The sequence below is a fragment of the Pecten maximus genome, chromosome 11 (genome assembly GCF_902652985.1).
Source record: "Pecten maximus chromosome 11, xPecMax1.1, whole genome shotgun sequence".
Classification (NCBI taxonomy): domain Eukaryota; kingdom Metazoa; phylum Mollusca; class Bivalvia; order Pectinida; family Pectinidae; genus Pecten; species Pecten maximus.
The window spans coordinates 9,542,532-10,119,247 of record NC_047025.1 but is presented as its reverse complement, the minus strand read 5'-3'; the positions used below and the strand labels follow the sequence as shown (position 1 = coordinate 10,119,247).

The following is a 576,716-nucleotide window of genomic DNA, read 5'->3' as shown; positions in this document are numbered from 1 at the left end:
TTATTTTAACCTAATGCAATGCAGCATGGTCCAATAGTTTTTATTTTATATGTATTTGTTCATGTAAGGAATCAAACTAAACGTGGAATCGAAATTATAGGGCTGAGAATCGGAATATGGAGGAAATTGGAAAACAAGAAAATTTGTGGAATTTTAGGGAATATATTAAACCTAAAATAAAGAGGAAAATTAAATAAGAATGTGATTTACTGAATCTTGTTTTAATTATTTTATATAATTATAGTGATCCATTTGACAACTATCATATAGGCCTAATTAGCCTACATACATATAATTGGACTATTACAGATCGTGCAAGGTGCACGTAGGATGGCCTGAATGTGCCACGCCCCTTAAATCCAGTGTACTTCCTGGATATTATATTGACATATAACGTTAATTACAGCTTGAAATTCCAGTGAAAAGCTTGCTGCTAGTTTTTTTTTTTATATATATATAGGCTTATTATGCCTCGCTGACAATCTATATTGATATGCTATGGTATATTACTATTTGCCCACCTGATGAAACACAATGCGCTGTCACTGTTGATGGAGAACACAAGCGATGCAGAGATTTGGTGTCCGATAATACCCTTAATCTGGTCACTGTACAAACTCGTCTATATCACGTTTACCAGTGTTGTTATGCTTACAAGACACTATATAACGCTTACAGCGTTTGTATTTTCATGCATTTTGAACATTGTTTTGTATGAAATGTAAGCGACATTTTGGCAATAATAATATCTGGTGACGTCACATATTAGTATTTGTCAACCGGAAGTGAAAATAACTCTGCTAGAAGATTAAATTTTGCATTTGTTTTACCTGATCGGCAAGCAGCACTTTGAAAGTTTTCCTGGTAAGGCAGGGAAAAGGTCAAAGTTAAAAATACCGGAATCGATAATACATCGTTGCATCGGAGAAATCGATTATAACGGTTTTGATTGGCTTGTCCGATAATTGGCCGCGTCCGATAATACCCTGATCGAACTATTAAACTGATATGGAATGTGAAATTATTAGATCGAACGATGTTCTTTATATTGATATTGATGCCATATGTTTCCTCTTCTGGGTCTCTTTCAGGGATTTAACTATTTCCTTCACCTCCTTCATATCCGGTTTCGTCTGGTAGACATTCCGGGATAACTCCACCAGAAGCTTACTATGCGCCTCCAGTATAGACGTTTTGCATAATTCGCCGCCATTTTGGGTCAGAGGTCAAGCGGTTAAACTTTTGTAAACAAAACATGGCGGCGCCTACAGCCCTCACAGCTTTTCGTCGCGGAACGTCGTCATTTTGAGGATATTTTTGCGAATATCGAACGTTATTATTAATGGGAAAATTACTCGGATATTATATTCTACAAATTTTGTCGTTTGCAGCTGAAACACTTCATTCTAATCACTAGAAACATCAAAGTTTAATACCGCGGCATAGCTCCAATTCCCGTGAAATGTTTACAAACGCACACGGGAAAAGTTAACGAAACGTCAACGAACTGAACGTTCCTGGTATTGTATTTATTCATATCATCAGCATTTGTGAAAATTATAATATATATACATGATAATATCATTGTAAAGAATACGAATAGTAAATGTCCAGATCCATCGGTAGCAAATTTAGCAACGATGCTAAAATATGGCGTTGATCCTCACATCTTATATTCAAACATATCACCAGCAGCTGTATATCTATGATTAGAGGATGATGCTTCGTGTGCAATTGACTAACTCCACAGGCACAGGTATAAGCTTAGGTTTTAAATATTTCAATAAACAGATTTCACATTTCTGCGTCCCCTAAATACCACACATATGTGGTATATAGTAGCCAGAAGTCCCCTGCAATGCATGATCAGTTGCATTGCCAACAAATTAAATTTGACAAATTGTTATTCATGTATTTCATGGAGCTACACCTCCAAGGGGCATAAACATCCTGAGCGGTGTCCTTTAAACTCGCATTACCTTCTTTGAAATATCTCTTGAATTTGAAAAAAAAACAAACAAAAACAAATAAACAGAAACAAAAGCATGCATTTTGTCTCATTTTTTACCCTTCTTATCCCCTCCCAACTGATCTCTTGATCCACAACTTGGCTACAAGTATTATGTCACATATTATATAACATTAAAGTCATTGTTTATATTTCTTATCAAATAAGAATATAGAATGTATCTAAATACATAAAATAATGAAGTTGATGACAGTGATCAATATCATTTACAACTGATACTGAACTGAAAAGTTGTTATCAACAGTTTCTGATATGCTATAATCACGTAAGTCTTATATTTAAACTGTTTAAAACAGTGATTTGTTGAAATACATATTGGTCATCCAGGTGTGATCAGTGTATGTCTCTGGTGTGATGAAACATACATTTAATCTAGGTCACTCAGAACTTATGGAACTACATTTGTATGACAACATCCAGACTTTGGTGGCGGGTATCATTGTGGTAGCTTTACGCTTGCATTTCACCAAAGTGGTTAGGCATTTGATTCCAAATCGGATGTGAAAATGTGTGGAATTGCCTGCCCTACCACATGGGGTTTTCTCCAGATGCTGCTTTCTCCCACAGTAGAACCCCTTGCACGCTTCCAATGGGACCAACACGAGCAATTAATATAAGCTGGTATATCTTGTTTTGCAATTATTTTCACATGATTGGTTTGGTTTGGTTTATTTTGTTTAACGTCCTATTAACATCTAAGGTCATTTAAGGACGGCCTCCCGTGCGTGCGACATGCATGCGTGTGGTGAGTGCGTATGTGTGTTTTGGGAGGCTGCGGTATGTTCGTGTTAAGTCTCCTTGTGATAGGCCGGAACTTTTGCCGATTTATAGTGCTACCTCACTGAAGCATACTGCCGAAGACACCCAGCAGTACACCCCACCCGGTCACATTATACTAACAACGGGCGAACCAGTCGTCCCACTCCTTGTATGCTGAGCGCTAAGCAGAAGCAGTAACTACCATTTTTAAAGACTCTGGTATGTCTCGGCCAGGGGACAGAACCCAAAGCCTTCCTCACAGGGGCGAACGCTCAACTAAAGGCCAAAAGTGAGGCAGTGTCAAGGGAGACGTTAGGAAGAAGAAAGTTGTTAAGAAAGAAGTGAAAAGATAAGATCCCAAATTTAGTCGCCTCTTACGATCATGCAATGGGGGCAGCAGGTACAATTCTTACGCCCTACCTGCAGGGCAGATTTTAACATGAATAAAGTTCACGTTTTTCAATATCAAGACTTAAAGCAACATCCAGACTTCAAGAATAGGGATGTATCATCAAGCTTACCATATTCATGGCTGGTATATGGATATATTCCCCATGATAACAAATTAAAATGTAGAAAAGCTATATTTATCAATATGGTAAAGTAAAGCTCATAGTTAAGTGAACTGCAAATCATTATGGTGAATTGAAACTGCCTTATATTTAGTTTTCGACTAATTTTTCTTTCCTTATTTTTATTCACTTTAATGTTTAATTTTCTTCCATAAAAGATAAGAAAAGTGTGGTTTGGTTTGGTTTGGTTTATTTTGTTTAACGTCCTATTAACATCTGAGGTCATTTAAGGACGGCCTCCCGTGCGTGCGATATGTATGCGTGTGGTGAGTGCGTATGTGTGTTTTGGGAGGCTGCGGTATGTTCGTGTTAAGTCTCCTTGTGATAGGCCGGAACTTTTGCCGATTTAAAGTGCTATCTCACTGAAGCATACTGCCGAAGACATCCAGCAGCACACCCCACCCGGTCACATTATACTGACAACGGGCCAAAAAGTGTGGGCCACAGGGATTCACTTTACCATTGTAGTTATGTAAAACATGTTTACTTTTTTCTTACTTCATGGGCCTCTTGTTTCACCTTATTAACTTTTTCACCAATCCATAATCTAAAGATTGGTAAAAAAAGTATTAGTAAGAAAATGGAAAAATGCCTTATTTTACCAATTACGCCTCACCTTAAATTGCCTGGCCCTGGACATATTTTTTGCTGTTTTTGTGTTCAACGGAATGAATCATGTACATGTGTGATCTAGAAAATAGTTGGTGAAAAAAAGTTAATTTGTAAGGAAATACAGTAGACAAGAAAGAAAGGAAAACTATGCCACAAAATTGATGCAAAGTTGATGATAACCAGATAGAATTCAACTTTGACAAATTATAGATTTTAATCCTGGCTTGGCTTCTGGTAAAGGATTCGTTTACTTGCTGCGTTTATTGTCCTGTGAACAGCCATGGTTATTTTTAGGTAAATTCTCCTTGTTGTAGTTGGTGACTACCTCCTTGTTGTAGTTGGCATCTACCTTACATAAAACAACATACAGGAGGCCTGTCACATGCCATCAAGAGCAGTTATAAGGTGAAGTGTCTTGCCCAAGGACACAACCATGGCAGCCCAGACCAGACTTTTGAGCATCTAATTATTATAATTACATTATGTTGCACTTGATACAGTGATTACCTACCTCTTTGTTCCACATACAAGATTTTCAATTACCAGGTATATATCCTTCTCTTCATGCAATGCCACATTAGTTTACATGTTGATAAAACAAACTACAATACAACTGTTATAGAACACATGTCAGTCTCGTTATCATTAATCAATCAAATACATATCATTGATGATTATAAAACATGTCGAAAAATTATGAAGTTGTGGTTCAATAGTACTTTGACATTAGGGTATAAATTGATTTCTTTCATAAACTAGATTTTACATGTGTATTCTAATTAATTACAATGAATTATATCCCCAAAATAGGCAATGACTTGGTCAATATTATATTCCATCTTCATTTTCCATCATGCAGGTAGGGCGTAAGAATTGTACCTGCTGCCCCCATTGCATGATCGTAAGAGGCGACTAAATTTGGGATCTTATCTTTTCTCTTCTTTCTGAACAACTTTCTTCTTCCTAATGTCTCCCTTGACGATGCCTCACTTTTGACCTTTAGTTGAGCGTTCGCCCCTGTGAGGAAGGCTTTGGGTTCTGTCCCCTAGCCGAGACATACCAGAGTCTTTAAAAATGGTAGTTGCTGCTTCTGCTTAGCGCTCAGCATATTTGGAGTGGGACGACTGGTTCGCCCGTTGTCAGTATAATGTGACCGGGTGGGGTGTGCTGCTGGGTCTTCGGCAGTATGCTTCAGTGAGGTAGCACTATAAATCGGCAAAAGTTCCGGCCTATCACAAGGAGACTTAACACGAACATACCGCAGCCTCCCAAAACACACATACGCACTCACCACACGCATGCATGTCGCATGCACGGGAGGCCGTCCTTAAATGACCTTAGCTGTTAATAGGACGTTAAATACCAACGTTAAACAAAATAAACCAAACCAAACCAATCCATCATTTGCATAAAATTATCTCGGTCACTGAGCAAATACAAACTATCCATATTTGGGGTATTTAGAAAAAAACAGACATTATGGAAATAAAGTGATCTAATCTACAGATGTACATGTACATGTATATTATGGTTTTGGGGAACAAAGGACATTGCTTTTAAGGAATATTCCTCTCAAACAAGCACAAAAGGAAAGGAAAAATACAACGAGACATGGACTTGGAACTCATAATCAGGACCTCTGAACTTGTGCTAAATGATGTCAGCATTGAAGATTTCAAGATCATATTGGTCATTCAGACGTGTGTAATAAAAGGTCAAATAAACTGGTATTCAGCAAGTTTTACACCAGTCTGGAACACAATAACAGCAATATATAATTTCACATGAATGAATCAATTTAAATCTGATCTGTAATTTTTTTTTCAAACCTAGAAAATGAACATTACACAAAGAAATAAGACATTTTATTTTTGTACTACTAGGATACTGTACAGGATAATTTGAAATGTGTATGATTGTCAAATTTGGCATATTGATTCAAGCTTACAAATAGATAAATAAATAAATAATGATATTCGTTGCATGTTAATACCTCGGAATACATTGAAGGGATAAATCATTTCATGACAAGCTATACCAACCAGTCCTTTGTCATGTTAAACTTGATATACAAGATCTTAAATAGTTTTGCTCTCTCTTTAATTTGAGAGTGCTCTTAAGTTAAAAATTAGATTTAAAAAAATGAGTTTGCTATGATAATTACGGGCTTTAAATTTTCAAAAGGACAAAATATGTATCAATATAAATTTCTCCGTTATCGAATTCAACTTTATTAGCTCTTTTATAATGTAGCGGGACTGGACTGGATCGATCATCGGTGACCAGGTAGCTTAATATGGTAAAGCATCCGGCTAGTGTTCGGAGGTCCCGGGTTCGAACCCCGGTCTGGCCGCTACATTTTCTCCTCTCCTGTTACAAAATTGGCGCCCAACTAAAATACCCACGGTGGTGGTATAAGGGTCTCGTGTGTCTTCGAGGGCGAAGACTTGGAAAAAGGGAGGGAGGTGTGTAGCGGGACTGGACTGGATCGATCATCGGTGACCAGGTAGCTTAATATGGTAAAGCATCTGGCTAGTGTTCGGAGGTCCCGGGTTCGAACCCCGGTCTGGCCGCTACATTTTCTCCTCTCCTGTTACAATAATTACAAGTGTAATTTGATGGTGAATCATGAACAACAGAAATAACAAAAATAATGTATAGATCTACATAGGTTAACATTATATATTTACCCACAAAATGCTAAATTAATACAATAGTGAAAACCATGTGTTGATAATCAGGTGCTCAACTGATAAAAGTTTATGTAATAACAGTATATATTAATTTGTAGGCCTACATGTATCAATTTCACATTGAATGAAAGCCAACTGAAGATTCTGTACATGCTGCATGTCAGCCAGTTTACCAAGGTCTGTCGTGTTACCTTCGTTTTTGTATTGTTAAAAAATAACACACATTTTTAAAATAACATATTGGTTTAAGTTTCTTGCTTGAAATCGATTATATAGTTTCCCCCCATAAAGCTGCCAGCTACATATTCTATATTGGATCTGGACAGCTGAAACCTACCAAACGGCTGATGTAGGCCCCATATCCGATACATTTATTGTACAATAAACGGTGACATTGGAAAAAGATGTTTGTATGAGTATCTCTGATGACAAACAGCAAGATTTAGGCATGTAGAACTTACTGTCATTTTTTCTAAACGGAGAAAACACTGCTAAAACTTTCACCTCCGTACTGTTCCAGTGTTGTTGCGGGGAAAAGTTTAACCGCTTGACCTTTGAGCTGCGGCAAATGACCCGGATCAAAGATGGCAGAGGGGAATTATGCAAAACGTCTATAGACTGCTGTTGTTCCATGAGAGTAAGAATTGCCGATGCCCATGAAAGAACTTCCGGCTCCCTCGGAGCTGACGGAACAGTGGCTTCCTCAGGAAGGGCTGGTTCTTTCTTCCCCTAGACCACGGCATCCTTAGGGGTAACCTCCAAAAATGACAGGTCGAAATCATGGAGGGACGGCATTGGCAAAATGTCTCTCAGAGGGGACGGGCAACTGGGTGCCTTGGATCTAGACGCCCACACCCTTTGATATTCCTCCTTGCCCAGAATCGTATAATGGGTTACCTCCAGTAGTTCCTGTGAAGCATTGGACTTCTTTAGGTAAGCCTCCTCATTAACCACGAGTCCAGATTCCACCATAGCTTGCAATTTACTTTTATACGGTGCGAATGATCTGGTATGATGGTCCAGCTGAGCCCGTCTGGGGGAGCGGAACAGGCATAGAGAGCAGAAGAAATCGCTGCCCTCCAGTGGAAGATGTGTCTTATACAGAAACTACATTTGTAGGTTTTCCCTGTTAGCTGTTACTTGCTACTTTACCTGCCCTGCAGGCAGGGCGTAAGAATTGTTCCTGCTGCCCTGCATGTAGGGCGTAAGAATTGTACCTGCTGCCCCCATCGCATGATCGTAAGAGGCGACTAAATTTGGGATCTTATCTTTTCTCTTAACAACTTTCTTCATCCTATGTCTCCCTTGACAATGCCTCACTTTTGGCCTTTAAGTTGAGCGTTCGCCCCTGTTAAAAAAAAAAAGAGAAAAGATAACATCCCAAATTTAGTCGCCTCTTACGATCATGCAATGGGGCAGCAGGAACTTGGTTTGGTTTGGTTTATTTTGTTTAACGTTCTATTAACAGCTAAGGTCATTAAGAACGGCCTCCCGTGCGTGCGACATGCATGCGTGTGGTGGGTGCAGATGTGTTTTGGGAGGCTGCGGTATGTTCGTATTGAGTCTCTAAAGTGATAGGCCAGAACTTTTGCCGATTTATAGTGCTACCTCACTGAAGTATAACGTCAGGGGACCACTTTTGGTACAATTTTGACACATTTTCTCTTATACAATTAATACTCACATACGTACATCAAATAAATAATGATATTTTACAAAGACTATCTTTAGTACTTCCAACTGCACACTTAAAAATAAGTCGTACACTGAAGTTATTTATAGACCGGCTTCTCTCGTGTTACGTAACTTCCGGTCCGGAGCATGCTGCGAGGACCCCATTTGGTACAAAGTGGCGAGACATCGATTTTTCAGTTATTTCCAAAAATACGATCAAGAATGGGTTTGGTTTGGTTTATTTTGTTTAACGTCCTGATTTCGTTGGTAAGATATGTTTTGTTACTTATTGCATGAATGTTTTTTGAAAATATCACCATTTTGTATATAAATACAACAGCTGAAAATACAAATAAACTCGCCCCGCATTTCCCGTAGTATTTTTTTTCAATAGGGGCCACGTGGTATTTATTGAACGAATATTACTGGTTTTGTGATGAATGCCGTACAGTGATTTTCACAGCTAGTGTAGATTATTCCTTTTGAAGTGGTGGCAATATAGTATCGCCTGATAAAGATGATGAAAATTGAATCAAATACAAAGTATCGGAATATTGAAGCGAGTCAACTCGAGCACCTGTTGTCAGCCTGTAACGGACGCGCTGACAGACCATCACAAAACAGAGGTTTTCTTTCGTAATCGATTGGGACATATAAAATTAAAAACACGTATACAGTGGTATAACCGCAGTTAAAAATGTGGATGTGTGTATATTCTTCTATATTGACACCACTCTAAAAACATAAATAAATAATCAGAAAGGCATTCTGAAGTCAATTTTGTTGAGAAGTCAGATAGGATAAAACATGCATGTACTTGATTTGAATAGTTATAATAAAAACACTGATGAATAGGCTATACTTATAAACATAAAGTTTATTAAATTAATTTTGTTTTCATTTGTTTTTCTGAATGATTATTCATTTATATATCTATAATTGATTCATTCATTTATTCCAAATTATAATTCAAGTCACTCTTGACAGACATTCCACACATGCAGGAACAAACATCAGACTAACTTTGGCAGGCATAAATTAATCTTCCAATCACAAATTTTCAAATTGATTCTGCAGTTCTAATACACACACACACACACACACACACACACACACACATAATGAAAGCTCTCTGTCTCTGTCTCAATCTGACATGCATACATTTGATTTAATATCCAACCACAATTTTTTTTCCGTGTCCAATTATTATGGTGAGAAAAATAGACTGCTGGCTCCTTCTGTAGACACCATAGCTGTAGTGTAAGTGTACACACTGTCAAAACAATCGGTTCATTTTGATGATTATCTTGCATGGCACATCTGGCAACACCAGGACGAGTCCGACAACTTCCTCATTTCATATGCCCGATAAATTCTAGAAGGTAAACAACTAGCATGGTAGGATTTGTTGCAGTAATAACATGATGCCCAGTATACCTCTTCCTCAATAGGTGAAACAAATTGGTGGACCATGCAGACTTGACAAATAAGCATCCCTTGCCCCTCTGGAATTTCACTGTCCTGATGAAGAGTTGAAAATGGCTCAACATCAACATCCAGCTCACCATGACATGGCTGAACATGATCCTTGCCAAGAGCTGAAGATGGTACAGCATCAATGATTATATCTGAAGGAGAGCAGTGATGACAAAGCCAGTTTGAAGAAACAATTAAGCTTAAATCAACATCAGTTTGTTCTTGGTAATTTAGACAGTCCCTGTGGAACCATCGGTCACAACCATCGCAACCAACCCAAAGGATTCCTCCTTCATCATTGCAATGACCTCTGATATTGCATACTTGACAGGTATATATCTCATCTGCCAGTTCGTTGTTGTCCTGTAGGTAAAAAATATTCATAGTATAATTTATGATATGGTAATTTCTATATATGATAAACATTGATGACAATTGTATATATGTGACTGTGTGTATTGTGTAACATGCACTACATGCATATAAATGGTATATGTATCAGTCAACAATATAAATTTAAAAAGCAGTATAAAGAATATATATAAACTATGCAATTCCTTTGACAAAATCATTGTAAGTCTATATAATATTACCTCAATGTTAACTACACGACTGTTTGACTTTCTCTTCTTTGGTGGTTTGATTGTTGGTAAAGGTAAATCTAATTCCTCTGTCTGTGCAATTGCTTTCTGCTAGAAATAGAAAGAAAATCAATTTATCAAAAAACTACTATTGTATTCATCATGTGATCTGTCAAAAAAAGCTAAAAATTAGCCTCTAAATAATCAGTTTAACAACATTTTGATAAAGGCATAAAAATTTAACAAAAAAAAAAGATTTAAAAAAAAAAAATGAAGAATTCAAAATTGCACTTACTCTTTTCTCTTTTGATGTCTGTTTCTTGGTGGGTTTTTTAATTTGTTTTTCTTTTTCTTTTTCTTTTAACTTGGAATAAATATCGTTTCCTGAAGTGATTGTTGAAGTAAATATTATAAGAATTATTAGCATAGAATTTTCCAGCAGTTTTAATGACCAATTCAAAAAGCTAGTTTATGTGTTTCTTGTTTTTAATCATGATGAATTAAAACAGTATTTGATTTTTTCATCTGCATACCTGTTATAACCCTGGATTCTGTTACAATCCTTGTGTTTTTTTGTTTATTTCCAGAGGATCCAATGATTGGGACAAAAATGTCTGCCAATTCTTGTGGGATCAGGCCTCCAGTTACTAAGGGATGTCCTCGTACAAACTGACCGCATGTGTGGCAAAGAGGATCATGATTACAGGGATTGTCTCCCCCTGGTCCTGGAATGGGCAAGGTGTAATCCGCTTCTGAGGCTGTGAGTCGTGTTTTGTCAATGGCATTTGCATCCAAGGGGACGATCCCACATTTCCTGAATGCAGTTTTGATATTATGTGGGCTGAATACCCTATCAACTGGAAATAACATTTTAGAATATAGAGATCACGATTGTTTCTACATATATTTTCTCTGTTTTCGATGCAATTTTCTTTTTGTTTTATTTTTTATGTATTTTTCTTTAAATTACTTTAATTTCATTTCAGGCATTTCACACAGATTTTTGAAGGTTACCTCCCCTTTCCAATCATCAAATGAGGATTTGCATATCCCAAACTGACTGACAAATCAGAAAACTGTTTTTTGAGTGGCCGGAATAAGGCCACATCCAGGGGCTGCAATATGTGTGTTGTGTGTGGAGGCAGGCACAACAACTCGACCCTATTTTCTCTGGCCTTCTCAATGATGTTGAGTGAAAGATGACTCTCGTGGTTATCCATGATCAGTAGTAAGGGTCTCTGCTTGGATGCGTGTTTCAGGAATACCTTGTCAAACCACTTCTCAAACAAATCAGCATCCATGTACCCATTTGTGGAAGTTCCGAAAAGCCATTCTTGAGGTATTCCTGTGAATAAACAAAAATGTAAGTAATTTAAATTGAAGCAGTAATTTTTTTTCAAATAAATGAAATTTAAAAATTAAAACCAAAACAATGATTAATCAAAAAGTGATTTGAAAAAACCCATAATTTGTTTAAGAACTATGTCAAGCTAAAAGAATAGATGTACTTGCATTTGTAAAATTGTATTCTAAAATGAAGTTTTCAATGTGGTCAGTACACATACCATCTCTGTAGGTCCCACCAGGAAACGACTTTTCGAAGATTATGAAGGAAGGAAGAACTCTCCCATCAGCGGACACACAAATTGTAGCTGTTGTATGGTTAGTTGTTGTGACTTGTTTCGTGTAGGCACCTCTTTTTGTAACACATACTTTATCTTGTGCCACTGACCCCTTTCCGAAACTTGTCTCATCCATGTTATATATGAGATGGGGTTTGTCCTCAATTCCTGAAATAATTTTATAATGATGTTTTGTCAATAAGCCCATCCCTGTATAATTATTTTTTATTTGAAAGCCTTTAAGGTTTTTAAATTTCATATTGTTTTGTAATGGTTGTGGAAGCTGTTCTATTTTTATATGATTGACTCTTGAATGAAACTTGTATTTAATAAAAAAAATATTAGATAGGACTTCAAATTTGTATTTCTTCAGATGGTGGGCTATTCAAATCGCCCTACGTCCGTGGTCCGTCCCTCCGTCTGTCCCTCCGTCCGTAAACAATTCTTGTTATCGCTATTTCTCAGAAAGTGCTGAAGGGATCTTTCTCAAATTTCATATATAGGTTCCCCTTGGTTTCTAGTTATGCATATTGCATTTTGAGACCGATCGGAAAACAACATGGCCGACAGGCAGCCATCTTGGATTTTGACGAGTGAAGTTTGTTATCGCTATTTCTCAGAAAGCACCAAAGGGATCTTTCTCAAATTTCCTATGTAGGTTTCCCTAGGTGCCTAGTTATGCATATTGCATTTTGAGACCAATCGGAAAACAACATGGCCGACAGGCAGCCATCTTGGATTTTGACAATTGAAGTTTGTTATCGCTATTTCTCAGAAAGTATTGAAGAGATCTTTCTCAAATTTCCTATATAGGTTTCCCTAGGTGCCTTGTTATGCATATTGCATTTTGAGACCAATCGGAAAACAACATGGCCGACAGGCAGCCATCTTGGATTTTGACAATTGAAGTTTGTTATCGCTATTTCTCAGAAAATACTGAAGGGATCTTTCTCAAATTTCATATGTAGGTTCCTCTTGGTGCCTAGTTATGCATATTGCATTTTGAGACCAATCAGAAAACAACATGGCCGACAGGCAGCCATCTTGGATTTTGACAATTGAAGTTTGTTATCGCTATTTCTCCGAAAGTAATGAAGGGATCATTCTCAAATTTTGTATGTAGGTTCCCCTTGGTGCCTAGTTATGCATATTGCATTTTAAGACCAATCGGAAAACAAGATGGCCGACAGGCAGCCATCTTGGATTTTGACAATTGAAGTTTGTTATCGCTATTTCTGAGAAAGTATTGAAGGGATATTTCTCAAATTTCCTATGTAGGTTTCCCTAGGTGCCTAGTTATGCATATTGCATTTTGAGACCAATCGGAAAACAACATGGCCGACAGGCAGCCATCTTGGATTTTGACAATTGAAGTTTGTTATCGCTATTTCTCAGAAAATACTGAAGGGATCTTTCTCAAATTTCATATGTAGGTTCCTCTTGGTGCCTAGTTATGCATGTTGCATGTTGCATTTTGAGACCAATCAGAAAACAACATGGCCGACAGGCAGCCATCTTCGATTTTGACAATTGAAGTTTGTTATCGCTATTTCTCCGAAAGTAATGAAGGGATCATTCTCAAATTTCACATGTAGGTTCCCCTCGGTGCCTAGTGATGCATATTGCATTTTGAGACTAATGGAAAAACAACATGGCCGACAGCCAGCCATCTTGGATTTTGACAATTGAAGTTTGTTATCGCTTTTCTCAGAAAGCACTGAAGGGATCTTTCTCAAATTTCATATGTAGGTTCCTCTTGGTGCCTAGTTATGCATGTTGCATTTTGAGACCGATTGGAAAACAAAATGGCCGACAGGCAGCCATCTTGGATTTTGACAATTAAAGTTTGTTATCGCTATTTCTCCGAAAGTACTGAAGGGATCTTTCTCAAATTTCATATGTAGGTTCCCCTCGGTGCCTAGTTATGCATATTGCATTTTGAGACTAATGGGAAAACAACATGGCCGACAGGCAGCCATCTTGGATTTTGACAATTGAAGTTTGTTATCGCTATTTCTCAGAAAGTGCTGAAGGGATCTTTCTCATATTTCATATCTAGGTTCCTCTTGGTGCCTTGTTATGCATATTGCATTTTGAGACCAATCAGAAAACAACATGGCCGACAGGCAGCCATCTTGGATTTTGACAATTGAAGTTTGTTATCGCTATTTCTCAGAAAGTAATGAAGGGATCATTCTCAAATTTCATATGTAGGTTCCCCTCGGTGCCTGGTTATGCATATTGCATTTTGAGACCAATCGGAAAACAACATGGCCGACAGGCAGCCATCTTTGATTTTGACAATTGAAGTTTGTTATCGCCATTTCCCAGAAAGTGCTGAAGGGATCTTTATCAAATTTCATATGTAGGTTCCCCTTGGTGCTTAGTTATGCATATTGCATTTTGGGACCAATAGGAAAACAACATGGCCGACAGGCAGCCATCTTGGATTTTGACAATTGAAGTTTGTTATCGCTATTTCTCAGAAAATACTGAAGGGATCTTTCTCAAATTTCATTTGTAGGTTCCTCTTGGTTTCTTATTATGCATATTGCATTTTGGGACCGATCAGAAAACAACATGGCCGAGAGGCAGCCATCTTTGATTTTGACTATTGAAGTTTGTTATCGCTATTTCTCAGAAATTGCTGAAAGGATCTTCCTCAAATTTCATATGTAGGTTCCCCATGGTTCCTGGTATTGCATTTTTGGACCAATCTGAAAACAACATGGCCGACAGACAGCCATTATCGCTAAATCTTAAATTTGTTATATAGGTTCCCTTTGTTTGAAAAGTACCAGAGGGCTATTAGTAAGACTTAGAGGAAGGGAAAAGTATAGAAAAGATCAATCTGACATGGAACCTATAAAGATCATTCAATGGTGGGCGCCAAGATCCCTCTGGGATCTCTTGTTTCTCAGGCAATATATGGAAAAGAAGGAGAGAAGACTTACCAAGTTGATGTACAGTCTCCTTCAATAATGTGAAGTACTGTGCCATAACATTGGGGTTGGCCATCCTTGCCCGTCCACCATCAATGGTCTGAGGCTTCCTCATGTGTAGGCTAGGATTTCTGCGGAAAACATTCCTCATCCATTTATTTGATGGACCAGTTGGCCCAATTACACTTTTCCTTCCTGACTTTTTTATTATTTGAGATATGAACATTTTAATCATTTTTCGAGAAAGTGGTAAGGACCTCTCTTCGCAATATTTAATATATATTACAAGATGCTTCTCTTCCTCAGGGGTTAGAACAACGTGAGGTTGTCCCCCTTTGTTCAGATTTCTGGCATATCTCTGCAAAGTCATGTGAGGTACATCATGTTTCGCTGCTGCTCTTCTGATCGGTGTTCCTTTTTTGATATCTGCCAAGGCATGAGCAAAGTCGCTTTGGTTGTATTTTTTATATTTTGCTGCAATTAATAAATGTTTTATTTATTAAAAAATATCTGTTGGATGTTTTCATCTTGTTGTATTTGTAATAGAAAATCAAGATAAATATCACATAATACAGTCAAACCTGCTTGAATGGTCACCTGGAATAAGCGGTCAATTCTATTATGCGACCAGTCTGTCTTGGTCCTAATGTAAAATATTATATTTAATGAACCTTGCATAAACGGTCACCTGTCCAACATGAACCACAGTTACTGAATTTTGGTCATAACCATTATCAAATCATGTATTATGCAGTCATTTTGTATTTTGGTTAACCTGGTTTTTGCAGTATTTTACACAGCATATTTAAATCACCAATAAAATTAAGCTGAATATTTCTGATCATGCAAGAAACATATGATATGGCTAGATATGTAATCTGGTAGTAGAATTCAGTTGACCATAAAAAATAAAGCTCTGGTGGCCGAATTACACATCAAAATAACTTTCAAGTTAAATAGCTCATACCAAACTTTAAGTTTTGTATCTGCGCTTTTCATTGCATCAATAGATAAAATCTAAAATTATTGAGGGAAATGAGAATAAGAATTTTTTAAAAACCTATGAAGAAATGGGACACTTGATTTCTCATGAACTGATCTGAAGTTCAAATAACATAAGAATCTGTTAAAATTGTGTGTTTAGCTACGATTTTAGATATTACCCTCAAACATTAACTTGGGAGATATTGCAGTTGATATAAAGGTAACAAAACACCTGATTTCAACTAGACCTATATATAGCTACACCAATCTGGTCTCTAATTATTTTCGTTTTGTAAATATCGCATACACCATCATATTCAGAATTAAGCATGACAATGCAACTAAACATAATATGACAAATCATCACCGGGCCCTGGATGTGAAAACCTTTTTTTTATCGTTCACTTTGCTGGTTTCACAGAGATATTATACATTATAGTGCTATTTAGTGAGCGAAGGAAGGTAACTCCTAAAAGAATCCTGTGAAATCCGGAATATGCAAGAGCACTTGCTCTCGTCTTTTAGTGATCTCCTTCCGACATGCGCAGTAACAGTGTTATACTACAATGGCGGAGCGGCAAGTATGAATTGTTATGTGCAGGTCTTAAAAATGCTATTACTCCGATATGACATGTTGGTTGTGCAAAAGATTGGTAACGAAGAATTCTGAGATTACTAGAAATAATCTTAAATGTCTGTTGAGTCGTACAACGCATGTTAAGGTAATTTAAAACAATCGTCAAATTACCCCCCCCCCCCCCACACACTCTTTTGTCATTTTCTCACAACTGCGATATTTTTGGTAATGTTACGTCATATGCGCAGAAATGCACTGCGCAGGGGAGCTTTCCTTTACCATTCTTTACTTCCTTGTTTAGCGGCAGTTGGGAACGTGATTTCGTACACCCTTCAAATGTGTGATTCTTAGTAAATATTGCAACAAAAGTATCTGCAGATTTAATTCAGCATATTTTAATCAGGTCTGCCAATTTTCAAACAGAAATGTTTTTTGAAAGAAATATGAACTTTTTAAAAAACGTGTCACTTTTTAGGTCACCTGACACGAAGTCTCAAGTGACCTATTCTAATCGCCTTTTGTTCGTCGTCGTCCGTCGTCCGTCGTGCGTCGTGCGTCCGTAAACTTTTTACATTTTCGACATCTTCTCCAAAACCACTTAACAAAATTCAATGAAATTTGGCAGAAAGTTTCTATGGCTGAAGGTCAACCAAAATTGTGAATTATATGGTCCCCACCCCCCAGGGGCCTGAGGGGTGGGGCCAAAAAGGGTCAAATTGACTAAAACTTCAAAAATCTTCTTCTCTACTCAGATATGGTGGAGTCAAACACTCTTTATAGATGAAAGGGTCTTGTGGTGCTTTACCAAAATTGTGAATTGCATGACCCTGGGGTCTCACGTTTGCCCCTGGGGAGGGGGTAAACTTTACTATAGTTTATATAGGGAAATCACATTTTTGACTATTATTTGTTGGATTTGTATTGGAATTCATTCTAACTTGTATCAAATTATCAGCATGGGATGACACTTTGATGGTATGTACATGTTGGCCCTAATTGGCCTCCAGGGGCTAGTGGGCGGGGCCAAAAAGGGTCAAATTGACTAAAATTTCAAAAATCTTCTGATATGGTAGAATCAAATACTCTTCATAGATGGAAGGGTCTGAAGGTGCTTTACCAAAATTGTGAATTTCATAACCCTGGGGTCTCACGTTTGCCCCTGGGTAGGGGGTAAACTTTACTATAGTTTATATAGGGAAATCACATTTTTGACTATTATTTGTTGGATTTGTATTGGAATTCATTCTAACTTGGTTCAAATTATCAGCATTGGATGACAGTGTGATGTTATGTACATGTTGGCCCTGGTTGACCCCCAGGGGCTGGTGGGCGGGGCCAAAAAGGGTCAAATTGACTGAAATTTCAAAAATCTTCTTCTCTACTCTCAGATATGTTAGAATCAAATACTCTTCATAGATGGAAGGCTCTTCAGGTGCTTTACCAAAATTGTGAATTTCATGACCCTGGGGTCTCACGTTTGCCCCTGGGTAGGGGGTAAACTTTACTAAAGTTTATAAAGGGAAATCACAATTTTGACTTATTATTTGTTGGATTTGTATTGGAATTAATTCTAACTTGGTTCAAATTATCAGCATGGGATTACAGTTTGATGTTATGTACATGTTGGCCCTGGTTGACCCCCAGGGGCTGGTGGGCGGGGTCAAATTGACTGAAATTTCAAAAATCTTTCTCTTTACTCTCAGATATGTTATAATCAAATACTCTTCATAGATAAGGGGTCTTATGGTGCTTTACCAAAATTGTGAATTTCGTGACCCTGGGGTCTCACGTATGCCCCTGGGGAGGGGGTACTCTTTACTATAGTTTATATCGGGAAATCACATTTTTGACTATTATTTGTTGGATTTGTATTGGAACTCATTCGAACTTGTATCAAATTATCAGTATGGGATGACACTTTGATGGTATGTACATGTTGGCCCTAGTTGACCCCCAGGGCCTGGTGGGCGGGGCCAAAAAGGGTCAAATTGACTAAAATTTCAAAAATCTTCTTCCCTACTCTCAGATATGGTAGAATCAAATACTGTTCATAGATGGAAGCGTCTTAAGGTGCTTTACCAAAATTGTGAATTTCATGACCCTGGGGTCTCACGTTTGCCCCTGGGGAGGGGGTAAACTTTACTATAGTTTATATAGGGAAATCACATTTTTGACTATTATTTGTTGGATTTGTATTGGAATTCATTCTAACTTGGTTCAAATTATCAGCATGGGATTACAGTTTGATGTTATGTACATGTTGGCCCTGGTTGACCCCCAGGGACTGGTGGGCGGGGCCAAAAAGGGTCAAATTGACTGAAATTTCAAAAACCTTATCTACTATATGTTAGAATCAAATACTCTTCATAGACTGACCCCATTAGGACTGATGGGTGGGGCCAAAAAGGGTCAATTTAGTTGGCCGAAATATTTCAAATCTCAGGTGACCGTTAAGGCCCTTTGGGCCTCTTGTTTGTGATGCCATCGACCCGTTCTGTGGGAATATAGCAACTACAATATCTATATATTATAGGATTATCTGGTTGGAATTGTAATAAACAAGTTTAAGTTCCATACAGTTTTTAAGACCAAAAAACAAACAATTATGTCAACCATTTTCGGAATAATGAATGCTCCCTACGATATCTGCCATGTCGGTGATTGGACTTGTTACGTCAATATACGGTGTTATTTAAATTATTGGAGCTTCTTATTAAAACAATTTTGATGAAAAGGGTAAAATATTATCTTATTTCAATAATCTCAAAATTATCACAGGTCAGCTGGCTAGATTATATTTCAAATTATATTTTTAAGTTACCTGGGTCCCATTCTGCAGACGACAATATGCAAATCATAGTTTCGTTTTGAAAACGAGGTTATTCTGAAAATCTATATTTAGCATCACCGAAGAGGGACTATGGTCGTGGTTTGCTGTTGGAACGAGTTCAAGCCTCTATCGCAGGCGATCGATTGAAAATTAAGAAAAAATAATTTATTGTACGAAATCATGTACCCTTACTCTACTGCCGAAGACACCAGCAGGACACCCAACCCGGTCAAATACTGATAACGGGCGAACCAGTCGTCCCACTCCAAATATGTTGACCGCTAGCGTTCGCCCCTGTGAGGAAGACTTTGGGTTATGCCCCCTAGCCGAATGACCTTAGCTGTTAATAGAACGTTAAACAAAATAAACCAAACCAAACCATCTTTTTTTATGGAAGTGTCTACATAGCACACCCTCTTGAAGATTAAGACTATGGAATATGTGCCAATAATGTCTGAGGGCTGAAATACATTTCAGGATCTGGTCATTATTAGGTCGACTACCTTCACCCATTGGTAAACAATGTGAAAGTCATCATCATTCTGTTGTAGAGTACCTAGGTCTTTGGAACTGTATGAAGACTGCCATAGTGTCCAGGTTATGTTATCTGTTGATGAGTCTGGGTTGTTCTTGGCTTGTAATCTCGTAGTCACTGCCCCGATATCCTTGACAGTCGTTAGTGACAGTTTGCTCTGCATGTCAGCAGTACGAGGAGTACATTTCCTACATGGGCCACACAACAGGTCTGGAGAAGACTTGGAACAGGTACAATCATATGGATTGTAGCAGCGTGACATTCCATCTGCATTGCCATGTCCAACTCCTGGGCGATATTCAATAATGAAGTTAAAAGATGACACCACCTCCAGCCATCTCGCAATACGACCGTTTGGTTCCTTCATGCTGAATAGCCAAACGAATGCCTGGTGGTCTGTTCTGACTATGAAATTACGGCCAAGTAAATACTGTTTATAGTACTCCACAAAATTCTTTACAGCAAGGAGCTCCTTATCTGTTACACAGTAACTGCGCTCAGCACGGTTAACTGTACGGCTACCATATGCAATCACACGAAGTTCATCTTGTTTCTGACTGAGGTGCCCTGCAGGTAGGGCGTAAGAATGGTACCTGCTGCCCCCATTGCTTGATCGTAAGAGGCGACTAAACTTGGGATCTTATCTTTTCTCTTTCTTAACAACTTTCTTCTTCCTAATGTCTCCCTTGACAATGCCTCACTTTGGCCTTTAGTTGAGCATTCGCCGCTGTGAGGAAGGCTTTGGGTTCTGTCCCCTGGCCGAGACATACTAGAGTCTTTAAAAATGGTAGTTGCTACTCCTGCTTAGCGCTCAGCATATTTGGAGTGGAACGACTGGTTCGCCCGTTGTCAGTATAATGTGACCGGGTTGGGTATGCTTCGGCAGTATGCTTCAGTGAGATAGCACTATAAATCGGCAAAAGTTCCGGCCTATCACAAGGAGACTTTACACGAACATACCGCAGCCTCCTAAAACATACATACGCACTCACCACACGCATACATGTCGCACGCACGGGAGGCCGTCCTTAAATGACCTTAGCTGTTAATAGGACGTTAAACAAAATAAACCAAACCAAACCTGGCTGAGGTCTGCCCTTATACCTAAATCACTTGCATTTGTGTCTAGGGTGTACATGCCATCATTCTGTGGGAAGGGTAAGCCATAACATCTGGACTCGTTAAGTTCTGTTTGATGATTTTGAAGCGGTGTTGACAGTTCTGGTCCCGCTTAACTTGTTTTCTTTCTTCGTTAACTATACCAAGGGATGAACAATATCAGAAATCCTTGACAAACCGCCTGAAATAACTCGCCATCCCCAAAAATTGTCGGACATGTTTGAAATTGACTGGTGTCGGCCACTCCAATATTTTCTTGACATTCTCTGGATTTGGATGGACCCCTCTCTCATATACAACATGTCCTAGAAACGTGACTTCGGCTTGGAAAACTGGCATTTCTCAGGTTTCAGTTTCACTCAAGCTTCCTGTATGCGTTGAATTTCTTCATCGACTCTACCTAAATGCTCTTCAAATGTGGATCCCAAAACAATAAGCCACTGTAGACAACTGAGTGCAATTTCAATAAATCTTTGAAATGTTGCAGGCGAATTACTGAGACCAAATGGCATTGACGTAACGCGCGATGTTGGTGACCATATGCCTAACATATTAACGCCGTTTTTGTGACGTCGCTTTCTTGACGCGGGTGTCTTAACATGCAGTGACTCTTCATCAAACAATTTTCCTTATTCTAAATATAATTTAAACATATAATTATTACAATCGCACAAATAATCAAATATACATTATATTCAGTTGATGTAATGTCAAATTCGCGACTTTCAAATTTCATTAATTTGAAAAACTTACTAACACTTTGTTCTTTCAATTGAACTATTTCTTGGGTATAAAGTTCAGACATTGATGCCAATATTTCCCACACCCCACCCGGTCACATTATACTGACAACGGGCGAACCAGTCGTTCCACTCCAACTATGCTGAGCGTTAAGCAGGAGTAGCAACTACCATTATTAAAGACTGTGGTATGTCTCGGCTAGGGGACAGAACCCAAAACCTTCCTCACAGCGGCGAACGCTCAACTTAAGGCCAAAAGTCATTGTCAAGGGAGACATTAGGAAGAAGAAAGTTGGTAAGAAGAGAAAAGATAAGATCCCAAGTTTAGTCGCCTCTTACGATCATGCAATGGGAGCAGCAGGTACAATTCTTACGGGTACTCTGACTATAACTTGGCCCCTCTATCTCTCTCCTCAGTGCCTGAATTTGTTCTCTGTTAATATCTACAAGGAAAAATATCTGTTTACTTTATCATCTTACAATCATGTAGAAATCCTATACATGTATATAGGTACATCATGTATATATGCATTGTAGTCATAAGTTTTTGACCGCTTTGTTGCTTTTATTGCCAGTTGTTTGCAGTGACAAGGTTAAGGTTAAAGTTTTCAATTTGTTTCAGTTCATTATGAATAATCTACACTGCATAAATCCATGCAACTTCACATGTACATTAATTAACAATTTAAGATAGGTGTATCAGGAAAGTTCTGGGATATTCCTACTTTATTTACATACACTGCAATAACAAATGGAAAATATACACATCTATATGCTATGCATATAGCCTGCATGCATATACATTAGATGTGCATTACCTTTGAGATAATCAGCCAGTTTAGTAACATATAATTCAGAAGGACAGGTATATATCCAAGGGAGGGTGGGGCTGGGGTTAAACAGTAAAAAAAAATAATAATAAAAGTACCTGTTGGTGTGAACCTGTGACTGTCAGTACACCTTGCTGTAGTGTCTTCTTCATCTTTTATGAAACATGAACATATAAATTTATCAAAAGATTCGTTAGAATTTTTCTCTCGTATCTAATTCAACATCAGATAATTAGCTACAGATATTCTATAAATTCCCATGAAATCAAATCACAAACACCCTATTATGAATCAGGTGATTTAATAGGATTTCAAATTTTGGTCAACCGACACAAAGTAGGCATTTGAGAGTAATTATGATGATTGTTATCATATTTTTTTTGGTATTTTGTATTTTCAAAATCCATGTTATTATTTTTTCAATGAATTAGCCCATGAAATATAAGTGTATTTTTTATCAGTGACTACATGAGGCTCCTTAGTTTATTAAACTCTGCCAAAATTTGAAATTGCTTTTGCTTTGCTTTTTGCAAAGTTTCTGGTCTAAGTCAAATCTTATCTTATAATTCAAAAGACAATACTCTGTACCTGTCAAATCCACAACTTTGGTTCCTGGGATGACTTGGGAAATATTTTCTTCTAAATTGTCATCTGCAAATGAAGATACATATTACATGTATGCAAACGAAGATAAAAATTTACAGAGTATACATTTTAATTATTTTCTTTAAAAATGTCTTTAAATTATCATTATCATTCTCAGAAGATGAGAGTAAAACATCTTTTGATAAACATTTTTTCATAAAAGTTACGTAGAACTTGGTAAAACAAAAGGTTATGCAACTAGAATGACATGATAAAGAGTAATTTACATAAAGATGAAAAAGCATGTTATGTAATAAAGAAATGTGTTGTATTTAACCATATGTACAAATTTGAGCATGTATGTGTGTGAGAGATAAAGTTTATACAGACATTGTAAAAAATGATTAATTATAACTATACAGAAATGATATCAGACATGATCAGTTTCACTAGACAGGATTTTGTACAGACCCAATGCATTGTATATTTTCTTTTCAAGGCTCTGGGTCTGTTTGGAATGGAGAAGAAGTTGAAAATGTAAATTGTTATCATTTCAAATGTGTTACACATATGAGTTATGTCCCTTGATTGGCAGTTCTGTAGTTAAGTGTGTATGTGTGCATGATTAGTATTTGTTGTAATTGTAGGGTTTCATTAACAGAAAATAAAGAATTTCATGAACAGCAAAGTGGCATTGGAATTTTCTATACCCACACCTATAGACTCATTCAAACAAACAATTAATTATTTAAATTCGCAATTTACTGAACAATCATTGATGTCTCATTGATTTGTTACTTGTTAAATTCAAAAACAAACTCATTATATATATAGTTATGTTGTTTGCAAATGCTACCTTCTGTATCAAGAGACCCAGGTAGCCCTACAATATTCGGTCTTCCGTCATGTGACATGATGATTTTTTCACATGCCTTGGGCTCTGGGCCAGCTGGACAACCTCCTGTTTTGGGGCGCCTTAGTTGATCTAGCTTTCATTTGGCTTTGAAATATTGAACAACAAATGTTTTATCTGTTTGACTGACTTCTAAGCATAAGCTATACATTTAACCAAAATTGCATGTTACTTTGGGCAATACATGTATTGGATTTCCAGACCTGCCAACTACTACTATTTTATAGTAATCTTTACTATTTTGTGGTGGTCGTTACTCTTTTTTCTCTCGAAATAGTAGCAAATTACTCTTTTTGATGCAATAGATTTGGCAAGAATTGTTAAGAATTACTCTTTTTTTGCTCAAAAATGGGCCAAATTACTATTTTTGAATTTGAAAGGTTGGCAGGTCTGGATTTCATGGACTGGTCCATCTTCGCTAGCCAAGGCTTCTGATTACGTTACACTCCACGAACCCTTGGCAGATATAGTCGTGTTTAAACCGTCGTGCCCTGGAATCCCAGGGCACCCAATCAAGCCCCGTTTTACATCCAGGTTTGGTTTCACAGTAAACAAAAATTGCGGCGCCCAGTGCAGAGCTACATCGTCGACTATGTCATGACATTTTACCTAAAAACAGAGACGTACAATCATTGGGAAACATTCGCAGTGATTGATCGATTAATAGAAGTCATTGATCACATATCTCATCAAAATGACACAAGCCACCATGTGCGTTTGTAAACATCACCGATGAAGTAAATCGGTAACGTTCGTTTTGATTGGTCGAAAATTTCATGTGTAAAGGGTGGTAATTTAGAATCTCCGCTAGAGGGCCAGAACTGACGCCTATATATGCCAAGGGTTCGTGTAGTGTAACTCAATCAGAAGCCTTGGCTAGCGAAGATGGGACTGGTCAGTCACCCAAAAATATAAGCAAAGCCATCTTTGTTATATTATACCAAATCTGCTTAAAATGACCCATACATTCTAAAAGAGAGTACTCAATGTCTGATATGACATCACAATATAACGACTTCACCCTGGAATTATGATGTCAAAATATATAGCTTTGACCCATAGTCCTTGATTCCGGACCAATATACTTAAATACTGACCAGAGCAAAATGCTTGAATATTGATAACTTTTAATGAAAACTGATGCAGTCGGTAATGCTGTGACTTGCTCCAGACGTCCCTTTTGGTCAGTTTATTTCTCTATGATTTATATGCAATATATATACAGTTGTTGGGCAAATTAAAGCACTGTAATTTTTCACTATACATTTCATGTATTTTTACATTATTTCAATTTGTTTCCCTGACTTTATTTTTCCAGCAGTTCAATCTAATTTCAGTCATATCAACAGTGTTTTGATGTGTAACTTCTGGTATTGTTTTAACAATGGAAATACTGTTTGCAAAAACTATTTAAGAAACAAGTACTTAATTTTAAGTGGACATAATTTGGATTTACCTCTCTGTTTGATGTTATCATATTGCTTTTTTATCTGATGTATGGATCTAATCTCTACACCAACACTGAAAATAAAGTAAATACTGGTATTTATATACACGTTCACTCAAATATAATGTGAAGATAGATTGTTTATGGCCAATCAATTAAATAATTGAAACTATATAATCAGCAATACAACTGTAATATTTTTAGCGGGTGCAGGTGTTTGGAATTCGAAGGAAAAGGGTGATATGGACCATATAAACTGTATGCACATAAAATTCTCAACAGCCCATTACAAATTTTGAAATCTTATACATACACATACATTAATGAACCAATTACCCATAAACAGTGATAAAGGTCAATATAGATATACACAGCCCGAATCCTGTCCAATCCTGCAGGTATTGCTAATTTGCTGACAGGCTAAAACATAAAGCCTAATTTGGACTTTTGTTGAAACATTCATTTAATTATTTTGATTTCTAAAACAGTTCAGATAGTGATGCTTTATTTCATTTTTTAAAGAATTTTCAAGCTGCTTTAAATATACAATGATTAAGCAATATATAAGCCACAGGGGCTTGGAATATATAAGTTATATGTATTATAGTGTCTATAATACATATATATATATATGGACTATCATTTGGAAAATCGTGCCAAGCCCCTGTGATAGGCCTTTTTATTACCTGGTATCGATTTTTTTTTTTTTTTATAATAATTAAAGAAATTAAGCGACAATACCTGACTTTTGGCAAACAACTGTACACTTGAATTTATAAAATACTTTCAAAATACCTAGGCTACTGACAGTAGATGAAGTTTGCAATTGCAGTAAACAGAGGTTAATATATATATCTATGTGATCACATACATTGTATACGAGTAGGTCCCACAGAAGATACAATACATGTAGAAATATGATATCGATATTGATGCAAGTGTTATACACGTACACATCGGTAAATTATGCACCTCATTAAATTAATAGTGTATTGTACTTACGCATTTACAGCAGCGGCAACCTCCTCCCATTTCCTCTCTTTGGTTTTAAAAGATATACCCGTATTTCCCCCGCACCCAGACAATTTACCGAACAGAACATCCTCCCTCTCTCGCACACTCTCCATTAGTACCACTTTCTCACCCTCTGTCCAATTGGCACTCCTCGCTTTCCTACTATTGAAATCAGACATTGTTGATGTTAGGATAAAGCAGACGACAAAAGTAGACTTACCTTCACCTCGTCTCGCGACTTGACGTTTTACGGGAAAAAATCGCATTGTTATAGCACTATAAATCGGGAAAAGTTCCGGCCTATCACAAGGAGACTTAACACGACCATACCGCAGCCTCCCAAAACACATACGCACTCACCACACGCATACATGTCGCACACACGGGAGGCCGTCCTTTAATGACCTTATCTGTTAATAGGACGTTAAACAAAATAAACCAAACCAAACCAAACCATTACCGTAATTACGGACGAGTTATTTACCTCAATTCAAAAAAGAGTTCTCGGTTGGACCACTTACATCATCGCAAAAACATCTCAACTTTTCCTCAGCTGAGGACGACCTCAAGTTATTTGAGGAATTTTTATACAAGTCACATTTGAGGAAATCTCAGTTAAGGAAATCTCAACTTGAGAACATCTCAAGTTGAAATTTCTTTATACAAGCGGGGCTAGATCATCAAGGTCTCCTTATCAGTAAAGTAACTTCGCGTTGTTGGACATCTTGCTGCTTCTCGGGCCATAGACTGTGTGAGCTGTGATATTGTCCATTTCCTCCTCGGACATATTAAAAATATCCACTGAGCTGATTACAGATGACAGTTGATGTTGGGTATTATGATGTGTAGGTTGAGCATTCCTTGTGCTGTCCAATCCATTGCTTTTCTCTTTTGTTGATGCTAAAGCCTCTGCCATTAAAGAGACACTAGCTTGTAACGGAGTTTTATGTCTGCTAATTGACGCTCCATCATCTTCATTTGTGTTTGGGTCTTCAGAAACCATGTCATCAATTGCATTTTTTGTCAGTTTGTGGTGATCCACCAGCGGGAGATTGGTTGACACCACTGGCTTGGTGTGACTCGTATCTAGTCCGTATCTCCACCTAACTATCAGATGACTCTACAGGATCTACTTGACTAATCTGGTGTCCTCTTTCTGGAGCGACGCTCTGTACCACCAGCCATATCTGCAGTTGATTAGGCTCAGACGAATACACAGGCAATAAATACCCAGATTACACCAAATTACCAATAAACTGATTATTGGGATGTTAATTACACTGGTGCAATACCTGGAATACACCAATCACCAATAATTTGGGCATTGGGAATGATAAGTACACAGGTTAAATACCTGGAATACACCAATCACCAATAATTTGGATCTTAGGGATTTTAGGGAGCTTATACAGTGAACACTATGGACTCCTCTGACTACGATAATAGTCCCAAGGTTGGAATGTATCATACAGTCTTCTCCGAGCCTGTAAACTTATAACATAGACCCAATGAAAAATATGAGACTGGTTGAAATTAAACTTGTAAAACATATTACATGTACACTTAACTGATTATTGATTTCAAAACTGCATTGTCATTGGAACATTTCTGTATAAATAATATTAATACTATGACTGTTACACTTGCTAATGGTCAACATCTCTCTTTTTTTTCTTTTTAGTTGTTTTTTTAATCGGCAGCTGGCCAGCTTAACAAGGATTTTATTAAAGAAATTTGGGTTCCCCAAACCCGCGAGCTACACAAACCCGCTACCAAGTACCATCCCTACGCGGATGTACTATCAAACAGTCTTTTCAAGCCGGCGACAGTAAAAAATAAAAATACCATTCAGCACCAAATGTACAGACGACTCAATCCAGTTGTGACCTCACTACAGTCATTTGGTTTTGTTTTGTTTATTTTGTTTCACGTCCTATTAATAGCTAAGGTCTCCCGTGCGTGCGACATGCATGCGTGTAGTGAGTGCGTGTGTGTGTTTTGGGAGGCTGCGGTATGTTCGTGTTAAGTCTCCTTGTGTTAGGCCGGAACTTTTTTCGATTTATAGTGCTACCTCACTAAAGCATACTGCCGAAGACACCACGTCAACTTGACGGCGCCATTTTGAAAGGACTAATCAACGCAATTTAAGCGTTTTCTGTTGTTATAGGAGAATCTGTGCATGAAAAGCTAACTTCAATTGAGTATTTTGTCAAAAACTAGTATGAACATTTCAGAAATACAGCAAAATAACCAATTTATCTATCCGCTTCGATGGGAAAAATCGGCAAGTTACAACGAGGTGAATACAAAGGTCCGCAATGATTGGTCAAAAATGGAAAACTTATATTTTCACTGCTCATCACTGCAGTGAAAAAACAAGTTTTATTAGTTTCATAAATTTCTATATTTCACCGGCAAAAATGCAATTAATGGCTTTACCGCTGCCACCAAAATATTTGTGACACCAAAGTGGCCCGAACCTAATCTCAGACCTGTTAATATGGTAGCGTGCAGGCTGTCACAATATCATTATATATGGGTAAAATACACAATAAAATAATAAATAAACAGCAACTCTTCATCAGGTTCCTCAGTTTCCATTCGTCTCCGATCAGGTCTATGGCTCCATGTATTAATATAAGTTAGCTATATTTGATGTGTTGTTGAAACAAATCCTTGTACTCCGTAGTCCTTGTAGTTAAAGTTGACCTAATTATTACTTTGACCTTGACTTGACCTAGTTCTGTCATCCAATATCAGAAAAGATGACCGGACAGTCACAGTGACTATGTAAGTGCTGCATCAGCACTAAACCATCAAATGGTTCAATGATTCCCATGTAGAGCCCTTGATTGTAAAGGAAAATCAGAACAGTGCAATAAAGTTCAATATTACGTTAAGTAGGGAACGCATCCCAAAACCAAGTTATAAATAACATAAATATTCCTAACTGACTCGCACAATCTTTCACCCTGCTAAGCATGGCTTTAGAATGGAAATTTGTTGCATCTTTTCCACAAAACCATCTGCCATGAAATCTTGCACAACTTAAACTAAAGGCCATATGTTCAACTCTTTAAGTTGAAAATACATTAAAAGGTGTTACAATTCTTGATACAGTTGTCTTTGATACTTGGAAAAATAAGGACATCTCATAGTCCTCCTTTGCTTGCCTCAATTTAATTAATGTAAGAAAGCGCTGGTCCTTTGGTTCAAAGGCAGAACTTTTATAATCTAGCCCTTCGACACATGGACCTAGGCAATGAGAAAAGGTTATGAACTTATAATAATAATCATTGAAGCCTGTATAAGATCCTATTGTCCTCGGGTCATTTCTGAAATGTTCTACATAACACTTTTTGGATAAGGATTTGGTACAAATGCATGTTTCTAAGGTATCTGAGCAGGTGCGGCTTTTCTCCACTGATTCTTCAACAATGACCTGTTGAATGCCAATTTCCATCAGGTTTGGTTCCTTCACCTCTGGTTTCCTTCGAGTAAGTCTGTATTGTCTTAGACTTGGAGAACGGGTCTTCTCACCAGGAATAAACACTGAAGGAACTGCGTCATCTTTGAGAAGTAGTCTGCCAGCTATTGTTAAAATAAGATTGTCAGAAATCTTACTGGCAATACAGTTACTAGCAGCTATGATTCACGAATTTTTATACTTAAAAAATACATATATTTTTAAAAATTGCAAAGACATTTATTGAATTGTATTCAAGAACCATTAATTTATAAGTACAGTGTACTTTAAAGGAGTTTGAATGCTTGAGATTTTTGCAAACATTCTCATAAAATATCGAGATACATACAAATGCATGTACTTAATACAATAATGTATATATACAACTGGATATTCTTGCAACACTTACCGTTATTAGCAATCTCATCACTTTGAGAAAGATGCACCTGAAAAATAACAAACAAACACAAAGCAACACGAACCAAATTCGAAAAGACAACACTATCATTCCATGCATGAAATTGGAGTGCAACTAAATATCATGTATCTGAGGATATATGTACATTTCATATGTATCTTCTTAATTAGTGCCTAATGTTAATGTGCAAAAAATTATATGAAAAAAAAACAAACAAAAACAAAGGTTAATTTAACGATAACTTTACTAGATTCAGCTTTTGAGGTTCGGATAGGGCCTGTTCACAAATTACATATTGTGATGTAATTTGATATGACGTCACGTCTATCCTGATATCGTTTAGTTTTATTAGCTCACCTGCCTGAAGGACAAGTGAGCTTATGCCGTGGCGCGGCCTCCGTCGTCCGGCCGTCTGTCCGGCGTCAACTTTTCCATTCAAGCAACTTCTTCTCAATAACCAAAAGACCCAGAGACCTAATATTGGGCCTGTAGCATGCTGGGGTGAAGGGCTACAAAGTTTGTTTAAATGAATAAAGTTGACCTTCATTCAATGTCACAGGGGTCAAAAAGGCTAAAATCTTAAATGACTTCTTCCCAAAAAACCAAGAGTCCCAGGGAGTTGATATTTGGTCTGTAGCATGCTGGGGTAAAGGGCTACCAAGTTTGTTCAAATGAATGACATTGACTTTCATTCAAGGTCACAGGGGTCAAATATGCTTAAAACATTAAACGACTTCTTCTAAGTAGCCAAAAGACCCAGGGACTTGATATTGGGTATGTAGCATGCTGGGGTGAAGGGCTACCAAGTTTGTTCAAATGAATGACCTTGACCTTCATTCAAGGTCACAGGAGTCAAAAAGGCTTAAATATTTAAACGACTTCTCAATAACCAAGAGTCCCAAGGAGTTGATATTGGGTCTGTAGCATGCTGGGGTGAAAGTCTCCCAAATTTGTTCAAATGAATGACATTGACCTTCATTCAAGGTCACAGGAGTCAAAAAGGCTAAAATCTTTAAACGACTTCTCAATTACCAAGAGTCCCAGGGAGTTGATATTGGGTCTGTAGCATGCTGGGGTAAAGGGCTCTCAAGTTTGTTCAAATGAATGACCTTGCCCTTCATTCAAGGTCACAGGAGTCAAAACGGCTAAAATCTTTAAACGACTTCCTCTCAATAACCAAGCGTCCAACGGAGTTGATATTAGGTCTGTAGCATGCTGGGATAAAGTGCTACCAACTTTGTTGAAATGAATGACCTTGATCTTTATTCAAGGTCAAAGGGGTAAAAAAAAGGCTGAAATATTTAAACGACTTCTTCTCAATAACCAAGAGTCCCATGAAGTTAATATTGGGTATTTAGCATGCTGGGGTGAAGGGCTACCAAGTTTGTTCAAATTAATGACCCTGACTCACATTCAAGGTCACGTCGATCAAGTATGCTTAAATCTTTAAATGACTTTTAGTGAATAGCTTAAGTGCCGAGAGACATTATATTGGTCCTGTAGCATGCTTTCAAATAACTGCAGGATCCATATATGAAAAGATCACTGCATTGCAGGTGAGCGATTCGGGCCCATTGGGCCCTTGTTTTAGTGTAACAACAAATTACATATAAAAAGCATTTCTTAAACTAAAAGCATTTTTAAAAAATCGTTACAAGGCATATTCGAACACCCGATCACAAAAGTCAGTTAGGTTTATGCCGACCGTTTGTCATCTAAGACAGAAGACAACAAACATCCATAATGCCACCCCCAACCACCATATATTTTCGGTATTTATTGATGCCCCCCAATAAATAATGGCAGAGGAGTTTGACAGCGTTAGGAGAAAGAGAGCAAGAGAGAATGAAAGGTTTGGAAATTATATTTAAAGACTAGAGAGAAGACTGGAGCCTAAGAGAGCATGTGCATTGTATGGTTTTGATGAGTTGTGGAATGAGTTAGAGGAGAGCAAGTGAAAGGTTATGGGAAAAGGGTGGTTTTTAGTGTTAACATTAGATATCAAATCATTATATTGATATAGAAAACAAAATATACTCAAGTTCTGTTTGTGCTGTTATTGCCTTATTGTATATTGGACATTTGATCAAGATTGAGAATTTGTATGTGGAATGTTACTTATCTAATAATTTAATTTTGAATTAGATACTTGATCGAGGGAATGTTGAAACTTATTATGTTAATATTATGTAAATTTCGGGGACGAGATGGTCAAGAAGGGGAAAAGTGTTGCGAAAATAGGTTTGTCTGTACTACTTTACCAATGAATTGTTATTATAACTATGCAAATCGTTGTCATATCAGTGTTTATACTAGGAAACGTTAGTCAATAATGTTTTTATAATACGTTGAAAATAATATACTTTAGAAGTAGTCTCTACATGGTAGTTGAATATGATAAATAAGCAAAACCACACATATGTGTTGATCTTGCGCGGAGGAAAATATCACAGCAAACTAACGAGGGCGATCCAACTCGACAGATCAACACATATGGGTGGTTTAGCTTTTATCACATACCTTTATTAATTACAACTTTCCTTAATTATGAAATCCATTTGCGGTTTCAAGTGGCGTCATATCACTTTGTATTGTTTTTGTTTCAATAAAAATAATCGTCATCTCGTCATCAAAAGTTCGCCACCTGATTAAAAGTGTAGGCCTAGTTTACAGATCTAGCCACTTTACACTTTATCAATATTTTGTACTGAACTACTCCCTACTGTTTTCAAACTGATAATGTAAAGGAAAATCACAACACTAATTGATGCAAATCATATATTTGCAATCAGATATATATTCAAACGTTAAAATAAATGCCGTGTTAATAAATTCTCCCAACTGTCAGTGAAAGTGCTCGGCATTTAATTATGATTTAAAATAGAGCATCGTTGTCTTCAAGCAGCAAAGCTTAAATATTCTGTTTATTTTAAATTAATCTAGCATTGGTTAAGCATAGATATACATGTAGTAAAAAATCAAAAAAATCAAATTAAACCTATATCGATGTCATAAACAAATTCTCCACACCTAAACATAGCTAATGTGCTGTCGTCGAGCGACTACGTCACAGCGCGTGCAAATTTCATTCACAAAAACAAGCGACATGTCACACCGAGTCATCGTCAGAGTCCGTGATTCTTGGATTCTACGATATTTCCTAGGAGGAGATATAACTTGAGATAAAGATTGGGAAGATATTTGAAAGGAAATGTTAAATGTGCCGCCATTTATATTTGCCTAAGAAAACATTCCCGTGGCAAGATTTTGACAATCTCCAGATGACCTTGGCATTGTACATGTATTTTTAACTGGTTCGACCGCGTTTTCATTTCTGGGATTTCTCTTTGCCACGAACATACCGCAGCCTCCCAAAACACACATACGCACTCACCACACGCATGCATGTCGCACGCACGGGAGACCGTCCTTAAATTACCTTAGCTGTTAAAAGGACGTTAAACCAATAAAACCAAACCAAACCAAACTTCTCCTCATCTTCAAAATCTTGAGGTGTCGTATTGGTGCCGCTTTGCAAGTATAGACGGAATGCTTGATGACAGAACATGTACCTAACTCCGGTTTGTTTTTTGCACAGGTAGCAGTGTACAGTAAAAATGCCCAATTCTGAAAAATATGGCACATGTTTTAGATATGTAAATATTGCCAGTTAACCCTACATATTACCTCTAATAAAGTACATGTATATATATTTGTAATCTATACAACATTTGCAATTTTAATACAGCTCTGAAGGATAAGTAAACTTATATTTTCTGTGATTTTTAGAGCTGTGGATACCATTGTAACAGCTTAAAATATGCTCAAAAATTGTAAAATATTATGATATTTGACCCAGAATTCTCTACACAAATCTATTTGAAATTGAATATCTCTATCCCAAAGACAGAATTAATCTTGTTTTGACATATTAAGTTTTCCTGCTAACTTACCTTTTCGGTGGGCTTCCATTTTTCGCTGTAGGCAAAACTAAATTTCCTGTGTAAACACACTTTCCGAAAATCTGGAAAGAGGTATGGCGCATATTGGCCTGTTTCGACCTAATGGTGACCGTTTTCAAAATCAAAAAAACTATTGTTAATAACTTAGGTTTTGATTACAAACTTTAAATCTATAACATATAAAATTTCTTATTTGCGAAAAATTAGTTTGTTCATTGTAATGGATATTTCATTAAATGACCGTAAAGTTGCATCATCGGGCTATTTGCAACTTTCGAGAGGGGTTTCCCGCATTCATATCATTTTTTGACATAGAGCGCATCGGCAGACCAACTTTTGCAATGTCTTATTTTATTCTATGTACCAAAAGGCAACTAAAATCCTATTCTTAAAAAGTGGTCCTCCGATGCGCTGGTATCGAAAAATTGAAAAAACGTAGTTGATAAAATATCTTAATTTTCGCATTAACAAGACTGACTGTAATTCATAACATGAACATCACATTCCCAAAAGTCAGCATAGCTCATATGGTAGAACCATCGCTTAGCAACCCGTAGGTTCTGAGTTCGAATCACGAAGATGTATCTTGTTCATATTTTGTTATGTTTAAGAATAATACCATTTAATTTTTCTTGGTCATATTTGAAAGATTTTTTTTAACATTGTATGCATATTTAATATAAAATATTTAGTTTTAAGTTAGTTAATTTTCATTTGGATAAAAACAAGTGTGAAATCATAACCGATTTACTCCATACCATTCAAAGTAATTGTTAATGAACTGCAGCTTCGACCACAGGCATACATGGATGAGTAGTGTAAAATTCATATTTAATTTAACATGCCAATTTAACTTGATTTCCTATGGTATTGATTGACTATATACGTGTAATCCGTTCACAACACACAGCCCGCCAATGGACCATGACAATCTATTTTGATACTGTGGGAATCACTGGGGTCACATGATATTTTACCTGTATTTTTAGCCCAGACTATCGCTGTCCGTGGCCTAGGTCAGGATACGCGGAAAACAACCATACCTCTTTAAAATCCGGAACCAATTCATTCATTTTTGTTTTAGCCTGTATGTACTACTTCATACTGAATATACCAATTATAGTGTACATTTATTTTTTCATTTTTTTTTTATGCATATCATAATACAGGAGTTATTTGCTTAACAAAAAAATCGCCCATGGCCAGCCTGTCCTACTCTAGTGTGCTACCACAGGACTTCTGCTAAGTGCTTTCGATGTTTCTGGCCTCTACAATTTTCACAATTTCTCTGGAATAGCTCAGTGCGACGGTCAGGAACCTCGGGGAAATCGGTCACTTTCTCCGATGTCAGTCCTATTATGTTAGTTTTCCAGGTAATTTGTATATCTGGAGTCTTCACGAAATCAATCGTCTCTCTAGATATATATGTTGATGCTTCCATCTTCGGACTTTCACCGACTAACGCCTCTTGACAAGCGCAGTCCCATGGATCTCCCGCCTTCTCCAATACACGTTCAACGCAGAGCACCGGATGTAGCTCTTCGAGAATGTAACTTTTCTGTATTAATCAATCTTAGGGTATAGTTTTCCGGAATGGATCCACCAGAGACCTTCGATTAAAATATCTCGTCCATCTTCAACCACAGGTTCTACTGAAGAATACATGGTATCAATTAACTCACATGATATCAATTAACTCAGGATGTTCACTTCTCCCGGCTATAATGACTTCAGGCATGGCAGGAATGGTTATTTGTTCATTTACGATCATTCTCGCAACGTTTTCATGAGCTCTTGAAACTTCACAACCAATCCATTGTCTTCCAACTCCTTTTCCTCTTCTTGTATGAACAATGATATCCTTCTTGTCTATAACATCATATCCTAGCAACAGGTCATCCCTTAACGGCGCTTCGTAAACATACCATGCAAATTATTCAGATCCAATATGTAACTTAAAATTTGATGTACCGTGTGTGGTCATCTTCGTCCCGGCCTCTGCTACAACTAATCCAAAACTTGATTTTTGTAAAACTGGCCTTTGTCCTCCGATATTTCATTAAGCATCTGCTCACTTATAACAGTCACTTCAGCTCCAGTATCAATAACTGCTTTAACTGCCATTCCTTCCACTAAGATAGGCGCCTTTATTGCCACTGCTCGGACCCTATCCAATACTAGTTCCTTTGTTCTGACTAGTTTCCTTTTGATTTCCTTTTCCATCATTCTGCTGTCCCGACAATTGCCCTACATTCCTGTTCTACGAATAAGCTTGCAATGATGATAACGTCACCGTCCTCAACCTGAAGATCCACATCAACCGCTACCGTGTTACTGCCTTTCTGGAGTTCAGTCTTGTTTTTAGAATCCAATAGATTAGAATGGACTGTGTCTGGTTTCCATTATTCTCCACCTCCGGTTTCTTTCCATGTTTAGTTGTGTGCAACGCGGTGTTGGTCTGTTTTGTTTGTTAGTAGGAGTCTCGTCGTGTTGTTCATATGGGCAATATTTTCTATAGTGTCCCTCTTCTTGACATCCGTAACACGTGACTGGTCCTCCGTATGCTTTACCTGGTGAAACGTGTTTGGAGTGTGAGCCTGTTCTTAGGTTGAGTTTGTTTCTGGTTGTCGATTATCGCCTTTGTAATCCGATTTGATAAATGTCTCCCACACTGTTACAAATCGGTGTATTTTTAGCCCACCATCATCAGATGGTGGGCTGTTCAAATCGCCCTGCGTCCGTGGTCCGTCGTCCGTCCGTAAACAATTCTTGTTATCGCTATTTCTCAGAAAGTACTGAAGGGATCTTTCTCAAATTTCATATGTAGGTTCCCCTTGGTGCCTAGTTATGCATATTACGTTTTGAGACCAATCTGAAAACAAAATGGCCGACAGGTAGCCATCTTGGATTTTGACAATTGAAGTTTGTTATCGCTATTTCTGAGAAAGTACTGAAGGGATCTTTCTCAAATTTCATATGCAGGTTTCCCTTGGCGCCTTGTTATGCATATTGCGTTTTGAGACCAATCTGAAAACAACATGGCCGACAGGCAGCCATCTTGGATTTTGACAATTGAAGTTTGTTATCGCTATTTCTGAGAAAGTACTGAAGGGATCTTTCTCAAATTTCATATGCAGGTTTCCCTTGGTGCCTAGTTATGCATATTGCGTTTTGAGACCAATCTGAAAACAACATGGCCGACAGGCAGCCATCTTGGATTTTGACAATTGAAGTTTGTTATCGCTATTTCTGAGAAAGTACTGAAGGGATCTTTCTCAAATTTCATATGCAGGTTCCCCTTCGTGCCTAGTTATGCATATTGCGTTTTGAGACCAATCTGAAAACAACATGGCCGACAGGCAGCCATCTTGGATTTTGACAATTGAAGTTTGTTATCACTATTTCTGAGAAAGTACTTAATGGATCTTTCTGAAAATTCATGGGTAAGTTTCCCTTGGTGCCTAGTTATGCATATTGCATTTTGAGACCAATCTGCAAATAACATGAGCGACAGGCAGCCATCTTGGATTTTGACAGTTGAAGTTTGTTATCGCTATTTCTGAGAAAGTACTGAAGGGATCTTTCTCAAATTTCATTTTGAGGTTCCCCTTGGTGCCTCATTATGCTTATTGTATTTTGAGATCAAATGGAAAACAATATGGCCGACAGACCGCCATCTTGAATTTTGACAATTGAAGTTTGTTATCTCTATTTCTCAAAGTACTGAATGGATCTTTCTCAAATTTCATAAGTAGGTTCCCCTTGGTCCCTTGTATTGCATTTTTGGACCAGTCTGTCCTGAAAACAACCTGGCAAACAAACAGCCATTATCGTTCAATCTCAGATTTCTTATATAGCTAGGATTCCCTTGTTTGAAAAGTACTGGATGGATGTCTCAATTTGCACAGATTAGTAAAATGAAGGGAAAAGTAGAGAAAAGATCAATCTGACATGGAACCTATGAAGATCATTCAATGGTGGGCGCCAAGATCCCTCTGGGATCTCTTGTTTTCTGATCTTCTCAAACTCATCTTCTATTTGACAGGTATTCACTCCAAATGAAATTTTCCGTATGGTATTTCCCTTCTGCTTCATTCCCCTCATGCACGAATAATACCAAGTTAACAAGTTGACCGCATCGTCTAGAGTCTGTGGTCGCTTTGTGAGAACATCATAGGCTGTGCTCTGGTCAGCAATTCCGCTCAGCATATGTTCCACGCATAAGTTTGTTAAACAGGATCTCGTTGATACCTGGATAAGCTTTTCGAACCATTTCAGCAATTCTGGAAGAATATCGCTGATAGTTCTCCTTTCCGGACATCCGTACCAAATCTCTCGGAGGAATCAAGGGGAATCTACATATGAAATTTCAGAAAGATCCCTTCAGTACTTTTTGAGAAATAGCGATAACAATCTTCAATTGACAAAATCCAAGATGGCTGCCTGTCGGCAATGTTGTTTTCTGACTGGTCCCAAAATGCAATATGTATAACTAAGGACCAAGGGGAACCTTCATATGAAATTTTAGAAAGATCCCTTCATTACTTTTTGAGAAATAGCGATAACAAACTTCAATTGTCAAAATCGAAGATGTCTGCCTTTCGGCCATGTTGTTTTCCGACTGGTCCCAAATGTAATATGCATAACTAGGGACCAAGGGGAACCTACATATGAAATTTCTTCCTCTTGCACGAATAATACCAAGTTAACAAGTTGACCGCATCGTCTAGAGTCTGGTCGCTTTGTGAGATCATCATAGGCTGTGCTCTGGTCAGCAATTCCGCTCAGCATATGTTCCACGCATAAGTTGTTAAACGGGATCTCGTTGATACCTGGATAAGCTTTGCGAACCATTTCAGCAATTCTGGAAGAATATCGCTGATAGTTCTCCTTTCCGGACATCCGTGCCAAATCTCTCGGAGGGATCAAGGGGAACCTGCATATGAAATTTAAGAAAGATCCCTTCAGTACTTTTTGAGAAATAGCGATAACAATCTTCAATTGACAAAACCATGATGGCTGCCTGTCGGCAATGTTGTTTTCCGACTGCTCCAAAAATGCAATATGCATAACTAGGGACCAAAGGGAACCTACATATAAAATTTCAGAAAAAAACCTTCTGTACTTTCAGAGAAACAGCGATAACAAACTTCAATTGTCAAAATCCAAGATGGCTGCCTGTCGGCCATGTTGTTTTCTGAATGGTCCCAAAATGCAATATGTATAACTAAGGACCACGGGAAACCTTCATATGAAATTTTAGAAAGATCCCTTCAGTACTTTTTGAGAAATGGCGATAACAAACTTCAATTGTCAAAATCCAAGATGTCTGCCTTTCGGCCATGTTGTTTTCCGACTGGTCCCAAATGTAATATGCAAAAAAACTAGGGACTAAGGGGAACCTACATATGAAATTTCAAAAAGATCCCTTCAGTACTTTCTTAAAAATAGCGATAAAAAAGAATTGTTTACGGACGGACGGACGGACCACGGACGCAAGGCGATTTGAATAACAAGAGGCCCATGGGCCTTAACGGTCACCTGAAATATTTCAGTTAATTTAATTGACCCTATTTGGTCTAACCCATAAGCCTCTGGGGGTCAGTCAGGGCCAACATATGCATGCCATCAAACTGTCATCCCATGCTGATAATGTTAACCAAGTCAGAATGAATTCCAATCGAAATCGAACAAATTAGAGTCAAAAATGTGATTTTCCTATAAAAACTACAGTAAAGTTTATCCCCTCCCCATGGGCAAACGTGAGACCCCTGGGTCATGGAATTCACAATTTTGGGAAAGCACCTTAAGACCCTTCCATCTATGAAGAGTGTTTGATTCCACCATATCCGAGAGTAGAGAAGAAGACTTTTGAAATTTCAGTCAATTTGACCCTTTTAAGCCCCGCCCCTCAGGCCCCTGTGGGTCAGTCAGGGCTAACATGGGCATGCAATCAAACTGTCATCCCATACTGTTAATGTTGACCAAATTAGAATGAATTTCAATCGAAATCAAGCAAATTATAGTCAAAAATGTTATTTCCCTACATAAACTATAGTAAAGTTTACCCCCTCCCCAGGGGCAAACGTGAGACCCCTGGGTCATGGTATTCACAATTTTGGTAAAACACCTTAAGATCCTTCCATCTATGAAGAGTGTTTGATTCCACCATTTCTGAGAGTAGAGAAGAAGATTTTTGAAGTTTTAGTCATTTTGACCAATCTTAGCCCCGCCCCTCAGGCCCCTGGGGGTGGGGACCGTATAATTCTTAATTTCGGTTGACCTTTAGCCATAGAAGCTTCCAGCCAAATTTCATTGAATTTGGTTAAGGGGTTTTGGAGAAGAAGTCGAAAATGTAAATTGTTTACGGCGCACGACGGACGACGCACGACGACGGACAAAAGGCTATTAGAATAGGTCACTTGAGACTTTGTCTCGGGTGACCTAAAATAGAAATGTTTACCGCTGCCACCAATTGTTGTATTTTTTACTTTTGTAGTTTTGCGAGGAGGATGAAAAGATGGACAACTTCGTGAAATGATTTGGTTTATTTAGGAACGAATCCCAAAATATCAAAATATACAATGAAATTGAGAATAATACGTAATCCTCTCGGTTCACACCATACACACCCAACAATGCGCAACAGAACAGCTAGTAATGAATATACATATGTATATAAACAAGTCTGTACTTATAAATCGTACCACTATGAAAAATCTAACAAACTGTAATAAAGCTTATCCTATACTGAACTAACTAATCTACTGTCTACCTAAATTCCTAGCAATACGCTGGTACATTACGTACTCCACGCTTATCCTATCTAATTTGTAAATCTATCAGAGGTTTCTATCATATGTGCTTATACCTTACGTACTTCACACATGTATCCTCGCTAAACTTATCCTAACTATATGTCTGATAATTCCTAATAAATGCTTTAACGCTTATTCTAATTACATAGCAACTCACAATACTAAATAAAATTGCACCGAAGTACGTCGAAAAACGTCTAAAGTAACCTTGCTATACCAGTTGCTTCCCTTCCGCTACCAGCTGTTCTGAACTCATGAAAACCCGTTGCAGCCGGTTTTTATAGTACAATTCACGTGTCACAATGGTAACAGCAACAATACAGGGATACAACTGTAGACATTCATATGTTATTATTTATCATTTCTAAAATAATTACTATTTCCAAAAGTGCGATTCCCAGTGACGTATAATACTAACAAGAGCTCTGCAAGCGGGAGCAAGATACGCCCGTCACTGGAAAAGTTACCACAGGAAAATAAAGCAGTATGTAGTGGCAATGAGGTAGATATGTTGGAAGTTTAAGTTCCCAGTTTGACTGACATGTACTTGCATGTACCAATATTCATAGTATGTTCCATTGGTATAATCTCCTAAGTTTTCATTTTATGCTCTCTCTGACTCTTATTTATACAATATTCTTCTTTAATGAAACTAGCTACAGCTAAGAAAACATTGTTGAACATTTGAAAAAACATGGGGAATATTAAAATATTATAACTATTTTTTATTTTTTTTATCAGAAGTTTTCTATTTTGGTAAACTGCCAAATAACACTATGGTGAAGGTAATGTATAACTTCTCAAATCTTTATTCAATTATTTTCAAATATTTACATTTGCTCCGCATTTCCCCATTGACGCAATGCTAAGAGGCAGTTGCCACGATACGCCTATAACACAAAGTGCCTCAGGCTATAACACCCAGTGGGTCATGTGACACTAAAAAAGGCGGGATTTTTTTTGTTTTTGTTTAGTTTTTTTCAAAAATGACGAAAATGGTAAGACAATGTAAATATAAGTATTGAACAGCGGTTTTAATGTTGTTATAGTCGATATGACAGCAATATGTATGGTGGGCTAATGTAGCATGGAAAACCCAAACGGGTTCCCATGCCATTTGCCCACCATACATCTTGCTGCCATATCGACTATAACAATATTAAAACCACTGTTCATTGCTTAAATGAAGATCAGCTTGAATATAGCATGGGTTAGCTATTTTCGCATGAATTCTAAGAAGGTGAACGTTGAAATCACTTGATCTTACTTCTTGTCTGGAGAATAATGTTAAAAGATCAATCAAGAAAAATTGAAACACAAGACAAAGACTTGTAATATATGTTAAATATAATTATTCCTTGTTGTACTGTGAAAAATTCTTAGAGGAATTGAAGAAAAAATAGAAAAGTTCTTGCATATTCTACAAAATGCCCATATTTGGCAATAAAAGGGGCATAACTCTTGTAAAAAAAATTGTAAATTCCTCCAAAATGAACTTGTTGGAACTATTAGGCTATAGACTATTTGTAATAAGTTTCATAATAATCCGTTGATAAATAAAGTTTAGTGAATGCTATCAAGAAATGTTAATGAACGGGCCTTCTGGAAAATATACAATGCTGTTACGCAAAAAGTTGAAACAAAAACCCGTTATATATGTTAAACATAATTGCTTCTGGTTGTACTGTGCAAAATCTTAGAGGAATAGAAGAAAAAATAGAAAACTTCTTGCATTTTCTGCACAATGCCCATATTTGACAATAAAAGGGGCATAACTCTAGATACAAATCTTTTGTATAGTTTTACCAAGAGTCTTTTCAACAGTTGACGGACAAAACAACAATTCGGTGGGCGGTTGTCAACTATTCTTAAATCAATAATGCGACAATTTGTTTTTGTATCTGATAACCGACGTATGACACCAAACATCCGGTTTTGACAGAATTTTGGCTACTTTTTTTTTGTTAAATATTTCTCAATTCATATATCTCGAAAAAGATATCACAAAACACTTACAAATATTTGAGATATATACAACAGATAACTGCAAACAGAAGCTATGTGAAAATAGGTTTGACTGTATTACTTTACCAATTGAATTGTTATTATATCTATGCAAAACGTTATGTCATGACAGTGCTTATACTAGGAAACAGTCAATTATGTTTTTATAATACGTTGAAAATTGCATACTAATGAAGTAGTCTCTCTATAGTAGTTAAAAATGATAAACAAAAATACCACGTTGTCAGAAACTTCTGGATAATGTCTTCCGAGTATATCGATCGCGATTTTATGTGTCAAATATTCCCGCAAACTCTTGTCACTTTGTCAGTTTACATTGTGACATAATTCCGGTTAATTTCGGTAGCTACTTGGTATACCCTGCGCTGTCCGTACGTCCGTCCCTTAAGTTTTCATTGTTAGCGCTTTCTCACCTTTATTTACAGATTTTGATAAAACTTACTACAAATATTCTATAGCCCAATAGCTCGAACAAGTAAGTTTTACGGAATTCCACGATTGTTTTTTTTTTTTTTTTAAAAGACTCTTGGTAAAACTATACAAAAGATTGTATGACCAAACCGAATTTGTAAAGGATTGGTAAAGAAAGAAGAGAAAAGATAATACCTCAAATTTAGTCGCCTCGTACGATCAATCTAATCAAATATCAATAAATATCTTATATTTTAATTAGATTGGCAGCAGGTACAATTCTTAATCCCTACCTGTAGTGCTATCAACAGTAGGGCTCAAATTGGAAGTTATGGAGCTTAGGGGACCTTTGATTACACGGCAGTGTATATTCGCACCTGTGAAGATAAAAACGCATTCTTTCCTGCAAAAACATACCACTTCATGCCAAGTAAGATCAATTTTCACATCGCTACGTACTTTCGACACCTATTTATATATCATAACAAACGTTACAAGTTCAACAAATTTGATAAGATTTTTCTAGAGTATTCTCAACATTTTTTACATTTACATGCAAATTTTTAAAGGAAAGCACAGAGGGGAATTAAATTTGAATTAATTCCCAGGTAAGTATATAGGAAGAAACTCTAGATTTGTCTCCTCAGGTAGTAAAGTACTATTCACCCCTCTGCAGTACCACTCCTATCTCTCCCTAATTAATAAGTATTAATCCCGGCAATTATCGCCGTCGGACACTACTACCGCCTAGGTAAACGGTGACGAAATACTCTTAGCACCCGATGTTTAGAATTAGATGATGTTTATATATATGGGTATTTGTTTCTGTTTTGTTTATTGATGTGAAAGGAAGTACATACCATGATGATGGCAATTAAGATATGTTGATGATTTGATTTATTGATTTTTTTTTTCTATTTATTTGTCAGCACTGTGAATATGAAAGTGCATGATGATGATGAATTGAGACGAATATACAATGTATATCTTTTTTACATTTATTAATTTTGTTTTTGTTTTGTTATTGTTAAATGAGAATAATTGTCATTTAATTAGATACAAGGCTATATGTTTGGACACAAATTTCTCAAAGTTAACGTTTTATTCCCTCGGATTCCCAGTATGGATATATTAAACCACAACAATTTCATATTTATCGTTAGCTTTTGTAACAACTGCCTGTAGTGAGGAAGTTGCATCAGTAATACCTAGTGCCCGACGGAAGCCGAACTGGACATCCGCGATGTCATCATTTGTCGTGACCCAGTTTGACCATCCAGTATTCACTAAAGAAATTGCGACTATTGTTTGTCAATGATATTCCGGTTGGGTTAAACCATTCACCAAACGGTAAAATCAATCCGCATATATTTGGATTTGACACAAATTCTCAACGCAAGGTCCATATTTGTATTGTGTATCATATGTATTTCTGGTTCACGTTGTAACTCGCAAGGAGAGAAAAGTTTATTTATTTGTTTATTTATCTATTTATTCATTTGTTTGCTTACACTTTACGGGTAATGAACCGCACTTCATTATATACACGTGTCAATATAATATTGTTAAATGTTTCCAATGTGTATTCACTGAAGAAATTGGCCATGGTATTCGGTAAACATACAACGAAATCGAAAAACAAATTAGGTAAATCACATGTAATCGGGCTGTTAGACATTTGCCCGGGAGGAGGGGATCACCAACTTACAACATTCAACATACACAAAAGTCAGGGAGGCGTCGCCTTTGGGATTTAGTATAAAGGGGGAAATGGAGAGAAGTGAGGGACCCGAGCTCTGCTGTAGCCGTCCCGAGCCAATATTGAGAAAGGAGGAGGGAATCACTAATATACAACATCTAACAGTTGGCCCGGAGTAATGTTACTAACCTAGAGTCGCGTGTAGAGGTTATAACCTTGATCGAGAACATCATCATAAAAAAATTCGGGGGGACGTAAATCCAACAACCAACGCAGTGAGGGAGGAGTTCAAATTTTAATAATGTCTGGGCGTTATGTTGGGTTACAATGACTTATTAAACGATGCCAGTTTTACATTCAAGCTGTAACGATACCCGTTAAAGTTTAATGTTGATATTGCTGAATACAGAGGTCCGAAACCTGACGACCGCATTCGAGTTGTATGCTATACCGTTGAGTTGGTTTTAGATGAGAAGTGTATTAATCTTTAATATCAATTACTCAACGACCCATATTTATCTGAACTTAACCTTGGATAAATTGGGGGATGCCCTCAAAGGACACTTACCGAGGATCTGGTTTGGTCTGGTTTATTTTGTTGAACGTCCTATTAACAGCCAAGGTCATTCAAGAACGGCCTCCCGTGCGTGCGACATGCATGCGTGAGGCGAGTGCGTATGTGTGTTTGGGAGGCTGCGGTATGTTCGTGTTAAGTCTCCTTGTGATAGGCCGGAACTTTTGGGACTGTGGAACGGTTAAGTTGCGATAAAAAATGGATATCAAGTTTTGTGCTAATTTATATACTTATTTATTTATTGAGTTTAAAAAGTGCTATCGCACACAAAAATGGATACTATCCTGTAAATGATGTCATAATTCTAATTCAAAATCGGTAAGGGGGAAAAGTATGCACAGCAGAAGGAACTACACCCACATCATTGGTGACATCGATGAATCAAGTAGTTTTAATACAACTCTAAATAAAACCGCATTCTTAAAATGAAAACAAGGGTAAAGCAAACATCGAATATGTCGAATTTCTTAGAACGAAATAGAAAACGAATATCTTTTTATCATAAAAGACGTGGTTGCCATTGCAAAATTGACGCTTACGTTAATCTATTCATAAAGGAAATGGTGTACACCGATTAAATCACCTACATGATATCATGGACCCGGTTTGGGTATCTAGCTGGGTGTCTTCGGCAGTGTGCCTCAGTGAGGTAGCACTATAAATCGGCAAAAGTTCCGGTCTATCACAAGGAGACTAAACACGAACATACCGCAGCCTCCCAAAACACACATACGCACTCGCCACACTCATGCATTTCAAACGCACTGGAGGCCGTCCTGAAATGACCTCAGCTGTTGATAGGACGTTAAACAAATAAAAACAAACAAAAATCTATATAACATCACGTGACATTACACTCATTTAAACCCATATAACATCTTTTCTACACCTATATAACATCTCTTCAACACCTATATGACATCTCTTCTACACCTATATAACATCTCTTCTACACCTATATAACATCACGTGACATCACACTAATTTACACCTCTATTACATCTCCTTTACACCTATATAACATCACGTGACATTACACTCATTTAAACCTACATGTATATAATATATCTTCTATATCTATATAGCATCCCTTCTACACCCATATAACACCCCTTCTACACCTATATAACATCACGTGACATTACACTCATTTAACCTACATTGTACATGTATATAATATCTCTCGTACATTGTACACCTATATAACATCTCTTGTACACCTATATTACATCCCTCTACACCTATATAACATCTCTTGTACACCTATATAACATCCCTCTACACCTATATAACATCTCTTGTGCACCTATATAACATCTGTTGTACACCTACATAACATCTGTTGTACACCTACATAACATCTGTTGTACACCTACATAACATCTGTTGTACACCTACATAACATCTGTTGTACACCTATATAACATCCCTCTACACCTACATACACACTGTAATGTATGTAACATCTGTTGTACACCTCTATAACATCTCTTGTACACCTATATAACATCTCTTGTACACCTATATAACATCCCTCTACACTTATATAACATCTCTTGTACACCTATATAACATATCTTGTACACCTATATATCATCTCTTGTACACCTATATAACATCCCTCTACACCTATATAACATCTCTTGTACACCTATATAACATCTCTTCTACACCTATATAACATATCTTGTACACCTATATAACATCCCTTGTACACCTATATAACATCCCTTGTACACCTATATAACATCCCTTGTACACATATATAACATCCCTTGTACACCTATATAACATATCTTGTACACCTATATAACATCCCTTGTACACCTATATAACATCCCTTGTACACCTATATAACATCCCTTGTACACATATATAACATCCCTTGTACACCTATATAACATCCTTCTACACCTATATAACATCCCTTGTACACATATATAACATCCCTCTACACCTATATAACATATCTTGTACACCTATATAACATCCCTCTACACGTATATAACATCCCTTGTACACCTTTATAACATCCCTTGTACACCTATATAACATCCCTTGTACACATATATAACATCCCTTGTACACCTATATAATATCCCTCTACACCTATATAACATCTCTTGTACACCTCTATAACATATCTTGTACACCTATATAACATCTCTTGTACACCAATATAACATCCCTCTACACCTATATAACATCTCTTGTACACCTATATATCATCTCTCTACACCTATATTACATCTCTTGTACACCTATATAACATCCCTCTACACCTATATAACATCTTGTACACCTATATAACATATCTTGTACACCTATATAACATATCTTGTACACCTATATAACATCTCCTGTACACCTCTATAACATCCCTGTATATCACCCTTATCTAGACATATACATGCACATATATAGCATAAAGTGACCTGACAATGGTTCCTGCTGGTGAAAAATATTACAAAAATGTAACTGTTTAAAGAGAATTACATGAATTATAATTTATTGTTATCTAACAATTTATATTTCATGTCCATCCCTTCTTCTAATAAATTGTTTCCCGGATTTTCTGTGAAACCTCATCCGGATAGTATATACTACCCAAAACTGATTGGCACATGTAGCTTGTTAGCCCACTGGCTATCCGGGAGGTTATTTCTGGTCAATAGCGATCGATCATTAACAGTGCGAGTACCACAACAAAGGTAGCAACACAACTATACTTACACATTAAACGGATTTTAATTGATAAATTACGGCGATCACGTGATAAACCATTAGTACGAACGATATAAAACTAACATCTCGGGGAGGTATTTAGCGGTGTATATCCTATCATCGTGATCGCCCGCTACCATATTTACGGATCTACAGTATGAATCCGACTGAATCCTCAGAATTTCCTGTGACGTTTTCCGCACAATTTCCCTTAGTTGTGTCCCCTATATAGCGGTATACGGACAGAGACAGGTTAAAAGGAGACCCAATAGACATCTTAACTATTCTGCATTAAATATTCATCGCCATTGACGATAGACATGAAGAGGCCGCGATAAGAGCAGTAACGAGAGTAATTTGTCTAAGACAATGGAGCCGGGCCATTGCGTTTGTCTCTTTGAAGCCTGGCGACACGAGAACCTAACACCTGCTCAGTGTACACATTAAGGCGGAAATGGATTCCGTGACTTTTAAAGTTGAACATTTCCGAAATGGAAAGTGTCGAGATAATTCATAATCTATACGAGTTACGTGGCTAGATGGGTGTTGCGGTAAGATCGAGCTGATAGCGGCACACGCGGAAGCTGGCGACACACTAATGAAGTAGTTCGGAGTCGCTATAGTGTCGGAGGAAATTGTCATATTTTTCCTATTTGGTACCCATTGTAGAATTCTATGAATTATACTAAAATTATGATTTTCAAAACGGGTGCATATATCTATGCATAAATAAAGGTATTTCAGCGATGAAATGTGCATTTGTTTATTATTGAACACGAAATCTATGATTTTAGAAATGAAATAAAAAAAATTGTCTTCCACACGAATATCGAAAAATTTCTTAGCAGATACCGATCGCAGGATGCATGCTTGAGTTTTATTCCCATGATCTCTCTCATGATAAACTCCCATCTGAATCTTAATAATGACATCGATTTGTAGTGTCGATAACTATATAAACAGGTGTTCGTTTTAACATGAACAGCGGCATTATTATAAAATTGCTCACATTATCAGCGCTGATCAAAAATTGATAATTTAAAGGGGGAAAAAATCAATACCTGAACCTGGCAATGGTCGATAAAAAAGTCATATTTCTGAGAAATTATTAATATGACCAATCAGTTTACAGGGGACTATTAGTTCCGACGTTTTACATTGTGAATGTAGATTACAACAGTAACGTTTTAGACCAACAGGTATTTTTGTGTTCAACCATCCCGAACTCGAAGTCTGATTCTGATTTAGATGATCGCTTCATGCCTATACTTCATTAAAGAGTTCTGATTAAATAGATCCAATCTCTTTATCGGGAGAGGAAACAATAAAACGAAACGATTAGCAAATCAAAAGACAAAATGGTATGATTGTAATTATATTGGGCAATTAATAGAAGACTCGCACGTGCCGGGTAATGGATGAAGTGGGCGTGGCTTCCGTTCCCAAGACAAGGGCACCTTGATGATTGACGGATCAGTATCCGGAGCTAATGGCATCCTGGGTTTATTGGAATTTCCGATGAGTTGATCTGGGATCGGAAGCGGAGGTTGTAGGAAGTCCCCAGGCTAAAGGTAAGAAAGGTTAAGTTTCAATTAATGGTCAGAATACCTTACCTCACAAACAGATGTATTTATTTACGCGAAAACAAATACGATATACATCTCTATAAGTATATAAATATGTAGTTACATGTATTATTTTATTTTTTAATAATTTTAATCATTTTGATATTTTATTCATTTCAATTTTGTTATCAGTAATATTAAAAAATACACAATGTTCATTATCATTATTGGAAAGAACTACAAGAACTGAAGAATTTTGTAAAGTTTACATTTCAAATCCAACAAAAATGTAACAACTCTTATTTTATAGGACATATTTTGCTAATGTTTTTATAACGTCATAGCAAATAATGGACAATTTGCATTCAATTGAAATAATTAAGAGTAAGAAATATATAAAGATTATATCAGTTATGCTATTTTATCAATGATTGTAAATTAATTTGATAATTTGTAAATTTTAATTGGAATGGAATGCCGCAATTGTCACTGCCTCGCGGTTTTATTGTTATTATTATAGTATTTCAAAACAAATTGGTTGTACGTGTTAATTCACGTTTTCTTTTCGTAATTATTTATAAATCTTTAGCCAATTACCAATTTGCTTATCACATCTATACATATTTACTGTATTATTACATCTATACATATTTACTGTATTATTACCTCTATACCTATTTACTGTATTATTACATCTATACCTATTTACTGTATTATTACATCTATACTTATTTACTGTATTATTACATCTATACCTATTTACTGTATTATTACATCTATACCTATATACTGTATTATTACATCTATACCTATTTACTGTATTATTACATCTATACCTATTTACTGTATTATTACATCTATACCTATTTACTGTATTACTACATCTATACCTATTTACTGTATTATTACATCTATACCTATTTACTGTATTATTACATCTATACTTATTTACTGTATTATTACATCTATACTTATTTACTGTATTAAGTTTCCAATCTTTTTCACTTTTGTTTAGATGCCTGTCGAACATTGGTACGGCTTCCAAAGAGGTTTTAGAGAAAATACGTGTACATTTCGAAACAATTTTTTTTCATATTGTTAATTAATATACAACCTGTACATGTATTAGTAATATAATGTGTTTTTTAAATGAAAGTTTGAATACATTTTTGGTCGGAGTTTTGCTATATATATACATACATTTTTTTACTTTACTAAATATACTCTACTAGTCAAAGTAGAATAAGACTCGGATATATAGCCAAACTTATATATGAAAATAGTATCGTTTTATAAATAATTTATTTGTCGGTTTGTTAGATTTAAATTTTGCCATACAATCGTAATTGAAATTCAATTTTGATAATTTGATATACACGGTAGATAGACAAAATCGATTGTACTAAGAATTATTGTTTACAAGCATTTATAGATAAATCAAAACGGTGAAAATCGGCAATGTTATAAGCTAACCAAGGCTTCAAGAGACAATATGATAGTCTATGCAATGATATGCTATCAAAAGTGTATTACCACATATTATGAGATATTACCACAAGAAATATATTGTATTCAAAGATTAAACGTAAGACACGTGTGTAACAGAAAATTATTAACACACAAAGTTAAAGATAAATCAGGATAATGCATGTAGGATCCTGAGTGGTTTTTATTTACTTTTAAAAACGTGTAGTTTTTGTTTTACATGTACGTTCATTTTGTGTGACAATTTCTTCGCGTTGATTGTACGAGAATTTTTTAATCGCAGAGCAATTTTGGGAACATTAACTCAAACTGTATGTCCCAATATTTCAGCCCAAATTTCGCTACTAGTTGAGTTGATCAAAAATTCATATAAACGAAAATTCCGATTTATTTTAATATTTTATTTTTTTTCAGGCTCGCTTAATATAAATATTCTTTCATCATCAATAGTATGAATTATGTGGCAATTAATTTACTATCTACAGGACATTATCTTTCAGGATTTAAACCGTAATTGGACTGTAAGAAGTATTCTATGATATTTCAGTTATTTAAAAGTGCTAATTAATTCGAATTTGAATATAGACCTTTCATGTAGCTAACACATAGTGAATTTTAAATGCCTCCGCATGGATCGAACTCGGGAGCACCCAGTTTACTTTACCTACGCTCTACTGAATGATATAAAGATAAATGAAAACCGCTTGTCGAGTCGGAAGGAAGCATTTATAATGATCAGGGACTGAGGGTTACACCTTAATTATAACTATTGTAAGTACATATCAGACACTTGGGTAGCACCGATATTGCGGAAAGTAGATCACATGTAAATGTTAATTTTATTTTACAACAATTGCGAGAAAAAGTTATATCTACTTATATTAATCACGCTTGTTGGCCCGGATTGAAGCGCGCGATAGGTCTTACCGTGGGTGGAAACCGTAAAACCCGGGAAAACACACGTGGTCGGGCAGGTGACCCGTACCTTTTCTCCTCCGAACGGGGTCTCGAACCTCGGCCGTGCAGGTTAAGGCTAGTGTGCTACAACTGTGCCACCCGACCATCCTTAGATATCATGTATACGGTCTTTATTTAACAGCGAAAATGACAACTGCTTTGAACAAAGATTTCATGTTTTCCTGCGATTCAGAATAATTTCTCATTCACATTTGTCAAATGTTGTCGACTTTTATATTATTTAAATTTACTTGTTTAAAACATTTATTTTGTCTATATATATATAGTATCGTTGTATAACATAAAAAACGTCGATTGGGATTGGGTAGAAGAGCTCCGAAGTGATTTCTGAGAAGACAGTGTGGGTTAACGAATGGGAAACATCTTTAGTCATAGCATGAATAGATATAAAATGATATTTAAATTTATCATTGTATAATAAGAATAATCATAAATGACATTCTTAATTCATTCATAATAGCATGTAATTATATTTTGCCGACAAATCTCACTCTATTTGCAGAAACAGTTTGCAGGCTGTCATGGAACAGACTATTTATTCTCCCGGAAGTCCATCCGTGCAATTTCCGGTTTATTCCTTATATCCAAATCTTCAACAAGGATCAGCTCTCCAGCCACTTCCTCCTAAGACACTTGGAGCAGAACCCGTATGTTACATTCAAAATACAACTCGACAAGATTACATGCCAAAAACTAGAATGAAGTATGTGCCCAGTAAAACTTTCTGGAATCAAGAACCCAATGCTGAAGTTCCAACCATGAGAATGTTTCCACGCGACGCCTGGTCATGTGACCAACCATATACTCCCCCAGGTCACATGGGCCAACAAGGAAAGATCAAATGTCGACCTGGAGTTTTACCGTCATACATACCGACAGGTTAGTTCTGTTGTAATGTCAGATATTTTGCAGAAGTAACGTTTAATTACATCATAAAACCCATCTGTTTGTTTCTTTGCTCGTCTATTTTATACCTTTACGAAAAAATCTTGTTTAATTTCTTTATATTACAATGCATGTCGAAAGTTGTGATGTAGAATCCATCCAACCCTTATTTATTTTCATGAAGTGTGTAAGTATACATCCTTTACATACCCCATAACCTTCCTATTACATCATCTACTAGTCACAGTTAGGTAACATATACCCTTAACTCGTATATACCTTTCATACCACATCGCCCGTTGTTCACAGCAAACAAGTAGACTCCATTAACATATCGTTTGACCTTTACAATCACATTGTTCATTCGTAACAGTAAGATAGCATTAACGCTTAACACATCCTATTCACGTCCTCCATTAGCAAGAGTAAGTCATTCTTAACTATGCCATGACATTTCAAATAGATATATCTTAATGCAAAATGTTGATATTTTGATTGATATCAACAAAAAATTCAATTTAATATTGTTTATAAAGTGTGACCTGTCTACTGTGTCGTTAAATGTATTCACTGTTGTTCTCATTTTACAGCCTGCGATAGATTTATTTTGTTAAAATACTCTTGACGAATCGGGAATCTGCATTAAACTTTTCCCCGTCCCTGTCACTTCTTTCTATACAACGAATTGTCAAAATCAAAAGGTTAAAACGAGATATGTTCAAGTTTAAACAGGACAAATCGAGTATAAAGCTGTTAGGTACATGTGTATTGTAGTCTATCGATATCATGTAGTGGCATGTACTGTTTTTCCATAGATTTGTGGAATTTTTATGATTAAATTTTATTCCAATGATCTTGAAATGCCTGTCATTGTTCTCTGTGCAGTTATATTGGTAACATTGTGTTGTCTCTATTCGCGAATATATGACTCCATTTTAAGAGATAGACGGAATTTAAATACTGAGAATATCTTTGCGGCCAATTATTTGTAAAGGTTGCTAATGACTAGTTTGCGTGATAAAACATCCCTAATCGATTTAATGTTAAAATTCAATATTCCTGGAATACAAAAACATCCAGAGCAAATTATTCCATACCAAAGAACATAAAAACAAGTTTGATATTTTTCTGAGATTTCTTTCCAAGCCAAAACATCATTAATTACATTCGATCACGTACATCTGTATGTCTCTCGGTCCATCATGGAGATAGTCCCAGGAATCTCGTGATCATTTCGTTGGCTGGCGAAAATTGTTGTGGATTCTTATTGATATTAAACTGGAGGACTTAAAAAATAACGCAAGTGTAGTTAAAATTTCTTAATCGTCTTATCGTCCCGCTTGATGAGGAAGCGACAAAAGGCTGTAATGTATATAATGTATGGCGCACGTGGCTTTAGTGTTTGTTTTCATTTGGGTTCAACTTCCTCTTAACGTCCAAAGTCAAATGAAGACTGGTTCTGTGTTAGGGTGAAAGGAACAAGGAAGGCATTCAATATCAAAACATGGCTATCGGGACAGAAGATAAAGTGTGGCTTCTTCAATATCCCATATTTAATAAACAGAATATCTCCTCTCACCACCAACACCTCTATGCAATGAGTATCACATTAGTCGCCTCAACAGACATATCTTCATTATTGCTTCAAAATTTCACAATTGTAGGTATGGAATCGTATATTATTTTTTAATATATTTTGACAGATTCCAGAAGTTTTGCTAAAAATCAAATAGTAAAATAGGGGTGGGTGGGTGATGTAAAGGGAAGATGTATGATACGAACCCCCCCCCCCCAACCATTTACAAATATCAGAAGACTTTAGGATGATTAATGAATGATTAAAAAATCGCTGATTCTCTGAAATCACTACATTTCCATTAATTCTAAGAAAACCCTTTCGTGAACCTCGTTAAATGACGCGGATATATATATAATGACTGAGAGCAGGTGATAGCGACTGTGTAGAGACACGGAAAGTTTACAGCCGCCGGGTCTCGGCACGCTACGCCATACATCAGAGGAAGACTGTTCCCTGACGTGTTGCCGTCTGGACATCGCTTCCCGCGAGGTATTCCGATATATCCAACTCAAGTTCAACACGTACATTACTGGCAGGTTTTTACTAAATGTAAACCGGATACGGACCAGTCGACAATTTGTTATACCCTTTGTGACCTTCGTAGACACCATGAGGCATTTATTGGTATTTGTTTGTGAATGTTGTTTGAGTGATCAATGTTTGCGTTTGGTAATATACCAATTACCCTTTTTCGTCATAACTCGGGACATTCCGTGACTAGATAAAGGGTGCCTGGGATCAACCGAGATTAGTCGTACCAAAACAGAGGAAGAATTTATCGCTACATGTCGTGGTAGGCAACGTATTGTAACCCCCCCCCCCCCCCCCCCCCCCTACTTCTAAAATCAGGTGTGGAGTTTGTGTGACTTCTGTTTTATTATTATTGATATTGGAGAACATGACGCTTTCATGGGAATCAACGAAAATCTTCTACTGAATCGAGTTTTTTTCTTTCTCTCTAACTTCTACATCTCGATATTTCTGTCGTTTCCCTCTTTTCTTGCCTTCACTTTAATTCCGTTTAGATGCTGTGTAAATACAGAAACTAAAGTTATTTTAAGCCTTAAACGATACCTAACAACGCTCTTTTTTCTTTCGCGATAGTAACATTTAAATGTGCTTGTTACTTCGTAATATAATTAATGCTTACGATGAAATACGTCTGTATAAGATAGATTAATCAAAGAAATTATATAAAAGTCTAAGATAATGATGCATTTCATCAGCGATAATTTCGAACTATATTATGCATGCACATATTATCACGTTTTATTCAAACATGTAGGTTTATCTCCCTTTGTCAACCAAACGCTATAATTTATCGGAACTCTTTTTGACACACGTTCGCAGTATAAGATACTCAAGTGTTATACGTGTACTTTTGTGTTCTACAAGTACCTGATCAATCGGATATCATCGGGTCTTTCCGTCAGCTCGGAGGTGAATTGATATAACCTCTCGTCGGTACCATGTTTGGTTTGGTTTGGTTTATTTCGTTTAACGTCCTATTAACAGCTGAGGTCATTGTATGACTTGTTTTTACCCAATCGTAAAACCTTGGACAATCCCGTCAAAGCTCGGGGGAAAAAAAAAAATCCAATGTATCCGGTTTCTCATGAGCACAATTTGGTTTGGTTTGGTTTTAGTTCAACGTCCTATTAACAGCTAAGGTCATTTAAGGACGGCCTCCCGTGCGTGCGACATGCATGTGTGGGGTGAGTGCGTATGTGTGTTTTGGGAGGCTGCGGTATGTTCGTGTAAAGTCTCCTTGTGATAGGCCGGAACTTTACAAAATCAATCAAAGGTGTACTGATGTAAACTAACCTAATAGCGACATCTACTGACACAACATAGACAACAACAGTGATGAAAATGATGTCATTGTTTTTAGGGGCAGTGACGGCATTGACACCCAGATCTGTATGTATGATAATCTTGCGGACACTAAGGGTATCCATGTACAGTTTAATCACATGATTGATTAATTGCTTGATAAAGGTTTAACCACACAGCAACACATATGGCCATACTAAGTAGCAAAACATCAAATGAGGCATTCGTTAAGAGATTTTAATATTGCGTTAACGTAATCTTCTCAAACAGGTCCTTCAAACAATGAACATAACATCGATACCATATCCGGTCACATTATACTGACAATTGACAAATAAAGGCTCAAGGAGAGACATTAGGTAGAAGATTCCAAATTAAGTCGCCTCTTACGAACATGCAATGGGGTCAGTATGTATATTTCTTTTGTCAAACCTGCGGGGCATATTATTCAAATTGAGTGGTTTAGGATAATACAGAATAGTACTGATAAAGATGGTATTAGGCGAGAAGGTGAATTTAAACCAGGCGCCATCACTTAGGTCTGGTCAAACTAATTTCATTTGCATATTTATCAACCCTTCCTAAATTTGATATTTAAATTAAGACATAACTTATCATTGAACTTTTCAATTTTAGAAATTAAATAACTGTAAATATACATATTTGAGCGGTAATATTATTTTAGCGAGTTTCGCCTATGGAACATCTACATTGGTTTGTTATGACAATCATTGTTGGTACGCTAATTGATGATTCCACTAATCTGTTTTAATTTGGTCTTGCGCTAAAATTTGAGTAATTTAGTACGTTTACATTTTGTTTGAAAGTTTATGATATTAATTTTTCCTGACCTCTGCAATAAATTTAATGGTTTAATTTCAAGGGGAGACAATCGATGAATCTTATCCTATGTGAAGAATAATTTCCCATTTTTTCTTCATTTATAATTTCCCATTTTTTCTTCATTTCCCCTTACACCGGAAGTGTTTTGTACCCGGTTCTTTTATACCGGTGATTACTTTATTCTACATCGGTTGCCTTTTCAGGTCAACCCTCGTTCTCATACGTCTTTCTGTTGGTTCGTCTTTATTTTATGTTTTATACCATGCCTTTTATTATCCTTATATTACCCTGGATATTGTGAGGAACTCTATGACAATAATCACAAAAATACCCTTTTTTTTTTGTCTTTGTCATGGCCTTGTTGATTTTTACGAACTGTGAAAAATCTACATCAACTGGCATATGTAAATCAATTTATCTCTTGAATTCAGGTATCAGAGTACTACATGTATATATGACTTCATCGATCGTACTAATCAAGGATTCGGTTCACTTTTCAGACCCGTTGCTTTGGAGAACCGAGGATGTTCGGAAATGGCTGGAATGGATCATCCGGGAATACAATATGAAGCAAGTTAACATGGATTACTTCCGGTGTCTGGACGGGAAACACCTCTGCTGTTTGACACGTGAGCTTTGGTGTAAACTCGTAGGTCACCAGCATGCGGAAGTATTTATGGAGAGTATCCGCTATCTCCGACAAAGTAAGCATCCGTCTGGCGATTAACGCCCTCTACCTCAGAAATTATCCGGAAACATATCTACAACATATATTATTGTCATATCTACATTTGTAATCATAGTATAAATATAGAACAGTAAATAACAACCATAAGGTTGCCGTCTGGATTGCTATCTATAATATCACAATGTCGGTTATTGGTTTTGTTTATCATTGTTTAACATCCTGTCAACAGCTAAGGTCATGTAAGGACGGCCTCCCATAACTGCGACAAGCATGCGTGTGGCGAGTGTGTTTTGGGAGGCTTCGGTGTCTCTCATTGTGATTGTCCGGAACTTTTGCCGATTTATAGAGCTACTTTACTGAAGCAATAGAGGAAAACTGATGTTGACTTTAGGGTAGTGTCGCCTCACTGAAGCATACTGCCGAAGACACCCAGCGGGACACCTCACCTGGTCGCATTATACTGACAACGGGCAAACCAGTTGTCCCACTCCAAAAATGCTATTTTAGTGAGACAGCAAGTTGTTAATGAAATTAAAAATACATCAATACAATCGATACAAACGAAAAAGATTTTCAGTCAAATGAACTGTCGCGCCAGCACTATGCCTTTAGCAAAACTATGAGATTTGCAAGGCAGTTCATTCCTCAATTATGCATTTTAAGTAAGAAACACGCTGTACACAAACTGCCCTGCAGGTAGGGCGTAAGAATTATACCTGCTGCCCCCCATTGCATGATAGTAAGAGGCGACTAAATTTTGGATATTATCTTTTCTCTTCTTTCTTTACAACTTACTTCTTCCTTATGTCTCCCTTGACAGTGCCTCACTTTTGGCCTTAGTTGAGCGTTCGCCCCTGTGAGGAAGGCTTTGGGTTCTGTTCTCTGTCCGAGATATACCAGAGTCTTTAACAAGAGATCCCAGAGGGATCTTGGCGCCTACCATTGAATGATCTTCATAGGTTCCATGTCAGATTGATCTTTTCTCTACTTTTCCCTTCATTTTACTAATCTGTGCAAATTTTGACATCCCTCCAGTACTTTTCAAACAAGGGAATCCTAGCTATATAAGAAATTTGAGATTTAACGATAATGACTGTTTGTTTGCCAGGTTGTTTTCAGGACAGACTGGTCCAAAAATTCAATACAAGGCACCAAGGGGAACCTACTTATGAAATTTGAGAAAGATCCATTCAGTACTTTGAGAAATAGAGATAACAAACTTCAATTGTCAAAATCCAAGATGGCGGTCTGTCGGCCATATTGTTTTCCAATTGATCTCAAAATGCAATAAGCATAACGAAGCACCAAGGGAAACCTTCCATATGAAATTTGAGAAAGATCCCTTCAGTACTTTATCAGAAATAGCGATAACAAACTTCAATTGTCAAAATCCAAGATGGCTGCCTGTCGGCCATGTTGTTTTCAGATTGGTCTCAAAATGCAATATGCATAACTAGGTACCAAGGGAAACTTCCATATGAAATTTGAGAAAGATCCCTTAAATACTTTCTCAGAAATAGTGATAACAAACTTCAATTGTCAAAATCCAAGATGGCTGCCTGTCAGCCATGTTGTTTTCTGATTGGTCTCAAAATGCAATATGCATAACTGGGCACCAAGGGAAACTTACATATGAAATTTCAGAAAGATCCCTTAAATTCTTTCTCAGAAATAGTGATAACAAACTTCAATTGTCAAAATCCAAGATGGCTGCCTGTCGGCCATGTTGTTTTCAGATTGGTCACAAAACGCAATATGCATAACAATAATATAGGCACCAAGGGAAACTTACATATGAAATTTGAGAAAGATCCCTTAAATACTTTCTCAGAAATAGCGATAACAAACTTCAATTGTCAAAATCCAAGATGGCTGCCTGTCGGCATGTTGTTTTCGGATTGGTCTCAAAACGCAATTTGCATAACTAATCACCAAGGGAAACCTATATATGAAATTTCAGAAAGATCCATTCAGTACTTTCTCAGAAATAGTGATAACAAACTTCAATTGTCTAAATCTAAGATGGCTGCCTGTCGGCCATGTTGTTTTCCGATTGGTCTCAAATCGCAATATGCATAACTAGGCACCAAGGGGAACCCACATATGAAATTTGAGAACGATCCATTCAGTACTTTCTCAGAAATAGTGATAACAAACTTCAATTGTCTAAATCCAAGATGGCTGCCTGTCGGCCATGTTGTTATCCGATTGGTCTCAAAACGCATTATGCATAACTAGGCACCAAGGGGAACCTTCATATGAAATTTGAGAAAGATCCATTCAGTACTTTCTCAGAAATTCCTCGGAAATAGTGATAACAAACTTCATTTGTCAAAATCCAAGATGGCTGCCTGTCGGCCATGTTGTTATCCGATTGGTCTCAAAACGCATTATGCATAACTAGGCACCAAGGGGAAACTTCATATGATATTTGAGAAAGATCCCTTCAGTACTTTCTCAGAAATAGCGATAACAAACTTCAATTGTCAAAATCCAAGATGGCTGCCTGTCGGCCATGTTGTTTTCCGATTGGTCTCAAAACACAATATGCATAACATGGCACCAAGGTAAACCTACATATGAAATTTGAGAAAGATCCCTTCAGTACTTTCTGAGAAATAGCGATAACAAGAATTGTTTACGGACGGAGGGACGGACGGACGGAGGGACGGACGGAGGGACGACGGACCACGGACGCAGGGCGATTTGAACAGCCCACCATCTGATGATGATGGGCTAAAAATGGTAGTTGCTACTCCTACTAAGCGCTCAGCATATTTGGAGTGGGACGACTGGTTCGCCTGTTGTCAGTATAATGTGACCGGGTTGGGTATGCTGCTGGGTGTTTGCGGCAGTATGCTTCAGTGAGGTAGCACTATAAATCGGCGAAAGTTCCGGCCTATCACAAGGAGACATAACACGAACATAGCGCAGCCTCCTAAAACACACATACGCTCTCACCACACGCATGCATGTCGCACGCACCGGAGGCCGTCCTTAAATGACTTTAGCTGTTAATAGGACGATAAACAAAATAAACCAAACCAACCCAAACTGTACACATAGCGAGCGCTATGACAAATAAACCCTCTTACAAATATATGATATTTAACAATGGGCAATATTATACATATCTAATTGATATACCGCGTGATTGTGATTTGATATATATGTCTCAAAAAGTCACTACAATTACCAATGCAAGCCATTAAAAAAAAAAGAAAAAAAAAAGAAAAAAAGATACGCGTTAAAAAAAATCCTCAAAACATGAAAAAATTATGTTTAAACCAATAATTTTAATCTTAGGCTAAAAATCGAATGTAGTGAAGACACTACTAATACAATATCAATATCAATTTTAATATCTTATATTCAGATTTCCACTGCCTATAACTGTTTTAACGTTTGGGAACTGATAATTCATCATTCAGAAATAAATGTGTAAGATATACAAGCACTTACTTTATGTATATTTACTTTCAGACAGAGTATATATTCCAGACAGTCCTACATACAAATCCAAGCCGGAAGCCTATGGCGCCCGACCCCCTTACAAATCCGGAACATGCGAGTTCTGGACCCAGCAGTACCGTGCGCCAACCCTCGATTTCCGATCTGGCGCCGACAGTGGTATGTCCTAAATCCAGTCTTGACATACGATTTTTTTTTACTTGTTTTATCATCGGTTGAAACAATGTATCAGTATTACGAGTTTGGTTTGGTTTGGTTTCATTTGTTTAACGTCCTATCAACAGCTAAGGTCATTTAAGGACGGCCTCCCTTGCATGCAATATGCATGCGTGTGGTGAGTACGTATGTGTGTTTTGGGAGGCTGTGGTATGTTTGTGTTAAGTCTCCTTGTGATTCGCCGGAACTTTTGCCGATTTATAGTGCTACCTCATTGAAGCATACTGCCGAAGACACCCAACAGGACACCCCATCCAGTCACATTATACATTATTTTTGTCATTTTAGTATCAAGAACAGGTACAAAATCAAGAGGCCCTTGGGCCTTAACCCTCACCCGAGACTTAAACATATAACTATCTACTATGTATTTTTAAAACAGTTCCTGTAATAAATAGTAGCATAGTTTTTCCCTCGTAATTCTAAAAATATTGAATCATTTCCGTTAAAATATGATTTTCCTGCACTAGCTGTAGTAAAGTTTAGCACCTATTCAGGGAGAAACATTAAACCTATTGGGCTGTGAAATTTACAATTTTGATAAATCACCTTAAGACCTTTCAATCCATGAAGAGTACATGTATTTGATCCAAAACATTAGATTGACATCAAGGAAATGATCTAAAATCGAACGATGTATTCATATGCTATACCTATGTTTTCTCTTCACTTCCGTTCTTTAACCGATCATCCGTTCTTTAACCGATCATTTGATTACCTGCCCTGCAGGCAGGGCGTAAGAATTGTACCTGCTGCCCCCATTGCATGATCGTAAGAGGCGACTAAATTTGGGATCTTATCTTTTCTCTTCTTTCTTAACAACTTTCTTCTTCCTAATGTCTCCCTTGACAATGCCACTCTTTTGGCCTTTAAATGAGCGTTCGCCGCTGTGAGGAAGGTTTTGGGTTCTGTCCCCTAGCCGAGACATACCAGAGTCTTTGAAAATGGTAGTTGCTGCTCCTGCTTAGCGCTCAGCATATTAGGAGTTTGACGACTGGTTCGCCCGTTGTCAGTATAATGTGACCGGGTGGGGTGTGCTGCTGGGTGTCTTCGGCAGTATGCTTTAGTGAGGTAGCACTATAAATCGGCAAAAGTTCCGGCCTATCACAAGGAGACATAACACGAACATACCGCAGCCTCCCAAAACACACATACGCACTCACCACACGCATGCATGTCGCACACACGGGAGGCCGTCCTTAAATGACCTTAGCTGTGAATAGGACGTTAAACAAAATAAACCAAACCAAACCAAATAATTTGATTAGCGATACCTTGAACTTTGATGTCAAACTCTCAACTATTTGCAAACATATTGCAGCCAGCAACTCATGCTGTAGATGTACTAATTATCAAGAAACATTTGAATTGCACTTGATGAATATTTTTTTTATTTTGGCGGGGAAAACATTCTTCAAAGTGCCATATCTGTGTCATTTTTGATGATTTGACCTAGAAACGTTGCACACACCTTCATAAGAGCAGGTTCTTAAAAATGTGACCCAAACTAATCATTTTGATGTTGTTTTTTAAAATTATTTTTTCTTTATTTAACCCCCTATACCTTGAATATAAGTCAAGGTCAAAGATAAACATATTATTTGTAGCCAGTCGCCTATGCTATCTGGTCTCCCAAAACACATACGCACGGGAGGCCGTCCTTAAATGACCTTAGCTGTGACTGGGCGTTAAATAAATAAACCAAACCAAACCAAAGTACCAAACATCCAGCCTTCATGTGTATAAATAAAAGAGTAGAAAACTTTCTCTCATATCACGCCATTTTGGATAGTTTGCCCACGTAAGATGGCTATATGCAAGATAAATCTATCCACGCGCCCGGAGTAATCTGGTTAAGGGGGAGTTAACTCTCGCAGAGTCGTCTGCTTCTAATGCCATAGAACAGGGTTATTTGTCATTGATATGTCAACTATCAACAAACAGACCAGATTTAAAAAGTTTGATGTTCAGACATTCGTTGAGAACCAGGAAAATGATAATACTTTGAATTTGAAGAAGAATGCTTGAACGGTTTGGTTTGGTTTATTTTGTTTAACGTCCTATTAACATCTAAGGTCATTTAAAGACGGCCTCCCGTGCGTGCGACATGTATGCATGTGGTGAATGCGTATGTGTGTTTTGGGAGGCTGCGGTATGTTTGTGTTAAGTCTCCTTGTGATAGGCCGGACCTTTTGTCGACTTGCACTGCTACCTTACTGAAGCATACTGCCGATTGGTTTGGTTTGGTTTGGTTTATTTTGTTTAACGTCCTATTAACAGCTAAGGTCATTTAAGGACGCCCTCCCGTGTGTGCGTCATGCATGCGTGTGGTGAGTGCGTATGTGTGTTTTGGGAGGCTGCGGTATGTTCGTGTTAAGTCTCCTTGTGATAGCCCGGAACATTTGCCGACTTATAGTGCTATCTCACTGAAGCATACTGCCGAAGACACCCAGCAGCACACCCCAACCGGTCACATTATACTGGCAACGGGCGAACCAGTCGTCCCACTCCAAATATGCTGAGCGCTAAGCAGGAGTAGCAACTACCATTTTTAAAGACTCTGGTATGTCTCGGCTAGGGGGCAGAACCCAAAGCCTTCCTCACAGGGGCGAACGCTCAACTAAAGGCCAAAAGTGAGGCATTGTCAATGGAGACATTAGGAAGAAGAAAGTTGTTAAGAAGAGAAAAGATAAGATCCCAAATTTAGTCGCCTCTTTACGATCATGCAATGGGGGCAGCAGGTACAATTCTTACGCCCTACCAGCTTGAACGGTATCGTCCCGAAAATCGGGCTTTTACACTGTATCCCTCCGTCTGAGCTTGATGTCGCACGCACGGGAGGCCGTCCTTAAATGACCTTAGCTGTTAATAGGACGTAAACAAAATAAACCAAACCAAACCAAACCAACTAAAGGTCAAAAGTGAGGCATAGTCAAGGGAGACATTAGGAAGAAGAAAGCTGATTAAGAAAGAAGAGAAAAGATAAGATCCCAAATTAAGTAGCCTATTACGATCATGCAATGGGGGCAGCAGGTACAATTCTTACGCCCTACCTGCAGGGCAGTCTCTGAACAATTACAGAACATTGAACGACAGACATAAACCCACTATTTCTAGCATGTTGTCAAACACAAAAAAAAAAAACCCCACAAATTTCGTTCCGTCCACGCAAACACAGCAGTCTGCGTCCTCATCCAGTTCGTCAGTCATGTCAGATGCCTCATGCTTGCCATCGTCGCCCCAACAAGAAACCACACAGTTAATACCTACAATCCTTTTTTCACAGAAAAAGGTCCGACACTCGTATCGTATGACCTTAGCTGTTAATAGGACGTTAAACAAAATAAACCAAACCAAACCAAATCTCAAAAGAGTTATTACCAAATAATTGTGAATATAACAACACAAACTCGAGCACCGAAACATCGAGTCATGATGATCGAGAATGACTCCGAATAGCATTGACCGCGATAATGAATGAAATTCTGAAATGAGTGTTGACGTGAAACAGTGACGCAGAATTTTGAATGTAGTGACCTAACAAAAATAATTACCGTTAAATTTGTGAATATTATGAAATATCTTGTATTGAAAGGTAAATTACAAGTAAAAGTTGAAAACTCTACCCTAATTGACTTTTATAGTTTTGCTGATGGAACTTCTTTTCTCGGATGTTTTCATATCGTACGATTTGATCATATATTGATAAATGAAGAAAAGTAAACATTGTTTTAAGAAATTGGATAAGATGTCTCGTGTTTCATTTTTTCATTCTTTTTTCATTTCAGATCCCTACAAACTATTCAGTAATGTGTGTCGGAAACTTTGTCACTCTGGTAAGTTCGAGTTACTTCCCTTCGGCCTTCATATGATAACGGAGAAAATGATCGATGCGTTGAAATTTATCTTACAATGACAAGTGAAGTTCAGTAAGCCTGGAGTTAGTTTCTAACTCATGGTGTTTAATGACGATTTCCCATGTGTATTCATCAGCTCATATTAACGGTCTGATAATGTCTCAAACGTCATATCCGGTTTGTTCTCCGTCAGGTTCCGGACAGATCCAGCTTTGGCAGTTCCTCCTTGAACTGCTGTCATCAAGTTCCAATGCCGACTGCATTACATGGGACGGAACAGACGGCGAGTTCAAGCTTGTTGACCCAGATGAAGTCGCGCGCAGATGGGGAGACCGGAAGTCAAAACCAAATATGAATTATGATAAACTGAGTCGAGCTATTCGATATTACTACGATAAACACATCATGAGTAAAATTCATGGGAAGCGGTACACGTACAAATTCAATTTTAACAGTCTTTCAAATATACTTCAAACACAAGAGTCAGATTTTGTAAGTTCACAAGGATTTTTCACATCAAATGTAAACCAGAACAGAACTACACGAGGCTTACCCCAGGGATTCCTAGAATACACGTGTTCCGGGAAATTCATAAACTCACTACATCATGGAAGTATCAACCAACCGGAAATGAATCCTTGCTAGACCTCTACCTATAACTGTTGTGTTAAATGTGTTAAATGTGATATTTTACCCATAGCTATCATTAAAGCCAGTCATAATCTCACATTTTGCCAGTGATGTTTTGGCTCATTTTTCGAACCTTTACATCTTTACGACCGGTTTCTACGTTTTGCCATGTTCTAGATACGAGCTAGCTAGACAGTCGCCTCATTGTTGTTCCAAAGTGACAAGTCCTTCCTGCAGAACTGTATTTGACGTCATGATTTCATGATCAGTAAGAGGCGACTTTTTAATCTTATCTTTTCTCCTTTTTTAAAATAACTTCGAATTGTCTCACTTGATACTGCCTCGTGGTTAGTAATTACATTCTTACGGTTCATCAACACTGTACAAGTCAGTAGGGGGGGAAAGTCGAATAAACATCAAACAAACGAAATATGTAATATACAAAATGGTATATTTAAGCATTGAGCATTGAACTGTTACCAAATGGTAGTACACAGTCGATATGAATACAATTTGGGTGACAGATAAATAGAGGGCAACATGAAATATTTATCTGTCACCCAAATTGTATTCATATCGACTGTAGGTTACGACGCGTTTAATTTGCCGATCACCCTATCACTGACGTCATCAAGTTCAAATACCGGAACAGCCGAAAATTCCAGAATGAATACTATAGTCCCTCATGTCGTTATTAATAGCAAACACTTTTGTTTCATTTCGACTGGATTTACGTTATTTTCAAAAGAATATCAGCTCTTAATTTTTAAACGGAAGTCATCTTGACCGTAAGTGAAATCGATTCCAAGGATGTTTCGTTCGAAAGATTCCAGTCTAACCGATCACATCAGGGTTGCTAACTTAGCAGACGATGTTCAAGTTTACAGGGGCTCGATTTTGTAAGGTAGGCCTTTGACATCAGTGAGTAATCACAAAACTTTTACTAGTATACATACACACACAACTAGAAACCATGTCGATACTTCCGATTTTTTAAAATAATACTGGACTTTTAATGTTGCCGTGTCTTGCATTTCTGAAATTCGGAAACGAGCCCCTGTATGAGTGTGACGACACTGACAATTTGATAATTTCCTATATATCAAGAATGGCGCTTATAATAATTTTGTGTTGACTACATTATTTTTGATTATAAAATATTACTCTCTTATAACTTGTGAAGTCGATTTATTTTTTGTGATGGCTTATGTAAATAAATGCTAGACACATTCGAAATCTCTCTAGGCCGAAAGTAACTGCGGCCATTATTTTAACCTGCAACACATGGAGCTGTATTCCTGCACTGACCGAATCACTGTAAATTGTAGTATATAGTCTTATGAATACCATTTGCTTTACTAGCAACATGTAGACAAATGCAACACAGAATGTAAATATATATATTTGTACACTCAAACCAAAATGAAAGATTTTAATTTCCAACTACAGTATAGCCAGACTAAAATCAAAAACTAAATGCCATTTTAGATATCGAGAATCAATGACGAAACCCACTTTTGTTCTGTATCCTTTTATTGTATTCTACTAAAATGTGATCATATCGCGTGTCTTTTGTAAAAAGATGAATCGGGTGATATAATTGGTTAACATGCAGCTAGCCCGAGTTTCCTTTGGCCCCGATACCATACAGTTTTTTTTTTTTTTTGGTTTGGTTTATTTAGTTTAACGTCCTATTAACAGCTAAGGTCATTTAAGGACGGCCTCCCGTGCGTACGACACGTATGCGTGTGATGAGTGCGTATGTGTATTTTGGAAGGCTGCGGTATGTTATGGTAGGTGTTATGTCACGCCCAATTATTTTTTTTTTGCACCATATGGTGTCAGAGAATTCCACGTTTTCATATAGTAGTGAGCTCTGTCCCTACACCAGACTCATTTCTGAGTTCCATATTAACCACTACTATACCTCTCTTATGAAGTTCATTACATAAAAGCCATGTCAGATGTGTGCATAGGTGGTGGTTGTAAAACCAGATTGAAAGATTTACCTCAAGGTTCCCGAGCTCAAATCCGATATGTATATTTATCTCAGTATATATTGATGTACCAAACACTTGTCTGATGAGAGCGTCAGTATATCAGAAGTATTAAATATGAAAAATGTTACAAGCGCTACCTCAAGCAAATGCCATTGCACCGAATTCGACTTCTCGAAAGTGCCACAATTTAATTATTGGAACTGACAAAAGCAAAATGGGTCACTATTACTGTATTATCATTAGGGAGGTTCATCTTGAATTAGATGACGATTTATCGGAGGAAAATTCATTATTGCTTTTTCCCGATTTTGGTTCTATGCATATTTGTTGCTGTTATTAAAGAATAAAAATACCTGTCAATGTCATATAATCATCGTATATATTATAAGAACAAGAGGCCCAATGGGCCTGTATAGCTCACCTGGCTCTACAGCAACTTTGAAGTTGATTGAGGTCATTTCTACAGATACTATGCTGATTATCATAGTAAGCTAGGTTTATTCATATTAATAAATGTTCTAGTCCTTCATTCCAGCATTTTATTGGCCTAATATCTGGTCTAGGAGGCTCTTGGCTATCGCAAAATTATTGTTTACAGATTTAAGCCGATTTCACCCCTGTGACCTTAAATGTAGGTCAAGGGTCATTCATTTGAACAAACTTTGTAGCCCTTCACCCAAGCATGCTACAGGCCCAATATCAAGTCCCTGGGCCTCTTGGTTATTAAGAAGTCATTTGAAGAATATAGCCTATTTGACCAATGTGACCTTAAGTGAAGGTCAAGGCAATTCATTTAAACAAACTTGATAGCCCTTCACCCAAGCATGCTACAGACCCAATACCAAGCCCCTGGGCCTCTTGGTTATTGAGAAGAAGTCGTTTGAAGATTATAACCTATTTGACCAATGTGACCTTGAATGAAGGTCAAGGTCCTTTATTTGAACAAACTTTGTAGCCCTTCACCCCAGCATGCTACATGCCCAATATCAAGTCCCTGGGCCTCTTGGTTATTGAGAAGAAGTTGTTTGAAGAGTATAACCTATTTGACCCATTCGACCTTGAATGGAGGTCAAGGTCATTTATTTGAACAAACTTTGTTGCCCTTCACCCCAGCATGCTACAGGCCCAATATCAAGTCCCTGGGCCTCTTGGTTATTGAGAAGAAGTCGTTTGAAGATTATAGCCTATTTGACCCATGTGACCTTGAATGAAGGTCAACGTCATTTATTTGAACAAACTTGGTAGTCCTTCAACCAAGCATGCTACAGGCCCAATATCAAGTCCCTGGGCCTCTTGGTTATTGAGAAGAAGTTGTTTGAAGATTATAGCCTATTTGACCCATGTGACCTTGAATGTAGGTCAAGGTCATTTATTTGAACACACTTTCTAGCCCTTCACCCCAGCATGCTACAGGCCCAATATCAAGTCCCCGTGCCTCTTGGTTATTGAGAAGAAGTTGTTTGAAGATTATAGCCTATTTGACCAGTGTGACCTTGAATGAACGTCAAGGTCATTTATTTGAACAAACTTGGTAGTCCTTCACCCCAGCAAGCTACAGGCTCAATATCAAGGCACTGGGCCTATTGGTTATTGAGAAGAAGTGGTTTGAAGATTATAGCCTATTTGATCTATTTGACTTTGAATGACACTTAGGAACTATATGGAAAGGACCTGTTACAGGTTATATTGATTGCCAACGAGCCAATTTGGTTTGGTTTTAATTATTTAATGTCAACAGCCAAGGTCATTAAGGACGGCCTTCCGTGCGTGCGATATACATGCGTGTGGTGAGTGCGTATGTGTGTTTTATGAGGCTGCGGTATGTTTGTGTTAAGTCTCCTTGTGATAGGCCGGAACTTTTGCCGATTTATAGTGCTACCTCAATGAAGCATACTGCCGGAGATACCCAGCAGCACACCCCACCCGGACACATTATACTGACAACTACCGTTTTTAAAGACTCTGGTATGTCTCGGCTAGGGGGCAGAACCCAAAGCCTTCCTCACAGCGGCGAACGCTCAACTAGGCCTAAAGGCCAAAAGTGAGGCATTGTCAAGGGAGACACTAGGAAGAAAGTTGTTCAGAAAGAGAAAAGATAAGATCCCATTTAGTCGCCTCTTACGAGCATGCAATGGGTGCAGGGGCCCCAAAAGGGGAACTTTGCTGAGTTTTTGCTTTATATCCTACTCCTCCTTAACCCTTTGGTGGATTTCATTCAAATTTGTGGTTGGATTACATTCAAATTTGGTGTTAAACACCATTAGGGGAGGGCAATAATAATTAATATAAATGAGGCTGATCTGACCCCTGGGGCCCGAGGGACAAGGCCTCTGCAGGTAGGGCGTAAAAAATTGTACCTGCCCCCCATTGCATGATCGTAGGAGGTGACTAAATTTGGGATCTTATCTTTTCTCTTCTTTCTGAACAACTTTCTTCTTCCTAATGTTCCCCTTGACAAGCCTCACTTTTGGCCTTTAGTTGAGCGTTCGCCCCTGTGAGGAAGACTTTGGGTTCTGTCCCCTAGCCGAGACAAACCAGAGTCTTTAAAATGGTAGTTGCTACTCCTGCTTAGCACTCAGCATTTTGGAGTGGGACGACTGGTTCCCCCTTTCTCAGTATAATGTGACCGGGTGGGGTGTCTTGCTGGGTGTCTTCGGCAGTATGCTTCAGTGAGGTAGCACTATAAATGACCTTAGCTGTTAATAGGACGTTAAACAAAATAAACCAAACCAAACTATAAATCGGCAAAAGTTCCGGCCTATTACAAGGAGACTTAACACGAACATACCGCAGCCTCCCAAGACACATATACACACTCACCACACGCATGCATGTCGCACGCACGGGAGGCCGTCCTTAAATGACCTTAGCTGTTAATAGGACGTTAAACAAAATAAACCAAACCAAACCACCAGCACTGTCCCTGCTCGATCACCTGTTCCTGTTCCAGCGACTTTAGCAACTCTGGCACCTGTCCCGACTCCAGCAACAATCCTGGCTTTGGCACCTGTCCCTGCTTCAGTATCCATATATAGAACTCCTCGACACTATCTTGCATGATGTTGCTGACCAAGTGTCTGCATTTGATACTTTCTTAAAGCGGTTATCTGTGTAGATAAAACACAAGACAAAGAGTAGAAAACGAGCTCCTGAGTGGTGATGATATGTACAAGATATTAAAAACAAAACAGGAGAAAAAAGAGGAGGCCAAGGAAAAAGAGCAGAGACAGATGGAAAGAGAAATAAAGATGAAGGAAAGAGAGCAGGAGAAGGCGAGAAAGGAAGCTGAAAGAGAAGAAAATAAAAGAAAAAGAGAGGAAGAGAAGCAAAAGAAAGTAAGCGAGAAAAGGTACAAAGGAGAAAGTGATAATGACTGATTCAGATGATGGAGGTGTTTTTTGATGATGAGTGATCATTGTGAAGAGCATAATGTATGTAAAGTGTGTGAAGGTAGTCCTGAGGAGAATAGTTTGTGGATTTGCTGTGATATTTGTGAAGGATGGGTACATAGGATGTTCTGTCAATAAGTAAATCTTGAAGGCATGTCAGAAGAGCAAAAAGAAGCGATTGAGTTTGTTTGCAACTGTTGCAGCGTTATTATATAGTAAGGCCTAAAACATATTTAAACATGGACTGTCATAGATCAAAGATGGCTACAGAGAAAAAAACAGAAACTTTATATGTTTCATTCAACACACAGACTGAGATTATACATATGTCCCTAGATTTAAAGGAGATAACCCACTGTTTTTTTTAAAAACATCTTTCTGTTAATTTTTAGTTTTTACTATATTTTTTTCTTTTCAGAATGACCCAAGACTGTCCAGAATGATTACGGTAAATTACCCTCAAATGGTAACTTTAGATAGATTTGCTATGTATAATAGTTACATGAAAAAGCAGAACGGCGAGTATAACTCATTTTTTTTCCAATATATTTTCTTCTCTATTAAAAGTCAAAGATTCTATTTTCAACTTTTTTTTAATTTTTTTCAGACAAATGCATCATCCCAGTGAGGTAACTTTAGGATGAGAAGGCTACAGCAAATTTTGAAACATTTCACAAATATTTTTTTTTAATTAATAAAACTCAATTCATGTGGGTTTTGTTTTGTTTTTTCTCTTCATATTTTTAATACAATCTTCAACATACTTTTCTTCGATATTCAACATGACTAAAATTCCAGAAGGTTTTGAACCTGAAAAGATAAAATCTCAAGAAAAAACAGTTAAAGAAAGGTATGTCACTTCTGTATTTGAAACCAAGATACAGAGGAGAGAATTGCTGATATCTATGTTTTTTCTCTCTCTCTCTCTCCAATGGGCAGCCATATTGAATGAGACATTCTGGGAGAGAAAAAAACCCATAGGATCAGCATATCTCTCATTATTTTTAGTGTTTGAATGTTTTCCATAGGTTTTGCAATGGAGTAAACCAGGAAGAACCATTGAAGTCAAGATTGCTTGTCTATATAACCCTAGTAAAACTATTAAAAAAATAAAAAGATTTCCCTTCTCACCTTACCTTATTTTCTGTGGCATGATAGTGGAAACAAATGTATCAGTTATTTAAGCCTAATGAAAAAACGCAAACTGCCCTTCAACTTTCATGATATTATTGTGCACATGGTAATTTTTTACCAGATTGTATCTCAACTAAACAAGAGGTCCATGGGCCTTAACGGTCACCTGAGATTTGATTTAACGGACGTTAAACTAAATGAACCAAACCAAACCTTTTTCGGCATAGCCGTATAATGTTCTTTTTTGCCCCGGATATAGCACGACACGTGGCGATACTGGTCAGGATAAAGTATGTGTTTGGGTTTGGTTTGGTTTATTTTGTTCAACGTCCTATTATAACAGCTAAGGTCATTTAAGGACGGCCTCCCGTGCGTGCGACATGCATGCGTGTGGTGAGTACGTATGTGTGTTTTGGGAGGCTGCGGTATGTTCGTGTTAAGTCTCCTTGTGATAGGCCGGAACTTTTGCCGATTTATAGTGCTACCTCACTGGAGCGTACTGCCGAAGACATCAAGCAGGACACCCCACCCGGTCACATGATACTGACAACGGGCGAACCAGTCGTACGACATCAATATTAGTTAAAAGTATCGTAGAATAATTGTTCAATCTTGCTTTTCATGTTTTACTTTTACTAGCCTAATCACAGAAATAGGCAACTGTTCTGATCAAGGTCGCTTAAGAATATATCTAGCATATACAATATTCAATGTACACTTCATACACTGAACATCAATTATTCGAGGCCTAGATTAATATTGTACTCAATAATTAGTCACTATTCAGTACCAGTAAGGTTTGTGACTGGTTTAGACTCGCCTGTCAGTTTTGTGATTTGGTTTGGTTTATTTTGTTTAACATCCTATTAACAGCTAAGGTAATTATTACCGAGATTTATCAAGAAGACGGAAGATGAATGTTTAGGAGAACAGCAGCAGACAAACCACTGTCATCGGACTCGACGACCGCCATCATTACATAACGTGGTTAAACAAGAGGTCCAATGGGCCTGTATCGCTCACCTGGCTCTAGAGCAAATTTGCAGTTGATTGAGGTCATTTCTACAGATACTATGCTGATAACAACTTTATTCAAATATCAGAGTAAGCTAGGTTTATTCATGTCAATATATTTTTTAGTCCTTCATTCCAGCATACTATTGGCCTAAGATCGGGTCTTGGCTCTTGGCTCTAAGCATGCTACAGACAGGCCCAATATCAAGTCCCTGGGCCTCTTGGTTATTGAGAAGAAGTCGTTTGAATATTATAATCTATTTGACCCATGTGACCTTGAATGAAAATCAAGGTCATTTATTTTAACACACTTGGTAGCCCTTCACCCCAGCATGCTACAGGCCCAATATGAAGTTCCTGGGCCTCTTGGTTATTGAGAAGTTGTTTGAAGATTATAACCTATTTGACCCATGTGACCTTGAATGAAGGTCAAGGTCATTTATTTTAACAAATTTGATAGCCCTTCACCCTAGCATGCTACAGGCCCAATATCAAGTCCCTGGGCCTCTTGGTTATTGAGAAGAAGTCGTTTGAAGATTATAACCTATTTGACAAATGTGACCTTGAATGAAGGTCGAGGTCATTTATTTTAACAAACTTGGTAGCCCATCACCCCAGCATGCTACAGGCCCAATATCAATTCCCTGGGCCTCTTGGTTATTGAGAAGTCGTTTGAAGATTATAGTCTATTTGACCCATGTGACCTTGAATGAAAGTCAAGGTCATTTATTTTAACAAACTTGGTAGCCCTTCACCCCAGCATACTACAGGCCCAATATGAAGTTCCTGGGCCTCTCGGTTATTGAGAAGAAGTTGTTCAAATGAAAAAGTTGACGCCGGACGGCCGGACAGACGGACGGACGACGGACGCCGCACCATGGCATAAGCTCACTTGCCCTTCGGGCAGGTGAGCTAATAATATATATTGAAACGAATGTGCATGGCATGCAAGTGGTTAATATAGTCTGCAGCATGAAAGTTTGTGAACGAGTGATCAGCTGATCTTTGTTTACGTTTCTACCCCCGGTGTGTTCAGAAGGCTATACATGTGTAATTTGTGAATAGTAGGCAGCACAGACTGATATAGTACATGCTTTACTATCTGTTCATGTACCGAGTTGTTCATTGAACAGTATTTCTGATTTTATATGATTTTTATTGTAAACAAGAAGCGTATCGCAGACTGCAGCAGCCGCCATCTTGGATATTGACTTATTTCAGCGTTCATTGGCCGAAATCAATATATTAGAAAGTTCATGTATGGATCTTGTTACGCCCTGTTTAACATGTACTGTATATAAACTTTCTTTTTGAGTAATGAACATCAATATTTTGTCTATTGCAGGTACTTTAATAATTATATTTCAATCTACTTCCAGGTATTTCTCAATCGATAATTAGATTTGTTCACAGGAATTTAGACTGATGTCGGGACATTTCCCTGCAGAGGGAGTATATCACAGGGATACAAAGTATATATATATATATAATATATGTATTAGGTAAATTATTATTTAATTAGATATGTTGTATGTGTATGGCTAAGTACATGTGCACGTGCTCGAAAGTTTACTGTCAGTGTCTTGTCTGTTTAGTATTCGTTACTGTTCGTACATAAATGTACGTTGATGTATAATCCCATATATGGTATGTTACCACCTGTCGGTAGTGTTCGTGTGTCTATATTTGGCAGTGTTATGTGTCCAGGTGTGATAGGTGAGAATGTCGTGCAAAAGTGCGTGTGTAGGTTAACAAAACCCTAATATTTTCGCGGTAAAGCGCAGTCGACAGGTATAGAGCATCGAGGACGTATCCTCTGGAGTCCTTTGCTCAGGAACATATACACATATGTAGACGACATTTTGACACAATTATGAACAGTTGGTGATGGGTTTTTTGTTGTCTCGTCCATGTCGGGGGAAAAAAATAAACGGATCAGCAGCAGTGAATGTTATTTTGTTATTCATTTGGCTGTGCCATGTATAAAATGTACTTGTGGTGTATAACCGTTATTTTAAAGACATTTTCGTCTCGGTCAGTCGTACTGCTCCCACTGAAAAACTGTTGATGATGACGATTCGACCGAATTTTGTTACCTCTGTAAATACGGCTCGAAATCGGTATTAGAGGTTACTAATTAGTCCTCGAGTGTATAAAGAACAAATCCACACAGCAAAACAAATGTCGACGCTAAGGAAATTAGTTTCTCTATGTTTTCATTTTCGGCACTATATTGCAGTGCCGAGCGTAACACTTTAATAGTGAGTAAACAGTCTAACATTCCGCCATCTTGCCTCCACTTCTTCCAAATATGGAATTGTGGAGGCTGGAAAAAGAAGAACGCTCCGATCATCGTGAAATTCAACTCTCATCCCGGCATCGGATTATATTCATCCGTCAGTCTATTTTTTTAAATAAGGTATTTTATTTCTGAGAAGTTATCTCCCATAGATTGTAAGAGATTTGGCAATAATCTTACAATAGAGAAATTGGTAACCAATTTCCATAGAATTTTAATAATATCAATATTACAAAGATACCTTTAAACAAGACTTTGAATAATTAATAGGAAACAATGGGATATTACAAGATAATTAGTTTAATCTTGTAATAGTGAAATTGTTGCCTTGATATTTTTCCATAAATAACTAAATGTAATTCTTATTGTTACTACAAGAGTCTAGTATCCTCTTGTATATTTATTACAAGATAATCAGAGTTTAATCTTGTAATAGTGAAATTGATGCCTTGCTCAATTTCTATAAATATAAGTGTCTAAAAGCTAATTGTTACTCTATCAAAATAGTTGTTGGATTTAATATTTGTTAGTTTAAGTTGAGGAGAATACTCATTGTTGTTAAATTATTTACTTCTACTCGAGGTTGTTTTACTCCAGTATTAAACTAACTTGGGAAATGTAGATCTACAAGTTGGTGATTGGTTTGGTTTGTTTAACGTCCTATTAACAGCTTAGGTCAATTAAGGACGGCCTCCCGTGCGTGCGTCATGCATGCGTGTGGTGAGTGCGTAGTTGTGTTTTGGGAGGCTGCGGTATGTTCGTGTTAAGTCTCCTTGTGATAGGCCGGAACTTTTGCCGATTTATAGTGCTACCTCACTGAAGCATTCTACCGAAGACACCCAGCGGCACACCATGCCCTGTCACATTATACTGACAACGGGCAAACCAGTCGTCCCACTCCTAATATGCTGAGCGCTAAGCAGGAGCAGCAACTACCATTTTTAAAGACTCTGGTATGTCTCGGCTAGAGGACAAATCCTATAGCTTTCCTCACAGCGGCGAACGCTGAACTAAAGGCCAAAAGTGAGGCATTGTCAAGGGAGACATTAGGAAGAAGTTGTTCAGAAAGAAGAGAAGAGATAAGATCCCAAATTTAGTCGCTTCTTACGATCATGCAATGGGGGCAGCAGGTACAATTCTTACGCCCTAGGCCTACCTTCAGGGCATCATTTGTTTAAATATGAAACAGGCAATGCAAGCAAACAGCGCAGCTTTTGTTTACTTTTGCTTTAAATTTACTTAATGTATAAATCCATTGATGATTGTTTTATGTCCAAGTAAGGACACATGAAATAGTGACGGCGTGTAATGACGATCAATATAGAGGTGTTTTACTCTTTTCTGGGACGACATACTATTTTAAAACTAATACATGTTGCCATAATTATTAATTGCATATTCTATTCAGCAATTATGAGGGGTTTGGTTTGGTTGGGTGTTTTTCTGTTTCACGTCCTACCAACATCTACGGTAATTTAAAGGCGACTGATCGTGCGTGCAATATACATCCGACTGGTGAGTGCCATGTGTGTTTTGGGGGCTGCGATATCCGGTATGTATTTAAGTAAGTCTCCTTGTGATATATCGAACTTTTGTCTATATATTGTACTACATCCAGCAGGAAACCCCATCCGGTCACATTATACATGTACTGACAATTCGGGCAAACCAGTCGCCCATTCCCAAACGGCTGAGCGCTATGCAGAGGAGTAGCGACTATCATTTTAAAGACTATTATATATCGGCCTGGGAAAGAAACCAAAGCCTTTCTCACTTAACTGGGTCGAGCGCTCAACAAAAGGCGAAATGTGAGACGCTGTCCAGGTAGACATCAGAAGAAAGTGTTTCAGAAAAATTAAGATCCCAAATTTAGTCGCCTCCTCGCAATGGTTGCAGCACGTATGATTATAATGAGGGAATAATTTGGACGGACACGTTTTGTACACAGGCAATATTCCTTCACAAATGGAATTTCAAAAATTATTTATTCCATATCAAACTGATATTTTTCATTAGTTTAAATTATCTGATTTTACCAAGCAAGACACTGGGGAAAATAAAAGCTGACCCGGTAAAATTTGCTATAAAAAAGTAATAAACAGCTAGAATACCTAACAGTATCTTCAGTAATTCCGAATTTATTTCACTTGTGGGGCTAATATTTTCATATTTTTGACTGATGCATATATATATTGCATGCAAAATATTTTGTAATCTATTCCTGGTTTTACTCTAACTCTTCTGCTCGACTTTCAAAGTAAGCACAGCCAAATGATTCACGGCAAAGTTGTTTTGAGGTATGACTAAATAGTTTAAGAATGATTAAGTCAATAACTTCAGAATGATAAAGTTAAATGCCAAAATCATATTTTCTTTTAATATACATTGAATATTTTTTTTAGATGAAGAGCACATCCCTTACAAAAGGATTGGGCTCAAATAAAGAGGTTGCAAAGGGGGCGCTACTGAAGTATTCATCGAGGAAACTGGTGGATTTCAGGAATCAGACAAAGGCCAAGGTGAACAACTATAATAGTTAAAAAATAACAATGGTCATAGAGACATTTAATTTCCATAGAATTAGCTGTAATTGTAATTATTAAAGCAGAAGTAAAATTGGGCCACAATTGACGGCTGATATTGGTGAAAAGTGGTCAATTTGGCTAAATTGATATAAACAACTTCTTTGAAACCAAGCAATGGATATCCTCATATTTGACTGGTAGCATCCCTTTTGGATAGGGATTCAAAATTGTTCATATGGTGGGGCTGACCCCCGGGGTCCTGAGGGGCAAGGCCACAAGTGGTCAATTTGTTTAAACAACTTCTTCTCTGAAACTAAGCAATGGATATAGCTCATAGTTGACCGTTATCATCCTTGTGGGCTAGGGATTCAAAATTGTATTAGGAAAGGAGCTGACCCCCGGGGCAGAGGGCAGGGTAAAAAGGGGTCAATTGGTTTCTCTGAAACTAAGCAATGGATATCACTCACATTTGTGTGGTAGCAATCCCTATGGGGTTGCACTCCAAGTCACTTTCATTTCATGGATTAATTGTAATTTTTGACATAAAAACAACATTTGTATGGTAGCATGGTTATGAGGTGGTTAATCAAAATTGTACAAATTTTGGGGTTAACCCCCAAGGGGCTGAGGAGTGGGGTCAAAGTGGTCAATTTGGCTAAATTGACCTTTTTAGAATTACAATAAATTCAAAACCAATGTACATGTACCCATATGAAATGCTCATGATATATTGACATAGCAACCAGCGACAAGTATACTTCAGCATTATTCTTGTTTCATATCTCGTGAAACCAGGTGAGCGATACAGGCCGTCTGGGCCTCTTGTTTATGGAAATACTAGAAAACAAATGCCATATAACTTAACCAAGACACCCAAAAACCTTTCTCATTGGTATAACAGATATTGAGCATATAATTATGAAATAGATTTTTTATTGCTATTTATGAGATACTTTATGTATTTGTGTAAATGGAAAAACACAACTCCAACAATTTCTGACAGCAAAAAATATATCAATCATTGCATTAAAATAGAAGATATATTAACATTTCATAAAACAAAAACAAGAAAAGAAAGAAAATACCTGTAGATGGATTTTTATTAACCAATTTTAAACTGAAATGAAGTGGCTGGTTGGTATACTCCACAATTTTTCTTGTCCTCGTTTCAAGTCTACCATGTATGTGAGTTGATAGCAAATACATATACATGTATCTATATTTATTTTTAATATCATATATATGTAGTCTCACAGTATAGGTAAAATTGCAATGGACACTGTCCACAGGGACATATATAATCTTATTTTATGAAATAAGTCAGAACGGGATGTTGCCGGTCCGGTTCGTTGTCGATTTTCACATATAAAGAAAAGTTTTATTTTCGTTTTTTGGTCGGTGTCTCCATACTCCATAGCGTATGTGTTGTCTGTGAACATCCCAACAATAAAGTGAATCAAAATAACGCAGTGTTTGATTAACATTTTTTTTAAATATAACACTAGTCATTTACGTGTATACCTGCCTACAGCTGTATACACTTTCTATAGAGCGCGTGGGTCGGTACGAGACAAAGGTCATGAAAACTTACCTGTGTCGCATTTGGCTGACTCTGACACTTCGTATTATGTGGGTTTAAAACAACACAAATAGTGGTCAAGGGACCCTGGCATGTATCTGTATTACCCGGGTTTTCGTCCTAACCTAATGCACACGGTTTGCAGGGGATTTGATTTTCATTTGTATAAAGCGAGTTTTTGTATTATCAGAGTTTGTATTAAGTGGGTTGGACTGTACTCATACTTACAATGTAAAAAAATTGAATTAAAAAAGAATTATTCAATAGGTTTGGTTTGGTTTATTTTGTTTAACGTCCTATTAACATCTAAGGTCATTTAAGGACGGCCTCCCATGCGTGCGACATGTATGCGTGTGGTGAGCGAGTATGTGTGTTTTGGGAGGCTGCGGTATGTTCGTGTTAAGTCTCCTTCTGATAGGCCGGAACTTTTGCCGATTTAAAGTGCTATCTCACTGAAGCATACTGCCGAAGACATCCAGCAGCACACCCCACCCGGTCACATTATACTGACAACGGGCCAACCAGTCGTCCCACTCCAAATATGCTGAGCGCTAAGCAGGAGTAGCAACTACTATTTTTAAAGACTCTGGTATGTCTCGGCTAGGGGGACAGAACCCAAAACCTTCCTCACAGCGGCGAATGCTCAACTAAAGGCCAAAAATGAGGCATTGTCAAGGGAGACATTAGGAATAAGAAAGTTGTTAAGAAAGAAGAGAAAAGATAAGATCCCAAATTTAGTCGCCTCTTACGATCATGCAATGGGGGCAGCAGGTACAAGTATTATGCCCTACCTGCAGGGCAGTATTCAATAGGTATTGCTTGCTTATAAAACAGATGTATTACAAATATAAGTTTTCTATTTCTTCAGCTTTTGAGCCTATCATCTCCAGATCCTGCAAGAACTGGAGCGTCATTTATTCAAAAAAATTTGGTGCTGCCAGGAAACTTACTCTTTGTCTTGTACGTATATCAACTGAACAAGTTATAATAGCTGATCTAGCTAAGAGACAAATTTCAGTGTGGATCACTACATACTAGTCCCTCATGAAACATGCACAAATGTATCCCATTTTCCCCTATCTGAAACAGATCTGCGAAATGTTTTCAAATTTATCTTAAATAGAAATGGGAACATTTCCAGGTCAATGCTTTTCAGTGACACGATATTGTACTTTGAAGTTTTCATTTTTGTCCGAAGCAAAGCTATGGGCTACAGTATTTGTCCAAGATGGGATAATTATGCACTGTCACACTAAAAATAATGTAATAATTTGTTTTATAGTAATATTTCTACCACAATACACTGTGTTATATTCCATGATCTTACACTCATTATATAAATTAAGTCAGTTAAGTCAGAATGTTTTCAAAACACAGAAATGTGTTGTTCTTATAACATAGTAATACAGATATAGACAGAAAGAAATCCAGCTTTTAATTAAGTAAAAAGAAGACGAATGGTTACATGTAAAGTCAAAGATAGACAATGAAATTTGCCCTTGACAGCTGAACAAATTCAGTCTTACAAAGTCATTTTGAAAACTCATTACGAATTATCTTATTTTGTGATACTTCTTCATAGATATCATAATAAATATAATCTCAATTTATTAATTTACTAAATTGTAAGAAATACCAAAAAATGTTAATTTAATCCATTATGTTTCATGTATTTTCAGAGATGCTACTGCCATGAAGCAAGACTATTTAAAAAGTTTGCAAACAGCAAAATACTTCATGACTTTTTTTTGGGGGGGGGGGGGGGGGGGGGGGGGGGGGGGGTGGATTTTGGAGTTTTATGGACGGTGTAATGAAGAAGGAAGAGAACGGGAAGTGGAGAAGATGAGAGTGCGAGAGGAAGGGAGGATAGAGAAATATGTTAATGCTAGTATGTGAAAGAGTCAGAAGAAACATACGAGAGAAATAAAAGGAGTGTAGTGAGTGAAATGAAAATGGAAATGTAAGTAAGGTGTGTAAATGGTATATCTTAATATTTATTGAATAAAACAATGTAACTTATTTGATGTCTTTTGCTTTGTTTACTTCATAACTTTGCAGGGATCAATCCAGCCTTATTTTTTTAACCGTTTATCGGTAAATTTCCCCTAGAGATATAAATTCCCCAAAAAAGCTTGTTAAAAGTTCCCCAAATCACATTAAAAAGTCCCCTTCTCAAAAATGTCTTTCCCCCCAGCCAAAATAGATAAAAACAGTTCCAAAAGTCGCAAGAAATGTGTTCCAAGATCTGACGATATTACACACGCGCTGTAGTAGAGTCTAGAAAGTTCAGAACGTCGTGGTCTGAGGTGCGTTCGATCTGCGAAAACGATTAAAATCAGTGTTACTGGGACGACAAACAGGTAAAACTTTATCGAACGCACCTGCCGTGATACAAACATATTAATGACCGGGATGCTTCAAGCATTTGTGTGACGTCTCCGACAAAACAACATCACTTATCATGTCTCACAAAGCGGGATACTACGTTAAAAGACTAAAACATAATGAGACAAAGACGACCGCTAAAATAGATAGCATATTTATGAAAGTCCCTAAATCCCCAATATCAATTCCTACCGACAACGGCGATTCGGAACGTCATGCCAGTGCCCAAATTCCAAGTGAAGGTCAAAGTGAAAGTAGATCGGACCAGGCCGTCACTAGTCATGTCATGAAGTCACTCGATTTCACTCCAGTCAAATATTATCTTGTTTTTGTTTCATGTTGAGTCTTGTTGTATTATTTACTTATTTACTTAAATTAGTCCCAGTCAAAACTTCATTGTACAATATTTTACAGCCTTATTCCATGTTTCTAGTCATGTCATGAAGTCACTCGATCTCACTCCAGTCAAATATTATCTTGTTTTTGTTTCATGTTGTCATGATGTTGACTCTTGTTGTATTATTTACTTATGTTATTCCCAGTCAAAATATGTTTCTAACTTTCTAGTTTTATTCATGAAGTCACAAGTGACAGGGTTTACTTATTAATTATGAAGAAGTCCTAGTCGTTTTTTTATGTTTCATGTTGTTGTAGTAATTTACTTAAGTTAGTGAGACTCCCCAGTCAAAACTTCATTGAATGTTTGTACAAATCAATATATACAATGTGTTCTAGCCTCATTTCAAGTTTTTCTATCATGAAGTCACTCAAACAAAAGTGACCATGTTTATATTTTTTTATGAATAATTCTAGAGTCAAATATTACTTCATGTTTGATGTTTCTTAGTCAAAGCTTCATTGTACAATGAATTTACAGGAATTATTTGTTTATGAATAATTCTAGTCAAATATTATCATCAGTTCTGTTTTTGTTTCTTTATTAATAAGTAATTAAATATTGATGTTTCAATTACAGCATACATGTCTGGTGGTTTGTTGCTTTTTCTTCCATTGTTATTAAAATTTGCTATGCTTCATTTAAATATAACAGACTCCATACTAGTAATTTTAAATTAGGAGATATAGTTTTAAGGCCCATTATGATAATGCTCAGCTCAGTAATGCATATAACTATACTTGCCATTGATAAAAATTACTATTGGCTTGAACTGAGTGACCTGATCATGACCTCCTAACCTCTGAATTTATTTTTAAAACTCCCCTTTATATATGTATATTTATACAAAAATCTCAACTAAATTTTGAAGGTTTGGATCACTTAAAAGTGCTGAAAAGCCATCTCCTTGCATCTAAGTAAGATTTCAGTACTGGGGATTTTAGGTATTTTGCTTATTAAATTAAATATATAATATATATGAATACTTACATGTATTATTTCTGTTAGATTAAAATCACTACTTCACATGTAGATAAAACATAACAGGAAAATATGAAAAAAAAAATTTAAAAAAAAATTAAATTAATTTGTTTCTTTAATTGATGCAGTTTTATATGCCAAAAATGTGACATTAATAACCTTCACTAATTAAGTCTGAATTATGAATGAATTAGAAATGAAAATGGTATGTTATTGTTTTTCAATTAAAAATTAAGATATTGGTCTATGTTTTCTGTTTCTTTGTCATTGTCTAATTTATTTCCAAATTTGTAAAAAAGTGAATTACTTCTAGTGACATGTTCGTTATGTATGGCGTCCGACACTACACTAGGTTTGTGGGCATGACAAAATGGAATTAGATCGTATTATTTAGCGTTTCTTCGTTTGTTACACTCTATTTACGACTTGGATTCGACATTCTGTCATGCTGACATAAATTGTCAACTGTACTTTTAAAAAAATCACTTTTTATACGTGGGATGAATTTCGTGTCCATATAATAACGAACGTGGATATCCATTTCCCTGCAAAACCGCAACCGTCGAAGACACAACTATATGCGGTGATTTCCCCACATGGACTGGGTTGCTAAAAATAGACACGCTTTTTCACACTTGCGCGGTGTATTGTTGGAAAATCATGGCGGACCAAGCAGTGTCCGCGAATCTACGCCGGCGTAACGAACGTGAAAAGGAGGTAAGTAAGTTCTGTTTTTGACTAAAATTGGGTAATTTTTTACTAGTTGGCACATCAAACAACAATTCACACCACAAAGAATGATTACATACTAGTTTCATTGAGAAACCTCGTGTTCTTCCATCTCAATTCAGCTGTATGACGACGAAAACTGGATTGTGTCACTGACAATGAAAAAATAACTTACGTGTCCTGTGTTATGAACGTCGCCGTACGTATTCGAAGTCATTTATATAATTAATTTAGCTAGCTCTTTCTTTTGTATTGCATATCTCATTATGTTAATCTTCAATAATTTTGCACCGGAAATAATTTTATGAACGTGAAATTCTTACTTTCACATTCGATTTCGTTCGTGACGAAGACTCGAAAATCACGGCGTCCATAGTAACGAACATTCTCTTTTTGACACAATCATATGTTTTACAAAATAACACTGACATATGTTTGTTTATATATAAATGCTCGTAAAACAGTAAATAATTTATCGTCCAATGATTATTGTTTTAACTTCATTTAGTGACAAAAAAAATGAAATATTTCCGAAAGTAAAATGTTCGTTATTCAGACACAAGGAGTTCGTGTCTTTGTCACATACATAGTCAAACAATAAAAGATCTTTATGAAGAGTGTATTTGTGGACATATTAGTTAATTTTTCATTCAGTTAATAATCTGAGAACTAAACACAATTGTTGGAGAATGATTTTGTGACATTACATTTTTGAATATTTCTGAAAGTCATATATATATATGTTCGTTATTCAGACACAAGGTGTTTATAAAAAGTTTGCGTCTTTGTCACATACATAGTCAAACTACTTAATTGAAGAATAGAAGGGTGTATGTTCAGTTTATGTTGATTAATTTTTTATTCAGGTTAAGATCTAAGAATTAAAGCAGTTGTTGAAAATTAATTAAGTTACATAATAATGTAGTTATAATTCAAACTTACTTGTACGTTATTCAGACACAAAGAGTTTGTGTCTCTGTCACATACATATTCAAAATACTTAATTGGAGATATATACATATATTCTACACATTTTGATAAAATTTATGCTCAAATTAAAACTCGAACAGCCCATGCAATTGTTAAAAATTAATTTTGGGACAGTACATTCTAAATTATTTCTAAAAGTGACATGTTCGTTATTCAGACACAAGGAGTTCGTGTCTTTGTCACATACATAGTCAAACAATAAAAGATCTTTATGAAGAGTGTATTTGTGGACATATTAGTTAATTTTTCATTCAGTTAATAATCTGAGAACTAAACACAATTGTTGGAGAATGATTTTGTGACATTACATTTTTGAATATTTCTGAAAGTCATATATATATATGTTCATTATTCAGACACAAGGTGTTTATAAAAAGTTTGCGTCTTTGTCACATACATAGTCAAACTACTTAATTGAAGAATAGAAGGGTGTATGTTCAGTTTATGTTGATTAATTTTTTATTCAGGTTAAGATCTAAGAATTAAAGCAGTTGTTGAAAATTAATTAAGTTACATAATAATGTAGTTATAATTCAAACTTACTTGTACGTTATTCAGACACAAAGAGTTTGTGTCTCTGTCACATACATATTCAAAATACTTAATTGGAGATATATACATATATTCTACACATTTTGATAAAATTTATGCTCAAATTAAAACTCGAACAGCCCACGCAATTGTTAAAAATTAATTTTGGGACAGTACATTCTAAATTATTTCTAAAAGTGACATGTTCGTTATTTAGACACAAGGTGTTAGTGTCTTTGTCACATAAATTGTGGAACTTCTTAATTGTGGAAATGAAAAAATTATTTTAAGGACATGTACATGTAGCGAATGATTTATCGTACAGATCATATTTAACTACTCGATTAAGCTGTAGGTACATTAATGATTCAAACAAACTTGGCTTTGATGGAATATGTTCAAAACAAGAGACACTTCTTGTCCAGTCTACATGTATTGCAAACATAAATATAGTTGCAACAATATTTAAGACATTTTTCTAAAAAGAAATTTAAGAGTCTTGCAATTAATAATTTAATTTCTTTTGGTGGGTTATTTTCCTATACATTCTTAAATTCTATGGATATATGGATCCACTCAAAATTTTCAGTGAGATAACTGAGATAATTTTATAAAGTTAATTTAAATATCAAATAAAAATATATATATATATCACCAACTGAGGACTATTCTCATGACTAAGACAGTTAAGGAACTGGTAGCATTGGTATCTCATCTTATATTAATTATTTGATAATGATCTTTTCAGGAATAACAATAAAGTGAAACTGGTATTTTTTTCAGCTGATTGACACAGCAGCTAAACTTACTACTGCAGAGCAAAAAAGAAAAATTTCCAAGGAATGGCGAGAGCGCCTCAAAGAAAATCCTGCAAAATATAAAGAACATAGACTTGTTGAAACCTTGCGGTTACAAGACTATAGAAAAAACCTGAGCAATGAACAAAAAGAAATACAAAAAGGGCAGGCAAGGTTACGGCAACAGAGATATAGGAATAAAAAAAAACTTGAAGGACATATTACATCAAAAGCACCAGTGAACAAAACACGAGCCAGTAAGGAAGTGCAGCGACAAACATGGAGAGAAGCAAAACGTTTGCAGAGGATGAATTTGTCTCATCAGAAAAAGAGAAGAATTAATGAGCGTCGCAGAAAAATATATCATGAAAAGAAACAACCTAAATCTTCAGAAAAGGAGAAAGAAATACATCCAGTGGATAATGAATCACTAATGACCCAAGTTGCCAAAAGGAAAGCTGTCAGTAGGTGTCTGAGAGTGCTACCGAAAAACCCAAAGAAGTACGCCGAAGTGGTAACTCAACTTTACAGAAGAAAAAAACAGGCCTTTGGTTTAGATGCCACAGAGAAGAAAAAGAATACAACAACATTGATTGTAAAAGAGAAGCTTATGGAACTGCGTAACCGCCGGAAAGAAAGGGACAACCGAATTAGAAGAATAATTCATGCCTCTCTTGCTGCAAAAGGACGTATAAGTCGGGCCACACAAAAGGAATTTGGACTAAGTAAGAAACTCTCCAAGCTGTCTGTAGATGAGCTTGAAAACGAGGGAAGAAAAGCAAGAAGTGACTGTCTGCCAGATGATGCGGTGAAAGAGGTAACAGAATTTTACCAGAGTTCTGAGATGTCCAGAGAGTTGCCGCTTCAAAGGCTTGTGAGTGCAAAGAAAATGACAGAACCCAGGAAAGCCCTAGAACAATCCCTTGTGCAGTCCTACAAAACTTTCAAAACAAAATATCCAGAAAACAAGCTGTCCTATAGTAAGTTTGCTAGTTTGAGGCCTTCTAATGTTCTACCATTGACAAAACAAAAGCACTATCAATGTTTGTGCGAATACTGTGTCAATGTTGACTTTCAGGTGAAGGCTTTGGAGAGATATTGTTGTGCCAAAAAATTGGAGAGACCCTTTGTTGATAGGTATGATGCTTCCAGAATTACTTTGTGCCCTAAAGATGGGGCTAATTACAAAATGGAATGTCTCGACAGAAATTGCCAGTTTTGTGGGGTGGATAATGTTGACGAAAAAACTCGTGGACTGAATCAGTACATAGACACACAAATAAAATGGAGGAGCTGGGAAATGGTCACTCAACCTAACACCCAGAAAAAGTTCATGACTCTGGTATCTAAGGAAGGAACAATTGGAGAACTAATTACAGAGCTGAAACTAAAGCTAAATCCATTTGCGAAGCACTTGTTTAATGCCAAGTGGCAGTCGGGTCAGTTCGACGACTTAAAGAAGAAAATGCCAAAACAGTGGGCAATGTTTTGCATGGACTTTGGTGAAAATTATGCATGTCATCATCAGGATGAGGCTCAGGGAGCCCACTGGCATTACGAACAGGTCACCATGCACCCCATTGTTGTCTATTATAGATGTCAGAAGGAGGGATGTGATGAAACCGTCCATGAGTCCCTGGTCTTCATCACTGATGACCACAAGCACGATTATCATGCTGTGCAGCACTTTATTGAAAAGTCCAATCAGTATTTGCTCGAAGAAGTTGGACTAGACATTCACACAGAGATCCATTTCTCGGATGGCGCACCGACTCAGTACAAGTCCAAGTTTAATTTTGTTGATATGTCTATGGGACAAGACGACTTTGGTCTCAATATTGAGAAACACTATTTTGGAAGCCGCCATGGCAAAGGACCATGTGATGGTGAAGTGGGGGTTCTGAAGAGGTCTGCAACATCTGCGGTGAAGAGAGGAGAAATGATCTCAAATGCCAAGGACTTTTTTGAATACGCCAAAGAAAACTTGTCTTTACCAAAAATGACAACTGACAATAGCGAATCTCATATACATTCAAAAAGGATATTCTTCTTTGTTAATAGCAGAGAGATCAGCAGGGACCGTCAACCAAGGCTGCAAAACATAAAGGCTGTTCCCCAGACGAGACAGAGCCACCATTTCAAAAGTGTCCAGCCCTTTGTCGTTCTGTCTAGAGAAAGAACATGTTTCTGTGATGCATGCCAACAGCTGGAGGGATCATCAGAATGCAAGAATGCAGACATAGTTGGGAAATGGAATGTCCACACATTGAAGATAAGAAGGAGACAAGGTCAGTGATCATTTTGGTAAACTTTTTAATTTTGCTGTCGATTGCTTTTAAGTTTGCACATTATACAAACATCTTATTCCATGGAACACAATACTGTCTGTGAAAGGTGAAGATATGTTCAGTTAGATGCACTATTGCCACAACAAGCTGTTACTGATTTTTCTAGTTGTTTTTCTACATGATTTTCCTTTGTTAGTAAGCATAAATTGGTTGTTACTGTTTTGATATTTAGACTATTTTTTTTTCAGTGGCCCCTCCAGCTGTTGATGTCCCTGTGAATGACGCCCCTGTGGATGGTGCTCCTCTGAATGACGCCCCTGTGGATGGTGCTCCTCTGAATGACACTCCTGTGAATGATGCCCCTGCGGATGGTGCTCCTGTGGATGGTGCTCCTGAAAATGACACCCCTATGGATGGTGCTCCTCTGAATGATGCCCCTGTGGATGATGCCCCTGTGAATGATGCCCCTGCGGATGGTGCTCCTGTGGATGGTGCCCCTGTGGATGGTGCTCCTCTGAATGACACCCATGTGGATGATGCCCCTGTGAATGACGCCCCCGTGAATGATGCCTCTGTGGATGGTGCTCCTGTGGATGGTGCTCCTGAAAATGACACCCCTATGGATGGTGCTCCTCTGAATGACGCCCCTGTGGATGATGCCCCTGTGAATGATGCCCCTGCGGATGGTGCTCCTGTGGATGGTGCCCCTGTGGATGGTGCTCCTCTGAATGACACCCATGTGGATGATGCCCCTGTGAATGACGCCCCTGTGGATGATGCCCCTGTGAATGATGCCTCTGTGGATGGTGCCCCTGTGAATGACGCCCCTGTGGATGATGCCCCTGTGAATGATGCCTCTGTGGATGGTGCCCCTGTGAATGACGCCCCTGTGGATGATGCCCCTGTGAATGATGCCCCTGTGGATGGTGCTCCTGTGGATGGTGCTCCTGAAAATGACATCCCTATGGATGGTGCTTCTCTGAATGACTCCCCCGTAGATGGTGTCCTTGTGGATGGTGCTCTTTTAGCTGGTTAGTATTATAGGAAAATGTACAACTACAAGATAAGCCAATATTACAAATAGTTCCGCAACTCTCTTTATAAGCTTTCTGAAAAAAAATAGTAATTAATTTGTTTGCCAGGCATGATGACCTTTTTAAATTTATCTTCTATAGTGAACACACAAATTGGAGATGATTCATATGATGATGCCCATGATCTGAGTGGACTTAGTATAGGTGAGCAAGTACAAGAAGTTTAGTCATTGATAATGGAATCTATATCCCTGTAAGAACAAGATTAATTTCATCCTTATTTTGTCCAGATGATTTTTTTTTTAATGTAAATATTGATTGCATGTTTCTTCCAACAAATTTGGTGTGTTGACTGTTGTGATAATAATTGTTGACCTGAAATCATATTATTCATTTTCATGTCATCAGCATATTGTCGATAACATTTTGTTTAGCTTGGCCCATACAAAAAAGTTTAATTTCTGAAACAACTTTGCTTGTAAAAGAAAAATTAGTTGTCTCTGAAAACAATTGATTCTGATGTAATATCTATGTTAGTTTGAAAGAGTGATGAACATATTATTCAAAGTAAAACCTTTTTTTTCCCCAGACACAGATGCCATAATGGAGGAGATGAATAAATCAACCTCAGACTTCAATATCAGCTTGGGTATGTATAAGTGTTAAAAAAAAAACTTCAAGTAAATATAATAAGTAAAAGTACTTGTGTAATGAAAAGTAGAAATTGGTTAAAAAAATATATCATTATATTCATAATATTCATCAGAGTTTGTGTGTCCTTCCCTCAGAATTTGTTTGAGTTTAACATCATTTAAGGACGTGCCAGGTTTTGGTGCTAGGGGACAGCCAAAGTTCTTGAAGAAAAGCCACCGACCCAGCTTAGATTTTCTGAGTTTAATATCTCGGAATGAAGATTTCTTTTTCTGAAATGTTACATAAAGGTGTGACACCGGAGAGCCCTTCCTGATTTATGGTTCTAGTAGTTTATCAATTTCTTTATAGCATTAACTTTTGATATTCATTTACAGACGGAATGCTAAGTGCCATCATAACAGAGAACATGCCCCCCACCAATGCCAAACCAGACCCTGAGGGACCTTTCAGGTAATTTCTTCAGCATTTCAAATTCATATTTTTTTTCAAAAACATGTCAATGCTTTTTGTTACCGATTAGAAAGAGAGTTTACACTTCATGTTTATGCTTTATTTTGTGAATTACAGGTGTGGTCAATTTGTTTTGGTAACATTGACTAATGACCGAAGAAAAAAGCCTAAGCAATATGTTGCAGAGGTATTACTCGTGTTGAAATTTCATGTTTTGGTGGTTATTATGTTCCATTTGTTTCTTTGTTTTGTTTATTCAAAAGGCCAGACCAGTTTAATGTTGGTGTTAAATTGTTGATGTGTAATGTTTTCAAAATATTACTATTTTGTAATATCTTTAAATTGAAATATTCAGAGCTTGTATTGTATAAAATCTATAAAAGTAATTGGGTAAGTAAGTACATAACCAAGGTGTGTTGATTCCCGTATACAGTTGATCTGTATAATTGTAGTACAAATATAAAAACCATAAAAAAGAGTTACCAAAGATCCTATTTTTGCTATTGAAATAATAACATATAAACAAATAATTTCTTGTATTAAACATTTTTTTTAGCCAATCCCTGCAAGCTGTTTATCAAATAATGTATGCTAACTGATACCAGGTAATTTGAATTCTTCAAATATGATTTTGAATTTATTTTTAGATCAAGGAGCTGCATAATGGGGAGGCCTTGCTTCAGTTCATGCAGTCACATCAGGAGTTTTATTTCTGGCCTACTGTTGAAGACTTCTCCTGGGAGCCACTTCAGAATGTGGTGTCCATAATTTCTCCACCCGTTTTTGTTGCTGAGAAATCAACTACAAGGAGGCAGCTATTTAAGCTATGAGCTTTTGAATAAATTGAAGTTGAAACGTTTATAAGTTGTTGTCTTTAATATAATCAGTTAGAATAATACCATATATTGTCATTTATTAATTTATTTTACATCGTCCATTTGATATTGGTGTCCATGTAACGAACAAATAATGGGAAATAAGACACTATTTCTTGGCCTAGATGCATAAATTGTTGTCAACTGATGCAATACATAAATATTTAAGACAAAGACATGTTTTCAATCAAGTATGCATCTGCTTAAGTTATTTTTCTACTGATGGAGGTAAACAATTTGGTTGTTGGATTTGTTCGTGACGGTGTCCAGATCTTTCAGGTGCTTACTTGTTTTTTTTTCAGTATTATTTTTCAGTTTGTATTTTTTTTATGTTTTATGGTATGCTCTTATATTGTCATAAATGAAAGTAAAACAATTTAATTTATTCAGAATATAAAGTAATCTTTTCAAATTGGACACCAAGTTATGAACATAATAATGGCCGAATTCAACTTTTCAAGTCATTTTATGAAAAACCAGTTTTTACAACTATCTATTTCCCTATATTTTCTCACAGCATGGTATGATAGGTACAAAATAATGACAATTATAGACCAATTGGAACAAGTTTAATTTTTTATTCTCAAGTCACACATTTTGGCCGAGTACTGAAATCTTACTTATCTACGAATGCAAAATTTTCCGGGGGAGACCCCACGTACGGGGGGAGGGGGGGCTCCCCCTCTCGTGCTCTCCCCCTGGCTTGCGTCTTCGACGCTCGATCGGAGGCCTTAGGCCTCCTATTTTTCCCCACCACAGTAAAAAGGGTATACTTCCCAAAATCCTGCCTTGATCCCTGCTTTGAAATGCTTCTTTATAAACAATCATAAGACGTGAATATTGCCTGTATAGCTCTAGCTCTTGCCACGGGGAGGCCTCCTCTTTAAAAAGCCGTTTTGTTGTTATTGTTGTTTTTTTTGGGGGGGGGGGGGGGGGGGGCGTTTGGTACGATTACTATCTAATTGATAATAATGCTACAGAAGGAAAATTTTACCTGCTGCCCCATTGCATGATCGTAAGAGGCGACTAAACTTGGGATCTCAACTTTTCTCTTCTTTCTTAGCAACTTTCTTCCTAATGTCTCCCTTGACAATGCCTCACTTTTGGCCTTCAGTTGAGCGTTCGCTCCTGTAAGAAAGGCTTTGGGTACCGTCCCCTGGTCGAGTTTGGTTTGGTTTGGTTTGGTTTATTTCGTTTAACGTCCTATTAACGGCTAAGGTCGTTTAAGGACGGCCTCCCGTGTGTGCGACATGCATGCGTGTGGCGAGTGTGTTTGGGGAGGCTGTGGTATGTTCGTGTTAAGTCTCCTTGTGATAGGCTGGAACTTTTGCCAAATATGTTGAGCGCTAAGCAGGAGTAGCAACTACCATTTGTAAAGACTCTGGTATGTCTCGGCTAGGGGACAGAACCCAAAGCCTTCCTTACAGCGGCGAACGCTCAACTAAAGGCCAAAAGTGAGGCATTGTCAAGGGAGACATTAGGAAGAAGTTGTGAAGAAAGAAGAGAAAAGATAAGATCCCAAATTTAGTCGCCTCTTACGATCATGCAATGGGGGCAGCAGGTACAATTCTTACGCCCTACCTGCAAGGCAGCCCCTGGTCGATACATACCAGAGTATTTAAAAATGGTAGTTGTTGCTCCTGCCTAGCGCTCAGCATATTAGGAGTGGGACGACTGGTTCGCCCGTTGTCAGTATAATGTGACGGGTGGGGGTGTCCTGGTGGATGTCTTCGGCAGTATCCTTCAGTGAGGTAGCACTATAAATCGGCAAAAATTCCAGCCTATCACAAGGAGACTTAACATGAACATACCGCAGCCTTCCAAATCACACATACACACTCACCACACGCATGCATGTCGCACGCACGGGAGGCCGTCCTTAAATGACCTTAGCTGTTAATAGGACGTTAAACAAAATAAACCAAACCAAAGTGTCATGTAAAACTATCCTGCGGAGAAAATAGCACATTTTATCGCAAAATAGGTCATAGGGATAATTTTAGACCGATCCCCCACACTCAATGACCATATAAGAACATAAGCAGGTGAAGTAAATTCCTAATTGGTATTTATAAGTCAGTCGTTCAACTTTCTTGATTGTTTTTCGTTGTTTATAGGAACTAATCCGATATAAAATATAGTATCTCATTTAAACCGTAGATGTGATAGAGGCAGCTAAACATATCATATTTGGACTCGATATGGAAACTCTGATACATGCAACATATTCTGTCCTTTACACTAATAAAAAGTGACATGATAATGAATTACGAAGTAACAAACAATATGTATTATACTGTAACTAACTTTATTCAGATGTTGACAGATTTAAAACTTTTGAACAAGAATGATCAAATACAGAGATATAATTATAAATTCGATAAATGTCCTCAATCTAAAGAACAAATATTTTTTAGTTCACAATATCGCCATTTTATTATCCTTCATAGTGATTTTTAGCAACACAAAGACTATTGATTTTACTTTCCCGAAATAAAATCTTATATCGGGGAACAAAAGTGAAAATCTATACTTCGTCTCTTCACTTCTTTCCGAAGTTGGTTTTGACATCATCTACATCGAAGCGTTGGATTGGACGATTATTTCCAAATTTGCTTAATGGAGGATTCCCAACTTCCCATGTTTCTAAATCCATAAGAATCTTGTAAATTCTGAAAAAATTATGATTGTTATTTGATTTCTTAAAATACCGTTATACACCGAATCAAAATATCGCCATACAAAGCCATAACACAATATTACCATACCAAATCATAATTAAACAATATCACCATACCAAACGTGACCTGCAGGGTAACAGCGAGTTAAGGGTCCACCACCCAAGGAAATTTTCAGTAATTGTACAAGACCATTTATGCTGATAGCGAATTAAAAAAAAAAGTGATACAATTAATGCTGATTGATATATAACTGCATCAAACTTTCTTATATGCCCCGCCAGTTGTGCTAGGGGACCAAAAGTGTTTTGATCCGGAAGGGAAGTCGAGGAAATTAAATTGGGCTTAAAAGGGTCTAGGATATACATATAGAAATATATGTCGATTTCTAGGGAAATGACTCAAGTTTAATAAATGAATTAAAATATCTACATTGTTTATTTTTACCAATGAAGGAGTTAGAGCAGATCATTTCAAATAACTTATTATTATTGTATCAATACTTATCGATATTCAATATACAAAAATCGCATTACTCGCGTAATATTCAGGTTTAAGAAACTTTCTTTTTCCATTACACGTACGTTATATCAATTAAAAAAGACGAAGTTTAATCTTGGACCATGGCATATGCGTTTAAAACAGAAAACAATGGGAAAGGAAGTCACTTTAAAAATATCATTATCCCGAAATAAGTTTGTATACATGGTAAAGATTAAAGAATCTAGTATCACATTGTAACGGCAAGATGTGTTATATGAAAATTCGTCTTACCTTCTCACAGACAGTGGTAGGAGTCTTGAACAAAATCCACAGGACATCGGGTATACACATTGGGGTTGTCGTAGAGCCAACGTATTTATAAAATTTTCCATCCCGAGGTAACATCCGGCTTGGCTCAACATGCGCCTCTGTAAAATATATCACCCAGCCAAAGTTTTATCAGCTTTCCTTAGATTAAGGAATGTCTTAAGTTAATATTGAAAGCTTCACATATTTTAACAGCTCCTAAACTAAGATATTTCCCCACAAAAAGTATTTCCATGTGTAAGGAAATGTCGATGAAACCTTAAACGTTTGCCGTTTGGTAGATCATTATAACATAAATTAGTGTTCGGGAGTTACATATGTATATACATATATTGATCTTCTGGTAGTTATTATCTAAATAACTTTATAAGGAATAACAGCCGATTTGGATTTCAACTAAGATTTTTCCCCACAGAAAGCATTTCCATATGTAAAGAAATGTCAATAAAACCTGAAACGTTTGCTGCTTGGTAGATCATTATAACATGAATTAGTGTTGCGAATTACATATACATGTATATATATATATGTATAATTATATTGATTTTCTGGTAGTTAATATCTAAATAACTGTATAAGGAACAGCCGATTTGGATTTAATATATCCGTGAACAGGACGTTAAACAAAAAAAACCAAACCAAAGGATTTAATATAGAACATATGTTCACGTTTATGTTTAAGACTAAACATAATTACAAATCCGTCTATTATTGTCTTGCGTAGTCCTGGAATTGTCTATGTAGATGAATACTGACCTGACTAACTCTGATTGTCTTTGATTTTTATGGAGATTAACGTTCAAGTAATAAGAAGCGTTATATGTAGCTTATTTTTGTCTGGCTCCAACTCTAGAAATTAGATATTTAATGGTACACCTACCTGGTGTCGGACAACACTTTATTATAAAAAATCTATGACGTTTGTATTGTCATCTAGATATTTTAATGAAGAAAAAAAATCAATCCGCTACGTCATAATACTTACTCAAATCGATAAATGAGATATTTGTATTCAGCCAAAACATTAATTTAGTCCCCAATCGATGTCTTACTGACATATACCCGGATGCAATACCTTATTTAAAGACAATGATTTATGACTGAAATTGATTTTACCTGTCTCGTCCAAATAGTTTGGGATGTTGGTAATGTATCTTGAAATTAGATGATCTGCATAACTGCAACAATTCTCAATTACCTGCGCATCAAGTTAAGAATGAGGGAAAAACTACGTCAAGATCAGTTGACAATATTTAAGAGAAAAAACATACACAGCGCACATTCGCATTAAACTTCTTTTTTTTTTAAACAATAATCGTTAGAATTCCTGTCGAGGTTTGATATCTATAACAGTAAATCGCATTCATATAATGGTTACAATGTTCGTATAGAAAACTGATTCTTAGTACCCTGTCAATAATTACAATAGTACTATCAACAAGACCACTACTACTACTGATGCTAAAACTCTAAATAATTGAAGTGGTAGTTGGCAGAAGGAGTTACTTACATTGAAGAACCTTCCTAAAACAAGAATTTCCTGTTGATCATCGTCTCCGTTGTCGTTGTCATTTTCGTCACTCTGCAGTTTCCTGTGTACCATGTGTATCTATTTTGAAATGTTTGCATATTAATTTAAGTATTAAAGGTGTGACGTATTCATCTGATATCATGGTGATTTATGGTTGTCTTTCCATATCCTTGATATCACAGTGGTTTATTGATAGTCTTTCCATATCCATCTCATATCACAGTGGTTTATGGTTGAACTTCCCTTATCCATCTGATATCTTAGTGGTTTATGGATGAGCTTACCATTTTCATATATCACAGTGGTTTACGGATGAGCTTCCCTTATCCGTCTGATATCACATTGGTTTATGGATGATCTTTTCATATCCACCTGGTATCACAGTGCTTAATGGATGAGCTTCCCATATCCCAACTGATATTACAACAATTTATGGAGCTTCCGATATTCGTCAGATACCTTAGTGCAAGGTTTTTATTAGCTCACCTGGTTCGAAGGACCAAGGTGAGCTTATGCCATACCGTGGCGTCAGGCGTCAGGCGTCCGTCCGTCCGTCAACACAATTGACTTCTTCTTCTGAACCGCTGATCAGAATTCAACCAAATTTGCTAGGAAGCATCCCTAGGTGGGTGGGATTCAAATGTATACATATGATGGGACTGACCTCCCAGGGGCCTGAGGGCGGGGCCGAAAGATGTCCATTTGGCAATATTGATATAAACGACTTATTCTCTGGACCTAAGCAATGTATGGCATTGATATTTCAGCAGTAACATCCCTAGGTGTGTAGGATTCATATTTATACATGATGGAGCTGACCCCCTAAGGGGCATTAGGGGTGGGGCCAAAAGGTTAGAATTCCTGTCGAGGTTTGATATCTAAGGTCAGGGTACCCAAATTGTGACAATTTTCACATGTTTTCGTTGAATGCATTCTGAAAGTTTAACTTTCAGTTTTTCTTTTAACCTTTCTAACAAGGAGGCATCGTAAGTTCAATATTATAATCGATTTTACAATTGATCGCTCACGTGCTCTTATTCGAACACGCTGTGACGTCATCACCTCATGGTTCCGGATTGCAGCAGGTGCGAGGACCCAAATTGTGACACTTTCGGTCGTGGTAAAATAAGGCGTCTTATCCACACAAAATGCGGAAATTGGAAGCGGGTATGTAAAATGTAGAAAGCACTTTTCATTTCCTGCTAAAATCAACGATATTTAAACAAAATAACAAACATTTAAAGCGATTATAAATGATGTAGAGCGACTTCTCGAAAATCAATATGGCGGATATCAATGCAAATCGTTATATTGAAATTGTGACGATATAATTATATATAACTCTTGATTATTCTGATTTCATTTTAAACAAAAAGTGCTTATCTACACATTATAAATGTTTATACAAATAACAAACTGCATATGAATCATGTACTGTTTTTTTTTTCAATTTTTGTGGAATCGGAGAAATACTCAAATACATGAAATAAATACTGACACTTCATAACATTTTGATAAAGTATACATAGCTTCAGAACAAACAAAAATGCATCGCGGAGATGGTTTTTTACATGAATGGATTGGTGATGGTTATGAAATATGGAAAATTATGATGATTATTGTAAATTAATAAATGAATTACAATTATAAGGAATTATTTTTTAGATCTGTCAATTCATTGAATAAGTCATGAATTTAAAGACATTTAATGAAGTGAAATTCATTTGTTAATTAGTAAGTAATAAGAAATTGATTCAGGTAAATTATACAAAAAATAGAATGTCAATGACATGGTTCTTTTGATACTCATTGATAATTTTTTTTTAAACTAGATTAGATTTTGATCAGGACAATGTCCACAGCGCCAGGCTTCCTTTGCCAGATCCCACTCTCTGTAAACATAGGAAGGCAGACAGGACTTGTGATATGACTTCCCACACTTGCAGTTAATCCAGAACAAATCAATGCCATCACGAATTTCGATCGCAGTGCATGACAGCATGCAGACTTGGCAAAGTACTTCATGGGTGGTACATGACATATCTTCTGAATGTAGAATGCCATCATTTTGGCACAGATGACAATGCCATGTACCGCCAGTGAGTAGACTCAAGTCAACATCTGCATGCTGGTCATGAGTCAGACACTCTCGGTGATACCACCTGCTACACCTTGCATTATCACAGCCAACCCAGAAAATCCCACTCTCTTCATCACTGGTATGACCTTGGATATTGCATATAGGACAGGTGAATTCTGGGTCAGCAAGTTCTTCACTTATGTTGTTGCTTGTCAGTTCTACTGTTTTTGGCTAAAACACATTAAAGCATTTCTATGATATTTCAAGTGTTAGTAGAGCCAAGTGATACTAATAATTTCCTAAGAAATATATAAGATTAATGTTCATCATAACAGTACATTAAATATGTATGACTTTAAAAAAAAGAACAATTGATCTTTTGCATGATATTGTTACTATCATATCTTTGATATCGTTGCATTAATACTAATAATATTTTGTTTATACATGTACCTTTCTGACTCTTTTTTTAGGGACATGCAACTTTGGTAATTCTGTTTCAACATGATGCTTGCCCTGAAAGTCAAGGAAAGGTTAGAAGTTAGTAAGTATAACGGTTATAGCATAAACTTAAATTTTTACAATTTGCAAAATGCTATTTCTATGCATACATGAATATTTCAATCTTTATACATTCAATTAATACCTTTTTAACTCTTTTCTTGGGTGCCTGATCCACATCTTTCCCAGTATTTGTCATTGTAGATTCATTACTTTCTCTCTGGATAAATAATAGAATTTGGTTAGCGAAAAAAGATCCCACAGGTATTTTTTAAACCGTGGGTAAAGGAAATCTTCATTTGCGTATACTAGAGTCAGTACAAACCAGCAACTACTTAGGGGTCAGACACATGAGGATTTTTAGTTTCATTAGTTTGATAAATGAGTAACAAATATTGCATGGGACAGAGGACAATATGCATTTTTAGTTTCATTAGTTTGATAAATAAGTAACAAATATTGCATGGGACAGTGGACAATATGGGAGTTTATTGACCGATCTCACCCAAAATAAATATGGATATGGATCAATATTTTGTTATGTTTATTGTTTAGAATTTACCCGTGGTTTTTGTTTATTCGGTTTAGGTTTCCTCTTCTCCTCTTTCTCCTTCAGCTGCTCATAGATTTGTTCTCCTGGGATTAAAGACAGATCAATTAAGAAAGAACACAGAAATGGAAAGAACAAGGAAATATAAGAAGATAAAGAACAAGGAAATATAACAAGGAAATATAAGAAGATAAAGAACAAGGAAATATAAGAGGACATACAATAAGTTTCTTGACTGAGACTAGTGTTATTGGAGGTACCAATCGGCCCATGAATTTCAATAAAACAAATCTGGTTAATGGTTTATGAATTCAAAAGCTGATAAAAAATAATTATGGAATTTATTAAAATATTCAGTGGTTGAATTTGAGAATTATTTGATAATATGAATATTTCCCTCCTGAAACAATGTTTTATGGATACTATTTTGGTCTACTTAATTATCATTAAGAGTTTCTAGTAAGTAATATATTGTTTTTCACTAAGAAAGTTTTGTAACTTGTTTATGGTATGTTATTAGCTCACCTGCCCTTTGGGCAGGCGAGCTTATGATGTGCGTGCAGCGTCCTTCGGCTGTCCGTCCTTCTGTCTGTCTGGTGTCAACTTTACCATTTAAACATCTTCTCAACAACCAAGAGGCCCAGAGACTTGATATTTGGCATGTGGCAGGCTGTGATGAAGTTTGTTTAGATGAATGACCTTGACCTACATTCAAGGTCAAATGGATCAAATAGGCTGAAAACTTTTAACGACTTCTGAATAACCAAAAATTATGTTCAAATGAACTTTACCATGATATAACTAGGAAAATATATTTTCAAGGACTCCTCAAATTACTGATAGGTCTGTTGATAAAAAGTATAATTGGATTGAAGTTGAGCTATTCAGGTCTATTGGGCCCTTGTTATTTATGTTGTATTTCACCTGTTATAACTCTTGCTTCAGTGATAATTCTTGTTGCTCTATTTTGTTTAGGTGGACCAATGATCGGGACCAGCACAGCTGCCAATTCCTGTGGTATGATGCCTTGGGTCACCAGAGGATGGCCCATGACAAACTGACCACAAGAATGGCAGAGAGGGTCTTGCCGTAATGAAATGTTGTCTCCCCCTGGTCCCATGTTGTTGATGGGATCGAACTCTGGATCTTTGGGCGCTAGCTGTGACTTATCGATGGCATCTTTATCGAACGGGAAAATGCCACATTTCCTGAATCCAGCCTTGATATTGTGAGGACTGAAGACCTTGTCCACAGCAGCTTGAAGTACCTGAGCTAGTCTTGATGAATTAAAAAAGAAGGTGATTGATTGATTATGATATTCAAAATTATGACAAGTATTATAAGCTAAGTTAAATATGTTGCTCTCCCTCTTTGCTTTTGAGAAAAATTTGCATGAAAACCTAGGAGCTACCTTTATGTGGCCTTAACTAATTACATGATATATACATAATATCTGTCTAAATTTCGTTCAAAATTCAATTGGATTAGAATAAAAACAAGGATTATATTTTTAATGTGCAATTATAGTATAGTTCCAGATTCATCTTATCATTATTGATCCATACCTATGTTTGCCAATTATAAGTTCTTTGTTTACATAGCTTAGACTGACTGCTAAATCAGACACAGCTTTTTTTAGTGGCCTGAAAAGCGCAACATCTAGCGGTTGAAGGAGATGGGTCGTATGGGGTGGCAAGCAGAAGAACTCTATCTGGTTGGCTCTAGCCATATCAATAAGTGGAATCGAAAGGTGACTCTCGTGGTTGTCAAGCACCAGTAAAATAGGTCTGGACCTAGGCACATGCTTCAGAAAAATTTCCTGGAACCATTTTCGGAACAAGTCCGAGTCCATGTAGCCATTTTCTGACGTGCCGAAAAGCCAACTTTGTGGAATTCCTTCAGGAAAGAAAACAAAAGGTTTGTTTCAGCAACGCTCACCCTATAAGGGACCTTTAGACATGTCTATAATCTTTATATTTAGGGGAGCATTCCTGCATTCAGGCAACTTTTAGGTCATCAAAATGTACAAAGTGTTGATGGTTATATTTAAAGCTTTAGATTAATACATCAGTTTTATTCTCAAGGTAATTTAAACCAAAGTTTTTCAAGAACTTAGTGCCGAAATGTCTTATTTAATTGATGTCTTTATTTAAATTATCATTTTATTTTATTCATATTTTAACAGCAACGATGATATCTGAGACACATACCATCTCTATACATTCCACTTGGGAAGGACTTTTCATAAATTACCATGGTGGGTAAGACACGTCCATCTGCAGAGACACATACATTTGCTGTTGTGTGGTTTGAGGTGACAACTACTCGAGATTGTGCCTGTCTCCTGTCAGCTACACAGACCTTGTCTAGGGACATACCCTTCCCAAAGCCTGTCTCGTCCACATTGAATATGCACTCTGGCTTATTTCCGAGACCTTGAAATGGATTGATTGACAAAAATTAATGTAATATGTGTTGTATTTTCAAATGAAACAGGTTTCATTGCATTACAAATGCTCAAATTTGTTCCTTACTTAATTTATTTTTTGACTCCTTATTTTAATGAATGAATGACATTGTTGAAGATATTTAAAATTGAATTTATAATTGTTATGAACACAAAAAAATATCAATTTTCATAAGTGTCAACTTTGTATTTTATTAACAGTCACCATTCTGGTTTGTTTTCTATCTAGTAAATTATTGGGAGTTTTGTAAAATATAAACATACCCAATTTCTCTATTGTTTCAGATAACAGCTTAAAGTGCTGTGCCATGACTGTCTCATTTGACATTCTTGTCCTTCCACCATCGACAAGTTGGGGACTCTTCATCGATAGTCTTGGATGCCGTGATAGAAAAGACCTAAACCATTTATTGGACGGACCGTTTCCTGATCCTGACAGTTGTCTGCCGCTTTTGGATACAATACCTCTGACAAATGATTTTATTACTTTCCGTGTTAAAGGCATAGCTCTGGCCTGACAGTATACTATATATGCCACTAATTGCTCCTCCTCTACTTTGCTTAACACCCGGACTGGATGGCCTTTCAATAATCCTTTTTGATGACGGGATATGGTCATGCGATTTATTTTATGTAGCTTCTCAAGACTTCTAATTGACTTCCCAGGCTTTGCATCTTTAATAGCTTGTTTCAGTTGATCCGGTGTGTATTTCTTATATTTTCCTGTTGAACAACATGTGTTTGCTAATAATTATTCAAATAAAATTTTAACTGTATTATTGTTGTAATTTTGTTTCTATTTCAGTAGGGGGGTTTGACGGCTTAAAGAATGTTGTCATTTTGTTTATACTTGATGATCGAAAACAGTTTATAAGCTATTGCCTCTTGTTTGTTTCCATTAAAGATATGATATTTCCTTGAATACATCTTTATTTATGTCACTAAAATCAATATCAATTTCCCAAATTTCTTTGTAACTTTATCGTAACAGAATACCAGTTTAACTTGAAACAAAATAACTGGACATTCTTTAATTAAATATGACAAAATAACTGGACATTCTTTAATTAAATATGATATTGGATAAAAAAAATCAATCCTAAGTGTGTTATGGTTTTGCTTCCTGTGACATTCCTATAACAAGGAGTTGATTTTTTTTATTAAGAATGTAGGGTGGGTTTTTATCATAGGACTTCAAAACATCTTGTTCTTGTAGGCAAGTCCTTTTTAACAGTATTCAAAGATCCATTGCTGTGAAATTATTGCTGATATAATTGATACCAAGACAATGTTAAAAGAATGGTTAAGAAGGCGACTTATTTACCAACTATAGAGCAGTTTCAATAATGGGTAAAATAATGTTTGAATTTATACATATAGTTTCCATGACTAATGCATCGATCGTTTACATTTTGTCGCATTGGAGTCGTCTCCCTTGGATGGCCCTTGACCATGGCCAGGTCAAAGTCCGCTACAGATTGGTTGATATATATTGGAAGCTTACACGTATGCACCAAATTGGGATAAAGTTGATATATATATATATGACGCTTACACTGATATTATTATTTAATGTCATTAAAATTTGATATTCATTATACATACCAGAAAAACGTATTAAAAATTGAATCAGAATTGTGGGTTTCTCCAGGGACGTACAATAAGATATGTCTATATATGTCCCTGGTTTCTCTAAAAGAATACACAATTTAATATTAAAATATGTATAATTATAAATCAGAAGATTCGGAGTATTGTTTTGGTAATGGTCTGCAGCGACGTTTTTATTTAAAATTGTATTTCTTTTGATACAGAACGGACTTGTTTCCGGAATTAGTTAGGAGGGCACCTGCTTTTGTAAACGAATGCACCCATTTCTGTCATGCGCATTAGATCACTATGCAGTCAACTTATGAAAGATGGCGGAAGAATGTTTGGTTGGTCTAGCTGCGGTAATAAGACTCGTAACAGCTGTTGTTAGTCTTCTCTCAATTTAAACCTGAGTGAAATTTGATTTTATGGATTCGATTTTCTTTCCTTATCAATTTTCAATGGTATCGGTAATGTTTTTTATGTTGAAAACGTACTGTCGCAGGGACGGTTATGTATAGGAAGCCAAAACGTCACCTTACTTACCCATTTTGAAAGCAGCTAACCAGGATACCAGGTGAGTCAGCAGCTGGATGCCATTGGAAAAATAACGTCAACAACACCGTAAATGACGTCACAGACGTTTATTTTTGCGGAATTCTTTCTCGCGACAATTAGAACCATTTTATTGAAAAGTGTCACATTCTGGGTACTGTCACAATTTGGGTACCCTGACCTTATAACAGTAAATCGCATTCATATAATGGTTACAATGTTCGTATAGAAAACTGATTCTTAGTACCTGTCAATAATTACAATAGTACTATCAACAAGACCACTACTACTACTGATGCCAAAACGTTAAATAATTGAAGTGGTAGTTGGCAGAAGGAGTTACTTACATTGAAGAACCTTCCTAAAACAAGAATTTCCTGTTGATCATCGTCTCCGTTGTCGTTGTCATTTTCGTCACTCTGCAGTTTCTTGTGTACCACGTGTATCTATTTTGAAATGTTTGCATATTAATTTAAGTATTAAAGGTGTGACGTATTCATCTGATATCATGGTGATTTATGGTTGTCTTTCCATATCCTTGATATCACAGTGGTTTATTGATTGTCTTTCCATATCCATCTCATATCACAGTGGTTTATGGTTGAACTTCCCTTATCCATCTGATATCTTAGTGGTTTATGGATGAGCTTACCATTTTCATATATCACAGTGGTTTACGGATGAGCTTCCCTTATCCGTCTGATATCACATTGGTTTATGGATGATCTTTTCATATCCACCTGGTATCACAGTGCTTAATGGATGAGCTTCCCATATCCCAACTGATATTACAACAATTTATGGAGCTTCCGATATTCGTCAGATACCTTAGTGCAAGGTTTTATTAGCTCACCTGGTCCGAAGGTCCGTGGCGTCAGGCGTCCGTCCGTCCGTCAACACAATTGACTTCTTCTTCTGAACCGCTGATCAGAATTCAACCAAATTTGGTAGGAAGCATCCCTAGGTGGGTGGGATTCAAATTTATACATATGATGGGACTGACCTCCCAGGGGCCTGAGGGCGGGGCCGAAAGATGTCCATTTGGCAATATTGATATAAACGACTTCTTCTCTGGACCTAAGCAATGTATGACATTGATATTTCAGTGGTAGCATCCCAAGGTAGCTGGGATTTAAATTTATACATATGATGGGGCTGACCCGCCAGGGGCCTTAGGGGTGGGGCCAAAAGGGGTCCGTTTCTCTGGACCTAAGCAATGCATAACATTAATATTTCAGTGGTAACATCTGTAGGTAGCTGGGATTCAAGTTTATGCGAATGATTGGGCTGACCCCCAGGGGCCTGCGGGGCGGAGCCAAAAGTGGTTCTTTTGGCAATATTTAAGATATTAACGACTTCTTCTCTGCAGGTATGGCGTAAGAATTGTACATTGCATGATCGTAAGAGGCGGCTAAATTTGGGATATTATCTTTTCTTTCTTAACAACTTTCTTCTTCTTAATGTCTCCCTTGACAATGCCTCACTTTTGGCCTTTAGTTGAGCGTTCGCTCCTGTGAGGGAGGCTTCGGGTTCTGTCCCCTAGCCGAGACACACTTGTTCGTTTTACTTGATATGACAGCCGTGAACTAAATCAGTGTTACCTTCTGTTGTATGTTAGCACATTGGTGTTTCAAAAATTGCGAAAATAATCCGGTAATGTTCAATGATCTTCTCTTTTTATTATCGTCATGTTTTCCGGTTCACGTTCTAATAGCAAGTGGACTTCCGGTTACGTCATCAAATTCATTTCCCGCAAATTTATTGGGAAATCTAAATTAACACTTAAAATGCCGGTGTTGTTTTCCGATTGAAGATTACTATCACTATTTTCTTTATTGTCCTCTCTATACTAATAAAAGAATTTGCCTAAGTAACTCCATTGCTGTATTAGACGTTAACATTCCTCTTTCTATCGAAACTTTCCTCTATGGATGTAATAGTCATGTTTTTAATTCAAATGATATGTTATTGAAGATCGTACAGGAATACATTAGAGATACCAAACGCTTTATATAAGATATTAATAACTAATTATAATTAATTGAGTTGATTTTAGATTTATTAATTAAGATGTGAAAAAATATTAATCTAAGAGGCATTTTGACATGTCTAACATACGCTTCATGATTTATTTATATTCAACTTGCGAGACTCTCCGAAATTGTCTGTTTAATCACTATTATCTTTGCTTTACTACATATATTTTCTAGTTGTGGATTTTATGTATTGTACTGTTATCAATGTAAATATCGGGAGAGGGCTAATATAGGCATTGCCTGTTGCCCAATTCCCTTTGAATTGACATCTTCAATAAAATATTCTGAAATGAACAACTCTTAAAATGAAATGAAGTGAAAGAAATAAAAAATGTCTAAATAAAAACATTGTGATCTGTAATGAGTGCAACATTAAAGTTTCATCGTAAATAATTACTACGATTCGCTAACCTAAAGCATAAGTAATTGAAATCAAATTATTTTAAGATTCATATTTCGTTTCCATTATAATCTTAAAATTTGCATCACAAGATCGTTTAGAAGCTTTGCAGTACTGACTCTTTCAAACGCACAGATGCTTTGATTTGAACAAAGATGGCGACCAGAAGCTGTGAGGCAGTTTGGATTGGAATTAAATTGCGTATATTTCGGCAAGTAAACATTGTACAATGTTCCCGTGTGGTCAGATCATCTCAGTTTGTCATTATGTATTCAGAATAGTTGTTGTTCAGTCGCTACGGTCATAAACATAAAAATTCGGATTATTATATAAATACTTATTTAATTATTCTTCCGCTTTCTTCTATCTTTCCGTTGTGAACTTGTCCGGAGATTTCCTCCTAAACTACTAAGACTAAGGATGCTTATGAAACTGCACATGAGTATTTGTGGGGGGTAGAAGGTGTGCAATGCGCTTGTCTCGTAACGAAATTCAAAATGGCCGCCATTTTGTGGCATGTGATTGGTCGAAATTTAGATATCGTTCAATTTCGGTGAAAATTGGGGTATTGAGGGAAGCCGAACACAAAGGTACAACATACGAAACCGTCCGTTGCCATGGTAACGAAATGGAGTTTTCTGATTGGTTGAAATTTAGATATTGTTCGATTTCGTTGAGAATTGGTATATAGGGGTTTTGAGGGAAGGCAAACACAATGGTACCACTTTCGAAAACCTGTGTTGCCATGGTAACATAATTTACAACTGTTGGAGTAGTTTGGGGGACATTATAGTAACGACCGCCGTTACCATTAGTACTTGTTCAGCAGTAACATCCCTAGGTGGTTGGGATTCAAATTTATACATATGATGGGCTGATCCCCCCTGGGGTCTCAAGGGCGGGGCAAAAGGGATCAGTTTGACTATATTGGTATAAAGGACTTTTGAAACAAGTCAGATCAAGAGATGAACACAGTCCTGATGTAAAAAAATAAGCCCATGGGTATTTTCCCTGCAGGTAGGGCGTAAGAATTGTACCTGCTGCCCCCATTGCATGATCGTAAGAGGCGACTAAACTTGGGATCTTATCTTTTCTCTTCTTTCTTAACAACTTTCTTCTTCCTAATGTCTCCCTTGACAATGCCTCACTTTTGGCCTTTAGTTGAGCGTTCAACGCTGTGAGGAAGGCTTTGGGTTCTGTCCCCTAGCCCGAGACATACCAGAGTCTTTAAAAATGGTAGTTGCTACTCCTGCTTAGCGCTCAGCATATTTGGAGTGGGACGACTGGTTGGCCCGTTGTCAGTATAATGTGACCGGGTGGGGTGTGCTGCTAGGTGTCTTCGGCAGTATGCTTCAGTGATATAGCACTTTAAATCGGCAAAAGTTCCGGCCTATCACAAGGAGACTTAACACGAACATACCGCAGCCTCCCAAAACACACATACGCACTCACCACACGCATACATGTCGCACGCACGGGAGGCCGTCCTTAAATGACCTTGGATGTTATTAGGACGTTAAACAAAATAAACCAAAGTATTTCCCCACCCCCAAGGGATTTAATAGGTTTCGTTATACACAATCATGCTGAGTCTTGACTTCGTTTCTAGGTTATATCTTTGAAGCAGTTGAGATATTCACCACATAATCATACATATGCAATGTAGCATTGTTAGACATTAACAAATATAACATGAACATTATTTTTATGTTTGCTTAAATAAACCAGGTGGGCGATACAGGCCCTCTGGGCCTCTTGTTCATCTGTGGATTTAGTGTTAAGTCGATCAGTTCCTCGATGTTTGGTAAGTTAATAGCATGTATCATTGACTGATAAATTTGTCTAATGCTACAGTGTTACACGACAGTAACTGTAAACTGTTCATATTCAATCTTTAAAAAAAGTAATATACTTGACTTACCTCCCCTTTATATCCTTTATTGTTAACAGTATGTTCTGATCCATAGGAAGACCCTTTTGCTCCGATGTGGAAGTGCAGTTCTCTAAAAACATATCTGTTATCGTCCCCGTTATCGTCCCCGTTATCATTGTCTTCGTCTTCATCCATAATTAGTATATTTCTCAAGTGATCTTCTTTAACAACGAAGTTAGGCGCGCGACCTTTAAGATATTAAGATATGAGAGTAGTTAATTCGTTCTAAATTGTTTCCGACTGCTAGTTTTTACATTCACACTAAGCATGCATATCGTCTTTTTCAGTTAAAGTCGTTAGTATGTTTTTTAAACGACGAAATATATTTTGTTCAAGAAAGAAAAGAAAAAGAATATGATATAATTGTCTTCAATTCAACTTCATTTATTATGTTTGAATTTAGAAAAAATATGAAAATAATTTTCCCCATTAGAATTTCTTTTTTAAATATATAACCTAGTTTTCAGGTATTTATTTACATCAAAACTTTCCTCCGTTGAAAATGTGGTAATGATTTACAAGGTATGAATTTAAATAAAACAAAAATACCGTTATTTTCAAATATTCCTTCAACTTTTCCAGCATGTTTGTAGTGGACTCGTCCGTCGTTTTCACGACTAGTTTTGTCAGTGTCGATATTGATTGGACTTTGTTTGTCGGCTCCACATAATGGGTATCGTTTATGCCAGTGTTGGGGCCCTGGAAAGTATTTTACATAATCACAGTATTTACTTATTACATTCGACCAATCAACACTGTTAAGGTCATTAGGGCAGAAAAGGTTAGTGAAATGGGCGTGAAAAAACATTGATGCTGGGCGTCTTCGGCAGTATGCTTCAGATAGGTAGCACTATAAATCGGCAAAAGTTCCAGCCTATCACAAGGAGACTTAACACGAACATACCGCAGCCTCCCAAAACACACATACGCACTCACCACACGCATGCATGTCGCACACACGGGAGGCCGTCCTTAAATGACCTTAGCTGTTAATAGGACGTTAAACTAAGTAAACCAAACCAAATGGTGCAATCACGTATAGTTTCAACACATTTTAAATTTAAATTTCAAAATATTTCATTAACAATACACATAATATACAGTATTGTCGAAAGAATGAGACAACATGCTAAGCCTATATAAGTCTTCTGAAGATATTCCGGTTAGACCTGGCAGACAGATGCTATGTTCCATATTTAAATACTAAATTAATAATATATATTGCTAAAAAAAGCAATATCGGTTACTAATTTATAAGTAGACGATAGTATAGCATTAGTTATATCAAAAATAGAAATAATTTCAATGGAATAATTCCCCAAAATAGAATTGGTCAATAGTTCAGTGGAAACATAACATATCCATGCCAGACCCAAAAATGAAAACTGGTATGTAATATACATATATATGTAAACACTAATAACTCACTCACACATTCGTACTTGAATATTATAATGCTACAGTTTTAAGGATAAGAAACTTGCTGCTTTATTTTGACTACATGTAGTTTATCATGTATACATAGAAAAACGCTTTGAAGATTTAATATATAGATTAACATGATAAAGAATAGAATTATTTAAATGTTCAGGTACATTGAGGATACCAGATACTAAACTGAAGATTTACATAACCTAACAAATTATAAATAGATGGAATATGATGTCTTGAATTGGAATATAAAGAACATTGAAAGAAAAAAATGCACTATATCCTCTCTAGGAGCACCACATGGACAGGAAGCATTATCAATCAAGCGATCTTGGAATCTCTCATAATTAAGATCACTTAAAATTTCCAAGCTGGCATAAAATAATTGTTTTCTCGGAACGGAATCAATAAAAAAATTCAGATACAGTTATATAAATAGTTGCTTTTAGTTTACGTTTAAAAGAAGAAATCGAGACAGAGTCCCTTAGGGAACTATCAAGTGCATACTACATAGTCATAGTTGCAGGAAAGAAGCTTTTCATATAGATATTGGTTCGTGATTCAGGTATATTAAAGACTGTTTTTTCTGAAGGTATATATATTGTTTACATTTAGAAATGGTTGTATTATATTGAAAAGATATGATGGAGTGTAATTATTAATAATTTTAAACATTAGCATTAGTTTACGGTTACGTCTTCTTGTACTTAAAGCGTTTCAGTGTATAGAATGTGATGAGAAGTACCTCTTCTGAGACCCGTTATAATGCGCATACATAATGTAGCTTCAAGTTGGACACATTCAAGAAGGTCAGATTCAGTTTGACAACAGTTGTCCCACACAACATCAGAGTATTCTAAAACTGGTCGTATTTATGAAGTATATAAAGTTTTTAATGTTTTCCTATCAACTATTTTTTTTAGAACACGAACTAAATTTAGTCTAGAGTTAGATTTATGATAAATATTTGAAATATGATCCGCCCACGTACCTTTACTATTAAAAGTTAGACCTTAGTTATTGTGATTTTCATTTTGTACAATTGAATTATTGTTAAAAAAATGGATGGTCAATGTCCAACCTACGACTGAAATTCATAGATATTGTTTTATTAGGAATGAAGAGAATTTGCCATTTATCAGCCCATTCAGAGATTGAAGCTAAATCATCATTAACGCTTCTTACGTTAAAATGGGTTATTGTCAAGAATATATTATATGATATTTCGAAACAGCATGTTAAAATCTTCCTACGGCTCGCCTAAGAAACTTTCAATGTTATCATAAACTAGCAAATTCGGTGAAAAACCGAAACTCATCGATTTCGCCTGCATCCATCTTTGATGATCGTAGTATATATTACGGTCACCACTGTGTACACAGTGCAGGCCGAGACATACCAGAGTCTTTAACAAGAGCTGTTCACAAGAGCTGTTGGAGAACAGTATAGCTCGTCTCGCAAATGTTTGTCAATAAATAATTAAAATATATTAATTGGAATGGTTTCGCAAATTGCATTAATAATATTTATATTGTTTACTTGATGAGATTATGTTTTGTGAATTCATGCAATTTTCAAAACCATACCAATTTATATATATATAAATTATTTATTGACAAACATTTGGGAGACAAGCTATGCTGTTGTAGATTAAATGAATATATTAAAAACAAATCTAATTGCGTTTGGACATATTTCTTCAATGTTTTGACAAAATATTATCCTAATGAGAGTTGTCTCCCTTGAAAACTGTGGACCGGTATAAATTGTCAATTGTGAGCATTTTCACATTGTTTTATTTTCAGTTTCACCCCAAGAAGGGATAGTGTAACTACATAGGGACTCTTTTACCAAATATCAGCACCCTAGTACAATTATAAAGTGGTGTATTAATACCTTTCAACACTTGCACCAAAAACTTAACGCAGAAATATTCTAAGTCCAAAAATTTGAAATTTCTGTATTTTTCCCCAAAAAATCTTTTAGTTTAACTCCGGGAGGGGATAGTTTAACTCAAGAGGGACTCTATTACCAATTATCAGCACCCTAGTACAATTATAAAGTGATGTATTAATACCTAGTTTGACCCCCACAGGGACCATATTACCATAAATTACCTTTCAACACTTGCACCAAAAATTTAACATTTGAAAAACTTCGAAGAGACGAGCTAATAATGGTAGTTGCTACTCCTGCTTAGCGCTCAGCATATTAGGAGTGAAACGACTGGTTCGCCCGTTGTCAGTATAATGTGACCGGGTGGGGTGTCCTGCTGGGTGTCTTCGGCAGTATGCGTCAGTGAGGTAGCACTATAAATCGGCAAAAGTTCTGGCCTATCACAAGGAGACTTGTTCGCCCGTTGTCAGTATCATGTGACCGGGTGGGGTGTCCTGCTGGGTGTCTTCGGCAGGAGATTTAACATGAACATACTGTAGCCTCCCAAAACACACATACGCACTCACCACACGCATGCATGTCGCACGCACGGGAGGCCGTCCTTAAATGACCTTAGCTGTTAATAGGACGTTAAAACAAAATAAACCAAACCAAACTAAATATAAGTTATCCCGCCGATGACAAAAATATCACAATCTCATAGGTTAAAACAATAACACGTAACGTCATAGATGACCCGTATCGGGTAACTAGAAACCGGTTCACGTCAGTAGCGAGTGTATGCTTTTATAAAAGTGTTTATGCCATTTATTATCTTTTAAAATCCGACAAAATATTCTAACAAACAGAACAAGGCGATGGATCCGATGAAACTATTGAGTTAACTTCACAAAATATATAGGTGCCTTCGCACCCAATCGTGCTACGATGTCCTAATGATAAAGCCAACCCAATATGTTACATATACAGAACACAGGATATAAACCAAACGCAAGACGTTATAAGCTGTGTTAACATCAATTATAGTAGAAATGAATCATATTACATTCACGTTGTATAATGCTAGGACGTATTTTGGAAATCTTGTTGTTAATCAAAAACGTCTTACCGCATGGCGAGTTTGGATCGTAGCTGAAGAAATTCTCAATATCGGGACAATCCTCCCACTGGTCCTCTCCACTCTTTCTCGTTTTTATATGAGACGAGTCTACAGTACCTAAAAACAGTACTGCAAACAACAACAGAGCAGATGCCATCATGAGAAGATCATATGCCGCGTCGTTAGATCGGGATCTTCACCTATTTATATTATTTTGCTCAGTTTAATTATTCTTGGACACTCCCCCTATTTTTTGTTTTTTAATTTATTACTATGACGAAATTCTGAACTTGTTAACAAATGTCTGCAGACAGCTTGACGTTTTCATATCGGATAAAAATAATCAGGAATATATGCTTCCTTAAAGGATCTGTCTTGATTTTTATTTACATTACTGATTCATTTTCATAAATATATATCGGCAGATTGACAGGTTAGTTCAAAACTAATTTTCTATTAAATCATAGTTTTGTCACTTGAACCACGGACCATTGTTCATAAAATAAAAAAAATATACTTAAATTTCATAACATGTTTTCTATTAAATCATAGTTATGTCACTTGAAACACGGACCATTGTTCATAAAATAAAAAAATATAATTAAATTTCATAACATAAAGTTATATTATAAATTTGTTTAGTTAGTCTGTCAATGATAACATGCACAGTATGTTGATTTCATGATATGCAGATTCAATGCAATAATTGACTGATGAATTATCGAATGGAAACATGAAGTCGGTCAATGACTATATATATACAAAATGTATTTAGATTTGATCCTGGTTGTATGCATATTAGAGTTATCGAATGGAAACATTAAGTCGGTCAATGATAATATACATATATATGCATTTCATCCTGGTTGTATGCATATGCAATTCAATAAATGATAGACTGGTGATTTTTCGAATGGATACATGAGTAACTGATTTACTTTTAAATTATCAAATGAAGGTACTTAAAATAATGAAGCAAAATTGCGCTTAACAAAATATTTACAATAACTTAAAAGTTATTATCCTACTGTGAATGTTCATGAGTATTGCATGTCCGCGACCCCGACTTACTGTCAAGCACTTCCATAACTGGATCGTTTTTAACGTTACGTCTATGAATTGTTAAGCTGTCGATAGAGCGTTAAACGATACAAAGCTAAACTTTATTCAATACAACTTCTGCATTGCTTATTTCTGTGCATTTACATACACTAGAACTCTTATCATGAAATATAAGGCGTTTTATAACCAGTTCGTTTGATATGATTTTTACCTGCTGCCCCTATTGCATGCTCGTAAAAGGCGACCAAATTGTATCTTTTCTCTTCTTAACGAGTTTCTATTTCCTAATTAATGTCTGCCTTGGCAATGCCTTAGTTTTGGCCTTTAATTTGACCGTTAGCCCCTGTGAGGAAGGATTTGGGTTGTGTCCCCTGGTCAAGGTATGCCAGTCTATAGGACCCACGGAACCAAATGATTTCCCATAGACGATAATGTTAACGTTTACCACTGTCCTGTTTAAATGGAGTTTTCAACACTGGTCCACTAGCCCTAGTTTTGAAGATTGTCATCTCGGAAACCTGTAAATAGAATATTCAAAAATTCTACCAATTTTAACTTTTTATATTTGGACCACCTTCTTGTATTGAATTCAGCACCAAAAAGTCACCTTAATTTACAACAAATTACACACTTGATTGATTCCCCCTGACAAAAACAGGCTAGACTTAACTTTTTTCTATATTTATATTTACATCTTCATCATATTGTACCTGCTGCCCCAATTGCATGATCGTAAGAGGCGACTAAACTTGGGATCTTATCTTTTCTCTTCTTTCTTAACAACTTTCTTCTTCCTAATGTCTCCCTTGGCAACGCCTCACTTTTTGGCCTTTAGTTGAGCGTTCGCTCCTGTGAGGGAGGCTTCGGGTTCTGTCCCCTAGCCGAGACATACCAGAGTCTTTAAAAATGGTAGTTGCTACTCCTGCTTAGCACTCAGCATATTAGGAGTGGGACGACTGGTTCGCCCGTTGTCAGTATAATGTGACCGGGTGGGGTGTGCTGTTGGGTGTCTTCGGCAGTATGCTTCAGTGAGGTAGCACTATAAATCGGCAAAAGTTCTGGCCTATCACAAGGAGACTTAACACGAACATACCGCAGCCTCCCAAAACACACATACGCACTCAACACACGCATGCATGTCGCACGCACGGGAGGCCGTCCTTAAATGACCCTAGCTGTTAATAGGACGTTAAACAAAATAAACCAAACCAAACCAAAAATTGTTAAAATAAATGACCTTGACCTTCATTCAAGGTCACCTGGGTCAAATAGGTTATAATCTTCAAACGACTTCTTCTCAATAAACAAGAGCCCCAGGGACTTGATATTGGGCCTGTAGCATGCAAAGGTGAAGGACTACCAAGTTTGTTAAAATAAATGACCTTGATCTTAATTTAAGGTCACATGCGTCAAATACGCTATAATCTTCAAACGACTTCTTCTCAATAACCAAGAGGCCCAGGGACTTGATATTGGGCCTGTAGCATGCTGGGGTGAAGAGCTACCAAGTTTGGTAAAATAAATGACCTTGACCTTCATTCAAGGTCACATGCGTCAAATACGCTATAATCTTCAAACGACATCTTCTCAATAACCATGAAGCCCAGGGACTTGATATTGCGCCTGTAGCATGCTGGAATGAAGGGCTACCAAGTTTGTTAAAGTAAATAACCTTGACCTTCATTCAAGGTCACATGGGTAAAATAGGTTATAATCTTCAAACAACATCTTCTCAATAACCAAGAGGCCCAGGGACTTGATATTTGGCCTATAGCATGCTGGGATGAAGGGCTACCAAGTTTGTTAAAATAAATTACCTTGACCTTCATTCAAGGTCACATGGGTCTAATAGGCTATAATCTTCAAACGACTTCTCAATAACCAAGAGGCCCTGGCACATGATATTGGGCCTGTCTGTAGCATGCTTAGAGCCAAGAGTCACCAAGACCCGATCTTAGGCCAATAGTATGCAATATATTGACATGAATAAACCTAGTTTACTCTGATATTTGAATAAAGTTGTTATCAGCATAGTATCTGTAGAAATGACCTCAATCAACTGCAAATTTCCTGTAGGGCCAGGTGAGCGATACAGGCCCATTGGGCCTCTTGTTTGTTATTGTGTCCGACCGGACATGTCAACGATCGCATCAAGCCTATACAGGTAGGTTATTGTGTATGTGATTGTATTATATTTGCTTTTCAGAAATTGGACGTATGCGGTACTGCACATACAGACATTCAGAAATTAGTGTCGTTTTATGACCGACACACTTCGATACATGTCCGGGTTATGTCATTGTGCTTGTGTATATGTTTATCACCGGATCGACAGATGGCGCTTAACAAGGAAAGTTAACTCTAATGTCATACTTCATACTTCAGGAATTAGATTTTCTAGAATAAAAACAAAATTCAAATGATTTAACTTGTTGTTATTTTGTCCGACCGGAAATGTCAACGATCGCATCAAGCCTATAGAGGTAAGTTTTTGTGTATGCATGAATTATTGTATGCAGCATAGAGTTACATTTGCTTTTCAGAAAGGGAGATAAATAACTAGTACCAATTCAAAGTCGTAACGGTACCCACAAACCCGTACCCAAATTTTGGAGAAGACGTACCCGCAAAAACTGGCGAACCCGTACCCTTCTTTTTGAAATAAAATAATAAAGAATATTAAAGTTTGTTTGATAGTAAAAATGTTTTTATCTATTCCAGCATGTATCTCGTTATTTTAGGTACATACAATCTATGTAGAAACATGCACTACACGTATGTAAACGAAACCAGCCAGCTTGTATTTTTTTCAAAACTATGATTTCAATCTGACAAAATGAACAACGACCAATTTTGTTTTTGTTGTTGTTGTCCTTTTTAATAGAAACCGGCAAAAAATAAATGATGTGTGTGTAATGAAAACACGTGTCGTACATGCTAGTGCAGTGTAAACTAAAACCGCGCACTAGCAAAACCATTTTCCGTAAAATGAACACGGATAACACTTATGTACGGCTATATTTTTTTTCTTGATGTACGGTACGGTAAAAAAACCCATTTATGTTGCGTAAAAAAATGTACAGGGGAGTCCGCACGTTAAAAATGACGACTTCACAACTTTAAAACTAATTCAATAATCAATATATTATTTATTTCATAGACCCTTTTATGTCGAATACAAATATAGCCTGTCAAATTGTATTGCAGTATTTCAAAGTTAGAGCCTGTAAACAAATTGTGAATCATGACACGAGATCCGTATTAAATAATAAAAAAGGTCGATTAATATTTACTGAAATAAATGGTGATATTTCGTGCCATTTTACATGCAGGGACATACCATACTCCTACATTTGTGTAACCACGGACAGAGCAATTAAAAATCTTAAGTTCCTAATATCTAACATAAAAATGCCGCAGATTTTATTTTGTATCCGACCTTATTGGGCTGATACCAGTGTGATTAGAACCATCTTCTTGGGATCTAAATAAACTTTACCCTACCGCATTGTCCCGACAGTAAACGACCAGTACCTCTGAAAACGGCCCTTTTCAGGGCCGACCTCTTTTCACGAAATGTGAAAAAAAAAATTGAAAATGCACAACCTAATATTTCAAAACGCCAATCGTACGTATTACTTAGTTTCACTCGGGCAACAAACGGTCATTTTTGTACACGTGTTGTTGCAGCAGTACAAGATGGAGAATATTACATTCGGTATTAAACACGTTATTTTTTATGTTTCTGGTAGCAACAGGGTATTCTTTTTATATTAGAATAGACATAAGCAAACTGATGATGTGGGACAAACAGCACGACACCTAATTTGCTAGTTACGTGACTCCGCCTATTGACATATTTCGTCACCTGTCACCGTCTTCCAATGAACACAAGTAGGCGGAGACGCGGTTTAGTTGACAGCTAGACAGGCGCCAAAGTTATATAAACTGATCCAATTAGACTACACCGCAGGTGGGCGGAGTCACGGATAGATGATCTGTCATGTCAGATGATCACTTGTCTCAATGATTGTTATATTCAATATTAATGCATTGATCACTTGGAAACTGTATGTATGTATTCATGGTCACGATGAAATAATAAGATTTTGTAAGTATTGTATTTCAGGTTTCAGATTTGAAATTCTGTAATTAACATATCCCACGGACAGTGAAGTGATCACCGAAGGCTGGATTCACAAAATACATCGATATACATTCGTCCGATTGCAATGAAATGTCGCACGATGTTAGATATAAGTACAATATATATGTTACAGAAAAAGAATACTCTAAACATATTAATTAACGAATTCCTGGGCGTGCAAAAGTCACTGGACACCGATATATGTATTTAATTCTATACAATTTTTCATTAAAAGGACGTCATTTTCATTTAAATTAATTTTGTAAGATGAGTGCGACTTCGCCAATTTCCCTGGGTACGAGCCCGCCAATTTTAAGTACGATTCCGCCAACGTTGGGTACGATTCTGCCAATTTTGGGTACGGATTGGAAAGGGTACGAGTTAGCCATAATTCCGTACTCAGTAGGCATTGAGAAATAAGCGGTCCACCTAATGAGTGTCCTATGAGGTATTTTGCACGCCCTGCAATTCGGTAAGTGATATTTTAAGATTATATTTTCTGTATCATGCAGATGAACATAGAACCTATAACATGCAAAATTTGATTTTGATTGTACAGGCGAAGTTAAATGCAAGGTGAGTGTCCCGCGAGGTGTTCGCACGCCACATGATTTTGAAATGTGCCGATCAATTACAGTATGTACCAGTACCACCTAGTGAGTGTCCTGTGGCGCCGTACCTTGACGTATCGGTTACTGTCACTGATTTGGTCACTGATGATTTAACTGCCAAAATTTAAAAACTACATGTTTGTCCGTTATATAAGAATTATAAATAATATTCACATTTCCCTCCACAAGTTCGTTTATAAGAATTATAAAAGAAATAACTTTATCACACTCAACATTAATATCGGGGCTGTATTGAAACCCCATACTTAACTGCTATACCCCGCCACACTTCCTACATATATGTGTCGAACAGACTTAGTCATATAGTAAATCCGATGTCCTTTCAATGGAACAGATATTATTTTGGAATTTGGTGGTATTTTCTTAACTAGATTAATTTTTTTATATAATGATATTCTATATGCATGCATGTATTGTCACAGTAAAACTTATAGAGTTCGCACCATAGTGGAGCTCATGCTTGAGATAGCCGTTCTGAATTTCTCTTCTGTGTCAATTGAACAATGTGTTTTTATATACATGTATATACAAAGAGATAAAATATTGTTTAAAGATCAAACTGATTGTTCAATTTATCGTGATCTTTAGCCTGTAATTATATAAATATCATGGAAGCATCCAACTTATACCTGCAATTAATGCGAATTGGACAAAAAAAAATCATGTAAGTGCTGATTAATTTTTTAGCTATATTTGCGAGTAATATATATATAAGTTAATAACAAGTGCTACCGAAACCAGAGACATAATTTTCTATTATAACGGGCCGTATATAACATTAACATTTTTTTTAATTTTCTATTATAACGGGTCATATATAACATGTAAAATTTGAATAATTTCCCGTTTTAAACGGGTTGTTTATAACTTGTAAAACATTTGAATAATGTTCTATTATAACGGGTCGTTTATAACATGTAATGACTTACATAATATCCGTCGGAGGGTATATATAAAAATACATTGTTCAATTGACACAGAAGAGAAATTCAGAATGGCCATCTATGGTTATAACTTTATAAGTTTTACTGTGACAATACATTCATAATAGAAGTTTGAAATTAATTTCAAACATGATGTGAAAAAAATGTTGAAGAACTTAAATTCTTTCTTGCCAAAACAGCGAGAGTAAATTTTCAACATATATACTTGACCTCCCTTCTAAGCTAGCTTATTCCTATTGTAAATTTCGAATTTGTAACATTTAATTACCAATCGAATACAGAAGATGGAATAACATCCTAAGGGAAAATAGAATATGTAGTCTTCGTAGCCTGAATGAAGTATGAGACGAATTCCATTACTTATTTAATTGTAGCGATCATCAAATAGTATTAAACAGAAAAAAATATGTATTTAGATACTATTATGAAAGACCTTGTCATTAAAATTTAATACACTTTTTAATTTTGTAGTAGACGATGAATTGAAATCACTTGTAAAATCAATTAAAGAAATAAGTATACGACTCAACAATATTTAACATAATCTCTTGCTTAACAAATGTATCGATGTATTATATCATATGTCCTGTACAAATCTTGTATGTATATACAAATGTAATTCTCTAAACTTTATATGTTTATGAGAATAAAATATTGTCATTTCACAGTTTTGGGTATATGAAGGAGCCAATTAAGGTTAATTATTCTATAGGCAAATCTTCGAAACTCACTGAATTAAAAAAATATATCTGTTTGATTTGAACAAAATATGCATTTCCTTCAAGCTCCGTGTACGTACTAACAAGCAATTATTAGCACGTGCCGATTAAACCGCCAAAAATCACGGACACCTGTGGTGCAGTGACAGGTGTGTGACGAGTTTGTGAGCCGTAATTTCACACCTGGTATTTACGTAATTCTCCGAACATGTTTGTATATCATTTTAGTCTTGTTTTAAGAGAAGACATCACTTACGACACATCAATGAAACGTAAAATCACACGGATCCCAATCACTTCACGATCTTTATACAATTAAAAAAAAAAAAAAAAACACTTTAATTGTTGCGAGTTTTATAAGTTTTAGGTTTAATCGTAATTAGTCACGGTCAACTTAATTGTAGGCCTATACTTTTTCATCATAAAAAAACTAAGTTAAAACTATGATTTTAATCATAGATTTATGTACATAGCGAATACATGGTCAGTGTCTTAAAATATAAGCTGTATTTTGGCGAGGGTGAAGAAAGACAAAAGTGGCGCCACTTTTGTCTTTCTGTCCCGAGCCAAAAATACAGCTGATATTTTAAGACACTGACCATGTATTCTATTTATCCTGCAGCAGTCATCAAAATAATCATCAAAAGTCATCATTTTGAAGTGAAACGGTGTCAAAAATGATAGAAATATGTTCGCCTTTTAAACGTAGTTTCACTTTCAAGTAGGTCAGTCGAACTGACGCACGTGCTAAGATTCCAAAATACAACTATTTTCCGTCACTGCCGTATACAGCGAAAATATATATGGTGGGTGTATTCCGACATTGCGGTGGCATTTGCACGATAATTAAGCATTAAACTGTCTTTTTATGGATTATATGGTCTATATAGATGCCAGAGCTTTGCAGACAATCTTCATAATGCGCGCTAGCGCATTATGAAATGATTGTCTGCAAAGCTCTGGCATCTATATAGACCATATAATCCATAAAAAGACAGTTTAATGTTTATATTTACGTTTTCTATATTAGTTTCTTTTCGATTTCAACTTTAATTTTCATTATAATTTGAAATCTGACTTTTACCGACGTTTCCACTGTCAGAGGTCAACAAATAGAACAGCCTATTGTGATTCACGTGCTGATTGGCAAAAAAAATTAAAAAAATAGTGCGTGGAAATCATTAAAAAAATACTGAAAACATCATCAGATATTTTAATAACAATATCAATAATATTGGTAGTCAGTATTTCAGAATATACGGATGAATTATTCAGTTTGTTAACGATTTCGGATTTTTTTTAAAAATTTACCATCCGGAACAATTATGCGGATGGAAATTTCACCCGTCACCACGCGCACGCAACGGCTGACAGCATTGACAGAGTTTAGCTATGAAAGTTGAATATGCAGTGGGAGAAAGTGGAATTCGCCAAAAAACCAGATGTAAACATGTTCTTTGATTGCATGGAAACCTGATTACAGTTTATAGTAGCTACAACAGCACCGGTGTCAGGGATACGACCAATGAGAGAAGTGACAGTGGCCGAGGGAGTTAGACGAGCTTCAGCGACAACTTTGCTTGTGACGGGTACCATGGCTGTTTCAAGTTTAGGATGCGTTAGACACGGTAATGCACCACTTGATGTTTTCTTTTGTGAAGAAGAAACTGTTCTTTTGTACGACCGGAGAGAAGCCTCGTTCTTATGATTTGACATAAACATGATGTGTCGGGTTTCAAATTTTTTGTCATTCAACACTGGATGGCGGTGGCGCGCAAACAATGTGGTGTGTAATGATTTTCCACTCTGGCCCCGGAACAAATATCTGTCAACATATGTGTTTATTAAATCTTGTTTTATTTCCATTTTCGTGATTGTTAACCATTCTTACCTTTATTTTCGTTTTACATTTTAAGATTTGTTTTCTGGTCTCGTACTCTATCCGATAGCATGATGAGCAATGATAAGATGCCATTTGTTTACATTGGTTGCAAGTAGTTCCGGGGGATCCGGTCGCGTATGAATAACACCCGAATGCACGATTTGGGTGTCAGTTATGCATAGAATGGTGTCACGCTTTGGGTGTCAGTTATACTCTCATAGACTGCAAATTTGTTTAGTTTGTCTATATCATGGCTTTGCCATCCAAATGTAAATATACATCTATATATGTCTCTGTTTTAATAAGTAACTATGATATGTACTTGTACGCAAACTATCAATAATGTTATAATTTTTGGAAATCACCTTTACATAAATCTTTCTCAGACATTTAATCGTCGGCAATCCATGAGACCATGACATGTTAAAAACGGGATGAAAAACTGTTTCTGTAGGAGTACATTGTAGGATTCAACACCGATTTTTCATTCTGGAGAGATTTAGTCTATTGTACATCATAATTAATCTACAATATATTTTTACCTTTTGAATGAATTAAGTGTCCTTCATGACTAAAAGCAGATGATGCGTAAGTTTACTGTACGTGTGTATCGTCTTTACTCGCAAACCAGAGTATCCAGACCCGATTCATTGTTGGTATGTTTATTTGAATACCAATTTGCAAATAAAATCGCAAATTATTTTAGAAAAAAAAAAAAAAATGATGCCGCGTTCCTTTTTATAGTAATAATTTATAGTAAGAAATGGTCAACACATAACTAATATACATTAATTGGTGATTGACCAAATATTGAATCGTGTATAACATCTGTATGTCCTTTTCTGTTAATAGGACGTTAAACAAAACAAGAGGCCCAGAGGCCCTGTATCGCTCACCTGGTTTCATGAGATATGAAACAATAATGATGCTGAAGTATATTTGTCGCTGGTATTGGTATGTCAATATATATCATAAGCATTTTATATGGGTACATGTACATTGGTTTTATTTTAATACTGAAAATTCCAAAAAGTGCATTAATCCGCGACCTCAGAGGGATGCTACCACACAAATGTGAGTGATATCCATTGCTTAGTTTCAGAGAAGAACTTGTTTAGACCAATTGACCCCTTTTGACCCTGACCTCTGCCCCCTTGGGGGTCAGCTCGTTCCTTTATGCAATTTTGAATCCCTACCCCAATAGGATGCTACCAGTCAAACCATTGCTTAGTTTCAGAGAATAAGTTGTTTAAATCAATTTAGCCAAATTGACCCCTTTTGGCCCAATCCCTCAGCCCCCTGGCGGCCCGGGTCAACCCCAACATTTTTACAATTTTGAATCCCCACCCCATAACCATGCTACCATACAAATGTGAGTAATATCCATTGGTAAGTTTCAGAGTAGAAGTCTGCCCTGCAGGTAGCGCGTAAAAATTGTACCTGCTGCTCCCATTGCATGATCGTAAGAGGCGACTAAACTTGGGATCTTATCTTTTCTCTTCTTTCTTAACAACTTTCTTCTTCCTAATGTCTCCCTTGACAATGCCTCACTTTTGGCCTTTAGTTGAGCGTTCGTCCCTGAGAGGAAGGCTTTGGGTCCTGTCCCTTGGCCGAGACATACCAGAGTCTTTAAAAATGGTAGTTGCTGCTCCTGCTTAGCGCTAAGCAAATTAGGAGTTTTGTGCTACTCCTGCTTAGCGCTAAGCAAATTAGGAGTGGGACGACTGGTTCGCCCGTTGTCAGTATAATGTGAAAGGGTAGGGTGGGCTGCTGGGTGTCTTCGGCAGTATGCTCCAGTGAGGTAGCACTCTAAATCGGCAAAAGATCCGGCCTATCACAAGGAGACTTAACACAAACATACCGCAGCCTCTCAAAACACACATACGCACTCATCACACGCATGCATGTCGCACACACGGGAGGCCGTCCTTAAATGACCTTAGCTGTTAATAGGACGTTAAACAAAATAAACCAAACCAAACCAATCAGAGAAGAAGTTGTTTGAAACAATTGACCAAGTTTTGCCCCGCCCCTCAGGCCCCTGGGGGGTCAGACCCCACCATTTGTACAATTTTGAATCCCCATCCCATAGGGATGCTACCCGGGAAATATGAGCGAAATCCATTGCTTAGTTTCAGAGCAGAAGTCGTTTATTTCAATTTTGCAAAACTGACCCCTTTTGGCCCCGACCCTCAGCGCCCAGGGGGGTCGGCCCCGTCATTTGTACAATTTCAAATTCTTACCCCAAGGTGATGCTTCCAGGCAAATATAAGATATCCATTGCTTGGTTCCAGAGAGGAAGTCAATTATATGAATATAGCCCGATTGACCACATCATTTGTACAATTTTGAATCCCCACCCCATAGTGATGCTACCAGGCAAATATAAGCGACAGCCATTGCTTGGTTTCAGAGAAGAAGTCGTTTATATCAATATAGCCAAATTGACCACATTTGGCCCCGCCCCTCAGGCCCCTGGGGGGTCAGCCCCATCATTTGTACAATTTTGAATCCCCACCCCATAATGATGCTACCAGGCAAATATAAGCGATATCCATTGCTTGGTTTCAGAGAAGTCGTTTATATCAATATAGCCAAATTGACCACATTTGGCCCCGCCCCTCAGGCCCCTGGGGGGTCAGCCCCATCATTTGTACTATTTTGAATCCCCTCCCAATAATGATGCTACCAGGCAATTATGAGCGATAGCCATTGCTTGGTTTCAGAGAAGTCGTTTATATCAATATAGCCGGATTTACCACATTTGGCCCCGCCCCTGGGGGGTCAGCCCCTTCAATTGTACAATTTTGAATCCCCACCCCATAGTGACGCTACCTGGCAAATATGAGCGATAGCCATTGCTTGGTTTCAGAGAAGTCGTTTATATCAATATAGCCAAATTGACCACATTTGGCCCCGCCCCTCAGGCCCCTGGGGGGTCAGCCCCATCATTTGTACAATTTTGAATCCCCTCCCCATAATGATGCTACCAGGCAATTATGAGCGATAGCCATTGCTTGGTTTCAGAGAAGAAGTCGTTTATATCAATATAGCCGGATTTACCACATTTGGCCCCGCCCCTGGGGGGTCAGCCCCTTCAATTGTACAATTTTGAATCCCCACCCCATAGTGATGCTACCTGGCAAATATGAGCGATAGCCATTGCTTGGTTTCAGAGAAGAAGTCGTTTATATCAATACTTCCAAATTGACCCTTTTGACCCCATCACAGAGGCCCCCAGGGGGTCAGCTCCATCATTTGTACAATTTTGAGTCCCCTACCCATAGGGATACTTCTGATCAAATTTGTTCAAATTCTGATCAGCGGTTATGAAGAAGAAGTCTATTGTTGACGGACGGACGGACGGACGCCACGGTATGGCATAAGCTCACCTTGGTCCTTCGGACCAGGTGAGCTAATAATCCAAACCAAACCAATCTTTGTGCATGGTTAACTTTGGGAAAAGGTCTTTTTGCGAGAGGCTTTTGTTGTCCGTACATAGTGGATTTGTATTCCGTTGCACCAGTTGCCATATTGTCCTTTCCCTAAAGGATGCAAAACATCCAAACTGCGAGAACAGGGTTACCTCCATTGTTCAACGGAGTGCCATGACATATACAGCAGAGAAGGAGAAGGAATATGAAAATTTCTTAAGAGAAAGATCTAAGAAGGTCAAGGGTTGTGAGGAAGGAAGTGAACATGGATAAAGATAACAATAAGGAAGAAATAGATAATACGAAAAGAAAGGCCACGGTGCCACTCATACCCTATAATAAGAAACTGAAAGCAGTATCGGTGATTGTAGAGAAGAGGGGAAAGGAGATGAAGTCTATAAATAAGGATAAAAAGAGAATCATACATTCATTAATGAAAGTACTAGAGATATCCAGCTTTAGTGATATCTCGTCGGATTAGTGTTACACAAAAACAGGCGAACATTACAGAGAGGGATTGCGTTAAAGTGGATTAGTATATGAAGTTGATACGTTGGTCGGAGGCGCAGTCTACAAACCAACTAAATGCGGTGAGAATGTGGAAACAACAATCGAAACAAATCTTATTGAACATAGGAGGGGAGAAGTTCGAGTGTTCTGTAACCACCCTTAAACAAGATCCCTCATGTCTTTTAGTCAAGATGGTATTTGTATACATATTTCCTGGATAGAGATAGCACCCATTTCAGAACTGTATTAAATTATCTGCGTAACGGAGATCAGGAGTCATTCTATAAGGTGCTGCCTGCATCACAGAAAGCCCTGCATGAATTGTTAATGGAAGCGACATTGTATGAGATAGATGGCCTGAAGGAGATTGTTATGGAAGGATATAGATAAATCAAGGAAACAGATCTATGGGGATTTCAGAGAAAAACAAACTGTGCTACACTATTATTTAACAATTAAGCTTTACAGCAATTTTTCGAATATTACAAAGTATTTTCATATTTATACTGGGTATTGATGATTATAATTTGTTGTGTTAAAATTACTTATTGTATACTACAAATGTATAATGGAGTGCATTGATCAGTTATATCTATTTTATAATAAAGATATTGCTACATGTATATTGGAAATTTAAATATTGGAAATTTAATTGTGTTGATATGACATACTGGTATTATATATGAATAATGAAATTCAAAATTTATAGAGAGTTATCATTAATATTGTTTATATTTATTGAGAGTGTAGTTCGTTATAAGTGGTTGTTTGTTTGATTATCAATCGGCAACTGACCAACGGTTTGAATATGGCACGCCAAAGCATGAGTCAAAGTTGAGACTCAAATAATGGCAAACAACACAAAGCACTGATGCTTATAGCCGGAAACATCTAATTACGCCAGGTTGGGTTTAAAGGAGTTACCTGAGCGATGTTACGATGGTTTTGTTTGGTTTGGTTTATTTTGTTTAACGTCCTATTAACAGCTAAGGTCATTTAAGGACGGCCTCCCGTGCGTGCGACATGCATGCGTGTGGCGAGTGCGTATGTGTGTTTTGGAAGGCTGCGGTATGTTCGTGTTAAGTCTCCTTGTGATAGGCCGGAACTTTTGCCGATTTATAGTGCTACCTCACTGAAGCATACTGCCAAAGACACCCAACAGCACACCCCACCCGGTCACATTATACCGACAACGAGCGAACCAGTCGTCCCACTCCTAATATGCTGAGCGCTAAGCAGGAGCAGCAACTACCATTTTTAAAGACTCTGGTACGTCTCGGCTAGTGGACAGAACCTAGAGCCTTTTTCACAGCGGCGAACGCTCAACTAAAGGCCAAAAGTGAGGCATTGTCAAGGCAGACATTAGGAAGAAGAAAGTTGTTCAGAAAGAAGAGAAAAGAATAAAAAAAATATTTGCTGAGATTTTTAAATGTGATAGAAAAACTTGTAATGTAGTTAAATAACTGAAATGTGATTTCTTTCTGTTTCCAGCAGCCAGCATGTAAGCATGGACTAATCAATTACAGGTAACTATGTAGAGAGTTTCAGAATATATCAATTTAAATTTCATTAAATAAGTATTTGAATACTTTGTAATTAACTTGATAATATAATGATTTAGAAGCACTTCCTATATAAATTAATTAAGTCAGCTATATATTATAGCTTGGACTTAAAAAAAAAAGAATTGCAAGGTTATTACCTTACCCACGCCCATAACAGGAATTCGTCCCAAATTTTATCATAAAGTGTCAAATTCTCTTGAAATTACTAAAATCTTATTATGCATAATGAATAAGACTATTTTATACCGCAGCCTCCCAAAACACACATACGCACTCATCACACACATACATGTCGCACGCACGGGAGGCCGTCCTTAAATGACCTTAGCTGTTAATAGGACGTTAAACAAAATAAACCAAACCAAACCAAACCAAAATGTCTTCCTTATACCGCAGCCTCCCAAGACACACATACCCACTCGCTACACGCATGGATGTCGCACGAACGGGAGGCTGTCCTTGAATGACCTTAGCTGTTAATATGACGTTAAACAAAATAAACCAAACTTCTTGAACACTTGGTTATACCAGATATTTATGACATATTTACAAATAGGATAACCCTTGTTTTTACACAATACTTTTTTTTTCTAGTGATGTCCTGCCCTGCAGGTAGGGCGTAAGAATTGGTTTGGTTTATTCGTTTAACGTCCTATTAACAGCTAAGGTCATTTAAGGACGGCCTCCCGTACGTGAGACATGCATCCGTGTGGGGAGTGCGTATGTGTGTTTTGGGAGGCTGTGGTATGTTCGTGTTAAGTCTCCTTGTGATAGGCCGGAACTTTTGCCGATTTTTAGTGCTACCTCACTGAAGCATACTGCCGAAGACACCTAGCAGGACACCTCACCCGGTCACATTATACTGACAACGGGCGAACCAGTCCTGAGCGCTAAGCAGGAGCAGCAACTACTATTTTTAAAGACTCTGGTATGTCTCGGCTAGGGGACAGAACCCAAAGCCTTCCTCACAGCGGCGAACGCTCAACTAAAGGCCAAAAAGTGAGGCAGTGTCAAGGGAGACGTTAGGAAGAAGGAAGTTGTTAAGAAAGAAGAGAAAAGATAAAATCCGAAATTTAGTCGCCTTTTACGATCAGGCGATGGGGGCAGCAGGTACAATTCTTTCGCCCTACCTGCAGGGCAGGTCCTGTAAACATTTAAGTCTATAAAAGTATATATATAATTAATTGTCCATTGTTTGTACGCAGAATGAAAAAAAGAAGTCCTTAAATGACCTTAGCTGTTAATAGGACGTTAAACAAAATAAACCCAACCCAACCCATCCGTCCGTCAACAATTGACTTATTTGACTTCTTTTTCATAACTGCTGATCGGAATTTGCACAAATTTGGTCAGAAGCATCCCTATGGGTAGGGGACTCAAAATTGTACAAATGATGGGCCTGACCCCCTGGGGGCCTCTGGGGCGGGGCCAAAAGGGGTCAATTTGGCGTTATTGATATAAACGACTTCTCTGAAACCAAGCAATGGCTATCGCTCATATTTGCCTGGTAGCATCACTATGGGGTGGGGATTCAAAATTGTACAAATGATGGGGCTGACCCCTCAGGGGCCTGATGGGCGGGGCCGAATGTGGTCAATCCGTCTATATTGATATAAACGACTTCCTCTCTGAAACCGAACAATGGCTGTCGCTCACTGGTAGCATCACCTTGGGGTAGGAATTTGAAATTGTACAAATGACGGGGCCAACCCCTCTGGGGGCTGAGGGGCGGGGCCAAAAGGGGTCAGTTTGCAGAATTGATATAAAAAGACTTCTCTGAAACTAAGCAATGGATATCGCTCATATTTTACTGGTAGCATCCCTATGGGGTGGGGATTCAAAATTGTACAAATGGTTGGACTGACCCCCCAGGGGCCTGAGGGGCGGGGGCCAAAATTGGTCAATTTGTTTAAACAACTTCTTCTCTGAAACTAAGCAATGAATATTACTCACATTTGTATGGTAGCATGGTTATGGGGTGAGGATTCAAAATTGTAAAAATGTTGGGGTTAACCCGGTCCGCCAGGAGGCTGCAGGTGGGGCCAAAAGGGGCCAATTTGGCTAAATTGATTTAAACAACTTATTCTCTGAAACTTCGCAATGATTTCACTGGTAGCATCCTATTGGGGTAGGGATTCAAAATTGCATAAAGGAAGGAGCTGACCCCCAGGGGCTAGAGGGCAGGGTCAATTGGTCTAAACAAGTCCTTCTCTGAAACTAAGCAATGGATATCACTCACATTTGTGTGGTAGCATCCCTATAGGGTCGTGCCAAAAGTCAATTTCATTTCATGGATTAATGCACTTTTTGGCATTTTTAGTATTAAAATAAAACCAATGTACATGTACCCATATAAAATGCTTATGATATATATTGACATAGCAATACCAGCGACAAATATACTTAAGCATCATTCTTGTTTCATATCTCATGAAACCAGGTGAGCGATACAGGCCCTCTAAGCCTCTTGTTTAGTTTCATAGGGGTATGAAAAAAAATTTGTTTGCAAACTTCTGTAAGAATCCGCTACGCGGATTCATACAGTTTGCAAACAAAATTTGTTTTCATACCCGATGAAACTAAAAAAAATGACATCAATGCTTAACTATATATTGTATAAATAACTTGAACTGGTATAAAGTCCGACTTGCGTCACAAGATTCATTTTTATATTTTTAAAACATGGTTAGAAGTAATAAGCGCCCCTGATAAAGCTCATGAAGCCGATCTGGATGCGAAATAAAATTTCATTTATTTTATATGCAATACGAGATTTTAGCATTTTAGTTTTGTATTCAGTCACTCTGATCTATCAGAGTTACTATTTTATAAATGTCTGAACTACAGAGTCACGTGGGTGCGTTTGACGCAGCATACCGAATTAGATAGTTGTTACACACTGATAAGTACAAAACACGGTAGCGGACATTTTTAATTTTCGTAATTAAGGGAAGTCTTAGTTGTATGAAATATGTAATTGAATTATATTGACCGTTACAAGTGACATAAGAATTAAACAAGAATTACAGTTAATTATATCACTTGGATAAAGTCAACATGTGGTTTTATTGTATTTAATAAACTGTATTTCAATTTTGATCGCTACAATGTATCATCTCTCCAGATATAAAAAAAAAAAAAAAAATTAAGCTCCACCACCACCCAGCTAATCAAAACACTATAACAATTAAATAAAGTTCAATAAACGGTAAACTGTAGTAGAAATTCAAAATCTGAAATGTGTATAGGGATGTCCATGCATAGATATAAGTACTGTACTGTATTATCCAAGTTTGGTTATGTCACCACAAGTACTTTGTGAGAAAATAAACAAATCCCAAACTAACCGGAAAATTTCAACATAGCTCAATTGATTAAAATAAGATCAATTTAACAGTAACTTTTAGCTGAAATTCTCGATATGTAATGTGCGTTTGGATTATATAAAGATACATGTGCTTAGATATTTAGTGTTACTAACAAAAATGTTGACACCGCCGCCGACAGAAAATAACACCTACACAAGACAAAAAAAGTCATCTTTAGGAAAGGTGGTGACTAATTATAATCAATACTAAAAACTTATTAAACGGCCTCCCGTGCGTGCGACATGCATGTTCAAATGAATTACCTTGACCTACATTCAAGGTCACAGGGGTAAAATCAGCTAAAATCTAAATAATTTTGCGATAGCCAAGAGCGTCCGAGACCTGATATTAGGCCAGTAGTATGCTGGAATTAAGGACTAGAAAATTAATTGATATGAATACACCTAGCCTACTTTGATATTTGAATAAAGAGGTAATCAGCAAAGTATCTGTAGAAATTACCTCAATCAACTAAACAAAACCAAACCAAACCTCAATCAACTTCAAAGTTGCTGTAGAGCCAGGTGAGCGATACAGGCCCACTCGGCCTCTTGTCTATTTAAATTGTGAAACTTTTCTATTCTTATGTCCAGCTTGAACTATCAATTAAACCTTAACTTTCAAGTTTCCATGGCAAAGGGTTTGCAAAAGGATACTTCCGACGTTATTCATATAGGATCATTCTACGCCGATGGTTCTAAATAAGAACATCACGCGGCCGCTAACTGTTCGGTACATGGTTGCAAAAGACACCGCGCTTGAATGTAGACTTCCGATTGACGCTTCATTATACTTCACAAAGCCCGTGCTATCTACCTTAAATTTGAACAATTACTTATTCTGACATTCGATCTGTCTTCCAGAGTCTTATCAACAAACGTCTGGATAAAAGAAGATACAATAAAACGTAAGTAGGCCTATCAAACAGTATTTTATATGTCCAATATAAGGTAATGGTTCTGTTACGTTTTACATACAATCTGTGTTAAACTTAAACGGTTATTTGATTTGACATGAATAAATTGTTATTCTGTCGAATTCCGCTTTATCGTTATTCTTTTTGCAAACATAACTTGCACATCAGATCGTTATTGAAGTGACTAAGTGAAAGAAACTTTATCGTGACTATATCGGCAAAACTACACCAAACTACAAGTGACAGAACGAATCATTACATATATATGTACATGTATTGACCAGTCTTCACACTCAACTGATGAGCGACAGAGCGGATTTATAATGATTATATAATGTTGACAAATATTGACCAAACTTTTCACCAAAAATGATAACTCGCTTAATTCGAACACTAGGATAACTTCGAGTTAACGAAGTTCCACTGTACATCTATACGAAACATACTTTATTAAATTATGTATCCTCAAATTGTCATCGTTTATTTTGCTGGGTTCCTGGATATACGCGTATACCTGGTTATAAACAAGGGCCCAATGGGCCCGAATCTCTCATCTGCAATGCAGTGATCTTTTCATATATGGATCCTGCAGTTATTTGAAAGCATGCTACAGGACCAATATAATGTCTCTCGGCACTTTGGCTATTCACTAAAAGTCATTTAAAGATGTAAGCATACTTGATCGACGTGACCTTGAATGTGCGTCAGGGTCATTCATTTGAACAAACTTGGTAGCACTTCACCCTAGCATGCTACATACCAAATATCAACTCCATGGGACTCCTGGTTATTGAGAAGTTGTTTAAAGATTTTAGCATTTTTAGCTCACCTGGTCCGAAGGACCAAGGTGAGCTTATGCCATACTGTGGCGTCCGTCGTCCGTCCGTCCGTCAACAATTGACTTCTTCTTCATAACCGCTGATCGGAATTTCAACTAATTTGGTCAGAAGCATCTATGGGTAGGGGATTCAAAATTGTACAAATGATGGGGCTGACCCCCTGGGGGCCTCTGGGGCGGGGCCAAAATGGGTAAATTTGGCGCTATTGATATAAACGACTTCTGCTCTGAAACCGAGCTATGGCTGTTGCTCATATTTGCCTGGTAGCATCACTATGTGGTGGGGATTCAAAATTGTACAAATGATGGGGCTGACCTCCCAGGGGGGCTGAGGGGCGGGGCCAAATGTGGTCAATCGGGCTATATTCATATAATTGACTTCCTCTCTGGAACCAATTAATGGATATCTCAATAATTTACTGGTAGCATCACCTTGGGGTAGGAATTCGAAATTGTACAAATGACGGGGCCGACCCCCCTGGGGGCTGAGGGGCGGGGCCAAAAGGGGTCAGTTTTGCAGAATTGATATAAACAACTTCTGCTCTGAAACTAAGCTATGGATATCGCTCATATTTGCATAGTAGCATCCCTATGGGATGGAGATTCAAAATTGTACAAATGTTGGGGCTGAACCCCCAGGGGCCTGAGGGGCGGGGCCAAAATTGGTCAATTTGTTTAAACAACTTCTCTGAAGCTAAGCAATGGATATTACTCACATTTGTATGGTAGCATGATTATGGGGTGGGGATTCAAAATTGTACAAATGTTGGGGTTAACCCGAGCCGCCAGGGGCTGAGGGATGGGGCCAAAAGGGGTCAATTTGGCTAAATTGATTTAAACAACTTATTCTCTGAAACTCTGAAAGGAAGGAGCTGACCCCCCAGCAGCAGAGGGCAGGGTCAATTTGTCGAAACAAGTTCTTTTCTGAAACTAAGCAATGGATATCACTCACATTTGTGTGGTAGCATCCTTATGGGGTCGCGTCAAAAGTCAATTTCATTTCATGGATTAATGCACTTTGTGGCATTTTTAGTATTAGAATAAAACCAATGTAAATGTACCTTTATAAAATGCTTATGATATACATATATATTGACATAGCAATACCAGCGACAAATATACTTAAGCATCATTCTTGTTTCAAGTTTCATATCTCATGAAACCAGGTGAGCGATAAGGCCCCCTGGGCCTCTTGTTTAACGATGTGACCTTGAATGAAGGTCAAGGTCATTCATTTGAACAAACTTGAGAGCCCTTCACCCTAGCATGCTACAGACCCAATATCAACTCTCTGGGACTCTTGGTTATTGAGAAGAAGTTGTTTAAAGATTTTAGCGTTTTTGACCCATGTGACCTTAAATGAAGGTCAATGTCATTTATTTGAACAAACTTTGTAGCCCTTTACCCTAGCATGCTACAGGCCCAATATCAAGTCCCTGGGCGTCTTGGTTATTGAGAAGAAGTCGTTTGAAGGTAATAGCCTATTTGACCTATGTGACCTTGAATGAAGGTCAAGGTCATTTATTTGAACAAACTTTGTAGCCCTCTACCCAAGCATGCTACAGACCCAATACCAAGTCCCTGGGCCACTTGGTTGTTGAGAAAGTCATTTGAAGATTATAGCCTATTTGACCCACGTGACCTTGAATGGAAGTCAAGGTCATTTATTTGAACAAACTTTGTAGCCTCTCACCCCAGCATGCTACAGACCCTATACCAAGTCCCTGGGCCTCTTGGTTATTGAGAAGTCGTTTGAAGATTATAGCCTATTTGACCCATGCGACCTTTAGTGAAAGTCAATGTCATTTATTTGAACAAATTCTGTAGCCCTTGACCCCAGCATGCTTCAGGCCAAATACCAAGTCCCTGGGCCTCTTGGTTATTGAGAAGTCTTTTGGATATTAAAGCCTATTTGACCTATGTGAACTTGAATGAAGGCCAAGGTCATTTATTTGAACAAACTTTGTAGCCCTTCACCCCAGCATGCTACAGGCCCAATATCAAGTCCCTGGGCCTCTTGGTAATTGAGAAGAAGTTGTTTAAATGAAAAAGTTGACGCCGGACGGACGGACGACGGACACCACACCACGGCATAAGCTCACTTGCCTTCGGGCAGATGAGCTAAAAATCGATTCTAAGTATCCATGGACGGGAAGCTTATTTACATCATTTTCAAACTGCTCGACGTCACATTTAAATATCAATACTATTTTCCGCCTTTTTAGGTCACCTGAGACAAAGTTACAAAGTCTCAAGTGACCTATTCTAATCCCCTTTTGTCCGTCGTCGTGCGTCCGTAAACAATTTACATTTTCGACTTCTTCTCGAAAACACCTAAACCAAATTCTATGAAATATGGCAGGAAGCTTCTATGGCTAAAGGTCAACCAAAACTGTAAATTATATGGTCCCCCTGGAGCCTGAGGGGCGGGGCCAAAAAGGGTCAAATTGACTAAAACTTCAAAAATCTTCTTCTCTACTCTCAGATATGGTGGAATCAAACACTCTTCATAGATGGAAGGGTCTTAATTGCTTTACCAAAATTGTAAATTTCATCACCCAGGGGTCTCACGTTTGCCCCTGGGGAGGGGGTGAACTTTACTATAGTTTATATAGGGAAATCACATTTTTGACTTTAATTTATTTTATTTCCATTGGAATTCATTCTAATTTTGTAAGCATTGTCAGCATGGGATGACAGTTTGATGGCATGTACATGTTGGCCCTGAGTGACCCCCAGAGGCTGATGGGCGGGGCTTAAAAGGGCCAAATTGACTGAAATTTCAACAAGGGATCTTGTCGCCCACCATTGAACAATCTTTATAGGTTCCATGTCAAATTGATCTTTTCTCTATTTTTCCCTTCCTTTTACTAATCTGTGTAAATTTAGAAACATCCCTCTAGTACTTTTCAAGGGGGAGTTATATATGAAATTTGAGAAAGATCCCTTCAGTACTTTCTGAGAAATAGCGATAACAATCTTCAATTGTCAAAATCCAAGATGGCTGCCTGTCGGCCATGTCGTTTTCCAATTGGTCTCAAAATGCAATATGCATAACTAGGCACAAAGGGGAGCCTACATATGAAATTTGAGAAAGATCCCTTCAGTACTTTCTAAGAAATAGTGATAACAATCTTCAATTGTCAAAATCCAAGATGGCTGCCTGTCGGCCATGTTGTTTTCTGGTTGGTCTCAAAATGCAATATGCATAACTAAGCACTAAGGGGAGCCTACATATGAAATTTGAGAAAGATCCCTTTAGTACTTTCTCAGAAATAGCGATAACAAACTTCAATTGTCAAAATCCAAGATGGCTGCCTGTCGGCCATGTTGTTTTCCGATTGGTCTCAAAATGCAATATGCATAACTAGGCACCAAGGGGAACCGACATATGAAATTTGAGAAAGATCCCTTCAGTATTTTCTGAGGATTACAAGAATTGTTTACGGACGGACGGACGGACCACGGACGCAGGGCGATTTGAATAGCCAACCATCTGATGATGGTGGGCTAAAAATCTTTTTCTCAACACTGAAATAAGGTGGAATCAAATACTCTTTATAGTTAGAAGGGTCTTGAGGTGCTTTACTAAAATTGTGAATTGCATGAACCTGGGGTCTCATGTTTGCCCCTGGGGAGGGGGTAAACTTTACTATAGTTTATATTGGGAAATCACATTTTTGACTATGCTTTGTTTGAATTCTATTGGAATTCATTCTAATTTTGTAAACATTGTCAGCATGGGATGACAGTTTGATGGCATGCACATGTTTTTCAGCATGGGATGGCAGTTTGATGGCATGCACATGTTGGCCCTGACTGACCCCCAGGGGCTGATGGGCGCGGCTAAAAAGGGTCAAATTGACTGAAATTTCAAAAAATCTTCTTTTCAGACTCAAATAGGTAGAATCAAATACTGTTTATAGATGGAAGGGTCTTAAGGTGCTTTACTCAAAATTATGAATTTCATGACCCTGGGGTCACACATTTACCCCTGGGGAGGGGTAAATTTTACTATAATTTGTATTGGGAAATCACATTTTTGACTATGATTTATTTTATTTCGGTTGGAATTCATTCTGAATTGGTTAACATTTTCAGCATGGGATGAAAATTTGATATTATGCATATGTTGGCCCAGACTGACCCCTAGGGGCCGATAGGGCGGGGGCCGAAAAGGGTCAATTAAAAAAACTGAACTATTTCAAATCTCAGGTGACCGTTAAGGCCCATGGGCCTCTTGTTAAAATATACACAGATATAATAATTTCGTACGAGAGCAAAAAATTGGATTCCACAAAATGTCCAGAAATTAAACATGAAGAACTTTACAGCTTTCATGTTGGTCGATTTTTAAAGGAAAAGGCAAAAAAAAAATCATCTCTAAACGTATTAAGTTGTAAAATATAACAGAGAAAATATGACAATGGAAGATGTTTTGCAATGACTACCCAGAATTTTGTACGATTAAACTAGATTTAACAGTAATGTGATGTCCATGACAGCTTCCTTGTAACATTTTCGCTTGTCAATGTCAAACCCCGAAGTTGTATTGAAATGGGATGATGTATTGTCAATCTAATTAAAATCCAGATTGCCATTCTCACTACGTTTCATGAACGTTCATATAACGTATTGAGAATGACCATCTAGATTTTAATTAGATTGGTGTATTGTGATATTTCGACACTGCACTAACCAACTTAAATATCTTCACGATACAATGATGATGAATTACCTAAGAAGATTTCAGTCACGACAAGAATTATATTAATCCAACATTTCGCAATAGGTGACACCTAAACGCAAATATCTGTTAATGTATTATCTTTATATTGCAGTTTAATTCGTCACATATATTCTTCTTGTTTGAAGTGTGCATGTAGTAGGTCATGTCAAAACTGTAACTTAAAGGTAAAAGTGAAAGAACTAATCAAGCTTAAAGTTTGTGGTAAACATTGACAAAATCATCTACAATGAGTCAGTTTGTCAGTTTTTATAATAATACCAATAAAATGTTAAGTCTCCTTGTGATAGGTAGAGCGCTAAGCAGGAGTAACAACTACCATTTTAAAGACTCTGGTATGTCTCGGCCAGGGGACAGAACCCAAAACCTTTCTCAGAGGGGCGAACGCTCAACTAAAGGCCAAAAGTGAGGCATTGTCAAGAGAGACATTAGGAAGAAGAAAGCTGTAAAGAAAGAAGAGAAAAGATAAGATCCCAAATTTAGTCGCCTCTTACGATCAAGCAATGGGGGAAGCAGGTATAATTCTTACGCCCTACCTGCAGGGTTTGGTTTGGTTTGGTTTGGTTTATTTTGTTTAACGACCTATTAACAGCTAGGGCAGATAGATGGAAGGGTCTTAAGGTACTTTGCCAAAGTTGTGAATGCATGACCCTGGGGTCTCTTGTTGATCAAAGTTGCTTTATCTATATATGGTCATCAATACCATATTTGGATCGGCATCCTCACGAGTTATTTTTCGTGAGGATACCTTTCAGACAGAAATTCCTTAAACAATATTACATATCGATGAAGCAGTCTTCTTCAACACACTGCATGCCATTGGATTGTTCTGGTCCAATATGAATGTTTTAACTTCCAACTGTTTAAACCTTGATTGTTGATAGTTGACATTACGACTACAGATCTATGTCAGATGATGTATGTAATTAGAAACAGAAGACTGTCAGAGTAACCTCCCCTTGACCAAGGCTTACAACGATCGCGTGAATTTCTTTCTTGAATAGACAAACTCTATCCAATATGGCGAGATGTGAGAGAGAGAAAATACTTCTTTTGTGTATCGGACATAATTAAGGCAATGACTCAAATCATAGACTTAGGTAAATACATGTTCGTGCACATCTCTCGCTTGCTAGATAAATGCGCTCTGTCTACATGGGAAGTCATTATTGAGGTTGTTTTGTGTAAGAGAGGTTTAAAAAAAATACAAAAAAGTGTATATTATGGATCGACTTCACATAACTAGCAAAATCATATAATATATATTTGAATGTTTGCCAAGATTGTGGTGCCGTGCTGTCAAAATATAAAGGTTTATTTTTACAAAATTGTTGACGGTAAGCCTTCTTAATTAACACAAAACAATTTTAATTATTGTCAACTACCAGTATTCATGCTAAAACTACAGAAAACTATGTTTATCAGTGGGATAAGGCCTCTTGCCAACTATATCATACTTTGTGCGCCCGTTTTACCGATTTTGAACTCTCCCGTCGTGCATAGCTAGACTATTCATGTCGTAAGATGCTACTGATTTTGGCGACACTTGCACTAGATGGTTTCTCCGGAGTTTGGATATCCAAATACAACATGATCATTAATTACGAAGGGAAACCTTAATCTCCTGCTATAGCCCGCTCGTTTAGATTCCCGTCACAAACCGAAAAAAATATAAATTAAAATCTGCAGTTATAACGCTCCGTGATGAATTTTAAGATCAAGTACACTAACAGGGAATCCCCCGTTAGTTTTCGAGATCTGTCGCAGTTACCTGTCATTGCCGCTTCATCTGATTGGTGTTAATAAACTATTTGAGGTTCTCTTGTGATTTTTTTTGCATTTGTTTGATTATTAAAAATTTGATTGTTGTAGTTTTTTTGTATCTGTAACAGATTAGATTACTTTGGATTTGACAGATGTTATGTAACCCACAGTTTAGGTTTTGATTTTGAATTATTTTGTCAGGTATCGGGCCGAAGGCTTTTTTTATTATTATTATTTCAATCGTATAGCCTGCAGTCAATAGAAGAAAGACAATTATGAAAATTTGTTGCAACATAAAAAATAGTTCTTTGCGATTTGTAATTGGCAACATATTTTTTGGCCGGTTGTATCATTATACAACTATGCATTTTAACGTTAAAGAACAATATTTCCCCTTAAGTAGAACGCCTTGTTGTCAGTATAATGTGATAGGGTGAGGTGTCCTGTTGGCAGCCCCCCCTCCCCTCCCCTCTAAAACGAAACCAAACTACACGCCTTAAATGACCATACCTGTTGATAGGACGCTAATTTGCACAACGTGACAATTGTTGCTCCTATCTCGCGGTTTGGTGCGATGACATCATCTCCAAGCTATTTGACTTCACTCTATTTTAAAAGATAGAGGGCATTACGAAACAAACTTTTGGTTCCATGCTGCTTTCTCAGAACAAGTTTTATGCACATTAATGTTTACAGACTGCATTAGATTAATTGATTTAGACGTATGTTGTGCCTGAAAATATTGTCGTTTATTAGGAGATGCGATTATCAAATTATCAAACTAATTATGCGGACAAAGATGTAATTTGTTCTCGGTGTTTACAAAGGTTCATGTGACATTTATACAGATAGCATTAACAATACACGAAGGCACTTTTATCATTACATACTTAAACATAGAAAATGTCATTAGGGCCTGCAGATGGTCTAAACTTTCATGTATCTGATATCTGAAAGTCGTACATATACTATGAAAATACCCGTCCTTTAAAAATACTTTTGTCAAAACTTTAACATCAGATTCATGCGATATCCTGGTAGGAACTTAAATATACAAAAATCATACAGTATTTGACGTTAAGCTTTACCTAGACGTAACTCGTCAACTCATTTCACTTTTGGTTGATTAAATTAGCGCAAGTTTCAGTACTTTCCGTAAGTAAAAACATCATCATTTAAATCTTAGGACGCCCTCTTTTGAAACCCATAACCAAGGATTTTTAGCTCACCTGGATCGAAGGTACCGAAGGTCCGGTGAGTTTATGCCATGGTGTGGCGTCCGTCGTCCGTCCGTCAACATTTGCTTCAAATCGCTACTTGTCAAAAAGTTCTTATTGGATTTTGACCAAATTTGGTCAGAAACATCCTTGGCGGAAGGGGATCAGATTTTGCATAAATGGTGACTCTGACCCCCAAGGGACCAAAGGGGCGGGGCCCAATAGGGGAAATTGAGGCAATTCCTTTTAATCGCTACTAGTCATAAAGTTATGAAAGGATTTGAACCCAATTTGGTCCGAAACATCATTGGGGAAGGGGAACAGATTTTGCATAAATGGTGACTCTGAATCCCAAGGGGCCAAAGGGGCGGGGCCCATAGGGGAATTAGAGGTAATTCCTTTAAATCGCTACTAGTCATAAAGTTATGAAAGGATTTGAACCCAATTTGGTCAGAAACATCATTTGGGGAAGGGGAACAGATTTTGCATAAATGGTGACTCTGACCCCCAAGGGGCCAAAGGGGCGGGGCCTAATAGGGCAGCAAGAATTGTACCTGCTGCCCCAATTGCATGATCGTAAGAGGCGACTAAATTTGGGATCTTATCTTTTCTCTTTCTTTACAACTTTCTTCCTAACGTCTCCCCTGACACTGCCTCACTTTTGGCCTTTAGTTGAGCGTTCGCCCCTGTGAGGAAGGCTTTGGGTTCTGTCCCCTGGCCGAGACATACCAGAGTCTTTAAAAATGGTAGTTGCTGCTTCTGCTTAGCGCTCAGCATACAAGAAGTGGGACGACTGGTTCGCCCGTTGTCAGTATGTGACCGGGTGGGGTGTGCTGCTGGGTGTCTTCGGCAGTATGCTTCAGTGAGGTAGCACTATAAATCGGCAAAAGTTCCGGCCTATCACAAGGAGACTTAACACGAACATACCGCAGCCTCCCAAAACACACATACGCACTCACCTCACGCATGCATGTCGCACGCACGGGAGGCCGTCCTTAAATGACCTTAGATGTTAATAGGACGTTAAACAAAATAAACCAAACCAAACCTAATGGGGAAATACAGGTAATTCCTTCAAATCGCTACTAGTCATAAAGTTATGAATGGATTTGAACCCAATTTGGTCAGAAACATTCTTGTGGGAAGGGGAACAGTTTGGTTTGTTTTTATTTAAAGTCCTATTAACAGCCAGGGTCATTTAAGGACGTGCCAGGTTTTGGAGGTGGAGGAAAGCCGGAGTACCCGGAGAAAAACCACCGGCCTACGGTCAGTACCTGGCAACTGCCCCACGTAGGTTTCGAACTGGCAACCCAGAAGTGGAGGGCTAGTGTTAAAGTGTCGGGAAACCTTAACCACTCGGCCACCGCGGCCCCAGAAATAGAGGTAATTCCTTTAAATCGCTACTAGTCGTAAAGTTATAAATGCATGTTGTAAACTCAGAGGAGAGTCTGGACTTCATTATTTCTTTAAAGCAGTTGGGATCCCCACACTATAACCATATATAGCATTCTTTGAACATGAATATTATTTTGACATTTGGTCAAATCCAACCAGGTGAGCGATACAGGCCCCATGGGCCTCTTGTTTTTAAATGAGTTTGTTGTTTTAGCTTGACGTGGCGGTGGACACAAATATAATTTAAATCGAAAAAAACTGATTATATATAGGATCAACAGTTACTACAATAGAAAAAAATAAGCTCAAGGGACAAATAAATTAATAATAAACTCGACACATTAGTCATAGTGCAGTTATCAATATTACGTGCACAAGCATAATTACCAGTGAATACATATGACTCGTTGCTATTTATGCGTGGACCAGAACAGTATGGATAGCCACAACAGCCAGCGCGAAGGCGTGTATAACGTGAAGCAGATTTTGATAAAATGGCACCAATTTGAAAACATACAAACTTACAAAGCACATAAAAACATACATGCCATGTGCTGAAAGGATTGTAAAATGTATCATATAGTTGTTTCGTCCTTCAATGACTAGTCAGTGATACGCTAGTAGTTGCTTCCAAGGAAGAAAAACTACCGACACGATAACGAAAGCATAAATACAACTCCGAATCGACAAAAAGAGGGCAAAATATGAACATCAATATAGATTTGCATGGAGACCATTAAACAAGAGGCCCAGAGGGCCTGTATCGCTCACCTGGATTTCATGAGATATGAAACAAGAATGATGATTAAGTATATTTGTCACTGGTATTGCTATGTCAATATATCATAGGCATTTTATATGGGTACGTGAGGATTTGATGTAAAAAAAATGCATTAATCCATGAAATAAAATTGACTTTTGTCACAACCCCATAGGGATGCTACCACACAAATGTGAGTGATATCCATTGCTTAGTTTCAGAAAAGAAGTTGTTTAAACCAATTGACCCCTTTTGACCCCGCCTTCTGCACCCCGGGGGAGTGGGGGTCAGTTCCTTCCTTTATAATATTTTGAATCCATACCTAAAAGGATGCTACCAGGCAAATATGAGCGATATCTCTTGCTTATTTTCAGAGAAGTTGTTCATATCAATGCAGCCAAATTGACCACATTTGGCCCCGCCCCTCAGGCCCCCGGGGGGTCAGCTCCATCATTTGTACAATTTTTAATCCCCACCCCATAGGGATGCTACCAGGTAAATATGAGTGATATCCATTGCTTAGTTTCAGAGCAGAAGTCGTTTATATCAATTCTGTAAAACTGACCCCTTTTGGCCCCGCCTCTCAGACCCTAGGGGGTCAGCCCCTTCATTTGTACAATTTCAAATTCCTACCCCAAGGTGATGCTACCAGTAAAATATGAGATATATCAATTTTTTGGTTCCAGAGAAGAAGTCAATTATATGAATATAGGCCGATTGACCACATTTGGCCCCGCCTCTCAGGCCCCTGGGGGTCAGTCCCAACTTTTTTTTACAATTTTAAATCCCAACCCCATAGTGATGCTACCAGGCAAATATGAGTGATAGGCATTGCTCGGTTTCAGAGAAGTCGTTTATATCAATATAGCCAAATTAACCACATTCGGCCCCACCCCTCAGGCCCCTTGGGGGTCAGCCCCATCATTTGTACAATTTTGAATCCCCATCCCATAATGATGCTACCAGGCAAATATGAGCGATAGCCATTGCTTGGTTTCAGAGAAGTCGTTTATATCAATATAGCCAGATTGACCATATTTGGCCCCGCCCCTCAGGCCCCTGGGGGTCAGCCCCATCATTTGTACAATTTTGAATCCCCACCCCATAGTGATGCTACCAGGCAAATATGAGTGATAGCCATTGCTTGGTTTCAGAGAAGAAGTCGTTTATATCAATAGCGCAAAAATGACCCCTTTTGGCCCCGCCCCAGAGGCACCCAGGGAGTCAGCCCCATCATTTATACAATTCTGAGTCCCCTATTCATAGGGATGCTTCTGACCAAATTTGGTCAAATTCTGATGTGTGGTTATGAAGAAGAAGTCAATTGTTGACGGACGGACGGACGACGGACGCAACGGTATGGCATAAGCTCACCTTGATCCTTCGAACCAGGTGAGCTAAAAATTACAATGACAATAAGAGAACGTGCTCTGGAGGAATAAACGTCTTCTTCATTGACAACAAATCTAGGTCAAGTAGCCTCATTCTTAAACTAGGATGATGACAGTGGAACCAGCGGGCGTATCAATAAGCAGCAAACACGTCTTACGTCACATCTTATAAGGAAATAGATAAAAGGTTTGGTTTGGTTTGGTTTATTTTGTTTAACGTCCTATTAACAGCTAAGGTCATTAAAGGACGGCCTCCCATGCGTGCGACATGCATGCGTGTGGTGAGTGCGTATGTGCGTTTTGGGGGGCTGCGGTATGTTCGTGTTAAGTCTCCTTGTGATAGGCCGGAACTTTTGCCAATTTATAGTTCTACCTCACTTAAGCATACTGCCGAAGACACCCAGCAGCACACCCCACCTGGTCACATTATACTGACAACGGGCGAACCAGTCGTCAAATATGCTGAGCGCTAAGCAGGAGTAGCAACTACCATGTTTAAAGGTATGTCTCGGCTAGGTTACAGAACCCAAAAACTTCCTCGCAGAAGAAGAGAACAGATAAGATCCCAAGTTTAGTCGCCTCTTACTATCATGCTATGGGGGCAGCAGGTACAATTCTTACGCCCTACCTGCAGGGCAGTGGCGATCCAGGTATTCACATCATCAAACATAATGGTATGTATTATTATATATACAAATGACGGAGGAAGGTAACTTTAAGATTCGTGCCCTGGTGTTCGCGGTGGCCGAGTGGTTAAGGTGTCACGACACTTTTTATCACAAGCCCCCAACCTCTGGGTTGCGAGTTCGAAACCCACGTGGGGCAGTTTCTTGGTACTGACCGTATCTCGGTGGTTTTTCTCCGGGTAAGCCAAACCAAAACCTTGGTCGGGCCTTGAACTCACGATCTAAGGCACTCCATAGCCTAGCCAGAAATATCCGCAGCTTATACCGCTGCGCCACATCGACGTTCTTAAAATGAATGTTGCAATGGCCTAGTGATGCCCGATACCTTCACGTGAGCAAAGTGAAAAGTCGGCTATAAGATATGAATACCTGGAACGCAATGTATACACATACGTATCTACTACAGGGAATTCGAATCTTAACCAACACATAGTGTATATGATACAATCTCATAATGTTCTAATAATTTCGATTATTTGCAACTCGCCAAATAATCCCCCTTAATCAAAGGGAAACTACTCTGTTAAGCTTGTGCGGGAAATGGGTTTTGGTTTACCACGTCATCACTATGTATGACGTCAGCAGTTTCGGGGCGCCCGCTGTCGGTTTTGTCGCGTCACCAGTGTTTTGTGATGTCATAGCCATCAGTTTCAGCGTTCCGACATTCCTGGTATGGTTTTGAAACAGTCGCATATTATTTGAAAAAATTGGACTTTCCAAGGATGGGAAAGGATACGAGACCGAAAACAAGAGATCCCAGAGGGATCGTCACGCCCACCATTGAATGATCTTCATAGGTTCCATGTCAGATTGATATTTTCTCTTTTTTTCCCTTCCTCTTACTAATCTGTATAAATTGAGAAAACATCCCTCCAGTGCTTTATAAACAAGGGAAACTTATATATGAAAATTGAGATTTAGCGATAATGGTTGAATGTCGACAATGTATTCAGATTGGTCCCAAAATGCAATACGACGGACCAAGGAGAACCTACATATGAAAATTGAGAAAGATCCCTTCAGTTCTTTCTGAGAAATAACGATAACAAACTTCAATTGTCAAAATCAAAGATGGCTGCCTGTCGGCCATGTTGTTATCCGATCCGTCCCAAAATGCAGTATGCATAACTAAGCACCAAGGGAAACCTACATATGGAATTTGAGAAAGATCCCTTAAGTACTTTCTCAGAAATAGCGATAATAAGAATTGTTTACGGACGGACGGACGGACCACGGACGCAAGGCGATTTGAATAGCCCACCATCATCAAGCCCACCATCTGATGATGGTGGGCTAAAAGAGGCGGGACATCAGCTCGGGGGCCTTGGGCAAGGTCCAAAAAGGTTAAGCAGTAAACCAAAACGTTTTGCTGACGTTGCGAGTGCTAACGACATGAACGATGGCCATGGGAATATTAACGTGACGGTGTCTGGAAATGGCAATGACCAGGATTTCGAACAAAATCAAAGAGAGTTGAACCAAGGATGCCTCCCTGTCGTAGACCTTGACGACTTCTGTTCTTGACCTACTGTGAACCACGGAATTCCAAGCCGTGTGGAGCAGAACACAGATGTAGCCAGTACAGCGAGACAGGGTGAGCATGAGGGTTTTATTAGGGCGAACACAAACGCAAATCACGTTTGCATGGGTGGTGACATGGGTCCAACCCCGGTCCCAAGTTTAATAGACGATATTGGTGTACATGTGCCTTCAAAATTGAAGCAGCAAATATGGGAGGGTAAGTTTTTAGATCTGAGCCTTCTTAATAAATCGGCTAGGGACTTGGAGGTGGGACTGGATTGTGGGGCTCTTCAGAAATGGGAAACTCGTAGTTGAACGTCGGTCTAAGGGTCAGACTAAACTAAATATCCATTTCTGGACTTCGGCCTTCATGATTTACACGAGTATTATGTCCCAAAAAGCCCAGGAAATGTTAAAATACATGCGTGATGTTAGGTTGTTAGCGAGTCGCACAGGGGCGACCTAGTGGGCTTAAGACGAACAATATCATTAAAAAAGGCCAGATTTCCTTAGTCTTCTTGGGGGTTTGTGGATACGGAATTGATGTTACTTAGCAACGGCGTACACAGTGGTCATAACGTCAGTAAATACTCGTCTAGAACTCACTCCCAACAAAACACAATTGTCCAATCGTCTAACCAAGAGGCAAATTATTTTCGTCAGCAAAACCCCAAGACTTGTTTCAAGTTCAACAAAGGAACGTGACTTCCCAAACTATAGATTCGCACACGCGTGCACCGGGTGTGGGGGACCACACCCACACTTCAAATGTCGGTCAAAACAAAACTAACATGGATATTTCTGTGAGCCCAGTTACAAGTCCTAGTCTTTATTCCATGGGAAAAACGCCAATCAAGGTAGATGTTTTATCTATGTATTTAAATTCATATCATGACCCAGTTATAGCCAGGGAATTAATTATGGGTTTTTCTGAAGGGTTTCCTCTCGAATATGAGGGTCCTCGGTTGCCAACCGTTGCCCCTAATAGCCTAAGTGCAAAACGTGCACCTGAGGAATGATTGAAAAAGGTTAAATCCGAAATTAGCGCAGGTAGAGTAGCTGGTCCATTTCTATCCAGACCTCTTCCCACACTTAGGATCTCATCATTAGGATTAGTCCCCAAAAGTCAGGAGGGGTTAGAATGATCCATAACTTATCTTACCCTGTAGATAACTCTGTTAATGATTATATAGATCCTAGCAAATGTTCGGTCAAGTATTCCTCCATTGATGATGCGTCCCTGATGATTCAGCGGCTTGGGAGAGGGGCCCTTTTGGGGAAATCTGATATTAAATCCGCTTTAAATTGTTGCCAATTTTTCCTTGGGATTTTGACGTCCTCGGTTTTCAAATAAATTCAAAATTTTATTTTGATAAATGTTAACATCGATTAGTTGCTCACTGTTTGAAACTGTTATTCACTGGATTGTCGCGAAAGACACGTCACTTGTAAAATTATAATGGGGTCACAGTAATTTCTGAACCATTCTGGACTGACAATGAAGCGCTAGAATTTTGTACTGACAGTGCTGGTGGTAAAGAAAGGGGATTCGGGATTTATTTCCGCGGTCAGTGGGGATATGGATCATGGCCAAAAGCCTGGAGTGTTATTTTTAAAAATATCACATTCCTGGAATTGTTCCCTGTGGTTGTGGCTCTGACTATATGGGGTGGGGAACTGAGTAACCGGAAGGTTTTGTTTCATATTGACAATGAGACTGGTGTGTATTATTAATAAGAACACGGCTAAATGCCCCCAGGTAATGAAACTGGTTCGACGCTTAGTTTTGCTTATGCTTAAATTTAATATTTATATTAAGGCAAAGCACATTCCAGGGAAAAGTAATACAATCGCTGATGCAATTTCTCGTTGTCAGTGGGAGAAATTTAGGACACTAGCTCCAGGAGCGTCACCGCTGCCGGTTCCCCTTCCTCCCCAGATATGGCAGATCTAACCTCAAGGGCAGAACATTTGTTACAAAAACCTTTGGCAAGTCACACTTGGGACACATATAGGACAGCTCAGATAAAGTTTTATTCTTTTAGAATTAAATATGCGCTTCCACATATTTGGCCCGCACCAGTTGAACACTTATCATCCTTTATCGCATTTTTATCTTTTAACGCATTGGCAGCTTCCACAATAACGACTTATGTTATGGGCTTAAACTTTGTGCATCAGATCAAAGAAGTTACAGATACCACAAGATGTTTTATTATCTCTAAAGTATTAGAAGGCCTCCGCCGGGAGGGGCGGAGACCAGACATCATTGCCCTATAGGTAGGGCGTAAGAATTGTACCTGCTGCCCCCATTGCATGATCGTAAGAGGCGACTAAATTTGGGATCTTACCTTTTCTCTTCTTTCTTAACAACTTTCTTCTTCCTAATGTCTCCCTTGACAATGCCTCACTTTTGGCCTTTCGTTGAACGTTCGCCCCTCTGAGGAAGGCTTTGGGTTCTGTCCCCTGGCCGAGACATACCAGAGTCTTTAAAATGGTAGTTGCTGCTCCTGCTTAGCGCTCAGCATATAAGGAGTATAATAGGACGTTAAACAAAATAAGCCAAACCAAACCAAACCAGACATCAGGGCCCCCATCACTCTACCTGTCCTTGAGAAATTGTTAGCAGCACTCCCCCACATTTGCTCCTCTCATTTTGAGACCTTACTTTTTAATTCAGCATTTCAGCTCGCATTTTTAGGTCACCTGAGACGAAGTCTCAAGTGACCTATTCTAATCGCCTTTTGACCGTCCGTCGTGCGTCATCCGTCGTGCGTCCGTAAACTTTTTACATTTTCGACTTCTTCTCCAAAACCACTTAACAAAATTCAATGAAATTTGGCTGAAAGTTTCTATGGCTGAAGGTCAACCAAAATATATGGTAGATATAGTAGAAACAATTACTCTTTATAGATGAAAGGGTCTTGTGGTGCTTTACCAAAATTGTGAATTGCATGACCCTGGGGTCTCACGTTTGCCCCTGGGTAGGGTGTAAACTTTACTATAGTTTATATAGGGAAATCACATTTTTGACTATTATTTGTTGGATTTCTATTGGATTTCATTCTAACGTGTATCAAATTATCAGCATGGGATGACAGTTTGATGGTATGTACATGTTGGCCCTGGTTGACCCCCAGGGGCTGGTGGGCGGGGCCAAAAAGGGTCAAATTGACTGAAATTTCAAAAAGCTTCTTCTCTACTCTCAGATATGGTAGAATCAAATACTCTTCATAGATGGAAGGGTCTTAAGGTGCTTTACCAAAATTGTGAATTTCATGACCCTGGGGTCTCACGTTTGCCCCTGGGGAGGGGGTAAACTTTACTATAGTTTATATAGGGAAATCACATTTTTGACTATTATTTGTTAAATTTCTATTGGAATTCATTCTAACGTGTATCAAATTATCAGCATGGGATGACAGTTTGATGGTATGTACATGTTGGCCCTGGTTGACCCCCAGGGGCTGGTGGGCGGGGCCAAAAAGGGTCAAATTGACTGAAATTTCAAAAAGCTTCTCTACTCTCAGATAAGGTAGAATCAAATACTCTTCATAGATTTGGTTTGGTTTGGTTTATTTTGTTTAACGTCCTATTAACAGCTAAGGTCATTTAAGGACGGCCTCCCGTGCGTGCGACATGCATGCGTGTAGTGAATGCGTATGTGTGTTTTGGGAGGCTGCGGTATGTTCGTGTTAAGTCTCCTTGTGATAGGCCGGAACTTTTGCCGATTTATAGTGCTACCTCACTGAAGCATACTGCCGAAGACATCCAGCAGCACACCCCACCCGGTCACATTATACTGACAACGGGCGAACCAGTCGTCCCACTCCGTGTATGCTGAGCGCTAAGCAGGAGCAGCAACTACCATTTTTAAAGACTTTGGTATGTCTCGGCCAGGGGACAGAACCCAAAGCCTTCCTCACGGGGGCGAACGCTCAACTAAAGGACTCTTCATAGATGGAAGGGTCTTAAGGTGCTTTACCAAAATTGTGAATTTCATGACCCTGGGGTCTCACGTTTGCCCCTGGGGAGGGGGTAAACTTTACCATAGTTTATATAGGGAAATCACATTTTTGACTATTATTTGTTGGATTTCTATTGGAATTCCTTCTAACGTGTATCAAATTATCAGCATGGGATGACAGTTTGATGGTATGTACATGTTGGCCCTGGTTGACCCCCAGGGGCTGGTAGGCGGGGCCAAAAAGGGTCAAATTGACTGAAATTTCAAAAAGCTTCTTCTCTACTCTCAGATATGGTAGAATCAAATACTCTTCATAGATGGAAGGGTCTTAAGGTGCTTTACCAAATTTGTGAATTTCATGTCCCTGGGGTCTCATGTTTGCCCCTGGGGAGGGGGTAAACTTTACTATAGTTTATATAGTGAAATCACATTTTTGACTATTATTTGTTTGATTTCTATTGGAATTCATTCTAACTTGGTTCAAATTATCAGCATAGGATGACAGTTTGATGGTATGTACATGTTGGCCCTGGTTGACCCCCAGGGGCTGGTGGGCGGGGCCAAAAAGGATCAAATTGACTGAAATTTCAAAAATCTTCTTCTCTACTCTCATATATGTTAGAATAAAATACTCTTCATAGATGGAAGGCTCTTCAGGTGCTTTACCAAAATTGTGAATTTCATGACCCTGGGGTCTCACGTTTGCCCCTGGGGAGGGGGTAAACTTTACTATAGTTTATATAGGGAAATCACATTTTTGACTATTATTTGTTAAATTTCTATTGGAATTCATTCTAACTTGGTTCAAATTATCAGCATAGGATGACAGTTTGATGGTATGTACATGTTGGCCCTGGTTGACCCCCAGGGGCTGGTGGGCGGGGCCAAAAAGGGTCAAATTGACTGAAATTTCAAAAAGCTTCTCTACTCTCAGATAAGGTAGAATCAAATACTCTTCATAGATTTGGTTTGGTTTGGTTTATTTTGTTTAACGTCCTATTAACAGCTAAGGTCATTTAAGGACGGCCTCCCGTGCGTGCGACATGCATGCGTGTAGTGAATGCGTATGTGTGTTTTGGGAGGCTGCGGTATGTTCGTGTTAAGTCTCCTTGTGATAGGCCGGAACTTTTGCCGATTTATAGTGCTACCTCACTGAAGCATACTGCCGAAGACATCCAGCAGCACACCCCACCCGGTCACATTATACTGACAACGGGCGAACCAGTCGTCCCACTCCGTGTATGCTGAGCGCTAAGCAGGAGCAGCAACTACCATTTTTAAAGACTTTGGTATGTCTCGGCCAGGGGACAGAACCCAAAGCCTTCCTCACGGGGGCGAACGCTCAACTAAAGGACTCTTCATAGATGGAAGGCTCTTCAGGTGCTTTACCAAAATTGTGAATTTCATGACCCTGGGGTCTCACGTTTGCCCCTGGGTAGGGGGTAAACTTTACTATAGTTTATATAGGGAAATCACATTTTTTACTATTATTTGTTGGATTTGTATTGGAATTCATTCTAACTTGGTTCAAATTATCAGCATGGGATTACAGTTTGATGTTATGTACATGTTGGCCCTGGTTGACCCCCAGGGGCTGGTGGGCGGGGCCAAAAAGGGTCAAATTGACTGAAATTTCAAAAATTTTCTTATCTACTATATGTTAGAATCAAATACTCTTCAGAGACTGACCCCATTAGGACTGATGGGTGGGGCCAAAAAGGGTCAATTTAGTTGGCCGAAGTATTTCAAATCTCAGGTGACCGTTAAGGCCCTTTGGGCCTCTTGTTTGCTTTCCTGCGTGTCGGGGAATTTACAATCCCGAGTAAATCGAGCACATCCAAACGAGCAATAAGAGTACACGATTTACATGTAGAAACAAATGGTAATCCCCCTACCCCCTGTCAACTACGACTACGTATTATGTCTTCAAAGACTGATCAAAGGGGGATAACCTGTGTTCTTATTCTGAGAAAGTCGAGGAACCCGTTGTTATGCCCAGTGGTTTCTTTATATCAATACTTGAAGCACAGACCTGCTTCCGCTACAAACAATCAACTGTTTCTCCATTATGGGGGTTATCCTTTGACCCGTTATCAGTTCAGTGTAGTCCTGAAGAAAGCGGTCAATTTTTGCCAATTTGAAGGTCCTTGGTATAGGTCCCACAGTTTTTGCATAGGAGCAGCTACGGAAGCAGCTAAAAGGGGGGGGGGGGGGGGGGGGGGTGGTACCCGATGACACTATCAAATCATGGGGTCGCTGGAAATCTGGGGTATATAGCAGGTAAATTCGACTCCCGGTCCACGATATTTTGTGAATTCAAAAACTATGCCTACGGTTTAAAACATTGCTAATTGTGAGTATTTTATATATTGTCAATTTTGAACGTTGTATTTTCTCCTAATTTGTGTTACTTTAGGTAATCAAAGAATAGTTACCGGGATGGTGGGGCTCCTCTTTTGTATACTGGGCCAGGACAGGTGCTAAGGATAGAGCTGGGGGTCTCAACCTTGGTCTCCAGAGACTGAATATGAGTTTTTTATGGTACGGTCAAGGTGGACGTCATTGGAAACGATTTGATGGGGTTAATGATTATCTTTTGAAAACCCAACCACCCCCTGCGTACCTGTTTATACATTTGGGTGCAAATGATTTGGTATCCGTCCCAAATAAGGAACTGATCAACATGATGACTTGCTCAATATTGAGGCTGAGGGTGCTTATACCCCAGACCACTATAGTTTGGTCAGACATACTGCCTCGTCTGTACTAGCATTGGGCACGTAACCCTGTTAAGATAGATCACGCTAGAAAGCGTACAAACAGTACTATCCGTTGTCTTGTGAAACGAGGGTGGATGAGTGATCCGTCACCCAAACATTACGAGTAAGGAATAAAGTTTGTTTCGAAATGATGGTGTCCATTTAAGCAGGATGGGCAATGCTGTGTTTTTGAACACCCTTCAGGCAGCTTTTGAGTCATTTATTGCTAGTGATAACGTTGAATTTCCACCCGTATAGACAAATCCGGGGGGGGGGGGGGGGGGGTCAACTTGACAGTGCCGCAAGTGTTGGGTGAGAGTTCTATATATCACTCTCTGTGGCGACAGGCCTCGGGGAGACACAGGGATAAAGGTATTCCGTCCAGTGCATGTGGTCAATCGGTACACCCGATATAGATTTCCGGAGGGCCGGGTTTTTGGGCATTTGAGATTAACCTTTGGCCCTGTCTCACTTTCTAGACTGAATGGAGGTATTGGCGAGCTATGATACCGAGCCGCGCTGATTTGCCCGTTTTGAATAACAGGTCATGTTATTTGGTACTTCAGTTCTCCCCGAGTCCCTGTGTCACATGCGGCTGTTTATGTCCATCTTATAGTCAGTCAAGTGTAGGATTAATTTTGATAATTGTAAATTTAATACATGTTACAATAAATGATAATTTAATATTTTAGTCAGTCTCTGTTTCATCTTTGCATTAATTTCAATTATTTGCAACTCGCCAAATAATCCCCCTTAATCAAAGGGAAACTACTCTGTTAAGCTTGTGCGGGAAATGGGTTTTGGTTTACCACGTCATCACTATGTATGACGTCAGCAGTTTCGGGGCGCCCGCTGTCGGTTTTGTCGCGTCACCAGTGTTTTGTGACGTCAGAGCCATCAGTTTCAGCTATCCGAAATTCCTGGTGTGGTTTTGAAACAGTCGCATATTATTTGAAAACCCTCCCACCCTCCCTTGTTTGACTTGCCATAATTTTTAACTGTAACACATACTGCTGTGGAGTTCTTTGCATTTGCAGTGGACAGTGCCCTTGTAGGAGAGGAATGTGGTCATCTACATCATGTAAAGGCGAATCTTTCTTGGACTAAAGAAGTATTGGTCTTGGACTCTACCCGGAAGTTGGTTGATATAGATCTATATCAAACAAAGTTGTGGACAGTATTAAACTTTTAAAATCTATTAAAATAGTAGTTCAGCTTAAATAAAATGTTTGCCAGTGTGGTGGCTTAGCTCAGTGTGTTACACATGTGGTGGTGGTGGTTGTGACTATGATATAACACGAGCAGGCCTGGCTATATAGTCAAAGCTGATTTTACAAGTCTATGTTTGACAGACACTACTTTCATTTTCTGTTTGGTCGTTGAACTTTAATCGTTTTTATGATGTGAAAAACATTACGTCATAATTTTGTATATATATCAATATAATATAATATCAATTTCATCCAGTGTATTTTGTCGCATAATCGTATTCAGATATATTTCTATCATTATTTATTTTAAAGTAGAATCGATAATCGGGGATCTCGGGGAGACACAGGGATAAAGGTATTCCGTCCATATCAGTTTTTTCGTACCACCTGTGAAGCCATATGGGGTACAGTTATGATTCACTCATTGGTTTTGTAATCCGGAGGAATCCACTTGACCTTCGATTACCGTGGGCGAGTGTTGTGGCCACTCCATGACGGGTACACCAGTGCATGTGGTCAATGGGTACACCCGATATAGATTTCCGGAGGGCCGGGTTTTTGGGCATTTGAGATTAACCTTTGACCCGGTCTCACTTTCTAGACTGAAAGGAGGTATTGGCGAGCTATGATACCGAGCCGCGCTGATTTGCCCGTTTTAAATAACAGGTCATGTTATTTGGTATTTCAGTTCTCCCCAAGTCCCTGTGTCACATGCGGCCGTTTATGTCCATCTTACAGTCAGTCAAGTATAGGATTAATTTTAATAATTGTAAAGGAGGTGGTGCATAGGAGGGCTAAATCTGCCCACGGCGATTTTTTTTCCGGAAACATATTTTTGTCAAAAGCATAATATCCCCGATTATGTGGGAGGAATTAATTTCCATTCCTCAATGTATATATATTCTTTTTTTGGTGATTTCATTATTTCCCCATCTAACTGCATAAGAAGCTAATGTTTTGACCACTAATTATTATAGAACACATTTTTATTTACTATTTGTGAAACAAATTCACCCCATTTGTTTAAGGTTTAATTTTGTATATGAATCATCACGCTCCGTGACACTAAAATTAAATCTCAGCCTAATTTGATGTCTTCCTTGTGAAAATCATTGTTTTTAACTTTTCATTTAAAGTCTAATACCACAAAGTTATTAATGGAGTACTATCAAAATTTCCGGTTAGAAATAATCTATGGATATTCATTAACATTTAATGAAACAAATTTATTTGGTGAATTACTGGATATGCCAAGATTTTATTATGTTAAATGCATACACCCCCAATTTTGGACAACATATCAAAGTACCGAAAGTACTGAAAAATAGAGGCAAATGCTAAAAATCCAACAAAAATAACAATGCAACCAGACTTTACTGCTTGTGTCAGACAGGGTGCTCCTTTTTAACCCTTGGGTTTTTAATACAATTTACTTCATGACTTTTCTTTGTAAGCAAAAATCTTTTGTTATCCAGTAATTTTTGATGATTTTTTTTGGTTGTGTATCAAGATTAATATGCAAACATGTTTTTTAATAGCAAAATTTGATAGTACTCCAACGATTATTACATTTTATCTACTTAACAAATAAAAGAAAATTTCAAGAAGGTAATTTTTTTACTGATCATTTTGTTAAAAAAGCTGTAATTACACTTTTTTAGCCCACCATCATCAGATGGTGGGCTGTTCAAATCGCCCTGCGTCCGTGGTCCGTCGTCCGTCCGTCCCTCCGTCCGTCCCTCCGTCCGTCCGTCCCTCCGTCCGTAAACAATTCTTGTTATCGCTATTTCTCAGAAAGTACTGAAGGGATCTTTCTCAAATTTCATATGTAGGTTCCCCTTGGTGCCTAGTTATGCATATTGCGTTTTGAGACCAATCTGAAAACAACATGGCCGACAGGCAGCCATCTTGGATTTTGACAATTGAAGTTTGTTATCGCTATTTCTGAGAAAGTACTGAAGGGATCTTTCTCAAATTTCATATGCAGGTTTCCCTTGGTGCCTAGTTATGCATATTGCGATTTGAGACCAATTGGAAAACAACATGGCCGACAGGCAGCCATCTTGGATTTTGACAATTGAAGTTTGTTATCGCTATTTCTGAGAAAGCACAGAATGGATCTTTCTGAAATTTCATATGTAGGTTTCCCTTGGTGCCTAGTTATGCATATTGCGTTTTGAGACCAATCTGAAAACAACATGGCCGACAGGCAGCCATCTTGGATTTTGACAATTGAAATTTGTTATCGCTATTTCTGAGAAAGTACTGAAGGGATCTTTCTCAAATTTCATATGCAGGTTCCCCTTGGTGCCTAGTTATGCATATTGCGTTTTGAGACCAATCTGAAAACAACATGGCCGACAGGCAGCCATCTTGGATTTTGACAATTGAAGTTTGTTATCGCTATTTCTGAGAAAGCACAGAATGGATCTTTCTGAAATTTCATATGTAGGTTTCCCTTGGTGCCTAGTTATGCATATTGCGTTTTGAGACCAATCTGAAAACAACATGGCCGACAGCCAGCCATCTTGGATTTTGACAATTGAAATTTGTTATCGCTATTTCTGAGAAAGTACTGAAGGGATCTTTCTCAAATTTCATATGCAGGTTCCCCTTGGTGCCTAGTTATGCATATTGCGTTTTGAGACCAATCTGAAAACAACATGGCCGACAGGCAGCCATCTTGGATTTTGACAATTGAAGTTTGTTATCGCTATTTCTGAGAAAGTACTGAAGGGATCTTTCTGAAATTTCATATGTAGGTTTCCCTTGGTGCCTAGTTATGCATATTGCATTTTGAGACCAATCTGAAAATAACATGGCCGACAGGCAGCCATCTTGGATTTTGACAATTGAAGTTTGTTATCGCTATTTCTGAGAAAGTACTGAATGGATCTTTCTGAAATTTCATATGTAGGTTTCCCTTGGTGCTTTGTTATGCATATTGCGTTTTGAGACCAATCTGAAAACAACATGGCCGACAGGCAGCCATCTTGGATTTTGACAATTGAAGTTTGTTATCACTATTTCTGAGAAAGTACTTAATGGATCTTTCTGAAACTTCATATGTAAGTTTCCCTTGGTGCCTAGTTATGCATATTGCATTTTGAGACCAATCTGAAAATAACATGACCGACAGGCAGCCATCTTGGATTTTGACAATTGAAGTTTGTTATCGCTATTTCTGAGAAAATACTGAAGGGATCTTTCTCAAATTTCATTTTGAGGTTCCCCTTGGTGCCTCATTATGCTTGTTGTTTTTTGAGATCAATTGGAAAACAATATGGCCGACAGACCGCCATCTTGAATTTTGACAATTGAAGTTTGTTATCTCTATTTCTCAAAGTACTGAATGGATCTTTCTCAAATTTCATAAGTAGGTTCCCCTTGGTCCCTTGTATTGCATTTTTGGACCAGTCTGTCCTGAAAACAACCTGGCAAACAAACAGCCATTATCGTTAAATCTCAGATTTCTTATATAGCTAGGATTCCCTTGTTTGAAAAGTACTGGATGGATGTCTCAATTTGCACAGATTAGTAAAATGAAGGGAAAAGTAGAGAAAAGATCAATCTGACATGGAACCTATGAAGATCATTCAATGGTGGGCGCCAAGATCCCTCTGGGATCTCTTGTATTATACAAATTCATACTAAACACACATGTTTTTATAAAATATAACATCACATGAGACTATCAATGCAATATGAAATTTATCAAGTACGTTTGTACGAGAAATATACTGAATTTAAAAGGGAGGGTACACATTTTTTACAGAAATCATGTTAGGTGGCGCTGCGTATACAGCATTTGCCAATTTTCGTTTTAGTGTCTAAAATGACATGTATTTGGTAAAAGTCTATCATAATATCATGCATAAAATAATATTCGGCCGTGGGCCGCCATGCACCACCTCCTTTAATACATGTTAAAATAAAACATAATTTAATATTTTAGTCAGTCTCTGTTTCATCTTTGCATTAATTAAGATATATAACATAGCAACACAAATGACAAAGGGAGACAACTGTATGACTGGTGCCCTGACCGGGCTTTGAACTCATGATCTACAGCACCAAACCGCCTTGCCAGAAATACCCGCAGCTATATACATTTTCGGTATGGTGTGTGTACATACATGTTAACCGTGTGGCGTTTTAGCGCCTCCATAGAACAAGGACATTTTAATTGCAAATGTGTAAAAATCTTAAGTGAATAATAGTATTGTATTAATATTGTGTGTTAGATAACGTCTTCAGTACTGTGAGGATAGGAAAAAAACGTATTGTTAATATTTTGGTAAGTGTAACTTTGTTTCAGTATTTTCAGGTAATTCAATTAAGATTGCAACAGCAAATACGATATCAACTATCAAATAGGACATAAATAATAGTGATTTAAAAAGTGTGATCCATTTGAATGGAAAAGAAATTCTGTCAAGCGTCTTCCTTTTATGTGTTCATTTCGGAAAATTACCAGCTATTCATTTACTGCGTTAAACATGCATGTAAACATGACATTTACATCCATGTTTCCATTAACACATACAACTTCATGATGTCAGATCGAATTTGTGTTTTTGTGATCAATGTCCAATGTTTGAAGTGACTGAATTATGGTTTTATAGTAGATCGCTTTTTAGTTCTGTTTAAATTTGTTTAAAGTCCTATCAACAGCTAAGGCCGCTTTTTATCTAATTTGTGTGCCCTGCAGGTAGGGCGTAAGAATTGTACCTGCTGCCCCCATTGCATTGATAGTAGGAGGCGACTAAATTTTGGATCTTATCTTTTCTCTTTCTGAACAACTTTCTTCTTTGTAATGTCTCGCTTGACAATGCTTCACTTTTGGCCTTTAGTTAAGCGTTCGCCCCTGTGAGGAAGGCTTTGGGTACTGTACCCTGGCCGAGACATACCAAAGTCTTTAAAAATGGTAGTTGCTACTCCTGCTTAGCGCTCAGCATATTTGGAGTGGGACGACTGGTTCGCCCGTTGTCAGTATAATGTGATCGGGTGGTGTGTTCTGCTGGGTGTCTTCGGCAGAATGCTTCAGTGAGGCAGCACTATAAATCGGCAAAAGTTCTGGCCTATCACAAGGAGACTTAACACGAACATACCGCAGCCTCCCACACCACACCACACGCATGCATATCGCACGCACGGGAGGCCGTCCTTAAATGACCTTAGCTGTTAATAGGACGTTAAACAAAATAAACCAAACCAAACCTCTGGAGTCACTGCGATGTCTTGCCCGTTCACGTTTTTTTGGTTTAATATTGCCAATTCTGGCCACCTGCCTATAAATCCGTAGAGCCAATGTTTTGTGAATTCCCTGTCTTTTCCTGTAACTCTACACATACTTTTTGATAACTCCAGAACTTGCCATCTGGACAAACCATATCCTAAATGTGCCATGTTGATACAGGGGTTCGCAAGCTGTTCCTCCTGTTTTTCGGTAAATACAGGACTTTACCGGCGCGAACGTCAATCCTATCATGATGAGAAAGACGGAACCACAGGGTGGATTCTGGTACTCCGTGCATCCGTGCAGCCTTTCTGATAGGAAATTTCCGTTGTTTTCATGTCATTAAATGCATTCTTCAAATTTAATGCTGGATATGACATTGTGAGTACTACCGAGTATTTCTGGGGAAAAAATCACCTAGATGAGTAGATCTACTTTATTTGAGTAAGGGAAACATAAGTTGTAAATTTGTAGAATTATTAAACCATTTCGCAATTTAAAAAACATTGGGCCTAATAAAAGTGAAGTAAAACATTTTTTTATTATCGCCTGTTAGGGCTTCCGTATGATTAGCATTCATGTGGTTAAACAGAGATGAACTTGATTTGCATTACAATTTAAATGTCATTTTATTCTCTTTAAATCTGTCATATTTAAGGTGCACCTTGGTATACGTCGTTTGTTAGCTCTTTTGAACATTGAATACGTTTATATACATTATATATTTGCGTAAATATAAATATAAAACATAGGTATGCTTGCTTCTAAACATTATTTAATGTCATGGTATGTATGCTTTACGTTGGTAAGCTGGGTCAGATTCATATTGCGAATCAAGTGGCCCGGCATTTGAATGATGGCGCGATCGTCTGCTCTTGCATGGAGCCTGAACTCAATGATTGGGTTTTGCATTTTTACAGCGTTTTGGGAGATTTTACACGATTTATAATTAAGTACACACGTTAAGGTATGACAAATGTCTAATGTTGCAATGTTTGGGAAGTCTAATTTAATAGTTTAGTTGTTGAGTGGACGGTAGTTTGGGGTTCATGCATATTTATGAGGATGATGTGATCCAAAATGTAAACAAAATGCACATGACACTTCCGTACACATTTAATGCACTGTATTCAGCAGGACAGTTATTTGATACAATTTAATTACACATTTTTGGTAAATATTCTCATTATTTTGACTTTTCTTACCAATTTCTCTTGATTTCTCGCAAAACAGCGTTGAAAACAAGTATATAAGAAGTATGTCGTCTGTTACAGCTAGCCGGAAGTGATGTAAAAACAGGTGCGCAAGATTACCGGACGCGCAACTCAACCGGACACAGCTGTATATCATGAAAATGAATCAGCAATGTAAAAAGACTATACCCAAGACAAATTAATAAAAAGGATATCTTCCTGATAAGTTTAAAATTATATAAATATCAAGCAGTCTTTTGACTCTTTTTTTAGTAAACAATCATGTCAATCAAATAGTGGGAGGTTCTAGAATAATTAAACTTTATGAAATGATATAAATTGGTGAAGTTACCGATCTAACAACGCCGCGTATTAACACCTCAAAATGGCGTCTGCTCTATTGTTGTTTGCAGTGCTGTTTCTAGGTACTGTAGACTCAAATAACCTGAAGAGAAGAAAGAATGGGAAAGACCAATGGAACGAATGTCCCAATATTGAAGGGTTCTTCAGCTATGATTCTAACTCACCATGCGGTAAGACTCTTAATAAACATTATTAATAAACAGCAACTCTTTCGAAGACTAATAAGTTTTAACATTATACCACGTGAATGTAAACTAATTCGTTTCTACTATACCAGGTGTCAAGACAATTGATAATTTCTTTACGATAGTTCTTACTTATTATTTAAGTTAATTGATATCCTGTATTCTGTTGTATATAGAACGTGTTGGATTCGCTTTATCACGAATGAACCGATACATTTGTTGCTAACTTAAGTTTCTCCTTTGATTCGTCTCGTTCTGTTTGTTGGAAAATTATTCTTTTTAAGCTTTGGAATTTTATTTGATAACGAATGACAAAAACGTTTTTTGTAAAAACCAAGCTCGTCACAGGCAAGAACTGCAGCTAAACTACCATCTCCAAAACGTTTGGTATACGTGGAGATCCATTTCTGCATTGTAATGAAAAAAATACATATCACACTATATGGACATTGAAAATGAAGAATACCCAGTACTATAAGAAATGACTTCGGTTAAGTTAATTATAATATTTAAAACTTCTGTATTTGTATTTCGTTAGCATATGATTGTTGTTCACATTGCAGTTATTACGCAGTGTTATGTTCGCTTTTGTTATCTTATTATATAGGAAACCCTAAATAAATAAACGCTTACATGTGCACAATTTCATATGTATATATATTATACCTGTGTAATTGACCATGATCAACTATGTCCGTAGCATCTACACAAAATAACGCTTAGATTCCCATATGAGCTGTCCTGTCTTTTTTGAGTGATAGACTCCCTTCAAGAAGTCATTTCCGTCATAATAAAGTTTTTGCTGTGTTAACATAAACTATGTTAGTGCTGTCAGCGGTTTTCTGTACACCTCTTGAATCGCTGCCCTACTTTACAATCTGATGAACAGAAAAGCAATCTGCATGGTCTACTCACCTGTACATTTGGACGTTACAGAGCAAACATGCCACAGTTGAATAAAGCTACACTCCGTTGAAAATCTACACATTTTATCAGAAAACTATCTAATATATATAAATATATTCAGATGTACACGACGAGCATGTATATCCACAATTACATCACCTTTAAGATCCCACATATAGCTCCGTTGGTGATTTCGTTATTTTACATAGGTTCTGGGACAAATGTCGCTTTTTACCTCGGATCGGTGATCACAAAATAGACTGTCACTTAGTAGCTTTAAATATAGGACACATAGAAAAGGTCGAGACAGTAAGGACTTGTTTCACCATCACTCATAGTTATTGCTTATCCCCGCAATTTATCATTGTTGAACAAAATGTAATGATAGAATTGCATGGAATTGTTCAAATTCAATGCAACACAGCTGGTCACAAATAATTTAAAACAATCAATTGCAAATATCATGCTATTGGACAACAGGTAAAAACCATAAAATAAAGACCTGTCCATAAAGAAATAAACAATATATGCTCATCAGTATGAAGGTATACTTAGTGTTCAAGTATCAATTAACTCTATTAACGTGGCCGTGTTATGGTACGCAGGGTTATTGCTGGTCGTTAGCTCGCCTGGTCTACAACACCGGTGAGTTTATGTCATGATTCAGCGTATGTATTACCTTTAAATCGCTACTTGTCCGAATGGCCATCTGACCCATGTTTCCTCCGTTGACTGCGCCGTATGTCAACTTTTATTTTATAATTGCTGCTCCTCAATGTCAAAACCAAATTTGGTCTGAAACATTAATGGGGAGAGCAATCATTTGATATGCATCAAGCAAGTCGCTTCCCGTCTGAATAATTTATTGGGCTTTATAGAAGGAATTAATTAAATTAGTTTGACCCTTGGGACAAAGGATGTGTCTCAATGGTAGATTTCTTCAATAGCCGTTCAAACCAAATTTTGAATGAAATTGAGATAGACACAATCACTTCAAAAATAATTAAAGTTCGTTAAACAGCTAGGGACACATTTAGCTTTAAATTATGTTGATGACTATATTGACAAGTAGTTACCCACTGCTGACAAAAAACATATCAGAAAACAAATTCTTAGTGGGTTTTTGTCTGAAAGTGGTGTGAGCATAAAAAATCTTTAATGTATTTACATGTACTTAAAGGTAAGTCATGCCGACCTAACGACACTATATATTCTGTTCACACCTGTTTCTTTGTATGCTAATTTATACAATTGCTCATGTGATTGTTAAAATATTGCAGGCCCCCAGCACTGGCATAAACGATACCCATTATGTGGAGCCGACAAACAAAGTCCTATCAATATCGACACTGACAAAACTAGGTGTGAAGACGACGGACGAGTCCACTACAGACACTCTGGAGAAGTTGGAGGAATATTTGAAAATAACGGTACTTTTTTTAAGTCATATTTTGTGAATCAGTATAGCATTATTAATGGAAGAAATTACTGATTTGAAAATATTTTCTATGTCATTAAATATTATCAATGATATTAAGTACCAGACAACTACAATATATAGTTTTCTTTTTTTAACAAATTATTTTGTTTTGGAGGTTGTTGACTTCATCTAAAAATATCTGTCATTGTTGAACTAATGTTACGACTTTCAGCCGGACACAGTTCTAAACGAATTAACTACTCTTATATCTTAATATTTTAAAGGTCGCGCGCCTAACTTCGTTGTGAAAAAAGATCACTTGAGAAATATACTAATTCTGGGTGATGACGAAGATAATGATAACGGTGATAATACCGGATATGTTTTTAAAGAACTACATTTCCATATCGGGGCGAGCGGATCTTCCTATGGATCAGAACATACTGTTAACAATCAAGGGTACAAAGGAGAGGTAAGTCAAGTATATGATGGTATACTAACGCATTTGGTTTTATTTAAAGACTGAATATGAAAACTTTTAGTAAATGTCGTGTAACATTGTAGCATTAGATCAGTTTATCATTTAATGACAGATGATATTAAACCCTGGCATGAAGATCAGTCAAACTAATAAGAAGCTCATCCATTAACCACTGTGGTATCATGATTATGAACTCAGTCTTTAGACATTTCAATAAACTTACAAAAATTGTAAACAGATACACATGGTACACGAGAAACTGAAGGGAGGAAACAACAAAAAGGACACCGACGACAAGAAGGACAAAGATGACAAAAACGAAAATGGTGGTCAACAGGACACCCTTGTTTTAGGAAGGTTCTTTAATGTAAGTAACTCCTCATAACTGCAATGTATCGTTATGGATACCAAACCCCGACAGGAAGTCCAACGTTTATTGCTATAGAAAAACAAGATTAATGCGAATGTACATGCTTTGTTTCCTTGACTTTTTGACTTATGTTTTGATATTGCGCCAGTTGATGTTGACGTGATTTTTCAATCATTCTTAATTTTATGCGCAGGTAATTGAGGAGTGTTGCAGTTATGCAGATAAATTGATTTCAAGATACATAACCAAAATCCCGAATTATATGGACGAGACAGGTAACAATCATAAAATATTGCCCTTAAAGTATTACATCCGGGCACATTTTAGTAGGAGACCAATTGAATGTTTTGGCTAAATACCTTATTTGACTTAGTGTTATGACGTGGCGGGTCGACATCTTCTAAATCAAAATCTAGATGACACATACATGCTTTATAAAGTAATGTGTTGTTAGTAATGTGTGGCTGTTTCACACCAGGTATGTGCAGGCTAAATGTCTGATGTCTGGTGATGGCGCCAAATAAAATTAAGGTACACGTGACACCTGCAGTTGCTTAAACGTTCGGATTTAACGCGAACGGTTTTCAACTTTCCACTCATAGCCATTTCTATGACTAATTTATTATCGAATTTCATAGAAACGTATTCATACGCAAGATATAACTTATGTGAAAACCAACTCGTATCTGGAAATAATAAAATGATTTGTAATTATATTGATCATCAACACGTATATTTGTTCTATATTAATACCGAATCGGCTGTTATCCCTTTTAAAGTAATTTGAATATTAACTTTCAGAATATAAATGTATATAACTCGCACACACTGATTCATAGTATAATGATCTACCAAACAGGAACAATTGACATTAACTTATGAAAAGTCCTTATCTTTGAATGTTCCATGGAAAACATCTTAGTTAAGGAACTTTCCTTAATTGTATTAATGCTTTCCTTAGGAAAATGTTATGATAAGTAAATTCCTCAAAATCTAGGTACTGCTGATGAAACTTTGGCTGGATGATATATTTTACAGAGGCGCATGTCAAGCCAAGCCGGATGTTACCCCGGGATGGGAAATTTTATACGTACGTTGGCTCTAGCACAACACCCGTGTGTAAACTGGATGTTCTGTGGACTTTGTTCAAGACTCCTACCACTGTCTGTGAGACGGTAAGACTACTTTTCATGTATTTCTTTAACACTCCTTATAGATACTTTCTAATGCTATCTTTAACCTTAAACCACGTATACAGGAATATTTCCGGATCATGTTCTTTTCAATGTGACATTCCCTCTCGCTTTCTTCTATATTTAAAAAAAAAATTCATACCCTATTTCATTTCAACGACTTCTGGATGTCCAGACTTTTGAGTCCCTGACATCACTGACGAGTCCTAGAATGACGAAACAGCTGTTTGATCAAGTTTTATAACTAGTAAATCCCTTTTTAAATGCGCTATCCACTTGTATTATGATTTAGAATTCACTGCTTTGTGGTAATCTCTTCTGCTACAAAGATTCACTGTTCCGTTGTAGTCGCTTTTACATCCTTACGAATAATGAGATTTGTTCAAATATCTAAAATTTGCGAAATTAAACAATTTGATTAGGCTAGAAGTCCCTTCTGAATTTCCACATTTTTGGCCTCATGCATCACTTAGGAGTCCTAAAAGAATAGAACAACTTTATGATATCCCTAGTATTACTGATCAGTCCATAGGAAGGAAAACCAGCTGTATGATGTCCTCAGCAATACTCACAAGTCCATAAAAGGACATAACAATTATGTGTTGTCCCTAACATCACTGACGAGTCCTAGGACTAAAAAGCTGTGTGATGTCCCTAACATCACTGACGAGTCCTCCAAGGACGAAACAGCTGCATGATCCTTTTGTCGTTCTGTATTATTTTTAAGCACTTTCTGTATGCATGTACGTGTTACATTCAAATGGAGTTAATCCTCTCTGTTGAGATACTGATGCCACTTGATCTACTAATGTCTGTGTTACATCTTTATGAAATTTATTTGCATTGTTTTCTCTCAATTCAAGTGTTATTATTATCGATACGCTCGAAATTATCATTTATACATGTGTATGGGAGAAAAACACTGTTGTACTGTGTTATAAATTAGACTTTCTGATGAATCTTTTTGAGTGAATATATTTGGAATCAACTGAAGAGTCACAATGATGTGTAAATGAATGATTTCTTACTGAACAAAAATGTAATTGAAAATATAATTGCATCGCTCGGTAAGCGTTTTAAAAACTAGAAAGTAATCATAGCCTTGTTTTTCATTTTCCCGAAATCTCAGCGGAAAAATTTAATTAGGAAAATCAAATAGAACACAAAATACAAATACGGTGATATGGTATTATGATTTTGTATTGCGATTGTGTATGGTGATATTTTGATTGTATTGTATGGTGATATTATAATAAAAATGATTTGTTATATGGATATCGTATTATGATTTTTGATAGTAATTATAATTTTATATGAAGATATTGTAATTTGATTTTGTATTGCGATACAGTATTACTATTTTGTATGGTGATATTGCATTATGATTTTATATTTAAATTTTGTATAACGACATGGTATCACATTAAATAACGTAATCATTATTACTTTTTTCAGAATTTTAAGGTTCTGATGGATTTAGAAACATGGGAAGCTGGGAATCCTCCACGGAGCAAATTCGGAAATAATCGTCCAATCCAACGCTTCGATGTTGGTGACGTCAGAACAAACTTCGGAAAGAGGTGCAGAGACAATTAGAAGTCAGATTGAATCTTTTACACTAAATTTTCAACTTTGTCCTGTGATATGTATTTAGGATTTTATTTCAAGACAGTAAAAACAATTGCCTTTCTTCCAATTCAAGCTTGTTTCCTTTACATGATACCTAAAATTATCTGTGAAGGATATAATTTTGGTTAAATAGAAAACTATAGAATATGTTACAATATATTGAGGACATCTATCAACTTTTAAAATCTGTTTTAAATACTTAGAATTGTTGTCACGATGTCTGTATTTTGAATATAAAGGAAAACACATTTATACTAACTGGCGTCGAGTTTTTATACTGTTATGAACTATTTTCTTCCTTCAGACGCTTTTCTCTTTAATATCATAATAAACTTAGATATTTCATTGTCATATTTATTTTTTGTTACTTTATAAACCTTTATCATGTCATCTTTGATTATATAAAACCACAGAACATGTTATTTGGGTTCCCTTATTATGTCCAGTTATGATAAATTACATCCTAAAATCGTACTACTAGCATTTGTATCTACGGTTAACGTAAAAGAGAGATATGATATAGCATTGTCATATTCCAAATTAATTCATATGAACAACATTTAATCATCATTCACGAAAGTTGGACGACTTGCTGATGTAGTGTTGCTGAAACGGAATTCTCTTCACGTACTTATGATCAATGTGAGTCTGTCTAAAGTTATCCCTCTGACCTTTTTCTCGCTTCTTCAAGGGGTTTATTTGTAATAAATGTCTTTTCTCTCTCTCAAGTATATGCATAGATTTACATTATGAAGTGTGAAATTTGAATAAGTATTTGGATGTTAATTTTTGAATTTGGCCAATCATTTGCATACATTTACACCAATAACTCATAACGAAAAAAATATCCACCAAAACACTATAATTACGACAGATTTCTGTCAGAGTTAGAACAGGTTGGTCTGTCTTGATGTGTGTATTCGGGCGGACGTGGGCATCTCGTGACGGCACAAAGCATCAGCGTGCTGTCACTCAGATTAGTCTGTCTTGATTCACGACAGGACGCTATGTTTTAGAGATATGGTTCGCCCGTTGTCAGTATAATGTGACCGGGTGGGGTGTGCTGCTGGGTGTCTTCGGCAGTATGCTTCAGTGAGGTAGCACTATAAATCGGCAAAAGTTCCGGCCTATCACAAGGAGACTTAACACGAACATACCGCAGCCGCCCAAAACACACATACGCACTCACCACACGCATGCATGTCCAACGCACGGGAGGCCGTCCTTAAATGACCTTAGCTGTTAATAGGACGTTAAACAAAATAAACCAAACCAAACCAAACATTAAAGATAACTATTTCATTGTATTAACGCAAATGTAACAGCATATTACCTGTTGATGGAGCATCACGGTAAAACATTATTTTCTATTAATTGTACGATATTTACTACTAGTTATATTTCTAAGCTATTCACATCGATTTCCAGTGTCCAGTTTGATCTCGCGATTTAGTCGGGAACCCCTCTCAAATGTAGCGCTGATATGTCACGTGGCTGATTTGAAAGACAGAAACACAATATGCATGCGGAGACACAATACGTAAACATCTATTTTCCGACATCGGATTTGGTTATAGTTGTGGCAGATATTTGGAATCTCAAAGTCAATTCAGAATTATGAAAAGGTGACATTTATTCCCAACATTGACAAAATTACACTTTCAGCAACAGGCAAAGCTAACCATACATTCACGTTTGCTTCTGTCAAGACTCTTACCGGCAATGCCGCAGAATACATTTATCGTCCAGATCACCGCGCTTGCATGAACATGTCTCTGTTATACATATTTCGCTAGCGAAAAATTCTATGGATTTCTTTTACCATCATTTATTTTGTAACTGACGATGTAACCCTTTTCAACCTTAGACAAGGATGTCATTTTGTTAACAAGTGTGCTGTGCGCATGCGTATATATATATGACGCAAAAAAATGACATACCCAGACTGATGATCTACAGCTAAAGATTGACCTTTAAAAAGTATCAAATGTACATATTGCAGCGAAATTCAATTGTTGTTCATAAGGTGATACACTTGGTCTACATTTGGAATTATAAACACTGTTGTGTTGAGTGACAGCTTAAATATAAATTTTACATTACATTTACCACTAAATGTGAGGTTACGTCATATTTTTTATACTTTATTAACTTTTATTTTGCATTACATTAAATGAGAGTTACTTAAGGGTCATCTATATAGCAGAATAATGTTGAATTTCAAACACGATTAAATATGTAAAAATGTGCACAAAAATTGTCACGTGATATACCAAAATGTTTGTTAGGACATGTAATTTCTTACAATTTGCAGTAGATGCTATCAGTTTCTTCTATAGAGTTACTTTGTGGTAAGATAAAGCATGGAATAGTTCTGAGTCACTAAAATAACTAAACGAGAAAAATAGCCAAATTGTTCTGCTTTGTGTCTATAGCACAGGGTAGGAGCATTTATTTGAATATATGTACGTATAAACACATATTTTGATTTGACCGTGCAATACAGATGGCGGCAGTGAATAATTGTATACCGATAGGACATAAAAGGAGACATTTCAATCAATAAAAATGCTCCTATATCAATACTTGTAAGACATCTGATCATAGTAAGAAGGACTTTTTTAAGTTAAACTGGTGAGTTTGTGGCCTCTTTCTGAAATAGGCATAGTTTACCCCAAACTCAACATTTTTGATGTTTGAAATGCCTCCTTATATGCCGTAATTTTGTGATATTACTCATGATCGCCATTTGCATTTCAATTACAAAATAAAAACAGTGTTTATACAAATTATCAAGCCAAATCTGGTCAAACCAATGCCCCTATTTAGTACTTTAGACACTTGTGAGAAAAAAGGACATGGCTATTTCGTGCAATACATACGCACTCGCCACACGCATGCATGTCGCACGCACTGGAGGCCGTCCTTAAATGACCGTAGCTGTTAATAGGACGTTAAACAAAATAAACCAAACCAAACCAAATCGTGCAATATATGCGATACAAATGAGCTAATTATATCCCCCTGAAACACGCATCTTTGCATATGTTTTGATGAAATTTACAAACAGCTTACCAAATTACATGTCAACAGCAAGTCCCACGGTTTACCATGATACATATATACAAGCTATTTCTGTTAAATTGTACCATAGAAGGAATTCATAGGCTTGTAAAATATCACTGTTTTGACTTGATTTGCTGTTTAGATGCTCCTTAAGCCGTGCTTTACATTACCCGAAACCTCATATCACATCAATTATAAACTTTTTATTACATCAATTGTAAAGTTAGACATTTTATTTCATCCACTGTTAACGTTGAAATTGTATAACATCAACTCGGATGTTAAAATTACATAGACTGGAAATGCATTTATTGAAAACGTATTTTATAATCAATGACCTTTGTATTAAACTAGGACATACTCGTTTAGATCCCCAGCCAAGTGAGCCCAGTCGTTGGTAGTGCCATCTCGCCGAAATGTTACGTTACATTAACCTAAGTTTTATGTATCATTTACTGTAAATGTGACGTTACATTAACCGTAAATTTTGTCTCATTTACTGTAAATGTGACGTTACATTAACCGTAAGTTTTGTCTCATTTATTGTAAATGTTACGTTACATTAACCGAAGTTTTGTCTCATTTACTGTAAATGTTACGTTACATTAACCGTAAGTTTTTTGTCTCATTTATTGTAAATGTGACGTTACATTAACCTAAGTTTTATGTATCATTTACTGTAAATGTTACGTTACATTAACCGTAAGTTATATGTATCATTTATTGTAAATGTGACGTTACATTAACCGTAAGTTTTGTCTCATTTACTGTAAATGTGACGTTACATTAACCGTAAGTTTTATGTCTATTTATTGTTAATGTTACGTTACATTAACCGTAAGTTTTGTCTCATTTATTGTAAATGTGACGTTACATTAACCTAAGTTATATGTCTATTTACTGTAAATATTATTTATGTGACATTAATCGTAAGCTTTGAATCTCATTTACTGTAAATGTGGCGTTTAACATTACATTGCCCTCATAGCATTTTTCTTGTCTTCGTTTGACACTGAAAATAGTGTTCACTCCAACATAATCAATATATCCATTTAACTGTAGTTATTTGGGGGGGAAATCTCCATAGCTACGTGAATTCGTTAAAGAAGGAGGTTCCAAACTATGTTGATTTCAATGGTCTTACTTAAGAATGTTACCCCTTTTGGGAGTTGATCGGGCCATGGCCTCGCATTATCAAAGTCCATGGCTTGGCCTTACATTTCACATGATTATCCATTTGCCTGAATAACTAATAAAATAATGAAATAAGCAAACAAAGAAAGCATGTAAAAGATCAAATGATTACAAATGATGTTTTCTTTCTTCCAATATGAACGTCGGAACCAAAACTTAAGATATTATGCCAAGGATTGCTTTTCAACATTTTATTAATTGTGATATTTTTCACCTATAAAAAGATGTTTACATAAATTGTGAAAGTGCCATATATGTCTTTAACGTGCCTTCTTTCCTTATTTTCAAACCATTCAAAATATTTGAAGTAAAATTAAAGTGAGGCCCCTCTTGACGTTTTGATGGATGATATTGAACTCCGGAGACATCCCTGTTGTATGTGTATAGAGTAGAAAAAATACCCTACGTCCTCTTTAACCATGAACTCGTAGTTTTGTCATTATTGAGGTTCTCAAAGGAAATGATGGATCAATCGTTCATAAAATGTAAGAAGTAAGTGGTTCATATTTGCATATCCATATAAAGACAGAATGGTTACGGTCTTTTGAAGACGTACAGTAGTTGCTAATGTGTATGTGAATTGCGTAATGGAGGCCTTGTTTAGAGAGGTGGGGCGTATATAGGTTTCTGTTAGTAAAGAGATCAAGCAAGAGTACCATTACCGCACCAGGGCCCAGATTTATAAGTGCACGAGATTCCTTAACAATATATTGCAACAGGTATTTCCTTTTCTTTCCTGAGAATTCTTTAAAACTTCTGTGAAACTGAGGCCAAGGTGGGGACAGATCGCCAACAAGCTCAATTATCATCACAAACTTCAGTGTCCTCTTTCCTCACGAATTTGCTCGGATCACCCCAGTGAAAGGATCTGACACTAATATCGAAGTTCTAACTGATGGAAGAATAACCTTAATATCTTAGTTACCTTTTAGACCAAAAGTTTGGTTTGGTTTAGACCAAAAGAAATAAATTATTTTCAGAGATATCACTTATGTTATTGAAACAAGAATCTTTCTGCCCTGCAGGTAGGGCGTAAGAATCGTACCTGCTGCCCCCATTGCATGATCGTAAGAGGCGACTAAATTTGGGATCTTATCTTTTCTCTTCTTTATTAACAACTTTCTTCTTCCTAACGTCTCCCTTGATACTGCCTCACTTTTGGCCTTTAGTTGAGCGTTCGCCCCTGTGAGGGAGGCTTTGGGTTCTGTCCCCTGGCCGAAACATACCAGAGTCTTTGAAAATGGCAGTTGCTGCTCCTGCTTAGCGCTCAGCATACAAGGAGTGGGACGACTGGTTCGCCCGTTGTCAGTATAATGTGACAGGGTGGGGTGTCCTGCTGGGTGTCTTACACTAAAAAAATTGCTTGATTTTACTTAAAATAAGTAAAACAATTACTCATTTTAAGTAAAAAGTTTGTAACTATAGCAATCACAACTAGTAATTCACAATCACTCTAAGTTATTCCTAACACAGCTACTTAGTTATTACTTGTTTTTACTCAGTAAATTTATTACTTGTTGTTACTCAGTAACTTTATTACTTGTATTTGCTCAGTAAATTTATTACTTGTATTTACTCAGTAAATTTATTACTTGTCTTTATTCAGTAAATTTATAACTTGTTGTTACTCAGTAACTTTATTACTTGCATTTGCTCAGTAAATTTATTATAGTCGACATTATTCAGTATGTAAAGGAACTATACTTTCAAGAATAGAGATGCAGTCTGAAAATGACATTTAAATGGCTGTGATGTTAGTAAGATATATAGGTATAATGATGATTTATCTCTTTCCCCCATGATGACACCATATGACACTTGGCCATTTCCATGGAGTGTTTTACAACTTTACCCATTAAGTATTAAAAACTAATAAAAAGACAAAACTGCAATTCAATACCCACTGCATTCATAATATTTTGTTTGTATTTCACTGATTGTTAGGTGTCATTATGCAAATGAATATAGAGGCTTAATATATATGTTGTCATCATTTGGGGAATGGATCTCGTGCTTTGCATCTTTAAACACTGAATAAATGAAAACATGTATCATTTTGAAACAAAAGTGATTTTATTTATACCAAAACTTAATTCCATTTAGCTGAATATGCAAGTTAATAATCGCATGCAACATTTGATAATGTAATATGGCCTTATCCTTTAAAGAGGAAATGACTCACAGTACACTATAAAAAATTAAAATATATTCTTCAAAATACAGCTAATCCATTATATACCTTGTTAAATCTGGCATCCATCATTAAAGGGACATTTCAACAAGGCTCCTAAATATATATAGGATTAATTTATTGTATGAATGGTATACATTGTATATTGAGAATTTTTGCAATGAATCATGCGATGTAACATAACTAATTGTGTTTTTATGTAACCTTCAAGATAATTCAATATTAAATACAAAAAGCATTAATTTTTATCAAGGCGTTTACCTAGTATATATATCCAATGGGACCCTAAATCTATTGTTTATATATATGTTATAACTCCAAATTGACAATGTCCCTTTAAATGTATCCTGCAGGTAGGGCGTAAGAATTGTACCTGCTGCCCCCATTGCATGATCGTAAGAGGCGACTACATTTATCTTTTCTGTTCTTTCTTAACAGCTTTCTTCTTCCTAATGTCTCCCTTGACAATGCCTCACTTTTGGCCTTTAGTTGAGCGTTCGCCGCCCCTGTGAGGAAGGCTTTGGGTTCTGTCCCCTAGCCGAGACATAACAGAGTCTTTTAAAAGTGGTAGTTGCTGCTCCTTGCTTAGCGCTCAGCATATTTGGAGTGGGACAACTGCTTCGCCCGTTGTCAGTATAATGTGACCGGGTGGGGTGTGCTGCTGGGTGTCTTCGGCAGTATGCTTCAGTGAGGTAGCACTTTAAATCGGCAAAAGGCCGTCCTTAATGACCTTAGCTGTTAATAGGACGTTAAACAAAACAAACCAAACCAAGCCAAACCTTACCAAACCAAATTCCAATAAAAAAATCTACCGGATCCTAGGACTCCATGGAAAAATGGTATCCCTTCCTTCTAATTCACTGTAAAGTCTATTGCATGATGGTATCATTTGAATAACCCTTAGTCATTTGGTTGGGTTCATTTACCCGTAGTTTACAAAATGTTCCATAAAACTATCCATAACAGTCGTTAAATTTCTTTTCTTGTCATGAAGCTATTTAAGAGATCTTTCAAATCTCCATCTGTCAAGTTCAGGAAAATGTGTCCATCAATCATGTTTTCTGAAAGAACAACAAACATGTATTCTTATTTAACATTTTAACTTATTTTGGAATTTACATCTAGCAAAACCATTCACTTGCGACAATTAATTGGCAACTGCCTCACACTAACAAGCGGAAAACCATAAAACAAATTTTACCTTGTCCGGGCATGATGAAACATGAAACGGATTGCTTCAGCAAAATAATCTTTTAATTTGATACAGATTCAACTACTATGCGTAGCAATATCAAATGGAAGCGACACGATTCCTTTACGATATCTCGGTTTTATTTATGTACAATCATGTCTGGTGAAATGACGCGTCCGGTGGAAGTGACGCACCTCGTTTTTTTCAGAAGCTGCTGTTTCCAGACTACAAGATACGTAGTTTTTGCACTAATACAAATAATTCATAAAAGTCACACAATAAGAAGCAAAAAATAACATCTTATGTGAATGTCTCAGAAAAAAATTGAAACGTGTCTGAGCCACATTTCCATGAAAATGTCAATAGAAAACATGTGCCGTGCTCGTTTGTTTACATGGGGTACTGCCCTGCAGGTAGGGCGTAAGAATTGTACCTGCTGCCCCCATTGCATGATCGTAAGAGGCGACTAAATTTGGGATCTTATCTTTTCTCTTCTTTCTTAACAACTTTCTTCTTCCTAACGTCTCCCTTGACACTGCCTCACTTTTGGCCTTTAGTTGAGCGTTCGCCCCTGTGAGGAAGGCTTTGGGTTCTGTCCCCTAGCCGAGACATACCAGAGTCTTTAAAAATGGTAGTTGCTACTCCTGCTTAGCGCTCCGCATATTTGGAGTGGGACGACTGGTTGGCCCGTTGTCAGTATAATGTGACAGGGTGGGGGTGCTTCTGGGTGTCTTCGGCAGTATGCTTCAGTGAGGTAGCACTTTAAATCGGCAGAAGTTCCGGTCTATCACATGGAGACTTAACACGAACATACCGGCAGCCTCCCAAACACATACGCACTCACCACACACATGCATGTCGCACGCACGGGAGGCCGTCCTTAAATGACCTTAGCTGTTAATAGGACGTTAAACTAAATAAACCAAACCAAAAAATACATGGGGAATCGTCCGGCGTCTGTCGTGCGTAGTGCGTCGTCCATTAACTTTTTTTTAACCGAGAGTGTTGAAATTCGCATTGAATGATTAGTTAGAAGGTCCTGACTAGATATTTGTATTTATTAAGTGAAAATAAAATTCAAGATGGCCGCCATGATCGCCATCTTTGAAATGATGTTTTTCCTTATAACTCCAATATTATTTGCTTCGTAGTAAGAAGACTTTCTAGGAATGTTCTAGTGACATTTCTGAATAAGAGGTGTTTCAAAAATTCATTGAATTTACAAGATGGCCACCACAGCAATTATCACCTGATGAGCTATGGAAAAGTACTTGTGAACAAGATATCTAATGACTGGAACATCGTTTAGAGTTGGTTTTCAATAACAAGGTTCAGATAGTGATGATAAAGAGACGAGTTTAATTTGGAGTATGTATAATGAGTGGTTGATTTTTAATTAATTTAATTGTATGGTTTGTACCTGTGTGTATACACTGTATATATCTTCAGTGTTAACATTGCTGTTAGGGGTCCCAAATTTGGGAACTGGCAGCTGACTAGCTTGGCTGCTAGCAGCACCCACTGTATATATCTTCGGTGTGAACATAGGGGTCCCAAATGGGGGAACTGGCAGCTGACTAGCTTGGCTGCTAGTAGCATTATACAGTACTCAGTTCTGTAGAACATTTATTTGTTTAAGATAATTAGGCTTTTTGATTTTCTACTATCTGATACCAGTTAGTTTTGATGAGAAAACCTGTTAGCTTAATCTCTATGAAACCATAGTATTGCTGGTTTAGGGTCACACAGGAAAACAATAAAATTAATTAGATAAGGGCAGCAGAGGTCTGGGAATGGAGCCCTATCTCCAGAGCTGCCCAGTTACCCAGTGTCTAGCTTTAATGTGTAAATATGGTAAATATCAGAAAACTTCTGATAATTTAAATCACTAAAGGTTTCTAATTCATTAGTCATATACATATATATTATGTAGTGACACTGCAAGTGGAAAGCATGTCACATTGATACTATTTATGTCTTTACATTGCTCTATGTTGTGACCTGTGCAAATGAAAAGTAGGAATGATGATAGGACAACATCAACTGACATCTAGGATGACAATTGCATGCTGATAGCAAATATTGCAAAATTAGGGCACTGTCACCTACTTTTTAGCCCACCATCATCAGATGGTGGGCTATTCAAATCGCCCTGCGTCCGTGGTCCGTCGTCCGTCCCTCCGTCCCTCCGTCCCTCCGTCCCCCCGTCCCTCCGTCCGGCCGTAAACAATTCTTGTTATCGCTATTTCTCGGAAAGTACTGAAGGGATCTTTCTCAAATTTCATATGTAGGTTTCCCTTGGTACCTAGTTATGCATATTACATTTTGAGACCAATCGGAAAACAACATGGCCGACAGGCAGCCATCTTGGATTTTGACAATTGAAGTTTGTTATCGCTATTTCTCAGAAAGTACTGAAGTGCCTAGTTTTGCATATTGGGACCAATCCAAAAACAACATGGTCGACAGACAGCCATTATCGCTTAATCTTAAATTTTATATATAGGTTCCCCTTGTTTGAAAAGTACTAGCTATAGAGGGCTGTTTCTGAATTTACACAGATAAGTAAGACTTAGAGGAAGGGAAAAGTAGAGAAAAGATCAATCTGACATGGAACCTATGAAGATCATTCAATGGTGGGCGCCAAGATCCCTCTGGTTCTATGATTACATAAGGGCAACAAAAATAGACATCAAGGATGAGAAAGGAATGCCGATAACAAATATTGCAAAATTAGGTCACTGTGACCTAATTTTTCAATAATTACATTAGGGCAATAGACATGGACATCTAGGATGAGAAAGGCATGTCGATAGCAAATATTGCAAAATTAGGTCACTCTGACCTACTTTTTCAGTTATTATGATAGGGCAATAGAAATGGACATCTAATGAGAAAGGAATGCCGATAGCAAATATTGTAAAATTAGGTCACTGTGACCTACTTTTTCAGTAATTATATTTTGGCAATAGAAATGGACTTCACTGTGACCTACTTTTTCAATAATTACATAAGGGCAATAGAAATGAACATCTAGGATGATAAATGCATGCCGATAACTGATATTGCAAAATTAGGTCATTTTTACCTACTTTTTCAATAATTATTTTAGGCAATTATTTTGTCTATATTGCCTCAATACGTTGACAATATACTGTAATGTCATTACTTCTTCAACTTGATATGTATATGTATATCGAAATACGATAAGTGTATCGATCACAACAGCAGTCGAAGTGGTAACTTTCCAAACTTTTATTATTTCGTCGACCGGTTTCGCCTTATGTAGGCTTCATCAGGACACATTTTACAAATATTGGTACCCTATTGTACATGAAATGCGGCTCCCAAGTCTAAAAATAGTATATCATTATGACGTAATTATTTATGACGTTTTTCCCATTATGCAGGTGATAACTAGCACTGTACAAAGTTACATATTAATATTTTACCTAAGTTTAACTACATTTATATTTTAGCAAGTCCATTTAAAATCTATAAGCACTATATTCTATTGTATCTTCCTTCACGGTTATTTTTTTAAACACTTAAAACTGCTCAGTGTTCGTCCATACACAGTGTAGATGTAGATTCTGACACATAGTTATAAGCCTTGTAGTCCCTTACTTCCATGTTTTCTGATGGATTTGGTGTTGCTCCGGATGTAGTACTGGTTGAATCGCTGAGTGCGAGGTCCGCCTTCGAAAGGTACATTGCCTGGTCCAGGACTGGGCGAGATTTCTCCGGCGGGCCTCCTCCTATCAGTTGTTTCCCTGGTACTATTCTGAACTTGGCTAGTTCCAGTTGGGATTTTGTAAGACGTTCGAAAGGTCTTTTGTCTCCTGGTTTCTTCGCCTCTTCCTCGGTTTTATCCTGAATGATTTCTGGTTCAATCACGTAGGTTGGGTGTACATTTCTTTGGTGTCGGTTGTAGTCTGATCTTCTTCCCTATGATTTCTTGCAAATCTTACATCTGTACCATGTCTTGTTTGATGTATGCTTGACATTGACATGCCTTCTTAGGTTCTTCAATGTTCCGTAAGAATTCCCGCACACGATACACGGTATCTTAGTTGGGAGTCCTTGGCTGTTCTACCGATTTTCTTGGTGTGGTTTTTGTTTTAGCCATTATGCTTTTATGTTGAGTCCTGCTGGGTTCTCTGTAAGTAGTAAACGTATGGCGCTCTCTTCAACACGGTTGCCCTGAATTTGTACCTGCTGCCCCCATTGCATGATCGTAAGAGGCGACTAAATTTGGGATCTTATCTTTTCCCTTCTTTCTGAACAACTTTCTTCTTCCTAATGTCTCCCTTGACAATGCCTCACTTTTGGCCTTTAGTTGAGCGTTCGCCCCTGTGAGGAAGGCTTTGGGCCCTGTTCCCTAGCCGAGACATACCAGAGTCTTTAAAAATGGTAGTTGCTGCTCCTTGCTTAGCGCTCAGCATATTAGGAGTGGGACGACTGGTTCGCCCGTTGTCAGTATAATGTGACCGGGTGGGGTGTGCTGCAGGGTGTCTTCGGCAGTATGCTTCAGTGAGGTAGCACTATAAATCGGCAAAAGTTCCGGCCTATCACAAGGAAATGTGCCGCCACATATCGAAATATTGCAAGCATGGCATTCGACATTTTGATGATGATGAAAATGATGAAAACAAAAACTTGATGAATTTTGTTGAAGCTTCCTGTGGATGATCAGCACCGGACACAGATGGATTTCCATTGTGTTTGAAATTACTACATCATTCAAGATATCCACCATTTTTTGCCATCTCAAGAATCACATTCTCCAGAAATTGTAACCTTACATTCGTTGAGATAGACCCTTGGTAATATACTGCCCACCAGCTATGCGGACATCAGCCTCTAGTTGGTTCGTAGGGGGATGTAAAAAAATGATATGGGGCTATAATCACAGCAGGTGAGCATTTAGGCCTATAGGCCTCTTGTTTCATTTAAATTGATTGGCAGTAATTTTTTGTGTTTTAAATTGTAGAACATGTCTCTCGTGTATGTTTTTATTTTGTTTTAGTATAGTTAATAGAAATATTTGCTTTGAAATAATACAATATCGTTTATATGCAAATGAACTTTGAATCTGTAATTAAGGTAACTCACGTCTAAAATGGCGACCAACGTTGAAAAACTGAAGTTTGTGACTGGGATTTACAACATGCTCCAATACTTTAATAAGGCAAAATAAAAAAAAAATATTGTGTTACCGCTTTCCCTATACCCACCCTATTTTTTGTGCCCGTAATAAGTTTTTATTGACATTATTGTTCATATAGATATATCGGTGGTTTCGTTGAAGCGTAACAACCCCGATTAGTTTGAATAAAAGGCATTTTGTTTCTGCCGAATATCTCGGCGGAATTCTGCTAAAGAAAATGTCAAAGATCCGATGAAACGTCAATGCACTATGAAATTATAAAACGATTTTGCATGCTGACGTTTCATGTTATAGCATGGGGAGAACACGGATACCTGTGTAGTCTCTGCAACGTAATTTTGTCGATACATTTGTATAATATGCACTCGTCCAATAAGAGTAGATTCAATGTTCATCTGTATGATGCAGAAAAAAATATCTAAAAAGATTAATTAACGAATTGCGGGGCGTGTAAAATCTCTCACAGGACACTCGCGTGTGTAGTGCATCGTAACTTCGTCGATACATTAGCATAATATGCACTCGTCCAATCAAAGTCAAATTTCGCATGTTAATGGGTTCGACGTTCATCTGTATGATACAGAAAAAAATATTTAAAAATATCACTTAACGAATTGCGGGGCGTGAAAAAACCTCTCACAGGACACTCCCCCACAGGACACTCATTAGGTGGACCGGTCTCTACAGTAGTAGAGTTGGGAATAATTAGATACAAACCTTTCATTGTGTCAACAATTTCCTTTTCTATATTGTTTTGAGTCAACCAATCGGCTAATGCATTCGCATCCATGCATTCTAGGTCTTGTCTCGCCTCCGACATGATGTTGTTTTTACCACTCACTTTCAGAAAACGCGCCGAACGGAAATCAATAGTCAGTGCCTTCTATGTATTTCCGCTAAGGGGTATAACTCTAGGGCCCAATTGAAACACTCGTTTTCGACTTCAAACTCGCGTGCGACATCGGATATGGCGTGGAGATGTAGACTTTGTCTTGTCTTTTTGGCATTGTCACATCGTCTGCTTGTTTCACATGTTAGGAAAGAATATTCGAGCAGTCCAAATTTCATGATTTCTTGCAGCGTTGACGGATGTCCCGAAACGTACACCAAATTTAATTCTTTTTACCGACATGTTCACAGACAGCACGCAGACCGTTTAGATTCTACAAAGGACGACTTCCATCTAAATCATACAGAAGTTATATGCGATCCGGGAGGAGAACAAGAAATGGAAATAACACCAACAGATCCTTTAAATGATCACAGACGATAATCAGGTAGAACATGGTCGATCAAGAACAATACCTTGCGTACTGTTACCAAGGACTGAGATGAATACAGATCTGATTTCAAAACTTTCTTTACAGTATACCAGCTATGTTTATAGTAGATGTATTCCATGCATTACTTGCAGCTGATCAAAGCAATGAAAACAGTCCGCCCTGCAGGTAGGGCGTAAGAATTGTACCTTAAATGACCTTAGATGTTAATAGGATGTTAAACAAAATAAACCAAACCAAACCTTTAAATATGTTGTTCATTGGTTTTTTTTTGGTTTTTTTTTGTTTTGTTTTTTAAATGTGCCGTATTCAATACGTTAATCTATAATCATAATTAAATAAAATTCAGTGCAAATGTTGAACATCTATATTCGACACATTTAGGTTATGAAAGGCTGAGAAAGAAAATCCAGGAAAACAAAATTCCATTGGGCACTGCCGCAGGAGAATGTTTTAGCCCAACAATATCCCTCGTGCAGTATAAAACCTGTCTTGTGACACCCGTGCCGTCGTGAGAGACCGACTTCCGGTTGGAGATGGCTAGTTCATAAAACTGCCTCTATATTTCTATGTTGACACCTGCCATGAGCATTGTGAGAGAGACCATGCACATGTCTTGCGAGACCAGTTTTCTTTATAGGCAGAATTGATTTAGTGTTAAAACTGTTTAACATGTTTAAGGTTCTTGTAAGTCGGTATCAAAAGAATACCTTGCAATGTGTAACAACAGCTAGGCGTATAAGACCAATTCAAAATATCCTCTGCATTTCGTAACTAAAAATCTCCTCAAAATTTTAAGCGTGGTATGCTCTAGACGAATAACGTTGCTGTATCATTTGTTAAAATCACACCGATAAAAGAAATAACCAATCTAAAGGATTTCTTGAAAAAAATGTATTATTTTTAGACATGCATCCATTGTGTTGAGTTGGTATATATAATCCGTGCATTTAAATTTTAATCCCTTCTATATTGAAATACAGTCGTGTGACCGAAGCACAGGTAAAATATATTGACTCCAGTAAAAACACCTCCATTTTCATAATAGACTGTTAATTTTCCAATGCTAGACTTTACTGGAACCTTAACGTCCATGCAACAGCTAAGGTCATATGCGGACACACTTGCAGGGAATCAAACCCAGTACACCTGCACACCGAAAACTCTTACCAATTGAGAAACACCACTCTACCAACTGAGCTATACGGTTACCCGTTGGAATTGGCAGAAGGGGTGGACTCGTAATATAGAAGTTTCACTGTATAATTATGCAGTCAGTAGACAGTACTGAACATGCTGAAGATGGATAAAATAACTGAAATCGGAAATATAATCCTAATGAAATCATGGTATACTGTAATAAGATAAGATGCCTTAAACTTAATTTAAGAAAAATGCTGTGCACAGTTCTTAAATTATTGATTTACCCTTCTCAAGGAGACTATAGAATCATGTTGAGTTATTAAAAAGACAAAAATTGATTTACTGAGTAATTGAACAAGTAAATCAGAATTACTAAGTAATTTCAATTAGAAATACTTTGTAGTTTATGCAAGTAAAATTGATTTATTCAGTAATTAAAACAAGTAAAACAAAGTTACTAAGCAATTGTTTTACTGAGTTTATCTTAGATTAAGTAATAATTTTACTTGCAACAAACGTTTTTATCCTAGTAAGTAATTGCATTACTTGAAACAAATAATTTTAATTTCCTAAGTAAATTTAAGTAATGAACAGCAAGTTTCAGTAATTATTTTACTTAATTTGAGTAAAAAAATATTACTTAGTAACACTTTTTTTTAGTGTAGACAGTATGCTTCAGTGAGGTAGCACTATAAATCGGCCAAAGTTCCGGCCTATCACAAGACTTAACACGAACATACCGCAGCCTCCAAAAACACACATACGCTCTCACCACACGCATGCATGTCGCACGCACGGGAGGCCGTCCTTAAATGACCTTAACTGTTAATAGGACGTTAAACAAAATAAACCAAACCAAACCAAATCTTCACTTTTAGCTTCTCTTCTTTAGATGATGCAGCCTGAAGGTGGTAGGTGTGATTTTTACCAAGATGACATCATGTTGTTTGTCTTTTAAATTGAAATTATTCAAAAGATATTCCTCTATCTTGACATACACAAAATATAAATCTTACACTTTAATTTACAAAAATGACCCTACTTTTCCTTGCACACATGATTGGAATTGAATGGATACTTCTAATGTAGAATTAAAAAAGAACCTTCTTTTACGTCATATACCATTAAGCCAATGCATAAGCATTGAACTGTCTTGTTTTTGTATTTAAAGTCGTTATAAATCAAGAGTTTTTTGGGAAAGCATCTTATTTCGCGATAACGATATTTGGTATGTTTTCCTTTATATTTTGCTGAAACGCGGACCTGTCATTTATTGCGACTATAATTATCATATCAAGGCATTCCGATGCTGATAGTTTCAGTCCCTACATCTATCTTATTGGCTACACTAAAATCTGTCCTTCAATAGTGTGATGCTCGAAATGGACGGGGATATCAACTAGTCCCCGATCGGATACACTTTGGATGTCATTTAGAGTCCTTCAAATCACACTTTTTTCAAGTAAGTTTGTATCATGGTATTACCCCAAAATTATCAATACATTTCTTGTATATACGAAATTTAAATAATTTTTAACATAGTTTTTGTCACAGTGTACAAAGGTTCCAGTTTAATTTTGCCGGTTTTTTATATCTCAGTGTATAATAATCTACGTATGTCTCCATTGCAGTCCCTCGAGTAAGCCTAATTGTGTTTCGGACTACTTTCATACTGACAACCAGGAAAACATGTCTAAACAGGTACTTATTTATGATATTAAGACATCGTGTGTCATCTCTTTGTCATCTCATTATGAATTTTGAAAGGCGTGATGATGTTTAAAATGACCTTGAATACAACACAAATTGGTAGTGGACATTTATATGCAAATGCGGTAGATTTAATTTTCATTAAGCACGAACGCTCATTAAGAAAAAATAAGTGCGATGTGTCACTCGTACAAATACAAACGCCTCTGACATTATACTACAGATTGATTTCAATTATATTAATTGTAGTGTGCTAGAATACTTCATCAGTTCATTTGCTTGAATTGGCAATATATTCTAACTTCAAAGCAGACATTTTTTCTTTGCTAAATATTTACTCTTTGCTTTGTTTTAATAATAAACATTTCAAAAAATGATCAGGGAAATACGATAAAATAAATGCTTGTCCATGAATGATGTTAAGGCCAGGTTCTAGTACTACTAAAGAGTTTTTTTATCATGATGTGTTTATTTCATTTTTTTATTCAGTTTTTCGTTTTAATCTTTGAATATCCCAAGATAAAATTTTGTAACATATTTTCGCTGTATATTCTACAAATGTGGTCCTACTTACGATATTAAGTAGCTGAATTTGAAGGTGGTATTCCCTGGCGTGTGTTTAGTTCATTACTTCATGTCTGTTGTGTGATGGTGATCAAAATCCATTCTTCACTACTATCAAGAGTCCTATAGATATACTGGATAACAATTCCGTTGTAAACGCAACATCCCTCTCTCCTCGTTGTGCTCGCCCTGGGCCTCCGACAAGACAGTTACACACTCGCCACCAGCATGCATACCACACGCACACGAGGCCGTCCTTAAATGGCCTTAGATGTTGATAGGACGTGAAACAAATAAAACTGAACCAAACCAAAGATATGACGCCAGACATGTTAGAGGCTTGTTTATATGCCTACTGGTGCCGTTGGGCGGCCTAAGTCTCATATTGAAGATGTCGTTTATTCATTGTGAGGCGGATGTCGAAGATGTAGCAGAAAACTCTCATCCTACCGGAAGAAAAATATAAATTCCCATGGAGACCTTTGTAAAAGTACAGGGGATTAAGATAAGATGTTCCAGGGGGGTAAGCGTCTTCTGCTTTATGGTGTTATGTATCTGAAGATTTGGTTTTAACACACATCGGCAATATGTATTTCATAGGTGAAATTGAAGTATTTGCAAGGTCTCTGTTAACTGTTCTTATAAAATCTTTAATATGAGCAGCTCCGTATGAAAACAAAACAAAACGTCTGTTGGAAGATCTGGTCATCAAACTCAACAAATATGTTGCTGATCAGAAATTCAATCATTCTAACGATTTAGGAGTATTTTCTTTTACCTTTCTTGCAAATGTTGATGTTTATCACTGCTTTGTTGTTACAGCTGATGCTGTTGCTGCTTGAAGATGTTAATTATACCATGCTACTGTGCTCTTACGAAAATGTACGAAATACGAACGCAATACTCATATGCTACGATAATTAAATGGTGAGTTACATTAGTATTACGTTGAAGGCAACACAATAGGTTACTGTGTTAGTTTTGTGTAGAAATTTAATTTGTGTTTCTATGTTTTTAAGATCGACATTTTTTAGTAAAAGCTTAACACATATAACACTGTTTAAATGCTGAAACTAATGGTCTGTCTCATTAACAGTTAAACAACTTCCTGGACCTGGCTCCGTCGTGGCGGTAGTGGAGCCGGGGCTAAATACTGTAGCAGCTGTGATAAATCCTCAGCATCGGCCTCGGGCGTAGATGTTAACATGCTTAATTAAGAATATCCATAGATGTTACAAGGAAAAGTTATCAAGACTGAATGAAATTACCCAAATATTGGATCCGTCGCTGTAACGATGGAAAATGATGTAATTCATTTGTCGATTCATTCTTTGGTTTTTTTATTCAGACGTCATTTTATATGGTAGATACAAAAGTGTTTTACATTGGAATTGATGAATCCCAACACAACTTGAAATTGATGTGATTTTATTACTCGATTATTACATTTTGTGCGGGTAATATAAAAGTTAAAAGCCTTTTCTGTCGATTATACTGAGACAGGAATGAGTCAGTTTGTTTTGTGCGTTCCTTTCCATTCTGATCGTTCAAACAGGGAGCCATTTTAGGTAAGTTTCGTATGTCACGATCTGTGAACAGAATCAAAAACATTCCTCAAAGCAGGTGACGCTCAAATGAAGTGAGGCAGCGTCGGGGGGAAATGTTGTTCAGAAAGAATAAAAGATGTAGGTTTGATGCCACAAATGTTATTTGGTTCATAATGCAAATTCTAAAGTCGGAACTGAAAATAGTTCACTTGCAATACACCGATACAGATGAGTTGGACGCTAGGATAGAGGCAGTAAAATTGGGGATTGTGGAATTATATTATCCGGAACGTCGGAGGAAACTTGTACTACCAACTCTGAGTAACATAGAATCATAGGCGACACAGTAGAAAGGTAATCAATACCCGGCACTTTTATTATTTAGGATATTTTGTATTAAGCATGACGGAGTTACCTCCCTTGGTCCAGTTGGAACATTATCGTAAGTTTCCTTTTCAATTCATTTATCACGTCTTCATTGTTAACAGCTATTTGGAAAACTGTCGATGCTATTCATTCATCAACAGATCATATAACCATAAGGAGCGAAGAAGGTGAAGTACTTCCCATCTCTAGGCAATAATCATTGGCTTCATCATTGACTCATTGTCAAATAAATCACCATACATGTAGATATGCTAACTGTCCGATAAAGTTATCGTTATCAATAATTTGTAAATTGATATTCAGTATAGTAAAACTGCATCAATATTTAAAACTTTTAAAACAGAGAAAAAACAACAGCTGGTTCAGATAGTTGAAATACGTGTCCACAGAGGAAATACTTTATTATTAGTAGTGTTTTTTTAGTTTGAAACATGTTGGTGTTGTCATTCGTATGAATACGAACTGGGTATCTTCGGCAGTATACTTCAGTTAGGTAGCGCTATAAATTGGCAAAAGTTCTGGGCTATCACAAGAAGACATGAACATACATCAGCCTCCCATACCACACATACGCACTCACCATACGCATGCATGTGCACGCACGGGAGGCAATCCCTAAATGACCTTAGCTGTTGATAGGATGTTAAACAATAATAAACCAAACAAAACAAAACGATCTGATGTAGGTCAGTAAAAACGTAGTTCTGGAATTGGCTTTCCCGTGCCGCACCAGTTTTGCCTAAAACTGTGTACTATCATATTTGTGAATACATTTATCATACGAAAATGCTGTGATCGTATTGGAATATTTAATAAAGTCTCCTGTTAAATAAACGCCTTTAGCTTCTGGATAGAATACTATTATGCAACCAAGAGTTAAACTGTTATGTTGTCATAAAGTATAGGTGTTTGCAACAGTGACTTCCTTGTAAGTGCTTTCGTGTTTGCTGAGCTATCTAATTTATACCAATTTGGTTTGTTTTTGTTTAACGTCCTATTAACAGCCAGGGTCATTTAAGGACGTGCCAGGTTTTGGAGGTGGAGGAAAGCCGGAGTACCCGGAGAAAAACCACCGGCCTACGGACAGTACCTGGCAACTGCCCCACGTAGGTTTCGAACTCGCAACCCAGTGGTGGAGGGCTAGTGATAAAGTGTCGAGACACTTTAACCACTCGGCCACCGCGGCCCCTTATTTATACCAAGCCCATAGAACATCTTTATGTAAGATATTGTTACAATTTTTTCTTCACATGATTTTATACGGTTACCTAAAATATCAAATAGTACAATAATTTCACCAATTATCTAGAGATTGATACAGTTTCTTAGTCGAATTTAATTTTAAAGCATCAAACAAGTTACAGATTTGGTTTGCTTTTAACATCCTATCAACAGATAAGTCATTGATGCACGTTCGTGTTTGTTTCCTTGTGATAGAGCGGAATTGATGTCGACTTCATAGTTCTACCTCACTAAAGCATTCTACCAAAGACATCAGGCAGGATATTCAGTATTTTAAACAATAATTTCTTCAAACAATAATCTCCACGTTAACTTTAACTTTAAAAGATCATGTATTATAGAATATCCTTTGTTTGTGATCAGACATTCTCAAACAAACGACGAAAGAAAACTATATTATAAATGAAACAATGAAATTAAAATATTTAGACATATGGACTTGTATATTACCTGTTTCATCATCAGTTGGTCTGCATAACTGCTAGTGTTCTACCGCCTGTGAAAATAATGTTAACTATTAGAAGGAAGTGATAAAACAACGGAAACTAAAACAAAAGGAAAGACAACATTACATTCGATATACTAATGCTGTGTTATTTCGCTTAACATTTGACGTGTATAATAAAAATATAAAGATTTCCAGTATATACTGTAATTATACATCTTAAATGAAATTATCACATTAAAGAACTCTTCTATAGAAAGAACTTCCTGTCGTCAATACCCGTTTTATGTACCAAGTGGGTCTGAAATTAGGAAATGTGACAGGTATTTACTTCAAACTTTTGAAAATTGTGACTTCCACAATGAGTTGTCATGAAACAAAATTTCACACAACAGTATACAGTAATAGTACTTTACTGAAATTTAAATCGAATTTTGATTTAAATACTGAATATTTTCACGCTGAAGCAAATCTTAGTGAAAATACCCATCATTTAATAATCTATATTGCTACACTCGTACTCTATTGATAATAATAACAATGAAAAGTCTTTTATTTATAGGGGTGACATATTACGGTTTACATCTAATTTACAATATGGCCCTGATACACAAAAATATACATAGACAAATTAACAGGATACAAGCACATCAAAATAAAACACCGGTAATATCACTGATTTGTTGCACATTTCACAATTTTTAGCTAACTACTGGTTGAAACACGTGGCATTTGAAGTATCTAAAATAGTTTCTGTAAGAACCTAAGTAAAAATGCATTGAACTTTTTGTTGTTCCATAAAATACTTGAAGGGTAGCTAAAACAACAGGTAAATAAATGACTATATGAAGTATTTTGTACAGTAACACAGATTTCCAAAAATCATTTGGAAGCCATCTAAGCTTCAGCAAAAGCTCAGAAGTAGGGATAAAACCTTAGCAGCTTTTGAAATTACTCTTGCGGCCCTCTTTTTAAGATTGAATAGATTATTTAAATACATACTGTTGGATGGCGTACTCCATATCACAGAACAATAGAAAAAATGCGGTAAACTAATGCTGTTGTACACTTTCTTTGCCATATCAGTGGACATAAAAGTCTATCACAGAACAATAGAAAAAATGCGGTAAACTAATGCTGTTGTACACTTTCTTTGCCATATCAGTGGACATAAAAGTCTATCACGTCTAAAAACACCAATTTTCTTGGAAATCTTTTTAATGATAAAATCGATATGGTCTTTCAAATATTAACATTCATCAATAAAAACACCTCCTTTTTGGCGCTATGAACAGTTTCAATAATAATAATAATGCCTTTTACTTTAATTTTGGTCTCCCTTGACTTCCCAAAACACACATACGCACTCACCACACGCATGTCGCACGCACGGGAGACCGTCATTTAATGACCTTAGCTGTTAATAGGACGTTAAACAAAATAAACCAAACCAAACCAAACTCTTGACTTAGCTAGTTTCTGTGATGACACTATCAACAAATATTGGGTCTTATCAAGGTTCAATCTTAGTCTGTTCTTTCTTCCACACTACAGTACGCTTTAGATCTTATGAAAGACAAAATTCTACTTCTTCAACAGTATTACCTACAACATTGAAATGTTTTGTTTAGTCATTAATATAAAGAATAAAAGATAATGGACCCTGGGAAACACCAATAGTGATTGGTTCAAACATAGACAATTTATTTTTTAAAACCAACACACTGGGTTCTAATTCATATGAGTTTAAAAATATTGGACACTTTGTAATGACTTTTTAACACTTCATTTGATGGAGTAGAAACTTGATTGATAGTATCAAAAGCCTTGCTTAGGTCAAACAGGAATATACCAGTCAATTTGCCTTCATCCATGCTCTAATGTGGAACCAATTGAACTGAAATAATTATTTAGACAGCTTGCTTTAGCATCGTCGTCTGTTACGTCATCACCATTGACGTTAACACTGGAAGAAAGAGAAGACTTTGAGCTTAATCCTGGATAAGACGCGATTACACGAGGCGCGAAACAACTTCCAATCGGCGACAGCTATTGTTGGTGGTCAGTGAAGAGAGTCCCAGTTACACATTTCACTTAAAATGTCATCATTGATACATAGATCAGATTTCGGACTGACCACCACGCCATACTATCCCATTGGAAATGGAATTACAGAGCGTTTCAATCGTACACTCATCAGCATGCTCTGCACTTTGAAGCCAGAGGGAAAGAAGGCAAAAATGCATTCCATCCTTACTGCATGCCTACAATTGCACTCGTCATGAGTCTTTAAGTTTCACCATTTTACCTCGTGTTAGGTAGAGAGTCTCGTCTACCACTGCCCTGCAGGTAGGGCGTAAGAATTGTACCTGCTGCCCCCATTGCATGGTCGTAAGAGGCGACTAAACTTGGGTTCTTATCTTTTCTCTTAACAACTTTCTTCTTCCTAATGTCTCCCTTGACAATGCCTCACTTTTGGCCTTTAGTTGAGCGTTCGCCCCTATGAGGAAGGCTCTGGGTTCTGTCCCCTGGCCGAGACATACCAGAGTCTTTAAAAATGGTAGTTGCTGCTCCTGCTTAGCGCTCAGCAAATAAGGAGTGGGACGACTGGTTCGCCCGTTGTCAGTATAATGTGACCGGGTGGGGTGTGCTGCTGGGTGTCTTCGGCAGTATGCTTCAGTGAGATACCACTCTAAATCGGCAAAAGATCCGGCCTATTACAAGGAGACTTAACACGAACATACCGCAGCCTCCCAAAACACACATACGCACTCACCACACACATTCATCTCGCACGCACGGGAGGCCGTCCTTAAATGACCTTAGCTGTTAATAGGACGTTAAACAAAATAAACCAAACCAAACCAAATCTCGTCTACCATTGGACATGGCATTTGGATTAAGGTGGATTTATTAACGAGGAACTCTCCGACTATACGAAGGACCTTGAGGAACGACTCGCCTTTAACTACAGCTTCAGACCTATTGTGAACAGATAAGAGGCGACAAAAGGCACACTATGACCTCAACGTCTGAAGAGGCATCTGTCACAGATGGAGAGATGAAGAGGCTCGCTTTTGATGGGAAGCACACGCTGAAAGATCGTTGGGAGGAAGATATTTATACTGTGGTGAAACAACCTATAACCTTTATATCCCTGTCTTCGTAGTCGAATCAGAATCGACAGAAGGAAGGACAAGAACCCTACACAGGAATAACCAATTGCCAATAGGATACATTCCATGTGAGGATTCAGTTACCAAGGAAGATAAAGATACTGATATTTAGCCTTTTTGTGGAAAACCGGACTTGACCCTTGCTGATTCGAGAGACTCTGACTCGAGAGACGATTCGAATGTTTTATTTGCGCATTGTACAGCTGACATCTTAGAGTCAAATGGCGAAGAAGGTGGTATGGCAGCACAAGAACCAGATGACGATCTCGGCTCTCCAGTGTCTGCCACTGGTCCGCCTGGTGATGACCAGTTCTCTATTGAGGACGGGGGACCAGAAGATGATGATGCCAATAATGAGGATGTTTCAAGTTCAATATTATCTTCTGATAACCATTGTCAAGACACAATAGTCATCCCAACTGAGACTGTTTAGTACCATGAAAACTCTAGGGATGAAGAGCATGCTTCGTTAGAGCGCCCATACCAGTAACTCTTCCGAGATGAACCACACGAATATCTAGACCACCTCAATGGCAAGCGTCAGGGGAATCCGTGATAAGATGAGCCAGTGGATGCAAATATGGATTCGTTGGAATTGAAGACAGGGTTATTGGAAGGTTTAGCATAGCAATGTGTTTTCCAGAATTCCCCCGGATAGCACTATTGTTGTCATCAAATATAAATTTATTTCTTGCGATATGTGTTTTTAATATTTTTCCCGCTATGTATGAAATGCTTTATGTATTTCAATTATGTATACCGTACCTGGTATGTGCAGAGGGGAAAAAATGATAAGTTTATGAGCCACAATACCTCAGGGATGCACTAGGTTAGGCCAAAGAATTGATTATAACTGTTCTGACATTGTTTATGTGTATATCATAGGCATGATAAATATAAGGCTTTTTTCTCATGATGGCTGTAATGTTAATTTTAATATTTCATCATAGAAAACGCACTACAAATTGGGATTTCAGACTTTTTTTACATTCAGCTGTTCTCATCCCTGAAATCATTTAAGTGACGTGGATGTAATATTGTTATTTTTAATGTCACTCCGTTCACTTAAGTTTTTACCGCGTCTTCCGCCAATTATATATGTCTACAAGTTGCGCACAATGAACCTTGTGTCTTATACAGTTTGTCACTCGTTATATAGCGTATAGATGCTAATTTTCGCCACCGGAAATGATACAACATTCAACACTTTACTGGGATATCCCATTTTGTTGATTTCGAGAGGTATGAGAGGTGGAATGTGTAATTTAGTAATTTGAAAATTAGTGTAGCACTACGCGCGTGATGGCAAGTGGGAACCTGATGTACCCATTGACATGCCACGAAAACGATATCACAGAGGATTTTTTACGCGACTGCCTGTACTATGAACTTTGTATAGACCGTTATATCCCTTTTCACAACGTTCGTCGCTTCGGAAAAACCAACCAACGTACAGATTACGAGGTAAACAAATCTCCATCAAAGAACAATTCCCCAACGTCATCGAAGAACGTCGCAAACAATTATACCCTATCGCAAAGGCGATACGGCAAGCTGGGAACCAAATGAAATTGGTATGCGATCGCCTCTATGTGGATGGAATGGTGTACGCTCACGTGAACAATGATAACCCCCAGAGGAGACTGATGTCACGTGGAGGTCGTCTGGTTCCCAGCGCCCCAACAGTCGGGGGGTCATATTGGCAGGGCGACCAACAACGCGGTAATGTGACTAACAGTAGGAACTCCAGTCATCGCGCGGCACAGATGGTGGCGCTGATCGTAAGAGAATGCGCGCCCCCTCTACACCTTCGGAACGGCCTCGGGACAGAGACAAGTGTCCCTATCTAGCAGCCCCTACACACCGATAGGGGTGCGCGGGGAGTGTTACATGTATATATCATGGAACATATGTAGAAACTTGTCATTTAAGTTACAGGACCCTGGGTTTATTGATGTAGTATGTCAAAATGACATTATATGTCTCTACGAGTGTGGGATGTCTGAACAAGACGATCTGTCGTTACCTAATAGCAGGCGTGGTAATGATAAGAATGAAAGTTTTACCTTCTACACCGCATATGATTCAAGTTTAATAGACCGTGTATTGGTAGATAAATCACACAGGAGAATGATTGAAAAATCTAACACAGGTAACTTTACGTAATGTTCAGATCATTCGCCCGTGTCCTTCTCTTTAATGCTAGATAATTATATTTCGGATGAGCCACAAGCTGATGCTCCGATCGTGTCTGGTAACAGTGAGAGTACGACCATTTGATATAATTGGATTGAAGATAATGAAAATGATATTACTGTTACTTTACAAAATAATATTGACCAATTACTAAAGTAAGTGAGCTTTGTCACATCACTAGCATTAGTGAAGATAATATCAGTACAACAAAACAATGTATAAGTGAAGAAGAGTTTCCAATACCTTAAATGACCTAATTGTCCCATTTTGTGCGCTTATTAACATATCAACGTGTAAACAGCCTAATTAGGGAGATACGAGGGCTAATTGATATGTTGTGAGCCACATATTGAAGGATTTCAATCTTGTCGGGATATAGGGATATATTGTATTATTTTTCAACATTGTCACCTTCAGTATCTATACACTTTTGCCAGCGGTTTTTGAGGGCCTCAATGCCACTTTTATAGTACTCCTTTTCTTGGCTGTTCAGAAAGTATCCACTGCATGTATGACGTCATCATCGAACTAAAAGTGGGTGACTGAAATAGCTGTTTTCAGTTTTCAGTCTTATGGAGCGAGATCAGGTGAATAAGGCGGATGCTCAATCAATTTAAAACCACAATCGTGAATGGCAGCAATGGCAATGACAAGACTTGTAAACAGGAGCATTGTCCTGGTAGAATAACACAGCTTTAGTGAGCCGGGCGCTTAAGTTTAATATTTTCCCGTAACTTCCTCAAAGGTGAAGCATAGAATGTGCCATTGTTTGTTTGTCCCTTTTGGAGATAATCTACCAGCAGAATACCATATGCATCCCAGAAAACCGAGGTCATAACCTTCCCAGCTGATGGAACAGTCTTTGCCTTCTTTGGCGGGGGAGAGCCAGGGTGCTTCCATTGTTTCGATTGTTGTTTGGCCTCTGGGGTAAAATTATGGACCCATGTTACATCTATAGTGACAAATCTCTGAAGAAAGTGCCCTGCAGGTAGGGCGTAAGAATTGTACCTGCTGCCCCCATTGCATGATCGTAAGAGGCGACTAAATTTGGGATCTGATCTTTTCTCTTCTTCCTTAACAACTTTCTCCTTCCTAATGTCTCCCTTGACAATGCCTCACTTTTGGCCTTTAGTTGAGCGTTCGCCGCTGTGATGAAGGCTTTGGGTTCTGTCCCCTGGCCGAGACATACCAGAGTCTTTAAAAATGGTAGTTGCTGCTCCTGCTTAGCGCTCAGCAAATAAGGAGTGGGACGACTGGTTCGCCCGTTGGCAGTATAATGTGACCGGGTGGGGTGTGCTGCTGGGTGTCTTCGGCAGTATGCTTTAGTGAGGTAGCACTATAAATCGGCAAAAGTTCCGGCCTATCACAAGGAGACATAACACGAACATACAGCAGCCTCCCAAAACACACATACGCACTCACCACACGCATGCATGTCGCACACACGGGAGGCCGTCCTTAAATGACCTTAGATGTTAATAGGACGTTAAACAAAATAAACCAAACCAAACCAAACTGAAGAAAGTTGGCAGGATCTTCCTCAAAAAGGTTAATATTAGCACGCGATAATGGGCGTCTGGTGTGCTTCTGATCAACTGTCAGAAGTCTTGGTACTCATAGGCCGAAAGCTTTCTCATTGCAAGATCCAAGGTCAGAGTGGAATATACTCCTTCCTGTGAAATGCCGACTCTACTAGCTATGTATCTTTCTTTGACTCGTCTGTCAGTCAGAACAATATGATGAGCTTTATTGGCCATTTCTGGTGTAATAACATTGTCAGTCCTTCTAGGACGGGGGCCATCTTCAAGGTTCTGTCGGCCGCTCTTAAATTCCGCCATCCACCTTTTCACTCACTGTAGCATATGAAGGGTATCTTTTCCTAATGTTGCTACCATAGCATCATGGATATCCTTAGGTGTTAAACCTTCTTCATTCAAATATTGGATCACTGCTCCTTCACCGATTTTGTTTATTTTGCAAAAGCCGCCTCTCTTGCTTGCTTTAGAGTGCTACCTCGTCGATATAAACTAACCAAATGAGACTCGTCCTTGGGTACACGGTCCTATATAGTCAGAAAATAGTAGGACTTAAAAAGGACATCCTTGAGTACCTCCTTCAATACGAGGCTCGCACCATATGAACGCTACAAACAAGCCTTAGAGTCATACAATAGCTGTAAATCAAATGAAAATCATTAGTCAATATAAAGAAATCATATAAAATACTGGAACGTATATTAAAAAATCAAAACAAAAAACAAGGCAAAATGTTGAGCTATTTAAGACAACATAATCCTATTTTGTAAACAATTTTTTTAAAGGTAATATCTCATAAAGTGGTTTCTTCGATTATCTGCTTTCCCCAATCCAGAAAAATGATTAACGCCAATGAAAACGCATCTGCATTTTTACGTTAAATGAATGCAATGCATGATGTTACACCCACACATTTTGTTCTCCCTTCTATAAGTTTCTTCAGTGATGCCAGGGACTGAACTCTAGAGCAGAAATCTAGAAAACAAGTCATTACGACATTTGTGTGTTATTCTGTGATGATATATAATTATATGTATATATATATAATTTCGATCAATATTAGATTATTAGGTTGAAGAGCGTAAAACTGATCAATTTTCTTTTCTGAACTACTAATATTTTTTAAAGTAATTTCCTCGGATATATTATATATTTTGTAGTTAACCATATTTTATTGACATAAAATGGCAAAGGGTTTAGTCAGGAAGTTTTACCAACTTATAAATGACTTCTCCCGTAATAATGACAGAATGATATATACATGTACATGCATACAGTAGTCACGTGATGCCATATACAAATATTATAAAGTATGATAAGGAAAGACAATATAATAAGTAGTAATTGATCAATTTGAAATATTACTTTATGAGAGAGAAGGGGGAGAGGGGGTCCAGAAATTAATTGATCTTGTGACTGAGGTGGTGTTTCCGATCATTCCCGACACAGACGACCCAAATTACAGTGTTGTCTAGTTCGCTAGGCATTCTGGGACAAGTTCCCTGAACTGATATGGCGAGGAAAAAAAGAGAGGATGTATAGCTAGTCCTGCCCTGCAGGTAGGGCGTAAGAATTGTACCTGCTGCCCCCATTGCATGATCGTAAGAGGCGACTAAATTTGGGATCTGATCTTTTCTCTTCTTCCTTAACAACTTTCTTCTTCCTAATGTCTCCCTTGACACTGCCTCACTTTTGGCCTTTAGTTGAGCGTTCGCCGCTGTGATGAAGGCTTTGGGTTCTGTCCCCTGGCCGAGACATACCAGAGTCTTTAAAAATGGTAGTTGCTACTTCTGCTTAGCGCTCAGCATATTTGGAGTGGGACGACTGATTGGCCCGTTGTCAGTATAATGTGACCGGGTGGGGTGTGCTGCTGGGTGTCTTCGGCAGTATGCTTCAGTGAGATAGCACTATAAATCGGCAAAAGTTCCGGCCTATCACAAGGAGACTTAACACGAATATACCGCAGCCTTTCAAAACAAGCATACGCACTCGCCACACGCATGCATGTCGCACGCACGGGAGGCCGTCTTTAAATGACCTTAGCTGTTAATAGGACGTTAAACAAATAAAACCAAACGTATAGCTAGTCGCATCTTCCAGAAAATGTTGTATAGCTTTTGCGATTTTCACATTGTCAGCTGGAAAAATATAAGGATCACCCTTACAAGGAACGTCTACGTTGACAGAACCGTACCTCTAAAGTTGGCATACAAGGGACAAATTAGGAAAAAGTGATAGAAATCTTCACAGGAACGCCCACATTGACAATGAGACGAATCTACGAGATTAGCTCTAAATAGATCGTAATTTAGTAAACTTGATCGATTTCTTAGTCAGATATGAAGAATGTTTAGTTTTCTATGACCGTAGCTAATAAACTGCTTCTTACATATATTAATTACTGCCATAGATTTGTTTACTTTAGACTTGAAGGAAGTTGGAGAAGGCGAGTTTCTGATACTGTTATTCAAGTCGTTCCAAGTTTGGAAATAGCAGGAAAGGAAGATTTTTTTTGACAGCTGTAATCGAAATTGTTGCTCTCTAAATAAATGTACATTTCGCAAATTATAAGGAACTACATTTCCAATATGAATTGACAATAAGTCGATGAGAAAATCAGGTGCCTGATTATTAACTGTAGAATAAAATAAAGACAGTTTGCGAGCGTCTCTTCTCTTCGCAAGGGATAACCATCCAGTTTCTTCATATAAGAATTTTGTTTTTGTAAATATGGCAGCCCTGTGACTATTCTTGCAGCTTCTAAGTTTATTTTTCTAATAACCATGAATTCGTTGTACTGCAGTTGTCCCATGCTTCGCATGCATTCAAATGGAGGTCGGATATAAGTAAGATACATTTTTCTAGTGAATTTCTATCTAAGATAAGTTTTAATTTTCGAAGGGTAGCTATATATTAAGTCACTTTATTAACTATGTATTCTACACGAGTGTTCCATTTACAATCATTGGTAAGGGTAACTCCTACGTGTTTATGCTGGTTAGTGATTTGGATGGGGGTATTGTCAAATGTGAAAGACGGAACAAATGGAAGTTGTCTACAAAAAGATAACAATCAAGATTTAACTTTAAGTTGAGTGTTGATGCTATTCCTGACTTATATATCTATCATGCATTATATATTTTATGAGTCAAAACATCTGAAAATCGTCAGAATTCTAGACCGTCTCTTCGCCTCCTCTCCCATCCTAAATATTCACGAAAGGTAACTACTCTGGTGTTATCAAGGCGAGAATGGTAATGGAATGCATTTTGTAGACTTCTGGTCGCTTTTAAGAGATTTATTGTTATTACGGGGGGAATAAAATATTGCTGTCGCTGGTCGCGTTAACAGAGGGTCGCTTAATAGTTAAAATATATAGGGAAAACGCTCGGGAGGAATTGAAATGGTCGCTTAGAACAGAGAGTCGCTTAATATAGATGGTCGTTTTGACAGATTCGACTGTATTTAAGATAACTAGGGCCTCAGTTTTGGTAGGGTCAAAGGACAGCAGCCATTCTTTATACCAAACTTTAAGTTTTTTTAGATCGCTTCTTGCCCCATCTATAAGTGATTCGGGAAAATATAAAGCAACCCCTCCGACGAACATGTTTCGATTGTTACGAAACGGTTTAAAAAAGCCATCGATTTTAATTTCGGAGTTGGGTATAGAGTATATATAAAACATCAACATCATCTATCAGAGAGCACAAATACTGAACCTTGTTCCTCAAACTTCGAATGCTTAAATGGGGCAAACTAAGGGCGTTAAAAGGATGATGGATGTAGTGGGACAATTGCAGTTCCTATGGAGACAGTTACGATTTGAGATAACCGTTTTAAAAACTCTGAAGGAGTCATTGTTGAAGATAAGGGTGACTGGTATACGTACTAACTTACAATAAAATCAAACAAAGACTTAGAAACTGTCTTCCTAATATAAATGGATTCAAAAAAGAATTAGATATTTACCTGAAAATAGAACAAGTAATATTTAGAAATAAGATGGAGTACAATAAGTTTGAAAATAAATGGTCCATATAAAATATATTTTGCTCTTACTGAATATACACCTTTTATTTGTATAAGTATATATATATATATGTGTGCATTCAGTAAATGTGTGAAAGTGAGTGTGAAAGCTGTATTAAATGTTGTAAATAATAAGAAAAAAAATCCTTTATTTCTTGTTTTATTACCATATTCACTAATTGCCTTATATAAGTACATGCCATAAAATCAATAATTAACAATAGCTACTTTCATTTGCCTTTTTATATTATATACAGATCCGGATATAGCTTTTAATCAAAGGGAGACAAGTCTCAAAATAATACTCAGGTAGCTTGCATTTATATTCTATACTATGCAACACCTTCAGTTTATACAAATGATGGTCAACCTACTATATATATATATATGTACACTTATCAACCTCTTAATACTGTAAGCTATATATAATCCAACAATGGTACATATTTATCCAAATTGTTCAATACATACTTTATTTCTATTCGCCATTAAACATTGTTTCAATATATATACATGTACGCATTTTCTAAAATGTTGCTGTTATGTATACCAACTCATTATCACCCTTGATGCTCTTCTCAAAAATGATATTGTGCTGCTGCAAAACTGTATCTATAACTGATGGGTTTTTTCTATGTATTTCATGTACTTGTAATATGCAAAATGATGAATAAAAAGATTTTAAAACTGAAAAACAAAATATTAAAAAAAACTTACAATAAAAGCCTCCTACGGCAGCCCTCCAAGCACAAACGTCATTACCCGTCATAAAGGGTCAAAACTAAAAATCTCGGAAAAATAATGGAGATATGCCATATGTGACTTGTGCGCACAGGTGCATTTCTGTCATGGGAAGGAGGGATATGTGAGTGAAGAAAAGATATAGAGAAGGAGAAAAGGATGGATGCCATCAGGGAGACAAGACAACTTAAAAAGAAGGTAGACAGAGGAGAGGATAAAATAGTACTAGCAATGAACATGGGTGGAGGTCTGCCAATGGTAGCTGGGTTATACATGCATATCCTAGGGAAAGAGGGGGAAGGTATATAGCTTGCGAAGAGATATTGGTTTTGATGAAATGGCAGGAAGAGGATAGGGAGAGTTGAAGGTACAGGAAAAGTATCAATCTAATTAAAATTTAGATGGTCATTTCCACTACGTTACATGAAAAACGTAGTGAGAATGGCCATCTAGATTTTAATTAGTTTGGGAAAAGTATAGGACTGTCTTGATATTTATGATAGTAATATATATAAAAAAAATAAAGAAAGAAATATGAGAAAGCAACACCAGAACATCAAAATATCTGTGTTCTTAATATATCGTATCATTTAATTGTTGTTATAAGGATGCCATACAGTACATCCCTGGTGCCACATCCCATAAAAAAAGACTTCGAGATATCACAGTAGGAAATATATGTTTTTCCTTTCTACATTAAAACAAATGGTATTTTGAATCAATTACCTCGTAAAATGTAGTTTGGCATGAATTGGGTCATTAAAAAAAACAAAGAAAAAAACTTACTTTTATTTGCATGTTTGATGTATATATAGTTCACGCGTAGAACAATATTTGCTTAAAATGACATCGTATACTTTCAACAAAAGAGAGAGGAAATCGAGAACTGTACACATGTACAGAGAAATAAGTGCATCATTATAGGCGATGAGTCCTTGTCTTTTACGCCTGTCAATTCAACGGACATATCATGGAATACCCACTATATCTGTCCACCGTCCGTAAACATCACTCCTGTCGTTATTTCTTGAAAAAATCTGGAAGGATATTTCTCTTAAAAAAATATGTAGGTTCTCCTTCGACCCTAGTTATACATGAACCAAATGATCAACATGTGGCCATTTTGTTTTTAGATTCTCCGTTGATCCGTTTATATATATGTCTGTTTGACCGACAGGCGGCTATCTTGGATTTTGACAACCACCCCACCCCCTCAAACGTATGACTGAAATCCGTGATATGTTCAATGTTAATACAACTGATAGACGGCCTTCCTTAATTTTGACATTTTAAGTTTTTAATCATTTCTTTCTGCATGATAATTACAGTGTATGGGAAAGATAGGTCTCAGCAGGTTCCCCTTTAATCTGATGGTGCCTGGTCAATTTTGAGATTGGCAAGGAAAAAATGTCCGACAAGAGGCCATCTCAGATTTTGACAGTTGACAGTATTTTTTGCCATATTTGTTGTGATCAAAACTGCGGCCAGGACTGCATTGTCTCTTTGCTTTTCCATGTTCAGATTTGCCATTTATTTGAAAACGAAAGTTAAACTCATTTTGTTTTGTGGATAGAACAGATTATCAATACCAGGAAAACTTGTTTAAGTTAATGTTTAAGATAAGACGTTACCAACTCAGAAAACCGAGATAGTATACATTTGTATATGAGGTTAGCTCTGTAAACTTATCTGTAACGAAAATTCATATTTATTAACAGAGCAGTATTGATCCAATACGTAACCAAATAATATGTCTTGTTCCACGAATATACTTAAAACGCATGCTACATTAGCGCAGGTATACAGATATAAAGTATACAGTTCCTGTGGTATCGGATCTTATGTCCAACTACAACAGATGGTGTAGATAGCCCCTGGTCACCGAAACTGATCCGGATAGAACTGTCATCATGGTGAGATCATGGGCGGAAATCAGCGCTACTTCAGAAACATTAACGGATAGCTTATATCTGAAGGAGAAAATTCCACACTGAAACGGGGAGGGTTTTTTTATTTTATTTTATTCAGATATTAACTTTGGACATTTGAAAATGTGTTGTTGGGCAGATAGGACCGTGTCGGTATCCCACACCATGACCACTACTTTCTCCGTCTTGACCGATAAAATCACAGGATATGTAGATCTCATTCTCGGACAGCTGGCGCGCGCGCTGAGACAATTAAAATCAATAAAAGCCATATATAATCTACTCCGATATCGACACTCAGACAGTCCTCCAGGCTATCTGCTTAAGTTGTTACGCAATATATGTAATGATTGGTTGCTTACAAACCCTTCAATTTGATATCTAGTAATCTTATACAATTTACAGTCAAAGGATACTCCATCGCCTACTTGTACCATGAATTTTAAACAAAGTCATCATTATATATCGCAGTGGATTTAAAAAGAATTATCTTTAATAAAAGCTATCGTATAAAATATCGGACATTGCCTTTATAAGTTGAAGTGGATGGTACGACGGTACAGAATAAACAAACGTGCGTTCCTGTGTAACAATATTCTCTCTGTTTTCCGTGACTGCGGAAAAACGAGTTACTTCCCCTGAGCAACAGGTGCTTGTTAGTTATCTCCCCTCACGCACCTGATACCATTTGTACTCATTCCCGGAAGAAAACAAAGTGAAAATGTGTTGGAAATGGTCGACTAATAGTTATTGAACATGGTTTAAAGTGGGATTTCCTGTCCTTCTCACTCAGTCCGGTGTCAGTCAGGGATTTAAACTCAAATCGCCATAATGTAAACGGAGTTTACGTCAGATCTGTGGTTCCATGAGAAAATAAACTCAACATGGCGGTTGCGAATGGTCCGAACAGTGAAATTGTGGACACCCTTCGGAATCTAGAACGAGGACTGGTTGTGACCATATTCTTTGCAAGGAGGAGACCAGAAAGGCGGACTCTCAAAGTGAAATTAGAAACCAGACAGCTTTTATGGATCAAGGCACAAGGTGGCAGGCCAGAAGGCACAGGTATATAGAGAAATATAAAGAAACGCGTGTCGCTGGTATCAGCAGCTGATGCTGTGGATGGGACAGAGGGAGGGGGACTGGATGGGGCAGAAAGCGGGACGGGAGACACGGCCCTCTCGTGACGTGGTGGCAGTACATTTTATAGGGTTATTTCGGGCGAGTCCAGAATACCATTTCTAAAATTTTGAGTCCCATACTAAAATATGGGGTACACAAAATTTAAATGAGTCCCATAGGAAAACACGAGCACAGGACTTCAATATCCCTGTTCAACCACCGATCGCGAGTGACATAAAAGGACGAGATAAATGTTGCAATTCCATTACTTTCATCATGGAATTATGAAATGCATGGAATCACATTTTTTGTGGAAATAATTCATAGGCGAGGAAGTATACGAAAGTCAAATTGTATATAACTTCCTCCTCTTGCATAATTTAAAATCATTTCAGTAGAAGTGGATAGCATTCAGTTGAAAGGTGTGTGAGTGTGACATATTAAAATCATTTTAAGTACTTAGCTCCGATTTCTGACGATGATGGAATTAAGTTATAAAAACAAAACTTATAAATCAATAAACATGTAATGCCGCTTTATGCAAGTAAAGTACAGAAGCATAATTTAAACTGTAACTGCATCAAATTCAATATGCTTCTTGTATTGTTCTCAAATGTCCAGAACTATGTGCCATCCTATATGAGAATTGTACTTTTAATATCAGTATTCTAGTGAAAAAAGGAACGGGTCACTATCGATCGTAGTGTTAAATACTGAGTCTCTGTCACTCAGTTGACAGAGCATGCTTCTTTGGCTTAGCTATAGCTAGGAGGTAAGAGTTGTGGTTTATCATGCTTGAGACACATGAACAGGTTCGATTCTTGTTGGGCCACTCAGCAGGAATGTATTTTCCTTGTATTTTCACATTGGCGCCCAATTAAGATTTAGGTAAATCTCAAGAAAAATGGGGAGTATATATATATATGTATGTATAGTTGTACATATTTAAATAATTTTTAATATGGTCTCTGTCACTCAGCTGATGGAGCACACTTCTTTGGTTCAGGAGGTAGAGTCATATGGCTATTATTCATGCCGGAATTAAACCTCATGGTACAGTTCCTGTCGGGCACTCGGCAGGAATATGTTTTTCCCTGTTCTTTTACACTAAAAATATAACCACTTTCAATTATATATATATATGCATCAGGATTTATTTATACCCTTGCATCATGGATCAATTAATTATTGTAAATTGAAGATATATATGTATATGTTTTCTGATTTCACCCATTAAAATTTGGAAAACTGAGATTATTGAATAGGATGTTTATAGTATAGGTAGTCAATTTGTCTGAGGATTTCGTAACCCCATCAGTAAAATAAGCATGAAAACAAGATTTGCCTTGTGTTTTTTTGGTTGGGTTCATCAAACAATTTGTTTGTTTCCTGGGTTTATGGCCACGTGAACAGCCAGGGTCATTTTGAGGCGGGGACTTCTTGTAGTAGTTGGTGACTACCTCTCTGAACAAAATACAAGAGGCTCATCGCATGCCATCCAGAACAATTATAGGGTAAAGGATGTTGCCATAACCACAATAGCACAGACAGGCCCATTTCTCAGCTTCCATAGAAACAAACACGGGTACATACTGTAGAGAGCGTCAAGCCCACACCTTGTATCTTCACCTGAGGTTTTATGTGGTAGCTATAGGCCCTCTATATATCTAACTGACATAGGTATCGTGGTTCTATTTATCAAACAGAGTCATGAGTGCCGTAGCTCGAGCTAGACAGGTCGCTCGATGATGATGATGATGATGATGATGCAGGAATTTACCATGACAATAAAAAAGATACACTTATTTATTAATGCTTTGAGTGTGAATTGTGTGATATGGTAAAGATAATTTTTTTTTTTTTAAAGTGAAAAATTCAAATTTAAAAAGCATGATAAAAAATCCCTAAAATAAGTGAAATTCACAACATCATTTTAATGATCGAATCCTTTTCAGCTAGGTATATGCTAAAAACAATGAGTCCCACATGTACAATGTTACTTCAATTATTATCAAAAATTCTGTGAGTCACTTGACAATTCGATCTATGAGTACGTGTAAATATATGTACAGGACTCGAGACTTGTATGTAGATTGATCAGAGTAAACAGGTGTTGAATTGATCACACAGTCTTAAATATACAATTTATTTTGTAAAATTTCATGGTAATTATGCATATATATATGATTCATGTAATTAATTGAAAATGAATTTTTTTGATAACTGAGAAATTAAAGATCAAGAGACTTTATATTGATTGAGAATCATATTAGAAATTTATCTTGACAAATTAAGAATTTATCTTGACAAATTGGTGGAAAGTGGAGGTTTTTTTCTCGATTGTAGTATAAAGTGTCAGTTATCGTTTGACAGACCAAAAAAATGATATCATGTAGTTAAGTGATAAATTTTGTAAGATATACGTATACATATAATGTACACTTAACAATGCAGGTCTTGGTACGTATAGTATATACCTAGTCAGCTTTGAATGGAATGAGAAAGCTGATTGTGAATTGGTTAGTCGGGTACGTAGTAAGCTTTTTCTTATCTAGATATTTCAATTTTAGGGACTCTATATATGAGTTATGTAACTGTGTACCTTTATTTCAAGTGAATTCTTATCAATCTAATTTCACTGTTATGCAAAAGAGGGCTGCGATAGATCAGTTGGTTAGAGCGCCGGCCATGTATAATCTCAGTTGAAGGTCCATTATATATAGGTACCAGTTATCCCTTTCCATGTAGTTTGGTGTTTCTGAGAAACCTGGTCTGGTCTGTGCTGTCATGGCAGTGTCCTTGGCAAGACACTTTACCCAAATTGCTTTGGGTGGCATGCAATGTGTCTCCCATATGTTGTTCAGTGACAGGTAGTCACCAACTACTACAAGGAGACCCCACCTCAAAATGGCCCAGGCTGTTCGCGGGGCAATAAAAAATTTTAAACCAAACAAACAAATTTACCTAGCTGTACATATTATATATGATACCTGTATATCTATTGTTCACTCATACAGGTAATGCATAATGTTTTCTGTAGTAGATTTAAGCTTAAGAATATCATATTTCATTGTTTGGTTTCTGTGTACCGATAAACCTAGGCAGCAAAATAATGATAATAGATATATATATGTACAGTATATATAATCATGTGGAAACAAAAATGCTAACAATAAATACAACTTATATGGATTGGCATAAAGATATTGTTTGTAAATTAAATGTGACATGAATACTGGTATATTTTTAGCTCACCTGGACCGAAGGTCCGGTGAGGTCATGGCGCGGCGTCCGTCATCCGTCCGTCTTCCGTCAACATTTGCTTCAAATCGCTACTAGTCAAAGAGTTCTTATTGGATTTTGACCAAATTTGGTCAGAAACATCCTTGGCGGAAGGGGATTAGATTTTGCATAAATGGCCATGCATATGCATGGTGACTCTGACCCCCAAGGGGCCGGAGAGGCGGGGCCCAATAGGGGAAATTGAGGCAATTCCTTTATATCGCTACTACTCATAAAGTTATAAATGGATTTGAACCCAATTTGGTCAGAAACATCCTTGGGGAAGGGGAACAGATTTTGCATAAATGGTGACTCTGACCACCAAGGGGCCAAAGGGGCGGGGCCCTATAGGGGAAATAGAGGTAATGCCTTTAAATCGCTACTAGTCATAAAGTTATCAATGGATTTGATCCCAATTTGGTCAGAAACATCCTTGCGGGAAGGGAAACAGATTTTGCATAAATGGTGACTGTGACCCCCAAGGGACCAAAGGGGCGGGGCCCAATAGGGGAAATAAAGGTAATGCCTTTAAATCGCTACTAGCCATAAAGTTATCAATGGATTTGATTCCAATTTGGTCAGAAACATCCTTAGGGAAAGGGGAACAGATTTTGTATAAATGGTGACTCTGACCACCATGGGGCTGGAGCTGGGCAGGGCCCAATAGGGGAAATTGAGGCAATTCCTTTAAATCGCTACATGTAATAAAGTTACAAATGGATTTAAACCCAATTTAGTCAGAAACATCCTTGGGGGAAGGGGAAAAGATTTTGCATAAATGGTGACTCTGACCCTTAAGGGGCTGGAGGGGCGGGGCCCAATAGGGGAAATAGAGGTAATGCCTTTAAATCATTACTAGTCATTAAGTTAAGAAGGGATTTGAACCCAATTTGATCAGAAATATCCTTGGAGAAAGCAAAATAAATTTTGCATTAATGATGACTGTGATCCCCATGGGACCAAAGGGGTGGGGCCCCATATAGGAGAAATAATGGTAATTCCTTTAAATTGCTACTAGTCATACAGTTATTAATGCATGTTGTAAACTTAGAGAGTCTGGACTTCATTATTTCTTTAAAGCAGTTGGGATCCCCACACTATAACCATATATATATAGCATTGTTTGAGGTTGACAAACAAAAGGAATTGAACATGAACATTATTTTGACATTTGGTCAAATCCAACCAGGTGAGCGATACAGGCCCCATGGGCGTCTTGTTCTGTGACATTGTCATACAGCTGGTGTCATTTAAAATCCACTGTGACTTTTAATACACCCTTGGTTATTTTATATGTATACTTTAAAAAGATTGTACAGATCTGACTAGAATTCGAAGTGCATTCATATTTAAAAAAAAAAAAAAAAAAAACAAGACTCAAGGCGCCGGCCTTGCCTATGGTATGTAGACAATTTATCACTGTTTGTTGTACAGTTCGTTTATATTACTATATATAGAGGAATATCTATGCATGGAAGAGAAACATGCCTGGCTTTGAATCACCTTTCAAATTTGAATCCATGCAGATCAAAGCTTATCCATTCCTCTAGCAGTAAGGATAGTGATATGTGTTAATAATCTCTACTGTAGCATTAAATTGTACACTTATTTACTAAACAGAATTAATGCTCTTTTTGGAAATCCAATATGAAAGATAATGAAATTTATTGAAATTATGGGGAGTATTCTGCACCTCTACATCCAGGTTTGGGTGTTTACTTTGAGCTTTTAGTCACTTTAATTTCTATGAGCACAATTTCAGGCCCTTAATTAATATAAGCTGAGTATCACCGATCATGACTTGTCCAAGAATAATGAAACCACGAAATGATGCTGTTTAATTCATTTTGCCTGCCTCCACTGTATCTAACTCTGATTTTGTTTTGAAAAGTGTATAATATATTTTATACATCTTGTGTATCTTTTTGTAATCCTTTAAAACACGCGCCCTTAAATGGTTAATTAAGAGAGGGAAAAATTACCAGTAAAATAATTTGTGAATTAATTTTAGATGCTTATACGTATATATATATACGGTCTTTATTCAGTAGAAAAATGATTGCACAAAATATAAGAAGAATGATTAGAAGAAAATCAATTTTGAGTTTATATGTCTGTTTCTGACAAAGTATATAGCTAGCCAGACTAAAAAATATAACCAGACCTCGATCATAGACTTCTTGAGCCTTCAGATGTGCTTATAATGCATGCTGCATATATATATATATATATATATATACAATTCAATAACTTCTGCCTTTCTAACACCTATTATATTATATACCTGATAAGTATATGGCTATTTAGCACTTTAGAAGATATGATCTTCAATTTTATTAGCCTCTTCAAAATATATCCTTGAGTACCCATATGTAAAATGCTTATGATATATTTGACAAAGCAGAACAGGCGACACATATTATTACACATAGTTCTTGTTCATTATGAAGCCAGCTAATACATGTTTCATTTGTTGTGGTAGAGGACATGTATGTCATGCATGTGGTATAGTATATATAAATCCATATGGACTAGTGTAGGTACATGTATATATGTAGGTAAATGTGAAAAATTACATGATCAGATGTTTAAAACTAGAAGCGTTGACATGCACTGGTATATATATGGGCTCTTCAAGAATATCCCTCACCACTTGTATCTAGATTACGGCAAAATAATGTTGAAATATTTTGTGATTTTTTCATGGTTAATCACTTCCTGGAACATTTTTGACATCAACACTTGTTTTGAAGTTTTTCGAGTAGGTTTTACAAAGGCTTCTATACAATTTGTAAGTTCACACATGCATATAGCAGTAACTATATAGAGACGTACTTGTATGGCAGTGGTATGTGAAAAAACAACAGTTTACAATGTGTTGTATGTACTATACTATAAATATAAACTTTTACAAACTTTGAATAAAAAATGTTACTGGTATATATGAACAATAAGATTTTTATCATTCTCTATATAAAACGTAACATGAATGATAAAATTATTATCCCCTTGCGACAAATTTAAAGTCTCAGGGGATATAGCATTTCGTTTCTACCTATAGCTACATTTGTATGTTCACCTGTATAAGCTAGGCCTATTATCAGTGCTCCACCGACTTCATTTTCAACCAGATTTAAATTAATTGCATACATTAATATTGGTCATGGTGAGGTAGGAGTAAAAACCTCCAACGAGGTTGTTTCATGGTGCAAAGGTCACATATTATATATATATATATTAATTTAATTGATAGAAATCGTCAGAACTGTAACGACTCATTTGCAACCAGATTCATGCAAATTTCATATACATGAGTATATACTTGACCAATGTTTTAGTTGACCATGTTTTCAGGTGCCAATTAATTAAGGTCAAGGACAATGTCAAAACCATTGCTACTTGTAGAAAATATTTGTCACTGCTCTTACAACTTCATTTTTAATCGGGTTTCATATATTGATCAAGTACGAGTATACCTCAAATGAGTTTGCTTTTCTCTGCATGGGGATATAATTAATGTCATTTAGATTAGTCACAGAAAAATACTTATTAAATGTCATAGCTTTCTTCTGATAATGACTAAATTTCAATCCATTTGAAATAATGGCAGATTTAGCTGATTGACATTTACAAATTGACGTATATATAGATTCATCACCTTGTCTGATCATGACGATATACTGCACACATGCCAACCACATATATATAGTGCTGAAGGTCAAACACCTACATGTAGTTGTATACTGAATCTTATCAATAACCTTGTAAGTCTAGATCGATATTTGAAAGAGTTTTGATTAATGTTCAAATCATTCCTCTCGTCATGTAGTCAAAATATTTTTGAACTCAATAAATAGACATTTATTTTTCAGGGTTAGGTATATGGAATACATGCAATATGGTTTTAAATTCTTAATCGTGCAAAAAGTCCTGAATATGAAAAAACTGAGAAAATGATTCTAACGACCAAATGTGATACTTATGTTGGGGTATATGTATATAGCAGTAGATTTAGGAAAGGTATGATTAGCACTTAATTAAGATATAAGGATATATAGTTGTACTGTAATTAGCACTATGATAATAAAGGACATATTGGGTAGGTAATATGATGGGTATACGTAATTGACTATATTGTGTCCTTGAAATATCAAACCAGGTTACTATGTATATGTATTATATTGTGTAGAGGTTTGTAATAAGCTTCATTCTTTAACTCTATCACTACATAAATCTATATCTCATTTTCATGGCTATTTACTACACAAATTACAATTTGAATATGTTTCATGATGGTTAACTTCCTATAGAAATAAAGTTTGTACTTCAGAAATTAACAAAAAAAACAACATGTACATTATATACCGTATTTGACCTAATGCATGCACTGTACATGTGTGCGCAGCGGTTGCAAAAGCACAAAAGGTGTATTCTTGAATTTAAAAAAAACATGTTCAGGAAAAAGTTTCCATTTGAAAACTGGGTTGGAAAAATAATTCATTTACCTATATCTATATATATGTATGTTGTGAAAAAAAATCCAGTCTTTGGTTTAAAAACTGAAGATAATATTGACAGAACAGTGAGGAAAATAAGGAACTTCTTCTATGTTTCAGTTACAGGCTTAAGTGCACCCATCATCTTTTCCTGAAAAAAAGTGGGGGTGATCATGAGCTTATATTTATAGGGGCAGTGTGCTTATTAGCACGAATACATATTGTTGAAATAATATAATGTGTTCATGATGCTAAACCTCTTTATGCACATCAGGAAGAAAGTTGAAATTTCTCAGAATGCTTTAAAATATGTGGCTGCTATGGCAAATCTATATATATATATAATTGTCAAGTATATATACGTAGTAATAACGACAGTACAGACAAGTAAATTGTCGAATTTTCAAGGCAAACTGCCCCTTTATCAAGACACAGGTAAATTACATATGATCACATAAAGACATAGAACATGGAACAGTTACACAAATATAGTGGGTATATATATACCTATAATGTATTTATCAGGTGGTTTTGAAGACATAAAAGTAAAACACCACAAGGATGTTTAATTATGTGGGCTGATTGATAAGTTGTGAGCTTCATATTGAAGGAGATACTGCTTTTTAGGTCACCTGAGACAAAGTCTCAAGTGACCTATTCTAATCCCCTTTTGTCCGTCGTCGTGCGTCGTCCGTCGTGCGTTGTGCGTCGTCCGTCGTGCGTCGTGCATCCGTAAACAATTTACATTTTCGACTTCTTCTCCAAAACCCCTAAACAAAATTCAATGAAATTTAGCAGGAAGCTTCTATGGCTGAAGGTCAACCAAAATTGTGAATTATATGGTCCCCACCCCCAAGGGGCCTGAGGGGCGGGGCTAAAAAAGTTCAAATTGACTAAAACTTCAAAAATCTTCTTCTCTACTCTCAGATACAGTGGGATCAAACACTCTTCATAGATGGAAGGGTCTTAAGGTGCTTTACCAAAATTGTGAATTTCTTGACCCAGGGGTCTCAGGGTTTGCCCCTGGGGAGGGGGTTAACTTTACTATAGTTTATATAGGGAAATCATATTTTTGACTATAATTTGTTGGAGTTCTATTGGAATTCATTCTAACTTGGTTGACATTATCAGTATGGGATAACAGATTGATGGTATGCACATTTTGGCCTTGACTGACCCCAGGGGCTAATGGGCGGGGCTAAAAAGGGTCAAATTAACAAAAACTTCAAAAATCTTCTTCTCTACTCTCAGATATGATGGAATCAAACACTCTTCATAGATGGAAGGGTCTTAAGGTGCTTTTCAAAAATTGTGAATTTCCTGACCCTGGGGTCTCAGGTTTGCCCCTGGGGATCCGGAGGGGGTAAACTTTACTATAGTTTATATAGGGAAATCACATTTTTGACTATAATTTGTTGGATTTGTATTGGAATTCATTCTAACTTAGTTAACATTATCAGCTTTGGATGGCAGTTTGATGGTATGCACATGTTGGACTTGACTGACCCCCAGGGGCTGATGGGCAGGCCAAAAAAAGGTCAAATAGACTGAAATTTCAAAGATCTTCTTCTCAAGACCCAATTAAGACAGAATCAAATACTCTTTATAGGTGGAAGGGTCTTATAGTGATTTACTAGTGTAATGAACTTCATGACCCAGGAGTCACAAGTTTGTCCCTGGGGAGGGTGTAGATTTTACTATAGTTTATATAGGGAAATCACATTTTTGACTATTATTTGTTTGGTTTCTATCGGAATTCATTCTAACTTTGTTAACATTATCAGCATTGGATGACAGCTTAATGGTATACACCTGTTGGCCCTGACTGACCCCTAGTGGCTGATGGGTGGGTTCAAAAAGGGTCAATTGAATTAACTGAAATATTTCAAATCTCAGGTGACCGTTAAGGCCCATGGGCCTCTTGTTTTAAGTCTAATTGCGACTATTCTCTGACTTTATAGGGCCGTGTACCCAAGTACTGCCCTCATTTGGTTAGTTTATATCGACGAGGTAGCACTCTAAAGTAAACAAGACAAGCAGCTTTTGCCAAATGGACAAAATTGGTGAAAGAGTAGTGATCCAATATTTGCATAAAAAAAGGTTTAACACCTAAGGATATCCATTATGATATGGTAGCAACACTAGGGAAAGATGCCCCTTCATATATGCTACAGTGAAAAGGAGGATGGCGGAATTTAAGCATGGCTGATCGCGACAGAGCCTTGAGGATGACCCCTGTCCTGGAAAGTCTGTCAATGTTGCAACCCAAGAAATGGTCAATAAAGTTCATGATATAGTTATGACTGACAGACAAGTCACAGAAATATATATAACCAGTAGAGTTGGCATTTCACAGGAAAGCGTATACGTACATTAATTCCATTCTGACCGAGGATCTTGCAATGAGAAAGCTTTCGGCCGATGAGTACCAAGACATTCTGACAGTTGATCAGAAGCACACCAGGCGCATATTATTGTGTGCTAATCTTAACGTTTTAGAGGAAGATCCTGCCAACTTTCTTCAGAGATCTGTCACTATGGATGAAACATGGGTCCATCATTTTACCCTATATGTCAAACAACAATTGAAACAATGGAAACACCCTGGCTCTCCCCACCAAAGAAAGCAAAGACTGTTCCATCAGCTGGGAAGGTTATGGCCTCGGTTTTCTGGGATTTAGATGGTATTTTGCTGATAGATTATCTCCAAAAGGGACAAACAATCAATGGCTCATATATATATATATATGTTTCACTTCTGAGGCAGTTACAGGAAAATATTAAACAGAAGCTCTGCTGAAACCTCACTATACGACGATCAGGACAATGCTCCTGTTCACAAGTCTGTCATTAGCACGGCTGCCATTCACGATTGTGGCTTTAAATTTATTGAGCATCCGCCTTATTCACCTGATCTCGCTCCATCAGACTTTCATTTATTTTCAAAACTGAAAACAGCTAATTCAGGCACCCACTTTCAGTCGGATGATGACGTCATACATGCAGTGGATGACTTTCAGAACAGCCAAGAAAAGGAGTACTATAAAAGTGGCATTGAGGCCCTTAAACAGCGCTGAAAAAAGAGTGTATATATAGATCTAGATACTGAAGGGGATTATATATGTTGAAAAATGATACACTATGTCTGGCAAAATTCAAATCCTCGCAAGATATCAATCAGCCCTAGTACATTGAGTCATTATACATAAAGTTGTCTTGATGATTTTGCAAAATTATTTGAAGTGATAATTGCAATTTACTCTGAAGTTGACGCTTTCCTTCATGTTGCTGAATTCCAGAAGAATCATCCTGGTTTGTAGTTATGAAAAAATTTGGGAAATTTTACTTCTGGAATTAATATTAATATAGGAATACCACTATCCAATGGGATCTAGCTATTTATTACATTTTTACCAGTGAAATATAAAAAATTATTCATTCTATAAAAGTGAAAAATATCACTTTTGCTGATTTGACCAATCAAATTAATGATTAGAAAATACCAAAATAATTGACCAATCAGAAAGCCCGACATATATGTCAGCACCTGGACAAGGGAAACTACTTTTTTTGTTTGCAAATTATCGCTGTAGGCCTAGTTTAGCATACGGGGTAGGTTTTTCGTTGATAAAAAATGTAATAAACAGAATATCTAACAGTGTCTTCATGATCAGTAATACCAAATATATTTCACTCGTGTGGCTAATATTTTGATATTTTTCACTCGTGCTGCGCACTCGTGAAAAATATCAAAATATTAGCCCCACTCGTGAAATATATTTGGTATTACTGAAGACACTGTTAGATATCCTCTATATAGCTCCTCTGATTTTACCCCTGGATTCCAATAGGAATACCACTATCCAATGGGAACTAGCTATATAGCTCCTCTGTTTGATTTTAGGCCTGGATTCCAATAGGAATACCACTATCCAATGGGATCTAGCTATATAGCTCCTCTGTTTGATTTTACCCCTGGATTCTAATAGGAATACCACTATCCAATGGGATCTAGCTATATAGCTCCTCTGTTTGATTTTAGGCCTGGATTCTAATAGGAATACCACTATCCAATGGGATCTAGCTATATAGCTCCTCTGTTTGATTTTAGGCCTGGATTCCAATAGGAATACCACTATCCAATGGGATCTAGCTATATAGCTCCTCTGATTTTACCCCTGGAGTTCCAATAGGAATATCACTATCCAATGGGATCTAGCTATATAGCTCCTCTGTTTGATTTTACCCCTGGAGTTCCAATAGGAATACCACTATCCAATGGGATCTAGCTATATAGCTCTTCTGTTTGATTTTACCCCTGGATTCCAATAGGAATACCACTATCCAATGGGATCTAGCTATATAGCTCCTCTGTTTGATTTTAGGCCTGGATTCCAATAGGAATACCACTATCCAATGGGATCTAGCTATATAGCTCCTCTGTTTGATTTTAGGCCTGGATTCCAATAGGAATACCACTATCCAATGGGATCTAGCTATATAGCTCCTCTGTTTGATTTTACCCCTGGATTCCAATAGGAATACCACTATCCAATGGGATCTAGCTATATAGCTCCTCTGTTTGATTTTACCCCTGGATTCCAATAGGAATACCACTATCCAATGGGATCTAGCTATATAGCTCCTCTGTTTGATTTTACCCCTGGATTCCAATAGGAATACCACTATCCAATGGGATCTAGCTATATAGCTCCTCTGTTTGATTTTACCCCTGGATTCTAATAGGAATACCACTATCCAATGGGATCTAGCTATATAGCTCCTCTGTTTGATTTTACCCCTGGATTCCAATAGGAATACCACTATCCAATGGGATCTAGCTATATAGCTCCTCTGTTTGATTTTACCCCTGGATTCCAATAGGAATACCACTATCCAATGGGATCTAGCTATATAGCTCCTCTGTTTGATTTTACCCCTGGATTCCAATAGGAATACCACTATCCAATGGGATCTAGCTATATAGCTCCTCTGATTTTACCCCTGGAGTTCCAATAGGAATACCACTATCCAATGGGATCTAGCTATATAGCTCCTCTGATTTACCCCTGGAGTTCCAATAGGAATACCACTATCCAATGGGATCTAGCTATATAGCTCCTCTGATTTTACCCCTGGAGTTCCAATAGGAATATCACTATCCAATGGGATCTAGCTATATAGCTCCTCTGTTTGATTTTACCCCTGGATTCCAATAGGAATACCACTGTATCCAATGGGATCTAGCTATATAGCTCCTCTGATTTTACCCCTGGATTCCAATAGGAATACCACTGTATCCAGTGGAATCTCCGGTTTAATTTTATCTCTGGAATTCCAAGAAGGAATACCATTGAATTCCAGAGGGATCTAGATCTCCTCTGTTTAATTTTACCCCTGGAGTTCCAATAGGAATACCACTGTATCCAGTGGAATCTTCGGTTTAATTTGATCTCACGAATTCCAGTAGGAATATCACTCTATCCTCAGTTTAATTTTACCACAGGAGATTCCATTGGAATCGTCTATATACAAGTTTAATGAAATTTCATTGCATTACATATATTCCACTCAAATTCAATGTTAATACCACTGAATACTAGCTATTAGAATTATATTGAAATTTTCTCTGGAGTCACTTTTTCAATGTTTATATAGTAGCAAGTTTATTTATAAGCATCCATTGTCTGGTTAAATTTAGAAAAAGAAAACTTTTCATAATAGGTTCCTCAATCCTGATCGAGTGACATTGAAAATGTGAAATACGTTGAATTGCAGGAAAATGCATGATTTAGCAGGAAGTTCTGTCTATAAAGACAATCAGAGATTCATCATGATCATTTACAGTTTAAACTAAACCAGGAAATTTTCTTAGATACCATATTTGACTCAATTAACTATAAACACTCCGTCCACTCAGTTTTCAACACTTTTCTCAGCCATGCTTCAAGGTATGTTGGTGAAAGGTATAACTTCAGTATGAGTACAGATCAAGTATATATTCATACACGTTTCAGGGTTTTTGGGTGATCATGATCAAGGTCAAAGTCGGTACTGTTTTTTAGCAGTTGCCAGTAGGTGACTGACATGCATGCTTTAGCAATATAATACCCAGCATGCTTGTTACTGATCATGATCTGCCAGTACACAATTTGGGGAAATGTATTGATGCTGCTGAAATTTTGAAGATGTACTCAAGATGTACTTGAGATGTACCAATAAACAATAAAGAATAAACAAGAGGACATTAAAAAAGGAAGTAAAATGGAGGAGGATGATACAAGTGGTTTGATTTCAGTCTATACTTTAGAAATAAGCCTTGAAATATTTGTTTCTGGTTTGATATTCGGGCAGAAGATATGAGCTGTGTAAAAGTGGAAAGTATATATAGGTCCCCTGACTAGTTCAGGCTAACAGGAAATTCCCTTTAGCCTTAGTTTAGTGGAAGGATGCATGTTTGCCTGGAAAACGAAATGTCATTAGTTTGAGCCCCAGTGCAGGCAGGGTTTTTATTATTACTCTTTCCCTACACTATTACGTGAAAAGTTTGATGACTTTAAGTTAATAGTAGAGAAAATATAAAAAGGACCATTGTATGTAGGTAGGAGAGATAAAGATGAAAAGTGATCTAATAGATCCAACTTGGTTTAAAAATGTATACTTTATTTATTTTCAAAAATTGCGAAAAAAGCTATACCAACTAGTACTTATATTAATCACTCTTGTTGGCCCGGATGGAAGTACATATGAGTGGTCTTACTGTGGGAGGAATCCGGTCATGATATGGAGTACCCAGAGAAAACCCACATGGTCGGGCAGGTGACCCCTGACCTTTTCATGTCCGATTGGGGAATCGAACCCCAGTCGCCTAGGTAAAAGGCAGTGTACCACTATGCCACCTGATCATGACCACCCAATGTATATTGGTTTCTTTGTATGTACAGCTAGATAGAGAGCTAAATTCCCCTTTGGGACAACCCACGGTCTCAACGTTTGTCCCATACACAAGTATTCCTCAATACCCCCAATACAGATCTGTGATTATTTATTGGGTGTATTGACAATTTGACGAGGCGAGTACCTGACTGGCTCCATGTAGCTGGATAACAGTTAGTCATGTGTAGGTGTACCTGAATCAAAGTTGTAGGGACGAAACGCACGTAAGCGTGCATGCATAAACCTGTTGCAATGTTTAAAAAAAAAAATAAAGATATATTATATACTTATTTCAGTGAACTGTTCTCAGAAGGATTCACAAGGCCTTAGTATGATAATAGTCCGTACCTATATAGGTCGCTATAATATATAAGATTATAAATAGGGGTTATATATCGATGTCGGATTATTGACGTAAGTACTTGAGCTGCTATCTTCTTATGATAGGAGTACTAATAAAGATAGGAGATCAGACCCTTACCTACATACATTAATAAAGTCGGCAGATTTGTGCCCACCTAGAGAAAAAATATCAGGCTTTCTCTTTTGTGCTTTAGTTTGAGATATCAAAGAAAATAGTAATATGTTGCTTGGTATATATATCAAGAGAGTTTTAATTTGTGCCGTCCACCCCAGCAAAAAGCCACCTATATCTTGCTAGAGAGCAGGATATTTTCTGTATAGGGGAATTTTCATTAAGTCTGTATACTGTATTTATCTTCTAATAAACCTATTGCCATACCTACAAATAATTCCCTGCCTGCAAATAATCCCTCTCAAATGTTTTGCAGAATCATAGATTTTAAAATTCACATACAGCTGAAAGCGGTTCATGATCATAAATAATGAAAACAAATATTAGCCCCCTCACAAAACTTTAATGCTGAATTTTTAAACTAATAGAGGGGGGGTTTATTTGAGGATAAACATGGTATGTAGTATTCGTCCTGTGGCAGTGAAATAACATCCCGGGGGGGGGGGGGGGGGGGGGGGGGGGGGGTCTTTATATTGAATCAGTATGTGTTCACCTCGAGCTCTTCCACTTTAAGTGAATCTACTGTGTACCAAAATTAATCTATAACATTGTCCTGAATTAACTCTTCTAAATGTATTTATTTAATTGGCTTACACACAACGATGCACAGAGGACAAATTTGCATTGTCCATGTGGTAAATATTTCCTGGTGTTCAACATAGTATATCTTAAAGATATTTTTGTCTGCCTTATATACTATTATAGATCTAAAATTAGAGCCATTTATATACTATTATAGATCTAAAATTAGAGCCACTGGCCATGGGAAATTTTTGATTTACAATATGAAATAATGTGCATAATTCAGGGGTCAATTAATCTAGATCTATAAAACTTGTGATGATAGCTATAACTTTGATGGGTTAGATCATGATTGTGTGTACTTGTGTCTATTTAAGGCCTATATATAGCTGTCTATGGAGTGGTGTATGGGATTATACTATTGGTAAAATGTTAATGTAATTTTGTTTTGCAACAATTCCAAAACCTGGCACGTCCTTAAATCACCCTGGCTGTTACACAAAACAAACCAAATCCATCTGGGTATGTTATAATTACCTCCCTTGGTATAAGATTTTGTGTTTACTGGTATATACGTATCAATGAAAAATTACAATACCAAATTTGTCCACCTATATATTTATACACATTGATCCAGGAGGCGGGCAGGACATTTTCCCAATTAATTTGTAAGAGATTAATTTGGGACACCAATAAATATTGTCCATATACATATATGAGTATTTATGTCCAAAAAATCTTCAAATGCTGACAAGGAGCTGTGATGCAAGCTCATTTAGTAGAATTTCAAGCACGGCTAGATATGATTTGTGGATCGTTCATTACCTCATTTACCCCTGAACTTTCTTAATGAACTAAATGTGTCTTTAGGGGTGAATGAGTTAAGGGTGGTTTTGTTTTATCAGTAATTAATAAGCATTTATATTACTGATGAGATCAAGAACTACCCTGTACATGTAAGGCTGTTACGGTTGTGTCCTTTGACAAGACTTATACACTTTACCTGATCATGAGTTGCTCTGGATAAAATGCACCAATGCAAGCCTCCTGAATGTTGTTAAGTGAGGTAGTCACCAGCTACTACAAGTAATTTGCCATAAAATGACCCAATTGACAAGAATGTAAGTACAATAAAAAAAACATTTAACATATTTATTAGAACCACATCTATATTATACTTCATCTACAGTATTATTTACCTATACATGCGTACCCTACCAGCTGTATATTATACTATAAGTAAAAATAATATTTGATAGGACTTGCATATTTTTATTTACTTCAAAATTTAATTTGGGTGATTGTAGTTGATTAAATTTCAATTTTTATTTTAAAATTGTTGTATTGTTACAACTTTGTAATATAAAACTTCCTCCATGTTGTTGTAATTGAAGGACAGAGCCCTATTGGAGGGATCGGTGCCTGTTACAGAGGATGTTGGCAGTAACAGCTGGCCCCGGCTATAACTGACAGAAATAGATAAAATTATATATATGTATAAAAAATGATTAATGATTTATCTTATATCGCAGTGTTTCATGCTTAACATATTTTGCAATAGCCTGTATGTGTTCAAACATAAATTGTAACATAAAATAGATAATATTTTTTCAAGATTTGGGAAAATGTTTTACTTATTCTTCACTTTAGAAAATTAACGCACAATTATTTTGCCGTGAAAATAAAAAGACAAAAATATCTTTTAAATTTTATCTGAAACTAAATGTTATTGTTTTAATATATAGACAAGCAACAGAAGATCAGAAAAATTCTAATCAAAAATGAAATGGCGACAGAAGATCAGTGAGGATTTATATGATCTGATTTAAATTTTGATTTTAGTTCAGTTTATTTCAATATGGCAAAAGATCTAGTCAATGTGTAAGAATTACAAACCCCTAAAGGAGTACAATTGCAAGTAACACCTTGATTTGTCATGAGATCATATATAATGCAGACATGTTCATCACAATTTCCAGTCATTACGACTATTATAATCAAAATATGTATACTGTATAGTCGGATATTTCCAGACGTCAAAATTTTACAGGATATCTAATTTCCACAAAAATATCATCTCCACGAAATAACTGGCTAAATATACATAAACAGAACCATTGCTCATTGTTTGTGTTCTGTTTCAAAAACAACCAAACTGATTGCAAAAATTTTTTTTTTTTAAATCCACATCATTCATAGACACTTTCATTGTTTGTGTCTGTTTTCAGCGAATTTGCGGGAGGTGAAGGAAGTGCGAGCAGGGAAGAGTTCACGAGACTTCGACAAATGGCCAGATGAAGCGAGAAAAGCAGACAGCAACCTCTGTTTTATACTCATATATGGCAATGACTTCAAACTGAAAACTCTCTCTGTTGTTGGTAGGTCTACATTTATATTATCTAACATTGGAAACACTTTAATATTCAAAAATTATCTAAATTCAACATGATAGAATCAGATTTGTGCTGATCGATGTTCAGTACCACGAAGGAAGAGGGAGGTTACATAGCCTGGGGGATTTAAAGGCTCAGCTCATTACCATTATCATCTGTTCACGTTTATGAATATTAACGAGATTAAATTAGTTTTGATTGGTGAATTATTGAATGTCGGACTATATTGCAGAAGGATGTTAAATTTGTCTGTAAGCAAATTTTCCGGGTATTACAAAATCACAATTTATTGTATACATGTAAATAGCCCATTACCATGTAATACGACCATGATTATGATTATAATAAGATACATACATGTGTAATAAGTTTATTGTGACATCATAAATATTGTATGACATTACAATAACTATAATTATGATACCATACGTATGTATTTAGATTGTTAAGATAGTTAATTCGAAAGTTTTAAATTGATTGAACTTTTCATAAATATGAAGTGATAAACAGAATCTTATACTAGTTGCGATGTCAAATAGAAGTTCTCAAATAAGTCCAATAATTTGAAATGTGACTTTTACCTCTTTACTGTCTTCAGCTTCTTCCCCCGACGACTTCAGACGATGGAAGTCCGGACTAGATTGGTTGGAAAAAAGTGCCAAAAATGCTCCTTATCAGCATCAGCTTGAACGGTAAGTCAGTATTATAGTTACATATTTTCTGTACATGTGTCTGATACTCTTTAAGCTCAAAACAGGCCTCCATTTTGAAGCTCAGTCAGTAGAGCAGCAAACTTATAAACCTCAGTTGAATATCAGGCTCTGTATTCATTAAACCAAACTTATGCTGAAATATGCATTTTGTTTTTCAGACTCAAATATTTTTGGTGATAAATATCAGCTGTATCTAAATTAATATTTTTTCATGGATTGAAAGGATTTTCAGGTCAGATATTATTTTTGAAGTTCAGGTTTTTCTTCCTTGTATAATCGCAACTAAGTCAATAACTGTTTTATTCCTAGATGGCTGCGACGGGAGTTTTACCTCATAGACAAGGCTGGAAGTGATGTGTAAGTAGCTTTAACAAAAGCCATATATCCTTCTGATCTAGAGTTATCCCCCTTAGAAAAATAACGGCAAACCGGAGTCTTTAATAGCAAAAGTTGTGCAACTGTATTTGTTTATCAGATTTTTATCGAGTGCATTCTGAAATGTATTAAGGCAATCCATATATAGAAAAACTGAAACATCATATTCATCAAATTACAACTAATAATTGTGTATTCATGAAGTTATAAATATTTGTATATAATCATTTGTTTTAAACATATCCGAATATAAAAGCTTGTGTTCATGGACTTAAATTTGTATATTAAAGTTAGAAAGAGTTGTACAATAATTTGTATTCTGTTTTTTTATTTTGCAGGGTGACGTTGAAGACAATGAAGGCCTGGATGCAGCGTGTGAACACAAAGATTCCGACCAATAAACTCAGGGAACGCTTCCAGGCAAGTTATTAACCATTAAAATATCAAATATAAACTTTATTTATTTTACAACAATTGTGAAACAAGTTATGAACGTATGGAAGCGCACAAGGGGCCTTACTGTGGGAGGAAACCGGAGTACCCGGGGAAAACCTCAGGTGACCTCATATTTTTCACGTCCGATCAGGGAATCAAACCTGGCTGCCTAGTGTGTTACCACTGTGCCACCCGACCACCCTTAAGACAGTGAATTATAAAAAAAGTGGTTGCTTTATATAGGTTCCTAATTAGTTATAAAAATGACTGGTTATTAAAACGCTGTATTGGAAGGTAAACCATTTTAATGTTTGTTGTCCTTTTCTATTGAATGGATGGTCATGTTTGAACAAGTTTTAGTAGAACATTTACGTATTACCCACTCTGGCAATAGTCCACAAAAGGCATCATCAGATGTATATAATTACTAGCCTGGGGGTATGTGAAGGAAATTACAGTAGTACAGTTATATTTTAAATCTAGGCTACAGATTTAATTCATAGACTTAAAAAAATGTATCATTTGGTGTTATCAATCTATAAATGTATCATTTGGTGTTATCAATTGTCATTTTAGGAAATCGTAGAAAAAGGTGGAAAAGAAGAACTGGTGTTTGAACAGTTCGCTCTGCTGTTCCACCGACTTGTGTTTGTACCTGTGGTAAGTAGAATTTACCTAACAACTTCAGTAATTATATCTATCTACTAGTGGTGTAACGATTCATCAATGTATTGGATCGCTGAGTGGTGAATCGATGCATCGTCTGTCCTTGATTTGTATCGTGATACTTAAAAATGTGAAGTTACCTCCCTTGACCAACATAAGCTTATGTTTTGTAGTAAACAACATGGCTGACAAGGCCATTCTTGCAGCTTATAAAGCTGCCTGTTAGAGTTCTTTCCAATCCAAATTATCTAAATTTAACAACCCTTTGTGGGACTCTAATATTCCGGAAATACCACAAACAAAAGATGACTACTGTACGATGGAATATCAGATATCTGTTAGGTCATCAGTTTCTCATATATCGTGATACGTATCGTGACCCCTGTATCACGATACGAATCGTATCGCTACCCACCTTGCGATACACAGCTCTATTATCTACAAATAATCACCTGCCCACAAATAAGTCCCCTTACGTTTTTTTGCAGCATGATCAATTTTAAAATTGTAATAATGCTGAATGTTTTTCGAAAGTTAACCCTTCGAACTTTAATATCAAACTTATATGCTAGGACACATTTGAGGATGGATACAGAAATTAATTTATTGCGCAATGATTGATACTTTCCAGATATACCATGTGTACACACGGTAGACAGATTGTATTAGTCCTTTACTGGTGAAATCGGGTTGAATTATAGGTTGCCTCTCCGTCCGTCTTGTACATAGACTTTTATCATATTGCCTAATAAATTATGTATGAATTTATTTATTACTATATTTATTTATTGTTAGACATAGAGATTACGACTAATAAAATGTCCATCTGGGCAATTATAGACAATGGCTGATTGGAGAAACTCAGGTCGAATACAGGGTCAATATTAGAAGGGAATGGGGCCCAGTATGGATCCTACAGACACCTTGCTGAATCCCTGGCAACACAATTTATATGTATAATAGATTTCCTCTTTTCTTCCATGGTTGAAAAATAAAGAAAAAATATTTTTGTCACATGTTATTTTATACAGTATGTGTTGATAACTTCTGGATTTTTGTCTTTCCACAGATTATAACCAATTATTTAGAGTTTTACTTGGAATGTCCTCCACAGAAGTAAGTGTATCTAGTAAAGGGATCTGAGAGCTCCCTAAACATGGAATTAAAAAATAAAATTTAAAAATACAAGAAATTGTAACAATATTAGTGTTGTTCTACAGTGTAAAAGATATAAAGTGATATGTTCTTTATCATAAAAGATATAAAGTGATATGTTCTTTATCATAAAAGATGTAAAAGTGATAATGTTCTTTATCATAAAAGATGTAAAAGTGATATGTTCTTTATCATAAAACATATAAAGTGATATGTTCTATATCATAAAAGATATAAAAGTGATATGTTCTTTATCATAAAACATATAAAAGTGATAATGTTCTTTATCATAAAACATATAAAAGTGATAATGTTCTTTATCATAAAACATATAAAAGTGATATATGTTCTTTATCATAAAACATAAAGTTGTAATTATATGTTCTACATATTGAATGATATAAAGTTATATAATCTACATTGTAAAAGATGTGTAAAATTATATGTTCCACAATTTAAATGATTTATGCATAAAATTTTATTGATGAAATTTGTTTTCAGAGTTATTAATCCAGAAAAATTTCAACAGTTTTTGAAACATGAACAAAAGGTAAGTCAGTCATGTATTATATACTAAGATCTGATTTAATATCAGTGGTTATGCTATTTTGGAGGTTATTTGCTATAAACAGTGGTGAATGAAGCCTGGTTGTGGTTTTCTGTTAAGTGGGGCAGCTCACGCTATTGCAGCAGTTCAGTGAAAATGTCATCAAATGATGTTTCCTTGTCCTGAAATAAGCCCACCCCTTACTTTGAGTCCAAATTTTATGTTTACCCCTGGGGTTGTGACAGCTTAGACATGACAATTGACCAATGATTCTGAAGATAACCCAACTTGTTATTTTAGGAGAGCATTTCAGAAAACCTTGTTGCAGTAAAGGAGATGATGGTGAAATTCCTTGCTGATCCAATCCGTCACAAAAACAATGTGTACTTTACAGATATGGAGGTATGTATTGGATTATGTATCCAGACTCATTTTGAATATCTTGTACCTAAGTTACATTACATAAAATGAAAAGACACGAGGTCTATACAAATCTTGCAGGTTGACAAAGTCTATATATATAGTTGTTATGGAAGAGAAATACAGTGGAACTACATTAACTAGAACTCTGAAAACTTGAATACCCCGCTTAACTCGAAGTACTTTGTCAGTCCCGACCGAATTTGATCTTTATCCTAGTAAAAAAACTCGGAAAACTCGAATGCGAAAAAATCGAAAAGAATTTTGTCCCAACAATAAAAATCCTACTTGAAATGATCGAATAACTCGAAGTATCGTTTTTGAGTCTAACAACAATCGGTGGTAAACGCCGACATTTTTTTCAACATCAAACTTCCGTTTGTAATACTGAAGATATCAGCACTACAAACGTACCGATTATTATATGCTCTTAATGTAAGTGTTTAGTAAATAATTAAACAGATTGTCTGTGGACCTTTATAACAACAACATGCGCGATCGGTGATAAAAAGTACTGCTTTACTTACATCAGACAGTCGCCGATAATAGGCCTAATACACACTACAATCAACAACACATTGACCAGCTCGCTCAAACGGAACGAATCTCCGACACACGGGTACTCGGCTGATGTTTTACAGGTGTAGTACTGAAACAGTCACCCGCTGCTTATCAAATCTTTAAACGACTGAAACAATAGCAAAATGACTTCCGGGGTGTTCAGAGTATGTCTGTATAAACTGTCACCGCTGTCTATTAAATCGGATAACATGCCAACTCAGTAACAGTAACATTTTATATGCACATGCGCAGCTCAACTTCCTGTGCCAATACACGTGGAAATGGCATGGTTATCGGTAAAACGTAAGTACTAAATGTAGGCCCATCAAACAGTATTATGTCTAATAGAAGATTATGGTTCTGTTACATGTAATATATAATTTGTGTTAAATTTAAACGGTTATTTGATAATAAATTATTATTCGGTTGATTTCCGTTTTATCGTTATTCCCTAAGTGTAAAGTGAAAGAAACTCTATCGTGACTGTCAATCGGCAAAACTACACTAAATTACGAGATATAGAAGGAAATATTACATATACATGAACATGTAATGACCAGTCTTTACACTAAACTGATGAGTGATAGAGTAGAATTAAAATGATCTTGTAATGTTGACAAATATTGACCAAACTATGCACCAAAAATGACAAGTCGCTTAATTTGAACACTCCGATAACTCCGAAGTTTTCTTGGGTCCCGTCGGGTTCAAGTTAATGAAGTTCCACTGTACATTGAAATCTGTCATGTATTTTACATGAATGTCTTTCTGTGCAGTTTCAAGACTACTTGTTTTCCAAAGACAATACTATTTGGGACGACAAGCATGACAGGATCAACCAGGATATGACCCAACCATTGTCTCAGTACTGGATAGCTTCCTCTCATAACACGTATGTACGATTGGTATATAAATGGCCTTCACCTTTCCAACATCAGATGCTATGTTCCTGTACGGTATATAATACTCAAAATAATAAATTATTATTAAACAAGACTTTATGCTACGTATGCTCTCGTTTGTTGTACAGATACCTAACAGGAGACCAGATATCAAGTGACTCGTCTGTGGAGGCCTACGTACGCTGTCTCCGTATGGGTTGTAGATGTATAGAGTGTAAGTATAGGAAAATGTACTCGTCTGTGGAGGCCTACGTTCGCTGTCTCCGTATGGGTTGTAGATGTATAGAGTGTAAGTATAGGAAAATTTACTCGTCTGTGGAGGCCTACGTACGCTGTCTCCGTATGGGTTGTAGATGTATAGAGTGTAAGTATAGGAAAATTTACTCGTCTGGAGGCCTACGTTCGCTGTCTCCGTATGGGTTGTAGATGTATAGAGTGTAAGTATAGGAAAATTTCTATTCTGTAGAGGCCTATGTACGCTGTCTCCGTATGGGTTGTAGATGTATAGAGTGTAAGTATAGGAAAATTTCCATTCTGTGAAGTCCTACGTACGCTGTCTCCATATGGGTTGTAGATGTATAGAGTGTAAGTATAGGAAAATTTCCATTCTGTGAAGTCCTACGTACGCTGTCTCCATATGGGTTGTAGATGTATAGAGTGTAAGTATAGGAAAATTTACTCGTCTGTGGAGGCCTACGTACGCTGTGTCCATATGGGTTGTAGATGTATAGAGTGTAAGTATAGGAAAATTTACTTGTGAGTGGAGGCCTACGTACGCTGTCTCCGTATGGGTTGTAGATGTATAGAGTGTAAGTATAGGAAAATTTACTTGTGTGTGGAGGCCTACGTACGCTGTCTCCGTATGGGTTGTAGATGTATAGAGTGTAAGTATAGGAAAATTTCTATTCTGTGGAGGCCTACGTACGCTGTCTCCGTATGGGTTGTAGATGTATAGAGTGTAAGTATAGGAAAATTTCTTTTCTGTGGAGGCCTACGTACGCTGTCTCCGTATGGGTTGTAGATGTATAGAGTGTAAGTATAGGAAAATTTCTATTCTGTGGAGGCCTACGTACGCTGTCTCCGTATGGGTTGTAGATGTATAGAATGTAAGTATAGGAAAATTTCTATTCTGTGGAGGCCTACGTACGCTGTCTCCGTATGGGTTGTAGATGTATAGAATGTAAGTATAGGAAAATTTCTATTTTATGGAGGCCTACGTACGCTGTCTCCGTATGGGTTGTAGATGTATAGAGTGTAAGTATAGGAAAATTTCCATTCTGTGGAGGCCTACGTACGCTGTCTCCGTATGAGTTGTAGATGTATAGAGTGTAAGTATAGGAAAATTTCTTTTACTATAGTTAATTTGAAATAATCAGATTTGTTAAAAAAAAGTACATTAAAGAATTTGATTGTTGTAAGTCAGAACTGTTCAGGAATTAGCTTTGCATGAGAGGTGGATACACTTATTTTGCAGTACTGTCACCTAGCAGATGTTGAAACAGATTTGATATAAAAAACAATATTCAGATGTAAAATAACCTTCCCACCACAGTCATTTCAAAATGGTTGCCTCCAGGCTCCCTCATCCCTTCATATGAATAATGAATTATTCCTTTATGATGTTTGATGGAAGACCAGCGAAGACTGACGCCAAGCCAAAGTCTATTCCAGGGAGCCATTCAGCTCTTTGAACATATCAGATGGTTAAGAAATTTGCCCCCACCAGAGGGAGATAGAGGCCACCCCCTCCCTTCACCTGAGCACATGCCTATTGCCGTGAAAAGATGTTATAAACCAGCAACCATCCAACCATTCTTGAAGTTGCTGGAAATAATTAAATTGTTGGAATTTGTTCAATATTTTAGCTCACTCGGCACAATCCTGTACTAACATTGCATCCTTCAATAATTTAGGTAAATGTAATCATCATACAATTGTCTTTCTAATTTGACCAGTGGATTGTTGGGATGGCCCAGATGGCTACCCCAGTATATATCACGGCCACACACTGACCTCAAGGATTCGATTTCTCGACGTTCTTAAAGCTATCAAGGATCATGCCTGGGTCGCATCAGAGTATGTATTGTGAAAAAGCATTTCAAAAAATTTACGGATTGGTTAAAAACTGGTTTATACTTTTCGTGCGTAACATTAAATTGTAGATAATTTTCAATGTAGGAAGTTAACAGTTTTGAAGGGTTGGAATCAAAGCTGTGGCTGTTTGTGATGTCACATTTTTCGGGCCATTTTCATTTTTTTTTTTTTCATTTAGGTATGACAAAAAACTCAACCAATCAAAAAGCTGTATTCTGCGTACAAACAATGGAAAATTAATAGGTTAAAAATTTCATATAATTAAAAAAAAAGATATTTTACTATTTTCTGTAGAATTTTTTTTTGGATAAGGTTGAGTGATATAGCATACATTGATTAATAAGCAATTCTTAGACCTATTTGTAATATTGTTGTGCTATTGTTTTTAGGTACCCGCTTATTCTGTCCATAGAAAACCATTGTTGCCTTGGTCAGCAAAGAAACATGGCCATGGCTTTTAAAGACACGTTCGGAGGTAGGTGGTTGCTAGGCTATTAATATCAGAATTCAAATTTCTCTGATATTGATAGACATATCAATCTTGATTTCACTCCATATAGAAAAAATATTAGTATTAGGTGATTCCTGTGTGTGGTTTCAACCCTTGGCCAAATGGTCAACAGAGTATTGTCGTTGTCATGTGGCCTAAACATTGTTCTGTTTTTGGACATTATCAGATGAAAATGCAGCAGAGGAGCAATAGCTAGCTTACAAAATCAGGATCGCTGAACATTAATGGACATGTATTCTTATACTTTTAAAATAATTTCAGAGTTCAGGCATCAACTAACTTTGTATTACAAAACTGTATAAAGTAAATTTTAAATGACAGCCGTGTACTTTTTTTTACTGCAGCTGACTTACTGGTAGAACCAGTGGACGGAGACCAACACCAGTTGCCTTCACCAGAGAAACTCAAGCGTAAAGTCATCCTAAAGGTAAGAGTTGTGTGAGTGTACAAGGTCCGAGTCAAAGTTACAAAAGGTCTGAGCCAAAGTTTACAAAAGGTCTGAGTCAAAGTTTACAAAAGGTCTGAGCCAAAGTTTACAAAAGGTCTGAGTCAAAGTTTACAAAAGTCTGAGTCAAAGTTACAAAAGGTCTGAGTCAAAGTTTACAAAAGGTCTGAGTCAAAGTTACAAAAGGTCTGAGTCAAAGTTACAAAAGGTCTGAGCCTAAGTTTACAAGACCTGAGTCAAAGTTTACACAAGGTCCAAATCAAAGTTTACAATGTCTCAAGGTCTGAGTCAAAGTTACAAAAGGTTTGAGCCTAAGTTTACGTGGCCCGAGTCAAAGTTTACAAAAGGTCTGAGTCAAAGTTTACAAAAGGTCTGAGTCAAAGTTACAAAAGGTTTGAGCCTAAGTTTACGTGGCCCGAGTCAAAGTTTACAAAAGGTCTGAGTCAAAGTTTACAAAAGGTCTGAGTCAAAGTTACAAAAGGTTTGAGCCTAAGTTTACGTGGCCCGAGTCAAAGTTTACAAAAGGTTTGAGTCAAAGTTTACAAAAGGTCTGAGTCAAAGTTTACAAAAGGTCTGAGTCAAAGTTTACAAAAGGTCCGAATCAAAGTTTACAAAATGTCCGAATCAAAGTTTACAAAAGGTCTGAGTCAAAGTTACAAAAGGTTTGAGCCTAAGTTTACGTGGCCCGAGTCAAAGTTTACAAAAGGTTTGAGTCAAAGTTTACAAAAGGTCTGAGTCAAAGTTTACAAAAGGTCTGAGTCAAAGTTTACAAAAGGTCCGAATCAAAGTTTACAAAATGTCCGAATCAAAGTTTACAAAATGTCCGAATCAAAGTTTACAAAATGTCCGAATCAAAGTTTACAAAATGTCCGAATCAAAGTTTACAATGTCCGAATCAAAGTTTACAAAATGTCCGAATCAAAGTTTACAAAATGTCCGAATCAAAGTTTACAAAATGTCCGAATCAAAGTTTACAATGTCCGAATCAAAGTTTACAAAATGTCCGAATCAAAGTTTACAAGGTCCGAATCAAAGTTTACAAAATGTCCGAATCAAAGTTTACAAAATGTCCGAATCAAAGTTTACAAAATGTCCGAATCAAAGTTTACAAAATGTCCGAATCAAAGTTTACAATGTCCGAATCAAAGTTTACAATGTCCGAATCAAAGTTTACAAAATGTCCGAATCAAAGTTTACAAAATGTCCGAATCAAAGTTTACAATGTCCGAATCAAAGTTTACAAAATGTCCGAATCAAAGTTTACAAAATGTCCGAATCAAAGTTTACAAGGTCCGAATCAAAGTTTACAAAATGTCCGAATCAAAGTTTACAAAATGTCCGAATCAAAGTTTACAAAATGTCCGAATCAAAGTTTACAAAATGTCCGAATCAAAGTTTACAAAATGTCCGAATCAAAGTTACAAAATGTCCGAATCAAAAGTTTACAAAATGTCCGAATCAAAGTTACAAAAGGTCTGAATCAAAGTTTACAAGGTCTAAGGCATAGATTACAAGGTCTGAGTCAAAGTTTAAAAGGTCCGAGGCAAATTTAAAAAATTTCAAGGTCTGAGTCAAAGTTTGTTAGAGCGGAGTCAAAGTTTACAAAAGGTCAGAATCAAAGTTGACAAGGTCCGAGTCAAAGTTTACAATTTACTATGTCTCTGTCAAAGTTTACAGGGAAACTACAGTCGACACCTCTGGGTTCAGGGTCAAAGAAACATAGTTTTCTTCTCCATCCCTCTCCCTCTTGTTCATTAGTACACAATGCCACTTGTCAGCACTCTAGCAGCTTCATTCCTTTGAAAAAAAAATTTCTAGCTTCACACAAATACAAATGGCAATTGATATCTCAGAGAAGTTCAAGTTTCAGGGTTGTCAGGTTAAGATGTAGGTCACCGTTACTATTTTTATAATATTCTTGTCAGCTCTCTGGCAGCTTCATTCCTTTGGGGATTTAGATCAAACTTAAAAAAAATGCAAATGACCGTGATAAGTTAGATTTTCAGGGATTTCGGGTCAAATGGGTCAAAGTCACTGTTACTAATTTTACCGGGGGCCGGTAGGGGACATGTATTGCGTTAGTAATACCCAGTATGCTTGCTAAATGAAAAACAATTTTCTTATTAAACTGGTGTTTCAATTTCAGCATAAAAAGTTGGATCTTCCCAAAGATGGCGGTGCTACAGAATGTGTTGTGGATAGAGTGGATGAAAGTAAGACCTGCATACATTCTTATAATTTGGAAATATTACAGAGTAGGAAAATGTGGATATATTACAGAGTAGGAAAATGTGGATATATTAGGGTAGGAAAATGTGGATATATTACAGAGTAGGAAAATGTGGATATATTACAGAGTAGGAAAATGAGAATATATTAGGGTAGGAAAATGTGGATATATTACAGTGTAGGAAAATGTGGATATATTACAGAGTAGGAAATTGTGGATATATTACAGAGTAGGAAAATGTGGATATATTACAGAGTAGGGAAATGTGGATATATTACAAAGTTGGAAAATGTGGATATATATTACAGAATAGGAAAATGTGGATTATTACAGAGTAGGAAAATGTGGATATATATTACAGAGTAGGAAAATGTGGATATATTACAGAATAGGAAATTGTGGATATATTACAGAGTAGGAAAATGTGGATATATATTACAGTGTAGGAAAATGTGGATATATTACAGAGTAGGAAAATGTGCATATATTACAGATATAACAGAGTAGGAAAATGTGGATGAAAATTTTAATATATGTCATTAAAATATTATAAATGAATTCATTTCATAAAAGTCAATGTAGATTATTATATAAAGGTTGCAAAAGTTAAAGATTTCATATCAGGTAAACTATTAGCTCGTTTGGTCTGTCAACTTTTCCTTTTAATAACTTCAAAAGAACCATGAGTTTTGATATGGTGTACAGTAATGAAAAGCTATCATATTCATTCAAATAGAGTACCCTGCTCACTTCGGTTATGGAAGTTAAAATGACTCCTTATAAGGAACTATCTATATTGCTGATTATTTTGCATGATTTGTTTGTTTTTTTTGTTGTTTTTGTTTACTAACACAAATGCATGAGATGAAGGCTTTCTTTTTTGTATGGCCGCTTCTGATTAATGATTTACTATGTCTTTACCCTGATGTTTGCTTGGTATGATGTTTTGTGCAGTTGGATATCAACATTTTAGTTTGTTGACGGTTTTTGATATTCAACTGATTTATTAATTTCTGTAATTGCAATATTTGACATTGTCACTACAGAAGTAATCAGATCTCATTTTTATTTTTGAAAAAGAATTAGAAAAAATTGTCACAAAAAATCAATTAAAAAGTTTATTATTAAAATTAGATGTAAACTAGAATTTTGGCATATCTAAAACTCAAGAAATATTGTCCAATTGTAAATTTCATTATATTATTTATGTACAAAAAAATGTATGACATTGAAAAAAAAATCTAGACTTCTTGACAGTAAAACTTCTGTGGACAATAAATTGGGTGGGAAAAGATTTTGACCCTTCTGCTGGACATATGTGTACAAAACTTGTACTAAGCTAGTCTATTAGAACACAAACCAAGCTGAACCGTCAAAACTTGTATTAAGCTGGACTATTAAAAATGATACTAAACTTGACTATTAAAAATTGAACTAAAAAATGGAACTAAACTGTTAGTAAAAAGTTGTACTGAGCTGGACTATCAAAACTGTAACTTAGCTGGATTATCAAACCATGAAATTAACAGTTAATAAAAACATTAAAACTGAGGCTGAACTGTTATAAAAACTTGTACGAAGTTTGACTATTAAACCTTGAAATGAACTCTTAATAAAATCATTAAAACTGGAGCTAAACTGTTAATAAAAACTTGTACAAAGTTGGACTATCAAACCATGAAATTAACAGTTAATAAAAACATTAAAACTGGAGCTAAACTGTTAAAAAAACTTGTACGAAGTTGGACTATCAAACCTTGAAATTAATTGTTAATAAAAAAACATTAAAACTGAAACTAAACCAGTGATCAACATTTATAATGCTATAATTCTGACAACAGTATTGACCATAAGGTGGCCTGCATTGTCTGGGATAACAACATACTGTATTCCAGTGAAGCTATGTTATTTTGAAGTTACATGTATTGTAAAAACAAATTGTGGGTACTGTTATAACTTGAAGTGTTTCTGTTATAATTTCCTGGTTCCTTACAGATATGCCAAGTCAGTGAGATTTGTTTGAAGACTTTAACCTTCACTCTCCATTAGAACTGTATACCCAAGACAATTCTTACACTTTCCATAATATATTTTCTTTTGCTGATAATACTTTCCTCATACCTTATCATTCCGAAGGATACTTCACATTTAATGGGAAAAATTAACATGTGCTAGTTATTCATAGATGGTATTATAGACAGGTGGTAGTTATTAATAGGTGGTATTTATAGGCAGGTGGTAGTTACAGGCAGGTGGTAGTTATAGACAGGTGGTAGTTATTAATAGGTGGTAGTTACAGACAGTGGTAGTTATAGACAGGTGGTAGTTAAAGACAGGTGGTAGTTATAGACAGGTGGTAGTTAAAGACAGGTGGTAGTTATAGACAGTTGGTAATTACAGACAGGTGGTAGTTAAAGACAGGTGGTAGTTACAGACAGTTGGTAATTACAGACAGGTGGTAGTTATAGACAGGTGGTCGTTACAGACAGGTTGTAGTTATAAACAGGTGGTCGTTATAGACAGTTGGTAGTTATAGACAGTTGGTAGTTATAGACAGGTGGTCGTTATAGACAGGTGGTAGTTATAGATAGATGATTGTTATAGACAGGTGGTAATTACAGACAGGTGGTATTTATAGACAGCTGGTAGCTATAGTTAGGTGGTAGCAATAGACAGGTGGTAGTTATAGATAGGTGGTATTTATAGACAGCTGGTAGCAATAGACAGGTGGTAGTTACAGACAAACAGTATTCATAGACAGGTATCTCTTATGAACTCGGGTACTCATGAACAGTTGGTAGTGGTAATGATATATGTAAGTTGTATGTAGAAGTTTGGTTGCCGTGATAACAAAGTAAGCTATGCTACAAAATTCATTTTAAAATCCAGTTTAAACAAAGTCACAATAGAATGGAATTCTTGCTTAGTAAAGCTGGAAACAGGAAGTTATCAATCTTTAATTGCTTGTTATTTCTTCTTTTTGCCTATTTCTCTTTAATTAACATACTCTGTCTGATAGATAGTATTTGTTTGTGTTGCTGATCATGACTTCTTTATTTTTGTCTTGCTTTCCTAATAATCAGTGACATAACTATGCTTGAATGCTATATAGAATTTGAAATTCTACCCATAGCCATACCCTTGTGGCACAATTTACCCCTAGCCATAATCTACCCATAGCCATACCTTTGTGGCACTGTATTACCCCTAGCCATAATCTACCCATAGCCACTCGGCCCATAACCATGCCTTTGTGGCACTGTATTACCCCTAGCCATAATCTACCCATAGCCATACCCTTATTGGCCATCATTACCCATAGCCACTCTGCCCATAACCATGCCTTTGTATCACTGTATTACCCATAGCCATATCTTTGCATATTGAGTTGATGTAAATGTGTTCTCAGGCTAACAGTCTATTTTTACCAATGATAATCAGTTTCACTGTTAACAAATATAAAATGGTTTGGAGTGTTTTATTCTTACTAAATGACCTGGGCAATGATCACAATTTGCATTGAAATATCTTTCTGCCAAAGAAATCCATCTCTTTGAGATTTAGGTATGCTGTATTCATTTTTTTCTGTTCTTTTAATTTGGTAATATTTTGAGCCTGAAAATTGAATAGATTATTTGATTTTTCACGAATTAAAATGGGTAGATTTAATGCTTTGCTGTATGCTTGACTTAAATGTGCAGGTAACTGACTAAGAGGTTTTATATTGTCTTGATTATACTCTGCATGTGTATGTGACATGCATCATTTCAACTTAATTGGATTTAACTTTGAACCACAATATATGGCTGGCTGATTTTGTAAAAAAGAAAATTCTGCATGTTTACTTCAGATTATTTTTGTCTGCTTAGTTGTGTCAATTTTCATTGTAAACTGCACTAATACTCCTAAGCTTTGATGTGAAAGTGCAACTATCGTAAAATATTTGAAGCCTTTGCCTTGAGAAGCTTATTATTAAATTATTCTGACTGCATGTTTATTACTAGTAAATATTTATGAATCCTCACAAATAAAGTGCTTAATTTGCATTTAAGTGTACGATTAATTTCTTTACTTAGTTCCAGAAACAACAGTACTCCAAGTACTTTGATGTCATTAACTGTGTCACCTCTTTCAGTACTTTCAGTAATTTGATTTTTCTTTTTACAGCGGGACGGGAAGGAGATATGAACAATGCAGTGAAAACTGGGGTGTTGTACCTAGAGGACCCATTTGAAAGTGTAAGACTTCACAAAAGTTGTAATCGATATTCAGCACTGTAGAATTGTTTGTTGTTTAATTGATTACTGTAACAGTATATATATGTGCTGAGTTTTGGCTTAGACAAAGTATACACATAACTTAATTGGATGAAAATATTACGGGGTGGAAATTGAAAATATTAAAAGGAACATGTAATAAGCCAATTACCATGTAAAAGTATTTGTTTTCATTTTACACTCAGGTCTGGGTACTTAATGCAAATTATCATCATTCAATTGTGTATTTTGTAAACTTTGCCCACACGTTTTGATTTTGAGTGGATATTACATCAGTATTAATAATTAAATATTACTAATGATTTAGGGTGGTTGGTGGAGTAGATAATCACCCTCACCTTTCACCTTTAGGGCTTGATCACATATTTTTTCCATGTGCTCCAGTTTCTTCTGATATTAAGACCACTTTCACAATTCAGTCCACCCAAACAAAACTTACAGCTTGTTTTAATAAATAATGAAAACAGATTCAATTTTAAATTTTATTCTAGTCTGGCCCAAGATTCATCAAAATTCCTGAACTTAAAATTTTCCATAGAAAGGTTTTACTGAATTAAAAGTAAGATTTTATCGTTTAATCCAGTGGAAATTAATTTACTGTGAAAATTTTAAGTTAAAGATCGTTGATGAAACGGGGGCCAGACCTCCGTATAGTCCTCTCGGGGGCCAGACCTCCGTATAGTCCTCTCGGGGGCCAGACCTCCGTATAGTCCTCTCGGTTTAATATCATTATTTCTGACAGGTATGGCATCCTCACTTTTTTGTGTTGACGAGTACAAAGCTACACTACACCGGGGAGACGGACCAAAACCAGCAGGAAGAGGATGATGCTGAAGAAGACAACGGATCTGTGACGAGTGAGGTATGTTTGTATTTATTTGGTATCAAAACATCACATATTTATATTGAATATTATCCAAGCTTACAAAATAGATTCTTCGTTATAACACTTTGCAGAGTAGAGGATTTCCACGTGTTTGGTGATCCATTCCTATGGAGTATTCTTATATCCGTCATGGAGTCTTATAATTGTCATTCTGAGGACATTTTCTATGTATTGCTTATGATGAAACCTTAAATAAGGCCAAAAATCTAGGTGTAACCCCAAGGGTCAAGGTCAGTAGAAAAAACAAACTATATGCCTCTACCATTATAGATCTTGGTAAAATATCATTGATGGAAGTGTGTTGTATGATACCTTACACAGTTTTTCATTTTTGAGTAGTGTTCAAGGTCTACAATGTTGCATGTGCTCAACCATTAAACTCAAGGTCATGGTTGCATGTGCTCAACCATTAAACTCAATGTCATGGTTGCATGTGCTCAACCATTACACTCAAGGTCAAGGTTGCTTGTGCTCAACCATTACACTTAAGGTCAAGGATGCACTTTTCTTGTAGAACATAATCTTGATTCTTTTTTTCGCTGAAGAGTTATTTTGCAATAATTAGTAAAACTATGTTGGTTTCTAAACTGGAAAGGTTCTGTATTAGGAAAGGTAAATGTCCTATTTTATATACAAAATGAACAAAGACAAAAAACCATTATTGACAGAGATGCAGATTAAAGAGTGACTGATGTTGTCCATTTATGGTTATGTCCTTTTGTTTACTGCCATATATGGTAATATTTTTTTGAACACTGCCATATTACTGCCATATTTGGTAATATTCTTTTGTTTGCTGCCATATATATATGGTAATATTTTTTTGAACACTGCCATGTATGGTAATATTCCTTCGAATGCTGTTAACATGAATTTCATTTTCCATTTCTCCCTTATAAAGAAGCCAACAGGTAAACAGGTACTAGAAATATCCTAACATTTTTTGTGGTTTTCATTCAGTTTAACAAGAAAATGAAACCTAGAGAATTGTTCTATCCAAAGGCCATTCTCTCAGAGTGTAGTAAAGTGTATGTGTGTACATGTGTCTGTGTGTAGGATAATAGACACTAAAACTTGTCCAATAAGTCCATGACGTGTGAACAAATATGTGTTGTTGAAAATAACCTACTTGCACCATCCATGCGAGATTCATTAACACTCCAACCTATCAAGTTTGAATACATAAGATCTGTCAGAGTATATACGTATATACTGACATAAGATCTGTCAGAGTGTATATGTATATACTGACATAAGATATGTCAGAGTATATATGTATATACTGCCACAGTATTCCTGGAATTTTGAGGCCGGTGGTTAATATATTTTATTATTTAACCTCTATAAGAGGATACGTAAGATCAGAACATGTCTTGGTATGGGAGGGATGGATGTTGGGGTTCAGGTGTGGGAGGGAAGGACATTTGGGTTCAGGTATGGGAGGGTGGACTTAGGGGTTTAAGAATAGGAGGGGTGGATGTAGGAATTCAGGTATGGGAGGGGTGGACGTAAAAGGGGTCCATGTATGGGAGAGGTGGACGTAGGGGTTCAGGTATAGGAGGGGTGGACGTAGGGGTTCAGGTGTGGGAGGGGTGGACGTAGGGGTCCAGGTGTGGGAGGGGTGGACGTAGGGGTTCAGGTATGGGAGGGGTGGACGTAGTGGTTCAGGTATGGGAGGGATTGACGTAGGGGTCCAGGTGTGGGAGGAGTGGACTTAGGGGTCGAGGTGTGGGAGGGATGGACGTAGGGGTCCAGGTGTGGGAGGGATGGATGTAGGGGTCCAGGTATAGGAGGGGTGGCCGTAGGGGTCCAGGTATAGGAGGGGTGGACGTAGGGGTCCAGGTATAGGAGGGGTGGACGTAGAGGTCCAGGTATAGGAGGGGTGGACGTAGGGGTTCAGATATGGGAGAGGTGGACGTAGGGGTTCAGGTATGGGAGGGCTGGACGTATGGGTTCAGGTATGGGAGGGCTGGACGTATGGGTTCAGGTATGGGAGGGGTGGATGTAGAGGTCCAGGTATGGGAGAGGTGGACGTAGGGGTTCAGGTATAGGAGGGGTGGACGTAGAGGTTCAGGTATAGGAGGGGTGGATGTAGAGGTCCAGGTGTGGGAGGAGTGGACGTAGGGGCCCAGGTGTGGGAGGGATGGACGTAGGGGTCCAGGTGTGGGAGGGATGGACGTAGGGGTCCAGGTATAGGAGGGGTGGATGTAGGGGTCCAGGTATAGGAGGGGTGGACGTAGGGGTCCAGGTATAGGAGGGGTGGATGTAGGGGTCCAGGTATAGGAGGGATGGATGTAGGGGTTCAGGTATAGGAGAGGTGGACGTAGGGGTCCAGGTGTGGGAGGGATGGATGTAGGGGTCCAGGTGTGGGAGGGATGGACGTAGGGGTTCAGGTATAGGAGGGGTGGATGTAGGGGTCCAGGTATAGGAGGGGTGGATGTAGGGGTTCAGGTATAGGAGGGGTGGATGTAGGGGGATACCAGTAGGGGTTCTCCTTCTAACAAACAAGTGAGCTAGATCACACATTGATCTGTTGTCTTTCACTCAACACACCAGTTTACTTCAGGAAGAGGCTCTGTTTCTCTTCCTGAACTTTTATAATGTCACAAAACTGATTGTTGATAATACATGTATCTAATATATGAGTTTGTGCTTGTTTTTCTAACCCTTATAATTATATATAACTGGCCTTTAATTCAGTATTAAGAATAAATTGTTATCTAAAATAAAGTTTTACCGATGATATACCTAAATATCATTGAAATAAATATATATTTCTGGATTTGTTTATCAATCCTTATTTATTCCCGGAAGGCCAAAATTTACAATTACAACAACAAAGTCGGGAGTTGCAGAGGGCTTATTGCAGGATATCGAAATAACACACTTCGTTAGTAATTTACTTATGGTAGTATAAATGGGTGGGCTTATTTCAAGGTATGCATTGGCTTATTCCTGGATAAAATAAAATGAATTTATGTTTACGTGGGTTTGTTACACCTTTATTATAAACACAAACAAAATTATTGCTGTTTTCACAGAAAAATTATATTATGCTTTCCTTGGCCATATTAAATCCAGTTGATGAGAACTTGTTCTTTAAAGCTTTATTAAGTGTTTGATAATAGATAGTTTTCAGATCAAAATTTATTCCTAGAACATCAACTCTAAAAACCTGTAACTCTAATTTAATATTTTAAATGATATACAGTATGTGTATTCTAATATAGGAACCTTAGATATACAGGTAACATTGGAGAAAAAAATTCCATATTTGATGCGCTATAAAAATGAGTTAATTTTGCATGTAAAATTTAATGATCACAATAAATGGTGTTAAACCTAACTGCATGTACACATATGATGCATGGTTAATTAGTACCCATTGTAACCAGTATTCTCAAGTGGTCGGCTCAAATCGTTCCTCCATCTCTATATATAGTGATGTGATCATGTGACTTTTTCAGGACCGCCCCCAGGACGAACTCCACTTCAGCGAACGTTGGTTCCATGGAAAGTTAGAGGGAGGGAGAAACAAGGCCGTGGAACTCTTACGAGAATATGCCTCCCTGGGAGATGGAGCTTTCCTGGTCCGAGAGAGTGAGACATTTGTCGGAGACTTCTCTTTGTCATTCTGGTAAGCAGATTAATAACAGAGATTTAATGATTAATTACAGTGGAACCTGCATAATATAATATTCTACTTTCCAGAGAAAAATGTTGAAATGAAGTGGGATATTATAAAAACCGGGCTAGAATCCTGGCCTGGAAGCCTTTGGTGATAATTAGGGATGATAATGACTGGTCCACTCCAGGGGTCAAATATTAGCACTTACCTGAGGTTACAGCTTAGAAAAATAATTTTTAGAATTTGATAATAATGGGGATTCATGTTGGACCATATTATAATCAGGGTATTTTAACTTATTTATATAGAGAAAATTTGGTACACAGACATTTTTTTAATAATAACAGGAAATTATAATATTTGATATTATAAGTTGGCTCAACTGTGTAATTAAGTGCGAAAGAAGGATATCAAAGAGAATTCTAAAAAGCCAAATAATGTTTACCTGGAGTTCATGTGAGATATATACATGTGGAACAATCAGACATCAGCAAATATTCTTTTCCAGTATAATTGTTAATGTCAGTAACCTAAAATGAATGACAGATGGAATTTTCAATATCTCTTGGACTTTAAGCAAGCTCTTTTATTTAAGCCTCACAACATTTACATTGTTGTTTAGAATTTGTATGAATATTAGTATTTCTCTGTACTTAATTTATATTGCATACTGTCATGCAGGGTGATTGAAGAAGAGAGAAAATTAAATTTAGAATTCAATTGCAGAAAACTTGGAATAAGATGAATTCTATTGATAAGGAAATGTCTACCAGTTTGTTTTTGCCTAGATGGCAGGTTTCTTAAAAAATAGTAATTTACTTCATATACTTAGCAGCCAAAAATATCATCTAATGAGCTCTTCCTCTTGTATAAAATTAATATTTAAGTTTGGGGAGGGACGAATACTTGTGAATCACTTTTACTTACTATTTTCAAATTGATGAGCCTGCAAAAGTGAAGAAGGCCATGGACTACTTGTGGGCAGGGGCTTATTTGCAGATAAATATATAGAAAATATATTTTGGTTTTACCCAAATTGTGGGCTTCTTCAGGGCTGTGCAATTGACTCCTACATTTCACACTGGAAAAATTCTTTACAGTTTTAAAAAATTTAATGTGTCCACAGGTGGCAAGGAACTACACAGCACTGTCGTATCAAGTCCAAACAAGAGATGGGTACCACCAAGTATTTCCTGATTGAGACCACCCTGTTTGATAGCCTTTATGAACTTATCACCTTCTATCGTACCAACCCACTCCGCAGTCAGAACTTCTCGATCATTCTGTCCGAGCCCATTCCACAACTCGTCAGTCATGAGGGCAAAGAGTAAGTCAACAGTTGCTGGTAGAGTTATACAATTTTATTTAATTATGGAAATGTTTAAGACATCTGCTTCACAGTTGAACACAGCTTGTCTGACCTATCATTTAGAAATATATCTAGAGTAATTAACACTATAGTCTAATAAATCAATAAATATTTAAAATTAAAACAGCATCCTAAAATTGATTGCTTACAACAAGAACAGCAATGCATACAAAATATCTAGGCAAAGCACAATACCATTTATTTGGGATGCTATTAATTTTTTAGTAGGCAAAGACCTCTTCAGAGGTCTGTTGCCTTGTCATCACCTTTCTGTTCAATCATGCTCAACCAGACTCTTCCATTTCTGCCTGCTATGGTTCGCATATGTGTGAAATGCAATTGTGACCCTATATGTAAATTTAGATTCGTTTATATGTAAACTTACTCCTACCCCATCTAGTTCAATTTATATTTAAAAGATGAAAGTGAAGGTTAAACAGGTTAAGGATGGTTTGTGTAAAAGTATTATTTAACTTTTGGTATGTAGTATAAATATTACATAAAGCAACAGTCTATAACTGTCTTCAATCAGTCTTAATTAATCTTTATCTCTTTGGAAAAGTTTACATTCAATAAACATGGAGTCTAGTAGATCAATGTCCTCCTTAAATTTAGACATTGTCACCTTCATTTTTGCTCCGTTTGTAGTTGGTTTCACTCCAACCTTGACCGTAGCCAGGCTGAGGACATGTTGAAGAAGATTGGAAGAGACGGAGCCTTCCTTGTCCGCCGAAGTGTCAAAAACCAGGACTCCTATGCTATATCATTCAGGTTATTATCAAAACAAATGTATCCAGTATTCTTTGGTGGTTAGCTGTGGTGGGATATCAGTTGAGATGGACAGAGCAGCCTTTTTTAGCCATAAAGGTGGTGCAACATTTCTATAAAGGGCATGCTTTATACAGATGAAAAGTCCTTTGATTTCAGCCCTTGCTTAGAAAAATCTTTGAGTTCCATGTCATGCATCAAAAGTATTGGAATTTGACAGAGATGTCTTGAATTTATGTCTTTACCAAAGTTTGGGGTTGAAATAAACTTAAGAGGATAATTAAGAAAAAAAATGCCACAACAAAACCATGAGCTTTAAAATTGTTTAAGATATCATTGTACAATATATTTACAGCAGTAGTTTTGTTTAAGGATGTATATCAAACTTTGTACATAAATGAATATGTGAATTTCACTAAAAGTCCCTGAAACATTTTCGAAAAATCATTGAATTTAATGACAGAAAGTCTTTAAAAAGTCTTAAGAATTTGATTATCTGAAGTCGTTTGTTTCCAGTCTATTGTAGATTTATACTTTCAAAACTGTAGTAGCAAATTTTAAGACAATATAAAGCTTTTCAGGTATTTATATTCAGAGACATAAGGATTATATTAACTGAGGAAGATGCTAACATGTTTCAGAGCTGATGGGAAAATCAAGCACTGTCGTATCCAGAATGAGGAGCGCTTGTTTGTTATTGGATCAGCTGAGTTTGAGAGTTTGGTGGACCTCGTGGAGTACTACGAAAAGAACCCTCTGTATAATAAAGTCCGTCTCAAATATGCCGTCAGTCAGCGACTCGTAGAGGAGAGAGGCGTGGTAAGTAACCTTGACTCTTACCGACGATTTAAAGTCAAAGATGAAATATTATCTATAATACTGTTGCTTCGCCACTATAGTGATAAATACTGATATAGCACTGACTTAAGGTTGTGAGGAAAAAACATATTAATAAAAAAAAAAGATTCATCAACCAGCAGTATTAGTAGATACTTCAGTCTTATCAGAATTTGAAGAAAAAAAATTGATAAAAGAAAACAAACAGTAAAAAAGAATTGGTAGAGCAATCAAAAAGTATAAAAAAAACTTAGGTAAGATAAATTAAAAATTAAAAAGTTGACAAATTTAAACTTTGAGAAGAGAAAATAAAAAATACTAAAGAAAAAACTTTGATAAGAGAAAATAAAAGAACTAAATAAACTTTGATAAGATCAATTAAAAAGCAAAAAATCTTAAATAAGATAAATTAACAAGGAAAACAAATTAAAATTGACAGATGTATATATATTTTGATAAGAGGAAATATTAGTTTATTTTCTAATAAATATGAAGGCATCAATGCATAGAATCTGAAATGGAATTTAAACAAACATATTCATCCTCAAAGATTAGCCCCACCTCTGGTGTTTAAGTTTACCGGAGAGGGCATATTTGTGAACCTCTGTAGCTTTCTATTCTAAAATAAATGATTCTGCAAAAATGAAGAAAGGGGCCTAATTATGAGCAGTGACTTTTTTGTCATTTGATAAATACAGCTTTCAACACTAATGAGAAATTTAGTTAATGATGAAGATCAGTGCTATACTATTTGTGATGTTGTGTCAATGTATTTCCAGGAAGCATTTGAACCTGGGGCAGATTATATCTGTCCAAACGAGTTTTCAAAGGTAACACTCCGCACGAAATCTACACAGTGGATATGATGTATGTGTTTAGGGCGGCTTGTAGACATTCTATGGAACACTGGCTTTGTTCAACGATGAACAGAAATTACAATATCCAGTGTAATTATTCAGACAATATGACAATATCCAGTCCAGTTATTCAGACAATATGACAATATCCAGTCCAGTTATTCAGACAATATGTCAATATTCAGTCCAGTTATTCAGACAATATGTCAATATTCAGTCCAGTGATTCTGACAATATGACAATATCTAGTTCTATTAACCAAACAATATTTGTCCATGATTTTGTATAACTGTTAGATCTGTTGACGAAAGGCTTGTAATATATCCAGTTGCTAATTTCATCAGAGTCCTTAAATTGAGGAAATTTTAGCTTAACATTTTCCATTGGGAAGCATTATTAGAGTGAAGGAAAAAATTGTAGTTAAGGAATTTAAATTCTGTAATTCTTTCTAAGTTAAAGAATTTCTTAAGGAATACTAATGAAACTGACGTAGTTAAGGAAATGCATTCATAAGTTATAATTATTTTAAGGAATATTGATAAAACCGGGGCCAGTCTGTCAAGGTATTAGTATTTTGATTTGAAACGTTAAGTACAGTAGTACGAAATCTGGTAACACCTGGTTTATTTGTGAAATATCCGATTATGTCTATGGAGCTCAAGGAGTTGGACTATCCAGCATGATTTGTGGTCCTGTAGAATGTCTTACAATGCCGAGTAATGTTTTGTTGTAGCATGTGTAATCGTGTACGGATGAGAACTCTTTTATTTTCAGGATGCCTTGCACTGCTACTGCCGTGATTATTTTGTTTGTCTCGTGTAAAATGTGTTATACCTTAGCTAGCTAACTGTTGGTTTCATTTGCCCAAATTTTTGTTGATAATGATTTGTCGTACATTTTCAATGCTTTCATATTTTCAATATGATTTTGTTTGAAACAGATTTGACAAAATGCACCAATGCCTGCTGCAAATTGGTATATAATTTTCACACAGTCAACTTCTCATATCGATTACCTTTTTATCCAAAGAATTTCATTTTTTTTGTAGATTGTACTTTCTTTATGGAAACAATATCAGTTTGTTTAATTTTTTTTTAATTTTGTTTCTTTTTTAATTTCTTTTCAAAAAGTTGGAGGTTTTATCGAAATTTGATAAAAAGCAAATCATGGAAAAGATTTGTTCGTTTCCTTTTTAGGTCGGCACAAAATGCCAGTGAGCCTTAGGTATGGAGTAGAAGCGGTTGTCTGTTGTCCGTACATCTATCAACTTTATACTTCTTCTAGAAAACTCTAAGCAACTGGTTACTGATATTATGCCAGGGGGCACCTGCGTAGGTTTTTTGTTTAACGTCCTATTAACAGCCAGGGTCATTTAAAGACGTGCCAGGTTTTGGAGGTGGAGGAAAGCCAGAGAACCCAGAGAAAAACCTCCGGCCTATGGTCAATACCTGGCAACTGCCCCACATAGGTTTCGAACTCGTAACCCAGAAGTTGAGGGCTACTGATAAAGTGTAGGGACACCTTAACCACTTGGCCACTGCGGCCCCCAGGTCACAGGGTAATATAGTTTTAAATAATCCTCTGAGAATCTGCTTCTGAAGATCTGTAGTTGATATTTGACAAGTATAGGTACCTGGAGGGCTATCATATTCAAGTTCACTAGCGTGAATATCCCAATCACTCTATAGCTTTAAAGTTAAAACATCACTCGTGTTAAGACACATGATTCACCTCTCTTCTCAATTCTGTGAGGATTCATATGATTTACACCTGACTTATCATAAACACAAACACAGGTAAATTTTGGTAATGATAACTGTACCATTAACAGACTATCAATGCCTTATAATTAGAGATATTGTACAACTTAGTTGAGGGGGAAGGGAATACTGTTTTACCCCAGATTTTTCCGTCATTCCATGTGTCCATAGCTGCTACAATACAGGTTATAGTCGTTTTGAGGTCATTCAGGGTCAAAATAAAGGGAGGAATAGGGGCACTATTTTCATGTTGCACAAATATATTTCTTGTTCCTTATTAGCCATGCTAGCAATTCAGGCCCTATAGGTCTCTTGTTTTTCTTTTCACAAAGTGTGTATAAATAGATATGGCCTAGGATTTGAATATAGAGGCAGATTATTATACCTGTATTCAGAAAAAAACATCTTTCTGAATGAAGTAGTTGTGACGCATAAATATTTTTTTCCAAAATATTTAATTTTGTACAAGTAAATTAAAACTTGCTATTTTGTCATGGTTTCTGGCTGGGATGTTGTGATATTTCAGGCTTTGCTATAATTGTCACACGCTTCCACAAGAAATAAAACTGTTGAGTGACCACTGACGACAGGTTGACATATTTATTAGCACCTTTGTAAATATATCAGAAGTGAGATACATGTATCATGTCTGTAGGACGTCTGCCAAGATACCTTAGATCTTAATGAGGTTTTTATTCCATAGGAGATTTTAGGAAATAAGTCTTAGATTTTTTTTTTTTTTTTTTTTGTGAACTTTGATTGAGCAAATCATACAGGTGGTCATTTTGTTGCATCTTTTTTTATTCATCGCATAACATCAATATTCACTTTATAACGTCACAATCTATTTCTGTCCAGCACATCCAATGAAAAATGCTCCTTGGTATGTTACACTTGTGGACGGTGCAAAAATATTACACTGGGGAATTGGATAACAGGCCGGTGATGTGATATAGAATATTAAAAATCCAATATTATCACTATGTTATCTCAGATTTTCCATGTCATTGTGAATCTCTGAAGTTTTGTAAAATGATTGGTTAGCTTTTGTTTTTTCTTAAATTGTTAAATTTTATTTGCCAGTAGTTTTTATGCGAAATTTTGCATATAAAGCATTTTTGAAAAAAAAAAATTTGCATTGTACAGCATGCACGTAGTAATTACATACTTTACGAGTTGTTTAGCATTATAGTTCAAGTAGACACTACATTTATATTGTTTATTTTTATACAATATACTGTGTAATCATTTGGTTGATATCTTGAGTCACCAATTAATTCCTGCTGAAGATTAAGAAAACTAATACGGTCAGTGTTGCAGCCTTTTGTAGCTGTTAAATATAATGTATAGCATGAAAGTAATATGTGAAGATGTTGGGCAAATGTTGCAAACACTTAGCTATGCTATTCATAACATTAATGAATTAATCGCAAGAAGTCACATGACATGATGGTTTGTCACATGACTCATCATGTGATGAGAAGCAGCCATGTAGTTGTATATGTTATATGGATGTGTGTATGTTTTTAAATGCATCTTTTTGCATGCTGGTGCATTTTAGGTACCGGATATGGATGAGAATCGTGGAGCAGAGGGAATTTATCACCAGCCAAATGAGTTTGTAACCAAGGTAATGTTTCTAGCCATAAATCATAGCTGTCCATCATCTTTCTTCAGTGACTTCTTTACATGTAACTGAATCTTTTAAGTATGTGGCTCAAAGGCCTGTGGTACTGTATCATCAGAGCCATGCTGGTATGTAAAATACTTCACTTTGACCTTTGAACTTGAGCTGGAGATTGCAGACCAATATGTTTTTGACCTTTGTCATTTGTGGATATGTTCAAAATGTATGCAGGTTTCAGCTTGTAATCCTGTTGAGCATGATGCCACGGAATATGTCCTGGTTTTGACCTTGACATTGAGCTGACAGTCACAGAAGTATTTGTCCTGCCATTGACCTTGACCTTAAGAATAAGTCACAGAATGTTGCACCTTGTCTTGGACCTTGACTTTTATCTTAGTCACAGAATATGTCTTGCTTTCAACATTGGACCTTGAGATAGAAATGACAAACGTTGACCTTGAACTGATATCTGAATAGGTCCAGCCTATGACCTTTGACCTTGAGTTGATCTGTGAATGATATATTCTGCCTTTGATCTTTGACCTGCAGCTTATCTCTGAATGGTAACCCACCTTTTGATCTTTGACCTGCAGCTTATGTCTGAATGGTAACCCACCTTTGATCTTTGACCTGCAGCTTATCTCTGAATAGTGATTCACCTTTGATCTTTGACCTGAAGCCTATCTCAGAATGGTAACCCACCTTGGATATTTGACCCAGGGCTTATAACTGAATGATGTTCAATGTACCCTGCCTTTGACCTTACACTTATTTCTGAATGATATGGCATCCCATTGACCTTTGAACTTGAGCTGGAAGTGAATGATATATGACCTCTTCACCTCTACCTAAGTCATTGTGTTTGAAACATATTTTACAGATTTTAGTATAATTGTATTATTTACTGCATGAACTACTACAGATTTTTTGTCTAAACAGAGGTGTCTGTACTCTCCTTATTGCACCATCTTCAGATATAGAGATGATCTGTTCAGCAACTTTAATACTCGATTGTATAGTACATTCCAGCAAAATAAACATCCTTCTGTATACTTGCATGTAGTAACAGGAAAACCAAGAAATACAATAGAAATAGAATTATGGAATAAGACTTGTGTCCATACTTGGCAGAACAACTGTTTGGTGACCAGAGCAGACCTGCATGGCTGATAGTAGTATTATCAGTGGGGCATGTGTATATAGCTTTATCTTTAATGTCCACTCATTTCTGTTGTAATATACCGTCCGACATTAATGATGTTTTCAAAAATTCATGTTGAGTATATCCAAAAGAGTTCTGTATTTTCTAAACAAACAAGCCCACATTGATTATTTCTTGTACACAGTTTGGTTAAATAATTATTTATACTAGAAATAAGTTGAGTTTTCTGTACTAGACTACAACTTCTAAAGTATGCTTCATCTATATCGGCCATAACTATTGCTTACGTACTGCTACTTCTAAAGTATGCCTCTTCTGTATCGACCATAGCTATAGCCTACTGTTTGACCAGAGCTATAAATATAGCCTACTTTAACTTCTGAAGTAAGTGTCCTCCGTACCGGCCGTAGTCTATTCTTACTTCTGAAGTAAGTGTCCTCTGTAGTGGCCGTAGTCTACTCTTACTTCTGAAGTAAGTGTCTCTGTAGCGGCCGTAGTCTACTCTTACTTCTGAAGTAAGTGTCCTCTGTAGCGGCCGTAGTCTACTCTTACTACTACTGAAGTAAGTGTCCTCTGTATACGTAGTGACCGTAGTCTACTCTTACTTCTGAAGTAAATGTCCTCTGTAGCGACCGTAGTCTACTCTTACTACTACTGAAGTAAGTGTCCTCTGTAGCGGCTGTAGTCTACCCTTACTTCTGAAGTAAGTGTCCTCTGTAGCGGCCGTAGTCTACTCTTACTTCTGAAGTAAATCTCCTCTGTAGCCGCCGTAGTCTATTCTTACTACTGAAGTAAGTGTCCTCTGTAGCAGCCGTAGTCTACTCTTACTTCTGAAGTAAGTGTCCTCTGTAGCAGCCGTAGTCTACTCTTACTTCTGAAGTATGTGTCTTCTGTAGCGGCCGTAGTCTACTCTTACTTCTGAAGTAAGTGTCCTCTGTAGCAGTCGTAGTCTACTCTTACTTCTGAAGTAAGTGTCCTCTGTAGCAGCCGTAGTCTACTCTTACTTCTGAAGTATGTGTCTTCTGTAGCGGCCGTAGTCTACTCTTACTTCTGAAGTAAGTGTCCTCTGTAGCGGCCGTAGTCTACTCTTACTTCTGAAGTAAGTGTCCTCTGTAGCAGTCGTAATTTATCTACTTTTACTTCTGAAGTAAGTGTCCTCTGTAGCAGTCGTAGTCTACTCTTTGTCTGAAAGTCTCTGGGAGATATCCCAAGTATTCCAGGTAATGGATTATATTTTACATAGAATTTTTTACTGTTAGAACTGAATTTTGACTTTGATCTAAGCAAGTGAGGTCATTGAGTTAATGCGTTGGCTATATACATGTAAATGTATTATTGTATTGGAATTAAACCACTTCATCTGGTGGATCTATACATGATAAAATGATGACTATAGTCATTGATGTTCATCACTTAATTTACTTTTCCAGGTAAAGGTCAAAGCTCTGTACGACTATCCAGCGAACCGCACGGATGAACTCTCCTTCCTGAAGGGTGCTATCATCACCAATGTCAACAAGTCCGACAATGGGTGGTCAGTACTTGTTTCCAGAATACAAACATCTTAGCTAAGGAAATCAAACATAAATTCTTAAAAGAAAGAGAAATATCTTGAATGTTATTTATGATAATGCATTTTTTTAAATGAGAATATATAAACATAAGTTGATATATAGTATATTAGTATGATTAATGAATAACCAGCCAGTACTTTGTTGATTTTAAGATAATATTTTAAAAACATAAATCCATTAATTTTAACGAACCTTCAGATGTTAATACAGGTCTGTATGTATGCATAACTGTGATTCTTTGCTCTGCCACCAGGTGGCGTGGTGATTATGGTGACAAGAAGCAGGCCTGGTTCCCCGACTACATGGTGGAAGAGATTGAGACCCAGGATGAGTCTGCAGACACGACTCCCTTGGGGGCTATGCAGAAAGGCTGCATAGATGTTCAGGGCTGTAAAATAGGTACTTTCAAATTGATTCTACAGATGTCTACAATAATTCAGTTCCTTTGTTATATTAACTTAATTTCAGTTTTGTTAGTTCATCATCAGATGGTGGACTTCAAACTGTCTTCCTTGGATGTGGTCCGTCCTACACAATTCATGTTAGTACTATTTCTCAGAAAGTACCAAGAGAAAATCTCGCAGAGTATCATTGAGAGAAAGGCGAACCTTCACATTAGCTGTATTTTTACAGTATTCAATTTCTTACAAATCAAACATTCCTAATTAAAACTCAAATATAACCAGACTGACCTGTGATTATTTCAGAGCCAGTGAGTCGAACAGACCGTCCGTTTGTTGTGCGTATCTTTACACGTACACAAAACGTTCCGATTGAAGTGGCCGCCGACAGTGAAGCGGAGATGAAGGAATGGATAGAGAATATCAACATGTGTACTAACAATCTGGATGGAACGGTAAGCCAACATATCATTACTTACTTTCTGTGTGGTATATGGATCGTTACTGACAGCTAATAAAATGTCTTTCTTCGCCAGTTGATGGTCGATAAAAGATATGGTCTATACAGGCAAACATGTGTAACTGTGTTTAATGGTCTAATTATAGAAACAAGAGGACAAACGATTAGAGCGTAAGAAGTGTCTGGCTCGTGACCTTTCTGACCTCGTCATCTACACCATTGCAGTGCCATTTGAACCGCAAAGTAAGTCTTCTGTATGAGATCATCTTCTAATGGAGGGTTGTTTACATAACACTTCTGCCATTATCTATAATTATTATAGAAATTGGACTCGGTGTCACACCCAGATTGAAACCATATGACTTTACATTAGATTTTAGGATTTTTTTTTAATTTATTGGACAGATTTTCCAAAAGATTCACTCAAACATGTATCAGCTTTTCTTCTTCACACTCTTTTCATTGATGTGTTTTGCTGGCAATTATTTATAGGTATTTTGACAATCGGACACTATTGTTTGAATTTGCATACATGTATATACAAAATGTTATCAACTTTGTGTAATGCTGGCTAAATATTTTTTCAGGAGTAATGAACAATCCAAATTGCTGCGAGATGTCTTCATTCTCTGAAACCAAGATGGAGAAGTTTTTCTCTCTGTCTCAGGCAAATTTCTTTGTCAAATATCCTTTTTAAACCCCATGTTATCCATATTCTCTGTTGACAAGTTAAGGTTTGATTGTGAATTGCAAACTAACTTTATGATATTATCATTAATACAACTGTAGACTCCATTATAAAATAAAATACTATCACATAAACTTATCCTAAAATGGCACCCACAGTATAGAAATATATATCTGCTTGTAGTATATTGTATAGATTATCTTCTTGAACTGGATTTATCCACAAATAAGCCCCATTTCACAAATAAGCCCCATTTCACAAATAAGCCCCATTTCACAAATAAGCCCCCTTCTTTACTTTTGCAGAACCAACAATTTTGAAATAGTAAGCTAAAAATGTTCACACAAAAAAACTCCCCAGACTTTTAATACAGTACTTGCACACAAGGGGAGGGAGTGTATTTGAGGATAAATATGGTATCCAAATACAATCTGCAGTTTGCGATCATAGGTAATACATATGTTGGCCAGTGGTCAGAAACTAGAGTAGGGGCAGTCAAAACTAGCATATAAGTATAAATATATATTTCTCAAAGACACTGATATAAGCAGCCAAAAAAAAAAAAGAAATAATGATATAAGGTTTTAATGTTGATTTTTGTATACAATTTGTCCTTAACCGTCTTCACATACAATAGGAATCAGTTAAGTCGTGTCTACCCTAAAGGGTCACGGCTCGATTCCTCCAACTATGACCCAGTGCCTTGCTGGAACGTGGGCACACAGATGGTGGCCCTTAACTATCAGACTCCGGACCGCTCTATACAGCTCAACCAGGGGCGTTTCCTCAGGAACGGAAAGTAAGACCGCTCCCTTTAATGTACATGTGGTATAATGCTATAACGTCAATGTTTAATTCTTGATTACAGACTTTTCCCAAGGAATGGAAAGTATATATATTACATGACTGACATGACATTTTCTCCATATATTATCATTGAAGGAGGAGGTTAGATACTTTAAGTACATTTGTAGTTTATCAAATATCTACCACCATCCAAAAAAAAAAAATTCAAATCTCATTATTTCGAACTCTTATAGCTCAAAGATCCTGCTAAACTTATTTCAAATAGCGATAATCTTCTTGGCTTGGTACCTTACGGTTTTCAATAAAGATCCTTCCTATGTGGTGACCATATTGATATTTGGAACACTTTGTAGATGAGATAGTACACAGTTTCGTTTAAATGTCAGAATTCTCCGTTGATTTTGTGTAGTAGGATATAATGTATTATGAAGTTTAAAAACAAAAGTTGGAAGTTGCTTTTATTTGTAAACTGATAATTCTCTTTAAAGCTGTGGCTACCTACTGCAGCCTGCGACGATGAAAATCCCAGTGTTCAATCCTTATGACAAGACCACTCTACAAGGGGTGGCCCCTCTCACCATATCAATCACGGTCAGTATTACATTTGTTACTCAACAATCAGTGATAAAGTCTCTGGTTAAGTTTGGCTACAGGTGTAACATTTCCTGTAATCAGGGCAGTGGGCTACAGGTGTAACATTTCCTGTAATCAGGGCAGTGGGCTACAGGTGTAACATTTCCTGTAATCAGGGCAGTGGGCTACAGGTGTAACATTTCCTGTAATCAGGGCAGTGGGCTACAGGTGTAACATTTCCTGTAAGCAGGGCAGTGGGCTACATGTGTAACATTTCCTGTAATCGGGCAGTGGGCTACAGGTGTAACATTTCCTGTAATCAGGGCAGTGGGCTACAGGTGTACCATTTCCTGTAATTACGGCAGTGGGCTACAGGTGTAACATTTCCTGTAATCAGGGCAGTGGGCTACAGGTGTAACATTTCCTGTAATTACGGCAGTGGGCTACAGGTGTAACATTTCCTGTAATCAGGGCAGTGGGCTACAGGTGTAACATTTCCTGTAATCACGGCAGTGGGCTACAGGTGTAACATTTCCTGTAATCAGGGCACTGGGCTACAGGTGTAACATTTCCTGTAATCAGGGCAGTGGGCTATAGATTTAACATTTCCAGTAATCAGGGCAGTGGGCTACATGTGTAACATTTCCTGTAATCAGGGCAGTGAGCTACAGGTGTAGGATTCCTGTAATCAGGGCAGTGGGCTACAGGTGTAACATTTCCTGTAATCACTGCAGTGGGCTACATGTGTAACATTTCCTGTAATCGGGGTAGTGGGCTGCAGGTGTAACATTTCCTGTAATCAGGGCAGTGGGCTACAGGTGTAACATTTCCTGTAATCAGGGCAGTGGGCTACAGGTGTAACATTTCCTGTAATCATGGCAATGGGCTACAGGTGTAACATTTCTTGTAATCAGGGCAGTGGGCTACAGGTGTAACATTTCCTGTAATCAGGGCAGTGGGTTACAGGTGTAACATTTCCTGTAATCAGGGCAGTGGGCTACAGGTGTACCATTTCCTGTAATCAGGGCAGTGGGCTACAGGTGTAACATTTCCTGTAATCACTGCAGTGGGCTACATGTGTAACATTTCCTGTAATCGGGGCAGTGGGCTGCAGGTGTAACATTTCCTGTAATCAGGGCAGTGGGCTACAGGTGTACCATTTCCTGTAATCAGGGCAGTGGGCTACAGGTGTAACATTTCCTGTAATCAGGGCAGTGGGCTACAGGTGTAACATTTCCTGTAATCATGGCAATGGGCTACAGGTGTAACATTTCTTGTAATCAGGGCAGTGGGCTACAGGTGTAACATTTCCTGTAATCAGGGCAGTGGGTTACAGGTGTAACATTTCCTGTAATCAGGGCAGTGGGCTACAGGTGTACCATTTCCTGTAATCAGGGCAGTTGGCTGTGTGCAGGGGACAAGGCGGGTGGCCTTTATCCAACCTCTTGTGAGTCTGAAGCCCTTTTCATTCAGTATGAGCCCAAGGCTTGACAGCTCTCTGGAGCTGATTTCCTGTATACGTTTAAGTTACTATTTAGTTACTATACAACCTCTATGATTGAAACTACTTGTTCAGTCGGTTAGAGTGTCGCCACATAATCTTAAGTGAAGATCTAGGTGTGCGGTTCAACAGTCCCTACCAGTGTGGGTTTGAGTTTTTCGGGAAGCTGATCATGAGAAACAGGCCGGTATGTGTTGCTGTGGTTGTGTCCTTTGGCAAGGCTCTTTACCCTAATTGCTCTGGATGACATATGCAACATGACTCCCGTATGTTATTCAATGAGGTAGTCACCAACTACTACAAGGCATCCCCACCTCAAAATGACCATGGCAGTTCACGGGGTGATAAACCTAGCAACACAAAAAGACTTGCATGGATAAACAGTAATTATATATATAACCATGCATATGCCTGGTGAAGGTGACAGAGTGTAGTTGCGGAAACATAACCTCAAAAATTAAATATTGGTTGTGATGTACCAAAGTCTATTCTCATTCATACTTACCAACTTGAAGAAACTGTTTCATATATCAATAAACTTTAATTTGACAATCAATTTGATTACAGGTAATAGGTGCTCGTCACCTGGTGAAGTCCGGCCGCGGAATAGCTAGTCCTTTTATAGAGATAGAAGTTACCGGAATTGATTATGACGTCCACAAGTTCAAAACTCCAACAATAGGTGAGATTTACATACAAGGAATTCATTCTGCAGAACAGAGGAGGTTCTTATGCTGCCTTGGTTCAAAAGTGACTCAGTCATTCAGAAATTAGCCAATATGCTTGTTGCACATAGATGAAGTGAAATATGGAATTGTTGAAAAATTGATGACAACTGGTTATCATAAACTAGTATGTCTGTGAGTTTAATTAAGTTTTCAAAATATAGATTGCTTTGCATGAAATGAACAAAAAAAAACTTCAATTTGAATTTGAAGTTATGGTATGTATATTGTTCTATGAACAGTCAATTTGAGATAATAGTTTTTGAATTTCAACCAAAGAAATTAAATATTCATTATAATTAAAATCATTAAATTACAAGTGTGTGAAACACTGGGATCTGTTGTATTCTGAATGTCTAATAACTACATTACCATCAGCGGACAATGGCCTGAACCCTGTCTGGAAGGACAACAATTTTGTGGTTTTTGACCTGCTGTGTCCAGAACTTGCAATCATTCGCTTCGTCGTCCAGGATGAGGATACCTTTGGAGAACCAAACTTCCTCGGACAGGCCACCTTCCCTGTCCCATGCATCAAAAGTGGTAAGTAGATCATGTTTATCAAAAGAACAAAAACATTTTATCCTGCAAAGAATCCCAGGTGGCCAAAACAACCTCAGACTTGAAGTCAGGCAGTGGGATAATTTCAGGAGAATGAAATATTTATTGGCAGATCTACTGCTGAACAGCAGAAGGTATGGGTGGGCTTATTACCAGACATGTGTTGGTTTTTTTGCCGAATGGATACAGCAAGTTCCGACTTAAGATTCCCAAAAATTTATATTGAAGTTATGGCCATCTTTTCCTGATGTGAACAAGCAACACCTCGATATCTAATATATCTACGTACTAATTTTGTATAAATTAAGTGTTATTCAACTGATTCTTTGCATTTATCTTGATATGAAATATCTTTTAATTGCCCATTTTATCTTACGCTGCCTTTATATGAAAACACTGAGAAACTGTTTTGTCCATTTAAAGTTTTCTCATGGCTCCTGTACAACAAATTGATCTAAGGGGGTGGTGATCATCATCATGCTTTGCAAACTGTGTTTAATTAAGAACTTTCATCTAAAGCGGTAGAACGACTCGACAAATTGTTAGAGATTTAGCAGCTGTCGACATGTCAGCCATTATTGTTACCATGTATTCACAGGTTATCGGAGTATACCCCTGAAAAATGGATTTGGGGAGGATTTAGAAATGGCCGCCATCCTAGTCCACATGGAGATGCGGAACCCCCAGGAATCGGAGGACTGTTACATATACGGATGTATACAGGAACTCCTGGAAACCAAGAACAAACTCACAAGAGAATTAGAGGAAATGGAACAATCCGGACAGAGTGATAATGCTATCCAGTCTCTTCAAGATGAACTCAAAGAGACAGAGCAGGTTCTACTCGCCAAGAATGAGGAACGGCGACAGAGAAAGTAAGTGTCCTTGAGGTATTGTCAGGACGATTTTGTGGTGAAGAATGTTTTAGTGGTATAGAAGTGTGGGTCTGGTCGTGTTTTGTGTGTAGATAACAGTATTTTGCATGAAAATGCATTAGAATTAGAAACATGTATTGTTATATATGGTAGAGTCTAGGTTTTGTAATGCATTCATATGACATGTTATAAATATATGTTTACCATATAAGAAAAATGTTTATACATAATTGAAACCCAATTTTTAAAAAAAATTGATATTGCTAAAATGAAGAGAATAATAGTCAGTATTTTTAAACTATCCACAGCAATATTTGCATCAAGATTCTTATAAAGTTAGGTTTTGTTAAAGATTCTACAGCACTAACAGCCTATAGATATGGATCTAATTAACACCAATAAATGAAACAAAAGATAAAAGCATCATAATAATATACCGGTAAATAATATAGTATACCAATATATCATTATAGTTGTCTGTGAAATAGTCCAGAATATTTGACACGAGGTATTATAATTGACCGCTGTTTTCTGCCTCGTACAATAGAACTGCGGTCGATTACCAGTACCAAGGGTCAAATATTCTGGACTATTGCACAGACACCCATGATATACTTGTTTTATTACATAATCACTAAAACACACTTAGAATGACTGAAATCTCAACTTTCCTGTAGGCCTAGAAGTCGCCATGACTGTCATCTGGCAGTGTTGACATCCAAGTGACTTAGACACTTAAAAGGGTAGGACTAAATTCCGAAACAACATAATTGTTCAAAAGTTTGCAAGTGACCAAATTCTGAAGCATCACAGGTGTTCAATAGTTCGCACATGACCATGCAATAGTCATTTTAGTTGTGCAATAGTTCATGATACACCTTATGCGTATAGTTAAGGAAAATGAAACGCATGATGTAATAATAATAATTATTTTAGAGTTTTACACACCGCTATCACAGCAACATGGTTATTAGGCTTTAAGCAACCAGCCAAAGTCTTTCTCAACTCTCCGCTGGGAGGATGCAACCGGAGCTGCCATTTTGGTGTTAACAGCTTTACACAACATTTCTTGCACTGCCCTACCACATACTCATTCACAGCGCCCATGCTGGGTCTCGAACTAGTGACCTTTCTGTCATGTAGCCCTAGGCTGCATCGTACCACTAGAAAACTGTGCCTCCAAAAGTTACATACAAATTAAATGCAGAGGCAGAATGCCATAGAATTTGTTTGGGATGCAATTAATCAATATATTTACTTTAAATTTTAAAGATAAAAGAGTTCAGACTTTTGCAAGGTGGTAATACCATAAAAATACAGAAATACACTATTAGATGACATCCCTAGGTAATCTTAATTAGATCAAGATAACTGATAATCCTGCATGGTAATGTGTTGTGTTGGAATTGTAGACCCACATCATACTCACCCTATGTCTATATAAGGCCTGTAGCCATTACATTCTCTGACCCAGAAAACTCAAATACAAAATGTATCTTAAAAATTGTCAGACTTTAGTCTGTTTTTTCCTTCTTTCTATTCATTAGGGTAATTAAGGTCTTAAAATTGAATACATTAAATAATTATTTTAAAGGAATAAGGGCCATACTAGATTTGATTTCTCAAATAAGCCCCCTCCCTAGTGTAAATGTTTAGTCTTTAATATTGAACCATGAAAAATTATTAACTTGTGACTATAGCTCATACTTAAAAATTTTGCCTTACCATCAGAGAAAGAAAGAATATACTTCAATAACCTGAAGACAATGTTTTCATATGGGGTCAATTTTAGATAAACTCAAATTCAAAATTCACTTCATTTTATTAATGTTTCACTCCCAAGATTACCTGAGAAAGTCTGTGAACATTTCATAGGGAAATAAAAAGGTCTTGTTGAATGGCACTGAAATGTATTGTATGAATTTGCTAAGTGTTGAATTGTTTTTGGGTCTAGTCGGGACAGATAGTGTGGTAGGTGAGTTTACTATTAATAAATGCTGGGTCAATGAAGCGCTCTAACATATAAACATGTACCAGTATGTGCTTAACATGCATGTCTAATGAAGCAAACTTCACCAACTACCTCTAACCTCTGACCTCTAACCTCTGACCTTGTGATGTTTTCATGGTGATATGGTATCTACCATAATCAGGACACACAAGCCAGCTTTGATACAGCAAGAACAAAGTTCATTCTATCTTTTAAGTGAATGTCTTGGTCCGGAATGTTGTAATTCAGCATGTTATACTTAACTAAAGGAGAGATATTATGTAGCATGTTGGATTTGAGCATGAGGAGGGGCTGGTGTTTGAACTAACTAATGGGGAACAGGGTTTAACATTTGATTGACACATTGATTAATTGATGGGGCTGAACGGCCTTGAGGCGGTTATAACCAAGCCTAGGATCGATTGACACATGAGAATTAAGAGGCTGGTATTTGAAGTGACCAATAGAGGATGGGTTTAACTTTTGATTGACAAGGAGGGGCTGGTGTGGTAACTGGCCATCAGAGAATGAGTTTTACTTTTGATTGACACATGAGGAAGAGTTGATATTGTAACTGGCCATCAGAGAATGAATTTTACTTTTGATTGACACATGAGGAATGCAAGGTTGGTTTAGAGCTGACCAATGAGAAATGAGTTTTACTTTTGACTGAACACATGAGGATGATCCAGTATTGGAAGTGACCAATAGGGAATGGGTTAAATATGATTGACACATGAGAATGGGATGGTATTGGAGCTGACAATAGGTTTTACTTTTGATTGATACATGAGGAAGGGTTGGTATTAAAACTGACCAATATGGTCTGTCTGATTTTCTTTGATTTCAGAAAAATGTGTATAAATACCTCATGCCTTGTCTAGCAAGAAATATCATATGTTTATTCTTTCTGATCTTATGTCTTCACTCGGTTCTGTTCTACAATCTCTCAACTCCAATATACATGTATGAATATATTTTCAGAGTTTCATCATCTTACCACTTTTGCTGAAATTTCACATTAATTTTTGTGATAAATATCATTGATACGATTTGAATTATATGCGAAGTTGAACATGCACAGATTGATACAGAAGAAATAAACTTTGAGAAAATGTCTGTGAAACATATCATTTATCAGTTATGGGAAATAAGTGTCAAAACAAAAGCTATACATATATGTGTACAACAGCATCATGCAACCAGGTTCTTCCATGGTGGTGGATCTTTACCATTTTGACTTAAGATAAAATTTTCTTATTAATATATATAATAAGGAGTTGTGACACAGTTTAATTTGACCATATGTCAGAGTAGCCTTCACAATAAAATGTAGATTTTCTTATCAATAGATATTTTAAGGAGTTGCAAGACAGAATACATTGACTGTCGGAGTAACTTTCTCATTATAATGTAATTTTTTCTGTAATTATAGGATGACGGTGAAGCAGAACAAAAAAGTGGTCTACCGACGGACGTCCGCTAGTTGATGATGTAAGGAACAGATAGAGAGGGGACACTAATAGCAATAATCTAATGCTGTATATACATGATATAACCATCACTGCTGGTAATCCTCACGAACCTGATTGGTCCCCGACTCCGAATCCAAGTGCTAATTACTGACAACTTTGCATACTTCGTTTTTTTTTTTTCTGGAAATTTTACCAAACCAGAATAAAGAGTCCTGACTTGTTCAAAATTTGCATTTTACGCCTGAACGATCAACATCTTTCAATCATTTGTATTGTTGTATTGTCTTTTCCATGTCCAAATTTCTTGAGGATCTTAAGACCGTTTGTACATGTGAATAAGTTCCCTATCTAAATTGTTCATTGAATGAGAAGTGGACTTTTTCTTCATTTTTTGTTTGTTTTTTTGTTTTTGCCTGCATAAATACTTAGATTGTATATAATGCGATATTTCAGTAACATGTGTAGAATGTATCTGGGTATAGAATCTGTAATGTAGAACTAATTAATTCTCATCAGAGATATCTAATTCAGTGATATTCTCAGCAGAGAGATCTAATTCAGTGATATTCTCAGCAGAGATCTGATTCAGTGATATTCTCAGCTGAGATATCTGATTCAGTGATATTCTCAGCAGAGAGATCTGATTCAGTGATATTCTCAGCAGAGATCTGATTCAGTGATATTCTCAGCAGAGATCTGATTCAGTGATATTCTCAGCAGAGAGATCTGATTCAGTGATATTCTCATCAGAGAGATCTGATTCAGTGATATTCTCATCAGAGAGATCTGATTCAGTAATATTCTCAGCAGAGAGATCTGATTCAGTAATATTCTCAGCAGAGATCTGATTCAGTGATATTCTCAGCAGAGATCTGATTCAGTGATATTCTCAGCAGAGATCTGATTCAGTGATATCTCACTAGATTCATCAACATTCCCTAAAGGTTATCAATATAAAATACATATATATCCCATGAGAGGACTCCAGAAATAAGGCAATTCTGTACTGGAGAAAATAGAGATTATCATATGGTAATGTTTTAATCGAATAACTTATTTTGGTAATTTGTGATTGATAAAGCTGGAGTCCTCCAATTTGGTAGAGATTTTACTGGATTAGTCTCCACTTTATAATTCTTCCTTTTGAAAGTAATATTAGATTTCAGAAAGAAATCTTAGTTAAGGATCTTAGTTAAGGAATTTTCCTTAAATTCTTAAATGCTTTTCTATGAATAATTAAAGAATTCTCTTAGTTAAGGAATGTTGATGAAATGGGTACCTAACTCTGGTTTCATTAAATAACATTCCTTAGCTTAAGAAAATGTCTTTAACTAAAAATTTGATACAGGGAAAGATTAAGTTTAGAAATATCCTTAAGCTAAGGGATGTTGATGAAGCTGGGGCCAGAACTACATATCGACTCCAGTCTCAGATTATTACAAATTTCTGATGTTTACTGCTGTTGTATCATTGAAGTAACCACAAGTTGTACTACACTGAGCTGAGCTATAACCGTAATTGTGAACAATTAACATGTAGTTTTAATTTTGTAGAGGCTAGGATTTTTTTTTTTTTTTTTTATTGTACAAATACCATGGTTTAAACGGACAATTTTATGATTATTATACATTAATGCTATATTTATTTTAGCTAATGTTTTGCCAAAATGGTGAGATTTATGATTGGAGTACTGTGAGGTTTGTGAAGGTCAGGGACAATGGACTCTTGATGGAGGGTACCTGATTTGTGGTCCATTCAAGGGACATAACTGTGTAAATTAAATGTATATAATTATACTAACATTGATAAACCTGCCATAAAGAATTGTACTGTATAGTAAAGTCCAATGTCTATAATTATCTGAGATTTCCATAGTATTGACCAAATGCTTTAAAAGCATAACTCACAAGCATTTGAACAATTGTATTTTATTATGTACCTATACCACAGTGTACATCTTGTAAACAAAATTTTCGAGAAAAAATATAGAAAATGTCTTTGAATGTAAATACTTATTAGATTTCACAGAAAGTATAAAATAGTAATAATGTCCTGAGATTAATCTCAATAAGGCATTCAATTGATAGTGTATATTCTATTGTAATAAAGGGCAAGAACTGTGTATTGAAAATTTTCCTTGACAAATCTCAGAACTTGCTAACGAATGCTCGGAACTTGCTAAAAAACACCATTGAAACCACATTATGTAATAATATTCAAATGTACTGCAGTAAGTGGCTGCACTCACAACATAGGCTTACCAATCAGTATTTCTGTGCGACAACGTCCAAGCCTGCAAAAATACAAATGTTCTGCTCAGTTTTGGAGGATAGCTTTAATTAATTGTATTATACAATATAGGTTTCTGACAATATTACTAAGAAATTGAAATGTGTTTTTCTACCATAATTCTTTAAGAAACAATTTCAATTCATTTTGCTGATGTCTGAAAAGGTGACAAAATATCAGGATGGAGGGGTTTGTGTGGAATCAGTGTCCTTGCTATATTACATTATCAGCTTGTAGGTGCATTTACTGTAGAAATTGTGGATTCAGTGTGATGAAATCAAGCCCCAAACTTTGTATACATCACATCTGTACAAATCATATATTCAGAAAAATATTGACAAGAACATTTTTTTTTAAATTGTGCGCTGCTTGAACAAAGATGATTGTCATTTAACTGTTTGAAAAGAATCTGGATTGACAAATGCATGCTGTACATTGTGTATTGATAAGTTAAACTGTTCATACTGGGGAGATTTTTGCTGATGCTGATGATGTGAATTATTGGAACATTATTGCCGTCATTGAACATTTGAGAGTTCCCACAATTTAACAAATTTTCAGTCAACACATTTTCAACAGTGATTCCATAGTTTCCTGTGAATTAATCACAACACCATATACATGTATATGGCTCCTTATCGCAAAGGCAACTCTTGGTAAACTACTGTAAGATAACACATGGCTTATACCTTGAAACTAGTGTAACAGTATTCTTGGATGGACACAGATATCCATTGTTTGCTTGCGATATTGTATAGATATCACGATGTTGCGATTTACACTTCATTGGTTTTTTTTTTTATTATTAATTTAGCAAATCTTTTGTGAGATCCATTTATTCTAATTATATTTTTTTCTATCTCTTAATTTAAGCTGCTGGCCATAGTTGTTTGCAGTGCAATTTTTTTAATTGAGTTGTACTATTGGACATACAAGAAAAATATATTAAATTTCTTATAACTGACATATTGAAAAAAGTGCTAAATTTAGAAATTGAACTTACATATGTACTATCGTGTAGTTTAACGCCTAAGATTGACTGGAAAAACTTGTGTACTATCAAGTGTACTACATTATTGTATGCTGGTATTTCTAAGGAGGACAATTATACACTGTTATATTTTCCTATAAAAGTGTTATAGAATTGAATATCAAAAGTATGAATTAACATGCCCTGATTCAACAAGAGCTGTTAGGAAAACTAGCATCAATCTGTAACAGTTTTTAAGTTTGGCGCAATTTACAGGAAGGTTGTTCAATAATGACTTTGTATATTGTTGAAGTTGCATTTAATGAATTTTCATATTCTATATGCTTTGAAGATTTTACTGCAAAGTTTTGTTTTACCAAGAGATGATCAATGCAGTGATCGTATACTACTTGTTAGAGTCTAATATGATGCAATACATCTGCTCTTTTTCTCTACTGAAGATCATCGGTTACATTACAGTGACTACCGTATTTACCGCAAGTAAGCTACTGTCCCGTTCCCTCATTTTTGAAGAACCATCAATTTCAGTAAGTAGTAAGCTAAAACTTAAATACAAGTACTTATGTTTTAAACTAGGGAAGGGGCTAATTTGAGGATAAATATCTCATTTTGGTTAAAGTACATATGCTTGGACAAGACTTTGATTTAGTGGATTCATGTTAAACTAGAATCATACATACCATATAGATTCTGTAATAAGCCCAGGGGGACAACATTTAAACTTGATTGACCCAAGGTAGGGTTGGATACTCTATAAACAGCGAGTAGAAGATGCTATGGGTGGGATTTATACTAAGGTGGAGTAATATCTGGAAACAGTCCCAACTTAAGACTGCCTGAAGTGAGATCTATATATCCTTAAAACGGTGGGATATTTGTAAAGAGTTATTTTTTGCAGGTGTATTTCAAATTGTGTACAGGTATTTGTGATTCAGAATTCAATTATTTTTTTTTTAGATTTTATTATTTTATGAAATATCATAATCATGGAGACATTCTTCTGACAAACTTGTGTAATTAATATTCTTTCTGATGAAATAGTTTAATAATTTAATATTATTGAATACCATGTTGCTATACACCACCACCCCCATTCCCACCCCCACCGCTCCCCCAACTCGTAGCAATTGCCTCCTGAGCGTATTACTGGAAACATACCGCATCATACCATACATAAATTTCATATATTTACTCAAAGAATTGCTTGTTCGATCCAATATCTAGGCTCCAAGCTGGAGACCACATACTACTTGCTAGGAATTAACTCTGTCATGTTATTAAGGATTTTATTGTAAGTCATAGATGTAAAGAGACTGAATGGAGAGTGTATACCCTCAATATCATTTTCTTCCAGTTGTTTCATTTTTTATACACTTTCTTCATGAGTTATTTGTGTTCTGGTAGTTTTGTCGTTACTTGGTGTGGCCAATTCCTTACTGAATGTGTAGAGCACAGGAAGCTGTAGAAATAGGTTTGTGTTTGTTAGATGAGGGGTAAAATTGTTAGTGTTAATTGATTTGTTGTACAGGTACATACAAATTTTTACACAGTATATATAAAATACAAGTAGTTGACCTACATAAATGATTGTTAATGCTCTTTTTTATATTTCTGTACTCCTAAAAACTGAGATTATAGCTGAAACGGAAGGTCTTTAGTAAAGGACTTTAAGCTTACATACAAAGCTTCTGTCAAGGTTAAAGGGTCCGGAGTCACCTTTGACCCCTTCTGTAATAAAAAGATTGGGTACCAGATAATTGATGAAACCCTTGACAGATTTAGTTCATATGCACAAAGATTAGGTAGGAACTGGATTGATTTCACATACACAATCTCAATGGCAATTTCATGATTGTGAGTAAATTTACATAAAGAAAATGTGAGTGGCTATCAAAAACAAATTATTTTGTTTGCATTGTTTAGTTAGAACAGATTGGAAATAGGAGTTATTCAATACTACATTAAAGATGAATATTTTTAGTTCGAGACTTAATGTTTTCTTTATATTTTTGAATTTTTAACGTGTGTACTGTTAATTATAGGTATGAGGGGAGTGATTTTACTGATGTTATCGTGCTGTGTCATCGCTGTATGATGTGTCGCGTAGCAATAATCAAACAATGCTGCCATAGATTAGCAGTATGCAAACTGATTACAGTCCTCATCGAAGCTTTCTTTACAAGGATTTTCATAAGAAAATTCGGAGGTTAGATTAATGGCTTGGTTAAACTTAAAAACCAAATATTGTTAATTTGTAGAAAGTATTTTCATTAGTTAGTATACATACTGTCCATGACCTTAATAATATGAACTTTGACCCCACAGAAATTGCATCATCACACTTTTGTGGTGAATGATATCTTATAAAGTGATGATGATTATAAAATGACAATATCCTATGAACTAGCAGGTTTTGGTAGGAGACGACACTAAGAATTAATTTTTAATCACTGTTTAGATGACACTAAGAATTAATTTTTAATCACTGTTTAGATGACACTAAGAATTAATTTTTAATCACTGTTTCCAATGAATCTCCTTCTGAACGCCACCGTTTGGGCTCTAGACATCACAGTCATATAGGTTGCCTGGCCCCAGTTTCATCAATATTCTAAAATTTAAGATTTTCCATACGAAAGCAATATGGAATTGAAGGCAAGTCTCAACTGAGATTTCCCCCTTAAATCCAATAATGCCTTCCTATGGAAAATTTTAAATAAAGGAATTGATTTGAATTAAGAACGTTGATGAAATAGGGGCCTGATTTTATGGTAAATAGTGCTGAAGAGCTTCCTATGATAAAGGTTATTTAACAGAGAGATGGATCAAAGTTTAGAAGCCTATGGGTAGTGTATTAAATATTTTACATGTTAACCATGGAGAACTATCACATATTTACCTGATGGCTGGTTAACAGTCAATTTCTAATTCATCTGCTGTGTAGATATACCACCAAATACTTAATTGTACAGTTTGTATAGACAATTACATTGACAGCAGATATATAAATTTTTAAAATTTCAAAAATCAACTTTGCAAACGTTTGGAGACACAAACACAAACACAGAAAATATTCTCACAAATATCAATTCAATACTGCAATAAATCTTTAGAATCAACATTTCATTTCAAAAGATTTTTAAAAATATTGACTCAACACTGTGAAAAGGGAATTAACACTTCAGCCTAAAGATTCCCAACATCTAGATTCAACACTGGCCAATCTTTGTTATTTTACCAGTTAACGGATGAAGTACATGTAAATTATTGAACTAATTTGCAGGTAATGAATTAAGTAACCTGCATTTAATTATTTGGATTTCTTTCTAGTTATCATATACATGTAATGACTGCATATTATTTCAGATGTAGTTATAAATTTGCTGGTTGTTTAAATGCTAATACGCATATCATACAACACTGTTTCTTTAAATTAACACATTACTCAGTAGGTTTATTTAAAATTGTCTTTCTGACTACGAACAGAACATGTTTTGTTACTACTAGTTTATATCATATACAATCAATTATTGTAGGTTATGTGAAGAAAAAAATCAGCTTAATATGAATTTGTTTACTCAGACAGTTCCTTTTAAAAACATAGTTTTGTGGGGTTTTTTTTCATAAATTCACTATACTTTTCAAATGATTATGCTGGTATGAATACTTAATCTTTTTTTTTATTATTTGTTACTAATTTTGTGCCATTTATGTTTTCTAGTTTGGTTGTTGGACACCATTCTCAAACAAATCATATTGTTCTTCAGAAAATTCTCACATTAGTCTGTGTGTATCAGATTTCAAATTCTAAGATCATGTTTAATTCAATGGCAATTCAAAACAGTGGAAGAGTAAGCTTGCATATGATGGAAAAAACAAAAGAAAATCGTTTGAAAACTGACAAAACTTGGAAACACTGTTAAAATCTGTCATTGTTCTCACTTGCTTTTTTTAACAACTATTTCTATCGGTCTAGTTTTACAAGTGAAAGTGTTGCAGCAGGACTCTGTGTTTACAAAGTGGCTTTGTTTTGTTTTGCAATGGTGCAGTGTCTGACTTTCACTCTCGGTGTTAACATTTTGTGTTAACTTGCCTGGTAATACTTTAAAGTAGAAGTTCTGGTATTCCGTGTTCACTATCTAGGTATTTGGTGTGGTCATAACCTCTGGTATTCTGCGATCACGATGTCCAATATTGTTTGGTCATAACCTCTGGTATTCTGTGATCACGATGTCCAATATTGTTTGGTCTTTATATTTGAAATTCCTTGGTCACAATCTCTGGTATCTATGATCACAATGCCTAATATTGAATTATTCTTTGGTCACAATTTCTAGTATCTGCGATCACAATGTCTAATCTGTGATCACAAAGTCTATTTTTCTTTGGTCACAATCTCTGGTATCTATGATCACAATGTCTAATATTATTTGGTTAGTCTACACTATTCTATGTCCTTACCAGGTGATACAATATTCTGCAGTAACGACTGTTTTCTAAGTGTCCTTTTTGTATGTTGACTCATATTACATGTATTTAGCTTTATAAGTAAAACTGTACCATACTTATATATAGTACATATACAATGATTGAGAAATAACCAAAGCTGTGAAAAATTGTTAACTATGTGATACAATAAATTTGAAATCCTGAACCACTTTTGTTTCCTTTTTGCCATCTGTCCATCCTTCAGTTTACTGTTCTTGACAGAAGCCAGATTTTGTAAAGAAAGTAAATAGGGATGACAGTCAATGTACAAAGAGAATAGAGACAATGACATTGTATTACACGAGACGTGACTAAAAACAGACATTGTATTACACGAGACGTGACAAAAACAGACATTGTATTACACGAGATGTGACTAAAACAGGCATTGTATCATAAGAGACGAGACAAAAACAGACATTGTATAACACGAGACGTGATAAAAACAGACATTTTATTACACGAGGAGAAACAAAAGCAGACATTGTATTACACAAGATATGATAAAAACAGACATTGTATTACACAAGATATGATAAAAACAGACATTGTATTACACAAGATATGATAAAAACAGACATTGTATTGCACGAGACGTAACAAAACAGACGGTGTATTAGTTACACATGACGTGACAAAAACAGACATTGTATTACACGAGACGTGATAAAAACAGACATTGTATAACACGAGACGTGATAAAAACTGACATTGTATGACACGAGACGTGACAAAAACGGACATTGTATAACACGAGAAGAGACAAAAACAGACATTGTATAACACGAGAAGAGACAAAAACAGACATTGTATAACACGAGACGTGACAAAAACGGACATTGTATAACACGAGAAGAGACAAAACAGACATTGTATAACACGAGAAGAGACAAAACAGACATTGTATTTCACGAGAAGAGACAAAACAGACATTGTATAACACGAGAAGAGACAAAAACAGACATTGTATAACACGAGACGTGACAAAAACGGACATTGTATAACACGAGAAGAGACAAAACAGACATTGTATTTCACGAGAAGAGACAAAACAGACATTGTATAACACGAGAAGAGACAAAACAGACATTGTATAACACGAGAAGAGACAAAACAGACATTGTATAACACGAGAAGAGACAAAAACAGACATTGTATAACACGAGACGTGACAAAAACGGACATTGTATAACACGAGAAGAGACAAAAACAGACATTGTATAACACGAGAAGAGACAAAAACAGACATTGTATAACACGAGACGTGACAAAAACGGACATTGTATAACACGAGAAGAGACAAAACAGACATTGTATTTCACGAGAAGAGACAAAACAGACATTGTATAACACGAGACGTGACAAAAAACGGACATTGTATTACACGAGACGTGATAAAAACAGACATTGTATTACACAAGACGTGACAAAAACAGACATTGTATAACACGAGAAGAGACAAAAACAGACATTGTATTACACGAGAAGAGACAAAAACAGACATTGTATTACACGAGACGAGACAAAAACAGACATTGTATTACACGAGAAGTGATAAAACAGACATTGTATTGCACAAGACGTGATAAAAACTGACATTGTATTACACGAGACGAGACAAAAACAGACATTGTATTACACGAGACGAGACAAAAACAGACATTGTATTACACGAGACGAGACAAAAACAGACATTGTATTACACAAGACGTGACAAAACAGACATTGTATTACACGAGAAGAGACAAAAACAGACATTGTATTACACGAGAGGAGACAAAAACAGACATTGTATTACACAAGACGTGATAAAAACAGATATTGTATTACACGAGACGTGATCAAAAACAGACATTGTATAACAGGAGACGTGACAAAAACAGACATTGTATTACACGAGACGTGACAAAAACAGACATTGTATTACACGAGACGTAACAAAAACAGACATTGTATTACACGAGAAGAGACAAAAACAGACATTGTATAACACGAGACGTGACAAAAACGGACATTGTATAACACGAGAAGAGACAAAACAGACATTGTATAACACGAGAAGAGACAAAACAGACATTGTATAACACGAGAAGAGACAAAAACAGACATTGTATAACACGAGACGTGACAAAAACGGACATTGTATAACACGAGAAGAGACAAAAACAGACATTGTATAACACGAGAAGAGACAAAAACAGACATTGTATAACACGAGACGTGACAAAAACGGACATTGTATAACACGAGAAGAGACAAAACAGACATTGTATTTCACGAGAAGAGACAAAACAGACATTGTATAACACGAGACGTGACAAAAACGGACATTGTATAACACGAGAAGAGACAAAAACGGACATTGTATAACACGAGAAGAGACAAAAACAGACATTGTATAACACGAGAAGAGACAAAAACAGACATTGTATAACACGAGAAGAGACAAAAACAGACATTGTATAACACGAGACGTGACAAAAACAGACATTGTATTACATGAGACGTGATAAAACAGACATTGTATTACACGAGAAGAGACAAAAACAGACATTGTATAACACGAGAAGAGACAAAACAGACATTGTATTTCACGAGACGTGACAAAAACAGACATTGTATTACACGAGAAGTGATAAAAACAGACATTGTATTACACGAGACGTGATAAAAACAGACATTGTATTACACGAGACGTGACAAAAACAGACGGTGTATTACACAAGACGTGATAAAAACTGACATTGTATGACACGAGACGTGACAAAAACGGACATTGTATTACACGAGAAGAGACAAAACAGACATTGTATTTCACGAGAAGAGACAAAACAGACATTGTATAACACGAGACGTGATAAAAACGGACATTGTATAACACGAGAAGAGACAAAAACAGACATTGTATAACACGAGAAGAGACAAAAACAGACATTGTATAACACGAGAAGAGACAAAAACAGACATTGTATAACACGAGACGTGACAAAAACAGACATTGTATAACACGAGATGAGACAAAAACAGACATTGTATTTCACGAGAAGAGACAAAACAGACATTGTATAACACGAGACGTGACAAAAACGGACATTGTATAACACGAGACGTGACAAAAACAGACATTGTATTGCACGAGACGTGATAAAAATAGACATTGTATTACACGAGACGAGACAAAAACAGACTTGTATTACAGGAGACGAGACAAAAACAGATATTGTATTACAGGAGACGTGACAAAAACAGACATTGTATTACACGAGACGTGACAAAAACAGACATTGTATAACACGAGACGTGACAAAAACAGACATTGTATTACACGAGACGTGACAAAAACAGACATTGTATTACACAAGACGTGACAAAAACAGACATTGTATAACACGAGACGTGACAAAAACAGACATTGTATTACACGAGACGAGACAAAAACAGATATTGTATTACACAAGACATGACAAAAACAGACATTGTATAACACCAGAAGAGACAAAAACAGACATTGTATAACACGAGACGTGACAAAAACAGACATTGTATAACACGAGATGAGACAAAAACAGACATTGTATTTCACGAGAAGAGACAAAACAGACATTGTATAACACGAGACGTGACAAAAACGGACATTGTATAACACGAGAAGAGACAAAAACAGACATTGTATAACACGAGAAGAGACAAAAACAGACATTGTATAACACGAGACGTGACAAAAACGGACATTGTATAACACGAGAAGAGACAAAACAGACATTGTATTTCACGAGAAGAGACAAAACAGACATTGTATAACACGAGACGTGATAAAAACGGACATTGTATAACACGAGAAGAGACAAAAACAGACATTGTATAACACGAGAAGAGACAAAAACAGACATTGTATAACACGAGACGTGACAAAACAGACATTGTATTACACGAGACGTGACAAAAACAGACATTGTATTACACGAGACGTGACAAAAACAGACATTGTATTACACGAGACGTAACAAAAACTGACATTGTATGACACGAGACGTGACAAAAACGGACATTGTATAACAGGAAACGAGACAAAAACAGACATTGTATGACACGAGACGTGACAAAAACAGACATTGTATTACACGAAACGTGATCAAAACGGACATTGTATAACACGAGAAGAGACAAAACAGACATTGTATTTCACGAGACGTGACAAAAACAGACATTGTATAACACGAGAAGAGACAAAAACAGACATTGTATAACAGGAGACGAGACAAAAACAGACATTGTTTCACATCAAACGCGATCCCTTTATAAAGTTCAGTTACAAATAAAGATATGTTTAAATCAAAATCAAATACGTTTGTATAGATAATGTATATATATACGTTTGTATAGATAATGTATATATACGTTTGTATAGATAATGTATGTATACGTTTGTATAGATAATGTATATATACGTTTGTATAGATAATGTATATATACGTTTGTATAGATAATGTATATATATACGTTTGATAATGTATAATGTGTACGAGTAGGTCCAATTGAGATTTATAAAGTACAGCTGACGTGTCTCCTCCGTAATTAGACGGACCCCCTACTCGGACATTGCGTGACTATTAACCAGTAAGTTTCCTAACGATAACCGATCGCGATTTTTACACGTGAAAAGTGACTTCATGAGGTCACATCAAACTAGATAGCAACAGTAAAACTGGTTTACTTTCACAAATCATATCGTTTTATTGAAATGGCTCAACCTTATCCATTGGTTGGCCATTCCTTTTAACGGTATACGCGTGCTTTAGCCTACCATACATATATTTCAACACTGATACTACCATGCCCAATGAACATTGATTTTATTTTTGAAAAAGCGCCGTTGAATGTCTGGTGACATTCCACGACAATTTTGTACATATTACTCTTGTCACCTGTATCAAACAAATATGTGTTAACAATTAGTAGGGGGTGGCGATCAAATCCACTGAATTGATTTGGCTACACCTGAGAATATATGTAAATATCAGCACAGATCGACCTGTCGTCAATAGTTAACCTGCCCTAGTTCTGTACAGTCCAAATCGATAGACCTATGAGTATATTTAGAACAAACGATAAAATCACATTGAATTCCCAACTGTGCTCTTTCCTGCTCGTCGTAAAAAATATAGTGGTTCTGATTCTTGGCTAAGTGTGAGCCACCATGCAATGTTGATGAAGCACGAATATAAACCAAAGGAATGCCTTTTTAACACCAGTAATACCCGTAAAGATGTCTTTTATCTGTAGGCTAGGTGATGACGACGTAAGATAACTGACATGTTGAAAAGCTCCACAATATGACTGCCACGCGTGGAGACAAATGTGCTACACTGTGGATGCCACATGTGGTGACACTACTATAGTTACCATGTTCACCGTGACACCACAATCAAACGGTGCCTCTTGGGGTTTGCAACACATAATTGCACCGGTAAATAACTGCCACAAGTCAAAAAGTGCCGTGATGATAATCCGGACGTCGGATTCCGGTTGATGTAGGTGATAATCCGGACGCCGGATTTCGGTTGATTGATCTGCTATATCGTACGCCGGATTCCGGTCGTTTTAGAAATAAATATAGAAATGAAATAAAGAAACACATATTGACAGTAAAAAAAACAAGTACAAAATGTGTGAACTCCAATGGTAATTAACAGCATTTGAAATTACAAGACAAACATCCCTATTGTGTAAGACGACATCGCCATTGAGTGCACACCCCAATATGTCGACAATGGATATTGGAGGGATAAAAATCTTGTAATCCAAACTCTTTAGATATAAAAGATATATGCTATATTTATTTAGGTATACAGGACATGCCGAGCATTGACGGGATAAAAATCTTGTGAAACAATTCTACAGCATTAATTTTTTTTTATGTATTTTACATATATTGTGAAACAAGTTTAAAATATCAACTAATATTAATCATTTTTGTTGGTCCAGATGAAAGCGCGCGAGCTAATCGAACCCCTGTCAAGTAAAAGGCGAGTGGATACATGTGTACCAGTGCGCCATCCGACATACACTTGTATATATATTTCAACTCGCGATTCTGTTCATCCGGATGATTTCATTTCAACTTTTGATTTTCAAATTCAGACTATTTTGTGTGCATTTTAACTAATTTTCGCCAATAGATACATTTCTATATATTAGTGACGTCTTATAAAAAAATGAATACATAAGTAATTCAGCATTTTTTCGGCGATATAACGACACCACAGTTTCGTTAAATTCCAGTGAATTTTCCTGGGTTGCACAGGCTCAAACCCGTCAGCACTGGAAAACAGAGTAAGGAGAAATTAATATTAGCTTCGAAAATGAAAAAAAAATATAGCCTGCACTACTCGAAGACATATTTTAACATTTTGTAACTTTGGAAAATGTTAAGATGTATTTTATATAAAGTAGGCATATTAGATATAGATATATAATTATCCAAACATCTCATACAACGTGTTACAAATTCCAAACCTGAGAATACTAAGATAACACATTGAGTTCGCCCTCTGTATACAGGAACATTTTCTTAAGTCGCCATTTAAATTCCAAACCGTAATCAAGGAGGATTTGTTTTAATTCTAATGCTCAAATATTAAGTAAATTCCAAAATGGTGTTTTAAATCTAGTAACTGGATAAGGCCAGTAAAATTTAACGCCTTTGGGTCAGAAGACAAGCATCCCTATTGTAAAACGACATATCGTCACGTACAAAATGTTGATTTATTTTGTTTAACGTCCTATTAACAGCCAGGGTCATTTAAGGACGTGCCAGGTTTTGGAGGTGGAGGAAAACTGGAGTACCCGGAGAAAAACCATCGGCCTACGGTCAGTACCTGGCAACTACCCCACATAGGTTTCAAACTCGTAGCCCAGAGGTGGAGGGCTAGTGATAAAGTGTCGGGACACCTTTTTTTTCTATATCGAATTAGTTTTAATATCATCAAAAGAGTTTTACAGCATTTTTATTATGGTAAAGAAAATGAAAATGTGAATCGGCAGGGACACCTTAACCGCTCGGCCCTTGAAATGATGTAGAACTTATTTCAACTAATAATAATTGAGCATTAGAATTAATGTTAATTCATTTGAAATTAAGTGGCAATTAAGATGCCGTTTTACATAATGGCAAAAGAATTGCCCTTAAGGTCAAATCTTTTACCCTAAAGTATGAAAATGCAATCAGTCACATAGTAGAAAAAACAAGTGTTTGTCCTTTTGCTAACACTTTTTAACATAAGGTATGAGAAAACATAATTAATTCTTAAGGTTAAAAATCGATTCATAATGGCAAAAGGATTTTGACCTTAAGGGAAATATATTTTTTCCCATTAAAACAATCTTACCAACATGTTCATAATGGCAGGAACGTACATGTACGTCTATGCATGTTCCTGATAATGGCAAACGTTGGTTTTTTTTACCTTGAGGTAATTTGTTGTTTGCCATTATGTGACCCGATCATATTCATCTACACTTACGGCAGAGACCTATATAAATTTAGTATATAGGTCTCTGCTTACGATAAAAGGACTTTAACGTTTAGTTTAAACATATTTTATTGCCGATAGAGTCTAACAGCAAAAGGATTGGGCACAAGTTACAAGAACATTATAAACGCCCGTTCCTAATAGTATTATTACACAATTTAACGTAAAATATTTTTTTTCACACTTAAGGTAAAATCATTTGATGTTAAGGGAACAAAACACATAAAGGCAAAAAACTATTTGCCCTTAAGGTCAAATCTTTTTCTCTGAAGTATAGTATGAATTATTTGACACTTCGACATGACATACTAGTCCATCATTAGTTAGAGCACTTAAAATGTATACCACCATTTTCCTTCAATGTGCCACTTTTGTCCGCCTTCTCGTTAAAACTTCGACAATTGAAAACTTTCAAATATGGCTACCGTTTTGTGCAGACGACACTAATTTATAATTTCGCGCATGCTCAACTGATGTTTGTCAGCACACGAAACCAATCGAGGCCAATAATATCGATTTCGGGGCGTGGTTTAACATTAGTTGTCAGCACCTAAATCGTTAGCTACCATTAAGATACATTGTAGTCATTTAAATAAATGGTATCAGGGAGTCAGGAGTTGGGCATACACCTGGTTATTTCTTTGTTTTGTTTTGTTTTGTTTTTAATTTTGTTTTTGATATGCTACATTGCCAAGAACGTATACTGTGCGTCACAAAAATGCATAAAATGGCACCCACATTATAGAAGTATCTAATTGATACTTTCATTCTTTTTTGGAGAGTGGTTATAATGTAAACTACGTAACTTTTAGTCGTGAATAAAACATACGTGTGAGTAAAGCAGTCATTATTGCGCATTTTGTAAAGTCTGAACATCTATCAGTATTGCCAACTTGGAGACAGAACACGAAGGACGGGATAGGGGTTGAAAAGTAGACGCAGAAATGAAAAAAAAAAAGTCAATTTATTATACATGTAGATATCATGTATGGTGTTTATAATATTCACCCTGAGAAAATCATACAATATACAGACAAAGATGTCCTGTTGTACACACAGCTCCAGGACCGTGTTGAGCTATACTTGTATGTGTACCGATTTGCTAGCAATTTAAACTTTTTTTCAAATGTCACGTCGTCATGGACTGTACGTGTGTTATATTAAAGCTATATGAATGAACTTCTCTCGCCTTTGTGTGGCACTAAACTGTAGTATTTTATTATAAATGCTAATTGCCCTCTATAAAATTCAATAATACCCCGGATGTAAAAACCAGTAGAGCCGTACTCCGTAGGTCCCTGACAAGTTTAGCATTTCATAGTCTAGTACGCAGTGATTTCGTTGATTGGAAAAATGGTCTTCACAACTGCATCGCCGTGACCCATGGAAAACTCGAATACGAATTATTTCTTGAAAGGATCGAGTATGCAATTCTGGTAAATCTTAACTATGTGAACTTCCCGTACCGACTTGGCTAGGGAGAATATTTCTTTATGGCTCCCGGGTTCGATTCTCAGTAGATGTTTAAAATATAAAGGAACCCCATAAATATATGCACTGCTATCGTCTTAATTAAAAGAAGTATTCATGTTTCATACAATATTGAACATAAATCTCGTTACTCTAAAAATAAACTTAGAATAAAAAGTTCAATTAAAATTTGATTCATGAGAAATTCTTAATAAAATACATAGCACTGATGAAAATAGCATTTTTTTTTTATAAAGTAACATTAAGAAAACTTATAAAGAAGACTCTTATTAAACATTGCTAACTTTTGAACGGAGGCAACTTCTTACAAAAATCAGATTAAGTACGGTTCCATATTTTAGAGATTGAGACTGGTAGATAAAAAAAGATCCCGCGACAACTTCGATTATGTAAAAGTTGTAACACACTTGAAGATGAGGTTCACTTTATTTTCCACTGCATTTACAACTCTTTCCCCAAGAAAACAGCTTTTTGCAAAATATAGAGCAGATACAAGCCTTCCCGATAAACAAAATTTATATATGCTATTGTCATCTGATGAATTACAGCTTTTGCGCGATATTAGCCTCTTCATTAAAAAGTCTCTTGAACCAAAGGGGCTAGTAACGATAAAAATGGGGGGGGGGGGGGGGGGGGGGGGGGAATCCGCATTTTTATCGTTACTAGCCCCTGTGCTTGAACGGAGGGAAGTAGGCTTACAATGTACTTAAGTATATTCAATATGATGTCTAGTATACATCCCTGATATATTATATTTGTTTGTCTATTTTGTTGCATTGTTTGCTGTTCGGTCCACGTGTTCTATTTGGATGTAAAATGCATAAAGTTGAATTTAATTGATCTTTATAGCGTTGCTTATATGTATTTTGAGACGAGTAGAAAAATCCTGTCATAGATCTACTTGGCATCTGCGATGGTCAGATCAGAGACTTATTAATCACTGGTTAATCAGACTAATTAAACTGGTCTATCGTTTGGTAGTTCATTGACCGCAACGTCCAATACTGGCAATGTCATACCGATAATGGATGAACATGCCTCGTCATTTAAAGGCGTAATAACAGAACTTGATTAATTGAATATAATATTAATCTAGCAGCACAGGCTACATGTATAAGCCCCTTATAGCAGACATCACTAAAACTGTCTAGAACATTCTATTAAAGATCAAAGCTTGATTTTGAATCCATAACAATATTCATTTAAACCCAGATCGGTTTCAAATTAGCTTAATGTATGACCAATATCATTTTTATTTATCTATTTATTTGTTTTTTTCATTTATTGGTTTTTTTCACGAGACGATGCCCACTCACATTTTTGGCGGTTCTTTTGGAGTTACTCCCCTTTACACAACTCTCTCCCTTATAAAGCAAGAATTGTACACAATCAACAACGCGAAGTGCCACGCACGTTTTTATCATCTGTCAAAACATTGGATCGGGAAATTACATCTGAAGACAATATTGAAAAAACGAAGACAAATTAGAATGTGACTAGACATGTACGAAGAAATGATAGAATATAAGTAATAACTGGAATGTATTTCATCTTGGAAAGTTCCAGTAGCAGACATCTATAATCAACTGTTTGGTAAAGAGCGGAAGCCGGGCTGGGTGGAGTTTTTACATTTTCTGAGTCACTGAAATCAATATAATTGTTTACACAAGGATCTGTAATACTTATGAAACTCGGGAACAGTCCCTGTCGTTTTTAATTGTACTGTGGAATATAAACAAAAGAATGAGCCAAAGATTTACTGTGACGAAAGCTGATGAAGAGGCACCAATTGGGGATGTCGGGGGATCGTATGGCGCCGTGCCCGTCCAGGAATTGAACAACATAGCGGGCAACGACGCTATCAAACATGGTGAGTACATCTGTAATTCTACTTTATAAAAATATGTATGTTTAAAAATATGATCACTTTTTCTATATCAAATTTAGCTTGAACCCCAGCAGATTTGCACATTTTTATCGCCTGCTTCTTACAATCACCTCTCTAATACACAGTAGCATTAGGTCCTAGAGCTAGTTACCTGTCACACAGCATGTGGGATTATCTTAATTATCACCTATACTTTCCCAGAGCTAGATCTGCCAATTTAGATTTATCTCCTGGTGATTTGATTAATAGGCTATATTAATCATTTCATAAGAGATGATCATAATTGATCACAAGCTGTAGGTACATACCTGTTTTGTAGAAGTCAGACATTGATTAATGAACTCTAAACAAATATTGTATTTTTCAGTACAGGTATATACTCAGCTGTAAGGGTTTAGTATTTTGTGGATACCACACTGTCAAATGAAAAGGTAGTGAATTACTAGTGATTTCCATAAGTGGTACTGATTATACCTAGTAATTGTTTACATATCTATATACATTAATTGTACCTGTGTATGTATAAGTGATAAGCTAGGAGGATGTGCACCCAATTCCTGTCTAATTTGACACCCTGAAGAGCCCAACAAATATGTCGGAGTAGACAGGGTGTTGAAAGATGCAAAATATACCATATTTAGTCTCACTGTAATTATCGCCCCTCCCCCTATAAACATCCCTCCCCTTTCTGGCGGAGAAACTGAAATTATATTAAATCCCCTAGTCTCCTTATTGTAAAACAACTTCAAAATAAGTCATATTGCTTACATTTTATATGTAGAGACTTAAGTTTGGTGATCAAAGCTAGACTTAGCTAAATTAAAAATTCATCACACTTTTTTCCTATTTACTATTTACAATATTTGTTCATAACATAGATTTAGTTACCTTAATAATAATAAGTACCCTTGGCCCTCTGTAACCATTTTAATGTGCTCTGGGTGCTTATAATTACAGTGACATATGTACAGTTTTTGGAAAACAGGTTTGAACACCACACGTATGTAATGTTTTACAAGTAACCATCTACAGCAAATGCAGCAGTCATTTAAGTGCAAGGCTGTTGACTGTTGTATAGGCTCTTAGGTTTAAATCTGTCAATAGTGTATGGCTATATATGGTATATATATACACTGCATCTCATATAAATTATTAGATAGAGAATAAAGTACCAAAGTGTTTTACATATATATATATATATACATACTGTGCCTGTATTTTATATTAAAAATGAAATATTTCTTCTTTTTAAAACCTCTAATCTATACAAAGAATGTAAATATTCTCCTTTTGTATAATATGGTCTCAGGATCATCTCCATATTATAGTATTATTATACCTCTACATTACATAGGCTGTGTTAGTCAGAATGATGTAAAGATTCTTAGATCTTAATCTGTAAATACTTGCCTCCATAAAATCATAAACATTTTGCATTAAATTAGTTATCAATGACAATATAGGGTAATAATAAGTTTAAAACCAAATAATTCATGTATTCCTCAAAAAGATAAATTAAAAGTTTGTCTCACTAAATCTCTTTAAATGCAAATCCGTTCCAACCATATAGGCCTTGGCATTGAATGTTCCTCATTCGGGGGCAGACGTAAACATTTTGGACCCTAAATTTTGAGAACCCTAAATAATAAAAATAATCATTAGGTCTTGTTCATCGTAAATAATCTCAAAAATTCAATTAGTCTAGAAGAAAGTAAGACATGGATTGGTTTGTCTAAAGGAGTTATATAAAGTATACTTTTTTTAGACTTGATGATGCCAACAAGTGCATTCAGTGTTCCCAGCGGATATTGTATTGAAATGTCAGCAACATTGTAACTTGATACAACAAAAAATAATGAATTTGATGTAGCACTGTAATATTGACAGTGGAAGATGATTATTGAAATAACTGTAGCAATGACTGCGGTAGATGATAATTGAAGCAAATGAAGAGCCCGGTAATCCAATATTCAAAGATCAGTATTTCCAATCTTTCTAACGGTGATCTATAGCTGATGAGATGAGCATTATTTATTTACTAGTTTGGGTTTCCAAGTCGGTATATATATATATATATATATAGCCATCTTTCATGTTAATTAAAGATCACAGAGGTCGTGAAAGGCAACCCTACCTATATCTATCTATATAATGATGGGTATATAGGAGACCCCTCAGAAGGCACTGATGAGTTTTTCTTTTCGTGTTAGGTAATCATGTATTCATTATTCTCACTGTAAATTACTGCCACACAGACGGATCTATATAGACTCAGGGAATGGTTATTGGCCATGGTCAGCTAGTGGTATCAGCCCAGTCATATAGCTATTCAACTCCAATGTCTAAATACCCAATAAAGGCTTTGCATATATAAATATGAAAAGGTGGCATATAGGTAGCACACCACAGTAAGACAGCCTGGCCATGGGCAATTTTTTTGTTAAGCAAATAACTCCTGTATTATGATATGCATAAAAAATGAAAAAATAAATGTACACTATAATTGGTATATTCAGTATGAAGTAGTACATACAGGCTTCACATTTATTAAAACAAAAATCAATAAATTGGTTCCGGATTTTAAATATCCGGATTTTCCGAACGTGTGTTTACACAGGAAATTTAGTTTTGCCTACAGCGCAAAATGGCAGCCCACAGAAAAGGTAAGATAGCGGAAAAACTTAATTTACAACATATGTCCAAACAAGATTAATTCTGTCTTTGGGATAGAGATATTTAATTTTAAATAGGTTTCAGGAAAAAAATTGTGTAGAGAATTGTGCCATTTTGGGTCAAATATCATAATATTTTGCAATTTTTGAGAATTTTTTAAGCTGTTACCATGGTATTCACAGCTCTAAAAATCACAGAAAATATCAGTTTACTTATCCTTCAGAGCTCTATTAAAATTGCAAATGTTGTACAGATTTCAAATATATATACTTTATTAGAGGTTATATGTAAGGTTAACTGGCAATGTTTACATATCTAAAACATGTGCCATATTTTTCAGAATTTGGCATTTTTACTGTACACTGCTACCTTATAAGGGCTGAAAAATGTTATTTTTTGGAAATTGTGCTTAATTATGCTTGATTAAGCTTCATTTTAATTCATTATTGCTCAAAAATGCATAAAAACAATCTAAAACTTGTTTATTATCTGGCTTGTCATATTAGAGGAATCAAGGGAGGTAACTCGCATATCTACCCATTTTAAGGGTGGGTTAATTAAGCATAATGTTAATGAGTCAGTGTAAATTGAAAAGATATTCTATGTTTTATAACAAACCCAATATAACTTATTGGGTATCTAACAAACCATATAGACTGAATTCTGGTTAGTTTTACCTGATTTATTACCCCGTATCCATGGAAACTATTACAGTAAGTGTTATTTTTTGAAATATTTGGTGAAACCATTATTGTCAGTTTATTTATACAATGGTAAGCATGTAATTTCAATGGCTTGAGTGTACGGTTGATGCAATATTGTCAATTATGGTCATTCACTTAGGTAAAGCAGAAAAAATAGCATTTTCCGCATAAAATGGGATCAGCGGACACTTTCATATGATCATTGGTACATATCTGAATAACCGGGGTGGAAACAGATGATTGTGATGTCATAGGCATGACATTTTGAAATCTTGGATGTCATGCCATGATTTATCAGTTAGAATATTGCATGTGTTGCTAAGCTGAGGTTTGGAAAGGAATTTGGTTATTTATTATGACACCATTGAGTATTTATGACGTCATAGATACCATCTGATGACGTCATAGTTACTGATGACGTCATGGTAACTATGACGTCATATTACAAGGCTAAATTTGATAGTTGTATAGTATTTTTTGCTTGATTACATGCACAGAGACTCAAAGTACCACATTCAACTCAAAACACAACTTTATTCAAGAGATATACAGAATTATGGGAGTTTTCATCTTTAAAATTACCTCCCCTTATTACTGGATTGGGAGAAAAAGTTGCCAAAATACACCTCTCAGGGAAATCAGCAATACTCGGTGACTATTAAAGATACACGGTAACCGGATATGTCATTTTGTTCGTCGGAACATGTTCTAGACATTCATGGGGTTTTTAGTAAAATTAGAATTTAAAAAAGTGATGTATAAGGTAGCACACCACAGTAAGACAGCCTGGCCATGGGCAATTTTTTTGTTAAGCAAATAACTCCTGTATTATGATATGCATAAAAAATGAAAAAATAAATGTACACTATAATTGGTATATTCAGTATGAAGTAGTACATACAGGCTTCACATTTATTAAAACAAAAATCAATAAATTGGTTCCGGATTTTAAATATCCGGATTTTCCGAACGTGTGTTTACACAGGAAATTTAGTTTTGCCTACAGCGCAAAATGGCAGCCCACAGAAAAGGTAAGATAGCGGAAAAACTTAATTTACAACATATGTCCAAACAAGATTAATTCTGTCTTTGGGATAGAGATATTTAATTTTAAATAGGTTTCAGGAAAAAAATTGTGTAGAGAATTGTGCCATTTTGGGTCAAATATCATAATATTTTGCAATTTTTGAGAATTTTTTAAGCTGTTACCATGGTATTCACAGCTCTAAAAATCACAGAAAATATCAGTTTACTTATCCTTCAGAGCTCTATTAAAATTGCAAATGTTGTACAGATTTCAAATATATATACTTTATTAGAGGTTATATGTAAGGTTAACTGGCAATGTTTACATATCTAAAACATGTGCCATATTTTTCAGAATTTGGCATTTTTACTGTACACTGCTACCATAGCTACCATGATATTCAAAATAACTTCCAATTAAAAATTGCTGATTGTAATAAACTATCATTTTTAATGAATGTATAACATAATATTTGATTAAATAATTGGTCAGAAATTAGTTTTACTTCAATTTCAAAATCATCATTTGCTGGTTTTAAATAAAGATTTAGAATTAATTACTGGTAAACAAAATGAATTGAAAGTAATCCTTTTGTTATTTTTGTTAAAATACAAGATTTAGATATATATTTGCAATAAGGTTAAAATATGACTCAATGACTCATTTTAATTTTTCAAAAATCATAAAAATTTCCTAGAAAAATCAATGCAGTGGTCAAGTCAATTTACTGAGAGGGATCCAATGGAAATATTTCTCAGTGGATTTTTCACAGTTTGACACGGTATAGATCTAGATGGACCATTCTATAAATAAAGATACTGTAGACAGCCCATTATTAGCTCACCTGGTCCGAAGGCCAAGGTGAGCTTATGCGCCATACAGTGGCGTCTGTCGTCCATCAACAATGGACTTCTTATTCATAACCGCTGATCGGAATTGAACAAAATTTGACTGGTAGCATCATTATGGGGTGCATTGGGGATTAGAAATTGTACAAATGGTGAGGCTGAATTCCTGAGCCTGAGGGACGGGGCAAAAAGTGTCAATTTGGCTTAATTGATATAAACAATTTCTTCTCTGCAATTAAGCAATGGATATCGCTCAAATATGTCTGGTAGCATCCTTATGGGGTAGGGATACAAAATTGTACAAATGATGGGGCTGACCCTCTGGGGCCTTGAGGGGTGGGGCCGAAAGGGGTCTATTTGGCAGAATCGATATAGATGGCCTCTTCTCTGAATCTGAGCAGTGAATATTGCTCAGATTTGACTGGTAGCATCCTTATGGGGTAGAGATTCAAAATTTTAGAAATGGTGGGGCTGACTCCCTGGGGGGCTGAGGAACAGGGCCAAAAGTGGTCAATTAAATTTGGCTTAAATTGATATAAACAACTTCTTCACTGGAAATAAGCAATGGATATCACTCATATTTTTCTGGTAGCATCCTTTTGGGGTAAGGATTCAAAATTGTAGAAATGGTAGGACTAACCCCCCCTCGGGGGCCTGAGGGGTGGGGCCAAATAGGGTCAATTTGACTAAATTGCTATAAACAATTAATTGTCTGGAAGTAAGCAATGAATATCAATCATATTTGACTGGTAGCATCCTTAGGGGGTGGGGATTAAAATGATACAAAAACAAATGGCCCAGCTGACCCCCAGGGAGCTGAAGGAGGGGTCTAAAATGGATCAATTCAGCTAAAGATATATAAACGACTTCTTTGATCAACTAACTTAGTTACGTACATCACTCATATTTGATTGGTTGCATCCTTATGGATTAGGCAAAAACAATCTTCGGGAAAAGAGAATTCTAACAACTTATGGATTAGGGATTCAAAATTGTACAAATGGTGGGTCTGACCCCCTGTGGGCTTAAGGGGCAGGCTCAAAATGGGTCCTTATGGCAATATTGATATTAATTACTTCTTCTCTGGAACAACATAATCATGCATCAACAAATAAAGCTTTTAGCAAATGGAACATAAACATTATTTTGATGTTTGCTCAAATAAACCAGGTGAGCGATACAGGCCCTCTGGGACTCTTGTATAGAGAGGCAAGATACCTTAGACTCTAGACAGACCCTTATATAGAGAGATGGGAGATTCTAGACAGACCATTATATAGAGAGACAGGAGACTCTAGACAGACCATTATATAGAGAGACAGGAGACTAGACAGACCATTATATAGAGAGACAGGAGACTCTAGACAGACCATTATATAGAGAGACAGGAGACTCTAGACAGACCATTATATAGAGAGACGGGAGACTCTAGACAGACCATTATATAGAGAGACGGGAGACTGTAGACAGACCATTATATAGAGAGATAGGAGACTCTAGACAGACCATTATATAGAGAGATGGGAGACTGTAGACAGACCATTATATACAGAGAAGGGAGACTGTAGACAGACCATTATATAGAGAGACAGGAGACTCTAGACAGACCATTATATAGAGAGACAGGAGACTGTAGACAGACCATTATATACAGAGAAGGGAGACTGTAGACAGACCATTATGTACAGAGAAGGGAGACTGTAGACAGACCATTATATACAGAGAAGGGAGACTCTAGACTGACCATTATATAGAGAGACAGGAGACTCTAGACAGACCATTATATACAGAGAAGGGAGACTCTAGACAGACCATTATATAGAGAGACAGGAGACTGTAGACAGACCATTATATACAGAGAAGGGAGACTCTAGACAGACCATTATATAGAGAGACAGGAGACTGTAGACAGACCATTATATACAGAGAAGGGAGACTCTAGACAGACCATTATATAGAGAGACAGGAGACTGTAGACAGACCATTATATACAGAGAAGGGAGACTCTAGATCTAGACAGACCATTATATAGAGAGACAGGAGACTGTAGACAGACCATTATATACAGAGAAGGGAGACTCTAGACAGACCATTATATAGAGAGACAGGAGACTGTAGACAGACCATTATATACAGAGAAAGGAGACTCTAGACAGACCATTATATAGAGAGACAGGAGACTGTAGACAGACCATTATATACAGAAACGGGAGATTCTAGACAGACCATTATATAGAGAGACAGGAGACTGTAGACAGACCATTATATACAGAGACGGGAGACTCTAGACAGACCATTATATAGAGAGAGAGAGCCACAAGATGCTAGACAGACCATTATATAGAGAGCCGTTGGATTCTAGAGAGACCTTTATTAAGACAGACCATTATATAGCGAGAGCCGTGAAACTCTAGACAGTTTGTAAACAGATCAGTGATGCTTTAGTATATAGTTATCAGGACACATTTGAGTAGAAAGCTTGTTTCTGGATTCTATCCAAACTTCTATCCGATAACATTATATTAACACTGTGTTAAGGCCTTGCTGTTGGCAGTAGAACTTCTTCACAAAATACAATTCACATATACACTAGTTAACATTGGCAAGACCACTTCTAAGTAAACTCTTCTCTCTGGATTGAATGATTTATGATACCTGCTATAAACTGATATTATGTTGCCTAATCAAGTATATATTATCATTGGCGTACAACTCCATAACATTTTACTGTTGTAGCTATACTGTAATTTGATTACCAATTCCCGATAACCTAATAATTACATGCTATAAAACTAGATTCTGTCTGTGGCCATAAACTGTCTCTGGTCATTGATCAGCTGCAGGTTATCAGGGATATAATGCCTCTAGTCTTGTAAGGATTGTCTCCCCTGCTACAGATTGTAAATTTGAGGAGTTGAATAAATACAAATAGGGGAAAAAGACATTGCACGAGGGAGACTTGCTATATTTTAATCCCTATTTTTTTACTGAAAACTATCAGGTTAGCATTCTGTATTTTGCAATTTCCTTTTTTTTTTTATTGTCTGGCGACATATGTGTCGTAATTTTCGACTTTTCTCAAAATATAATCAAGAGACCCAGGGTCATGATATTGGGCTGGGCTACCAATTCACAAGTTGTTCAAATAAATTACCTTGACCTGCTTTCAAGATCGCATGGTTGAGATTTGTTAAATCTTACATAAAAAATAAAACATCAATTATCCGTATCTATCTATCAGATTTTAGTGAACTTTTAAAGCTCATGCAGGGCCTCTTGTTAATATATGTACATGTTTTTATAATTTCAAAATAAGATTAGTCTACCAAATCAAAAGTTTGGTTTGTCGAAATGAGGATCAGATTTGGATATTAAAATATAAATACTTTGATGTCAGGCTTGAAATTTTAAAAATGCTTGCAACCACCGCCACAAAATAATTTTTTTTTTTTATAAAAGTACGTCCTTTTAATCTACATTTTCTGTGTATATATAGGTACAATTCCACCATATATATGAGATAGTTATAAACATATAGTTCTTTAATCTTATCCTGCATCTTGAACTACTTTCCCTAGTATCATTTGTCTATATCTGCTATAGTATTGTTGTATGTTCACTCCCTGGTGTTGGTAATATATAATGTGATCATATATCCTGTATGTAAGTCTACAGTGCCCAAGGCCGAATGTCTTAACTGTTTAGCTGTTACGTAACCATACATATATGACTAATGACACAGCCAATATATAGTTATCATGTATGATGGATGACTGGGCAGTATTAGCTCACAGTCTGATCAGGCAGTGCTGATATATTGGACAGAAACTTGAAGCTGATCGACAGTGACCAGAATCTTCTTGTCTGATCCCCTGGAAATAACTTATCTAGAGGTGTTTTACCCTATTTACCGAAAATCTCCTGGAAATTTCAGAATTTGTTTTATTTTAAAATCCCATCCATTTTCTTCAATGACCGAAATAAATCATTATTAGTATCACAACTTGAACCAGAGCTATATATATCCAGGCAGTTTTCTTCTTTTGCAAAAAGGGCTGTTTGTAGTATATTATTTTTTTTTCTATCTATTTTTGTGTCGCCTTTGAAAAAGGAGACATATAGGTATTACTTTTCGGCGGCGTCCGGAAAATGGTTTTCGTGCGATAACTTTAGTAGTTTAGAACGGATTAATTCGAAACTTCATGGGAAGGTTCATTACCATGATAGCTCGGACAAGTTCGATAACCAAAATTATTCGCACCTTTTTAAAAGAGTTATAGCCCTTTAATTTTTTGCGAAAATGGTTTCCACTCAATAACTTGAATAATTATTACTGGATTAATTTGAAACTGCATGGGAAGGTTCGTTACCATAATACTGTGGACAAGTTCGTTAACCAAATTTATTTGGACCTTTTTAAAAGAGTTATAGCCCTTTAATTTTTTTTGCGAAAATAGAATGTTCGTTACCATAATACTGTGGACAAGTTTGTTATTGTTTTTTTTTATTCAAGTCCTAGTTTTAAAGAGTTATGGCCCTTTAATTATTCGCATACACAGGCGACACCTCCACTTCCGTGGAATTCTTGTTATTTTTATTTTTGGACTTTGAAGTGTGCATGAAATATATTGTATAATTTATGATGTTGACATTTTTAAGGTTGAGGAACATTACAGTGAAAATCCAGGATTTTGTATTGGGAAGATCGATATATCAACCCTTGAGTATTATAGTACAGGGATATGATTTAACAAAATTAAACTTTTTCATTTAGTGCACGTAAATGTATACACAGACATTTAAAACTTTCACCCCTACTGACCTTATTGGACTTCAAATGATGAGTGCATGGCAGAGTCCACTTAAATTTATTAGGGTTGAAAGGGTCAATTGGGATAATTGATGTATTAAAGTTAAAAAAAAAAGCAAACAAACCCAAAACAATGATAACTGAAATAAAAAAACGATGATAACTAAAATCAATTTCATGCAAAATTTTGCTATGGCACTAGGCGTATACATTACCCTAGTATAAGGTATGCCTTTAGATTTAAAAGTACATTTCAAAATGCTTCACTTTCTCTGACAATGCAAAATAGATTGCTAATTAAGGTGTTTCTAAAGATGATAATCAAATCCAGGGGAAGTAACTCTGTCATGCCAATTCCTATAAATCTTATTGCATAATCTAATCACACTTGATCACTGCAAAATCAGGGTTATAAAACATTGCAGAAATTTCTCGAAGATAAACTGAACTAAAATTTGTAAATCTTTAATCTAATCCTCCTTGTTTTTTTTAATTCTTGCTTACTAATTATATTAGAAACATGCTCATCATCAAACATAATTAAAGAGTTCAGCTGTACTTAGATTTTCTGTAAGTCTTCATAAGACCTGTTTTAAAGTATTCTCAAATTTCATTGTTGAAATTGGATCCATGCTTGATATTTGAGCAGTACATGTTATTTTTTTAACACACATTCACATATTTATATATATCTGAATAGAAATCAATATTTTGGAAGTTGGATGTGTTTTTTGTGTCTACTTTACAAATACATGCTTCCATAATAGAGAAAAAAAAAGTCCTGAGTTTTGTTAAAAAATCATGCATGCTTCAATGTTATTTGATTAGATTGTTCACAGAGCTAGCAAAATGAACTAATTAGCCTCATTGATATCCCGACACAACTCACAATCCACTGTACGTTTTCCTAAACTCACAATCCACTGTACGTTTTCCTCAACACACAATCCACCGTACATTTACCTCAACTCACAATCCACTGTACGTTTTCCTCAACACACAATCCACCGTACATTTACCTCAACTCACAATCCACTGTACGTTTTCCTCAACACACAATCCACCGTACATTTACCTCAACTCACAATCCACTGTACATTTCCCTCAACTCACAATCCACTGTACATTTTCCTCATTTTCTCTACCCAAATGCCTCTAGAAAACCTGTGACACCATTGTAACCCAATTTAAATGTAGAAAAAATTAACATTGCATGTTAAGTCACTTTGGCATGTCAATGTGTCAAATAATACATATAATACTTAAAGAGAAAAAGATTTGCCCTTATAAGGGAAGAGAAAAAGATTTGACCTTATAAGGGAAGAGAAAAAGATTTGACCTTATAAGGGTAGATATCTTTTTTGACATTATGTGTTGTTTACCTCAACATCAAATGATTTGATCTTGGTGTAAAATAATTTATTTTACATTAAATCATAAAGTCCAATCTTTTAACCTTAAGTGTAGAAAAATATGATCACATAATGGCAAACGCACCTTTACTTTAGGGTTAAACCTTTTGCTGTTATGTACATATTGGCTTTTTTTTTTACCTTAAGGGAAAATAAATTGTACATATTGGCAAATTTTTTTTATGTCCCATCAGGTCAAAAACCTTTTGCCATTATGTAAAGTTTTTCATACCTAATGTTAAAAAATGGTAGCAAATGGTAACCACCTTTGCTTATTTCAATTCATTGGTAATACTTGCTTATTGTCCTACAATAATTGAAAATAAGCCTACCACCTACTTCGACAATTAGTGTTGGCCCCCAGAGCTTATTACAGGGTAATTATATAATTTGATGTTGAATATTTCAACCAAAAGATTTGTATTTTCAATCGGTACATATTGATTATATAAAGTATAATTAGGCATACTTACTTGTGAAATCAAATCTCTATGGCATTCGTTTTAAAATATTTTTGATTAGAAAATTATTATTAAAAATATTGTTAAAAATTTGTGATACAAAATGAAATACAGTGCAACTTCCGAAAACCGAACCTTCTAAAAACCGAACACCTCTGAATACCGAACGAATTGTCATTGTACGGAATTGGTCCTTCTTTATTATAGTATTAAAAAACTTCCAAATACCGATCCCTCTGAATTCCGAACACCGGACTGATTTTGTGTCCGGTTCCTGTTAAAATATACCAAAAATTACTTCTGAAAACTGGCCTTACCTGGGCGATTATGACACGAGGTCAGGCCAGTCAACCGTGAAACAACAACTGTGACGGGTATTGTGTGAAGCCTTATTGTCTCGGGACCTACGTAGGTGATTTGTACAGGTATCCAATATATACCCCAAGGGGGCATTATGACGGAAGGCCTAGTGTATAATCAACACGACAATTATGAAACAATGCCACACTTCATTGAAGCGCGTCGGTTCGTTTATCTTCTCAATGCAAGTAGAGCTAGAAGCCTGAGTTTAGACAACAGCGATGTCGGAAATACGACCAGTATCATCTGATCAATTGTAATTGATATTGAAACAAAACATCTTCACACCCTTTAATATTATTTGATGTGTAAAATATTCTGTATCGGACTATTGGCCCCATCCACATGACGAGGCTTCACCGGATGTAACAAAATGTAGGCCGATCGTAAAGTGTAGTTGTACATGTGAAAATACTGTTTAAAACTATTGTTATAGTCATTTGCCTTTCTTATATATTCTGCAATATAAACATTGATTAACTTTCATAATATGCATATTATTCAGACAATCCAAATTGTCTAAGTATGTACGTGCCGTTTTGGAATCGGGTGCATTCTAATAAAACATCGTCCAACCAATTATATCCGGAATTTGACCGGTCATTTTTCGATCAACTTCTCCAAACCGAACCCTCTATAAACCGAACAAATAGTCATGTCCCATGCATGTTCGGTTTATAGAGGTTCCACTGTATAATTGCAAAAAAAAAAATCAAGGGTTTGTGATTAAAATATTAGATGTGTGTATTACATGTAGTAATATATATATTTTCTGTGTGTTTGTTATAACGTGTATTAGCTTTTTTGTTTGTAGCACATGTTATAATCATGCTTGCACCTGCTTATTTTGTAGATTTTGTTTGAGGTAGGTTTATTATGCAGTGTAGTTTTCTCTCTTATGTTTATTTTGTTCTTTAACATGTCCTTGTTGTACTTGTGTAACTTAGAAATGTGTAGCAGTTGGCTTTGATGTAGTTTTCCTAATTTATGGTAGCATTCAATACTTGTCTGTATGTATATCATTATGTTATTTTTAAAAAACCCCCTTGTGTTACTTTAAATACAGCTTAAGTGGACCTCAGCATGTTATACTAATGACAAAATCCTGATTTTATAGAAATAAAATATCATTTTATAGAAATAAATCTCAAAGAAGGTTGACAAATTTATTTCCTATAAAAGTGTTACACATATAGAGCATGAAATACATATCAAAATTTTGAGATTTGAATGTTTAAAATAAAAACAACAGCAACAACTTTCTCCTGCATGTATTTTGAAAAAAAAATATGGACAAGGGAAGTAACTCTCGAGAAAAAAGCCTTTGCAGTACCTCTTTAGGGAGAATACAAACACAGAAGAAAAACACCATTAAATCTTAAAAGTTGTTCTAAAGTGAAGCTCTGAAGAGTTTATTACTGTGACAGTTACATTATATCCATGTACAACTTCGAATTATATGCTTCATTTATAACTGGAAATTACCTGTATAACAATGAAAGCAAGCCTTCTTTAATCCTTGAAGTTTTAAATATATCTCAGATGTACATTACGAAGTTATCATCTTATTATTAAACTGTCTTCTGCATGATCATGCATGTTGTTAGGAAACAACTGTAAGCAGAAGTTATTTAATTTCTCTACATACCTAAAATGTTTTTTTAAATTACAATCACTTCTAAAGTCTTTTTAGGGTCGATAATTTAAGATTAAAACCAAATTCACAGATTTGGCCGCTTATTCCTGAAAACTTTTTTTATAATTCACCAAATTCTTTTCCCAAAATGAGACAAAAAGGCCCCCATTCCAACCTATAAACCAAATAAATATTTGCTTTCTCCCCTGAACCTTTTCTGTCAGTCATCCAGACCTCATATCTGGTTAAGATACATACCCCCTAATACTGTATATTTTTTTCTGTAAAATCGATATCACGATGCAAAATAGCAGGGGTATTATAAGAGCAAAATATGCCCTGAATCAGCTAGTATTTGTCATAATTAGCTCCCAAGAGGCTAAAAAGTTGAAAGTAAAGAGAAGCACTAATTAGAACGATAAAAGGGAGAGACAAGCCTGAAGTGGTAGTAAAACTGTTTGAATGCAGATAGAAAATTATGTCAAAATCGTTAATATATGGAATATTTTTGGTGTTAATGTTATTTACGATTGCTTTCAACCCTATCTGTGATGAAGTTGTTGAACAATTGTAAATTATCTTTAGCTGACTGCGACCACAGCTTATGGATAGGAGATTGAGGAGTGCAATTATCAGAAACAACAAAGAATACTGACATGATAACCAAACCAAACCATAAATCAAATTTAAAATTGATTAAACGGAGGCAAAATATAAACAAAAACAACGATTTGCATGGCGACTCCTGAAAAAGTACAGGGAGACTAAGACCAGGTGTTCCGGGAGAGTAAGCGTCTTCTGCTTCAGACAGAGACCTTATTGGATCAGGACTGTTAATTATGACAAACACGGCACTGAAGCTATATAGGATTGCACAGAATATAAACATTTAAGTTTTGTGTTCGAATTATTCATTATAGCTTTTTGAAACATAGAATTCAAACAGACTTTGTTGTTTTAAGGAATTCCATTCATACTAAGCAGAAACACCAAATTTAATCTGAAAATAAACCAATTCGTAAAATACCAAGTGCATGATGGATGCTTTGCGTTTTACAGGGAAAAACTACAGTACCAGTAGGCTAGTCTATAGCTGTTGAATCCAGATTTTCCTGCAGACATTTGACCTGATCGACCCACCAAATACATTCTGCTGTTTTAGTCCAGTTGTCGCCAATAAACTTCTTCTCCAGACTTCCGGTGATGACTGGGTTTTTAAATTGGCTCTATTAATATTTTAAGTCTGTGCCATGTAGCTAAATGAAAAGTTAAAGGTTTTGCCATGAAAACTATTGATTTTGTACTTGTTTGATTGAAATCTACACATTGAATTCAGTGCTTCATTTTAACATTTTGCTACAACAATTCTCAAACTGATAAAACAATAGCAGAAAGATTAAAGAAAGAATAAATGCTCCATAAAAGTTTGGTTTCGGTTAGAAGGAAAAAAAATTGTACCATTGGAAGAGATTAAAAGGAATTGTATATTGTTCAAGTAGGTTAGATACAAAAATATGTGGACATTTAATGACAGACGTATATATTACCTGGAGTATTCTTCTAATCTGTTCTTCGATTGATTAACTTTGCAGTCATGATCACTCAAACATAGATGGTTCCCATGGGGATGAAGATTGGCAAGAAGAATGCTGTGTATGCGTATTATAGCCCCCCACCCCCCACCCCCTTCCTGCCCCCCGAGACATTTTATGGTTATATAAACTGTGACTGACACTTTATTTAGCACAGCGACAATTGACAACAGAATGTAATCAAAAGAGACTTGGGGCCATGTCTGCAAAATATCTTTTCAAAAGTCAACCAGTTTCTGAGTTCAATCAATTTTAAAGAAAAAGGCATTAATATAACAAGATTGATATTACATGCTGCGTACACAAAGCCATTGGAGAGCGAATATAACAAGGTTTTATGGTCATTTTTACAAGGAGAAGCATTCATTAATGGCAGCTTACCAACCATTCATCAAGTTATGAAATACTGATGAGAATTCATTTTTTGGGGGGGGGGGGGGGGGGGGGGGGGGGGGGGGGAATACTGGGATACTTTCTATCATTTTTGTGCTTTAAAAGTCAATCTACAGGGGCAGTTACTAAAATACAAACTCTGTCTTCAGAAATCCTGTTCTAAGTTTGCCAATAGATATAAGTTGTAGCTGGTTTTCTTATGGCTTTCCTCCTTTGATAGTTGTTTATTTTGATTGCTTGCTGTCATACAGGATTTAAGATAGCCACACACTGGACTGAATGTAAAATACCTTGTAATGATATTGTATATATAATGAAATTACATTTTGGTTTTCTCTGAACCAACAGAACTGATAACAACGTAGAAACACATCAGTTTTACCACATTTATTGTCCGACATCACCATGCAGAATCGATCTGGAACACTAGAAGCTGCCCGGCTCTGTCCATAAAATCTATAAGCTGTTTCAGCCCTGCCTCTAGCCCAAATGGTGTAGAGATTCTAATAAGTTTTTAAAAGGAAATTACTCTTCTGTATAGAAATATACCAGACAATTAGACGGATATCCTTACCAGAATTATATGCAGTTATGCCAATATCCCAACACCACCAAACACCCTCCACCCAACCCCCACCCCAACCCTACGTTGCCTACCCAAATACCCCACTCACCCAACCCCAGCCCAATACCCACACCCCACCCCAATACCCATACCCTCGCCTCACTACCATATAATGGCCATTTTTCTCAAAATTTGATTCAATTTAAATGCTTTTTTTTTTTTTTTTTTTAAATCTGTGGGGTCTCCATGTAGTAGCTGGTGGCTACATTGGATAATCAGGATATATGCCTGTGTTTGTATAGAAATAAATACATTTAAGAACCATCCATGCTGGTAAGAAAGATTACAGACAACAAAATAAGACTCCATATTATTCAGAAAATATACATTTCATAAGTGAAGTTTAATATATATCCTTAGTCCAACACTGAACAGCTGAAAACCAATGTACCATGCTACCATTTATAGTGACATTAATATGTTAAAAAATGTTCCACTCAGCTATTTTCAAACATCAGAGACTGAGTTTAAATTTGAAAAGAAAAATCAGGAAAATTCCAAGAAAAAGTTTGAAAATGAACAAAATAAAATGGAAAAATGACAAGTGTTGACATATTTTTGGCATGTGATGAGTTCTACAAAAACAAATGAAACATCTTCATTGTTGATGATGTCTTTTAAAATTTGAAATACTGAAATGTCAAATCTAACTGCTACACATGTTAATCAATCAGTCTTAAATTTCTTGTTTTATTGTATTTTATGATTTGATTTTTTGTTGTTATTAATGCTTTGTGTGCATTTTCTTTCTTTCTATTTCATATTGAACAACCAACTCTTTCAACTCTTTTTGGGTGTGGTTTTGGTGACACCGACCAATAGTTGGACAGTATGCTGTCATTTATGGTAATGACCATTAATGAATATTCATAATTGTATGAATAATATATAATGTAGATGCTAGCTCATTTACATATTGCCTGTTGTTCTGATGTCTTGTACAAATGTATTGAAGCTATAAACATTACACATTTTAGGGCAATATTTGAAAATTTGAAAACAAGAAAAAATGCCAGGCTATGTAGATTACATCTTTGGCCTATTAAATTTGCTAATTAACATAAGATTAATTAATTAATGATTTAATTGATAAATTGAATGTATGAAGATTATCAATTCAAATATATAATGAACTCTTTGATCATCATATGTGCAGTCTTAACTGTTCAATGAACATTTCCAAATGATAAGTTGTATTCTTGTAGAAGTGAAGAATTCTTTCACATTCAATATATGCAAATAAGGTTTAAGTTTAAAGTTGATATATTTATAGGTGATTAAGTACAAGATAAAGAACATTCACTAACAGAATTTAATTAATTAACCTGGCATCGTTACTAACCTGGAAGTGTAACTAACGAACCTATCATCATGTCAGTTTTAGTTTTGATAGCTGCCAGATGAAGTTTAGTTATTTTCAACAAATGGTTCAAGAAAATTTCATTAGAACATTGTTTATAACCTTCCAGTTTGCTTCCCATTGTAGAATTGACAAGCATGAAAGTATTTATTTCTCAGATATTCGAATTATACTAGTTTTGTTATATTAATCCGAAGGGAAAAAACAAAAACTTGGCTATATGATTGATGAGTAATATAATATGCCCATGCAATCTTCTCCCATAAATTGACCATCTGCACATTATGACCTAATACTTCAAAATTTACTCCGTGAATTATTGCTAAAATGAAAGACTATCTAGAAGCCAGCTTTACTAAAGAAAAATGTAGAAAATGTAAGAATAAATGTAAGAAGGCTGATTTTCAAGGTTTTTTTTAGCTGATTTCCAGTTTTTCAGGAAAATGTTAATGCATGAATGTAAATTTATTTTCTTTGTTAAATATCTAAAATGACTTATATAAATCTTGACTGACAAATGCAAAATTTAGCAGAAGATAATAAACTTTGGTAAAAATTCTGAAGAAGAATTAAAAAAAAAATGTGTGAACCCTGAAATACTTTATCATGAAATGAGGTAATTGTACAAGTTAGAGTGAAGGTTTACAGACGACATCAGTCCTGCCAGTGTTTCATTGATGCGTTGATATCTCATTTCCATCAGATGTTATTATGTTTACATTGTCGGTAAAGAGCATGTTATGTATTTTACTTGTTTAATACGTGACTGCTTCCTCAAACCGACACATCCATTCTGTATATCAATAATGCATGTGATGTCTATAGAGCACGGTACTGCATCACACCTTTGGAGATGTTCAGGGATAAAAACATGATGCTGAAACCATTTGTAGGAAAATAGCTACTTCAGTCAGTCACATTTGCATGTTCTGCGTTTGTGCACATTTTTTTTTATCGTTAGTGCATGGAGATTTGAAAAAAAAAATCACTTGTGTTGTGTGTGTGCAGTCCTTGCATTGTTGATAAATACCATTAATGTTTTCATGTTACTATTTATAGTAATTAATTTTGGACAGTTTGAAATGAAATATTGATGGTAAAAAGTCCATGTACAGTATACAGAACTTTTGTTTATTAAAAATAGGCTAATGATAGGCTTAATGTAGATCAATAGACTCAAAATGCTCTTGAAAAGAGGCTGTACTTCTTTACAAATTTACAGCTATTATAAATCCAATAATTTAAGAAAAAGAAATGATGAATTCCATAATGCATGTTCTTGGTGTAAGTTGTAGAATCAGGAATATATTTTATGCCGTTATCATTTTCTAAATTATATTTGATTGTTATTAAACCTAAAACAGTTATTATAATAAATAATCAATGTATTCCAGTTAGATTGTATCTACCCAGTAGATCATCGAGATGCCTGCTGATGCTTGAAACCTTTCTAGTTTACAAGCGATAGTTGAAGTATAATCAGCTACGGTAATTTTGAGCTGGGGGTCCCCTTGTAGTAGATGGTGGCTACCTCACAGAACAACATAGTATGGCTTGTCACATTTTAAAATGTTTTGCTGAAGGACACATCCACATACAAACAGCACAAGATGATCTGTGATCTCTTTCTGAGAAGCAAAAAAGCCTATAGAAAGAATCAGACCAAACACCTTGGATCTTCACTTTAGGTTAAATGCCATTGTCCAATGTTCTACTGACTGAGCTCTGTTGACATCTATCAGTTACATGTAATGCATGTGCATGTTTGATTTATTATGCAATTCATATGCATGGGGAATGATGTTTTAATATTTAAGAGTGAATATTGTACATAATATTATATTGAAATACTTTGACAACAAAAAAAGGTTATTTTATCTGATAAAAAAAAATTGAAGTGTGTTTTATAGACTTGACAAAGCCTATGAATACAGCTTGAAAATTAGTGTGCTTAGACGATAAGCTGCAGAAGTGAACAGTATTTCATTTTCAGAAGAGACACGGTTTCCGATAAGATTTTGGATAACACTGAGAGGGATCACGATAAAAAGGTTAAATTTGGTAACACATTATGGTGATCTGAGATGGAAAGACAAGTAAAGTAGATCATTCTTAGCCAGGCACCTGTTATAGATATAGGGTTGAAAAACTTCAGGGGGAAAATAATGTATTTTCTAATGTAAATTGTATGTGATCATTTTCTTTTGGCAAACAGAGTGTCAGTAATAGTTTATTAATGCTGTTATGTATACAAACCTCTGATGAAGTATTAGGTTAGGAAAAATATAGTTGTATTATATAGTGAAAACATGATGATGATATAGTGGATGGAAATTTAGGTGAAACTTACTTCGTAGGAAATACAAAATTCAATCGAAATGTACATTTGAAAAGTTGTTCACTAATGCTTTTGACTTTGATATGTCTTTCATTGTAATCAAGCGTCAATGTGTTCAGTTCCTGACAAACAAAATAATTATTTTTGTTGTTTCAGATGTTTATAATGGTACCCTTAGTTAATTATAGGCTGAATGATTACATTGCAGATGCAGAATGTAATTGAAAGTGTATCAAATGATGTATTAAGTTGGGACTTTATAACACTTATTGATGTGATGTGTTAACCTGATTGTGTCAGTCTATCTAGCTGTACATCTGGGTAGCAGCATATGCTTGAGGAAGTAATGCTGTGATAGACTGGCGTCCTTCCAGAAGGTAGTGCAGATGTCATAGAAACAATGTTATGTTTCGGCTAGACAGACCACAGTGAGCAGAATATATAGAATTTTATTTGTATTTTCAGAAATCTGAAACTTTTATCTAAATGATTTCTCTGTGCCAATATGGTCTGATTTGTCATTCTTTAAATTACATGTACATGCTGAACTGTCAGGTGCATGTGTATTAATGTTACACATTTTGTGGAAGTGGCTATCTTTCTGGGTTTTTATCTACTCCCACCCTCTTAAAATTTTTAGAAATAAAAAAAAACAAAACATCAAAATAATTACCTACATTTCCAAAATCCTTTGATCTATTTCACTAAGATATAAGTCAATTGAAGGATTTCTTGAAATAATAATCTTTGTTGTACATTTAGATAAGTTTAAGAATTTCTTTTAAAATAAGCATCCAAGTGTATAATGGTTGGTTATTATGACACATGAACTTAAGTAACGTATAGATTCAACAGGTGCAAGAAGGTTTGGGTGGCCCGCATCCTGATACATATGGGTTAGTCAAATAGCAATGAAGGTCCTTTGTTGTCGGAGATGAAGAATCGTTCTGGGTTAAAAAGATATACACCTTAGTCTTTAAATCAGAAAACAAATAGCATTACCATTTAATCATTTCTTCTTGTAAACACCACTTAATCTGAGAAAATAAATTCCATATGGTTTCGGAACTTTTTATCTCCAAGTTTTATATTTAGGTGTATTTATAAAAAGAAAATCTGTTCCAGTTACAGAGTATGAAATTGTATCTGGGAAGGAAATGAATGTTGTATGTAATTCAGTCAAACCTATGTAAGTCGATCATTTACATCAAATCAAGGTAATTGCATGGCGTACCAATTGCAAGTACTGTGAAGTCGGAGTGGAACATTGACTAGACAAAAGTTTAGAGAGATACATCCATTGTTGTTATACCTAGTACAGTGTATTAATATATAACTCTTCTGCTGTTTAAGAGAAAAAAGAATTTACGTAAGATTATAGCATTTCGGCTGAGATGATTTCAACCAGTTTTGGTACTGTCAGTGCCCCTTGGGACTGTTTTTGCGGAGAATGTTGCCTATAGCTACTACCCTGGGTATATGAATGTAGGGAGGACTTATGTCTAAGTTCTATGATGGGCAACATTTCTGTGAGCCCTTCTTAGGGGGCATATTTATAAATAACTGAGGCTGATGGGAATTTCACTTAAGAGTATGAAATGTCATTTGATTGAGACCCCCCCCCAAGTACAGGCCAGATATTTTTGGTTACATTTTTGGTCCTGTGTTGTAAGGCTTTTTAGCTAACCATCATCAAATTACCCTTTCTCCATGGTCCGTTTTCCATCCATACGTAAAACAATGATTGTTATCACTATTTCTCATTAAGTTTCAGATGAATCTTTCTCAAATTTCATTCGTAGAGGCTTATAGGAGAGCCAGTTGGCCAACATGTGGCCCATTTTGAATTTTTGACATTTGAAGTTTTTTTTTTTATCGCTATTTCTCAGAAAGTGATTCATGGATCTGTCTTGAATCTCATAATTTAAGTAGATTTGGCTTAGTTGTTAGTTGAAGCTGTTATCATAATTTCTAAGATGGATCTTTCTCGGTGTGTAGCTTTCTTTGTCTTCAAATGATTAAAAAGAGAAAAATCTAACAGAGATCCAATAAAGGTCATTCAATGGTAGGCGCCAAGATCCCTTTGGGATCCATTATTGGAACTTGGCAATCTGTGTTAAATTCTGAAACTTACATGTATTCCAATTTAGTTTTTGATTTGTAAAAGCCTAAAAGGACTAGATTTTCACATTTTCATCTTGTCCGAATAATTATTACAAAAATTGATCCCGTTCTTATTAAGTTTCATGTTGCTGACCAGTTCTGATAGAGAAATGCTTAGCTAATAAAGCCAATTTGTTGGTTGTCAGATAGTTTTTCCGAGCTGGAGAATTGTACACAGGATACATCGGAGTTGACAGGATTGATGTGATGATTTGATTGATCGTGTGTTAAGAGTTTTTGTGACTCTGTCTACGATCATCAGCGGGGACGGAAGGATATCTAATATGCTGTAGGCTGTTGATGGGTTCTTGTTATCATTGATTACTGATATAAACATCACATTGTTTGATCAGAGACTGCCCTAACGAGGGAAGATACCGAGAAAACAAAGGGCAGGGCCATGTCTGATGGGGTCAAACAAATTCTTCTCATCTCCCTGGAATGATTTATGAAAGTCGGGTTAACCAAACATTGATGGGGGATTGCATAAATGTTTTGCTAATTATAGGTTTATGTAGTGTGGGATTAATATAATGTAAAGGACTTATGAGTTCGGAGATATGTATATTTTAAGGAGGAACACACCAGAATTTTGAATGATATAAATTTCAAAGAGAAAAACTTAAGATTTGAGGGATACATATAGATGTATTTTAAGGAGGAGAACATCAATTGAGATATATTTATATAAGAACGTGGATGTGGCAGTGATATTTCTGGCTAGGCAATTAGGTGCTGGAGGTCATGAGTTCGAGGCCCAGTCAGGGCATAAGTCATAAATCTGTCTTCCTTCTGTCATTGGTGTTGCTATGTGATATATCTAATTATATTTTACGGAGAAATGCACTATAATCGTGGAAAAACGTATATCTTAAGGAGTTAAGCACCATAATTTTGTCTAGGAGGTAATGATATTTTGATCTAGGAAGAGAAGCACCATAATTTTGTCTAGGAGGTAATGATATTTTGATCTAGGAAGAGACCTTGGGAAGTCTCGTTAATGTTTGTTGTCAATTAAAGAGTGTTACATCACAAGATAAAACAATTGTTATCTACAGTATTGCCTGTTCCTTTTTGTTATGATTAATAAGATAAATTTAACAATGTAATTCCAGGACTGGAAATAAGGACATGGTAATCGATGAAGATTGAATAATTAAGCGGGAAAATAATGACATACCGAAGTACAAATATAAGTAAATTTTAAATGATGTGAAAAAAAATCAAAATTACCTCCCTTTAAACACTGCTCATATCCTCGTTAACATATATATCAAAATGACCTCCCTTTAAACTTTTGTCTAATCCATTATAACCTAAATCAGAACTACCCATTTGGTGTAAAGCTCTTTAATAGGAAAATTATTCCTTTGGGGTAATCCACTTTAACCTGATTCAAAATTACCTCCCTTTAGAAATAGGTCCTAATGTTCTTAACATATATCAGCATTATTTCCCTTTAAACTTTGGTCTAATCCACTTTAATCTAAATCAAAATTATCCCTTTGGTGTAATCTTCTTTAACCTAAATCAAAATTACCTCCCTTTAACTCTTTCCGTACTCACGACGACTACAGACGTCACAAAAATGTGCTCTTGTATCCTTCATGACGACTACACACGTCACAATTAACATGCCTTCCATCCTTTGTGACGACTCAAATCGTCGTAAAACATCGCGAAAGATGTTGATATTACTTGCTGGTTTAGCATAGTCATACGAAGGAATTGACACGGAAATGATGTTTTTAAGAAATAAAAAGCAATGTAAATATTGTATTGATGGTATATTTTACGTACCAGAAGCATAATTCATTCGTTAAGATTGTCTATTTCAAAGAATTCCGCCGGTTCATGCCGAGCTGTTTACATAGCTACAAAATGGCGGCCTCAAATTTACTTTCGTTTTCTGCGAGATTGTTGAGGTGTTAAACACAATAAAACAATTAAAAACGATAATATATATATAATTGAGTAACGTTTATCATCAAAATAAGTAAGAAATACGTAAAATATTTTTACAAACCGAAAAAACGATGTTTTGGCTGCGTGATTTCTTGCACATGTGTGACACATGTGCCGATTAACATGTCATTTCCCGCGATTCTGCCTGGTGATTTCGCCGTATTTTAAAGGAAAAATTGGGTAAAAGAGTTTCCGTACTCAGTACTTGTTCCATATGATAAACTTCATATAATATTAAGCATTATACAACAGTAAAAGATCAGTAAAAGATCGTTTTATCGACGTCTGATGTGATAGCCATATGCTCCAATACACAAAGGACCTACCCAGCATTCACTTCCGGTAGCGACCGCGAAATTTGAATGAGTACGTAAAGAGTTAAACATTTGTCTCATCCGCTTTAATCTAAATCAAAATTACCCTTTTGGTGTAATCCTCTTTAATCTGAAATAGAATAACCCTTTTGGTGTAATCCTTTTTAAGCTAAATCAAAATTACCCTTTTGGTGTAATCCTCTTTAATCTGAAATAGAATTACCCTTTTGGTGTAATCCTTTTTAAGCTAAATCAAAATTACCCTTTTGGTGTAATCCTCTTTAATCTGAAATAGAATTACCCTTTTGGTGTAATCCTTTTTAATCTAAATCAAAATTACCCTTTTGGTGTAATCCTCTTTAATCTGAAATATAATTACCCCTTTGGTGTAATCCTCTTTAATCTGAAATAGAATTACCCTTTTGGTGTAATCCTCTTTAAGCTAAATCAAAATTACCCCTTTGGTGTATGCCTCTTTAACCTTCATCCAAATTACCCCCCTTTAAACTTCAGCTCTACCCACTTTAACATATTACCAGTTATAGCTGTCTCGTGTAAGCATTTGGTGCCAACTTCACAGACAGATTGTATGAGGAAGATGTTTTAGAGACTTATAAAGATTGTTACATAACAGAGTAAATAAGCCTGTTGTAAAGCTATATTGATTTACATCTTTCTGAAGCCATTAAGATGCCCAGAATATTCCATCAAATTCTGTCAGATTATACACATATTGTGTCTACTCCAAGACCTTGAATTGTCTCGGCAGAAATAAAATTAATGGCATATGGGAGACTGATACTCTTGGAATCTCAGAGAGTCTGACACATTTCCATCATTAACTTCTGTGACATATGTTGGTTTGTATAATCATACTATATACAGACTGTATTTGTCATTGCAGTTACTTAAAAGAAAAGTTCTCCACTTTTCTAATGATTTTATATTGTCCATGAGAAATAATTAATAATGCCATTTCTCTTTTAAATGGGTTCTACCTGTCTTCAAAGGGAATGCAATATCAGCTTTTTATAAAGAAATTAAGTAATTAAGTTGGGTTTGTACAAACATATTATACATTTATTGTGATTGGTTGAGGTGGAGTATTTATTAACCTGAAGATTGTGATATTCAAGTTACTGATTGCAATTGGAGGTGAATATCTTGTAATCTAAAGGATTAATAAATAACCAGATTATTTAAAGACAACCTTTTCATTATATGACCAATGGAGTTTACTCCTACCACCTGAGTTGCGAGTTTGAAGCCCAGGTGGGACAGTTGCCTCACGGGTACTGACCGTATTATAACTGAGGCTGGTGGTTTTTTCCCTGGGTACTCGCGTTTCGTCCACCTCCAAAACTAAGAACGTCCTTAAATGACCCTGGCTGTTAATTATATAATTTGACATTAAACAAAATAAACCAAAATCGCCAAAATTAAAAACTATATTCAGAAACATTTTATTTCTTTAATCAGAGAGGCGAATTATAAAACAAAATATTTGTCTAAACTGTATCTTCCTTTTGTTTGTCTACTGAACTAGGACTTTGTGTTGTGTGTCAGTCTTGGATGACATGTGATTTTAGTGGTATGATGTTGAAATGTTCAATATGATGGTTTGCCACGTAGTGGATGTTATACACAACTAAACCTATAATGACCAATTGCAAGGTTCAGTTATTGGATCATACATGAAAAATATAATGAACCAGTGCTTGTTTTTCCCCAGTCAGTCGGTTTCCTAGTTCCCATATAAAGATGGGGCACCCTGCATATTTCTATCTTGTCTATAAAGAGTGAATAATATAAGTTTTAATTAATTCAAAAGCATGAAATTAAATTAAATTCATAGTTAATACTTCTGGAACATCCAAAAGGTTTACACAATGACAGCTGTAATACAATATATCCTTCAGCCTTTATCAAAAAGAACTTTAATCCTGTCTAAATGTTGTTTGAGTATTTTCCAGCAATCCTTTCCCTCATGTCTATGTGACTCCCTAAGGATGGGCTACAGGGCAGGATGTGGGTTGGGCGAGGTGTTGGGGGTCAACAACTGTTATCCCTAAATATTGATTACTTCAACTCAATGATAACACAGTACACATTAGGTGTAGTTGTCAAACTGTTTAGCAAATTTGGGTCAGGAAATTGCTGAAAACTGGATATCTATGTTGGCTCATATTTGATCCCATGGTAATTAAGTCCATATGGAAATGTGCCATGTGTTGTTCCATATATTTTCCTCAGATAGAAAAATCTGTCTGAATCTTTCCTATACACCTAATCAAAAAATATTTTGATGTTCAAATATTGGTTTCTGTTAATTTGATGATTTTATATAAAATGTGTAATTATATGAAATGGGGCAAACTCGGTTTGTTTATAATGCATTACAGATATTTTCTGGGTAGAAGATGTTGATGTGCTATCTTTCCAATAATAGATAATTACAGAGAATTATTAGACTTCTATTTAATAGCATTTTGAATAACACGAAATGTCATATTTACAGAGATACAATTTGTTGTTTGTGATGTAACAAATTGTTTGTCTTGGGGTAACTACTGTAGAAACATCAAGCACCATTAGGGCCATAATCATTTTGCATCATTCCCATTTTAAAAGTCAATATTGTTTCACAAAAGTATTTGGTATCTGGGATTGGTGAACTTAAGCTATATATATAGTACTTAAGATACTACACAAGCTCAAGGAAGTAGGTCGCTCTGACCTAGGAAGTAGGTCATAATGACCTACATTTAGATTTTTTACCTACATTTAAGAAAGATTTTGTCCAGGATCTATTTTTAGGTCATCTGAACCAATTGGTCAAAATGACCTACATTCGGCATCTTGTTTTGTCTGTTGCCTTGCGCTGTGCATAAACTTTTACTTTCAAATCACTACTCCTTCTTAAACTCAAATTTGGTCTGAAACATCATTGGGGAGGGCATTCATAATTTATATGAGGCTAGTCTGACCCCTGTGGACAGAGTGGTGGGGCATCAAAAGGGGAACATATCTGAAATTTTCCTTTAAAAAACTACTCCTCCTTAAGGCCTTGATGGATTGCAACCAAGTATAGTCTGAAACATCATTGGAAGGAAGGCAGTCATAATTTATTTAAATGAAACTAGTTGGTCAGACCCCTGGGGACAGATGCTACGAAGTACTACTCCTCCTTAATGCCTTAATGGAATACAACCAAATTTGATCTGAAACATTACTGGCTATGGACAGACAATTTATGAAAATGTGGCTGGTTTGATCCCTAATGGGATAGAGGGGCATGTCCCTGCTGTAAGTCTTTATGAGACAAGCCTTTAGCCCCATTGGCCTCTTGTCTACACTACTAGTCACTAGAACTTCTTACTACGGTCATGGGTTAATTCACCTATGTTAGGCAATGTGTCCTGAACCAAAGTAGGTCACCCTGACCTACATTTTGACTTTTGACCTACATCAAAGAAAAAGTTTGTCTGGGCTTTGTTTTCTACATTACTTAATTGTCACTCGAACTTCATACTTGGGTCATGGGTTAACCTAGGTGAGGTGAGGTGATGTGTTGTGTAACAAAAGTAGGTCATTGTGACCTACATTTTGTCTTTTTACCTACATCAAAGAAAAAGGTTGTCTGGGCTCTGTTTTCTACATTACTTAATTGTCACTCAAACTTCATACTTGGGTCATGGGTTAACCGAGGTGAGGTGATGTGTTGTGTAACAAAAGTAGGTCATTATGACCTACATTTTGACTTTTGACCTACATGAAAGAAAACGTTTGTCCAGGCTCTATCTTCTACACTACTTGTCACTGGAACTTAATACTTGGGTTATGGGTTTACCTAGGTGAGGTGAGGTGATGTGTTGTGTAACAAAAGTAAGTCATTGTGACCTACATTTTGGCTTTTGATCTACATTCAAGAAAAAAGTTTGTCTGGAGTGTGTCTTCTACAAGGAAAATATTGTTTGGGTCCCATCTCGAGCACTATGGGAATTTCTTTCTTTGGTCATAGGCTCATTTTACCTCGAGCATGATGTACATGTACTGTAAAGAAACCTCATGAAATTATAGAAAAAATTTCATTAATTTCTAAACTGAATATACCATTATACCCAGATAATGCTAACATGGGTGCCATCGGGTGGACTTTAAATTTGCCATGTTAAATCAAAATTTTCTTCTATACCTACGCATTTATATAATGCCTCAAAATAATCCATATCATCAAAACTCAATCTGCCAATGGGGTGAAGGGTGGAGGAATTTTAATCATGTAGAAAAAAATTGACGGGTGATCGTATCAAAGAATGAAATTTACTTTATAATGTTTGAGTAATGACATACTTGTATATGCATGAAATTATAAAAATCTTTGTGTATCATTTTGCTTGCCTTAGGAACATGAGTTCCTAAATTACGTTAAACAGTCATTTAAACAAATATACATGTATATGTGAAACTTGATCACTATATACATTTGTAATGGTGCTTTAAAAAGCTTTGTAAAGTAGATCATTTTGTACAAAATGTATCAAAATGGAGTTAAGAATTAAATTTCTTACAAAAATTTGTTAGAGCACATACCCTATACAATCCTATTCTGAGTCAGAGGGTATATATTGATCCCCCTGGACTTATCGCAGGGTAAACATGGTATAAATGCACAGTAAGAAATATAGGATTTGTGAGTCTGGTAGATTTTGCTTTTCATTGAAGTGGTGAATTCATACAAACAACTGGATTGAATAATTTGCACATTCAGTTTAGTTTTCTTTTGATTTCTTTTAAACTCTTGTAAAAAGATGTTTGTTAAAAATTTATGTCTGCATTGAATAATGTATAGAATCCAATAGGCCAGTTTCTGAATTTACATATTATGTACTTGTACATGGGTCCAATAAGATGATATAAATCAGAGAATGTTGGAAAATTTCTAAATCATGTATAGTTCTGTTCAGACAGGTTTCACTATGGAATGGAAATTTAAATATACACTTATTACCTACAGCTGCAAAACAAGCTATTATACAATATTGTATATATCTTGAAAATATCGGTTGGTATATACTGTAAATGTATGTTTTAGTGGTAATCTTACAGAGTGATTTCAGGCTGGAAACATTGTGCTAAGTAATGCTGGCTCTATAATTATACACGTTTTATACTATTTCTACAGAAGATAATGTACATGGTTGAGGCCAATTATCATTTTGCTGTTAGCTTAACTTTGATGATACACTAAAATTTCAGTACACTAAAATTAGTATGGTTGCAGTAATTAATGTAAAGGACTCCAATAGCTTGTCATTGATTCACTCAAGTTACTACTCAGGAATAGCTTGAGTGTCTCAGGGGATCAAATTATTCAAATATATTTCTCAGGAAAATCTTGAGTGTCTAAGGAAGAGACAAATTTACTCAAATAATACTCAGAGAAAAACTTGAGTGTCTCAGGATGAGGATCGATGAGTCAAAATTTACTGTAATGTTATTCTGGAGTAATTAGAGTTACCAGGTACTCAGGAAAATAGGTCATCAGTGCTCAGATCTCCTCAGGAGGAGGTAGAATTGAGTTAATCAGTTACTCAGAAATATTCTTGAGCAGCTAAGTCATATCTCTGGAGCAACTCATGAGCAACTGGAATTATTCGGAGTATAAACAGCAGCTGGAGTCCCTTTGGGTAACTCAGGAGCAGGTGGAGTTATGAAGAGTTATTCAGGCAAAAGTTTTTGGAATAACTCCTAAGGAGCTGGATAAACTTTCAAGTTATTGGGAACTGTAGTAATTAAGGAGGTTGGGGAGTCAATTGAAGTGACTCAGGAGAAGCTGGAGTCACTTTGACTAACTCAGGAGTAAGTTGGATTACTTTGAGTTGCTCATGATCAGGAGAAACCGGAGTTACTTTGAGCAGCTTTGGAGCAGCTGGAGTCATTCGTAGTAACTATATATATATATATATATATATATATATGTAGTAACTCAGGTGTATTTTTGGAGTAAGTGGAATTACTCAGGAGAAGCTGGAGTCACTTGATGTAACTTATGAGCAGATAGAGTTACTTGGAGCAACCCAGGAAAAGCTATAAGTTACTGGAGTTTCTTATGAGGATCCGGAAATACTTGAATAGTGCTGAAGGGTATATCACTCATGGTTAGGGTAATTGTGTTGATAGAAATCTATTAGCATAGTGTGAAGGTGAAAGAAGAAAAGTGGGTTGGATTAATATTTTGTGTAAATAGATACCTGTATAGAGACTCGATGGGTGGTGTGTGTGTACTTCCCTATAGAGGCACCCTTTAACAGGAAGCAGTCACTGTTTTCATTACATCAGTGTGTTGTTCCTGTTGTCAGTTTCACGGAAAATTACTAGAAAACTGGTCTGAATTTCATAGGTTATTTTTTTCGGAGTTGGGACTGATGACTTGATAGAGTATATAGTGGATAGTGGAGAGATAAAATCACTTATCTATGTATCTGAGATATAAATAGTCCAAAGATTGGGCGACTGGTATGATAGGGGAAGAGTTCGGCTATAGACTCAGCTATAAGGTGTAGTTGGGAAGCTCTCTACTGTACTGTCTGCAGGCAGCCGCTTACACAGGCTGTGGGACTAACCAGAAGATAGCCGAAACCAAGAGAGATCACAAAAACATGTGTCTATGTGCCACTTTCTTCTTGATCTCTTCAATTTTACACAACATTATAAGTTAAGACATGCAGTGTTACAAGGCTTAAGTGTCTGATCTTGTGAACGGAATATAATACTTCAGGAATCGTGTGTAATATTTTGTGTGTGGAAACGGCTCAGTGTCGATTGTTGGATTTTTTTTTTTAAATATAAAAGTTGTTGGATTGAAAAACAGGTTTTGTATTAAAAATTTGTTTATTTAGAACCTTCATATCTATTAATATTGTGAAATTTTCCAGTGCTTGAATCATTCCCGGATTTTTTTAGGAGGCGCTAACATTGATTGTGTGTGAATTTTATTGAAGGGTATGGTGCGTCTGAATTTCAAGTTGTGAGAATATTGAATAGAAATTTTATTTTTACAATAGTTCAACATTATATTGACACCTCTGTGTCCTGGGAATTAATTGTTCGCAAAGTTATTGTGAAAATCAAATTGGCTGTTGTTTAATCTGCAATAATTCTGAAAATTCAATTGTAAAATCAAAAGTTATTGTGTGAATTTCTCACAGTGTGAAGTAAGAAAAATTCAAAGGATTTGAAACCCATTAGGAATTTTAAAGACAGGAAAACTGACTGTGATTAAAAATCAAGGGAATTTAAAAACCTGTTGAGGATTAAGCGCAGGAAACTGACTGTGATATAAAATTGAGGAAAATATTTAAAATCCGTTGATAAAGGAAATCAACTGTGTTTAATTTAACATCTATGTGATAACATATATATGTGGTCATGGTAAATTTAAAGAGTGGGGCACCTGTCCAATACAAGGAAGTACCAACACATGCGACCGATGAAGGTGCAAGCAGTGGCGATGAGAACCCTGCATCAAGCAATTTGACTGATGCTGTCACGGACCCTTTAACACAAAATGGAGACGCGGAAGCGCCGTCATCCCCAGTCGATGAAAATTCAGAGTCGGCCAGTCCGAAATCGGGAAGTCCATCTGATAATAAAGCAGCGGGCAGTAGTCGATTTTTCGTCTCACCTGCGATTGTGATTTGTGATGAGACTGGGAATAATATCAGTAGTGCGGAACCCCTAGTGGAGGATATCAACAGTGACGGTGAGGTGTTTCTTCATAGTGTAAAAATATGTTATCATTACGGCATATATAGATATCAGTATTGATTCTTTAATTATATATAACCAAATCTTACAAACACATTCCCATTTCTTCTGTTTTATCTAGCAATAGTGCCAATAATTGACACATTTTTCATTTTCTGAGAATATAGCTTGATGTCATGTATACAGGATATGAGGTGAAATCAGTATTATTGTATGTGTGCTGTTTTGCTTTCATAGAACAGAAATAGAACATGGTGGAGATCGAGTGCCCTTGTTATATAAATACACGTATATATTGGGTTTTACCTACCAGTATTTGTATAGATATAGTACGAGGGGCTCAGGTTAACATGACTTCCAGTGTACACTGCAATTTGTGTATGTGTTTTATATAATATCTATGTATATTGGAATATAACATATATCGCCACCTGACCCCTTTGGAATGATGCCTTCAAATAAGTCCCCTTTCTGAACTATAGGCCTCTTTTTTTATAGGGGGAAGGGTTTTTAGGGGGATCTGAACCTATTATACTGAGAGATATAGTGTACTGAAGTCTTCATCATGTATGGAAGCTGAGATATGTCTTAATTTCCAACCAAGATGTGTTTTTTAAAGTGATGTGTGAGTTTTGTAATGTATACAATGAAACCTGTCCATAAAGGTCACCTCTGTATAACAGACCTGTCCATAAAGGTCAACTCTGTATAACAGACCTGTCCATAGAGGTCAACTCTATGTAACACACCTGTCCATAAAGGCAACCTCTGTATAATACACCTGTCCATAAAAGTCACCTATATATAACAACCTGTCCATAAAGGTCCATTATGTAACAAGTTATAACCTGTCCATAAAGGTCACCTCTATATCACATACACCTGTCAGTAAAGGTCACCTCTGTATCACATACACCTGCCCATAAAGGTCACCTCTATATCACATACACCTGTCAGTAAAGGTCACCTCTATATCACATACACCTGTCCATAAAGGCCACCTCTATATCACATACACTTGTCCATAAAGGTCACCTCTATATCACATACACCTGTCCATAAAGGCCACCTTTATATCACATACACCGGTCAGTAAAGGTCACCTCTATATCACATACACCTGTCGGTAAAGGTCACCTCTATATCACATACACCTGTCAGTAAAGGTCACCTCTATATCACATACACTTGTCCATAAAGGTCACCTCTATATCACATCACCTGCCCATAAAGGTCACCTCTATATCACATACACCTGTCAGTAAAGGTCACCTCTATATCACATCACCTGTCAGTAAAGGTCACCTCTATATCACATACACCTGTCCATAAAGGTCACCTCTATATCACATACACCTGTCCATAAAGACCACCTCTATATCACATACACCTGTCAGTAAAGGTCACTTCTATATCACATACACCTGTCTGTAAAGGTCAACTGTATATAACACACCTGTCCAGGAAGTCCACCTGTTTCCATCTAAATAAAATACATATTTATTGAACGTCTGTATAAAAGTCCTTAATGTTTTAGTTTCACAATGCAATGCATACAATCAAAACCTTTATATAAAGGTCACCTTTATATGACATAAACCTGTCTATAAAGACCACCTTGTTTCTGGTAATTGAATCTTTATATACAGACCACCTGTTAATATTCCCAATACAATACAATAAATGGTAATTGAACCTCTATGTAAAGGCTAGTGTACTTTTAAATAACATATGCCTGTCTTATAAAGACCACCTTGGCACGTCCTCAAATGACCCTGGCTGTTAATAGGACGTTAAGCAAAAACAAACCAAACCAAACCAAACCACCCTTTTTCAAGTAATTTTATAAAAACTACCTGTTTGAATTCCCAACACTACAATTTGTAGTTTTTGAACTTCTTCATAACATGTATAATCAAGGCCCTATGTTTCCATTCCTAACACAAAACAGTAAAGAGTACTTGAACCTCTATATAAAGTCCACCTGCCTATTAAGACCATTTTCTCTGTTTTCCAGAGTGACCTTTATATATAGGTAATATGAACTGGATATTTAACCGTTTCCAGAATTTCCAAGGATAAAGTCCGTGGGAGAAGGGGGAGTATATGATGTAGATTCTGTAGTAATGACCAGGATTATGGATTTTTACGAGTCTCATAGGTACAGACATTTTTACAGCTGTCTGTTGATTGTCTAATTAGTAAGCAGGCTAATTTATAATTTGGATATTTATTCGATAATAACATTGTTATTGTTATGAGTTTGACAATGGAACGCCGTGTTACTGGAGAGTTGACCTCCGACAGCTAATACTTATAATTAACGACATTGTCAATAAAATGTCTGAAGGAAAACAAATTTGATCTATATATACCAATGATATTTTAGTCTGGAATACAAAGGTGGTGTGCTCCAGTTGGTCGCTGTTTCTCTCTATTAATGAAAACTTGAATACAATACCATTTTTTTGAAGGTCAAATTACATATTACTCCAGGTTATTTTGGTACAAGATGCTGCTATACATGTTTATCTGTGACATTGGGTACTTCTGTCTGAGAAAGAACAGAGAAAACACATTCCTGGTAACAAATAAAACAGGGGGATTCCAGAATGTTTCATTTACAGCTCCTGGTATTCTGAACACTACAGATACTGTTAACATTCCCAAGGTCAAACGTTGATATCATAATTACATTAAATTGTTTCAATTTTGATTGCTGTGCTGTATTTATTAATTTTTTAATTGGTAATTAACGATACTGCAAGGCACTTAATATCATGCATTTGAATAGGGCTATAATAACTAAACTGTAGTTTTGGAATTTGCTATTCAATTTAATTGATGACTTCATTCAAAGATACCTGCATTAATTGATGACATCATTCAAAGATACATACATTAATTGATGACATCATTCAAAGATACCTGCATTGATTGATGACATCATTCAAAGATACCTGCATTAATTGATGACATCATTCAAAGATACCTGCATTTATTGATGATATCATTCAAAGATACATACATTAATTGATGACATCATTCAAAGATACCTGCATTAATTGATGACATCATTCAAAGATACATACATTAATTGATGACATCATTCAAAGATACATACATTAATTGATGACATCATTCAAAGATACATGCATGCATTAATTGATGACATCATTCAAAGATACCTACATTAATTGATGACATCATTCAAAGATACATACATTTATTGATGACATCATTCAAAGATACATACATTAATTGATGACATCATTCAAAGATACATACATTAATTGATGACATCATTCAAAGATACATACATTAATTGATGACATCATTCAAAGATACATACATTAATTGATGACATCATTCAAAGATACATGCATTAATTGATGACATCATTCAAAGATACATACATAGATCTAAAACACTCAAATGATGTTGAATCATTTGTAACAATGTGAAATAATCTTTTAAAGAAGTTATTTCGCAATGTCTGAGTTTATCAGTTACCCTGGCAGGTAGAGTACGACAAGATAACCTCCTGTGAGAATATGCACACCTAGCTAACTGATAACCGATCAACTGATGTAGCAGACTTTTGTGGTTCATAGAACCGTATTTGCCATATTAGTCACCCTGTGCATATATAAACTGGTGTCATCCTGTTTCTCCCAAAACTGAAAAAATATATATCCTGGTTGTCCCAAAAACTTACGTCAACAATGTAGGTGGAGTGTTGTTTTAACAGTTAGGCAACATGTTACCTGTACTAAGATCACAGAACATTTTAAGACCGACTGTTTCGTATACATGTATATATATATATATAATACAATATTTATATACCCCTTAAACAATTAAGTCTATGATGACTGGTTTCACAGTGTAACTTACTCTGTGAAATAACTATAAAATTCTTAAATTCTTTGAATTTTATTGATTCTAAATTGTCCAGCTATAGTCATGTGCAGAAAATTAAAGCTTTCTTTTGGAAGTGTTCAAAACCTGAAATTCTCTCCAAATTTAACAAGAAATAAAAAAGTGAATGAGCGTTACAGTCATTCAACCTTTGTGATTCTGAAAGTTACAACTGCATTCTTATTTAGTTTCCTGAAAATGAAAATATCAATAATATGCTCTTAAAGATCCATAAAGCTTGTGTGTGGCAAAATGTTCACACAAAAGCTGTCTTCCTATCCTAAGCATGGCTCTGGAATATTTTCAAGCCAGCATCAAACTTTTCCATGCTCTCTGTCTCTGAGGTTGGTAAATAACAAGACTTCTCCCAGTGTTTCGATAGTGGAATTATTCCCAAACACTCCATTAGGTTTACACTGGTATGGATTAAAATCAGGTTTGTCTCTGCTGGGCTGATTCTGTCAGGAAGGAATGAAGTTTATGTTATTTTGGGCTACAATTTGCTTATTTTTATTATCCACGAATACAACTGCAGACAAACACAGTCTAGTCAGTTAAAATTGATCATCTAGTTGAGTCAGTATTCAGTGAGTCAAAGCTCATTCAGTTGAGTCCGTAATTGAGGAGTGAGACCTCATTCAGTTGAGTCAGCAATCAGTGAGTCAAATAAGCTCACTCAGTTGTGTCAGTTATTATTGAGTTACCAAGTTGAGTCGGTTATCTGTGAGTCAAATCCCCTCAAGTTGATTCTGTAATCATGCAGTGATTCAAACCTCACCCATGGCCAATGGGTCAAACCTCATCAAGTTCAGTCAGTAATCAGTGATTCAAGCCAATTTAGACTGAGGGTCATAATATTTGCAAATATCATGCTGAGATGTGCCTGTAAAATGAATGACCTTTTATAATTGATGAAGTTCAGTTTAAGCTGACAAGGCCAAGGGTCAAATATTAAGTATTTGTTTCTGAACTGCAGCATCCCAGCACTACTGAATAGAACTGGTTACATTTTGAGCTGTCTTCACATCACAACCTGTGGAGCAGATGCGCATTACAGGCACATTGGGCCTTTTGTTTATGAAAAAGTAGTGATCTTTTTTAACTAAAGGCAACCAATGTGTCAATGCTGGCATCTGAATTGGATCCTAAAATTCCAAGCCTTGTCTTACAAATCTACACCCTTATAGTTTTGGTAGCTTTAATTAGTGAGTAATCATGTCAAATGTGTTTTGAAATACTTGATTGTATCACATTGGAAGTCGTTTTAGTACAGTTTTCTGAGTCCCTTTATTGTCATCTAGCTGAGTTTTGTAAATGAAAAGTCAAATGAAAAAAAAAAATCTTGTAAAAATTGTGTATTTCTAGATTTGACGATTCCCAAAGATAATTGTTCATCATTTTCAATAGTTAATTAATTTTTTTTTTAACAAGGTCATGTTAAATAGTTTTTGTTTCTTTACTGGGTTTATTGTCCTGCATTCAACTTACATTATTTTGAGGCGAAACTTCTTATAGTAGCTGGTGGCTACCTCTGAACAATTCATACAGGAGGCATTTTGCATGCTATCCATAGTAATCGGCCCATTTCTGTAAGTGCAATAGTCTGTGAGCTCAGGTTTCTGAATAACACCACTACCTTAGGTATAGGGATCTTGGGTCAGAAAGTTACATTAGCGTGATTGTACTGATGGAGCTACTAGTTTCCTTCTGTAAATTTCTTGGAGTAATGACTGCAATGGGGACTGTGTCTCGTTTAAGAAATTTTTTTGGATTACTTTGAATTTTTTGTTTTTTGTTAGGGCTCATGAGGTTATGGGATAATGACTTTCAGTTTGCTTGTAAAACTTTGAATGTTCATTGTGTCAGTAGCAGGACTACTCTGCCTGGAACAACACATTCTTCTAAATATTGATTTTATTATGGAAGAGCGGTAATGGTTTCTGAATTCAGATAGAGTTTACTTGGAGGAACAGAGTCGTAAATTAATCATGGTGTCGGAATCAAGCATTAATAGTTTGTCAAATGTACGTACACGAATAAAATGATTTTCCCCCAGCTTGAAATTTTTGATGCTAACATCATTCCTTCCAATTGAATTTCCGAAATGTTTGCAAACATGTTATTGTAGTTCATACAAAACAAACGATCTTCAATACCAGTACCTGAATAAATGGATATGAATGCGGCTTCTTTGGCTATGAATGCCGTTTCTTCGGCTGTGTTCTCCCTTAGTCATCGTAACTATTACATTTGTTCTCGCCCCACATAATTGACTTATCCAGCCATGTTTGCACATCTCAGCAAGATATATAACTCATATTTCAAACAATTTTCATCGGAAAAAGAAATGTTCCTGAAACTACATTTTCTTGCTTTCATTGCATTAGACCAAGTTTCTCCAAAAGTTTTGACAAATTAAATCAGACGCAATTTGCCGAACAATTCACCGCCCTGTATTATCTTGGTCTGGCTGTATGTATAGACCTTGGTGATATTCCTCTCCAAAGCCTGGGTCGCTTGTGTTTGACATTGGTAATTTCACATCTCAGTTGGGTTCTGACACTTTCTGACTTTCGGTGCTATTAGTTTGAAGAAACAATGATCATGTGCATCTTTTATGTGTACTGTTTCTGTCTTGTAATAAGCCAGGGGACCAACACGTAACTGTGTATCAAAGTTTGGGATGGGCGTATTGCAGCACAATAACATTTTATTTGTATGTTTCTTTATTCCTGGTGGGTTTATTGCAGGACAATGGGAATTTGAAAACATGAAAAGTTAATAAGATCTAAAAGAAAATAGCTGGAATATGTAAAAGGTCAGACAAAGACAGTTTCAAGCATTAAATCTATGAAGGTAAATATAGGAATCCCTGCACTCCTTGACCTTTGACCTGGCTCCTGGATCTCAATGCCCATATTTAGCATCTCTTCAAAGAAATTGCATTGGGACAACCGGTTTTGTTGTGGATTAATGAGAGGGACTATATATACTGGATTGTATTGACAATATGTTGGAACAACTGGATTTGTAGTGGCTTGGTGGTTGAACAACTGGATTTATTTTGGCTGGGGGGGGGGGGGGGGGGGGGGGGGGGAGGGGGGGGCAACTAAATTTGTAGTGATTTGATGGTTGAACAACTGGACTTGTTGTGGCTAATAGTGGGACAACTGGATTTGTAGTAGCTGGATAGTGGGACAACTGGATGAAGGAATTAGATTGGGACAATAAGTTTAGGGACTGGATGACAACATGATTTGTGTGGAACGAGATTTGTAGTTATTGTATTGTGGGACAACTGGATTTGTAGTGACTACTGTCGGACACTGAAATTGTAGTGACTGTATTGTGAGAATACTGTATTTTTAGTGTCTGTATTGTGGGAATACTGTATTTTTAGTGTCTGTATTGTGGGAATACTGTATTATCAGTGACTGTATTGTGGGAATACTGTATTATCAGTGACTGTATTGTGGGAATACTGTATTATCAGTGACTGTATTGTGGGAATACTGTATTTTTAGTGACTGTATTGTGGGAATACTGTATTATCAGTGACTGTATTGTGGGAATACTGTATTATCAGTGACTGTATTGTGGGAATACTGTATTATCAGTGACTGTATTGTGGGAATACTGTATTTTTAGTGACTGTATTGTGGGAATACTGTATTTTTAGTGACTGTATTGTGGGAATACTGTATTATCAGTGACTGTATTGTGGGAATACTGTATTTGTAATGACATCATCAAAAGTGGAAAGAGTAAGACTGTGTGTACGTATATATCATTAATCAAGGTTATACCTCCTCAAAGTGTTTGATGTTGTAGACGGACACATATTAGCTTCTCTTTCAAGACAAAAAATGTCCCTGTGTTAAGACATAATGATGGCTGGCTCTGCCATGGAACATGGCGCGAGAAGTAATTCAATTTATACTGAAGTATGATCATGGTGTGTTGGACCATTTCCGCAGTGAATGCCAAAATTAGACTTTTATGGTTGCGTGTAAATGACGAGCAGTTTCCCAAGAGTTGTTGGAGACACACTACAACTGCAAACCACTTGGATATTAACACCATATAGCTATAGATATGCCACAATGACATTCTAAGTAAGGAGCTAGCGGAAGTGTAGGGCAAGTCGGTACAGTATTGCAGACGAAGTGGTGTTCTCGCTAATCTTAATGTCAAACATAGTTAGCCCATTGGAGCAGGCTGGATGTTCCTGTCCTTACATTTAAGCCAGATTTATTGGTAATATATCCTCCTTATGAGTCTGACGATTGTTCAGCAAGCTTTCTAATTTGGAATGTGTGAAGGAATCTGCCTACAGCTCTACCTGGAGTTTACCTAGTGTTTATCTGGAAACCACCCCGACATTTCGTACACGAATAACCTATCAATGTCAGGAAGCCTTCTCACAAATAAAGAAAGAAAAAAGAAATGATAAATTACCTGTAAATGTTTGCCGAATTCACTTATTATAGAATTTGTGCGTTCTGCTTTCCTTGTCACAAATGCGTTCTGCTTTCCTTGTCACAAAAGGTTGATAAATTGCTGTTTGATATTTATTGAACTTGCACTGTAGAAATTTCTAGATTCCTCTATTTGATCTGATTTTAGATGAGAAGTGGTGTACCTGGAGACTTGTTGTGTAAGACTTATCTGTGTATAACTATGTATACACACCTGTCTCATCATAAATCACTCACATTTTTTATGCCTCTTCAAAGTTGAAATTCTTTACCTAATTGAGCTCATCAGTGTATTTGTTAAGATATGAAATAGGTATCATGTGTCAGTTCTGTCTGTCCATCTTTCTGTCCATAACACTTGGTTTGTCTTTCAGTTTACCTCTTCTTTCTGTGATGGTATTCATCATTGTAGAGTGGACTAGTATTTATGGGTTTGTTTTGTCCATCTGTCTGTCCGTAACACTTGGTTTGTCTTTCAGTTTACCGCCTCTTTCTGTGATGGTATTCATCCTTGTAGAGTGGACTATTATTATGGGTTAATATTCTGTCCATCTATCTGTCCGTAACACATGGTTTGTCTTTCAGTTTACCTCCTTTTTCTGTGATGGTATTCATCCTTGTAGAGTATTATGGGTTTGTTTTGTCCATCTGTCTGTCCGTAATACTTGGTTTACCTATACTGTACATTTCTTATAGCCATCAAAGGCTGTACCACAGTATGAAATACAGTATGTAGCTAGGTTGATAATATTTGTGGGGGAAGAGAGCACAAATTTAATATTCCTCACAACTTTATGACAAATAGATGTAATATAATTAGTGTAAACTATGTTTTCCACTTATTCCATTATTATGGGATATATCTTTCAATTTATGGTAATATTTGAGATTCAATTTACATCATTTCTAAGGATATTACAAATATTACGATGTTTTCATGGATCACTTATTGTTCTAGATTAAATTAAGTACATTTGTACTATCTGTAGTGGCCTATACCTTCTCAGGCATTTTCAACTTTATCTCATTTCCTTGAAAGTGTCCTGTTGTTTAAACGTCCATAAGGTCACCACCTTAAGTGAAACCCTACCTGATAAAAGGAGAAGATAAAGTCAATATTTTTTTTGACCAGCTCAGGTAAAGTTTGAAAGATGACACTGGAATCCTAAAATGCATTGAACATTTCAAAAAGTTCAACCGAGGTCATCAAAAATCATTGTTTTTGTTGGAATTTGACCTGGTCTTGTTCAAGGTTGGCAAGAGTCAGCAAATGTTTTGGGTGTTTCAAAAAGGTCAGTAGAGGTCAGTTCAAGTCTTCATAAGATTTTGACCAGTTTGTGTTTGGTTTGCAAGAGTCAGCCAAGGTCTTAGATGTTTCACAAAGGTCAGCAGAGGTTGTTTGACCCTTCTCCGATTTTGACCAGTTCATATAAGGCTAACAAGAGCTACCCAGGGTCATGGATGCTTCTCAAAGGTCACCCAAGATCCACTAAAGGTCATTGTCTCCAAAAACATTTCTTCTGACCAGTTCAAATAAGATCGCCCAAGTCCACCCAAGTCATCATTTCTGATTTTAGTGACAGAGGTCAATAATCGTGTTGCTACACCACAGGGTTTAGTGTTTTAGGATAATGACCGAGATATATGCAAGTGTCAAGGTACCAGCTTGGCTGACCTTGTATGATCTAACAGCACTGATAAGGGGCTTAAGAAGGAATGTATACTGACTCACTGACAAACATCAAACATGGCTGTTGTGTACAAAACTTATTGCAGTCTAGTGTTTTCCCGAGTTTCAGTTGTTTGTATTACTCTCCTGGTCGTCTTCGTAACAAATTAGTCTGCCTGATATTTCCTCTCGTCAGATTTGTTGATATTATGTAATATTCATTTAAAATGTATTTCTGACATATTTTTATGCGGGGGCACATAAGGAGGAAAACGATCAGTCAGATGTTTCTCCCCAACCCCCTCAGCCCTAATCAATATGGTTTTAGGGGATGGTGACAGGACTTCAGGTAATCTACTTCGTTTCCCTTGATACCGTATTTATCCTCTGAATTGAATGATTGATGGCGTTTATTTCTGTTATTGTAATCGGGGTACCCTGAAATGGACATCCCTGTGACAATATCTAGTTTTTATCAAGGATTTAAACAATAGTTTGTAACCAGGGGGACAGTTTGACAGACCCTCTTTGTTCCTATTATTTAATGGGTCATCGCCTCACACATGAATACAGATTAAATTTAAATAAATATCTTCTTGAGATTTGAACTTTCAAAGACCCTTGGTGATAAGATATCTCGAGGAGTGAAGTATAGTGGACTTAAATGCTTTGTTCTCATCTTTGTGTACGTCAGGAAGTTTTTACAATATGTCAGATTTTATCTCAAGTTTATGAATTTTAAATGAACAATGGATTTAATGATGAGAATTACATAGTTAATTAAAGTGTATTATGAATTTAAAATGAGTTATTTCTTATGATATATGTTGCATTCTAGGCCTATAAATACTCCATGTCTATCTTAACAAATTTCTAGGGACCATTTCAGATTTTGTGATATTGCAGCCAATCAAAGATGCTGCATGGTTGACACACTGTGTGTCACAAAAAATTAATAAATTGGCACCCACAGTACAGAAATAATCTAATTTAAAATAACAGACAAAAGAAAAGGTGTTCTAAAATTCATCGCTTACAAAACCAAAAATTACCTAAAAATGAAAGATAGAGGCGGAGTATAATAAAGCTTCTTCGAGATTCATTGAATTTATTAATTCACTTCAAACTTTTAAAAGATAGTTTCTTTCTAACTTTTAGAGTTGAATGAATTGCTGGAAGCATATAACTTTTGGTATTTATACAACAGCTTATTCTTTGATTTTTAATCAATTGTGATTATTCTTATTGGCGATGTTACACCATGAAATAATACTTTATTATATTTTTATTTGTTGAAATTGTGTTGCTCCTCAACAGATTTCAATACTTGAAAGTTGACTTGTACCAACAAGTACATTTATAAGAGACTCTCGTAACAAGGAAAAGGAATCATTGTAAATAGCCCTATGTTTCTCTTCAATGTGATTGGATCAAATCAGATCTGTTGTGGAATGTGTTATCTTTTCCATCAAATCTTCACGTCAGTTGGTAGATAAGGACTACAGGACAGTTGCAAGATATGTTATCACAAATCAGGGGAGACCACTCTGTAGTGATGGTCAAACAAATTATCAGTATTTACACACATGATTTGTCAAACCTGTCTTTAAGGCCATATCTATATAAGTAATACCTGTCTATAAAGACCACTTGTTTTGGTTCCTTACATAAAAAACTTTTGTTTAATTATTAGATCTCAATAATTCATGTAAGACGTTTTCTAGTTTTATAATTTTATTTTACAGAACAGGACTTATTGCTGGGGAAATTTCATCCCCTGTATTCAGGAAAGGACAAATTTGTCATACGACTTATACAGTACTGAATGATCTGTTAATAATTACATCAAAACAGTTTTATGGAGAAAAAAACAAAGCAATTTAAATTAAACTTTAATTAGATCTCCCCTGTGAATAACACTTATAAAATCAAGATTGCATGATTTCACTTCGGGGAGATTTTTTAGTGTTGAATGAAGAAGGATGTATGTACAGAGGTACAACCATAACAACATAAAACACTCAGTACCAGGACCACTGATGGCAGACCGTAAACATGGCCTGGTGTTGATGAGGAGAACATCTGTTCTAATCTGTGTGATTATGATGAGGATATGAGTTCATATAGATGGAATAGTAGGGAAGGGAGGGTGAGGGTAATTCTGGGGAAGGAGGCTATTAAACTACTGGGGAGGGGGATTATTGAACTACTGGGGGAGGGGGATTATTGAACTACTGAGGGAGGGGATTATTGAACTACTGGGGAGAGGGATTATTGAACTACTGAGGGAGGTGGATTATTGAACTGCTGGGGGAGGGGGACTATTGAACTACTGGGGGAGGGGGATTATTGAACTACTGGGGAGGGGATTATTGAACTACTGGGGAGAGGGATTATTGAACTACTGGGGAGCGGGATTATCGAACTACTGGGGAGAGGGATTATTGAACTACTGAGGGAGGGGGACTATTGAACTACTGAGGGAGGGGGGCTATTGAACTACTGAGGGAGGGGGGGGGGGGGGGCTATTGAACTACTGAGGGAGGGGGACTATTGAACTACTGAGGGAAGGGACTATTGAACTACTGAGGGAGGGGGACTATTGAACTACTGAGGGAAGGGACTATTGAACTACTGGGGGAGGGGACTATTAAACTACTGTGGGAGGGGACTATTAAACTACTGGGGGAGGGGGGGCTATAGAAGAACTACTGAGGGAGGGGGACTATTAAACTACTGAGGGAGGGGACTATTAAACTACTGTGGGAGGGGACTATTGAACTACTGTGGGAGGGGACTATTAAACTACTGAGGGAGGGGACTATTAAACTACTGGGGGAGGGGGGGCTATAGAAGAACTACTGAGGGAGGGGGACTATTAAACTACTGAGGGAGGGGACTATTAAACTACTGTGGGAGGGGACTATTGAACTACTGTGGGAGGGGACTATTAAACTACTGAGGGAGGGGGACTATTGAACTACTGGGGGAGGGGGACTATTGAACTACTGGGGGAGGGGGGCTATTGAACTACTGAGGAGGGGGACTGTTGAACTACTGTGGGAGGGGACTATTGAACTACTGTGGGAGGGGGGCTATAGAAGAACTACTGAGAGAGGGGGACTATTGAACTACTGTGGGGGGGGGGACTATTAAACTACTGAGGGGGGGACTATTAAACTACTGAGGGAGGGGGACTATTGAACTACTGAGGGAGGGGGACTATTGAACTACTGTGGGAGGGGACTATTAAACTACTGAGGGAGGGGGGCTATAGAAGAACTACTGAGGGAGGGGGACTATTGAACTACTGTGGGAGGGGGACTATTGAACTACTGTGGGAGGGGACTATTGAACTACTGTGGGAGGGGACTATTGAACTACTGTGGGAGGGGGGCTATTGAACTACTGAGGGAGGGGGACTATTGAACTACTGTGGGAGGGGACTATTAAACTACTGAGGGAGGGGGACTATTGAACTACTGAGGGAGGGGGGCTATTGAACTACTGAGGGAGGGGGGCTATAGAAGAACTACTGAGGGAGGGGACTATTAAACTACTGAGGGAGGGGGACTATTGAACTACTGGGGGAGGGGGGCTATAGAAGAACTACTGAGGGAGGGGGGCTATTGAACTACTGTGGGAGGGGACTATTGAACTACTGAGGGAGGGGGACTATTGAACTACTGAGGGAGGGGGGCTATAGAAGAACTACTGAGGGAGGGGACTATTAAACTACTGGGGGAGGGGGACTATTGAACTACAGGGGGAGGGGGGCTATAGAAGAACTACTGAGGGAGGGGACTATATTAACATACTGGGGGAGGGGGACTATTGAACTACTGAGAGAGGGGGGCTATTGAACTACTGTGGGAGGGGGACTATTGAACTACTGTGGGAGGGGACTATTAAACTACTGAGGGAGGGGGACTATTGAACTACTGAGGGAGGGGGACTATTGAACTACTGAGGGAGGGGGACTATTGAACTACTGAGGGAGGGGGACTATTGAACTACTGAGGGAGGGGGACTATTGAACTACTGAGGGAGGGGGACTATTGAACTACTGAGGGAGGGGGACTATTGAACTACTACTGTAGGAGTGTTGCATTACTCAGTTATGACTGTATAGTAGTAAGTCGTTGGATAGGAATTGAATTAGAGAGTCTATCACCCAGGTTCTTTGAATGGATATAATTGATAGAAATTAAGACAATAGATTCTAGCTAATTATGGTGGCAGGTCTCTTTTGGGTCTCAATGCTGAATGGCTCATTAATGCTAATGATAGTTCAACTCTTTTCAAGGCTTTCAAATAAACATACCAGAATTTAGTCAAGGTCACTTTCTATTTTAATTCTTGATAAATTTTCCAGAAATCCTTGATCATTTTGAGTATTTTTATGACACACACAAAGTCTAGTTGTGTTATATTTTAATATATTCCCTTTCTCAACACTTCTTCCAAGTTCTACATATGCATTGGCTGTTTAATTAAAGGTGAATTTTAAATTAATGGTTTTAGTAAGATTTGTCATGTGTGCTAAAAACAGAAGTGTCTTAAATTTCCATCTATCCATTTGTTTAGGTGGATTATTTTTATTTTTGAATCCAGAAGTTTAATATTCTTGAAATTTCAAATGATGTTGCACGGTTATACATTTCTGAGGTCAAGGTCACGTTCTAAAAATAGAAATGAGGATTGCTATTGCATATTTCAGGCCCTGAATGCTCTGTCAACATACTACATGTAGAGTGTAGATATGCTTTCTATAAGAACCCTATGATGATGCAGTCTTGATATTTGGATGTGAGACCTGAATATATTTTGTAATGCCAACTTAAGTCTGCCTGAATGTCTTGTGTTGTGTCTCCAGAGATTAATTTGTGTAGTTGTGAATACACAAGAGGGCCTGTTGTTCTACATGTACAAATGTAGATCGATTTACACATTCAGAGAGTACCAAAAGGTCAGAATATGGGGTAAATAGCAATTCATCACTTTGTCTTTCCATCCTTGTCAGTGTCCATCCTTGTCTTCGTCCATCCTTGTCTGTCCATCCTTGTCTGTACCCATCCTTGTCGGCGTCCATCCTGGTCTGTGTCCATCCTTGTCTGTGTACATCCTTGTCTGTGTCCATCCTTGTCTACGTCCATCCTTGTCTGGGTCCATCCTTGTCTTTGTCCATCCTTGTCTGTGTCCATCCTTGTCTGTCCATCCTAGTCTGAGTCCATCCTTGTCTGTGTCCATCCTTGTCTGTCCATCCTAGTCTGAGTCCATCCTTGTCTGCGTCCATCCTTGTCTGTGTCCATCCTTGTCTGTCCATCCTTGTCTGTGTCCATCCTTGTCTGTGTCCATCCTTGTCTGTCCATCCTTGTCTGTGTCCATCCTTGTCTGAGTCCATCCTTGTTTGCGTCCATCCTTATCCATGTCCATCCTTGTCTGGCCATCCTTGTCTGTGTCTATACTTGTCTGTCCATCCTAGTCCGAGTCCATCCTTGTCTGCGTCCATCCTTGTCTGTGTCCATCCTTGTCTGTGTCCATCCTAGTCTGTGTCCATCCTTTTCTGTCCATCCTTGTCTATGTCCATCCTTGTCTGTGTCCATCCTTTTCTCTCCATCATTGTCTATGTCCATCCTTGTCTGTGTCCATCCTTTTCTCTCCATCATTGTCTACGACCATCCTTGTCTGTGTCCATCTTTGCCTGTGTCCATCCTTGTCTGTCCATCCTTGTCCATCCATCCTTATCTGTGTCCATCCTTGTCTGTGTCCATCCTATGGTGTGTCTATGCCAAGCTCAAGTACGAGATATCTCATTGACTTCTGGACATATTTAGTTTTTATTTAACCCACTAGAGCAATTAAGTCAAACACTTGGTTAGATTTTGCAGGTAATGAAATCAGTCAAGGTCAAAGGTCACACTCAACACTTTTAATGTTATACCTGGTCCGAATTAAGGTACAGGTCAACTGTCTCCATGGATATATATTTTGTATCCATTACTCCGACTAACAGAGCTTTCCACTTACACTCTTATCAGGATCAACAAGTTATTGTCGTAAAAAGTAGAAAGTTAAAAAGCTTTTAAAAGAAACAATTTATTTAATTCTAAATTCAAATTATATTTCAGAGTTGTCAAGAGTTGAGTTGTAAAATGTCTCACTTAAAACATTTTTAATTTTCATAACTATTAAGATTTCTGTTTCCATGGTGAATTTTAATGACACACTATAGAACAGAAGATTCCCTCTAATTCACACTTTTTATTAAGTGCCTAATATGGGCGAAGCACCAAAAGAGGTTGTATTTAGATTTTGTATCAAATATCTAATAGAAACATGTACAACATTCAGATGATTTCAAAGTTTCATCATAATATGGTAGTTTTTTATTGGCTCAAATGAGCTCTTTTCTAAATCAACCCTTCAGTCAACATCATGGCTGCATTTTTTATCAATGGTGTCGGCAGTGTTATCAGGATTGGTGGAAATACTCATATCGATCCTACTAGTTTGCAATTCTGCAACGTGTTTGTAATCCCAATAGTTCAAGACGGTAATTTGTTCATTCAAACACTGATATTGTCATCTTACCATGAAATCATATAAGCACAAATAAAGTCCTGTGTTGGAAAGTCTCCATATTCCAGTTAATCACTGAAATTTAGCCGAAGACTTGAGAATGGAAATGAAGATGAAAATGAAACGGTCACAGCATTGTGGAGCAATCTGATGAGAATTGGTGTGGGACTATGTTAAATACGAATGATATCAACAATAATCACTGATTATTGGGAGACTCTTTCTCCAGCATTCCCTAATGGCTGTTAACGTGATAGAGTGAGAATGAATTACCTTATCTATCCTCAAATAAGCCCCCTCCCCTAATGTCAAAGTTATGTTCCATATATATTTATCCTCAAATAAGCCCCCTCCCCTAATGTAAAAGTTATGTACCATATTCATCCTCAAATAAGCCCCTCCACTAATGTAAAAGTTGTGCACCATATTCTCAAATAAGCCCCCTCCCCTAATGTAAAAGTTGTGTACCATATGTAACCTCAAATAAGCCCCCTCCCCAAATGTAAAAGTTGTGTACCATATTTACCCTCAAATAAGTCCCCTCCCCAAATGTAAAAGTTATGTACCATATTCTCAAATAAGCCCCCTCCCCTAATGTAAAAGTTATGTACCATATTTATCCTCAAATAAGCCCCCTCCCCTAATGTTAAAGTTATGTACCATATTTATCCTCAAATAAGCCCCCTCCCCTAATGTAAAAGTTATGTACCATATTTAACCGCAAATAAGCCCCCTCCCCTAATGTAAAATGTATGTACCATATTTAACCTCAAATAAGCCCCCTCCCCAAATGTAAAAGTGATGTACCATATTTATCCTCAAATAAGCCCCCTCCCCTAATGTAAAAGTTACGTTCCATATTTATGCTCAAATTTAAAGCCCCCTCCCCTAATGTAAAAGTTATGTACTATATTCATCCTCAAATAAGCCCCCTCCCCTAATGTAAAATGTATGTACCATATTTAACCTCAAATAAGCCCCCTCCCCTAATGTAAAATGTATGTACCATATTTAACCGCAAATAAGCCCCCTCCCCTAATGTAAAATGTATGTACCATATTTAACCTCAAATAAGCCCCTCCCCAAATGTAAAAGTTATGTACCATATTAAACCTCAAATAAGCCCCCTCCCCTAATGTAAAAGTTATGTACCATATTTATCCTCAAATAAGCCCCTTTTCCTTGTGAAAGTTCAGTATTAAAACTGAGGGTTTATTTATGAACCATTTTCATCTTTCAGTAATGTAATGGATATACTATATATGGTGTGTTGTAATTAATAGAAGTCCCCTACCGATGAAGCAGGAGAGACTTTCGGATTCCTCTCCATCCATCTTGTTCGAATGTACAGAATGTATGTATACGTATTACCTAATGTACAGAATGTATGTATACGTATGTACCTAATGTACAGAATGTATGTATACGTATGTACCTAATGCAAAAGTTTGTCAGCGCTCTAGCGGCTTCATTCCTTGAGGGATTTTGATCAAACTTCACACAATAATAAAAAAGACCATAATATCTCAGACAAGTTTGAGTTTCGGGGTGTTTTTATTAAATAAAAATCATCTGTATACCCTACAGGAGGGCACTTTGTATGCAGCCATATATCGTCAAGATCTTTGACAAGTTCGAATATGGAAATTATTTGACAATAACTTCTAAAGTTCTTGCCCTTTGCAGAATATTATTGGACCTTGTGAACATGATAACTTGAGTAAATATCAACCAAGTTTGATGAAACTGTGCATGTAGCCATATATTGACAAGATCTTGGATAAGTTTGAAAAATTGGAATTATTCAACTATAACTGGTTTTTGCCATTTGTAATCATATAATTATTATTGACAATTTTTTGGCTCACCTGGCCCAGAGGGTAAATTATTTAAAAATGCTACTAGTCCTGAAAAACTAAATGGACTTTGATGAAATTTGGTCTGGAGAATTTTTTGGCAATGTTGTATGTTGCATAAATGAAGGATGTGACGTACACCCTGGGGGCAGGAGAAAGGGGGTCCAATAGGGGAATTGTAGCAAAATAAACTTTAAAATACTTTTTCTTTTTCAAGAATGACAGAATTTAGTCCACCTGTAGTTTGAACCATTGTTGGGAGAGTCGGTTCAAAAGTAGGAGGAAAATATTTGAAATTTAAAATATTCAAGTGAGCGATGCAGGCCCTCTGCATGGGCCTCTTGTTCATGATGTGTTCAGATTTATCTAAAATCCTTCTCATTTCGCCATGGCAATGACATTGACTGCACATGAGGTCAACATCAGACCATAGTGGCTCTATTGTCTAATCACAAATTAGCTACAGTCTTATATTTACAGACACCAAGTCCTTCCACATGCTCTTTGATAGCATCCTTCTGAACCTTCAAGTATGAAGATATCCACACAGGCCCTCAAGGCCTTTTGTCGATACCAGATTTATAAGTTGAACAGATGTGGATTATTGGAATCTCTGTTTTCAGCCTTTTTCATCTGGAAGCATGCATTGTTAGTAAATATTGGAATTTTTTGTTGAGAGGTTTGAAGGGTCTTCAGGGGGGAGGTGTACTGTGATGCCTGGTGTGGCTCCCGATATTCGTGTGACGTGTACTTCAACTTAAATGTTTGTACTTAAGCATGGAATTATTGCTGCATATACCATATATATATCACTGCTGTTTATCCCTGATTGATAACCTCTTTGGAAATTTACGCCAATCTCGTCACCGTTCCATTGTAAAAATGCATTTCTTTGCCAGCATCTTCTTGGTTTGGTTACATTTATAGATAATGGAAAAACGGATGATGGGGATTTTATAGCCTGGGGACTGTTAAAAATTCACAGCTTTTATCTTGAAGAAGATGAAATCCAGGAATGTGGTGTACATATATACATGGTGTATATATCGAGGAGTGGGTGATTATATTAATGTGCATTTCAGTTCCCGACGTTTATAGGTTTGTGGAACAATGTAATATTTCCTAATCTTGGATTTGTTAAAAGGATTGAGCTTCTACTGTTAAAAAAAGAGAATATGTAAAATGTTGCTCAATTTTTTATGTACTGAAGGAATGGTGGTGCAGTTTCCTTCTCCCCACCCACTCCCCCAAGGCCCAGTTTCCTTCTCCCCACCCCCTCCCCCAAGGCCCAGTTTCCTTCTCCCCACCCCCTCCCCCAAGGCCCAACCCAAGAAAAAGAAAAAGAAAAAAAAAAGAAAAATAAAGACTAAAAATAGCTTATCAAATAATTTTTTTTGAAAGATTGTTATGAAAATTGGGTTATTGAACAAAATTTTGTGAAAGAATGTTTTGAAAATTAGGGTATCAAACAAAATTTTGTGAAAGAGTTTAGTCACCAAAACGTCACATTTAATCCAATACAAACCTGAAGGACATGTTTTATGTTTGTGGAACAAGAATTAAAGAAATTTCTAATTTTGAAAGATTTGTACCTGCTGAACTACAGAAGAGATATCAAACCTTGGTTTTGAGATCGTTAATGTGCAACTTAAACCTTTTCTGATAACCTTGAACTAGCTGTCCCGAACAGATTTGTGTAACAGATGGTATTGTCAGATATCTAGATGAAATTTTTACCTTCAGCCATGACAGGTATGACGGTGTTAGGCCTGACCTTGTGATTGATTAAATAAGATACCATGTATGTGTACCGTATCTACTGCATGAGTGCAGCTCTGTCTGTGAAATTTAAAAGCTAATATGTGGACAAGATCATCTCTTGAACCTTTGGACAGATTTAGTTCATACAACATCTTTTTTTCAGTATATTTGGTGATCTTCAGTCTTTAAAGGTCAAAGGTTACAGATGATGACCACTTTTAAAATAAAAGAAGTATATGTATGATATGTACATCTCATGAACCCCTGGACAGATTTAGTTGGTATTCACATGATAGCATCACACCATCCAGGTCTACAATTGATTTTGGTAATCACCAGACAAGGTTAAAAGGTCAAAGGTTGAACTTGCTGAGCCCTCCCGGTTCCACTTTTTGTTTATTTTGAAAACCAATTGATGACCTCCAGTTCTAGCGATTTCTACCATTTTGGCAAAGCTATAAGAATGCTGGTTAAAGTTCTTGCTGGAACAGTTTACCGACATTTTATAGGGAGATATATCTGTGTAGATCTTCTACATTTACTCAACAAACCAAGTCGGTTTTCGTAAACTACATCTGTTTGTTGTTTAGACATAAATCCACTTCAGCGTTACTTTTAATTGGAGTTTGTTTGAGCCAAGAATTAAACAAATGCAGATTGATAGATTTATAGATGTACAACTAATCTGGACACATTATGTGGATGTTATTGTTTGTCTGTGGTTCATCATATGAAAAGAGAGAAATGAGGATTTTTATCGCTATTTCTCGGATAGGTCTTCATGGAACTTTCTCAAATTTAGACTCTTGTTCTCTAGGTGTGTATATTGAAATTTGAGGTTTTATCGGAAAACGAAATGGCCAATAGGTGGCCATTGGAATTTTACAGTAGAAGTTTGTTACGTGTAATGCTATTTTAAAATTATTTTGTTCTTCATGGATTATATGAATTTGATATTGGCAGTGTGTAACATCGGTATTCCTGAAAAAGTTCTGCTCTTTCTCCAATTTTATATTAAGAGGAAAAGAGGAAAGATGAGAAAAGTAGAGAAAAGATCAGTGAAAGATCTGATAAAGATAATTTAATGGTGGGTGCCAAGATCCTTCTGGGATCTCTTGTCCTTTTTGTATGTTTGGATGATATTTGTATTCCTTTATCCTGTAATGAAGCCCTCCCCGACTTTTAGCTGATTTTAAACTGTTTGAGGTTAAAAATCTCCAAAGACAAAAAAACCCTCAGTAAAATGAATGCTAACACAGAGAACTTCTATTGAAGTATACATTCTATACACCGAGGAAGCATCAAATTCTCAATAATGTTAAGGGTTAATTACCAGTGGATTTCCTCTATAATAAACAATTATTGTCATTAAGGAGTATTTCTTATCAGCTATTAACAGATTCTTTAAACGGGAAACGTGATTATTCTCTTAAATTTGGAGATATTTTGATATAATTGTTGTTATATTCATGCCAAATATCTTGTAGATGTACTTAATTCGCCAGTTTTATGTTAGCAAGTTAAAGTTAAAGGCAGGAAAGATGATTATTTGTTGAGGAAAAGCTGAGGAAAAGTTTTTAGTCACGTATTTCAGATATTCTATCTAAATTTTGTGTTGTAGATTTACAGAGCTTTATGTTTAATGTACGTGGCTATTGGTTTTTCTTTTTTAATCAAAGGGACTTGATATTGGGCCTGTAGCTTGCTGGGTTGAAGGGCTAAAAAGTTTGTTCAAATAAATGACCTTGACCTTCATTCAAGGTCACATGGGTCAAATAGACTATAATCTTCAAACGACTTCTTCTCAATAACCAAGAGGCCCAGGGACTTGATATTGGGCCTGTAGCTTGCTGGGTTGAAGGGCTACAAAGTTTGTTCAAATAAATGACCTTGACCTTCATTCAAGGTCACATGGGTCAAATAGGCTATAATCTTCAAACGACTTCTTCTCAATAACCAAGAGGCCCAGGGACTTGATATTGGGCCTGTAGCATGCTGGGGTGAAGGGCTACCAATTTTGTTCAAGTAAATGACCTTGACCTACATTCAAGGTCACGGGTGAAATTTGCGATAGCCAAGAGCCTCCAAGACCTGATATTAGGCCAATAGAATGCTGGAATGAAGGACTAGAAAATGTTTAATATGAATAAAACTAGCTTACAATGCTATTTGAATAAAGAGGTAATCAACATAGTATCTTTAGAAATGACCTCATCAACTTCAAAGTTGCTGTAGAGCCAGGTGAGCGATACAGGCCCATTGGGCCTCTTGTTGGGAGAGTCGGTTCAAAAGTACGAGGAAAATATTTGAAATTTAAAATATCCAGGTGAGCGATGCAGGCCCTCTGCATGGGCCTCTTGTTCATGATGTGTTCAGATTTATCTAAAATCCTTCTCATTTCGCCATGGCAATGACATTGACTGCACATGAGGTCAACATCAAAAAATATCAACCCAGCGCATAGTGGCTCTATTGTCCAATCACAAATTAGCTACAGTCTTATATTTACAAACACTAAGTCCTTCCACATGCTCTTTGGTAGCATCCTTCTGAACCTTCAAGTATGAAGATATCCACACAGGCCCTCAAGGCCTTTTGTCGATACCAGATTTATAAGTTGAACAGATGTGGATTATTGGAATCTCTGTTTTCAGCCTTTTTTCATCTGGAAGCATGCATTGTTAGTAAATATTGGAATTTTTTGTTGAGAGATTTGAAGGGTCTTCAGGGGGGAGGTGTACTTGGATGCCTGGTGTGGCTCCCGATATGTGTGTGTGACGTGTACTTCAACTTAAATGTTTGTACTTAGGCATGGAATTATTGCTGCATATACCATATATATATCACTGCTGTTTATCCCTGATTGATAACCTCTTTGGAAATTTACGCCAATCTCGTCACCGTTCCATTGTAAAAATGCATTTCTTTGCCAGCATCTTCTTGATTTGGTTACATTTATAGATAATGGAAAAACGGATGATGGGGATTTTATAGCCTGGGGACTGTTAAAAATTCACAGCTTTTATCGTGAAGTAGATGAAATCCAGGAATGTGGTGTACATATATACAAGGTGTATATATCGAGGAGTGGGTGATTATATTAATGTGCATTTCAGTTCCCGACGTTTATAGGTTTGTGGAACAATGTAATATTTCCTAATCTTGGATTTGTTAAAAGGATTGAGCTTCTACTGTTAAAAAAAGAGAATATGTAAAATGTTGCTCAATTTTTTATGTATTGAAGGAATGGTGGTGCAGTTTCCTTCTCCCCACCCCCTCCCCCAAGGCCCAGTTTCCTTCTCCCCACCCCCTCCCCCAAGGCCCAGTTACCTTCTCCCCACCCCCTCCCCCAAGGCCCAGTTACCTTCTCCCCACCCCCTCCCCCAAGGCCCAGTTTCCTTCTCCCCACCCCCTCTCCAAGGCCCAACCCAAGAAAAAGAAAAAGAAAAAAAAAAGAAAAATAAAGACTTTGAAAAATAGCTTATCAAATAAATTTTTTTGAAAGATTGTTATGAAAATTGGGTTATTGAACAAAATTTTGTGAAAGAATGTTTTGAAAATTAGGTTATCAAACAAAATTTTGTGAAAGAGTTTAGTCACCAAAACGTTACATTTAATCCAATACAAACCTGAAGGACATGTTTTATGTTTGTGGAACAAGAATTAAAGAAATTTCTAATTTTGAATTTTCTAAAACAAAATGAACTGAAAGATTTGTACCTGCTGAACTACAGAAGAGATATCAAACCTTGGTTTTGAGATCGTTAATGTGCAACATAATCCTTTTCTGATAACCTTGAACTAGCTGTCCCAAACAGATTTGTGTAACAGATGGTATTGTCAGATATCTAGATGAAATTTTTACCTTCAGCCATGACAGGTATGACGGTGTTAGGCCTGACCTTGTGATTGATTAAATAAGATACCATGTGTACCACCGGTATCTACTGCATGTGTGCAGCTCTGTCTGTGAAATTTAAAAGCTAATATGTGGACAAGATCATCTCTTGAACCTTTGGACAGATTTAGTTCATACAACATCATTTTTTCAGTATATTTGGTGATCTTCAGTCTTTAAAGGTCAAAGGTTACAAATGATGACCACTTTTAAAATAAAAGAAGTACATTGTATATATATGTATGATATGTACATCTCATGAACCCCTGGACAGATTTTGTTGGTATTCACATGATAGCGTCACACCATCCAGGTCTACAATTGATTTTGGTAATCACCAGACAAGGTTAAAAGGTCAAAGGTTGAACTTGCTGAGCCCTCCCGGTTCCACTTTTTGTTTATTTTGAAAACCAATTGATGACCTCCAGTTCTAGCGATTTCTACCATTTTGGCAAAGCAATAAGAATGCTGGTTAAATTTCTTGCTGGAACAGTTTACCGACATTTTATAGGGAGATATATCTGTGTAGATCTTCTACATTTACTCAACAAACCAAGTCGGTTTTCGTAAACTACATCTGTTTGTTGTTTAGACATAAATCCACTTCAGCGTTACTTTTAATTGGAGTTTGTTTGAGCCAAGAATTAAACAAATGCAGATTGATAGATTTATAGATGTACAACTAATCAGGACACATTATGTGGATGTTATTGTTTGTCTGTGGTTCATCATATGAAAAGAGAGAAATGAGGATTTTTATCGCTATTTCTCAGAAAGTTCTTCATGGAACTTTCTCAAATTTAGACTCCTGTTCTCTAGGTGTGTATATTGAAATTTGAGATTTATCGGAAAACGAAATGGCCAATAGGTGGCCATTGGAATTTTACAGTGGAAGTTTGTTCAGTGTAATGCTATTTTAAAATTATTTTGTTCTTCGTGGATTATATGAATTTGATAGTGGCAGTTTGTAACATCGGTATTCCTCAAAAAGTTCTGCTCTTTCTCCAATTTCATATTAAGAGGAAAAGAGGAAAGTTAACAAAAGAAGAGAAAAGATCAGTCTTTCATGGAACTGATAAAGATCATTTAATGGTGGGTGCCAATATTCTTCTGGGATCTCCTGTCCTTTTTGTATGTTTGGATGATATTTGTATTCCTTTATCCTGTAATGAAGCCCTCCCCTACTTTTAGATGATTTTAAACTGTTTGAGGTTAAAAATCTCCAAAGACAAAAAAAACCTCAGTAAAATGAATGCTAACACAGAGAACTTCTATTGAAGTATACATTCTATACACCGAGGAAGCATCAAATTCTCAATAATGTTAAGGGTTAATTACCAGTGGATTTCCTCTATAATAAACAATTATTGTCATTAAGGAGTATTTCTTATCAGCTATTAACAGATTCTTTAAACGGGAAACGTGATTATTCTCTTAAATTTGGAGATATTTTGATATAATTGTTGTTATATTCATGCCAAATATCTTGTAGATGTACTTAATTCGCCAGTTTTATGTTAGCAAGTTAAAGTTAAAGGCAGGAAAGATGATTATTTGTTGAGGAAAAGCTGAGGAAAAGTTTTTAGTCACGTATTTCAGATATTCTATCTAAATTTTGTGTTGTAGATTTACAGAGCTTTATGTTTAATGTACGTGGCTTATTGGTTTTTCTTTTTTAAATCAAAGTGCTTTATCAACACAAAAGTTATTCAAGGAAGGTGGCTTCAGGAATTGGACAAACTTTAGACTGTTGTTAAAGTCCCATTTTACTGAAATATATTGTTATATGCACACTGACTTGACATTTCTCGCGGACCAGTTTACTGACATTGTAATGGGCCAACCCTTTCCTTCTTTTGGTGCTGCTCGTGTCAAGCTAGGAGCATCACGTACCATTTTAGTGACTTTAGTATGTCACGGCCTGGCAATGGAGCCCATATAGTACCTTTCTTCACAGGGGCGAACATTCAACTCAAAGGTCAAAAGTGAGGAAGTGTCTGTGCTCAGACATGAGTGTCATTAGCAATGTGATATAAATAAAAGCAAGGCCATTCGAGGGTCAGGATTCCATTGATGTATGATAAAGATTGTCCTGTATATATATAGTCAAAATATAAATATTCCTGATACGTCCCTATCATACTTGTAGTATTGTAATATATTTTTTTGTTTAAATTTTGCAAACTGATTATCATTATCAACAATTTGCAATCATTTGGGATTTTACTGTGGATATATGGTACAATATCAGAAGGCCTTTATTTACTGCCTGATATTTCAGTAAGATTACACTTTAATTAAAGAAAACAACATCCATCTTGCCAACACTAGAGACTATTATTCAGTGATGTAGCAAAACAGACTTAGCAAAACAATGAACGCATACACGCAAGTGAATTGTAAATTTAGTGTAAAGTGGACCTATCCCAAGGTCACAGTACTAGCTAGATCACCGGCCACAAGTGTTAATTTCCCTTTAGCCTAGTGGTTAAGGATGTCATCTGAGAGAGCATATAAGGTCATTTAAGTTGAGGCCCAGCATGGCAAAATATTTTTTGTTTAAATTTCCGATTTCCTAGAAAATTCAAAATGGGCTGAAATTTAATACAGTATATAGTAGTAGAGTTTGCATTAACGCAAAAACTGAATTAATTTCATAAGAACATTTTAATTGGTGAATTCTGCACAGGTGCAACTTATATATTGTAAGAATTTTAACATGACATGCAGAGTAAAATTTCTTTACAGAATAACTAGAAAATACGTACAGAACAACAAAGTTCCCAGAATGTTATCGGCTCATATACAGTACGCCCATTGTGCTGTCTTAACGCGAGACAATTCCAACGAGATTTGCTAACAGACACAAAATCAATATCTTTACACTGTTATGCCATACTGGTAGTTCCTATTATGTATACTTTAGACCTCAATATATAAATGTTTTATTAAATTGCCATCAGAAACGATGACTTGGCAATCTTAATTAGAATGGGACTTGTAAAACAGAAAAAAATACAAGTTGGAAATTATCACAGCAGGGTTTTACTCGTATCCATGCATCGTTAGGAGGGAAGAGCGTCAAAACGGCATGAAATGTACGTAACATGCATTCTTCATCAGTTTTGGGTCTGTGGTGGCAACGACAGGGAATGAGGTTGAAAGTAACTACTTCAAAAGCTCGTTAATTTTTCTCTACAAACACAATGAGTTTTTCATATACTCTTTATTTGTAGTGTCGACAGGAACAAATTGTTGACGGTTTAGGCCAACATCAAAGTTCTGAACTCACAAACGATGCACTTCATATTATCATTAGTCTTGTTAATGGATTTCAAAACTGTACCCTATCAACACGTTGGGTGTTGATAATTGTAGGTAATTGGCTGTAGTGTTGTTATGTGTGAACACATGGTTTGTTGGGGAAGATTTGTTTAAATTCTATAAGAAGTTTATATATGATCACATGCGGATCGAGACCCTAAAATTCAACTTTTATAAGTGTAATGCTAAAGCTTTTGTTTTATTTTGTGTCGTTGAGTTGACAAGTACAAATTTCTAGTTGAACGTCGTTTGTTCTAGCTGCCAAAGACAAATTTTCCAAATTTTTAACAATTAAGAAATAAATCTTTAGAAAGTAATTTGATATTGATGATATTTATTTTATGACCTAGCTCAGTAAGGCCTCTAATTGAAGTTAGTCTTAATTTAATTATTTTCAATAAAGAAATTTTCCAATAAAGATGTAAATTTTAATTACAGCCTGAATTTTACATAAACATCACAGTTTTATTAGCCCGTGTATACGACATACGTATACACCATTAAAGCCTGCATAGCTTGATATATACTGGTCTATAGTACAGTGGACCCTCGATAATCCGAACACCTTCGTTCCCAGTCCAAACCGTCCGGATTACGAGTTTTCCGGACTGCCGAATTTCGTGTACCAGGTCAAAAAAATTGTCATGTAAGAGTTATCTCCCTTGATTATATACAATCCGGGACGTTTCATAAACACGTCAGACTTGTCAGACTTTTTAACAATAAATATACTTATGTTTCTGATATGATTCGTGTTTTGTTTTTTAGAAAGTAAAAAATAAACTATGTTTTTAAAAGAACATGTAAAGTGAAAATCGTTTTATTTATAGCGGGCATATGTAACCTACAAACAACACACATGTGTCACGTCCCGGAGGTTCACAATCAAGTAGAAATTACAAACGTTAAATACCTTAAATAAAATACCCGGATTTTACAACTTACCGTCAGTCCATGTTTTTTTTAATGATTTTTACGTACCAGAAACCCCAAGCTATCTATTTAAAAGTACGCGACACCAGCGAGAACTACCCAAGATGTCCGATAATTATTAAACCCGTATTCACTTAACAATGTGACGCTTAGTTAAGTATCAGACGACTATTGACTAATTTGTGTGTAATCAACCCAGTTCTTGTGATCACTGCTTAATACGTAAATGTGTATGTAATTAATAACATGCATCTTTCAATGAGTCGTCGTTTCATGTAACGGTGTTACAAAGCCGATAGATTTATCCGTGTTTACCCAATAAAAGTGTTAATGATGTTAATTACCGACCATAAATGTATTACATGTATTTGAGATTGATTAATTATCATATCACGTACTGTATGTTTGTGCATAAATTCTGTAACATTTAGGTCGTAGAGAAAAAGCAATGTACCGTTATAAAAACAAAAGCTACACATTGTAACACAGGTAAACACCCAGGGCTATGACCTGGCAGCGGTCTCTATGACTACGCACAGTGTCAAGCGATAGTCTGTACAGCTGTCGACACGGGTGACTTGCCCCGACATTTTTTTCTCCTCGTGGTGAAAAAATCGTCCGGATTATTGAGGGAAATTTACTAATGAAAAGTACGTTCCGTTCCCAAAATGGGCTTCCGGAATCGGAATCGGAATTTCCGGACTGGTGAGTACAAATAACGTTACGGAAATCCGTTCCCGTGCATTTCCGTCCAGACTGTGAGTTTTCCGGACTATCGGCGTCCGGATTATCGCTGGTCCACTGTATATAGCTCATAATATATCCTTAAGGGTATTGAATATGGTATAAAGTCAACAGTATATATACATCTTATAGAATATAGCATATTGCCTATTGCATATGTCATAGCATATAGTAGCCTATTGAATATGTCATAGCATATAGTAGTCTATTGTATATGTCATAGCATATAGTTGCCTATTGTATATGTCATAGCATATAGTAGTCTATTGTATATGTCATAGCATATAGCCTATGTCATAGCATATAGCCTATGTCATAGCATATAGTAGCCTATTGCATATGTCATAGCATATAGTAGCCTATTGCATATGTCATAGCATATAGTAGTCTATTGCATATGTCATAGCATATAGTAGTCTATTGTATATGTCATAGCATATAGTAGCCTATTGCATATGTCATAGCATATAGTAGCCTATTGCATATGTCATAGCATATAGTTGCCTATTGCATATGTCATAGCATATAGTTGCCTATTGTATATGTCATAGCATATAGTAGCCTATTGCATATGTAATAGCATATAGTAGCCTATTGCATATGTCACAGCATATAGCATATTGTATATGTCAAATTAGCATATAGTAGCCTATTGCATATGTCATAGCATATAGTAGCATATTGCATATGTCATAGCATATATTAGCCTATTGCATATGTAATAGCATATAGTTGCCTATTGCATATGTCACAGCATATAGCCTGTTGCATATGTCATAGCATATAGCCTATGTCATAGCATATAGTAGCCTATTGCATATGTCATAGCATATAGCCTATGTCATAGCATATAGTAGCCTATTACATGTCATAGCATATAGTTGCCTATTGCATATGTCATAGCATATAGCCTATTGCATATGTCATAGCATATAGTAGCCTATTGCATATGTCATAGTATATATCCTATTGCATATGTCATAGTATATATTAGCCTATTGCATATGTAATAGCATATAGTTGCCTATTGCATATGTCACAGCATATAGCCTGTTGCATATGTCATAGCATATAGCCTATGTCATAGCATATAGTAGCCTATTGCATATGTCATAGCATATAGCCTATGTCATAGCATATAGTAGCCTATTACATGTCATAGCATATAGTTGCCTATTGCATATGTCATAGCATATAGCCTATTGCATATGTCATAGCATATAGTAGCCTATTGCATATGTCATAGTATATATCCTATTGCATATGTCATAGTATATATCCTATTGCATATGTCATAGCATATAGCCTATATAAAGTCAACAGTATTATACATCTTATTACAATCATGATAGTTTGTCTATATTGCATATAATTATGTAACAGCTTATAGTCACAATCTAAAGTATGATACAGCCCATAGCATGATACAGCCCATAGCATAAAGTAAGGCAGACATGCACACATGCAGGTTCATTGTGAATCAAATGAGCTTTTGAGCAGCTGTAGGAGATTTTCTCCTGATGTTGTGTATTGTATGACTTCTGAACTACAGACAAACGTTTATAATATTCTAGCAGATCTTCATACACCAAGAAAAAATTTGTTCAAAATCTAATCTGATGTCCTATTCATCATTCCATGTATAAAATTCCCAACAAAGTGTGTCAAATATCAATTTGCATGGACACAGGTGTATTGATTTCAATTTTAGGCAGAAATATTTGGAAATTTTGTAATATGTTCTCTGCTTTTATGAATTTTCAATGAAATATTGGTATTACAACTTTTGCAAGTTATGTTTTTGATATTTCATGTAATCCATTATTCATAAGATACGAAATAGGATCGACAGAGCTGAAGGCTGAATTTTCATACCCAAGAGCAGACATGAAATGAGAAACTTTAAATTAAAACTATAAATCTGTATTATTCTAAAGGAAGAATAATGGATGTTATAAATTACTAACTTATGAATTCACTTCTTTCAGGGGAAGATAGCGACCGCAACAAAGACAATGAACCACTCGCCAGCAATGATGAGTTATCTCCCTTTTCAAATCAGATGGCACTATATGAGGTATGATCAAATGAAATAGAAAAAAGCAATGCAAATGAGTTGTGAGATTTTTCTAATATATATAAATTTCCTACAAGTGAACTTTTTTGGTGCATGTTAAAAACGGTCATCACTTGACTTTGTGTCAAATTTTATTTGTTGGTTCCCCAGGCTTAGTACAGGATAAATAAGTCCATAATTTTCATTCATAGAGCATAAACTTCAATGAATTTTCTCTTATCTCAAGTGCATCACCATATTTGGTAAGATTTATGGATTTAGTCCACTAGTTAGGAAAGGCAGTCAGGAAAGTTTTATCGTTATGGCCGCCCAAGTTCTTTCTATTGATTTATCAGCTCTTCTATATTAATATGCCAATTTCCAAACCTTAATTAGATTCCAAAAGCTGTTAAATTCTGTTATTAACAACATGAGAGTAGAACAAGACATCTGGAATCGAGTGTTGATGATTTGGGGTGACAGAGGGTCTGAGTTCCACGAAGTCTGAAAGACGACTGAGTTAGACGATTTAGTTTGAAGTAGCCGCAGTAAACGAGGGCTACAGCGTCGCAACTAAAATCATAGGTTTTTGGGCATAAAAACATCACATGTAATACTGGTAGCTCCTCTGTTCCATTTATGTTTAAATACATGCTGACCATCATATAACTGTCTCGCTGATGGATCTGTCTGGAGATGTTTAGGTGCCCTTAGTGTTAGGTCAATATTCAGGGACCTGGATTTTTGTAAGTATTGCTAGGTTATAGCTTTGGGTGCCAATCAACTCTCAGGACCTAAATTTGTTCAACAGAAAATCCTGAAAAAGAAGAAGATCAACACCTATACATAAATCATGAGCAGCCGTATTTGGTCGATATTTAAAGCATTAGCAGAGTTTGAATTCAAATCTATTTGTAGGCATAGTTGGAGTTTCAGCATGAGGAAAAACCTTGTATATTACAGATAGTACAATATGTTGTTATGAAATTGAACAATTTACGTCTAGACATTCAAATAAATCAAAAATTTGTTAGGTATTTTGGAATATAAAATATTTTTTGAAACCAAGCCTTTCTTATTAATCGAGCCGCAATGACTCTAGTTATCCCACTATATCATCAAGCCAGTTTTCTTGTAGACTCAGGGTCTTGCCTTTTCGGTACAAACTACGTTGGCTGAAAATAAAGCAAGGTATCTGGATTATCAGTGCCCCAATTAAATGGTAATAGAACTATCATTATTCCTGCCATAATGCCCAATTGGCTAGACTGTCTGTCTAGAATGGAAATGTCAGATTACCCAAAAAATTATTGACCATTTCAGTTTTATCGCACTAAATAACTTCATTTCTTCAGGGAATTTGATAATATCTAACAGTTGTTTTGACTCAATATCTCCTTAATATAGAAATTTAAAAAAAAAACAAGGTCATTGGAAACTAAAGTAATCTCTGTTGATTATCAAATCTTGTTTTGTGACCATAAAATACATAATTACTCAACTAGCACTAAGCCACCCCACCCCACCCCTAGTAGCAATTTAATGAAAAGGATTTTAAAGGGAGGGCGCTTATTGTGGAATGATCGAAGGTCGGGTTCCAAAAGACTTCATAGAAAGACGTGGGAGCTTATTGTCAAATGTAGGCTGGGTTCCAAAAGACTTCGTAGAAAGGGGAGGGGGCTTATTGCTGAGCAGGCCCTGGGGCTTAATTGCCAGTCGAGTGTACATACATATATGTCACTGACCTATGATGAAGTCCAGAACTGTGTTCAGTTATACTGTGATTTAAACACAGTATCAAATCCTGGTGTGTTGTTGTCTTAAATATTTCTATATACACAGACACTTTAGACGTTTCTCTTGGGGAAACCAAATTACAGCCATCTTTCACCAAATCCCTCAGGATTTCTAATGTTCTTGTTAAGTTCATTCATTAGCTAGCTGCCCACAGGACAAGCAAGCTTATATAGGCTGTGGTGTGATGTTGTTGATTTGTCCCACATGCACTTTTCCTTCAAACGACTTCTTCTCAATTGCCAAGATTCATGGTTTATTCAACCAGTAGCATACTGTGAATAAAACCTATCAAGTTTATTCATATGTATGACCTTGACCCTTTTTTCAAAGTCAGAGAGGTCATAATCTTTGAACAGCTTCTTTTAAATAGCCACTGGCAAAGAGAAAATAAGACGTTATGATATGAGGTTGTAATCAGTAATATGCTGAGAAGAACGGCTGTATTTGTTTGTTCAAATAAATGACCTTCACTCGCTTTCAAGGTCTTGAAAGAATCCCAGGTTTATGCTATTTGATTATTATTTTATGTTAGAAAAAAGAGATATATTTCTTTTGAATCCACACCATTTACTACTAAAATCAACTTTTAAATGAATGTAATGCAAATGAAATTAAAAAAAAAAAATTCCCAGTAGGCCTCAGAACAGACAAGAAGAACATTTCATTTCCTTGAACTGTTGTGTTTGTATAACTTATTTGCATTTATTTGACCTTTGACTCAGAGTTTAGCCTTTACATATCTGGCCACAAATCACTCTATTGAATGAAAACTAAAGCCTTGCTAAGCTGTAGTATGAACATGAATTGTTGTAATTTTTTCATTTAAAGTTGTTTTATTTTTCCTTTCGCATGATTAAAGGATGATCTGTCAGAACGAGGAAAGATTTCACAGATCATCAATAGAATTTCCAATTACCAAGCCGGCATTGAACCGAACATCAGTGAGCAATACAACGACAAACCGAAGCAGGTGAGCCAGTATAATTATACAGCTAAGGTTGTGTTGGTGTGAAATTTTCTCGCTCGAACCTCCTTTGGTCACAGGTTATAGCTGCGAGTATTGTTTTAACAGATATGTGTATTTTGGAATGTTCTTGGTTTGATTGGTGAGACTTGTGTTTAACAGATATTGCTTTGTGGATGCAAGATACATTGTAAAAGAATTTGTATCTCTGATGGAAGGCTTCAGATATAATGCTGTTTCTAGGTTAATACAGGCTTTTTTCACTACTTTGGAAATAGGGTCCAAGGTTGTGGCATTTGGAAAACAATTTGAAAAAATCTTAAGTAAAGAAAAATGGCCAGCACGAAGATATATATGAATTTGTTCATAGAAGGTTTGCTGCTCTCCAGTATAGTTATACTGTGCTGAATCCAAGACACCCAACAAATCATACATTGTATGGCAACATTGAGATGTTTTAACAATTTGTTAAACTTATGCGTACCACTCTTTTGGAAGTTTTAATATTTGGATTGGAAAACAAATAAAGTTTTTTGTCATCGGAAATAAGGCCCATATATATATTAAGGCCACAAACTTTTTCAGAAAAAACCCAGACCTTTTACTTTTGTTTAATATCGAAACAGGAAAAATACAACACATAATTAAACCTGAAGTCTGAATTACATTACAAGATTTTTCTGAAGTCAGCTATAATTCCCCTGTTTTTTCATATCTTCCTATATTTGTGTGGAAGTATCTTTTGTTCTTGACTGACTCTAACTAGTTTACTAGCCATCCCGATCTATTTAGTAAGAATTCTGATGTTTTTTAACTCTATATTTAGAAATCAATTCTCAGATTCTTTATTCCTGTTAAAATAGAAAGAAAAGCTTAAAATTTGTTGTTTCAGCTAGGGAACTAGTTTGTCAAAGCCAAAGGCAGATCTCTCATCTAACTTTACTTTTTGATGTCTTAAATTTCAAGCATGCACAATTAATTTTCCAAAATGGATCGAAATTCAGGATATCTTCAACTATGACTGGAAGCAATTTGCAAACAATTGCATTGTTTTAACTTAATCAGAATTTTTTTCTCTTCACTGCTTTGGGAATTTGGTCTATGGGTTTGGATTTTCGGGAAAAGGGTGTGACAGAATCTCCAATTAAGAAAAAAACCAAACACAAAGATATTTAGATTTAATCACACACATTTGAATCATGTGTTTGTTAACTTTCTATGATTGCAAGGTTTTTTTTTTAAATGTTTGTATTAGACTGTATTTGGATTTCAATTTGAAAAATTCAATGAATATTACTGGTGCCTGCACCTTCATTTATTGTCAATCTGGACTTTGTAGAACAACAGATTTCCCCTGCGGTTCATACTCTGTTTATAGTTAACAAAAGAAAGGGAGGATCTAAAAAGACATTCTCGTTGGTTAGTTTTTTGCTGGTGGCTTGGGAAAATTTAAATACAGACCTGATTTAAGACAAGAAATGAAAACAAATCTCGAAATTGTTCAAGTCAAATTCAATTGAGATGGATTTTCCAATGCTAAAGGAATCGGTTCGTCAATTACAGTTTCTGGATTCAGTGAAATGGAAGCCTGATGATTCAATTTATTTTAGAAATCTTTATAGTAGAATTCTTTTGTTTCATTTCTTAAAGATGAAAGTCTCAAAGTACTCCTATTTTCCTTATTGATTCTCAAAACTACGCAACTTACCATATTCATCCTGAAAAAATCCCCTTCCCCTAGTGAAAAAGTTTAGTACCATATTTATCCTCATAGAAACCCACTCCCATAGTGAAAAATTTAGTACCATATTCATCCTCAAACAAGCCCCCTATGAACAATTCAGTACCATGTTTATCTTCAAAAAAGCCCCTTCCCTGAGTAATTTTTTTTATCATATTTATCTGCATATAAGCCCCCTCCCCTTGTGAAAAAGTTAAATACCATATTTATCCTTGAAAATTACCCCCTCCCCTCATGAAAAAGGTTAATATTAAGATTAGGGAAGGTTTATTTGTAAACCACTTATAGCTTACTAATTTAAAATTGGTGATTCTGGAAAAATGAAGAAGGGAGCTTATTTGTGGACAAGCGCTTATTTGAGAAAGAAATACAGTACTGTGTAAAACTACCCTGAAATCATCCCTAACTTGAAAGAAATACTTCTCTTGAATTCCTGGTGTGACAGTTATCTCCCTTTGTTTAAGATTGGTTTGGTTTGGTTTGGTTTATTTTGTTTAACGTCCTATTAACAGCTAAGGTAATTTAAGGACGGCCCTCCCGTGCGTGCGACATGCATGCGTGTGGTGAGTGCGTATGTGTGTTTTGGGAGGCTGCGGTATGTTCGTGTTAAGTCTCCTTGTGATAGGCCGGAACTTTTGCCGATTTATAGTGCTACCTCACTGAAGCATACTGCCGAAGACACCCAGCAGCACACCCCACCCGGTCACATTATACTGACAACGGACGAACCAGTCGTCCCACTCCAAATATGCTGAGCGCTAAGTAGGAGTAGTAACTACCATTTTTAAAGACTCTGGTATGTCTCGGCCAGGGGACAGAACCCAAAGCCTTCCTCACAGTGGGGAACGCTCAACTAAAAGCCAAAAGTGAGGCATTGTCAAGGGAGACATTAGGAAGAAGAAAGTTGTTAAGAAAGAAGAGAAAAGATAAGATCCCAAATTTAGTCGCCTCTTACGATCATGCAATGGGGGCAGTAGGTTCAATTCGTACGCCCTACCTGCAGGGCAGCTTTGTTTAAGAATGAGTCACTGAATTAAAAGCGTTCTTCAAACTAAACTGATGTAAACACCATTAAACAGACTACAGAAGAAATTTAATCCATAATAGATTTTTTTTCTGCTGTCCTTAAAAAAAAAATTATCTTTAATTATTTCCTGTGTAATTCGATCAGGATACAATCTTTTTTATGTGTTCATTAAATGCTAAATTAAATTTGTTTGTTCCATTTTGAATGCATCTTTAAATCTTAAGTGAAATACAATATTATGAATTCACTTTAAGTTTTGTGAGAATTTATATATTGCCAGCAGGTGTGACAAAGACCTCTGCTAGCTAAGTTTCCTTCTTCATGACATACCATGATTTTCTACTACGGCTGTCCAGACTGAATTCCTCTGACAGTATAAAAGTGTAGTAATTCTAATTGATGGGTCCCCTGTAGCCATATAAAATCGCTTCCTCTGCTAGATTCTGACGTTCATCGGTATTGTACTTGTGATAAATCAACTGTATTTTGTTGAACTTTATCCATGTTACATTTGCAGATTTATAGCGAGATTTATGTTTTAACTACAGAATGTGCGTGAGATCAGGAAAAAATTGTTTCACTGCTTTCTATGTGTCAACTAGATGTTGTCACGAAGTGTTCTGAAGCATCCAGTTTTTTGAGATTTCACCATTTACTCATTGATAGTGATATGATAGTGATATTTTGCATGAAAGTTCCTTTGGAATCAAACCTCATTACTGTGCATGATACAAGTTTGGAAAATGAAATAATTTTTTCCCGTAAACTTTTCACGTTTTGAATTATGATAAATTTTATGTAAGATGACATTGCTGTGGAAAGGGGAATGGGGGCTGCCACAATTTGCAATATTCTCTTGTTCATTTTTTTAGGTGAGTAGTCTTAGAAATAGCATTAAGAAATAATATGGATTAAATTTGATCAAAAGACAATGAAACTGAACCGGAAAAGGGAGATAATTTGGGTAAATTTGGTAGGTATCTTTTTTTTTCTTTGACTTACAATAGTCTGGACTTTGCTTATTTTCTGAACTACAGTTGACAAGAGCTTATTTACAAATAAATATGGTATTAATTTTATCTAGGCCCCTGGAGATCTGTCCAGGGTGATACTCAATGTGTTCACCATGCAGCAACATAACCTTAATTGAATACTGGTTGATCAAATCTTGTGTCTCCCTCCAACCAAGGTAATACATGTAGACACAGGACAACATGACATTGTGTGTATACATGTATACTTGATTTATTTGTAGAATATTCCAGACAAGGTACGGAAAGTTGCTTGAGGCTTTTAGACTTTTCAATCGCTGTAAAACATTTATTGTATAATATGTAATGCAATTGTCTTCCATTGTTTGATTTTATTTCAATCCATTTTCACCATCATTTTGTCAATTTTGAATTCATGTATATATAAACCTTGAATTGACCTCATTCCTTTAAGAGTTGTACTGTTTAGAAATTATCAAAATTTGATATTTTATTTTATTTCTGATTTTTTGAATATTGATATAATTTTTATAATGGATATTTTGTTGAGTACTAACATATATGCATTTTACAGCAACCTTTCAAAAACAAATACAAATATTGATCATCGAAATTACTCCATGTGAATCACACTTTGCAAAGAAATATTTCAAAAAATTATTTTGTGTAAGATAACATTTTTCCTATAAACAAAAAAAGTGAACTGAAAACTTTCAGGGTTTAGGTTGATATAGTTCTACTTTTAATCCTACAGTTCGTGATGTTGCTACCAAAACAATTATAATATGCACAGCATCAAAATGAAAGATTGATATTTGTAGAGGGAAGCTTAAAGTATCTCTTGAAGCAAAAACAACATGTTTTTAATGCATTTAAAATAAAGAGAGATTATATACTCTAAGTGAAAAAGAAAACAAAATGATAAATTCTCCTGTACTTATTGAACCCTCTATCTTAAATGTAGTTTTAGAAATTTTTTAATGTTTTTTTTTTTAATATCTTTAAGTACTGTTTAAGATCTGGAAGTAAAAATTCTTACATTTTTTTTATAAAAAGTAATAATAAAAAAAATCTGATTCAGAGTTTGCATTCTTCAAATATTTACAGAATTTTCATGAATGTCTTCCCTTCCTTGTTATACCTTTTAAAGATGAAACAGCCAGCAATGCTGCCGTAGAGTACGAAATGCGAGATTTGTGATTTTTTGCTAATGTATTTTATTCCATGGTTTTGTAGTTTGCATGCAATTTCATGACTTACCAACAAATGTTTTTAAATGTAATTCTTAATTGCAGGATTTTGTTGAGGCAGGAGAGGAAATAAAAATAAAATTCATGTGTCAGATAATTTTTTTAAAAGATACTTAGCGAGATTGGAATACATTAATTGTGGATGTGTGTGTCATTAATTACATAGCTGGTTTAATTTAGTAGGGGTTACGTTTGAGGTTTTCTTTAAGAGACATGACGTCCTCCCATTCTTGCTATCAGGCAACAATCATCGTTTTAGCTATCCCATCATCCTTAGTCATGTCTGCCAAAATATCAGATGAAAAAGGCAACCCGGGGGGGCTGTACATTGGAATTTATCAATATAAATCAAGTTTGTTTGTTTGCTGGGTTCATCACCCTATAGAGACCAACCAACCAATTGTTTTCCCATAGACTTTAGTGTTAACGTTTTGGATTATTTCATTCAAATTCTTGAATTGAATGTGACGATTATGGTTTATAACAAAAGTTTAGGGTCTGGTATAACACTTAATCAAAAAAAAAAAGTTGGGTCCTTCAGCTCAAATTTTCTCCAGGGTAGCCATTTTGAAAATAGGTGAATTTCGCAGTAAAAATTCTCAAAAATCTTCAATGTTTACTTGTTTACTATTATGACGTGAACTTTTGGGAAAAAAAACAATCGGACTTGCAAAATTTATAACAACATTTCTTATGGATAGTTTCCTATCAGACTACATATCTATTTTCTCACTTCCTAACATACTGGCCAATCAGTGGCTGCCAGACATTTTATCCCTGGCTCAACTTTCTATACACAGGGGCTGTTTCAAAAATATATTTTTTCAATTGGTTGGTTGTTCCCTATGAACAGCCAGGGTCATTTTGAGGTGGGGTCTCTTTGTAGAAGTTGCCTAGTTGATGATTACCTCTAAGAACAACGTACAGGAAGCACTTCGTCTTGCCTTGCCCAAGGACATAATCCCCACAACTCAGACTGCCTGTTTCTCTAGTAACACAAACCACCGCGAGTAGGGAGTGTCAAACCAAGCACCTTGAATGACTTCACCTGACATTATATGGCCAACATTCTAACCAACTGCGTTATTTTAGCCCCATTGCAAATTATATAGCACAGTAAGCCATGGTCAAACTGAATATTGCCTCACCCAGGATTTTCCACTATCTTTTTTTACCATGTCGGCTATGTTGGGTAGGACAGTGCGGTGTGATAACACTATAAATGTGTCATTGATCAATACAATTACCTCTGTAAACAGTCTTCATATCACTTGAGCTGTTGCAATATTGCAAAACCACAAGCTAGAAAAAACTATCATGAATGAAACTTTTAAATTGAAGGACTGAAAAGTTAAGTTTGAAAAAAAAAACTATAACACTCATTATTTTCTTAAATTTCTCATATGTGTATTTGAAAATTTTGTCCTTGAACACAACTTTGAAGTTATTAGGTTAACTTGAACAAATAAATGATGATTGAAACTGATTTGTTCTAGGTTTTTTTCACTTATTATTTCTTCTTACTTTGAAAAAATAAATCTTTGGGTAAAATTAAAAGTTCTAGTATTCTTACAGATTGATAATGTAATAGTTTGAAGCCTAATAATGATAAAGAAAAGTCAAAGTCAGGAACAGATCATGTCCTAGCTCTCATCTCTCTTTTGTGTGTTATAGTTATTGCTAGAAGCTCCTATGGCTGAAAGGCTCAGTAGGTAGAGTGTCGGACTAATGATTTCTCTGGTGAAAGTCCAAGCTTTGTGCTTCAATTGCTACTAAATTGGGTCAGTTTTTATACCCCCTGCAACGAAGTTAGGGGGGGTATACTGGAATCACCTTGTCCGTCCGTCCGTCTGTCTGTCACAAAATTTGTCCGGCTATGCATTCGCTCATTTCTTTATGGATTTCACTCAAAGTTGGTTTATAGTTAGAAGACCATATAAACTTGTGTCCCCTGCAGTGATTTTGCTATTTAGCCCTTTTTAAGAGAGTTATGCCCCTTTTTCATACAAAATGTGTCATAATTTTGTCCGGCTATGCATTCACTTAGTTTTTGATGGTTTTTCTTGAGACTTTATACAGAGTTGAAAGATGGCATGAAGTTGTGTCTCCAGTAACGGCTTCTCCCGAAAAAAAACTTTTTACAGAGTTATGCCCCTTTATGTAAAAAATGGTTACTAGCTTGTCCGGCTATGCATTTGCTTTGTTTTCAATGGATTTTCTTGAAACTTTTTACACAGTTGAAGGACTGCATGCACTTGTGCCTCCAGTAAATGCCTTTTTCCGAAAAAAGTTTTTTTTCATAGTTATGCCCCTAGCGCTTTATTTGAAAAATGGTTATAATTTTGTCCAGTTATGCATTTTCTCATTTTTCACAAAATTGGTGTATATAGTTAAAAGACCATATGGTGTTGTGATTTCCCCCCAAGTAGTCCTTTTAAACAAAATATGCCACTTTAGCCCTTTTTAACAGAGTTATGCCCCTTTTTCATACAAAATGTGTCATAATTTTGTCCGGCTATGCATTCACTTAGTTTTTGATGGATTTTCTTGAAACTTTATACAGAGTTGAGGGATGGCATGAAGTTGTGTCTCCAGTAATGGCTTCTTCCCAAAAAACTTTTTTACAGAGTTATGCCCCTTTATGTAAAAAATGGTTACTAGCTTGTCCGGCTATGCATTTGCTTTGTTTTCAATGGATTTTAATAAAATTTAGTATGTAGTTAGAGGAACCTATGAGGCTTAGCTCTATGCAAAGATTTTGCCGAATTTCCAGTTCTAATAGAGTTATGCCCCTTTTTCTTTAAAGACGAGCAAAATTTTGTTTGGCTATGTATTCACTTAGTTCTAACCTAAACATAGAACATGTTTGAATTGGTTATAGTACCATAAATAGGCAGCTTGACAAAGTATCCAAACCAATCATGGAAAAGCGGGGGGTATACTTGTCACCCCCTCAGTGACAGCTCTAGTTGTTTCTCAGGAAGCTTACATTGACCATGGACTTCCATGTGCTCTTGATATTTGGTTTTGAGCAAGATATTTTACCCCAATTGCTCTGGATAGCACATAGGACAGGCTTCCTGTATATTCTTTAGTGAGGTAGCCACCGGCTACTACAGTAATAATTTACTAGTATTTAGTAAATAATACTACTTATTTTGAGGAAAGACCCCCCCTCCTCAAAATAACCCAGTCAGTTGGCAGAAGATCCAAAAACAGACAAATCCATCACTGAAACTTATTTCGGCTTTTGGTTATATTTAAGTTTGTTAATCCACAAATATACAGTGTTTTACAGAAACATTTGTTTGATGGGACATATGATAGAACTTGTATAGAAAAAATTCTGGTAAATCAGATTAGAGTGAAAATATGGATTCTACTACAGCAGTGTATATGGTATTATGATGGATATATATAGGACACACATTTATTAGATTAGATATTGCAATCACAACTTACAAATTGATGTGAACGATGCTGCTGAGGAAAAATGTCACCCACAAATCATTGGAATGGATTTGTTATTTGTGAGGTGCCCAGAGTATATTTTTGCACATTATTAGTCTCCATTCCAAACCTGATTATTTTTTGACCGTCACAGATATAAATTCGCAGGAGATTTCCATGATGAATTGACTGAAATTTTTTATATAAAAGAGAATGAGGAATTTTTCTACACAGCTAATGTTTCTACTGCTTGGCTGCTGGTAATCATTTTTTGATATCAAGAGACACTCATTGATTTTTATCCCCATCAGGAATGAATCATGATGCTATCAAAGACTCATATTCAGCTGTTCGATTGGTTCTAAGCTGACCAATCAGATACTCATGTATTGTTTGATTGGTTCTAAGCAGACCAATCCGATAATTATGTATCTTATCATTTGATTGGTTCTAAGCAGACCAATCAGATAATTATGTATCTATCATTTGATTGGTTCTAAGCTGTCCAATACAATACTCATGTATCGTTTGATTAGTTCTAAGTTGACCAATCCAATACTCATGTATCATTTGATTGGTGCCAAGTTGACCAATCCAATACTCATGTATCATTTGATTGGTTCTAAGTTGACCAATCCAATACTCATGTATCATTTGATTGGTTCTAAGTTGACCAATCCAATACTCATGTATCATTTGATTGGTTCTAAGTTGACCAATCCAATATTCATGTATCATTTGATTGGTTCTAAGTTGACCAATCCAATACTCATGTATAATTTGATTGGTTCTAAGCAGACCGTTCCATACTTGTGTTTTGTTCGATTGGTTGTAAGCTGACTAATCTGATTCTTGTGTTTTTAACATTAAAAGGTGATATTATTGAAGAATGTACTGCAAAGTTTTAAGGAAAATACAACTAGGAATACAGCAATATTTTCAGTATTCAATTTATTTTTTCATCTTTCGATTTTGTTTTCATTTAACAGTTGGTGTTCTAGATTGCATGAAATACATTAATTGAATGATTTTTAAAGAAATTACTTTAACTAACATAATTTTTATCCTACGAATGCTTTTCTGCACCTTTATGATTGCATGCAAGGTTGAAAATTCCAGAATTCATTTTGATATGGAAACATCTAAAATTTTATTAAAAATTATAAAATTATACTCCTATTGAAAAATATTTGCTCTGAAAGAGGTATACAAGAGGGTAGACATGGCTGACATTATCACAATGGTCTTAGACTCATAATGGACCTGAAATGGCTTAAAAACTCTAAAATTGTATGAATTTCCTTGGAAACATTGTGCTTTATGCCAAGGACAATTAGCACATGTTCTTGTCAGAATTTGGTCCCTAATTAACCTTTTAACCTTAATTTCAGGCAAAGCTTGGAACCCTTCTTGGTGTATACCTGCCGACCATACAGAACATCTTTGGCGTGCTGTTGTTTATCCGTATGACGTGGATTGTTGGTATGGCTGGGGCACTGGAGAGTCTTGGCATTGTCATCATATGCTGTTGTACTGTAAGTTTATATACAACCATATTTGTCCAGGAATAAGGTCATGTCTGCTAATAATTAAATCAGTGCTTGATTTTCAGGCAAATAAAGATACAATATTCAACATAATTAGTACACCTGTCTGCATAACACAGTCCCCACCTTTTTTAGAAAAAGAGGATGGTTGTGCTAATTGAAACATAAAAATTCCTTACCTTGCTGATCTGCTAATATAATCCCTAATCTTTTAACCAAAGACTAGATTTTTTTGCTACATAAAGATATTTGAATGAAAAGTTGTTAATTTCTTCACCCAGATTTCACATGGAAACATTTCCCTGTACATGGCTACCTTTTGTGTTTTTGTATAATCACACAGTGTGCTTATTAAGTTAAATACAGTATTAATATTTGGATATTATTAAAATAAGTAGTTTATATAATGTTTTGAACATTATAGTATTATAATATATTGTAGTGCTTTATGATGGAGCTTTTAAGAGAAGCAGCACTATATGAGTAAATATAGTAAAAGAGTTATCATAGAAAATATTTGAGGTGGTGTACATGTATACGTCACTATTGTGGCATTTAAATTAGGTAATGATTATCTTCTTACAACCTACTATAGAATGAAAATTTGACTACATCATCAGCATCATAAAATGTCATTACAATAAGACATGCAATAATAACATTTCTGACTTTAGTGTGTACTAGACATAATTTAATGTTCAAATTTTGGCTTCGTTCTTGAAATTGATTTTCCAACTGAAGTAACCCTCACTCCCTATGATGATGGAGCTAATTTCAGTATAAAATGTTAGCTGTTTCATCAGTATAAGGGTTTCAGCAAATTCAAACCTGACAAGCCTGCACGTTTGAAACACTTACCAGTTGATATTTCTTTGTGAGAGTAACGGCTGACATCTTAGAAACCCTGTTTTAAATGGCAGTTCAAGATGGATGATTCTTATCCAGTTACATGTATATTGTGATATTCGTCTACACAAGGACTTTAATTGATCTCTGATCATCTGGAAAAAAATCTATTGTTCCAATAGATCTCCTTTAAAGGACCTATGCTTCTCTTTTGTTTGTCCTTGAAATTTTTCAAATAATCCAAAATTGTTCCAGCAAGTCTCTATACTATAGACACGATCAAAATTGTCCGAATAGATGCAAAGTACAAGTAGAGGTACATGTTTAATTTTAAAATCTAATGGTCGGTACTAAGTGTTATTCAAATGTTTGTATTTCGTATAATATTGATTTAGGTAATTTCGTTGGATTCTTACCAAGTCCACATTTCTGGAACTGTCATTGGCAGAGAGATTTTTTTTAAAATATTTCATCTGTTGAAAGTTTAAAATTTTTATAAATGTATGAAATCGTAACATTTTTCACACTGCAACTCTGCAGGGGCTGCAGATGCCTGACATTTGAAACAGGACAAGCCTTTATATGACCGTGAACAAATTTTTGCAGACGGCAATGTGATATATGATTTATGGTGTACGATATCAGAAACCACACATCTGTAGTTGTGTATTGTTTGCCTGCCTTTTCCTAATAACAAGTGTGTCATTTTCAGACAATGTTAACAGCTATATCGATGAGTGCCATCGCAACCAACGGTGTCGTTCCTGGTGGTGGGTCATACTTTATGATATCTCGAGCGCTGGGACCAGAATTCGGTGGAGCCGTCGGGATTCTCTTCTACCTAGGGACCACAGTGGCTTCGTCCATGTATATCATTGGATCTATAGAGATATTGGTGGTAACTATCAATCCCATCGTACGCTAACAAACTCAGTCATGGAATGGTATATAAATGTCAGGAACAATTAGTGCAATTGTTCAGACAAACAGATTATTTTAATATAAATGTTTCCATAAGAGAAACGTGATGTCGTCTACAATTCTAATTTACGCAGTACATGTATTCGTGCTTGTCATGTATCACTATTTCATCACTATGCATTTTTTTTTTTTTATAAAAATCCAGATGGCATTAAATCAAAGCTGACCCTTTACCAAAACAACAAATGCCTTAGCAGTTCAAACTCTAATATGGAATAACATTATATTCACACCACATATCCTTTATCATTGAATCTGGGCTGGTACCCCATTAATTGATTTTCAAACATGACTCCATACTTCCACAATTCAGAAATCATTACTCAATAATCATATGATAGTTACAACAATTCCTAACACTAGCTCACCCCTGAAATAAAATCTCCTTACCCAATATCCCCTAAAATGATAGCTTAAATTCATTTTCTTGTAAAACACAGTGTATGAAAGTATACATGAAAATTCTTTAGACAATTTGTCTACAGAAAATTGAAATCCCATAGCTCGCCCAAGTCATTTTTCCATAAGCCCATTTTGTAAACATATTGTTGAAAGTAGCATAAGTAACTGTGTCACGCAAACACTTGCATCATCAAGTTCATACTCACTCAAATGTTTGAAGCCAATAACATGCTGTTCTTGGTAAAAACACCTTGATTGTTAGCTCTGATTTCATATGATCATTTATCAGAAAATATTGGAATGTTGTTTTACATGAATTGTAATGTATGTCAGGACTCAAACTTTTCATAGCCAATCAGGCCAACACTTAGAAATTTTACATAGAGCGTCCAGGTTTTCTATAGCCTCACACAATCAGACTACCTTTACTTTCGAACACTGAAAACATGTTCTTCATGTGCTTAATTTATTTTCTTGTAAAACATGTTCTTTAGGTGGGTAAATGTGAATGCATTTCAACCTAAGTTCATATTTCTGCTGTACTGGTTATTTGTCTGATGAAGCTGATGAAACATCTCGCTCAAATCTACACTAAATGATATACCAAAGTCTATTACTGGTCATTTGTCTGATGAAGGTGACAGTGTAGTCACCAAAACATCTCGCTCAAATCTACACTAAATGATATACCAAAGTCTATTACTGGTCATTTGTCTGATGAAGGTGACAGTGTAGTCACCAAAACGTCTCGCTCAAACCCACATAGCGTGATATTCCAAAGTCTGTTCACATTAACTTGTGCTCAGTGCCATTTCTTATTGTATTAGACCTTGTATTCAGCTCTATTTCTGTCAAAACAGGAAGGGGCCATAACATTTCAAAAACAAGTTATTTCTTACTCATTGTTTAAATACACTGAAAGACAGGACTTATGTAAGTTTGTCGCTTACCGTATATATCCTTCACCCTCAAAAAAGCCCCTCTTAATTTCTGCAGAATCGGTCACTTTTAAAATTGTGACCTTATATTGGTTCATGTACAAGTAAACCCTTTCCGAAATTTTATACTAAACTTTCACACTAGGAGAGGAGGCTTATTTGAGATTAAATATGGTACTCAACTATTTCAAATTTTTCTCTTACAGAAATACATGGCGCCCCAGATGTCTATATTTGGTGACATGGACATACAGGCAAACGCATTCAACAACTACCGGGTGTATGGGACGTGTGTGCTCATTCTCCTGGCGATCATCGTATTTATAGGCGTGGCCTTCGTCAGTAAATTTGCTGCTCTTTCTCTCGCTTGTGTCATCCTCTCAATCTTCTGTATATATATCGGCATCTTCGCATCTAACCCGGACAGTAGTTTATCGTAAGTACACATTATCAAGCATTCAAACAAATCATTAAACATTTAATTGTTACATGTTGTTGAGGTGCTTCCAAGATTCTTGAAAGATAAATGGATATATAATTAATCTTATAGCCAAGTTTGACAAGTGCTGTCACAGTTTGTGATGAAATCTTTTGATATTGTATTAAATTTTGTATGTGTAGGGAAAATGCCAGTATTGTGTTAAGATGTTGTGTTTGTAAGAGCAATTTATTATGGTTTTGCCTGTAAGATTTGGATTTGATCAATTTGATAAAGCTGATATTTTTGCACATGCAGATTAATCAATTTCAAAAGTGACATGTGTCATACTTTGTAGATGTCAGTTATTTTTGACCAATCAGAATCATTTTTTCTGATCACTGCATAAAAATCTCCCACTGTCACATTATACAGGTGAACTAGTCGCCCAATCCCAGAATGTTCCCCACTTTTAAAAATGCTATACACTAAGCAGGAATAAAAACTACCATTTTAGGTACTTTGGTATTTCTTGAACCCAAAGCATTCCTCACAGGGGAGAACACTCAACTAAAGGCCAAAATGTGAGGCAGTGTCAAGGGAGACATTAGGAGGAAGAAAGTAATTGAAAAATTAAAAAAAATCCAATTTAGTCATGAATCATATATATTGCAAAGGGGGGAAGCAGGTGCGATTCTTACGCCATTCTTGTAGGGCAGTGGTGTATGTGAGGGATTTTATATGGTGTTGACCATTATATTAAACATTGTATGTGTTGTATGAGATATTTTGTATAATGCATTCAATGTTTCTGAGGATGTTAAATGTATTAAATGTTGAGTCCGCTGTATGAAACATTGTATGTATCGTACCTGTATTGTATGTGTTGTATTTAACTTTGTATGTGTTTTAATAGATGTTGTATATGTTATAATAGATGTTGTATTAGATGTAGTGTCCGCTGTATTAAACTTTGTAGCCTATATGTTGTAATAGATGTTGTATTAGATGTTTCGTGTGTTGTAATAGATGTTTAAGCATGTTTGATGATGTTTGTTTTATTTCAGCATGCTACTGATGCTACTACACTGTAGATTTAATACTGAAGAGGTAAACATTGATACAGTGTGATGCCCTCTGACCTCTGACCTTTCTCCTTATACATCAACTCTGATTGACCTTACTAACCCGTTTGATCAGATATTATTATCTTGATAACAGGTTTTGTTCAATTATTTCAAAATTGTTAATATTTATTAATAGAAAAATATGTACCGTTAACGGTATTTCTTTTTAATTAAAACTTGCGTATTTCTAATTAATGATGGAACAGATTTGGTGTTATTGTCCATTTCAGCTAAATATATCAAGTTTTATTACTAAATAAATTTAGTTAGTAGATCTTCTATGGTGAATGCGGTAAGTTTAATTAACATTTGATAGGTTTGCTATTTCATAGTTGTCAATGATTTTTTTTTCTTTTTCATAAATTTTGTGCATTGGACAGTTTTACGTAGCAACATGTTAAGCATGGAACAATTAGTCATTGTTAATAGTCAAATTTTGTCATTGCCAGGAACGGTAGGTGGGTTTTAGGCATGCAACCTGTTAATTTGTTGTCAGGTTCTCCCAGAGAATAGCTCAGCCTGCCTGTCAGTCTATGTTGGTTCTGTGAAACAAATCTTCCCTGGGGAATCAATTTGTGTGATGGTTTCTACTCCAGAATCCTAAAAAATTGTTACATGGAATTAATGGCTTTTCTAAAGCATGCGATTCCATAGTGAAATGAACTCTGTTACCCTCAGTTATTGAACAAGACAGTCGTAACAGTGAAAGTCATTAGAGGATGGTTATGATAATTAATTATTTAGTTTACGATTTATCATCGAATAGACCACTATAATGTTGACTGTTTGTTTCTTTAAACGGAAAAAAATTACAGGTTGATTACTTGGAGTCATTCTTACAAGTACAGGATGATCTTTGAACTTGAGGAGAGATATTTGCCTTAAAACCCATCAATTAACTCTTCAAATATTTTTTTGAGATCATCCCTGAAAGCGTGTTTGTGGTGACATCCAAATTCTTGTTTGAGACATTCCACAAAGTTATGTTATGATTCCTATACATCTTGGTTGAGACATTCCCCTAAGTTGTGCTGTGATGACATGACACATCCAAAATCCTGTTTTGAGACATTCCCCTATGCTGTGCTGTGATGACATCCATAATTCTGTTTGAGACATTCCCCTATGTTCTGTTTGTGATGACATCCAAAATCCTGTTTTGAGACATTCCCCCAAGCTATGTATGTGATGACATCCAAAATCCTGTTTTGAGACATTCCCCCAAGCTATGTTTGTGATGACATCCAAAATCCTGTTTTGAGACATTCCCCCAAGTTGTGTTTTGATGACATCATAAATCATCATTGACACAACATCCAAGTTGTAATTTGAAATTGACATGAGAATTTCTCCAGATCATGTTGGAGATGACTTATCCTTCTCTAAAAGCTGGTTCTCCAGCAGCACTGCTGTGTGATGGTTTCATTTTCTGTCAGCCTGTGTGCCACCTTCTCTGGGGACATATCTACGTGTCATTTGTACAATTGCTATTTGTATGCAAGTTCTTATTTGGGGTTGAATGTCAAATGCTAAAATCAGATATCTTGTCCAGTCCCATCTTTATAGAGAGTTATTGCCCTTTGTTCAATTTGATATATGCCAGTGGTTCCTCAGCATATCTCATATGCTATGTCTAGTACAGTTGTGCAGTGTTGTATGCATGTAACTCTTGGGATGGTTGAGTGCTGCAAACTGTGATTATTTGTACCTCCCTTTATACAGAGTTGTTGCCCTTTGTTTGTGCTTTTACTGAGGTTTGGAAATATGAATTTTCTACAATATTTAGACTTATTGAATGATACATAAATAATATGCTTCAATGACTTGTGTGATGGTTTCTACTCCAGAATCCTAAAAATTCCTATATGGAATGAGACTCAAAATTGGACAATTAATTCAAGCATACATTAATTCCAGGAAAAAAACCTTTTCTACGAAATTGAGCTGCTTGAAATATTTAGTTATTGAGCTTTTTTATTATTAACTTTTTTTTCTTTTTTTTTTAATTAAAAGGGGTCATAAACTTGAAATTTAAACACATACTATATCTGGATACAGTGAGTTGAAATTCCATTAAGTTATCAGTATGTTCACTGCAATCCCACTTCTATGTTGAATATCTTCAACTTTAAATCATATTGAAAAACATAATTTCAGTTATTTGTAATTTGTATAAACGGATAACTTTTTAATCTAGCCATGGGGAAAAAAGCAGAGAAAAATTGTTATTTCCCAAGCTCCCTAACAATCCTATCTGTCTTTTCCTTATTCTTGAGGTTGACACTTGTACACAGCGGGAGAATCAAATGGTGTCTTGGATTCATGTTCTATAAAATTCCAATTGTTTTTAATCACTAACACTGTAATCATATCATGCTGGGAGATTTTAAGTAATTGTATAATCTTTTATGAGGGATGTTACTCTTTCTTGGTTCAACTCTTGTGGGACTCATAAGACACTGAGTATTTCTTTAAATGTCTGTACTTTTTCTTCTTTTTTGATAAAAAATGCATGTTTTTAAGAATCCATGACAATGACACTGACGTTTAATATAAGTTGAAGATTTATCAATTGAAATTTTTCTGGAGACAAAGATTAAATATAAATATAAGTAAAAAGTATCATAGATTGTCAGTGTATTGGATAAAAAGCAGTGAAGATTTTGAAGCTCATGGTTATAAAAATTATTTTTGTTTATTATGTGATCTTTTATTTATAGCTCTAAACCGATTATTTTTTAACAGATTGTCTGCACTGTTTTTGCTATGAAATTTTTGTCATTTAATTACAGAAATGTTTTGTTTATATATAAATACAACTCACAACCTTATCAACCTGCTATATTCATTTTAATTGTTGTAGTTATTGAAACTATTGCTTGGATTTAAAGTGTTTTATTGTGTGATTATGGTACAGTGTATATTAACATACCATTTTATGGCACTGGTTACCTAAAACTTACCAAGCATTACTCACAGCTCGTAATGTTGGTGTTATATTAAGTGTTTAAGAATTAAAACATCAAACAGCCAAATTGCATGATCGATACCTCATTTGATGCAGCATTTTGTGACAATGTATAATTTTGAAACTGAATAAATTGAGAAAACATTTCTATTGGGAAGATACTTGAACTAACTTGTGAAGAGTTACCTCCCTTCAATCAACACCTCAGTAAGTTTGTAGTGGTACCACATGATAGCTCCCAGAATCATAAACCGAGACTTCTCTTCAGTCAACACCACAGTAAGTTTGTAGTGGTACAGATAGCTACCAAAATAATCCAAGAGAGGGAAGAATTAATTTCTAAAAATTTACTGTTTCTGATGTAAATTAGATTATTCTTTGCATATATTGAGGTAAATTTCATATTGGATGGCTGTGTATTCTCCCCCTCTAGAAACCGGGACTAACGTCATCAGGTGGCTATAGTGAATATGATCTAGGCTTTTAATTTTGTTGCTACATGACCAGCTGACCTGTTAATTTTATGCTAGATGTCCAGTTGACCTGTTTTGATTTTGTTGCAGTGTATGTATATTAGGAGATCGGCTGATGTCATCGAAAGTGGTGGAATCGAATGGGACGTTTCTGTGCTCAAAGAACCCAAATATTAGCGGAGGTATTTTCTCAAGTTACTGTACTGTATACAATGGTACAACAGACTGTCGGGGAGACTACTTCGAGGAACACTCGGCAAGGACGATACCAGGGATCCCTGGTCTCAGCAGCGGTGTTTTTGTCAGTAAGTTTGCATTTTACATACAGTCTTTATGTAACCATAGGCCTATATGCCTGATGATAAGCCCCACTCTCTGTAAATATCAGCCAATGTAGTGAAAATGCAAATAAATAATACTACTTCATTGACATGCAGTACCTAAGTCTATTTGTAAAGTTTATTTCTCACATACTTCACAGGGTTATCCTGCGGTTGCTAGGGAAAAGGTAAATCAATGTCACACAAGCTGTTGCACAGCTGGCACATGCTATATGACACTGCTTACAATAACATAATGTCATCATTTAATGTTGAGTAAATATGTCGTAAATGATGACGTCATCAATTTTGACGTACATTCCAGGGAGCATTGCAGATGGCACAATGAAAAGCTTTCATAAAAACTTACATTTGCTTGCAAGTATGTGAGAAAACATGGGTCTGTTCCGCAAACAAGGATATCTCAACCCTCGTGTAAGATTTGACTGGCCACTACGTAGTACTTGGCAAGCCTCGTGCTGACTGGCCAAACTCTTGAAAGAGGGTTGAGATTAATAAAATCTATCACGGGTCTGTTCCGTGGACAGGGATATCTCAACCTGAGTGTAAGAGTTTGGCCAGTCAGCACGAGGCTTACACGAGGGTTGAGATATCCCTGTTCGTGGAACAGACCCGTGATTGATTCTTTTTCTCACATGCTTGCAACCAAACATAAGTTTTAATGAAAGTTGTTCATCACGCCATCTTCAATGCTCCTTAGAATGTGCGTCAAAATTTACGGCGTCATTATTTACGACTTGGTTACTCAACGTAAAATGATGACGTTACGTTTTTGTGAGCAGCATCATATAGCGCGTGCCGGCTGTCTTTACCGACCCTGTGCAAGACGGATTTATCTTTTCCCTAGCAACCGCCGGATACCCCTGTGAAGTATGGGAGAAATCCCTGTCCACGGAACAGACCCATGTTAGATTCTATTAATCTTGGCCCATTATTGGATAATATTTGGTACTCGTTGCTTTGACAATACTATATCTGTAATTTCTGTGTTGGTATTCATAATGCTTGTTGTATGGAAGGTTGTTGTGAGAATTTACAGAAACAATCTTTTACAAAATTCAAGTGAGTTGTGGTAATTTTTATTTTTCCAGGAAATCTGAACAACAAGTACACAAGGAAGGATAAAATCATTGGTACGGATGAGAGCAGTATATCCCAAGCTGAAATCATAGCCGATGTTACGTCATCATTCATGGTGTTATTGGCTATTTACTTCCCTTCCTGTACAGGTAAATACTAGCTTAACATTTAAAATGTATCAAACCACATCCCATTTAGTGTTAAGTAAGGTAAAACTTCAAAGTTTCTATCATATAAAATATTTGATAGATAGTCTTTGGAACTACTGCCTCAGACTCTCCAATATTTTACATAATATAGTTAATATTCTTTATATATTTGACATTTGTGAGAGTGGTAATTCTTATAACCGTGTGCAATAAGGGTATAGCATATAAATAACTGTGATTCACAAAGGTAAATGACTTAGAAATATCAACAATATAAACAGTAATCTGATACCAGAAGTCTTCTTGATAAGCAAGGTAGCATATCTTGACTACATTGTAATTTTGTTAGAATATTTTTATTTTTGACCTCTGACCTTTCAGGTATCATGGCGGGTTCCAACAGATCTGGCGATCTGGCCGATGCCTCCAGGTCCATACCAACAGGTACCATCGCCGCCATAGCAACCACTTCATTTGTCTGTATCCTTTAGGTTGACAGTTAAACAATAAAAGATTTATTTAGAGATGTATGTGTTAAAACAGTAACACCATGCACCCTGCAGAGCTATTTTATAACTAACAGGAATAATTGAAATGAGGAAACAATGTAAAGAAAAAAAAAGAGCAAACAGACCTATAAAGAACTTATGCATTATTGGAGAGAAAATTGAAAATTTGGATGTCTAAACAATATGAGAGTTAGAATGGCTGAGAACATATGAGTAAGATGGCTAAAAAAGTGTTAGAATTAGGATCAAAAGAACTGTAAGTTATTGTAACTGCCTGATGACTGTGTTGAGAAATGTTGTATTGATGATAAATTCCTTAGCCCCTGTAGACATCACCAGTGTAATTTTCTTTGCTGGGACAGTAGAAGGAGATCTCCTCAGAGACAAGTAAGTATTAGTATAGTAAGCATAATTCATTCATAATAAATCCACAAATTAAAGGCATAATTGAAGCTTGTAATCATTAGTTTTGAGGAACGTAGCAGATTCTTACAAACGTTTACATACCTACCCCTATGAAGCTGAAAAATATTGACATCAATGCTTATAATTAGTTTGAAACTGTATTTCATTTTTAAAACATTCTTTATGTACAACTGGATTCTTTTGAACAAATCAATATGCAAAATTATAAATCATTGATATAGAATCTAATTAATGACTGCTGAAATGTTATCATTGAATACAGGAAAAGGATGGAAAAGGATGTTTCCAATTCCAATTAAAAAAAACTGTTGGATGGTTTCTAAATGATATCTTCTGTATGAGGAATGTGACTTATAAGGGCTATTTGATGTTGTATTGACAACCTTTTGACTTTCAGGTTTGGTGAAAGTATTAATGGAGGTCTGGTGGTGGCCAAGTTAGCCTGGCCTAACGAATGGGTTATCCTGATAGGCTCTTTCCTGTCTACACTAGGAGCAGGCCTTCAGAGTCTCACAGGTATGTAGACTTTCCTGTACTACCATGGGTGTGGGGCTCCATAGTCTCACATGTATGTAGGCTTTCCACACTGCCATGGGTGTGGGGCTCCATAGTCTCACAGGTATGTAGACTTCCGTACTGCCATGGGTGTGGGGCTCCATAGTATCACAGGTATGTAGACTTTCTGTACTACCATGGGTGTGGGGCTCCATAGTCTAACAGGTATGTAGACTTTCCGTACTGCCATGGGTGTGGGGCTCCATAGTCTAACAGGTATGTAGACTTTCCGTACTGCCATGGGTGTGGGGGTCCATAGTATCACAGGTATGTAGACTTTCCATACTTCCATGGGTGTGGGGCTCCATAGTCTAACAGGTATGTAGACTTTCCATACTGCCATGGGTGTGGGGCTCCATAGTCACACAGGTGTGTAGACTTTCTGTACTGCCATGGGTGTGGGGGTCTAGAGTCACACAGGTATGTAGACTTTCTGTACTACCATGGGTGTGGGGCTCCATAGTCTAACAGGTATGTAGACTTTCCATACTGCCATGGGTGTGGGGCTCCATAGTCACACAGGTGTGTAGACTTTCTGTACTACCGTGGGTGTGGGGGTCCATAGTCTAACAGGTATGTAGACTTTCTGTACTACCATGGGTGTGGGGCTCCATAGTCTCACAGGTATGTAGACTTTCCGTACTGCCATGGGTGTGGGGCTCCATAGTCTCACAGGTATGTAGGCTTTCCGTACTGCCATGGGTGTGGGGCTCCATAGTCTAACAGGTATGTAGACTTTCCATACTGCCATGGGTGTGGGGCTCCATAGTTTCAAAGGTGTGTAGACTTTCTGTACTGCCATAGGTGTGGGGCTCCATAGTCTAACAGGTATGTAGACTTTCCATACTGCCATGGATGTGGGGCTCCATAGTCTAACAGGTATGTAGACTTTCTGTACTACCATGGGTGTGGGGCTCCATAGTCACACAGGTATGTAGACTTTCTGTACTGCCATGGGTGTGGGGGTCTATAGTCTCACATGTATGTAGACTTTCTGTACTACCGTGGGTGTGGGGGTCCATAGTCACACAGGTGTGTAGACTTTCTGTACTGCCATGGGTGTGGGGGTCCATAGTCTAACAGGTATGTAGACTTTCCGTACTGCCATGGGTGTGGGGCTCCATAGTCTCACAGGTATGTAGGCTTTCCGTACTGCCATGGGTGTGGGGCTCCATAGTCTCACAGGTATGTAGACTTTCCGTACTGCCATGGGTGTGGGGCTCTATAGTCTCACAGGTATGTAGACTTTCTGTACTGCCATGGGTGTGGGGCTCTATAGTCTCACAGGTATGTAGACTTTCTGTATTGCCATGGGTGTGGGGCTCCATAGTCTAACAGGTATGTAGACTTTCCGTACTACCATGGGTGTGGGGCTCCATAGTCTCACAGGTATGTAGACTTTCTGTATTGCCATGGGTGTGGGGCTCCATAGTCTAACAGGTATGTAGACTTTCCGTACTGCCATGGGTGTGGGGCTCTGTGGTCCATTATTTCAAAATATATCAATCATGTCTATTGTATTGATGCCATTATGGCCCCAACATGCCTTTCTTATGACATCTTGATTATGCACTGTGTTACATTGTCAAAGGGAAGTAACTCATAGTATCCACTACATCATTATCTTTGCCAAAAAGTCTTCCTTATAATGGACTTGTGATAGACATCCACTTAGAGAGTGAGAGACCCCCATTTCAAGCCTTAAAGTAAAAAGGATATTATTTAATAGTGTATCTCAGTAAAAATAGAACATTAAAAGGTTCTCAATACTACTTATAAATCTATTTACCTGACACAGGTGCGCCGCGACTACTACAAGCCATCAGCAGTGATGGAGTGATCCCATTTCTCAAGGTGTTCAGTGTAACCACAAAGCGGGGTGAACCCTTCAGAGCCCTCATCATGACAGTTTTTATATCAGAGATTGGAATCCTGATTGCCAGTCTGGATGACGTCGCTCCCATTATTACAATGTAAGTACTATATCCAAATCTCTAAAATATGGATTATAAAAGAAAGAAAAAAATGAAGTAAAACATTTTAAATATTACACTGAAAGTTGGAACATATGAAATATCAACTACTTTTTATGAAATGAGAACTTTAGTAAAGATAGTGATATCACTTTCATATCAAATAATTGGGTTCCATTGAAATGCCATCTTGTTCAGAATAACTGACCAAAAAAAGTCTCCTGAGAGTTCCTTGTAATGTTTAAGATTGAAATTTTGTTTATTAAGGTTTTTCCTGATGTGTTATGGCTTTGTAAATATGGCCTGTGCTCTACAAACCCTTCTGAGGACACCAAGCTGGAGACCACGCTTTCGATTTTATCACTGGTAAGTATTAATTGATACGACCTTGACCTATATTTTGCTGTTCTAGAGTTCACTCTTTGATCAGTTTGACCTTGACCTGTATTTTGTGTTCAGTTTTAAGGTTCTCTCACTGATTGATATAAACTTGACCTATATATTATGATGTTTTCAGTGTTTTGTCACTGATTGATACGACCTTGACATATATATTGTGTTTCAGGTTTTTGTCACTGATTGGTACGACCTTGACCTATATATTGTTTTGTGTTTCAGGGTTTTGTCACTGATTTGTATGACCTTGACCTATACCTTATGTTGTGTTCCAGGGTTTTGTTGTTGATTGGTACGACCTTGACCTATATATTATGTTTTGTTTCAGGGTTTTGTCTCTGATTGGTACGACCTTGACTTATATATTGTTTTGTATTTCAGGGTTTTGTCTCTGATTGGTACGACCTTGACCTATATATTATGTTGTGTTTCAAGGTTTGGTCACTGATTTGTACGACCTAGACCCATTTATTGTGTTGTGTTTCAGGGTTTTGTCACTAATTTGTACGACCTTGACCTATACATTATGTTGTGTTCCAGGGTTTTGTCATTGATTTGTACGACCTTGACCTATTTATTGTGTTGTGTTTCAGGGTTTTGTCACTGATTGGTACGACCTTGACCTATATATTGTGTTGTGTTTCAGGGTTTTGTCACTGATTGGTACGACCTAAACCTATATATTGTGTTGTGTTTCAGGGTTTTGTCAGATTTGTACGACCTTGACCTATACATTATGTTGTGTTCCAGGGTTTTGTCACTGATTTGTACGACCTTGACCTATATATTGTGTTGTGTTTCAGGGTTTTGTCACTGATCGGTATGGCCCTGTGTATCACCCTTATGTTTATATCAAGTTGGTACTACGCCCTGGCTGCCATCGCTCTCGCAGCCTTCATCTACAAGTATATAGAGTACAAAGGGTAAGTCCTACGCATATCTATAACTACAATATTCCAATATTACATACTCATATTCTTTGCATACAGTGGAGCCGTGATAGCTCAGTTGGTTATAGTGCTGGCCATGTAACCTCTGGTGAGGATACTAGGTACATGTATGCGGTTTGAAGCTTTCTACCCATGTCAATTTATGTTTCTCCTGAAGCTGAGAAACAGGCTGGTCTGTGCTGTTGTGGTTGTGTCCAGAGGCAAGACACTTTATCCTAATTACTCTGGATGACACACAACTATCCTCCTGTATGTTGTTCAGTGAGGTAGTTACCAACTACTACAAGGATACCACACCTGAAAATGACCCTGGCTGTTCACAGGGCGCTAAACCAAACAAAGCACAGAAATAATTACCCAGTGTATATTTATACAAAAATTTACAGCAGAATGTTTACCAGGCAGAATGGTATGGACTTAATTATCCATGAACTAGGACTGATTCAATAGGAACATTGGCAAAATATTAACCTCGTGGAATTTAACAAGTGTTCAGTACTCGAAAATGCTGAGTGTCCCTGAATTAAACCCAGGTCTGAGGTGTAATGGCCTTATTAAGGATAATCTGTCATCTGAGTAACAGGGAATATTTGACATAGATATACAAGCCACACTGCCTTGAGTTAAAATGATTAATAATTATATGATTATGTGTAATATTTGTGTTGACAGTGCAGAGAAAGAGTGGGGAGATGGAATCCGGGGTTTGGCTATGTCTGCGGCCAGATATTCTCTCCTGAGGCTACAACAGGGTCCACCCCATACCAAAAACTGGAGGTAGGTAGAGTCATTCACTATACACTGGGGCAACCAAGGATTGTTTGTGGTATAATTGTCACAGGCGGAAGATTCACTTCTACTTTCATATCAACACCTTATAGATATTTGGCATTCTTAGAGGCTACTCTGTAGAATTATACCTTGAAGTACCTTTGGGAATTAACTTTGTAATTTCCAATCCATAGTGATAACCGAACCCCCTGGGGAATCCCCATAGGTGCAGGGTTGTACTAGTTCCAATTTAAATCTAAATTGGGGGTAAAACTCAAATTATTTGAATTATAAGGCTAATTCAAATAATAAAAAATAGAAAGGACTCGAGTAATTTCCAGGAACTGTATTTAAATTCTATATAGGAATCCCATCATTTCCCACCTATTCTTAGATTTAGCTTCAACGACGTTAGTCGTGTCAACAAAAGTATGAAGATTGTAGGGAGATTGGTAAGAACAGCTCAATTATAAAACTTTGAATCATGTTATAGAACCACTGAATACATTTCCATGTTATATTTCTTTTCAGACCTCAGATCCTGGTTCTAATGAAACTCGATGAAAACCTACAGCCAAAATACCCAAACATGATCAACTTTGCAAGTCAGCTTAAAGCAGGTAAAATGATATTCACCAATTTCATAGCTTCCAAAATCAGTTTTTTGGAAGCTGTAAAAACCAAGATATTAGCCAAAAATGAAAACTGTTCAAACAAAAGTTGTTCATATCAATCAAATATACAAAAATCCAAAAGTTTATTTATTTTCTATGTTGGGCAATCTCAATTGTAAAATACAAAATAGTCTTAAAATATCAAGATTGTCGTGACTTTTCAAGAGAGTTCCCAACCTGATTTAGGAGCAAAAAGTACTGAAATATGTATTTTAAGTGTTATATGGATTGGTGGACAGTCCCCACTGCAGGATAGATGTCCAGTAGAGTCTTTTATCAAACTTTATATTGTACCACAGGAAAAGGTTTGACCCTGGTCAACAGTGTTGTGGAAGGCGACTTCAAGGAGAGATATGCTGACGCCCAGGCCGCAAAACAGGTTAGTTGTCTTGTATGTTTGTTTACTAGGGATATTGCCCTATAAATTGTCAGTATCATTTTGACATGTACACTACTAATTGTAGTAGCTGGTGGCTCCCTCACTGAATAACATATGGGAGAGTTGTCACATGCATTCCACACTAGTATGTCAAAGTGTCTTGCCCAAAGTACAGTGTTGTCTTTAGAAAATATTTTGTACATTGATGACAACCAATGTACAGTTTATTTTGTGGGATTTCATTTTGGTTAAGGAAAGATTTTGTGTAATGTATAATTTCACAAAATCTTCTTCTCGTTTTGATAGAAGAGCAGTAGATACTATTCAGCGTTGAAATGTTGTGCGAAATGATTGAGATAATTTGTGTCGGACTTAATTTGGATGAGTAAATATTTCAGTTTATAACGTTAAAATGTCTATAAGATCAAAATTAGGGTTAAATTGGAGATAATAGTGTGTGGCTGTGTTGTGTAGTTTAAAACCTGTTTTATCAAAACCCTGTACACAAAATTGTATATATCAGACCGTCAGTCAGATCCCACAGACAGCTCCATAGATTCATCAGATATATTTACAAAGTCAGTCTATATAAAATAAGTTATTCTTCCTTTTGGGGTTCTAGTGCACATGCTTATAGGTGTATGTACCCTGATCCAGTGATGTGTAATTAAATTGTTGGTTTGTTTCAGACTCTGACAAAGCTGGTGGAGTCGACTGGAGTGAAGGGATTCGCTGATTTGGTGATATCATCCAATGTAACAGAGGGGCTGTGTCACATGTAAGGACTTGTATATTGAATAATGTGTACAATTAATGTTGTGAAAATAGCATTTAAGGTTTAAGATAGATATTTATTATTAACTGGCCACGACTAGAATGGCCAGTTTACAAGTTAGTTGAAATTTTACTTCAGTTCTTTGTAACTTTGAATAAAATATAAAGTTGGATTAGACACCCGTTTCATCAATATTCCTTAACTTAAAATGTTTCAACGGAAAGCACTATTGAGTTTTAAGGGAAAAAATCTTAATAAATGAATTCCATCATGTTTCACATGGAAAGTTTTAGTTTAAGGAATGTTTATGAAACTCCAGGAATCTGGTGACTGAGTTATACATATGATAAGAATTGGTGTTGAGAATCCTCTTTTCTCCAGGATACAGAACGCTGGTCTTGGTGGACTGAGACACAACACGGTGATGATTGGCTGGCCGTACGGATGGAGACACGATCACAATGCCAAGAGTTACAGAGTGTTTCTAGGTAAGCTTACATCCCGGTATCCAAGATTTTAATATGTAGAAAAACTACCAGCCTACGGTCAATACCAGGCAACTGCCCCATTTGAAGGCCACATGGGGAAGTTGCCTTGTACTGACCAGAGGCTGGTGATTTTTCTCCGGATACTCCGGCTTTCCTCCACCTCCAAAACCTGGCACATCCTTAAATTACCCAGACTGTTAAAAGGATGTTAAACAAAATAAAAAAAACCTTTGAAAAATTAGTATGTGATAGAATATCAGCTATCAGAAATTTTGATGGCAATTGTTTGAATTAAAGAATAATAAGTAATTAGATGAAAAATTATTGTAAGAATTAGCTGTGAATGGAATCATGTGTCATATCTAACTGTTTAATCAAAATTCATGATGTTAGTGTAAATTTCATTTATGCACATTTTTACATTGGAAAGTATTGTGCTGAAGTATTACTGCTAATTGCAGTGTCTATGCTAAAAGTATGCCTTTTCGCATCATTGACTTCATATTTTGCCAAATTCTTTCAGAATCCGTAAAAAATATAAATGCTGGACAAATGGCATTACTAGCTGTGAAAGGCATCAACAACTTCCCCCAGAGTGCAGGGAAACTGAAGGGCACTATCGATGTATGGTGGATTGTCCATATCCTTTTAATAGATACTAAATATAGATACTACAGGTGATCCGATATATACAAGTTTGTGTACAGGGTTTAATCCACACAATTTATATACATATTATAAGGAACATTCTTACAACAAATTCATGTCTATGGTGTAGTGTTTTTCATTCCCGACCAGAAGCCCTATCATTTGTATGTGAAATTGCAATACATAATGAATTGCACATAACAAATTAATGCCTATAGCGTAGCATTTTCTAGGTCGACTTAGGTAAATACCAACGCTAACCGTCCACTGTAGATAGGCATATTTTATCAAAATGTCATTTACATGGTGATTTTTAAGGGGCCGCGATAGCTCTGTCAGAGTGCCAGCCACATAATCTCAGGTCTCTGTCAGTTAGAGCCCCAGCCACATAATCTCAGGTCTCTGTCAGTTAGAGCCCCATGCAGCCACATAATCTCAGGTGGAGATCCGAGGTGAGTGGTTCAACACTCCCTACCCCTATTTTGAATTGTGTTTTCGGGAAGCTGAGAAATGGACAACAAATAAACAAAACAAAAAAACAACAACAACAACAAAAATATGGTCAATCAATGATAGCTTTATATATTCGATGTCAAATGTACTGCTTGTTAAGTAACAAGGGTCAAATGTGTTTCATTATTTAAATAACTTCTTCTCAGTAACGAAAATGCTCAAGGTCGTGATATCAGACATGCTGGGATGAAGGACTACCAAATTTGTTCAAAAGAAAGACTTTGACCTGCCACAGAGGTCAAATATGCTAAAATCATTTAACAAGTAATTTTCAATAACCATGCAAGAGCCCAGGGTCATGATATTAGGTCAATAGCCTGCTGGTATGAACAATATTTATCTACTTTCAAGGTCACAGAGATATGATGAGTTAAATCATTATTTGAAACAAATCTTCTCTCATATCTCGCCATGTTGGATAGAGTTTGCCCATGTAAGATAAATCTATCTTACATAGCATTTCATGCGCGCGGAGTAACCTGCGTTCAAGGGGGACAACTCTCACAACGTCGTCTGCTTGTGTTTACATCCGACAGTCCTTATCGTCAGTGTCGGTTTTGAAATGTTGGACTTAACTATAAAAATACATACATTCTTAGATAAATATATATCATATCAGCAGAAAGCAATAGGGCTACATGGTTTAACGATTAGACATTTCATCTGAGCGGAATATTGTTTACTCTACTGTAGTCTGTAGGCCTACTGTCAGTAACTGTTAGGCCTACTCAGTAACCTGTGTATTTGGAAGTTGGGAATTGGCTCTTAAATGAACGAACATTCGGTAAAAATGACACCCCTCGATGTTCATATAAAAATATTTATTTTAATTGTAACTCAGAGTCTATATTTGTGTATAGTAACCATGAAAACTAACTGTCATCTTAGCCTTTCAATATGATCATCGTTATCGACTGACCTACCTTCGTCATTCCATCAAGACAACCGATTAAACACATATAATCCTATGTCACAGAAAAGATCGAATACTCGTATAGAGTCACTGTTCGCTGGTTCACACACGAAGTTGCCAAAATCACAGTGAATTTAAAATTACCAGCCACGAAACATCGCCGCGTCATGGCGATCAAGATCGACATCACTCTCAATATCCTTGAACTATGAATGGAATTCCAATGACAGTCGTGACGTCATGCAGTGACGTAGTATTTTATAAAAAAAAATTGACTTGACAATTAAAAGTACAGTGTGTTCTGTGAAATGATTAAATATGTCGAGGTGCAAATCAAATTATATGTAAAGTTTGAAAACTCATTTTAACGTTGGCGTTGGCTTTCAGTATTGTTGATAGAACTTCTTTTTCTCGGATGTTGACAATTTGATCACCGCCACGTAAAAAGTCGGTCAAGTTACGGTAATTTTTATCGGCGAACTGTTCATTCGTTTATCACTTAACCACAAAATGAATAAAATTTGCGTGCAAACTTAGTTTGCCAAAAGATGGTATGATCTTTCAGAATATCACAAGTATTTTTAGTAAAAACGTCAAATAAAGAAATTAAAAAATTGAAGAAAATGGATGGCTGAGGGACACTTTCGCCAGAAATTCGGTAATGATATGAGAGAAAAAGACTCTTTCATTATGTGTGTATGTAGGATAGGGATATTCCACCCTCAGGATCACAAAATGTGGTAAAACCCTCGGCAAGCCTCGGGTTTCACCATATTTTGTGACCCCTCGGGTGGAATATCCCTATCCTACATATACACATATGAAAGAGTCTTATAATCTTCATGACTAGGCCCATCAGCCTGTTGTTTTAGTCTTAATGTGGTAATGAGATCATACAAGAACTTGGAGAAGTATCAGACTATTGGCAAGGCTGACCCTGTCACATCACCATGGATACTTTTGAATAACATCATAGTCAGATAATGTCACATTTGGCAGGGACACCAGATGTATAACTATAGAAGAAATATCTTGAAGAAATCTAATCCCACAGATAAAACAAGAGTAGAAATATCTGTATGATATCTGCAGATGTTTTATGATTTATCTTTATTGGTTGATAAATGAATAGGAAGTTTCCTTAACTAGACTACATGATGGAGGTATGTTGATGTTGCTGCCGTTCCTGCTGAAACAACATAAAGTGTGGAAGAATTGTCGTCTGAGGATATTTACTGTGGCTCGTATCCTTTTGTATAGCACTTTGATATACCATGTATCATAGTGCAGGATTTGTAACATTAAGATTTGTGTTTATTACTTGAAATAATGTTTGTTTGTAAAAAAAATGAGGAAAATGCTACTCTTTGTAAGAAACTGATATTGTGCAACCACAAAATTTTCATTTCTAGAAAGATAATTTTCAACATACAATAAAATAAAAATCCTTAGCTGAGACCAGAACTTGAGGATAACACTATACAGATGAAGAAAGACCTGGAGATCTTTATGTATCACCTGAGAATAGAGGCAGAGGTCGAGGTTGTGGAAATGGTAGGCAACTCTCCAATCAAATGTTCTGTAACATAACCAAGGCATTAGGTTCACCAATCAAAAGTTTTGTGTCATAATCAAGACATTCACCAATCAATTGTTCTATAGCTTAACCATAGCATTATATTGACCAATCAAAAGTTTTGTGTCATAATCAAGACATTCACCAATCAATTGTTCTATAGCTTAACCATGGCATTATATTGACCAATCAAAAGTTTTGTGTCATAATCAAGACATTCACCAATCAAATGTTCTGTAAAATAACCGAGGCATCATATTATTATGTTTCCATTCCATCATAACATTGCAAAAAATTATCTATCTTTCATTTACACTCTCAAAAGATATCCAATCAAGCTCAAACTGTGTCAATTTTTTTTTAACTTTTCTTGTGGAAAATGTTTAAATGAGTTCTTTTTACAGGCTAACAATGATATATCAGCATACACGTATGAAAGAACATTGATGATGGAACAGAGGACAGAGATGTTGAAGGCAATGAGAGGAGGGTCCAAGCTTAGTGTAAGTACTAGAGGATGATGATGTTAAAGTCGATGAGAGGAGGGTCCAAGCTAAGTGTAAGTACTAGAGGATGATGATGTTAAAGTCGATGAGAGGAGGGTCCAAACTAAGTGTAAGTACTAGAGGATGATGATGTTAAAGTCGATGAGAGGAGGGTCCAAGCTAAGTGTAGTACTAGAGGATGATGATGTTAAAGTCGATGAGAGGAGGGTCCAAGCTAAGTGTAAGTACTAGAGGATGATGATGTTAAAGTCGATGAGAGGAGGGTCCAAGCTTAGTGTAAGTACTAGAGGATGATGATGTTAAAGTCGATGAGAGGAGGGTCCAAGCTTAGTGTAAGTACTAGAGGATGATGATGTTAAAGTCGATGAGAGGAGGGTCCAAGCTAAGTGTAAGTACTAGAGGATGATGATATTAAAGTCGATGAGAGGAGGGTCTAAGCTTAGTGTAAGTACTAGAGGTTGATGATGTTAAAGTCGATGAGAGGAGGAACCAAGCTTAGTGTAAGTACTAGAGGATGATGATGTTAAAGTCGATGAGAGGAGGGTCCAAGCTTAGTGTAAGTACTAGAGGATGATGATATTAAAGTCAATGAGAGGAGGGTCCAAGCTTAGTGTAAGTACTAGAGGATGATGATGTTAAAGTCGATGAGAGGAGGGTCAAAGCTTAGTGTAAGTACTAGAGGATGATGATATTAAAGTCGATGAGAGGAGGGTCCAAGCTTAGTGTAAGTACTAGAGGATGATGATGTTAAAGTCGATGAGAGGAGGGTCAAAGCTTAGTGTAAGTACTAGAGGATGATGATGTTAAAGTCGATGAGAGGAGGGTCCAAGCTTAGTGTAAGTACTAGAGGATGATGATGTTAAAGTCGATGAGAGGAGGGTCCAAGCTTAGTGTAAGTACTAGAGGATGATGATGTTAAAGTCGATGAGAGGAGGGTCCAAGCTTAGTGTAAGTACTAGAGGATGATGATATTAAAGTCGATGAGAGAAGGGTCCAAGCTTAGTGTAAGTACTAGAGGATGATGATGTTAAAGTCGATGAGAGGAGGGTCCAAGCTTAGTGTAAGTACTAGAGGATGATGATGTTAAAGTCGATGAGAGGAGGGTCCAAGCTAAGTGTAAGTACTAGAGGATGATGATAATAATAAAGTTGATGAGAGGAGGGTCCAAGCTTAGTGTAAGTACTAGAGGATGATGATGTTAAAGTCGATGAGAGGAGGGTCCAAGCTTAGTGTAAGTACTAGGGGATGATGATAATAATAAAGTCGATGAGAGAAGGGTCCAAGCTTAGTGTAAGTACTAGAGGTTGATGATGTTAAAGTCGATGAGAGGAGGGTCCAAGCTTAGTGTAAGTATTAAAGGATGATAATAATAAAGTCGATGAGGAATTGAATAATTTACTTCCTAGTTTAATATTCGTTCAGTGTCATTGGTGATATTTTTAGAGCACCTTAACCGAATGAGTTCAATAATTCCTTGAAACATTAGCTATTGATCTGACCAGAGATTTCCTCTCTGTACAGCCCCAGGATATACTAGACAATGTGCATCGGAGCCCTGCACAAGTCAAGATACAACTAGAGACAGTCACCGAGGAGAGTCACCCTACAAGTCTAACAACAGAATCCTCGACGGACGAGGAGAAACTCGAGAATCACCAGTACACATTCACACCCTCCAATCTCTCCAGTGGCAAGAAAGCCTCTTCACCTTCCAGTCCGGTCAATGATCTCCTTAGTATGAAACCGTAAGTGTGCACCATTTAGTAGAATAATTTATTGTTATGCAGTCTATAATTTCAGTTCTATGTATGATCAGGCCTCTGTTTCATCAATGTTCCTTAACTTAAAATTTCCTATGGGAAGGCTTTACAGAATGTAATAAAATTTCTGTTAACTGAGATTTTTTCCGAAATCCAATAAGCTTTCCTTGGAAAGAAATTTAAGTAAAGGAATATGTGGAAAAAATCAGGCCAGATAATCTACAAAGATTTTTTGCAGTTAAACATTGAAAATTTTTCATTGATAAATAAATTATAAAAGTGAAATTTGATATAAAATCTTAATCTTGGTTTAGTTACCATCAACACTCTAAGTCTGCCATTGTCCTGTCAATATATGAGAAATGAAATAAAAGTTTACTCTTTGAAGGAGATTTTGGTTTTGTTGTATGAATAGCAGACTTTCGGTTTGAGTAATGTTAAAAGAGATTTTAAGTGTATTTTAAGTCTATAACAGCCTTTCAGAATGTGAATATCAATCTTTGAGTGCGAGTTGCTAACTGGCTTTCAGTGTGTTTACAACAGCTTTTGGATGCACTATTACAAATAACGGTATTAGTGTTTTGAGTGTAAGAAACTGCTATTATCTTAAATTTCACTGAAAAAATAAGTTAAACTGTATATCTATAGACATTTAAAAATTAATTGAATCGTGTCAGAAAAAGTGATTTGTTAGATCGTTTCAGAAATATGTTATAGCAATTTATACATAAATATCTATCTGTTGCTGTCTTGCAATAAATAAATGATTTTAATGTTGACCCATAATTGATTTCTTAGATAAGTAAAAATGCTAAGTTTTGATCATCACTGAGAGTTGTATTTGCTTAAATTAGCTTGATACCATTCAATTTTGATTATATACCCTATATCAAATATTTACCAATCTTTTCTATTTTGGTAGCAGACTCCCAAATTAAACCTCAACTTTATACTGCAGGAATTCTAATTAAACTTCATTGTTATTTTGTGAAAAATTAATTTAAATCACCAGAAAGGACAAATTAAGATATATCATATAAAGTATTATTTTGTAAAAAAAAAAAAAAAAGGTAAGTATGGTGAGAGTTAGACAGATATCATCTTTGATTCTGTACGTGCTTTATTCCTCAGTAGGCCTTCATCTCTGTTCGGGCGGTCATCCAAGACCAGCCCGATAAAGGACATTAACCCAATAATGGAACTTAAGGCTATCAAACCGTAAGCTGCCTGGTTCTCTCTTTTCCTATACACTTCACTTCATCTTCACACAGTCAGCAGCTAGTGTTTTACCATTCCTTTCCCTCAGAACATTTTTTTTCTGCAGCTTTTGTCGTTTTGCTCAGTATTTTTTACAGATTGTCTACTTGGTTCTGAATGCTTCATGCAGTTTCAGGAATTTTATAATTATTTGGTGATTATTTTAAAATGATTTCTTGACATTTGTTATCATTTAAAGATTATTTATTTTTCAACAGAATAAGGGTTGATTCTCAATGATTTTGTGGCAAGAATCTTACCATATGTTGCAAATAATCTTACGGCTGTTGCTAAACTTCAACAGGAAAAGGGTACTATTTAAGGGGGACTGCTACGTGATCACAATATTGAGACTTTTTTTAAATTTTTTTTTATTAAAATTGTTTTTAATATTTTCTGACAGATCAATTAATTGATAACACATTTGAAAGATACTCAAGAATTGATAATGGAAAGTAATGCAAAAACTGATAACATTCGAAAGATAAAGGAAATGCAGCTTCAGACTTACATAAGGGAGATAACTCTTTACACAGATCACAGGTACACCATAGAAGGTGACATAAACCCTTAAGATATTTTGTATTTGTAGAGAATTGAAGTAAGAAAATTGATGTCTTCATTGTAAGATCAAAGAACCTGACTTTGTGTATTTGTCAAGAAAATCACAGAAAATTACAAACTCATTTCAGCTACATGTATGAAAAGAAAGTTAATTGTCCGTGTATGTGAACCAAGAACACCGGAATTCTGAATTGCCTGCAAAACAGATCCTTTCATAGCAGCCAATCACATTTGTGTATATTCCATGTACTTTACCATATACTGAAGATTACTTACATTGTGTTCAAAATGAATATTTTATGTTTCACTCAGTGTGTACACTTGTGTAGTGGAAATTTAAGATGGAGCTTGCCTTATTCTACCTATATACCATTGGCAGTAGAGATTTCGATAAATGGCTGTTCCTTTTTTCCTGTAATAATTATCCACACACCTGGCATTTCTCAAATGATGAAGGGAAATAAAGATTATTGAACCTTAAATAAAAACAACAATAAAAAAAACAAAAAAAAACTTGGGAGTAAAGGAGGATAAATATAGCATGAATTGTAAGTAATCTACAGCATATGGAGTTGTTCCCATCATGTAGAAATGATATGGGCTTATTAAGTGCCATATAAATCTTCTAGAATGGGAATCATTTTTGCATCACCTAAATCACAAAAGGATTTCAAATATACTGATACACTGTCAAAGAATTCACTGAAAGAGCAAAGAACACATTGCTGTGTACATCACAAATTTTTCGCAGCTTCGAGTGATTTTCCTGGCATTTTACTATGTCTATATAAGGATAATATTTGTGCTGGAATACAGAATGACAACTCATTGAAAACATTATATATTTGTATGTAAATGTTCATCAGAATGGTCGTAAGAAAAAATTGATGATCAATTAACTCTCCCAGTGATATTTCAAGGTTAATTAGCTAGATGCGTTGCACCAATAAGAACAGAACAGTCACAGCTACACAGTGTGTATATATGTCAATCACAAATCACGATGAAATTTTTATACATACAGTGTATACACGAAAAGGTCTGAGACATAATTTGTGAACCTCTTTAAAATGGCTACAATTTATTGTGATAAAGCAGTATATAAGAACTTCAATTATCATTGTTATTGTTATTAAGTGTTACCCATTGTCCATCTGTCTGTCACAATGTGGTTAAGAAGTTTTACAGATTTTATCAAGGTCTCATTGACAGCCATAGATCCTGATGTTTTGCATGGAAGTTTTTTAAGGTCAAATATCCATGATATAAAGTCCAAACTGAAAAATACAAGTTTTTTTGTTGATTATGTTTTAGACTTGATATTTTACCATAATCTCTCGTTATAGTTTGAAGGTTTTGGTTAGGAAGTTTTGCAGTTCGTATTGTACTCATTGATGGTGATAGGATGCTAATATTTTGCATGAAATTCATTTTTGGGTCAAGCATCTCTGTTTGCAGTCAAATTGGATTTATAAGGTTGAGGAAGATTTTTTAAAAAAGCCATGTTTTGAACTTGGCTACGTTATGTATTGAGCTCCATTTTCATCAAAATTGGAACACTTATAAACATGAAGATTTCAAAAATATGTCTTGTTTTGTAATAACTAAATAGTTCAAATCACACATAATTTTTAAAAAGGTTGTTTGCTGAATAATGGTGATCTTTTTGAATCACAGAATTCAATTTTTTTTTTTGAATTTCAATAATCATGAAAACTTTTTTTCCAATAATCATGAAAACATTCATTATTTTGACTTGAATCCAGTAACAGACTGAGTTGAACCATTTCATCACCAATAGCTATGATGACTCTTTTTATACAGCTAGTAAAAAGTGACCCATAATTGATTTCTTAGATAAGTAAAAATGCTAAGTTTTGATCATCACTGAGAGTTGTATTTGCTTAAATTAGCTTGATACCATTCAATTTTGATTATATACCCTATATCAAATATTTACCAATCTTTTCTATTTTGGTAGCAGACTCCCAAATTAAACCTCAACTTTATACTGCAGGAATTCTAATTAAACTTCATTGTTATTTTGTGAAAAATTAATTTAAATCACCAGAAAGGACAAATTAAGATATATCATATAAAGTATTATTTTGTAAAAAAAAAAAAAAAGGTAAGTATGGTGAGAGTTAGACAGATATCTTTGATTCTGTACGTGCTTTATTCCTCAGTAGGCCTTCATCTCTGTTCGGGCGGTCATCCAAGACCAGCCCGATAAAGGACATTAACCCAATAATGGAACTTAAGGCTATCAAACCGTAAGCTGCCTGGTTCTCTCTTTCCTATACACTTCACTTCATCTTCACACAGTCAGCAGCTAGTGTTTTACCATTCCTTTCCCTCAGAACATTTTTTTTCTGCAGCTTTTGTCGTTTTGCTCAGTATTTTTTACAGATTGTCTACTTGGTTCTGAATGCTTCATGCAGTTTCAGGAATTTTATAATTATTTGGTGATTATTTTAAAATGATTTCTTGACATTTGTTATCATTTAAAGATTATTTATTTTTCAACAGAATAAGGGTTGATTCTCAATGATTTTGTGGCAAGAATCTTACCATATGTTGCAAATAATCTTACGGCTGTTGCTAAACTTCAACAGGAAAAGGTGGACTGCTACCTGATCACAATATTGAGTCTTTTTAAAAAAAATTTTTTATTAAAATTGTTTTTAATATTTTTTGACTGATCAATTAATTGATAACACATTTGAAAGATACTCAAGAATTGATAATGGAAAGTAATGCAAGAACTGATAACATTTGAAACATAAAGGAAATGCAGCTTCAGACTTACATAAGGGAGATAACTCTTTACACAGATCACAGGTACACCATAGAAGGTGACATAAACCCTTAAGATATTTTGTATTTGTAGAGAATTGAAGTAAGAAAATTGATGTCTTCATTGTAAGATCAAAGAACCTGACTTTGTGTATTTGTCAAGAAAATCACAGAAAATTACAAACTCATTTCAGCTACATGTATGGAAAGAAAGTTAATTGTCCGTGTATGTGAACCAAGAACACCAGAATTCTGAATTGCCTGCAAAACAGATCCTTTCATAGCAGCCAATCACATTGTGTACATTCCATGTACTTTACCATATACTGAAGATTACTTACATTGTGTTCAAAATGAATATTTTATGTTTCACTCAGTGTGTACACTTGTGTAGTGGAAATTTAAGATGGAGCTTGCCTTATTCTACCTATATACCATTGGCAGTAGAGATTTCGATAAATGGCTGTTCCTTTTTTCCTGTAATAATATCCACACACCTGGCATTTCTCAAATGATGAAGGGGAAATAAAGATTATTGAACCTTAAATAAAAACAACAATAAAAAAAACCAAAAAAAACTTAAATGAGGATAAATATAGCATGAATTGTAAGTAATCTACAGCATATGGAGTTGTTCCCATCATATAGAAATGATATGGGCTTATTAAGTGCCATATAAATCTTCTAGCATGGGAATCGTTTTTGCATCATCACCTAAATCACAAAAGGATTCCAAATATACTGATACACTGTCAAAGAATTCACTGAAAGAGCAAAGAACACATTGCTGTGTACATCACAAATTTATCGCAGCTTCGAGTGATTTTCCTGGCATTTTACTATGTATATATAAGGATAATATTTGTGCTGGAATACAGAATGACAACTCATTGAAAACATTATATATTTGTATGTAAATGTTCATCAGAATGGTCGTAAGAAAAAATTGATGATCAATTAACTCTCCCAGTGATATTTCAAGGTTAATTAGCTAGATGCATTGCACAAATAAGAACAGAACAGTCACAGCTACACAGTGTGTATATATGTCAATCACAAATCACGGTGAGATTTTTATACCTATACACGAAAAGGTCTGAGACATAATTTGTGAACCTCTTTAAAATGGCTACAATTGTATAATTTTGTGATAAAGCGGTATATAAGAATTATTATTGTTATTGTTATTAAGTGTTATCCATTGTCCATCCGTCTATCACAGTGTGGTTAAGAAGTTTTACAGATTTTTAGGTCACCTGAGACGAAGTCTCAAGTGACCTATTCTAATCGCCTTTTGTCCGTCGTCGTCCGTCGTGCGTCCGTAAACTTTTTACATTTTCGACTTCTTCTCCAAAACCACTTAACAAAATTCAATGAAATTTGGCAGAAAGTTTCTATGGCTGAAGGTCAACCAAAATTGTGAATTATATGGTCCCCACCCCCCAGGGGCCTGAGGGGTGGGGCCAAAAAGGGTCAAATTGACTAAAACTTCAAAAATCTTCTTCTCTACTCTCAGATATGGTGGAGTCAAACACTCTTTATAGATGAAAGGGTCTTGTGGTGCTTTACCAAAATTGTGAATTGCATGACCCTGGGGTCTCACGTTTGCCCCTGGGGAGGGGGTAAACTTTACTATAGTTTATATAGGGAAATCACATTTTTGACTATTATTTGTTGGATTTGTATTGGAATTTATTCTAACTTGGTTCAAATTATCAGCATGGGATGACACTTTGATGGTATGTACATGTTTGCCCTAATTGACCCCCAGGGGCTGGTGGGCGGGGCCAAAAAGGGTCAAATTGACTAAAATTTCAAAAATCTTCTTCTCTACTCTCAGATATGGTAGAATCAAATACTCTTCATAGATGGAAGGGTCTTAAGGTGCTTTACCAAAATTGTGAATTTCATGACCCTGGGGTCTCACGTTTGACCCTGGGGAGGGGGTAAACTTTACCATAGTTTATATAGGGAAATCACATTTTTGACTATTATTTGTTGGATTTGTATTGGAATTCATCCTAACTTGGTTCAAATTATCAGCATGGGATGACAGTTTGTTGGTATGTACATGTTGGCCCTGGTTGACCCCCAGGGGCTGGTGGGCGGGGCCAAAAAGGGTCAAATTGACTGAAATTTCAAAAATCTTCTTCTCTACTCTCAGATATGGTAGAATCAAATACTCTTCATAGATGGAAAGGTCTTAAGGTGCTTTACCAAAATTGTGAATTTCATGACCCTGGGGTCTCAGGTTTGCCCCTAGGTAGGGGGTAAACTTTACTATAGTTTATATAGGGAAATCACATTTTTGACTATTATTTGTTGGATTTGTATTGGAATTCATTCTAACTTGGTTCAAATTATCAGCATGGGATGACAGTTTGATGGTATGTACATGTTGGCCCTGGTTGACCCCCAGGGGCTGGTGGGCGGGGCCAAAAAGGGTCAAATTGACTGAAATTTCAAAAATCTTCTTCTCTACTCTCAGATATGTTAGAATCAAATACTCATCATAGATGGAAGGCTCTTCAGGTGCTTTACCAAAATTGTGAATTTCATGACCCTGGGGTCTCACGTTTGCCCCTGGGGAGGGGGTAAACTTTACTATAGTTTATATAGGGAAATCACATTTTTGACTATTATTTGTTGGATTTGTATTGGAATTCATTCTAACTTGGTTCAAATTATCAGCATAGGATTACAGTTTGATGTTATGTACATGTTGGCCCTGGTTGACCCCCAGGGGCTGGTGGGCGGGGCCAAAAAGGGTCAAATTGACTGAAATTTCAAAATCTTCTTATCTACTATATGTTAGAATCAAATACTCTTCATAGACTGACCCCATTAGGACTGATGGGTGGGGCCAAAAAGGGTCAATTTAGTTGGCCGAAATATTTCAAATCTCAGGTGACCGTTAAGGCCCTTTGGGCCTCTTGTATCAAGGTCTCATTGACAGCCATAGATCCTGATGTTTTGCATGGAAGTTTTTTAAGGTCAAATGTCCATGATATGAAGTCTAAACTGAAAAATACAAGTTTTTTTGTTGTTTATGTTTTAGACTTGATATTTTACCATAATCTCTCGTTATAGTTTGAAGGTTTTGGTTAGGAAGTTTTGCAGTTCGTATTGTACTCATTGATGGTGATAGGATGCTAATATTTTGCATGAAATTCATTTTTGGGTCAAGCATCTCTGCTTGCAGTCAAATTGGATTTATAAGGTTGAGGAAGATTTTTTAAAAAAGCCATGTTTTGAACTTGGCTACATTATGTATTGAGCTCCATTTCCATCAAAATTGGAACACTTATAAACATGAAGATTTCATAAATATGTCTAGTTTTGTAATAACTAAATAGTTCAAATCACACATAATTTTTAAAAAGGTTGTTTGCTGAATAATGGTGATCTTTTTGAATCACAGAATTCATTTTTTTTTTTTTTTGAATTTCAATAATCATGAAAACTTTTTTCCAATAATCATGAAAACATTCATGATTTTGACTTGAATCCAGTAACAGACTGAATTAAACCATTTCATCACCAATAGCTATGATGACTCTTTTTATACATCTAGTGCAGGTTATATTTCCCTTAGATACAATATGCTATCTTTTCCTTTTTATGTAGCTCTCTGCATCAGTATAAATCAGCCTTTTAGTTTGTTTCATTTGAGTTCATGATTGCTAGATTCTTGTTCTAACCATGTAGGCATGCTTTTGAAAATAAGCATGATTTAATGATATTTTTCATTTCATTTTGGAAATTATGTGGTTGAGTGACGGGGGATAAAAACGCATGATGACATGTATTTGTATGTATTTGATAAATTTTCTTTCTCCTGCAGGGATAAAAGAAATGTAAGAAGAATGCACACTGCCGTGCGTCTCAATGAAGTCATCATTGAAAAATCTCACGAGTCGCAGCTTGTCATCTTAAATCTGCCAGCCCCACCGAAGACAGAAGCTGGCGAACTCAACTGTATCCTTACAATGATTGTTTGTCAAGAATTTTAATAGATGATTTAGTATTGAACTGCATTCAGTTGGAAGTTGAAGTAAACTAGAACTATATATTTGATATCTCTCAACTGCTATGCATTTTGATCACTGGTATTAATTTCAGAGATAATGTATGGTACATTATGTTACAATTCAATTGAAGGATCCTTCGGGTTCATGCAGCACTAAGAAAAAGCCTACTAACTAGAAATACTGTCTTCCATCATTAAGGATCATTCAGAGTTATTTAATGTTCTTCAGAAAGTTTTTGGAAAAGCTAATTACTGTATCAACAAATTTCAACATTTAGAATTGTGACATTAAAATATTAGAAAATGATTTAACCTTTCAAGGATTACTCAGTAATATTTTAGCAAAAAACAGTTGTTTCTGCTTTCTGCATGTTATTCCTTGACTTTGTTCTTAGATATGGAGTTTTTGGAAGTACTGACCGAGGGGCTAGAAAGAGTGTTGATGGTCCGAGGGAGTGGCCATGAAGTCATTACAATTTACTCATAGACCATGCGACTTTGTAGTCACGAATGGTATGAAGGATCACCGTACATATGTGTACGTGTCACTATTAATGTATCATGGCACAGAATATGTACCTAGGATGAAAATTTCACTGACGCACAGATCATGTACAAATGATTAAATTTCACCGACATACAGAAATCCTTTAAAAAGGATACAAAATTTCACTTAACAAATTACATTAAATTTTTTTTTCTTTCTGAAAATGAACTTCCAAAACGTATCTGCACTCTATACAGGGGTGCACACTATGCGCGCAAATTTACGGTAATCGTTCCGAAAGTACAACAGTATTTTCATTTACAGGTTCACATCTACATATCAGTTACAACGTGTATTGTATAGCATTAGATGCCTATGCATTTTCTGTATTTATTTTATCATCAAGGATTCATTTTCTTCATTGAATATTACATTTTCATTCTTGACTTTATGATAATTCTATTTCATTTTTTTCCATGACAACCTATCCATGGGTTATTTTTCTATCATTTCATCACATGAATATATACTATTTTTTATTTTGTATATAATAAAAATATAGATGTATATATATCTGATTTTCAATATCAAAGATGTGGAGTGTTTGTACAGGAGGATACATTTGCATAAAAGTACATTGATTATTACATATTTTGATTCTGACCTTCAATGCAAGTGATAGAGCAAGGGAGATAACCCTGTTTAGAGTGTGTGTATTTATTTTGCATGTGGACAGTAATTGTATGAGAGATATACACAAGTCCATTCCTAAAACCCAATTATGTGTGCTTAGAACATTTTATCTTCATCTTTTGATACCCAAATGTACCTTCATCAGACAAGACTATATTTTCATCTGTTCATTCCAGATCTCCATATGTTCAATGATACATAAAAAACACCAAATTTCACTGCCAAGACAATGAATTGGCAGTAATCAGTAATTTAATTAGCAAAACTGGTTTTTGATATACAGTGTATATCTAAATCTTAATACATTATATTTTTGTCTACATCGAGTATACATGTAAGCTCACCTATATTCTTGTAAAAGCCCTGACTTTTCACCACCTCTAGTAACTGTTACTATAGAAACAAACAAGTACATGTATTTCTATATTTAAAGACCTATATATAACTTGTAACATTCATGGGAGATGATATGACTTTGTACAGAATTAGTTTAAATCAGAAATCACACTAAAAGTGAGATTTTAAAACAAATTTTTAAAGTAACAAGGAACTGTATATTTTTGTTAAGTTTGTATTTTTTACACATTAAGTTTCATGTTTTAAAAGAACAGCGCTACGTGTTAGTTGGAGACCGTATACAACATCTTAATTTCCAAAAGATAAAAGATAATCTATTTTACAAAAATTAGAAACAAGTTGACTAACGCTTGATGATTCTTGTTGGGCTGGACTTTCTCATGTTGGGGAATCAAACCCTGATTGTGTAGATGAGAGGCGAGTGGTACCACTGCGTCACATAACCGCCCAAAAGATATAGTTACAATAGAAAAATCATCAGCTGACATGATATTGTAAGAGAGATAAAGTTAAACATAAGTTTTCGAAACATTTTCCATTTCAAAAGAGTTACCAAAATAATGTTCTAGAAACAAAATTCTGCAGGTCAATTCGGAATATTAAATATGTAGAATTAAGATGAAACCCTTATCCAGCCTTATACTCCAAATTCTACTTCCAAAAGTTCCATAATCCCGCCTCTATCAATATCAGTCTGTCCATCACATACAATTAGTAACGACTTTTTTTGTTGTGATCCAAATTCAGGTATACTGATAAATTTACATATTGTCAGCCATAACTATTTAGGGGGAAACTCATGATTTTAGAACCTTAATTTAGACATGAATTATCAGTGAAACTTTTTTATTGTGCATAATTGAAAAATCCTATTTATCCTGAAATCATTCCCTTCTCCTATTGTAAAAATCAAGTACTGTATTTATCCCCAAATTAGCCCCCCTCCCCTATTGTAAAAATCAAGTACTGTATTTATCCTCAAATTAGCCCCCTCCCCTATTGTAAAAATCAAGTACTGTATTTATCCTCAAATTAGCCCCCTATATATAAGTTTTGTAATGTAAACTTCATTTATTTTACAACAATTGCGAAACAAGTTATACCAACTTATATTAATCACACTTGCTGGCCCGGATGGAAACGCACAAGAGGTCTTAGTGTGGGAAGAAACCGGAGTACCCGTGGAAAACCCAGCGTGGTCAGGGCAGGTTACCCTAACACGTCCGATTGGCGAATCCAACTACATCCACCAAGGTGAAAAGCAGGCGTGTTACCACTGTGCCACCCTAAGTTTATAGTGTTGAAGTTTGGGTAGGGCTTATTTGTGAATTACTTTTACAAAAATGAAGAAGGGGGCTTATTTGTAGATAAATTTGGTATGTGATTAAAGGTCCTACTAGGCCAATATGATGTCTATAAATGTACACTTTATAGGCTTGAGATTTTTAACATATTAAGACAATCTCTTCTGTGGAAATTCTAAAGAAAATCATGATATTTTGTATTGTACACACTCATTGTTATGTAAATAATAGTAAAAATTTGTGTTAAGCAATTCATAATCCAGAGCAATGCATAAACAGAATTTGAATTTTAAGATTACAATATACAATGTACTAAAAAATATGTAAAAAAAAATACAAAAAAAACCCAACATTACTTGTACATGTATCATTTTCATAAAAGCATTTTTGTCATATTTTAATGTTTTAACACTATTTAAAATAGTTTTTATTAATTGTCTGCATTTTCAGGATTTTACATTCTGTGCCAAAGACATAACAGTGTAATGTTGTGAGCCATGACTACGTAAATGATTTGCCAAATGTGGGCATTTTAATTATATAAAGCGACTTGTTACATGTACAATGTATACTTATAACATTACAAACAGCCTATTTCATATCAATCATGTCCATGTACCAGGCGACATAATTGGTACTATTAATTAACATATAAGCTGTGAACTCTAAGTTTGTAATAATAAACAAAAGTATTTCTTATTGTTACTGATTAATAAGGTGGTGAATCTGTAGGGACTGGCCTATGGATTTAAGTTTCCTCAAAACTTAAAATCTAGGAAAGCTCTACAGAAATTAAGAAACCCCCAAATCGCTGCATAAACCACAAAAAGACATTTTCCTTTAATCCGATAATGCTTTCCTATGGAAAGTTTAAAGTCAAGGAATCTAAAGTTTTATAAGTATAATTTTTTGATGAAAACCAGTAAATGTGTTTTCATGTGTCTCGTCCTTTTGTCATATTAACTTCATTTTTAAAAATTATCTTTTACCAAAAAAATGTAATTATAAAATTTGTTGATGTGACAATCCATTTAATCATAATTTATTGTCAATATCCTTATTTTGTGTCAATGCAAAGCTAACTTTGTATGAAAATGAGGCTCAGCCACAATCTGATTAGTTGAAAAATTATCAGATTGTTATAAAATTTGACTAGATTATTCATAACTCAAACTTCATGTATGAAACATATATTATTTATAACTCAAACTCTGTGTATGGCTGATATTAAAGATTATATCAAAAGAGGTTGATGAAATTGTATCAGTTTTAAGACAATAAGAACATTTTATTTTGCATTTTCATCATGTGCTATTTGGCAGTCATTCCACACAAGCTGGTGTACACGTATACGTAGATGACACACCCACTTCTGTGACTTCTTAAACAATTTAACAATAATGTGTGTGTAGGTTGTTGTTTTTTTCATTATACAATTACTGGTATAAAACCAAATTAATTTTTGTGTGTATTCATACAAATTCACACTTACAGCTAAAGAATTACCATATATATTATGATGATGGATTTTTAAATGTAAGACTAATTTATAGTTGGAGATAATTATCACTTGACAATAGTATTTTTTACAGATGAAAGCAAAGTTTGACAGAATGTTGTGATTAGATTTTGTACAAGTTTAAAATACAAATTTTGTGATTTTTTTTTTCTGTTGTTAGTGTAAACTTTAAGGTATGTGAGAATCCGTTTTGATTATACTGTGTTGTTCCAATGTGTGAATATACAAAAAAATGTAATAATAATTCAAAGAAGAAAGAAAGGCTATTTTACAATAATTTTGAGAAGAGAGAAAGGCTATTTTACAATAATTCGGAGAAGAGAGAAAGGCTATTTTACAATAATTTTGAGAAGAGAGAAAGGCTATTTTACAATAATTCGGAGAAGAGAGAAAGGCTATTTTACAATAATTTTGAGAAGAGAGAAAGGCTATTTTACAATAATTTTGAGAAGAGAGAAAGACTATTTTACAATAATTCGGAGAAGAGAAAAAGGCTATTTTACAATACTTCGGAGAAGAGAGAAAGACTATTTTTGTTGTCTGATGGAAATACAGAAAATGGTAGGAATTAAAACCATGAGTTGATCCATTTACTTCCACCTATATGATAGTGATGAACAGATCCACAAACACTAAATATAATGGCTCACAGAATCTCGGCACCTTGTTAGGGTAAATTTGAAGACCATATTTAACCAATTTCAAATTCAAAAAAAAAAATTATAAATTCTTTGATCAAGCACATTATGACAGTATGCTGGAGACTGTGCACACTAATATACCATATTTTAATAATGATTTTATTGTGAAGTATAACTGTGCAGTTTATCTCACTACTAGTCATAGTTGAGCTGCTATATTGAAATAAAATACAGGTTATATATTGATAAAACATACTATTGTTTTCCTACCAAATATTTCACTGGTAGGAATACCACCTACTACTCTGTAACTTCGGGTTTGAACATCTCGGACATACTGTTATTCAAAGGATGTGTGACCAAGTTTTAAGAAGGGCTCTTTAGACTGAAATGTGTGGGTATGAGTAACACTTGATAACATTTAACTAAAGTGACTGTATAGGTACGGGATAGGGAATGGATGGGCTTATTACCTGGTACAATGTGTATGTTATTTACTGAGTATATGCTTATAACTGGATATAGGCTTATTACTAGGCATATACTTATAACCTGGTAATGCTTATTACCATGTACAGACTGTATATATGCTTATTACCAGGCATATACTTATTACCTGGTATATGTTTATTACCAGTCAAAGGCTTATTATGAGGTTAAGGTTTTTTACCACTCAGACTTATTGTCTGGTTTATGGTTATTACCTGGCTTAGGCTTATTACCGGGAATAGGCTTATAACAAGATATAGGCCTATTATCAGACATAGGCTTATTACCGGGAATAGGCTTATAACCAGATATAGGCCTATTATCAGACATAGGCTTATTACCGGGAATAGGCTTATAACAAGATATAGGCCTATTATCAGACATAGGCTCATTACCGGGAATAGGCTTATAACCAGATATAGGCCTATTATCAGACATAGGCTTATTACCGGGAATAGGCTTATAACCAGATATAGGCCTATTATCAGACATAGGCTTATTACCGGGAATAGGCTTATAACCAGATATAGGCCTATTATCAGACATAGGCTTATTACCGGGAATAGGCTTATAACAAGATATAGGCCTATTATCAGACATAGGCTTATTGCCGGGAATAGGCTTATAACCAGATATAGGCCTATTATCAGACATAGGCTTATTGCCAGTCATAGACTTATTTTTAGTCATAGGCTTATTACTGGGTGCATGTTTATTACGGGGAATAGGCTTATTACCATGCATATCTTATTACTGAGTATGTTTATTACCAGACATATACATACTACCTGGTATATGCTTATTAGGTCATCTGACCCGAAGGGTCAGGATGACCTATAGCCATCGTGCTTCGTCCGTCGTCGTCCGCCGTCCGCCGTCCGCCGTGCGCCGTCCGTCGTCCGCCGTCCGTAAACTTTTCACATTTCAATCTTCTTCTCAAGTTCCACCAGTGGGATTCACATGAAACTTGCCAGAAATGATCCTGAGATGGTCCTGACCAAGTGTTGTTATGTTTCGGGTTGGTCCGAAATCCAAGATGGCCGCCATAGCCGCCATTTTGAAAACACATTTTAAACTTCTTCTCAAGTTCCGACACTGCTGTTAGGCTGAAACTTGCCAGAAATGATCCTGAGATGATCCCGACAAAGTGTTGTTATTTTTCGGGTCGGTCTGAAATCCAAGATGGCAGCCATAGCCGCCATCTTGAAAAACACATTTTAAACTTCTTCTCAAGTTTCACCAGTGCTATTGAGCTGAAACTTGCCTGAAATGATCCTGATATGATCCCGACCAAGTGTTGTTATTTTTTAGATCAGTCCGAAATCCAAGATGGCCGCCATAGCCGCCATCTTGAAAAACACATTTTAAACTTCTTCTCAACTTCCACCAGTGCTATTGAGCTGAAACTTGCCTGAAATGATCCTGATATGATCCCGACCAAGTGTTGTTATTTTTCGAGTCGGTCTGAAATCCAAGATGGCCGCCATAGCCGCCATCTTGAAAACACATTTTAAACTTCTTCTCAAGTTCCACCAGTGCTATTGAGTTGAAACTTGCCTGAGATGATCCTGATATGATCTCGACCAAGTGTTGTTATTATTCGGGTCGGTCCGAAATCCAAGATGGCCGCCATAGCCGCCATCTTGAAAAACACATTTAAAGCTTCTTCTCAAGTTTCACCAGTGCTATTGAGCTGAAACTTGCCTCAAATAATCCTGATATGATCCTGACCAAGTGTTGTTATTTTTTAGATCAGTCCGAAATCCAAGATGGCCGCCATAGCCGCCATCTTGAAAAACACATTTTAAACTTCTTCTCAACTTCCACCAGTGCTTTTGAGCTGAAACTTGCCTGAGATGATCCTTATATGATCCCAACCAAGTGTTGTTATTTTTCGGGTCGGTCCGAAATCCAAGATGGCCGCCATAGCCGCCATCTTGAAAAACACATTTTAAACTTCTTCTCAAGTTCTACCAGTGCTATTGAGCTGAAACCTGCCTGAAATGATCCTGATATGATCTCGACCAAGTGTTGTTATTTTTCGGGTCGGTCCGAAATCCAAGATGGCCGCCATAGCCGCCATCTTGAAAAACACATTTTAAACTTCTTCTCCAGGTTCATTGGTGCCTTTGAGCTGGAAATGGATGAGGATGTCAAGGAAGGCGAGCCAACATAGTGTTATTTTTTTGGCCTCGTAAAAACTTTGACAATTGGCAGCAATATGGCGGCAATTTTGTAACATGATTGCGCAATCATGGTTTTCCTGAACAACACCTATTTCAAACTTCTTCTCAAATTCCACTGGTGGAATTCAGCTCTAACTTACCAGAAATGATCTTGAGATGGTCCTTACCAAGTGTAGCTATTTATCGGGTCGGCCAGAAATCCAAGATAGCTGCCATGACAGCCATCTTGAAAAACACATTTTATACTTCTTCTCCAGTTCCACTGGTGCCATTGAGCTGGAAATTGGTGAAGATGTTAAGGAAGCAGGGCCAACAAAGTGTTGTTATTTTTTTGGCCTCGTAAAAACTTTGACATGGCAGCAATGGCGGCCATTTTGTAACATGATTGCGCAATCATGGTTTTCCTGAACGACACCTATTTCAAACTTTTTCTCAAATTCCACCGGTGGGATTCAGCTCTAACTTACCAGAAATGATCCTGAGATGGTCCACACCAAGTGTTGTTATTTATTGGGTTGTTCAGAAATCCAAGATGGCCACCATGGCCAACAGTGCCACTATATACTTGCTACAGAGAATGCATACTACAATAATATAAGGGTTTTAATTTAGAGTCAGATGACCGTTAAGGCCCCTGGGCCTCTTGTTACCATGTATAGGCTTATTACAAGATATACACTTATTACCAGATTAATACACAGACATGAAAGCTTGGAAACATGGTGTTTATTAGTATCTATCTTTACCCTTTAACAACTAGTGTAGATAGCCATCTTTTTAATTTGACTTAAGTAAAACAGGTGGATTTGAATTATGTTTTAATATGTTTGTCTGTCTTGTTTACATTTAAGACTGTGTTTACAACACATATATTTATGTCTTATATTGAATGGTGCCGGTCTAATACATTTGCCAAACTTATTTAAGTCATATTTTATTATCAATAATATAGTTATACTTTACATACTGTATAATTTATATTTGGTACTTAATTAACATAAACCTATAGCTATATACAAGTTTGTGTAATTGTGGGAGTGTTCTGGAACACTTCCTTACAATTTTTTTCCTCCTCTTTTTTTTTCTCTCTCGGTGGAAACATTTTTTACTACTTTAGAGGAAATATCAGTATATATAATATTATAATATTATACTTGAGGAAAACATTAATATTGATTACTCTCAATTTTCGTTGAATATTTTCACATTATATATTTTTATCTTAAGATACACTACAAGTTTTTGAAGAACAATTTACAATAGAGAAAAGAAGGCACATTTTATCAAACACACTTTTAACACAAATGCCTGTTGCATATAAGAAATTTTGATATATTTTGTTTTAATATTGAAAACAAAGTTGTAGGGAAAAATATTTTTGAAAAAAAATTCTTGGAAAATATAGAAAAAGTCTTATTCTCTTGTTAAAGAGGAAGATATTTGCTGTTGAAATTATTGTGTGGTTACAGGAAGTAACAGAAACAATTATGTATATACATTGTATTGTATAAAAATCATATGCAATGTAAATGCAATCTAATTAAGATTATACTTGCACACGTAATTGTATTTCTCTTTGATGCACTTGATGACAGGTTTACTGTATTGAAGTGTACAATAGGGTATCACAGAAAAGTGAAATAACAAGTATGATTTTAATCAGGTTAACATGAATACAGTAATTGATACGGTTTTTTCCAGAAGCAATATTACACAACCAGTATTACCACTATAATGATAATGTATGTGTAGAATGGCAGAGAGAATTTTGTGTCAGAATGGTGAAATTTATATACATTTTTAATTAATGATAATTTATTTGTGATTTGTGATTTAATTGGTGATAATAATGTACATGTGTGTATGATTTTTGATAATTTTCCTAGTCTGATATTTCCAATCATATTAATGAATATTTAGTAATGTTCTAGTCTTTAAAAGGAGAGTACATATTATGTATGTGTGACAGGTATCTAGGATAATCTCTGTCACAGTGTTAATATTTGTGCACCTCATCCTTAAGGTAGAATGTCCCAGGCTCTTTTCTGTATCTCTAACCAAGAAGAGTTCTCACTTAAATTGTCTTTATAAATTGAGAGTTACTTCCCCATATTCTACCTAGCAGACATACATGTGTTAATAGTAATGTTATTTTAGCACTGGAAGCATTGCTCTTCTTTAATATTTTGCTAATCTGGTAAGTGTGCTAAAATAAATATTTTACATTAAAACTGAGAGTTGAATTAAAAAGTAGAAACACTATTGGTTTCTTTTCACACAAAAATAATACACAGCAGAGATTTACTTTTGTGTCAAATTGTCCATACATTCCTATAATATTACTGGAAAAAAATCTAAATCTTCTAAGCTCTCAAAGGGATTGCCTTCATATGGATTCAGAGGAGAAAACTGCAATTTAAGGGGAATATGCTAAGGTTTGTTATACAGTCAAACAGTGATGGGAAAGTCTACCTTAAATCAAAACAATCAAATAGTCCAATAGATTTGTTCATTAAGAATGTTTTGTACCAAGGCAAATAAATTCACACTTTGATTTGCTTCATCTAGAATGTCATCGTTTTCATGTGTTTATGTAGAGTCATCTCTCTGTCATGACCTCGGCTGATTTAAATATTTGTGCTGTATATTATAGACCACAAATATTATTCTATAGTGACCAATTAATGTATGAGCTACAAAGTTGTCAGCTTGTTTCATCATCTTTTATACATATGTGTATGTCATACAAAATATTCTTTTTTCCTCTATTTCATTTACAAAAAAAATCATCAAATAATATATAATATCCAAAATTTTTAATCTAAATATATTGATGTGATATCTTATAAATTGTGGAAGATGTATTTTTTGGTGTAAACAATTATTTTGGTTGAAAATGCTACAGATTTATTACATGCCTTTACGTAAAGCCTCGTATTTTTTTCATATACAAAAATAATCTGCTTCCTTGGAAGATCGGTATATTTATGCTCACTACAAAAGATGATGAATGTAAGGGAGGCAATTGCAAGGGAGGTAATTTATTTTGTAAATGAAATAATTTGCTGAAGTACAATATCTATTATGTTTAAAGGGAGGTAATTTGCTATTCTGAAGCACATAATAGTTTTACAGTCATCCTGTCAGGAATCTGATTTTCTGGTTATAGTATATTTATAAATTTTATAAGATAGATCATAGTTTATAATATGATTATTTTATGACACCCTGATGAAAAATTCCATGTTTTCCTGGCAGGCCAAAAGAGCCACGGGTCACTTGTATGTGTTTTGTTTTAGGTGCTATTTACTGACAGAATATCAATGTTAGCTTGGTCGTGTTCCAGCATACTAGAAAATAAAACTCACTTATGTTTGTAAACCTGTGTTGGACTTGGTATGTTACCAATACTTCATAATCATCCTAACTCCAGGTTTCTTCAAAGTCCATTTCATTAACTGATACAGAAAGAGACATATTGTCTAAAAATCCAAATATTTATCTTGTGGCTGAAAAACTAATGCTCATCGACATAGTTGAAGACCTTACTTAAAGGTCATTAGGCTGAACGAGGCTTAGGTTTGTGACATTAATAATGTGACTACTGAATTGAAACATTATTATCAGAAGTGAACAGAATATTAAACAGTATCAATATATTTATCAATCAGGTGTGCTCTTTGTAGTGTATAATATCATATCAGCAGTTGATTATCAAGTACAAACCATCCACATGTGGTCCCTTATATTCATGTGTAGCTTCCTTTTTAAATTGTTCACAATAGCAGATTTGTCCAAATAAAGGGCTTCTTTTGGTTACCATGGCAACCAGATGATAGCACCTTTTTAAACAAAAAACAATATTTATTGAATTTGTTACCCCTCAAAACCCATTTCAAACTAATTTTCACCTTAACTAGACATCTCAATTTTTACCAATGAAAGGTCTCCATTATGTTTCCATAGTAACAGTTCTGGGAACACCTAATGTTTAGCTTTGATAAACTGCACTACTCAAACAAATTTGAATGACATTGATATTGGGCTGATTAGCTATAGGCTATTGCACAACAAAATATAGTCACATGGTTACCATGTCAACCAAATTCTCCAAAATGAAGACCTTGCATGCACATCTACATATTTGTAATATTCATGTTTAACAATGGAAACTAGTTCACAAGTTAACGAGGAGTAGTAGTCTCGACATGATCTGTCTAAGTATAGGTATTCTTTTGGTTACCATGGCAATCGGATAATATCAAATGTTTTGGAAAATATTAATTTTGTAAGTGCCATTACTAAAAACCCTGATATACCAATTTTCAGCTTAATTGGACAATATCACTAATTTGACTAATCAGAAGCCTCTATTATGTTTCCATAGTAACAGATCTAAAAAACTGAATGTGTAATTATAAGCTACTCCACTTGGCCAAGTTTGAATGAAATTGATCTAAGGACTTCTGAGCTTTAGGCCATTACACAAAAACCTACCTATAGTGTGATCTGCTTACCATGACGACCTAAAATTCTGCCAACAGACCTACATGCACATCTACACATAGTCCATAACATTTCTATATGGTTTCATTGAAATTAGTTACAAGTTTAGGAGGACCAGTTGTGTGGACACTTCTTTACACCAAAAAAACTTGCTGTAGATACCTGGTTACCATGGCAACCATTTTTTGCAAAATACATTTTAACCTTTACACATGGTCTCTAACATTTCTTTAGTTTCATTAAAATAGGTTTAAATGTTTAAACGAGTTGCCCGGACAGTAGGATAGTGTAAGAACATGGAACAAATAGGTAGGGTCCCAAAACAGACCCTTGTTCAACAATAATATATTCTACCATAGATTTTATTAAGGAAGCAAATTGGATTCGTTGAATTTGTAATCGTTGACAGACTGTTTCATTCCTTCTAGAGAAAGTTGAGAGACGTGATTTAACATGTATACTTCAGATATTTTACAAGTAACTGAAGTTATGTATTAGTGTTACTCTACGGATTGAAAGCGAATGATACAATTCTGAACGAGAGCGTTAAGGTCTAGCTAGTCATTGTATACCGAGTCTAGCAGCTACTCTGGATACGTCAAGGTTCTAGTCACTTCTCTGTAGCTCTGGGACACCTCAGAGTGCAGTTAAGTTTATATATATATATATATACACTGTACTATTAAACTATTTCGTTGTATATAAACACGAGTTTATCCGTAAATGTAAGTTATTTATTATAAGTGCCAATATCATAGATAAAACTGCCATTTAATTCTTACATTTAGATGTCATATTATATTATTGATATTCAGACAGTTTGATTTACAAGATAAGAACTAGATCTTCCTTTCAAAGCTACAGAAGGCTAAAAATGTTCTTACACTTGAAAGAGTGTTGTCAAGGAAACTGACACCGGGCGTCTAGATATCATTAAATAGTTTCATAAGAATTCTGTTCCAATAGACTGGACAATTGAGTGCATACATATGGCCATTAAAATAAAACATTTACGATCGGTATTAAAGCTGATATCGTCGAGGATTGAAGAGATAATGCCTTGTGACGAGCCTGTGTAAATGTAGTTTATAGCCATTCGCGTGTAGCTAATTCCAACCATCGCAGGTCATAACGTACATTTTGGACTTTTTCCTGGTGGTATGGATAATGGTTGTACGTACAATTTACACATAATTTATCCATATATCAACCTTCAATCCATATATGTATGAACCTAATTTAGACTAGCACGCTTTTCTTGCACGTGGCGATTGGCCAGTCTTTTTCTCCAAGGCGCTGTAATTAATTATTCACACGCTTCCTGATGAGAACCGTCTTTTTGTAAACACCCCAGCAAGTGGCCGATACCATCCACATGGACTAGACCTTACCAATATGGTGGGGAAACCACCGGACATGGAATACACTAAACCAACCCCAAAACGGAGCATGCAGTAAGTTCTCCAATTTTAATGTCATTCTTCATTTTTAATTTGTGTTAATTGGTTTGGTTTGTAGCATTACTTATACGATCTTATGTCACCTCTTGATGTCTTAACGTGTGAACGTAGGTGTACAACAAAAGTGCGTATCTGCTCTCTTCCCCATGCTCCTTTCCATACGATTGTTTATGTCATCTCCGGATGACTTCCTTAATCTATTTTAGTGGTTTTCATAATTTTCTATCAATTTTTTAAAAATTTAACTGAAGTCTCTATCCATGGGACCAGGGCGTACTGTTTCTTTATACTTATTTCCTCGAGACGTTTATATGTGTAGGCTGTTGATCATAGTTTTTGACGTCAACCACAATTCGCATCTGTAATGTTGGTTAAAGATGCTTCCTCGCCTACATCGTACACAATGCTTGTAACAAAAATGCATAAGTGACATCCACTGTATGTAAATATATCTTATCAACACCAACAAATGAAAAACTTAACAATATCTTCCAGAAATTATCGTTTATTGGACGAAAAGTTACATACCAAATATGGAGGCAGGGCGCGATATAACTTCTTCGGATTGGAATTTGTTATTCAGCTCAAACTTTTGGAGAGTGTAATAGCGTAAATTATGTTCATCGGCATTGTCTTGATGTCCAGTATTCATAATTTAACCCTAACCCTAATTCCCTCGATTTCCAATCATTAATCCTGGTTCTCGTATCCCTTACTCCTGGTACAATACTGTATATCAGCTTTGCCCAGTTCGATTCATTTATGGCTTATTGTAGAGTTATAACTTATAGTAAATACGTGTACTATATACTAAGAAGAAGAAAAACTAATTTTATATCTTTATTTCAAAGATCTTACAAGCACACGTGTACCATTACACCAACTTTCCTGCGGTGTACCTCCAATCATGACCATGATATGCGTTTCAAATAATTTTAAATGATTTCAGTGATTTCAAAGATAATTTGTTTCGGATAGAAATGCAGGTTTATTTGTCAATGGGACTCGACCATGTATCTATGCACAGGTATTTGGTTGAAATTCCCCGACCCGCGGAATCTGCCTTATCCGACAGTGTGCCTTTCTCACGTACCGGATTCCCCAAGGTGAGCAAAGCCGTGTGATAATGCAAGCTCCATTTTCCACGATTGAATCACCCTCGAGAGGCTCAGAAAACATGTTTTCAAGTCCATCCTTCGAATATTGTTCCTTTTAACAACGCATGTATATAAATTCTATTTCTCACACATATTTTCATTTATTTATCTCAACCACAGTACATCTTTATAGTATGGTTTAAGATGAGTGAATTTCTATGCTCCAATTAAAAATATGGTATTACAAAATGTTATTATAAACTGAAGATACTAGTACATGTATACTTAATCATGAATAAACTCCAAATTGATATACGTAGTAACTTCAGCGCCAGTATCATTAACATGGTAAAGTTTGAGTAGCAACACAAACATCCCTATTGTGTATGACGACATCGCCATAGGGTACAAACGCCAAATATTGGGAATGTGTCCACATGCTGGATATTGGCGGGATGGAAATCTTGCGAAACAAACTCGTATAGAAATTCGCCACCGTAATTCATTTCAATTCTGATTATTCAATTGAAAATTTTGATTGACTTATTACGATTTTTATTATTTCAATCCGCTTTTCTGCAATTAATATTATTAAAAGGTAAAGAAACTGCATATATCACCATTTTGCATCGTTATAACAATGAACCCGGTTCTTTGGACATCTTAAACCGGCCATGTAGTCTTCTTGTTTAAACGTCAACACTCTGTCCTGTAATCAGATTCGATAGAAATGGATCATCTGTGACAAAGCATGACAGCAACGTACAACACGTCGTGAAAACTATAGTTATTGACATATGCACAGGGGCCTGATAACTCTTGTAAAGTACATTTGCAGACCTTTTTGGGGGGCTAGATTAAGGAAAAGGTGAACACTGAGGGATGCTATTTCCCCCGCCCCCCGTAATTGATCCAGCCCAAAAACGTTTTTCCTATACACTAGGAATATCTCAAAATATATCTGGACCGACAAATTGTCTGGTCCCTGTGTATACACATTAACCAAAATGCCTCATTGGTCATAAATCCTTTAAATGACTTAATAAATAGATAGATAAATAATCTTGACTTAATATACATTGTACCTGTTATTTCAGGTCAGGTAGATCTTACATTCGTTCGAGAATATTATAATATTATAACCGAATGATTTCAGGGTTCAACAGGGGGCAACAATTTAAGATTTTATCATTTCAATTTCAAAAACAAACCTTGTACAGTACGCAAACAATTAGTTTAAACATTTTATTTGCCAAAGGGTCTAAGAAATTAGACACAGATCTGAGTGTACAATTCATAACCTGCACGGTCATATTTCCATTATTTCTATAAGCAATACTTTATCCCACCACAGGATATTAGCACACTGTTGTAGGGATGAACCATTCTATAGAAGTACTGTTTTAAATGCTAAAATAAAATGCTGAAACATAAGATAAATTCCTAAGTACCGTAGATAGCAAATAATTAGCGCCAGTAACATTTCCAGAGTAAAGTTTGAGTCACAAGATAAGCATCCCTATTGTGTAAGACGACATCGCCATTGAGTACAAACCCCAATGAGTCGACATGTTGGATATTGGCGGGATAAAAGTCTTATGAAACAAACTTATTACAATGAAATTGTATCGTTGGCACTGTTAATTTTAAGGTGCTGGCATTTCATTTAAACTCGTGTTGTCCACAATTTAAGATACATTACCTTCATTCATTTTTATAGTAATCTAAAACAAATTAATACCACCATTTTCCTGTCATCTGGAGTGCTGTTCGTTATTTTCGGTGAGCCGTTTCTATCGGTCTTCTCGTTCAATCTTTGGCGATTCAAAACTTTTAAACATGGCTGCCAATTCTTGCAGACGGCACTATTTGCAAGCGAAATGTAACAATTTTGCACATGCTCAATGAACATTGAAATCGCCCGACACAGTCGATTGGTTGGCAGCTCACGAGACAAATAATTGACAGCTAATTCCATTTCGGGGCGTGGCTTCATATTGCCGATGAAATATAGATTACAAAGTGCTGCATTATATCATAGCTGTTCAGTAGTTTCAAAACAAACCTCAAATTACATATACAGGCTGTGGTTCAAGTCTCTGTGATTTCGAGTCGAACGTTTGGCTAGTCAGACTCTACATTAAGACCGGTAGAATATGTTTCAATATTGTCATGATTTACGTGAAAATTTTGTAAAAATGAAGTATTATGGTGCAAAATTTTCTAGCCAAGCACTTGTTGATCTGCGTGGGAACGTCTATGCTGCTGCTTCATAAGTTAAATTTGTGTTTGGTTGATAGCTGCTGTTCGCTGTGCCGCAACATTTCCCCTGAAAACCCATCCCGAGTGCCTCCCAGTAGTGTTACTGAGGGTTGTGCCTTAGACTTTTTGCCAAAATCATATCTGATGTTTAGACTCGTGCTGGAGTCTGTATATTGTTAAACATATGTACATTTTTAAATATGTAACTTTTTTATGACAGCTGCTGGGATAAGCATCCTAGGGCCAATAAAGTAACCCAGACTTGTTTCAGTTTTCTTTTATTTTAAGATAATTTATATGAAAGCAACCGAGTGTGCCGAAAAAATGAGTGGAAAAACGGGGGGAAGATATGATAAAAAATATAAGATTTGAATGGATACCACTGGAAAATACAAAGATAATAAGACCAGGGGTTTCGGAAGAATAAGCGTCGCCTGCTTCGTCGGCGAAAACCGCCATACAAATCTAGGTAACGACGACAACCGACATACAAATCTAGGTAACGACGACAACCGCCATACAAATCTAGGTAACGAAGACAACCGCCATTCAAATCTAGGTAACGACGACAACCGCCATTCAAATCTAGGTCACGACGACAACCGCCATACAAATCTAGGTCACGACGACAACCGCCATTCAAATCTAGGTCATAAGTGATGAGAACTAGGATGGTGACAGTATGATCTATCAGAGTTACTTCCCTTCGTTTCACTCTGTGTAATTTGACAGCCAATGGGGGCCGAGAATGTGGTGATGACTAACAGAACCACCAGGTATATCAACACGCTTTACAGACATCTGATTTCCTATCACACAATGACGTCTTTCCAAGTCACGAGACTAGGAACATAGGTAGAGTGGAAATTGTTTATTTTCATATCATCGTCTTAAAATTGCACAAGATAATGATTGAAATGGAAATCAATAAGACAGATTGCGGAGGAGATTAAAATACTAATGCTCTGTTTAAACACACGCGTCTGCTTCTAGTTAAAATTGATAGAAAAAATATTATAGTAGGAGTAGGAGCTAATATCCCCCCCCCCCCCCTCCCCCCTATCAATACTAGCCAGAAGCAGACGCCCGTGGTTAAAAAGGAGTTCAATACCTGCTGTGCCAAATTTGGACATTACCGCAAATTGAACTGGTATTGTAAGAGTTCCTTCCCTTTAAACGGCATTATTTCATTCATAAGCGTCATAAGAAGGTTGCAACTATTTTTTTTTTTTTATAATTTTCATTTGTTTACGACATGTTGATGGCACGGTTTTAATAATTTTGTATTGAAAAGTGTATTTAATATTATAACATCATGATACCAGCGGATTATGATAAAGTTTCAAATTAATTAGAATCCATTTTAAATTTAACAAAATCTTTTTTTAACTTCATGTATTGAAAAAAAATCTTGTCTGATTTTATAAGCCGAAATATTATTCCCTGATTTTCTTATCATAACGCTTGTTATTAAAAAGAATAAAAATAGAATACTCGCGTATCTTTTTCTGATATAACAAATGTCTATTTATAGACATATTTTTGTACAATAAAGCTTCACACATAAATTGGTTAGTATGAAAGTAATTATGATATGCTAATTATTGTCTCCCCGATTAAAACATAATTTTTAGCAAAGGTGAGCGAGAACTACGCCATAGTGATACTAGCCCTATTTAAGGGGGGTGGTGGTGGGCGGGTGGGGGCAGGCGCAGTTTAATTCTTACAATATATAAATATTATTGTTAATAATAAACGGCTGCCCCTTTCATCAAGTGGTATGCCAAGATTTTACAGCCATTTATATTGTTTGGTATTTTATAATTTTGGCGCAAACAGAACTCGAGGTATGGACCAGATTGTGTAGCTGCAGATGTGATAGGTTGATATTGTTTTATAATCTTTAACTTTAGCAGGACAAAAATCGTATATAGAGTCTTTTGGGAGGTTCGACTCTAATGTAAATTTAAACACGGTGAAAACAGACTGCATATGCATTCAAGATATATGCTGTCACTCAAAGGAAATGTTTCCTGACTTCCAAAAAATGTATATGTCTACATTTTCAAAAATATAAAATCAGCTTTGTCATTCTGCGTCCTGATAAACAATGGAAGCGTATCTAGTGACTGACGATACGGTCACGGCATACACTACATGTATTTGTAGCTTTAAATTAATCAAAAATAATAAAATACCTAAAAATACCTAGCAGGACCACGTTTATTTTAATTATGTACAACCACCTATAATTAATTTTGTAAACCTACACGTGTCCTTTCATTCAATTTCCAGTAATATTTGTGCCATATCAACTAGCCTTTCCGCTGGGAAATATAATATGATAATTCAAAAAGATAAATGCATAAATATGACACATATCGGCTGGAAATCTGCCTCCACTTTGTTAGCGAACGTCATTAATTGGCACGTTGATATATATCAACTGTTGTCCAAATATGGTTAATGGAAAATGAAATCCACTTGTGTCTGTAATACAATCGACACTTTATGGCAGTCCTGCTGGACTTTCATAGTGTATAGGTGTATCGACCAGCCACGTTGCCATCAATAAAAAATTGGATTGTTTACATCGCCATTATAATAGCAACGGGATTTTAAAAGCTATAGTCTATTTCAATTTTGTTAATACGGGTGTCGTTGAAAATCTTAACTGGGGCAAACTAGACGGACACCAGCCCCTAGGTTTTGTAAAGAGTTGCACAGCTGAACTCTAGACTATATTATCTTTTTTAAAACTTAAAATCAGACATATTCCGTAGAGAAAAACAATCTATGTCATATAAAGAAATCAATTCTAACCTCATGTAAGTGCAGTGACGTGCATGTATACTAGCATATATAATTCATATTTGTGTGTCATTTTTCAATCATCTATCATATTATTCTTAGTGGATTTGGATATATGTATTATATGTTGTAACAACTGCATATATGATCAATAAAAATGTATATGAGAAAAAATAAATTCTTTTTATAATTTCAACATTTTAGAGATTAGGGTCAATGTAGGATAAATCTTTGGGGACACTGAGGTAATTTTTGATATTCAAGTTAAGAATTTTTGATATTTTAAGACATGTTGTTGAGTTTTGTGTTATTTAATTTGTACCTTTTATAAGACAGAGAACTTATTAACACTGTTATATAGGTCTTATTCTTTGAGTGACTTCAATTTTACACGAAAGCTCTGGGCTGGGGCCATCATTACAATATTTAGTGTAATCTGTTATAAGATGTGTGTTATTCCGATAGTTAGGGATCAAAATGGCTTAAAATTGACATCTCTATGATGTCTCGGTCTTCACCAGATATCTTTAAAAGCATATTGGGGAAAATAACAAAATCAGTATGTCACGTGGTTTACGAGCACGACATCTATTAGTTACACGTTATTACATGGATATTTTTCATATGATATCAAGAACTTATTATTGACATTGAGTTGCGCATGCAATGCAATTCGCGGCAATATATATATATCCATCCCCTTCCTGAGGACGACATCAATGGTTTGGTTTGGTTTGGTTTTATTTGTTTAACATCCTAGGAATCAACAGCTAAGGTCATTTAAGGACGGCCTCCCGTGTGTGCGACATACATGCGTGTGGTGAGTGCGTATGTGTGTTTTGGGAGACTGTGGTATGTTCCTTGCGATAGTCCGGGACTTTTGCCGATTTATAGTGCTACCTCACTGAAGCATACTGCCGAAGACACCCAGCAGGACACCCCACCCGGTCACATATATTATACTGACAAAGGGCAAACCAGTCGTCCCACTCCCAAAACGCTGAGCGCTAAGCAAGTTATAGCGACTACCATTGTTAATGACTCTGGTATGTCTCGAACCCAAAGCCTTCTTCACAGAGGCGAACGCTCAACTGAAGTTCAAAAGTGAGGCATTGTCAAGGGAGATATTAGGAAGAAGAAAGTTGTTCAGAAAGAAGAGAAAAGATTAGATCCCAAATTTAGTCGCCTCTTACGATCATGCAACGAGACCAGCAGATACAATTCTTACGCCCTACCTGCAGGACAGTGCAATAACATTGATCTAATAATCTTCATTAAAACCTTCTGGATGAAAGGGGAATACCCATTATTATGACACCACAACACGTTCCAGTTGTCTTTCTCTATCCCATTCAAACAGAAAAGAATCAGAAAAAGAAAAAAACGGAGATTCCCCTGTGAAGCAGCCTATAGAGTATAGGCTACATTGCTCACGTCTGGACACACCGGGGTAGATTTTGGTGTGGTATATTGAAACAGACTATAACGCACCTGTTCGAGAGAGTTGAAATCCATGTGGAATTATTAGCAGACGGCTTGTCAGTGACAGTTTGGTTTACTGGCGAACGGTGACAGTTTCTAACTTCTGCATGTAAACATGGGATTTTATCTATAATCACTGCAGCACCACAAAACAAACCATGCCGGAAGAAGGGTAAGTGTTTGAGAGGTCTATAAGCCCATAACAAGTATATCAGAGACAGTTTGCACCCGGATAGGCCTATATAGTACTTGTGCGTTGTCGGATGACAATTCTAGGTCGGCGCAGATGTATTGTTATCCAAGCGTGACTGACTAAGATGAAGGATTGTGTATTTTGTCATAGTCTCATTCCTTTGTAATCAAATTGACTTCAAAGGTCATTTGTAAAAGCAGAACTTTTAACAATACATATATTTTAGTGTTAAATAGCATGATACAACTGTGTCCTGTTTATAATAAAAGACTTCCGTATAATACCTGTGTATAAATTATGTCAGTGTATACGATGGCAGTATAATAAATACCTGTGTATAGATATTGTCAGTATCATTAATACCTGTGTATAGAGGATGTCAGTATAATTAATACCTGTGTATAGAGGATGTTAGTATAATAAATACCTGTGTATAGAGGATGTCAGTATAATAAATACCTGTTTAGAGGAAGTCAGTATGATAAATACCTGTGTATAAATTATGTCAGTGTATACGATGTCAGTATCATTAATACCTGTGTATAGACGATGTCAATATGATAAAATACCTGTGTATAGATGATGTCAATATGATAAAATACCTGTGTATAGAGGATGTTGGTATAATAAATACCTGTGTTTAGATAATGTCAATATGATACATTACCTGTGTATAGAGGATGTCAGTATAATAAATACCTGTGTATAGAGGATGTCAGTATAATTAATACCTGCGTATAGAGGATGTCAGTATAATAAATACCTGTGTTTAGAGGATGTCAGTATAATAAATACCTGTGTATAGAGGATGTCAGTATAATAAATACCTGTGTATAGAGGATGTCAGTATAATAAATACCTGTATATAGAGGATGTCAGTATAATAAATACCTGTGTATAGAGGATGTCGGTATAGTAAATACCTGTGTATAGAGGATGTCAGTATAATAAATACCTGTGTATAGAGGATGTCGGTATAGTAAATACCTGTGTATAGAGGATGTCAGTATAATATATACCTGTGTATAGACAATGTCAGTATCATAAATACCTGTGTATAGAGGAAGTCAGTATAATAAATACCTGTGTATAGAGGATGTCAGTATAATAAATACTTGTGTATAGAGGATGTCAGTATAATTAATACCTGTGTATAGACAATGTCAGTATAATAAATACCTGTGTATAGAGGATGTCAGTATGATAAATACCTGTGTATAGAGGATGTCAGTATAATGAATACCTGTGTATAGAGGATGTCAGTATGATCAATATATGTGTATAGAGGATGTCAGTATAATGAAGTATTGAACACCCTTATATTGAGGACCTGTATATTGACAACAGGCAAACAGTTGCCCCAATCCCAAAATAACAGTGGGAGAAAGCCTTCCTCACAGGGACAAATGTACAAAAGTAAGGCAGTGTAAAGGGAAAAATCGGGACGAATTAAGCTGTTAAGAAAGAAGAGAATAAAGAAGCTTGGTCCCAGTCACATTTTATGGTCCTGCAATGGGTGCCACATGGAAAATTCTTATGCCCTACCTGCAGGATGTGTTTACTGACGAGCATGTAGCCGAATTGCTTAGCGTTTGGAGATCACATATTTAGACAATACAATGCACAGTACATTTAATCAAATCCTAGTCTGGCCCTTCCGCATATTCCTGTATCTTTTTATTACTATATTTATCCTGAAATAAGCTCCCTCGAGCTCCCCTCTAGTGTAAAAGTTTTGAACCTTGTTTATCCTCAAATAAGCCCCCTCCAATAGTGTAAGTTAAGTACCATATTTCTCCTAAAATAAGCCCCCTCCATTGGTGTAAAAGTTAAGTACAGTATTTATCCTAGAATAAGCCCCCTCCCATTGTGTATAAAGTTTAGTACTATATATTTATCCAGAATAAGCCCCCTCCCTTGGTATAAAAGTTAAGTACCATATTTATCCTAGAATAAGCCCCCTCCCCTGGTGAAAAAAAATTATTACCTTATTTATCCTAAAGTAAGCTTCCTTCCCTAGTGTAAAAGTTTAATACTGTATACTGTATACATGTATATCCTAAAATAAGCCTTTTCCTCTTGTGTAGAAATGTAGTACTGCATTTATCCTAAAATATGCCCTCTCCACTGGTGTAAAAGTTTAGTACCGTATTTATCCTAAGATAAGCCCTCCCCTAGTGTAAATGTTGAGTATCAAAGTTTGAAGTGTTTTTTATAACTACTTAGCTTACTGTTATAAATGAATGATTTCACAAAAAACATAGAAAGACAAGGGCAGTTCGAAGATGAATATGGAGTATAAATATTATTGTTATATTTTAATTGGTATTGTTGTATAAATGAAGGATATGACACCCTTGGGGTGGGAGAAAGGGGGCCCAATAGGGGAAATATAGCAAAAAAAGAATTTTTAAGATATTTTTTCTTTTCAAGAATGACAGGATTTAGTCCATCTGTACTTTGAACCATTTTGGGAAAGTTAGTTCAGTAGAAAAATATTAGAGTATTTGCCATAATTACTGAAATATCCCTCTGGGCCTCTTGTATTCTCAATAAAAACATTGGGACACAACTGAGATAAAACACCATATATTTGTTATTCCTATAGATTATAAACTGTGGCCTGTTATTCTGTTTGTGTGAGTTTAGCAATCTGATGATTTGTCAGCAAACCTAAACATTAAATATAGATAAGAGTCTGGACACAAATCAATTAATTTCTTAAATGGCCGTTTCACTGTTTGATCAGGAGTGTTTTGTTTTCATTGTTTTCCTCTGAATCTGACATCTCATGTGTTTAATTGAACATTTTTATAATCAATATTGTCTGTCTGAAAGAGTAAAATGCCAATATTTTGTGGCTGCATGGTTTTATGCTAGATGAGGAGTTTGAAGCTGCAAATGCTTGCTTCAAGCCAGCCTAGTCTATACTATGTCATGAAGGTAATTAGTCCGTAGAGCACTGGACTAAGACAGCCAAGTCTGTACTAAGTCATGAAGGTAATTAGTCCGTAGAATACTGGACTAGGACAGCCAAGTCTGTACTAAGTCATGAAGGTAATTAGTCAGTAGATCACTGGACTAAGACAGCCAAGTCTGTACTAAGTCATGAAGGTAATTAGTCAGTAGAGCATTGGACTAAGACAGCCAAGTCTGTACTAAGTCATGAAGGTAATTAGTCAGTAGATCACTGGACTAAGACAGTCAAGTCTGTACTAAGTCATGAAGGTAATTAGTCCGTAGAATACTGGACTAAGACAGCCAAACCTGTACTAAGTCATGGAGGTAATTAGTCAGTAGAGCACTGGACTAAGACAGTCAAGTCTGCTAAATCATGAAGGTAATAAGTCAGCAGAGAACTGGACTAAGACAGCCAAGTCTGTACTAAGTCATGGAGGTAATTAGTCAGTAGAATACTGGACTAAGACAGCCAAGTCTGTACTAAGTCATGGAGGTAATTAGTCAGTAGAATACTGGACTAAGACAGCCAAGTCTGTACTAAGTCATGGAGGTAATTAGTCAGTAGAGCATTGGACTAAGACAGCCAAGTCTGTACTAAGTCATGGAGGTAATTAGTCAGTAGAGCATTGGACTAAGACAGCCAAGTCTGTACTAAGTCATGAAGGTAATTAGTCAGTAGAATACTGGACTAAGACAGCCAAGTCTGTACTAAGTCATGAAGGTAATTAGTCAGTAGAATACTGGACTAAGACAGCCAAGTCTGTACTAAGTCATGGAGGTAATTAGTCAGTAGAATACTGGACTAAGACACCCAAGTCTGTACTAAGTCATGGAGGTAATTAGTCAGTAGAATACTGGACTAAGACAGTCAAGTCTGTACTAAGTCATGAAGGTTATTAGTCATTAGATCACTGGACTAAGACAGCCAAGTCTGTACTAAGTCATGAAGGTAATTAGTCAGTAGAATACTGGACTAAGACAGCCAAGTCTGTACTAAGTCATGAAGGTTATTAGTCAGTAGAGCACTGGACTAAGACAGCCAAGTCTGTACTAAGTCATGAAGGTAATAAGTCAGTAGAGCACTGGACTAAGACAGCCAAGTCTGTACTAAGTCATGAAGGTAATTAGTCAGTAGAGCACTGGACTAAGACAGCCAAGTCTGTACTAAGTCATGAAGGTAATTAGTCAGTAGAATACTGGACTAAGACAGCCAAGTCTGTACTAAGTCATGAAGGTAATAAGTCCGTAGAATACTGGACTAGGACAGCCAAGTCTGTACTAAGTCATGAAGGTAATTAGTCAGTAGAGCACTGGACTAAGACAGCCAAGTCTGTACTAAGTCATGGAGGTAATTAGTCAGTAGAGCACTGGACTAAGACAGCCAAGTCTGTACTAAGTCATGGAGGTAATTAGTCAGTAGAGCACTGGACTAAGACAGCCAAGTCTGTACTAAGTCATAGAGGTAATTAGTCAGTAGATCACTGGACTAAGACAGCCAAGTCTGTACTAAGTCATGAAGGTAATAAGTCAGTAGAGCACTGGACTAAGACAGCCAAGTCTGTACTAAGTCATGGAGGTAATTAGTCAGTAGAGCACTGGACTAAGACAGCCAAGTCTGTACTAAGTCATGGAGGTAATTAGTCAGTAGAGCACTGGACTAAGACAGCCAAGTCTGTACTAAGTCATAGAGGTAATTAGTCAGTAGAGCACTGGACTAAGACAGCCAAGTCTGTACTAAGTTATGAAGGTAATTGCATGTAGTACTTTATTTACAGTGCATACATGTAAATTTGAATAAATCATCCAAAGCCCGAATCATTGAATGTTCCACAGCTTTATCATACATAAAAAACAACCCCACAATACAAATAATAAAACACAATAGATATCACTGTTTTAGGTATTAATTGACATTTAATTTGACAATTAATTGTAGCCTGACAATGGATTTGGGGCTTTAGATATTTTATAACAGCCTCTTGGCCAGTGCTAGTCAGTATTCTGCTTTAAAGAATAATTATATCTTTCAAATTACATAAACGACATAAACTTGGATTACGTTCATTATTGATTTAATGCCCTGTCTCAACTTAAAAGTTGCTGTGATGAAAGTCAAAATTTTCTATATTTGTTTCAGGTTTTGAAAAATAATTGGCTTACGTAAATACTAGCTGTTGTAATGAAAACTCTTCACATAGGTACTGGTGAAAATAATCTTTTGGCGAGTACTGATTACAACAAAAAGGAGGATATTGAATTACCATGGTTGCAAATGTAGTTTTTGTTCTTTTCATTTCAGGGTAAAGGTTGCCGTCCGTGTGCGGCCCTTCAACCAAAGGTAAGTAATCTTCAGAATATTCATGTTCATTTCATTTCAAAATAGTTTATTGATACGAACGATTTAACACGAATTAGTCAGCATGCTATGCCTATACAAACGTTAACTTACCTCCTAAATGTTCATATACACATATTGCTTTCGAGTTGTGTCAGTGTAATGAAAAAGCCAGAGATAACTCTTTAAAATTCATAAGTTCAGGTTATATTTCCAGTGTTGAAAAATATCAACAGCATGAAATTACTGTTGGAATACTTATCTTTTTAGCACACTAAAATGAGCAATTCATTGGTTCATCTGCAAATGTATGTTGTATAAAAGAAAGATTCATTTTGTATATTACAATCTTATAATTTGCTCTAGCTATAGATGGTTTCTAAAGTGTGATCGAGGACACTAAACTCAGATTTTAACTTGATTACATAGATTTACAGATTACATGCATTTAAATCGCAAATCATACTTTGCAATGAAAAAATACATAAGTAGCAAGAAAATTTCAGCTGACAATAAATGCTTATAGCCAAACACAGAGGAATTTTTTAACTCAACTTCTAGATCCAAACACCCGTGCATGTCCCAAGCTTTAAATGCCAATCTTTGTGTTTCAGGGAGAAGGATCGGAAGGCTCACCTGATGATAAAAATGTCTGGTCAGATGACCTCTATAACAAATCCAGAAACCCCAAGTAAGTAATTAACCCCTAAATTCCTTTGTTGGGTGTCATTGTCATGCTATCAAGCTTATTATATTTTAATTACTTGTAAGAAGTTGTACAAAAGCCAGACTACGTCAAGGTACATCGCTAATTTCTTTGGCTCTCCATATTATACTGGTACACAGGACCCTATCGTATTAGCTTATGATACATTGTATTAGAATAGCCCCTAAGAATGGCAAAATTATGCAGTTTTAGGTCCCAGGGCTTTTTCTAAGGCTCTTTGGGGTTGATAATGGGCTCCATTCCCAATTGAAATAATTTCTGATAAGCCAAATCCCAAAAATTTACAGTTCAGTCCTAAAAATTTCCTTTCCAATTAAGTCACCTTCATTTTTCCCAAAGGCCCTATCCCAAACCAGTGACAGAGCCGTTGATTCTGATCATTGAATGAATCTCGGCTTTTCTGATTACTGGACTTCATTTTTTTTGTAAATCTCAATTAGTATCAAACTTATTTCTTTAGGATCTCAATTTGGAAATTTTTTTGAAGAGACTGCATGACTTTATTTCAACCCATCCACAAAGTACATTGTAATTGGTTAAAGATGTTGAAAGTTCAGTTTATCTTAACAGAACAATTACCTGCTACTTGTGCAATATTTCTATCATAATGTATATTTTAACTCACCGAAAAATGAATACATCATTTTAATGAGCACTGTTATCATGGTAAGGCCAAAACACCATTGTTTCAGTACCAACCTTACTTTTGAACTGCCATAGACAGGAATGGGCATTGACAATTTTCACAAGCATTCATTCACAATTATCCCAAATACTATTAGCACGTATGTTGGACAGTATTTAGGATAAATACAGTATTTATAATAGTTTGTTTAATTTTTTTTCTCTTACATGCTCTTTAAATTGCCTGGTTGATCTTATAAAGTTTGATGGTATTGGTATCGTACAGTACTACACACACCAGGTGTAAATATATTGTCAGCTGGTTAAGTCTTGTCAAGTGTCCTTAGCTGTCAGTATAACAGTTATTGTGCTTTAAATGTTTGTTGTGAAGATTAAAAAATAAAAAAAAAAGGTTGTAATACATTATACATGTGTTAAGTAAGAAGGCTGTCTTGTATGTATTTGGTTTATGGTAGCAACATATGGGTTTAACAACTGTGAGATAAAAAGCCATTAAGTTAATTAAAATACACCTAGAGTATTGCTCTATTTTCTTTCATCAGTGAGTTGACATTGAATGTATATATGTCGGAGTCCTGTCTAAGTGACAACATCGTGTTTACTATTTCAGGATATGAAAAGCGAAGTTACTCATTAATGTTAATGAACGTTAAAATAACCTACCATAAATACCCGTAAGTCATTAGTACAGCACTTTTGATTGGCTGAAATATTACATATCACGGAACAACATTAAACTAAAGTATATCCATTCATTATCTTGAAATACTGGAAATTGTAGAATTTTCAATGATGGTTAATAATCAGTAAATTAATTATGCATTAAGTTCATACCAATGTCAAGCCTTTGAATGGTTTTGACTTCAGATTTGTCTGCTTTAAACCTGCATGATCCTTAGGTTTAAGTATAAGAGTACCAATTGATGACCTTTACGCAAAAGGCAACTTACAGTAGCCCCCTATTTTTCTTGTCCTTCAATTTGCTTCGGTAACTTAAAAAGATTTTAACATTTTGGATTTAAAAAAAAATCATTCCACTGTGACTGGAACTTTTGCCCACTGTTTTCCACCAGAGAAGGTTTCAAATGTAGTTTTTGAGGGTAAAAGTCATTAGCTGTTTACAATTAATGATAAGGAATAATCTGTGACCTTAATAATATTTCACACATATACTCTTATAACGCATTGTATTACACACTCCTCGTAGATATTGTATGTCAGGCATTGGTTACTTAACTTACAATCAACAGCTAATCTCAAATCACTTAACATTGGCTATCAAACACCCTGTTATCTCTAGGGGCAAAGTAAATACTTTCCCAGCTTAGCATACCATGGGTAGGTCTCTAGTCCAGCTTCAAGGTCAGCCATAGATCAGGAGTGAAAGCACTTTAATTTATACCTGTAGATATGTACCATATACTTGGTTAACGGTACTTGTATTGGTGCCTGCGGTGGGATGTGGGACGAGAAAGTAATTTTACAATTTATATGTACGAGGGATTTGACTTGAGGGCGGAGAGACAACTCTGTTTGTATAGATTGCTGAGAGTAATAGAGTGTCATTAATAATTCAACAGTGTAATAAAAGTCCACAGACAGCACGCAGAGGAGATAAGTCGAGGACGACACATTATACATAGATAAGGCGTGGAACGTATAGCAAGTGATTGGATATTGATGCTTGATGCTTTCTATTCGATAGATATGCCACTCTGGAATTTTAATGTTTCAAAAGACTGACATAACAATATATATCTCGCTAGTATCCCAATCAAGTTAGTGGCATTCTTTTTCAACATGCTTTGTCCCTATCGTGTAGAAAAAATACTTGATGCAAACAGAATAAATGATTTTGTTAAATTTTGGTAATGAGACTTTTAAAGGATGGTAGATAGCTCCTTTTGAGCAATACACCAGTTTATAAATCTGTTACACAATATTTTTGATATGATGTGGCATGTCAAGAAGAACATACACATAGAAGGGATGGTTTATCAATATTAAAACAAGCTTAGTGAAACTGGGTGGTCTCTGAATCAATTCAGACAGATTCTACTGATAAAAGAGGTGGTCAATAATAGAGGTTCTACTGAAGAGACAGAAAGAGTGGCCTCACTAGACAGGTTATAATGTAGAGACAGAAGTAGTGGCCTAACTAGACAGGTTGTAATGTAGAGACAGAAGTAGTGGCCTAACTAGACAGGTTCTATTGTAGTTACAGAAGGAGTGGCCTCACTAGACAGGTTCTACTGTAGAGACAGAAGGGGTGACCTCACTAGACAGGTTGTAATGTAGACAGGAGTGGCCTAACTAGACAGGTTGTATTGTAGAGACAGAAAGATTGACCTCACTAGACAGGTTGTATTGTAGAGACAGAAGGGGTGGCCTCACTAGACAGGTACTACTATAGAGACAGGTTTGGCCTCACTAGACAGGTTCTACTGTAGAGACAGAAGGGGTGGCCTCACTAGACAGGTTCTACTGTAGAGACAGAAGTAGTGGCCTCACTAGACAGGTTCTAATCTAGAGACAGAAGGAGTGACCTCACTAGACAGGTTCTAATGTTGAGACAGAAGTAGTGGCCTCACTAGACAGGTTATAATGTAGACATGAGTGGCCTCACTAGACAGGTTCTAATGTAGAGACAGAAGAAGTGGCCTCACTAGACAGGTTCTAATGTAGGGACAGAAGGAGTGGCCTCACTAGACAGGTTCTAATGTAGAGACAGGAGTGGCCTCACTAGACAGGTTCTAATGTAGAGACAAGTAGTGGCCTCACTAGACAGGTTCTAATGTAGACAGGAGTGGCCTCACTAGACAGGTTCTACTATAGAGACCGAGGAGTTGGCCTCATAAGACAGGTTCTAATGAAGAGACAGAATGATTGGCCTCACTAGACAGGTTCTAATGTAGAGACAGGAGTGACCTAACTAGACAGGTTCTAATGTAGAGACAGGAGTGGCCTCACTAGACAGGTTCTAATATAGAGACAGAAGGAGTGGCCTCACTAGACAGGTTCTACTATAGAGATGGAAGAGTAGGCCTCACAAGACAGGTTCTAATGTAAAGACAAAAGAGTTGGCCTCACAAGACAGGTTCTATTGTAGTACTAGAAGAGATGGCCTCACTAGACAGGTTCTAATGTAGTTACAGAAGAGGTGGCTTCACTAGACAGGTACTACTATAGAGACAGAAGAGTTGGCCTCACAAGACAGGTTCTACTGTAGAGACAGAAGGAGTGGCCTCACTAGACAGGTTCTACTGTAGAGACAGAAGGGTTGGCCTCAAAAGACAAACAGTATTAGACTTTAGTGATGGGAGGGGTGGCCCCTCAGGACAGGTTCTTCTGTACGTAGTGACAGAAAAGTTGGTCTCACAAGACAGTTTCTACTGTAAGAATTTACACTTATAATCTGTGATGTATTTAAACCAGAGTAGACTAAGCCTTGCAGGAATGAATAATGTTCAATATTAGCTGCTTACTTCTGTCCTGTCTTGGCTAGGGAACCTTTCTATCTAGTTAATTCTTAAGAGCATTAGCTAAGTAAGTCTCTGGTTCCGGGTTTGATCCCGAGCAGGGGCATTCAGAAAACTAATTTTCAAAGAAAATGTCACATATGAATGGAAAAATGTCCCTGTTGAAGTAGTAGCTACTTTATTATTGAAATGAGTATTAGTGACTTACACGTTTAGTTTACTGTAGCAAGGTAAGTATAATTATTGACCACGCTTCTGTTTGCTGTAATGATAAACACAGGGCTGGGTACATATTCTCTCGGGGCCAATGTTTATAGAGACACACCGGGTATTGTTATACAGTTCAGTGCAAACTCTGTCAGTCTATATACTCCACACAAAGCTATAACCAATATATCAATACTTGTGTTTAAAAGCGAGCGAGACTCCAAAGGTGCGGGAGCCTTTTCAGCACAGCTAGAACACCACTACCACCACTTAACACTGGTTCTATAAAACTATACATATCACAGTCTTTTGTGTGTAATTTGAAAATAAAAGACATGAACTGTATTGTAACTTACTGAAAAGGTTATTGATAGCATCAAATTATATTCCTAACCCTAATATGTATCCCACACAAGTTTGTATGGGCCATAGGTCAGTCAGTATAGCATCAGACTTAATCCAACATCTGATTAAAATCCAAGGTGGTTTTATCCCAAACTGGTGCTACGATAGCTCAGTCAGTTAGAGTGACAACCACGTAACCTCAGGTGAAGATCTGAGATGCATGGTTCGATGCTCCCTTCGAGTGTTGGTTTGCGTTTCTGGAGAAACTGAGAAACGGGCCGGTCTTTGCTGTCACAGCTTTGTCTTTGGGCAAGACACTTAAATTTACTCTAATTAATCTGGATGGCATCAATGGGCCTCCTGTATGTTGTTCCATGAGGTAGTCACTAACTACTACAAGGAGACCCTACCTCAAAATGACATTGGCTGTTCACGGGGCGATAAACCCAGCAAACAACAAACAAATCGTGGGTAACTTATGATTCTATGGAAGCTGAGATCATGAATTGTCCTGTGTTGCCCAAGTCATTTCCTTGGGCAAAGCACTTTATACTAAGTTGTTTTTGCTAGATAGCTAGGCCTTTGTAGTATGTTGGTCATTGAAGTAGCCACCAGCTACTACATGGAGACCCTTCCTATATTCTGGCTACTCACATGGTGATAAACGAAGAAAGCAAGTGTCCTATAACAACAAGGGAGGGTAGGTGTCACCAGTGGATCCCTTCCTCTTTAGAAGGGGCTGCGGTGGCCGAGTTTTGAGTTCGAAACCTACGTGGGGCAGATGCCAGGTATTGACTGTAGGCCGGTGGTTTTTCTCCGGGTACTTCGGCTTTCCTCCGCCTCCAAAACCTGGCACGTCCTTAAATGACCCTGGCTGTTAATAGGATGTTATACAAAAACAAACCAAATCAATCCTCTTTAGAATCTATGAGGATTGCGATAGCTCCACAGAACTGTGACATGTACTAATCTGAACTTTGTAGTCAAGTAGTGTCTTTTCCTACTTTTACCATTGTGGCATTTTCTATTTCAATATATTTCTTGTAACCACAGAAAGAGGTTACCAAAATAACTAATTTTGCTGTTTTCTGAAAAATTTTAAAATCTTTCAAGATACATTGTACTGCCTCCAAACTTCATGTGATCATCCTGTGGCTAACAGTGCCTTTTGATTTACTGTTATAGAATGTTCAGTTTCTGTAACCATGAAAGCAGAAAGTGAAAATCACTTTCTGGGCCAAGTTCAAATAATCATTTAAGATGATTTCATGAAGTTTCATTATATTCACACTGTAGTAGATAAATTTACAATTTGATCCTTATTCCACTTTGAATTTTATCATCTTAGACAACTCCCTTGGCAGGAATGGTAAAGTGTAGTTACTACAAGGTAGTATGTGAATAGAAAAGTTATTAGAATACCAAATATGTTTAACTTTAAGTCAATTATAATTAGCCAAGGTCTTTCCCCTGTGTCATGTATAATAGATAATACATATGTATTGTTGAATAGAATACACACTATTGTGACATACTTATGAAATCCAGGTATGAAATCCAGGTAACCAGGTACATTTTGTATTTGTAATTAAATGCTCAATTAAATATTCTCTCTCCTCAGTTTATTCATCAAACATTTCAGACCAGGAAAAGCTTTTAGACATTACTAAGAAATAGAATCTTTAACCATTCTATTTGTACATAGGCTGTTCTAAATTATTGACATTGTACTGCAATTGTTTTTCGTTGTTAAAATAGTTTATGATTTGTAAACATGAATTCTTCATGAACCTTTATCATTGAATTTTCTTCTTGACTAGAATAGTGTAAAATACTACTTCTTGTTTGTTTGTTTGTTGATGCATGAGTTTATCACTCCGTGAACGACAAGGGTCAATTGATCTCAATGGCTTCCAAGTATCTGTATAACATACAGTATGAGGCCAGCCCATAGGCCATGCCATACCATAGGCCATGCCAGCCCAAGTGTAACAAGCTAATGTCAATGTTTATTATTGAATCAAGTTAGACTTGTTTAAAATTCCATTTTGATCCTCATGTTACAATACATTCCGTCATGACAAGGTATAATCTGGCATATATGTACACTTGATCTGGAATGATGGCTTAGACATTTTATCCATAAAACTTCACTTGCTTAGAGGACAAAAATCTGCAGACACTTCAACATTGCAGGAAATGAACATGTTTTTATTCTTGGATACTTGCAATTTTTCATTACAATGACATTTTGTAGGCGGTACATATATATTCATTGTAAAATGTTTCCCTTCCCTTCATACCTCACTGCGAAGGTTCAGACCTTTAAACTAAGTTTCACTTTCATTTGTATTGCACCTTTTCATTGAACTGTTCCAACTGGTTGAATACATCAGTTTTTAGGTCAAGGATGGTATTTTTTGATATTTTATTCATGTCCCCAGAAGATACCCAAATTGTCCTGTTTTACAGTTTATTTGATACTATATCCCATGTATTTGTTTGCTGATTGACATATATTCATGTATTTTGTTGTTCTGCCTTTGTACTAGATAGCAATACCAGTATAAATCCATATTGTTGAGCTATAATATATATAACCTTGATTGATTATTCAGGAGAAACATCAGAGTTATAAGCAATGCTTGACTGCAGGTGACTGCAGTTCTAATGATTGCTTACAGTCGATCATGGTGTTAATAAGGTTTTGAGAGCAGTAAAATGTTTGTAAGGTATATACAGTGTGTACTAAGCATGGTAGATATCAAACACCAATTTGATGTTGAACATTAATAACAAGATATATGTGTATGTACCAGAATGCTGTCCTTAAATGAATCAACTTTTATATAACATAACCAATTTTAGATTTTTATAAAATTTCATTGATTCCCCTTGTCATCAATTGATTTAAACATAATAATAATAATAATAAAAAAAAAAAAAAATTGAAGGAAAAAGTAGAGAAAACGTCAATCTTACATAGAACCAATTTACATAGAACCAATAAAGATCATTCATGATGGTGGCCACCACATGAAGCTCCCTCAGTGGTTACGGTCAGTGGTTTTTCTCCGGGTACTACGGCTTGCCTCTTCCTCCAAACCTGGCACGTCCTTAAATGACCCTGGCTGTTAATAGGATGTTAAACAAAATTAACCAAACCAATAAACCAATGCCTGCTGATCTTGTCTTGTTTAGAGCCTAGCCTAAACTACAGAGTTTTTATTCGGTCAGGTATCCAAACAAATACACGTAATATAAAACTGATATTGTACACTTCATCAACGTTTCAACTTCTAGGTATAAAATGATAAAGTAGTGTAGTCTTAAGTATTTCTTTCTTTCTCCTTTAAAATAATTTACCCCAATCCTAAATCCAGTCTAGAGATTTATAACTGCCCTGGCAAGAGGTTTTGTTTTGTTCATGGTAGGTACAGTCACTGTATATCTCTATATTTAAAATTATAGAATAAAAATTAGATTTGTTTGTGGTGTGTTTGTTACTAATAAAGGTTTTGTTTGTGTTTTTCAGGTGAAGAGCCAAAAAAGGTAAGCAAATGAAGAAAGAGTTCTATCAATTAATGGATTTAAGTGAAATTTTGTGTGGGTTTTTAGGTCACCCGAGACAAAGTCTCAGTTGACCTGTTGCGATCGCCTTTTGTCTGACGTCGTTTGGCATGCGTCATCCGTCATAAACAATTTACATTTTCAACTTCTCACATACCAACAGGCCCAGAGACCTGATATTGGGTCTGTAGCATGCTGAGATGAAGGGCTACCAAGTTTGTTCAAATGGATGACATTGACCTTCATTCAAGGTCTTAGGGGTCAAATATGCTAAAATCTTTAAATGACTTCTTCTTGATAACCAAAAAGCCCAGAGACCCAATATTAGGCCTGTAGCATGATGGGATGAAAGGCTACCAAGAGTGTTCAAATGGATGACCTTGACTTTCATTCAAGGTCACATGGGCCAAATATGCAAAGGTGTAGGGTTCATAACAGGTCAATGATAAAGTATTAATACCCGGTACTTGTTGTTTTTACTGAAATGCAATAAATGAATATATACAAGGATGGGCTCATTACTATTCATGAGCTGGTTGTCGGATAGAAATAGTAATGCTGAAATCTATAGGAATTGAAATTAAGATGCAAATATTCTGATTCTTAACTTTGAAATTCAAGAGGAAACTAAATATACAATTAAGTACAGTTGACCTAGACTTCGATATATAGACTAAAAAGAAATAAAATCTAAATCCAAGACAAAAACGAACTAAATTAAGATGCAACCATTTTGTTTCTCAACTTTGAATTTGGGAGGGAATCTAAATTTGCATTCAAGTATAGTTAATTAAAGTAAGTCCTAGGCTAAAAATAATATCATATTCTTAGACAAAAAAAACTAAAAAGATTGCATTTCTTTACTTTGAATTTAGGTAAACTAAGTTTTCATACAATACATGAACAGTGTAGTAACTTAAGTAAGGTAGTCCTAGAGTTACCTCACGGTTGTGTGTGATCAATATAATACATATGAGTGAAATTTCAGGATATGATAAGCTAAGTGTTAGATTATTTTCCCTCTGTGCCTGCCTAATAACTCTCCTGGTACAATGATGATGTGTATTATCCAGTTGCCTAGTAACAGCATCAATAAAGTATGAGTACAATTAATTATAGATAAAGGAATTGTGAAATTCATTTCACAATTTGCATGCTTGACGAATCTGTATTCTCTGTGCATATGCTCGTTGACATCTATTTCCGTTTTTGAACGAAGAAATTGAATATTGCTAATTTTTACAGGTATTGAATTTGTTATAAATAGCTAATGGCTTAATGGACTGTTTGTGATAAAGGAAAATAAAATTACATGAGTTATTTTATCAATTTTCAATTAAAGATACTCAGGTAGATTTAACACAGTAACCTAAAAAAAACTTTGATTTTCATATTGAATTGATGTTGTCAGCATGAGTTACTAGACAATTTCATGATTTGACATGAAATAAATGTTCATTTTTTGGTCTCGCCTGTGATTATTCATGAAGCAAGACTGTGGTGTTACTTTTCAAATGGTAATGGCAGTGTCATCGTCAATGTCAACATTTCACTTAAAGTGTTGATAGCTTTGATAAATTTTATTGCCTCTGTTGTGGATTAGCTAAGTGTTGATAGTTTTGATAAATTTTATTGCCTCTGTTGTGGATTAGCTAAGTGTTGATAGTTTTGATAAATTTTATTGCCTCTGTTGTGGATTAGCTAAGTGTTGATTGTTTTGATAAATTTTATTGCCTCTGTTGTGGATTAGCTAAGTGTTGATAGTTTTGATAAATTTTATTGCCTCTGTTGTGGATTAGCGGAAGTGTTGATAGATATGATAAATTTTATTGCCTCTGTTGTGGATTAGCTAAGTGTTGATAGTTTTGATAAATTTTATTGCCTCTGTTGTGGATTAGCTAAGTGTTGATAGTTTTGATAAATTTTATTGCCTCTGTTGTGGATTAGCTGAAGTGTTGATAGCTTTGATAAGTCTTAAATTTTTATCTCACCGGTTACGAGTAACCGTGAGCTAATGCTGTCGTCCCGGCATCGGTGTCCCACCCCAAAACTTTAAAGTTTTTGGGGTAAGTTTTTGGAAAGCTTGTAAGTCCAAAAGTATACACCTCATGCCCTTCTAATTTGGTTTATACAATCATTAAAGGTCTAGGAGTGATGTTATGGCAAAATCATGCAGAAAAAATGTGTGATTTTTTTTTGAATTTTACAATTTTGTGGACTTAATTTGTCTGGTGTATTTTATTGGTCCGTTAGTCTGGTGTATTTAATTGGTCCGTTTGTCTGATCTAGTTAATTGGTCCGTTTGTCCGGTGTATTTAATTGATCTGTTAGTCTGGTGTATTTAATTGGTCAGTTTGTCTTGTGTATTTAATTGGACCATTAGTCTGATCTATTTCATTGGTCCATCTGTCTGGTCTATTTTATTGGTCCATTTTTCTGGTCTATTTTATTGGTCCATCTGTCTGGTCTATTTCATTGGTCTCACGGGATCCCCTTATATGATTGATGTCCCTTTCCAAGTATCTTAACTTCCCATTTTAACGGCATTCATTTTACATTCCTTCCATTGATTTATATATTTGCTGTTACCCTGATGTAAAATGTTTTAAACGTGTTTTTAGCACTAAAAGTGACCCAATCATCCAAATGGACATCATCTTATGGCCATTGTTATATATTACATGTAGTTGCAAGGATGGAGAATTTACTTTCTTTTTAGCTCACCTGGACCAAAGGTCCGGTGAGCTTATGCCATGGTACGGCGTCCGCCGTCCGTCCGCCGTCCGTCAACATTTGCTTCAAATCGCTACTAGTCAAAAAGTTCCTATTGGATTTTGACCAAATTTGGTCAGAAACATCATTGGCAGAAGGGGATAAGATTTTGCATAAATGGTGACTCTGACCCCCGAGGGGCCTAAGGGGTGGGGCCCAATAGGGGAAATAGAGGTAATTCCTGTAAATCGCTTCTAGTCATAAAGTTATGAATGGATTTGAACCCAATTAGGTCAGAAACATTCATGGGGGAAGGGGAACAGATTTTGCATAAATGGTGACTCTGACCCCGAGGGGTCAAAAGGGTGGGGCCTAATAGGGGAAATAGAGGTAATTCCTTAGTTATGAATGGATTAATAGGACGTTAAACAAAATAATCCAAGCTCACAGCTTTATGAATAAGTGAAAATGTTTGTGTAACCATGCCAGTTTTATTGTCTTCTCGAACAAGTAGTCTTTTGTGGAATAGGGTGTGAAATGCAGTTTGAAATAGCTGATGTTTTCAATAAAGCTAATTATCAATTTAAACAGCTTAAAAAAGATTAATGAACTTTCAGTTACACGGAGGTATATACACTATCTGGATATATATGACCTTGATATGATACATGTCTATTTCACAAGTTATCATTCTTTGTTGGTCTATTAAATGAAGTCATTTACAATTCAGAAAAGGCCACCTTTCGGCCTATTTAAAGGTCGTCTTTGAACAAATTCCCAGTTTGAACGATGCATACATTATAGGTGTGTTGTATTAATATTTTTAAGTAAATAATAAAATATATATGCAGTAATAGATTACCCTTATAGATATCAATACATCTTCAATCGTTCAATTTTGATCTTCCAAAAGAAACTGAATTTTCTAATTTTGTTGTCACATTTCCAAATTTTGATGTTACATTTGTCAAGTAATATGTCTATGCCTGAAGGGGCCATGGTGGCTGAGTGGTTAAGGTGTACCGACACTTTAACACTAGCCCTCCACCACTGGGTTGCGAGTTCGAAACCTACGTGGGGCAGTTGTCAGGTACTGACCGTAGGCCGGTGGTTTTTCTCCGGGTACTCCGGCTTTCCTCCACCTCCAAAACCTGGCACGTCCTTAAATGACCCTGGCTGTAAATAGGACATTAAACAAAAACAAACAAACAATAATGTCTATGCCTGATAACAGGCCCAGGCTTGGTCAAAATTCAAAATACTGACAAATACAATTTTTGTATCCTGCATTAGTCCATTTTCAACTCTGAGTCTTTGGCTACCTGGAATTTTTACAAGATTTTAATATGTTACTGATATTATCCAGGCATATTTGAATTTTAAGCGGGGTGATATAATTGTTTTCTATTGTAAATATGTAACTTTATCCAAATATTGGAATGAATATTGTAAATCAATGAAAATATGTTTTTCCTGATAATAATAATAATTATAGTGGCGATATATTACGGGTTTTATCCTAGCCATGCCTTGTCTCTGTGTATTGTGTAGCATGTGGATGTTTTTGTTCAATTATTTCTGATGGTATCAGCGAAATGGTTGTGTAGACTAGTTATTAAAGTAATGGGCTCATTGTTGTAAGTTTTGGGTGTATACAGAATGTATATTATACATATATTGCTGTCAGGTCGGTTTGAACAATGTCCTAAGTTGTCCTGATCCGTGTGTGACCTCATAGTGAAATTTGAATCAATTTTGTATATTGTATTCATGTAGCAGTGTTTTTATTTTGTTTAACGGATAACATTTTGTATATTATTTTACAGCGTCATATATAAAATGATTCCTGTACCCTGGGCACTTTATGTAAAAGGAGTTGGTTGTAGTACATATAATACTGTGATTATTTCATAAGGTTAAAATTGGTACATAATTATTATAGGTAAAAACTTACCTACCTGACTTAAAAAATGGCAATTATATATGCTTGACTTAAACTTCTACAAAAAAAAATAGTTTTTGAATTGATCTCATTATTGCTTTGGACAAACGCGGGGAGGGGATATGTCGTGCCGTTCATGCATGGGTGGATGGGTGTGTTCATCGGTTTAACTTTTATCAGCACTCCAGCAACTTCATTTTAAAACAGATTTTGATCAATCTTCATATAATTGTCAAGTATGAAAAATCTCTCAAATGAGTTTGTGTTTTAGATTGCCAAGGTCAAGACACAGGGTCTCTGTTACTATTTATAGAAAATCTTTTGTCATCCCTCAAATTAATCAATTTTAACAGATTTTAATCAAACTTCCTATATTGGTCAAATATGATAATACTTTGAACAAGATGGCCCCTGGGCTTATAACGGGATATTTCAGCAGGTACACATTGCCCGCGAGGGGAATGTATCGATTGCTTGAGATTCCTTGTTTTGTATATGTGTGTTTTATGGAATGAAATAAAATAGCATGATAAATCTACACGTATTTATGATTTATGATTCCAGGCTTTTTTTAGACTGAGTTATAACCCTTTAAATGCTCCAGACATAGAAACTATGTACAGATCACGAGGAATACTTTGCAGTGTTGATTTAATACATACTGACAACACTACTTGACACATGATCAAGCGACTTGATGTTGCCACGTTTTTATGTCTTTATAATGCACTCTAAAAATAAACTTTATTACTGTCGAAAGATCAATAGACGTGATTTATACAAAATCAGTAGGCTTTAAATCTGTATAGATACAAACTTACATAAGTGTTAGACAAAAATGTAAACAAATAGCAGTTGATCGTTATCAAAGTAGATAAATAGTTATTTAAGTCCCTTTCAAGTATAAGCTAAGGTAAATCAGTTGTATTTATTTTGTGGATCTTAAAATTGACAACCGTACATTTATAGACAACTCTGTCTAGGCATAAGTCTCCTTGTCAGTCTTTTTGTTAGAGAAATAATTCCGATTTCTATTAATATTTCCTGCTAATATTGAAGAGTTGATATTCCTTTGCCCTTGTTTAGCGTATCTTCAGGTGAAGATCCAAGGTTTGTGTTCGATCTTACAGAGGAAAGTTTGTGTTTCTTCTGAACCATTTTTGTGTTGTTTTTGTTTGTGTTCTTTATGGGGCAAGACACTTGACGTACACCAAATTGTCTGGATGGCATGTGATGTGTCTCTCGTATGATACTTAGTGAGGTAGCCATCAGCTACTACAAGGAGATACTGAAAAAAAATGACCATATTTGTTGACAGGGCCATGTACCAAGCCAAATTATTTTAATCAATGATCAATTACCAACTTAATTGTGTCTCACTTTAACTTTCCCCCAGATGTATGATTTCATATCCTCTAGAGGACTGCTACGTATATATCAGTTCATGCGATATGACCTCAAAAATAGTATTAAAAAAATTTAATCTGATTAGTAAATTATTAATGGAACAATATATAGATCAGCAATCCATTACCGAAAAATTGTATCCTGTGACAACTGGTGACCTACTGTATTTGTCACAATTAGCGCCCCTCCTACTGTATTTGTCACAATTAGCGCCCTCCCCCCCTCCCCTATAACTGCCACTCAACTTTCAGGCAGAGAAATTAAAATTATATAAACGTCCCTCCTAATTGTGAAACAAATTCAAAATAAGTCATAATTTACTTACATTTTATAAGCTAGACTTATCTTAAATATCTGGTCACAATGCATCAAATTTTTTCTTATCGACTTTTTGAACTCTTTGTCCATAACAGATTCAGTTACCTTAATTAATAAGTAACGTTCCCTCTGTAAAAAAATTTTAAGCACCTTTGGTGCTTTTTACAGCAAATATGGTACATTCCTTGTGCAATGTGTATAAATATTTATAAAATTACACAGTTTTTAAGCATACAACTTCAAAATCAAAGATTTGATATCCGTTTTCCGTGTATAATCATGCGAGAATGTCTCTAGAGGTTCCGGTAACATCTCCAGCTGACATTCCCTTGCTCTACTTTGATGTATGAAGTTCATTCGGGTTGTTTGCCGAGTTTAAATAAAATTGTCCTTTATATACATATATTGTGTATGTTTGTGAATGAAAATGTTGAGCTGGGCTAGTATACTTTGACTTCAACTTCTTGAAAAACCAATAAGTCATGTTTTCTTAACTGTTGTGGTGTTTACAGGGTTTATCAAAGGTCTATAATAAATACCTTCCGGCGTCTCAGTGTTAGAATATTGTCGATGTTTACACTTGGTCACAAAAAGCCCTTTAAATGTATTTGAATAGTGATTATATACACTGTGTGTGTTTTGGTACATGAGTTTATATCTACATCGTAAGACGTTGTAAACTATTTGTTCTTTTTCTTTTCCTGTTTCAATTTCTTGATGCCCGATCTGATGATAGATGTATATTTGGTTTGATGGTAGTGTTACTGTATTTGTTATGCTTAGGTTATATAACTTGTGTGTCTTCATCATGAAAGGTTATTAATTGTATAATATATACTCTTTTTTATTTTTCGTTCCTGTTTCATGCTTATAGATAACTTCATCATCTTACAATTAGACTGGCCTCCTGTCTCTAGAATATCAAAATTATAAATAAAATTGAGCTTTATGATTTTGGTCCCTAGGGTGTGTCTGATTCTAGAAACTAGGGGCAGATAATCTAGTCTTAGATTTAACTTCGCAATTCTTAACAAAAACAACTTAGGGTCTGGTGGCCAGTCTAGTGTAAAAGGTTCTTTACTGTACAGTATATTATTGTGGTCTTGTTTCCTGTTTAAGTTATAAAATCTGTATATCTTCATCAAAAATGTAATTAATTGTATAATCTTTTGTCTCTGTTTACTGTTTTGTGTTAAGTTTAGAGAATCTGTGTTCATTGTTAAAGGTTATTAACTGTATAAATTGTTTTGTTTTCATTTCCTACAGTTCATGCATCATGCTTAGGTTACTGAATTTTTGTGTCTTCATCATAAAAGGTTATTAACTGTTTATTATTATCCTAGTTTTCATTTCCATATTTATTTGATGATTAGGTTATAGGTTTGTGTTTTTCCATCGTTTGAAGGTCATTAACTGTATACTGTTGTCTTGTTTTATGTTTAGGTTATAGGATCTGTGTTTTTCTATTGTTGAAGGTCATTAACTGTATACTGTTGTCTTGTTTTTCATTTCCTGTTCGTGCTGATGCCTTCGCTGTCCAGTTTTCATTTGATTATTCTTATTGGTAAGTAAATTGACAATAAATCGTTTAAGTTTTCAAATGATCACTTTTCTAAAGAAATATTTGTAAGGATTTTAATTCCTAAAGTGGAAGACTATGATATGTTGTTATTGTTATAATTTATTTAAATAAATATAAACAGGATGTTTGAATACTTTGTAATTATCTCCCTTTGCAACTCAGCATCTGGTAACATAAGTATTATTATATAAATGATTATAATCATATATTTTCTGACATGGTTGAAAGTTTTCAGCATTAATTTATACTGATTTCAGTATTTTCGAAAGTATTTTCCCCCCATATAAGTAAATGTTTGGAAAAAACCCCAGTTATTTCAGTATTCCAAGAATGAGACACTTTCACTTAATAGAGCTTTAAAGCTGTATGCTACTTTTACACATTATACTTGTGATTATGTTATAATTAAGGCTATATGCTACATTGTACTTGAAATAGTGTTAGAATTAAGGCTATATGCTACATTGTCCATGAAATAGTGTTAGAATTAAGGCTATATGCTTCCTTACATATATTCCCGTGATTGTAATTTACCAACACATCATCAATATCTGTAATCTGTGTACTGTCATGGAATATCAGTTTAGCAAATAGGTGCAGTGCACATCGCTGCATCTCTCTCTGCACCATTGATGTATTTTGGGACAAAGGATCTGTATACAACATCTTAAGGACCGTACAATATATAATTGATTAGGATAAAATCTCTACCTGTGATCTCTTTGATAAAATATAAAGGAATTGCTTGTAAAATTAAGAACCAAATTCCCTCTCAACTGATAAAAGGAAAGCGTTAATGAAGACTGATACCAAACAAAATTCTAAATGGAAAAAATTCGTTTTTGCCTTGACATATTCAAGGATGCAGAGAAGATAAAATCTTATAAATTTCTGATTTGACATTGTCAATCTTACATAAAGATTTTACAAGATTTTTGACATTCTCAAGTCCACAGGGCAATTAAGACATCCTCCTGCATATGTATGCTAAGTTAGATATATTATATATATGGTTAGTATAAAGTTAAATATTTATGAGAAGTAGACTTATCTAAGTCTTTGTTTGTTCAAAGGTCCCATGATGGAATGGTGGAGTCATCAGCAGGTGTGTTTGAGCCCACACCGGGATCAAATTATGCCAGTCAGCGTAAAGTGTTTGAGGATCTTGGTCAAGGTGTACTCGATAATGCATTTGAAGGTAGGTGTTTGTTTATATTTATCCAGCAATACACATATGCCTGTTAATTATTTAGCTATTATCATAGTCTAGTAATTGCAGTAAAACTGCTTGACTTACGATAGTGGAAAACTGATGTTGACTTTAAAGTGTCGCCTCACTGAAGCATATTGTTGAAGACATCCAGCAGGACACTCCACCTGGCCACATTATACTGACAACAACCAAACAAGTGGTCCCACACCCCAAATACTGCAGAGTGTTAAGCAAGACTAGCAACTGCAATTTTCATAGACTTTGGTATGTCTCAGCCAGGGGACAGATCCGGAAGCTTCCTCACAGGGTGTTGTGTAGTATTTCTGTCCACAACCACAGACCTGACACATACATTAAATATGTATAGGAGATTTAGGTGAAGTTAAGACATGTTGATGCCGATAGTGAAGGGTCATTGTTGTTTACATCATTGTTGTTCAGGTTATACAGTATAGTCACTCCTTGTTTACTGTTTGTGATTGGAATGCCAACAGGAGAACCTGCTATAAATATATAATTAGTCTTTATCAATAACTACGAGACTTTATAACTGTGGATAACAACTTCATGGTTTAATGGTTTCTGTGACTAATTCAAGGAGCTTATGTGACTATTTTAAAATTCAATTTCTGTGACTAATTTAAGGTTTAACTTCTGTGACTAATTCAAGAGGTTTCTGTGACTAAGGTTTCAGTGATGGCTGATTTAAGATCTATGTAACTTAAGGTTGGTGTGACTAATTTAAGGTCTCGGTGATGGCTAATTTAATGTCTCTGTGACTAAGGTCTTTGTGACCAATTCAAGGTTTTTGTGACTAATTTAAGATGGATCTATGACACTATCGCTAGTATTTTCTAGCCATTATAATTGAAAGAGTGTTACATGTGTGATGAATGGATGGAAGGAAGCAAAAGATTAAAGATCATATGAAGAACACTGTTGTGGAAGTTTTGTTATATAACACATCAGTGTGACTAATATTGACTAATGAGAATCTATTGGTATATAAGGTATCTGGGTTAATTGCCACATGGTCTCATTGTAGTAGTTTCTGGCTACCTCACTTAACAAATTAAAGTGCAGGGATGGCCCATCACGTGCTATGAGATCAATTGGGTTAGTAAAGTGTGTTGCCCAATGATAATCACAACAGAACAGGACAATTCATGATCTTCACGTCCTGAAAAAATCGCAAAGCGTCCTGGATGGGATTCAAGCTCTACACATTAGATCTTTACACCTGTAGTTACATAGCTCTACAGACGGAACTGTTACACTCCCCTACCGACCTCATACAGTTGACGAACTGCATATCCTGTTGATCCCTCTGTTTGATATACAGGTAGATAATACGATTATAGACAACTGCAGTTGATGTGGTCCTTATCCCCCAAATCTCCCGTGGTATGCAAGGTAGCTTATGAAATCATACCCCCTGCAAAAGATATGTGATAGATTTTACGATTATCACCAGGATCAGTCCAGTTGATGGTCTTCATATCCCTCATATTCCTATAGCATGCAAGGTAACTTATGAAATTATACTTCTCTGTGATAGATATACTTATATATTCCCTTAAATTATGCTTGTCTGCGATAGAAAGACTTACATATCCGCTTAAATTATGCTCGTCTGCGATAGAAAGACTTACATATCCGCTTAAATTATGCTCGTCTGCGAAAGATAGACTTATATATTCCCTTAAATTATACTTCTCTGTGATAGATAGACTGACGTATTTCCTTAGTATTTGTGTTTCTTTAGTAGGTAAGATTTAATTATGTCACTCAATTTGATGGGTCGATATCCCGGAGATGCATATTTATGGTATCAAGGTAGATTATAGATTTTAGAACTTGACATCTGTATCTCCTAAATATCGTGTGTTCAATACCAATGGAGGTTAAAAGCTTACACTTCAATGCAATGGAAACATGCATGTTTCTGAATTGTTATACAATGAATATATGCTGTCCAAACAGGCAAGATTAATGATCAGTGCATTGGCAGACAGCATATACAATGTATATAAATATATCCCTAAACTCTATTCAACACATATTCAAACCGTAGACTGTAAAGATTATAGATCTTTGCAACTAATGGATTAAATATCTCACAGGTGCTATTGTTTTCTGTCATAACAAACCTTATCTTTGATCTTGATAATTGATTAATTAGAAAGAAAAAAAAAATTCACACATGTAGCACCTCAAGACAATCAGGTGCAGATATACATCTAGTTTGAATCAGACCTAGCCATTGATTTGTACAGGAAGTGTCAAGTTTGCCTCAATATTTTCACACAAAGTCTTTTTAGATGCAGGCCGACATTCATTATTGAGTAAGTAGACTATCAGTGTTATAGAATCGAGTATGATATCCTTATTGGCAAACTTGATTTGGCAGGATTACTGTACTACTAGAGTAGTTGTACTCTGAGTCAGTCAGTCTTCCATTTTGTCCAGGACTAAGCTGATAAGCAGGTGGGGTATGTTGTTCTGGAAATTCCAGGAAATTCCCGAAAATTTCCCGAGCACAACATTGTGGCGTTTTTTATCCCCACCTAGGACCAAATGTTTTTGTTATGTACTAAATGTTGGTTCAGGCTTGGAAATCCATATTTCCAGGTCTGTCGTTTATATATAATAAACGGCCAATTTCATTCTAAACTTGGTTGTCTGTCTTATTTGTTATGGTTACATGCATTTGGTCCAACAAGCTTGCCCTCACGACAGTCATGTATAAACACTGTCACTTAAAACTTCCAAATGTTTTTTATTCGTGTAATGGAATGTTGCACACTAAATTTTAGTTATGGTCCCCTCTATATAGAGTTAAAGTCCTTAGTTCATTTTGGAAAGGAACAAAATATCATTAAATTGTGTTTGATAGTGGTTGTCAGGTAGGTGACCATGGTATAGATTGACTTTTGCTGAATCAGATTTTTGATAATTCCATTAATTCAGACTATCGGTATTGTATAAAAACAAACGAAGACAAAAAAAAGACAAAAAAAAACCAACAAAAAAAATGAAATCTTCCAATTTAACATTTCATACCTTTTTGATACTCTCTAATATGCACCTTTATGAAAAAACAGGTGAGACAAAATGGAAAAGAACAGATATACACCCTTCAATTTATCCTAAATAATTGAACTACATGGTAGCATACAGCCTTAATAGGAAGGACAGAAGTAGGTGTTGGTAGATACACATAATGGACCTTTAATATGGAGAAATGTATATTTGAGTGATTCTACTACTTCCAGTTTAACTTTCAATCATAAATGGATTTTAAATCGCTTCTTCCGACTGTAAATGGACTCATTGTGTCCTAGCATACAATTGGACTTTATTGTGACCAGACGATATTGGGTTATCCAAACTTAGACTGTGGTAGATGTATATGTGTAGTGCTATTGAGTGTATATATATACGTGAGTCTTTGCCGTTGACGAATTATTGTAGCCGATATTATTTGCTACATTCCTTTTAGGTTTTATAACGGAACAGCTAGATTATGGAGTGCACAAGTAAACTGTTGTTACAGGTGTGTTAGTAATACTTGAATGCTCTTCCTGTTTAATACAATATACTTTACCTGGCTCTCTGTGATACCTACAGCTTTCTTGCCTCATATTAACTGTTATAAATCCTTCACAAACAATTAGAAATGTTCCTTTAAGTCATATGATCTATGATATTCACGTGAAAAACGTAATATGTCCGGTTTTTAGGGAAGCGACTGTCAAGGTGATTACATGAATTTTAAAAATACCTTACATTTAAATGTAAACGTATACTTTATTTATTTTACAACAATTGCGAAACTTGTTATATCAACTTATATTATAAAATCAGGCTTGTTGACCCTCGCAGCTTATATTTTAAAATTAGGCTTGTTGGCCCGCGAGGGGTATTACTGTGGGAGGAAACCGGAGTACCCGGGGAAAACCCACACGGTCGGGCAGGTGACCCATACCTTTTTACGTCCGAACAGGGAATCAAATCCTTTACATTATTTTGCCTTCACTGTCATAATGGTAACTAATTATAAGGAAGTATTGACAATTGATTGCTTTCCTCAAAATCATTTGATGGTCACAAGGATGAAATAAAAGTTGAAAACAACAGACCATAATGTCTTGAATAAGCAAAGAGGCCCCAATACAGGATATTTTGTCCTGTACGTAACATCTTCTCTAGCCAAGGCTTCTGATTACGTTATACTACACGAACCCTTGGCAGATATAGTCGTGTTTAAACCGTCACGCCCTGGAATCCCAGGGCATCCAATCAAATCGCATTTTACATCCAGGTTTGGTTTCACAGTAAACAAAAATTGCGGCGCCCAGTACATAGCTATATTGTCGACTTTGTCTTGACATTTTACCTAAAAACAGAGACGTACAATCATTGGGGAAATATTCGCAGTGATTGATCAATTAATAGAAGTCATTGATCACATATCACATCAAAATGACACAAGCCTCCATGTGCGTTTGTAAACATCACCGATGAAGTAAATCGGTAACGTTCGTTTTGATTGGTCGAAAATTTCATGTGTAAAGGGTGGTGATTTCGAATCTCCGCTAGAGGGCCAGAACTGACGCCTATATCTTCCAAGGGTTCGTGTAGTGTAACGTAATCAGAAGCCTTGGCTAGAGAAGATGTGTACGTAATGGAAGATATGAGAGAATATCTGGTCTTTGATACAAATTGATTATGGTCTAGATTAGTTTTGACAGTCATGTAAACAAAATAACTTAACATTTCTATCAAAGCTTGTAAAAGTTATTGAGTAATAAATTCTAACATAGAATAAGATTTAGAGGCTTAATTTATGGTGTATAACCTGAAGCTTGCTGTAACAGGCGCATTAAGAGTATTTTAATCTTAAAAGAGCTTAAGACTTAAAAATAAATGGCCTTCACCGATATTCTGATGTCTCCTGTAATACAGGTCCTTGGTGCCTTTTGTTTTAATTTGCTTTGTTGTTGCATGCAAAACACATAACCAAAACCTGTATTTATTTTTAAGAATAAATTATACGCCCTACGTATGGTTTAACAACAGAACATTTGTTTTTGGTCGGCGGAATCATATTTTATTACCACAAATACTTTTCTGCTATAACAAGTTTAACGGTGCCTGCAGAAACCTGACACTTTCCATTGATTTTATCGGAAAGTGTATATATCGTATTTACCTGCAGCCATGGTAAAGGAGCCACTATATATGTTAACTATTGTCAGTGTGTATGCTAGCATCACCCAGTTAGAATTAAATATTTACTGTGGTTCCCGGCCAACCATGTATTGTGACTTTGCAGAACAGAAATGTAATTTTTCTTCATGAATAATGCACCAAGGACAGAGAAGTTTTTATAAATAAAATGTTTCCTTAAATTTTTGATGAAATTTTTAAGCTGATTTTAAAATGTTACAACACCATACTCTTGTGTTAATGGAGGTCGGTTCACCCTGTTAATTTAAAACCAATAAAATTTTAAAACACCTCAGAAATTTCAAATAATGTTAACCCCCCCCCCCCCCAAAAATTTTTTATTGTTAATCCCAAAATGTATCTTTTTGACAGGGGTTGCTGGAGACATAATGTCAAAACCCTTGGTTTTCCTGCCTTCAAATGCTTAGGGTCATTTCGTTTGTTTTTCCCAACAAACTCATCAACATTTCTGAAGTCTTTAAATATGTTATATTGTTTAGGAGGACACAGACTCCAGCAATCTGTCATCCTCATCTTTCCTCCTAATTTTCACCTTTCACTAAGCAAAAGTTTTTGAGTAAAATTGTTTAAAACTATCAATTCAATAAACCCATGACTTAAAAGCGGGTCAAGGCCACTTGAATTTAAGGAGGGACTGTGAGAAGACTTTGCTATCAGGAGAGACAATAATAAGACTTGATTTCATAAGAAAGACAAAATTTTAGACTGATATATCGGCAGGATTTCACGATTTGTGAGAGGCCGTCCTCACAGTATTGTACGTGATAAGTGTTAAATATGGTCGTGTTTATCGAAACCAAATCTAGCTGTTATTTTTATAAAAGTGTCGATTATTCACTGTTATGTTGTTGTTATCCCAATCAAAGAATAATTGAACGGTTGAAATAATCATAGAAAGGGCCTGATTGATTATCGCTGGATCAGGTAGAAGTGGCTTTGATGTTAGGCAGGCTATGTAGCTGCCAGTCAGTTGTATTTCATTATATATATTATAACGGCTGATATCCTTGATCACACATTTTACAGTTGACAGGAATATTGATGTACCCGTCAGCATCGCTGCGTGTCGCAAAGTCACGGACGGGAGCCGCGGTGATACAAGTGTAACAGTACTATTCTGTCCCCAGACATGTTTATAAAGATGGGGACAGGATATCGAGGCTTATACGGAAGTCACCAGAACCACACCCTGGTCAATGACAGATCTGCCATACACCGAAAAATCAGATATTTATCTGTTTTGATGTTGCTAGGAAAACAGGACGACAGATCTATTTCTCATGAAAGCTTATTGATTAACTACGGCTATTACATTGCCTAGATCAGACTTTATAAAAAAAAAACTGATAGCTGGTCAATATTTTGACATAATAGAACGTATTATCTGGCTAAGTAGTTTTATACTCCCCACAACCGTCTTAGGGGGTATACGCAGTTAAATCAGGATATAAAACTACTTCTGTAGAGGTGCTGCAAAGATGTTACTGAAACCTATATGCATGACTGACATCTTTAACAATTCAGTTTTTCATTTTAACACTTTTTGTAAAGATATATGGCTTATAATGTAGAAAAAGATGTATCCAGATATCATTGGATGTCCTGGCAAGAGAAAAGAAAATGAAAAAATTCAAAATTCCACCACAAACATGACCATGATCCCAAGTGGTCTTGATCCCAAATATTTTTCAATTTTTGAATCCAAGCTAAAATAACAATGATATACATATATCTTAATGAATGTGATGTAACCTCAATATTATCTCGAAAAAAGATAAATTCTCTTTATGGGTCTACACACATTATGATCCTCAAAAAATCCATAACTAGTAAATATCTAAATACGTATTTCTATTGGAATTACAATATGGCCCATTATTTAAGCAGGTATTGAACTAGGTAGATGTCGATAATACAAACAGATTTGTCTTTGTGTTATACAAAAGCAGAAAGTTTGACCCTACACTCGATATCATCACCATTTTGACTCGAGCATTTTAACTCCCACGGCTGTTTTCAATGGTGGTATTATTGGCAGAGATGTAGGGACAGATCATATACAGAGAACAGGCAAGCGATTATATATGGCTGCTGAAATGCATCTCTCTATCTAAATCTCGATTTAAATCTGTCAGTCTGCTGCTTTTGACTGATATCAAGTCTTTATGTTTATTTTTTTTAAATATATTTATTAAAATGAATACTAAATGATGTGTTATATATTTACCTTCGTTGCTAAGGAGATGACTCAACTTCAATGATCTGCCCTGCAGGTAGGGCGTAAGAATCGTACCTGCTGCCCCCATTGCATGATCGTAAGAGGCGACTAAATTTGGGATCTTATCTTTTCTATTCTTTCTTAACAACTTTCTTCTTCCTAATGTCTCCCTTGACAATGCCTCACTTTTGGTCTTCAGTTGAGCGTTCGCCGCTGTGAGGAAGGTTTTGGGTTCTGTCCCCTAGCCGAGACATACCAGAGTCTTTAAAAATGGTAGTTGCTACTCCTGCTTAGCGCTCAGCATATTTGGAGTGGGACGACTGGTTGGCCCGTTGTCAGTATAATGTGACCGGGTGGGGTGTGCTGCTGGATGTCTTCGGCAGTATGCTTCAGTGATATAGCACTTTAAATCGGCAAAAGTTCCGGCCTATCACAAGGAGACTTAACACGAACATACTGCAGCCTCCCAAAACACACATACGCACTCACCACACGCATACATGTCGCACGCATGGGAGGCCGTCCTTAAATGACCTTAGCTGTTAATAGGACGTTAAATAAATTAAACCAAACCAAACTTGCAAAAGACCATAATAGCGAGATGGGACCAATATGGGACATGTATTGCATGCTTAGAGTTTTCTCATAGCATTTATGCCAGGGAGCAAACAAACAAACTTTAATGGTAATGTGGTAATGTTTGTGCGTGATAGCACAGAAATGATGCTGAGTTTATTGTACTACCTCACCGAGGTCTGAAATTGTAGTAACGCAAGATATTCCTGATTTACCTCGATTTAATAGATTCGAGCTTCAAGATTAGAATGTATCAAATAGTTTTGTATAATTCCAGGTTACAACTGTTCGCTGTTTGCCTATGGCCAGACGGGCTCAGGAAAGTCCTACTCCATGGTGGGATATGGTGCCAATCGGTAAGACAAATATTATAAAAAATTAGTCTGTTAAATGTTCTTAATGCCTGAAAGTTATGACTGTAGCTAATTTATTTAATCCATGTTTGTCAGCAAATTAATTTGAACTAGCATTTCAGATTGACATTTTAACTTGTGTGCCAAAAGGCAAGAGAGCTTTGTAATATTGGTGACATCCTGTGCCCATCTGTCTAGCATCAAAATTTTCATTTGATAAAGGACTATTTACCAGGTAGATTTGTTCAGAAGAATAACCTTGACCTACTAGCAAGGTCATGAGAGGCTCAGAGTAACAATTTTATGCCTGTAGCAAGATAAGGTGAAGCATTAAGTTGTTCTAAAATTTCATCACCAGAGGTTGTTAGATATGTTAAATTTTTTAAACACACAACTTCTGAGTAAACTTGAGGCTAAGATCCATTATATTTAAATGGCCAATATCTTGATGGGATGAAGAGTTGTTAAGTTTGTTCAACTGAATGACCTTCGCTCAGTTCAATGTCACAGATGATCAGATGTGTTAAGATGTGCAGACAACTTCATCTACATAGCTAAGAGACCAAGAGGCCTGATATTTGATCAGTAGGTTGATGGAATGAAGTTTGTTCAAATGAATGACCTAGTGTACTGTTATTAGACATTTGCCGACACCTCTTATATTTTCTTTCACAGGGGTATTGTACCAATTACTTGTGATGAATTATTTAAAACTATGTCTACAAACGAAAATACAAATAAGGTGAGTACTAATAAAATTATATAATAGTTAATGTTTTATCATGAAATTCCACTCATAATTCATAAAATGAAGCAGTTTATATAAATAAAGTAAGTTATTTGATGTTTGAAAATCCGTTTATTGTAATATATATTCTCAGAACATCCTATTTTGAAATATTGTCACTCTCAAAGAAAACATGAATGAAATACATATTCTAGTATACAAGACATGTAGAGTTGTCCCCCTTGCGTGGTAAGAGACTTGAGGTAATGTTTTCTATATTTGAGAACTACAATAAACATTATTTGAGTCATCCCCCTTGTTCTTTTAGATATTTGAGGTGACATGTGAAAATAAAGGATTATTATAGATATTCCCTTATTTATTTCCTAGCGATTTGAGGTGACGTTTTCCATGTTGGAGATCTACAATGAACAGGTACGGGATCTCCTTTCTCGTGAAAACCCAAAAGGAGGACTGCAGGTCCGACAAAATCCCAAACTAGGTTACTTCTACGTGGAAGGTCTAAAGAAAGTTCCCGTGGGAAGCTACGTGGAGATAGAAAAGAGAATGGACCAAGGTTTGTAACTGATTGCAGAAACTAATGAAATACATATACCTATCATATATCTCCTCAAATAAGCCCCCTTCCCTAGTATAAAATTTTAGTATCATGTTTACCCTCAAATAATTCCCCACGCCTGGTGTAAAATTTTACTGCTATATTTATTGTCCAATAATTCCTATCCCCTAGTATAAAATCTAAGTACTTTATTTATCCTCAAATAAGCCCCCTCCCCTAGTGTAAATGTTCAGTACTGTATTTATCCTCAAATATTTCCCCTCCCCTAGAGTAAACGTTTAGTATCATATCTATATCCTCAAATAAGCCCCTATTTATTTATTTACTTAAGCCTCTATTTATTTATTTACTTATTCTATAATTGATGATTCTGCAAAAATGAATAGCAGGGCTTATTTGTGGGCAGGTCTTAAATTAAGCAGATAGATACAGTGTTATATGTAACTGTAAGGTGCTGACATTGTGTAACAAAGACAAATAATTTGTGTCGTATCTTTGGATCCTGCCATTATCTTAAATAATATGATAAATAAATAAATATAAACACTGAATTCTGCTGTTGTTCCATTTGAGGATATTAACTTCGATGATTGTTTACATTTCATTTTTTCTTGCATGCAGGAACGGCCAATCGTACGGTGGCCTCCACAAACATGAATGCTACGAGTAGTCGCGCGCACACTGTTGTCTCCATTACATTTGACCAGATCATTAAGAACGAGTCAGGCTCGGAGACCAAAAAAAGCAGTGTCATGAATCTTGTGGATTTGGCTGGTAAGTGTGCAGGGGTTGCCCTAGTAAGATATCCTTCTAACTGGGTTAGGTAGAATTTCTCTTCAGTTTACTCCGCTGGACTTATTCTGGTGTAAACAAGGGGACCAAGGGTCAGTTTGATTAATAGCATAACGACCTCTGTTACCTTGACCTTTCTGTAGTGTATGATCCAGGAAGAATATATTAGCAAAAATTAGCCTTACTCCACAAGCATTATTTTACCACTGGAAAACACAAGGATAACGACTTTCCTGGTGAGAGAGTATTCTTACTCTAGTATGGTGATAGACACATATGTTATCAGTTCGCTAGGGAGAGGGGCCGCGGTGGCCGAGTGGTTAAGGTGTCCCGACACTTAATCACTAGCCCTCCACCTCTGGGTTGCGAGTTCGAAACCTACATGGGGCAGTTGCCAGGTACTGACCGTAGGCCAGTGGTTTTGGACTCAGCTTTCCTCCACCTCCAAAATCTGGCACGTCCTTAAATGACCCTGGCTTTTAATAGGACATTAAACAAAAACAAACAAACGCTAGGGAGAAGTTCTCTGTGTTATATGTTAAGTGTTCAGTCTTGTGAGTCTGGGCACCATTTGCTGAATTTATTCTGTCGTTTCAGGGTCTGAACGGGCAGACAGTACGGGAGCGACAGGTGACAGATTGAAGGAGGGTGCTAACATCAACAAATCTTTGTCGGCGCTCGGTAACGTCATATCAGCATTAGCAGACCTGTCGACGGGCTCAAAGAAGAAAATTGTCGTCCCCTACAGAGATTCTGTACTAACAAAACTACTTCAGAATGCTTTGGGAGGAAACAGGTTAGATTTGATCTCAATCTGGGATTTATATTTGGGACTCGAAAATTTGAGTCCTAAGGACTCACTCATATTTTGAGTACCCACATTTCGCATAATATTTTGGACTCTTGGAAAAACATCCTAGCAAATTTAATGACTTTAAAGTGTCCTTCCAGAAGCAGCATTTTGTTTTGACAATTCTCCTTACATTTTCATGGGGGCCGCAATAGTTGGTTAGAGCGCCAGCCATGTAGTCTCAGGTGACGATCCATAGTGTGTAGTTTGACACTCCCTACCAGTGTCGGTTTGTGTTTCTCTGGAAGCCGAGAACCGGGCCGGTCTGTACTGTCATGGTTGTGTTTAAGACACTTTACCCTAATTGCTCTGGATGGCATGCGCCGGGTCTCTCATATGTTGTTCAGTGAGGTAGTCACCAACTACCACAAGGAGATCGGCCTCAACATGGCTGTTCACAGAGCAATAAACCCAGCAAAAAAGCAAATTACAATTTGATATTTTCATGCATTTCAATACAAGAATGTTGACATGGGAAAAACATATCTGCCTCACCATATGCTTCAGTACTTGGTCTCATTGTGAAATATGAATAAAAAAACAACCTAAATTATTTTTGTTTCCTGTACAGCAAAACAATAATGATAGCGGCTTTATCTCCGGCTGACATTAATTACGACGAGACGTTGTCAACGTTACGATATGCAGACCGTGCGAAAAAGATCAAGAACAAGGCTGTCATCAATGAAAACCCTATGGACAAACTTATCAGAGAACTCAAGGTAAGTGTTGTTGTCAGGGTATCGGGTATTTTGAAAATTTTGCACAAGACCCAAAACTTGAAAACGCAACATTTTTGATGGTTGGTGAATTTTGGTAGGTGGTTGTTCAAAGCAGGTGTAAAGCAAATTTAAGTTAAGTTGTCAGGAAGTAACTCTATTTTAATAACAATCATAAATTGTTTTTTCAATGCTTGAGCCTCTATTTAATGGAAACTAAAAGTTAATCTTCTTGCTTAATCTGTGAATTTTGAGATTGAAATTGAGAAGAATATTATTAACCCTTGGTCATGATGGTCCTACTTTGTACACAAACCGATCTATTTTGAATAATAAAACATCAACTTTAGAGGCATTTGTTGGCTGTAAATTGCTACCCTGAATCTCCTTGATTAACTTATTAACTTTATAAAAATTTCTAATCCATTGTATTAAAATCTATTTATACTCTTAATGGATATCCGACATGAAAGTGACCTGATTATCAAGGGACAGTTGTATCATGTTAAAAGTTTTCAGACTCAAAGTTTCTTTGTAACTGAAATAGCAAATTTGTTTGGAAGTTTTTCCCAGTCTGATACATGTTTTTTTTTTTTTTGTTTGGAAGTAGGATTTCTTTTTTACATATTTCTTTGATGGCCAATGAGGTGACAAAGGATGAGAAAAAAGTATATCACAGCAAGATACATTAAACAAATCTCATCCTTACTAGTTAGGTACTTCATACACAAACATAGCCATACACCTGTACACTCCAGCCATATGATATTTTTGTCTATAAATACACTCCAGAAAGCTGGTCTGCTACATCCTTATATATTGTCTAGACCTATATTCCTGAAATATTTGAACAAAGTTGGAACATATCCCAAGATAAACCTCAACTTCAGCTTATGTTGTCTGAATAACAGGAGGAGAATGACAGGTTAAAGAAAGCTATGGAGTCAGGCGGGATGATCGAGGGATCCGCTGGAATGAGTCCAGAAGGTTTGTTAAATAACAACCCCACATTCTACCTTACATGTTTAACAAATATTCTTTACCTTAGAAACACATTGGGTGCTAAAAAAATTAGAAAATTGAAATCATAGCAGATTCTTTAAAAATTATTATCAGGTAGCCATAAAATATCTGGAATTATGATGAAGTGGTAATTAAGTGACCAGCAAATAGGTTAAGTGTTTCATTGGGCATGTACTTGGGATACCTGATTACCGTAATTATCCTGTAGGGGACCAAAACATAATCTTTGACTCAAAGGATTGGGTATCAAACATGACTATGAAATAACATTTATAATTGTCCTGATGAAGCTCAAACTTCTGGGCGAAACTGGTTGACGGTAATAAAATTAAATCAATGAAAGATTACCTGATATATTGTAATTAAATCAATGAAAGATTACCTGATATATTGTAATAAATTTATTGACAGAGTTGGAGCGAATGAAGAAAGAAATGGAGGAACAAATCCGTGCCCAGCTGATGGCTAACCAGGCTATGTTGTCGGAGAACGACTCCAAAGAGGACTGGGATGCAAAGGTTAGATATTCTCTAGTCATCATTAAAAAGTTATCAAAACTGCAAAAGTTATCTTCATTTGAGTTTTATCTTTCAATTATCATTGTTTTCTTTCTTATGAACAGTTGAGAGCTGCTCAGTCTGAGACGGACGAACTGAAGGGCGTAGGATCTCAGAGCACACGAAGGTCTAAGGATCCATATCTAATCAACCTTAACGAGGATCCCATGTTGTCAGGAGTCATCTGTCATTTCCTCGACTCCGACAAGACAACAGTCGGTCGGAAGGATGCTAAGCCTCTTCCTGATGTTTGTCTCAGTGGTCTAAGTATTCAAAAACTACATGCAATAATCACCAACAAAAACGGCAACATAGAAATATCACCTGCTCCAGGGAGTGCTTCAAAAACCAAGGTCAACGGCCTTCCACTCAGCGATACCAAGGTGCTCTCTCACAAAGACAGAATCCTGTTTGGTAAGTCTGGATCAGTAACATTATCAAGGAAAGACAGAATATGTTTTCACTACAGAATAATTGGATGGATACAAATCATTATGTTACCCTATGTCTATACGGTCCACAGATTTGAAGAAACACTTTAGCATGAGACAGTTTTGCCAAGTTTGCTATTCACTCATTAACAATGATAGAAACCTGATTGGTTGCATCATAGATATTTTTGGATCAAAGTTCATTGCTCTGCAATGCAATTGAAAAATTAAGTTTTTGTTCTTTGTTTGTGGTTTGTTTTTTCCCAAATGTTTACAATTTGTGGACTTTTATGTTTCTGACAAGTGTCTAAGTTGAACGTATTCGGGGTCATGCATACATTATTGTTGTCAAGTCAAGTCAAGCTGAAAAATATTTGACATATTTTGAAATTGGTTAATTTGTTAGTTTAGCTCGATTCCTCTCAAACCAGTAATAATAACATTTATAAGCAAATGTTTTCTTGTCAATCTGTGATTTTATTTTATTATTTTTTTATACAAAATTTTGAACTTTTTGTCAAAGAAGTACTGGTAATACATATGCAGGCTTTGATTTCAGGGTCAAACCACATGTATGTGATAATGAACCCAAAGATGACAGATACCGCTGATAAAAACTTACCCAACACCATCGACTGGGACTTCGCTCAGAAGGAAATTGCTGAAATCAAAGGATTTGCTACACATTCTTTAGGTCTCACAAAAGGTAAGTTGACCATCAAGAGTCAGGGGAGATAACCAGTAAAAGGAAGCTGTGATTGACAATGTTACCAAGGGGAGATAACCAGTAAAAGAAAGTAATGATTGAAAATGTTACCAAGGGGAGATAACCAGTAAAAGGAAGCAATGATTGAAAATGTTACCAAGGGGAGATAACCAGTAAAAGGAAGAAGTGATTGACAATGTTATTATGGGGAGATTACCAATAAGAGGAAGCAGTGATTGACAATGTTATTAAGGGGAGATAACCAGTAAAAGGAAGAAGTGATTGACAATGTTATTAAGGAGAGATAACCAATAAGAGGAAGCAGTGATTGATGTTACCAAGGGGAGATAACCGATAAAAGGAAGAAGTGATTGAAAATGTTATGAAGGGGAGATTACCAATAAGAGGAAGTCGTGATTGACAATGTTATTAAGGGGAGATAACCAATAAGAGGAAGCCGTGATTGACAATGATATTAAGGGGAGATAAGCAGTAATAAGAAGCAGGGATTGACAATGTTATTAAGGGGAGATAACCAATAAGAGGAAGCAGTGATTGACAATGTTATTAAGGGGAGATAACCAATAAGAGGAAGCAGTGATTGACAATGTTACCAAGGGGAGATAATAGTTACAGACCAAGAAGAATCTAGAAAATACAACCTTATCAAATAGAAATCAAAAGTGGATGAATAACCCAAAGAAAAATGAAACGGAAATCTTACCAGATGAAAGCTGCTACCATCAAGGCCAAAAAGAGTGATTAATATAAGTTTGTATAACGTGTTTATCAATGTGTGGCAGTCTAAGGGGAGATAACTATGTTACACATGCTGTACTGTTAAATTGCAGATCAAATGATAGCTCAAGAACAGGTCCTGGAGATGCTGCCAATGGTGTCGGAGGTGAATGCAGTTTCCGAGGAGTTGGACAAAAGAAAATCTTTTGAGGTTGTGTTGATATCGGCAGCAGCCCAAGAAGGAGTGGATGTCAGCTCCAACAACGGGACAAGGTATCAATTTCTCCTGGAATCTTTTTTACATAAAGTCTTAGTTAGGCAGATGTTTGAATTGAATGTAATGTATAGTGTTTAGGTTTACATTGAGAAACATGGAAAAACATGTTTTGTAGAATGCATTCAAATAACTCTAAACATGTATTCAGCATCCACATCATTGATGACAGATTGTTTTAAAGGAATGAGACTGTGATTGAATATTTTCATCAGCAGTGAAAACTAACGATACCTGTATCTAGACTTGTAATGGAATCGTATAAAAAGATTACTGGAAAGTCTAAATATTTAATACAATCTGTGTCCAAATCCTCAAGTTTTGGAGATAACCATTTGTGACTTTGAGTTGATTTCTATCAAGCTTGCACTACAACTAGGTTGTAGTGGTGAAGAGTCTCCTATTCAGCAGTTGATATTTAAAGATGCTATATCTCGGACACAAATAAATTATGATCAATTGTAAACAAAAATAGACGAAGCTACACAGTTTACACAATTACCAGTCTCCAAAAGTTTGAGCTCTAATTTGATCTTTTTTAATTTGACTAAACATAAAAACAAAGGAGAGGGAATTTAACAAGGTGCAATAACTTGTCCTTGTTTCTTTATTTTAAAATTAAAACAAGAAAACTTATTTTTAACAAAAAAATGATAAAGATGAGAGTTCATGTATGGCTTTTAGAAAAGTGTAGGAGGGAAAGCTATATTTAACACTGTGGTATGAATTTTTTCAGTTGGATACCAAGGCAAGTTTGGTAAATTGATGGAAACAAAGCTGCCCCGCAGCACTCTGTAACTGTTTGTGTTATATAGCTGGAAGTATTGGTCATTCTCATCAGGGGAGATAATTTCCACATACTCTATCTGAATGGAGCTTATTTTAGGTTCTTTTGTGAGAAGATATGTTGTCTTTCAGAGAGGTAATTTCTAATCTCTCTTAAAGAGTAAGTTATAAGGAAGTTCAATTTTAATCATTGAAACAAAGGGAAAGTAATATTGAAGCCCTCTCTGTAAGGGGAGATAACATTGGAAGTTGTCCATACAATGGTGGCCATTTTAAAATCATCTTTAAAGGGAAGAAATCTGAAAATATTTTCATCAATTACAAAAAAAAAAAAAAAAAAAAGAAAAATCATGACCTTTGAGGTATATCCAGCTGTATACGATTGGCTTTTGTCTGTAACTTTCACTAGACCAAGGTTAACAGACCTGTTTATTTCACTCATCTGTAATCACAAACCTATTGTCATTTGTCATAATACTATGTTGCAGTTTTGCAGGAGATGAAATGGAAATTTATCTTAAAAGAATTAACCAACGAAGTATATATATTTATGTTTGTTGATTGGCTAAGTTGTGTGTATTCACAGTGTAGCATGTTACAGTGTATAATAACAACAACTTCACGGATTATATGTAACACGAAACACATTTTAATCATTTTTGTGAATGAATTAAAATATTTGTTTTGACTGTGTTATGTTATTAACCAACCAGCGTATTGTCAAGTTAAGGTCCATTTTTACACGTAAATCAAAATACATCAACATCAGCATTAAGTTTTTCGCACCCTTATTTTCTGACGAGAATCTATACCTCAAGAAATCGTGAGAATGCCTTTCTGCAATACCCACAAGTTCTGTCTACTCCAAGCTGTGCTTATATAAAGCTTTGACAAGAATGTCTAAAAGTGGCCTTAGTATAAAAAAAGTGCTTAATGCATTAGTCTGTACATCTGAAAGTGGCCCTACTTCAAAACGCTTAATTCGTAGGTCATGGCATCTCAAAATGGCCTTACTTTGAAAGCTTAATTTGAAGGTCTTGTCATCTGAAAGTGGCCTTACTTTGAAATGCTTAATTTGAAGGTCTTGTCATCTGAAAGTGGCCTAACTTTGAAACGCTTAATTTGAAGGTCTTGTCATCTGAAAGTGGCCTTACTTTGAAAGCTTAATTTGAAGGTCTTGTCATCTGAAAGTGGCCTTACTTTGAAATGCTTAATTTGAAGGTCTTGTCATCTGAAAGTGGCCTAACTTTGAAACGCTTAATTTGAAGGTCTTGTCATCTGAAAGTGGCCTAACTTTGAAACGCTTAATTTGAAGGTCTTGTCATCTGAAAGTGGCCTTACTTTGAAAGCTTAATTTGAAGGTCTTGTCATCTGAAAGTGGCCTTACTATGAAACGCTTCATTCGTAGGTCTTGGCTTCTGAAAGTGGTCTTGGAATGAAATGCTTAATTTCTTTTAAATCGTCTGAAAGTGGCATTACAGTGAAATGCTGAATTTGAAGGCCTTGGCATCTCAAAGTGGCATTACAGTGAAATGCTGAATTTGAAGGCCTTGGCATCTCAAAGTGGCATTACAGTGAAATGCTGAATTTGAAGGCCTTGGCATCTCAAAGTGGCATTACAGTGAAATGCTGAATTTGAAGGCCTTGGCATCTCAAAGTGGCATTACAGTGAAATGCTGAATTTGAAGGCCTTGGCATCTCAAAGTGGCCTTACCAAAGAAATGCTCAAAATAAGTAAGGCATGGCCATCTGACTAGAATTCATGCAACTATTTGTTTTCAGAAACATCCAATACAGTTACTTGCTTTTTGATTATGGCTGTAGTCATGAATTAAAATGTACAAATGTAAATGAATCTTGTTTACAGATATGATGAGGGATCTGCGGTGAGGTAAAGCCTATTGTTAGAATCTCTGGGCTATTGTCGCCATAGAACTTATTGTTGTATTTTATAATTTGTAACGAAACAGAATTGTTCAAAGTATATGGTTTATTTAATGATCTTGTTATTACGGTGGTTCAAATCATCACTGAAAACAAAACTCAAAATCCATTCGTGTATAAAGATTGATGTTTCAAAAATGACAACCTGTTAATAGGAAATACATTTGATATGAGAAAAAAAATCAAATTTGATGATAGATACATTTTCATGTTGTCCCATCCCGTCCCGTCCCGTCCCGTCCCAATACAATGTAACTAGCTAATCTCAGGAACTGCTGGTGCAATCCTCACAAAACTGTGTTTCAGGGTATAAAGTGGGAGGAGAATTTATGTCTTACAGTAATTTTCTAGTTTTGATGAATTAACTTCTGAACATAGTATTTATCCAAATCATAAATCCTCCACTCCAAGCAAAGATATTGTATGAATGTATTGGTGACGTTAAAGTTGCAATGTACAGCTAATATATCAGACCATACATAGCCAACAGCTACTACAAGGAATCCCGACCCCAAAATGACCATGGCTGAGTATATTGCATTCAGTTTTTCTACCAGGCAGATAAATAAAATATCTACATGTAATTTTCTATTTGATTTGCCTTGAGAAATGTATAATTTAACAAAGATAGGTTTTAATTAGCACAAAGACATTAAATTAACCATACTTTGAACGGCTGTGTATAAATTTATGTGGATTTTTGTAGTATATAGTATGCTACATGTAAGCTGTTGTTCATTTTGACAGCAGATGTTGCCTTTTTTTTTTTAATTAGGCTGTATGTCGACGCTGCTACAGGCTTGATAATTTCTCAGGAATTTAAGACAATTGATCGTAATTACATGTTTTCACTGAACATACATCGAATAGAATCTTAATTTTTTTTAAATAGGAGATTATGAATAATAAAGTCTTCATGGTATTTAAGTCTTAATTCTTTTCATTTTAACTTTACATGATTATTTTGGATTACCTGCGATACTGAAACTATTCTCATCAGTGTGCTGTTCGGAGTTTCATCTCGGTTTCTTATTTCACTATCTAGTGTCTTAAGTATGTGTGCTCTGTCCATTTAGATTGCTACTTGTGACATCAATTTTAAAGGAAAATTATTTTTTCAGCATCATAATACATTAAAAGCTAAAGATAGATACAAGATTTTTCTATTTTGAGTTTTAATTAATAAGAGGTAAATCTAAAATTTCACTATAAATGTTCAGAATCATGCATAAGATCTTTATTTCATTTTAAACTACATGTAAATCTGTTTTCTTTATATAATGGTCAAAGCAAACTTGGAGGAAAAAATGAAAATTTTCTTTCGATAGAATTCAACAAGAAATTAAATTTGTTTTAATGAAACATAAAATCTTTTATAAGATTCAGGTAAAATAAGTGTTTGGCTTATTTCCCATTGTTCTGGAGGAAAATGCTTATTTCTGGGGATCATTTTCTTCTGTAAAATCTGTTTATGAAAGTCATTGAGTGTATACCGACTCTTACCTGCTGTAAAATGAGTTTTGTTTGTGTTGTGATTGGTTACCTGTAGATGGAGTGATTGTTGTGCCTGTGACTTTTGACCTTTGTTAGAACCAATCTAATCAAGTTTATGTCACAATGGGTGGAATTATTTGCCACTATATATTTTATTTTCCATCTGTTTGTAGAGTTATGGTGAAAATGACCAATTTGCTCAACAGCAATACTTGGCTGTGGCAGCGTGGAAAGTTCCTCAACAGAAGGTACCTCATACAGGTAAATAGCTCGTTAAGATACCTGGTAGGTTGTCTCACCAGTATCTCATACAGGTAAGTAGTTCGTTAAGATACCTGGTAGCGTGTCTCACCAGTATCTCATACAGGTAAATAGTTCGTTAAGATACCTGGTAGGTTGTCTCACCAGTATCTCATACAGGTAAATAGTTTGTTAAGATACCTGGTAGTGTGTCTCACCAGTATCTCATACAGGTAAATAGTTCGTTAAGATACCTGGTAGGTTGTCTCACCAGTATCTCATACAGGTAAATAGTTCGTTAAGATACCTGGTAGGTTGTCTCACCAGTATCTCATACAGGTAAATAGTTCGTTAAGATACCTGGTAGTGTGTCTCACCAGTATCTCATACAGGTAAATAGTTCGTTAAGATACCTGGTAGGTTGTCTCACCAGTATCTCATACAGGTAAATAGTTCGTTAAGATACCTGGTAGGTTGTCTCACCAGTATCTCATACAGGTTAGTAGTTTGTTAAGATAACTGGAAGTTTGTGTCACCAGGTATCTTTTTCATATTTATGGAGGAAACATTTTGAAATTTTTCCAAATTTCAGAAAAATAATAACTCAAGATATATAAGCAGTAACATTGTCTGCTGAGATCTTATTGCAGAAGTGAAACTCTGTTACATTTTGAATACTTTTCTTTTGCATTAAATGGGATGGCAAATCCTTTACTTTGAAAAATCAAATTGGAAAAATTTCCCCCTACCCCCTCCTCTCTCCTCTCACCAAAAGAAAAAAAATCTTCATTAGAGATAAAGTACTGAGATAGTCTACCTCAACTTTGTAGCTTGCCTGCTTGAATAGCTTATGCCTTGGTGCAGCTTCAGTACACCTGGCCATGGTACGTCTGTCATCAAAGTCCCTGTAAACAATCTGTTCTCATTAACCAAAAGGCCTCTTGTTTCTTTGAATCCTGTTCATAGTACAGTAGTCCCCCGTTAAACCGCCACCTTTTGTCCAGTGCCGATTTTGGCGGTATAACGGGGGTGGCGGTACAACGGGGTTTCAGTAGGACGGCAATACATTATAAGTATAATTATACATTGAACACATCTTTCAAGTCATAACTTTCCATAGCGGTTATCGCCCTTTGTCTGCCATCTTTAATCAAATTGGTGTCAACACCTGCGCTCTCTCCGGAAATAACATGTTATGTGATTTCATGGCGAATTTTAAAATAATTTAGCCACCCGTTTGAATATTGGAAGTCAGTTATTCCAAGTTCATCGCCGAATCGACGGGCCTTTTCCTTAAGAATGTCATCAGTAACAGGAATATTCTGTGAACGTGTATTGGTGAACCAGACATACAAGGCCTGTTCCATGTTTCTCGTGCATGGCTGACCGGTGCCTTACTCGTTTTGGCGACGGAGTGGATGTATCATCAGGGACATCCAGAGGCCTTTTTTGTGACAAAATATCACCAACAGTTCGTCTTTTCACATTGATACCCCAAAGAGTTGAAACATGATTAGCCAACTCTTGTTGAGAACATTTTGGACGAGTCCCAGCATATTCTCTGATATCTCGTTTCTGTCCCAAGCTGAGTAGGGTGTGTGTTTTCTTTGGTGTGTCCATTTCAATAATGAAAAGCAAACTGGACAAACAACCACAAAACACATTCAAATATTTCAGGTGAGTAGTATTTACTTTGTACTCGAGGAAACTTACCTGTGTACACCTGTATGTGTGGATTATACACGCATGACTGACGACTCGACGGACACGTGAGTGACAGCAAAAACAATGGCGATAATTTCGGGGGATATGGCAGTTTGGTATTTGAAAATAGTTGGCGGATGGCGATATGCGGGTGATGGTGATATTAACAGGGTTTTATATAGCAGGGAAATCCGTTCCTAACAAAATTGTGGCGGTATGTGGGGTGGCATTTGAAACGGGGTGGTGGTATACCGGGGGACTACTGTATATACACTTCGATCAGTTTCAAAAGAATTATCTTTATTGAAATATTTCTGTAAAATAAAATAGCTCTTAAAATGGAATAAACTTTCTATATGAAACTACTTCTTCATCCGTCTAGGATCTGTACCAGCGATTCCTGGATGGAGACGATTTATCCAAGGTTTCCAAAGAGGAGGATCCGTTTTGGGAGCCTCCCGAGGAGGTTCTCATTGGAACAGCGAATGCCTTTCTCCAGTCCCTGTCATATGCGCTAGATTTTGAGGATCAGCTCATGATCACGGACTACAAAGGCCAAGAGGAGGGAACTCTAGCGGTCACAGTGACACCATGTGATGCTAAAGGCAAGCCTGCGGATGAAGAAACTTTCGTCGAAGATCCTACTGAACAACTCAACAAACCTTTCTATTTCAAGGTAGAGTTAAATCTGCTATCATGGTCTCTGTTGTGATTAATAGCCAATTAGCCCATGCCTGGTAATACACCCACCCATGTATATCAATTGCAGTTAATTAAGAAAGAACAGTAAAAAGAGATAAATGCAAATAGTAATAATAATTTGGAGTTTTATATAACTCTATATCACAGCAATGTAGCCATCTCAAAGTGGTTCGCAAATTATTATCTGTGGTTATTGTGCCTTTAGCGACCAGCCAATATCATTCTCAACTCCCTGGGAAGTATACAGCCTGAGCTGTTGTTTCAGCACTTACAGCATACACACAACATTTCTTGCACTACCCTTACATGTACTCATTATACCCCCGCAACCGAAGTTAGGCGGGGTATACCTGAATTGGGCTGTCTGTCCGTCTGTCTGTAGAGACATCTTGTCCGTACAACTCCTCCTAAAACGGTGGGTGGATCCCGATGAAACTTCACACAAATTTAAACGATCATGTATCGATGTGAACTCAACTGAGTAAAGTATCTTGTTCAAGGATACAACACAGCGCCCATGCAAGACCTTGAACTAGGGACCCAGTGCGGTCACTGTTAATATTATACCACTAAACCACCAGCACAGCCTTAAAATATTGCTTTGCCCCACTTCCTGCTTTGTATCCTGTAGCAACGCTGTTTCATGTTTCATAAGAGAACCCGATGTCCTTGCAGTCAAGTTACTACACCTAAAATATATTCATATCTTAGATTTGTTTTCCATATTTTTACAGGTGGTGGTGGGAAAAGCTGAAATTAACAAAAGCAGATTTTCCAGAGGAATACGTGTACAGTTTGCATTACCATTTTCAAACAAGAAGGAGCCAGAAGTTGTGCAAACACAGGTTATGAAAAACACTTTAAGTCCAGAGTTTAAATTTTCAAAGGTGTTGTCTATAAACAAAGTGCAGAAAAAGCATTTAGAATTCTTTGACCATGGATGTTTGACTTTCTATGTGTTTGGTATGCAAGAGGATACACTGCCTGAACCCAACTTGTCCAAGCTCACAACCAAGGTAAGGTCACCAAGGTCAATTTGCGGTCAAGGTCACAAGAATGGGGGACTAATAAAATCTTTCACCTCACTTGACAACCCGAGGGGGGATTCTTAAGTTGCCAAACATGAGGCTTGCCGAGTGTTTGTCAGCTTTAGTAACTTAGCCCGAGGGTGGAGATTGTTGGTTTCCTCCCCATCCGTCTGCCCATCTGTTAGTCTGTCCACACAGATTTTTTTTATACTTTTTGTGGCCATGCTTCAAGGTATGTTTGTGAAAGTTGGTATGTAACGTTTGTTTGAGCTGCTACAGATCAAGTTCAAGTTTCAGGGTTTTTGGGTCAAGGTCAAGGTAACTGTTACTATTTTTAGCAGGGGCTGGTAGAGAACATGTGTTCCTTTAGTAATAAAGCAATAACTAGCATGCTTGTTTGTCTCTCCAATTAACATTTAATGTCATTACTTCTTTGTAATTTGTCATTGATGCCATAGAGATATTTTTATTGTTGTCATTTCCATAGTGGATACTGCTATATGATTGGTCAATTTACTGAAATCTAAAGATTTCATTTTTCACACCAGAAAAAAAAGTCAATTATAACTATAACCATAACTGTAATTTTACACTGTAATCTTATATCCAGGGATTTCACGAGGTGTAAAAAAACACTCTTGCATTCTTTTATTACTATTGAAGCCATTAAAATGTCATTAAGGTGGAAATTGGACCAGGACCTATTGACAATTGATGTTGTTGACAGTACACAGGTTGTAGATTCTAAATCAGAACTTCCTACAAAGCTGAACGTTAAAATTTAAAAATATTATGGAAAATTTACATTTGAAAACTGTCAATTTAAACTGCTCTGAATTATTTGACACTTATACTTACTTCCTATACCAGTAACGTTTTCTACGCGAGATCATACCCTTGTATCAACTGTGCATGCTGATTTACACAGGAACTAAGGCAGAGGAACAATATGAAAGAGAACGCGGACACCACAGTACGCAGAAAGACGTTGTTTGGTAACGACATCGCCTCGGACCAGTCTCACCTAAAGGCCGAGGTTGTCTTACTTCAGCGGAAACACGACAGACTGGTACAGAAGGAGAGACGAATACAGGTACAATGTGTCCTACTGTTACAAGCATTTATGATACAGAGAGTTTCAAACATCTACAATACAGAGATTTCAAACATCTACAATACAGAGATTTCAAGGATTTACAATTCAGAGATTTCAAACCTGTTTTTGATTCTAATTCCTATCTCTGATTGTTAGAAGGAATCTGTATATAAATGTTACCACTTAATTCATAGCAAAACCTGTCTATTAAGGTCACCCATATATATCAAAAACCTGTCTATTAAGGTCACCCATATACATTTCGTATATCAAAAACCTGCCTATAGAGTTCACCAATTTAAAACAAAAACTGTCTATAAAGGTAACCATTTCATAACAAAACCATTCTATAAAAGTCATCACATTATAACATAATCTGTCTATAAAAGTCATCACATTGTAACAAAACCTGTCTATACAGGTCACCACATTACAACAAAACCTGTCTATAAAGGTCACCACATAATAACAAAACCTCTCTATACAGGTCACCACATTATAACAAAACCTGTCTATACAGGTCACCACATTGTAACAAAACCTGTCTATAAAGGTCACAACATTATAACACAACCTGTCTATACAGGTCACCACATTATAACAAAACCTGTCTATAAAAGTCATCACATAACATAACCTGTCTATAAGGTCACCACATTATAACACAACCTGTCTATACAGGTCACCACATTGTAACATAACCTGTCTATAAGGTCACCACATTATAACACAACCTGTCTATACAGGTCACCACATTGTAACAAAACCTGTCTATACAGGTCACCACATTATAACAAAACATGTCTATAAAGGTCACCACATTGTAACAAAACCTGTCTATAAAGGTCACAACATTATAACAAAACCTGTCTATAAAGGTCACCACATTATAACAAAACCTGTCTATAAAGGTCACCATATTATAACAAAACCTGTCTATACAGGTCACCACATTATAACAAAACCTGTCTATAAAGGTCACCACATTATAACAAAACCTGTCTATACAGGTCACCACATTATAACAAAACCTGTCTATAAAGGTCACCACATAATAACAAAACCTCTCTATACAGGTCACCACATTATAACAAAACCTGTCTATACAGGTCACCACATTGTAACAAAACCTGTCTATAAAGGTCACAACATTATAACACAACCTGTCTATACAGGTCACCACATTATAACAAAACCTGTCTATAAAAGTCATCACATAACATAACCTGTCTATAAGGTCACCACATTATAACAACCTGTCTATACAGGTCACCACATTGTAACAAAACCTGTCTATAAAGGTCACCACATTATAACAAAACCTGTCTATAAAGGTCACCACATTATAACACAACCTGTCTATACAGGTTACCACATTGTAACAAAACCTGTCTATACAGGTCACAACATTATAACAAAACCTGTCTATAAAGGTCACCACATTATAACAAAACCTGTCTATACAGGTCACCACATTATAACAAAACCTGTCTATAAAGGCCATCAGTTTTGGTATCATTTAAAGGTCACTCGCCTATATCGGTCACTTCTCTGTTCTCCGTTTAGTGGCCTTATTAGACAGGTTTTACTGTGAAAATATAAAATCTGAAGTGTTATTGACTAAAGACTCATTTTACTGATTATGAAAATTATGAAAATACATATGAATAATTGATATACTTAACCAAAGTTATCTTACGTACAGGAAATCTGTAAGGAGTGGGAAAAGAAACAGGAGTCAGAACGGCAGTTTGATCCTTTCTACCGGGCCGTGTCAGCAGCTGCATTCAGCACAGGGACGAGACTCAAGACGCGGGTACAAATGCTCAACCAGGTAAGTCTGTCAAATCACGATCACTATACAAACAAATAAGTATGATGTGCCAGGTTACCATAGCAACAAACATTGTGTCAGAAGAGAAGATTTTTATTGAATTTGAAAGTTTTATTAATGATTTTGATTTTTCTGTATTGAGTATATGTATTCAGATTTGTAGAATGTATGAATATTATGGTGGGACATTTTGGTGTTACTGAAAATGTACTATCCTCTGATTGAGTGCATTGGATACATTCAATATTTGAATTTTGGTTTAAAGAAATCAATTTCAGGGTCACCAGACAAGTTATTAGATTTCAGCTGGTTTCCTGATATCCCTCTACTGGTTGTGATTAAATGCCATCACGGCCATCAGATGAACTAAATAATTATCTAATTAGGAAATTAGGTGAAATGAATGGCATTATAAAAGAGATTATTTCAGTAAATTGTTCATCTTTCAATGGGAATTTTCGGAAATGATTTCAAGCCTTGGATCAGATTTTGTTTGTTAATTAATTTATTTATTTGTCAATAGAAATATTGTTGTGAAATCTACAAACACAATGACAATGCTGAAATTCAACAATTTTGTATGTTGATGATGAAGATTTTTGCTTAACCTTTCAATTTTCAGTTTAAAATACTGTGTACATTGTGGAGGATCTAAAAATGGCTAACATTTATTTTGATGATTTAAAAAGGAAAAGAAAACTGCTCTCTACAATTTATTCAGATGAACGTTACTTTGTTTATAAACGTAGAAAATACGGGGATTTCTAAACAGTTGTCACAAATCTATGAATAGTAAAGTTTTATATCAACCAAACAGTATTGCTTTAAACTTGTACTAAAACATCCTTCTCATTTGCCTAATGAATCTCCTATCATACATATCCTAGCTGTCTTATCAAATCCAGACTACCCGTTCAAAACGTAAAAGGGGCAGGAAAAATGATCCATTAATATCCTCTCCTAAATTTTAACGAAAACTCATGTCTGTTTTCACCTGGTGTTGTTTAACATGATCGTATCCGATTTCTTCCGTTCATGGATATGTAGACATTTCATAGAATTTGAATTCCATATTACCATTAACACCACCATGTATGGATTAACATATCTTATCACTTAAACCTTTATTTCAGATTTCCTTTGTACTTTAATATGAAAGATTACAGTAATGTTGAGTACCTGTTTTTATTCATGTTAAAATCCTGAAAAAGTCTTAAAAGTCAAGCTTTCTTTGGTGGCTGAGATGGTAGAAATTTTTCTGATTTTTTTGTATCAAAACAGCATAGATTCTTTGTCCCCAACAAATTTGCTTTATGTAATCTTACATAAGGGCACCAGAAAATGTTTCTTTAAATATCATTCGATGAATATGGAAATTACAGTCAGTTCAAATGTATGTAAAATAAAAAGACAACCACAAAAAAAATTACTTGTAAGAGTGAAATGGGATATGCTAAGAAAATTCTTTCTGAAAAAATATTTTTCTCTTTTTTTTTTGTTTCCCATTTTTACAAAAGAGCATTTGGATGAACAAAACTTAGGCATTGATATCAATTTTGTTAAGTTTCATTGGGGTATGAAAAAAAAATTGTTTGCAAACTGTATGAAACTAAAAAATTATTGACATCAAAGCTTATAATTAAGTTTTGAAATTGATTTTCAAAGTTAAAACATGTTTTCTGTACAATTAGACTGATCTTATACGGGATTCTTTTTCACAAATCAATACGCAATGTCATTGGTGGTATTGTGACATCACATTTTTCGTGCAATTTTCCGATTTTTTTTTTAAAGAAGTATGAGAAAACAATCTCAGCCAATCAGAAAGCCGCATTCTGCGTACAAACAATGGAAAATTAATTATGTATTTTAATTTTTAAATTCAAGAATGATTATTACAGAAATCTGTATAATGTTGCAATGAGACTTCCACTTCCTGTTTGTATTGTAAATGCTAATTTCTTTCAGATGTTACGGTTACAAAAAGCAGTTAAAAAGGATGACACTAGCGTCTCCCCACAATTAAACTCCCCCGTGGTGCCCCCAGTAAGACCGCTGTCTCTAGATGTTACACATAACCTCTCATCATTAATTGTGCATTTTATCTTTCTTCGTTGCTGTCTGTGAATGCAGAAATTTTTAAAACTTTGATGCTTCATTAAAAAATTTAGAAAAATCATTTTCAACTGTGTATTTATTGTGTACGATATATTGCTAAAAGCTTTGAAACTTTGATACTGGAGTTATAAAAATATTCTTGAAATCATTTTCATGTATCAGTTTATTTTGCATGTATGATATACAAATGCATTGGAACTCGAGTCAGGTCAGGATGCTTTGGATGTCATTGGCATTTAATAACTCGATGAGAGAGCTATAAGCTGTCGCTGGATGAGAGAGCTGTAAGCTGTTGCTGTTGTTATCCTCAATGTGATGTGCCTTTGAACTTCTGCATATGACAAAAACCCTGTAAGCTCTCACTGGTTCCCTCTATGCTATGGTAATGGTTGTTGGCTCTATCATTGTTTTGTCAGGATTGCCCTCTAAGGTATTGGTGACAACATTGCCCTCTAAGGTATTGGTGACAACATTGCTGTCAAAGGTATTGGTGACAACGTTGCCCTCTAAGCTATTGGTGACAACATTGCCCTCTAAGGTATTGCTGACAACATTGTCCTCTAAGATAGAGCTGACAACATTGTCCTCTAAGATAGAGCTGACTTCATTGTCCTCTAAGGTAGAACTGACAACATTGTCCTCTAAGCTAGAGCTGACAACATTGTCCTCTAAGCTAGAGCTGACAACATTGTCCTCTAAGCTATTGCTGACAACATTGTCCTCTAAGGTAGAACTGACAACATTGTCCTCTAAGGTAGAGCTGACAACATTGTCCTCTAAGGTAGAACTGACAACATTGTCCTCTAAGGTAGAGCTGACAACATTGTCCTCTAAGGTAGAGCTGACAACATTGTCCTCTAAGGTAGAGCTGACAACATTGTCCTCTAAGGTAGAGCTGACAACATTGTCCTCTAAGGTAGAACTGACAACATTGTCCTATAAGCTAGAGCTGACAACATTGTCCTCTAAGGTAGAGATGACAACATTGTCCTCTAAGGTAGAGTTGACAACATTGTCCTCTTAGGTAGAGCTGACAACATTGTCCTCTAATGTAGATCTGACAACATTGTCCTCTAAGGTAGAGCTGACAACATTGTCCTCTAAGGTAGAGCTGACAACATTGTCCTCTAAGGTAGAGCTGACAACATTGTCCTCTAAGGTAGAGTTGACAACATTGTCCTCTAAGCTAGAGCTGACAACATTGTCCTCTAAGGTAGAGCTGACAACATTGTCCTCTAAGGTAGAGTTGACAACATTGTCCTCTTAGGTAGAGCTGACAACATTGTCCTCTAATGTAGATCTGACAACATTGTCCTCTAAGGTAGAGCTGACAACATTGTCCTCTAAGGTAGAGTTGACAACATTGTCCTCTAAGCTAGAGCTGACAACATTGTCCTCTAAGGTAGAGTTGACAACATTGTCCTCTAAGGTAGAGCTGACAACATTGTCCTCTAATGTAGATCTGACAACATTGTCCTCTAAGGTAGAGCTGACAACATTGTCCTCTAAGGTAGAGTTGACAACATTGTCCTCTTAGGTAGAGCTGACAACATTGTCCTCTAATGTAGATCTGACAACATTGTCCTCTAAGGTAGAGCTGACAACATTGTCCTCTAATGTAGAGCTGACAACATTGTCCTCTAAGGTAGAGCTGACAACATTATCCTCTAAGGTAGAGTTGACAACATTGTCCTCTAAGCTAGAGCTGACAACATTGTCCTCTAAGGTAGAGCTGACAACATTGTCCTCTAAGGTAGAGTTGACAACATTGTCCTCTTAGGTAGAGCTGACAACATTGTCCTCTAATGTAGATCTGACAACATTGTCCTCTAAGGTAGAGCTGACAACATTGTCCTCTAAGGTAGAGCTGACAACATTGTCCTCTAAAGTAGAACTGACAACATTGTCCTCTAAGGTAGAACTGACAACATTGTCCTCTAAGGTAGAGTTGACAACATTGTCCTCTTAGGTAGAGCTGACAACATTGTCCTCTAATGTAGATCTGACAACATTGTCCTCTAAGGTAGAGCTGACAACATTGTCCTCTAAGGTAGAGTTGACAACATTGTCCTCTAAGCTAGAGCTGACAACATTGTCCTCTAAGGTAGAGTTGACAACATTGTCCTCTAAGGTAGAGCTGACAACATTGTCCTCTAATGTAGATCTGACAACATTGTCCTCTAAGGTAGAGCTGACAACATTGTCCTCTAAGGTAGAGTTGACAACATTGTCCTCTTAGGTAGAGCTGACAACATTGTCCTCTAATGTAGATCTGACAACATTGTCCTCTAAGGTAGAGCTGACAACATTGTCCTCTAAGCTAGAGCTGACAACATTGTCCTCTAAGCTATTGCTGACAACATTGTCCTCTAAGGTAGAGCTGACAACATTGTCCTCTAAGGTAGAGCTGACAACATTGTCCTCTAAGGTAGAGCTGACAACATTGTCCTCTAAGCTAGAGCTAAACACATTGTCCTCTAAGGTAGAGCTGACAACATTGTCCTCTAAGGTAGAGCTGACAACATTGTCCTCTAAGCTAGAGCTGACAACATTGTCCTCTAAAGTAGAGCTGACAACATTGTCCTCTAAGGTAGAACTGACAACATTGTCCTCTAAGGTAGAGCTGACAACATTGTCCTCTAAGGTAGAGTTGACAACATTGTCCTCTAAGCTAGAGATGACAACATTGTCCTTTAAACTAGAGCTGACAACATTGTCCTCTAAGGTAGAACTGACAACATTGTCCTCTAAGGTAGAGCTGACAACATTGTCCTCTAAGGTAGAGTTGACAACATTGTCCTCTAAGCTAGAGCTGACAACATTGTCCTTAAACTAGAGCTGACAACATTGTCCTCTAAGGTAGAGCTGACAACATTGTCCTCTAAGGTAGAGTTGACAATATTGTCCTCTAAGCTAGAGCTGACAACATTGTCCTTTAAACTAGAGCTGACTACATTGTCCTCTAAGGTAGAGCTGACAACATTGTCCTCTAAGGTAGAGTTGACAACATTGTCCTCTAAGCTAGAGCTGACAACATTGTCCTTTAAACTAGAGCTGACTACATTGTCCTCTAAGGTAGAGCTGACAACATTGTCCTTTAAGGTAGAGCTGACAACATTGTTCTCTAAGGTAGAGCTGACAACATTGTCCTCTAAGGTAGAGCTGACAACATTGTCCCTCTAAGGTAGAGCTGACAACATTGTCCTCTAATGTAGATCTGACAACATTGTCCTCTAAGGTAGAGCTGACAACATTGTCCTCTAAGGTAGAGCTGACAACATTGTCCTCTAAGGTAGAGCTGATAACATTGTCCTCTAAGGTAGAGCTGACAACATTGTCCTCTAAGGTAGAGCTGACAACATTGTCCTCTAAGGTAGAACTGACAACATTGTCCTCTAAGGTAGAGCTGACAACATTGTCCTCTAAGGTAGAACTGACAACATTGTCCTCTAAGGTAGAGCTGACAACATTGTCCTCTAAGGTAGAGTTGACAACATTGTCCTCTAAGCTAGAGCTGACAACATTGTCCTTTAAACTAGAGCTGACAACATTGTCCTCTAAACTAGAACTGACAACATTGTCCTCTAAGGTAGAGCTGACAACATTGTCCTCTAAACTAGAGCTGACAACATTATCCTCTAAGGTAGAGCTGACAACATTGTCCTCTAAGGTAGAGCTGACAACACTGTCCTCTAAGGTAGAGCTGACAACACTGTCCTCTAAGGTAGAGCTGACAACATTGTCCTCTAAGGTAGAGCTGACAACATTGTCCTCTAAGGTAGAGCTGACAACATTGTCCTCTAAACTAGAGCTGACAACATTGTCCTCTAAGCTATTGCTGACAAGTCAAATCACCTCAAAATGACCTTGGCTGTTCACAAGGAGATAAACCCAGCAAACAAACAAAAATTTTGAGAAATAATATTTGTTTATTATGATTTAAAAAACAAAAATTGTATTGTGTCCTGACAGAGAAGGTTCCTCTTATGTTAAAGTGTTGATGCATTTCACAGACAGCAACTTTTTTGTTTTTACTGAAGCTACTACACAATTCATACTTTGGAAGATATTGCTTGCATTTTGATTTATTTTTATCTGTGTTGTACATCAATCCTCCTAAATGCTTTGTGTGTGGGGTAGAACGGCCCCAAGTTGTTGTGGGGTATGGTTATGTAATATGAAACTAAAATTGTGACAGTTCATGTAGAGTCTAAGTACCATAATCCTACTGATGTTTTAAAAGTTTGATGAAATTGTGAAAGTTTATTTTGTGTAATTTCTTAACAATTTTGAATATCAAATTTTTTTCTGATTTAAACTAAAATTGGTCAAATATTTAATATTTTAATTTTTTAATATCGTTTATTGCTAATCATTACAAAGCCTGGAATGCACTGGAAATCTTTTTTTTATGTAGATTGGATTTTAAAACAATGTTTAGTTAAAGAAAAGTTTCTGTCATTAGTCAAAATTTGTGAAACTGTGGAGCACATTTAGTGATAAGTTCAGCATGTTAGTCTTAATATTTCTATTTATACATGTATATGATTTTATAAATAGATAAAGTTGATATGATAAACAAGTATTGTATAAAATAAAAGATACACGTTTAAAACAAAAGTAGAGGGTGATTTAAAATATAGAATTTATTCCTGCCACTTTTTTTGGGATTGAAATCGAGAAGACTTAGTAGAATGGCTAAAATGTATTACTGTAGACCAGGTTTCTGTTAAAGTTCAGGAAAAATGTTAAGTTGGCAATAAAATTTAAGACACTTGTTAAGATCACATTACTTGATTATGTACTTGGGATGTCATCATCCTTTTTTGTACACTGTAGAATCCAATGATTCAGGGGAGTAAAAACCAAATTCATAGTCAATACAACGAATCCTATGTTTTAGTGTTAATTTCACTGCTTTGGTTTATAACTGGAAATTTTATCCCATTCTTTGCACTTCTCCAACGTGAGCTGATCCTGAAGCACCCTATAGATGTGTTTGAAACTGTTTACCATCTCAAAGTGTAGGGGCAACTTAAATGAACTTACAGGTTAATCATCGTAATTAAAATTTAGAATTTTTGTTTTAAAGAATTAAATTATCTTTAGATATCTGTAAACATTTATTATTATGTAACATCTATAAGTTTTAAATGTGAAATTGAGCTTTTCTATAGAAATTTAGATTTTAGATGTATAATTGTCAAATTCTACATTTGTATTGTAAATACCAGGTACATGTATATGCATGTATATTTAACAAAGTATGATGCACAGTCAAACTTGTTATATCTCAAAATTATTTGAAACAAAACATAGATATCCATATTTGCACTGATTATTAAAAGGCCAAGAATCTGTTTGAATAAAAGATATGGCCTTACAGATGATTATTGCATGTATGTTCAAAAGGTACTTCTATTTAAAAAACGATTTTCTTGATGATTTCAGTTACAGTGGACCCGCGATAATCCGGACGCCGATAGTCCGGAAAACTCACAGTCCGGACGGAAATGCACGGGAACGGATTTCCGTAACGTTATTTGTACTCACCAGTCTGGAAATTCGGATTCCGATTTCGGAAGCCCATTTTGGGAACGGAACGTACTTTTCATTAGTAAATTTCCCTCAATAATCCGGACGATTTTTTCACCACTAGGAGAAAAAAATGTCGGGGCAAGTCACCCTTGTTGACAGCTGTACAGAATATCGCTTGACACTGTGCGTAGTCATAGCGACCGCTGCCAGGTCATAGCCCCGGGTGTTTACCTGTGTTACAATGTGTAGCTTTTGTTTTTATAACGGTACATTGCTTTTTCTCTACGACCTAATTGTTACAGAATTTATGCACAAACATTCAGTTCAATTTATGATCGGTAATTAACATCATTAACACTTGTATTGGGTAAACACGGATATCGGCATTGTAACACCACACCGTTAACGTTACGTGAAACGACGACTCATTGAAAGTTGCATGTTATTAATTACATACACATTTATGTATTAAGCAGTGATCACAAGAACTGGGTTGATTACACACAAATTAGTCAATAGTCTTCTGATACTTAACTAAGCGTCACATTGTTAAGTGAATACGGGTTGAATAATTATCGGACATCTTGGGTAGTTCTCGCTGGTGTCGCGTACTTTTAAATAGATAGCTTGGGGTTTCTGGTACGTAAAAATCATAAAAAAACATAGACTGACGGTAAGTTGTAAAATCCGGGTATTTTATTTAAGGTATTTAAAGATTGTAATTTCTACTTGTTTGTGAACCTCCGGGACGTGACACATGTGTATTGTTTGTAGGTCACATATGCCCGCTATAAATAAAACAGCTTTCACTTTACATGTTCTTTTAAAAACATAGTTTATTTTTTACTTACTTTCTACAAAACAAAACAAAAAGAATCATATCAGAAACATAAGTATATTTATTGTTAAAAAGTCTGACAATTAGACGTGTTTATGAAACGTCCCGGATTGTATATAATCAAGGGAGATAACTCGTACACGACAATTTTTTTGACCTGGTACACGAAATTCGGCAGTCCGGAAAACTCGTAATCCGGACGGTTTGGACTGGGAACGAAGGTGTTCGGATTATCGAGGGTCCACTGTATATCAAATAAATAAAATTGTTCATTACAAATTATTTTTATTTACCAGTATTCGCCATTTTATTTCTGAGCATTTGAAGCTTTCAAGGCAAAGACAGAGAGAGAAAAAAAACACGCAAATGTTTTGAAAATTTAAGGTTTTTTTTTTCAAAATCTAGCAATTTCTTACAAATGATGATAAATTTTCTTTTTCCCTTAAATACATGGACATTCAAAAGAACTCTTTTGATAGGAGATACATTTTGTGATAGGTAACATACAGCCTTAATGATTGGTTTTAATGTTTAACAAGATTTGAATGTACATGCATCACTCTGTATAGCTTATGCGACCGTTTTATCAGTTGCTGTCCCATAACTTCTATGTATTTTTTTAGTTTTGTCGACTTTTATTTATTATTTTTTCATGTGATCATAATTGGCTTACATTTTAGATTCTCCGAACAAGCGCTGCTCCTGGCAGCATATCCCGTCAGAAAACCATGGATCCATCCATCGTATGTCCCTTGAGAGTTTTTCCTTAAAATCTTGTGTCGCTTCCATACAGTGTTTTTGCACTATAATCGTAACTTTATGAAAACTGACATTGTAAGCTAAAATAATTTTACCACAGATGAAAACCAATTCAACCTCAAATTGTGTAAAGATTTTGGTCGGCTTTCATTTTCCAGGCATTAATGCTTATTTTGTTTTTCTGGTCAGTCTTTGTAAAGATTTTCAAAATTGTTCATTATTTTTTTTTTTTTTTTTTTAATTTCACTTTTTTAATGATTTTCCCCTACATTGTCAGTTTTATCTTTTTTCACAGAACATTACTTTGCTTTTTATTGCTTTTAAAACAAGGACCATCCAATCTAGCTAACCTGAGTGACCTCTATGTACTGATACACTAAGCACTAAGCTTTCTCAGAGGATCAGCATCCAGTGTGACTGATATAGCGAGGCAGAGACACCAAATTTACTCTCACACACACATATATATATACTTAATACCATTAATTTGAGTGTGTTCAATAGTCTTCTAATATATTACTGCATTAGATCAGATTTTTTATCCTCAGAGGTGGGCGTGGAGCAGTGCAAGTCTATTAAAAGGAAACCTGGTCACTTATAGATACCAGTGTGATGCTCAAAACCCTCGCTTTGGTCATGTGTTTGCTTATCAGATAATAATTCAGTCATTTTTCACTGCAGTGTTCATCCAACTGGATAAACATTTTGATATTTTTGCTTTTTCACCCATTTTCCTAGCATAGAAACTAGCACATTATTGTACTCAGGAAAAACCAGATTCATTTTGTTTGTCTACAGACAACCCAAAAATAGATTAATTTTTCCATCAATTCCGCAAATTTTCTCCTAAAATCTGCAATTTTTTTCATTAATTCCGCAAATTTTCCCATTAATTCCACAAAGTATTTTCTCCTTTTGCTTCGTTGTATAGATGTATACCCCGGTAGATGTTAGCAAATTGAAGCCAGATTAACTGTGAACTACACTTGTTAAACTTAGAATAGAATTATTTAAAAAAGAAATTATCATTTAAGCCTTTATTGCATTAACAATAGTGTGAGAAACAGATATTTGCCTTCCAGCCCACCCTATTAATACATCCTGAAACACTCTATTATTGGAGTTACTTCCCCTTATGCTTAATATTTTACTGACATGCCATTTTGAGAAAGAATTTTATTTATTGGTGGTCTGAATTTTTGTTGTGGACTTCATTTGTATCCTTTGTGGCCTACTTTAAAAAAATCTTCCGAATGAGGTACTTTGGTTTCATGTACGATGTTACAAACATCAAATGTTTTCAGCATTTGTATGCATTACTAGGAATCGAAGATTCCAGTAACTTGTACTTTTATTTGTCTATAAAGCGTAGCGAGTATCAGGGATCCGTAAAACTGATTTTTCCTACAGATCTTGGACAATTGTGAATTTGTCCGTGCTTGGATGTTCATATTAGCATCAATCTAACAGTAGTATTAATGAGATGAGTTATATTGACAAAGGTAAGTATGGAGTGTCATTATTACGTAAACCAGGAGTTACCGGATTGCTTTTTGTGTCTGCGGTATTAACAAAACATCAGAATATTGTGTGACCTTAAGTTATCATCGTCTGTTGTGTCTTTTCCCGTACAGGTTTTACAAGGTCAAAAATTTGTGCGCTCTTTGAAAACAGGCAGTGATGTAAGAATCCTTCACTCGTATTTATAGAGACTGACTTTTATTTAACCTCATTGTTTTACTAATCCTTCCCCCTAGTTCAGTAGACCGATGGTGTCTGTTCTGTCAACAATTTAAAATTCTTTCAGCAATTTGCAATATTCTTCAGCTAGTATAAATCAAAGTATGAGTGTTATTTATGTGTAATTGTTTTGTTTCTCTTATTAATGCCAAGATAAATTGTTCTTTGGCTTGGCGTTCATGAGTTATGCAATTCTACATTTTTGAGTCTATGTTATACACTGTAGGGCTGGGGGTATGGGGGTGGGGGGTGGGGGGCTGCGATAGCACAGTTGGTTTGAGTGTTGACCTACGTAACTTCAGATGAATGTCCAACATGGTTTTGACACTCCCTACCTATGGTGGTTTTTGTTTTTAACTCACCGGTTACGAAAATCCGTGAGCTAATGCTGTGCCCCCGGCGTCTGCGTTGGCATCCCACCCCAAGTCTTTAAAGTTTTTGGGCTAAGTTTTTGGAAAGCTTGTAAGTCCAAAAGTATACACCTCACACCCTTCTAATTTTTATTTTTTTTATGCATACATAAAAAATGAATGCATAGTGTGATTGCTGCTGCTGGTGAGCTTCACAATCATTGATTGCATTTGTTTTTGAAGCTGAGATTGAACTGACTGCTCCGTGCTGAGGTAGTTCTGTCCTTGGGTAAGACACTTTACCCTAATTGTATTTTGGATAAGGGTATACAATTAAATGATTCAATATTGCCATGAATATTCTGTGTAATATATATACTATACTGGATTCTTTAGATTATGATTTGTTGAAATTCTATGGAAAATTAGTAAATTTGATCCCAAGCCGTTCTTTGAGTAGGCTATTCAGTCAAAGTATGGCAAATAGGTAAATTGGTGTGATTTTTATAAGTAAATGTTCTATTGGAAATGGATAGATAGTAGACAATTTGACCCTCCTTATATAATGAGCAGGCGCTACTCCATGAAAAATCTAAATATATCATCCCTTCATGCATAAGCCTTCTATGTGGTTTCATGGGTATGATGTCACGAGTGGATCCAGGGAGGGTCCTGGGGGTCTTTTTCGGAGGAGGAAAATTGTTTTATAGCCTTAAAAATGCATTGGCAGCCCCCAGACCCCTCGCCAAAAACAATTTGGCTCACGCCTACAGCCCTCGCATTATCACTAAATTACTGGACCCCCCCCACCCTTTCGAAAATCCTGGATTCGTGCCTGGATGTAAATATAAGCCCTTTCAGTTAAAACAAATTATGAATCAAATAGTAGTATTGAATGTCTAAGTAACTGTTGCAGCTTAATACTGATATTCAAAAATCAGCAGTTATATATTATATATTCAAAATTCAACAGTTTGACAGAACAGATATCATCTTCCTTACAGAGACTAACAAACAGCTGGATGGAATGGGAGGAAATAATAATAATAAAAAAAAAAAAAAAATGTTTAAAGAAATTTGTTAATATTTCAGTTTGAGATTAAACTGTCATTATACCATGATTAATTAATAATGAAAACTGATGCTGTTATTATGAAATATTTTTTTTAGTATGTTGCTATAACAACCATTCATTCCATGCTATTTAAACCCCTTTATCCCCCAATCTAATAACCTATTTAGTATATGCTATGTGGTTCAGATAATGCTTTATAGGCCATCGGAATAAAACTGAAAATGGAACTTTACAATTAACTGGTACGTTACGTCCAAAACTGAGGGATTCATGTTTAGATGTAACATCTTTATATTTGTCCAATGATTATTTAAAAATTTTGTTTGTGTTTCTCAAATATTTGCAGTTAAGATATTTCAGTTTTCGATTTGCTGGGGAAATAATATAAGCGTATGCAAAATATTTCTGTAATTTGAAAAGAATTCAACATCAATTATTTGAAATCAACAAAATATGGAAATGGATCTAATTCATCGTGTTTACTGTATTTACCTAACAGTAAGCCCATGCCTTGTAATTAGTCTACTGCAGTGCAGGAAAAATGCTAAAAAATGTTATTTCTCACCTCATACTTTGAATAATGTTTCCATGGGCTTATTACAGGATAAATACAGTATTTGTAGTGTACAATACCTCATTAAGGAAATCGTGTTCAAAGTTTCTGATAGAATAAATTTTATCAGACAAGTGTAAGGTTCCATTGATTTTCGGTGGCATTTTCTCCCACGTTTCTAATTATAGAGTCAGTCAGAGCATGCTGGACTGCCGAGACTCGATCAGTATAACAACGGACTTAGCGGCTTTGCTATCTCTAACGCTGTAACCCTGTATCTCTGTAACCAAGTGCATGCCTGATTTTACCTTACAGGAACAGAACAATGTCATCAACAACAAACACGTTCATATCAATGATGATGACACGGTCAGTTTGTTTGTGTTCGGAGAGGAAGAGACCGAACTCGCAACTGAGGCAGAGAAAAACGCAGGCGTGGTGCCCTATTACAAAGTGGCTAAACATCACTATGCAGACTTACCTCTGCATAGCGGAAATCTTACGTAAGGCCACGATACAAGTTCTTGTCGCATGACGACACCCCTGGGTTACCATCACCGTAGACAGGGTGTAGTGGCGTTTCGCACCATCACGATGTTGTTTCCCGCTGCTGTTGCTGGTCGTTTTTTGCTGTTGTGTTTATATATATATTTACGTGGCCCACCTTGTTGTAGTGCTGCCACCTATATGAAGGTGTGATGTAGTAAATGTAGTTCTGTTGCGCAGTATGTGTGAGTTTTGTACAGCGCATAGTTTTGTTGGATTGTTTCATTAGCATGCTCTGAGCTGTGTGAGCTATGTTTCTGTCATTATGCTTCATATATACAAGTCTCTGTCAAGTGCAATGTATTACGTTCCTCTTTAACATTCTTTGAAGGTCATTTGCCTAAGTCAGAAGTCATTTATGTACCTCTAAGTGGTGAGATATTGTTCCGATTCTCCATCTTTCTAGCTGGCGTTTCATCCATTTAACTTGTATATTATGATATTGTTAAATTGACAACCCCAACCCCATTCCATTTCGCAAAAATTGACAGAAAGTTCTACAGAAAAAAATTCTCTATTGAAAAAACCCCCCAGGAGATCTGAGAAAACTTTTTAGTTTATTTGCAGATTATGGCTTTTGATAGGGCATTAAACAATACTAAATAAACCGACCTGATTAATGTGGACAGAGCTAAAAGGGGAACCCCGATTGATAGTCCCTGCGGTTTTACCTGAGGAGAGTAAAATAAAAAAAAAATTGTGACATGCTTTATACCATGTCACCTACAACTGCCAAATTTGGTTTGTAAGTAGCAGGTATTACTCTTCAGGCCTCAGGAGTGTTGAGCACTGAACTCAGATGTCTTACTCCAGTATATACAGAGTTGTGGCCCTTTATTTACAATTCACAACATTTTCCAGGTTTTATCTTGCAAAAGTTATCTGCAGTAGCAGAATTTTGTTCATAATTGGATTGACCGTGTCACAATTAGAAATCAAGTCACATTACTGTAGTATAAACAGAGTTATGGCCCTTTGTTTACCATATATAACATTATACAAGCTGTATCTTGTAGTTATTTACTGTTGCTGAATCGTTTTGTTGAGTACCTCAGACTACTTGGGGCAAAATGTTACGTACTAAATTTGGATAATGGTCATAGTTCAGAATATACAGTCTGTCCACAGGTGGGATGCTTACACAGTTTTATGTATTAATACCCATACACATCAGGCCCTGTCAGTTTCATTATTGTTCCTTAACTGAAGGAAATATCTGAACTCTATAAAATTTTCTTTGTGAAAGAATTATTGAATTTTAAGGGGAAAATCTTAAAGAACTTCGTTCAGTTCTGTAATGCTCTCCTGATAAAAAAGATTTAAGTTACCAAATTTCCTTTAGTTAAGGAAATATCAAAAGACCAGAAATCTGTAATAAGTATGATAATTTCAACAGGAATTGAACGTACTGCATCACAATAAATTGTATCAGTAAAACAACAATTAAATGTGTAACTTTCATTAACGGTAATGGAGAGAGATTGATAAATGTTATATTAGTCTGTTTTAGCTTTGATACACACATCATTCTGTAATGCAGTTTAAGCTTTGCACAGACTGTTCAACTCATTATAATTAGTAGGTATAATTAACCTGTTTGTTATTTACTGATATTGAATCTTAGAATTATTATACAATTGTTTGGTTGGACCTGAGATCGAATGATAAGTTTACTGTGTTTGTGATAAAAGTTTCAGGAACAGTTCTATCATTTTGCCAAGACAGGACCAATTTTTGACTTTAATTCTTGCTTACAATTCCTTGACATGTAAATGTATCAAAGTAGATGTTCTTCTCTTATTACAAAGGGTGATAGAAACTCTCCCGTACTGCTTTGTCTTGTAGATTCAGAAAACTGGAAAACTGTTTTTTGTTAAGTTTCCCCAGGATATCTGTCATTAAAATGAATTGGTATTATATAGATGTAGGAGTTGACATATATAAAACAACAGTAGATTGTGGGTAGTGTATGGAGTTGTTCTCAACATTAGTTTAACATCACTGACGAGTCCTAGAAGTATAAAACACCTTAATGGTGTCCCTAACATCACTGACGAATCCTAGATGGACAGAGCAGCTGTACGGTGTCCCTAACATCACTGACGAGGCCTAGAAAGACGGAACACCTGTATGGTGTCCATAACGTTACTGACAAGTCCTAGAAGTATGAAACACCTGTATGGTGTCCCTAACATCACTGACGAGTCCTAGAAGGACGAAACACCTGTATGGTGTCCCTAACATCACTGACGAGTCCTAGAAGTACGAAACACCTGTATGGTGTCCCTAACATCACTGACGAGTCCTAGAAGTATGAAACACCTGTATGGTGTCCCTGACATCACTGACGAGTCCTAGAAGGACGGAACAGCTGTATGGTGTCCCTAACATCACTGACGAGTCCTAGAAGTACGAAACACCTGTATGATGTCCCTGACATCACTGACGAGTCCTAGAAGGACGGAACAGCTGTATGGTGTCCCCTAACATCACTGACGAGTCCTAGAAGTACGAAACACCTGTATGGTGTCCCTGACATCACTGACGAGTCCTAGAAGGACGGAACAGCCTGTATGGTGTCCCTAACATCACTGACGAGTCCTAGAAGGACGAAACACCTGTATGGTGTCCCTAACATCACTGACGAGTCCTAGAAGTACGAAACACCTGTATGGTGTCCCTAACATCACTGACGATGCCTAGAAGTATGAAACACCTTAATGATGTCCCTAACATCACTGACGAGTCCTAGAAGTATGAAACACCTGTATGGTGTCTCTAACATCACTGATGAGTCCTAGAAGTAAGAAATGCCTTAATGGTGTCCCGAACATTACTGACGAGTCCTAGAAGTATGAAACACCTGTATGGTGTCCCTAATATTACTGAGGAGTCCTAGAAAGACGAAACACCTGTATGGTGTCCCTAACATCACTGACGAGTCCTAAAAGGGACTAACACTTGTATGGTGTCCCTAACATCACTGACGAGTCCTAGAAGGACGAAACACCTGCATGGTGTCCCTAACATCACTGACGAGTCCTAGAAGGACGGAACACCTGTATGATGTCCCTATCATTACTGACGAGTCCTATAATGGTGAAACACTTGTATGGTGTCCCTAATATCACTGACGAGTCCTAGAAGGACAAAACACCTGTATGTTGTCCCTAACATCACTGACGAGTCCTAGAAGGACGGAACACCTTTATGTTGTCCCTAACATCAATGACGAGTCCTAGAAGGACGGAACACCTGTATGGAATCCCTAACATCACTGACGAGTCCTAGAAGGACGGAACACCTTTATGTTGTCCCTAACATCACTGACGAGTCCTAGAAGGACGGAACACCTTTATGGTGTACGTCTCTAACATCACTGACGAGACCTAGAAGTATCTTGATGGTGCAGTTTTATACGTTTTGGTTCTACTGTATCTAGCTTTTGTTTTGAGAGGTGCTTATAATATTTTGTGTGTCTTTTTTACCTTTGATGTCTTTCTGATTTAGTGTGTGAAGATAAAACAATACTTTACTGTATAAGGAGAACTGTTTTGTCATTCTCAGAGTGTAATTTGAGCTTTGTGCTTTTTAAGTTGCCACATTTTTGCAATAGACACGTAAGTCACAATTTGTAGTCGCTTAGAATGCTTTTGCCGTCTGGTGTTCATATCATCCCATCGTCTACACAGGATGTCATCCAACACAATGTTTATCTGTGACCTATATATGATACAAATATATAAGAACAGAACTGCCATGATCTTCTTTGTCATAAGAACGTATACCATTATAAATTGTTTTTATAGAGTATATATTCTTATATAAATATTGATATAAAATGAATCCAATTTTCCCATGATAATTAGAGTTTTAGTTATAGTGAAAATGGTACAAAAATGGCCACTGGAGTTAAGATATCCCGATATGATGAAAGAGAGTCGGATGTATTTTGCCAAGTAGTTGTATCCGGTAACAAGAAAGTGAGATTATTAATAATCTTGGCAGGTTAACTGTTAAATATTATGGTAACAAGTGACTGTTTTATTGTCTTTTATTTAGCTCTTTAAATTATCCTTTTTCAGTGGTACATTCTTCTTGTCCTTCGATCATCCAATTCCTTGAGCAATTTTCGTCATCAGTGTATTTTGAGAAATACCACAAATTATACAAGTATTTTGTTTTTAACTTCATATGTCGTTTTCAATTTGTCCTTAGATGTGTATGTTAAGATTGTGAAAATGTTCAGAGGAAAAAAAAGACAACAAAGGGCTGTCTTGAATTTTAACAGCTGAAATAACGAGATTGTTAATGCTACTCCTCATGAAGTGCTGTCCTCAATTTCATTAGTTCTCCCCTACCTCTAATTGTGCATGTTCAAATTTGGGATTGATTAGAAGAACAAAAGCAGTTGTATTATGTCAAAACAACATGTTAATGTTACACATGATTAAGAGAAAACACAAGAAAAGGTCAAACCTACAGCGTTAGCACCAATAAAGATCTTACGATGGCAGGCATCAAGATCCCTTGGTGATCTCTTGTTTGTTAGGGTTTGTCCCTAATGATGTCTGGATCGACATGTTTAAACCAGGGTTGATGATGAGATAGATGCACCATAGAAAAAAGAATTGATCACTTTTTGATATTTCATCTTGATATTCATCATAGTAGCATCATATGATTCGGCAGCTGCCATCAAACTGATGTCCCTAATGTTTGATGGGGCTACACATCGAGTTAAAGATGTAGTGAGTTTATTTTGAGTTCTTTTTCCTACAACATTGATTACATTTGAGTGTTCTGTGTAGCTTAGTAATATAAGAATGTAAGATACAAAATTTTTCACATTGAAAATTTTTTACCCGAGAATATTTACTCGAGAACAAATTGAAGCTTGCTGTGAATAATATGCAATGGAACAATTCGTTTCGGGGGGAAATGTCATTCTATACGCAAAAAATCCTCTTTTAAGCACAAATATTAATAATATTTTATTAGAAACTATAAAAGGTAATACGTTATATGCTTTTAATTCCTCAAGGATCATAACTATAATTTCAAAGACAGTTTTTTGTTTATCATCAGCAAAAAGCGAGAAACAGATAACATGTGGTAAAAAGAAAATTCTTATACAAATGATGAACAAGAGTTTAACTACGATTTTCTTAAATATTTAAAATATATATAAATTAATGTTACCATTTTATATACATGTGTGTCTAGCTCCTACATAAATTTTCTGGCCTGTTGAATCATTATGAAACGCTGCCCTTTCACTGTCATCAAGCACTGACTTGCTCTTGTTGTCTCCATGTAGAAAGAGTCTGCAATTCAGAGAGAGTCTACGCAACAGTCGTCACTTGGGGATGGCGATTCTCTGGCGTCTGTTGATCTTGCACCATATATGAACAATTCGGATAGCAAAAGATCCAAATCTGACAGTTTCATCGCTAATACATATCATACTACTAACAAAGTGAGTCTCCAATGGCACCCCATTTCGTTTCCATGACAATATCTGTAGTTTGTGACGTTTCCTTTGGTTGGTTGTGTGAATTCTTTGATTGTGAGTAGTTCACCCTTTTATAAGTCAATGCACTTGGTCATTCATATATTAGAGTAAGTATAAGTTACTTATATCCAAATTGTTTCAATAGTGTTTTAATGAAATATGTAAGCAAACAATATTGAAGAATCGCGGTATATTGAAGCTAACCAAAATTTTAGTCTGTGGAAGATTTCAACCATATGCATGAACATCTATGAATTGAAATCCTGTAAAAGTCATCAACACTGGACTTATTCATGATTCAGGATTGGTTCCAAGCTATGTATCATACTGAAATACTGTGAGTTAAAGATGGCAAAAAAAAAATTGGGGGAAGGTTATAAAAAAAAAAACGGAAAAAAAAAATGAAAAAATTCTTGATTCAGTTATCGTTCTGTGCTATTTATCCCAATCTGTTGTTTTCTTGCTGTTGTGTCTGCTGGTATGGAACCAAGAATCTGTATGAAATACACTTTACACCTATCAGTTTATCCACCCCATATTTTTGTATCTAAGAAAGCCCTGATGTTTCCCCTTTTTAGTGCTGTTCCTGTATATACACACATATATATATCATTGATTGTCTCACTTTGATTGAAAATACCTTGATTTATTTACTTTCCCTTTTACAAGCTTTTATTAACGAGCTTGTAATTGAATTCTGTACCTGTTCAAATTATCTTGTATCTCTTAACCGTGCAGAATTACCTTGTGTGTATATCAAAATCTCTCAGTCCATATCAATGATGTGTTTCTTTAGAGTGCAAAAATATTTTAATTTTATTGGTTTATCCTTTAGTCTGATAGGGAGTTCTATCATTTCTGTCTGAAAATAAGGTCATGCCTGGTAATAAGCCCGTCCGTGTATACTGATTTCAGTGAAAATGCTTACAAATGCTATTTTGTTGTTTCATATTGTCTAGCAGTAAACCCACACTCTATGATTTGGAGTCAAAGATGACATGTTGGCCATCAGGCTTATAAGATTAGGTATATGGTATAAGTACGGTAGGGCACATTGAGATGCAGGTGTCATTCTGTCTGTCAGGGAGCATTGAATGAATTATCCTTTGACAGAGAAAGAAAACGAAAAATTCCTCAATAGGAAAGTTTAAGATTAATTTTCTTTTGATGCTGAACAGCATATTTTCCTTAATTAGATTATGAGCAGGTTTTGAAGATTGAAAGACTGACAGATGATGCTAGAGGAAAAAATACAAAAAGTAAGATGAACATGCAGGAAAGTTGAAGCAAATAGCTCTATGTTTGAAAGTGTTGAGTACATACTTTGGTAGTATTCTTGTTTTGGGAAGCTGACTGAATTTGTTATCAACATTTTTCACATATATCTTATCCTGAAAGAAAATTGTTTGAAGGGAGAAATTTCTCTAGAGGAAGTCTGTGCAATGTACTTGCTTATGAGGACTTTGGACTTTGAACTCTTCATGATATTTTTTTGAATTGTCAAGCATGGCGTTTTATTAGGGAAATTTCTGTGTTTTGAATTCTGTGTGTTGTGTTTATGAATTCTACCTTTGGTTCATCTGAACAATATAATTATACTCTAATTGATTCTTTTAATCCTATCATATCTACAGGTCACCAGAGCTTTAGAGGTCAGACTTTTCTCTGAGGCCCTTCTTTTCTCTTTGTACCTGATTGTCACATAATTGTGATATGCACCTTAAATCACTTTATAACACACATCTCCTTATCTTTCTGCAAAACAGTCACCGGGTATAAGCTTTAAACATCCCCATGGGCCATTTCTGCCATTCAAACTATAATGAGATATTTTACCATTGGCCTTTTCACAATACATACCAAGTTTAGAGATTATTTCTGCATTCTCTGTCATACATACCTGGTACCAACTGCAGAGATTTTTTTGGCCTTCCTGCCGAGTTCGAAACCTACGTGGGGCAGTTGCCAGGTACTGACCGTAGGCCGGTGGTTTTTCTCCGGGTACTCCGGCTTTCCTCCACCTCCAAAACCTGGCACGTCCTTAAATGACCCTGGCTGTTAATAGGACAATAAACAAAAACAAACAAACAAACAAACATACATTAATTATATCATCTTTAGAGATTTTCACTGGCCTTCTTTGCCATACAGTATACCTACTCTAAAGATTCTCTTGACCTGTCTGCCATTCACACCAGCTTTAGAGATTCCCTTGGTGATCTTAATAATGTAATAATTAGTTCCAGCTTTAGAGATTTCTTCCACCTACTTCACACACAAACTTAAGAGATTTTCGGAGCTTTCTCTGTAACACACACCAACTTAAATTGGGAGACTCTCTTGATCTTTTCAATATACATTTACAACTTTAGAGATTCCCTTGGTCATGTCCTTAATGTAATAATTCCAACTTCAGAAATTTCCTCTGCCTTATTTATAAAAAAAAAAGTAACTTTAGAGATTCCTTCCGCATTCCATCACACAGTTGATATAAACCAATTTTAGAGATCTCCTCTGCCGTCTCTAAGCTGCCATGTACACTAACTTGTGATTGTGCGGCCTTCTCTGGCAGCCACACCAATTTCAAGAAATCTCCTTTGTCTTTCCTAGTTGTCAGTAACACACTAACTTTAGAGATTCTCTTGGACATCTCTGCTGTAACATGTTCACCAGCTTTAGAGATTTCTTGGCCACCTCTGCCACAACACACCAACTTTAGAGATTTCTTGGCCACCTCTGCCACAACACACCAACTTTAGAGATTCTCTTGGCCTTTAATGCCATACACACCAATGTTTATTTTCTTTAGACCTTTTAGATTTTTTTCCTAAGTTTGATATTGGATCCTTGGCTTAGATAGTGCTGTATGTTGTACGACCGTCCCATCCTGGCCTGTATCGTGGTCTTATGAAAATTTTCTGCTGTTTTATCAAATGTGTGAGATGATAACACATTGAAAAGTTGCTAAGAAGTATACAACTACCATATATTTACTGGATACATAACAAAATCACAATTGGTTGTATTTGTAGAATTTGTCAACAGATTTGCTGTAATACTTGACAATATGGATGCAGACAGTATCCAGGAAGTTGGCAAGTATATGGCAAAAGAAATTGGCAAGTATGCGGCAAAAAGATGACTGGTCATGATAGCCATAATCTTTGGGATATTTCCATGTCATTTGCTTGGGGAACAATATTGCTGGAACTCACATACACCAAAAAAAAAAAAAAAAAAAAAAATGCATAAAAGAACAAATTGTAGGACTTTCAATGTCAACAATCAGAGTTTGATTTCTACAGAAGTGGCTGGGTCTTTAACCCTGAACACTTTCAAATCTAGTCTTAACAGACATTGGGCTAATTATTTCACGGAAAAAAATTCATATTTTATATAACCTTTGCTCAACCAGGAGTTGAAGTGTACATATGTCAGAGGGTGTGCCAGGGGGTGTGTTAGGAGGTGTGTCAGAGGGTATGTCAGGAGGTGTGTTAGGAGGTGTGTCAGAGGGTATGTCAGGAGGTGTGTCAGAGGGTATGTCAGGAGGTGTGTCTGAGGGTATGTCAGGAGGTGTGTTAGGAGGTGTGTCAGAGGGTATGTCAGGAGGTGTGTTAGGAGGTGTGTCTGAGGGTATGTCAGGAGGTGTGTTAGGAGGTGTGTCAGGGGGTGTGTTAGGAGGTGTGTCAGAGGGTATGTCAGGAGGTGTGTCTGAGGGTATGTCAGGAGGTGTGTTAGGAGGTGTGTCAGAGGGTATGTCAGGAGGTGTGTTAGGAGGTGTGTCTGAGGGTATGTCAGGAGGTGTGTTAGGAGGTGTGTCAGGGGGTGTGTTAGGAGGTGTGTCAGAGGGTATGTCAGGAGGTGTGTCAGGAGGTGTGTCAGGGGGTGTGTCAGGAGGTGTATTAGAGGGTGTGTCAGAGGGTGTGTCAAGGGCTGTGTGTCGGGAGGTGTGTTACAGGGTGTGTCAGGAGGTGTGTTAGGAGGTGTGTCTGAGGGTATGTCAGGAGGTGTGTTAGGAGGTGTGTCAGAGGGTATGTCAGGAGGTGTGTTAGGAGGTGTGTCAGGGGGTGTGTCAGGAGGTGTATTAGAGGGTGTGTCAGAGGGTGTGTCAAGGGCTGTGTGTCGGGAGGTGTGTTAGAGGGTGTGTCAGAGGGTGTGTGGGTGTGTCAGAGGGTGTGTCAAGGGCTGTGTGTCGGAAGGTGTGTTAGAGGGTGTGTCAGAGAGTGTCGGGAGGTGTGTCAGGAGGTGTGTCAGTGGGTGTTTCAGTAGGTGTATCAAATGATGCGTCAGGAGGTGTGTCAAAGGGTGTTTCAGGAATGTGTGAGGAGGTGTATTAGGGTGTGTCAGAGGATGAGTCTTGAGGTGTGTCAGAGGGTGTGTCAAGGGGTGTATCAGAGGGTGTCAAGGGGTGTGTCAGGAAGTGTGTCAGGGTGTGTCAGAAGATGTGTCAAGAGGTGAGTCAGAGGGTATATCAAGAGGTGTGTCACAGGGTGTGTCAGGAGGTGTGTTACAGGGAGTGAGGGTAGATGTGTCAGAGGTTCTGTCAGAAGGGAGTCAGGAAGTATGTCAGAGGGTGGGTCAGGAGGTGTGTCAGAGAGTGTGTCAGAAGGGAGTTAGGAGCTGTTTCAGAGGATGTGTCAGAGAGTGTGTCATAAGGTGTGTCAAGGGCTGTGTCAGGAAGTGTATCAGGGTGTGTGTCAGAGAGTGTGTCGGTTAAGGTGTATCAAATGATGTATCAGGAGGCATGTCAGAGGGTGTTTCAGGAGTGTGAGAGGAGGTGTATTAGGGTGTGTCAGTGGATGAGTCTTGAGGTGTGTCAGGAGGTCTGTCAGGAGGTGCGTCAGGAGGTGTGTCAGAGGGTGTGTCAGGAGGTGTGTCAGTAGGTGCGTCAGAAGGTGCGTCAGGAGGTGTGTCAGGGTTTTGTCAGAAGGGAGTCAGGAGGTGTGATAGGGTGTGTCAGGAAGTGTGTCACAGGGTGTGTCAGGAGGTATGTCAGAGAGTGTGTCAGGAGGTGTGTCAAGGTCTGTGTCAGGAAGTGTATCAGGGTGTGTGTCAGAGAGTGTGTCGGTTAAGGTGTATCAAATGATGTGTCAGGAGGCATGTCAGAGGGTGTTTCAGGAGTGTGAGAGGAGGTGTATTAGGGTGTGTCAGTGGATGAGTCTTGAGGTGTGTCAGGAGGTGTGTCAGGAGGTGCGTCAGGGTGTGTCAGGAGGTGCGTCAGAAGGGAGTCAGGAGGTGTGTCAGTAGGTGTGTCAGTGGATTAGTCAGGAGGTGTGTCTAAAGGTGTGTCAGGAGGTGTGTCAGGAGGTGTGTCAGAAGAATACTGAATAGATTACAAGGACTTCCAAGAAGTATGAACCATGTAAAGATCAAATATGTGATCTTCTTCCTCCTGTTCAACTGTTAGACGTTGTTGGAAGCTTAAGGGCAGAACGTTTAATCATCTTTGGAATCAAAACAGGTAAAATTTAGTTAAAGTTAAATGTTGACTTCTGTACATGGTAGCAGGATTCAGATCCCAAAGTGGGAAAAGTGTTTGTGATATAACTAAAATGAGTGTTTTGCAAGAATTGAAATATCCCAGTGAGTGATACAGGCGCTCTCAGGGCCTCTTGTTTGTTTATGATAATCAACCTTGAAGCATTGAGTTCTGGAAGCAGGGGCTATCAGTTTAGCCTTTAGCTTGAAATTCTACTACATTTTATAATTTGAAGCCTACATTTTTCAGCCAATATATCATATTTGTATAGAAAAGTTTAATGCTGCCGAGGTGTAGCCTGAATTATTCTGACTCTGTCTCTCTCCGTGTTTACATACTAGAGGTTGCAGATCATAGAATTCCTTGCTACGTCAAAAAAATGCAAAATTGAGCTGTCACCTAGCCTTGATTTGAATGTCTGGGAAGGTTTAAACTGTGCAGATAAGGTGATTGAGTATTCAAATGAAAATAATACCCCATAGAGGTGTAAGGTGATGACATAGTTGTAACGTGCACCTGGTCCGTCCCAAGTGTCTCCTGGGATAAGCTGTGCTTTCAGAGCACTTGACTGGTCTATTCTCAATCGGTATATAATCGGCAATATTTACAGTGGATTAATCTATATGTGACATATAAGAACAGATAAAATGGTCGTGCTTAGTGCAAGTGCTCCCGGCACTTGATACGTCGCAGTGTCTACCTTGCGCACCGGCTTATCCAGCCCTGCACAACAGCAATACAATTGCTCCCCGCACTGGAACCTCGTAGTGGTTAACTTGCGCACCAGCTTCCTACAGCACAACAGCAATACAAGTGCTCCCGGCACTAGTAACCTTGTGCACCAGCCTCGTACAGCGCAACAACCCCCTACCTCATGACTGATGGGCACTTATTCAGCGACCATCAATCACTACACGAGAGTCTCTCTACAAAGACTTACTCAGCCTTTGTAGCTACCGGGGTTTGAAACCTGCCAGTTTCAGTCAGAATCACGCCCACTTTTCAGCGACATATTCCCTCCTCCTCCACAAATTCTCTTAAATTAATTAACAAATTACTAACAAGAGTGATTAATTACACTGCTTGTTTCCTAACTTTATAGAAAGTGCTGCCATTGTTTACATGGTCCTGCAGATATCAAGGTTTTTATTAACAATTAGGCTTGATCTAGTGATTAATACTATTAATAATGACATATACAAACTTAAGGTAAATCGCTACAAGGTGTCTGATATATTGTATTAGTCCGAGGTAAATACACTACAAGGTGTCACTGATATATTGTATTAGTCTGAGGTAAATACACTACAAGGTGTCCCTGATATATTGTATTAGTCCGAGGTAAATACACTACAAGGTGTCCCTGATATATTGTATTAGTCCGAGGTAAATACACTACAAGGTGTCCCTGATATATTGTATTAGTCCGAGGTAAATACACTACAAGGTGTCCCTGATATATTGTATTAGTCCGAGGTAAATACACTACAAGAATTCTGATATATTGTATTAGTCTGAGGTAAATACACTACAAGGTGTCACTGATATATTGTTTTAGTCCGAGGTAAATACACTACAAGGTCACTGATATATTGTATTAGTCCGAGGTAAATACACTACAAGTTATCTGATATATTGTATTAGTCCGAGGTAAATACACTACAAGGTGTCACTGATATATTGTATTAGTCCGAGGTAAATACACTACAAGGTGTCACTGATATATTGTATTAGTCCGAGGTAAATACACTACAAGGTGTCACTGATATATTGTATTAGTCCGAGGTAAATACACTACAAGTTATCTGATATATTGTATTAGTCCGAGGTAAATACACTACAAGATGTCTGATATATTGTATTAGTCCGAGGTAAATACACTACAAGGTGTCTGATATATTGTATTAGTCCGAGGTAAATACACTACAAGGTGTCACTGATATATTGTATTAGTCCGAGGTAAATACACTACAAGATGTCTGATATATTGTATTAGTCCGAGGTAAATACACTACAAGGTGTCACTGATATATTGTATTAGTCCGAGGTAAATACACTACAAGGTGTCACTGATATATTGTATTAGTCCGAGGTAAATACACTACAAGGTGTCACTGATATATTGTATTAGTCCGAGGTAAATACACTACAAGGTCACTGATATATTGTATTAGTCCGAGGTAAATACACTACAAGGTGTCACTGATATATTGTATTAGTCCGAGGTAAATACACTACAAGATGTCTGATATATTGTATTAGACTCCGAGGTAAATACACTACAAGGTGTCACTGATATATTGTATTAGTCCGAGGTAAATACACTACAAGGTGTCACTGATATATTGTATTAGTCCGAGGTAAATACACTACAAGGTGTCTGATATATTGTATTAGTCCGAGGTAAATACACTACAAGGTGTCACTGATATATTGTATTAGTCCGAGGTAAATACACTACAAGGTGTCTGATATATTGTATTAGTCCGAGGTAAATACACTACAAGGTGTCACTGATATATTGTATTAGTCCGAGGTAAATACACTACAAGATGTCTGATATATTGTATTAGTCCGAGGTAAATACACTACAAGGTGTCTGATATATTGTATTAGTCCGAGGTAAATACACTACAAGGTGTCTGATATATTGTATTAGTCCGAGGTAAATACACTACAAGGTCTCTGATATATTGTATTAGTCCGAGGTAAATACACTACAAGGTGTCACTGATATATTGTATTAGTCCGAGGTAAATACACTACAAGGTCACTGATATATTGTATTAGTCCGAGGTAAATACACTACAAGGTGTCTGATATATTGTATTAGTCCGAGGTAAATACATTACAAGGTGTCACTGATATATTGTATTAGTCCGAGGTAAATACACTACAAGGTGTCACTGATATATTGTATTAGTCCGAGGTAAATACATTACAAGGTGTCACTGATATATTGTATTAGTCCGAGGTAAATACACTACAAGGTGTCTGATATATTGTATTAGTCCGAGGTAAATACACTACAAGGTCTCTGATATATTGTATTAGTCCGAGGTAAATACACTTCAAGTTATCTGATATATTGTATTAGTCCGAGGTAAATGCACTACAAGGTGTCACTGATATATTGTATTAGTCCAAGGTAAATACACTACAAGATGTCACTGATATATTGTATTAGTCTGAGGTAAATACACTACAAGGTGTTACTGATATATTGTATTAGTCCGAGGTAAATACACTACAAGGTGTCTAATATATTGTATTAGTCAGAGGTAAATACACTACAAGGTGTCACTGATATATTGTATTAGTCAGAGGTAAATACACTACAAGGTGTCCCTGATATATTGTATTAGTCCGAGGTAAATACACTTGAAGATGTCTGATATATTGTATAATAGTCCGAGGTAAATACACTACAAGGTGTCACTGATATATTGTATTAGTCCGAGGTAAATACACTACAAGGTGTCCCTGATATATTGTATTAGTCAGAGGTAAATACACTACAAGGTGTTACTGATATATTGTATTAGTCCGAGGTAAATACACAACGAGGTGTCACTGATATATTGTATTAGTCCGAGGTAAATACACTACAATGTGTCACTGATATATTGTATTAGTCCGAGGTAAATACACTACAAGATGTCTGATATATTGTATTAGTCTGAGGTAAATACACTACAAGGTGTCTGATATATTGTATTAGTCCGGGGTAAATACACTTGAAGATGTAGTTTATATATTGTACTAGTAAATCTCCTGCCTCGAACATGGTATTAGTTTACGATTAGTTTTACTCCTGCTTTCGATTCGTCAATGTTTCACTTATCCGACCTCCATTCGACACGTCTGAAATTTTGTTTTATTTCATACCTGTTTTAGATATTGTCTGTTTTGATTTCTTATATTTTTTCTTTCAGAATATTATGATTTTGCGAATTTGATATGTTAAAACTTTTTTATTAAGTTAGAGGACTCGTTTATATAGCATGTAACTTGATATGCATCTTGGGTATATATTCTATAGTGTATTTGCATGCTGAAATACTAACAATACATACACCATTTTACATTATTGTATGAATGTCTTTTATACATTATACATTTATATTAAAGTTAATTTCGTAATTGAAAATTATATTCTATTGAATTAAGTCTTTGAAGAAATGGTGATGTATCTTTGTTCAAATTTGAAATGGATTTTGATTTTAATGAGATGGATTTTCATTGAAGAGAATTTAAAAAGTAAATCATTGCAGATATAGATTGAAACAAACTTTCGATTTCTTAAAATAAATTGTCAATTATTTATTTATTTATTTTTATCCCTAATAGCTTTCAAACAACAAGCCAGCAGGGGGTGGGATGAAGCGGCCAACTTCTGCGGGAGGTAACCGAAGTGATGGTAGCAAGGCATGTGTCATCCAATGAGAAGCTAGCTAACAATCAGCAAGTACTGTCATATGCCAGCCATTACGATTGGATAAATCTCTGCTTCTCTAGAACTGCTGGATTCAAAGATGATCAGCATTGGACAAGATGAGAAGAATTTCGATGAAAAAACTGGTTACTATGGAAATAACATATAGGTCCATGTTAATTATGTTTCAATGTAATGGTGAAAAGGGAAATTGAGATGAAAAATTTATAATTGTCAGTCACAAGGGTTTAAGACAAAAATTGTTTTTTATTCATTTATAGCTGGATTGTTATAATCACAGTAAATTTGGAAGTTTCTATAGTTCAAAAGTGAAACTTGAAATGTTCAATTTTGTATATTTAAATCATTAAATATGAATTTACTTTGGATTTATAAATCCATTGTTTCCTTGACTGTGCACAGTACATGAGTATTACACAAACAGTTTTAGGTGAGGACTAAGGTAAACAAAAAACAAACAAGAAATATCTTTAAAAAAGATTAACGGCAAAATTTTAATGTTGGTGGTTAAAATGTAAAACTGCTGGTGAAATAAATCAACGAACTAATGCGTTTCAGCACGGATAACACAATTATATCAGTTTGAATCATTTCTGGTGATAATAAGACTGCATTTGAATCAGAGAATATAATTTTATCAATGTGTCATTTGAAAAGATACATCCACTTATTCAGCTTGCATTCAATCTTAACTTTGGTTCGTTTTTAACCGCATATCTGTATTTTGCATTTACCGCAACATTGACTCACTGTCTATTGCTATTTCTACATTAAGCCGGGGCCACCTCTCTTGAGTTATAAAGTTGAAGTGTTGGTCCCCAGGGTTAAGTTATTAAATGATAAATTTAGATTAATTTTTTTCATTGAAATAGCTTCAGCACTCATTAATAAAATAGTGAATTAAACAAAAGTGTATTGATTTGTAGTTTGTTATATCAATTACTGTATTTTGACATCATTAATTATTAGTAAGGAAAATTATAATTGAAAATACCATGTATGTATACTGTACATGGAAATAGCTTAATTATTTCAGAATAAAATCACACCTCACCTACTGTAGTAGATTGTGGACATGACACGGTAAAAATATTTTAGTGGGAATGTCGCAATAACAGGTCATTTGATCGCGGATATAAACAATAGTGTTTGAATTTTGTATTTGCATATGAAGACTTGAAAAAAGTTTATTGCAGTTCAGAATTGGTATGATCACTGTGTTCTAACGTGTGACCAATTTTAGTTTATAAATTGAAAATTCCTCTTTGTTTTTTAATTGATACAAGCATTTACATGTGTTGGACTGTATGCCTTTTATACTGAAAATAAATAGATTGCGATGAAATGTACTGACAATCAAGAATAATTATGAATCGTATATGAAAATACAAAGTAGCTACCAGTATGTTAAATATCAATTTAATTGCATGAAGATTTAAATGTGAATTGGTATTTGTATTGTTTATGAGGACAATTTTTTTACCTTGAAGTTTTCTGCACAAGATCATCATGTAAATAAAAACAAATAGCTGTAATATGTTACAGTATTGTATTTCAAATTAGCTGGGAAGCCTTCATTTACACTAGTTCTACCAGCTGACAGGATGAAAACTGTATTTTCTTTAAAAGAGTGTTTAAAAGAATAGAAATCTTGATGAATTGAAAGTTGAAGATCAAGCACGACAAATTTTCTCTGATTTAGCCAGTTTATATCTGATGACACAGGTTTATTGTGTAAATACATGCATTTAGTTCTGATTACACAGGTTTACTGAGTTCTGATTACACAGGTTAACAAAGTACTGATTATACAGGTTTACAGAGTACTGATTACACAGGTTAACAGAATTCTGATTACACAGGTTTACAGAGTTCTGATTACACAGGTTTACAGAGTACTGATTACACATACAGGTTTACAGAATTCTAATTACACAGGTTTACAGAATTCTGATTACACAGGTTTACACAATTCTAATTTTTTAGGTTTACAGAATTCTGATTACACAGGTTTACAGAGTTCTGATTACACAGGTTTACAGAGTACTGATTACACATACAGGTTTACAGAATTCTGATTACACAGGTTTACACAATTCTAATTTTTTAGGTTTACAGAATTCTGATTACACAGGTTTACACAATTCTAATTTTTTAGGTTTACAGAATTCTGATTACACAGGTTTACAGAGTTCTGATTACACAGGTTTACAGAGTTCTGATTACACAGGTTTACAGAGTACTGATTACACAGGTTTACAGAATTCTGATTACACAGGTTTACAAAGTACTGATTACACATACAGGTTTACAGAATTCTAATTACACAGGTTTACAGAATTCTGATTACACAGGTTTACACAATTCTAATTTTTTAGGTTTACAGAATTCTGATTACACAGGTTTACAGAGTTCTGATTACACAGGTTTACAGAGTACTGATTACACATACAGGTTTACAGAATTCTGATTACACAGGTTTACACAATTCTAATTTTTTAGGTATACAGAATTCTGATTACACAGGTTTACACAATTCTAATTTTTTAGGTTTACAGAATTCTGATTACACAGGTTTACAGAGTTCTGATTACACAGGTTTACAGAGTACTGATTACACAGGTTTACAGAATTCTGATTACACAGGTTTACAAAGTACTGATTACACAGGTTTATAGAGTTCTGATTACACAGGTTTACAAAATTCTAGTTACTTAGGTTTACAGAATTCTGATTACACAGGTTTACAGAGTTCTAATTACACAGGTTTACAGAATTCTGATTACACAGGTTTACAGAGTTCTAATTACTTAGGTTTACAGAGTTCTAATTACTTAGGTTTACAGAGTTCTAATTACTTAGGTTTACAGAGTTCTGATTACACAGGTTAACATAGTTCTAATTACACAGGTTTACAGAATTCTGATTACACAGGTTTACAGAATTCTGATTACACAGGTTTACAGAGTTCTAATTACTTAGGTTTACAGAGTTCTAATTACTTAGGTTTACAGAGTTCTGATTACACAGGTTTACAGAATTCTGATTACACAGGTTTACAGAATTCTGATTACACAGGTTTACAGAGTTCTAATTACTTAGGTTTACAGAGTACTGATTACACAGGTTTACAGAGTACTGATTACACAGGTTTACATAGTTCTGATTACACAGGTTTACAGAGTACTGATTACACAGGTTTACATAGTTCTGATTACACAGGTTTACAGAGTACTGATTACACAGGTTTACAGAATTTTGATTACACAGGTTTACAGAGTACTGATTACACAGGTTTACAGAAGTTTGATTACACAGGTTTACAGAATTCTAGTTACTTAGGTTTACAGAGTGCTGATTACACAGGTTTACAGAATTCTGATTACACAGGTTTACAGAATTCTGATTACACAGGTTTACAGAGTTCTGATTACACAGGCTTACAGAATTCTGATTACACAGGTTTACAGAGTACTGATTACACAGGTTTACAGAGTACTGATTACACAGGTTTACAGAGTACTGATTACACAGGTTTACAAAATTCTGATTACACAGGTTTACAGAGTTCTGATTACACAGGTTTACAGAATTCTGATTACACAGGTTTACAGAGTTCTGATTACACAGGTTTACAGAATTCTGATTACACAGGTTACTCTGTAAATACATGCATAGCTTGACCTCTGCTTGGCTGATTACAAAATGTACATACATTGTAGTACACAAATTTGACAAATGTATAGTTTTATTTATATCGTTTGTGACCAAGTTCATAGTATTTTGTACCAATAAATGTTCACTGAAGATTCCGTCCAGATATTTATCATCCATTGTATACACAAAGACACCACAACTACCACGTAAACTGGTTGTTGGTCACCATGGTTACTGGAATTTTCCTCTTTTTTTTTTCACAGAAAGCTTACAATATCAATACTCTCAACACTTAAAGCATTAGATATACACATCATATTTAAATGAATGGTAATCATCAGATTTTGTTTTCATCATAAGTTGGTTATTATGATTATAATTTTATTTCTAGTTTTCTAGAGTTTAATAAATCAACGTCTTTCAATTTTGTTTACATTAATGAAACTTAAAAGAAACATAAATTTTCATGTTATAAAATAGTGTTCTATTTGAAATATGCCACGTTAAACAAAGAAAGCAATATACAACATGGTCTAAAATAGAGAATTTATTTTATAATATACATGTTTTTGTCTGTCCCCATCCTACTGCACCCGATAAAGTTAAATTATCCGTCCATCTTAGTTTAGTTAAAAATGAATGAGTCATCTGTTTTTGCACTATAAACATATATATTTACATATTGTATATGTAAATTTTACATTATGCACATTTTGCAAATATTTATATTGTTTTTGAAAGTCTGCTGGCACAGACTACCAAGATCATTTGAAAATTTTGTTATTCATCCAACAGTAATTTTAGCTGTATTGATGAAGAGGCATTATTTTCTGTACTGAAAATTTTGACATACAGATTTCAAAAATTATCGGCACATCTGTAACTGTTGACAAGCAAGATGCAATATGTTTTCTTAGTCGCATATATATATACATGTGTTATGTATGGTTTGTAATTTAGCTATGTAATACAAATATGTACTATATAAAAGTCCAAATTTTCTACCATTCCAGATGGTCAAAAGTCTCTTTTGGATTTAGATTTCAATATTTCCAGATCATCAGCTAACAGGTATAAATATTCTTGTTGACCTGCATTTTGTTCTGTTTTTACACACTTGTTATTGAAATGTTCTTGGGATATTAAATTCCCAATGTGATGTATATGAAACTGCTGCTGTGATAAAGTCTGGAAATAAATCAGACATGTTGTAGAATGGCCACAGATATTACTCGGATCTGTGGGAGCTCTAGTTTTTGTACTTGACATTTTGTATTGTACACTATTATATAGAGGATCAAGCTGTGAAGTGTTTGTTGATGCACTCAGAATCATTTTGACTGCTGGCATATTGCAGAATCTGACAATAAACTATAATTTGTCTAATAATGGTCTTTGGCTTTTGTATATACATGTGTAAAGAGGGCCGCGATAGCTTATAGTCAGTTAGAGCGTCGGCCAAATAACCTCAGGGGTGTATCCAGTTGATGTGCATAGTTCAAATCTCCCTACCTGTACTGGTTTATGTTTCTCAGGAAGCTGAGAAACGGGCTGGTCTGTGCAATCGTGGTTGGGCAAGACTTTATTCTAATTTGTCTGGATGACATGCAATGGGTCTCCTGTATGTTGTTAAGTGAAGTAGTCACCAACTACTACAAGGAAACCATGCCTCAAAATGACACTTACTGTTCAAGAGGCACCCCGGACCCTGATGGTGGTACCTGTTTCTGCAAGTACTTGTTGAAATGGTCTTAAACTTAGAACCACAGGGATCTTGACCCAAAACCCCTGAAACTCTAACTTGATCTGTTAGCTACTCATACTGAAGTTACTTACTGTCACCAACTTACCTTGACGCATGGCTGAGAAAAAAGGAGAAAACCTATAGTCCCCTCGCTTTCACTGGTAGGGGACTAATAATAATCTTCATCTTCAGCTAGAAGAGCGGGGCTTGACCAGGGCTTGACGGTTGCCACTTGAAATTTTTTAACTCCCAAGAATTTGTTTCATCTCTCAAGGAAACCCTGGTTGGATAGTGGGACATTTTACTTAGTTGTGGTTTGATAGTGGGACGACTTAATCATTTTTGGTTGGAAAATGGGACATCTTTGTAAGTTGTGACTGGAGAGTAGGATATTTTCATCAGTTTGGCTCAGAATTGGGACATGTTCATGAGTTGCGGATGGATAGTTGGACATCTTTAATTGTGGTTGGAGAGTGGGACATCTTCAGTTGTGGTTGGACAGTGGGGCATCGCATCAGTTGTGGTTGGACAGTGGGACATCTTTAATTGTGGTTGGAGAGTGGAACATCATAAGGTGTGGTTGGACAGTGGGACATCGCATCAGTTGTGGTTGGACAGTGGGACATCTTCAGTTGTGGTTGGACAGAGGGACATTTGGTTTGTTTTTGTTAAACATCCTATTAACAGCCAGGGTCATTTAAGGACATGCCAGGTTTTGGAAGTGGAGGAAAGCCAGAGTACCCGGAGATCTATAAAAACCACCGTCTTACGGCCAGTACCTGGCAACTGCCCCACGTAGGTTTCGAACTCGCAACCCAGAGGTGGAGGGCTAGTGATAATGTGCCGGTATACCTTAACCACTCGACCACCATGGACAGAGGGACATCATCACTTGTGGCTTGATAGTGGGACATAATCTTGCCACTGAAGGACATCAGAAAGTCCAACACTTAATAAAATACTATAAAAATACGTCAGAATAAACATTTTTATTATCATACGGGAATATCAGAGGCTCTCTTCTTAAAGGCAAAACATGGCTACCATGATATATAACAGTACTATATACTGCTTGTCTCCTCATTAACAAAACCTTCTCTGTATGATCATAATATGAAAACTTAAACAAAAAAATAAATCACTATCAAACAATCAAGTAAGCAAAGCAGGTACACAATGTATATATTAAATAAACGATATAACATGGGGTCATACAATTTCTATAAGAAAAATCTGACAAAAAGCTCTTGGAAGTTTCATAATTATACAATGAAGTCATAATAATACATACACGGATTAATGCAAAATCGATTTTAAGAACGGTGAACAAGTTATTTTTTTCTTGGCAAATTACATAAATAATCGACCCATGTTTTTAAAAAATATTTGTAACATACTGTGAAAAAAATAAATTTACAATATTGTGGTATTAGCAATGATTTGCAGCAAAAAGGATATATTTTGTGCAGAAATTAATGGACCATAATATTCTGTCTTTCACAATTTTATTCTTTCATTGAAAATCTTTGAAAAAAAAACTAAACCTTCAAAGTTAAAACTGTACAGTATGCAAACTAAATAAAAATTAATATTTTGAACAAACTCATGCACTAATTAGAATGCAACAATTTAAATAGAAAATAAGTTTATTGATATGAAAACAATGGTAAGAAAAATAATAGATTTCTGTTCTAGATTTTATTTTACACAATAATGCATTGGTAAAAGCCATTTTTTTCAGGATAAATGCATCTTTAACTATATGATCACATAAAACTTTTTATGCAGACATACCAGGTATCTTTTCACCTAGATGACCAGGGTTCTGTAACACGTTCGGAAGAAGAAAGGTATATGGAATCACTTGCACAGCCATAATAGATTTTTTCCAGGTACTCTGTGTGCTTCCTAGATCTTGTATTAATATGGGTCTAGTGTCTTAATGGCATTTAAATATCTACTGCCTTTAAAATCCTCCACCATATTAACGCACCACACTACCAGCTAGATCTGCCCAGCCCCCTCGACAAAGCACTGACACGTACCCAGTGCCCCTGACAATACACTGATACCTACACAGCGCCCCCCAACAATTTACTGACACCTAGCCAGCGCCCCCAACAATCCACTGATGCCTACCCAGCGCCCCCAACAATCCACAGATACTTACCCAGCGCCCCCAACAATGCACTGATGCCTACCCTAGGCCTGTGCCCCCAACAATGAAGTCACACCTACCCAGCGCCCCCAACAATGAAGTCACACCTACCCAGCGCCCCCAACAATGAAGTCACACCTACCCAGAGCCCCCAACAATGAAGTCACACCTACCCAGCGCCCCCAACAATGAAGTCACACCTACCCAGCGACCCCAACAATGAAGTCACACCTACCCAGCGCCCCCAACAATGAAGTCACACCTACCCAGAGCCCCCAACAATGAAGTCACACCTACCCAGCGCCCCCAACAATGAAGTCACACCTACCCAGCGCCCCCAACAATGAAGTCACACCTACCCTGAGCCCCAACAATGAAGTCACACCTACCCTGAGCCCCAAACAATGCAATGACATCCCTAGTAACTGAACTTATTTCTTAACATTTGCTTCACAACACAAAACACTAACTTTTCAAGTTACCTCCCTTTGCTAACAAGTTGCATGAAAAGCTCTGGTTAAGAAATATAAAAACAAAATGAAACATTACACAAAACAAAAATTAAGATTCGGACATATTACGCATTGTAAACAATTCCAATGCAAATCCTCTTACAACTATACCTCAGGTGCAGAACCGAGGTGAATGTTTGACGCTCACAACCAGTGTTGGTTTGAATTTCTCTTGATCAGGAAGCTGAGAAATGGGTTGGTCCATATGCATGCTGTCTTACATTTGGTTATGTCCTAATTGGGCAAGACACTACCTAAAAGAAACATGGGTTTGAACTTTCATGGCAATCATATTAAAACTGTACAGAGCCCCCATTCTTAACCCAATATAGGTGGATGATACAAAAAAAGTATTGTTTTAATTTAATCAGATGTATGAACTTTCATGAAAATGGAATTTAAATAGACGACTGTAGACCTAATAAGGACATTTTGGGATTGGATACTTACACAATTACATATAAGCAGATCCTTTATATGTCCAACGACTTATTATGAGGGGTTCACAATCGTATACAAAATGTACATAAAAGTTCAGCATTAGCTTCTTTCAGATATTGTACAGTACATGTACTTACGTGATTTTTTTTGTTCTTAAAATTAACAGCAAACAAATCTATCTATAAACAATTGTAAATTCATCACTATGCTACAATTTCACAATGCACAATGTTAAAACTTCATCTAATTTCAAAAGGGAATTTAAGCAGTTTTTATGGGGTTTTTTTTTTTTGGAGAAAAAACACACCAGAAAACACAAGAAATGATAAATCTTTCTTTTGATTTTTTTTTTAACCGAAGCACTGTTTTGAAAATTCAACTAATCGAAATGGAAAAAAAGGGCTCAGAAAGAGTGTCAAAGTGTCAAATGGGGCTCACGCAGGGATAAGTTATCAAATACAGCTCACATGGAGAATGTCCAAGTGTTGAAAGCTTATAATTAAGGGGCTCATAATAGCAAAAAACACCATTTATATACCTGGTACACCCTGGAATATGTATAACATGTATATCAATCTATACCTAGGTTTACACTGTTAAGGCAGGTCGTATGGCCACTGTGACCTTTAAGGTATCTCTCTTTTCACCAATCTTATACAATGGTTTGTTGCCATGGAGACAAGCATACGGGACAATGTCGCTGATATTGAACAGCACATGATCTTCATCAAAGATACAAGTCTTTGTCAAGCCGCGTACAACATATTCCAGGCCTTCCTCTTCTCCGATCACCATCACACTAATTTTCACCTTCCGGGTCTCCGAACTGTTTGAAGTAACAGTCAGTCGCACAGTCTCATAAAGCACTTCGTCGATTTCTCTGTTTTCGAGCATACCAATCATCATGCACTTCTTGAAGGTCACGCCCTTGGGGTAAAGATCAATGTGCCAGTCCCAGTAACAACTATCGTCTTCTTCGCATCCTGTCACCGGCGTTGAGAAAAATGCTCCCAAGACATCGCCAGGAGTTATCTCCCCTAGTTCTGACACGACCATTTCAGTGCACCAAGAATCACACGTGTAAATTCGAGGGAGATCTTGTCTCACTGCGACAGTTGACGAAGCTGATGGGGTTCTCGATGGAGAAACATCAACAAGTTGAGCACTTTGACTGTTTGATGATAAGTTATCAAACTTGTTTGTGTTGATTTCATGCAGTGATGGTATTGTAGCACTTTGAATGTTATGGACAGACTTAAGTTGACAATCATGGCTGATCAGTCCACCTTGGCTGTCATCCAAATGGTTTTCTGCTGAATTCTGTTTGACAAACCTTCCTTCGCATTGTATATGGTAACTGGAAGGGGATATATGATCTTTTAGTTGTGAACTATGACACAATGATGACGATGACGACGACAATGGTGATGATGAGGAGCTGCCATTTGTAGGATAAATATGAGTATCATTTTCAGTCTGATGAGCAGGAGTTTTTTGAGCAATATGGACTTGTAAAGCTGCCTGTATAGGTGATTCTAGGATGTCGCGGAAAATCTCCACTAAGCTGTCATCTTGTAGGGACTTGAGTTCACTGTAAGTCATCAGCGTGAATCGAGTGTGTTGTCCCAAGTTTCTTACAACAAATTGTGCCGTGGAACTTACAGATTTTGTAGACTCGTCTTTTTCCTTGCTTCCGAGCTTTTTCATGACCCATTTCTTAACAGCTTGATATAAGGATAATTCATTTTTTACAACAATGTCTGGTGATCGGAAGAAATGCAAAAGGATGTCAGCTGATATGGACAAAAAGTCATCAGTTTCGATGACAAACTGAAAATTCCACACAATGTACTCTTCACACACATGTTCCAACTGTTTGTGTCCACACATGTTGGCATATGTGTACCAGGACAAGACACGACTCGTGTGTTTGGTCGCCACACAATGCGAACACATGTAGTCTATACAAAGAGAGGAAAGGTCACCGATATTATATTTATCCGCTAGAGACAGAATCGGCAAGACTGTCAGGTGACTCATGTGTATTCGCCCTGTGTAGAGATAATGTAAAAAATCTCCAAACACCTCGACACATTCAGGATCTTCCTGTAACACAATTTGGTCCTTGTAGGACTCCGGCCATGTTGGACTGGTCAACATGGTCTTGAGTACATCGCTAGAAATGCTCAAGATGAGTTTGTGGGTGTGAAACACCTTATCGCCGACGACTAGCTGAAGGTCGCTCATCTCCGGGTCGCAATACAACGTACTCAACTTCTGTATGGTAGAGTGAGAGTTGTCCATTGGTTGTCCGTACCCCCAGCATGAGTTGATTGGACGATAACGGTCACACCTTGACATCATGTGGTCTCGGCTGCTGGAGGTATGTTTCATCAACATTTAATGAGGCATATCTTAAGTTACATCTGAAATGAGAGAATATATATTGTTAACAACTTGTATCTTAGTAAAAAAAAAAAAAAAATCTTTTTTCTTTTCCCATGTAATATCTAGATTAAATGAAGTAACAGTGTCAGTATAGATATATCTCAGTCTCATGGGATTGGGGGAAAATGTCAAGATTCTTGAAATATTAAAACAACTGTTGTTTGCCATAACTTTACATAACTAGAACGAGAAAAAATATTTTCAAAATATTGTATTCAGCATTGATATAGAAAACTTTCAGCCATGCATTCCTTAATTTTCCAGGTGATCTACTTCCTAAAACAACATGTGTATGTAATAATAAAGGCCTTGGCAATAGATACATAATGAAGTAATTATATATATATATAAATGTACCAGGGTTTAGTCGTTAAGTTAACTTACTATATATCAAGACTAATCTTTACCTGATTTTTGCAGATATTGAATACTGTCACTGTTCATAATACTATATGTATAAGTTCATAGTCGGCCATCTTTGTGATAACAACATAAAGTTAACCCAAATATAGGTCACAATTAGTATGACCATGGCAACGTCCCAGCACCTAAGGACAGTAGGACTCATCACCAAGAGGTGATAAAAAATGCCACCCTCTCATGTTGTCTGGACACAGCCCTGATGGCCGTGATAATGCATGTCAAATTTTAACCAACAAACTTCAATAATATGATTGATTCAAATGCATGAAAAATCAAACATTTTAATTATGTCACAAGGTCTACATCTTTTCACTGTTTCTTTGGTTTTCTGTTCAATCTCAAATATTCAATACAAATTATATAACTAGAAATGTCATTTAATGTGGGAAAATAATTCAATTGTTTGGTAGAAATATGTGTTTCGAAAGATGTATTAAGTGGATACGACATGGGCAGTAAATAATTAATCGAACGTCATGAAAAGTGACATGAATGATTTTTGCTCCAAAAGTTGCTTTGTAACAAAAATCACTATGCCTTTCCATGCTAATTTTCTTAGTTTTACTTTTTGGAGAAAACATGCAATTCCAAAAAAGTGATTACATTGTATTTCAAAATAAGGATAAAAAAATCCAATATTCATTCTTGCAGTCAAAGATTAATTATTATAAATATTAGATAATAGAAGAACAAAAACATTACTTGACAATAAAAATGAAATAATACAACAATAGTATTGTCAATTGTCATTTTTCTTTTTAACACATAAATAAGTTATCTCCCCTGAATATTTCATCACAATTCCTGGTGCCACAGACCAACATGACTCGACTGTATTAGCATATATGTATCTAACATTAATCTTCATTTTCATTAGATTTCAGCTTTAATGATGACTGTTCACTAGGAATCCATATTGGCAAAACAGATGAGAATTTTCTGTGCAATTTTATCATGCTGTTTCAAAATTGAATAATGACGCCACTCCATAGTAAATGTGGTGGTCCATAAACATTGCACAGTGACACTCAATTTCTCATGAGATCATTCTGCTGATATTAGCAATTTAGTACAATTTAGAGTCTGACAGCGTTGAATTTAAGTTAGAAAGATTAACTACAAATGTAGTGATACAGGGGTATAGTTACTGATTAGGATATTTATATTCTCGAGATCGTCAGACAAGTTCGAGACCCAGCATGGGAAGGATATTTGTCATAAGGCCTAGAAAAATAATACATGCTTCCACTATATATTTACAGTATTAAAAAAAAACGAGGTTGTTAGGTCGACAAAACTTTTTTTTACAGGCAGTAATTTTCTACTTTAATAGAATTCTAGTCCTAAGCAGAAACAACTATGTCCCTGAAAATGGCAAAAAAAACCCATTTATGAATAGATACAAAATTATAGGCCTATAAGGTTTGGTAGGCTCAGCAGAAACATGTGCAGATATTATCTAAGGCCTCTTTACACACTCCTTTTCCAAGTATGGCAATGACTGAAATGAAGGATGAAATGCTGAAATGGACCACTACCTACTATTTCACAAGGAATATTGATATGAAAGAACCTTCCTTATGATGACAGTTACATAATATTGCTGGAACATACCAAGCAATAAATTATGTTTAATCGAAAATTTTGAAGGTCACATAACATTTCATATGTAAACGATATGATGCTTATATAATTATATATACTTACATTATAGTGGACCTCTTTGAAATTACTAAAAATTAAGCTACTTCCTCTATATCATCTCAAGTAAAACACAGACTACCTCCAGTACATTTCTAAATATCTATTTGCACCTGTCTTTTTGCTTCAATAGACCATGATTATATTAGCCTTGACTACGTACAGAACCGGTAGGATGACTGAGGTAATTGTGTATTTTGTGGGACACCTGCTTAAACAGCCTAATTTGTAAACAGCTGCAACCTGTTGCTGTGCAGGGAGAGGGGGCGTGCCGCTGGTCAGCTAAATTAAGTGATCAGAAGTTAGAGTCAAATTCTTGTCAGTTAAGTATGTAAGCACTTCCAAACAACAACCATTGTTTACCATTGTTGCGCCTGGATCTTGCTGGGATCAAATCGTTAGGTATTTGATAAGACTTCATGTTCTACTTCTGTGCTAGAGTCGCGTCCATAACATCTGGAAACATAAACGCTTTTCGCTTTTGACATAATGTTGTGTTCAGTGTAGTTAGATTTATGAGCGACTGAATTATTTGGGCTACTGAATAGCCCGGATGTAACTCGCACCTTGCTCTCGCGATATTTCCCAGGATTCAGTCCCAACGGCTGCAAACCACGATGGCTGACCATTCCACCCCGAGCCGACATGAGAAAAGCTTGGGACTCCTCACAACTAAGTTTGTTTCACTACTGCAAGAAGCCAAAGATGGAGTTCTCGATCTGAAAGTGGTAGGTTCAAATTAGATATCCCATTGCATCCTTACCCGATACGAAAAGAAGTATGAATTGGAGACCCCATGGAAAGCATGTATCCATGTTTGTTTATGCTTTTGTTCGTCTTCATTTGAAGCTGTCAGCATGGTAATACATCCTGCTACTTACACCGTGTGCAGCAGTTTCTGGAATAATTTTGGATTTTGAATGATAATAGTCTTTTTTGCGCTATTTGCAGTTGTCTCAAATGTTATATTGACACATGATTTACATGTCATTGAATAAAACTAAAGGAATGCCGGGTCATGACCTCTTTAATTTACAAATTATAAATATTTTCAAATTTTTAAGTGCGATAGTTTACTTTAAGGCAAATATAGCAGTGGTTTAAGCTTAACATTGTATGTTTTATTCATATGAATTATTTACCTTTGAAAAATGCTTAACTTTTTCTGTGTTGTGTTATTTTTTTATAATGCAATAATTCATGTCCGGTTTCCTGTCCACCTACCGCGACGTGCATGGTTCAAACTCATTTAGAATCTTTTGCAATATTCATCCATAAATATAACCCTTGATATACTTAAACACTATTTTAGTACAGTGATGTCTCAAACATTTGTCAAGAAAACGTCAAACATTAATTATGAGCAGACTGACAAATCTAATTGACAAATATATATATAATCTAGCAGAAAATTGATGAAGTGACAGAAATTAATATATTGTAGACTAGTGAAATATAATAAGAACCCCACCAAGTTTTCTAAAATTAATGAATTTTTTAAAAGTAAAACAAAAAGATGCATTAACAAAACACTGGAATCAGTAGCATATTTATGACATAAAATTGTAATGAATCTAATTATATAATGATGGATCCGGACTGCTCAATGCAATTTAAGCATTTTCTTTTGTTATCAGGTCACATAAGACAGTAAAATATTTTCACTTCATTTGCATCAAAACTGAAAAATTTGCAGATTTTATCGCTGTCAATCAAAAACACCTTTCTGAATGAGTCAATTCCAAAAGTTTTATAAGCAGACAAGCAGTGATGAAACTTAAAGTTTTTATTTCAAGTTTTACATTGATAATATTGTTATTCAGCAGAATTCTTGATTTGAAGCATTCAATATGATAGTAATTCAATATTTACAGATGAAATGTTTCCAAATCAAAACATTTAAGTAGGTCAATTTTAACTTTTTTCAACACATGTGTACAATCCCTTTAGCTTTTGGACCTCATCTATTGAAATATTTTGGACCTCAATTCTAATTTCATCCATTGAATAACAATATAATATTGAATACAAAATTTCAATGATTCTGACATTTATATATAGTTAAGTGGAAGAAATCGATTTTGGAATTTCAGAGTCTTTAAAATACATTGGCTGCAGTTTGATATCCCATACCCACATCTCACTGAAAAGAACAAAAAAAAACCCCAGCAATTTAATCATAAAAATGTGAAGCTTGCAAGACAAATTTTCATAAATGTGAAACTTTTAAGACAAATTTTCATAAATGTGAAGTTTGTAAGACAAATTTTCATAAATGTGAAACTTGTAAGATTTTATCAGGATTTTAAAATTGTTGTTAAACAGCTGTGATTAGGCTATTCACCTTTAATTTGAACAACTGGACCCTGGAGTATTTGTTTAGAACAGTAATTGCATACAATATCTTAATTCTTCAATTCTTATATACAGAATAAAATATGTTGGTATTCAAGCAGGGGTTTGATGTGCGTCATTCTGTTTCTGTTTCAGGCTGCTGATACGCTTGCAGTTCGTCAGAAAAGAAGAATCTATGACATAACTAATGTATTGGAAGGAATTGGTTTGATAGAGAAAAAGTCTAAAAACAGTATACAATGGAAGTAAGTTTTTATATAGCTAGCTATATATACCCTGTTATAGGTTTTATAACATAACTTAGATTAATTTTGTCCGGGGCATATAATAAAACTTTGCAGGGCTCTAAGTAGCTTGACGTTCCAGTTTTGTCATATATGCCATAACTTTACAGCATCACATATGACATCACCAATTAGAATCAGACGGGGAATAAAAATAGTTCTTTAGATTAAAAACCGGTCAAATTTCCTGGATCATGTAGTTAGTTTATTTTTGATGCAATTGTTGGATCAAAGGTTTCAGATAATGAACTGCTTGTTCAGGTCAAAATACATTTTCCAAGCATGATCAAATAATTTTTTTTTTTTTACTTTTCACAGATATGAAAAAAATGTTGTATCTGAATGATAAATTCTATGATTCAGTGGAATTAGGCATCATTGATAATATCTAATTAGGCATCATTGATAATAGCCAATTAGGCATCATTGATAATAACTTCTTAGGCATCATTGATAATTACTTATTAGGCATCATTGATAATAACTAATTAGGCATCATTGATAATTACTTATTTTCCAGAGGATCGTGTCCCGGCTATCCTACTGTAGATGGTATTCCAAATACCCCAGAGAGGTGAGTATCCTAAACCATGCTTTGACTGAAACAAAATTTTCTATACATTTATTACCTTCATTTAAGATTGTAAAATAGCTAGATCAGGACTGTTTACTTGTATATTAAAATAATTGATTGATATATATACACAAACAAATTAGCCAAAATCTTATCAAAGAATTTCAAATATTTATTATCACTATTAAGATAAATTAACAGTTCAGAAAATTCTGAAACTTGACGGTTATTTTTATTGAACACAAATACAACTAAAAAATCTTTTTGTAGAGGATCACGGGAAATCGCAGATAGACTAGGGCATTTGAAAGATGAAATAGCTGAGCTAGAACAACAGGAGGCAGAATTGGACCAGCACAAGATATGGGTACAACAGAGTATAAGAATGTCACAGATGAAGTCACAAATACAAAGTATCCTTTGATGATTCTAAATGATCACCTACTTAAGTGGTCGGATGACACAGTGGTAACATACCGTACTTCCCTTTCACCTAGGCTGCCGGGGTTTGATTCCCTGATTGGATATGAAAAGTATGGTGTCACCAGTCTGACCATGTCGGCTTTGCCCTGATTCTCTTGTTTCCTCCCACAGTAAGACCCCTTGCACATTTTAATCTGAGCCAACTAGCATTATTAGAATATTAAAGTTGATATAACTTTTTCGCAATTGTTTTAAAATAAATAAAGTTTACTTTTTTCTAAATCAAAGTTCAACTGACATACACATAACATGGTACACATTCATTGCTTGTCATGTAATGGGCGTGCAGTACACATGAAAATCCTCTGTTGAGGAGTAACTGGGTCTCAAGACTCAAGTTGGAAGTTCAGAATTCGAGAAATTGATACAGTTAATATTGTAATGTTCATTAATGACAACAAAAAATTTGATGAAAACTGTAGAAAAAATGTTGAGAAGAGCTGCAATTCATTAATAGAATTTACACTTTCAAAATCTTATAAATACAGTCAAACTTCGATGTTTCGAAGTTCAAGGGACTAACAGCAAAACTTCGAAACAGCGGGACTTCGAATTATTCATGGTTGACAATAGATCGATGTTTTCTTGATAATGACCATATATGTTAATGTTACATGTCCTCGGTGTCTTCGTGATGATCGTCGCCTGTCAGGCTCAAAAGTTAATTTATACCTCAAACACAACAAAATAAAAATGCTTTTCATTAATTATACCTAAGCATTTTATTAATTAAACAAACTATGTATCGGTTACAAAACACTTATATCGCGTTTAACAGATAAAGCAAAAGAAATACAATGCACACTTACGTAAGTCGTTAGGCTTTTCTGCTAAAGACACGTGCGGTTACGTTATGTGCATATAAAATACGGAATGCATGATTGAATGACAAATATTCGATTTACTTGGATATTTATGTATAAGTTTGCAATGTGACACTTATGAGTGAAGACATCGCTAATTGTTTGTGTTTAAAATTGGTCCGCTTGTTTTATAGTTCCGTAAAATTTACTCACAGACCGCTTATTTTAATGGCGGCGAAGATTATCAGAGACGACTTCCGAAATGTTTTACCGGAGTGATTAAATGTCATGGCTTCTAAATACACCTTTTATCTATCAAATTGGTCTGATTATTAATTAACCCCATGATCGGGAGTGAAAACACACGCTATCGTTATCCCTATTGTCAGTCAGGGCATCTAGGGGAGAAGTGTGAAATCTTGCCGCGGGGGTCACGACCAACACCTGTCCAGTGGTCAGTACAGGTAAACTTTTGTTCGAATCATGAGATGTCAATTACCTATGACATCATAGCTAACGGGCCATGAAAAAAGTTCGATACATCGAAAACTTCGATTTATAAAAATTCGAATCATGCATAGGTTCGTTAGTAGCGTTATATAGTAAGGAAATTCGGGACCAAGCAAAAAGTTCGATACAGCGAGAAATTCGAATCAACGAAGTTCGAATCATCGAGGTTTGACTGTATATATCTTTTTAAGTATTTGTTACAGATCCATTGTATGTAGTCTTAAACTTGAAGCAGGACTGTATTCTTCCTGTTTTAAACAATAATACATACAACAATATTCCTTTATTTATATTCATGGTTCCATATAGCAACCACAAAAACAATGAAAGTTTATACACCATGAAAGTTTATACACCATGAAAGTTTATACACCACGAAAGTTTCATTTTATACAGCATTGCTCACAATACTAGACCCTATGTAATTTGCTTCTAATTCATGTGATTTATCCCTCGGAATTGCAGTTGCCAGGTACTTACCGTAGGTCGGTGGTTTTTCTCCGGGTACTCCAGCTTTCCTCCACCTCCAAAACCAGGCAGGTCCTTTAATCCCCTTGAGTTTCTTGAATAACTGAAATTAAAGCACCTTGGATATTTATTTCACTAATCACTACGACTCTGTTAATGAGATACCTATTATGACTTTTGTTTGTCTTAACCTACATCAGACTAGCCTACGTAACACATGAAGACATATGCAAGTGTTTCAAAGGCGATACATTACTAGCTATTCAAGCACCCTCAGGAACGCAGCTTGAGGTTCCCATACCAGAAATTGTAAGTTTCAATATTTAATGACAAATATCTCTCAACCTTTACAAGCATCCAAGCCAAAATGGGGGGGGGGGGGGGGGGGGAGTTAAGTAATAATTATCAAAAGATGTCTCTGTATTCTTAAATTTAAATTTTTCAAAAATTAATGGAAGTCCCTACAGTATTCTTAACGCTGGGAACCGTTGTTGGGATAAAGATGAAGTTTTGTTGAAATATTTTTGTTCGATACAATGCAACCCAAAATTCAGTTGATATTTGTTGATTTTTCAGGGTCCTGGTTTTAAGAAAAACTATCAAATACATTTGAAAAGTCAGTCCGGGCCAATTCACGTATTACTGGTCAACAAAGACACAGATAACACAAGTCCTGTCGTGGTGCAAGTACCGCCCCCAAAAGAAGATCCAGTGGCAAACCAGGTCACTGTTGCTCAAAACCAAAATGTAGACCCAAACCAGCCTGCAGTGTCTGGCAAAGGAAAATCATTGCTAAAGGTAAAAATGGCTTAAAATTTCCACATAAAAAATTACAGCAAGAAATACATCAAATCATAGATAATGGTCATTTATACATATATTTTTCCTGGCTTCATGTTTTCTTTGTGTTTCGTATCGAGGTAAAAACTCTTTGAAGTGATACAAAAATGTTGATCAATGCAAATGTATATATTAATGAAATATTTTGTTGTTTAAAAAAATTAGTCTCCTGACTTTGTGCTGTAGTATAGTCCGTGTTCAATTCAGGATTAGCAACGAGAGGGAGAGAGCCAGTTTGTTTGAATTATAAAGGGGTCATGGATGCAATGGTGCGGCCTGGATTGAACACTTGAGTGTTGTGCCGATAAACTTCTTACTTATATCTGTTATGGCAACATGTCTATTTTAATATAGTTATTCAAAATGTATTTTCTTGCTGTTTCAGCGTTCCCCTGTAAAATCTCCCCTGCGGCAGTCACAACCTGTAGTAGATGTGACAGTTCCCACCACACGAATGGCAACACGATCATCACCACGCAAATCTGGCCTGGGACAACCTATAGGTAGGATTGGTATTGGTCATCGTCAAAACATCCGACAAATCTACAAATTATATTGGGCCCTGTGTTCCTGAAAGGACTGTTTTCATATATGTATCTAGTCAAATGCTAGCCAGCATCCTTGAGACCAGATGTCAGAAAATGTTAATTTGTTGGACATTTTTTTCTCATCACTCTTGAGAATTTTTAGCAAGATTTCCATCTGTGTTCACATTATCATTGAGTAGTGGAATTTAATCTATTATCAGTATTTCGATGAACAAATACATCAAATATAAAACTTAACGATGAGAATTCAATCGCAACAAGCAACATGATTTGTGGTTATTTATATTTTTACGCGTCTACCGGTTTCGCCAAAACATATGGGCTTCTTCAGGTGTTCGGGCTAAATTGGTAGACAAATAAAAGGATAAATAACCACCAATCCTGTTGCTTGTTGCGATTGAATTCTCATCTTTATCACCCACTTTCTCAATTGCTTTGCATACTCGGAGGTATCCAAACCGTGATTACGGCACCTACAGGACCTCAACCTGCAGTATGACGTTGGCTCTTTACCCCTACGAAATATAAAATTTATGTCAGTGTGAATAGCACACATGGTCACTCCTATTACTGGTCTAGCTAGCAATCAAATGCATAATTTATTAGCTTCAGTTTTCTGTCGGCAAAAAAGTATCGTCAATATCTTGTTAATAAAGATAATGGTATTGAAAACAAAGCCATGTAAGTGTTTTTAATTCATTTATTCAACTTGGAAGTATTTTACCTGAAAACTGGACATTTTTTTTTTCGCAAGAAAATTAAAGATCCTATGTCAGAATTTGATAATATCTTTTTGTTGTAGCTTCAACATCAGCTGCAGCACTACAAGCGCCGTCAATGGACACTCCACCTAGTGATGTTCTCCTTGACCCATACCGCTCAGATCTAGGCAAACACACCTTTGGTAAAAACATTGTCTTTATAACCTGCTACATGTTGTTTCTTAACATTCATGATTAGGAAAATCAGAATCATCAATTTGTTTATTAGGAATACCCAGTGTCTCAAATTAACTCGCCCAAATTCATCTTATCAACAACCTGATATTTAGGCATGATAACCTGTTCACATCAGGAAAAATCTAGGAATCAATATTTCATTACATTTGATCAGAAATGAACATTTCAGTTTTTGGAAGCTGAATAATTCAAATAATGTTAAAATATTGCAAAGATTATTGCAAGCAAATGTGATATAAACTATATAATTGACTATATGGCCGCTTAACTTTGGTTTCCCTTTAAAACACCCTTAACTTTCACCCTTGACTTTGAAGGCTATGACCAGATATGTGCGTCAGGAACTCCTCGGGGAATCTACATTTCAGTGATAATACCCGAGGAGTTCAGGATGCAGATATGTGATCACTGCAGGTTGGCAACACATCAAGACTCCATGGAGTCTGTGCTAACTCTAAAATCTGTAATAATGATCTGTACATGTTGAAATGTGTCCGTCTGTATGTAGGGAAGAGTGCTGTCCAATTAACATCTATGTATGTATCTTTTATCAACAGGTGATATGGAAGGAGATTTAATTGAGGAGTTAATGTCTTCAGAAGGTAAGTTCATGGTTATGTTGTAGACTAGCAGTAAAGTTATGTTTTTGGTCTCTTTTATGAAATCCAATCCTTTTTGGAGAAGTAAGGAGACTAAAGAGAGTATGTTTTTGACTCCTGAAAATTATATGAGACTTTTTGGTTTGAAGGAAGAGACACTTCTGTTTGATGTTTGACCCTTTAGATTTCTTAAGAAATGGTGATTTTACTTTAAAAAATCGAGGGTCAAATGAATGCCCTACAAGTTTTATGAGACATTACTTGTGTAATGTTAAAAAAAGTAGCTACTGACATGTAAATTGAAAATGTTCGACTGAACAAAATGAGTTAAACATAAATTGAAAATGTTCGACTGAACAAAATGAGTTAAACATTCATTTATTATACAGTCAATTAGTTATAGTTGAATGCTGTATATCCAAACACAACATATCAAAACTCCTGTTGTGTCCACCTTTTAAATCAAGTTAACCTATTATATATTATTGGGACTTATCCACAACATACTCTATCGCAGAAGCTTCACCATGACTAGCCCCTCCAAGACCATGTCACTACTAATGCTAATGAGTATGTTGTGATTAAGCCGCCCTCCCCTACTTATATTTATATTCCACTTTAATCGCCCGGCATACCTCCTGGTATCCATACTCACAGTAAAGTGTCCAACTTACCAACCTGGATACCTTTCCTGATGTTGCAGTTTTAATAGAGGTTTACCTGTCGTTAAGAAATCACTTAATCTAACATTTGCATAACCAAAGAACCAAAATTACCCCTAAATACAGTATTTAGCATTCTACTCTAATAGATTTTACTATATGACAGAAGAAAGGCAAAGATTTAGTCCGTTTAAATCTGATTTGGTTTGGTTGTGATAAAAAATCTAAAGAATGTTTCACGATATTGAGTTTGTTTGATTTTACAGCGTTTGCACCCCTGTTGAGGTTAAGCCCGCCCCCAAGCGATCGAGATTACTATTTCAACCTTGACGACAGTGAAGGAGCATGTGACCTTTTTGATGTGCCCCTGCTAACGATGTGATAGAGCTAGACCTACCATCTACCTCACTGTGCCTTCAACAGACTACATTAGTCTGATTTGATTGTGCTGCAGGTCTTGGTTATTTCTAAACACAAAACAGCCTTGTGATTCACCAGCATGAAAGGCAGCTTGTTTTTTGTTGGACAAACCATGGCCAGTCTTGCGCAAAAATTCATGAGAAGACTATAATTGACCAGGCCGTGAAAGCGTCAGCACATCTCCACCCTGTATGTTTTAGGGGTACAGGCCTTGTTCATAGTGATGATTTTACTAAACACAAGACCTGAACTAAGTAATGAGGTATGTTCTTCCACAGACACTATATAGTGCTAGAATTCGTTACACTGCCAGAGACGCTGTCATCAACTCAACTACTGCCAATCATCTTTTATCATCGTCGTGTTCGTCACACACTGGAGTACTAGCATTAACAACGAATCTCGTGCGGACCAACACTTGTCTAGGATACTTGTCTAGGATTTATTGGTTGTGTCCAAATATGAGGTTGATCCATACTTAAGGAGGAATGTTCCAAAAACCAAGAAGTGTACCAGTTCAGTTTTCCATTAGAATATAACTTGAACTGCTTAACTCTTGATTGAAAAACTATAAACAACTATTTCACTCCAATTCCCAATTAATTATGCCCAAGAATTTGATTTCTTACTTTGAAAAAAATCTTCATTTCCATTGATTTGTCGTAACCTTGCCAACAAACATGATCAAGTCATGTGTGCAGCTATGTTAGAGATTATCTTGGCATTTTAGAGCAGTATATGTAATCTAGTAATTTGAAGTCAAAAATATTCAAGATCTTGTTTGTCTGATCGCATAATTTTACATTTTGAGAGGATTTATGACACAAGGAAGGTGATATTGGCCTGTCATTTGAGAGTCGGAACATTCATTAAGCTCTAATAATTCAATAATTCTATGCCATAGTCACCATTTTGCAATCTTCCATAGGCATTAAGACTCTTTATATGGTATGCTGCCAAACATCAGTTTCCTGGAGTCTCGGATCTTCAAACTGGGATCGAGAAAGTGGAAAGTTTATATATGATAGGGCAAAACAGAGAAGTTTCTTTTATATTGGTTTACAACAAAAAGAATAATTTTGTTTCTTCATGTCTGAAACAAATTTTTAAGAGTTTGTATAGAAATTTATTATTTTGTGTTAGGGTGTCATACAGACATTGTATGAGAAATGATCCCTATGACGGCAGGATGAACAGCTATTAACGCAACTTTAAAGAATAGTTCTAAGTGATATTGACGACACAATTTTCCTGCCGTTTTAACACTATTTGTTATTTAAGTGAAAATCAGAGGTTATTGCATATGTCAAATTTAAAGCAGAATTTACTTGCATATTTTGAACTGTGTGTATCATTTCTGTTATTACTGGAAGAGCAAACCTGGCTCTACTCAAATCCAAACTTAATTGTCTTAGTTGACTTAATGTATAAATTTCAATCAATGTTATGATATCAAAGGGCTTGCAGTAAATTAAACTGGCAGTTACAAAATGGCAAAGATTTATTTTGAAGTTTGTATGTGTTCTTAAAAGTCTCATATGTTATATTACTGTCACTAAGGGCAGCGTTTACTGTTGCACATGTCTGTGAAAAGTTTCTTTGATCTAGTAATAAAAGTAGCTCAAAAGTTTGGTAAGACGAAAACAGAAAATGTATATGTATCGTGTATTATGTATGGAATTTTCTCTTCTTTTTTTTGGATGGTATTCAGGAAAGTTTTTGCACACAGTGTAAAGAGTGTATCTTTACCTGGATATTGCAGTTCTCACATTTTTTGTGGATGCAAATTTTGGAGTTGTAAATATGTTTCAGAAGAGATATATGGCTTTTCTGGTAAAAAATTCTACTTCATGTGTCCAAGGTGGGGACACTAGCTTTGTTAAACGGGGACCACAGAGTTGATAATTTCAAACAGTACCAAAATATGCTGAATTTTTTCGATCACCCACCAATTTCAGTTTTCCAATGTTAACTGGATAGATGTTTTATTGGATAGCTGTTACAGCGTAAGAAAGGAACCAAAACAGACACGAAATGTTAAACGCTAACATATATGTACATGTTCTTGAGATGGTTGAATTGATAATCCATTCACCCAACACCCTGACGAGGAAATATTTATCTCGCTATTTTTACAGTAGCATACTCTTCCTCTGTTCTTTATGAATTATTTAACTGTGATATTTTCTTTGTAATAAAATGCTCTGTTCTATAAATATGTATCTTGTCAAACAATTACTTTTTTTTTAATTAATCATGAATAACTCATAACAGATTTGAACTTCTGACCTATTTGGATTTTTTTTAGTTTCGCTTGTGTAAAATAAAAGAAAAAAAATCAAGCTTAAAATTTTGTAATTGTGGCTGATTTTTTATTTTTATTTTTGACATATAGATTTAATATATCAATAATGCTAAGTACCTTATTTGGGTAATATAAATGATAAAAATCTTTCTGATCTGTGTGTAATTAACCAAAAGTACAGTAAATTTTAATGTACACACTATATGTTTTTATTTTATTATAGGGAAATAAATGTTATCAGAAAACAAAAGTGTATATATATTCATTTAATCTTACATGACTAGGAAAAACTGATTATGTTTGTACTTTGTTTTACGTAGTTATGTTAGATTTGTAAGTAGAATACTGTAAGTTCCTTAATCTTAATGTACATGTCTATGTTGAACATTAGTATACAATTTTCTAGTTAGTTAGCCCATACTGAGAGTTGAAAATGGATAATATCTTCTATATTACCATTGTTTTCAGTGAGTGATGGGATTTTTATTTTTTTTTTCCTTGTTATATGTCTATTTTGGGTTATAAGAAAAATGAAAATGTACACATTGACATTTTCTGTGTTGCATTTAAATCTGATTTTGTATTGAAATACATTGGATGCTAGTTGACTTGTAAACACTATTAAATGAGTACTGTGTGAAAAACGGTTGGCCCTGAAATACACAAATTATCATTCCTTACAAAATCTGAACCCCCAGGTCTTCTCCCCCTGACATAAAAGGTTCAGAATTAATGCTGTAGTATACTGTATTTATCTGTCAATAAGCCCATCTCTTGTAATAAGTCCATGTCTGGTAATAAGCCTAGCTATGGCTTTTTGTTTCAGTAAAAAAAAATTCATCAAAGACTATTCCACTGTTCTGCAATAAGCTATATACCCCTAATTACTCCACGATAAGTTTTATTTTTTTGGACCCCTGGGTTTATTACTGGATAAATTCAGTATAATTTCTACCATTGACCATATCTTGTGTAACTACAGTGTATTAAAAAGCAGCGAAAGATGATAGATGAACTACAATTTATTCATATTCAACATTCCCCGTAGGTTTTCAAGTTATAAAGAATATTTCTTAAAACTTTGTTGTAAAAAATGATTATGGAAGAAATTGCATATATACTATGTTTATTTTGTTAAAGAATTATGTTTGTAATCAAAAGCTTACATCATCAAACCATGTACATGTATTCATATGCAAAATGTATCGCATCAAAGTACGTGACATTTTTGTGTTTTAGATACTAATTCATTTTTTTCATCGGCAAACGGATGTCGCATAGCATTTTGTATGCTATATGGTGCTATCATCATGTTTACTCAAATAATGCCAATATTTCAGCGGCTATTATAATAAGTAAGGATTTCTCCGCACTAAAAGAATAATGTTGAATTATATAATTTGTTGTTTATTGATTTAAGTGACAAATATTGTGGTGCACCAATTTATGTTTCTGTTAATTTTATTTGTAAACTTCTACAATACACTGAAGTCTTATAATTGAAAGATGTCTACAGTATTCTTTTGAAAAATGTATAGAAATCTGAAAAGATACGTAACCCTCAGTATAATACTTAAGAAAATTAACTGCAAACTTTCACGCATTAGTCATAATCTGAAGAGAACATCTTTCACACAGGAATTTGAAATCTGTTTTCATTCAATCCTGCATGGTACTGTAAACTTAAATATTTTAGCAGTAATCTTATTTTAGTGATTTTCGCACTGAAGAGTTTCGCTATATTTTGATTGCACTAAAATGGTAGTTTATCAACAATGTTTTATATGGCTAGTATTGCCGGTCGCTAATCTATCTTTCTGTTTATTGGTTTTAATTAGCTTTTACGCTAAAATTTGAGCACGCCAAAAAAGTACATTCACAGTATTTGGAAATCTGTTTACGTGATTACGTAAGTTGAATTTTTTTTACTCAACAATTCATCATGTGCCATATGATTGTCCTTTCCATGCGCGCTCCATGTGTTACCATAAGTTATACTGTTTCAAGAGAGTTATTTAATTCAACAATACTTAACAAGGCTTTTCATGTAAATTTTAGTTAGATCTATCAAACGTTTTGAGATTATTTCGAAGGGAGGAGAAAAATGAAATCCCACAGCTACAAACATATTCTAGTGTCATCAAATATTTCCTACCAGTTGGTTATATATATGATAAGATTTTCATATACAAATGTATATCACAACCTATGTAGGGTTTATTATAAGATTTTCTCTTAAAATCATTTACAATCTGATTAAAATACATCTCAATACACCTACGCTATGAAGATATATTGTACATTTTGTATTTTAATCTGATTGAAATCTTTCTCTAGTTGTGATATACAAAAATCTTTTCACATACCTTCTGGTGTAACAGAAACTCAAAACTTAGGTAACTATTTTTAGATTCTATCAATTCTTACTTGTTGATTATATGATAAGTGTAAAACAACTGTTGTAAGTGTTTGCTGTATTTATATTGGTTACAAACATTTATATGATGGTGTTATGTACTAACCCATGGGTACTTGTCTTGTTTGGTAATGGCTAAAAGGTTGGACCAAGGTCATTGAGATTTGTAGTGAAGCCATATATATACTTTACTGTATAAACGGTGTGCTGCTGTGTTACATTCACAAATGTGTTCAAGGCCGTATTTCATATACACTGCTCAAGGTAGGAGTGTCGTTTTTACGACATTTGAAAGGAGAATAGCATTATTATTCCCCCCCTTGTGGAATTATTCATATGGTATTCGTTAGAGCGGCCCCTTTTTGATATTGATATATTATCAAAAAAAATGTAGTGAATTACTGGTACAAGCAGGCATGATGTTCTGTTTCAAATCCCAAAGTGTATTTCTATATTGAAAAATTTATTGCTTTATACAGTATGTGTTTCCGCTGTACCAGGGTAATATTTGGAGTAATCTTCCCATGGATATAATCTTATATCTTAAACAGACTTTGTGATCAGTAATTGAGATTTTATGATTGCCTGTGTGTTATCATAATCATGAAATCAACTTTGGTGTTCTTTTTTTAACAAGAAGACAATTACTTAAAGGCCAGATTTTTTTTTTTTTTGCCAAACTCTTCTGGAAAAATAGCATATACTCTTAATGTTAATGTTCAAACAACAAAATAAAATTAAAATAGCAAATCACTTCATTAATGAAGTTTCACTGATATACTTTATTCAGTTACATCCTATAGCTTCAAAATAAACAAAAAAAAATTAAACACTACTATTCTAATAATCTATGTGGAATATAGAAAACATTGTTTACTTTTAGATACTGTATACTATATCTAATCATACTAGTACTATAGAAATATATGTACCTGTTATTATCGTGAAACAATACATTATTGGAACAACCCAAAACCTGTACTGTAAACATATATAACATCATTGGAACAACCCAAAACCTGTACAACATTATTGGAACAACCCAAAACCTGTACAACATTATTGGAACAACCCAAAACCTGTACTGTAAACATATATATTTTAGCAGTAAATTTTGTTGAATGTTTTTTTTTTTCATTTAAAAAAGCCTTCTGCCAAATTTTGATTGCACCAATTGAAATATCTTATATTGTTTTCTATGGCAACTTTAATTAATGCACCAGTCAATAATTGTGCTAATCTGTTAAAATTCGGTTATATGCTAAAATGTGAGTACTCCAGAATGAATATGTTTACAGTATTTGAAAGTTAGATATGCATGAACGATGGTTGATAACTTGTACGCCAGTAGAAAACTCTGGTAATCATTAAACACTTGTTCGATTTGACTCTTTACTTTAGAGGTTTTGCCTTAAGATGTATATGTCATATGGTTATCTTCTTTTAGAGTTGAAAGAAAACATTTTTCTTTCAGTACCATGTTTACCACAGGAAATTTCCTCTCAAACAATTTTTTGAGTATGATTTTTTTAAGTGCTTTTGGAATACAAGTTATGAAGTGTATTGATAAATTGAATTTGGTAAAGAACTAAGAAGTTGCCTCTGTCTATTTTCATTTTCATCCATTATGTGTATGAAGCCACTTTTCATCATGATAACCCATATATATTACTGATGTGTTGATACTTACATCATAGTTATAAGGCTTCAGCCTTTTGATCTGTTAATAAAAATGTATAGTTCTGTTGTTGTAAGTAAACTGTTGTTACAACTTCTCGGAGACTTTTCTTATTTTTTCTTTCACATATGTATTTACAGAGACTTGTGTTAACATTAAGATCACAATTTGATACCAGCTGGATGTTGAAAGATTATTTTTCCCTGTACAGTCTGAAATTGGAAAGTTAGCTATTTGGGCAACTTAACTTTGTTTTGTCTTCTTCATAACAATAAAACTATGTGGCAAAGCATTTGGCTTAGAATTGGAGTGATCCACTTAAAAGTCACATGGGTCAAATGTGTTGAAAATCTTCGAACAATTTCTAAATAGCAACATGCCTAAAGTGAAGTTTGTGTTACAGTGAAGTGTTATAAAATCAGAATCTGACCTTCAAAAATGGAGGTCAGTGGTGCTGAGACTTATATTTGGCCATATAAATCATGAAAAAGAAATATTTTAGAGATCTTTTGTTCCTATCAGGACCTGTCACCAGGGTTGTAGGGGACAAAATGACTACCCACTGTGACCATGGTAATGACCAACGTATGATCTGCCACTACTAAATTAAGTATGGTACTTCCAGGTACACTTTAGTAATGGGTCCATGCATTTAAACATTTCAGATGTCTCAAACATCAGGTTCAATATTTCTTAAAAATTGAATTTGCCTTGTCATTGCTATAATGGCCATCAAATTACACATATTTTGATGAAAACATGGCTATGCCAGAATCAAATTAGAAATCACATGACACAAAGTTCAAGGTCATCAGGTAATATGTTAAGGTCAAGGATCCCATTGTAACATATAGCAAACACAAACCTGTTCTCCTTTACCACAAGGTCACATGGTGTTCATATGACGATAGCATTCTCAGCATTAGTGCGATTTTGTTTTTTAACCCACTATAACCAGGTGGCCAAAGATAAACTAAAATTGTGAATTATATGGTCTTCACCCCAAGGGGCCTGAGGTTCAGGGCAAAAAGGGGTCAAATTGAAATTTCAATATTCTTCTCGAGATCCTAATAAGGTAGAATCAAATACTATTTATAGGCAGAATGGTATTAAGGTGCTTTACCATTATTGTGAATTTCATGACCTTGGGGTTTTGGCGTTCCCCCCATGGAAGGGAGTAAACTTTATTTTAGTTTATATGGTGAAATCACCTTTTTGAGCATAATTTGTTGGATTGACATTAGAAATAATTCAAACTTTGTTAGAATTATCATTATGGGATGGTGTATGATGGTTTGCACATATTGGTCCTGACTGACCCTCAGGGGCTGGACAGGGCCAAAATCGGTCAAATTGACCAAACTATATTGGGGGGGGGGTTTGGTCAATTTAGTGCCCTGGGGCTCTTGTCTCGGCAACATTATATGTAGGTTCCCCTTGGTCCCTATTTGTGCCCATTTAATATTGAGTCTGATCCACTCTGGCCGAGTGGTTAAGGTGTCTCGACACTTTATCACTAGCCCTCCACCTCTGGGTTGCGAGTTCGAAGCCTACGTGGGGCAGTTGCCAGGTACTGAACGTAGGCCGGTGGTTTTTCTCCGGGTACTCCGGCTTTCCTCCACCTCCAAACCTGGCAAATCCAGAAAACAAAATGGCCGACAGACTGCCATTTTTGATTCTAACAGTTGAAGCTTAGGTAGTATCACACTTTCTTATACACAGAAAGTTCTTTTTAATTGGATCTCTCTTGTCATCAAATGATTAAAGGGAAAGTAGAGAAAAGAATGATTCGGTGGTGGGTGCATATATCCATCTGGGATCTCGTTTTGATTCAAAATAAATGTCATTACATTAATCATACCTACTGAACTGAAGGTTGCAGAAAGTGTTGATGTGGGAGGAAGCACAGGGGCTTGGCACGATTTTCCAAATGATAGTCTATATACATTTTTTGTATATATATGTGGGAGGAAGCTGAAGTACACAGAAGAAAACACATAAGATCAGGTAGGTTATTTAATGTTCAATGTTTCGCCTTACGGCTCATAAGCATACTAAACGATTACATCATACAATTTACAATCTTTAATTAATATAATTATGATACAATTAACGCAAGATGGACAGTATTGATATAATTACTTAACATATAGAGTAGATCTAATATATATATATATATGTATTGAAAATAAATATTACGGTAAATGTTACAGATGTTATGACATACAAAAGTGTAGTCAGGGGGTAGACGGTTATAATGTTGGTAAACCTAGAAACTGATATGAGTGAAAACAAAATAAGCTAAAGCCGAGCATGATCTAGATCGTGCTGTAAAACACAATTTCAAGTACTGCCCTAAATTACAAAGCTCTTTCCTGTTACGTACAGACAACAGCTGGATAAGTTTATATGAAGATGGGCGATTCCAGTAAACATTTTAATGAACTTAACAAAATGAAACTCATCCTCTACCTGGTTTTAGTCACAACTTACGACAAATTCTATTCGCCCATGGGCTATTACGATACCTACCCTCTACATAAAGCTGGTGAGATGACAGTCGTAAGTTCGAAATAAATTTAAGATATATTTCTGGAATAGACTTTGTTAAATAAAATTGTAACGTACAGTTATCAATAAGGAATTTATACGAAAAGCATTTTGACGACATTTCAACAAATTCATTTCTAGCCTGAATAAAATTATCTATCAGACGCTGCTTAAAACAATGTAAAAACACCATTTCATTATCGACATAATGAGTAAACCAAACATCACCGAAACCAGAAGACAATAATGCATTTCTAACCGAGTTTACAACGCCAATTACAGCTTCTGTGATTACAATCATACATTTCGTCATCAATTGACTTTAGAACACAATTATCATATTTGATTATTTTCAGACAATATTTGATAATTCGATATTTTCTGGTTATATGTAGAGGCAGGCGTCCTAATTCAGTGTAAACCATAAAAGATGGCGTACTCTTCTTAACAATAAATATTCTTTAAAAAAAATTAACATGTATAGTTTCTCTACTTATTCCGCAGCATTAAAACCCAGTGTTTCGCAAGCATAATTAAGAACAGGGGATACATACACATCAAAAACACTCAGTTTAGATTCTACATTGGGGGACAAAATTAAGTTATTACAAAATGTATACGCAAAGCATTATACATACATTTTCGATTGTTCCGCGATTGTTGCTTGCGCTTTTGTAAATCTACCATTAAATTTAAACAGAAATATTTTTGCCTAGGCAATATTTTATTAATTATGACATCCTTCCTGCGCCATACTACTTATCTTGGTGTACTATGATAGTACACCAAGATAAGTAAATCTGCCAACAATTTCTATTTCATTGTCATTATAATAAAAACTCTCACTAACACGTTATTTTCCGCCATTTCGGAATACAATAATTTTTGTTTTCTCAGTATTAACGGTAAGCTGCCATTTGTCACTGTATTGTTTTAGGGAGTCTAACATTTTCTGCAAACCAGAAGCAAATTCTGAAAAGAGGACAGTGTCATCTGCATACAAAGAGATATCTCTCAAGAATAAAGCGTCACAGGAGGTGTTGATAAACTCATTTTCTAAATCATTTTGCACATGGAGTAAAGGTAATGCCTTCCCAATCAAATGTTTGAACCTTAATTGGTCGTCCTGTTAAAAAAAAATGCATAGCGATCCTTTCCTACATCCATAAAGTACAAATCTCATACTTTGATTTTGCTAAATTATCTAGATTATCTATCATACAATGAAATAAAATAAAAATAAAAATAACACTAGACATCTAGTCTAGATCTAGACTAGACCTACCATGTTATGGAAGTGATTCGGAAGCAAGGGTCATAAATTAAGAAAAATAATATCCAATCACAACTTCCATTTTTCATTCACATTGATTCAAATTTTTATTTTTTTCCATTCGCTTTACCAAATTTCAACGAAATTTAACACGTGGAAGTGATGCAATCAGGTGATCCTTGAAAATGTAGATCTGTCAAAATTTATTTTACGGGAGGTCACCAACCTTATGACCTTATGCACATCTTGCAAAGGACAATCAAATACATGTAATGCTTAGGCCTAACCTTTCATTCAGAATTATATTTCACGGTAAATCATTTTCAAATTTTGATGTTCGAAAAGTCTGTTTTACTTTTGAGATTTCCCCTTCAATACCGGAAGCTTAAAGCGTCTCTATGATCCATATTTTGAACCAATCAACATCGTGCTATTATCGGGTCAAAGAGGTCACCACCATGGCGGAGTAAGTAAATATTTTTTACACGTTTTCGCCCAAACTTTGAATATTACCGATATTTTATAGAAACCTGAACATCTAAAGGTCTGTTTTATCTCAATTTAGTAACTGTCAAACCATTATGTGTGTTTTACAGTTTAACACGACCCACAAACAGAGGTTGAATATCGCATTCATTGAACAGTATTGTGATGTTGGGATTTCGGAAGACATAAGTTAGATGTCTAGGACATATTCTTGGCGTAACAGCACTTAAAATCCAAAAATAATTACTAATAATAAGTATGTGTAGGATCCCAAAATAGCAAATCACGGTGCCAATTCTTGATAATTATTCTAAGGTACGCAATTCATGTCAGAAGTATAGGAAACATACAGTCGGAACTGGACAATCATTACTGTAATATAAGCTAAGTAAGACACTGAGAACTGAATGTCAGGGTCTGCTTCCATATGGCTCGAATCCTATGTAAGTTTAATACATTCTAACATGCATATGTGCCTTATTCAGGGCATCCATTTGACCCTCGATTTTTAGCATTTATTATTTCTAAAGTCAAATCACTATTTTTCAGAAATTTAAAGGGTCAAAACCACAGGTACTTGGGGTAAGAAATTATACTTGTATATAGATCTATATACTATATAGCCTCGAATTACTATTTTATATAGTAATACGAGGCTATGTAGTATATATATACAAATATAATTTCTTACCCCAAGTACCTGTGCAGGGTTTTCCCTGGGACCCTCAAATTTAATAAATTTAAGAGTCCTGGGACTCCAATCACAATTAATATGTAGTAAAACTCTACCAATTTTGGGAGTCCTTTGGCAATTTTAGGAGTCAAAATGCAGGTTTTTGCGAGTCAGGGAAAACCTTGCCTGTGGTCAAAACATAACTAATCCTTTCAAACCCAAAAGTCAGATCTCATTTCCAAATCCAATACATTTTTTTTTATCCAAGATTCATCAGTATTGTTTTTGTTCTATTCTGTCATGTCAAGTGTTACCAGAATGCCTTAATTCTTTATTTTCGCTGGTATATATATCTGTAATATATGGAACTCTGCTGCACCAGGTTGTATGTGCAGATTCCCTTGAGTCTTTCAAGATCCAAATTTGCATATTTGGTGGTCCATAGAAGACCAATGATGCTGTTTTTATCCCAATTACTTAAAAGAAACCACTGACCCATGATTTAATCGAAACTGTGATGATGGAATCTGGCCAATCTGCATACAATAACGGAAAAGAAAACCCCAGATCATGAAATTTTACATACATGTCGCTTTTAACTTAATATTAGTCTTGTCACTTCTCATGATTAAATGAAGAAAACTAAGGGAGTCATCATTGCTTATTCCAAGAGGACATATCAGGTTCTGAATTTCTGTAATTTTTGTCATGTTAATGGCACAGTTTTATCAATATTATGGTTTCTTTAAAAAGAATAATATAATTATGTAGATAAATATTCTGATGACTAGTGCTGTGATTATAATTGCAGCCCACAAGACAGGAAAATAAAGGATGCACAAATGCGAGCAACTATCAACCAGAAGCTGGTGGAGACCGGTGAAAGGGAAAGGTAACAAGTTTCAGATGTTATGTTGAACAGTTCTATCTTTTCATTATCACAATCAATGTCAACTAGTTCAAATTACTCACCCCAAACAACAGTGTAACATGTTATTCTGGATTCAGCTAGACTGTTGCCATTTTCTTCCATCTATCAATTGTAATCAAGAAAAATTGATCTAAGTGGCTATACTGTCCCCTGTAAATCTATGTCTGAGCCATTTTTAGTGACCAAGGTAACAAACCAATTTTCACGAAACAAAGCAAAGTTCAAGCTAATCAATGGATCACTCAATTTTCACTCTCAATTTTCACTCCTGTTTAATTTACCAATCAGACATAAGCAGGTATTGCATCACCTGAAGTATTCCAATAATCAGATAAGGTTGTTGTGTATATATGTACTTGTGGAATAACATTTAATGGTTTTGAAATGAGACCTCTAGATCTGCAAACTTTAAATTTTATCTATGCAAGCAGGTGCTGATGAATTTTTTTTCTTGACATGATCACACATTAATTAACATATATATATATAGCCACTGACTTACCTATTAATACTCTAGAGAGTTACGGCCCCTGATATACCAGTCAATTTCTAAAATTTCAAACAGATCCCATTCTATAATCAGTTCAAACTTGGATGTTTGAAAAATAATACCTGCATATTCATCTCATATTTGTCAAAGGATGATCCTAATTACTTCTTGACCATATTCTGTTATCATAACAACTTTTGAAAGAGTTATTGCCCTTGATATATTGATAAGTCATGTTATGTCATATATGTATGTATTTGTTTTCTATGTACAGACTAAAGGAGTTATTGAGGACAAGACTTATAGAATGTGGATGGAGAGACCAACTTAAAGCCCACTGTAAAGGTAGGTCTACGAACAGCTGTCACTAATAAACCCAGCACATTATTAAATTAAATTAAAATGGCACATTGTAATATCGTGATGATTTTTATGAGGACTTAATTCATTGTTTCTTTAACTTGGTAATTCTTGTTTATCAGAAGAAAAGCAAGTTGACTGTTTTCATTCTTTATGTAATTAATGAAAACTCAGAAGTTGGGAAGTCTATCAGGGCCATAGGCCTAGACGCATAACAAATCGTAATGGCCCATAGAAATTTGAAAGTCGCATAGACAAAGAGAAAATGACCCATAAGAATGTTTAAAACAGTTGTAAAAGGCCCATATCTAGAATTAAATCTATGTTCCCTATCCCTGAAAATTAAACATATCCAAATGTTATCATTTTCGTAAGATATATGTGAGTTTTTGATCCCCAGACTGCTTTGAAACACATTTATGTTATGAGATCGGCAATTATTATCTAGTTGTGAATTAGCTAAGGAGGGATAAAGCTTTTTATTTGTATGATCTTTCATGACTGTATGTTGACTTATTGTCATCATTATAGCAAATAGCAAAGACTTTGATAATTCAGGCTTCATACATTGGTCAAGTATGAAAATACCCAAAGCAATTTTGTGCAAAGGTCAAGGTCACAGTTACTAATACTATAATATTTATAGAAATCACTCTTAAAGACTTCATTTATAACAAATTTTGATCAGATGTTTGGTTGAGGATGAGAATATCTCAAACAAATTCATGTTACATGATTTGTATAGTTTGTGATGACTTGATATTAAGCTTGTTTTACAATATGATCAGATGTTTAATATTATGTAATGTATCATTTTTTAAATGTTTATTTCAGAGGTTGTAAAAGAAAAAGGTCTGGAGCATATCACTGTGGACGATTTAGTACAAGAAATTACACCGAAAGGAAGAGGTATTGAACCGTAATAATTGACTGGTCCCTTTGTCAAAATAGTTAGGCGACACATATATACATACATTGTCTGTGTAGAAAGTAACATTAATTTAAATCATTGTGATATCTCAATTCATCAGTTTGAAAATAGGAAATATGTATTTCCAAACTGATGAATCTTATTGAAGACTTTTCAATAATAAGGGTATGAAACGTTCAGTAAACATACAAGATATTGTTATTATTAGAACATTTAAATACAATTTGAGAGTTAGATACAGTAAAGTCTGTTGAGTCAAGAATGAATTAAACTAAATCATACAGCTGTTTAGTGCCTCTAGAATCCATCAGTGAGGCTGAGGGTCTGAAGTTTATAACTACATCCCTATGGGAGGTGGTGGGGAAAATTCAAAATAGTTTGAAAGAAGTGTCAAAATCTGGAAAGGGAGGTACAAAGAAAGATAATTAACCTGTACGGTTTATAAAGTAAAAATTCACAAATCTCAGTACAGTATATAGCATGAAATGTTTGGTGTGTCTTAAGCCCTGCTTGTTTAAGATAGATTTTCATTAAACGTTCATCAAATTATCTATACAGACCTACTTTTCTTTGCTTTTCTATGTTGAATTAGTCAATATTAATGATATAATATTCGTCCTGATCAAGCTTATTTTAAACAAATGCCTCTCTGCTTCAACTCTTTTGAAAAAAAATGGCCTGAGAACCAAGCAGTTAATGTTTTTTGGCCTTTCTCAATCATCTTAATTCTGAAATCTTGGAGTCAGTCTTAAATGTTGGATCAGTATACCCAGTACTATCCTGCTTATTTTGAAGGAGACAACGTAAAATATTTTCTTTTTTTTTTCCATTCAACAGCTCTTGTGCCAGATGATGTCAAAAAAGAACTACTGCAGAGAATAAGAACATTCCTAGCTGACCAGTCCAACATCTGATAAGTGTCAATCAAGTCTTTAGTATAGCAATGAGAAGTGGGCCAGTCAACAGAAAGTGTATAGAGTGCGAGAACAAATTGTGAATGATTTTTAAGATGTCAAAAATATTGCTTACTTAAAATGTTGTAAGTCATTGTTAAATAGAATATGAAACGGATGAATTATGATTAAAATCATGCTTTTGACCTTATTTGATGCATATTTTATACATATTTCAATATTTTTGTTTTGTTTTCCAAAAGTCATTGCAGCGATTAGATGCTATGTATATTGAGTACGGCAAAAAGGCTAAAAAATGTGTATATTTAGGGTAACACATTGAATGAAAAAAAACTAGGGTAGGTAGGTTTTCGTGATCAATTTCTGATTTTTTTTACACAGTTGTCTAAGGGACGAAAGTCCTGACTGTCGAAGATGCTCATTAAAATTTTAGGATTGGTACTTTTGGCAGTAAATGAAAGGGTAGATTATGTCATTACCCTTAAACACACATGTATTTATATTTGGCCTAATGATGCATCTGGTTCAGAATTTTCATGATTGCTATTAGATTGTACATATCATGTTGAAATCCAGTCGCATGTAAATAAAATACCTCACGATGGGCAGGGTGCATGTTTGTGAGCGTGGTATTATAGGTGTCGCTGTATTTGTTCCATTCTGCAAGTGATTGGTAGCAAATTTTCTTGATCTGAGTTTTGTTTTCATAAAGCCATTCTGAAGTTTTGACATAATCATATGTTCTAATTCATTTTAAAAAGAGCTTCTTGAATAAAAATAAGAAATATTTTATGTTTCTCTTAATATGTAGACAAGATTTGTAGCTATTATGTTATGTTTCACTTTTTGAAGCTGTAAATCTGAATAAAACGTTGGCCGGAGAATGCACACAAAATGTGTTTTTGAGAACAATGGCAGATTTATGTATATTTGTTCACAGACAGGATTCTGCATTCCTCTGACATTTAGTCAAACTCTAACTCTGGGTTCCAGTGTGTACTGTAAAGCTACCAGAGTACTATAAATATGGAACATTTAGTTTGATTTCATTTTGAGAAGGATTCCAATTTTTGGCAAATAACTATTTTTTGCTGTCAGATTAAAACAACGAGAAAGCCAGGTTCAATACTATTTATTTAGAAATAAAACTCTTTTTTTTTTCAATATTTGACATTATGAAGTGTGAATGTAATGATATCTAATCACTTGTGGTATTTTTATTGTACATTTGTAATCATAATGTATGTCGTTTGATGCATCGCACAAAACGGTTTTGTTTACTGATGAATACACAGGAACATTCCGAGTGAATTTATTAACTCTAATGGCTGAAGAGCTACTTCCTGTTGATTTGTATATTCCTTCCAGTCCAATTATATAGAATACTCGCACTAACACACAGTAGATGTTTAATTTTGTCAGGAAATGCTGTAAGCACAAATGTCTTTATAGTAATTTTTGTTTTTCGCACCTTTGAACTTTGATTGCACTTGTTAAAATTCCTGTATTGTTTTTTGTGGCAAATATTCTTGTGCACAGATTCATCAAGAGGCTGATCTGGTAAACTTTGGTGATGTGCCAAAAATCATGTCATTGTGCTAAATTTGAGCACATCACTATAACCACGCCTACATTTAGTGTTTCAATGAAATCCCTGCTAAAAGATCTCCTTTTTGGGACAACTTGTATCTGTAAAAGTTTGGAGTTTGTAGTTTTGAAAGAAAAAAAGCCACACTACACAAAATTTCTATAGAAACTATTGTAGCCTTTTTTTTTTTTATAGCACTTTGACTTAGCTATGTAGGTCCTGAGGATCTAACACAGTGAAAGTGCAGAGGAGACCATATCAATCTGTCTCTTATAACAACTTACTAAATTGACATTTTTTTTTACATTTATGAGTAGATGAGACTTAATGAAACTGTCTCAGACACCAACTCATTTAGATAGCTTTACAAGTTTTTATGCTGTAGAATCATATGAGACAGTATTAATCTGTCTCACATCTGGCGTTTAGATAATTAATTTATACAGTTTTTTAACCATAACAATGGACCTAAGTAGATGAGACCAATCAAAAATGTCTCAGGTACTGTCTAATTTGACAGGTAGCTACTGTATTTATCCTACGAAAAGCCCAAGTCTAGTGATAAGCTCAACCATGATTTTTTCAGTTGTGTAAACTTCTATTAAATACTGTTGGGTTTAAACATATTTTCATTTCCTTGACAAATGACAAAAAGGATTAGGCACAAGTTCTTACAACTTAGTTAGCCTTCTCCTAATTTGGATGTTATGTGACTGTCTTAACATGTACATTTATAAAGAATTTTAAGTAAATAAATTGAATTAACGAAATAGTATGTTGACAGTTATTTCTCTATACCCTGATACTCCAGAGACTATTAACCAAGGTTATCAGACAAAAACATTATGTAATTGTCATTATCATGTAACTACTAGAAACAGTTTGTATCCTTAATGGACTTTTATAGATAGGTAAGAGTGAAAATACTGTTTCGTTGTCAAGCAATAAGACTATAACCTATGAGGAGTCTAAGTTTATGAATTGATCCCCTGGGCTTATGGTAGGATAAATACAAGATTGAATCCTGATGTCAAATATTGTTCTGTGAAAAATTTGTGTTGTAATCTTACCATGTAATGCAGGCGTTTGCCTCCAATATTACTTTGCTATAGATAATTTGTTTAGTCATTTAACAGGTAACTTTACTCAATAAAGGAAAAACAATTTTGGGAGAAAAAAAGATTATACTGCTGATTTATCATATAAATTAATATTAAAGGTAATAATTTGCTAAGAAAAAATATATTTGGGGTAAAACCTGTTTGATATTATTATATTAAGGAGAAAATTTTGAGACAGAACATAACTTAAAGCTAAAGTATGTATACTAAATGACAATGTTTTACATTTGTAATTATGTGTATCAATGATGGTATGTTGTATTAGTTGCCATTCCTTCCAATATATGTATAGATATAAAATTATATCTGTAAATACATAAAAAATAGATATGTACAATTGTGTATAAACATTAAAGTTATATGTCGTTTTACTTTGTAAAGAGTTTCTGTCAAAAACCTGAAATTACCTTTGGTAAGTTGGTGATGATGCATTGAAAGGTTTCTTGAAGAATTATCTGACTACAGGAAGTTATACATTTTTTCGTCAAGGGAAGCAACTCTAATACAAATGGCTGTATAATACAAAGTGGCATATAACCTTAAACCTATCTGTATTTTTTCTTGTTTGACTGTCAGTACGATAATTACTGATTGATTTAGAATATGGCTCTTCTTTTTAATGCACACCACCAATCAGATTTGGTACAAAGTTACTGGTACATAATTGTACCCAAACAGTACATTTGAACATTCTGTGACATTTTGTCATGTGATCAAATCCGAAAACTAGAAATTTGAGAACATGTTTGTTTAAATTTAAGAAACTATATTCTTAAACATTTGTGTACCGTAATATGTATGATTGTGCAATTTGGCCATCTCGGAAAAGAAATCAATATTGCTTTGATTAATAAATTTTGTAGCAAGACTTCAAATCTGAATTATCCATTCACAATATCTCAGCAAATTATGTCTTTTTTTTATCATTGAAGGTGATACAATTGCCTTATTTTCAAAATTATTTTCCAATCACTCGAAGAGGTAGAGTCTTCAGAAGGATCTATCGACGATGACTAAGGATCAAACAAGTCAAACTTCATAGTCATTTACATAATTATGTAGTCAGATCATTTCTATTGGTCAAAATAGTCAGTTATATTTAGAAATTATTTTTGTAAGCATATTTATATAATTACATTTGTTAATTTGCACATGAAGTTATGAAGTTTTTGTTTGATAAGAATAACTTTTACCGTAGTTTGGATTGATACTATATCATATAGTGTAGAAAACATGAGTATGAATTATTTGCACATTAGTAGCTATTCATTAATACAATGTATTTTTGAATGATGATGATCATATTAAAGAAAGATATGCAATCAATGCCAAAAAATTTCAAAATGAAAAAATACTTCTTTCTTTTGTCATTGATAATAAAACTCATGATTTTGCTTTATAATTTCTTCAGTGTGGCCTGCATGACTTTGTTTTTTGTGCCATTTTTTCATAAAACTTTTTTTATTTATTGATTTTCTTTAAATCTTGCATTTGAATATTGGAGATTGTTTTGTAGAATTCTAAAAGAAACACCATGAGTTATGATAACAATGATATCAATTTATCAAATCTAAAATTGAAATTATGGTTCTAATATTAATTTGAAAAATATTTGTATTTGAAAAGCTAAAAAAAGCAAAAAAAAAAACAAAGTGTGGTTAACCTTTTCTATACTAAATGAAATAGATTTACATGCATATTTTTCTACTAGATTGCAGTTAGAAATAAATATTGTATTTCTCTGCAAAAAAAAGAAAAGGGAAAAGAAAAACAACACTTCCTAACAGATAAGCCTCCTTCATTTTAGCAGAATCGTCAGTTTAGAAATCGGCCCTCCCCAAACTTTAAAACTTTTCTTGGGGACATGGCTTATTTGTGGATAAATATGGCAAATAGAGAAAAAACCAGCCAATTTTCATTAATTTATTCAATTACACATCTTTGCAATCACTAAATGGATTGTCATCTCCTCTAACTGAAAACAAACTGCCATAGAACATCAAAATATCTTGGTGGGGAACACAGAAAATTTGTCTTGAGTTATCTCCCCTCGTACCTAATATAAATGTATAAATTGAAATGTTCAGGGTATCAAATAGTTCGGGAATTTAAGTGTTAATATTCAGGCTGAAGTAAAAAAAATTCTCAGAAATATTCTTCATTATTTTTGTTATACAATATATATCATTTCACATAATATGTGTACTTCTATTTAAAGTGTTATATCAGCCCTTTACAACATATTATATACATGTTGCCTTGGTTAATTATAGTGAAATGAATATGTCACTTAATTGTCTTATGTACAAATAAATGATCACATTATTGTAGATACATGTTTCCATTGTTGTGTTGTATTACAAGTACATGAAATCACATCTCGAGCCTCCATTTTAAATTCAGTTAATTCAAAGACTAGTACTACATGTACTGACCGATACTGTATAACAAGAAATATTTGTTGTATATAAACTTTCGTTGTTTTGGTGGTTGTTATTGAACCACGATTATAAATACAACAAATATTGTTGTATGTGTATAATATTGTTATATGTTATTGTTTTGTGTGGGCTCACATATTTTTGTACCAAAGAAATAATTTGAAAGCTCTAAACCACGAGAGAAGGTATATACACAAACATTTTATGTTATACAGTACAAATGTATAATGAATTCAGCATTTTGTTTTAAAAAATTAAAGAAAAAGACCAGAAAAAAATTGGTTAAAAATCTGTCCATCTGATTTGAACCAATGAATGGAATCTCAACACATGTGCTTGGAAATGTCCTTCATTCTCGTTGTTCAAGATTTAAAATTGTGGGCATATAATGCTGTAGACTCAATCCAGAGGAAACCAAGTTAGAGCTAAGAGGTGCATAGTGAAAAAAGGAACATTATCAGTTAATGACACATTAATGATTTCTCCCGTAAATTGTTCTTCTCTCCTCTCAAACTTATGTTGATATACATTTTGTAGATCTACATTCAAGGATATACAAAGTCTTCAGGGCTGACTTTAGCTATGAGATTGTAGCTATGGACGACAGATGGACGAATTCTGAGAGGATGGTGGTGGTATAGGGTAGGCAGGGTATGAATATTGTTTCCGAGGCCGACTCTCGAGGAACTAGACAGGACTTAAGTTATATTTTGTTTGTATTGGTCAATTCCTATAGTTGTAAATCTTGATGGATCAACCATATTTGGAAGTTTGTCACAACTTTGTATTAAGAACTGGAGTGGTAGAGCCAAGAAAGGGGCAATGAATTTAACCTAAAATGGCTGATAATTGATTTTCACTCTAATGCCACATGACTTCTTGCTCACAGAGCATGAAGGAATTTAAGCAAAGGATTCAATTAATCCATTTGTTTAAGAAAAAAAACTGCAGACCTAGTGATTTTATTTTACTTTGACAATTAAAGAGTGTCAAGTCCTGTACTTATATCTGAAGGTCTGACCAGATTTATATCTGATAGCCATGTTTCATTTAAAAAGTGACCACTTTATTTGGCCCTTTTTGAGGTTCTGCTAGCTGTCAGCACCATAACTGATTGATGTTCTCATCTTTAAACTTTTCTGTATCAAAGGATTTTAAACCAAATTGCTGCGCTCTTCATTGGTGTAACTTGTAAATTAACTGTTACATACAGCACATTACATGTATATAAAGTTATGCTAGAAATACAGGCCCAGTAGGCCTTTTCCTCATTGTTTTGGCGGTTTCAGTTCAGGAACAGAAATAAATTCATTTTGAATACATGCGATGCCTTTTTACTTTAATCTTATTACCGGTATTTATTTATTAATTGTTAAACAATTAGATATCTACACAAATTTTGAAAAGTTCTAACAAACACAGACTGATTACGGAAGTCATCTAAAAATAATAACTGCTCCCTTCACCACAGCATGGTTACCGTGACGTCACAAGTACACAAAAATGGCGACCATGTGAAGCCAATGTGCAAGTGTCAAGAGCGGATTCGCATAGTTTTACTATGTAGAGGTGTTTATTTTAGTAAAACAAATACAAAACAGACATAATGTTATAGGGATTCAAGATGAAATGCGGATGAGTGGACAATATGGAAACGCAGAGAAACTATGGTAAGTGAAACAAGATCGTACGAATGTGTGCGATAGCAGACGATTTTTTTCTAGCACTTTGCCGTTGTTATCGTCGCACCTGGCGATTAATGGACTTTTTATGCCCATTTGATGGGCACTTTACATACGGCTTCTGGTGTTTGTGGAAGTAAAATTATCAATAACACAAACACTGTTATCAAGAGGTTAACACTACAGTGTCAATCACGATAAAATTTTCGAAGATTATTGGTTAGGAATCGAATGGTTAAATTAGATTACAGGCGTATCGTACATACTCTACTTGGACCCAATTTGCTGTAGACTCACTACCTTTATTCCAAGATATACATTTGGTTAGCTCTGACAAATAAAATGTGGTAGTATACTTTAAACTTGTATACTACTCTCTGTTCATATGTGGATTACAATAATGTCTTTAAAGTAATGTCCAGAACAATATGAGTAAGTATATAGGCCTGGAGGAAGTGTTCACTATCTCAACACCTTATCGGACTGGTAAGTATCAGACCTTTGGTGTTTGTTCTCGTGACTGGTAATGATTACAATGATTTGAGGTTTATTGTTTTATTGGTGATATCAACTTCTCAGAACACAAATTATTAGTTTTTAAAAGTTTTTAAAAATGAAAGTTATTTAATATGCAGACCTCAGATTTATGTATAAGATACTACTGTACACTTTGTTTATGAAATATATTAAGATTTGTTTGATCAGATAATATAAATCTCAGATAACACAAAAAATGTTTCAGGAAAAAATGGAGTGATTATTTTGAGTGTGGGAAAAAGAAATTTAAAAAAATGCCAGGAAAATTTTGCTCTTAAATGGGAAACATTCTTACATAGTTTAAATTATTGTTAACTTGAGTGATCTGGAAATATTGGGCAAATTATAGCAAATTTTCTGCAATTGCAAATTGGGGACTGCATGCAGGAATGTTTTTAGTTCGCGAGTAGCAACATATGAAATTGTTGAAATGTCAGGTATTAAATTTAAATGATATCTTAAATGCTGTGTGGAAAGTTTTATCATAAATATCTTTTATTCAATTTAAAGACATATTGACCCAGCTCACTGCTATTTTATCATCTTGTGATTTTTTCAATATAACCATTTTCCATGTTCCCAATGATCAAGTATACTCGCATGTAATCCTCTTACCCTTTTATTGAATTTTCACTGATATGTAATCCAATTTTGATTATAGTCATTTCTGGCATAGAACCAATATGACTGCAAGTCATTCAACAACCAGAAAAAGTTGTGATAACTTTGAATGATTAAATAATTAAAAAAATTACAACTTTGAAAGACGACCATATGACACGATATCTAAAAGAGCCAACTTCACATGTACCAACATTTCTCTGTGAGGAAACCTAATATATACATCAATTTGATATTATTGTACGTAGTCAGGTATTGCAGTATATAGATCTTAAATGGTTGTCCAGAACTGTTCTTATCAATATTATTCCAAAATAGATTAGTATTGAATTTGAATATTGATAATTCAGCACTGGGGGCCATATCATATTTCAGACAACCTTGAAATTTTCACTTTATCGCTAATTTTATTTTGACAATAGTTAAAGCACTATGTATACATGAATTATTTTAACAGCTGGGGCCAATTTTTTTTCAAAATATCTACAGAAAAGAAATTGATTATTTTCACACAAACCTATATAGTTAATAGGTTGCTAGCACCTGATTTAAAGAGGTAATTACAAATGTATTACAAATTTTTAGTTAATATGATTTTCCCCTCCAGTTTATATGCATTTACGGGGCCGTGGTGGCCGAGTGGTTAAGGTATCCCGACACTTTATCACTAGCCCTCTACCTCTGGGTTGCGAGTTCGAAACCTACGTTGGGCAGTTGCCAGGTACTGACCGTAGGCCAGTGGTTTTTCTCTGGGTACTCCGGCTTTCCTCCACCTCCAAACCTGGCACGTCCTTAAATGACCCTGGCTGTTAATAGGATGTTAAACAAAAATAAACCAAACTAAACCAAATATGCATTTACAGTGATTGTGATTAAAAAGTAAAAAAAAAACGTAGTTATAACAAATATATATTTATATTTAATAACAGCATAATCTATCTCAAAATGAAAAAATACCAATATGTTAAATGAATACATTAATTTCCATTGGCTGAACATCTGGAGCTACACATTGTATTATGAAATTTATGTCCTTTTTAGTTCAAATTGTGGATAATTATTATGAAATCATCATTGAAGTTGGTGGGATTTTTCAAAATCTGCTTGTATGCTAACATTTAAGATATATAAATAATTTTTTTTTATTTCTTTATATAATATGTATATCAAAAGTTAATCTGGAAGCTTGTGTAAATATATATTTCTTGGGTTTTTCAGATGTTCAGGCTGCGGAGCGGATATTCCGCAAGGTGGTTCACCCAGGACTGGACTCCATGCGAATTGTGGACAGGAATGGTGCACCCATTACCAGTGCCCCATCTGGGTACACCAATTACCTAAGAAACAAGGCCTTCACGCTGAGTCCGCGAGGCGTACCCACAAGGATCTCAAACCATGTCTATAGTGGCCAGCACACACACGTATCCAGATACGGCTCATCGGTAAGGATTACACAGCACATGTTAACGGCTCAAAGTCAAGGTTAATTGCCAAGATTAAGAGGCTAATTTTGAGGTTACAACAATGACTTAAAATCAATGTCTAAGAAGTAATGTCAAGGTCACGTCTAAGAAGTAATGTCAAGGTCACACCTAAGTAGTAATGTTAAGGTCACACCTGAGTAGTAATGTCAAGGTCACATTTAAGTAGTAATGTCAAGGTCATGCCTGAGCAGTAATGTCAAGGTCACACCTAAGTAGTTATGTCAAGGTTACATCTAAGTAGTAATGTCAAGGTCACACCTTAGAAGTAATGTCAAGGTCACATTTAAGTAGTAATGTCAAGGTCATGCCTGAGCAGTAAAGTCAAGGTCACACCTAAGTAGTTATGTCAAGGTCACACCTAAGTCGTAATGTCAAGGTCACACCTTAGAAGTAATGTTAAGGTCACACCTGAGTAGTAGTGTCAAGGTCACACCTAAGTACCCAGTACAAGTAATGTCAAGTTAACACCAAGGGGTTTTCTTTTTCTGTTTGGACAAAGGTATTTTGATCATATTTGGTTTACAGGATTATTTTGCAAAGGTAACTTGTTTATATTACCTATCGCTGTGAAGGCAGAAGGGAGTCGCTGTCCAATAGCGGAAGTCAGAATCGGTGACTTGCAACTGAAATTGCTTTGCATTAGAACCAAAAGAAAAAAGTTGGTTGAAGAAATTATTAACTTTATTGTTTGGTAATGAGATGTAGGAAAATATTTGTATTAAATAGAGCTTAACAAGAGTCTTTTGCCATACTTATAAACACTGAAATATCCAGGTATGAGGTAGGCCCTCATGGCCTCTTGTTTATGAGGCACTGACAACTGGTTATTTTTGTGGGGTGGTATTGTTTGAATTTTCTAGGTAATGTGTCCATGAATGTAAAATATCATATTGCAAAATTTTCATTGTCATTATTTTTTTTTTTTAATTCCAGTCAGGTGCCAAAATATATTGGTTTGGTATTGGTTAAGAGAGTGTTATTTTATACAATGATGTTGACAGGACATGTACTTAAAATGGAACACATTATTACCAAGCCCTAGTGTTTTGCTAAGTATCTGACAACTGTCCAAAATATAAATAAAATTAACATCACAGAAATTAAAATCCACAGTTTTGGAAGAAAATTGCAAAAAAAATCCACCCACAAAAATGACCATTTATACAGTAAATTTATCATTGTGACGGAGAATGAATGTCAAAAGTTTATCAGCTAGTTGTATACAATACATTTAAGTATCTACCTGTGAGGTATACCAGCAATAGAGAAGCAAAAATTTCCATTATACCATATTATGAAATTTCCGGGACAGCTAGCACAGAGAGCAATTGTCCATCCGCCAATTCAAGTTTATTGAATTTCCATGTTGCAGCCTCCGTATCTATTGTCCTATAGAATCCGTAACTGTTTTGTCTTTTCTCAATAACATTCTGATCAATACTTTCATACATACTAAAACACTTTCACTGTGAACCACACGATGATTGTCTATAGATTTTGAGATGCAAAAATGTTTTCTTGACAATGCAAAAAGCACGTGTTTGATGATATGACCGTACAATGCAAACAATTTACGACATGTAAAATCAATTAATGTCTCGGTTTTTCTTTTGTTTGAAAATTGTGCTGAGCTAGAAACAAATTCCAGACAGGATTTTGATCAATATGTAGGCTGTTTGCTGTCCATTGAATTTGAGGTTTGACCTAAATACCCGATAGTTAGCTAGACTTGTAATCAAGCAGGATTTTTCTGAGGCCTTTTTGGGCCAATAATTGGAATAAACAATTACATGCTCAACTATCCAGAGTTTGTAGTCTTCTTATGATTTAAAACACAATTTGCTTCCTTATTAAAAATGTTCTCTCATTATAAAGATAAAATGATCTTATCGCAAATTGACGAAAAAAAACAAAAAACACCAGAAGTAGGTCACTGTGACCTTCATAAATGACAAAACTTTAAAAAAAAACAAAAAAACCCATGTTACTGTACCTAGTAAGGATTCGTGTATCCAGTTGGTCAAAACTTAAAATGAAAGTTTATGATTTTTTCTTTAAATATACTTTCAAAATATGAGTAAATCATACTTTTAAAATAGATGAAGTAAAAAATCAGAATGTGTCTGAAAGTTTGATAGATATGAAATATATTTTGAAAGTTTTATATAGTGATTTGTTTAATCAGAATACACTTGGTAACATTGAAATGCTAGCTGTTGTACATATATTAATTAAGAGTTGACAGAAGTGAAAAAATCGTGTGTGTTTAAAAAACTTAAAGTGTGTTTTCAACCATACATATCTGATAGATGCCGATCAGTTTACATTTCCTATACAAGTACATATTACCCTTACAAGTCGATACTGGTAAAAGTTTAAAAAAACAAGTCTGTTATTATCTAGTTTACATTTAAACTTACATTCTATAGGCTTATTTATAACACACACATAAATTTATCATGATAAGCCTCTAAAATCTTTAGTAAAGAGAATTTGCATGGTGCACACTTTTAGCTGTTACCAACATTCTTGACTGGCTATGATAAATTCATCTGAACTTTTACAATGGAAAGTAAAGATTCTGTTAAAATTGTACATGCATGTAGCTTTAGAATTTGACCTCGAAATAATACCATGTATTGTATTTAAAAAATAAGGGTATTTGCATACAAGTAGGCTCCTTAATCCATTACAAAATCATATTTTGTTTGAATTAAAATGATTTACATATATCAAAACATATTGAACAGCATTTTTTTAGGAGAAATTGTTTTACAGTGTATAATACAAAATGTATGAGTTGTCGGGTGGCACAGTGGTAACACACTTTCCTTTCACCAAGGTGGCCAGGGTTCGATTCCCCGATCGGGCGTGAAAAGCTATAGGGTAATCTGCCCGACCACATGGGTTTTCCCCAGGTACTCTGGTTTCCTCCCACAGTAAGACCTCTCGTGCGCTTCCATCCGGGCCAACAAGAGTGATTAATATAAGTTGATACAGCTTGTTTTACAATTGTTTTAAAATAGATTAAATTTGTATTTACATATAAAATGAATATACATGTAAATAATTATTTATTTTTTTTCTCTATTCAAATTCTGATATATCAGAACAGAAATCGAAGTACAAATGTAATCAATTGGTAATCAAAGTGGTTCTAACATAATTTAACCATTATTCATTAACACTTTAATGGCTGTGAAATCCTCTGGCCCTTTTTTGTCAATGACCTGGCGCTCAAACCGATATTTCATTGACATTGACATGGTGCTGACGGATCAGATAAGTCACCCAGATCAGAAAAGCTAGTGTGGCGATGGGTGGATATATGTATCTGATGTATTGTAGGGTAATGAAGTGCAAAATATGGCTGCTGTTTTGTATTATAAACCTTAATTGTGTTTGTGTTGTATGTGGCGTAAGTATCCTGAAATAGCCCTGGTCTGATATGAAACCCTAGATTTGAAGTACAGTATGACAATATATTTTTTTTTATTATAAATAGCTATAAAAATTGGTTGGACTTAAGCATGGGCTTATTGCACATTAAATTTGGTTTAAATATGAGCTGTGTAATATTGGTGTTACACTTAGATATATGTTGTAACGTATTGCCACTGAAATTTCTGACAACTTTGGAATATGTACACATATATATAATTGTAAATGGCTTTAATTTAGGAATTTAATTTTCAATATGTAATAAATTGATTTTTAAAAGTGTGCTGGTAAACTTTTTCCGGTTTAAATGAAATATTGATATCTATATCCGTCAGTAAATGTCTAACACGCATTATTCAATATAACTTTCAAAAGAAGGCGATTTAATGCTTAACTATATATACCCTGTGTATATTATAGAAAAATTGATGAGTATTGACTGTATGACAGTAAATTGAGAGGTCAAAGGTCATGGCAAAGAAATACCTTTTTTTTTCAATAAATATTTATCATATTTCATCAAACTCGTGTATATATATATATATACATGTATGTACACTGAAAAAATGGACTCTAATTTTTTATTGACAAATTGGTCCTAAAATGGTTCCGTAATGTATTTGTATATATATTGCAGGTGCCAGGATCGGACTCACCTGAAATGTATGTGATGCAGGCCAGTAATGGGTAAGTTTTATATTTATATGTCTTGAAAATCCAGCAAGTGTTTAGTGATTTTTAATTCAGAGAGGGATTATACAATATGTAGGTATTCATTTCAACCCAGTGTTTGGTTCGACACTCCCTAACTGTGTTGGTTTGTGTTTCTCGGGAAGCTGAGAAATGGGCCAGTATGTGCTGTCGTGGTTGTGTCCTTGGACAAGACATTTTACCCTTATTGCTCTGGATTGCATTTGATGGCCTCCTACAAGTTCAGTGAGGTAGTCACCAACTACTACAAGGAGACCTTGCCTCAAAATGAACCTTGCTGTTCACGGGGTGATAAACCCAGCAAACAATCATTTCAATCGGAGTTTTGGATTGTTAGCTCACCTGGTCCAAAGGACCAAGGTGAGCTTATGCCATACCGTGGCGTCCGTCTGTCGTTTGTCCGTCAACAATCGACTTCTTCTTCATAACCGCTCAACAGAATTTGACCAAATTTGGTCAGAAGCATCCTTATGAGATGGGGATTCGAAATTGTACAAATGGTGGGGGCTGACCCCCTGAGGGCGGGGCCAAAAGGAGTCAATTAAGCTTATATTGATATAAACAACTTCTCCTCTGAAACTAAGCAATGGATATCGCTCATATTTGACTTGTAGCATCCTTATTGGGTAGGGATACAAAATTGTACAAATGGTGGGGCTGACCCCCTGGGGGCCTGAGGGGCGGAGCCAGAAGGAGTCAATTTGGCAAAATTGATATAAACAATTTCTTCACTGAAACTAAGCAATGGCTATCACTCATAGTTGTCTGGTAGCATCGTTTTGGGGTAGGGATTCAAAATTGTACAAATGGTGGGGATGACCCCCGGGGGCCTGAGGGGCGGGGCAAAATGGGGTCAATTTGGCTAAATTGATATAAACAACTTCTTCTCTGAAACTAAGCAATTGATATCACTCTTATTTGACTGGTAGCATCTTTATGGGGTAGGGATTCAAAATTGTACAAATGGTGAGGGTTGACCCTTTGGGGCCTTGAGGGGCAGGCCGAAAGGGGACAATTTGGCTAAATTGATATAGAAGCCTAGGCCTCTTCTCTGTAAACAATCAATATCACTCATATTTGACTGGTAGTATCCTAATGGAATAGGGATTCAAAATTGTAGAAATATTGAGGGCTGACCCCCTAGGGCCTAAGGGGTGGGGCCGAAAGGGGTCAGTTTTGCTTAATTTATATAGACGGCCTCTTCTCTGAAACTACATAAGCAATGAGGAACTCTCCTATTTGACTGTTAGCATCCTTATGGAGTAGGGATTCAAAATTGTGCAAATGGTGGGGCTGACCCCCTGAGGGCCTAAGGGGCGGGGCTAAAAGGAGTCCATTTGGCAATATTGATATTAATGACTTCTTTTTTGGAACTAAGCAATGTATTACATTGATTTTTCTGTGGTAACATCCCAAGTAGGCTGGGATTCAAATTTTTACAAGTAATGGGGCTGACAACATAATCATACATCAACAAATAAAGCTATTAGCAAATGGAACATAACATTATTTTAATGTTTGATCAAATAAACCAGGTGAGTGATACAGGCCCTCTGGGCCTCTTGTTGATGTATCTGGTCTGTTTAAATTCTTCTGAAAATTTTAAAATTCTGTTGAAGGTACAAAGAACCTTAAGTATATATAAAAGAGGAAAAATCATCTCAAGTCATAAATATAAAGATCACAAGATTTTCTGATGATTAGCTTGTTTGGAGAAGGTGCACTAGAGAGTCCTGATTTATGACTATTCAGTTAAACATTTTTTTTTTTTTTGCTCAAGCTCAGACAGTTTGAAACATTAGAAATATGCATCTCTTGCCTAAAAACCCATTTTATAATTTCAGAGGATTTTGTATTTGAATTTCAAAAGCTTTCAATGCCTACTGTAACTTAATATTAATAGAACCAAAAGTGATATTATGAATTATATAGTTTAAGATGCAGTAGCCCAGATATATACATATATTTACCACTATGAATTAAGATTCAATAATGTGATATGGAAGATGACTTATGACTGAGTGTCCTAAATTCCAGACACCATACTAAAGAAATCAAACTGATACATGAGAAGATATTGTATGACTTATTACTGTATTTAAGTGTTTTTTTCTATGGTACAAATGTTCATGATTGGAGGTCTTTTTTTGCAAAAAGTTTAAAAGGAACCAATATTTTCTCTATTTTAATGTCAATGTATCTTAATCATTTACTTATGTTATTTATTTATTTATTTCATTTTTTTTTCTTTTTTTTTTGTACATATATTGCAATTTCCTTATATATTTGAACTTAGCAAAACGTACAATTTTATGAGAAAGAATTCAGGTATGTTTAAGTTTATTTTATAATTTCTTTCAATAATGGTCATTAAAACATCAGACTGGCATTTAAACACTCAAAATTATACTTCCAGACATTGAATAAGAATAGTAAATTACTCCAACAGTCTTTAGCCTTCCTTGAGCTACTTAAATGTATACTATACGCTTACAAACCCTTGATACCTATTTAACTAAACCCAGATCAAACTGATGATTAAATAACTTCGTACAGTTTAAGAACGCTATATTTATCATTTGTGGAAATCAGATCACAATAAACAACCTAGGGAGCAGTCATTATTTTGTACCAACGCGACACAACAGTAATTTTTTATATCAGTAGAGTTATAAAGTTAACAAATAACCCTGTCAACCTTTTGACCTCTTGCAAACAGATTTAACACAACTGTAAAGAATTTTGTTTGAGGAGTTCTTCTAAACGGAGTGTTGGTTATACAACCTGAAATAAAATAACTTATTGTATATACATTGATAGATATATTGGTACAGTGCCAGTGTGTCTGTGGATTTACAAGTTGTTAAATGTCACCTGGTGAAGCCTGGTGTATGTACACAATCGCACTCAAACATTACACCTCCAGAAATGTAACAAATTCCTTTAGAATCAATTCCAAAGACGATTTGTATTGTGTATAAAATGAAGTGTTGTACTGTTATTAAATGTATCCTCTGAGAGTGCTGTGTATGTGCAAATATGATCTGCTAATAATTTTACACGACTGTCTTAACACAGTGAGCCATTGTGGTCTTTAGAATATATGGATAATGAAGTTGTCATACATTTTAATACAAAACCTCTTATCATTTCATATTTTTTTTTTTTCAAATTTTTCTTTTATTCAGACAAGACATGGTTTATACATTCACTAGCAGATCCAGGGGCGGGGGATGAGAAATTTTTTTTAAAGCCTTAAAAAAATTTCCTATGCCAAACAGGGATTTCAAATTCCTGGATCCGCGCTTGACATTGCAATCATTATCCTCTCGCAGGAGGGCTTTCTCACGTAATTCATCTTTCTCCACATTCATTCTCCTTTAAGAATTTTACAAAAAATTCTTGCGTTGAAATTTAAAAAATTAAACATGACTATGAATTATTTCCATTGTCATATATAGGTTCCATATCTATCCAGCAATAAGCAATAAATTTAAGTGTTGGCCGCCTGGGTTTATTACAGGATAAATATTGTGTGTACAGTCAAACCTGTCATATGTGACCTTCCAAGGGAGACAATAAAAAATGTCACCTGTGACCGGTGGTCTCTTTATACAGGTTCTGGTAACTAGTATAGTAAATAACATTGGGAGTGAAAATATAGTCACCTATGAGAAGGGTCACTTAATTAAGGTGGTCCTAAGGCAGGTTTGGTTGTTACATACATGTTTATGTATATATATATGTTTAAGAATTTAAATAAAAAAAAAAATTGTCCTTTGTCATTTGTGTTTCTCACATTTAAATCGAAATTAACATCATATACTGCCCTCCTAGATGCTCAGAGGGGATACACTCCTGAAATTTGGGACTCTCATGACAAAATCAAAGGTTCAGTCATGGACCCCATCTTGTGGTTAAAAGAAATACATTTTGTAGTCTAATCTGATTCTTTTTGATGTACATGAAACAATTCCTGGGTCAATCCCCATACGTTAAATTGACTGGCTTTGAACTCGGGTTGTAGCTCCTATGCAATCTTCAAAGAAAAAGTTATCAGCTTAGCGATTAGTCAATTTTTTTTCCTGGTACCAATCAAATATAAGGTTCCTTTTCGATTTTGTCATTACACATATTCCAGGATTGTAGAGAGCGAAAGAGAACATTACCCTTGGACCAATGATGATATATATATATATGTATATACATACTAACAATATCCACAGCAGAAATGATCATGTATTAATGAATTTCGGATTTTACTTCTTTTTTTTTCAGAGTGAAATCGGCAAAACTAAACCGGCCGTACACTCATTCATCAATTCTCCCCTCCAGGAAGCGTGCAATGTCCAATACCTCCAAGGCTACCCATTCTATGCAGACGTCACGAACCACCTCTGGCCGAAATGCGGTAAGTCCTCAAACAATCAAATGGAATCTGTCTAAAAGTGACTGTTTTATATTTCAATACTGCAGCTTGCTCTTCTCAGTAATTTGAGCAGCTCATGGTGTGCATTAAAGCACTTTGGGATATAAAAATTATTGTAGAACCGCAAACCGGACTATATAAAGGATTGATTATTGAGTGTGCTCAATCATTTCCTGAAAATGACTGGTGATTTCTGAGATGCTGTTTATCTCCTGATAAAATGAGGTGTATTTCCACCAAACATTCAATGATCCAAAAAACTTTGCTTTTGCAGACAAAATGGTATTTCGACATGGTGAGAATTATTGTTTGAATTTTTTTTTACATATATATACCATAATAGTTGACCTACATTCATACCATCAGAAGATGATCAGAAGTAATTTTTAAGTCAGAAAAAATATTCCCAAATTCCTGATCCCATTTATGGTGTAATAAGATTATATAGGACCAACACATAATTTATATTTGGAATGGGGCTTATTGGGAGACATCAAATATCATATTAACTTGACTACAAGTGCATCGATGGGCTTATTACCAGACATGGGCTTATTGCAAGACAAGGGCTTATTGCCGGATAAATACAGTGATATGGCTGACCATCTTCTGTGTTATATGATTAAAACTGTGGTGAATGATTTTTATGAAATACAGTTATAGTTACAGACATCTATATATTATGTGGTATTTCTTCTGTAGATTGCATGCTATGTTTTTCGTAATGTTAGATTTTCCCGTGTATAATTTTAGAACCTCCTTTTATCCATGTGTTTAGCCCCTGTAAAGATTCTGTACTTTCCTGTCAAATAGCTTCTTTTTTTTTTCTCAATTAAAAATTTTTTCTGGTCAAAAACTGAAAAAAAGGTGAATGTTTTAAAGTCACCAAGTCAAAATTTTGGAAATCTAAAAAAAAATTGTAGACCGGAATTATGAATCTTTACAGTATCCAAAATTAGATTTATTCCACCTTTGACTTTATGCCTGCACCAAGACCCTATGAGATTCCATGCATGTTGTGTTCCCGTTTAATATTGCACCTTCGTGTTACAGCCAGTTAATGCTGTTAATTTTTTAGCACACCTGTTCTGGTATACCTGGGTTTTAATTTGGTTTTGTTTTTTCCCCTGGCCACCAGAAAGTAGGTAGAAGCATATAGCATTTTTCCATCACATTACTGATAGAATATAGAGATATATTTGGGTGGACGGGTAGATTGTGGTAACACAAACTACATTCACCAAGGCGGCCAGGGTTCGATTCCCTGATCGGATGTGTACAGGAACAGGGGTCACCTGCTCAACTACATTGTACTTGATTCGTCTCTGGGAACTGTGATTTCCTGCCACACTAAGACCCCTCACGTGCTTCCTTAGAGACCAACAAGCATGATTAACACTTTCCCGTTCAGGAAGGTGTTAATGTAAGATGATATAACGCGGTTTGGACATTGTTGTAAAATAGAATTATAACTTAATATTTGATATATTTTAAACTATGAACACAATTTTCTGATTTGCTCCCTTTCTGTCAAATGAAATTGGGGCATACATGTTTCACAAACATTTTCTTTTGCGTTTCATAAATTTTTATAAAAAAGTTCCTAAAATAGTGTATGGTGTATTGAATATCTGTCACCTGAGACAAAATCCTCAATGACCTTGAGTTGAAACTTTGGGTATCCTAGTCCAAATTATTTATCTTTTTTTTTATATAATCTGTCATCTATTGAGTTCAGACTGATATAAAAACAATTCTGACTGAGTATCCAGGGTGATGTCTCCATTTTGACACAAATATAAACTTTGTATCCATTTCAATTTAATCTTTTTTTCTCCATTTCTGCACAATCAAAAAAGTTACCGTAATTGTCCATCGTTGCACACATTATAGATAATTATGTAGTATTTTTGGTATCTATGGTGATATATGTTTGTTACTGCACCCATTTAGATATAAGTAATTAGTTACATTTGTACATTTTTGCACACCTGTTAAGTTTGGTATTGATGGTTATATATTTTGCCATTTTTTCATACCTTTATTAAATTTTAGTGAATTTTCCATCACTTTGTTGTTTCCATGGTAATGGGCATGTTTCCATGGCAATGTTCATTAATGTACCTACTATGCTTAAACTCTGTTGCAAATTATGACAACCATATTTGTTCTCAAATAAGACCCCTCCCTAGCAATAGCAATTTTTAGATATAGTACTAAACTTTTACACCAAGGGATTAAGCTAATTTGAGGATAAATATTGTACTGAAATTTTACACTAAGGGAGGGGGCTTATTTTAGAATAAATACGGTACTGAAATTTTTACACTAGGGGAGGGGGGCTTATTTGCGGATAAATATGGTGCTAAACTTTTACACTACTATTTGAGGATAAATATGGAAGCTAACTTTTACTCTAAGGGAGGAGGCTTATTTGAGGATAATTTTGGTACTAAACTTTTACACCAGGGGAGGGGGCTTATTTGAGGATAAATATGGTACTAAACTTTTACACCAGGGGAGGGGGCTTATTTGAGGATAATTTTGGTACTAAACTTTTACACCAGGGGAGGGGGCTTATATGAGGATAAATATGGTACTAAACTTTTACACCAGGGGAGGTGGCTTATTTGAGGATAGATACGGTACTAAACTTATACACTAGGGGAGGGGGCTTATTTGAGGATAAATATGGTACTAAACTTATACACTAGGGGAGGGGGCTTATTTGAGGATAGATACGGTACTGAACATTTACACTAGGGGAGGGGGCTTATTTGAGGATAAATATGGTACTAAACTTATACACTAGGGGAGGTGGCTTATTTGAGGATAGATACGGTACTGAACATTTACACTAGGGGAGGGGGCTTATTTGAGGATAAATATGGTACTAAACTTATACACTAGGGGAGGTGGCTTATTTGAGGATAGATACGGTACTGAAAATTTACACTAGGGGAGGGGGCTTATTTGAGGATAAATATGGTACTAAACTTATACACTAGGGGAGGTGGCTTATTTGAGGATAGATACAGTACTGAACATTTACACTAGGGGAGGGGGCTTATTTGAGGATAAGTATAAAGCAATAAATATAGCATTTACCGATAAGGTTAAGAGGGTTTTTATATGGAGGCGAACCTGTGACCTTCATTTTCGACATGCAGGTTTTGTACTATCAATGGTACAAAAGAATTTACTTGAAATGTGAGTGTTGAATAAATTCAGTGTAAGCTAGGTGATTTCAATTTCAAATTATGGACTTTTTATACATCAAATAGATTGAACATCGGGCTATAGGCCGATGTATGTGAAAGGTAAATTTGTAACGCCTGACAAACTGAAGCCATATCGTTGGATTTTTCCAAGATGACTATACACAGCAGGATCAGTCTGAAATCAAACAGATTAATTTCCTATTTGTTTGTTTTTATTTCCGTTAAAAGCAGATTTGTTCGTAATCCGTATGAATTAGTCTGGACATGATTTGTAGTAATAACTTATAGAGAGTTAATCCAGAATATTTGTCAAAGTTAATCCGTCTATGAAATAGAATTTGTTTTAATTCCTAATGCTTTGTTGAGAGAAATTTCTAGAACTACCAAATAGCTCTTAAATATCAACTGTGATAATACAGGTATATACTTATAATTAACAAAAAAAAAAAAAATGGATTGAAATATAGTACATATAAATATCTAAAAATATTCATAACTATCATATAAATGTAAGAAATCAATTTGATAATTCACAGGGACCGGTAGAATGAAACAAATAATCAAAACAATATTTTTTCAAATTTGTCAAAGCAAATCTTTATCCGAAAAATAAACAATCTGACCCAATCTTTTTAATCGTAAAATGAATTTTCCCGATTGATAAGGTGTCGTCCTGGCTTTTGAAACAAATAGCCTAAAGACTTAATCTTATTTGAAAACCAATTAATTTGGTATATGTTGATTAAGTGTGACTGGTATGGTCTTTGTACAAATTTTACTGGGTATAGTGGTTGCTGTGAGCCATTGTTATTTGAGTACCCAGGATTCTAGCTCACTTCAGTTTCTCCAGGTTTCGTAGGTATTGACGTAAACACTACAGGATATTTTCAGTTACATTCTCGACTTCATAACCATTTTATGTAATATTGCGACCCAGGATATTTCTGCCATTTCCTCGCTGCCTAGACTTTGATGTGAACACTACCGGATATTTTGGACGTTTTAATTGTTTTCAGGACTTTGTATGTGCTGATAACAACGTTAACTTGGATCTAATTTTTAAAAATTCATTGCTGTCCAGAATTTGTAGGTTTTGTTATTCATAGGCACCCTACAAAATATTTAATGACACTTTTAACTTCTAATTCATTCTAATGTTGTAAAGCACCACAAGATATTGACATATTGTGTTGGGTATATGAGACCAGTCGCAGAGTAAAGTGTTATCTCTGGTTGGGGAAGTCATTTGACTCGGAGGTTGTTAAACATGGCTGACTATATATATATTATCAGAAGGAATTCACAAGCTAGCTTTAAACATTGATTAAGGTCAGAAAATGTTTGTATCATAAAATGGTGGAAATCCTCTATGGCTTGGAGCAAGGTATGGTATGAAATTTATGAAGTTAATGATTATAATGATATTTTTTTGCTTTTTTTTTTTTTTACTTTTGAAAATGTTTTGTTTCATTAAAATATTAAGCTCATAGATTTCACATATGTAAGAAATACCTTTGTTAAAAGCAATTTGCATGATTTTAACAAAATTCATGTATTCTGTACAAGAATTTATATTTTGAAATAATTGTTGATTTGTTTCAAAACTTTGGGTCTTTGTGTTGTACAACATGTATATAGAATAATTCTATTTTACAACAAGGAACCTGTCTAATCTGACATTACTGAATTATTGAGATTCACAATACAGAGGTTCCTAGATCTTGTATTTTCAGCTAACATAGATATGCATGGATGTAGACCATGAAAAACATCAAATTTATTCAGACTTTCAGATTTATACATGATATAAAAGTTTAATTTCTCAGAGTAAAGATATATTTTATATGACTTTGTGTGAGGGCAAGATTATACTTCAGTTTTAATTTTAATATTGACCTGTCTTCCTGTATTATATGACGGTAGATATATTTTATAGTTAGGATCAATTAGACTTTGTGGTATAGAGTCCAGTGTTTGACAATACGGTGTTAGCTGTTAGAGAGTTCTAATGTTAAACACCCGACTTGATTAAGTACATAATACAGGTACCAGGTATATATATGTAGACAGACAAATACAGGTATACAGGTATATATATAAATATATTATGTAGACGGACATGTTTACCTTTGAGATTAATCGTACAATTATATCTACCAGTGCCTAAAATCTATTAACACAACTTCTGGTAAATCTCCTTCAGTTTTGAAGTCCGTAAAAGAAAGCTATTCATCGGAACAATTTTGAATTAATTTTCCATATTACTACTGTTTCATTATTCTGAGCTACCTTTGAATCTCGCTCACGTATTGAGAAAATTGACAGAAAAAACTGTCTCTGACTGTCAAGCTGTCAGATTTTTCATCAATAAGGCCAGGGTTCGGAAATTTGTACAACCATCAAATATGCAGACTATTTTCTCCAGGGTGTGGTGTTCTAAAAGTTTATAATGAAAATTCGATTTCACAATCAGTAAAATTTCTTAGTCAGTTTTTAAATATGACTCTTATCAGTCGTGTGAAGTTTTCTGCGATTTCCATAGGATTGTTGAACTGAGATATTGATCGGTATTGATAGACTTGATGTCTGATGCACGAAGGTTGGTTGTAATTAAACAGATTATAATTTGGTAAATTTAAGATATACTTGTTATTTTGAATAAAAGTTTCTTTAAAGTTTGCAGTATGTATACATCTGAATTTCTCAGTCATTTCATGCTAAAAAAAATCCATGCACTATATTCACATAAATATGATAGACGTTTTTCAACAACTTCCAGTGCCTTACTTATATTTCGCAAAAAAAAAATCAATAATTCCATTTAAATATATCTTATCTAAATACATTGAATCTCAGCCTTATTGACCACAGAAAGCAAAAATGTAAATATTTAAAAAAAAAAAAAAAAAAAAGTGTTTTCATTTTCTGTTGTAACGAAATCCTACTTGTTTTGCATTTTATAAAATAGCTGTTTGCCAGCGAGAAACATTCCTCAGTTTACCATAGTTACAATATTGATGGAGTCCGACACACATACAAGGCCTTACCACCCAGACAGAATTAAAGTCTTTAATGAACTCCTGTAATCTGTCAATGCCAAGACGACAAGTGTCAGTAGCTAGGGACAGTCGTCTGTTTTAGGAAGTTTGATTACTTTGTTAACTGATAATATATATGCAAATAGTACATGGACTTATGTGGTCGGTCTTGAGATTTAAAGGGAGGTAATTACCGTTAGGAAGGATCTACCAGGTAGTTATATCTTAGAAGCTAATCAACTCCATGGGGTGGCATTATGGTAAATCATGTTCCATCTTGGTGGCAGGATAGTAAATATTGCCACAGCCTAGCCATAACTGTCATAGCCAGTATTTGAAGCTAATGGGAAATAATTACCTCTATCATTGATGGACATTTTTAGCCCACCATCATCAGATGGTGGGCTATTCAAATCGCCCTGCGTCCGTGGTCCGTCGTCCGTCCGTCCCTCCGTCCCTCCGTCCGTCCGTCCGTCCGTCCGTCCCTCCGTCCGTAAACAATTCTTGTTATCGCTATTTCTCAGAAAGTACTGAAGGGATCTTTCTCAAATTTCATTTTTAGGTTCCCCTTGGTGCCTAGTTATGCATATTGCATTTTGAGACCAATCTGAAAACAACATGGCCGACAGGCAGCCATCTTGGATTTTGACAATTGAAGTTTGTTATCGCTATTTCTCAGAAACTATTGAGGGGATCTTTCTGAAATTTCATATGTAGGTTCCCCTTGGTGCCTAGTTATGCATATTGCATTTTGAGACCAATCTGAAAACAACATGGCCGACAGGCAGCCATCTTGGATTTTGACAATTGAAGTTTGTTATCGCTATTTCTCAGAAACTAATAAGGGGATCTTTCTGAAATTTCATATGTAGGTTCCCCTCAGTGCCTAGTTATGCATATTGCATTTTGAGACCAATCTGAAAACAACATGGCCGACAGGCAGCCATCTTGGATTTTGACAATTGAAGTTTGTTATCGCTATTTCTCAGAAACTATTGAGGGGATCTTTCTGAAATTTCATATGTAGGTCCCCCTCAGTGCCTAGTTATGCATATTGCATTTTGAGACCAATCTGAAAACAACATGGCCGACAGGCAGCCATCTTGGATTTTGACAATTGAAGTTTGTTATCGCTATTTCTCAGAAACTATTGAGAGGATCTTTCTGAAATTTCATATGTAGGTTCCCCTTGGTGCCTAGTTATGCATATTGCATTTTGAGACCAATCTGAAAACAACATGGCCGACAGGCAGCCATCTTGGATTTTGACAATTGAAGTTTGTTATCGCTATTTCTGAGAAAGCACTGAAGGGATCTTTCTCAAATTTCATATAAAAGTTCCTCTTGGTGCCTAGTTAGGCATATTGCATTTTGAGACCAATTGGAAAACAACATGGCCGACAGGCAGCCATCTTGGATTTTGACAATTGAAGTTTGTTATCGCTATTTCTCAGAAACTAATGAAGGGATCTTTCTGAAATTTCATATGTAGGTTCCCCTCAGTGCCTAGTTATGCATATTGCATTTTGAGACTAATCGGAAAACAACATGGCCGACAGGCAGCCATCTTGGATTTTGACAATTGAAGTTTGTTATCGCTATTTCTCAGAAAGTACTGAAGGGATCTTTCTCAAATTTCATATGTAGGTTTCCCTCAGTGCGTAGTTATGCATATTGCATTTTGAGACCAATCGAAAAACAACATGGCCGACAGGCAGCCATCTTGGATTTTGACAATTGAAGATTGTTATCGCTATTTATCAGAAATTGCTGAAAGGATCTTTCTGAATTTCATTTGTAGGTTGCCCTCTGTGCCTAGTTATGCATATTGGATTTTGAGACCAGTCAGAAAACAACCTGGCTGACAGGCAGCCATCTTGTATTTTGAAAATTGAAGTTTGTTATCGCTATTGTACAGAAGGTACTGAAGGGATTTTTCTCAAATTTCATATGTAGGTTCCCCTTGGTCCCTGGTATTGCATTTTGGGACCAATCGGAAAACAACATGGCCGACAGACAGCCATTATCGCTAAATCTTAAATTTTATATATAGGTTCCCCTTGTTTGAAAAGTACTAGAGGGCTGTTTCTGAATTTACACAGATTAGTAATATAAGACTTAGAGAAAGGGAAAAGTAGAGAAAAGATCAATCTGACATGGAACCTATAAAGATCATTCAATGGTGGGCGCCAAGATCCCTCTGGGATCTCTTGTTAATTTCTGGTAACACTGGTTTAAAACAAACAGTACACTGACGTATTCCAACAATATCTACTGTTTCTAAACACAGTTTAACACTTGTTCAGGATGAGATCCAACAGTTATAACAAGTTCCATGAAACCAGAGGAAATAGTTTATTACTATCCTAAATCTGTTGTATGACTGAAAAATAAAAGTACGTGGCCGGGCGGCACAGTGGTAACACACTTGCCTTTCACCTAGGTGGCCGTGGTTCGATTCCCCAATCAGACATGAAAAGAAATGGGTTTATCTTCCCATACCATGTTGGTTTTTCTCCGGAGACTCTACTTTCCTCCCACAATAAGAATCCTCGCGCACTTCCATCTGGGCAAACAAGCGTGATTGATATAAGTTGTATTAACTGATCGTTTTGCAATTGTTTTAAGATAAATAAAGTTTATATTTTAAGTTAAGGTTGAGTAGAACACTCAAAATTAACTTACTTATGTTTGCAAGTTTTCGATAATGTTGGTTTCCTTTGTAAAGCAAAGAGTGAAAAATTACTGAATCTTGATGTGAACAAGTATTTCAGTTCTTTGATGGAATGAAAGCATTAAGACAGCTAGCTATCAAAATATTCAGATGCTTTTTGTGCCAATAGCGCTCAAATACAGCAGGCAGGGACGAGTGATTCTACTCATTCATTTAATATAGTATAGTTTTACCATAATTATGATTATAAATACCTATATGATATATACTGTCTATACTTTCACAGACCATGCCTGGAGAGAAACGCCAGATGAAATCTGCTCAAAGTGAGCACTGGAACAAAAGCGAACAAGGACAGCGTCTCAACCGAGAATGGTCCAGTGTTTCCGACAGCCGTGCCCTGAAGAGGTCATCAGAGGTTAGTCAAAAGTTCCCCATCATTATAGGTGAAATATCATTATTAAACTGTAACAAAGTAAGTCAAATGTTAGGATCAGAATTATATTTATAGGTGATATTACTGTAACAAAGTAAGTCAAATGTAAGGATCAGAATTATACTTATAGGTGATATTACTGTAACAAAGTAAGTCAAATGTAAGGATCAGAATTATATTTATAGGTGAAATATTACTGTAACAAAGTAAGTCAAATGTTAGGATCAGAATTATACTTATAGGTGATATTACTGTAACAAAGTAAGTCAAATGTAAGGATCAGGATTATATTTATCAGTGAAATATTACTGTAACAAAGTAAGTCAAATGTAAGGATCAGAATGATCCTTGTCATTGAATGTAGGTCAGAAATACTCTAGTAGATCTTACGAGCATCCAGATCATCAAAGTTGGGTCAAATGTTACTCTATTCAAACGGGGTCAAAGGTAAGGCTCTGGGTGATCCTGATTCCCACAGGTAAATTGGTTTAAATATTACTCAACTAAGTAGGTCAAATATTGATAATTCCCAAAATTAATTAGTTTTCTTGCTAACAAAAAGGACTTAATTATATTTTCAATTTGCACATTCAAGACATTGGCACAAAACTCTGTTCAGCACCACTGCACAAAATATCAATGACATTTAAGATAAGTAATTATACCAAAAATAGAGAAATCTACAGCCCTATTCAGAATATATCAATAGAGAATTATATATGGGAGCTATTGGTCTAATGGGTATTTATATGTTTGTAAAAGGAGTGAAAAGTGTCACCGTATCCATCATATATGGCTGATTAAACAAGAAGAAAACAAAATTAGAGCAGTATTTTGTGTTGATTCTAGCCAGTAATGATTTCTCTCCACGGAAGCAGTTCACAAAAGGTACAATTTGTAGATCGTAATTGCTGTTCAGTGGTTTGCGAACTGTAATGGGTAGTAATGTCATTGTGCTCTGTATAAAAATCTAGAATGTGGAATGACAAATCAACCAAATAAAAATTTGTAGCTGGTAGTGTGACAATTCAATATACATTTATGTATAAAATAAACTTGTCCAATCTGAAAACCTGTACACACCAGATATTCACCTGGTATGAATTTCTAGGTAAAGGGAAAGTAGACTTGTCTTTGTTTTAACTCACCTGGCCCAAAGGTCTGTGAGCTTACGACTTGCGGTTACTCCATCCGTTGTCCATCTACAAAACTTTTCCTAGAAATTGCTTCTAGTCATGAACAATTTAATGGATTTTAACCAAGTTTGGTCTGAAGCGTCATTTTGGGGAGGGGAACCAATATCTTATAAACAGTGGTTCTGACCACCAAGGGGCCGGACTTGTGGGGCAAATATAGCAAATTCTTTAAAATTCTTCTGTATAAATTTAGATTGTTTCCCCATATTTATGCTTTCATATCCAGGTGAGCAATACAGGCCCTCTGGGCCTCTTGCTTTTTGTCCAATAATATCCTAATATCTTCTATCTTATTAATTCAAAAAAACAGATTCTGTCACACCGAGTAGATCGCATGTACTTTATGAATGGAAATAACATCCGACTCCAGCCCAAGTACCATGTGGACGAGGAAGAGCTCCTGCAACTTCGCGATGCCTCCAAGTCACGCCAGAGCATACATCATCCACGGTATGTCCTGTGTTGGTCTGTCATAATGTTTACTGTCAAAGGCAACCGTTATCTGCAGGTTTTTTAGTTGATCTATCGTTGAAGAATTTTGGACTTGATTTGTTAGAACTATGGTTAATATATGGTATAAACTAGTAGTTACTTACTCTGTTACATGTACCAGTAATATTTCAAATGTTAGGAAGATTCTCAGGTCCCTGTGTTTTCATTAATATAGTAAGTAATATAGTTGAGGGAGACTACATGCCCCGGTGTTTTCATTATTTCAGCCAGTAATATTATGCAGATATGGAAGAATCCCGGGCTAATGTGTATAGTGAAGAATTATTATCTCAGGCCCCTGTGATTTTATTAATTCAAACATTGTGATAGAGGTGAGGGAGACTCCAGACCCCTGCATTTTACTTCTTTAGTCAATAATATTTTACAGATGAGATAATCTCGTGCCCCTGTGCTTTACACTTCATTCAGTCAATGAATGTGAGGGAGGATCTCAGCCCCTGTGTTTAAATTTGTCAAGTCAGCAATGTTCTACATACAAAGTAAAATCTCAGACCCCTGTGTTTTAATTCATTAAGTCAGTAATTTTGTACATGTAAGATAAAATCTCAGGGCCCTGTGCTATTAAGTCAATAATATTCATTCAGTCATGTAATCATTAAGTCAGTAAATGTACAGGTGGCAAAGGTTAATCTCAGGCCCCTTTATTTTATTCATTTAGTCAGTTAAATTATACATGCCAGGTAAACTCACAGGACCCTGTCCTTTAATTCATCTAGTCAGTAATATTCTACATACAGGGTAGAATTTCAGACCCCTGTGTTTTAATTCATTAAGTCAGTAATTTTGTACATACAAGATAAAATCTCAGGCCCCTGTGCTATTAAGTCAGTAATAATGTACAAGCTACAGACAAACTCAGGCCCCTGTGTTTTCAGTTGCTTTACTGTTTCAGGTAACAAAATGCAATTACATAATGAAAACAATTTTAAACACCATTTATTGCATGTTAGCCTTGCACAATCCCTGAATAGGAGTGATCTGTCTGTCCTTCATGCAATGTTATATGATCCTTAGACATAACTTCCATATTAGAAATGTAGTACTTTTATGACTTTTGTGTAAAACGTAGTATATATATAGTGAACCTAGTGTTGATAGCCAGGTACCTGTAGATATGTAGCTCATTCCAAAATTTATAAATTATATATAATTATACATCTTTGTACAGTCAAACCTACCTTAGGACCACCTAAATTAAGTGACTCCTTCTAATAGATTACTATATTTTCCCTCCCAATGTTATTTACTATACTAGTTACCAGAACCTGGATTAAGATACCACCTGTCTTATGTGAACTTTTTAATTGTCTCCCTTGGAAGGTCACATATGATAGGTTTGACTGTACATGCATATAGTTTCATAAAAAAATGACTACAAATCTGACTAAAATGCTTTATTTTGGAAATACTATTGATCTAACAGGTGTATCAAGCCATAGTTTCCAATAGTGTAGTTTCCAATAGTGTAATTGCTAGGTTTATGATATTTCAGTCCAAAACTAAAGAATGGGTAAGAAATGTTATTAAAGTTGATATCAGATTAGGCCATTAATCCTTTCATATTTAATACCTTGATTTTCAGTCTGATTAATTTTCTGAGCAATGTAGTAGACTTTTACAAATCTAAACTTTTCTAATATAATCGAACGTCAATGAAATAGACTATTCCTCGAAAAAAATATTGCATGAAGTGTGCCTGTTTGACTTATGAATGGTTAGAGGGTACTTCTACAAGCAAAAGGTGGACGGGGTCTGTTTTTTCATTATAACCTATTTGAACTCTGATGTTGGTATTATTTAGTGATCAAGGTTTTTATTTTATAAATAGTGATGCAAGAAATAAGTCTATGTGCTACTGTTAAAATGATCAGATTTCAAGCTTTACAATAATGTTAAAAATTGCATGTTCAAATTTTTGTATTTTGGAATTTTTGGTCATGTTGAAAATAGGATTTTCATGGGTTTCTCAAAATTTTCACTACAGCAAAACTGATATGATATATTTATATAGAATTTTTGTTTTATCAAGTTAGTTGTAGGATATAAAGTAAAGTTGAGAAAATAGACAAAGGAGATATTTTTTTGTGATTTTGAAAAAAAAAAAGATGGGAGAAAATAAAAAATGTGGAAGAAAAGGTAGATTTCTCAATCAGCACAGAGTTACGTGTGAATACAAAATGGTTACTGGGGCTTTTGCTGGGAGTAATAGCATGTGCATGTATACAACGTACCGTGCAGGTATGTGTTTGTCTGGAAGTACTAAAACCTAACAAACCATCTTGTTATCGCTTCATCATTCTACCTCAGTTGTCATATCTTTCCTACCTTCAAAGTCCAAGGGTTTATTACCTTCTCCATTAGTTATTTTGTCTTCAGAGATTCTATTCATTGAATGCAAATTCTGGAATTTTGAGGATAGTGCTTACCTTCTTTCCTTCCACCTTGCAATTCTTTATATTAATTCACACAGTGACTAAATATTTAGTAAAGAACATTCAGAAAAATATTTCAGATTGTTTTTTATTTTACTGAATGAGCTATTTTTGTATTTGTTACAGCTAGCAATAAAATTGATTTTGTCCAACACAAACAGTTTCAGGTTTCATAAAAATGTGTATAGATACTCCTTTCACTAAATATTGGAGATGAAGGCTTTAAAAGAAATACATGTATGCATCAAAAGTACATTTCTCTATCATATTAATAAAAATCATGTTGGTCTTGATCTTTACATCTTTCTATTCAGTTCATTTTTCTCTACTTTCATTTTATAAATCATTTTGAATGATCGTTACTGAAAATACCATATTCTCCATTTCTTAATTAATTTGTATCCATATTTATTCGTATTCATTTCCTTTCATCTACTTTTATTTCACAAAATACCATTGCTTGGTAATGTAAAAAAAACAACTTTTCTCTCTTTTTCTGTATATCATTTTCATTCTTTCTGACATTTTCTTATTCTTTCCTTCCCTCTGTCTGTCTTTCTTGACCTGTATAGGAGGATCATACGACCAAGTGTCAATTTTGAGGACAACTATCAAGAGTCTGTGCGTAACTCCTCCCCCTCTCAGTCCATCGAGGATGTCCCGCCTCCAGCCACGCCCCCAGCTACACCACCTGTCACGCCCCCTATCAAATCTCTCCCCAAACGCCCAATGTCTAGTTGTCAGATGTGTAACCACACCCAAAACAAGTCCATACCTGAATCGGTCAGTGAGGAATCCGGTATCCAAGATGATGATTGGCAGGAGGAGGACATTGAGGTGGCCAAAGGCGAACCAGATGACATTCAGGGGCTTAACAACTCACGACCGGTCAGTAAAATAGATATAAAACATCTGCAGGTCAAGGATGGACCGGTCAACATCATCGACATCCTGTCACATGGTGAGATGCAAGCATTAGGAGACTGCATGGTCAAACTGCTGGAAAGTTACCCACAGAAAAAGAAAGTGCTCCATACAGACGAGGATAGGATTTTCAAAGTTGGGCTTAAACAGCAAAGGATTCGTAACAACAGAAGACATTCTGGTTATCCCAATATCCACACACAGAACTATAAGAAAATCTCTCACTCTGCTCCTGTTCCTAAAAGTGGCCGAAGTGCTGACCACACGGCTATGAAACAAAGTAGCGGCTACAAAAATGTCAACCTTGACAATATGCTTCAGAAGTTTCCCAAGAGAAGACCAAATAGTAGAATGAAAAGGTGTCAAACTGCCGAACCCGTGGAATGTGACTGTCGTAAAACTTTGCCAGGGTGCGGGCTATCATTCAAACTTAATGGCACGCAGGCACCAATCTTCGTCAAAATTCCACACAGTGATGCTAAGAATTTACATTCAGAATCTCATCGAGTACAAATTTATCATTGATATTTCATAGACTTGATTTAGTTTGGGAGTGAATGGATTTGATATCAATTTGTTGTTGAACTTTGGTCTAGAAATTTGAAATCCTTGTTAAATTGATCTAAATGTGATTGGATATGTACAGATTCTCGGAACCTTTATTGATTGTCCAGCTGCCATTTTCTGTTCCGAAAAAGTATTAAAATATTGCTGTTAACGATACATATTTGTATATTTTCTTTATAAAACCATGATAATTTTTCTATCTTATTTTGAAAAATAACAATATTTTTCTAATTCATTTCCTGATGTCTACCACTGAATTCTTTGACAAAAATTAATTTATAATTATCATGAGCTGATGTTATTATCAATTTTTTGAGTAATATGATACCGTATTAACTCTGATAATCATCTTTATGCAGTTATCATTTTCAACCAAAACGTGTCTGAAAATCATACTTTTTTTTTATACATAATATTGTAAAAGTGTATTATCTTTTTTTCCTTTCTGAAATGTCACACTTTTTATGTTAAATAAATTAAATTCAAGCTTAAAAATACAAATACATGTGTAATGACTTTTCTTTAAATATATGAAATATCGAAAAATTAAGAAATTCTTGTAGTGAGTATTTCCTCATGATACCACTGTCACTTTCCACCTGTAGGGTTGTTAAAATGCCATCCTGGTAAGTAGTTATGTTTTTGCTGCCCTTAATTTTCATTGTCACATATAATAACTGTATTACATTAAAGTAGTCCAACTTTCCATTACAAAGGGTCCTCTTGGCTTCCAGTAGAATTGTATTGTGTACACAGCAACACTAGTTCAACCGTAGTTCACATAATTGTCATTTTAGATAAGTAGATGTACTAATTTGTATATATTCTTCTTTACTTTCTTCACTAAAATGTTAAGGAGAAGAAATTTCATTAATCAAATTTCACCATTAGATATTTGTAGAATTTAGTACACGTCGGAACAAGGTCTCCATCTCGTGCTTTACTGTTTTTCCACTCCATCTTATAAAATGGTAAAGTGTATACCAAAACTTCATCTTCATATAGAAAATATTCATACATCTTATACATAGTTTCATCTGATTCACTCTTCAAAAACATCTATATTAATAAATTTCATACAAAATTTGAAAATATTACTAAAGATAAAGGGAGATAACCAAATTTTAAAACTTTCACTTCTTTTTATTTATTTTTTTTGCAAGATGTATTTATCTATTTATTTCTTTATTTCTTTATCTATTTATCTAAAAAAAAAATATCTTGAAGAGTTATGGAAAATGGAAATGTGGTTCAGTTTATAAATAAAATAGATGCTGAGGATGTTGAATCTGATAAGTTATGTTGTAGACATTTAGAAGTACATGTTATCTTTTGTCTGCCCTGCCCTTTCTCTGCCGACTCACCCCTCACTCAGCTGAGGTCAACCCCTCAATATGCTCCGGCTTCAACAACATAACCAGTCTTCTTGTCATGTAGTGTAAATATTGTTTGGTTTTGTGATTGTGAATATTTATTTGTTTATTTTCTTACTACTTCATATATATAGCTGTTGTTTATGTGTGAAAATAGTTTTTAAAATATGTTGTTTTGTAGTTACACAATAATGTCTATATTTTGTGGAAAATTATTCTTTTTTATGTACCATATTTGCCCACTAATAAACTCATATGGGCCAAAAGTCCAACTCATAATCTTTGATTCAAAGAAGTGGCTCGGTTTATAAAATTTATTTATTAGCATTTTACTGCACACAAATAGATATGGGTGGGCTTATTAACTACCAGGCATGGAATTATTGTCAGATAAAACAATATAAATGTATCATATTTTAATTTGATTTTTTAATACATCCTTGATTTTCCTAGGTTTAAGATAATTCCTGTTATATGAAGAATTATTTAAATAAAAAAAAAAAAAATAAACATCAGGAAATCTATAATATTTTAATTTTGAACTGATCATTGTTTTATCATTTTACCAATCTTTGTAGTTTAAAAGTTTTTTTTCCTATCTTTGCTCTGCTGAGTGGATAATTTTTGCTTTTGGTAGTCTTGGTGCCAATGTTGAAAGTCTTTCTATCATAATAGTGTATTTATAGTCGGTCACGATCTTCGACTAGTCTGAATATTTTGACAGATGTCTTACTGTGGGTTTATCTTTGGGTTGTTTGGAGTAGTATATAAAGTCTGATCTTACTTTGGAAGTAATACTTGCAGGTTTGACATAAAATTCAATCCTTAGGGCTTAAATTCTTCAGTAGTATATTTTTCATCGTAAAAATTTGTATCATCTTCCTTTTTAAAAAAAATCATAATTGTAGCTTTTAATATGGAGCCAAATTTGATCATCAAACCATTGTTTGAGAGTATCTTTAGTCTTCCTTTAGGGGTTATCTGACAGATTTTTTGCATTTGATTCATTTGATCATAATTAAAGCTTTTACATAAATTTGATCTTGGACCAGGGACCATGATAGCTTAGTCGGTTAGAACAGTGGCCATGTAACCTCAGGTGGAGATCCGAGGTGTGTGGTTCAACACTCCTTAACCCATGTTGGTTTCTGCTTCAAGGGAAACTCAGAGAAATAGGCCAGTCTGTGCTGTCATGGTTGTACATGTATCCTTGTGTAAGACACTTTGCCCTAAATGGATGGCATATGACAGCCTTCCCGAATGTTTTTCAGTGAGGTAGTCACTAACTTCTTCAAGAGCCCAAAATGAACCTTGCTGTTCACAGGGTGATACACCCAGCAAACAGACTAACGATCTTGGACCATCCTTTAGGGAATGTATTTGAAGCTTTTGTGTGTAATTTGAGTCTTTGACTTTTTCTTTCGGGTTTGATCAGAGCTTTTATGTAGAATTTTATCCTTAAACTTAGAGAACATATTTGGAGCTTTTATGGAAAGTGGATTTTTTTCTTCTCTTGGTACCATTTTCTTTGAAAGAGTTTGATCCTAAAATTTTCTTTGGATTTTTCCACCTGGAGAAGGCTTCAACATAGATAATACTGAATCTTGTCATGGTTCATTTATGGTTTAATACTTACGGTATATATGTGAATCAAACATTTGCAGGCTTCGATTCATGATAAATGTGCTGTTATGGCAATTTGTCAAAAAAATATGATGAAGTACATTTTTCTATTTAACAGCCTATCTTAATGATGAAGTTTTCAAAACAGCAAAATTTCCATAATGCTTTAATTACCATGTTCATCAATTTCTCTGGATTTTGTTTTTAAATTAAGGTATTTAGCAGCATACATAACACCAAGTTTACATGGACTCCTCTGTGATATACATTCACTTGTCAGAATTGTTTTGAATTGTACCAGCTTTTTTCTTTCGTTTTGGGGGAAAAACTGAGTCCTGTTAAAAGCCTTCACGTTACAGCTGATAAGACACAGATTGTTTGTAACATAACTGTAGCTACTAAAAGTAGTCTCTCATTCAAAACTGATGAGATATTTTTCATCATAAGTTGACATAACGTCTGCGGTGTTTTGTTATATTTTAGCCCTATCGGTTTGTCTCTTATTTTAATGTTGGTTTTGGTTGCTGTCACTAACAACCTTTTTGGGACTAAATAAAAAAAAAAAAAAAAAAAGTTGTCCTCCCTATCAGTAGATATAAGATGATATATCTGTATATTAAATGATATCAACAATTTTCAGTCAAATTTGTCTCATCCTGAATAATCTGACACCCTGTCTAATATCAGCAATTCACTGTATACCACAGGTTGACGGATTAGACAGGTTTTACTTCAAAGACGTCTTGTATATCAGCAGTGTGTGGTAGCTTATCTATAGACAATATAAATGTCTGTACAAACAAATTATATCTTCATCCTGTGTCTCTTTGAAATTTTGTCATCGAAGGTCGCCGTCTGGGAAATTTTGATTATAGACGACTCTATAACATATTTCTGATTAGTGATTTATCATTTAGTTTCCTTTTACAACCCGATCCTGCACCAACTTAATTTCCTCACTGAAACTCTCGCACATAGAACATAGATGTATGGTATCTGTCACATAGAAACACAGGGAAATGTTTTTTGAGCTTGTATTCAATATTATGAACATGTTTACTAATTTTGATTTTCTTTTCTTTTTTTCCCCCCAATCTTCCTATTTCTGTTCCCTTTTACAATACATTTTGCATTTTCAAAAATGAATAAAATCAAATTTAATTGTTTCCAAAAAAAAAATTAATGTAAAAATTGACTTGTCAAAATGTGTTGTAATTACTGCTTCCTCTGCCCCCTTCTTTATACCTCCCCGATATACAGCGGTCCATCATCTAGGATGTCCAGCCATCGCGGCCTAAACAGTGGAAAGTCCAAGGTGAGTGGTTAAATTTTCATTTGAATTTGATATGACAAAATTCAGAGTCATTGCTGTGATATTTGTTTGTACCACAGGGACTTGGTATAAATTCCCATCTCGTTATATATTATAAATATATGTATCATCAGTATTTGACTATAGAACTGTGGTTTGGGAGGACTTTATTTGTGCCAAGATCCTATGATGTGTGCTAGAGATTTGTTGTCTAAATTAATTTACCTTACATATACTAAAAACGACAATGATTTATTTTATCATTACTAATAGTAAGGGAAAGTGATATACATAAATGTAGGTATATATACGCGTAATAATAATTTCGTCTGTTCATCAATTTATAATTAATTTTCCATTGTTTGTACGCAGAATGCAGCTTTCTGATTGGTTGAGATTTTTTTCATACACTATGAAAAAAATTCTGAGAATGGCGCGAAAAATGTGACGTCACAATACGAAAATTAACGTTTGCAAACTTCTGTAAGAATCCGCTATGCGGATGCGGATTCATATTCATAATTTTTTTTCATACCCCGATGAAACTAAAAAAATTGACATCATTGCAAGCTTAAGTGCAAAATGTTGCATAAAAATGCAAGACAGATGGAAAGACAGAACAAATCCAGCACTGGATTGCATATGCGATTTCTCTTCCTAATTTACAAGCATAAGACCAGTTATGTTATTCAGAAAATCTACGAGGAGAGGCTCCCGTTTAAACTGTATTCAACACTAGCTAACATAAATTTGATATATTTTTCCTCTTCCAGGCGTCTGTGGATCAAGGTACAGAGAAAACAGATAGGGCCAAAAGTCTTGGTATGTTGAAAACATTTATACAAGAATGTAGCAATTTTAAAAACAGAAAGTGATTGTTGCTTGGGCATCTTCCAGCTCTTTAAAGTGTGGTAATGTACCGTAACTTCACTCTTTTATCTCAATCATATTTTTGATAAGTTTGAAAATGAATTGATAGAATTTTGAAAATAAACTGTTGCAGTTTAATATAAACTACTGGAATGATCTTTATCCTCAAATAAGCCCTGCAGGGAGCCAACCATTTTAGCAGCTGTGGCAACCAAAATAGTGAATTGATATCTCTATGTATTGCAATGTAATCCATGGTATTAAGTTCAATATAGTAATTTGTTTTATTTATTACATTTCAGAGAATATTATGACAACAAGGAAAATGGTGAGTTCTTTTTCTTGATACTTTTATGACAATTCAAATTCAAACTGAACAAGCTGGTTACCACAATATCATCTTGCTTTGTTAAAATTACATATTGGAATTTGAAAACGTTTTGACTTGAGTGAAAAAAACATGTATACATCTCAGTTCACTGTTACATTTAAACATCATTAGCCAGCTTTTGTTCAGTGCATCCTTCCCGATACTTCATAAAAAAGATTTTCTCAAAAAAATTATTTTCCAATTTTGAAGTAAGACTACATGTTATATGATTTTTTATGGCCCCACCATGAAATGGAGGAGCATATAGTGTTTCTAATGTTCGTCACGTCCCGTCGTGCCCAGTCCCATCCCGTCGCGCCCAGTCCCATCCTGTCCCGTCGCGCCCCAGTCCCATCCGTCCTGATAAAATGTAACTATAGCTAATCTCAGGAAATCCTCACCAAACTATGTCGGGGTGTCAAGTATAGACATTTTCTAGTTTAATTTTAAGACTAATTACGATCGATTGAAGAAAATTTAAATAAAAAAACCTGCTGTGTATTTTTCTGCTATTTTTAAAATTTCTAAATGATGAAAAACAATTAGTTTCATCCTGAAGAAGTCCTGGAGAAATCTTATTCTCGGTCTCTTTATATTTGGTATATAATTTTTGGTGTTACAGTCCCTCATTTTTAGGACACAAAATTTTTTGTTCATGTCCTGGTGTTAATCAGATATATTTCAATATCAGAGGTGACATTTTTGCCTTTTTGTGACAAGCATTATATATACACTGTAAACTGTGTAGCATCTTTAAAAAAATATATATATACATGTATTAATCTGATTTGAGATCGTTAAAGAGATGAAAAAGGTCTTAAATGCAAAAACATATCATAATTACACTGTTTTTTTTATTTGTTATCATCAGGATAATGAAATAAATAGAGGCAAGAGTCCTCTCCATGGCTGGGACAATGACGGCGACAGGGAGGAGGATTTAAGTGTGAAGGGGGAGATAATTCGTAAAAAATCCTTCCATGAAGATCAGATTTCTGCCGGAATCAATGAGAGTGCTTCAGTTACTCATCGGTCAGATAAAGCATCTGTGAAAAACGAAGGCAAAGATGGAAAAGATGCTGAAACGGTGGAAGACGAATTCGACAAACCGGAAAGAGCAGATGGACGACAAAATCCAGAGGATGTTGTAAATACAGATAATAATGTGGTTGCTGTAGATGATAAGAATGAGGAAGAGAAAAATGATGAAGAGAAAGACAATGAGGAAGATGAAAATTGGAAAATAAGGAAAACAGAGGAGGAGGAGAAAAAGAGGTTAAATCAGAGCAAAGAAGAGGACAATATTGAGGGAATAGATGAAAGAGTTGATGACAATGAAAAAATTATAGATGAAAATACAAAAGAGGATGATAAAGAAAAGGATGTGGTTCAGAATGAAGGTGTTAGTAATAATGAACAAGAGGCAGCAGAGGAAACCTCTAAAGAGGAAAAGGTCGAAGATGAGGTATCGGAGGAAAAGGTTAATGATGAAAATGCTGATGAACCACAATAACAGATACCAGTTAAATCATCAGTAACTAATATTTTGTAATAATGTCATTTTTTGTTCAACAATGAAAAAAATGTCAGGATTTAAAAAAAAAACATTATCAGAAATTACTATGTAAAAAAGATTATATGGTAATTTTGTGCTGAAAACATGTACTTCATGTTTCTGTTTTGAAATGCTCAGTGCCTTCAGTAATTCTGTTCTGGTACCAGAATTTATGATTTTTGATACAAAATTTGAAAGCTGTATGTAACATTTTTAACTTTTAAAATATTTTTTTATGAAAGTACAGATAATTACCAGGTAGTACCAAATTGTTATATCTATATTTTAGCGAAGTTAAATTCACAATGGTTGTGAATATATATATAAGTGGAAAAATTGTAACATAATTTCATCACATAACTATCCTGTAATAAGTGTCAAAACATCTAGTACATGTAAAAACATTGTTTTATATTGTGTAGCTATTCTGTGATTGGCTATAGTTTTCCATTGTTTTAATTGTGACCTCAGAGCTTCATGGTGTTGCATGCATTGTGACAAAGCACCAAAGCAAATATCACAAATCATGATTATGATTATGATTATAATTGACATTGACTGAGAAAATGCTGTTTTTGTGAATGTATGATTAAAAGATTCTTGCATGACTTTCAAATTTATTTAGGATTTGAAAAACGTCTCAAAATATTTTCATCTTAGCTTGTAAAAATTAAGAAATGAAAAATGTTGAAGACTTATTTCATAAATCTTGTATGAAATTAAAACTCATATCAGATCTTCTATGTACAATACATGTATATAAAACATATATATATCTATAAAGTATACACTATACAATGTATTCTTTTATTGTGTAACAACATAGAAATGTATGGTGGGCATTTATATTGGTGGAAAATATTTAATGAATATTTAGGGGTGAAATATTTGGGATATATCATCTGTCTCCGTTTTACATCTTGTAAGTGGGTAAATATAAATAAACAGTATATAAAAAGATATTAAAAAGAATTATTTTGATGTACAGGTATCTCCCCACAAAATATGGTGTGTACATGTATACATGTACTGCAAAGCAAATATTTTAGTAATAATATCATTTTAACCCTTTTCACTCAAAAAATGAATGGCAAAATCATTGCACAATATTTTCTTCATTGGCAAATATTCTTCGAACACTAACCCATCATTATGCAGATCTGTAAAACTTTGTTCACATAGTAAAATTTGAGTAGGCCGAAGCGTTTATTGGCTGTATATTTTTAATTTATTGATTATAAATACATGTATAAAATGTAAACCACCATCATGCATTTTTTCTGCTGCATTGGTACAAAAGCTAAATATTATTTGCTTTTCTCTGAGTTGGACTAGTATCATTTTAAGAGCTAAAGTGAAATCTTCAGTATTAGAAATTTTGTTAAAACTTAATATGGCATGATGTGTCTTATTTTGTAAATAGAAAATATTACACATAAGAGATTATGACCGGTTGTGCTGGCTTGATTTGGATACGATACACACATAAACACATTGTATTGTAGTTTCCGTCCACATTTTCACAATTTGCTATAATGATAAATCATCTGTGTAAACCTACAAATGTTTGTAAAGCCTTGTGTAAAATTTAATGTGTTTGAAAAATTATTTTCATGCTTGATACAGGGTCTTAAAAATCTATATATTAAAAAATATATGTTACCGGTATATATTAATATCACTTTTAAAATATTAAGAAATATAGAATTGGAACAGAAAATCAGTGACAAAATCATGAGCAAAAAAAAAGAAGGATTCCATTCCATTTTTTTTCACTGAAATTTTCTGATTTCTCCTTTATAAAGCTGAAGTTGAATTTTAGCTTTTAATAAGCTCAAAATTGGTTTTTGTATTTTTATAGAATTTTACTTCACACCAGATATTTATTTTTACACCGATTACAATTAAATGTGCTATTTGATCTGTATAAATGTTTAAAGTACTAACTAATATATGTTTATCAGTGACTTGTTATTCACATCGATTTATATTTGTACACAAATTGTTTTTCACATTATCTAGTTGGTATATGGTTGTTGAGATATGTGTTCCTAAAAATGCTGTGTCTTTCTTCACTTTATGTTCTTCTTAAGGTGGTATGCTACCTTTTGTTCCTCAATCTAAAACCAATAGGAAACAAATAGAATAAGCATGGATACAGCGATATCAAAGAATGCTGCTAAGATATTGAATAACACCATGTTAGTATAGTTTGATAAAATTGGATATGAAATACATTTGTACATTTCTTCTGCAACGTATATGATTAAGGAAACATGATTTGATGACTTTTAACCTTTCTGGGAATGTAATGAATAATGAAATGGATCAGGAGCTGAAGATTAGTCATCAATATTAATATCTTAATATAAAATATCTCAAAGGACCAGGAGCATCACAGTTGACATACACCCTTGGATTGACTTTACATGGGTGTTAAATGTTGTCTTTCCTTCGGTTTTGGTGTCTCTTCATTTCCTGTTGATTTCTCTTGATATGGACATCTAGTTCAAATTATATCTTTCAATATTGATGAAGTGCTATTTTGAGGGTCATAAATATCATTATGACCTTATAATTAAAAAGAGCATTATCTAATGTAAACTCCTTTTACAGAATGACCTTATGATCCAAATAGATTATCACAAGGATTGTGAGAGCAGTAATACTTTTTACAATTTTTGTTTATAAGCATTCTTTCGAGGGCCTGAAACAAATTCCCAACCCCACAGTCGAGGTCTGTTCATTACGTATACAGACTGTGGGGCTGGGACATTGTGCCTAGTCCCTGTGAATGTGAATTGAAAAGTTTAATGTGAACATTTTATGAATACATTTGTTGGGTTTTTTTTTGTCTGTGTCATTAGTATTATTGAGAATATAGTGGTATATTGTACAGATATCAAGTTTATATGATTGTGCTATGTCATGATTATGTGAAAAAGCTATTTATTTCATTAAATTAGTAATTTCTTATAAAGAGTTTTTCTATTTATTTTTTCATCTAGTTCAAATATTTACACATTGGCTTTTTTTCTTGGAGCTGAACCATTGGATTTCACAGACACGTATGTTCAGCCGAGTCTAATTATAAGAAGGTCTAGACCTCAATGCTGTATCCAAGCCTTGATTTAGAAAAAAAAAAAAAATAAAAAAAAAAAAAAAACCTGGGTCCTGTTCCTGACCTGGCGTCTTGTAGTAGCTGGTGGCTACCTAAGATAACATCATACAGGATGCCCATAGTTGTGTCATTCTGAGCAATTTTGATACATTTTCTTGTACAAGGACACAATATTAATGATGACAGCACAGTCTCCTGATAATTATAAACTGCCTCATGTAATGATGGAACCACACACCTCAATCAGATCCTTAACTAAGATCTGCATTAGTCAGATCCCCTATCAAGTGAGCTATATACAATCATTAACTGCTCTCATGGGCTTATCCGTTTGAGTGGTGATTTCCAATTCAAGAAAAGGTATTCATATGTTAGTGTTGTTATCACAAGTTCTTATCCTCCTGTAAACATTCAAAGATTTCCGATATTTATTTCAGATCGATCTTACATTCTTCTTCTTAGACAACTGTAATGCTGATATCTTTGCTTGATGCTTAGCACTAAAATGGATAATAATGGTAAAAATAGTCTTTATTTACTGAGGATAAACCTGATTTCCCAAAGGCTAATCAGTAAATCTCCCTCAGGGTCCTCTGAGTTAGCAAAATTAGTACATACAAAATACAAAGACAACTACCGAGTAAGATTGATGAAACTTATATAGATAAAATAAACTTAACATACTTTCAATGCAAAAAATATTTAATAACGACATAACATATGATAATAAACCAAATTATCAAAGAAAGCACAAGTTATTCTATAAATGGCCCATTTCGGTGTAAGCATAATGTACCTGAATGATGTCATGCCAATGTGCCTGCCACATGACATTGTAGTAAAATGGTATTTCAAAACAACCATTAAGGTGGCCCCGTTCAAACAATTATTATACAGCATATAGTGTAAGTATTATGTATCATGTAGCCTGTAGATTTGGTGCTGTGACCAGACTTTCATGATTAAAGTAATTTTGTATATAACTATATCTCGTGACATGATCTAGGCTGTAGGTCTGCCATCTGGGCATTTAACGCTACCTGCAACCTGTCACAATACACTAAAAAGAATTCCTTTGAACCACTGACATGACAATGAGTTCTTGTGATGATGAGGTTGGTATTGTGTCGCCTGTAGATTTGGTGCCGTGACCAGGTCTGGTGATCTGAGTTTGGTATTGGGTGCTGATGCTGTTGTCTTCCAAGTGATGGGACCAATCATCGGCATATGTTATCAGCGTGACTCTGATGTTTGTCATCCTAGGGTTTGAAGGACATCAGTGTCATAGTTCCTATTTATCAACCGCGACGATATTGCAGCTGGTAGACGCTGTTTAATGATTTTAGTCTCCAAGGTTTGCTGACTGTATGATGATAAATTTTAATTATTTTGGGCTCTACTATATCTTACTCTCAGTTAGTGTGGAAATGTGCTAATATTGTGAGTCTCTGTATATCTCACCCATTCTCTTCTTCATGGGAATGACTGCCATCAAGACACCGGGGCGACAAACCTGGGGTCAAAGATGGAATAGGACATCAACCAACCAGCAAGTAGATGGCATGTGGAAGACTTGAAAGCGTATAAGCCAAAAGGATTCTGGTCTCATTAGACATGGCACAATGAGAACGAAAAGGGAATGAAATAGTTATATAATCGTGAAGATGGATGACACAGTCGGCAGTTCAGACTGAAGGTCCGGGGAGGGGGATCATATCTCACGTCTTGGTAAATGGTTCGATGACATATTAGCGGTGACTTGCAGTCTCATAAAAATGCCGCAGCATATGACCTGGCTTTGAATGGAACTACATATGTCTGTTGCTGTTGTACGACATTTCCGTGACAAGAGGTTCGATTGACTAGTCCTAGATGGACACCACTTGAAAGACTAGTGAAAGGATCGTAAAAAAAACCACCAGATACACGTATTAGCACTCAGTGGAGCAAAAAAAAATGAATAAACTGCATCATACAGCTGTTCCGTCCTTCTAGAACTCGTCAGTGGTGTTTGGGACACCATACAGCTGTCCGTCCTTCTAGAAATCGTCAGTGGTGTTTGGGACACCATACAGCTATTCCGTCCTTCTATAACTTGTCAATGATGTTAGGAACGCCATACAGCTGTGCTGTCCTTCTAGAACTCGTCAGTGGTGTTTGGGACACCATACAGTTGTTCCGTCCTTCTAGAACTCGTCAATAATGTAACGGACACTATACAGCTGTTCCGTCCTTCTATAACTTGTCAATGATGTTAGGAACGCCATACAGCTGTTCTGTCCTTCTAGAACTCGTCAGTGGTGTTTGGGACACCATACAGCTGTTCCGTCCTTCTAGAACTCGTCAATGATGTTATGGACACTATACAGCTGTTCCGTCCTTCTAGAACTCGTCAATGATGTTAGGGACACCATACAGCTGTTCCGTCCCTCTAGAACTCGTCAATGATGTTAGGGACACCATACAGCTGTTCCGTCCTTCTAGAACTCGTCAATGATGTTATGGACACTATACAGCTGTTCCGTCCTTCTAGAACTCGTCAATAACGTTGCGGACACCATACAGCTGTTCCGTCCTTCTAGAACTCGTCAATGATGTTAGGGACACCATACAGCTGTTCCGTCCTTCTAGAACTCGTCAATGATGTTAGGGACACCATACAGCTGTTCCGTCCCTCTAGAACTCGCCAATGATGTTGGGGACACCATACAGCTGTTCCGTCCTTCTAGAACACGTCAATGATGTTAGGGACACCATACAGCTGTTCCGTCCTTCTAGAACTCGCCAATGATGTTAGGGACACCATACACAGCTGTTCCGTCCTTCTAGAACTCGCCAATGATGTTAGGGACACCATATACAGCTGTTTCGACCCTCTAGAACTCGCCAATGATGTAAGGGACATCATACAGCTCTTCTGTCCTTCTAGAACTCGTCAGTGGTGTTTGGGACACTATACAGCTGTTCCGTCCCTCTAGAACTCGTCAATAACGTTGCGGACACTATACAGCTGTTCCGTCCTTCTAGAACTCGCCAGTGATGTTAGTGACACTATTCAGCCGTTCCGTCCCTCTAGAACTCGTCAGTACTGTTTGGGACACCATACAGCTGTTCCGTCCCTCTAGAACTCGCCAATGATGTTGGGGACACCATACAGCTGTTCCGTCCTTCTAGAACTCGTCAATAATGTTAGGGACACAATACAGCTGTTCCGTCCTTCTAGAACTCGTCAATGATGTTAGGGACACCATACAGCTGTTCCGTCACTCTAGAACTCGCCAATGATGTTGGGGACACCATACAGCTGTTCCGTCCTTCTAGAACTCGTCAATAATGTTAGGGACACAATACAGCTGTTCCGTCCCTCTAGAACTCGTCAATAATGTTAGGGACACAATACAGCTGTTCCGTCCTTCTAGAACTCGCCAATGATGTTAGGGACATCATACAACTGTTCCGTCCTTCTAGAACTCGTCATTGGTGTTTGGGACACCATACAGCTGTTCCGTCCTTCTAGAACACGTCAATGTTGTTTGGGACACCGTACAGCTGTTCCGTCCTTCTAGAACTCGTCAGTGGTGTTTTGGACACCATACAGCTGTTCCGTCCTTCTAGAACACGTCAATGATGTTAGGGACACCATACAGCTGTTCCGTCCTTCTAGAACACGCCAATGATGTTAGGGACACCATATACAGCTGTTCCGTCCTTCTAGAACTCGCCAGTGATGTTAGGGACACTATTCAGCTGTTCCGTCCCTCTAGAACTCGTCAATAATGTTGCGGACACCATACAGCTGTTCCGTCCTTCTAGAACTCGTCAATAACGTTGCGGACACCATACAGCTGTTCCGTCCTTCTAGAACTCGTCAATGATGTTAGGGACACCATACAGCTGTTCCGTCCCTCTAGAACTCGCCAATGATGTTGGGGACACCATACAGCTGTTCCGTCCTTCTAGAACACGTCAATGATGTTAGGGACACCATACAGCTGTTCCGTCCTTCTAGAACTCGCCAATGATGTTAGGGACACCATACACAGCTGTTCCGTCCTTCTAGAACTCGCCAATGATGTTAGGGACACCATATACAGCTGTTTCGACCCTCTAGAACTCGCCAATGATGTAAGGGACATCATACAGCTCTTCTGTCCTTCTAGAACTCGTCAGTGGTGTTTGGGACACTATACAGCTGTTCCGTCCCTCTAGAACTCGTCAATAACGTTGCGGACACTATACAGCTGTTCCGTCCCTCTAGAACTCGTCAATGATGTTAGGGACACTATTCAGCTGTTCCGTCCCTCTAGAACTCGTCAGTGGTGTTTTGGACACCATACAGCTGTTCCGTCCCTCTAGAACTCGCCAATGACGTTGGGGACACCATACAGCTGTTCCGTCCTTCTAGAACTCGTCAATAATGTTAGGGACACAATACAGCTGTTCCGTCCTTCTAGAACTCGTCAATGATGTTAGGGACACCATACAGCTGTTCCGTCACTCTAGAACTCGCCAATGATGTTGGGGACACCATACAGCTGTTCCGTCCTTCTAGAACTCGTCAATAATGTTAGGGACACAATACAGCTGTTCCGTCCCTCTAGAACTCGTCAATAATGTTAGGGACACAATACAGCTGTTCCGTCCCTCTAGAACTCGCCAATGATGTTAGGGACATCATACAACTGTTCCGTCCTTCTAGAACTCGTCATTGGTGTTTGGGACACCATACAGCTGTTCCGTCCTTCTAGAACACGTCAATGTTGTTTGGGACACCGTACAGCTGTTCCGTCCTTCTAGAACTCGTCATTGGTGTTTTGGACACCATACAGCTGTTCCGTCCTTCTAGAACACGTCAATGATGTTAGGGACACCATACAGCTGTTCCGTCCTTCTAGAACACGCCAATGATGTTAGGGACACCATATACAGCTGTTCCGTCCTTCTAGAACTCGCCAGTGATGTTAGGGACACTATTCAGCTGTTCCGTCCCTCTAGAACTCGTCAGTGCTGTTTGGGACACCATACAGCTGTTCCGTCCCTCTAGAACTCGCCAATGATGTTGGGGACACCATACAGCTGTTCCGTCCTTCTAGAACTCGCCAATGATGTTAGGGACACTATTCAGCTAATTAAGTGACAATAAATTAATAAGGCCTGAACTTGGTTAGCGCAAATCCATAGGTGTTTAACATTCTGGTAACGATTACTATAGTAGCGTGTCTTGGATAGATTCTTGCACTTTTCAAAGAGTCTTTATTCAAATCTCTATTAGTATGTTAACAATTGCCTTTTTTAAAACCGTATTTCGATTTTGTTTACATGGATTATACACTGTTCATTTCAAGTTGAACGGAACTCTACGTCCTGCAAATAGGTATACCATCATAAGTTAAGATGGTTCCATTATCAACAGCGTCGACGTGACAAGTATTTTTCTCCTGGTATAGAATATTTAG

General features: G+C 36.0%; 12 protein-coding genes and 4 long non-coding RNA genes across 48 annotated transcripts; 11 read left to right on the top strand and 5 right to left on the bottom strand.

Moving 5' to 3' along the window:
• Window positions 1–9,613: 9,613 nt before the first annotated feature.
• LOC117338377 lies at window positions 9,614–14,969 on the top strand. The gene is made up of 5 exons (XR_004535004.1): window positions 9,614–10,146; window positions 10,984–11,156; window positions 11,383–11,759; window positions 11,973–12,058; window positions 14,940–14,969. It is a non-coding gene; the product is annotated as an uncharacterized LOC117338377 (long non-coding RNA).
• A 35,105-nt stretch (window positions 14,970–50,074) lies between these two features.
• Window positions 50,075–67,158, top strand: LOC117337026 (Friend leukemia integration 1 transcription factor-like). The gene is made up of 6 exons (XM_033897775.1): window positions 50,075–50,202; window positions 53,162–53,538; window positions 58,300–58,503; window positions 61,971–62,117; window positions 65,963–66,010; window positions 66,225–67,158. Exons 2-6 carry the CDS (start codon window positions 53,181–53,183, stop codon window positions 66,674–66,676), a joined length of 1,209 nt encoding a protein of 402 aa, XP_033753666.1. The 5' UTR covers window positions 50,075–50,202; window positions 53,162–53,180; the 3' UTR covers window positions 66,677–67,158.
• Window positions 67,159–84,815: 17,657 nt separating this feature from the next.
• Window positions 84,816–92,696, top strand: LOC117338131. Of its 3 annotated transcripts, XM_033899342.1 has the most exons (8): window positions 84,816–85,081; window positions 87,398–89,699; window positions 89,948–90,730; window positions 90,875–90,937; window positions 91,323–91,382; window positions 91,762–91,837; window positions 91,955–92,024; window positions 92,485–92,696. In XM_033899342.1, exons 1-8 carry the CDS (start codon window positions 85,025–85,027, stop codon window positions 92,665–92,667), a joined length of 3,594 nt encoding a protein of 1,197 aa, XP_033755233.1. In that variant the 5' UTR covers window positions 84,816–85,024; the 3' UTR covers window positions 92,668–92,696. The 3 variants fall into 3 exon arrangements, with proteins under 3 accessions (XP_033755233.1, XP_033755234.1, XP_033755235.1); XM_033899343.1 differs by lacking the exon at window positions 90,875–90,937; XM_033899344.1 differs by lacking the exon at window positions 91,955–92,024.
• A 2,305-nt stretch (window positions 92,697–95,001) lies between these two features.
• Window positions 95,002–114,433, bottom strand: LOC117337428 (carbonic anhydrase 2-like). 2 transcript variants are annotated; one of them, XM_033898411.1, is made up of 8 exons: window positions 114,279–114,433; window positions 110,393–110,542; window positions 109,832–110,031; window positions 105,822–105,920; window positions 97,711–97,809; window positions 97,317–97,398; window positions 96,165–96,301; window positions 95,002–95,384 (listed from the first exon to the last, which is right to left on the bottom strand). In XM_033898411.1, the coding sequence occupies exons 1-8, from the start codon at window positions 114,427–114,429 to the stop codon at window positions 95,313–95,315; spliced, it is 990 nt and encodes a 329-aa protein (XP_033754302.1). In that variant the 5' UTR covers window positions 114,430–114,433; the 3' UTR covers window positions 95,002–95,312. The 2 variants fall into 2 exon arrangements, with proteins under 2 accessions (XP_033754302.1, XP_033754303.1); XM_033898412.1 differs by lacking the exon at window positions 105,822–105,920.
• On the top strand, window positions 98,631–104,105 carry LOC117337431. Of its 15 annotated transcripts, none has more exons than XR_004534818.1 (8): window positions 98,631–98,898; window positions 99,564–99,980; window positions 100,285–100,355; window positions 100,901–101,118; window positions 101,838–102,160; window positions 102,469–102,779; window positions 103,048–103,327; window positions 103,615–104,105. It is a non-coding gene; the product is annotated as an uncharacterized LOC117337431 (long non-coding RNA). The 15 variants fall into 15 exon arrangements; XR_004534824.1 differs by having other exon boundaries at window positions 98,633–98,898; window positions 99,569–99,980; window positions 102,502–102,779; XR_004534829.1 differs by having other exon boundaries at window positions 98,633–98,898; window positions 99,564–99,950; window positions 100,285–100,351; window positions 102,502–102,779.
• Window positions 99,180–101,108, bottom strand: LOC117337430. The gene is made up of 4 exons (XM_033898415.1): window positions 100,875–101,108; window positions 100,458–100,532; window positions 100,265–100,327; window positions 99,180–100,042 (listed from the first exon to the last, which is right to left on the bottom strand). The coding sequence occupies exons 1-4, from the start codon at window positions 101,079–101,081 to the stop codon at window positions 99,560–99,562; spliced, it is 828 nt and encodes a 275-aa protein (XP_033754306.1). The 5' UTR covers window positions 101,082–101,108; the 3' UTR covers window positions 99,180–99,559.
• Window positions 114,434–162,486: 48,053 nt separating the features above from the next.
• On the top strand, window positions 162,487–169,034 carry LOC117337429 (carbonic anhydrase 2-like). Its single transcript, XM_033898413.1, has 7 exons — window positions 162,487–162,669; window positions 164,871–165,020; window positions 165,295–165,482; window positions 165,730–165,858; window positions 166,055–166,136; window positions 166,900–167,036; window positions 168,510–169,034. Exons 1-7 carry the CDS (start codon window positions 162,522–162,524, stop codon window positions 168,648–168,650), a joined length of 975 nt encoding a protein of 324 aa, XP_033754304.1. The 5' UTR covers window positions 162,487–162,521; the 3' UTR covers window positions 168,651–169,034.
• A 35,065-nt stretch (window positions 169,035–204,099) lies between these two features.
• On the top strand, window positions 204,100–270,494 carry LOC117337032 (1-phosphatidylinositol 4,5-bisphosphate phosphodiesterase gamma-1-like). Of its 2 annotated transcripts, XM_033897781.1 has the most exons (34): window positions 204,100–204,484; window positions 222,541–222,690; window positions 223,304–223,397; window positions 223,728–223,775; window positions 224,132–224,213; window positions 224,805–224,888; window positions 225,964–226,010; window positions 226,551–226,599; window positions 226,897–226,998; window positions 228,354–228,469; window positions 228,608–228,693; window positions 230,435–230,555; window positions 230,963–231,048; window positions 231,429–231,511; window positions 233,676–233,742; window positions 235,755–235,763; window positions 237,927–237,997; window positions 238,779–238,898; window positions 242,390–242,559; window positions 243,677–243,877; window positions 244,568–244,690; window positions 245,329–245,506; window positions 249,703–249,771; window positions 252,361–252,464; window positions 252,758–252,903; window positions 253,212–253,360; window positions 253,512–253,608; window positions 253,953–254,049; window positions 254,682–254,852; window positions 255,349–255,451; window positions 257,502–257,616; window positions 258,038–258,202; window positions 258,819–259,095; window positions 262,521–270,494. In XM_033897781.1, exons 1-34 carry the CDS (start codon window positions 204,304–204,306, stop codon window positions 262,573–262,575), a joined length of 3,816 nt encoding a protein of 1,271 aa, XP_033753672.1. In that variant the 5' UTR covers window positions 204,100–204,303; the 3' UTR covers window positions 262,576–270,494. The 2 variants fall into 2 exon arrangements, with proteins under 2 accessions (XP_033753672.1, XP_033753673.1); XM_033897782.1 differs by lacking the exon at window positions 235,755–235,763.
• Window positions 270,495–280,741: 10,247 nt separating this feature from the next.
• Window positions 280,742–394,930, top strand: LOC117338190 (solute carrier family 12 member 6-like). 2 transcript variants are annotated; one of them, XM_033899446.1, is made up of 27 exons: window positions 280,742–281,221; window positions 298,603–298,626; window positions 344,845–344,933; window positions 347,569–347,679; window positions 357,525–357,668; window positions 359,239–359,424; window positions 361,054–361,283; window positions 365,924–366,138; window positions 367,266–367,403; window positions 367,785–367,883; window positions 368,242–368,299; window positions 368,736–368,854; window positions 370,692–370,866; window positions 371,134–371,232; window positions 372,066–372,185; window positions 372,885–372,989; window positions 373,515–373,603; window positions 373,957–374,036; window positions 374,726–374,814; window positions 375,193–375,299; window positions 375,823–375,939; window positions 378,528–378,617; window positions 378,836–378,927; window positions 379,354–379,452; window positions 380,977–381,200; window positions 389,677–389,810; window positions 390,258–394,930. In XM_033899446.1, exons 1-27 carry the CDS (start codon window positions 281,095–281,097, stop codon window positions 390,347–390,349), a joined length of 3,252 nt encoding a protein of 1,083 aa, XP_033755337.1. In that variant the 5' UTR covers window positions 280,742–281,094; the 3' UTR covers window positions 390,350–394,930. The 2 variants fall into 2 exon arrangements, with proteins under 2 accessions (XP_033755337.1, XP_033755336.1); XM_033899445.1 differs by lacking the exons at window positions 280,742–281,221; window positions 298,603–298,626 and adding an exon at window positions 312,305–313,685.
• Window positions 394,323–396,151, bottom strand: LOC117338191. Its single transcript, XR_004534985.1, has 2 exons — window positions 394,751–396,151; window positions 394,323–394,683 (listed from the first exon to the last, which is right to left on the bottom strand). It is a non-coding gene; the product is annotated as an uncharacterized LOC117338191 (long non-coding RNA).
• Window positions 396,152–411,189: 15,038 nt separating this feature from the next.
• LOC117338188 (kinesin-like protein KIF28P) lies at window positions 411,190–490,955 on the top strand. Of its 9 annotated transcripts, XM_033899437.1 has the most exons (27): window positions 411,191–411,328; window positions 416,610–416,648; window positions 417,260–417,336; window positions 425,584–425,600; window positions 433,539–433,561; window positions 434,653–434,777; window positions 443,117–443,195; window positions 443,868–443,934; window positions 444,310–444,496; window positions 445,121–445,273; window positions 445,889–446,087; window positions 446,713–446,863; window positions 447,772–447,847; window positions 448,295–448,401; window positions 448,506–448,854; window positions 449,431–449,577; window positions 450,429–450,588; window positions 453,243–453,266; window positions 454,987–455,074; window positions 457,140–457,433; window positions 458,194–458,475; window positions 459,416–459,580; window positions 461,289–461,417; window positions 463,386–463,463; window positions 470,592–470,654; window positions 472,305–472,352; window positions 490,279–490,955. In XM_033899437.1, exons 1-27 carry the CDS (start codon window positions 411,315–411,317, stop codon window positions 490,372–490,374), a joined length of 3,237 nt encoding a protein of 1,078 aa, XP_033755328.1. In that variant the 5' UTR covers window positions 411,191–411,314; the 3' UTR covers window positions 490,375–490,955. The 9 variants fall into 9 exon arrangements, 8 of the variants coding, with proteins under 8 accessions (XP_033755328.1, XP_033755329.1, XP_033755332.1 ...); XR_004534983.1 differs by lacking the exons at window positions 463,386–463,463; window positions 470,592–470,654; window positions 472,305–472,352 and adding exons at window positions 474,704–474,891; window positions 480,255–480,413 and having other exon boundaries at window positions 411,190–411,328; window positions 490,279–490,383; XM_033899438.1 differs by lacking the exon at window positions 453,243–453,266.
• A 5,804-nt stretch (window positions 490,956–496,759) lies between these two features.
• Window positions 496,760–503,981, bottom strand: LOC117337057. Of its 2 annotated transcripts, XR_004534745.1 has the most exons (3): window positions 503,832–503,981; window positions 498,329–501,322; window positions 496,760–498,298 (listed from the first exon to the last, which is right to left on the bottom strand). XR_004534745.1 is itself a non-coding variant. In XM_033897840.1 (2 exons), the coding sequence occupies exon 2, from the start codon at window positions 501,294–501,296 to the stop codon at window positions 499,485–499,487; it is 1,812 nt and encodes a 603-aa protein (XP_033753731.1). In that variant the 5' UTR covers window positions 501,297–501,322; window positions 503,832–503,981; the 3' UTR covers window positions 496,760–499,484. The 2 variants fall into 2 exon arrangements, 1 of the variants encoding a protein (XP_033753731.1); XM_033897840.1 differs by having other exon boundaries at window positions 496,760–501,322.
• A 64-nt stretch (window positions 503,982–504,045) lies between these two features.
• On the top strand, window positions 504,046–517,971 carry LOC117337058 (transcription factor E2F5-like). Its single transcript, XM_033897841.1, is given in 11 exon segments — window positions 504,046–504,196; window positions 505,959–506,068; window positions 506,628–506,681; window positions 506,952–507,058; window positions 507,061–507,094; window positions 509,146–509,254; window positions 509,522–509,743; window positions 510,171–510,288; window positions 511,136–511,237; window positions 511,850–511,894; window positions 512,820–517,971. Coding segments are annotated over 11 exon segments (1,128 nt in total). The 5' UTR covers window positions 504,046–504,085; the 3' UTR covers window positions 512,936–517,971.
• Window positions 517,972–518,318: 347 nt separating this feature from the next.
• LOC117337059 lies at window positions 518,319–519,479 on the bottom strand. The gene is made up of 2 exons (XR_004534746.1): window positions 518,744–519,479; window positions 518,319–518,670 (listed from the first exon to the last, which is right to left on the bottom strand). It is a non-coding gene; the product is annotated as an uncharacterized LOC117337059 (long non-coding RNA).
• A 4,130-nt stretch (window positions 519,480–523,609) lies between these two features.
• LOC117337609 (transcription and mRNA export factor ENY2) lies at window positions 523,610–533,021 on the top strand. The gene is made up of 5 exons (XM_033898670.1): window positions 523,610–523,661; window positions 525,166–525,246; window positions 526,050–526,120; window positions 526,970–527,044; window positions 527,904–533,021. Exons 1-5 carry the CDS (start codon window positions 523,654–523,656, stop codon window positions 527,978–527,980), a joined length of 312 nt encoding a protein of 103 aa, XP_033754561.1. The 5' UTR covers window positions 523,610–523,653; the 3' UTR covers window positions 527,981–533,021.
• Window positions 533,022–534,594: 1,573 nt separating this feature from the next.
• LOC117337607 (altered inheritance of mitochondria protein 44-like) lies at window positions 534,595–571,119 on the top strand. 5 transcript variants are annotated; one of them, XM_033898666.1, is made up of 13 exons: window positions 534,990–535,298; window positions 537,189–537,412; window positions 541,533–541,582; window positions 545,885–546,017; window positions 546,310–546,330; window positions 555,255–555,386; window positions 556,911–557,050; window positions 558,606–558,623; window positions 561,642–561,662; window positions 565,293–565,347; window positions 566,118–566,166; window positions 566,517–566,542; window positions 567,456–571,119. In XM_033898666.1, exons 1-13 carry the CDS (start codon window positions 535,241–535,243, stop codon window positions 568,095–568,097), a joined length of 1,569 nt encoding a protein of 522 aa, XP_033754557.1. In that variant the 5' UTR covers window positions 534,990–535,240; the 3' UTR covers window positions 568,098–571,119. The 5 variants fall into 5 exon arrangements, with proteins under 5 accessions (XP_033754556.1, XP_033754555.1, XP_033754557.1 ...); XM_033898667.1 differs by lacking the exon at window positions 558,606–558,623 and having other exon boundaries at window positions 534,993–535,298; XM_033898668.1 differs by lacking the exons at window positions 558,606–558,623; window positions 561,642–561,662 and having other exon boundaries at window positions 534,997–535,298.
• The last annotated feature ends 5,597 nt before the right edge of the window (window positions 571,120–576,716 follow it).

Bases quoted from the DNA above. Each gene is read 5' to 3' on its own strand.
- LOC117337026 (XM_033897775.1), top strand. From the start codon at position 53,181: ATGGAACAGACTATTTATTCTCCCGGAAGTCCATCCGTGCAATTTCCG. The intron at 53,539-58,299 runs GTTAGTTCTGTT...TTCACTTTTCAG, and splicing joins ACCGTCATACATACCGACAG to ACCCGTTGCTTTGGAGAACC. The intron at 66,011-66,224 runs GTAAGTTCGAGT...GTTCTCCGTCAG, and splicing joins TCGGAAACTTTGTCACTCTG to GTTCCGGACAGATCCAGCTT.
- LOC117338131 (XM_033899342.1), top strand. From the start codon at position 85,025: ATGGCGGACCAAGCAGTGTCCGCGAATCTACGCCGGCGTAACGAACGT. The intron at 90,938-91,322 runs GTGAGCAAGTAC...TTTTTTCCCCAG, and splicing joins TCTGAGTGGACTTAGTATAG to ACACAGATGCCATAATGGAG. The intron at 92,025-92,484 runs GTATTACTCGTG...ATTTATTTTTAG, and splicing joins CTAAGCAATATGTTGCAGAG to ATCAAGGAGCTGCATAATGG.
- LOC117337430 (XM_033898415.1), bottom strand. From the start codon at position 101,081: ATGTCCTCTTATATTTCCTTGTTCTTTATCTTCTTATATTTCCTTGTT. The intron at 100,328-100,457 runs GTATTAATTGAA...CTTGACTTTCAG, and splicing joins CCAAGAAAAGAGTTAAAAAG to GGCAAGCATCATGTTGAAAC. The intron at 100,043-100,264 runs GTACATGTATAA...AATGTGTTTTAG, and splicing joins CTAAAAAAAGAGTCAGAAAG to CCAAAAACAGTAGAACTGAC.
- LOC117337428 (XM_033898411.1), bottom strand. From the start codon at position 114,429: ATGATGGCATCTGCTCTGTTGTTGTTTGCAGTACTGTTTTTAGGTACT. The intron at 110,543-114,278 runs GTAAGACGTTTT...AATACTTTCCAG, and splicing joins CGATCCAAACTCGCCATGCG to GGCCCCAACACTGGCATAAA. The intron at 95,385-96,164 runs GTAAGACGAATT...TAATTTTTTCAG, and splicing joins CTACCACTGTCTGTGAGAAG to AATTTACAAGATTCTTATGG.
- LOC117337429 (XM_033898413.1), top strand. From the start codon at position 162,522: ATGGCGTCTGCTCTATTGTTGTTTGCAGTGCTGTTTCTAGGTACTGTA. The intron at 162,670-164,870 runs GTAAGACTCTTA...AAAATATTGCAG, and splicing joins TGATTCTAACTCACCATGCG to GCCCCCAGCACTGGCATAAA. The intron at 166,137-166,899 runs GTAACAATCATA...TATATTTTACAG, and splicing joins GAATTATATGGACGAGACAG to AGGCGCATGTCAAGCCAAGC.
- LOC117337032 (XM_033897781.1), top strand. From the start codon at position 204,304: ATGGCGGTTGCGAATGGTCCGAACAGTGAAATTGTGGACACCCTTCGG. The intron at 226,600-226,896 runs GTAAGTCAGTCA...TTGTTATTTTAG, and splicing joins TTTTGAAACATGAACAAAAG to GAGAGCATTTCAGAAAACCT. The intron at 258,203-258,818 runs GTAAGTAGATCA...ATGTATTCACAG, and splicing joins TGTCCCATGCATCAAAAGTG to GTTATCGGAGTATACCCCTG.
- LOC117338190 (XM_033899445.1), top strand. From the start codon at position 313,352: ATGGTAAATTTAAAGAGTGGGGCACCTGTCCAATACAAGGAAGTACCA. The intron at 373,604-373,956 runs GTAAAATGATAT...ATTGTACCACAG, and splicing joins TGCAAGTCAGCTTAAAGCAG to GAAAAGGTTTGACCCTGGTC. The intron at 378,618-378,835 runs GTATCCTTTTGT...AGCTGAGACCAG, and splicing joins GAGGATATTTACTGTGGCTC to AACTTGAGGATAACACTATA.
- LOC117338188 (XM_033899437.1), top strand. The intron at 458,476-459,415 runs GTAAGGTCACCA...TGATTTACACAG, and splicing joins TGTCCAAGCTCACAACCAAG to GAACTAAGGCAGAGGAACAA. The intron at 470,655-472,304 runs GTATGTCCCTTG...TTTCCCGTACAG, and splicing joins AAACCATGGATCCATCCATC to GTTTTACAAGGTCAAAAATT.
- LOC117337057 (XM_033897840.1), bottom strand. From the start codon at position 501,296: ATGTTGATGAAACATACCTCCAGCAGCCGAGACCACATGATGTCAAGG.
- LOC117337609 (XM_033898670.1), top strand. The intron at 526,121-526,969 runs GTAGGTCTACGA...TGTTTATTTCAG, and splicing joins ACTTAAAGCCCACTGTAAAG to AGGTTGTAAAAGAAAAAGGT. The intron at 527,045-527,903 runs GTATTGAACCGT...TCCATTCAACAG, and splicing joins AATTACACCGAAAGGAAGAG to CTCTTGTGCCAGATGATGTC.
- LOC117337607 (XM_033898664.1), top strand. From the start codon at position 535,241: ATGAGTAAGTATATAGGCCTGGAGGAAGTGTTCACTATCTCAACACCT. The intron at 541,583-545,884 runs GTAAGTTTTATA...TTTTTTTTTCAG, and splicing joins GTGATGCAGGCCAGTAATGG to AGTGAAATCGGCAAAACTAA. The intron at 555,387-556,910 runs GTTAGTCAAAAG...TCAAAAAAACAG, and splicing joins CCCTGAAGAGGTCATCAGAG to ATTCTGTCACACCGAGTAGA.